General features: G+C 40.3%; 41 protein-coding genes, 3 long non-coding RNA genes and 1 pseudogene across 102 annotated transcripts in view; 22 read left to right on the forward strand and 23 right to left on the reverse strand.

The window, feature by feature from the left end:
* Window positions 1-406: 406 nt before the first annotated feature.
* On the reverse strand, window positions 407-8,617 carry LOC135488417 (CAAX prenyl protease 1 homolog). The gene is made up of 10 exons (XM_064773021.1): window positions 8,456-8,617; window positions 7,924-8,070; window positions 7,499-7,585; window positions 7,092-7,208; window positions 6,687-6,839; window positions 5,310-5,451; window positions 4,257-4,417; window positions 3,498-3,665; window positions 3,149-3,289; window positions 407-2,842 (listed from the first exon to the last, which is right to left on the reverse strand). Exons 1-10 carry the CDS (start codon window positions 8,543-8,545, stop codon window positions 2,624-2,626), a joined length of 1,425 nt encoding a protein of 474 aa, XP_064629091.1. The 5' UTR covers window positions 8,546-8,617; the 3' UTR covers window positions 407-2,623.
* A 198-nt stretch (window positions 8,618-8,815) lies between these two features.
* Window positions 8,816-11,342, forward strand: LOC135488262 (uncharacterized). Of its 2 annotated transcripts, none has more exons than XM_064772798.1 (6): window positions 8,816-8,846; window positions 9,226-9,395; window positions 9,585-9,855; window positions 10,085-10,267; window positions 10,517-10,763; window positions 10,951-11,342. In XM_064772798.1, exons 1-6 carry the CDS (start codon window positions 8,831-8,833, stop codon window positions 11,030-11,032), a joined length of 969 nt encoding a protein of 322 aa, XP_064628868.1. In that variant the 5' UTR covers window positions 8,816-8,830; the 3' UTR covers window positions 11,033-11,342. The 2 variants fall into 2 exon arrangements, with proteins under 2 accessions (XP_064628868.1, XP_064628867.1); XM_064772797.1 differs by having other exon boundaries at window positions 8,834-8,891.
* Window positions 11,343-16,643: 5,301 nt separating this feature from the next.
* On the reverse strand, window positions 16,644-33,379 carry LOC135487529 (sperm-associated antigen 17-like). Of its 3 annotated transcripts, none has more exons than XM_064771287.1 (31): window positions 33,194-33,379; window positions 32,429-32,569; window positions 32,086-32,277; window positions 31,570-31,741; window positions 30,935-31,123; window positions 30,441-30,625; window positions 29,951-30,262; window positions 29,327-29,741; window positions 28,288-28,512; window positions 27,891-28,055; window positions 27,619-27,660; window positions 25,870-26,045; window positions 25,456-25,610; window positions 24,930-25,114; window positions 24,477-24,649; window positions 23,962-24,132; window positions 23,528-23,846; window positions 22,967-23,407; window positions 22,660-22,841; window positions 22,043-22,511; window positions 20,901-21,792; window positions 20,554-20,711; window positions 20,096-20,410; window positions 19,704-19,742; window positions 18,897-19,043; window positions 18,608-18,706; window positions 18,356-18,501; window positions 17,974-18,234; window positions 17,562-17,706; window positions 17,193-17,323; window positions 16,644-17,026 (listed from the first exon to the last, which is right to left on the reverse strand). In XM_064771287.1, the coding sequence occupies exons 1-31, from the start codon at window positions 33,272-33,274 to the stop codon at window positions 17,012-17,014; spliced, it is 6,738 nt and encodes a 2,245-aa protein (XP_064627357.1). In that variant the 5' UTR covers window positions 33,275-33,379; the 3' UTR covers window positions 16,644-17,011. The 3 variants fall into 3 exon arrangements, with proteins under 3 accessions (XP_064627357.1, XP_064627356.1, XP_064627358.1); XM_064771286.1 differs by having other exon boundaries at window positions 22,967-23,410; XM_064771288.1 differs by lacking the exon at window positions 27,619-27,660 and having other exon boundaries at window positions 22,967-23,410.
* A 53-nt stretch (window positions 33,380-33,432) lies between these two features.
* LOC135487859 (enoyl-[acyl-carrier-protein] reductase, mitochondrial-like) lies at window positions 33,433-35,338 on the forward strand. Its single transcript, XM_064771981.1, has one exon. The coding sequence runs from the start codon at window positions 33,486-33,488 to the stop codon at window positions 34,620-34,622; it is 1,137 nt and encodes a 378-aa protein (XP_064628051.1). The 5' UTR covers window positions 33,433-33,485; the 3' UTR covers window positions 34,623-35,338.
* A 1,103-nt stretch (window positions 35,339-36,441) lies between these two features.
* LOC135488481 (uncharacterized) lies at window positions 36,442-52,492 on the reverse strand. Its single transcript, XM_064773107.1, has 11 exons — window positions 52,404-52,492; window positions 51,112-51,592; window positions 50,698-50,797; window positions 50,019-50,143; window positions 49,492-49,598; window positions 49,080-49,250; window positions 41,734-41,928; window positions 39,997-41,440; window positions 39,511-39,695; window positions 38,834-39,266; window positions 36,442-38,245 (listed from the first exon to the last, which is right to left on the reverse strand). The coding sequence occupies exons 2-11, from the start codon at window positions 51,560-51,562 to the stop codon at window positions 37,782-37,784; spliced, it is 3,675 nt and encodes a 1,224-aa protein (XP_064629177.1). The 5' UTR covers window positions 51,563-51,592; window positions 52,404-52,492; the 3' UTR covers window positions 36,442-37,781.
* LOC135488863 (U1 spliceosomal RNA) lies at window positions 36,865-36,995 on the reverse strand (annotated as a pseudogene).
* Window positions 52,493-53,518: 1,026 nt separating the features above from the next.
* On the reverse strand, window positions 53,519-63,556 carry LOC135488482 (translocation protein SEC63 homolog). Its single transcript, XM_064773108.1, has 15 exons — window positions 63,370-63,556; window positions 62,286-62,503; window positions 61,800-61,977; window positions 61,323-61,432; window positions 60,102-60,210; window positions 59,891-59,985; window positions 59,427-59,562; window positions 59,188-59,280; window positions 58,579-58,724; window positions 58,188-58,335; window positions 57,626-57,858; window positions 57,235-57,405; window positions 56,757-56,990; window positions 55,996-56,199; window positions 53,519-55,734 (listed from the first exon to the last, which is right to left on the reverse strand). The coding sequence occupies exons 1-15, from the start codon at window positions 63,491-63,493 to the stop codon at window positions 55,606-55,608; spliced, it is 2,328 nt and encodes a 775-aa protein (XP_064629178.1). The 5' UTR covers window positions 63,494-63,556; the 3' UTR covers window positions 53,519-55,605.
* Window positions 63,557-63,838: 282 nt separating this feature from the next.
* Window positions 63,839-69,810, forward strand: LOC135488469 (zinc finger protein 497-like). Of its 3 annotated transcripts, none has more exons than XM_064773092.1 (6): window positions 63,839-64,259; window positions 64,802-65,450; window positions 65,954-66,502; window positions 66,730-67,037; window positions 67,838-68,215; window positions 68,500-68,868. In XM_064773092.1, exons 2-6 carry the CDS (start codon window positions 64,827-64,829, stop codon window positions 68,696-68,698), a joined length of 2,058 nt encoding a protein of 685 aa, XP_064629162.1. In that variant the 5' UTR covers window positions 63,839-64,259; window positions 64,802-64,826; the 3' UTR covers window positions 68,699-68,868. The 3 variants fall into 3 exon arrangements, with proteins under 3 accessions (XP_064629162.1, XP_064629163.1, XP_064629164.1); XM_064773093.1 differs by having other exon boundaries at window positions 63,839-63,941; XM_064773094.1 differs by lacking the exon at window positions 67,838-68,215 and having other exon boundaries at window positions 68,763-69,810.
* A 2,302-nt stretch (window positions 69,811-72,112) lies between these two features.
* Window positions 72,113-75,883, forward strand: LOC135487995 (3-oxoacyl-[acyl-carrier-protein] reductase FabG-like). Its single transcript, XM_064772328.1, has 9 exons — window positions 72,113-72,188; window positions 72,613-72,749; window positions 72,890-72,982; window positions 73,192-73,277; window positions 73,546-73,639; window positions 73,989-74,058; window positions 74,351-74,387; window positions 74,666-74,732; window positions 75,072-75,883. Exons 1-9 carry the CDS (start codon window positions 72,128-72,130, stop codon window positions 75,228-75,230), a joined length of 804 nt encoding a protein of 267 aa, XP_064628398.1. The 5' UTR covers window positions 72,113-72,127; the 3' UTR covers window positions 75,231-75,883.
* A 9,074-nt stretch (window positions 75,884-84,957) lies between these two features.
* On the forward strand, window positions 84,958-86,109 carry LOC135488423 (uncharacterized). 2 transcript variants are annotated; one of them, XR_010446970.1, is made up of 3 exons: window positions 84,958-85,101; window positions 85,413-85,575; window positions 86,022-86,109. It is a non-coding gene; the product is annotated as an uncharacterized LOC135488423 (long non-coding RNA). The 2 variants fall into 2 exon arrangements; XR_010446971.1 differs by having other exon boundaries at window positions 85,413-85,529; window positions 86,022-86,108.
* A 5,505-nt stretch (window positions 86,110-91,614) lies between these two features.
* On the reverse strand, window positions 91,615-101,785 carry LOC135487653 (coatomer subunit beta-like). The gene is made up of 21 exons (XM_064771682.1): window positions 101,706-101,785; window positions 100,968-101,071; window positions 100,421-100,650; window positions 99,900-100,069; window positions 99,443-99,650; window positions 99,108-99,245; window positions 98,583-98,702; window positions 98,215-98,322; window positions 97,848-97,994; window positions 97,289-97,434; window positions 96,903-96,999; window positions 96,670-96,724; window positions 96,263-96,377; window positions 95,840-95,960; window positions 95,305-95,532; window positions 95,024-95,197; window positions 94,658-94,802; window positions 94,352-94,471; window positions 93,744-93,979; window positions 93,188-93,343; window positions 91,615-92,980 (listed from the first exon to the last, which is right to left on the reverse strand). The coding sequence occupies exons 2-21, from the start codon at window positions 101,056-101,058 to the stop codon at window positions 92,909-92,911; spliced, it is 2,877 nt and encodes a 958-aa protein (XP_064627752.1). The 5' UTR covers window positions 101,059-101,071; window positions 101,706-101,785; the 3' UTR covers window positions 91,615-92,908.
* A 230-nt stretch (window positions 101,786-102,015) lies between these two features.
* On the forward strand, window positions 102,016-104,127 carry LOC135488333 (protein CMSS1-like). Its single transcript, XM_064772906.1, has 6 exons — window positions 102,016-102,083; window positions 102,403-102,542; window positions 102,676-102,802; window positions 103,029-103,261; window positions 103,526-103,613; window positions 103,803-104,127. Exons 1-6 carry the CDS (start codon window positions 102,023-102,025, stop codon window positions 103,973-103,975), a joined length of 822 nt encoding a protein of 273 aa, XP_064628976.1. The 5' UTR covers window positions 102,016-102,022; the 3' UTR covers window positions 103,976-104,127.
* Window positions 104,128-104,436: 309 nt separating this feature from the next.
* On the reverse strand, window positions 104,437-108,820 carry LOC135488383 (serine/threonine-protein kinase 40-like). Of its 2 annotated transcripts, none has more exons than XM_064772976.1 (8): window positions 108,788-108,820; window positions 108,107-108,279; window positions 107,651-107,871; window positions 107,215-107,445; window positions 106,799-106,967; window positions 106,457-106,601; window positions 106,017-106,136; window positions 104,437-105,747 (listed from the first exon to the last, which is right to left on the reverse strand). In XM_064772976.1, exons 2-8 carry the CDS (start codon window positions 108,219-108,221, stop codon window positions 105,459-105,461), a joined length of 1,290 nt encoding a protein of 429 aa, XP_064629046.1. In that variant the 5' UTR covers window positions 108,222-108,279; window positions 108,788-108,820; the 3' UTR covers window positions 104,437-105,458. The 2 variants fall into 2 exon arrangements, with proteins under 2 accessions (XP_064629046.1, XP_064629047.1); XM_064772977.1 differs by lacking the exon at window positions 108,788-108,820 and adding an exon at window positions 108,505-108,592.
* Window positions 108,794-111,446, forward strand: LOC135488384 (large ribosomal subunit protein bL19m-like). The gene is made up of 6 exons (XM_064772978.1): window positions 108,794-108,893; window positions 109,428-109,590; window positions 109,763-109,887; window positions 110,061-110,195; window positions 110,377-110,564; window positions 110,778-111,446. The coding sequence occupies exons 1-6, from the start codon at window positions 108,833-108,835 to the stop codon at window positions 111,129-111,131; spliced, it is 1,026 nt and encodes a 341-aa protein (XP_064629048.1). The 5' UTR covers window positions 108,794-108,832; the 3' UTR covers window positions 111,132-111,446.
* A 374-nt stretch (window positions 111,447-111,820) lies between these two features.
* On the reverse strand, window positions 111,821-132,039 carry LOC135488731 (palmitoyltransferase ZDHHC14-like). Of its 7 annotated transcripts, none has more exons than XM_064773494.1 (12): window positions 131,026-132,039; window positions 130,079-130,239; window positions 129,059-129,217; window positions 128,711-128,848; window positions 128,369-128,417; window positions 126,248-126,350; window positions 119,938-120,047; window positions 119,385-119,532; window positions 118,997-119,096; window positions 117,663-117,707; window positions 116,137-116,209; window positions 115,149-115,286 (listed from the first exon to the last, which is right to left on the reverse strand). In XM_064773494.1, exons 1-11 carry the CDS (start codon window positions 131,271-131,273, stop codon window positions 116,166-116,168), a joined length of 1,305 nt encoding a protein of 434 aa, XP_064629564.1. In that variant the 5' UTR covers window positions 131,274-132,039; the 3' UTR covers window positions 115,149-115,286; window positions 116,137-116,165. The 7 variants fall into 7 exon arrangements, with proteins under 7 accessions (XP_064629562.1, XP_064629561.1, XP_064629563.1 ...); XM_064773495.1 differs by lacking the exon at window positions 117,663-117,707 and adding an exon at window positions 118,043-118,084; XM_064773496.1 differs by lacking the exon at window positions 117,663-117,707 and adding an exon at window positions 118,669-118,707.
* Window positions 132,040-132,218: 179 nt separating this feature from the next.
* On the forward strand, window positions 132,219-134,175 carry LOC135488733 (transmembrane protein 242-like). The gene is made up of 4 exons (XM_064773498.1): window positions 132,219-132,346; window positions 132,827-132,927; window positions 133,086-133,223; window positions 133,495-134,175. Exons 1-4 carry the CDS (start codon window positions 132,238-132,240, stop codon window positions 133,651-133,653), a joined length of 507 nt encoding a protein of 168 aa, XP_064629568.1. The 5' UTR covers window positions 132,219-132,237; the 3' UTR covers window positions 133,654-134,175.
* Window positions 134,176-134,967: 792 nt separating this feature from the next.
* Window positions 134,968-139,890, reverse strand: LOC135487540 (T-complex protein 1 subunit beta-like). The gene is made up of 13 exons (XM_064771320.1): window positions 139,823-139,890; window positions 139,386-139,454; window positions 139,229-139,294; window positions 138,904-139,015; window positions 138,641-138,717; window positions 138,363-138,475; window positions 138,036-138,238; window positions 137,611-137,839; window positions 137,093-137,304; window positions 136,714-136,854; window positions 136,335-136,438; window positions 136,071-136,170; window positions 134,968-135,769 (listed from the first exon to the last, which is right to left on the reverse strand). The coding sequence occupies exons 1-13, from the start codon at window positions 139,823-139,825 to the stop codon at window positions 135,600-135,602; spliced, it is 1,599 nt and encodes a 532-aa protein (XP_064627390.1). The 5' UTR covers window positions 139,826-139,890; the 3' UTR covers window positions 134,968-135,599.
* A 239-nt stretch (window positions 139,891-140,129) lies between these two features.
* LOC135488004 (26S proteasome non-ATPase regulatory subunit 13-like) lies at window positions 140,130-144,379 on the forward strand. Its single transcript, XM_064772358.1, has 10 exons — window positions 140,130-140,236; window positions 140,804-140,882; window positions 141,152-141,242; window positions 141,467-141,597; window positions 141,864-142,035; window positions 142,244-142,323; window positions 142,562-142,687; window positions 142,907-143,050; window positions 143,299-143,415; window positions 143,752-144,379. The coding sequence occupies exons 1-10, from the start codon at window positions 140,130-140,132 to the stop codon at window positions 143,848-143,850; spliced, it is 1,146 nt and encodes a 381-aa protein (XP_064628428.1). The 3' UTR covers window positions 143,851-144,379.
* Window positions 144,380-148,346: 3,967 nt separating this feature from the next.
* On the reverse strand, window positions 148,347-181,215 carry LOC135488775 (SIN3-HDAC complex-associated factor-like). 4 transcript variants are annotated; one of them, XM_064773579.1, is made up of 5 exons: window positions 181,185-181,215; window positions 168,346-168,618; window positions 164,517-164,688; window positions 160,581-160,734; window positions 148,347-159,255 (listed from the first exon to the last, which is right to left on the reverse strand). In XM_064773579.1, exons 2-5 carry the CDS (start codon window positions 168,571-168,573, stop codon window positions 158,907-158,909), a joined length of 903 nt encoding a protein of 300 aa, XP_064629649.1. In that variant the 5' UTR covers window positions 168,574-168,618; window positions 181,185-181,215; the 3' UTR covers window positions 148,347-158,906. The 4 variants fall into 4 exon arrangements, with proteins under 4 accessions (XP_064629649.1, XP_064629647.1, XP_064629648.1 ...); XM_064773577.1 differs by having other exon boundaries at window positions 181,088-181,208; XM_064773578.1 differs by lacking the exon at window positions 181,185-181,215 and adding an exon at window positions 176,731-177,090.
* A 265-nt stretch (window positions 181,216-181,480) lies between these two features.
* On the forward strand, window positions 181,481-201,004 carry LOC135488747 (serine/threonine-protein phosphatase 6 regulatory subunit 3-like). Of its 7 annotated transcripts, none has more exons than XM_064773512.1 (27): window positions 181,481-181,564; window positions 182,906-182,973; window positions 183,743-183,822; window positions 183,961-184,047; window positions 184,715-184,901; window positions 185,380-185,517; window positions 185,728-185,793; window positions 186,026-186,138; window positions 186,277-186,393; window positions 186,639-186,780; window positions 187,046-187,204; window positions 187,542-187,667; window positions 187,976-188,040; window positions 188,279-188,397; window positions 188,657-188,742; window positions 189,208-189,240; window positions 191,011-191,100; window positions 192,402-192,499; window positions 192,871-192,931; window positions 193,324-193,460; window positions 193,787-193,929; window positions 194,169-194,382; window positions 194,532-194,605; window positions 194,839-195,070; window positions 195,716-195,796; window positions 196,659-196,772; window positions 196,996-201,004. In XM_064773512.1, exons 2-27 carry the CDS (start codon window positions 182,917-182,919, stop codon window positions 197,072-197,074), a joined length of 2,898 nt encoding a protein of 965 aa, XP_064629582.1. In that variant the 5' UTR covers window positions 181,481-181,564; window positions 182,906-182,916; the 3' UTR covers window positions 197,075-201,004. The 7 variants fall into 7 exon arrangements, with proteins under 7 accessions (XP_064629582.1, XP_064629581.1, XP_064629583.1 ...); XM_064773511.1 differs by having other exon boundaries at window positions 181,483-181,621; XM_064773513.1 differs by having other exon boundaries at window positions 181,483-181,621; window positions 192,420-192,499.
* Window positions 201,005-202,354: 1,350 nt separating this feature from the next.
* Window positions 202,355-205,913, reverse strand: LOC135488240 (putative ankyrin repeat protein RF_0381). Of its 4 annotated transcripts, none has more exons than XM_064772761.1 (2): window positions 205,852-205,913; window positions 202,355-204,265 (listed from the first exon to the last, which is right to left on the reverse strand). In XM_064772761.1, exons 1-2 carry the CDS (start codon window positions 205,905-205,907, stop codon window positions 203,125-203,127), a joined length of 1,197 nt encoding a protein of 398 aa, XP_064628831.1. In that variant the 5' UTR covers window positions 205,908-205,913; the 3' UTR covers window positions 202,355-203,124. The 4 variants fall into 4 exon arrangements, with proteins under 4 accessions (XP_064628831.1, XP_064628834.1, XP_064628833.1 ...); XM_064772764.1 differs by lacking the exon at window positions 205,852-205,913 and adding an exon at window positions 205,416-205,828; XM_064772763.1 differs by lacking the exon at window positions 205,852-205,913 and adding an exon at window positions 205,165-205,828.
* A 657-nt stretch (window positions 205,914-206,570) lies between these two features.
* On the forward strand, window positions 206,571-209,701 carry LOC135487674 (c-Myc-binding protein-like). Its single transcript, XM_064771711.1, has 5 exons — window positions 206,571-206,705; window positions 207,168-207,240; window positions 207,477-207,525; window positions 207,815-207,944; window positions 208,165-209,701. The coding sequence occupies exons 1-5, from the start codon at window positions 206,691-206,693 to the stop codon at window positions 208,210-208,212; spliced, it is 315 nt and encodes a 104-aa protein (XP_064627781.1). The 5' UTR covers window positions 206,571-206,690; the 3' UTR covers window positions 208,213-209,701.
* Window positions 209,702-210,318: 617 nt separating this feature from the next.
* On the forward strand, window positions 210,319-213,552 carry LOC135488157 (tryptophan--tRNA ligase, mitochondrial-like). Its single transcript, XM_064772630.1, has 7 exons — window positions 210,319-210,443; window positions 210,817-211,007; window positions 211,344-211,425; window positions 211,596-211,676; window positions 212,090-212,172; window positions 212,375-212,493; window positions 212,866-213,552. Exons 3-7 carry the CDS (start codon window positions 211,360-211,362, stop codon window positions 213,312-213,314), a joined length of 798 nt encoding a protein of 265 aa, XP_064628700.1. The 5' UTR covers window positions 210,319-210,443; window positions 210,817-211,007; window positions 211,344-211,359; the 3' UTR covers window positions 213,315-213,552.
* Window positions 213,553-226,480: 12,928 nt separating this feature from the next.
* On the reverse strand, window positions 226,481-228,973 carry LOC135487464 (uncharacterized). The gene is made up of 3 exons (XR_010446858.1): window positions 228,905-228,973; window positions 226,991-227,084; window positions 226,481-226,618 (listed from the first exon to the last, which is right to left on the reverse strand). It is a non-coding gene; the product is annotated as an uncharacterized LOC135487464 (long non-coding RNA).
* Window positions 228,974-231,517: 2,544 nt separating this feature from the next.
* Window positions 231,518-254,270, reverse strand: LOC135487894 (uncharacterized). 3 transcript variants are annotated; one of them, XM_064772085.1, is made up of 16 exons: window positions 254,133-254,270; window positions 252,811-253,054; window positions 252,169-252,330; window positions 251,684-251,771; window positions 248,798-248,915; window positions 246,182-246,305; window positions 242,634-242,780; window positions 241,283-241,480; window positions 240,800-240,925; window positions 240,255-240,422; window positions 239,754-239,915; window positions 239,216-239,427; window positions 238,659-238,782; window positions 237,022-237,171; window positions 236,510-236,695; window positions 231,518-236,101 (listed from the first exon to the last, which is right to left on the reverse strand). In XM_064772085.1, exons 2-16 carry the CDS (start codon window positions 252,983-252,985, stop codon window positions 235,683-235,685), a joined length of 2,559 nt encoding a protein of 852 aa, XP_064628155.1. In that variant the 5' UTR covers window positions 252,986-253,054; window positions 254,133-254,270; the 3' UTR covers window positions 231,518-235,682. The 3 variants fall into 3 exon arrangements, with proteins under 3 accessions (XP_064628155.1, XP_064628153.1, XP_064628154.1); XM_064772083.1 differs by having other exon boundaries at window positions 238,644-238,782; XM_064772084.1 differs by having other exon boundaries at window positions 238,644-238,782; window positions 254,129-254,270.
* Window positions 254,271-258,040: 3,770 nt separating this feature from the next.
* LOC135488368 (beta-1,3-galactosyltransferase 1-like) lies at window positions 258,041-269,384 on the reverse strand. Its single transcript, XM_064772957.1, has 2 exons — window positions 268,597-269,384; window positions 258,041-264,434 (listed from the first exon to the last, which is right to left on the reverse strand). The coding sequence occupies exon 2, from the start codon at window positions 264,374-264,376 to the stop codon at window positions 263,240-263,242; it is 1,137 nt and encodes a 378-aa protein (XP_064629027.1). The 5' UTR covers window positions 264,377-264,434; window positions 268,597-269,384; the 3' UTR covers window positions 258,041-263,239.
* Window positions 269,385-270,880: 1,496 nt separating this feature from the next.
* On the forward strand, window positions 270,881-276,563 carry LOC135487553 (L-lactate dehydrogenase-like). Of its 2 annotated transcripts, none has more exons than XM_064771338.1 (8): window positions 270,881-270,980; window positions 271,453-271,596; window positions 271,907-272,024; window positions 272,447-272,620; window positions 272,921-273,094; window positions 273,218-273,335; window positions 273,639-273,762; window positions 274,865-276,563. In XM_064771338.1, the coding sequence occupies exons 2-8, from the start codon at window positions 271,453-271,455 to the stop codon at window positions 275,027-275,029; spliced, it is 1,017 nt and encodes a 338-aa protein (XP_064627408.1). In that variant the 5' UTR covers window positions 270,881-270,980; the 3' UTR covers window positions 275,030-276,563. The 2 variants fall into 2 exon arrangements, with proteins under 2 accessions (XP_064627408.1, XP_064627410.1); XM_064771340.1 differs by having other exon boundaries at window positions 270,889-270,976.
* Window positions 276,564-276,838: 275 nt separating this feature from the next.
* On the reverse strand, window positions 276,839-314,394 carry LOC135488017 (protein O-mannosyl-transferase TMTC3-like). The gene is made up of 19 exons (XM_064772378.1): window positions 314,280-314,394; window positions 307,233-307,420; window positions 306,045-306,181; window positions 286,718-286,799; window positions 285,568-285,667; window positions 285,194-285,309; window positions 284,651-284,823; window positions 284,026-284,278; window positions 283,451-283,605; window positions 283,168-283,254; window positions 282,939-283,076; window positions 282,393-282,621; window positions 282,183-282,265; window positions 281,798-281,870; window positions 281,419-281,579; window positions 281,146-281,266; window positions 280,738-280,842; window positions 280,342-280,425; window positions 276,839-280,116 (listed from the first exon to the last, which is right to left on the reverse strand). Exons 2-19 carry the CDS (start codon window positions 307,416-307,418, stop codon window positions 279,805-279,807), a joined length of 2,595 nt encoding a protein of 864 aa, XP_064628448.1. The 5' UTR covers window positions 307,419-307,420; window positions 314,280-314,394; the 3' UTR covers window positions 276,839-279,804.
* A 1,016-nt stretch (window positions 314,395-315,410) lies between these two features.
* LOC135487481 (AT-rich interactive domain-containing protein 2-like) lies at window positions 315,411-340,069 on the reverse strand. 2 transcript variants are annotated; one of them, XM_064771177.1, is made up of 18 exons: window positions 339,596-340,069; window positions 339,380-339,473; window positions 338,258-338,355; window positions 331,928-332,085; window positions 330,005-330,223; window positions 328,064-328,128; window positions 327,741-327,813; window positions 327,333-327,540; window positions 326,821-326,999; window positions 326,247-326,456; window positions 325,672-326,002; window positions 325,157-325,404; window positions 324,067-324,981; window positions 321,798-323,508; window positions 321,498-321,633; window positions 321,065-321,244; window positions 320,771-320,862; window positions 315,411-320,436 (listed from the first exon to the last, which is right to left on the reverse strand). In XM_064771177.1, the coding sequence occupies exons 1-18, from the start codon at window positions 339,685-339,687 to the stop codon at window positions 320,331-320,333; spliced, it is 5,115 nt and encodes a 1,704-aa protein (XP_064627247.1). In that variant the 5' UTR covers window positions 339,688-340,069; the 3' UTR covers window positions 315,411-320,330. The 2 variants fall into 2 exon arrangements, with proteins under 2 accessions (XP_064627247.1, XP_064627245.1); XM_064771175.1 differs by having other exon boundaries at window positions 327,333-327,546.
* A 5,170-nt stretch (window positions 340,070-345,239) lies between these two features.
* Window positions 345,240-368,194, forward strand: LOC135488848 (rho GTPase-activating protein 8-like). Of its 17 annotated transcripts, none has more exons than XM_064773776.1 (19): window positions 345,240-345,446; window positions 346,465-346,488; window positions 348,895-348,999; window positions 350,219-350,236; window positions 350,915-350,935; window positions 352,787-352,837; window positions 354,026-354,073; window positions 356,690-356,796; window positions 357,456-357,522; window positions 357,732-357,957; window positions 358,271-358,357; window positions 358,726-358,824; window positions 359,352-359,405; window positions 361,209-361,310; window positions 362,075-362,148; window positions 362,439-362,516; window positions 362,810-362,938; window positions 363,237-363,346; window positions 363,602-368,194. In XM_064773776.1, exons 1-19 carry the CDS (start codon window positions 345,392-345,394, stop codon window positions 363,767-363,769), a joined length of 1,623 nt encoding a protein of 540 aa, XP_064629846.1. In that variant the 5' UTR covers window positions 345,240-345,391; the 3' UTR covers window positions 363,770-368,194. The 17 variants fall into 17 exon arrangements, with proteins under 17 accessions (XP_064629846.1, XP_064629847.1, XP_064629855.1 ...); XM_064773777.1 differs by having other exon boundaries at window positions 346,468-346,488; XM_064773785.1 differs by lacking the exon at window positions 359,352-359,405.
* Window positions 368,195-375,013: 6,819 nt separating this feature from the next.
* LOC135487771 (uncharacterized) lies at window positions 375,014-376,144 on the reverse strand. Its single transcript, XM_064771846.1, has one exon. The coding sequence runs from the start codon at window positions 376,142-376,144 to the stop codon at window positions 375,014-375,016; it is 1,131 nt and encodes a 376-aa protein (XP_064627916.1).
* A 1,434-nt stretch (window positions 376,145-377,578) lies between these two features.
* Window positions 377,579-386,950, reverse strand: LOC135487842 (uncharacterized). 2 transcript variants are annotated; one of them, XM_064771945.1, is made up of 3 exons: window positions 386,803-386,950; window positions 386,130-386,217; window positions 377,579-383,461 (listed from the first exon to the last, which is right to left on the reverse strand). In XM_064771945.1, exon 3 carries the CDS (start codon window positions 383,453-383,455, stop codon window positions 382,169-382,171), a length of 1,287 nt encoding a protein of 428 aa, XP_064628015.1. In that variant the 5' UTR covers window positions 383,456-383,461; window positions 386,130-386,217; window positions 386,803-386,950; the 3' UTR covers window positions 377,579-382,168. The 2 variants fall into 2 exon arrangements, with proteins under 2 accessions (XP_064628015.1, XP_064628014.1); XM_064771944.1 differs by lacking the exons at window positions 386,130-386,217; window positions 386,803-386,950 and adding an exon at window positions 383,760-383,973.
* A 368-nt stretch (window positions 386,951-387,318) lies between these two features.
* Window positions 387,319-396,493, reverse strand: LOC135487607 (WD and tetratricopeptide repeats protein 1-like). The gene is made up of 14 exons (XM_064771556.1): window positions 396,164-396,493; window positions 395,315-395,505; window positions 394,800-394,883; window positions 394,478-394,524; window positions 394,108-394,219; window positions 393,642-393,829; window positions 393,148-393,372; window positions 392,715-392,803; window positions 391,828-392,028; window positions 391,203-391,521; window positions 390,737-390,972; window positions 390,406-390,577; window positions 389,950-390,142; window positions 387,319-389,656 (listed from the first exon to the last, which is right to left on the reverse strand). Exons 2-14 carry the CDS (start codon window positions 395,363-395,365, stop codon window positions 389,471-389,473), a joined length of 2,103 nt encoding a protein of 700 aa, XP_064627626.1. The 5' UTR covers window positions 395,366-395,505; window positions 396,164-396,493; the 3' UTR covers window positions 387,319-389,470.
* Window positions 396,494-396,513: 20 nt separating this feature from the next.
* LOC135487608 (rab-like protein 3) lies at window positions 396,514-400,292 on the forward strand. Its single transcript, XM_064771557.1, has 8 exons — window positions 396,514-396,597; window positions 397,039-397,130; window positions 397,337-397,454; window positions 397,795-397,897; window positions 398,140-398,290; window positions 398,544-398,615; window positions 399,026-399,064; window positions 399,260-400,292. The coding sequence occupies exons 1-8, from the start codon at window positions 396,552-396,554 to the stop codon at window positions 399,332-399,334; spliced, it is 696 nt and encodes a 231-aa protein (XP_064627627.1). The 5' UTR covers window positions 396,514-396,551; the 3' UTR covers window positions 399,335-400,292.
* Window positions 400,293-401,416: 1,124 nt separating this feature from the next.
* Window positions 401,417-402,675, forward strand: LOC135488760 (uncharacterized). Its single transcript, XR_010447046.1, has 3 exons — window positions 401,417-401,504; window positions 402,111-402,180; window positions 402,495-402,675. It is a non-coding gene; the product is annotated as an uncharacterized LOC135488760 (long non-coding RNA).
* A 563-nt stretch (window positions 402,676-403,238) lies between these two features.
* Window positions 403,239-411,649, forward strand: LOC135488432 (metal regulatory transcription factor 1-like). Its single transcript, XM_064773040.1, has 9 exons — window positions 403,239-403,617; window positions 404,320-404,460; window positions 404,708-404,787; window positions 405,147-405,297; window positions 405,845-405,976; window positions 406,665-406,845; window positions 407,244-407,351; window positions 407,631-407,727; window positions 408,196-411,649. Exons 1-9 carry the CDS (start codon window positions 403,319-403,321, stop codon window positions 408,843-408,845), a joined length of 1,839 nt encoding a protein of 612 aa, XP_064629110.1. The 5' UTR covers window positions 403,239-403,318; the 3' UTR covers window positions 408,846-411,649.
* Window positions 411,650-426,851: 15,202 nt separating this feature from the next.
* LOC135488043 (zinc finger protein 408-like) lies at window positions 426,852-431,933 on the forward strand. 2 transcript variants are annotated; one of them, XM_064772421.1, is made up of 4 exons: window positions 426,852-426,975; window positions 427,542-428,016; window positions 428,207-429,271; window positions 430,167-431,933. In XM_064772421.1, the coding sequence occupies exons 2-4, from the start codon at window positions 427,561-427,563 to the stop codon at window positions 430,884-430,886; spliced, it is 2,241 nt and encodes a 746-aa protein (XP_064628491.1). In that variant the 5' UTR covers window positions 426,852-426,975; window positions 427,542-427,560; the 3' UTR covers window positions 430,887-431,933. The 2 variants fall into 2 exon arrangements, with proteins under 2 accessions (XP_064628491.1, XP_064628492.1); XM_064772422.1 differs by lacking the exon at window positions 430,167-431,933 and having other exon boundaries at window positions 428,207-429,599.
* A 136-nt stretch (window positions 431,934-432,069) lies between these two features.
* LOC135488646 (xaa-Pro aminopeptidase 1-like) lies at window positions 432,070-447,262 on the reverse strand. Of its 4 annotated transcripts, XM_064773291.1 has the most exons (20): window positions 447,170-447,262; window positions 445,500-445,648; window positions 444,403-444,519; window positions 443,944-444,004; window positions 443,541-443,645; window positions 443,035-443,259; window positions 442,502-442,600; window positions 441,848-441,929; window positions 441,649-441,757; window positions 437,689-437,805; window positions 437,093-437,179; window positions 436,699-436,811; window positions 436,095-436,244; window positions 435,750-435,810; window positions 435,273-435,342; window positions 434,647-434,751; window positions 434,327-434,404; window positions 433,995-434,071; window positions 433,478-433,594; window positions 432,070-433,346 (listed from the first exon to the last, which is right to left on the reverse strand). In XM_064773291.1, exons 1-20 carry the CDS (start codon window positions 447,219-447,221, stop codon window positions 433,134-433,136), a joined length of 2,187 nt encoding a protein of 728 aa, XP_064629361.1. In that variant the 5' UTR covers window positions 447,222-447,262; the 3' UTR covers window positions 432,070-433,133. The 4 variants fall into 4 exon arrangements, with proteins under 4 accessions (XP_064629361.1, XP_064629364.1, XP_064629363.1 ...); XM_064773294.1 differs by lacking the exons at window positions 441,649-441,757; window positions 441,848-441,929; window positions 442,502-442,600; ... (4 more) ...; window positions 445,500-445,648; window positions 447,170-447,262 and adding exons at window positions 438,799-439,272; window positions 440,000-440,250; window positions 440,898-440,929; XM_064773293.1 differs by lacking the exons at window positions 441,649-441,757; window positions 441,848-441,929; window positions 442,502-442,600; ... (4 more) ...; window positions 445,500-445,648; window positions 447,170-447,262 and adding exons at window positions 438,799-439,272; window positions 440,000-440,385; window positions 440,790-440,838.
* A 626-nt stretch (window positions 447,263-447,888) lies between these two features.
* On the reverse strand, window positions 447,889-455,211 carry LOC135488670 (synaptotagmin-6-like). Its single transcript, XM_064773332.1, has 7 exons — window positions 455,029-455,211; window positions 451,755-451,852; window positions 451,353-451,512; window positions 450,884-451,002; window positions 450,046-450,579; window positions 449,706-449,811; window positions 447,889-449,481 (listed from the first exon to the last, which is right to left on the reverse strand). The coding sequence occupies exons 3-7, from the start codon at window positions 451,507-451,509 to the stop codon at window positions 449,159-449,161; spliced, it is 1,239 nt and encodes a 412-aa protein (XP_064629402.1). The 5' UTR covers window positions 451,510-451,512; window positions 451,755-451,852; window positions 455,029-455,211; the 3' UTR covers window positions 447,889-449,158.
* Window positions 455,212-456,445: 1,234 nt separating this feature from the next.
* LOC135488129 (protein DGCR6-like) lies at window positions 456,446-458,441 on the reverse strand. Its single transcript, XM_064772595.1, has 5 exons — window positions 458,316-458,441; window positions 457,922-458,028; window positions 457,552-457,712; window positions 457,123-457,230; window positions 456,446-456,780 (listed from the first exon to the last, which is right to left on the reverse strand). Exons 2-5 carry the CDS (start codon window positions 458,026-458,028, stop codon window positions 456,572-456,574), a joined length of 585 nt encoding a protein of 194 aa, XP_064628665.1. The 5' UTR covers window positions 458,316-458,441; the 3' UTR covers window positions 456,446-456,571.
* A 4,311-nt stretch (window positions 458,442-462,752) lies between these two features.
* LOC135487773 (metabotropic glutamate receptor 3-like) lies at window positions 462,753-466,336 on the forward strand. The gene is made up of 2 exons (XM_064771847.1): window positions 462,753-464,966; window positions 465,766-466,336. Exons 1-2 carry the CDS (start codon window positions 462,861-462,863, stop codon window positions 466,255-466,257), a joined length of 2,598 nt encoding a protein of 865 aa, XP_064627917.1. The 5' UTR covers window positions 462,753-462,860; the 3' UTR covers window positions 466,258-466,336.
* An 893-nt stretch (window positions 466,337-467,229) lies between these two features.
* LOC135488641 (tubulin alpha chain-like) lies at window positions 467,230-469,765 on the forward strand. Its single transcript, XM_064773286.1, has 3 exons — window positions 467,230-467,358; window positions 467,810-468,032; window positions 468,293-469,765. Exons 1-3 carry the CDS (start codon window positions 467,356-467,358, stop codon window positions 469,423-469,425), a joined length of 1,359 nt encoding a protein of 452 aa, XP_064629356.1. The 5' UTR covers window positions 467,230-467,355; the 3' UTR covers window positions 469,426-469,765.
* Window positions 469,766-470,303: 538 nt separating this feature from the next.
* On the forward strand, window positions 470,304-478,648 carry LOC135488421 (uncharacterized). Of its 4 annotated transcripts, none has more exons than XM_064773028.1 (14): window positions 470,304-470,462; window positions 470,907-471,128; window positions 471,402-471,555; window positions 471,878-472,019; window positions 472,297-472,491; window positions 472,794-472,981; window positions 473,291-473,464; window positions 473,814-473,837; window positions 474,343-474,596; window positions 474,872-475,008; window positions 475,472-475,648; window positions 475,828-476,567; window positions 476,879-476,969; window positions 477,396-478,648. In XM_064773028.1, the coding sequence occupies exons 2-14, from the start codon at window positions 470,981-470,983 to the stop codon at window positions 478,005-478,007; spliced, it is 3,036 nt and encodes a 1,011-aa protein (XP_064629098.1). In that variant the 5' UTR covers window positions 470,304-470,462; window positions 470,907-470,980; the 3' UTR covers window positions 478,008-478,648. The 4 variants fall into 4 exon arrangements, with proteins under 4 accessions (XP_064629098.1, XP_064629100.1, XP_064629099.1 ...); XM_064773030.1 differs by having other exon boundaries at window positions 474,361-474,596; XM_064773029.1 differs by having other exon boundaries at window positions 470,913-471,128.
* A 511-nt stretch (window positions 478,649-479,159) lies between these two features.
* LOC135488133 (haloacid dehalogenase-like hydrolase domain-containing protein 2) lies at window positions 479,160-482,264 on the reverse strand. Of its 2 annotated transcripts, none has more exons than XM_064772601.1 (7): window positions 482,046-482,264; window positions 481,592-481,703; window positions 481,117-481,325; window positions 480,836-480,920; window positions 480,387-480,469; window positions 480,036-480,169; window positions 479,160-479,795 (listed from the first exon to the last, which is right to left on the reverse strand). In XM_064772601.1, the coding sequence occupies exons 2-7, from the start codon at window positions 481,699-481,701 to the stop codon at window positions 479,625-479,627; spliced, it is 792 nt and encodes a 263-aa protein (XP_064628671.1). In that variant the 5' UTR covers window positions 481,702-481,703; window positions 482,046-482,264; the 3' UTR covers window positions 479,160-479,624. The 2 variants fall into 2 exon arrangements, with proteins under 2 accessions (XP_064628671.1, XP_064628670.1); XM_064772600.1 differs by having other exon boundaries at window positions 482,032-482,264.
* A 4,797-nt stretch (window positions 482,265-487,061) lies between these two features.
* LOC135487452 (SH3 domain-containing kinase-binding protein 1-like) overlaps window positions 487,062-493,846 on the forward strand; it is a 23,655-nt gene continuing 16,870 nt past the window's right edge. For 4 of the 5 annotated variants that reach the window (XM_064771105.1, XM_064771107.1, XM_064771106.1 and 1 more), the window contains exons 1-4: window positions 487,062-487,185; window positions 488,158-488,336; window positions 489,339-489,561; window positions 493,752-493,846. The exon at window positions 493,752-493,846 is cut by the window's right edge and continues 15 nt beyond it. In XM_064771105.1, coding sequence (XP_064627175.1) covers window positions 487,182-487,185; window positions 488,158-488,336; window positions 489,339-489,561; window positions 493,752-493,846 — 501 coding nt within the window. In that variant the 5' untranslated portion in view covers window positions 487,062-487,181. Of the gene's footprint in view, window positions 487,186-488,157; window positions 488,337-489,338; window positions 489,562-490,023; window positions 490,255-493,751 lie in introns of those variants that run through there. The other variant, XM_064771109.1, reaches the window with a different exon arrangement.

Raw genomic sequence — 493,846 nt, forward strand, 5'->3', positions numbered from 1 at the left:
CATGCCAATTCTTCCTCAGAAGCAAAGAAAGGCACTCGCTTCTTCCCGTGAATGAAAGAAATCATGCCAATTCTTCCTCAGAAGCAAAGAAAGGCACTCGCTTCTTCCCGTGAATGAAAGAAATCATGCCAATTCTTCCTCAGAAGCAAAGAAAGGCACTCGCTTCTTCCCGTGAATGAAAGAAATCATGCGAATTCTTCCTCAGAAGCAAAGAAAGGCACTCGCTTCTTCCTATGAATGAGAGAAATCATGCCAATTCTTCCTCAATGTTGATTTTACAGTGTGACATTGACAGCATCTCTGCCCATGATCAACACATCATCTGTCGACATTTCTTCATGAACTTGGCTGATATTTTTTACCCAATATCAACCTGCAAGTGAAGACATTTAAGAGAACAATAGTATCATTTTCACAAACAAATTTATTGTGAATAAAAAGATAAATGTTTGGCATATGAATATATTTTATGCCTTTAATGGCTTTAAAGGGTTAACACTGAAGTGCAACATCTTTTTTTACATGCAATGTTTGGCTTCTAGCATTTTGCAGTCTTCTCACAATTGAAGTGAAAAATTCTAAAACATGAACAATTTATTACTCCACAATAAATGTCTGGTACCAATATATAGATGATTCCCAGGATAAAATGGTGGAATGATGATAGGAACAATGTTGCGTCAAACACACAGGTGGATTGCAGGTGGGGGGCTTATTCCGATGAGAAATCCCATCAAAATTTGTCACCCAGGTCAAATCGCCTTGATGAAACATGGGGTAGGCCTGTGAATCACCTACATGTATATAGCATGCTTGGTCCCAAAAGAAAGCAATAACTCTAAACTAAAGTGGATGAAGCCATCATCAGCATCATCTAAGGGCAACACTGAAATAGTTCCTTTGATATTTCATTTCTATCTATAATAAATGAAGAAGTAGTTCCAGTCCATCTCAAATGGACAAAGATCGTATCATTTCTCAAAGAGTAACTATTGATGTGAGCTTACTTTAACATCAATTCATTTCTCAGTAACACTATCCAGATCAGCAACAAATGAAAACAAAACATAATCGATGAGAAAGCACATTTCATAGGAAGGAGTCAACAAAACATGGGCCTTGAATCTGTCACATCTAAATTAGTTTATTTTATCCAAGTTGAGAAATTTCACAAAATCTGTAGCATATACAATAATGATAAGAGCATTTATGACAACACTGGTATCTTCATGAAGCATTCATTGAGTGATTCAATGAATAGTTAAGGCAATACTCTCTGACATAATATCCATCTCTTGCGGCAACTGGCCAACCAATATTGCCAGAACATTCAAGAACACTATCTATCTTGGTACTGGATTGAACGACAATATTGATTTTAACATGACCGTGAGATCATCAGTTATAGCAGATGCAATAAAATCAACAGTGTATTTAGAACCGATGTTTGCATTTTATCTTCATGTAAAAAGACACACAATCGTTTGATTCACCTACAGACTTCAATCATTTCAGCAGTCCCTAAGAAACAGAGATAATACTCTGAATACAACAACTACATAATTGCTAACAGTAGCTCAACAAAACTGAAATTCAACGTTTTAATATGCATATTAAAGAGTAAGTAGATTGCATTTAACATTGTACAGTTGTATATTTTACCTGTAAGACACCAGCATCACAACTGACCAAATTTCTATGCCAAAATATTGCCACATGAAATACATTGGTCATTTAAGCGGCAGTTCAAGGGGAAAACATCTAGACACCAAAAATCAGAACATAGAATGACATAATTGAGTTGCAGACAGTCAGGCACTTGCAAAAACGACATAACCTGCCCATCAGAGGTTAGTATGACGGCCTCCGTGGACCAGAGCAGGTTTTTTTTAGGGTGGGAGTGGCCAACAAGACAAATATATCCACAGTAGTAATATGAGACCTGAAATTCGCTTAGAAGTTGCAGGATCGTTTTAAATACTAACTCTGACTGCCATAATGAAAAGCAGTGCAATTCTAATCTACTTACTCTTTAACAAAAGGGTTATACCCACAGTACACCGAGAGTCATACTACAGTCACAGCAAAGTTGTTTACATCTCCAGAAAATCTCAAATGACCATTGCTCATTAACAAACACTTAAGTTTTCTTACTTACCTCAAATTGGGCAGTTTTAAAGACTACACATGTAGTTTAGGTGTTGCCCTACATATCTGTGCATATCCTACGACAAATGCATAACATTACACCGCAGAAAATGGTCATGTTATATGTGGCACAGAACCTCACAACACGTATAAACATAGCTTTAGCTAAATTTTCAAAAATAACCTTGATGCAAAGGAGAAGTTTTCGAAGGGAGTGGGTACAGTCGGTACTGACCATCTAATAAAACATTTCAAGCAACTGGAACTAAGAACATTCTGTTCTATTTAAAAGTACATATGTCACCTTTTACTAATAAATTGACAAAGGCACCTGTACCTTGTCAAGTATAGATCACAACTTTTACTGCAATGCATAGATGTTCTCAGTTCTATGACATCAGAATGGATTAGAGAGCCCAATTTTTCACACAGCACATCAGTCAATTTTTTGACTTGTTTGTTTTCCATGCTGCAGTCATTCAGTTTTGCTGAGAGCTTTGAGACGTTCCAACAACGGAGGATGAGAGTACGTCCACATTGAGTAGAGGGAGTCGGAAACGGGGAAGCCAAGGTTGTCCTTGTTCAGTTTGATGAGAGCAGACTGGAGGGACTCTGCACGGTGCAGAGATTTGGCAAATGCATCAGCTTGAAATTCGTATCGGCGGCTCAGTAGAGTCATGCAAAATGACAGGAGCTGAAAAAGAGGAAAATGTTGTGAACTATGAGTGAAACTTAAAGTTGGGGTTTATAGTCAGATATCAACGATGGTAGAGGTTAATATCACCCGACTTCTCACTTAAACTTTCCTGATACCTTTTAAAGTAGAACTCAGATGAGCTGCTCGATCAGTGCTACAATCCGGGAACTTTTTGATTGGTACCACTTTATAAACTTGGCTGGAATAAGGCAAGTTAGACAAAGAGATCTGAGGTGGGGGTGGAGTAGTTTGGGACATGGAGCTGGGCAGTGGACCATAGGGTGTGGGCCTAGATTTACTTACTTCATTATATGGTGAGAATATGAACTGGAATATGATGAGGAGTCCTATGAGTGTTGGCATAACGTTGAATCCAAACGCTGTGTAGAGGACTTGTCGGTGCATCAAGAAGCCAAACACCATGAAGCTAAGGAATGTGTTCACCTGAGGTGGAAAGAATTAGAGAAACAAACTCAGTATTTTGATTAGATACAGGCCGTCACATCCAGGATCTTGAGAAAGGGGTGTGCTTTTCACTGAATAACTACAGGTAAAAGCTTCTGTGCAGTAAGGGTAACCTGACTGTTGTGTCACTAAATTTTGTCCTCGATCAATTCAATTCAGTGACACTCAATTACATGTACATACATACCTGTCCGATGCAGAGGTTCTTGAGGTTATGGCTAAGTTTCCAGTGTCCAAGTTCATGACCTAGGATAGCTAAGATCTCCTCATTGTTGCATCCTAACTTCTTCCTTGCTGGCTTCACGCTGTCAGATTTCTCCTCAGTCTTCTCTGGCTCTTCCTGAGCAGTCTCCTCCTGCATGAAAAGAAAAACATCAGAAAGTGTAATGTTGGCAAGTATTTTTACTTCGAACTGGATATACACAGCCCGATTCAGCTTCATGCGTTAACATCTGCCTATAGTGAGGAACAATTGGTGCAACAATTTTCTCCATACCATAACCATTCCTCTGCAACCTCAGACTCCATGCACCTATAAACTACACCAGCACACTGAGTCAAGATCAAGAAGCAGTATCACCATGCGAAACAAGTACTAATCCTACAAATGCTATTCAATGCTTAACCGTTCGAGATTGTCAAGTTACGGCAGCTTTCTGGCACTTGGTCTTGGTGGCAAACTAACTGCACATTGACTGAATGTCAAGAGAGGTTTCAGCGGAGAACAAAACAGTGAGCAGACTACAAAGCTAGACAGAGGTCATAGACATAGGATTCCACAGTATCATCTTTGCATTATATTTCTATGGAATTTTGTCGCAATTTCAACTCACAGGTGCAAAACAGTGAGCAGACTACAAAGCTAGACAGAGGTCATAGACATAGGATTCCACAGTATCATCTTTGCATTATATTTCTGTGGAATTTTGTCGCAATTTCAACTCACAGGTGCATCTTCATCACCAGCACCATCTTCTTTCTTGGCCTCAGCCTCTTTCCTTTCATCGGTGGGAACATAATCCTCAAGCAACGTGTCAAACAGAACTATCCTCTTGTTCTTATGGAAACCATAGAAATACGCATTACTATGGGTCGACCTTTTGGAACCTGAAGAGGAATATGACTGGGGGGTTGAAATAAGGGTATCATACTGGTTCCACATCACAGACTAAGGACTTGATCCAACTCTTATTTTCTAACTAATCTGCATGAGGGCCAAGGTGCTTTTCTCTTCTGTTTAGGGCAGTTGGAGCAAGGAGTTGGCAGAGTCCAATGTACCAGTGTAGGTATGGTCAAGACCAGTGAGGTAGTATTTCCTCAATGAAGGTAGAAAACTTTTCTTCTTCAGTTGAATTTTTCATATGCTATATAAATAAGTCACCAACCAATGATGAATATTAGAATCCCTTTAAAAAGTACAAGCAATGCACATAGCATGCTGATATGTGCATATAAAAGCATTAGAGAAGGATATCGTCACTGACTTACGATGAAACGCTTGATCAATACATTCTCTCCAATAGAACAATAAGTTTTGTGGTTAATCATTTTTATGAATTTAACTTTTCTATTTTTTTTTTTACGAATACTCTCAATTTCATTTCATGATAGCCTTTCAATAGGAACAGCAATCACAATTGATGTCAATCAGAAAAGTACAATAAACAAACTGCTATCAGGCCAAGACAAAAAATAATTGATTCTTGTCAAAAAGTGAATTTCAAACTGAAAACTGAATGTTCATGACCCAAACTGTTGAAAGAGAAGAAGTGTAAGTTGATCTATGGTAGCCAAGGCAGAGATTTCCTGTTTGAAAGGCAGGCCTTTCTGGATTGGTGGAACCCATGAAAAAAGATCACAAGCTTTCTGTGTATGCTTGCGGGCTATCTGAACCGCCCTCTGCACGGGCTGGCAGTACAGAGTTAACTGTGCTCCTCATGTCACTGTCAGCTCATATCATGAACTTGTTAACCAGACAACACAATTGTTATGGCCTCACCTTCAACAACAAAGAGTTTTTTCAATGGGAATTCGATACTGTCAGCCAATTGTTCAATCTTTGTTCTCAACTCGCCCTCAGGCAGCGGAGTGAACCGATCAAACAGGGGCGCGATGTAATCAGCGTAGATAAAGATCAGGAACTGCAATGAGAACGATAATTATCATTGGAAATATTGCAATGGTTCTGGAAGTTTCCCGAAAATCAATTATTAAACTTTCTATTAATGGCAAGACTGTTCTTGAAGCTTTCAATCTATACTTTGGCTGTTTATTGTGCAAGGCGTTTGTGATGTAAACATGTTAACTCCGAAACCTCTGGCAGAATATAAAGCTCCATATAGACACTGCAATGTTTGACAACTGTTTGTAACATGCACTACCGCCTGAAAGTGTCAGGAGATCACATCTAAAATTGTTCGAAAGACAATTGTGACTGTGCATGTTGATTGTAGAAAAAAAAGTTTCGGCATTTTCGGTTATTATCATTTTAGGCTTCATGGCCCAGGAATATTAGATGAATCTTCCTTCATCCAGTGATACATACAAATCTGGTTTCTCCACGGAATTGCCCAGACAGTACTGTATGGTAGCTAGCAGTGTTAACCACAAGGCTATGAGACTCCAATGAGTATTGATTTAACATCAAATGAAACGTCTCAAACCTGACCCCTGACCTACATTTATTTGGTCTGTTCAAAAAAAGTCAGTACAATGATGAAATATCTTCAGACATCCTCAAAATAATTTTCAAAGTAACGTAAAGTAAAAATTTTGTGCAAACTGATGACAAAATGAGCACTTGTCCAGGCAACATAAACGAGTTGGCTGATGCAACATTGAACATGGGACTGGGAGTCGACCAAGCCAACAGTTATGCTTGGGCCTGGTGATCTAATGCACATCTTTAGCACTGGTACTGGCATTACGGAGGTTGGGCAATCAGATTTTAAAAAATACTAACATCAACTTTACCAGTACATCAACTTTACATGTACGAAAGTAAAAGTGTTCTTCCACCTTTTTAAAATAAGATAAAGCCAAATAAGAAATGATTACCGGAACACAAAATATATTAGTAGGCTTCCCGAAAGGTTACGGCTGATGCAATATGACTGTCTGCTAAATGCCAATTAGGTCATTACTGAGTGTCTTCTCGCTAATCATAGTGATTTTAACGGAAAAAACACAGACATTGGTGGGTAGAATAAACATGAAATGAACGAAGATAGGCATGAAAACAATGACGAGACTAATTGTACCCCCATCAACCAGATCAAGCACGACATAAAAGTCCAACAGTTATTGCATCAGCTTGAACGCCCACTACGTTTATGTGCGCTCCAGCTTGAAAGAAATTGACAGCTGAGTTACTTACCAAAGATATGAAACACGTGAAGAGTGAGGCATAGATGAAGAAATATTCTCCTCCAGCCTTGATGATAAAGATAATTCCAGTCACGATTGGTAGGGATATCGCTACGGTTACGAGCAACTTCTTGATTGTGTCTTTGAAGAAAAAACCAAGGGTCTGAAAGTAACAAGCAATTTGAAGTAAGAATTGATGCTGTCAACAAATTAGAACACTTGACTATTCAAATTTGATGAAATGCAGCTGGACACAGTATAGCAACCCAGAAAAAGGGCTTGTGATAATTTACAATTTGATATCCTATTATGACTGTTCTTTTGATGTACACAATTTGCAATGTACTAAAACATATTGGGAAACGTTTCCATGGGAAAATAGTTTTGAAACAGATGAATATTCTTTGTGTTATACCTGTTGGTTGAATCCATGCCTCTCTTCAATAACAAATGTCCCATATAATGACCATGGAAGTCCAGTGATCGTGCTGTAGACCAGCGCCAGCATCAAAAACACCAATGACTGAGTGATCTGAAATCGAAGATTGTTTTAATTGGGCAGTGTCAACTAAAGTAGAACCTCTAGCAATTAAAGAGACACTCTGGACTGACCAATGCTGCCCTTTAATAATAGAGAGGTGTCCTGATTACAGAGGTCATTCTGAATGGAAATGACTGCTATGAGAGATTCTACTGTGTAACTGAACTAAAATGTTAACTTTATGCTGGTATGATCAAATAATAATACAGTACTGTCAAATTACACAAAACAAAGTTTTTTTTCTCAACTATGTATTTCAGTTTATTTTCAATAATACTTGCCTCATGCTCAGCTCCAAGGCCAAAGTAATTCAAGATATGTTCACTTTTTTGCCAAACAAATGGTAGACCGCCATACCACAAGATCAACTGAAAAAAAAAGAAATGTCAACTCCATTTTGCATAAACTGTGAATAAAGTCATTGTGAATAAGAAAACATTTAAACTTTGAACAGTAGAACTTAGGCTGTAATAAAATTTCTTATCAGGAATTTGTTTCCTTCTCATTTTTTTATTTTTAGGCTTTAAAAAATACAATCATAGGAGGACTCCCATGGAATTACTGGTGGTTACAATGTGGAGAAAAGAAAGAGTTACTGTTACGATAGAGAACAGTGCTTGGATGCATCAGAAGTTCAAACAGTGACTTCTGTCAATCCCTTTACTCTCCCTTGGCCTTACTGAATTGCAATATCTCTCCAACTTACTGTGGTCTCCAGTTGTGAATAGAGTCCACTCCAAAACCCAAATAGACTCTTATCTACTTGGTAAAGCCTTGCCTTCTCAAATGTCTCCTTGTCAAGAACATGTTCTATTTCTTTCGGAACTGTGGTAGTGGTACGGTATAGACTTCGCTGGAATAACACATATAATTTATAAATTTTAACATGTGTACAGGTATGATATGATAAAATACTTAATAAAATCCATGTATTGTAGGCCTAGAATATCATAATTCATATACTGGTAAAATGAACGCAGGATTGAGGATAAAAAGACACTTCCAATTCAATGCCGGCATTGTCAATGGCTTCTAGGCCTATGCATGACTACAACCTAAGAAGCATCCATTCATTGAGATTCATGAAGTGATTCAGTGAATCGAATCAACATGCAATAGCCTAGGCCCTACATGATATGATTGAATGATGCCACTGAATTGTTGATAGGCCTACTCCTAAGCCTATAGCCTAAATGATGAACTTTCGGCTTTGCCACTTTTTTGTATAATTTCTTCACCTGTCTGTACGAAAGATACGATTCCCATACGAACACAATCCAGAGGAATGCAAAGACCGTGTTGAATACGTGCTCCGGATCGAGTTCCATAACGGAAAAGATGATTTTGTAAGAGAAAGAACTGGGAAAAATTCTAAAATTTCTGGTCGATAGTGCTGCCACCTATGCCGGGGTGCCGGTATAATTATAACTCCACCCGATTGAAGAGTTCGTCAACAGCCAATCTCCCGGTCGCCGGGCCAAATGTCCAATTTACATGCACCCGCTGAAATTGTCACAAGTCACTGCGGCAGAGACAGTAGGTCGAGTGAGGCTTGACAACAATGAACACCATTGACGACGCTTGGAGAATGGTCAACAACCAAAAGCGTCAAAATGGCGGATAATGAAGGTAGATTTTTGTATTTTCTTCGGAAAATGTGCCATAATTACGGAAGTATTGCTTCATTGGCGTTGAAATTTTTACAGTGCATAGATAGCAACAGGTTTTAACTTATAGCCAAATTTCATGTAATTTGATCCGTAAATATTAAGTAGGCTGAGACAAAGCTGTTCATAAAAAAGCCAGAACTGCCATCAGCCATGCCCATACTAGGCCTAGGCCTGAGCAGTGCATGATGGGTGATGGTCTACAACTTGCTTTCATTTCATTGTAAAAAATTTAACCGAGACCATATTGAACCAAGAGAGAATACCAGACAGACCATGTTGAAAAATTGCCATTGGGCGCAGCAAGATTACTTTTAAAATTGTCAATTTTGTTTCCACAGATGTTCCTCCACTCGAAGACATGTCAGAACTCCTCCAGCAGGTGGAGGCCCTGAGGGAGCACAAACCATCCAGTGTATCTAAAACAACCATTCCAGAGAAAAAGATTCCTCAATCCGTTAGTGAAAATGGTGATACAAATATTACAAGCACTCCTCCAGGTGTTGGCAAGGTTGGTTGTGCAGTTGATTTAAACTTCTAGAATAGAACACTGGCTCAGTGGCTGGTTATTCAAATTTGACATCACAAAGAGAAATCTATCATATCTCATTTTCTTTTTCTATCTAATAGTATTACCATCTTCTGACACATATTCTTTGCAGTCCCTTGTGTTCAAGCTTTTCACTTTTTTGCTTTTAAGGAAAGCAAAGAACCTGTAAAAAAAGCTACAGGAGTTTCTCAGCCATCAACCTTTGGTGGATTCAAGAAGGGTTTTCTCTTTGGTTCCTCAAATTCAAAACCAAGTTCACAAACATCTGCTGCCGCCAGGACAACTTCAAAGGAGCCTTCAAAGAAAGTTGAGGAAATACCATACATAAAACCGAAAGATTCACAGGCAAAGGAAAAGCAAAATCAGATGCCTGAAGTACAAGAGGCTATGAAAGCTAGTCAATCTCTTCTTGATAACAAAGGTGATTATTCTGTTGTACAAATCAGTAATCACCATATGACTGCTGCATTGAAGAATAGTGCCTTTGGAATTTATAATTGTTTTGCCATCAATAAAATGAGAGAGGAAATGATGCATTTTATTCTCAGATTTCTGAAGTCATTTGCAAATCTAAACAGTTCCATCTTCTTAGAACTTCCAATATATTCGTTGCTCTTCCATCTCAGGTAAAATCTTTTCTCTTTTTCCAGATTGGGTAACCGATGATTTGCTTGAAAGGGTGGAGAAAAGTCCAAACCTAATGAAATACTTGGCAGACCCAAGATTTTCCCAAGCTCTGGCTGAGTTTCAGACAAACCCACAAGGTGCTCAATTGAAGTATGCTGATAATCCAGAGGTGCAGTTATTTTTTAAAGATTTTTGTGGTCTTCTAGGTAAGTATTCTGATTGAGAGGTTGTATATATAAACTAATAAGTAATGATAATGGTCATTTGTCTTACATTGTTAAACATTAAAAGAGGAGAAACAACTTCTGCATATCCAGTGCAGTTATCTATTTATCATGTATATTAGTTAGGGAATTGCTTGTCTTCATCTTTGGATGTCAAAATTATTTTCTTGTTGTCTTTTTCTGATTTTCTTGGTGATTTGATATAATTGTGTCTACTCTTATCCTTTCAAGGAGACCATTTTTCCAAAATTGGAACTACCCGGCCCAATGCTACATCTACCAATAATCAAGGAGATATCAAGTTTACACAAAGACCCCGAGCAGATATCCAAGAACACAATCCGAATGCTCCAACACCCATTGAAGAAAAGAGGATGCAGGAGATACTAAGTAGGCCAGATGTAAGAGAGGTACTAATGGATCCACAGGTTCAGAGCCTATTTGAGCAGCTGAAAACAAACCCTTCTGATGCACAAAAGTGAGTGAAATCTTCTTGGTAGTTGTCAAAATGATCAGACTGGTGATTTGGTATTATGTTTAAAGAAGGCATCTGCAGCCAAATCCTCTTTAGGTTGTTTCCATTGCCACATAGCATAATTTTCTTGGTGCGCCAATCAAGGCACTACCACAGTGTTTTCTCATACAAAAGTTCTCTTTCTTTGCAGGCTATTACAGACAAAAGATCCAGCACTTCATCGGAAGATTTCAAAACTCGTTGATGCAGGACTATTGACATTCCAAATGTGATAGACAATGTAATGTTAGTGTCTTTAGCAGAGACTTATTTTCCTAAATGTGGTTTCACTCTCATCCTTGTACAATCGATTTGTGTAGTTTGGAAGCTTGTATGGTTAAAGTAAGTTGACCCTGTTTTGAACATCTTGAGCGCAAGTTCCTGACATTATCTGACTTTATGGTGCTGAAGCCCTTTCCAATGAACACATAGCACATGTAACTAATCCGTCCTTGATGTGGTACCTTAGTATTGTGTTGGGCACCATGAAATAGGATACTTATTTGTACTTATATTATTTCAGAGCTGTGTTATAAAAAGAATCCAAATAAATATATTTTTAGAAAAATAATGAAAAAAAGATTGATTGATTGATTGATCTTGTTTTTCACACTTCAAACTCTTGGTAAAGTGGAGTCAGTTTGGCTGCAACAATGTCTTTGATATGACAAAACAAACTTCTGCTCACGTTTGGCCAATGTGGATGAGACAATGTCTTTAAGACAAGGCAAACTATTGCACAGTCCTTTGTAAGTTAGTTAGGATGAGACAATGTCTTTGGCAAGAAAGTCGAGCTTTTGCACAGTCCTTTCTTTGGATGTGACAATATCTTGGGGATACTGGGCAAGCTATTGCACAACCCTCTATCAGTTGGGATGTGACAATATCTTTGCTATGAACAAGCAAACTGTGATGGAGCTGTTTGGGAAGTTAAGATGTGACAACAACGAGTTTTCTGTGGCCAATTGGACTAGGGAAGTGGCATCGAAATGATAACAAATTATGATGTGAAAATGTCTTTGTTGACAAAGCAAACTATGACAGGGTGCTATGTACGGCCAGTGCGGTATGGAGTGACATGTCTTTGGTATAACAAGACTATGGCAGAGTCTTTACAGAATGTGCTAATGGGTTGTGACAATCCGTTTTGTACGAGGTGCGGACATGGGATACAATATCTTTGCTGTGAACAATTAGCAAACTGTGCTGGAGTACTCTAAAGCTCTTTGGTCAGTCAAGATAATACGACAATGTCGCTGGCATTATAAAGTGAACTATGAGATTTCCCTGTGGCCAGTTGGACTAAGAGACAAGAAGTTATGATGTGGCAATATCGATCTTTGATGAGAAGGCAAACTATGACAGGGTCCTCCGTATAACCAGCTTGGTAGTGGCAATGTCTTTGGAACAGAGTCTCTACAGAATCATCAAATTGGTCGTTGCATTATCTTTGGTATGAGGTACGTCCTTTGTGTTGGCTTCAAAGACGCAATCTTTCATGCATTCCACAGTCGATACGTGTGGGTAGAAAATGTCCTTGTACCAATTGAATTAAAGGCGAGCATTAATATTTCCGATAATAGCTATCTCTTCTATTGTGTGTCTTCAATAATTCATAATGCGCGGCCAAGTCGACGGATTGCCAAAGAATTGCTCATTAATCAAGCATGAAATACGCCAGGATATAATGAGGATGTACATTTATGAAAGTTAGATAGAGCAGATGATATTATAAAAACGCACACACAAGAGAGGCTTCGTCAGACCACACGAAACAAGGATTATCGTTACATGAATTATCTTCTCGACGAAGATATACATGTAGCGTACAATGAGGATTGACGTTATATGTCAAATTGTTAGTCTCCAAGCCTGAGACGAATTCGGGATGAGTTTATCAACATGAACATCTTACAGTGACGAAAATGTCTTCAACGCTGGTGACCTCGGGGACTGATTTTACCACCAACTTTACATATGGGAATCGGATGTAAAACATTCTGACGGAAGTCATTGGACTGATGGTATATGCTGATGATACGGAAGGGATGACACGCCCCGGCAGTATCGGAATCACTGAAGTTAAGAGCTGATTTGAAATTCGGAAGAATAACACCCTTTAATCATATCAGACGCGAAGAGAGACAGTTAGAACGCCGTCAGTTCATCCAGCGCGCGTTTAAACATGGTGAAGGCAGCGCGAAACCGACTGTCCGTTGGACGCCCAAACTTCATCACTAAATCCAAGAAACTGATGTTCCTTGTCGATTTCACTTCTAACAGCATTTTTATTGATACAAGTAGGTAGCTACTGATATTTTGCAAAGCCTTACTCTACATGCGAATTATCACAACCTACATAACGCTTCATATGCGGATGGACCAATTATAAAATATTGAACTATTAGCTGAATTAGTAATATTTGGTCATGGTAGCCCGTAATTTGCCGGCTTTAGGCAATGGTCGTACCTTCCGGAGCTAATGTACAGTATGGACAATATCAATCACATAAAATATTGATAGCCAGGTGGCTATTTCTCAATATTTACTATAGATTAAAGGGTGGGATCGATGAGCTTTTAAGGAAACGCTTGGTAACTAAGTGCAGAGTCGTTCATTTGAAAAATTGCTCCCCGTGTGGATGGATTGAATGGGAATGGCCCCACAAAAGGTGTTTGGAGTCCATTCGATATATTAGAAAACACTTGTCGACAACTAAATGATGAGATGGGTGAATTGAGCGTTATTGCTGAGAAAAAGGACGTCTTTCAAGCAAGGAACATCGTCAAGTCGTCTACGACGAAAACACGTTTGGCCGGAAGACTTAAACTGGCAGCCGACAATCCGCGACGGAGTTCGGGACAAACGCAATTGAAGAAAATACCAGATATAGGATGTACTCCGACACCTCAGGCGTCTTTGCCTGCAACAAGAGCTCAGACTCCGCCAACTCAAATGACCGTTGATGGTAATGATGTTTCTTTAGATTCAGACAAGAAACAAAACGACCTTGAGGTTCAACATAAAGATGTCCCACCAAAAGTTGTGAGTACATACGACATTCGGACAAGTACGAGATCGTTTGGTTCCAGTGACATTGATTGGACGCTGATGAACGAATTCGATTTGCACCAACAGAAGTCGTACAGTAATCTCAGTGAGTATTCTTTAAACCATTCCCTGCGCAAGGAACCGTGGTTCAGGAAGTATAACATGGACAATCTTCGGAGGGAGTATATTTGGCTGAAGAATTTGTGTTCAAGACCAGTAAAGGAAATCTGTTATCATCCGGCATGTGATCCACAATTTCCTCTTGTCAGTCCCAGATGTAACTCAACCATGCTACCGTCTGCTGGTGAAGTTGCGTTGCGACGCGCTCGACATGAAAACGGCATCAACATGGTCCCATTAGCATCATGGTCCGCAACCATTAAACGTTCAATTGCCAATCATGACGGATCGATTGTCGCCGAGGAGAAACCTGGTAGTTATCGCAATTCGTTTCTTTCTATTTCTGGCTATGGCCATGATCCACGACAAGATGGTGCTTTCGGTCAAGGTAGGGACATGGAGCGGGAGAGATTTCGACTGCCGCGACTGACAAAAAGCAAGACAAACTTGGTCTCTTCAAATTCATTGAGAGCAGAAAATGAAAGGAAGGCAAGATGCCGGCGTCTGTCTCAGGATAGCGAGAGGCCCAGCATCCCAATGCTTTACCCAAAGGCACTGTCGTATACAACACTTCCTCGGACTCCTCCGAGTTCGCCAGTCGGGTGTGACTTGCGCCGGACGTATCCAAAAGGAGAGGGCCCGTGGGGCAACCAAAGAGAGCAAACGTTCTTGCAACCAATTCGCGAAGTCAATCGCGGTACCGACTACAATACTAGGCCGCGGTTGCAGAAACTCCCTCGGATTTCTAGTCGAAAACGCGCGGAAAGGATTACTGTCCATTTACCAGTGTGTGACGAGGACAAAAAAGACAACTTTAGCAAACGACCATCAAGGGAAGAGGACAACCACTACGGTGCGGAAACGGGAGGCAGACAACCCAAGGACACTGATGGTGTTATTAACAGTGAAGAACGCAGCATCCAGAGAACATTTTCAGATGAACTGTTACGTTACAATGTGTATAATCCGTCCAAAGAGGATTTAGGAGACGATTCGTCGGATGCGTCGTCCTCGCAGGGGGACAGGCAAATGGCCAATGGCAGTCAGAAAAGTTAGCGACTGTTATTTTGTGCAAGCATATTCGAGATCAGGCTCAGTCTTGGCCTCTCAGTTTGTATAGTACATGTACGTCGATTGCTGGCATTAAAAATATTGGACGAAGGGTCGCATCAAATATAGTCCATTTACCTTCCCGGGCTCCTTAGAGAGATATAGACAGTAATAGGACAACACAACCTAAACTGAGAGTCCCATGCAGGTTCAGCAGATAGACAATTATAAGCTGATGAGCAAGAACTACCTTCATGCCACGCGATTCGTTTACTGTAAACTCGGATGAGTTCCGTTTCCATCCGTCGCGCTCTATCATTTCCCCTCACTGTCTTATTATGTGGTGTCCCAATGTATGAAGTCACTGGACGCTTATGACCAGATAGAACGTGATTGATTTTTCAAAGAAATGTTTCTTACGAAAATAAATGTATGTTGCATGTCGAAATCATAGATATATTAAAAATTGACTGTCTTCCTTGTTAAATTATTTACTCACGATGTTGTACAGGTTGGCTCAATAAAATGTTCTCATCTCTTCTTCATTTCATCATTCTATTCATACATACAATCTGACCATCTGTCTAGCTGTGGCAGCGGTGTGAGCAAGCTGGATGTATTGTTATGAAGGCCAGGGTTTTAATCTATCATCTAGTTGCACTATCGGTTCAGCATTCCAATATCACAACCTGGTTGTCCCCCAGTCCCAATCGGAGTGTAACGATTACATTATCAAAGTCTGGGTGTGTTAAGGACATCATCCCAATTAGACCATATTGATAGTCTCAATCTGTCTGCAATGACAATATTCCAATCTTGGCTGTACTGATGACATTTTTCTAATCAGGTGGTACTGAAGAAATCATCACAATCTGGCAGTATTGAGGACATCATCACAACCTGCTGGCTGCATTGGCGACATCATTGCAATCTGTATTAGTGCCGTTATCACAACCAGGCAAACTTCTAGATGAGTATGCATTCCAGTCTGGTTTAAGGACCTTTTTAAAATTTGGCTGGATTCTAGAACAGTGTAACTATATTGAAAACGTGATCACAATCTGGTTGTACTGGATGATAGCCTCATCGCCCCTTTTCAAGCTTTCTGGAGGTTGTCCCGAGAGGTGTATGGGGGAAAGTTAACCGATCATTTCAACATTATGACACAAATCTTGGTACTGGCCAGATCAGACGTGAAGTATAGTCAAAAGCCTGGGACTTGACAGATTTGCTTTATGCCTAAATCAAACAAATGTGACTTAGGCAGTTTTAACTGGAGCAACATTGGACTCTTTGATGAATGGACACTGTTTTTGTTCTATCAAATAGCACCTTCACATTTTCACAAATGTTCACACTGCACCGATATGGACTGTTGGGCCACCTACTTACCTACACCTACTTACCTACACCTACTAACAGACACCTACTTGCCAACACCTACTAACTGACACCTACTAACCGACACCTACTTTCCGACACCTACTTTCCGACACCTACTTTCCGACACCTACTTTCCGACACCTACTTTCCGACACCTACTTTCCGACACCTACTTTCCGACACCTACTTTCCGACACCTACTAACCGACACCTACTGGACCAAGAAGACAACTCGAAAATTGACCTTCATACATAAGTCTGTTTATTATCTAACAAACAAAACCTCAATATATCATACGTACACAATTTACATTGATATCACAGTTTATACAAAATATGGAGGGATTCGGAGGTGCAGCAGTGCACTTTTTACAATAAATGTGCATTGAATAAACAGTTCTGTACTTAGGACGGTATACAAATTTCAGACTTTCATGGTAAAATGGACGGCGTTTTAGCAATAGATATTGGTATAACAATGGAAAGGAGGAAGTCAACTCCAAATATAAGAATCACAATTGTCTCCAATTACCAGTACAATGCAGACTACATACAGTATATTCCTCTCAGCTTAGTCTCTGATAATGAAGGTGAGATATCCAGAAGTTCAGACACATATCATCTGAAAAGAAAAAAAAGAGTTTAGGTGAGAATATAATATCAAGTGTCGCAAAAGGACAATTCAGGGTTGACTAATAAACAAATCGAGTGTCTTATAGGAAGACTCTATTCCTATAAAATGCCCATTAAAGCTAAAGGAATAATCTTGTCTCAGGACAGCATCATACCTCATCCTTTCTTGGTCTGATTACTCCCTGCCCTCCGGGTGGCTTGGTTGAAATGAGTTGTACACCAGCCTTCTTGCCTCGTTGCAAATTTTTAGGATCTCTGTTGTCATACTCTGCTGCTGTCAGGATAGGTGAACAAAGTTAAGGAAATTAATCAAAATCGCTGATGACGAGGGTAAGACAGGAGGTAGACAACTACATGTAGTTCCTGTTTGACTTGTATCACATCAAATCTGTGGCTTTAGTGGCTGCTGTGGCTTAAGCATTACTACCACTGAAGTAAAAGAAATAGCAAAAGCTGTATATCCACTACTTAGGAATGCTCAAACCAAATCTGAGGACGAAGGCATTTCTTGAAAAAAAGGATATTTGCAGCAATTGGAAGAATCAGGCTGTCTGTCTCGGTGATGATTTCCAGATCATGACCAACACCGCCCACTCCACTGTTTCCTTCCACACCGACAGCAATGGCGTAAATCTCAATGGCTAATGTGGTCTTCATGCCTGCAGCAACCTGAAAGTGAATAACAAAGTGGAATAATCACTTCTTAAGATGTAAAAACCTTTTTCTGCATAATATCACTGTGTTTTCAAGCAAAGCCGCCCAGACAATCAAAACTTTCTCAAAATTTGTTGAGGAATCGATTTTGCTTGCCCTGGCATGGACAGTATGCCAGTCTGCTTTAGCCTGCCCTGGTGTAGACACTCGGAGATGTTTGACAATCTTATTGTGAGTAGACGGCATACTCCTTTGGTTTCGATGAAGCTCAGGCATACTTACTGCACCAGGTTTGTAGAGGACCTTCAGACCAGTTGATGGTGGTGGCTGCTTAAGCTTGAATCGACACGAGTCCACGCCAGTGTTTTTCAGATGAACAGGGAATTGATAGGTGTATCCCTCTCTAAGGATTCCAAAGTCGACCCTTTCTGGGAGCAGTTCAAATCCTCGAAGATCCTTCAGGAGGACGTGGCCCTTCTCTGTTGCCCCAGCTACAGAGGAGGTGAACACCTGTCGACGGACAGGATCTTCAACCTGAGCAAACTGAAATATCAATAATTTACTAGATAACATATCAATATCATCTGTCAGACTGCAAGTTAGAGAATGATTTTGCTACAGAACGAGGTTCTATTTCTGTTGCAACAATAAGTGAGATACGCACCTTGCCATTGGGTTGTGCCCCGGGCCTACCAGCCTTGATGTAGGCAGGCACCTTCACAACATACTGTCGTGGCTGGCCGATCACATTCTTTTCCAAGCTGGTGACTCGTGGTGATGTCTTATCTGGGTCACAAACATCATCAGGGCCTGAAAGAAATATATCGTGTTTGTAAGAGAGAAATTAACTAAATGTCAAAAGACTGTTATTATAACCCTTACAAATTTCAAGGCAGAAGGTTTTAATGAAACTTACTCTCTTCCTCTGCAGGCCTCTCAGGAATACTAGGATAATGACTCGATGGTGTCTCCGAAGCTTGGTTATTGTCTCCAGCATGTTTTGGCGTAGGGTTACCTGAATAATGAATATAAATATATAAAATTCTATCAAATACAAAAACTTTTTGATCCCGGCATTAAAATCTCCACATCATGATCAGGCACTCACAGCTCAATAACCAACATCACAATAAAATACAATCATCTGCATCATTGCAAATTCCGTAAAAGACAAATAAGTCTGACCACATAAACTGGTTACCTACCTGGTCTGTCTTGGACTGTTTTCTTGGCATCAGCATGAGCAGGGGTAGGGGCGTTCGGCCTGATTGGTGACGGGGAGCCCTTGCCCTCTGCATGTCCTGGGGTAGGGTTGCCTGGTCGAAGCTTGGATGGAGTGTTGCCAGTCACAGCTAAAAATGAGAGAAATAGTTGATCGATCACCAGGGTCTTGCAGAGACTTCTAATTCTGTCACACCTTTTAATAACTTTGTAACACGTATCTTGAAATCTCCACGGAATCAACAAGAGACAGCTACAGTTCTATATGCTCACTTGATAATGATATCAACCTGATGTAACAAAATACATGTACATGTAATAACAAAATAGCTGCAATGACTTGTAAGAAACCGCAGCAACAGACCAATGACGAAGTAAAGCAAGCAAAAGATTCAACATAGGCTGAGAGAAATTAGATTGTGAATGCACATGGCAATATTAATTCTGCACCTCGCCATATCCCTGCACCGACAGGAATCTAATCACAAACATGCAAGAGATCCATATATGCAATCCCGTTGAAGAGTTAGCAGCAGGACTAGTATTGCCCAGTTAGTTAGGGACTGTCTAGGACTAGCCTGGCATTCACTTTACCGAATTTAACTAATGAGATTATGCTAAGTTTAAAGTGACATGGACAGAGTTAAAACCCTCCCACTAGCTGAAGCAGTTCTAAAATATTTCTTGGCAATACTGGCAACGCATTGTGATTGTTGTTAGTAACCTGAAAGCTAATAGCTGACTGAATAGAAGCATTAAAACTACAGCCTAGGCAGGGTGGGGTGACCAACCTGTGTCTGAGGGTGATGGTCCAGTGGAAGTGGTGTTTTCTGGAATGTGAGAACATCATAAGAGAAAGCACAGTAGTGAAAGGCCTTATGATCAAAGTGGGATTTGCTTTGATCACTGGCTGCACAATAGACCTATGGAGTTGGCTTCATTGTATGGACAGCAAAGTGTTCATTACACTGACGTCACTGTACCTACATGGGTACAAAGTTGTTCAATGCTCCTCAAGCAAAGATTCAGATTTGTATGTAAGGTTGCAGTACATCACCTCCTGAACCGAATTATGAAGACATTCATGAAAGTCAACCATGAAGTGTACTCTCCAACCGAGACTTGAAATCACCCTGCATCTTTAACTGATGGATAAAACTATCCAGCCGATGTAAATACATACCAGGTTGAGGTGAAGCTGGGGTAGAGTGGTCACTGCGAGTGGCAGCTTCCTCTTCAATCCTAGGATCATCTGTTAACTCCTTCATCAAAGCCTCCATATCAGGGGCACGTGTCAAGAGAAACGCCTTGCCGAGCTCACTGTGGAAGTACGATGGTACGGCGTGGTGTCTGAGAGCGTTTCTATTCTCAGATTCCTCAGCGAGTTCTCTGGCATCGCGTTCCCAGTCAGCTTGAGTTCTTTTCGGTAAAGGAGTTGGTGGTGGGGTAGGAAGTGGAGGGGCAGTTGCCTTTTCATAGGCATCACTGATGTCTGACGCTGCAGCAGAAAACAAAATCATTGAAAACATAAGGATTTATTCAAATCTTCACTTCTGATTCAAAGACTTATCAAAAGAAAGGGTCAACTGATCATTCAGCAGACGTAAAACCAAGGACTCAAGAAGCACACATTCTACTCACCCAGTGCATCTGCCTTGGCTTCAGGCAATGCCTCAGAGATGAGATCAGATGCCATCATCCTCTCCTCCTCATTCCTTGGGTCCTTCACCTGGAGCTCCTCTGATGTCTGGTACCTCTGCTTCACAAACTCAGCATACTCCTTCAGACCGTCCTGAAGACTGCAACAATTCATTAACATTAGACTCAACATCAAGAAAGAATCCTGCTAAAAGTTTTTTAATAGGTTTTTCAGGGGACACACTAAAGTGAATTTCACAATGATTATCACTACATTTGAACGATAAACTATTGTCATTATTTATTAAAAGTAAACCTCATGCATATTTGACAAGAAAGTGACTACTCACATGCATCTTAGTTCTTCAGTGACTGGTTTGAACTGTACGAGTTGCCTCAACTCTAGCACTTGAGGACATTTGGGTGGAACTGGGAGTGGTGGAGGCTTGACTGCAGACCCCACTGCAAGACCTTGTCCAAGTGTGGTGCCAAATTCTGGGCCCTCCTTCTTAGCCTCCTTAGAAGGCAATGATTTCAAATCCCTAGAACGCAATCCATTTGGTACTATGGTAGGTTCATCATACTGTTTAAGCCACTGTTCGGAAATTCCTTTAGCTGCTGGTTTTAGGATGGTGATTCCCATGACTCCTGGATAATCAGCCAATGGATCTTTGAGAACAGCCACATTCGGATCAGCTTCTGCCAAGGAGAGATACTCAGAGATATCCTGGTATCGCAGCATTTCAGTACCGCTACCATCAGCATGCATTATAAAGAATCTCGGCGCATGTTGTCTGTATGTCACCATCCTCTTGGGCGGCGTTTTAATGTCAAGTATGTCATCCGATGAAGAGGAAAGTATGTCGTTATCATTCGCCAATGTTACGGATGTCTCCCCGTTAAATTTCACACCGAATACATTCTTCTCATTGTCTATGGTTTCGCAAATCATTTCAGAATGGTGACGCATGGTGTACACGAGTTCCTGGGTTACGTCAGTACAGACAAGGTCATTGTTTGGTTTAGGAATGTATGTTGACGTTCCCTCGGCGCTGATCTCCAGCTTGCCGCCATCATGGTAGTCCATGAAGTAGGATCCGTCTGGTAGAGTTTGGATGAAACTGCCAGAACCAAAGAGTGTGAAGCACTCCCCAGTATCTTGATTGAATTCAATAGTTGCATATCCTGGACATTCGACTTTGATGAACTTTTCAACAATAGTTTGAATTTCAGGCTCCTCACCTGAAAATGGAATAAAGAAGGGTTATCTTTCATGAATAGTGTCTTATGGTTATGATTGTCAGTTCAGCTCAGAGGCATCAGCCTGTGCATGTAGAAGTGCGAGTCCACTATGGTCCACTGTCCACCCATGTGGGGTCTTTTAGTTGTCCTGACATAACATTTACACTGGACCACTACTTATTACTGTCCCATCTGACAGATGCCAATTAAAGAGTTTAGGTTTTAAGCTCGAACTTGGTCCTCAACTTACCAGTCTCATCTGCATCTTCTGCTGTGATGGTGACCTCTGTATTCCTGTAGTACCGGGTGATACGGGTGCCTTCACTGTGCTCAACGATCATTGTACCATCTGGATGCTCCACTATGATAACTCGGTCATCGCGAGTAATCATACGCTGCCTTGTCTCAGGATCGGTAGCCACACAAAGTGGAACATCTTGAGCAGGTAACTTGGTCAACCCATCAGCCTTGGTTGAAATTCTCTCCCCGCTTGCCAGGGTTGTCATCCAGAATCCTGGCTTTTCCTCCTCCTTTTCTTCCTTCTCCTGTTTCCCACTAGGTTTCCGCCCTTTGCTTGCCTTCTTTGTAGGGGTTTCACGGTCTTCTGCACGTGGACTACGAGAGGCACTACCGGCACGTTGAGGAGAGCTGTTGCGACTGACAGGTTTAGGCAAGCTAAAACCACTCAGGCTGCTGACTTTGCCATCTGGGAACAACACCTGGAGAAAGGGAATGAAATTGTAAAACAAATAGCCTATTCCAACAATTAGATTCATGATCTAAGTCTCTGGGCCAAAAGTTCCAATCAGGTAGGCCAAAAAAGACATGATAAGCTCTATACATCATCGCCCCATTTTTCCAACTGACCTGTGCAGTGCCATCAACCATGGTCTTGATAATTGTTCCCTCCTTAGTGATGATCCTGCTACCTTCCTGCATGGCAGGCACTCGTCTCGTCTTCTCACAATCATTGATGCCACGTGATTTCAATGGGTAACTCTGTCTCACAACAATGCTGGATAGGCCATCTTCACACTCAGATTTTATCCCTGAATAAAACAATCAGACATTGATATAATGTAAAGCGCTTTGAGCGATGAAACAATATTGGATAAAGCGATATAGAAGTATTTATCATCATCATCAGGGTAGGGAAATTGCAAATCGTCCTTACCATAGCTAGCTTCAAGACCGTACTGCACGTGGAGGCCATCTGGACAAGTGATGAACAGTTGTTGGAATCCCTGCGGTGGAGGGGCAGCAGGTTCCTCAGGAGCATCCCCTTTGACCTCCTCATCCTGCAACGATGGCTCGGGTGTTGAAGCCTTCTCCCTTGATTTGTCACGCTTGCCCTTTGTGGGGGACTGATCCTTATTTGGTCCAGGACTCGGGCTCCTAGGCACGTTTGGAGGAACGTATGGTTCTGGCTCAGGCTTCTTGATATCTGGTGCTCCATTTTCTCCAAAGGTGCTCAGCGCAAGAACCATGCCATCCTCAAACTTTGCACTGAAGGAACCGAAGTAGCTGACACATGGTTTGGAAGGCTGCTCTTGGGGCACCATCTCAATAATTTCTTCAGCTTCTTCAGAAACTTCTTCTACCGGGTCTCCTGTTTCTGCTGGAAGGAAAGGATTTAAATTTAAAAGAAAAAAAGTTTGTTGACAGTGCTTTGTTCTTTTTCAAGTAGGAGAAAAAACAATACACTTTAGATAATAAACAATGATAAGACACAAACCTTCTTCTTCCTTCTCTGGTTTCTCTAGTTCAGACTTTTCCACCTCATCCGCAGGTTCTCCCTGTGGTGTTGGATCCCTCGGCGTGGCTATTCTGATCATCTCGTCCTCATTGGCTTCAGCATCCTCATCAGGCTCAATCGGGTCAACAACATGGATACAGAACATGTGGCCATCCTTCTGGACAGTTGTCTTGACGACGGAGGAACCTTGGACGAAGTCTGTCCTTTCCGTCCTGATCTGGCCTCCATCAGCTGGGAACAGTGTCGAGATAGAACCTGACGCATGGATGAGATCATTGCCAACATCATAGCCATGGAACTGGAATTAGATAAAGCGAAATGTCATGAAAAACATTGACTATCAACTATAGGTTAGCCAGAAACTATTTTGTTTTCTTACAGCCTTGTTGATTATACACAGGCTAATTACTTACTGGCCAGTATGGTTCCTCTTCCTGTGGTTCTTCTGGTTGTTTGTCCAGATCATCTTTATTTTCATTGCGGCTGGACTTCCTCGACTTGGCACTTCCACGAGAACCCGGTCGCTTCTCTTTGTCTTTCTTTTCTTTTTCAGCTTTCTCCTTCTCCAAAGCTTCCTTGTTTGCCTAGAGGGAGGGAAATATATAATTAGGTCTGAGAGAAATGCCCTACTAACCGAACTCTTATGAGCACTGTGAACATCCATTCCATTCCATTCTCAATAGTTAGCTCAAAATGACAAACAAGTTTGCCTCTCAAGACAATCATCAACAGAATCCAAAGCTTTAAAAAACGCTAAAGGTAGTACTTGGCAACTTGATCCATGTCAATTTCTGCTTGTCTAGAATTTTGAACATAAATGTCGAAGGAGGGAATGATCACTTTCAGAGAGAATCATCTCTGGACAAAGGTATGGAGATGAACAGGACATACTGGAGAAGGGCAGTGATCAACTGTTTCGACATCTCACCTTTTTCTGTGCAGACTTAGCCCTCTTGTCTTCTTTCTCTCTTTCTTTGGCCTCTTCTTCTGCTCTGATCCTATCTTGTTCCACCTTCAGAGCCTTCAGACTGTTGGCCCGAACAAACGGATCAGACGGCGTCTCGGCTCTCTCTTGACTGGACGAACGTGAGCCCTTCTTTGCTGTTAAAGGTGACCGTTCAATTAATCAAGACACCCTTCACAGAGATTAATATGATTTTAATATCAATATTACAAAATAAGGAAAGGTTCAAAATGCTTGGAATGGTGATCATACTACTGTTTCTCTACACTGAATCAAAAGTGATCAGATGCAAACTTGGCCAGAGGATACTTTCCCGCTGTATTGAGAACAGTTGCCCCAAACTACAGCAAATTTCATCATCAAAGCGGGAGGGACTCTCGAGTGAAAGCAGAGAAAAAGAAGAGAGTATTTACTCACAGGATGACTTCTTAGGAGATTTAGATCTCTGACGACTTTTCTTGCCAGAATTCGGACGTGATGACGCTGCTTCTTCCTCCTTCTGTAGTTTCTCCAGCTCACGACGTAACAATTCCGCCTGGAATTTAGCTTCCTCTGCAGTTGTCCATTCAGATATTGACTCGGACACATGCTCAAGGTAATTCCTGAAAAGGGAGTAAAATGGAATTTCAGACAGATTCTTCTCTGATGAGACACACTGACTTGAGCCCTTTTCTTAGACTGTTGTGTTTGCAACTCAATTGCATTTGAGCAACTCAATTGCATTTGAAAGTAGATGAGAAAAGAAGGAGGACAAGTCAAGTTGTCACATATAAACTATAGTCTAGACTTTCTTCAAAGAGGTGACACAGATCATGTCTCATAGCAATTTGTACTGAACACAAGGCTGCGAGTGCTGGTAACTCATTATGTACTTGAACCACTAATTTGGCATTCATCAATAGGCCTATAGTTGCAGTGGCACTGCCCATTCCATGCAAATTACCTGAATCCAACATTAGAATGGAGGTTACTCTCCCAATCCACATAACTCTGTAGTTCAGCACTGTGGGGATTGTGTAGGCAGATCATGAGGGTATGATCACGCTTATGATAGTATGTGTCGACGTATGGGAGACGCTCTGAGGCCTTCCTCAACACCTGCAAGAACAATCGAAGCTTGGTATTAAGGAACTTTCTTTTATGATAACTAAGGTCCGGTGACATTTGATGAAATGTGCAGGACACAGAAATTAACCAAAAAGTTAGAAAAGTGTCAAAACATATCAACAAGCCAAGCCCTTCACTGGAAAGCTCTTATTTGCACTTTCTATTGTTACCATGTGTGTTATACCTGATTTCATTTTGGCAAAACTGATAAGTTTTGTGTTGAAAAACTCAAAAAGTCTGTCTGACTCACCTGGAGAAGAAGTTCTGGTTCATAGTGTTCAGCAAAGCACCACTGGTCTAGATTCCTCTTCTCAGCATTAACAACCTCGTTCATAGACTCCTCAAGTGTTTTGTCAGGCTCAGGGCTGTCAGCTAATGGCTCAAGTGGTGCACCCTCATGATCGTTACCAAATCTCACAGAATGCACTTGAAAGTAGAATAGTTTACAGTCAGATCATTTTTATTATATCTAGATGTATGTTGCACTATCGCCGCGAGGAACCTACCAAACTCAACACCACAAACTCAATGCAACTGTAGAAGAAGATAGAAAATATTTGAAGACAATCAGCTCACATAACTCCTACCCATGGTCAATTGAAATTGCTGTGAGTGACTGGTAACCTTTGGGTACACATCGCCAAAAGCCATGACTGGTATCGAGTTTTTGATTTGTGGCGACAAGTCTAGGCAAAGAAATTAAACCTGGACACATTATACAAACACTTCTCACCAAGACAAATCTTATAACTGTCTCTGTGGCTAAGAACAGCCAGTACCAACGCTCTTAGCTCTAAGCTCTACACATATCTTCATTTTATCCTGTAATTGCTACTAATGTGAAAGTTACAGGTAAGTATCTTGTTGACAAACAATTAGGTTAAATGTAGCTATAGACGTTATTGTTACATGTACCTATACAACAAATGATTTACTCTAGTACAGAAGTCACCTGAGGCTACATCAAGGACACCATCACCAAGGCTAAGACAATGAAGATAAAAAACAGGAGCGTTTTTCATGACTGTGATATCTTGGTGTGTAAACCTCTACCCCAATCACCAATGAGCCCATATCTAATAATTGTGAAAGACTAGCTTGGTGAGTTTAGCACAAGTCATTGTCCATTCCATTTGACCAGGGTAGTCTTTACAAGTACAGTGATGTTGATACTCTTTATGTTATTTGGGTTAGGTTTTGTTGTAATGGACTACATGTAGGATGAGGGTCATGAAAATACATGTATATAAGGTTTCATTGTGGAACTTCAGGGCAATGCAGGGCTTGCTGGGGAAACATTTTGACAGAATGGAGGGTAAAAATTGCAGGCAAAGAACACACAAATCATGCTATTGTTTCAGAGCACATGATAGTGTAATTCATTCAAATTCTCCAACAGGTACCTTTTGGTAGAATGAACCTTCAGGGTAAATTATTATGTGGTGCGATGGTAAAGATAATTGCACACACCAAATATACCAAATAGTGCCACAACATTTCCCTGAAATTCCACAGCAAACTAAAGGGCAATCCATTGAGCAAATACAGTGTGGGATTTTGTTACCATTGCTATCAAAAGAAAATCTGTGCAGAAACAAGAGGGACAGCATTTTTTCTTAGCCAGCCCTCATTCACCCTGGTATGTACTCAATGATTACCCAACTGAAACAGTTGAAGCGTGTGCTACGTTGCAATGTGATTTGTCAGGCCCATCACCGTAGCATAGCCAACTGTAAATCAAAGACACCTCAGATATCAGTATCAAATTGCTTAAAACAGTCAAATCTACCATCACATATTTACAGATATCACAAGGGACATATGTATGGTACCATTATAATCCCTTCACTTCCCTTTAGATTGGCTTGTAACAATGAACTATCTCAACTCAAACAGAGATATTCTCCTGATGAGATCAAATCTATTTTGACAAATATCTGAAGGCCCTTTAAGTATGAAGATGGCTACCGGTAAATACACTATGGGTTATAATACTGACTTGTTCCACCAAGGGAAATTTTCCTGTCTGATATATTATCATCTGTGGAACAAAAAGTAATCAAACAGTGGTTAATTAATCAAAACAGAATAGAATTCTTTACACAACATACATGCATAATGCATCATAACAATCATTTTAGATCAAGCACTGCACACTTCATGAAAATCAGAACAGAGCATTCCCATTCCAGGAATATGACACTCCCCTTACTCATTAATTGGAAGTGTCTCAAAATCACAGAAATCGCATTGTTTAACTTTGATACACACCTGACGCCTGACTTCCTCTAGACTTTGGTCTGTTTGGAGAGCATGACCTTGACCTAAGAATGCCAGGGGTGGATGGCCTTGACCCTTCAGCGGAATGTGACCTTGAACCTGCCGTACTTCCATAGTTGCTATTGGACTTAAGATCACCAGTAGGAGACTTGGCACCTGTAAAATGTTTTAGTTTAGATAGAAAAAACAGACATTGCAACTATTTTTTTCATTAAGCCAAACTTTTACCTGATAGAAAGTGACCAAATTGATAAACAAACATTGGTTATACGGTCAACATCTTATCTTTTTAGAATTCCCAGCAGACAAACAGCTTTAATTCATCATACCAATGGTTTATTTACAACTAACTCAGTGGAAATAATATGGGAACCCTCAAAACAATTACCTGATCTTTCCCCAGAGGACATGGTCGAGACGCTTTCCATTGCTATGATTGACTTCCTCTTCTCTGAGACTGGTATCATCCCTTTGAAGAATGGGTAAGGGTCGTCCCATGGTATCACTGAGTGGTGCGCGCCTTCTCCCTCCTTTGTGATGATGAAACCATTGATGTCTGTGCTCGTCAGGTCCATGCACTCAAAGACAAACTGCTTGAATGCTCGGTCAATTTCTAAAGATAAGGAAAAAGCATGGGTTGTGCATCAATCATTTAACAATATCCACAACTGCTCAATGGAATCATGGTGTGTTGTTGAGACACGAAAGCAATAAATTGACAGTTTTAAGTTAAATCAGAAGTTACAGTATTTTATCTTCCATTTGAATTAAGAAAATTTACCAGGTACAATAATGAGGAAGTCAATTTGTGATAGCTTCATTTGTTGCACAAGTATGACAGTGTGCATCAAATCAAGGTTCAATTTCACCCAATTCACACCACAAACCCGAATGAAAGCACTTTTGAAAATGTCATTTAAAATCACGCTACTAACTTAACCTTAATGGCGTTATCAATGCAAGGAAATAAAGTTTTAAAATAAATGTAAGAAGCACATTTGTAACAAAATGTACCACACTAAAGAGATAATCTCACACCACAGCAATTTCAAACTCTTTTACCGAGATGAATTTTGGGAAAAGATGGCATCACCACTCTTAACAAAACTGGACGAGAAAAGGGATAAATGAAGTTAACACTGTATCTCCAAGGCCGATGTCAAGTTAAGTTGGATACCTGCGCCAACACTGTAGTCAAACATACCGGGACATACAAATTGATTTCACTCTTTTTTGTAGGACTGAATTGAATTGAATAGCTTTGTCAAATTTGACTTAATAGGTCATCTGTAAAATAAGTAATCTACAGATGTTAAAGCAGGTTGCAGTATAACCAATGAGGCCATGCCTGATCCGGCTAGCCCTGAAATCAACTGAAACATTTGGGATGTTAAAGAAATTTCTAAGAATGTGAAATGAACACCTACCTGATTGCGATAGACCACCTGTAGCACAGAAATGAATGAGTTCCTGTAGGCGTGCAGCCCTCTCTTTAGCTGTCCTGGATGAAGGCGCAGGCAGGTGAGACATACCAGCAAATGGCAAATACTTCAACATGGTAATCTCAGCCGTTTTAGGATTGAAACCATCAACTGTTTTCAAGTGATCTGTCCGGATGGAAATATCATCATTGGCGCTCACAAGCTTGGGTTGATTTAGTTTCTCCTGCGTACGTGTTGGGACAGCTATTTCAGGTTCTAGAGACTGTTGTTCTTCACTTGAGAGGGCAAGTTTGAAAGCTATCTGGTTGAGATGGCTGGAAAGTTGAGAGTCCAGGCCATCGGAATGGATAGGTGCAGGGGTTTCACTGGGAGGCTGGCGGTCTTCTTCAGTGGCTTGCAGCTAAAGAGAGTAAAATATCATCAATATCATGCTTTTGTCTTAAGGACAGCAGTACTTCAGACTGAAGTAAATGCCAGTCACTTCTGACAACCACTGGCTGAAACTGCCACAGTACAGTTGCACATTATGCCAAACAGAGGACTGAGATAATCTACACTGCATTCAGCCCACATCTTCCCCGTTCTTGTAGTAGTATCAACTATACTCACCTGCTCTAACATGCAATGCATCACCAGTTCCACACTGATGCTCTCCTGGGGTAGAGTGTTCATCAAGTCATTGTAGTATCTCATGTCTGCCTCGGGGGTCGTTGCCGCAGTTGCTACCTCTTGACTTCCAGACTTATCCAGGCCTGATCCAACTGATACAGCCTCTGCCATGGCTGCTCCTCCTTGAGGGACAGCAATAGGAACTTGAAGCAGTTTCATATTCTCCAGGTAGTTATGGTACTGTCTTTTATAGTCAATCAAGTCATAGCACATACAGGCGATGTCTTCATACAGGGTGGCAGCAAACTCGGTCTGTAAAACAGGAACAGAAAGGTCATAAACAAACTTCCAGCTAAGATGTGCAGACAAACTATTTAAAGTACCATCTCTCACCGAAATAGAGAATGATATATTGGAAGATACATTATGTACATTAATGAGTATCTAATTCTTCCCATGTCATAAGTTTTACATGATCCAAGACACCCACCTTTTTCTCATTGTCCTCCATGTTTTCTGGTATGATGAGGTTCTTTACCACATATTCCAACCTGGCAAGATCATGAAGCTTTGACTGAGGAGCACACTTTTGCAGAATTGGTAAGATGTCTCTCCAGAATGTCTGCACTTTTTCTTTTTCCGCATTTAACTTTTGAAGCTTTTCTTCCTCTGCGGCTTAAATATAAAAGTTATGAGGAATGATAATAAACGAAGAGCTAATAACTTGGTGACATTCTTCTATAAGATACACTCAAGCCTGATGAAAGTCAACTGCATTGATATGAAAAATGTGATGTTATTCCACAAACGAAAATTCCATTCATTCAAACTATTCAGATTCTTCTTCTAAGAATTCAATTTCGAATAGTTGCAACATACAGTCGTTACACTTTTATCATGCAAGATTCTATCAATGGGAATAGGAGTCAGTAGCTAGTTCTACCAAGGTGACTTGGTTATATAGAATTTAAACATGTCGCATACCCTCATCCGCTACTGGTGGTGGCACTTGTTGGTCATCTGTAGGCTTCTCAAATTGGGAGTAATCTTGAGACTTCACTTTGATGATGGCTTCTACAGTGATGCCCAGCTCGTCCAAGAGGGTGATCAAGTACGGCTCAGTGAATCCATGCACCAGCACATAGTGGTTTGGACCATCATCAGGCTCATCATCTGAAGAGATACACTATTTAATCCTTGGAAGGAAAACAGCATTCTCAAGACACAAGCTAGTCAAAATGATACTGGGCGACTTTATCACATTTTGATTCAATTACAGAATTTTTCTTTAAAACAACCATTATCAAAGTCATGGCTGGTAACTAGTTGCAATTGGGACATGTCATGCGCTTCAATTCAAGATCATCTGATTGTGCTTAGCATGCATTGCCTATGTTTGTTGATGTTACCACTGCTCACAAGTCATCTCTCAGAGATGGAAAGTAGCCAGGCTATATTTTCGACTAGGAAAAACTGAACCCTCTCACCTCAATTTTAGGCACCTCGTAACGCAGGTTTTAAACAGCGTCAAATCAAGCCATTGACGTTGAATTTTTCTTCAGAAATAAGAACATCTGCAGTAATGACAAATAAGTAAAATCCATTATGAAATTGCTCACCAATATATTTGCTGTCTAAGTCCTCATCTCCGCGCTTTCTCAATTTGCTCTCTTTCTTGGCAGATGGAGGATCTGGTGTTTTCTTGCCGCCCTTCTTCCCTGGAGACTTGGCCCGGTCCTTCTTGTCTCCCTTCCCTCCCTTACCACCAGGTTTGTCTTTTTCCGCAGCAGCCTGAAGAGGTGAAGACAGACATATTCAATCATCATTTATCTTTTCAGTTGATAATGCAATTGCACTACATCATAAATTAGATCATAGAGAGCTATGAAAAGGTAGGTTCCACTGTAACTCTGATTGTAGTCTACTCAGATGAAATGGGTGGCATTACTAACTTGAACCCACAGTAACTGCATCTTTTCTACTATGAATGATAAAGAAACACAATCTTGACTCTTGAGAGTCTGATCAGAAACTCACTCACACATTTTTTCTTCTGGTTCTGCACATATATGTATGTACGCAGAATTTTGGATACGGTATTACCGGTACATTGAAATTTTCTGGATAGTGTTTACCTTTTTCTCAGCATCCCTCCTTCTCTTGTCATTGTCCTTGCATGCCAGCAACTTGAATTTGACAAGTTTCGCCAGCAAGGGCAATGGGATATCTTCACCGGCATCAAGGTGCTGTTTGCAAGGTTCACACACTTCATAATTTGCTGGTGTTTCTTTGGATTTCTTGGATTTGGGATTGCCAAGATCGCGAACCTGAAAAGAATGTTTGATATCTAAGAATTAAGGCACATTTACATATGATTAATTAGATGACATTCCCAAATATTCTTTTATACCATCCTGAAGACAATAGTCAAACATTTCTTTTTAAAAGGCTAATCCACCTAATCAACCAATCATTTACCTGATTATAAAGTTCATCTTTGGAAAAAAAGCTGAACAATCTCCTTGTTCCTGCATTCACTCCAGTCCCTAATACATCAATATGACTGTTGTCCTCTAGTTTATTTCCAGCAAGAAAATAGATGTTTGCTTTCCAGTTATCCTGAAAATAGACATAAAGATTCCAATAGTACAATTAATGCAACATACAATATAAAAATGTTGCAATAGATAAGCATAGCTCGGCATATCTTCTGATAGATAAGCATATCTTGCCCCCACCCCAAGCAATTTTTTGTCTTTGATGTCATTTACCGGTACCTGGCCAGCGCCCAAAGAATTTTTTAAAAAGCACTCAGCAGTCACAGGGCTATTGCCACCTGGTTTTTCGGGGTTGCCAGTTGAGTTATTTAAACTCAAGTTCTGCCCCTGGTCAGCATGGTAAGGTACTGGTGTGGTAGGCCTACAGGTGATATCATGGTTGGTCACGCACACAAGTCAAAGGACAGGTAGAGTGACAGAGTCTCCAGAGACAGATTCAGAGACAGAGACAGAGACTGAGAGAGAGAGAGAGCGAGACCCGGTCTAGCTCTCTCTAGCGGAGGAGTCAATCACAATGAAAAGCTTTATAAGTTGAAGACCCAAAAGCGTAAAAGGGTTATAACATAACAACTTCCACAATGAATGAATCAATGACGATGAGTCTGAGTGATGACGTCACGGGCACCTGTTCACGTATACATACATGTATGTACAGCAATGCATGCAACCAGCACACGAAACTTACGTCGCAAAAAGGAGTTGATGCTAGCCCACTTTCCCATCTTGCTACACCAGCAGATCCACTCTTTGCACGTTTCTTGGACATTATTCTACCAGCCGATGTTGAAAACCCAACGATTAATCATCAACTTAGTCAAAAATGACGGAAAATTTGGGCCAAAAGAAAAAGTTCAAACGCTGGTGGCCGCCATGTTTGTTATTTTGTTGCTAAGTTCTCTGCGCAGGCGCTGAGCCAGATGAACTTCCTGCAAAAAGAAGGTCACTGTCAAAAGGTAAACAAGGAAAAGGGCTAAAAAATGTTCCACAAATTCACTGCAGTCGCCCGTGTCAGCCGTTGTTTGGTTCAGTTGAACCAGGTGAGGTGTACATCAACCTTCAAAGACACCTTTTCAATAGTTTACAAGAATTATGGTGATCCAGTTGTTGTGTTACAGAAGGAGAAACTAGAGCTCCCAAAAGTTCTGCAACCAGAGCAAGTGCTGGTGAGGTTCTTGGCTGCTCCTATCAACCCTGCTGACCTCACCATGATTGAAGGCAAATATCCGATCAAGCCAGCTTTGCCAGCAGTTGGGGGAAATGAGGGTGTGGCTACGGTGGTGGCGACGGGAGGTTCTGTCAAAGGAATCATCCCAGGTGACTGGGTTATTCCAGCAGGCTCAGGCTTCGGAACGTGGAGGACACATGCAGTTTGCAAACCTCATGAACTTCGTAAAATCGACAATGACATTCCTGTCGTTCGAGCTGCAACGATGGCTTGTAATCCATGCACGGCATACAGGATGCTCCATGACTTTGTAATGTTAAAGCCGGGAGATACCGTGATTCAGAATGCAGCTAACAGCGCTGTTGGTCAGGCTGTCATTCAGATTGCTGCTAAGCTCGGGCTGAAAACTGTGAACATTATTCGTGATCGAGAGAATAGGAAGCTACTGATTGAACTGCTGAAAGACCTTGGTGCTACAATGGTGTTCACTGAAGAAGAACTCCGCAAACCTGAGGCTAAAGAAGCTTGGAAGATTTTACCAAAACCTAGGTTGGCACTGAATGGTGTTGGAGGAAAAAGTGCAACAGAAATTGCTCGCCATATTGAGAAGGGAGGAATAATGGTAACCTATGGTGGAATGTCACGTGAACCTGTAACTATGCCAACTGGTTCATTTATCTTTAATGACCTACAGCTGCGTGGTTTTTGGATGACAGAGTGGAATCGCAAGAATCTTCAAACAAAGGAGTCTTCAGATATGTTGAGCTATATCTGTAATATGATTCGCCACGGTGAACTTCAACAACCTCTATGTGAAGTGACCCATATGCACAATTTCAAAGATGCCATAGACAATTCAGTTCGGCCATTCAAGCCCAAGAAAGTCATTATGTTGATGCAGGAGGAGGTTGACCTTCCGTCTGATAGATTTGAGGGAAGGAAAGTGTGAAGACGATTGAAGACTAGATTTGTAGCCAAGCATTTCTGTTACTAACTGCAAATTAAGTTGTGCTGCTGTCAAGAAGCTTTTATGTATATTGATACTCAGTGCTATAGCCATGACAGTGCCTTATTAAAATCTGATTAGGATACATGTATCAGATATAAACTGATGTTAAGACTGCTCTTGAAGTAGGAGATTAAATTACTACATATGTGCAATATCATTTCAAGCTTTTTTTCTTATGTTGCATATAAACTAGACATGGACTGGAGTGAGCTATTTTTAGTACAACAAATTAGATGGCCCAATTACCATCAACCATTAAATGTGTTTTGCGTTGATAGTTAAAAATCATAAGAGACATGATGTTATAGCCTTTGATGATGATTAATTGGCCCAGCAAATCATTGTAATAATTGCTTCCGTTGTCATAAGCATTATGGAGTGTGATGTTAATGTCTTGTATAGTTAACTTGGGATAGAACTGGGTTTGATTGAGAGAAAGTTAAGAGTTTAAAAAAGTTTATTTACTGAAGGTCACAACATAATTCAGTCTTTTGAGGGTTGTGAATGATGGCGTGGGAAACTTCTGAAGTCAATTGAGGCTCTTTGTGTGGACCCCTGGGTCTGCAAGAACTTCAGGACCTTGAATATTGTCTGGTTGAATTCTCTGTGCTAATTTGCTTTTATAGGAATAAACTTTATATCAAATCAAGCTTCAATCATCAGTATTTGTTCACATTCTTTCTCTACTAAAGAAGATCATGCAATTCAAGCCAACATAACAGTGGCACTAGGTCACTATTCTGGATACTTATCTTCACTGGTTTTGGAGAGGAACCTGCGATAGGACGGAGGAAAAAGAGCACTGTCACAAAGTCGCCGATTATATTTCAAATGGATGTACATTAGTTCGAACAAAGCATCTTGCGGTTGCTATAATAAGAAGACACCACTGTACCAATACGTTTGGAGACACACACTTGTTGTCACAAGTCATATTTATTGAAAGATCATGGTTAATCTGAACTTGATAAGACTGCCATTCCCAGAGTGGATGAAAGACATTGTTAAGACCAGCTTATATTTAAGAATGCGACCACCCCAAATTCTTTCAATGCCACAAGTCCGTCTCAACAAGCCCTTCTTGAAGAAAATGGTTACAATATGCCAAAATCAACAGAGGACACAACCTTCAATTTTTGGACACTGTCACAACATATTAAACAAAAAGAGGGGATGTTCTTAAGACAGAAAGGATGCTTGCCACAGAGCTTTCCAGGATCTGTCTTCCTAATCTTTACTGCAGGAAAGTTGCAACACAGCTTGTTGACCATTGTGCGACTTTCGACACATTTATCCTCTTAGATTTCACTAGGCATAAATTGTCACAATGAGCCTGCATCAATAAAGACGGTCACAACATGACATTTTTGGATACGGTCACAACTTATCATTAAACAAAGGGGGGGGGGTGTATAGACAGAGGGAAAGGACACTCGCCATAGAGCTCTTCGGGATCTGTCTTCCTAATCTTCACTGTGGGAGTCGTAACATTACTTGTTGACCAAAGGTGTGACTGTCACACATGCATCCTCATTAAGTCTCACCAGGCATTAGGTGATACTACTTCTGTGTGGGGAGGTAAAATTGCTTTCCTTGGTCCCATACTTTAGTTGATTTGTTGGTTGGGTGATTGCCAGAGGACAAATGGCACTGACTGATGCATGGACCCTCCTCCAAGCTGTGAGTCGCTCTTGCATTTTGAAGTATACTGTTCTGATTTCAACAGAGTGGAATCCACACTGACAGAAAACTACTAATGAGACAACAAAAAATTTTATCAACAACAATGCTGCCTTTAATATCAAAACCAATTCATTATTACAATACCGGTATGTTTGTCATATGTAAATAGCACATGCTATTTCTGGAATAAAAGATAAGACATTTGAACATGTATACCAGCAGTTTCCCAAAGGGGAAAATTGTCCAATATTCTGGAGTATATATACTGTACACATTACCCAATGGTACATGTACATTGGTACATGTAAACAGGTTGTACTGTCAATAATATGTTAAGATAATTGAAAAACATGATATCAATTTGCAAGGTTTAAGAAATTCTCTGATTGGGAATGTATTAACTTTTTTAAAAATTGGAACAGACAATATTTACAACTTGCTTTGCAACACATGTTAATTTTCACATGATATTGATACATGTGGAATGGTGGCCTGAGCTGTAATGCTGCACCTGAGTCACCCACATTTGGGGTGATCGCAAGGGTCAGCCCAACTGAAGTGCAATGGAAAGGCCTCGCCCTGGGAGAACGTCCTTATTGATCAACGTTAACTCCTGAGCCAGGTAAGTATATACTGTCTGAAAATATAATTATGAGACAATAGTCTTTCTATATCAATTTTGTCACACTTAATGGGACGTTCTATGAAATTACTGAATATAAGAGATTATGATTTTATCCTAGGGAATTTGATTTTGAATGAATAACATAGTTATATTGCCAGGTAGAGAGTGGTGACAGCATCTGAGCGATATGATATCTTTTGATTAGGGAACATGCTGTGATTATTTTTCATCTAATCAGTAAAACGTTTAGCAACATGATGTTTATATTCTCCTACACAAAGACAAGACAAGCTAAGCTTTGAACTTGGATAATATCACACAACAGTGCTCAAACAGTATGTAGTAACATTAAAACAACAAAGTTCCTATGCTGTGACAAAAACTGACAAATATGATATCTTAGGGGACACACTGTTATCACTAAAACTTTCTATCACTTAACTTTTTACAATCTCATGTTTATATTCTTCTTCACAATACAAGGCAAAGCTTTGTACTCGGATATTGATATGACGTACACCTTAGTACGAACAGGCACACACTACATGTATGGTAGTAACATTATAACAAGTAAATCCCTCTTCTTGAAATATCTTTTTAGTAAATCTTGACAGATAACAACATTCACTAAAACTTGAATCAACAGTACATGTCTCACAATCTTATGAAATTTTTACATTTTGCTGCTGCAACACATCATTACCAAAATTTTACAAACATGACACAAATAGATGATTGTCAGCTTGTCAAGACACAAACTTGGCATACTAAGTGTCCCACACTCTTATGGCTCAAAACTGCTTGAATTTTGATGAATTTGGCATACCCTCTTCTTGTACATCCATGTATGTGGAATGGAAAGAATCATCACTTGATCCACCTGGCGAGGAAGGTCGTTTCTGTTTCTCAATGTTGAGCCACTGTTTTACCTTAGAACAAGGAGAGTCAGTGCTGGCATAGTAATGAAATGGAAGTCTTCCGTCTTTATCAAGTGAATCTTCCTCTGCCTCTCCCACACCTGTGACCTCGATTTCTGGCATACCGGATGGCATCATTACATGGGATACAGAAGCTTGTGGGTATGTGTAATTCCGAGCAGCAGATTGCAATGGTGACTGCCGTACCAAAGTGTCATGTTGATCCATGTCAGTACTTGACCCCGACTTGGAGATGACTGAAGGGGCTTTGGAATATCCTGTGAGCGCACTGTCTTTGTCAGAGAGGCCACTAATGTTGCTGTTGCTTTCAGAAAGTTCTGAAATCAAAGATAAAAGTAAACAACAACACCTATAAGACCAATGAGGTACTTTACTGCCACTGGTTGCAGGACTGCGCTAGAAATCCAAAATAACACTGGTCTTTACAGTATGAAATTGATATGAGACAGGAAGCTAAACATTATTCAGTGAACTTACACAGGGGCAACACCTAATCTATAGATGTCAAAAATCTCCGATTTAAGGGATTCGTGTTTACTTTGTTGAGCAAGTCCAGCAAAAAGCTTTGGTCTCGATTTTTCCAAGCAAAGAACTGAACCACTTCAAAAGGGAAGAGTTGGAGCAACAAGTTTGTTCAGCTTTTGGAAATATAACAACGTTTCGAAACTAGACATCCTCTGCCAGACTCCTGCATATTTTCACATCCATTTTGTTCCTTCATTATGAAGTAAAAAAAGAACACCTTAAGACAGGGTTTGTCACTTGATATCTGGTCTAAAGTACTGAACACATGAGCCACTAAATGGATAGTGGCCAAATTTCCCTGTCAGTTACTCTTTTGACCAAACATTCATAACGTTTTTCTGTCACTCTCAATTTAGTTTTGTGTGAACACTATACTGTACCTTCGGGATCTTTTTCAACCTGCCTGACATCTGTTTTCAGAGAAAAGATATCACCCGCTATCTTTTTCCAATTTATCAAATTATCTTTTATCCTATTAGCTAAACCTGTCGGTTTCTTCTCTGGACATGTCTCCATCAGTTCTGCATTCAAATTGAGCCCGTCCATTGGAATATCATCACTAACTGAATGTTCCTTTTTAAAATTGGACCGTCTAGTTTTAGCAAGAGCGAGAGAGCTTTTCTTGTTTCCAGTACTGGTATCATCCATGACGACGCTGCCTCGACGTTTGGATGGCTTCACATCCTCCTGCGATTGATCTATTGAACGTCTCTTCATTCCTTGGAGACTTTCCTTTCGTGTCCTCATGTCAGGCAATGCAGATTGCAGTTGGGCACTCGATTTCCTCTTGCGTATGTTGTTTTTGATGTACCACTGATAAAGATAAACTATATGATAAATTACTGTATAAAGTGATGACAGTAATAAAGAAGGACATCACTAAGGCAAGTCACCTTGCATGTACAATGATCACCATTCCTTTGTATGACATGTAACAAAGACATTACGGGCAGGCAAAGGCCATTCCAAATGATAAGATGAGTTAGCTAATTGTCGGACTCCTCCCCAATTGGAGATGGTGCTGTTTCGTCAATAATACCCGACTCAAACAGTTTACCTCAATTTCTTGGTCTAGCTTGTTCTTTTCCTCCTCGCTTAAACCTAGCCACCGCATCGTCTCTTGGAGACTACTCCGCCACCCATAGTAGTCTTGCATATCGGCAAATATGTTCCCTTTCTTCATGTATTCAAAGCCTCTCTTGAACTTGTGATAGGTCTCCCACAAGGGTGCATAACGTTGTTCTGAGAAAGAGAAAAGAATATTCCAACTTTTTAAAGGAAAGCAAACATAAGGCAATTGTCATGCCATAAAGCATAAAAAATGATTGGTCAATGGGCATCTTATGTAAATCAAACTTGATTCTGAATTGTGTCACACTCACTAAGAAGTCTTCAACAACCTGGTGATCTGTGTTCCGTTCCACAGACAGCAGCAGAAGAGGCTTTCCGTCAGTGGACTTCACGTTCTTGAAACCATTTTCATCTGCTCTTGGGTTGGCTTATAAAGCATACAAACACAAAATCAAAAATATTCAAAGCCTACCCTCTGTGTAATCCTCCTTTGCTTGTCGAATGGCTTCAAATATCTTGACACCAAGCCTTTTGTGCACGTGTGCAATGGCAAAGCAACACTTTGCCATGTGCATCATGTCCTCTTTGTCATATTCTTGTAACAACAGATAGGATTCCTCTGCCATCTTCACAGCCTTTTCGATCTTTTTGATGTCATCATATTCTGCCAGCAAAAGTGCATTTTGTCGCAACAGCTTTATGTACTCCAAGCTCCGTTTCATTTTGAGTTTCTCACACAAACCAATACTCATCTCGTAGCTTGAGGAGGCCTCATCAAACCTCTTTTTTATGTCCTTATTATATTCATCAACTTCTTTCTGAGATAGTTCTTTCTTCCGTTTCTTTGCATTTTCAAAACTTTCTTGCTTAAGTCCACCAAGGACATGAGCTTTGATACCAATGTCCATGGTGTAGACAATCTGATCAAAATGAACCGTAGATGCACCAAGTTTATCAAAGGCTCTTTTATTGTATTTCATACTTTCAGATGCTGTGTAGGGGTCTAACGGCTTCATGTCAAGAATTGATGCAATGGCATGCAAGGCTCGTGCAGCCTGCGTGCTACAGGCCTCCACTTCATTATAAACTTTTAAAGCTTCTTGAATCAAGTCGATACCCTCTTGAAATTTCCGACACAAACCAAGATACTTGCCATGAACAAGGTTGAAATGGGCCCAGCTCAGCTTTAAAGCCTGAGGAGGAGGGTCAATTGTGAACGATCTCAACTCCTCTTCGACTTCATACAACTTCACTTCAGCACTCTCTAATGAAGACCCATTTTTCAACAGAACATCAATCTGCGACAGCTTCAGATATACTCTTTTCAATATTTGTTGAGGTCCAGAAGCTAACTCCAGCTGTTCAGCATAGAACTGCTCCAAATTCTTTCGATTCAGAAAATGTTGTAGTGAAGCTTGAAAGAGGAAAGCTTTGTGGTAGCTTTCATAATGCTCAATATTAATGGAAGGCATGGAACTGTACTTCAAAACCAATGGCTGCAATTCTGACCCTATGACACCTGCTTTACCCTTAGGGTCATAGGTTTCCATTTTTCCGAGTTCAAGTAACCTATTCATGATATATGCTCGTATATTTGACTTTGCAGCTTCCACATCTTTTTCGAAATCTCCTGCTGCACGTTTCCTCTCCAGAAGATTCTGTAGCAATGAATGCAAAAAGAAGCGTGTATCTTCATCTCCAATCTTCGATCCTGCCGTGCTGGTTTTGTCCTTGACCTCCATTTGAAGTAGGCGCGCCTTCACCAAGGAGTAAAGAGTAGTTGTTCTGTTTTCGCCCAGAAGGCACTGTGCCAGGGTAAAATCAAACTGCACACCATTACAGAGGGACAACTTGATCAGTGCTGCTCGAGTGGCCTGATTCAAACCATCAAAAACTCTTCCCAAGGTAGTGATAACCTGTAATTGAATGAGTGATATCAGTAACTACCGTTATCTGGCTTCAATAGGAGTATCTTCTGAATACAAAATGAAATGAACTGAATGCGTCACCCTGGGTTAACGATTTTCCACCATGTTCATACTATAGACATAATACAAACAATGCCACAAGCTGACAAGCTCACACGGCCTCTGAAACAGAAACAGAAAACAAGTGCATTTGATGTATTCATCCTATTTGTCATTAAGGTGAACCATATGGAGCTACTGAGAAAGAAAAGCAGTATGATTTTCAAACTGATTATGGTTACCTGAGACGTCTGTTGATCATTATTTTCAGCTGACTCAAGTTGTTGCTTGTGGTCTGCGAGGAACTTTTTCAGTGTGATGCAATTGGAATATTTCTTGAGGTAGCTGAACACCGCCTGCACTGCCAAAGTATTGAAGGCACACAACTTCGAGACAACTGTTTCGATGTTGCTCTTTTGCTTTGGATCACGCATGATCTAAGAGGAGAAATGAGATAAGGTATTAGCTCATCGTCATAGAGGACAAGTACTTGAACAAATAGTTTGTATACTGACCCAGAGGTAATTACAATGTAAATGTTCACATGCCAACTATGCTGTCATGACATCCCAAGGGATGCTTGCCAAGAAACTCAATTTTTATCACTGTCATCACAGAAGTGACAATACAAATGAAACGGCCAGGGGCCATTGTGCTCACCGTATACATCTTTTAGTAGGCAGGATCATGCTTAGTTTAGAGGTGAATATGGTGAACACAATCAGGCATGAAGACTTTTTTTAGATGTGTATTGATGTTAAGTAATAAGACAGGGCAGTATATATAAGTTTATGATCCAACCAATAATTGTCTGTGACATCAACAAGATCAATATCGTGTGATTGCTAAGAGTCCCTGCAATAAAAAATTCATCGAAAAAAAGTCATTAATAAGTGAGATATTGCACGTCCTACTTTTTCAGTTTTGACCCCCTGGTGGCCAAATCAAGAATCAGATCAGGCCAAAATTCGGTGTCAGAGATTATCTGATGTAGGGGGTTACATGTACCAACTTTCAAGTTCATAGCTTCAGCAGTTAAGAAACGTGCCATAGTTACACTTTAATGGCCAATTTACGCCATTTGACCTCTGTGACCTAGAAAAGGAGGTCAAATCCAAAAATCGTAGGACATGTGGTGTATCCTTGCTAGAAGTCCCTGCCATAAAAATTTTATCGAAAACAATTCACTCAAATAAGCAAGATATTGCACTTCTTCCTTTTTCCATTATGGCCCCCTGGTGGCCGAATAAAGAATCAGATCAGGCCAAAATTCAGCATCAAAGGTTATCTGATGTAGGGGGTTATATGCACCAAGTTTCAAGTTCATAGCTTTACTGGTTAAGAAACGTGCCATAGTTTACACTCTTACGGCCAATTTACGCCATATGACCTCTGTGAACTTGAAAAGTAGGTCAAATTGAAAACCCGTAAGACATGTGATGTATTCTTCCTAAGAGTACCTACCATAAAAATTTTATCGAAAACAAGTCACTTATAAGCGAGATATCACACTTTTTAGATATCCACTTTTGGCCCCCTGGTGGCAAAGTTGAGAATCAGATCAAACTGAAATTCAGCACCAGAGGCTATTTGATATAGGGGGTTATATGTACCAAGTTTCAAGTTCATAGCTTTAGTGGTTAAGAAACGTGCCATAGTTTACACTCTAACGGCCAATTTACGCCATATGACCTCTGTGACCTTGAAAAGTAGGTCAAATTGAAAACCCATACGATATGTGATGTATTCTTCCTAAGAGTACCTACCATAAAAATTTTATCGAAAACAAGTCACTTATAAGCGAGATATAACACTTTTTAGATTTCCACTTTTGGCCCCCTGGTGGCAAAGTTGAGGATCAGATCAAACTGAAATTCAGCACCAAAGGCTATGTGATATAGGGGGTTATATGTACTAAGTTTCAAGTTCATAGCTTTAGTGGTTAAGAAACGTGCCATAGTTTACACTCTAACGGCCAATTTACGCCATATGACCTCTGTGAACTTGAAGAGTAGGTCAAATTAAAAACCTGTATGATATAAGATGTAGATTTGCTATGAGTTCCAACAACATCAGTTTCATCGAAAACAAGTCACTAATAAGCGAGATATCACACTTTTTAGATATCGACATTTGGCCGCCTGGTGGCCAAGTTGAGAATCAGATCGGACCGAAATTCAGTGTCAGAGGTCACCTGACCTAGGGGGTGCTGTGTACAAAGTTTCAAGTTCATAGCCCTAGCGGTTAAGAAACGTGCCACTGTTTTTGAAATAGGATACGACGACGGACGACGGACGACGACGACGGACGACGACGACGGACGACGGACACTGCGGTATTACATAGACTCCCCTACGGTGAGCCAAAAACGAGAAATTAAAACATGCAGAAATTTCCACTCTTAATCATTAACCAACCATTGACAGCAGATGTGGAATTTGTTGACCGCCAATTTAAAATGAGCAAATTCGCTCACTTTTCGCAACAAGAGGCCCAAGGGCCTGGCGCTCAGCTGAGTTGTTGCTGCGTTGTTCGTATATATTACATTACTCGTCAAACTCTACTAAACTAAGGACTCAAAGCCTAAGGATAATAGCTTCTGGATGTGTAACAGTGAATTGCGGTAGACTGGCGCAATCTACTTCAAGCAAGCTCCACCCTTGCAATGTGTGCGCAAACAGATAACCTAACCTATATTGGACCATCAATTCTACACACAGCAACATGATTCATCCTCAGCTGTTACCATGATGATGATGATGATGATCCTTTTCGCAAATTGGTCGTCTTCTGTCTTTCTTCCATACTTCAGTGCCACCGGATGTAGTCTGCCCTTGTGGAGGGATCCTTTCAGCACCGGGACACAAGAATCCATGCGAATTGAATCACATGGAGAGACTAGCCCAATCACCCGCTTTTGGCTGGGTAGAAATGGGTAAATCTCGCAGACTGGACCTTAAACTCTACTGCCGACGTGTGAGGCCGGTCTGACAGATGAGTAAGTGGGGTCCACCTAATGCAGAAGGCACCAGTTTCCCTAACTAAAAGGGTAACATTATTGCCTAAAGGCCTGTGTACACTAGTAAAATATTAGCAACATTTTTACATTTCCAGTTGCAACAAATGTTGCAAAAATGTTGCGTAGTGTGTACAGAGCAAAACGCGTCTTACAACATGTTGTAAAATTGTTGCAAATTAAATGCAATGCAATTCTTTGTTGCATGTTGTAAAAATGTTGCAAACTCTTCAGCCAATCAGAAATAGGATTTGCGTCATGTGATCTACCGGAGTTCATGTGACTTGAACAAGAAGCAGGTATAGCAACTCTCAAGTGAGTGTCTTGCTTCGTAGGGTGATGAAACCTTTTCTAGAAGTTTTTGTATGACGGCTTGTCAGTCAGCCGCAACTCCTTTAGGCTGCGTATCCATAGGCTGTTCCGTGCCCTGCACAACATTCCCTTTTTACCGCCTGGCGCGCCACACGGACAATGAACCTTCGTTGGTGTTATTGATCGTTCCCATAGGTTATGCCGTGTCACATTGCGGGCATATATGCACTGTGGATTGGGAATATAGGCCCATATTGGGATTGAACATGTCCATTCTTTTGCGAGGGAACAACACGGAAGCAATGTCTGAGGCGAAATTAATTCAAGAGGTTCATCAACGGGAACTACTCTGGGACCCCGAAACTGATGATTATCATAACAAGCACGAACCTGTAATTTGTTGCTTAAAAGTCAGGTTTTATATACATGTACATGTCAATTTGATGTTGCAAGTGAAAATACAAGTTACTTGTATTTTCATTTTCAATATTCATAAGAAATTGTCTTCTGAAATAATGACAGCGTGCGGATAAACGCGATTGACTGCTGCGAAATGAGGACTACAAAGGCCTACATGACCAAAAAGGAATATCCAATGGAGACGCAGGGCATAAGCCGCACTTACACCACCTGAAAATGGACCACCAATCTTGGTTCGGGAACCAATGCCGCACCATCGAAAATCCACCAAGCGCTTACACCAGCGCTGCAGCTAGTTATAAAATCCGGCTACAGATGGCGCGCAAACAATAAGCAGAACGCAGAAAGCCTTGGCAGAAAGCGCCATTTTGAAAGCGCCGCCTGGAGCCGAACCATCTAACTAGCTAATTGCCGATCCATTTGCGCGTACACCACGACAAAGCCGAGCTTTTAACAAGCCGGGCGATTTGGACCATCAAGCTTGGTGGGACAAATTAGCTCGGCAATTTGTATCGGCAATGGATTGCCGAACCAATTTGTCGCGGCAATGTGGTGGTGTAAGTGCAATTGGTCCACCAATATATCGTGGTGTAAGCGCAGCTATAGTGCCAGGTCACAAGGCTGTTACGCCATAACGCCACACTACACAAGGGCATACCCTATGGATACGCGGCCTTAACAGGCAGTGGTATGCCCCATCATCCACCCTCATTTTGATCCAGGGCCTGGTCCATATTCTCTTTGGTTATTTCGCCGCCTCTTCCGTCTCTCAACAATGACAGCTAAAATTGCTGCAGAAGCACTCAAAACACATCTTCTCTCCTTGGAATCATCCATTTTCCCTCCAAAATACCTATTTCCCTTTGTTCCCACTAAAAAGTTTGCAACAATTTACCAACATGTTGTAAAAATGTTGCTAATTTGTTGCTAGTGAACACAGGGCCTTGAAGGGCTTGTTGCAAAATTGTTGTAAAAATGTTGGTAAAATGTTGGTAAAATGTTGGTAAAATGTTGCTAATATTTTACTAGTGTACACCCTGCTTAAGTCAAGTGAAACTCTTAACAAACCTTAGCAGAATGCCACCATTGAAATGTTGATAATAATGATAGCAAGTAAAAACTTTAAACAGATAGACTTGATTTTTTTAACCAACTGCCACATGTGGTTTTCTTTATTTAGTAAATTTTGAGGTAAGTATTACAGAATGAAATACTTGAATACTAGAATTGCCTGGCTCTTCTGATGATTGCACTGGTGAACACCGAAGTCGATGGGATGTGCAAAGTCATAGCTCGATCCTCTCTCTTGGTCATCTTTGAGATGTGGTCACCAAATATGTTCAAATGCAGCTGCAGATCATTCCTGTCCTGCAAAACATGATGAGGAGATAACATTTTAATTTTGATAGAATAGGTAAGCTAGCCAAGTTTTATATCAAAATACAAGGCCAACAACAACTGATAAGGCGCTAGGGCCGAATGATCAAGGAAGTTCATTGATGATATGATTGGGAATACATTGTGATAAGAGTGATGAATCGGCCCCGTTTGAAGCATTGTGCTATGTACAGTGTGCAAGTGTCAGTGTGTATCAGCTATCGGTCTACCTAATGCGCGTCCGGAACAATTTGTGCGTCCGGAGCGCGTCCGGAAGAGAAAGTGCGCGTCCGGAACAATTTCCTATGTAAATATGAACTTAATGTTGCATTAGATGGCTTAAATAGCATTTTAATTCCATGTAGAGAAAATAAAATTGGAAAAAATCTCCTTGGTGACTTTGTGTTTTACAATTTTCAGCGGGGTGATTTGGGTGTTGCACAGCCATCAAATCCCAGTTTACTGACGTTTCTCCTCAACCAATTGTTGTTGCAGTTGCAGAATTTCGATAGTAGCCGTGTTGTAATGGATTAGACTGGTATCTGGTGTCTCAGCACATGGAATGCCGTCAGAGTGTCTTATCATTGTTAATTTCACAAAAAATCAGAATCAAATATGTTATTGAAAATCACTATACAGTCAAAGTGTCAATTAGTGAGATGTGTTCACATTAATATGTAAAGAGCAATCTCTAGTGAACTCACACAACTGTTTGACATGGGGGAGCCCCCCAAACCCCCGTCCTTCTGACATATTTAGCCAGTACATTGGGGGATGAGTCCCCCAAACCCCCCAAAATATATTTTGTGAGAAAAATAAGTGAAAATTGTACTACTTCTTTGATGTGAGTGTATCCTTAAATCCACTGTCATCACTAGATCCTTTGATAATAAGCCATAGCTAAATTTAAGTGTAGCCAATTAGAAATTAATCTAAAAAATAAGTCCCCCCCCCCCTCCCGGGCCCACTCTGTCGAATGGTAGAAAAACTGGCATTTTTATTTTTATGAATAAGATATATACCCAGGAAAATAATCATTAAGCTCATCTATAGTTGAAGCTCTTAAAACCGCACTGAATTTTGTTGACCCCCTTCCCCCTTCCCCTCGATCCCCTCCCCTCCCCCCTAAAAGCGCAAATTGGCTTCACAATAATTGCTATTGCCCCTTATCCCACGGCACGCAAAGACAAACTCATACCGACTTAGACGACCACAACAGGAGAAGGCGCGTAAGGAAGTTGGGATATGATTATGGCATAGTAATTAACCACCTCGCTGAAAATTGTAAAATACAAAGTCACCAAAAAGATTTTTTTCAATTTTATTTTCTCTACATGGAATTAAAATGCTATTTAAGCCATCTAATGCAACAATAGGTTCATATTTACATAGGAAATTGTTCCGGACGCGCACTTTCTCTTCCGGACGCGCTCCGGACGCGCAAACAGAGTTCCGGACGCACATTAGGTGGACCCTCAGCTATCGCATTTATTGTTTGTTGACATTTCAAATCGCTGGAGTCGATCCTCAATTACACTGTTTATGTACATTGGCAACCTTACCCGATGATATCAGAACGATGTTTATTATTGTCTTGTTTATTCACATTAGTTCTGCTATGTGACAAGAGTTATTTGTTGAGAAATCCATGATTTAAAGCCGGACTTTGACATCGTTTCTCAGACCAACCAAGCTGCATTTCGCAGATCGTTTTTCAACGATCGTCGACGAACTATTTCAAATTAATCACATCCAATTAAACAATCCAAGCCTTCCCTAATGTCATCAACATGCAATAACACAAGCAGCCAAATATTATCGCCTATGAAATTGTGAATTTAATGAGAACTTACCTCTGAATTGACAGAACGCGATCTATTCCATAGCATGGTCTCCTTACGTCTGAACTGCGCAGACTCGAGACGTGACGTTCGCTGCACGTGTGATTGGACGTGGGATAACTCGCGCGAAATTTAAAATGCTCTTCTTGGAGGGTGCTCACTAAATTGCGCCAGTAACACCACCTGGTGAGAAATTCATGAACTACGCCTATTGATAATGAAAGAGAAAGCTTTGCTCTATAAAATTAGATTTGATTCATGATCCCCAACTGAGAAATCAGCTGCTGGAAAAGTTTTTGGAAAATTTCGCTCGGTGCCACCTAGTGGCCAAACCGCTCATCCTGCCGGACCCACATTTGGTCTATTCAGGAGTCCTGAAGGGTCTCAACGCCTCAGAGGGAAAATCTATCGCCTATCCGCCATAGTTTTGAAACGTGCCTGTTTAACGGACAGACAGACAGACAGACAGACAGACAGACAGACAGACAGACAGACAGACAGACAGACAGACAGACGGACACTCATTCTACCATTTACTCATATGAATAGCTCAGCTTTTCAGCTGAGCTAACAAAAACATTTCCCGATTTACAGTGTTTCATCCTTCTCATAGTCCACTTACTTTGGGTGCCACTCTTCTTATCAACTGATGACACTCCTCTAGAGTGAACAACTGCAATGGGAGGTGCTTCATGTTCTCAAGGGGGTCTGGTCCAGGCATACTGTCATCTGGGCTATGTTGTCCAGGGATACAGTCATCTGGCCTATGAACAGATGTTATCAGTAACTTGACCTGGATAACAGAATAGAAATCTTATGATGACTTCCTGTTTAATTCAAGTTTTATATCTGCAGACGATAGCTTTGTTCCGAGCCTAAGCTTTACATTAAATGGGAACAGTTCCGTCTGCTCATATCTATGTGGTATAAATGTACACTGACACTCAAATGCTTTCGCTTTCATTGTCACCTGAAATAAAAAATTATAAAACACACAAAGAGGAATCAGACATTACAAGCATTGAACTGCTCACCTTGCTATTTTGTATGGACAATATCTGTCTAAGAATCTCCCATACCCTCTTATCAGGGTTGTTTGGAGACAGCAACGTTTCAAAACTGTCCAAGTATAGGACCACAGCTGCAAATTGATGAGGAGAAGAACTTAGAAATGTGTCAAAGTTTTTTTGAAAAAGGTCACAGAAGACTATACTATAGACTCACTGACCAGCAAGTCAAAAATAGTAAATGTATAAAACACAACTTCGAGGGTTTCATATTTTACACTCAACGTACATTGATTGTTTTAATTTATAAAAATCCAAAGATCTATTTTCAATGAATTAATCTCAAATAAAGAGCCAAGGAGTAAAAACATCCCAGCTGAGGCCAGGAGGCAATCACACTGAGAACACTTTCTTCATGCAAAAATAAAGGTTAAGCTGTTTATAGAGACCACTCATGTTAATGACCCAAAAGCATTTTTCACAAGGTGCAGGGTTCTTGATATAGGCCCTTGGTCACTTCTGATTTAAAAATATCAAGCAGCCAGTTAGCTCACCTGATTTTTTCGTTCGTAGCTCTTCGTAGATAGTTTCCCAGCATATTTTCTGGTCTTGTTGTAGGGGAGGTATATCTAGCGGCCCTGTCAGTCGGTTGTAGAAGTCCTCAATGTTGCTTGTGGTTCTGAAAGAGACGACCATCAACGGGACTTAACGCCCAATGCATAAATGAAAGCAATAGCTACTCAACGTATCCATACAAATAACCTAGTCCTAAAGCTTCTTGTCGTCAGTGAGATGAAATTTCTCATTGATCGCTTTATACTGTACAACTGCATGTACCTCCTCAAAGCGCTTTAGATTTATTCCCCAGAAACATTTCTATAGAAACCAAGACGTGCACATACACTACACAACATTTGGCCATTTCAGGCCAGTTGAAAGTACACAGTGACACCGACCATGCCTCAAACCCTAGCTGGACCATTCAAACACAATTTCGATGCCATTCCACTTTGCAACCACACTTTTAATAATTCTCACAATTTTTTCAAATACAGAACACAAAAACTAAGGGCCCTTTTCCAGAAATAATTTTTTTTGACATATTCGTGAACTCCTCTGTTTCAGCTTCAAAAACTCTGGGTCCAGATATAATCTATATATAGGCATATAAAAATCTATTGCCAGCAAAATTAATTATTTCCAAAGTTGGCCCTGATAGGAAGGGCAACTTACTTCAAGTCGACATAGAGCTTTCGATATTGGTTTTGCTTTCCGCACACTTGGTTGGCTAGGGTTGTCTTCCCTGTGCCACCCATGCCAGATATCCAGATACCTAAAATAAAGGTGCTAATTAGATGTCGCAACCATTGGATAACCAGGAGAGATGACACAAAACCTAAAAAATAGGAGTTTCTTTGGATTGATTAGTTGTTTCATCAACGAAGATCGATCATGGAGTGTGTTTAATTGCCGTCCGGAATACTATAAATGCACATCAGGCAAGTGAACATCTACGCTGTAAAAGTGATTGGGTCACTTTGTGAACAATACATATATGACCTATAATTATTCTGCAATGCAATAATAAAGAAGCCTACCACAAAGTTAATAAGTTTTGCTTTTTTCTTGCCATTGTGAACAACTTACCAGCTTTTTGATCATTTGCCTCGTCCAAGAGCAGCCGTGTCACAGTCTCCATTTCCTCCTTCCTCCCGACAAAATCACAGTTTTTGAGTATCCCCATTTCACGGCAGTGTTTCTTATACATTTTACGCTTTTTCTCGCATTGCTTCAGATAATCATGCAAAAGGATATCATTCCCATCGCCTGTCCGAAATCTTAATTTCTTTGTCTTGGTCACGTCAATCATCAATTTCATGAACCCGCTCTCTCCATAGTCTTCTGAGAGAGTGTCAATGAAATGTCTAATGACGTCCATTTTTGGCAATTTTTTATGGTGCTTGTTCTTTCCCCATCCAGCAGGTAATTTATTCTTCAAGGAATCCGCAAATGTATCTAACTCCTCGCGGGTCAGATTCCGGATAAGCTTGTCGGTGAGCCCAGGCCATGGGTCCTCCATTTCTTCGTCGTAATTCATATTTTACTCAGCACTCAGTAGGATAACCCTCTAGGAAAAATAGGGAAATATTTTACCATCATCATTGATTGTTATAGCGCCTCCAGGGATGAGGGGGACGGTTGACATAGAAATGTCAAGTTGCAGGGGTGAGTGAGTGAGAGATTGCATCAGTGCTGACATGACCAAACAGTCATTCTCATGCAATCCAGGGCATCAAAATATCGAATCTATAAATAGATGTCGTATTTACGCCATATAATTTCTATTCCAATTGAACTTGCCCTTGACAAGCCAGCTAGATGTCAGAACAATACCAGTCTAATTCGCATTGCCCATTACCTTGTCAATAATGCAAATATCATTCAGTTTTTATCTTATCAAAAACTATTGAATTTGAAACAGTATGTCAAAGAATTGACAATTCTGTCACAGAAACTGAGCACAATTGAAAAGTAAACACATGGACAGCAAGATACTCTGTCCATGCTGCACTTGCTACACATTGTACTATTACAGTAGAACCTCCCTTAGTCGACAACCTCTCTATTAAGGACACTAGTTTCGGACCCAAATAGGTTGTTTCCATTCAACTTGATGTTTCTAACCAGGACACCTCTCTATTAAGGACAGCACTTGTCAGTCCTGAGGGTGTCCTTAATAAAGAGGTTCTACTGTACATGCAAAATTGGTCTTGTATAGGCACTCCCAACCTGCTAAATGCCTCAACACAGAATAGATTTGATACATCTCTCCTTTTGCTCTTTTTTCAAGCTTAAAAGCTTTTGTCAATACCATTTTAAATCATCAAGAGCCAACCAAATCTGCAAATAAATCTTACCACACTCGACAGACAACTTACCAGGTACCAGTGTACACTCGAGGCAGGAGCTCTTCTATTGACATCATTCTACTTCCAGCACCAACAGTGACGTTGTGCCAAATGACATCAACTTAATTCATAGTTATTGAATTTCCTTTGGCTTTTGTCCAAGGCAAAACAGTTTTAGGTCACCTTGGCCACAGCTGTTTACTATTCTTTACAATTGAATTTCCTATTCGAACATTTTCCTTGAAATCATTTCCCAGTATTGCGTGATTTGTGATACTAACATACCTTTTATCTATACATGTGCTGCCATCATTCAATTATATGAACTACGCCATCAATCAATACTAACAAGGACACTGGCACTAGTAGGTCAGGTATTTGTGATAAAAACCATGACATTTTTACGAGCATTTTTTGGCCGCAAATATCATGAATGCAAATTGTGACAATTTGAACTCAAATGCAGTAGCTCTTCACTTTCAATTCTGTAGAAAACATTGGGAACTGAGTCTATTGCCAATTGAAAATGAGCAAATTAACCAACTTTTAGCATAGCAAACATTTCAAGGTCAACTACACCAAAGCTTGACCGAGGTCCTACTCCTGTTCATACACATTCCGTGTGAAGTAAGCTCATAGTAAAGTCACTTCCACCAGTCCAGAATACACAGCATTTTTTGAGTTATTGATAGGACACTGACCAACTTGAATCGTTGCTCTACAAAAAATGGTGACTTCTCATCAGACAGGACCTGAACAAACTAAAACTATAATTATTCACCACCACAGACTATAAACAAACTTTTCCAGTTAATCAGCTACTCGGCTAAAACCTTGCAAGTTTCCATTTTGATATTAATTCTCCTAAGTAAGGAGCATACATTATTATCATGAACCAGCTACCAGTAAGTAGAAAAGAAACAAATGATAAAGATAATATAAGTGCATACATATTTTATTGACTTATATCCCTGGTATGCTTTTCCGCAACCAAATTACTGCTTGATTTGAATGCATTCTACAGGGTGGCCCAGAATTATCTTCCCTCACACAATGGATACCCAATAGAATCCTATTGTGTGAGGGAAGCTAATTCTGGGCCACCCTGTAGACTATTAGGGAGAATAAATCGCCAAAACAGCAATAAACTTCAAATTTATTTCAGACCCTACGCTTTGAATACATAGATGTCTGCCTGGTGGCCCAGATGCAGCCTATTTATTGATATTGTCAGCCACATCTTCCTTTTTGACTTTGGCCTTACTGTTGCCCAGTACACCAGTATGATGAGAGGGGTATGCATTTATTACTAGTGTACATGAACAATAGGCTGGTTTAGATCCTTCTACAGGTATTCATAAAAAGAAACAATTTTAGCAAGAATTCATAAAGACTTTGGGAATTCTTGATTTACCATATGATCATACATCTACAAATAACTTGGTACAGGTGCTTCTTATCAGATGGTAAGATGTCTGTCAATGTTCAATAAATGAAGTGCAAACTAATGACTGACAGGTTTTAATGTACCAAATATATGCTGCCAGCCTTATGCATTGTACCCAATGCTTGCTCTCCCAAACTGATTACTCGCATTATTCATTGCGCCTCCTCCTCCAAACTGGCATTTAAACAGGCTAGATCAACAAAAATCTCTAGCAAAACATACAATAATACAATATCGTAGCGTGATTGGCTCAACCCCAAAAATGAACTTTATCAAATGAATTTCATTAAAAATGTTTCTACAAAGACCTACAAATAATACCCGCACAAGCCCAAACCTGTCTTTGCACATTAATTCTTGTCTATTATAAGCCCAAATCCTTATACAACATAAGACAGCACAGCGTAGTCAAGCAGAAAAAACAGGCACCAACAAACAAATACACTTAAAATATTGAGGACATCATCACCAAATGCAACGTTTTCTAACAAACCTAAAGTTAATTGTCTTGATTTATAAAAATGTTCATTTCTCAATCTTGCTGTTTTGAATAGAAATAGGCCATAGCCTGTCCTAGCATGGACTGAAAAAGAACTTTCTTTATCCTAAAGAAGTAAAGCATAGAAAATGCTTAGCTCTATGACCAACACAATGTACCCTAAATATTCGCAATTGGCAAAATGCCTGCAGTGGAACCTTGTAATCTGACCAATCATGCGACAGAATAAAAGTGGGCGCGTTGCCGGGGTTGTCGTGTTGATGAATTTGATGATTAGGACTGGTAAAACGAGTGGCTGAGGTCTAGGTACCAAGTTGGGCGTGTTGGCAAGGGTCTGTCAATAGAAATTAAAGAGGAAAGCAATCCTAACCCGAGAATTCTGGATGTCATGGTCACATTACTGGCGTGTTCCCCTCGGTTCTACTGTGTCCCAACTTGTCAGGTTGGAGAAGGTTCTTTATAGCATTGAAGAAGTGGACGAGCAGCTTCTGTTGCAGAAGGGATATGAATAAATACTGCAGACATAAGCCAAGAGTCAACCCCAAAGAGTAATAAATGATTATCAAGTATCGACTCATCTGTAGTGTTAATTCCAAAAAGACGGAATGATTCCCATTCTGAAACTTCGAACAATGATTTAACATAAACCCTCAGTGGCCAAGATGATTTATTTTGATTGTTTTTAAACAGAAAATCTTCATCAGATCAAGAAAATGTGACCTGTACCCGATGAATAAAGCTTATCTTATTCAGAAAGGTTTTATGATGTTGATAGTATTTTTCCTTCCCAAAACAGATATGCTGACCTCAATTTTTTTCAACATTTAGATTTTATCTTCTCAGCCCTTGAATGATTAAGGAATCTACCAAGTTAAATGATCTTGTTCGATACTATTCAATTATTTTTGTTGGACAAGGCTGGTACAATATAATAAGATAGAATCTCTATACAGAGAACACTTCAATAAAGAGGTGTATACTGATTACAGAGGCTAAGATGTTCAGAAATAATCATATTTGGGAAAAAAGTTGATAAATAGTTTATCAACTTTGTTTAAAACTAACCAGTACAAACAAAGAGGGTGTTGATAAAGGAAGAGGGATGTGCCACTGTCTTTCCAGATAGAAATATCCAGGTAGGACAATAAGATATGCATCTTTCTCAGCAGAATTTTCCTATCAAAACCATCTAAATGATTGAATAGCCCACAGTCAAGATTATACTCAGGAGATTTAGGAAATCTTAATCTACTCAATCAGTATAATCCAAATAATTGGCAATGTTCTTAATCTGAATCTTCATAATCAGTTGTTCCCTCCGAGTCTGATACATCCTCCTCATCATGATCCTCATCCTCATCCGAGATGTCCCATTGTGGATGGTTCTCAACCTTGCGCGCTTCTTTCACATCGAGCTGAAACGTGACAGCAACATCTGAGGTAAATACGCAATACAACACTGTAAATAATCAATTCTTAGACAAAGGACAAAGGACTGGATATTACTTCCTAAGAGATACAAATCATGGTTTTTCTCTTGATTTGAACCTTGGTCTTACTGCATGGCTGCATAGCAGTTTTACTCACTGGGCTATGACGCTTCTCTGGTCACTGTTCAATATCACAATCAAAATTTTTCTAAAACCATGGACAGATCACAGCATTAAGAAACTCACCTTAACAGTGTGTGAACGATCAAAGTCCAGATAGGAATCTGATTTTAGGCAGACTTGGTAGTGGTACAAGCCAGGCTTGGGAGGAGCAGAGAACTTAAGCTGGACTTCTTCTCTTTCCTTGAGGCCACATATCTGCACAGGGGCCGTGATTAAGCTGTGGTTCTTCCTGTCAGTAACATACACCCACCACCACTCGTGTTTTTCCTGCAATGAAAGATTGTATCAATGGTTACTTGGCAATAAACAATTTTTTCCTATCTATATTTCAACTATTAAAACACTTCCTGCATGTGCAAAACTATGGCTAGGTGAGCACCCGCAACTGCTTCCTACAAATCAAGTGAAACCACCACTTTTGCTATCCAAATATGATATCATGACCTTTGACCTACTTGAACCTGAAAGGTCATAATATTTGCCAGGAACCTGCCTCTGAATCTCTGAGAGAATACACCCCGATGTACCAAATGTGCATATCGTCGGTGTACAATGAAAACCTTGTAACTGCAATTTCGGCCATGTCGAGGTTTTTGTTCGAGGAGGGACAGAATTTCATTCGCAAGCTAACTGGCAAGTACATCAGAGGTTTCCGACCAATCAAAGCCTAATTGAAACATAAGTACGTTACTTGAAAACCTCGTACATGTAACTGCATCAGTGTTGCATTACAGTTCAAATTTATTTTGTTCTCCGATCTGTAGAATTGGAAAAAAATCAGTTCCGAGGTTTTCATAGTCAACCAACGATATACATGTACTTACGATAGGAAAGTAAGGACAATGCACCACGTGGGATTCTTTCGACTTTGTCTCCAAAGCATTCTCCTTCTTCGCCTCTTCTTGAAACTTCATCCAATCCTCCTCATCATCCTCGGGTTTCCGATTCTTTCGACGAGTCGTTGGTGTTGACTCTTCGCCGCCCTCACTCTCGCTCATGTTGGAACCACTCTCTTCATCATTGTCTTCTACTCTTTCGCGTTTCGCATCTTTCTTTTCCTGCCAGGGTAAAGAAACTTTCAAGCATGGTAGGATTTACTGGCAACTAGTCACAACGACACTCTTCGGCTAAATTACAACGATTGAAAAATGATGTACCACTAAATGCCGTTTATGTGTATAGTGGCAATGAATTGTTGCTAGGTGGGCAAGTCTTTTGGCAACTCTACATCACTTCACTGCAAGACCAGGTCTATTTCAACAACGATAAGAGTAACTGATTAAACCAAAAGATTTTGTGTACCTTGTTAGCTAGAGCAACAGCATTCTCCTTATTTTCCTCTTCCTTCTTAACGGCATTCCTAACGTATGGCTGCTTGACTGGTTTCTTTTTCTTTTTACTGGCACCACCTTTTTTCTTTTTCTGTTGCTTCTCCCACACCTTGGGCTTTGGAGCTGTAGAATCAGTGGCAGCCTGAAAAAAAAAATAACCATAGTTACAGTTTTATCATAAACTTGCAGAAAAGGAACGTATGTAAACGGGTAATAATTGTTCAAACCTATCATCAGGACTACTAGCTCTACTAGCTTAGAATCCCCCCTTGGGGCTGCTAAGTATGGGTATCCTGTAAAGAGATCGTTGACAATCATGGACTGTGATCTCGCTCTCAAGAATCAAACTCAAATGGTCTTACCTTATTTTTGTTTTCTTTTTCATTCTCATTGTCATCATCCTCTTCATCTTCATCCATCCCGTCTCCCTTCTCCTCCAAAGCACCCTCATCTTCGTTCTCCTCAAGAGAGATTTCCTCCAGCTCGTTCAAGTTAAGATCCTTGTCAAATAGCACTTCCATATTCTGACGCACCAACTCAACTGTGACGGTGACTATCGACCCAGCAGTAACTGTACTATCGTCATCATCAAGGACTGAAAACAATGCGAGAAGATTAGGATAGATATCGCTTGTCATGTCATGAACAGAACTGCTGATGATGCCAACATAAGGACTAAGGTTCAAATGAAACGGCATAATGTTTTTGTTCCCCATACCATACTAAGCTGCTTCTAGGCCATCCTCTTGCAAACAGGGCCAACAACATGACTCCTCCTTACACCAGCCAATAACCAACATTCCTCGCTCATCACACGGTGCTTTGAACGTCTTTCTGAACCAAGGTGGCTTTAGTACGACTCAGTTGGAATTACGGTGACAGGGAATACAACTCTAGACTGAAAGCAAACAGAACACTACTCACCCCCCGAGGTCACATTCATTTGTATATATGGCATTGATGCACAGACAATCATCACGTCTCTGTAATCATCATCAGACATACTACGTAACATGATACGTCGATCTTCTTCTGTCATTTTCACAAACTCTTCTATACTTCTTATGTGTCTCTGAAAGGTAAGGAAAGTGAGATCAGGAAGACGCTCCACTTCAAAACAGCAATGAAATACAAACACAAATCTGTAAACGGGAGGTCATCAAAAATATCATCAGATCGATCATCAAAATTATTAATAGGGCACAGACCTAGCTCCTACCAATACATTTGATGAGATGAGATAACTAAAACATACAGTCCCTCAAAGCATGTAGATATTTAAAGTTTTCATTTGACCTACAGGTTTATTACTTACTCTTTTATTTTGAAAATGTCTCAGCATATCCTCCCTAATATGGGGCAACTGCAGCAGCGCACTCTTTTTGTCCCAGAGAGCCTGTATTATCATCTGACTCAACTTCATCGTATTTTCTATCGTCTCGATGCGAGGGACATGGGAAGCTGCAAGATCAAAGCACCATAATTATTGTCATCATTTAGATTATGAACAAATTTTCTTATTACAGTAACACTCAAATCTATTGAAGGCACCCCTGGGTTTGAAATCTTCTGTAATATCAAAAGACACCCAGACAAATGAGACTGAACTTTGAAGTGCATATGTGGGAAGTATCTTCATGGTAAACCTGTTGATCGACATTGGGTGATATGAATTAAGACTAGCAAATGCTTTTATCTAAAACTCCGAGTACAATTACACTAGGCCTTTCTGTACAAAATTGAAGTAAAAGCATTTACTAGACTTTATTCATATCAGCCATTGTCACAAACAATTGAGATATCTTTCCTTGGTAAGCTCTCATTCTGCACCTAATGATGGTTTTTCTTTTGTTTGGCTTGATTTTCTGCAACTTTCGCATAATAGCTTCATTCCTTAAAACTTAAGAAGATGCATTTATCTCACCTCTTCCAGCATGTGCCAATGCTACTAGTTGGGCTACAATAGTAACCATCTCATTTATCAGATAAGGACATTTTTTCAATATCAACTGCTTATCTGAAAGGGAGAATATCACAATATTAGAAAAAAAAGCAGGGGGTAAGGAATGTCATCATCACTAATTCCTATTGAGGCCCTCTGAACTTATAGGCCTACAGCCACTGTTGTGACAGCAATGATTTATGACTGGTTCCTGATCTTACCTAATTCTAAAGATTTTGGAGGCAACTCCAAGCGGGATAGATGAGAGTGAATCAATGCTCTGGCTTTGATACTGTAAGGATAGAAAAGGGGCCTCTCTCGCTTTTTCTCTTCAAGATTCTGGAGTTCACGCATCACCTGAAAGACAGCAAAAAGGATTTCAATCAGTCGTAGTCTCTTAATATTTCAGGGTATTCACCAGATGATTAGGTTGGTACACAACAGAACAGTTTTAGCAAGCACAAAATAGAAGTGCGTGGCATTGAATATCGGACGATACATTAAACTCTACCTTAGTGCGATCTAATCAAGGCAAGTATTTGGGCACATTATTTAGTAAGTGACCCTAAATTATAGGATACACATACATGTATTTAAAAGATCTTTAGAGTACCAACAATATCAGCAACCGACACAGTCTACCAGGTCAAATATCAATTCCACGTTATTGTCACTCAGTACTTACGGCTGGTATCTCTTCATTATCAGATGGTCTCTCACATATTTCTGGATTGTGCCCTTTCTCAAACTCCATGGAGCCAGCGAGAATCATAATCACTCCTGAGAACAAGAAGAAGACAATGTTAACAACAATCGAGACATTGACAAATATGATAATTCAAATATCAAAATCGCTCTCATGCTTTACGCATAAAAACTTAATTGATAATGCTTACTTTTCATGATCATGTTTGGTGTCTTGTGGAAAAAATAATAGTAGAGCTGTGTTGTGTCCAAAAGCACTTGATCCCCACTGAACTTGATAGACCGGTACCACCATGTGCCCTGCAAGTGCAAGAAAAACAATAATTAAGCAATAATTATATATTAAGTGAATAGCAAAGAAAATGTGGCTACCCAGCACAAACATTTACTGCCAACTGGTGAAGGAGTAGGTGCCAACTTGATTCATAAGGCCTGTCAGACTCTGACTCAAAGTCCATCAGTCACCATGTGCAGGTCATCCTGAAATGCTGAAATCCCATGAGCAGACATTGAAATCAGAAAGAGTGGAATATCAATAAAGTAGGCTTCATTATTCTTTTTACACATGACACCTCATGGCACAGAATATTTTCAAGTTGAAGTATTGCCATTGGACAAATGACTTTCCAAAGCGTAAACTGTGATATACCCCAAATCGGTGCAGGCACCAAAATCTGTGGAAAGCTTACTGCAACAACATGATGGTGCTTAGCCCTAAAGCCAACAAAATCTTGCTTGATGATGGCAGCTCCTTGCATTCCCAGTGTAATATGAACTAACGACCAAAGCATGAGGAGATAAAAATTACATTCCAGAAAAACAATTCCCCAAAAAAGGCCCTTTGGAACCACGAATCTGCCATAATGACGAAGAGGATGTACATGCTGTGAGTACCACAAAATCCATTTGACAAACCTAGCAAGCTTCCATAATCACAGACTTGAAATCAACCACCAAGCTGACGCAATTAATCAATGTTTCATTTTCACCAAAAAGAAGTGCCAGGTATACGAACCTCCTCTTCAATGAACACCTTACAAACAAACAAACCCTAGGCAAAATATGACATAAATATTTAAATGGTTTCTGGCACTTTCTAATGTGTGGTTGAGGATGCAATCTGTTCCGTCATTTTACACCAGAAAAACCCGCAGGACACCAGGAGGAACAGGCTAGTGGGTTGAAACTTAGAAGAACAGATCTGCCACAACTACATGAACAACAAATTTGAACAATACCAAGGTTTTTTCATTTCTTTTGGAACAAAATAGAAACCTACCCACGTATGCCAAAACAACTCAACCAGCTCTTGATCAAAAGGATTACGATTTGCCCTGGGTGGGTAGGTTGCTAGGTATTGTTGTCAGGAGGAATAGAGGAAGCTCTAAAGCATGAACACCATTTCTACTCACCACAGCGACAGGTAGAACCACCATGAAAACAAGACCATACATGGCCAAGACCCATATAGAATTCTGCTTCTCTACTATCCATTTCGGTAGAGCAATTCCAAAGTGTGTAGCTAAAAGAGAAGAAGAAGAACGATTCTGACCACTAGACAGATGTGTAATTTTCTATATGTATATTCTTTCTATTTCATGTCTAGTTGGCGGAGTTGTCCAAATAATGATGATCGGATATCAGATGCAGATATCAAGCCATGGGAAATGGCAACAAACAGCCACATGGTCCGAGATACTGGCAGCTGTTTTGGTGAATTTGATTCATGGCATATAGGCCTATTGCTTATTCAAATTGCCACAAAACTCCCAGAAATGGATTGACATCAAAAATTGGCTTGCAATTCCTTCTGTGTAGGAGTCTCTTATTGAATAGTAATTTTGAAATAATCTTATTGGCAAAATTCTCAACACAATACAAGTACCTACCCCCAGGCCCATCTGGGCTGCCATATTCTTGCCAATTTTTCCGTGATTCCTCATTGGTTAGTGCTTCATGGGCTTTGGCTATTCTCATGAACTTTTTAGAATCTCCTGTCTTTCCATCGGGATGGTACTTCAAACTCAGCTTTCTATATGCTTTCTTGATTTCTATTGTTGATGCATCCTGTTAAGTAAATGACATTGATTATAATAACAATACCACAAAACACAGAAGGATAGCGGATATGACTGACAACTGTTAAACCTTTCAGATGACACTTTTGGCTGGTTTAGTCCAATCTGTTAAGTCTGAGGTGCATTCCATGTTCGAAGGAATCAACATTTAGATGGATTAGAATATTCTAGTATGAAAACTGTTTAACAGAGGCCTTCCACTTATTTGAACAGAAAAATTCTGGTGACTAGCATAAAATTAAAATACCAATTTTTTCACTAAAGAGTATAATGTGACAGACATTCTAACTCACTTACCCGATCAATTCCAAGTTCAATAAAGGGATCATACTCTACATGATCTAGCTCCAACTGTGAGACTTTGTAAATCAAAATCATAAATATGACCCAGGCTATCCCGAGGCCAATCGTTACACCTTTTCTTTTGAATGTTGTCCAAGGTCTTTTTGAATGTAACCTCTGCCTCTTTGCCTGACATGCTTCACAGTGGCACAGACGCCGTAACTTCCCTGAATCTGAAATGTATATATGCCTGTACCACCTAGGGTAGGGAAACAAACCAACTTTACAAGAGATCTTCATGGTCAAAGATCCCAGACAATGGCTCAAGAGGCAAACCTTTTGTGAAAATGGTTTGTTTACCCGACCCTAAATCATAGGTGGTACAGGCTGTGACCAGCCGTGGAGTCTAAAATGGCACAAAATAGGCCCTTTAAATTCCTAGCCTGGGGGTGAGGAAAAAAATTAGAAGTCACACGATAGCAGCAACCTTTGCGAAGAGGTTTGTTTGGGCGCCGACTGGTCCAGCATTTTACCTGGCACAAAGGGTCACAGTGGCTTACGGCATAGAACTTTTTACACCAGGCAGAGGAAGCCACTGCTGGCCCAAACAAACCTACATATAGGCACAACGAACATGTGGTGTGCGACCATGTGGTCTTTTGTTTGCCGCTTGTTTGTTGGGGCCAGCAGTGGCTTCCTCCACCGGGTGCAAATGCCTCTATTGTCCGAAGTTGGCTTAGGCCTTCTGACGTGTTCTGGGTGTGGGTATTTGATTTGTTATGGCTCGGTTTCGTCTTGCTGAAGGTGTAGGAGGGCTATAGGCCTACTTCATTCAGCCAATCATGGCAGGCAATTACAATGGTCCTCCTGGAATCTATACTATGGACACTCCACACGGTGGTTCTAGCTCTGCTGGAGGCAAGGGCAACAACACCAGACAATTCGATAAAACAAAGTTTCAGATTGTGTAATATAGCCCTACTAGCCCCTAAGCAACGACTGATGATGATGATGATGATGAATGCATGCATGACATGCATGCATTATTCAGCATGTACATTCTTTTCAAAACGTGAAGTTTTCTGAACCAGATTGTTACCTTTTGATTCCCAGCTTGGCCAAAGATAGTAAGTGACTGGTATCAAAACAAGGGCATAGAAAGATAATACAAAATAGTAAAAGGTTCCACCCTTTTCATCGTATTCAAACTGCATTCCAGGCATTATAAAGTGTAAAATAAAATCTTTTTTTGATCACAAAATCACAGTGTGTCGTGGCCTTCCGGCGCGATTTGGACCATCCTGGATCGATACAACGAGAGAAGGGAGATTTGCTCATTATCATAAAATATGCGAACGTCAAATGACGTTACTTGATATATGTTGCAGAGGAATAAAGATAAATAGAAAGAAAGTATCTTTTATCATATGTTCATTATTTTACATTCATCATTTTATCTATTTTTTATATAAGTAAAAGTGGCTGTTTTGTAGCATTTTATGGCTGTATTTGTATTCTATACATTTTTATATTTATGGGTGCAAGTACTTTTGTGCACCATTCTCAATTTCGATTTTCCGGATTGTTAAAAAAATATCTCAAACAAAGCATTGCATTTCCTGCATATTTTCATGATTGCATCAACTCATAAACCTTGAAACTTAACAAAGTGTGAGTTCAATCGACTTTTTTGGAAGTCACTTCAAAGTTTTCGTGCCACAAACGACAAAGTCGGTCGAGCTGTACTGTCCGAAATTAGATTCGAAATCAAACAACTAGGCCCTATTCAACTAGGTAACCGGAAAAACGCCGACCGACCGACCGACCGACTGACCTGCCAACCTACCGTCATATGCAGTATCCCTTTCGCTTCTCTATAGCACATGTGTCTGTGTAGTGCCCAGCGCAATGGACGTGATGGAGTCCGACGTGTCTGACAGCAGCATCTCCAGTCAATTGACAATTATACTGGGAAAACGAGCCCACGCGGTAAGGAACTGATAACGATACTCTAAAGATATGCTTTGTCTACATGGTCAGTGGATATAAAAACATGATTTGGGCCTAATCTATGCACTGTAGTTTTTCTACTCGAGTGTCTCGACCGATGCAATGCATGAACTGCAACGCGCAACATGCATTTGTTGTCATTTGACCAGCGCACGTGCGCTTGTTTACAATTTCATTTCACATGACCTGCTATCGTGGATTGGATATATCACATTGATTTATGAGACCTGTGACTCAACTACGAAACTCCTTGGGTTGGTAGGTCGGAAGGTCGGTCGGTCAGCATTTTTTGGCAGGTCAGTCGGTCGGTCGGTTGGTCAGCGTTTTTCCGGTTACCTTAACTATATACAAAAAAAAAATATATATATATAAATGAGAAAAGGGAACGATACAAAACTTGGATTTGACCATAACATTCCATAATTACCCCCATGCCCAACAGTGAATATGAATACAGACTATCTAATCACCTCGCCTATGTATCGTGACAAATAATAAACAATTATTTTTCTTTTCTTCAGAATACAATGTCAATGTCACTTATAAATGATGAAGGATTATAGCACCATGTCCTTGGCAGAAACTCAAGAAGAAAAGGGCCAACCTCTCCACGATATGAAGATGGAACTGCATAGCAAAGGGGCTGTGCTTACAAATGCCTGGTCGGACTTGTCCTCTTTTCTGACAAAGTATCAGGCAGAGCTGACAAGGAAGGAGTTCGCTGTAGAAATTGCGGGAAAGGAAGTGGATATCCGTAAAAAGCAGCTGGAAGAAATGAAACTTGTGCTTGAATTTGGCAACGACGAAGTGTCAAATTTACAAAATGAGGTACAAACAAAGGAATCACAGATAAATCATTTGCAGTCTGAACTTTTGATTAAAGAACAGCTGGTACAAAAGATGCAATTAGATCTCGACTGTAACCAGGACCTCGTCGCTCAATCCAGGAATGATTTTCATGCAGAGTATTCTGAACTTGTGCAGTGTCGGGGCAATTTAGAGAAATTACAATCTGAACTGTCTGTAAAACAGGAACAAATAGAAATCAAGGACATTTTGTTGAAGAAGATGCAAGGTCAGTTAATGAGTGAGAATGCTGACCTGAAAGAACAATTGGAGAAGGAACGCAGTGCACATGAACTGACTAAGAAAAGACTGGAAGAGAAATCAGTAAGTTGGAGATGTTCTTTGTTGATTTTATTTATAACACAGATAGTAGAACGGGCCACATCAATTGTAAATACTCTGACAGTTGTTGGTTGTTTCAAAACATGACTGGTTTATTTTCAAAAATATCTTCAGTGACCAACACTCAGTGAAAACATGACTGGTTTATTTTCAAAAATATCTTCAGTGACCAACACTCAGTGAAAACATGACTGGTTTATTTTCAAAAATAACTTCAGTGACCAACACTCAGTGAAAACATGACTGGTTTATTTTCAAAAATATCTTCAGTGACCAACACTCTTGGTCGAACATGTACATTTATATAATAATCAAGAATAGATATTTATTCATGATGAAAACAATGCATTTCTGAATCAACAGTTTGTCATCTTTTACCATTGCAATAGAAAAAATGTAAGTCATCAGAAAAAGAAAATAGTCTTCTGAAGCACCATTTACCTAACATTGAACAATTTTTAAACCATAATAAAATCTCATTTCAGAAATCCACTGCACCGTTGTTAAAACAGTTCGACTTAAGCATCTCAAATATCAGAACTGAGCCACAGCAAAGGGACCATGAAAATAATTCTAGTGCAAAATCGTGCAAATTAAAGTCCTTGTTGACTGGAAAAACAGCTTTCACTGTGACCGCTTTAGGAACTGCCCCTGGTACCTCTGTTATCTGTACAACTGATGTGCCTCAAAAGAAGACAAGATATTCAACGCGATCAACTTCCTCAGGATTAAATCAAGAAAGTGATAGCGTCAACATTCCCACTCAGGCTACCTCAGGTAGTGAAGTTTATTTTCCGTTAAGTGTTTCAGGGGAGGCGGGACAGGAGTCTGTGATTGACACTGTCTCTGAAATGTTTACAAACCACCGAGATCTAAAAAATGAGCATTTTGATAAGCAGCCTGGTAAATCAAGTTCGGGAAGTGATACTGACATTATGGATGCACTAGAATATCCAGTCCCTGTATCTGGTCCGATTCCCCATTACATGGGATATGCTGCGAATTCCGAAAAAGCTGGGGAAAAAGAGAAAACGGTAGGTATGGCCTGTAAATTTTATTCTTGATGTGCAGCGAAAGTCTCTTTTCAAATTATTTTCAACTACCCCAGTAAATGTAATATCATGATTCAAACTGGGAGATGGCATGAAAGAGAAGATTCAACACTAAAGTGATTATAGTCCATTCAAAAAAAAAAAATTCTGCATTTAATACCATTTTTCAAATCAATGCTATTTTTATTTTTTGCTCTCTTTTTATTTAGATTTTCCCGGGCAATAGGAAAAAACTCTCAAAATCTAAAAATAAAGCGGATAACGATGTGATGTGTGATTTGTGTGGCAAGATAGTGAGTAACCATCGTTACTTGATTGACCACAAAGCCCAAGTGCATGGTATTGGAAAATGCCTGATTTGTGAGGTGTGTGGAAAATCACTCTGCAAACCATCTCAATACAGGGACCACGTCAACGCACACAAAGGGATCAAGGAACACCAGTGCCCGGACTGCAAAAAGTCATTCTGTTTCCAAACAAGTTTAAATCGACACATTCAGGACAAAATCTGTAAAAGGTAAGGATGGTTTATGTGTTATCGGAGGTGTTTTAGAAGAGGCCAGCACTGATGTACTGAGAATTCCTGCAAAGGGGCCAGTTCTTGGATAAATTTGACCATGTACACACTTATTTACGGACTGTTTGCATTGAGCCTGTACTTTTGGTTTTATATCTGTAGCAACTAGTACCACTAGTCGCCATCTGTACACTTCAGCAAATGTCCATCCCGACGCGACCTGGAAGATGGGGCAGAAAAGGTGCAACATAGTCACGCTAGATGATATGGAAATGAATGGTGCGCTTCAATAGTAAACATAATTTACATTTCCACTGTAGCTGTCGTAGTTGTGACAAACTTGCTGTACATTCTGTATACATGTATATTCTTCTGGTCACAAGCAGATTGTCAGCTCTACCATTGATTAGATGTTATCACATGGTGTTATGAGAGTTTTCAAGTTATTTTGTCCTTAATTCTTGAACAATTTTTTGTTAAAATCATGCAGATTTTCCCTCGGATTTCAGCCATTTTATAGAGCTCTCAATCACTCTCAAACTAAGGTACCAAATAAATACATTTTCCAAAATCTTCTTGTGTTCACAAGTGAAGAGTCTTGTAGTCTCACTTCCTGCCTTTGAACTGCTGCTCTTGAATACAGTTTTCAAATGGCAAGGATGACGCTACATTTACGAGTCTTGTCAGTAAGTGGTCAGCAGTGCATGGCAGAGCTGTTGTCAAAATGGACCAGGGGGTTTCAGATCAATACATATTCACTTCAACCTTTAAAATCTTAAAAATATGTCATCGTTTTTCAGCACGATGTTTATTCAAAAGGAGTTGAATGTAAAAATTGAAGTAGAGGATGTAGAGGAGGAAGAATCAGATGGAGAGGAGGACACCTGGTGCTTAAACAGCTTGAGGAATGATGAAAAAAACGACCCCCACATGTGTGATAGATGTGGCAAGAAATTAGGATCAAAATCTAGTCTTGCATCTCACAAGGCATCAACACATGGTGAAGGCAGGACCATTACATGCGATATCTGCAATCAGCACTTCTTCAGGAGGGGTACTTACAACGATCATCGAGACAAACATGCTGGTATCAAACGTCATCCGTGCCATGGATGTAATGCAAAATTCACCTACAAGACAGCGTTAACACGTCACATTCAAACATGTCGATCACTGTGGTAAGAACATCTACTGATTATTTACATAGAGTGCACAGCTCTAAACCTGTTCAACCTACTTTTCCAAGACTGGTATTGCAAAACAGGATAAACTGATGATGCTGACATTCTATAATTGATTTGAAACTGATCTGATCTGACACTCCGATTTCCATTCAATGTATGAGAATAATCTCCATTATCATTTATGTCACAAGGAACTTTCAAAATAAAATTATTTGTACTCTTACTGAATTGTTCTAGTTCATTTAATTCACTGAAAATATTTTTCCTTTGTTTCTTAGGCCACAAAGAGAACAAGATCCTGGCGGACCCCCAAAGGACGTTGCCTGTACGCTGTGCAGTCGGAAATTCACAAGCAAGAAAAACCTGCAGGAACACTTTGTTGGCATGCATGAGAAGAGAAGCTACCCTTGCCAAATCTGTGGGAAAGTATTCAGGTGGAGGGCGAGTATAAAGAAACATAAACTAAAATGCAACTGAAGATAGAACAGATGTAAATGAACTACTCTGCAACTGATACTTTTTCTTGCCTTTCTCTCCTTAGGCCTCTACGAAATGGAAAAAAATCAAATGCCCCCAAGATCTTTGCTTGTGAGCAGTGTCACCAGGCCTACTCTACCAAGACTAGTCTTTCACAGCACATCAATGGAATGCACGGCAGGAGGATGTATCATTGTCTTGTGTGTCGTAAAGATTTCCGATGGAGGTCAGGTTTTAACAAGCATAAAAAGAAACACTTGACTTCATCTACATAGGATATCACCTTGGATGGTGTAACTGCAGTTAGGTGAAGTAATTATGAGCCCAACCAGCTTGGCAATAATGAAGTTTACCTCATCAATTTATAAAGGGTGGTTCTGGGATATACTATTATTAGAAAAGGAAGACAAATGTTCTACTGTCTGTGCACACTTTCAGATGCATATCTGCCTTACTACCTTCATAGGAACTCATCATAAGTCCTGGCCCTTCATTTTCTCGGACACTTCTCCTTAAACATCCAAATGTTTTTGTTTGCAAGTATAAACTGTAATGATTTGGCAAGAAGAGTTTGTTTGTTTGCATATCATCCCTTGAGTTACCAATTCTATGAGAGTTGTAGTACAATGTACAACAAATATTAATCATTGGTAGAAGTAGGAAATTCATACATTCATTTCATACATAAAATTATATTTGTGTTGTATATCAGGGGGCAACGTTGATGCGTCTCCATCCAATGAGGAGCCGCATCAATGCTGACGTAATTGATCACGTAATTGATCACGCTGGGGAGAATGGAGGATTAAAAGTAGACCGTGGGAATTTTCCACGATTATCCACAGGTATCTTATCTGAACCCAATTCCAATAATCCCGCACACTTAATTCCAAGAATTACACATTACAGTGCTACTCATAAGAAAGGTTTTACAATTACTATACAACATTTGCTACAGGTAGAATTTCCTTTTCTGTTGTAAATGTAAATAGATTAATTACCGTCTTGTAAAACCATCATACATGTACTACATAGTTTAAATCACTTTACAACATGGGCTTGGATATCCCATCTTATTTACTTTGTAGATGAATAAAGGTTTATTTTGACTACATCTTTTCATTGTTTTATTTCTGAAGAACTGCTGGCTCTTGAACTGACTAAACACAAGATGTACTGTCTCAAAGTATAACAAAGTCGGGGACACCATAACTATTGGGATAAAACCATGACAGAATTGTCATTAGACCTGATTGTCTCTTAGGTTCTCTCAAGCATGACCAGAAGTTATGGCAGACTTCTAGTCTGAAGCACTACCCTCTTATCTTCGAAGACCAAGCCTGAGGTTGACTGCCATTCTTAAGACTGAGCCAGAGATGTATGAAGACAAAGTCCGTCTGGCTTTGTGAACATCGGCTAAGAAAAGGAAAGACCAAACCAGAGACACTGTATGATGACAACCCGCATCCTAAAAGACCAAGCAAGAGGGAGATAGTGATGTCGACTGGGAGGGAGGGATTTTGTAATTTTTGTGAAGATTGAACCAAAGACAACATCCCTTCAGTACCCAAACATTGAAAAATATACAGTTTTCTTGCCCTTATCGAAGACCAAGATAATGATGTGCAACCCGGCTGCCTTGTCAACTTTGCGAGATGCACATTGTCCTCTTATCTTTGAAGCCTTTGCGAGGACGACTAGCTCCCTAGTCTTCGAAGGCAAACTATGGACAGATTGCCCAAATATTGTCTTTCAAAACTGAACTAGGTCAGATTGTACCTTCTCTCAAGACCAAGTTAGGGACAGACTACCAGCTTGTCTTTCAACTGCAAGTCACGGTATATTCTTTCCTGGTCTCACAAGACCAGGCCAAAGATAAATGGCTGTCTTCGAAGAGACATACGAGAGAACCTACATACAGTAGAAAGTTCTTTTCAGACCATTCCATAACAAATTGCTACCTAGCTTAGCTTTCATAACAAACAAGGCCAGAGAGACGGTGCCCTTTGTCTTCCAGACCAAACCAGAGACAAGTCGGTCACTTTGTTTTTCACCACCAAGCAAGGACTGATTGGCGCAAATGTCTTTCACAACCTTGATAATACTCGTTGTCCCCTCGTCTTTGAAGCCATCACAATATGCTTGCGCATCTGTCACTACCAGATACCTCTCAAGTCTGTTCCTATCAAATAAAGGGACGCATAAGAAACCCTCATTTTCAGTGAATAAGCTTGAAAGAGTATAGCTATCATAGAATCATATAAAAACAGAATACAAAACATTTCATTTCTGAACAACATAACAAAACATTTATTTCAAGTAGGAGTACAGTTTTCAACACCATGGGCCACACTGCAGACATCCATGAATCTATTGTCCAATGTAATAACCGCGGCCTCCATTGACACAAAAGGACAAACAGTACTGGTATGATCAATGTTTAAATCAGTTCTGACATTATATCACTCAAGAGGCAAACAACATTTTACTCATACTGCAGATGAACTGTCCACTTGATAGTTTTACATCTGCATCTTTTTATCATTTTAAAAGTCAAGCACTATTGCCTTATTGGTGTCCCAATAAATGCAAGCCTAAGCAATCCTTCGTATCATGCTCCTTCAAACATTATGTTCCAAACCTGTCAATTAACTTATGTTTTTACTTAGTCACTGTCAATCAAGTTTTCCTGTCAGTGCCATCATCTGGTTTGGGTTTCACATTCTTAGAGATGTCCGACTGCTTTTTGGAGAAACCCCTCCCAGCCATGTATGCTTCAAATCGTTCCTTCCCTTTGCTTTTATCCTTCTGCATTAGGTTAAGACCAGGACTGACAATCCGTCCTGAAATGTCATCCATTTTCATTTGTGCTTTATCTCGAGCATTACCACTGTCACGACCACGGCCACGCCCCCGACCTTTTGTCTCCATTGCTGGAGGAGCCCGATTCCCTTCATTTCGCAGTGATTTTAACCGCTTCTGCATCGTTGACACAATATCTACATCATCGGGAACTATCACAAATCGTATGTGGCCACCTTTTACATAGAATTTTTCCATTTTTGTCTTCACATCAAACATGTCCTTGAAAACGACATCCTTCATGAAAGTGTCCATGTGCCCATTTACATGTTCAATGAAGCCAGTTACACTGCATTCATTTCTAAGTTCAACTGTTGTTATTTTGCCCTGCAAACCTTGTAAGAGGCATATCAAGGATGTATGAGACCTTGCCCTCTCCCAGGGAGTCAATCTGCCGCCATCCATTGCGAGGAAAAGGATGAAATTGAAGATAAAAGTCAATGTTTTCTTTGAGACAAAATGTAAACATTGCCATGTGCTTGGATGTTGTTGCAGTCATTTGAACAATTCCACGCGAGCCTGGTACTCCTGCAAGTAGGAAAGTAGCTGATCACGAATAAAGTCAGGATGAGTTCTCAAGTTCCTCGATTTGCAGCTAGTTTAGTCGATAAAGTTGCCCTTATAACTGGTAAATATTTGTGACAACTTGTTCATTTTTATCTGAAGAATCTTTTGATCACTCCATCACTTATTCTTTGATTGCAGTTTGTGAGAAACTGTATTTTACAGCACTGATAAATGTCCTTCAAAAATCAGCTGGAACTTGGAACATGTACAGGGTGGCTCAAAAATGTTCACGCCTCGCTTTCCTAAAATCGGTAAAGCTAGTTAATGTAGACAAAGGAGGTGCAGAATGGACCAGGCCGGTGAGCTGCAAGCAGGCACACCATTTCAGGACCTGATATATGCTCGCACATCAGCTTGAACCGTTAAGTGCAGCATCAAGACTCGTCGCGAGTGTTGCACTCATAGTCTTACATAAAACACACAGCCGGAGGGGAATACCACTATCAGCCATTGGCATTTGTACTCTCACTCTTATCTCACTACAGGGGCCAGTTCAGGGATAGGTGCAGCAACAGCTATCTTGTTTTCACAGATAGGTGCCAAGTTGTGTCTAACTGGAAGAAATGAAGCAAATCTAATGAAGACGGCTAAGGCATGTGAGGAAATAAACCCAAAAAACAAGGTGAGATTTCAACTCTGAGAGATCTGTTCAAGGCATAGCATGCAGACAGACATGCAGTCCAAGCTTCCATATATAGCTCAGAAATTTCTTCTTTGTACCAGGGGTTATAATTGTGTCAGTCCTTTCTATTCGCCTTGTAGCCAGTGGTATGCCTTGGAGACTTGACAAAGGAAGTGGACACACAGAGGATCTTTGAAAAAGCTATAGATTCTTATGGGAAAATGGATGTACTGGTAAGTTTGTATTTCATAGCCGTCATCAGGTTTTGTACCCAATCTTGGGTGGCACTGAGGAAATAACATGTATATCACAATGATTTGTCCACATATTGGTGTTTTATCAGTCATAGATTTGTTTTGGAAGGGTCGTGCCTATGGGGTTGAAGTGACTAATATACTTTGAGAATGGCACTATGTAAGGATTTAAATTTTTCAAAATTTAGGTCAATAATGCTGGCATTCTTGAGATGGGGTCAATTGAGAATACTAGTCTTGAGCAGTATGATAGGATCATGAATACAAACATACGGTGAGTAGCTTTGATGTCCATAATAGAAAATTATGAATCAGAATCTCTCAATGTTCTTACTCAGTTATGTTGTTAAAATTCAGGAACTTTAGTATAGTTCCTAGAATCCCTGTCAGAACATCTGAAGAAACAAATTCCCGGTTTTCACCCAAGACTCCAACTCAGGCCCATTGGAATGGTAGCCAGTAGTGTTTACAACTTGGTTGTGTGGTTCCTCACGATAACGAAGGATCTGTTATATTGAGCCTCTCAAATTTCTCTCTTTTAGGTGTGTGTATCAATTGACAATGCTAGCTGTGCCATACCTTATCAAGACAAAGGGATCCATTGTTAATGTGTCGAGCGTAAATGGAATACGGGTGGTAAGGATTACTACAATTTATGATGTGACTTCAAAGATGTCTTTGTGCTCCGTGAGAAAGAGCTTTTCCAGATTGAGATTATGACGTTAACTGTTTTCTAGTACCCTGCCACATGGGCAGCTTCACTCCGACTCCGCGGGTGCATGTGATTCCCCAAAGATACCATAACTAAATACTGGCTCCAGAGCTACATAACAAAACAAGGGTCAACAAACAGTTAATCTTGCCTATTAGCTGTTGCTAATTGTGATAACACAGCCATACATAACGAGGCCTACAAATGTAGTATACCCTCTAATGATAATCATATTTTCTATGACATTTTTCATTAAGTTTTTCTTGTCGTCAGTTTCCAGGCCTGGTAGCTTACAATGTTTCAAAGGCAGCACTTGACCAATTCACCCGGGCTGTGGCATTAGGTAAGCACAGGTTTTAGTTGAGATAAAGAAATTTGGTCCAGGCTAACTTGGTGGTTCTATCATTTCCTTCTACAAATTTCAGTGTTAGAAAAGCTTGTTTGTCAAGCTTTATGCTTCTATCGGTCTCATACAAGTGGATACAGAACGAGTGCAATGTTTTCAATAAGACATTGGTGACATCACATTATGTATCAGTAATTTACATATCACTCTTGCCACTTGGGCAGGGTACTCCCACTTTGACACAGTAAAATAGTTATTGTAAGATATCAACACATATTTTTTTCTTCAGATCTTGCTGCATCACAGGTCAGAGTGAACAGTGTTAAGTAAGTACATGTATGGGGTTTTTTTTCTATGCATAATGATAAACAGTGAAAACTGAAGCTCTATTTCGCTTACAGCCCTTTTATTGGGTGCTATGTTTGTCTAAGGCTATCAGTGCTGTGTATGTAAGATCAAAGATCAAAGCTAGCTTTTCCGAACCGGGGGGCTCGAAATCAAAACTACATGTGAACCCTGCAAATGTATTGTTTTCTTTTTGATTTTAAACATTACCCTGCTTTGTCCTCGATATGGTTTGATAGTTTTGCCACCCTCTTTGCAGTCCTGGGGTGACAGTGACAGAACTTCAGAAAAGAGGAACAGGAATGGATGAAGAGGCTTACTCTAAGGTAATGTCAAATATTTGTGCTTCCTTATTTTGGCCCTGCAAATTTGCAATTTTTGTGACTGTGACGAATATTTCTCAATTGCGGGTGCCTTCGGAATCCGTCTTTGCAGTTTGAGACACATTCACAATCAAAATGTCATCAAGTGCCAATAATGTGATATCATTGGTTTAAATTCCATTATTTGATGAAGCCAAAGAGCAGCATCTTGAAATAAGAAATGATAATCATAGGACGGGGTTCTTTCTACTCTGTCACACAGACATAAAATTATCATCAATATCAATATTCATGCTATATATTTCTTATTATAAATCCATTTCTTTCTGTTCATATCTCCAGTTCTTGATGAGAACCAAAGAGACACATGCCCTGGGACGTCCTGGACAGCCAGAAGAAGCAGCCCGTGCCATCGCCTTCCTTGCCTCAAGTGATTCATCCTTCATCACAGGCGCATCTCTACCTGTGGATGGTGGACGCCACGCCATGTGTCCTCGCTGAGTGAACAATGAATCTGAGAGATTAGACTATTCTGTATTTAGATGACAATAGGTTGAGGAATTGATATTTAGTAGATTAACTGTTAAAACAGAGAGTGAGCAGTTTAGGAGGACTTTTAAGCCTGTCACTTGCCATATTAGGACACGGGCTTGTTGCCTGAGAATTAAAAATTCAACTCCAAATGTACAACCAGCTCTTCTTTCACCAACTTGATGCTTTGGAGTATTTTAATACTCCAAAACATCAAGCTTGAAACTCACTGGTAAGAAATATTCAGTACAAGACACTTTTTCTCCCAATAGATGGTGTAAGGTGATGAGTTGTCACAAGAAGAAGGTCCCTGTCAAAAATCAGCTTTGCCTCATTTCTGGTATGGCTACCAGGTGGCCATCTTGGATTTTGGTTGTGTACATTGATATGAATAGTCTAGCAAATTCATTTTCTTAAATTTTGTACAGAAAGTCCTAGTGTAAATTTACATGGAGTTTTAGATAAAAGCATTTGCTAGACTTTATTCATATCGGCCAATAACTTGAGAGTGCCTTGCCTCGTTGACACCAATGCTTGTATATTTTTCCATGACGTATGAACATTTTGAAAAGGTTTTTATATCAACTAGCAATCTACTTTGAGAAATAAATCTATACATGTATTATCACAATTGGCGTTTCTTTGCTAGTTTGTTTCATAATCATATCCATTAGCAATTTGCGTTGAATAGACTTTTCCCCCACTGATAGCTACTTTTTGAAACAATTCTTATGTAGCACAATCTAGTTATAGCCCGACCTGACCATTGTTCTTGGGCCTGTAACTGAAAAGACATTTACCAACCTGAGGGTTTGCGTCTTTCAACGAATATTCAACCAGATACATTGGCACAACCTAACCTTGTATCTCTATTATGTTGAGTGCAGATGATCACAATCCAAGACATATTTTTTTAAACAAGGATAAACTGGATGAAGTGGCAGCTATTGAGGATGTGCAAAAGAATTGTCATTGATAATGAGCTCCCTAGTTGCTGTGTCTCAAATAAAGGTAGGTTGTTCTCCAACAAGGACAATACGAACTTGATGAAGAGCAACCTATTCAGGGTGTCCCAAAAGAATGTCGGTTGTTTTCTATAAAAGGACATGTACTTAATAAAGAGCTCCCTGGTCAGGGTGTCTCAAATGATAGTAGGTTGTTATCCTACAAGGACATGATGTACGTGATGAAGAGCAACCTACAAGTTGTACTTTCAGGGTACCTCATGAGATAGTAGAATTTACTCTGACAAGGATGAATGACTGGTTATTCAGAGTGTCCCAAAACAGAACATTGTTTTTAAACAAGGCTGAGATTTAATGGATGAAGATTTAGGCACCTCCAAGAAGATGAATCTAACAAGCAGGACAGGACCATACTCGCAAATCAACTTGAAGTTGGGAAACAAGAGGCCCAAGGACCTGGCGCTCAGCTGAAACACTTAATGCAAACCCGTTTATCCGGTTTGCTAGACGATGATTTAGAAGCAGTGGGGATGATCATAGGGTTTGGTAATCAAATAAAATCGTACATGGCACTCAAATTTTAAAACAAACATACTATCCTTGTCAATGTTGACGTCATAAATATCGTATTAACGCATAAATCGCAAGATGATAATTCAACTATTCCCTTGTGATTCAAATTTTAGGACATGTCCTTCAATTGTATGGTCAGGCTTTATCAAATTAAACTTACATTCTGAAATTACGAAGTCCATTGTTAAATAAGTGATCAACTGGACAGTGTCGACAGAATTAACACCCTGGTTGGTCAACCAGTCTCTCAGCCGAAAGATCTCAAGCTGCGGTCTCACGCTTTCTGAGGGGGGAGAAAAGCAGCCGCAGTGCGATCTAGGGACCAGATGACACTCGGACAGACCCTTGATTTGGACATCATGAAACTGATTCAGACTATTCACCACTATTACTGTACTGACCAAAAGTAACCGATGTTGTCAAGCAAAATACAACTCAGTAAAATAAAGCTTGACTGTTCATTACTAAGCCACTTCACCTCTGTCCTTTTATTTTTGACCATCGCTTTTTCTAAATGCTGCAATATTTTTATTATTAGATTAGATTAGATCTTGCACTGATACTGCACTCCTGTTTCATCACAATCAGTTGCCGAGTTGGACATCACAGGAGATGCAGTGAACCGGCTTCGCGCTGTCGCCCGGAGGACCATTGTACCAGGATGACGAAATGGAGAGAATGGGAGTCTAGGCCGGAGATGTCTAGTTTCCTCAGGACTGCGTCTCTATTCTTGACTTATGGAGAAGAACTGGGCGGGCTCGGAGAGAATTAATCAAAAACAAGCGCCTTTCGTAGCAAACACAGTCAAATTTTTGAATGGACAAGGCTTAGGCCTGTCATGAAAGACAGTGTCACAACCAACTATTCGTCCCGCTATTCATTGATGAATGACGGTGAAAGACGCTCTTAAAATTTTTTCGGAATATCCTGAATTCGGAAATGTTACAGAGAAAAATTACCAGGGAAAGAAATTTGATTTAGGGTCCAAGTTATACAAAGGATTTTTTTTAATTGCCGCCGAAAAATTGCTCCATCTGTTTGCCCCAGCCGCCTGTTTGCCCCAGCCGCCTGATGATAATGACGTAATCACCAGATCGTCTGACCCACGTGCGGAATTTTCCACCCCGGCGGCATTTATGTTTCGAAACTTCTCCGTTTAATTCTCTGATTTCACCTCTATTTCATGCATGAAGACAACTTTGGGATGGTAAGTTCATAGATTAGGTATCTTAGCTCATCCATATTCCGATGTTTTGGCGTTTCTTGCGTTATCGGGGTAATGATAAAGGACCTTTGTGCGGTTGGTAAAAATTTTCATGGCGGCGTTACGGCCTTACCCACGTGGCGATATTTTGATAAAAAAACATACGATTCTGTGTTCTATGATACTCACCAAAGTGCCGGAGCCATGTATTCTTGTTCTGTGTGTAATTTTGCATCTGGTAAACTGAATAACGTGGAGATTTTTACCATATTTGATGGTGTAAATCATGTTGAACCGATAACTCAATACAATGTTTCGGCATCATTTTGCGTGCACTGCAAATCACGTGTTTGCTGTGTGCATGAACAACATGCATTGACTGTGTTGATGTGTCACATTTGATTTTCGCGGGAACAGGGTCTAGCAGGGGAAAGTGGGGAAAAAGCACAGATTCTAGTGGGTGGGGGACTGCGGACGCTACAGAAAGTTTTTTCTCTTCAGGTTTGAGATAAAAAGCTGTGTTCTTACCCCGAGTTTCCGGCATGTCTCTAGGGTATAGGTAGGCCTAGGAAATCGACAACCTGCAAAAATAAATTGCGACCATTTTGAAAAGACCCTGTTCACAGGATAGGTATGTTTACCTTGGCATAAAAGTAAAAGATATACAAGCTTATTTAAGCAATTTACTTTAAGTGGTCCATGTCTTCCAATTTTCATGATATTTTGAAAGCTTTTGGTGATGATTTGATTTAAAACATTACTTTTATGTCATGGTAAACTTACACTGCCTGTGAAAAGGATCCTTTGGACCACAAATTTCTCAAAAAACTTTCCCACAATGGGGAGATTTTCCAAAGATTTGCATACAATTTTTCTATGTCAGAGGGAAAGTCTCCTTGACATCTTCACTAGAACTCTGTGGCGTGCATACAAGTGTTGAGGGGCTCAAGGTTGGTTGTGATTTTGTGACATTCACCATTTTTGCCTGCATAACAGGGATATTAGTCTAAAAGTGGGCTGTCCAAAGGGGGGGGGGTACCTGTCAATTTGGCAACCACAAGGAGGTGTTCTGGTTAGCTCACCTCTTAGCAGAGGTGAGCTTATCCCATACCGTGGCGTCCGTCGTCCGTCGTCGTCGTCGTCGTCGTCGTCGTCGTCGTCGTCGTCGTCGTCGTCGTCCGTCGTCCGTTAGCAGGGCACGTTTCGTAACTGTTAGAGCTATTGAGTTGAAACTTGGTACACATGTACCCTTATGTAATGACACCTTGGAGACCAAGTTTCGGTCCGATTCGTTTCATGGTTTGGCCACCAGGGGGCCAAACGTTAAAAGTGAAAATATGCAATATCTCCCTTAATAGTAGTGGGGAAATTTTGAAAAAAATATGGTAGGTACTTCTAGCAAAGGTGCATCATATATCCTCCGGGTTTTTGATTTGACCTCATTTTCAAGGTCACAGAGGTCAAATGGTGTAAATTGGCCGTTAGGATGTAACGATGGCACGTTTCTAAACTGCAATGACTATTGATACCAAATTTGGTACACATTTACCCCTTAGTCAGGTGATCTCAGGGACCGAAGTTTGGTCCAATATGATTCACCACTTGACCACCAGGGGGCAAAATCCAAAAACCTTAAAAATGTGATTATTCCTTAACTTCTTGCCCGATTGCCACCAATTTGATATCATGGGTACATCTAACCACCATACAGTATATGTCACACAGGTTTTTAATTTGACCTTCTTGTCAAGGTCACAGAGGTCAAATGGCGTAAATTCGCCGTCAGGCCGTAACTATGGCACGTTTCTTAACTGCAATGACTATTGATCACAAATTAAGTACACATGTACCCCTTGGTCAGGTGATCTCAGGTACCGAAGTTTGGTGCGATCTGATTTGCCGTTTGGCCTCCAGGGAGGGGGCCAAATCCTAAATTCTTCAAAATGCCATTATTCCTAGTAATGACTTGCCCGATTGGCACCAATTTTATATCATAGGTACATCTAATTCTAACAACCATTCAATGTGTCACTCGGGTCTTCTTTGATTTGACCTACTTTTCAAGGTCACAGAGGTCGAATGTACTGTAAATTGGCCATTTTGGGGAAACTGTAATTGCTTGGACCTACATCAAACCTAACACTACATGACACAATACCATGCTCTTTATCCATCTTTCCTCCACATGAGGTGAGCACAATGGCCCTGGCCATTTCATTTCTGATACCCACTGTGGACAGGTCAATGTCAAGACCACAAAGATACCACAGTGTTCAAGATATGTCCCTTGAAGACAGGCGAATTTCACCACCACAAATATATCTCGGTGTTCAAATGAGTCCCTTAAAGATAATTGATGCAATTATTTAGCTCCTAAATTGTTTTTGGCTAAGGAAGTAGTACCTGTGACGTCTTCATTTAATCAACCAATCATGGTAGACTTAAGTCTCGTGGACACGCCCCACCTCTTTTTCTAAAGGTTGTTTTTCTTCACTTGAGAATAGCCTGTTAGTGTTAGGCCGTAAGGCGGCAGGAGTTTCCTCTTGTCATTGTAAATACTTTTATTTGTTTGTATGCGATGTTTGTATGTGCATGGAACTAGTGTAGGAAGAAAGGACGTTCCAACCAGCATCATTTCAACCTTTTCAAATATAACATTACAACCACCAAAAGATCTGGGTGTTCAGATTTCAGATGCCCTGAGGCTGAGGACAGGTTGCACAACCACATTAACGTGTTCAGATTTCAGATGTCCCTTGAAGACGGGTCAATGTCGCAACCAGATAGAGATATTGGTGTTTAGGTTTCAGAGATCACTTAAAGTTGGGTCTATCTCACAACCACCAATATATCTCCACAAATAGGTGTTCAGATTTCAGATGTCCTTTGAAAACAGGTCAATGTCACAACCAGAAACAGATCCCGGCGTTCAGATTTTTTATGTCTCTTGGGGGCAGGTCAATGTCACAACTACTAATCAGTGTTCAGATTTCCTTTTAGGACAGGTCAATGACACAACCACAAATCGACATCTGAAGAGGGCATCGATAGGAAGAGAGGAGTCAGCAAATTCTTAACCAAAAATTATTGCATGCTTCTCATATAGATGAGCTTTTTCCGTGCGCTACTTTGACGACTTATTCACCACTCTGCAACTGGTGTCCCATACATGTTTGCGAAACTTCAAATGCAGATAATTAGATTCCTTCAGCTATTGCATACTGCAGAAATTTCTGAATGTTACCACTGCTTTGTGTGATTAACACTTCGATATTCATCCTAAAGAAACTAGAATTTATTGTTTTATTTTTAGTCCAGCCAGAGATGTTTTTCACAAAAGTATAATGACAAGTACCGAGCTATGGATTCAATACATCTCAACACCATCCCCATTTCCAAGCAAGAACCAGCAAGATCTAGAGAATATCAAGGTAAGAATTTAATTGATTCAAAATTGGATCCTTGCCTCCTTCCCACGGGTCTGCAAAGACAGACTTTGTACAGGGTAATGAAACATTTCCAAGTGGTACCTTGAGGACATCTACAGTTTTGTCCAAAGACGACACTAGTTACATAACATGAAGACGTGTACCCATAGAGTTGAGGGATAGATATGGAGAAGCTTCTGGATGTTGTACTTTGAATTCAGCATTCGCTCTGGATGAGGTTTTATTCTCCTGAATATTCGTTCAAGGGAGATGCTGAATTTTTTAGTGGCCCACCAGTTGGGTTTATTGTCCTAGTGACTCCATCTTTGGCAATCTGGCTTCTGGATGTGATTGGTCATATACATTTTAATATTCACCTTATAACTTTTAATTGTTTTATTGCAGACCGTGGAACATAAGGTCACACAATGCATCTTCATTTCTTTTGGTCGTTTATCGACTGCAAAAACTACTAAATTTTCTCCTTTCCCATGTGGTTCTTGGGACCCCCGTAGTAGCTGCTTCAGGAGCAGTCCTGGGATGCTGCTCCCTTGATTCAAAAGACTTTCTTCATTCCAGGTTCTCTAAGCATAACCATGTACCAGTAAGATGTTTCGGGAGTCACAACCTTGAGGGAATTTAGGTCTTTACCTGTCCCAATCCTGGTAGGTAAGGTTCTAGTTGACCATAAACAATGCAAACGCAACGCACAAACTAGAGGGAATTCATGTCGTCACAGTCTGGGTCTGTTTGCTGTCGAAAATGACAAAAAATAGTTTCTGAAGAAAAAAACAATAGCTGACACTTAATCTCATTGTGTTCTCATAATATCACGAAATTCAGCCAAGTTTTATATAATGAGAACTGTACTCCTTTTCCAGGCCATGCTGTAGATCATGATCCGGTCCATGTATAGTTGACCAGAGGGATGCGTAATGACGTTACGGAGTGGGAGCCGCAAGATTGGGGCAAGAGATGGCGTGGTAACCAAGGACAGCGCCAAAGGGAGACGTAAAAATGACCGAGTGAGGACAGTTGATACATCAACCACCATTCTGACAGCAGACTTATGCAAGGGTACGACTGTTGGGAGCATCGTTTGCATACTTGATGCAAATGACCGGAGCAGAAGAACGAAGCTGGCAATGCTGGCTTGAGAGGTGTGCCAAAGAATCTCCCTGGGGTCAAGCCTGGGCATTATTGCGTGGTAGCCAGCAGTGTTAATCAGATGATGACAATGTTACAATGTGTTCACAATTGGTCAACTTCCACATCAGTATCTTAATACTCCAATGAATGACAAGGACAAAGAGGAAGAAACCAGAGACTGAAGTTTTTATAAAATGCCTAGGTAGCTGGGCGTCTATCAACTATGCTACCTTGATTAGATATTGAGAAGATGTACGCTTCAGCATGATATCAAAGAATCTTGCCTTCAGTAATGGCCAACAAATTACTTGCATGACAATTCTACAAGGCTTCAAGATCTTTTTCAGCCTGTTTCAAGATCAGGGGCGTGGCTGTCACACAGGGTGGCCACGAGACATCCGATGCTATATTACTGTTGAAAAAGGCAAAGCGGTTTGGTTTGGCATGGCTAAGTATTGTCTGACAAGCTGTCAAAAAGGTGTCTTATTTCTTGCCTGTTGTCTGAGAAACAGTAATGCCAGTCATTGGACATGGGACAGTGACAGCTTAATTGCCAACACAGGAACAAAAATTTGATGTCGGGCCAAGGACAACGCAAAATTGGCACCATATTGGATTTACAGACAGACTGTACAAACTGGGCAACAGCAAAATAAGCCAGTGACAGTGAGGACGAGTCTGTGACAGGATGCCTAGCCACATATCTTCAAGATAGCTACCTCTGCTATAATGATAATGAAAGGATGAATGCCAGCAGGATGACTAGTGACAGAAACTTTTATGTGTAGTGAGCCTTAAAAATCTATGATCGTCCTAATGGTTTTCGCCTTCTGTTTCAGCATGGTTTTAAGATTGGAGGACAGGGATATCACAGAGGTCTGAAATAACTATTGCCTACTAGGATGCACTCGCATATGAAACACCTGCTGTGAAGGAGGGCTGGGGACGCACCAAGAAAGATATTTTTTCTTTCCGGCCATGTTGCCAGTGCCACAAAGGACAGAATTGAAGTTGGTTCTAGCTTAAATATGAACTTGAATTATCAGAGGCTGTCCAAGAGAGCCTCTGCACCCTACAGTAAAAGGATGAAGCAGCTTGGTTTGACCTGGAAAAAATTTCCACTGACCAGGTGCCAACATAAACATGATAGAGGGCACTGATAATTAGATGCCCAATTTGCCTCCTTGGCAAGTCCTAGCATGTTTGTTGTTTCGTGAGAAATACACTGTGCTGTAAAGCATGCATTTTGAAATGATTCTTTTTGGCTGTGATCTGCGCCTGTGCAAGACAATGATGCAGATCATAGAACTCTGTGAGACGGTGACTGCTGGTTAGGAAGAAGACTCGTCCATGCATGTTTAAAAAAATTCAGAAGAAATATGGCTGCAGTCGAGACGTCCTTGGAGTGAAAAGCTTGAGGTGTTACAAATTCAGGCATTCTAATAGTTTGAGTTATTTATCAGCCTGCAATGTTTTAAGGAAGATGAGATGGGGAGATACAACATACATGGAGAAACACATTTCCGTTACATAAAGGTCTGTGTGTGTATCCTGAAGAGGGATTCAGTTGACTTTGGAAGGAGCAAATTTTTCGGGTAAGAAAATTGTTCTTCATATTCCGTCAATTAGACGAAAAGCTGTCAGCATTGAGATTTCTTGCCCTTCATGCAGGCAAGAGAAGTATGCAGTCCCATACAGCTTGAAGAAAATTCATGTCTATGAACCTGGCTGACATAGATTAAATCTTGATTCCTGCCCAAATAATGAACAAAATCTGCTGAACATCAAATCACCTCGGACAGCGGATCCTGCTGATTATCTGGAGATAGTGTTTAGTTTTCATCACATTGATACACCATCCAAAGCATTTGTGATGAAAAACAGCAGGAGTTCCCTGTGTGGACTGAAGGAAGGTTGGCCTAAACAAGGCATGAGAAACTGGACAACAACGCAATTCTCAAGATTTTATCTTGCTGAATGTACATGTAACAAGTTGCTGACAACTATTCACAGAGTCTGAGCAAACGTGATGGTTGTCTGTATTGCACTTCAGACCAGTGATCTGCTTATGGCAGGTAATGGCACTTGTTTCTTAAACAGCTTTGTATTTGCCTAGTGTCTTCATATTTGGCAGATGATTATCTAGGTGTGGAAAAGCCAGGGGACCGTTCCGCGTCATTGTTTATTTTGTTAAGAAAATTTTAGTAATGAAAACTGTGGTCCTTTCTAGCTCCTCCATCTGATGGCACAGACTTGAAAAGAGAAAAGCTACTGCACCATTGTCCTCCTGGTAACCAAGCCAAGATCCGTTAACATGCTGAGGGTTGCAACTCCAACACTACTAACAAGATTTCACTGTGATCAGCTGACTGCTGCAAAATCTGACTGGAGAAAATGGTGAAGAAATATACAATGTCGTTGCAAGGTCAAGCAATCTTAGAATACAAGTTTGGTGTGCAATGTGAATCTGTGCAGGATAGATGTACAGTAGCCTGCCTGCCGGATAACTTATCAGAAAGCAGGTATGTCCACAATGACGAGAATAACAAGTCAAAAAGTTTTATAACAGATTTAAGTCATAACACTGGTCAAGTGCTGTCCTGTTGTGTTCCTTTAATAGAAATTTTTACATTCTAAATAGTTGTTAGTCTGTTGTGCTGGCAAGTTCCTGGCGGATAAGGTCCTAGAGTGAACTGCAATTACCGTACGATGTCCTTGTGCATTTGACAACCCCCTCTTAATAAGCCAGAGGTCTTTCATGGAGCTGTTTCTAAAAAGTTTGTCTTTGTAGAAGCAGTCATTAAAATCAAAAGAACTATTGTCTTATTTTCAGCACCTCAATGGGAAAACCACTGGTAATTGAAGCTGGTTGAGCGCCATGACATCTCTCGTAAACAAGCAACGTTATGGACAAGGATCACGTTGACCAAGTTCAAATGTCTTGAACACGGTAGGCCCCCTTCCATTCTGACTGGAAAAGACATCTATCATCTATGGTTTGTGCATGATTTAAGGGTATCCACAGTTTCTTTGCTGGAATAATTCGAAAGCAGTGGAATTCAACGATAGTGCGACAGCATTTCCTGTCCTTGCCAAGGACCTAAATATTTGATGACATCATTCCGTCATATATTGCACTGTTCACAATCATTTTATTTTCATCTTTAAGTGGCTGTCGTTAATTGAAAGTTTAAGAATGAATAGTAGAGCATATTTGATAAGACCGGCTATATCGGATCAAATTCCCTGTCCCTGATCGAGAGAGGCTCAATCATCTATCGAGTGTAGACCATTTGGCTTTACAGCCTGCCTGGGTTAAACGTGGTCATGGGAAACACCACAGTTAAATGAGTGCAAGAGGAGATCGTTGAAATCACTGGACAGAAAACTGTGCTGAACATCTTTTTCCTTTACTCACATTCAGTCCTTATCATTATTACAGCTTTGGTTCACCAGTTACATCCTCAGATGATTCAGTACATGCAGGACATTGTAAACATGGAGAATATCAAGAAGAACTGAGTGGTGCCGAAAATACCTGAAGATTTACTTTTTCAGCCAAGAATGACATTGTCGGCCTAAAGGTTTAGAAATTATACCTAAATTCCTCAGGACTATGGCGTACTCCTATTAGATAGCCTGGAAACCATTTCATCCTGGGTGCAGAGAAAGACAGTGGTTTAGATTACTTGTTAGTTAGATTTGTAATTCATTACATCCGCAATTTCGGAAAAAGTTCGGATATATTGTTTTTATCAGGCTTGTCCGTCCGTCTGACTTGGCTCTCTCTTTGGAGCAGTATAGTTGTAAGATAAATCCTGTTTATAATTTTATAAATTAGTTGCTCATCAAGGGCTTAAGAAGGTTTTGATGCCTTGCTGACATATCTGCATACCAGTAAATATGTGCAGATTCATTTCTTGCTTTGAAGCAATATTGTTGCTACACTCCTAAAGCGGTGGCAATGTTTAGGTCTTTTCTGCCTCGCGGGCAAATCTGCATACCAGTAATTATGTGCAGACTTGGCTCTTCCTGAGATTGTAGGACGGGGTCCATTGAATGTAACAAAAATAATCGATGCCTATTTACAAATGAAATAAAGAGTCTGCATTTTGGTGCAACTCCATATAACTGTCAGGTGATTTCGCTCTGAACTTGTGACAATCTGATCGGTCTGAAATAATCATTATCCCGCCCCTCTGGGAAAATTTTGCAGCCAGATTGCACCATCGCCTGTTACCGTCTGAGAGATGGCGATGTCAGGGGTGCATGACGGTGGTTAAACCTATTGCGAATGGGCAGCACAGTTGGGTGTAGGATATTCGGAAACCATTGCACACTCCTGAATCTGCGGTGGGTTGGTACCCCACGCTACGTAAGGAGTAGGTTGACGGGTAAAACTTGGTCCACGTGAATGGGTCGTGCCTTAAAAATGATGAGAAGTTGCGAATTGACGCCCTTCGAAGTGTCCCTCGACCAGCTAGTGCTAATCCAGTCACTGTCTCCAGGTCACCATGCCTCGGTCAATGAGCGGGCGAAGCACCCAATGGCTCCGTTAGGAGTACATCGTCAACTTCAGCCCGTAGTCAAACCGGTACACGTACAAATATCTTAGTTGAGAGTGGGGGACATCAGTAAAGTGCTTCTCATCGGGGTAATACAGTACCACTGTATACAATGACCCCATTTTTTGTTGGATTCATTTCCACTGAGGAGTGGTCGATAATGAGAATTTCAGACCAGTCTGATTGTCACTAGTCCAGAGGGCAATTATCTAATAGTTATGTGGCTTTCCCTCAAACTGTATACTCTTTCATGTCAATTGTAAATTAGTGTTGCTTGGTAGTGTTCAGGGGACTTTTTGTCGAACAGGCACATCTGCATACCAGTAATTATGTGCAAACATCATTTTTGCTTTGAAGCAATATCGTTGCTACACTCCTAAAGCAGTGGCTGTCTTCAGGTCTTTTCTGCCTCGCGGGCAAATCTGCATACCAGTGATTATATGTATACTTAAGTTTTGACTTGTGAAGCAGTGGCAGTGTTCAGGTCTTGTCTGCCTCGCTGACATATCTGCATACCAGTAGTTATGTGCAGACTTGGCTCTTTCTTTGGAGCAGTACAGTTGTAAGATAAATCCTGTTTGTAATTTTATAAATTAGTTGCTCATCAAGGGCTTACGAAGGTTTTGATGCCTTGCTGGCATATCTGCATACCAGTAAATATGTGCAGATTCATTTCTTGCTTTAAGCAATATTGTTGCTACACTCCTAAAGCGGTGGCAATGTTTAGGTCTTTTCTGCCTCGCGGGCAAATCTGCATACCAGTAATTATGTGCAGACTTGGCTCTTCCTGAGATTGTAGGACTGGGTCCATTGAATGTAACAAAAATAATCGATGCCTATTTACAAATGAAATGAAGAGTCTGCATTTTGGTGCAATTCCATATAACTGTCAGGTGATTTCGCTCTGAACTTGTGACACTCTGATCGGTCTGAAATAATCATTATCCCGCCCCTCTGGGAACATTTTGCAGCCAGATTGCACCATTTCCTGTTACCGTCTGAGAGATGGCGATGTCAGGGGTGCATGACGGTGGTTAAACCTATTGCGAATGGGCAGCACAATTGAGTGTAGGATATTCGGAAACCATTGCACACTCCTGAATCTGCGGTGGGTTGGTACCCCACGCTACGTAAGGAGTAAGTTGACAGGTAAAACTTGGTCCACGTGAATGGGTCGTGCCTTAAAAATGATGAGAAGTTGCGAATTGACGCCCTGTGAAGTGTCCCTCGACCAGCTAGTGCTAATCCGGTCACTGTCTCCAGGTCACCATGCCTCGGTCAATGAGCGGGCGAAGCACCCAATGGCTCCGTCAGGAGTACATCGTCAACTTCAGCCCGTAGTCAAACCGGTACACGCACAAATATCTTAGTTGAGAGTGGGGGACATCAGTAAAGTGCTTCTCATCGGGGTAATACAGTACCACTGTATACAATGACCCCATTTTTTGTTGGATTCATTTTCACTGAGGAGTGGTCGATAATGAGAATTTCAGGCCAGTCTGATTATCACCAGTACAGAGGGCAATTATCTAATAGTTATGTGGCTTTCCCTCAAACTGTATACTCTTTCATGTCAATTGTAAATTAGTGTTGCTTGGTAGTGTTCAGGGTCTTTTTGTTGAACAGACACATCTGTATACCAGTAATTATGTGCAAACATCATTTTTGCTTTGAAGCAATAGTCGTACTTCCACCTATCAAATCCCTGTGTCTTTTGCGCTTACACCTATGAATTGCCGTGTCTAAATAGACCCGTGTGTCAAATCCCCGTGTCTATTAGCCCCATCGAGCTCGATGGGGCTAATCGGGGGCTATGATTTAGACCCGTGTTCAACACGGGTTTTTTGATAGGTGGAATCTGAATAGCCCCGGCAATGCAAGTTCTAAGACCCGGCGACAGATGGCGCGGTGTAGTTGCCTCGGTATTGCGCACGCGAAATTCCCCTCCAACGGGAAAGAAAAACAGGAGAGCTCCCTACCAACAGCGCACCTGTCGCCGGGGCTATTAACCATTATCTAACACCACTGATAGGTGTAAATGCGCCCCAGGTTTTTTGACACACGACGAAGACACGGGTCTTGAAAAAACACGGGGTTTTATGATGGGTGGAACTACGACTATTATCGTTGCTACACTCCTAAAGCAGTGGCTGTCTTCAGGTCTTTTCTGCCTTGCGGGGAAATCTGCATACCAGTAATTATATGCAGCCTTAAGTTTTGTTTTGAAGCAATATCAGTGCTACACTTGTGAAGCAGTGGCGGTGTTCAGGTCTTGTCTGCCTCGCTAACATATCTGCATACCAGTAGTTATGTGCAGACTTTGTAGTAGCTATGTGCAGACTTTTATGAATTAGTTGCTTATTAAGGGCTTACGAAGGTTTTGATGCCTTGCTGGCATATCTGCATACCAGTAAATATGTGCAGATTCATTTCTTGCTTTGAAGCAATATTGTTGCTACTTTCCTAAAGCAGTGGCAATGTTCAGGTCTTTTCTGCGTCTCGGGCAAATCTGCATACCAGTAATTATGTGCAGACTTGGCTCTTCAAGAAATTGTAGGACTGGGTCCATTGATAAATATAAAATGAAGAGTCTGCATTTTGGTGCAACTCCATATAACTGTCAGGTGATTTGGCTCTGAAATGTCCTTGTATACCTGTAAATTATGTGTAGGTGTCTTAATTTGACCTAGGGTGGCATGATGGAGACAATGTCACAACCTATAATTGACACTAATGAATCTGATTCAGATTTGTCTTGGGGCGTGACGTGAAGATTTGCACGTGAAGATTTGCACAGAGTGTAAAATAATGTGGTATATGCCACTGTCATTGTTGTAAATTTCAATTAAGAATAAAATTGTAAACTATGCACGTGTCATTTTGTTTGCTTTAGTGTTTATGGAGTTGTATTGTTAGATTAGAGCTGCAGAAGAAACTAAGTAAATAAGCAGAAGAAACGTTTTGTAGGGACTGGTCTCCGCATCTGTGTCTGGTGAACTAGTAGTGCTCTAAAAAAACTGCAGTTTTCAGAATGAGATGTCCTTGTATACCTGAAAATTATGCGTAGGTATCTTTCGATTTCACCTAGGGTGGCGTGATGGGGACAATGTCACAACCTATAATGGACACTAAAGAATCTGATTCAGACTTGACTTGGGGTGTGACCTGAAGATTTGCACAGAGTGTAAAATAGTGTGGTATATGCCACGGGGACAATATCCAAGAATGAAATTTAATCTTGACCCCCCGTATTGCACATACTAAATAAGTAGCCCTCTCTGTTCACCATGCTGTAAACAGGTTGATAGGGACAATGTCACAACCTGTGGGGGAGGGAAGTGAAGCCCTCAGTCCCCTCATATATAGTAGAAGAGCTAGTAAATCCATTTGCTTGGAGTGCTTAATTCTGATTATTAGCTTCTGATGCCCCATTTACATTCCAGATGCAATGGACAGGCCTTTTCTTATCGCCTGGTACATAGAGGAAGGACAATCAGGATGACGAAAGGGACTGTATTGGAGTCCCTAGACTTGTTTGGCTCCGGAGTGGCAAGTACAGCAATGGATTGGGGAACAAAAAAAAGGAGTACAGTAGAACCGCTCTATCAAGGACACTCTTGGGACTGACAAGTGCTGTCCTGATTAGAGAGGTCAAATTTAATGGAAACTACAACTTTGGGACAAAACTAGTGTCCTTAACAGAGAGGTGTTTGCTGAGGTGCGCTCCACTGTCAAAAAGTCCTACTGCAATTGCTTGGAGGTAGGCCTAGGTTCCAGTCCATCATTACAAGTCACCAAAAATTTTAAAATCTTTGTTCAAGACATGAATTAAAAAATGGTAGATCTGTCGAGTACATTTGCAAGACTAGTAAATGCAAATACAGCTAAAAAGCCCCACCCTGTGTCTCATGTCATTGGCAATGCCAAAAATCTAGTCACAAAAAGGCCTAAAAACATGCTCAAAGTGGCTTAGGCGACAGTGATGCTATCTAGCGGTAAAAAGTGGAACTGAGTTTTTGGACCGAGATTTCAGTTCTATTATCTGCCACGAGACAGCACCACTATCGCCTAAAGCCTGAAAACATGCGCAAAGTGGCTTAGGCGACAGTGGTGCTATCTAGCGGTAAAAAGTGGAACTGAGAGTTTTTGGACCGAGATTTCAGTTCCATTATCTGCCACGAGACAGCGCCACTATCGCCTAAGCCAATTTCATACTGTAGGTCCTGTAACCGATTGGTTTTCATGGTTTTGGAAGGTAATCAGTATCAAACTAAGGGAATTTGATAGAGATAATGACTTGCTTTAGTTGTCAAAACAGGTTCAGCACAGTCACAAGGCCAATTCTAGCAGGGATGCAAATGTATTCCCAAACAGTCCTATTTCAGGATCAAGCCTATTTTGAGAGCATAGCCTTTTCCAAAATCTGCATTTGGCATAGATACATGTAGATATGAATGAAATAACTTTGGGTTCTGTACATAGATTTATATTATCATGGCAACATTATACATTAATTATATTATCTGCATCCCACATTCGAATAGTCAATATTTTATAGGTATTTTGAAAGTCTATCAATGGAATGGAACGAGGCTAAGGATAATCTCAACCTGCTGCGACTGGTTTGGCTGTATGAATGACAAAGAGTCAAAATTTGGTTGTCTTCCGAAAATATTGTTTGAGTGCATCATGTCATGTGACGGCAGGAGTCTTGTATGTACTGTGACGTCATTGATGATTAGATGACATCATCAGTGGGTTGGTCCCGCCAAAATATGGTCGGGTGAGGAAAAACTATCAATGGTCATCTGAGATCAGGTTTTTGCTATACTCCTACCTCGTAAACAAAATATCGAGAGGGGGAGTATATTGAAAATCACTGGTTACGTCAGGATGATCAATGGTATTCACCTGCTGAAGGAGACCACCGGTATCGCAAGTGGTACACAGAACCTGATGAAAACAGTGTTATCTATGTGGAATTCTCCATTGTGTAGTCTTTAATTTATACAAGATCTCAAACCAATTTCCAAAATGCTAGTAACCACACAATTTGGATTGCTTTAATAAATATCTTAATTGGGCACATACAGGAAATTATGATAAAAAGAAACTGCTGAAAAGACGTCAGAGATCTTTTCTCAAAATGATTCTTATATCCAAAGTCTGAAAGGTGAAACCTAATTGAACTGTACACCAGATAGTCCAAAACATGAGGGCATTCAAATCATGTGAGGGCTATCATTTATATTCTAACCATAATTACACAAGTAAACAAACCAACTGAATTGCAACTTTGTACAAAAGGGTAGTTCTATAACTGTCGCTTCATTTCCCCAAAGATAGCCTCATCCCTTATGATAGCACAGCAAATAAATTGAAGCTATTTGTTCTTGAAAAAGAAATAGGCACATGGAGGAATCTTCTAACATCAATCTTGGGAGACAAGAGCTGAATTCTTGTATATCATTTTACATTAGCAGAACAAAACGTACCCTCCCTCAACTTGATGCATACATATTGAAAGAACATCCCCACTTCACCAACAGCAAAGAAACGCAAGACAAGTTTGACAGCAGGTACAGAATATTCAGTCTGAAATGTGTTATCAAGGACTCTGCATTAGCAAATTAGCAACAAAGTGAAAGATTACAGGACATGACCAATTTTATTCCAAACATATTCCGCCAATGTCCTGAATAAGAAGTGAAGTCGGTAGAAAGTTCACTGGAATGCTGACTAGTCAAGTACCGCACCATCCAAGTCAAGCTCCTGGAGATTTGACAGCTTTCTTCTGTGATAAGTTGATCTTGTCTCCTAAACTTAAAGCCATGCCCTGTGGGAGAGAAAATAAGGCACACAAATGAGATATGGTGCTTGCTGAGGATGCAAAAAGGCATCTCGACTCATCAAGGCTTACCTTCACGGAGTCATTCAGATCCAGTCCTTACTTCTAAGAGGGAGTGAAGCCAAGGTGGTGAAGTTACCAATGAATTTGAAAATATAAGATACCAAGAGGATGACAAAGAATAATGCAATATACCTGGCTCTTTGCTCTGATTCTGATATGTCCTGTGACCGGTGCATCAGGCCCCAAGTGGAGTGGTTTCTCTATGCTAACATTTGCCAGCGCGTCTTCCCCAAATATTGACTTTGCGTACATGTTAGCTGCCATGAATCCACAATCACCAAGTAAAGCCTGCAACGAAAAACATTACATTTCAAGAAAGAAAACTTATTTTTGAGGTTAATCGAGCAGCATGAGAAAAAGATTTTTAAACACGGTGTGCAGTAAAATCTTGTTGTGTAGAGTACAATCCCCCCCCCCCCCCAACAATATTAAACAAGCAATGTGCCAATGCATAGCCAATGTGCGACCATTGGCTATGCCCAAGAAATGTTCCATGTAATCATATCTCTGTGTGACCCAAAAACCTATCGGTGAATGATATTAGAAGCACCAGATGACAAGGGTCCCAAAGTGTGAGGCAGAGTTTGACTAAGAAAACGGAAGTAAACATCTTGTGATGGACTGTAGTTCCTGCCTGCAGAACAAAAAAGCCTACTTTACAAACAAAAAGTCATTGTTATCAACTTACCTTTTCAGGAGTAAGACATTTCATATTTGTAGATTTGATAAGATGCTGGATGTAATCATGAAGATCTGTCACGTTTGTATTAACAGACACCTTATTCTCCCACTCAAACTCGGCCCACATCTGCCGGAACTCCGTATCGGTACACGTGGCAGGGACGATGTAGTCCATGATGTCAATGTGAATATCATTCAGTACTACACAGTTGCGGTCGTTACTCTTATTGCTGACATCATACACTTGAAAATTGAATGGGAATTTGTTAGTTTTGAAATCGTTTTAAGAAATTTCTTGAGTTTTAGAATGGCGTAAAACATCTTTTACATCTTATGAAATGGGTCTGGCTTAGAGTAATTTTACAGCAACTTCCACTAGGTCTCCACACTGGTACTTAAGGAGCTACCACTAGTGCAGGACTCACTTGAACTGGGGGGGAGGGGGGGCAGTTTATGACAACACAGCACTGTCTTTCAGTCGCTGTGGCCATACAGGTTTGCTTCAGGTTGCTGCGAGTTACTTGAGTCTCGGACAACAGAGCCAGACCCTCTTTCTAACTGATCTACATGTAAAATAACCTTTTTCGAAGATTCTGGACTTAAAACATTACTTACCAATATTGCCAAAGATGATGCCATTTTCTGTTGATGCGACCTTCACACTGGCCTTGATGTTGCAGAAATCATGACCAGCCAATGTAACTGGAGAAGGCTTCTCAACTAATTTAAGGTCTCCTACAAGAGAAAGGCGATGCCTGTCAGTTTTGACAAAACTGGAACACATCTCACCCGTATATTTAAGTTTCCATCATGTACATGAATTTGTGAATGAATATTTGGCTATGGATGTCGATTTTCAAACCATGAATTGCAGAAAGTTAGGGGGCTTTATTTCAGGTAACCGTACAAGGAATGACTTACCAAGCGTGGCCAACTCCAGGGTGAGGCTTGTCAGGGTATCTGAAGTCTGGTTGACAATCAACACATCTAGCACAATATCATACTGATTTACATGGACGTATGCCTCAGCATAGACAGGGTCTGAGAAACCAGTTAACTGAGTCACCTAAAGAAAAAAAAGAGTCCTCATTACTTCAGTTTCTATGTACATGTATCATTACGAAAATCATCTTCAAGGTAGTTTTCACCTAGATAAAAATTCACTACTTTAAGATACCGTTAAGTGGATAGGACAAGTGACCAAAGATTGACAACAGGCAATATTGTTTAAAAACATGAAACAACTGGAGTCACATGTCGATATAAGGGAACAACATGTTACTCTACCTTGTTCAGTTTAGAAGCACTGGTCAAGTCAGCCTCTTTCTTCCCAGTTGTTCCCAAAGCCTGTGACAGCGTCAGCTCAAACATGTTCTCAACTTGACCAATATCTCCCTTGGAAACCAGCTGCAGGAAGTTGATGGGATCGTCTGCCTGGGCACGTATGGTTTTCTTCTCAGCCTGTTTAATGTAGAAGAAAATGATAACAATGAAAACGACAGCAATGAGGTAAATAAATGAAACCGAGAAACTTTTGCACACCAAAAAATCAATAATTAATAACTCACCTTCTGAGAATCTTTCTCCTCTTCTGATTTCGAGAGGAGCATGTTGTTGAGTGACTGGCGGCAGTACTCATTGAAGATCTCAAACATCAGCGTGTTCCTTTCAGACAGCACGCGCAGGCAGAGGGCAATACGGTCGACATCGTCATCAGTGATCGGCTTAGATGGCATACCTGATTTACCCAGATGGATTATCGTCGCCATGATTAGCATGGATTCCGCAACAAACGACTGGAAAAAATATGATCAGGAACATGATGAATAATGATCGCCACCGCATAAAACCTTTAAGAACGAGGATGCAGACTGCAAGACCAATGCCATCTAGACTTAGAACAACACTTTGGTTTGATTGAGTGATGGTGAATTTCGAAAATCGACTTCCATACATGTACGTTACATTGTTCATCATCCTCTCTTTAACTAGCTTAATCGACAATCATAATTTAATGTGGCTCAGTCAAGTGTTAACAAGAAAACTTGGAACTGAATTGCGTTGTTCTCATGAGAGTAATGAAAACAAACGTTTTCAACTTACATTTTGTCTTTTCTTGTCATCTGTTATTGTGAGGTAACGGAGTGCGAGCTTGGTTAGATTTGTAGCCAAGGAGGCACCGATGAAGAAGTCGCCATCCATGAGATACTGGCGCAGTGGTGGTCTGAAGAATAGAAAGCAGCGTGAGTAGTCTGATGAAATGTCCTACCATTTTTCAATACCCCCCCAAAGAACCGGAAACAAGCTTCCATCACCATGTGGCAGCGTGTGGTATGGTGCCATAACGGTCAGTAACGCAACACATTGGCAGAACGTCAATCATTCAAAACCCAGCCAACTCAAAATTTCTTCCGACATCATTTCAGCTTCAGTCATTCAGTCTTACGGCAAAAGCTCAAAACTGGGCCCCGGAGCTGAAGATGATGATGTCAGATGATAATGACAGACAACATTGTTCAAGCATACCTCTCCTGAGCCTTCTTTGATGTAGATGCAGTACTGAACACACTCTGAGTCGCATATGTTCCATCTGCTGTGACCAATGTTTGGACACCACCGGAGGCAGACATCAGTTGGTCATCTGAAACAGGGAAGGGCATGAATGAGATGACGTCCATCTCGACTATCGTTAACACAGGTTTGTTCAAAAAGATAGCAGGAAGAAAGATTAATATCAGGGTGTGATCAACAGAATAACAGAACCTAAAAGCTCAGGTAATAACAAACCTTGATCTGCTACCAACATTGGGTTGTTGCAGCTAGCGATAAAACCTGGCATCAAATATTTCAGAGACATATTAATCACGGCATGGCCAGCAACAAGAACAAGAGCTGAATTCAAGTGTCAGAACAATAACTTATGTTAGACATACCATCATCCTTGGTGTCCCCAGCTGCTTTTCTGATTTCATCTTCAACAATGGGAATCTGTAACGAGAAGGGCAAAAACCAGGATCACAAAGAAGTCATTTACAATGATCATCAACATACTACGATTCATCATCAGACCCCTCTATTCAGATTTCCTACTTCTAAATTCCCGTTCTACAAAGGTGTAGAACTCCTAGTTATTTCAAAGTAAAACGGACTCCCAGTGAATACTTACATCCCCCAGAGATTGCCTGATGATGGTCATCACACTTTGGATGTCTTCCTTGGTTGTACAATATTCTCCCAAGATCCATAATGCCGCTCGGAATATTCTATAAACAAAAGAAGAAAAATATCAGTAAATTCAATGATGATGATATGCATTCAGGATACAACCAGAATACCAGAAAATTGCCGGGCTTTGACTACACAGCTAAAAATCAGAGGATCTTGAACTGGATTGATATCAAAATCTTTAAATCAAATAATGAAATGAATCATGTTCATCTTTGATGGACAAAAGAAGCAGTTCAATAGCAGCAATTTGCTGACATTGGTTCATTATTTAAGTAAGCAAATAGAATTAATATCTGGTCTTGGAGAGAGAGAAATGAGACTTACTTTGTGGATTTGATGCTAGGGAAAACATCAAGTAGTCTGCTGATGATGAGAGAACGCATATCTTCGAATCTGTGGATTGCCTCACGGATGAATACCAGCACATCCACCGCAGCCATTTCATTCTGGTCGCTTAAGAACTCGATCAACTTGAAAGGAAGAAGGATGTATCATTAAATGTTTGCAGCAAGTTCTTTACATTTGGAATTAGAAGAAGTGCGCATGTCCAAGTCACCTCTTCCAGATCAAGAGGCGGTTGGGTCAATTCATAGGGACAGTATTGAACACGACATCACATCGGCAATTGAAGCAGCATTGAGATTTAAAACATAATATAATATTGCAGTTCAAATGGCACAAGTCTGCCAAACAGTGACAACATACCTTCAACAGCAGGTAATATGCTATCGATGCAGCCAAACAAGCATCCCGCCTACATTCTTTAAGAGATGTTGACAAGCATCATTAATGAATTCCAATGTAAGGTAGTTTCAGAGTTGTCAAGGTTATCTGCAATATAGTCTAGGTCTAGTGGCCACCCCCGTAAAAATGTCGTACTCACCACGGGTATGATATTACAGGCTACATCAGGGAACTTGACAGTACATTGATGCAGCGTCCGCACCAACAGCTGTCTGTATTTCCCGATGTCCTCGTGTTCAACAGAATCATTTGTTTTGACGACTTCTTTACGGAGAACGAGCACCATCTGAAAATCATGAGTAAAGATAGTTTCAATGTTAGTCAGAATTCCCCTTGTTAATCCTGATTTCTACCTCATTACTGCAACTAGGTCTCAGAATATCAATGGTGGTTGATAAGTTTGTCAACAGTTGATCTCAGCGTGGTGCATGTGTTTTCATCACAGACCTAAAGAGGAAAACTGTGCCATACATGCATAGTTATAATCAAGAAAAGGTCGATCTTACCTCTTCTATATTTCTTGATGAAACAAGATCCAGAGCAAGATTCAGTGTCTTCTTCCTGACCTCCAAATCAGGGGCAGCAAGCACACGTAGAATGTCCATCACTAGCTCCTGAAAATGAAATATTCGAAGGATTAATACTAACTCTTGCTGGATATCTCTCCTTTCAATGAACTGCCAGCCAGTCACTCATTTAAAATATCCAAAGTCTTAAAAGGCCATCAGGATTAAATAACATTGCAAAAGAATGACAGACACCTGACAGGCATGGATGTTTTCAAAACACTTCCCTGACAACCCCCCCCCCCCCCCCATTTCATCAGTCACAAATCAATGAGCAAATACACTTCCTGGCTCAGTGCAATACTTACATGTAGCACTTTCTCATGACTGGGATTCTCTCGGAGGCCGATTAAACGATCCAAGACGATCAGTTTGACATTGTTATCACTCTCCTTCACAATCAGCTCAATGTAGCAACTTGCAGCAGCCTGAAACAGTAGTATAAAGTGTCAAATCAAGGAAGCGATCTTTGCAATTGGTAACCACACACTCAATTCAAACAAAGGAAGACACTGATTATGATGGGTGAGTACGAAAAGATCTACAACGGTCTACAGTTCACCTTGATCTGTTCCTCCAATAAAACAGTTTCACTAAAAAGCATGCACTGTTAATTTTGTGAACAATATGCCTTTTCTGGCCTATAAAAAGGTCACCGCTATTATCGAAGGTCTTGGAAACATTAATGGTGGTTGATAGATTTCTCAATATGTGGACTCTGCGTGGTGCAGGAGTCTTCACCACAGACTATTTGTCCAACTTTATATAAAGCCTAATGTGTCACCTCATCTTTGTCCTACAAATCAGTCCAGACAATTGCAACTGTTTCTTACCCTGACTGCCGTGGGAGCACTGGATAATGTGACCAATGTTCCTGCTGCTTCATAACGGACAGCAGGGCTGGATGAATTCAACAAGTTGTAGATGCATCGGATGAACCGAGCACGTTCTGATGGGTTAGCATGGCAGACCTAGAAAAGAGGGGAGAGAAAATGTCATTCAATTATCTTTGACACTTTTTATCAGGTGTTTTGGGATGACTAAATGGACACAGGATAACGCAAGGATTTCAAAATGCAACACAAAAAGCAGGCATCGTTACAAAACGATTGGAGGTTATCTCAAACATTCACCGAAACACTGTTACCAGGCTGGCGCTCTGGCTCACCTTGTAAATCAGCTCAACGATGACCAGCTGAAGGATGTCGTTAAACGAGTGAACCTGATCAATACAACTGCTGAGATAGCTGAGGGCACGGTCTTGATCGGCATGGATCAACATCATGAATGCATTCCTCTTGCATGACGCGTCTTGTTCTCCTTCCAAGAAGTTTGCAATTAGTTCTGGCGCGTCTGGGATCAGTGTGTCTGAATTCCTGCAGGAGAATAGCGTTACATTTTTACATCACACACAAGGAATTGTAGAAAATTAGCAGATCATGACAGATCTCATGAACTTTTTTAAAGCTCTATACTGCCATGGCAAAAATAGATACACAATACCTAAAAACAACAATGGCGGTTGATATGTTTGTCAACATTTAACTCTGTGTGGTGCACTAGTTTTCACCACAGACCTTAACACAATTGGGATCAATCTAAATGTCTGTTTTTTAAAAACTTACTTGTAAATGGTGAAGATGGCGAGTACGGCATTCCTCCTGACATAGGAGTGCCTATGCTCGAGACAAGCTCTGATTGCAGGCATCAGAGGTTCAACAAGTTCTGGTTCTTTCAGTTTGCAGAGAAACCTCAACGTGGAGCCACGAATGAACTCATTTGGATGTTGAAGATCCTAAAATAGATATGTGAAAAGTACAAATCACAGCAACAAGATATGTGAAAAGTACAAATCACAGCAACAAGATATGTGAAAAGTACAAATCACAACAACAAGATATGTGAAAAGTACAAATTACAGCAAAAGAAACATGATTAAGAAAACAGTGGCAATGTTAGGATAAAGCTTTTGGCTCTTGTTTTTTGGGAATTTTGTGGACACCATGATTACTTTCTGTGCTGTTAGTGTTAGTGTCACATAAGGTCCACAAAGATTTTAAGACATTTGAATTGCAGTAATGAATGTGGTGGTATGGAAAGGCAACCCAAAAAGACTTTTGGCCACATGTTGTCCCCTGACTCTTACCTTTCTGTAAGCATCACACACAAGAATCATCTCATGGAGAAGTTTGCCATCACCAGAATATTTGGGTACAACTTCCCAGAAGACCAACAAGAGCTTCTTGATGGTGTGGTCCTGCATTGGCATAACAAAGCGGATGATTGTCATGAGGATCCCAGGAAGTTTCTCTCCATTCAGGATCATCTGGATGACTTTCTTTAGTGCATCAATCTTTGTCTTGACGTCACCCTTTTCTGTAAAATCAAATTTATGAAATTATGACACAATGACCATCAACTGAATTTGAAGCAATGAAGGAAGCCACAATCATAGGCATGAATGAATGTAAAAGAAACATTTACTACTGTTTCTCCAGACAATTTCATTGTGAAATTCATTCTCTACCTAGTCGTGGTCATGGTAGTGGCATCAGTTGTTGTTAATCTTATATCCATATGGACAAGAATTCGTACGCTCATATTTAACACTAGGTCTCCAATCACCTTTTTTACATTGTCATTGTAGTCTTATTTCAGTTTGTCTTTAAAGGGGGCTAAATCTTTCAACTTACCAAGGTCTTGTTTGAGAGTCATCTCATTGGGTGGTTCACTGTCCGAATGGACATTGATCAAGGTATAGCACGAGTTATCTGAAGACGCCATGGCTGATTTGGCACTAAAAAAACAATCAATATATGAAATGAGAGATATTTTTGCAAGCTGTCTATGGCCATAGACGAATTCGAAGAAGTTTGTTTTGGCGCTAACCAGTCATGCATTTCACCTTGAACAAAGGATCGCCTTGTCTCTAGGCATTGTCCGAAGTTGGCTTAGGCCTACTGACGTGTTCTGAGTGTGCGCGTTTATTTGTTTTTGCATCGTTTCGTCTTCTTATAGGCCTAAAAGGTCTAGGCCTATTGCCATCGGCTGATCTGTCAAGTGTAGTGTCATCTGACGATCGTTTCAACTGGCATGACGGTCCGGACTGATGAACTGTATCATCATGTACACCTTTCAACTTCTCTTGTTACTGACTTATATACACCACAGCCTAGTTTCTTTGAGCACTCACTCTATACGCATTTCAGGGCAGGGCCTGCCTGCATGCTGTGTACATACTACATAGGCCTAGTGTACTCAATGCTAATGCATGGTGTAAAACACTGTATTTTTTTGACACACAAAAACGACAACTCTTTCTCAATCATAATTTTCTAATTGACCTGACAGGGATTTGACAACGAATTTATATAGAATAGATAGATAAGAAACCGAAGTATTGAAATACGGTGTTGGTACGAAGATATTACCTGATAATGGGGTGAAAAACGGCAAGTTTAAAGACCAGAAATATCGCCGGTATGTGCAAATGGCACCTACGTGGCGAAGTCACGTCAGCACACGCGAGAGTAGTAAACTAGCCCACGATTAACAAAGCGCGATCCCTTTTGTACAAAAATATAATTTTCAAGGTATCTATGACAATTTGATTAATATCATAGCAACACAGCCAGTTTTATTCACATAAATTGCTTTTAGTTGTAAATATATTACATCAATTTATATAAATTGAATTTTGATTTAGTCCTCATCGAGTGCTAAATATCATTTCAGGGAAAATTTAAGCATGGCGGACGATTTGGATGATGAGTGGTGGTTGCAAGAAAATAATGGCACAGATAAAGAGGGTGCGAAGAATAAATAAAGTCTAAGTTCACTCAAATAATGATTCATGTATAAACTATATTCTGTGAAAATTTCGGTTGAATTGGTTAAGAAATAAATTCCCCACATTACATTTTCTTCTAAAAAAATATTTTCTTCATACAAAAAACAGGCTACTCTCACTGTCTCAGTTAATAGTTATTCTCTACATACAGGGTGACCCCCTAAACCTTAAAGAATACGTATAAGCTTGTTTATCAATTTTCTAAAACAGGGGCTACTCATACATCGTGACCATGGGCATGGCAGTAATGCCTTCTTCTATCCTTAATCTTAATGCAGCATCCAAAGATGTAGCCTCTGAGTCTGAGGTAGAATCTGCTGATGAAGCAATCCCAAATAAACGGAAAGCAGAATCAGATAATGACACAAGCCTTACAGATGAGCCGCCAAAGAAGAAGAAGAAGAAGAAAAAGAAATTGGTATGAAGTTTAACCCCTTAGATTGAAATCTTGCAATCAAGCTCAAATCCTTTGTAGAGATCGCACAATGCCAATGGTGTTTATAAAACTCGTGATAAATTATTTTTCTGCATCTTTCTTGATTAAATTTCAGAATATTACTGAAGTACTGAAGAAGAATGCACCCCAGGCAGGCTGTCCAGGTGATGTTGTGACAGAAATAACCAAACATTTTAAGGACAAACTGTCCCCTATTGAAGAGGATGAGATTCAGCTATCAGGTAAGGTATCTTTGAGTGGTCTTAATTGTTTCAAAAAAAGTTTTTAAAATTCTTTAAGTAAAAAAGTCACTCTTAATTTGTCAGCTCACATCTCCAGTCTCCCAATGGAGCATTCATTTTGAAGCTATTGCAGTCGAGTTGTTCTTGATTTTCTGAAATTTTATTGTCCTTTAATTAAATATTGAAAATTTCTTTTAATTATTCTGTCTTTTTTTCTCTCATCCAGATCCAGATGAACATTTCCTTGAGAGCAATACACTGGACCAGTTACCAACAAGTTATTTCAATGCCATCATGCCAAAATGGAAGAAGCAGATCCAAAAGTTAGATGTCCCTGGTGCTCCAATACTCCTGGTTATATCCTCGGCAGCAATAAGGGCTCTAGAAGTAAAGAGGCAGATGAAGACATTTCTTGGTGAGAAGAGTAAAACTGCCAAACTCTTTGCTAAACACATGAAGGTATACCTTTTTTTATAACACAAGCCTATAATTCCTTTCATTCATATCAGAAACCTTTGACTAACTTCAAATAACTTCAAAGTAACTAACTTTGAATTACCAGTAAGAGGTTTTAGTTTGAATGTTTTTCACCACAACAAGAGGGCAACTGAAGAACCAAAACAGCCAATCATTGGACAAATTTGAACCCAGGACCTCACAAATGATTCCATCACACCTAAACCTGTAGTTATATTTCAGTATTAGCCTGACTTGTAATTGCAGATCAAAGAACAAGAAAAACATCTGGGAAAGAATGTGATTCATTGTGGAATAGGAACTCCGAATAGAATCAGGAGCTTATTAGATTCAGGTAAGGTGGAAATAAAGATAGGGTTTGGGGCTACTGAATTCTGTTAATTCTAATGAACGGAGGCCAGCTGACAACCTTTCAAGTTGTGGATGGGACCCTTGTCTCTCGACTGAAAAGTTACCACTGATGTAGACCTCAAATTGAAATATTTTGCAGTTAAGTTTGTTTATTTCTTTCCTTGCATTTCAGGTGCTTTAAAAACAAACCGTCTTCATTACATTGTGTTTGATTGGAACTGGAGAGACCAGAAACAGAAGCGATTAATTGATGGACAAGATGTGAAAACAGATTTAATGCAACTGCTTCAGAAACATTTGATACCACTTGTGAAAGCTGGAAATGCAAAGTTTGGACTATTGTGATGATTGAAAGAGACATTTCATATGGACTACACTGTTTGATTTACTGTCTGGGTAAATTGTATACCAAGCGCATACAAATTCTGTGAAGTAGAGCTGTTGTGTTCGTTTGAATCAATTGATATTTTACAATAAATCGTGCCTGCTTTGGTAGTCATGGGATCAGTTTAAGTTATTCTCCGATCTTTTATGTTCTGTCTAGAAAAACCTGGACGTCCTAAAGTCAGGCGAGGTGTCTCCTTGATAGAAAGTCGAGATCCCTCTGGAATAAGAATTTGGTGGCTACAAGGAATGAATAGACATGAGGATGCACAAGTGATTGTGATGGGTGAGATGCTGGATTGGAGAGCAAGACGAGCCAAAAAACAGGTGTGTCAAGCTGTCGGTACAACCTCGCTCACCTCAATGGAAAATAACAGCTCAAAGTCTAATTTATTACAAAAATATTTACAGTTTTATTCACCATTCTGATAAAATGTGAGATAAAATTTGTTGACTCAAACAATAAATGCAACAAGCATGATAAAACACATACATCAAGACAAAATTTTGAATCTTATCAACAGTAATACTCTCTAACAACTTCCAGTATAACATAGTTATAGATAACATAGTTATAGACAACACCTTTCATTCTATCTTATCTTCATGATGAAATACTGGCACAGTACTATCCACGTTTCATGCAGTTCTGACATATTAGTGATAATTGCAAACCTGGAAATATTTGCATGCCCTTTTTAGCATTTACAGGAATCACGAAAATATACAATGGCAAAATTGAAATAACTATTTCAGTGGTGTCAGAACATTGAATTAAAAGTACACAAATGTTGCAATTTCACAAAACAGCAAAAAAAATGGCCACGGATATTTCCAGGTTTTACAGTGAACTCATGAACAGAACAACTTATAGTGGGGAAAAGAGCTGGATTGACATAAGTCCTTGAACTCCATGCAGTACAACAAAACGAGTTTGAATTTAAGGCATGATCACACATTTTATATCATGTTCCATATTGGTCATGATGGGAGTCTTGAACCAGTCCACAATTTTTTTAACAAGCACTGGAAATTATATATCTTGAAGAACAAGTTACCCTCCCTTCCCCCTTATAATTTTACAATGTTTTTTTTTACATAATCCATTCGAGCCTGGTATGAAACAAAAACAACATCACAGTAGGACCACACAAACAACAAACATGAACATACAGATAAAATTTGATAAAACTATCTCAAACACTTTCCTAGTCACATTACTCACAGTACATATGTCTATGTAGGCTATTGTATACATGTACCTGTCAGCTTGTCAGCATACACATATTATCAGCTAATTGTTACAAATGAGTTAAACTACTTTAAGAAATGCGATATGTATAGGGAAATTCATTACATTGGAATACACCAATGCACTGAATTACGGTTTTTAGCCATCAAAGTTTCATCACAATTTCATAACACTAAGTCTATTCCGTGAACTCTATAACGGCAGTAAATGTATCTTTGATAAAACCTCATCAGCAGACAATGGCCTTGCATCTTGACTCACTCTTCTGATTGGAGGATGACTATGCTGTCGCCGTGGTAACATGTATCGTTTCTCTTTCTCCCCGTCAGTCGGTCCATTGTGCGCTTTGACGAGTTTCGCCTCAAAATTAACGCTGGGACTCGCTACTGTGGATGTAGAAGGTTTTGATTCTGTTGTGTCTTCAACAAAGTCTACGTCAGGAACAACTTGAAAAGGCCCAGATTTGATTGATAGCGATTTCCTGAAAATAATCAGGCAAATAACAATGATATAAAAAATGTAAGTTGTGAGATTTAATTACAATATGCTGGCTTCGTCATGAACCTGTTCTCAGATTATCATGAGAAGGTTGATTTGTTTAAACTGAACCCAAATTTGTCCAATGGGTGGTATGAGTAATGACTCATATTGAAAACAGCTGTCTTAAGTATATGCTACTTCCAAGCAAACAAACAATGGATGAAGACTGATATGGTTGGGACACTTGATCACTTCATATCTTGTACTTGCCATGTAGCAATGATCACTTCCAAATGTTCAAGGACTTGCGTTGCTGTTAGACGAGTCCTTGGGTCTAGGACGAGAAGCTTCTTGATCAAGTCTGTGGTACTTTCCAACACACGCCCGTCACTGAAAAAGTTTCACAAGAACGATGCAGTGTTTTCCTATAAGGAGTGGCAGAAAGACAAGTATCGTTTTGGAACAAGCCATTCGTAGGATATAGGGGAAAATGGCCACACATGAGATAAAGCAAAAGAGAAGGCTCCTCCTACAGGGCCGATAATGGAGTTAAGGTCCTTATATGTAGAGGTTCAAAGAAGACATAACTGATAAGGGAAGTTCTAATGATTCCTTCTAAACTCAACATCAAAAGAATATTTCAATGCACAAATCAAAAAGTTTCAAGCCTTCTTCTTGGTTGCTCTAGACATACCAGTACGAGAACTTACTTTGGTATTGTATATTCAGCAGCTTTGATTTTCCTGAAGAGTTCTTGGGGGACACTGTCATAGAATGGAAACTGCCCATACAGCATTGTGAACAGAACCACGCCAAGAGCCCACATATCACTAGGTTTTCCTAAATATGCTTTACCTGAAAGTAGAATGTGCATCAAATTTACACAATCATCATGGTCATCCTGTCCCTAATCCTAATAGTTTAGGGTGTGTCAATTTGGAGCAGTCACAGGTCAAATCACCAATTATCTTGCAAGCACCAGTCAATTGGAAGCAATCACAACGACAGATATTTCCCACTCGGAGAACAAAATCATCATTGAGTCAACTTACCACTTAGAACATCTGGGCTGATGTATGCAGGACTTCCTCTCTGATCTTTTAACAAGTCGTCTTCACAAACCAGATGTTTCCCCAGGCAGAAATTTGTGATGATCACCTTCCTTGACCGCTTGTTCAGCACCATGTTACCAAGCTTTAGATCTCGGTGAACTATATTTTTCTATGAAGAAAACAAGATTTAATATGTGATCGGATTATAAATTGAGGTGTTATGGCCCTGTGACTTCAACATGTACCCAACTGAACCAAGAGTCTCCTGCTTGCCTTGGCATAGTGAAAACAGATCTAAATCTTGAGTCTCACCTTAAGGATATAACAATCAAAGTGAAGTTATTTGACCAAGGTCAGTCTCAAAGGTTGATTTTACTAAGATTTGAAAAAAACTTTGAAAACAATAAAGGTTGTACCTTATGGAGGGCTTCAACTGTCTTAACTATCTCATTAAAGATCACAATAGCTTCTTTCTCAGCAAGTTTCTTCTCTTTGATAACATGATGCTGCAGATTGATGAGGTCCGAGTTTTTGTTGCTGAACTCATGCGGGATGAGACAGTCAAGGACGAGACAGAGACGCTTCTTTTTCCTGCCAGTGAGGTGTTCAACTCCATCAGGGCCACCAACATCCTCCCATACTTCATCCTGGAAGAGTAACATACATCTCAGATTAACCCTTTCAGTACCAAGGACAGCTTGTGCAAACAATGCTTATATTACTTAGGCAGTAATAAATGCAGTCTTTATGGCTGCATAGTAAGAGAATTGAAGAACTCAACAGGCAGTGAGCTTCCTTCATGTAATCAATTCATTGAACCAAAAGGGTCTCAGTTTGGCTCCTAAAACTTACCTTGAACAGACCATGATGATGTACAACACCACGCTGATCATGCAGTAAAGACAGCAAAGAATATTCAGTGTGCATCAACATCTTCCCCTGTCTGTGGTCCTGGCTCTCACGACTGGGGTCCTCCATACTCAGGATCTTCAGAGTATAGAAATCATCTGTCCCATCCTTCCTTGCAAGACACTGCACAATACTTCGTACTGGTGAAGAACCAAGCCTCGGACCTGATAAAAATAAGAAGTGGCATTGATATTTCAACTCCATCAGATAATGCTTTATTGTTTTTATCAGAACAATCGCTCCATGATCAGTGCCAATGATCTTTCCAGAGATTACTACTGACGATATGCAGTAACCAGACGTCCTCTGTTGTCAATGATATGTTATTATGCTCACAAAGTAGCCAGGGTAGAGAATCAGTCAAATTTAGAGAACAGTCCACTTTCTCATGAGACTCACCAAGAAAGTACGGTCCAGCTTTTTTGAGGGGCGGGACCACTTTCTCCGTCTTCTGGTGCTTCTTTGGTCGCTCACCACCAGCAGCAGGGGAAGATGCATCTAGATTTCTCTTCATCGCTCTTTCCAAAGTGTCACATCTTAAGTCATTTTGGCTTTGTTGGTTGTACTGCACTCTGCAAAAGAACGGACATGTCTTTCTTATTCATTATCTGTAGTAATCTATCCTTTTCAACAAAGACAAATAAAGCCCAATCAAACTAATGACTAATGTGCATACTCAGAAGATGTCAGAACGCCCAAGCCGACTTCGCTTGCTTAAGCATCATGACTGATCAGCGGTTAAACTAACTTCTACGAAAAGTCGTACACAACAGAAAATTGAACGGTTCACGGAGTACCCAATTCCTGACAGTTTCTTCCTGATCACTGCTTTGCAATCATGTGGTTGTGTTATTAGAACCCATTGTCCGACAACACAACGGAATTCTTCACAGTGCATGCAACAGGTGAAACATGTCTTATCTCGGACACTTAATAACTAATAGTTAGAGCAATGGTTCGGATCCTATTCGAGCAGTAGCAAAAGTAAAGGCATTTTACTAATGGATGTGCAGATAAATTTTCGAGAAAAGCGGCAGAAAATTGGAAAAAACTCAAAAAAGAGAAGCAACAAGTATTTACATTTACTTCCTGTTTACTTGCGCCTGCGTAGTCAATGGAGCCAAAATGGCAGCCTCCATGATCCGACGTGTGGCTTCACAATTTTTCAGAATTTCGCAGAATTCTTGTACGTGGTGATATTTTGAGATTCGAAAATATATCTGTGTAGTGTCCACAATCACCAGGCCTGTAAAGATAGTCCTTTTTTCCGAAGATGATTGTGGAAATCGGCGTTTTCAGTGCCGGGAGTTAGAGGTCAATCACTGTAGTGTAAAATGTACACGAAATGTACTGTGGGACTAGGCCTACAGGGCGTCCCAAAAAAAACACCGCCCACCTTTTTGCCGACGACAACAAAGAGAGCGTCTCGTCAAGAATCAAGTGTTTTTCTTCTTGTTTGTCAATTTGCGCAAATCTAGAGAAAAACTTTCCTCTGTAATTCTGACTTTTGCTTGTTAAGTGGAGACTGAGTCCGAGGGGGCCAGACAGCTCCGGCAGCTCAGCCTGGCACAAACAGGTACAGCTCATGAGCTTGCTCAAATCATCTATGCCACAGGACGTTCTCATTGGGTATCGGAACGAAAGAACACACTACATTCAAACATTGCCAGCAATATTTCACAATTTTGACGGGACGATTTGTTATTTTTCATTCATACAGATACCCCAGCTAGAAGTGTAAGAAAATGGTCGAAAGCTGACAAGAAGGAGTATGTGCTTGATAAAGAGCTGGTGGACAAGTATAGAAAGACGCCACTCTCATCAACACAAGAACAAAGTGAACCAGAGGAATCTGTGAAGATATCGGTCCCAAACGATTACAGGTAGCTAAAACTTTGACTTTCATCACATGAGCTTTTAGGTCATCAATGTATGTAGAAGTTTGAAATGATAGATTGTCCGAAGTTGTTCTTCAAATCATTTCCCTGACAGAGATGACAACATCGATGTGGGAGCCTCTTCTTAATATATTATACCCATTTCCTTTCATTTTAGATATGTCTATCCAGAATTCCTCCCTAATCCAGACTATAAAATACGAGACCGCTTATGTGAGAAATTAGAGAGAAGAGATATGATGCGGAGGAGAGGAGTTATAGATATCCCAGAATTTTATGTTGGTAAGATATTTTTAGTCTTCTTTTAGACAATTGTTTATGCCATTCAAACAATAAAGTTGGACTTTATCTCAAGAATGGAGACTTAATATGACGTTGTTCATCTTCTGTTCCGTTCATATTGATTCTGTACATCATATCATATTGTTGTTTAAATTTAAACTCCTGTGTTACAGGTAGTATTTTGGCAGTAACTGTGTCTGATCCCTATGCACCTGGCCAGACTAATCGGTTTGTTGGACTCTGTATTCAGCGGAATGGATATGGACTACGGGCAAGCTTTATACTCAGGAATGTTGTTGATGGAGAAGGTAAGGAGATAACCCTTTGTCAGCAGTGCGAGTCTGTCATGGCTCAGTGTCACACGACCTTCCACCCAATCGTTAGACTTGCTCAGTTCATCCCAAATCTAACTGGAATGATGGAAGTTGAACACATAGAACATGTAGCAAGGCAAAGAGTGCTACTAATTTTGACAAATTTTTTCTCCAGGTGTTGAGATTCTGTATGAATTGTACAATCCAACAATCCAGAAGGTTGACGTGCTGAAACTTGAGAAGCATGTGGATGATGAGCTGTTTTACCTGCGCGATGCCCCACAGGAGCATAGCTATATGCCCTTTGATATGGACCCAGTGCCTTTTCAGAAAGGAGCACCAGTTCCTGTCAGCACAAAAAAGGTTAGTGTGGTCCTATTGTAATGTTGAGTTGTCTGACTGGAGATTCATCTGGTGAAAATTGATTAAAATGTTATGTGTGACAGTTATAATGCCCTTGAGATAGTGACCCTCCACTCATTTCTTTCCTGTTCCGGATGATTTTAAAATAATATGATAAAAATGAGTGAAATTTCCCGACTTTCTCATTAATTGTTGTTTGCTAATCAATTTCAGGTTTTACTGAATCCAAGACCCTGGCTAGAACGTTGGGAACGGGCATTTCATCTAAAGGGAATTGAACTTCCTGAAATCAAAGACACTCTTTTAAAACGAGCAGAGAACTTCCGAAAACCAAACGAGCGTTATGATCTTATGAAACAATACAGGGAAGGTGTCAATGAGACAGAACAAGAAATGATTTACAAGGAGGTGCACCTTGAACAGTTAGCTATTGACAATAAGAAGAAAGAGGCACAGAAAGCTGCTTTACAAAAAGCAAAGGCGCAGTCGAAAGTGCGACGAAAAAAGCGAGCTCCAGCATCAGGAATGCCGTATGGTTTAGAAAACACTTCAACAAAACGAAAGTGATATCATTTTGTGTGTGATGAGGACATTGAGGAAAAATAGGCGTAGATTGTGGCAGCGGAACAGTAGATTTAGCTGCCTCCTTTAGGGCTGAAAGACTGCAGGTGTTGCAGTTCTTAACGGACTTTCTTGAGAGATCTTTGCTTATGCTGCCACAGAGGTTAAGTAAAGTTGAGAAGGGGCTAAATGAGATTTAACATGTTTGCAATGTTATATAGTGTAAAGGAGGATTGTCCAAATATGAACATTTAATGCTTTCCATATCATGTTTATATGAAAACAAGCTCCCATCTGCACAACATTTCAGTGGATATAGGAAATAAAGTCATCTTGTTTAGAAAAATCTTGTTCTTTTCATATTGATACTGCCAGGTCACATACATTTTTTATGGTGCTTATGTCTTTCATGATATGTTTCCAAACAATTGGTTATTTTTGTTCTGGATGCAAATGACTGGACACAAACAGATGAATAATTTGATATAAGTGAAGCTATATCTTCCACATTCTTAGTCTTATGAGGGAGGGGGCTTCAAAGAGAAACCCAAAAAGGTCCTCTTGAGTATCCAACCTAAGATGGAGTGGAATTATGCCTCGGCATTTCCATTTGCTGATGACTTTCTGAGTCACAATCAAGTCTGGAGTCCCTGACAACACCAATATCATATTCACAAAATGACAAAAGTTGAGTATAATATCCATCATGTTTATTAATAATGATACCAATATGTACATCTGCATTTAAGAATGATAAAGCGCTTTACATTAAGACTACACATTGTTGTACAATCTTACACTAGGGTGCACTTGACCTTTTCTGTAACAGCGTTCTCAGTACAACAAGGTTATTCCCACATAACAGGGCAGGACACACTTGCTGCTCCTGACAATAGAGCATGCTGGTTAAAACAACACGCCAGCTGTCTGTCACCTTTCAAATTACGATGCTCAAATACTCGCCATGAAAACGTGAACCACGCGCGTCATATTATGTGAAAGATAACCTTTTTGCTTGGATTCAGCCAAACTCATAAACAATCAAACATGAAAGCATTCAACATATCTGATTGAACACCTCCTCCCCCTCCCCTCTCTTCTCCTTAGAATGTATTGGCACTTAACCGAAATCATTCAGAAAACCATCATTGATAGGTCCTTTTGTGACTAGTCATTCTGTACACAGCACAGCATGATTTTGACTACATAGACAATCTTTGTGGTGATACAGCACATGTACAATAGAAAGACTATGAGAGAGCTCGGAAAAATAAGCTCACACCAACCTCCAGATGTGCTCTGAAAGGCAGTGTATACATATTCAACTGACTGACCCCCTAAAATAGGCTTCGTTTGTTAAAAATAACACAATCAGGGTGACCATAGAAAAAACTGATTTGCCTGGATAGAACAAGGGTAATTTCATTCCCAAAAGATAAATTCTTCCTTCTCCAGCTATTTAAAGTTCCAACTGATATAACAAAAATATACCAAAAAATATAGATTAACATCCAATCTTCATGATGTTTTCAAGATATACACATACAAGTATACTTTCTTGAAGGTGACAATTTCTTCGCATATCATCTTGCAATAAAAAATCTGATATCTGGCACCAAAGACTCTTCAAAATCACTTCTAACATCGTGAAATATTTGCACTGCTAAATATTGACAAATTCTTTCATTTTCGATTGGCAGTAAATTCTGCGTTTGCTGCCAAAATTGAATAGTTGTGCATAAAACCTGATAAAACTTTAATTTTTGTCCGTTTCAAGTTTGCAATTTACAGCACATTTGCAAAAATAAATAAACTACTTGCAAAAAATTCATGGCTTACAAGTAACGACCATCACTGCACATTGGTGTCAAAGGTATCTCTTCCCTTATTTAATGGCTCATGCAAGTCAATCAATTCTAATAAATATTTCTACCCTCATGAGAGAAAAAAATGTTCATCTGAATAAGCACTTTGTCGAGTCAGAAGGATATATCGATCGGTGTCCATATACAAAAGATAAACGTCAATCATTGCAGATACTGAGCTCTGACGACTTTGGTGCTTTTCTCTACAAACCAACTACCTGGCAAATCAAAATCCTCCCTAAAATTGCCAAATGAACAACTCTAACGGTCGGACAATCTACAAAGTATCCATACAAAAATAATGCCAATTGAAAAAGCCTATTTCATCACGCAAAATACTATTGATAAAGAAGCCTGTCCAAGCTAATAAGGACTCACTGAACCCCTTGCCTTCCACGTATCTGCTTCATGCATGACCCTTAGAATGTATGCATTCACAGGTATGTGGTGACGTATTACATACAACCTATCAACATTTCTCATATATCTCCAATTCCAACTGAGGTACTCTAAAATTGTATCTACAATGGATATGTACACGATAATCATCAATCGATTATTTCACAATTGCTTATAGTACTATTTACAATCAAATGTGTTGGATATCATGAAATACAACAATGTTTATTATGATAATGAAATCACTCAAACCTACTGCATCAAAGAACACTCAAGAATTGAAATCATCCATTCCTTATACCCGAAGACCGACAAATATGCGCAGAATGATGTTTCAACTGATTCTGTGCAAATGTCGATAACACATGATTAGTTTTTTTGCTCACTTCATTCACCATATAATAATTAAACCAGCAAAACTCCACTGCCAAGGAAAAAACAAAAGTTTTCTCATTACTAAGTAAACTCAAAAGCACGAACTGATGCAATAGATTTAGCAATTGTGTTTTTCCCCAAAAAATATTATCTGCGTAAATTAGAGAATATTTTCAAAATACTCTGTGAAAACACAAACACACTAGATACCTAAATATTGACCTCAGAGTACAAAATCAACAGAACACATAAATCAATATAAATTAACTCAAAATCAATTTGTAATATTATGAATGAAAAGATAGAAGATTATCAGAATACATAAGATCGAAGCACTTGAATTCCATGATTTCAGAAGAGTGCAGAAATGAAAATGCTCGCAATGCCAAGATTATTTTAACATAACTCAATACTCCAAAAGCTTATGGAACTCTGGTCGGAAGCAATGATTTCCTGATCATGAAAGCAGAAAATAACCCATGACATCTTTGACAACATAATTTAGAAATACAATTTGAACTTTTCAATGTGTCTTCAGATCTACAAAAAAAACATCACTTTGAAGTAATGTTTTATTGGATATATCTGATACAATACAAGGTCATAACCCTTGGTCATAACTTTAACAAACGTGAATACAGTTTTCTACACGTGAATTGATGATTTAGTACCGGGGATACACATAGGTGAAACAGTATAGTTCTTGTTTCCTGAAACATTACATAGGTACCATTTATGATGCTACAACATCAACAGCTTCAACTGACAGTTTTAACTTCAACAGTTAACCTATAATGATCGAACGACCAGCCTGAATTTAGTCAGTTACAAATATATAACAGTCGGTTATCTACTCCAAGATCATTTTCAGCCCAGCACAAAGTGTCGATACTAACAGTAACATGTACAGTTGTCTTATGCTTTAGAATACACCTGAACCTACACAGGTACGACTGGCAAGATGAAAATCTCAAGAGAACATTACAACAGCGGTAAAGAGGTGATCCTTAATATTCTCAACAGCCATCATGCCATGGGAGGATGAAAGCAATCAACCCAAAGCTGTCAGTATTCAAGCACATTTAGAAAGTAACTGTCCATCCTCTTTCTTCTGTCAAATATCGCGATAGAGCGCATCTCCTCCATTTGTCTCTGAAGCGATTCACAAAACTGTGTAGTAAACAAGGACAGGACCGTAGTGGGATAGCCACACTCAGTAAAGCCTAACAACACACAGCACATAAAGTTCTGACATCTGTGCTGTTTGACATAACCAGCAGATATAATGTGATTATCATAACCACAGCGGACAACCATTTCCCTTCAAGATCTGCTCTAGATTAAGCTACGTGGGAAGGTACCTATCACACTGAACTCTGCTTATGGAACTTGACCGCACCACTTGGAGAAAGGCCACCTTCACTTTGGCTCGTTGTGACAGTATTCTGAAATGTCTTGACCACATTGGGCTCAGGCAGGGGTGGCAACTTAACTTGATGGTTTGGAACACTGGGAGGTTTACCTGCAAGAAGGGAATAAGCTTCTATATGAAAACAGGGTCAAAGGTCCTGAATGGAGGTAACCTTGAGTGTTACTCTGAATCACTCGGTCTCAGAACTGCATGGCCAGCTGGCTTTGTCTCCCAATATTAATCTGAAACTGATGTTATTAGTTATCTCAGCATTAATATAAAACTTAAAAGGAGGGATAAAATCTCAAATGATGAAAAATAACTATTACTTCACATGAAATCAAGACGATTTACAAACTTAAAACTAAACATTCAAATTATATAATATCAGCAAGACATAAGCATGATTCAAAAGCAACTTTAAAGAGGAAAACTCTGAATTCCAAGTGAAATTTGGTGGGGTTTTAATTGAATAACCTGGTATTTGAAATAGCATGAGCCAGCCAAGCCAGGCCAAGTGGCGACCAGCAGTGAGATCCACTTGCTGAACAGAACTGAGATGGAGGTGCACTACTTGGGGTATAAACTTGGGGTGAAATTCGTTTTAGCACTGCTTTGTCTAAGGGTATGGGTGTGGGTTTTATTTTCGGCTGCCAGACACACGAGTGGGAAGGGTATGGGTGTGGGTTTTATTTTCGGCTGCCAGACACACGAGTGGGAAGGAGTCTTATGGAGGCATTAGTTTTGTACAGGAAGAAAATGCATCAAACTATGAAGAGTAGAATGAGGCATAAGGCAACTACATTGCCAAGAATGGCTAATGGTTATGGAAAGTGTCAACCAATCCCTGGCTAGTGGAATGAAGTTATAAACACCAAGCGGTTGAGTTAGGGGAGATGGAGGTATTAGCAGAGAGAGCAGTCCAAGGATTGGACCTGGAACACCCAGCACTGCTACTCACCCGACAAAGAGAAGTCGCCCATGTTACCATTATGGATAGATAGGCTGTGTAGACTGGGCAGAAGCAGACTCCCCTGGAAACAAAGGTCAGAAGTCAGAGGTCAAGGTCAGAGTGTTTCAAGGTCATGATACTTATCTATACTTTGATTGTTTAGAGAAATAGGCAGGTTACGCAGTAGATCTTGATATGTCAATGATACACATTGGAGAGAGAATGAATGAATGACTTAGAAAGAATGGCATCAAAGAATGCTTGGTTATTTTGCATTTTTATAACAAAATGTCAGTAAAACCGTTAGATTCATATAAAATCTATCGTCATCAAGAACACGCTAACACATGTTGATCATCAGGAACTGATATCGTCAATCACAGTAATTGTTGGAATTAGATATGGTGATTCGGAAACATGCATACTTGCAAATGCTCCTAGACAATATTGATTGAACATTTAGCTTCACATCAAACACCAAGGTACATGGTACAAACCAACTGATTTGAAATGTGTATGTCTATTGCTGTTTGAAACACTCTGACAAACACCAAAAGCTATGAAAACTGACAAATTAGCCCCAAAGCAGACAGATCAAGAAATCTCTTGAACCTGTAGTTACAAAATGCTTGATCATTCTCAAAATAAAAAATATGTCTACCAAGACACCCATGGCATGATGAAACAAAATATCCTAAGCTAATAATTATCAACAGCAAAGCAACCAAAAGTTAAACAAAGCAAGGGCATGACATATGCACAGTGCAATGTGTGCATATGCACAGTGCAATATGTGTGCTTAGTGTAATACATTAAATGAATGGCTTGGGACTTGCAAGGGGGAGAGATACTAATACTATACAACAGAATGAGGCAAAGCTTTGGTTCTTGTTGAAGGTTCCTCTTCTGTATGACTTGAGTGAAAGATGTACAACAACAACTACAACTTTTACATTACAATGGCCCTCGGTGAAAAACATCGCACAATATCATTATTGTTATTGCTTGCCATCACTATTTCTCTGAAGAAAGTTAGCCTATTGAGAAGTATTTGTGTCCCTTTTGAAGGAAAAGAGCAGAGAAAGGTTTAGCATAGATTCACTGTTTATAAAATACAGGCTGTATGTACAGCACCAACATGTCATACAGTAGAAATTACAATAAGTGGCCGCCGCACAAAATCAGAAAGGACCAAGATTTTTATTGATGCATGGTCACAGCCAATACAAGTCGCACTTCATCTTTGAAAGGGCCTTTTGTGTTCAATTTCTGGTAACTGTCGCAGAGGGTCGGTCAAGCCATTCAGGAAACACCATCAACCCAGCCTCTAATGAAATTGAGGACTGTACCTACTCATTCAGTGGTTTGAATGGATTTCTGCTTCATCATCATGTATGAATAAAAATCTAGCCCTTTTCTGATTTAGCAGTGGCACTCATTGTAATTTCTACAGTACAAGCACAGGTTTGTCTTAAGGGTCATGCAATGTTTTCAAGGACAGTTTCATACAGGATTGAGTTGCATTTATAGGCTACCTGATGCTAATGATTCGTTACTTGCAGCGTTGTCTAATTGTTGATCTAGATGAGGAAAGAACACAAATTGAAAGATGAAAAAAATGTTAGATCGGTGTCAGGTGAGAGGTGAGGTTCACTTTAGTAGCCACTCTTGGAGTAGAAGAGAAGACAACACATCTCTTATGAAGGTGCTGTCCGCATAAATGACGATTACAAGCGTGCACAGCCGCCATGGCTGCCACAGAATGTAACGCTCATTTAAACAACGGTGTCATCAACATTGGAAACGGTGCAATCATTAAATGACAGTAATATTTTCAACTACTATGGTTATGAGGAACACTACAAAAAACATTAGTTGTGTCGCATTGCATGTTATGACTACTTTCCTCACTTACTCAAAACTGTCATTTCAATTTCAGGAGAGTCATGTCGAGGACCTTTTGAGAAAGTAAATGGATATTCAAGTCACAATAAGAAATTCATGAGTCCTGCACCCAGCCTGTTTTCGTCCCTTGATTCAAATGAGTAGAATTTGTAATGGCTGCTTGTAAAGAACCTTGGCGGCGTCCCCTAATCCACGATACATAATTATCAAATCTACCGAGTTTGACTTGTGACGAAAATAATTTGAAATGCAGCAAGTATTCCTCATCCAAGAGATGTCCAATTCCAGTCACCAGCAACAGGCCAATGCAATTCACCCCAAACATTCCGCAGCCATACCAAGCACCCGTAATCCTCACACCACACATGACTTACATAAAGAGTCACAAAACAATCTTCCCTACAAATTTGAAAATGATACTGAACATGTGGCCATGGCCATATCTTTCACTTGCCCTAATGGCTGTGTGAACAGGCAAAAGTTGGGTGATATCGACCACATAGTAATCTATGACTAACTTCAGCCAAAAGCATACAGAACCACTCCTCTATCAAAAGTGCTGTTTTGGGGAAAAACGGATGACCTGGGGAAACGGATTAAACCTCAACCCATGCAAGCAGTCAAGCTTTCACTTACAATGATAAACATAACTCTTTGTCTCAGGGTCATATGTCACTTTTGGGAGAGTTAGAACATTTGGAGTATACAGCATGCATCGGAGAATTCGATGGCTCAGTTGACTATCCAATGACTGTGCGAGTGGTGCACTTAATGATGTGAAATGACATTCGAGGCAGGATTTAAAGTGGTTTGTTTTGACTAAGTTGATTTTCAAGGACACTGTCACAAGAAGTATAATCTTAGTCCCCCCTACATTGATATTGGTGAAGAACACTCCAATTACGGTAAGTGATGGTCAGTAAATTCTGCCAGTGCTACTGACTATGTGATGGTGAAAACTTACCATTAATTGGTGGTAATCGATTATTTGAGTGCGTCTGATAGCCATGGGGATCTACACTGCCGTGTGGTGTGGCAGAACCATTCCGATCTGAAGAATTGGACTGAAACAATAAGAGAATTTCAAATCAATATCACTGAATTATGAATGAGAAAGAAGGAGCTTCCTTAAAATGAGCATTGAAAACACTGCTCAAATGGTAAGTGAGGAAAGACAGAGAATTCAAAGCCTGGATTTCAATCCAGGAAGCACTTAGATTCAATTCTATTGTGTATATGGATCAGTGATTGACACCTCATCATCTTTATACCACCAAGGTTTTTGCATCTTATCAAGACCCCAGCTACACTACAAGGGGGTACAAAGTATGAGGTTCAAGATGACACCTCACCTGTGAGTGTGTAACCGTCGTCGACCCATAGTTCTCATGCCGCACATTCACAGCATTACTCTCCTTGATACCATCAGTCGTCACATTTTCGGGTAGGCTGAGTACAGTCTGCGGCTCTGGAACCACAAATCCTCTTCTATCTAACAAACTGAAGAAAAAAGATAACAAAGTTAATTATATTAAAAGCATTTTTTGGATTGTAATTATCCTGTTTACCTATCCAAGTTGACTGGGTGATTTTTGTCTTACAGAAATCGATGAGAGTCATGTGATTCTGGCTGCCTGCATAGTGTCTTCTGTTCCAGATTTGCTCATGTCACGAACAAGTCTGTCGATTCCCTTAGTCAGTATGCATGAAAAAGACTTCTTGTTGACAGAGAAATAAGCTATTCCTTTGAGTTACAGTTGATCACAGTATTGTAAGTCTTCTTCAAAGCTTCTTTACAGGAGCTCCTTGGCAAATAAAACAAGTGAGAACATGTTCCACTCAAAGACGCAACCTCTGACAAAATTATTATTGAACCGAATTGTTTCATATCTTATGTGTACTTACCTAGGGGGTGTAGGCCCGCATAACACATTACAACAATTCAACATCACTGTTCCCTTCGTATAAGGATTAGCATTATCTTGACCACGTTTAGCAGAAAATGTGCCTTTGATCTGCAAATAGAGGAAGAACATGTACTGGTACTGGTATTGAGATGTGAAAAGAGTGGCAAGTTAATACTATATTACTACAGTATAACATAGGACAGAAGATAGGACATTTCTAACGGCAACAGTTTTGCAAAAGTGAGTTTACAAAATCAAATAGGTTGGGGACGGTCAACCAATAAGTGCATGATACAAAACAAGATGAACTGAAAATGATCTTTGTTCAATCTTTTCTCTTGATGACAGTGACATGGGAAAAGGTACTGCATGCTCAAACATTGAAGGATCTAAACTTTTTCATTCTTTTGGAGTTGCATGAGTTCTGAATATTTTGGGTAGCAATCCTGTAGTGTACCAGGGGTCAGCAGTAACCATACGTCACATACCAGACACCATAGTGGGATGCTACAATATGGATACCATCTACCAAGTTTCATACAACTATCATAACTACTATTACCACATCGAAAAATTACATGTTGACACCTACAATTATTTTTATCCAAGTACCGATCTATAAACTAGTTAGCCAGCCATCACTTCATCAGTCTACCCAAAAAAGAAACATTGCTAAGTGTAACAGAAAACAGCTTGGCTGGAAGCTTTTGTGCAGTGCTGTGTGTTGTCAGCAGAGCCAGGTCATGTGTGCACACTCACTGTTCAAAGTTAGCACATGGCGATCGCTCTGGATGTGATTCTTATTTCAATATTCAAAGGGTTAAAACTGGACTGGAGGTAGATTTTAGTAGAAGTAGATATAAAATTGATAACAGGCATCAGTTAGAGCAAAGACGGAATTGCGCTCAAGAAAGGGGGGAAGTTATTCTGTGCTGACCACACAGTTGAGTGGCCTGAACAAAAATTGCATGTTTTTGTAATCATTCTACTTCTAGCCGCCTTGAGAATTGTGTCACTCCTTTGCCTTTTTCTCAGGCATGTATCTTTTTCCACCACAAGAGCATTTCTTTGAAAACTTTGTTAGAAGTAACTTGAAACAATTAAAATGCAAACACTGAAGAAGCTCATTTACATAACTGCGTAAAACACCAAAGCAAGCAGTTAAAGCGAACATTGCAATTTTTAAACATGCACTTAGATAATTTGAAAAACCTGCATTCCGCTGTTTTTAGGAAATGAATTTTCTAACCATCTCGGGGGAAAAAGCTATAAAATTAACATTCGGAACAAGAAAAATTAGGGATTATTATATCAAAAGCATGCATTGGCATGAAAATATTGTTGAGATGTGATTACAAGGGGTTTTATCTTTTTTACCACCAATTCAAAGCCTTCCGTGACCAACCATTTTACAGCAGTAGCAAGTTTTTGCAATCAACCATCCACACACCCCACTCCAGACAATAAAGGCAAGGTCTTCAGATGGCAGTTAACATACTGTAAACCTCACGTTTGCTCCTGTATTTTAAAGATAGCTTTGCCCCGCAAAGATGTTCATCTATCAAGAATGGCCATATTGAACCAGGTAAGAAATTTCCATGAAAATGTAAAATTTTCGGCATTTCCATTTTCTTCATCAATGACTGCAAGGATAGTCACAGCCATGTGAATTGCACTCATTAAATCTCCATAATGTTCCCCGAGAAAAGTTTAATTTTGGACATTTGAAGCAAAGGCAGTGAGGTTCACAGTACCGGCATTTTATAACTTACGTCCTCATTGGTCGAATGGGCTTGACATATCAAGTTTGTGTGATAGATCATGAGACCAATCACAGTCCATGATGACACAAACGACACCAGGCCGACTAGGATGGTGAGCAGGTTAAGGTCATACTCAAAAGAACAATTTGTCAAACTTAGAGTACACAACACAAGACAACACAAGTAGATGATCCATTATAAAGTAAGAATTGATGGATAGTAAGCTTAACCCATGGAACCTTGCACATTTGAATACACGTAGGCCTAATATTTTTTAAATATAGAAAGGCTGTTTCTTGATATGAATGAAATCAGTTGGGAGTACCCGGTAAAGAATATTTCACACTTTCCACAGCCCACTGCTCTTAAGAGGGGATGTTCAAGGTGAGGGATAGTGCAAGCAAACAGGCTCAAGCTCTGATCCAGCGCAAGTATGGACACTCAGGATGGGAATATTTACAATGAAGGATGGTTAAATACTGTACAAAGAAGTTTTTAAATCATTGTCACTGAGAATCGTTGTATTCAGGGGCAAGATAGAAGTTGTAATCAAATCAAATGAATGATACCGGTACTCAAATGCCAATAAATCAGAACTGCACCAGATTTTGGAATCATATTTGATATCATCATATTTTTTCAGTAGGGTAATCAGGATGATTTGTTTTTTATGCTGGAAGTTAGTATTAACTAATAGGCAGGTAAGTTTGTCATAAGGGTTTGATGCATAGGATTTGCTACTTATATCATGAGTCTGTTGAACTTCAGTTTATAACTGAAGACCAACCGGTAGCTTTTATCTACAGGCGCAAGCGAGATTGATGCAGACTAGATGAGAGACCTCTACATGTATAAGTTGAGTTCACTAACTTACACTCTCATTTGTGGATTTTTCTGAGCACAATAACATGGTGTGGTAGACCATCATACCAATAGGACTCCACAGGGAGATAAATACTATGAGAATAGTTATAACACTGCACTTGGTTAAGGAATATGATCAACAAACGCCTTGACAAATAGCTAGTCTGTATGTCGCATGAAATAGGAGTTAGAGCTGTGCTTACACAAAGCAACTCTGGCGGTCATTCAAAGGAAGCAGGCAAAAAACAAGAACATTTTCAGTGACATTCAGCAGCCTTCTAAAGAAGGTAAAGAGTAAGACTTCAAAGGCAGCCTAAACCACAACTGACAGTTTACAGAGGATTTGAAGCAATTCAAGACATCTTGTGTTAGATACATGCACACACTTACACTACAGAAAGTCAAACAAAACAAAAGGAGCGGGTGCAAAAAGGTTAATAATAGTTCTGATATCTGGACATCTGTCAGTTTCCACTACAAGGTCAAAACATGAAGGCTTTAGTATCCTTATGTTTTCTATGATTGAAAACAAAGATCCTTTGAGAGTTACAAGATTCAAACAGAGTCAGGAGTAGAACACAGATAGAATATTCACACATCTTGGTTAATTTTCACACTACGGTAATTCTAATCTATGAGTCCTGGGTACTAATAGCAAAAGAAATCGCCATCCTTCTCTCTGATAAACATGAGAGGCTGATTGCTGTTTTTTTGTTTTTTGAGTACCCAGACCATGACAGGACCTGTCGATCAGACTTACATCTTCATTTGTTGAGATATCTTGGCAAATGAGGGAGGTGTGAAATCCGGCCATACCGACTGGGGTCCAGAATGATATAAATGTAATGAGAGCTACTACCACAGTGCAATATGTTAAGGAATGAACTAAAATATAACAAAGCAAGCAGCAGGCATTAAAGCAAGGAGAAATAAAAATCGACTTGAAACAAAATTATAAACGGAACAGTTTAAAATGTAAATTCAGAATAATTCTATTTAATTTCTCTCATATTCTATAACAATGACCTGATTCTTTTCACTTTTAATTGGGTATGAGGACTACAGGAGACAGCATCACCATTGTATTCGAGCGAATGGTTGGTATAGTTTTTACACTGAATACCACCAAGTAGCATTTCAACTTCACAAGGAAAATGGAGACGAAATCAAGGAAACGATGAGCAGAAAAGATTAGCAGGCAAGACAACGTCATAAAACAAACTTTCTTCTCCGATATCCATAACAAATCAAATGTTTTCTAGTGGCCAAGTTTGGGGTCTATCAGGAACAGAGGTTGGTACACAAAATTCACAAGAGAGGGCAATTCTTTTGAAACGGGTTAAGGACACTGAACGTTTTAGAAGCAAATAAAGTGTTGAAGTCAGAGCAGAACATGGAGATGCAAATGCAGAATGTCAGAAAAACAAGTATCAAAAGCAGAAAATGAAGAGGACGCTGGAAGCGGGAAAAGAGAATTTCAAAGGTGAAATTTCATCAAAATACAGTCAGCAAGGAAACTCGAGCAAAACTATGAAGAAAGAAAATGAAAATAAACATTCTCTGGACTAACTGAATACAAATCAGTCTACTTTTTGTATAGGCTGTTTCATCTAAAAAATTTCTTGTAAAAACAATTTTCTTTTGTAAACCTCCAAGGACTATAAGTGTGAAGCATTCTCCCTCTATGTGAATAGAAATAGGTAGGTCGCAATAAAGTTTCTCGCTGACACCATTATTGATAATATTGGTCAGTCCATGGAAATTTCCATTCTTAAACTTGATCAAATACTGTTTCTTTTGTTATGCTCATCCAGAGAATATGAAAATTGAGCTTGATGCGCAAGGACTTAAACTTACATCCTCATTTGTTGATATACCAGTAGCGACCAGGAAGGTATGGAAACCCGCCATGCCAACCATCTGCAGTATGACGCAGATGTCTATGATACCAACAATACAAGTGCGACGCAAGTTAAGGAGGTTTAAGATGTTATTTTTATAAGTGGAACTCGGATGGCTAAACTTGCAAACAATACGAGAAATGAGAACATCTTATTGAAGAGGCTGGACAAAGTCTACGCTTGAAGAAACAGTCAACTTTCTTGAGCAGGACTGTCCATGTCACCAGAGCAAACCCCTAACCAACAAATCAAAACGAGCAAATTATGAAATCAAGCCCCTGGGAATTTGTCAAGAATGACTCCATAGCCAAAAGTTGCTGATCACCCTAGGCTAAGTCAAAGCCAGAACCAGGAGGTTGTACAAATTAAGTTACTCGTCTGATCTTCTTGCCTGGAATCCTCAACAACCAAACACAGAATTCTAAATTCATTCAAGATTACAATAGCCAGGAGACTAGCACTGGGTACATGCAAGACAGTTCAATACATATACCCGCTTTCAAAATGTAGCAAGTTGTACTCTAAGTCCTCTTAAAGATATTTATTACATCTGATACAGAAAGAGAGATGAGACCAGGAGAATTATGACATCAGGCAAATCAATTCTTCAGGATATCACGTCTTCATTATGATAGGGGCAGCTTTTTTCCAAATCACACTGTATCTCCATCATTAAACATTCGGTCTCCTCACTTTCATCACAGACTCCCACATGTACCAGATATAACAAAACCTTTACGAAACAAAAGTTAACCTAAATATATCCAGTCAAACAATAAAAAACGTTATCTTATTCTCAAGATCAAGATGACACACACATGCTTTGCACAACAATCATACATGCATTCAGAAATATCAGGCAAGTGGGGATGAGTTATTCAAGTCCAGGATACCAAGATCGTCACTCACAGGGCCACTGTGTTACATTCATATTGTGCAAATGCATTAAAGGAGACAACTACTCTACTTTCTAAACCGAAACAGCTCCAGACAACCTTGATTAAATTTGTTTCTGGTACCTCTGGGACATATAGTATATTATCCTCTGTTCACCATCTCTTAATCCATTATTGATACAAGATATAATCATCCCAAGAGTAAGAGGTGTTCAAATCAAGAGAAATCTGCCCAGGAGCAGAATGCCTGCTGAGGGTACTAATCAGATTCATTTGAAAGTCAATATTTTAATTGATATTCCTTCCACCACATACCGTATTTTATGGCATTGCATACCAGTAGATTTGTTAGCACCAATCGAGCTGAAGCAGCAGCGAGTGTGTATCACTTCAGCTTCAAGTACCAATGATGATTGCCTCGGAATTGCACATGAGCCTTTACAGCATTCTTTTTATTCTCCACTACACGCTTTTTCTTCAAATTAAGATCAACCCTCAGTTAAATGACTTTTGGACTCCATTTCCAAACCAAATATTTCTCAACTGATAGAAAACAGTTTGGGACAATATTTTCGTTAAGTTGGATGTTGGATTTAGAAAAGAAAACGAAACTCGAAATTTACACTGGAATAATTTGAATAATGGAAAAGACAATGAATTGGGATTGTTGAACGGACAAAGTATCGGATGACATGGTGGATGCAGACTTACGATTACAGGCTTCAGATGGAATGGGTACAACAATGAACAACTAGGCACAAACAACAAGGCTAGTACATGATGCAAATACACACAAATAGTGCAGGAGTCAGACAACAATGACTAAAACAATGACTAGACATGTTCAAATGCAAGGCAAGAAGGTCAAAGGTCATGATACTCACATCTTCATTGGTTGTTTGGTTAGATGTTGTCAAATACGTGTGAAATCCCGCCAAACCGATAATGGACCAAATGGAAAAGAAACAGACTATCGCTTCTAATATAGTGGCAAGGGATTAAGGATAAATGACAGCACAATCACTGAAGAGAGGCTAAACTTTGACAGGGACCATAAACCTAAACATACCCTGACTTTTAACATCTAAAGAGGGGAAGAACTAATATGAAACAGCACCAAACGTAAGGTTGAAATTAAAGATTCTGAAAGTGAAGTGCTTGCTATGACCAAGCAGTGAAACATGATGTATATCATCAGCCACATAGCACTTTGTAAAACTCTGATTAGGTCCTCAGGGAGTCGCATTGCAGAGTATCTGAAATATGGTATCTAAATGGACAGATACCAACTTGAAATGGACAATACAGGTCTCTGTCAGTGTCAAACCATGTGTTGAAGTGGCCATTTTTTGTTCAAAATAGTAAGCCATCTGAAGTTATCACCATTTGCATGTCGGCCAGTATGTTGATACTATACATGAAGAAACTACTGGAGTTGACCAATTATCACAATGGTACAGCACCAACTCTATTCTAAGACTCAAACAAACCATGCAATGATTTCTGACGATTACAGACACACCAAACCAAAGAAAGAAAGCAGGAATCATGAAATCTACAACTTGAGGAATATGTCTAGTCTAAAGTGCCCCACAACTGAGCCATTAAATCACTGTGATTATGATTGTATGTGACAAAAATCACCGGTTTGCAGATGTCATTGCAAGTGCCCACAACAAGAATCGAATCGCCACTACTAACGATCAATATATAATTCAGCAATGACCTGTTTTATTCATAGACGAGAGATCTTTCATAACAGATATCAGCGATTATAATTGCAGGTCACGGTGACTTTAATCACTGTTTGCGTGGTGTTTAACTGATAGAGGAAACAAGACCAAAAGCAAGGAAAATATCCAGGAAAATAGCCAGTGACAAATTAATGTACCCATCTGGGACTCCACTAGTCTCCATTACCATGATAAATGGGACTAAAACATCCAGCGACTTGTTGTCTCTACTTTGCCTTAGTAAAAATTCCCTCATTTATAGTTTAGTATAAATAAAGGACCATGCACTGTTAGTATAGGTAATTCCCATGCACCCCCTCCCACATGGCAACTGTCATTAGGTACATGTAGCACATGTAGCACTTGCAGGCAAAATTTACAGTCACGCTGCCTTCCGACGACTAAATATTTAGTAGATTCACACACAAACACACAGTACACGATTATTACTATGCTAATGTGAGAATTGTGTTAAGACAGGCAACAGGTGCTCCAGCTTGATTAGATGATTTACAATAATGCAGACAGGCACAAAGGCTTATAACATACATGTACACAGAGATAGAGTAGATCATAGAACTCGAGACAACACTCGTCTATCGCCAGGATTTAATCACAAATACTTTTTTATCACAATCAGAATTTGCACGAGCCGGGAAAAGATAATGCAAAAGAACACTCAGGCTAGAACAGAACTAGAATAGAATCTTGAACAAGGACTGCAGACTCAGATCAACTAGCTGGTACAGACAGTGGCTCCTTTAAATGATGCTAAGTAACAGTAGTTCATGGTGACTGACAGAAGATACAGAGACAACCTGAGGTCATTTACTAGAGGACTAGTCTCCATACATGTAGCAATCATCAAACCTTTTAGATCAGATACAACCACATCTATCTTAACCATGTATCTATACTGCTCCAAATGTAAACCTATTTGGATTTCAATCACCAGTTTTCATCATACAGCCCCAAGAGGATATATAGTAGATTCCACAATAAACACACTAAACCATTGAATAGAAACCAGAACAACACTTGAGTATCACTGAACACTCACGGCAAGATAGCTCCTATTTCAGTGTCAACCTCATTACAACATTCACCAACATTCTTCTACATCATTTTTTAATGGAATTTATCATATATCGTACAGTGCAGGTAGTCATATTCACAATTGCTATCAGGGGATAATTTTCAAAGCAGTCTATGAAAACTCTAATTCTAAAGCCTAACTATGTGTAATAATCATATATTATTTGTAAAGGATATCTAGCAGGTGAGTCTCGCATCGCATGGAGAAAATTCTTTTCCTGTGCACCTGAAATTATATGGAAAAAACTTCAAACAATGAAATTACAGTGGAAACCTTACAAAACATTGCTTTAAGTACACTCTGGGATTGCCAGGTCAATCCAACAAGAAGATGATGTTTTCAAATCTCTTTTTATCAAACCTACATGTATTAAGACAGAGACATTTGGAGCCAGTTCACCTGAACAACTTCTACTTGACTACTGCTTAGAGCATACAGAACTGACTCACTCAGTTGCCCATCAACTTGGAAGGCAATTTTCCTCGTGAAAAAAATATAACACAAGGAATTATACTTACTGAGTATAAGATGTGTGATGACGCATGCAAATATGTATATACACAACACGGAGAGTGATAGGATGAACATGTAAAAATAACGATAATTCCTCTTGCCGACACAGTTGCCAACCCATGGACAGTGGTGATCGAATCTCTCTGAAAGAAAAGAATGAAGATGAGCATATAAACATACACATGAATAACAGCTTACATGAAAAGCAGAAATGCGAAAGAAGACGCTCTGTCCTCATAAATTATTTGATGAGACTTGCTGACACTTGTTAAGAGTAATTACTGCCTAAGTTCACCAGTCGTGTTGAAAATAACATCTCTCAGGGGTGTTTGTTAGAAGTGATTTATACTTACCAACACAGTTATCACAGATGCTGCAATGCGAGGCCCTAGGAGGGCGGAATATTTTACAAGTGAAACAGTATTTCAATTTAACAACTTGACCACGGATGACGACTTCTTTCGTGCGAGGTGGTGGCCGATACGTCCCGGGAGACCCAGCAGCAGGGATTTCTAGAATCAATACAAACAAATGTTTCAGGAGAAAAAAGATAATATGTGACGCAAATTGGCAAGAACTTTGCAACTCTATCCATCTGAACCAAAAAGTCACGACTGTTCCACCATGTCCTTGCCTCAAGAAAAGTTAATGTTGGCCAATATTCTGTATTCATACATGCATCCAGTTTGTCACAATTACTTTTCTGGCATAACAACATATTATAAAACTAAAAGAACAAAATTTCTATTCCCAGCAGCAACAGTCTATTGTCGGCTGCTTCCATAAGTTGATACATTATGTAGACTTTTTCAGTTTATGTATGACAGTGGGAAAAAATCTGTGCAGTTAAATAGATTAGAAGCACAGTTAGTCAATCACATCTTGCGGATGATGAGTCACTTCTTCAAGGCATGCGCTGGATTTTAAAGGTTATCCGCCATTTTAATCAAAAACCAAATTGTTATTATTGCAAACAGGGCATTATTGATAAGACTAGAATACAACTTCTTTAAAAATTATATGAACAGAGTAAAGGAATCCATTTGTTTATAATTCAAGCAGAGTTAGAAAATAATTGTAGGACAAACTATTAAACAGTGATAACCCATGTTGGTGAAAGTATTCAGTTAGATGACAACAAAATTGAGCACCTATTTCCGCTCATAAAACATAGGATGATGATACATAATGCGCGCATAAGAGTGCCACAGCCATGTCAGGTTTTTTAAAAGTTAGCCCATAATACAGTTATTGTCAATAGTCATGACAGTGGGATGGAACATTACAACTGCACACATTACATGAGAAATAGATCCAAAAACTAGACCCTTTGGAAAACCTTGCCCCAGGCCTAAAGTGTAAAACAAGCTTACCTATTTGTCTTTCTAAGTCAGCTGCTTCATCAGGGGTGGCCCTGGGTATCACCCCTGGATCACTGAAGCTTGTGCGAAACAATGTAGACATGACGAATATGAAGATTAGACAAGCTATCACTGGTATGACTGGTGATAATTCCGTTGCTAGATATGGACAGCTGTAACAGAATTGAAAATGAGATTAAGATTTCTCCCTGTATTTTATCATTTGACATTTGAAAGGAAACTGAGCGAAGCTTCTGTTCAGAATAGTAAAACCACTGATAATAAGTAATTGATAAGCTGCTTCCTGATCATCCTGGCCTCCCAACTCCTACTAGCCTACATACGTACTGTCAAGTGTATTGCAGATCTGAGGACCCTAAGATGTGCAACAGACAACTTTAATATTTACTCTGAATCAAAATGGTTATTGTTTGCCGTTAGGCGTTGGTTATGTTGGTGATAGGCGTGTTCTAACAGGTATTTGTCTAGATATTTTAAACATTTCCCTCTCCACCAATTGCACACTAGGGATAGGCCTAGCCCTACCAGTGCCAGTACTAAACAAGAAATGCATTGGCTTACAATTACATATCTCTAGGATCTGGTCGTAAACAAGCATAGTGAGACGTGAAAAAAGTTGAGTAGGATGACAAGTAAGACGCTTGAGTCAAAATGTAACGTTGATGCTGTCAACCTTACTTAATTCTACCATAGCTTGAAGAAGTTACGGACAACGCCATATAATATGGTGGTCATCATCATATGATTTAGGTGGCACTTCATTAACATTACAGGATGGCGAGTTACAAAGGAAAGCAATGACAACACCAATACAAAGACGAGAACCGTCAGTGACAGGGTCGTCCACACATAAGGGATGATAAGCATGGTAAGTGACCTGCGTTGACAACGACAACGTCAATGTGAATGAGTGTCAATCAACTTTTAATTTTACTTACTCGAAGGCAAAGAACAGGCCCGATGTTACAATGATCAACACACATGTCAGATAGAATATTCCAGTCTGCCGGGCCATCATCACTCTGCCATTGCAGCAGAACTTGTTCCGGCCTGGGAATACCTGCCATTTTCGTACAGATTTTGGCATCTTTGTGAGATCTTCCTCGGAAAGTTTGGTAGGCGATTCAGTCAAAACAGGAGTGTAAGACGAATCTTTCATGGACACTGGAAGACTTAAACTAGACATAGATCTCCCAAATATGAATCAATATGGTTCCTTTAATAACTAATTTATGTTTTGAACCCACTAACGGCGTTCCATGACGAGTATTTCGGGCAATTTCTGCCATAAATTGAAAGGTTTTCGTTGCAAAATTCGAGAAATTCGTGAATTTCTTCGCAATTTCCCTGAAGTTCCGATGTCCACCAATTTTGTGGGGGAAATCAAACATGGCCGTTCGTAGGTGCAAATGACGTCACAGCGTGGAATTCCGTCAATCATCGTTCAGTATCTATTTTAAGATCATACTCACGTGTCTTTGAACAGTTCATCTACATGTACTACAGGGTGGCCCAGAATTATTTTCCCTCACATAATGGATACACAATAGAATTCTATTATGTAAGGTAAAACCTTTCTTGGGCACCCTGTAGAGTTTCGTGAGTTTCAGTCCTCATCAGCCTCAGGTAGGCCAATGATTTTGACAGGACCCCAGCTGGCACTATCTGAGCTGTAAAAATGTGGAACTACCCAACATGAGTGATCAAACGATCTCAAAACATTGCGGGTATGACCACATCTTGCGTAGTACAAGTTATTCCCGCCAAAAAACTTACCGACAGCACCGATAGTGGCGCTCAGGTCACATTATCCCGACTTGGATATAAAAATAGATTTTATGAGAAAATACTTTCCCCACAAAATTGGTGGACAGAGGAACTTCAGGGAAATTGCTATTTCTTCCGAATGAACCAATACACGCATGCGCGATTGGCCCCTTATGGTCCTGACAATATTTCACAATCCCCTAAAATGTTTAATAATCCCTTATCAACAAGTATGAATCACTTAGAGCAACCATAGGAGACTAGAACATGGTATCTGCGATGTAATTCCCCAGACAGGATAGCTCTTATGCAGCAATAGTTAGATTTGTGATTCATCCCAAAGGTCAGTAGGTCAAAAGGTCAGGGCCGATTAAAAAGGCAACATGGCCAGAAAAGAAAATTTTGATTTCCAAATTTCTGATCCCTCAAAGGCATTACAAACCGAAATAAATATCGAAGCACAACGACAGGAACGCTTGTCTAAACTGAAAAGTATGTTTTGATCATTTTACATACGTTGACAACTAAATCTAGCACACTTTATTTGACATTGAGTGCGGTATGTTCATCTCTGGTATACTTGTACTGTGCAGTGTACTGATTACAGTGTCCTGTCATTGGAAAGCATTGCACTGTTGCAGCTCCAGTACATTACACCGTAGATACGTCTTACATGTATAAGGGTGTGTTCAATAAAGCATGATTGATTGGCAGATCTTGCAGATATTGTCTTTAGTCTCCGCATAATTTTGGCATGCCTATGAGTAGGCCTAATCATGTATCACTGACATCACTCGTCAGTTATACAGTGCAGAGGTCAGACACAAGTTTACTGGTACTTCAGTGCGACAGTTGTTTCCGCCAACTTCACATTTCCAGGAAAAAGCCTAAATTAAAGAATTGCTTTAGATTTCTATTTCTCTCATATATTATAACCCTTGATTGACTGTAAAGACAATATTTTGTTTTCAGGGGCAATGTTCCTGGCAAGCATTACTGGCATGTCTGCACTGGTGGGATTTGGCTTCACAGTTGCCTTGGCAAAAAGGAAGGATCCAACCACATTTACCAAGGTGAGGACTTTTGAATATACTTAAATTTCTATTGATGGTGTGATACAACAGATTTTGCAAGTTTTTCCCAAGTCACCAATAAGGTCAGTGACTTTGAGTTCACTGGAATTGCATTATAGTTGTTGGCCTTTTCTCATCTTTGCCTCTTTGTGTTACAGAGTTTGATTGGAAGTCGTGATTTGCCAGAAAGTGGGACTTCATTGGCTCTGCGAGCTCTTGCCTGGGGGACATTCTATTCGGTTTCCGGTGTCTCCTTGCTCTGTTTTGGTGTATACAAGTTGTCAGGAGCTGAAAGTGTAAGTGTTTACTACTGGATAAAGTCGAGGCAATGAATAACAGTACCTTTATTGGGCCATCAAGCTTTCATGTCTATTTTGAGGACAATCAAGTTATTTACTTCCCTTTGAAATGGTTATTTTTGCTAGGTGGAAGGGCAATCTTGAAGCTAACCAGAGGAAGTATTGGTAGGTTGTGGACATCAGCTGTCAGAAGAGCAATACATTACAAATGAAATCTCTGTACAACACATTGTAATTTGACGGTGAATTTTTCTTGGTGTTTTTCCAGATGAAAGATTTTACTCGCAAGATTCAGTCAATTATGCCAAAAGTTCCCAAAAAACCTCAAGAGCAGCAGGGAAAGAGTGATTTCAAGACTGTACGTGAACTGGTCAATTATCTCATCGATGAAGATGAGAAGAACAAGAAGGAGGGAAAGAAAACTTGAAGTTGGTCGTTATTGCATGGGAGGAGGATCAGTGGGGTCATGTCATGGCGGGCCTTCACAGGACTGACTTTACTTGCGCCAGCTGTGTGTGACTGGTCATACACTGCTGCTTGTGCTGAGATGACTTTAGTTCAGCCAGATTGTCATGACTGCGCTTGACAGGATTGCAGCAAGTCTCAAGATGACTTTGACTCAATCTGATGTTGTGGTAGGCCTTGACAGGAAATCACCTTGTCTAAGATGGAATTTCTAGCAATTGTCAATAAAAATGGTAATGTCCATCAGATTTGGGAGAGTGAAAGAAGATTGGCTGCTTTTGGTCCAAATCTGAAAAAATGATGAATGGAAAGTCTTGATGTTTGTGATATCAAAGGCATAAAAGCCGAATCAATATTTTCTCCTCATCATTAAGGGTTTACAATGCAAAGACATTTGGGAAAATTATGTTGGAAGAGCAAAATGAAGACCTTTTTGAATTATTGTTTAAGAAACCTTTTAATGATGAATAAAAGTGTTAAGTTTTTGAAATCAAGTGTTTGTTCTGTAGTACTACTTTGCTTTATGGGAGAAAAGACCTGATGGCGAGACCAGAAACAAGATATTGAGTTGTTTCTCTGGAAACGCTCATCACAATGGATATTTGTCCATCTACATGTAATCTTGGTCAGGACATACACATCCATGTATCGCTAATCGTCCTCAAATGGGTATCCAGCTTCTTAAGGGCATTCCTGTGATGGTGATTATCCTCATGATGAATCTTCAGGCCTTCAGGAGGGGCACAACCATGTATGACTATTCATCCTCATAATCTGAGCGTACACTGGGGATCAAAATGAATATGCTGGGTACCAGCTGCTGGAAATTGATAATAGTGTAGTAATAGATAAGTATAGAAAGACAACATGTATATGGTCCAATATCGTGTGACTGACCTGCATATACATGTATATAGGCACAATTAGCACACGTGGAAGCAAGTTTCTCTGAACACGCACACACTATGATATCTGTCCGTCGGATGTTCCTGCAGCATTTGGACCCCCCCCCCCCAACAGGACTACTCTTCTTGACCTGGAGACCCTTAGAACAGTCATCCTGACATGAGGCTTCGGTTCAGAGATTATATTCAGTCATCTGTGTCTAATCAAGACCCATCTACCAACATCATTTGTGCATCATTACATTGCATTGTAGCTCGTTTCTCTTTTGAGTGGACAAGTCCACACACAACTTGGGACATTCCTGGGACGCATTGCTGCTACTTATAAACCCAAGTCAAAGTGGACAAGGAAATAAAAAGAACGCTTTTTTTCTTAACTTATCACACTAATTTTAATAATAAACTTCTCATACATCGTAAAAAAATCGCGTCAAAAAAGGTTCCTGGCACATTTCATAGTCCATGCTGTCAGACACAGAATAATTGACTTTAAAGCACATTGAATTCTGGTTTGAATCTTATACCCAAAATATGACAATATTCTCTCAAAACTATCACCAGATACAGCAAATAGCTGCGGACAAGGTTACAATGATTCACTAGAGATTCGATTTTTCGTTTATATACTGGACACAAAGATATTTTTCGTTCCTTATACAATTGTTTTGTAGAGTTATCTGAATACTCAAGACCCATTAACCTGCACAATGTTTTAGATTATTTGCAGTGAATGATGTGTGGACACACTCAATGATGAGACGCAGGGAGAGACATCTTTCATCAACTGATTGAAAGAACATTTCACAACCGTATCAATCAACATTGGTTTATTCAGCAGATTATTACGATTTCTTCTTTAATTTTTTCACAATGCCGGCAATAGCGAACCATACAAGACGTACAAACTGAAAGTTTTCACAATTTTTCGTGAAGGACTGAGTGGTTTCGATATGACTGTCCATCACGTTATAAATACATATGATGAGAACAATGAAGACACCAGTTACATGCAACGGTCTGGTGCGCGTTGTCGCGGTGCAGCCTTGATGATGTCATCAACGCGAAGGATCATTTCAGCTGCTTCGGCGGCACTAAGTAGGACTTGGCGCTTGACTTGGAACGATTCACGAATTCCCATCTTCTCCATGTCATCAACTGTCCCATCATTCATGTCTGAAACAAGACAGGGAACGCTATTTCAACAAACAGTACATTCACCAGCATCTGAGTTTTATTTTGGCCAACAAGAGAAATGCATACAGTCAAAGCTTTTTTCAACAGGAACCAGACTTTCTCACGGAAAAGTCCCTGAATACTTTGAATCACTCCACCGAATGTGAGAGCCCAAGTGAAATGTAAAAGGGCAATTGTAAGGACCAGCCCACTCCCTAACACTGACATAATCACTGCTGCATGTACATACATAAAACAATCAAACAAGTTGTTATTAGATGAAGCAGAAGCCTTTACTTACTAAGTCCCATTGTCTTTTCTCCAGCAGTGTGAACAGCTCGGAGTTGAGCCACCAAGTCGGCACTGTCATATCCAGCATTATCCGCAATTATCGTAGGCAACTGGAAATACAATGTGGCATATGAAGCTATCAGGGTAACCCATCTCAAAGAGCATATGAAGAATCGGGGTAACCCATCCAAAAAAGAACTATATAAAGTTTTAAAAAGTCTACAGATGGCATGTCTCCCACTAGAGCTGAAAGCTAAGTATCATCGAAACTTACCGTTCTTAGTGCCCTGGCGAATGCCTCCATTGCAACAGCTTCTTTCCCAGCAGTCTTGGCAGCAAGGGCACTGACAGCATTGGCCATCAACATCTCAGAGCATCCTGAGGGAAGAAAGAAAAACGTTCACCCTGAGTGAGAATAACATCAGAGAGACTAATCTTTCCTTTGTAAATGGTACCCAGGGTTGTTAAACAGTATAAATTGCAATGTTCCAAGCATCTTCCCGATTATTTCTATGAGCTTTTATTCAATCTTATGATAAGTGCTGTCATGTTATCTCAATAGCCTGCGCCAAGGTGTGATAGAGTTGTTAGTATTGTAGCTTGTCTCCACACTGTTTTAAGCCATGTTATACATTCAATCAATTCTTGCTCACCTCCACCGAAAACCGTCCTCGTTTCTTTCACGGTCTGCTGGAGCACACAGAGGGCATCATGCAGAGATCTCTCAGCCTCATCCAGAATCTGTTTGGTTGCTCCACGAAGGATAATGGTACAGGCTTCTCCTAGTGCCACACCTGAAGTGGTAAGAAATACATGTTGATTTCCAGAACGTGGTCAATGTCGCATTGTGATAAGAGTAAACCATATCATTGAGTTCAAAGAAAATGGTTTGGGGGCCATAAATACTACAGGCAACCAAAGAAAGAAGGAATGCCAAGAATACAAAGAAATACAAACATTTCCTTCATATTAAAAACATAAGGAGGATGATTGATAACTATAATTACTGATTCAACCAGGTGTCCTACTTACCAGAAAATCTGAGAAGTTTATCCTCTCCAATCATGACCTCTTCAATCGCGTCACACGTGCCAAGCTTGACTGTTTCAGGACTGTCGAATGTTGATGTGATTTCACCACCAGTGACAAGGGCTAAGCGTTCCACACCTTCAAAGTCTGCATGTTCTATGGCCATCACACCGTTATCGGCAAATAATTGTTCAGGGTAGTTATAGATCAGTTGTCTGGAAACAAAAGAATTATATACAATACATTTAAGGAACAAAATGAAATCTGGGTAACTAAGCCAAGGCAATGGGTCCTGCTCTCAATCATGCTGACACCCAAGGCTGGAGGTTCATGAGTCATCAAGTGCCTAACTCGACGACCAGTAATGAACTATCCTATTTGGTCTCATTCTCTACTGTCAATCATTTGCACATAGTTTCCAGTAACTGAGGGGTCAGCCAAAATGAGCAGTCAGTGAGAACGCTTTAACTCGAACCTTTGGTACCGGCAGCTTTGAAAGCACATATAGGACCTATACTGACCTGTTGATGAAGACATTGCATCCATGTTTACAAATCTTTTGCACCTTTTCCTTCATTTTTTCCTTCTCTGCCAATTCCAATTCTGCTACCTTGGAAACTGCATCTACTCGGACTCGGGACCCGAACACCTTTATCTTATCCGTGTCCATTGGAGTATTGGCAATAAGAATCTTGCAGTTTTCAACTTTTCGGGGTTGGTTAACACCTATCTTTTTATCTAAAAGGAAACCTGTAAGATAGGAAATAACAATTAATAAAAGCTTCCCATATATTAGGCAGAACTGAAATGTAACTCAACAGTCAGCTTGTCACGTCTGTGCTTCTTTCTAGTTGTAGATGCCAGGTGGATGTGTATGTCAACATACGCATGTATCAGCATTACAAAAGGAAGGAATCGCATCCAGCATGTGTTTCAAACATCTTACCTTCATCCAAGTACGAGTCAAGAAGAGATGACCCTAGTTTCTTGATAACTTGAATGGCATCTAAATTTCCGCTACTCTTGAGCCTGAGAATGGCATCAACAGCCAATTTAGCAAAATGGTCTTTGTGGTTGGTCAGGATTTTAGAACTTAATGTGGTTCTGGCGATGTTCATGAGATCTTCACGGAACTGAACTGGGTCAGTGCTGAAAGAGAATCGCGTTTGTTGTAAAATGAAATACGGAGAAAATTTCTGCTGATAAATACTGTTGAAGCCAGAAATCTGAAAAGGCAGGGTAAACCTGCTTACACAGGAGATGAGACACTCACCCATGATCCTGCGCAGCTTCAGCGAGAGCTCTTCTGGCTTCATCCGTAGCCTTCCTCCAGCCAGATATGACAGTCTGTGGATGCATCTTCTGCGAGACCAACTGTTCGGCTTCCTGCAAGACAAATTATTTATTATGTAGGGGAACCTCCCTTAGCAGACACATTTCTATTAAGGACACCCTCTCCAGTAAGGACACTTAACAGTCCTGAGGTTGTCAAAGATTAAGCCAAAGATTGTATTCTCAAAGAAGCCAAATAACACAGCTGGCCCGACTTACCCTAAGTAGTTCACAAGCTAAGACTGTCACAGATGTAGTTCCGTCGCCTACTTCATCATCCTGGACTTTAGAAATGTCTGGAAATAAACATATATAAATATGAGTAGATGACGAAAAGGCCTCAGTTTCTGTTTGGAAGTTTTAGTTTGGTGTATTTTCATCAATGTTAGTGGAATACCACAAATCCCTCCGCATGACAGTAGTTAAACAATACCTTATCAGTGCTGCACCACACATTTACACATCTATTTGTTGGAGCTTACCACATAATACTTTAGCAGCTGGATTATCCACTCCAATGGCTTTCAAGATAGTTGCTCCGTCATTGGTCACATGGACTGGATCTTTTGGATCACCAGACTGCAGCACTTTGTCCTGGGGGATAAAGATATTGTAACTTAGTCATGGTAGTCAGTCGATCCTTCACTTTTTGAGGGAGTGGGACATGTTCCCCTCCCCCCTTCACACACATAGAAAACAATGACTTGGCAACCAAAGGCAAAGGAATTTCATGATTAGCAAGAATCTCAACAACTAATTTCTTAAAATCAATTTTTCAGCCCACTAGTTCGAAATGACAACACTTACCATTCCCTTGGGTCCCAAAGTACTTTTGATCAAATCACCAATAGCAATAGCTCCTACAAAGGATGACTGAAAGAGAATATAGAAGATATATAGAAGAATATAGAGAATATGAAAGAAATACGATTCGTTCTGGAAACAAAAAGTACTGAAGACTTACCAAACGCGCAATCTCTGACCTCTCCTCCTCAGCGCCTGCATTGAGGACTTGAATGGGTTGTAGGGAATACTGCAAAAGAATCAACGTCCTTAGTTACACATTATTTTAAACATGTCTGCAGTCTCATTAACAGTCCTAGACCTTGATCACTATATGAAACTGGACTAACATGATCAACAATTTACTCATCCCGCTGCCTCTGGGACTCCTGCATGCCTGTGTATACAATGTACATGTTGATAATGTACCGCACAATCATACAATGCATTGCACGAATCATTGAATGACTCCGAAATGAGACCCAATATCTTTGCTCTTTATGGACAGTTTCCGAGCCCTTTAAAGCATTGTTTCGGGAACAAGTATAGTTTAGGCGATTGCATATCACTATATATTAAATGTGTATTACAAAAATATATTCTGAAGGCAATCATTACCATTATTAAGAAAGATAATTCAGCCTGCAAAGTGAGAAGATCTTTCCAGAAGCACGTTTGAGAAATGTCGTTGTGATCGTCGTTGCAAAAATTCCAGGATGGCCGCATGAGCAAAAACATTAAATCAGACCATTTCAATGGTTTAAAGTTTTAAAATAACAGGGCGATTTCTTGAACGATTGGTTTGCAATAAAATAAAAAAGGTGTAAGATGATAAAGCTGGTAAAGATACAATCAGATTGCGGTGTCGCTTGTGTAATTTTCGGCTGATGTGGAAGTAGGATGCCGTTGTTTGAGAAGAAAAATCATGGCGACCCAAAGAGACGTAAGCGGCTTTTTGGCCGAACAACAAACCAAAAATACCGGTGAAATAGCTGCAGAATGGAGTACTATGGAGCAGTTATACAACAAGAAGTAATATATCTATCGGCCTTCAAATTTTCAGTGTTATCTGAGTGTTACTTTCTGTGCTAGAGCATGTTTTTGGTGCCAGAAATTTTGCTTTGTACATGCTGAATCATTTCTTGTGTGTAACGTTGAAAATGCACTACAGATGTACAGTGTCAGTATCATATGTACGAGTAACTTCTCACTAGTTTTTTCAAGTTTCTTTTAGAATTGAATGATGCGAATGATATGACCTTACGATTTATTGAACATTTGTCCTTCGAAATTCCTATCGGATGTGTTGCCTTTTCTTTTGCCCTCGTCCGTCCATGCAACATGCAATAGTTGACACTGTGACAGCGTGCTGTGTCTTGTCTCAGTGATTAAGAACAAACAGTTTCTTGTCTCCCTATTCCGAAAGACAGAATGCCGGGCTTGGTTTAGAACTCTCGATCAGACTCTGCTTGCAGTTGAAATTGGATACTGGTCAAATCAATATGGCAGTCCGCATGCAGTGCCTATATACTCATTCAATGAAATCTGACAATCAGAATGATTGGTATGACTTTTCAGTTTTCTGTCTTCTATTTTCAGATTATGGCATCAGCTGACTCTCAAGTTGGGGGAGTTTGTCAAGAGGCCATGCTTTCAAAAAGGCGAAGAACTTATTGAGGTGTGTCTTGTCAGAAAGGTCAAACAAAACAGTAGAGATATCTCTTGGAAATTTTCTTTTAATCTCGTGTTCAGTTTACTAGTTCCTACCTTGGGTCCAACCTCAATTTCAAAGTTGAAAATCATTGATACATTCTTTGAGTAATTATGAAATCATCAGTTGTCACTTCGATAGCACAGATGGCATTTAGGTTGGAGGGAATCTCCTTCTGATTGACCTCTTTAACTTTGTTGAAACTAAGAATGTAATTTTAAAATGTCCTTTTTCAGCTATACAACAACTTCTTGTCAGACTTTGAACACAGGATCAACCCATTGGCCTTGTTGGAAATCCTCATTTATGTGGTCAAACAGATGAAAGGTAAGGAAGAGAATTTTAAGTTATTGTGGACATGGGGAAGTTCGAGACAATTTCAGAAATATGTGATTTGTTCGCAGTGGGCAACATATTTCATCTTTGGGTCTTATCACAAAAGTAGCTAATGAGTGCAATATAAGTGTGAGCTGGTCGCAATCAAAGCAAGTGTATCTTTTCACCCTTAGAAGTAGATAATAAACTCATCAACTTATACCTTATCATTTCAGACCCTCAAACTGCCCTTGAGTTCATGGAAAAGGCCAAGGAAAGGGTCAAGTCCAGTGAAGAAGCCACAATATTATGTATGACTGTCATAGCTAATGTGAAACTTCTTCAAAATGATCTCCCTGGCACAAAGGTAAATTTCATGGTTTTTTTTTAAAGAGTGCACTCTGCCTATGAAAGTATTTATCTGAATTAAAATCAAATTTTGAATTACCTTTATATTCAATCATCTCTCTTGATGTAAACAAAAATTGTCTCTGAGGGTGGGTGACCTTCAGAAGAATTTGTGTTATTCAGTTTAAAAAAATGTCCTTGGGGGTACATTACTATGGGGTGGCATTGTCTAGATAGCAACTTTTCATTGAATAGACATTCATAGAGATTCATGATATTTTTCAGAAACTTGTTGAGGAAGCTCAGGCGGTGTTAGATAATATCGATGGAGTGGGACCAGTCCATGGACGATTTTATGAATTATCGAGTAACTACTACAAAACCATTGGCAACCATGCTGCTTACTACAGAGATGCTCTCCGCTATCTAGGATGTACAGACCTTGAAGATATTCCAGGTAAGATGGAATACAGTTTGTTTATCCTAGTCATGTGCCTGGAAAGTATTTTTTGCTTCTGATGCGGTCCTTACCAATACTCCACCAATGCTCCTCTCATTTCCCCCGAAGTTGGAGTTTGGCTGCCCGAGTGGCAGTGGACTAGAATACAGTCACACATACAATACGATATTAGTTCGTTGTACTAAATGATCTTCATATCTTCCAGAATCTGAACAAGTGGAGCGAGCCTTCAACCTCTCATTAGCTGCTTTATTAGGAAAGGGTGTTTATAACTTTGGAGAGTTGGTAAGTCTTACAATCGTCATTTCCATGTGAATGAAGGTTGATTATAGATAGTGGGTGTAGTAGTGTTTCTGCTAGTGTTGAAATAAAAGGGGTACAAACTTATTTTTCACCAAAAGAGGCTCTGCTTTTACACCCTCTAAATCATTAAGACCTATATACAGTACTCTATAGTAAGACAGTATAACAAACTTGTTGAAGTTGTGGCATCTATTTTAACTTGATATCAATTTCTTTACAGCTTGCTCACAAGGTCCTTGAATCACTGAAGAGCACAGACAGGCAGTGGTTGGTGGATCTTTTGTATGCATTTAACAGTGGCAACTTGGAGAAGTTTGAAAGTCTTCGTAAAAGTTGGCAGGGACAGGTACAGGTCTTATCTAGATTTCTTTGTTTATGGTTCATCTTTCAAAAACGACTACCGTTACAACTTTCTAGAAGTCTTTGCTTCCAAGAATTGCTCTGCTGATAGCATGAGATTGGACAAAAGTGCATGCATCATGACCACTGCACAGAATTTTCAGCTTGGTGTCCATTTACATTTGGGGTTCTACCCTTCTTTACCAATCATACTTACGTATTTCAGGCCGATTTGGTTGCCTCAGAAAAGTTCCTTCGTCAGAAGATCTGCCTTCTCTGTTTAATGGAAATGACCTTCAAACGACCAGCTAACAACAGACAACTGTCATTTGAAGCCATTGCTAAAGAAGCAAAAGTTCCTAATGATGAGGTATGTACAATACATATTATAAGTCATGTCTTTGTTTATCATATCAGTCCAACCTTGCAAAAGTATTCTGACTCATTGGTATCAGAATTGACTGTTCCATCAAATGTTATACTCTTAGTTTAAAGTCTGATTTTATTGGGAACATTGCTACATTTTAGACTCAGCTCTTCTGTAATAGAAGACTCTAAAAAGTAGCTTTGAATACACAAAAATGATGACTGACATCTGTCATCTTTCAATTGTTTCAGGTTGAATTACTGGTAATGCGAGCACTCTCACTTGGCCTTGTAAAGGGACACATTGACCAGGTTGACAAGAAAGTCCACATGACTTGGGTACAGCCAAGAGTACTTGATCTAACACAGGTAAATAAACAAATTAAACGCACAATAATCACCAATACACTTGTCAGTCCATTCAGTAATGGCCATAGTACACAGCACAAGTTGCTCTGAAATCCACCCGTAATCTAGCAGCTACGCTTGATATTGAACACCAATTTTAAGAGCAACTATTTGTGGGCACTTCAGCCTTGACAGACAGTAGATCTCCTCAAGTAAACATTGTGAGTTTGAATCCTTGTTTGCTTTGGACTTATCATGCCCCTTGACATCATTGAAAACTCTGTATAAAACAAGCTTCCTTCGTTTGCCGTTAGGTTCTTATGTAGTTTTAAACTCATGTACTTTTATTGTTTTCAGATCGGTACTATGCAGCAACAGTTGAAACACTGGTGTGTAGATGTGAACTCAATGGGCTTGCTGGTCGAGGATAATGCACATGATATCCTCTACACTTAGAGACTGGAAACAATATCATTAACATTAGAATATGATGTGCTGAATGGTTGCCATTGCAGGATTTTGACTACTTGTGATCAAGGGGAACTAAAAGCTTGATCAAGGGGAACTAAAAGCTGAAAAGGGGAACTATAAGCTTGAACCTTTTCGGTGATGTGAATTTCACTTTCTCATATGGAAATTTCAAGAACACCAGGACAGTGCTCGACTACATTATGTGTTGCCCATAAATGGTTTTGTCCAAAAGCTAGACTCCTATCTTTCAGTTGTTAAATATCTGTTGATAGAAGAGTCTGCCAATAAAGTTAAACTGGACCTTAGACAAAACTTGTTAGCTTAAAAATCAAAGTGTTTGTATGTCGGACTGAAGTTTTTCTCTGTCGAGTTTGGTAAAGATTACCAGCAGTGCACGATGAAGGATCTCTATGATATTGTACTGCCTTGAAATATCTTGGTGAGAGCTCTGTGTGTTCTGACCAACTTTGATATTCAAGAAATATGTTAAAGATTGTACAGTAAATAAATTTAATGGTGCAGTGATTTGTACTTGTCATATATGGAACAACCACAGTTTACAAACTTTCACATCAAGAGGCGTAGATTTCAGCCATTGCCCACCAATTCACAGAGCGTAAAGCTGTGATGATGTCTTCATCGAGACTTTACATATATTTTTTCCTGAGGCATCCTGTATAGCAATGGATATCGCAACAGTCTGTCCAACTGATGAGCAGCATGTTATGACGATGACTCCATGTCGGGCCTTCGGTTAAGAAGCCCTTGAATTCCTTTCCTTAGACATCCGATTTAGATTGCAAGATCAAGTTCAACCGGTCAGACCAGAGGCATGCAGTTCTATATCTTCATGTCAGGTTCTTGGTATCAAGGCCTCATCATCTTCTTGGAGATTCCGTGCAGAACAGGACAGATTTGAACAGAAATGCCCAGCAAATGGGAAATAGCCTGGGTGTGAAAATGTCTTCATCAGGCCCTTGACGCTCTCCATATCCTTCTCGATACATCCTGAATATAGCATATGCAACCATTCCCAACAATTCAGAGAGAGCTTGGCTGCGACAGTGTCTCCACGTCAGGCCCGTTCGAAGATTTTTTGCAGATCGTCCTTTTCAGAGACATCCTGTATATCAACGCAGATTGCACAAGTCTGTCCAACTGACGGCAGAGATACAGGTTGTGACGATGTCTCCACATCGGGTCTCCGAGGTTTTACATAAATTTTCTGTGACATTCTTTATAAAGCATGGCAGTTATGTCCAACTGGTGACACTGTGGTAGGTTGTGACAACGTGTCCATGCCTGACTCTTATAACCAAGACAATTGAAGTTACACTGTTTTCATGCTTAGAGTACTCTAAGTTTCCTGAGAGGCTGTATAATTTGGTCCGAGGACTCGATACCAGCTTTCGGCACGTACTGTGGTGCCTTTCTCAAGTATGCCTGGCTCTTGTCGCTCTCTAGATCCCTTTTGAGACATCCTGAATTCTGCCACAGAGACAAATGAGACAGAGCCAGCAGGTTGTGACGATGTCTCCATGGTATCCCTTGCTCAACGAGCCTTTATAAATTCATTTCCAAGACGCCCGCCGTACAGGTGGATTGCAAGAGTATGTGACACTGGTTAGACCAGGGAGACTTTCAGTGCTAGGTTGTACCTGAGTCTTCATGTCTTCCCCCCTTGGTTACAAGCCTTACAAATCCTTTTTTGAGACATCTGGTATTATTGCAATGAAGATTGCAACATTACATGTATGTCCAACTGAAGTGACAAAGATACATCCTGAATTTGGCAAAAAAGGAATTATAGCCAACTATACGGATGCGACAGAGATATGTTGTGACAGTGTATATAAGTCGAACCCCAAGCCCTTGTGTATCCTCTTCTGAGACTTCTGCACAGGGCATGGCAGATTTCAATGCCCAACAAATCAGACAGAGCTAAGTTGTGACAATGTCTTCATATCAGGCCCTTGACGCTCTCCATATCATTTTCTAAGCCATTCTGTCTCTGTCTATTGCAACAGTCAGTTCAATGATGAGACAGAGCCAGCAGGTTGTGACGATGTCTCAATGTCAGACCATTGGTCAATAAGCCCGTATAGATCCTTTTCTAACAAGTCCGGTACATATATTACAAGAGTATGACACCGCTCAGACCAGGGAGGCTTTCGGTACTAGGCTGTGACGATGACTTCATGTCAGGCCCACGAGTCTTTACAGTTATATTCCTCAGAAATCCTTACAAAGCAAGGCAATTTGCAACAGTATTGTCCAACTGGTGAAACAGTGCTTTGTCGGAACCATGTGGCCATGTCGGGCCCTTGGTTTGAAGGCCTCATCATCTTCTTGGAGATTCCGTGCAGAGCAGGACAGATAACAGAAATGCCCAGCAAATGAGAAATAGCATGGGTGTGAAAATGTCTTCATCAGGCCCTTGACGCTCTCCATATCCTTACCGATACATCCTGAATGCAGCATACGTAACCATTCCCAACAATTCAGACAGCTTGGCTGCGACAATGTCTCCACGTCAGGCCCGTTCGAAGATTTTTGCCAACTGACAGCAGAGATACAGGTTGTGACGATGTCTCCACATCGGGTCTCCGAGGTTTTATAGAAATTTTCTGTGACATTCTTCATATAGCATAGCAGTTATGACCAACTGGTGCCACTGTAGTAGGTTGTGACAACGCGCGTGTCCATGCCTGACTCTTATAACCAAGACAATTGAAGTTTCACTGTTTTCATGCTTAGAGTACTCTAAGTTTCCCGAGAGGCTGCGTAATTTGGTCCGAGGACTCGATACTAGCTTTCGGCACGTACTGTGGTGTCTTTCTCAAGTATGCCTGGCTCTTACCGCTGGCCAGATCCTTTTTTGAGACATCCTGAATTCTGCCAGGTGATGATATACCCCACAATTCAGAGAGAGCTAGTGAAGGCTTTACCGTATAGCAACAGTCTGTCCGACCATGGAGGTATACCTCCATGGTCCGACTGAGACAGAGCCCAGCAGCATGTTATGACGATGACTCCATGTCAGGCCATTGGTTAAGAAGCCCTTATGAATTCCTTTCCTGGCGGGACGTCTGATTTAGATTGCAAGATCAAGTTCAACCGGTCAGACCAGAGAGGGATGTAGTTCTATATCTTCATGTCAGGTTCTTGGTATCAAGGCCTCATCATCTTCTTGGAGATTCCGTGCAGAGCAGGACAGATTTGAACAGAAATGCCCAACAAATGGGAAATAGCAAGGGTGTGAAAATGTCTTCATCAGGCCCTTGACGCTCTTATATCCTTCCCGATACATCCTGAGTATAGCATATGCAACCATTCCCAACAATTCAGAGAGAGCTTGGCTGCGACAATGTCTCCACGTCAGGCCCGTTCGAAGATTTTTACAGATCGTCCTTTTCAGATACATCCTGTATATCAACGCAAATTGCAAAATTCTGTCCAACTGACGGCAGGAGCTACAGGTTGTGACGATGTCTCCACATTGGGTCTCCGAGGTTTTACTGTGCAGAAATGTCCAGCCAAGAGTATGACACCACTCAGACCAGGGAGGTTTTTAGTGCTGGGTTGTGATGATGACTTGTCAGACCCACGAGTCTTTATAGATGTATTCCTCAGAAATCCTGTACGAAGCAAGGCAATTTGCAACATTATTGTCCAACTGGTGAGACAGTGCTTTGTCGGTACCATGTGGCCATGTCGGGCCCTTGGTTGCAAGGCTGTAAATTAACATTTTCTGATACACAAGATGTGTTATGCAGATTTGAGTTGATTGTCTCACCAAATCATGTAGCACATCCGGGACAGAATGTGTTATGACTTGAATGTGACACCATAGCTTGGGCACATCTAGGACCGGATGGGGGTTACTGATCTGACTTGATGGAGACACCACAACGTCATCAAGGACAGGATGTGTCAGGCTAATCTGACTTGATTGTGACACCATATCTTGTAGCACATCGAGGACAGCATGCGTTTTGCAGATATGACAAGGTTGGACACCACAATGTCATCAAGGACAGGATGTGCTGTGCAGATCCGACTTGATTATGAAGCCATATTTTGAAGCACATCCAGGACAGGATCTGTCAGGCAGAATGAATTGATTGTGACACTATTATCTTGTAGGACATCGAAGACAGGATGCATTTTTCAGATCAAACTTAATTGTGACACCATTACGTTATAAAAGAAAGGATGCGTCATGTATGTCAGACTTGATTGTGACATAGCTTAGGGCACTATTTTTTTAAAATACGAATTGGTCAGGTGGAGTGCCCTTTTGGCTTGTCTTGGAAGTTTCAAGGGTTCGAATGCACACAACTCTGACCGGTCAATTCTGTGAATGTTGAAGAATTATTTTCTGACAAGGAACCAGTGGTAGACTGCTGGTTCGGGTCAGTGGTCCTGGATAACTGTACCCTCTTTGGGGGGGGGGGGGGGGGGCAAAGAGAAGAAGAAGGTTTCCTTCAGTAATAATTTATTTGGCAACACAAAATCTGGAACTTAAATATTTGATGAAGTAACACTATGCTAAACACAAATCCACCAAGAATATTCCCAGGATGGAGTGACATGAAATCACAGCTTTACATTATTGACAATACAGACAACATATTGTTCTCATAGACATGAAATATCGACTCTTAAATGAGGGAGGCTCGGAATGCAAGAGATACCAAACACACTCGAAATAGGCTTAGACATGAAGAATTCATTCAATTTCAGGTGAGATGATCGCAAATCAATGAGATCTGAAAACTTGGATTGAGGCAGAATTTGTCAAACTCTTTCCTCTTGTCTGAATTTGAGATAGTTGACAGAATAATCCATTGCATTATTTTGAAGTCTGATATATTGATGAGTAATGCGTTGAAAAATGTTTGAACTCCACACCTGGCCAATTAGGTAAATGCTTTTTATGGCAAAGTTTCAGAGACCTTACTTAGGCGACTAAAGACCCCCACCCCCACCCTTGCCCCCAAATTCCTTTTAATAATTCAATGAATAAATTTGGAGACAGATTATCATTGAATCCATCTCTGCCAATGCCAACATCATTTTGGTCGGCACAGACAAGAAGCACCGTCCTCCCTCCTTTTTGAACATTACAATCCAGTGAAACCTACAATATTCAATGTGTCACTTAGTGTTACTAATACAGAATACTAGAACAGTCACTCTTGAATACAATGAAACAGCTAAGTCTTTAAGTAATCCTTACTACATTCTATCCTCTTTAGAAATCATACACATTCATATAAAATTATTGCGCTCATCTGCAGAAGATGCAGCGACATCAAAACCTGTAGAAACTTCCATGAATGTAAAAAAGTACAAAAATGCCAGTACAAAAATCTTCGGCAGCATTTTAATGGTAGGTAGATGCAGTCAGTTTGTTAAAATGTGTGTGCTTTGCAAAAGTGAAGAGCCTGAATGTTGAATAGCTTATCATTGATATTTGACCACTGAAATATTTCAAGATTGCACTCTGTCATTTATGTACCTGGCAGCAATAATATACAATCTCGACAACTGATAATATCTTTTTATCATGTCATTCTTGATGCTTCCAGATATCAAGCAATACTCCATTTCACAAATAATTGTCTGAGCCTTTTTCAGAACAAATTGGACCCCTTCTCAACCATGTAGCAATACTGGAGCATACATGTACATCATAGTCTGTTATAGACAAAGTAAGAGAGCAGCTTCACTGTCAAAAACACACACATTTGATAGGATTCCAAGTGGTTATATCATATAGGAGAAAAGCATTAACCCAAATAACACCCTCAACAGTTCTTTTGTTTTTGCCATAAAACATGGTCTCGTATTTAACCCTGTCAGTTCATTGATAAAAGGATTACCGTAGTAATTAGAATGTTTAAAATAAACCACGCCACATGAACGACTGTTGAGACGAAGCAGTCTGAAGAAGCAATATGCCCCTCTTGTTCCGAGGGTGTTGATTTAGGATGAAAGTATATTAAATCATGGTTGGACCATTACAAATGTAACTGAAATAGATAATGTCATAATTATACAGACAGGTTCTAGGACGCTGAAAGTCACCTTTGCCCAATCCGCACATGTGGAATCCACTTAATGTTAACACTGAGAGGTTGGTCTGCACCAAGTTTCAAGGTTTTATTTTGATGAAAACCGTCAACTGCTTGAAACTTATCCATTGAACATTGTTTCAAGGGGGACAGACAGATCTTTTGTCATTTCAGTTATGATGGATGTTGGGCAAATGTAATTCCAGATCACCTGTACCATGTAGTATGGGGACAAACAGTTTGTGATTGTACAAATAAGTGTTGTTTAGCGAAGGTTAAGAAATACATACAGAAAATAGAACATTACATACCAGTACAAAATATCTACTGAAATAATGTACAAAACCTTACACCAAAGCTTTCATATCAATGACGAAGGGAAGCAAATCTTTATAAGACCAGGCCAATATAAACACGCACAAAATGGATTGAAAAATACGAAAGAGTTAAGACTTACTACACTCATGTACGTACACAATGATGATATATGATTGAGAAAAAATGCACAAAACCATCTGATGATAAAGATGCAGTCAGCAAAGGAAATATTTCTGTCAAAACAGAGGTGGTGTCACATGGCAAATTCAGTTGCCTTCATGTATACTGATATCCTGATATCAATCGATAGAAAATAATTCCAAAAGTCATGTTTCATTTTCTGGTTTCATCTGCTACCAAAAATATATAACCGCGCCTTATATATTTTTGCTGCTACTCACAAATGGTTTTGAAAAGATTCCCTGACATGTTTTTTTGTCTGTTTCAGGTCATTATTTTCTACAAAAACAAATAACCCTCTGAGGGTTTTGGACATGCCACGGTCAAAACACAAGATATGTTCAAAAGATATTGGTGAATGACAATGTTTTCAGCTTTAGGATAACTTCACTGAGATGATGCACATGATGATGAACACTGCATCTACATGTAGTACACAAGATTATTATGATCATGCGAAAATGCCTCAGTTGATCAGTCATGAAGAACAGAATTTATAATTCCAATTCCTTGCTGAACTCACTTTGGTGAATTGGGTACACCACATCAGGTAAGCAAAATGCACCGAGTGAAAGCGCAGCGGCAATTCAAATTAATAATATGCCAGTTCTGGACCACAATGGACTCCCCGAAATCCCTCTTTGCAGATGGTGAAGTTAAGGGGGTGGTTCTGGCAAGTCTATTGTGTGGGCCGTATAAACCGATATATCAATTTTATTCACCACCATAGAAAGTGGAGATTTGCTCAAACTATTCAATTTGTAGTAGTTTATCCACTCTGCAGCATATCAACCATTATTCTTCTTCTTTTGTCAGCACCATGCATGTCAATTTTTCTTTTTCCGCAGTTACATCTTGGAGCCAAGACACTCGATCAAGCCACTGAACATTAGGTTCACCACAAATGGTAAATAACGACAGCACTTCAGGTTTTCTTTACAAAAGATACAGTTGGTCACACCAAAGTCATAAGTCAATGACATATAGGAAATATACCAAAATACATTATTTATCAAATACATTTATTTCTCTTTGCAAAGTGGAGACATGAAGTGTCCTTGTTTCAGCCAGTATTTAGGAAATGCATTCACACCATGGATTACAAAATTCATTAAGATGAAGCCACGTTACTATTCTCTTGGATGTCTTGGGCGAGATATCTGAACACCTTTAAGACTGATCAAGAGACACAGGGAAGATTACCAATCACAGAAAAGTGCCAGAACTCGGAGCAATTTTTCAAATTTAACTCCTTGTATGTCATATTGATAAACTGAGTCTAAGCTGTCTTTTAGCTCACCCCTCTTACACATTATCAGCACTCAACAGTTTCAGCTGCTTGAATGGTCTTCCCTGAATTTCATTAAACAGTCCTTAAACCGAAATTTCAGACCTTAACCCCTTGCCTGAGGAAAGAAATGATTCAGTGATGAAAAGATGCGTCTAGTAATTGATAATCTTGTTTTAACTTTTATTACAACGTTTATACGTACAATGAATATCTTCAGAGTCATTCATGAGATTTGATGAAGATTTAAAAAGAGTCATACTGTGTACTGCATACCTGGGACATTTTTGAGCAGTGGTTTACTAAAACATGGAATAAAACGCATAAAATGGCAGACCTGAAAATGCACTTGACTCCAGATACAAATTAACATCACAAGTTACATTCGAACGTATAATTAATTGGTGGTTTGTAAAATGACAGAATTTCTTTGCAACTGAACTCATCGATAGACTGTCTGCCTACACTTTAAGCAATTTAAATGACTGCTACCTGCGATCACCATTTCATGCGACATAAATCGCTCATTACGGCTGGCTATAGCAGGTGGCTGCGACATGAATCGCTGATGGCAGTGACATGTGATAACATCAAACCCATCAATTATTGGTCTTACCCGCAGGTGAGAGATCAGTATGTCGGACAGAGCAGTGATTATGATCGTACAAAAAAAAATTGCTCATTCGCAGGGCCCGTAAGCCATGAAAACCCCCATCAACATTCACTTTACAACAAAATTTACTGAATTCAAACACACTGAAGAGAACAGATCATCCAACCAAGGTGTGATCATATTCACGGCCCAAAAATGAATTTCAACCTCACCATCAGAAAGAATGTACCTTGTCAGTCGCATCATTCTAGTCAATAGCCAATCATGTAAAATTGGACTCCATGAGAAAGTTCAATGGTTTTGATTTCTTTGGTTATCCTAGCTGAACATTTATACACAACAATCAAGTTACAGCTTTACATCATTCAAAGGGAAGGAACCATAAAAAGCGTTGGCAGAAAATATTTTTTGCCAAGTTCCTTGAAAGTCTGAAGGTGTTTGTAAGTGTGAAAGCTGACAATCTCAGAAAAAGTTGCAGATCATATTTGCCAACAACTTCTTTCAAAGACTCAAGATAACCAGCCACTGGAGGCCAGTAGGAGTCAAGTACAGCTAATCATAAAATTGGAGAGGAATAAGAATATTTCTTACAGACTTTTTAGGTTCCTTTCCTTAACCCTTTCTCCTAGAATGCCATATCAGGCAGACACCCATCCACAATGTACATCAATAGTCCATCAAGGCATTTCAGGCAGAAAAGGACAACATCTTCTTATTCACAGTTCAAACGTTTACCTGAAGTTTCTAAATTAAAATTCTGATTTTTGATAAAATCAACTGATATCTGCCAAAAATAATATATATCCAGTGCGTAAACAATTTCATCAAATTTAAATAGAATGTTCTGGAGGTGGTCATTTTCAGATAAAACAATTTGTCAGAATTTGATCAAAATTATGACAACAGAATAAAAATAATGTCAGCTTCTTCAAAACATTTCAATTTCATTTACACATAAATTACTTATTTCACAAATCTTTTCAATTTTATACATAATATTTACAGCCAACCTCGCCTCACTCGACGGTGCTTAACTAGAAAACCCGTAGTCGAATTTTTCTAACTTGAGATGTGGTTTTCACAGTATATTTTTCAAAATCTAATGTAATTTCTGTTCCCCAAGATCAAGCCCTGTGATTTGCACACGCCATTTCGCGCAAGTCTAACACAACAGAGTCTACCCTATGGGTGGCCTGTGCATATTTGAAACATTATGTTCAGTGAAACCTTGAGGCATCAATTGACTACACACTCATACTTCGAAGAACTTTGACTTGGTGTATGGCAGAATTTGGCTAAGTGAAGTCTAACAGGTGGTCCCAACAGATTCACGGCAGGCGAGGTTGACTGTCCTTTGAATTCCATCGATTAATTACAAATAATTTCATTTCTAACTGAAATATTCACACATATGGATTGGATACAACTCATGTCCTTACATTAGAAAATAAAAACTGCAATTCTGCATTCTTATCTCCTCACTCCACCCAGAGTATGCAGCGGAGTGAACACACCATTCAAAACTAATTCTTTGATTTATTTTTTCAAGCTAACATCAGAGATCAAGAACAGCTTTCCTACATTCCAATGCATTTGATGTAAGGTTTGAATAATATGACCCAGAAATGCACTGATAGGATATTTTCACCGATCATGGACTACAAACCAATAATCATTTTTAGATTGCCATGGTTTTCAAGTATCTGAAGGAAAAAATGGCATTGTGTTTCCATACAAGACTTTGATTCAAATGGGTAGATAAAATGAAATATGACAAATGAAATGAATTTATGTGTACATTTATGATGTAATGCAATCCTTCACATACAATTCTCACACTTCAAACTCACAGACTCCAACACAGACAAAACTAATATATTAATACATCAGATATGCTGCTATACAGGGTGTCACAAAAATATGTCCCAGCCAAAACTGTAAATGGGTTTAATCTGCAATATAGCCTGCCAAAGACATTGGTTGGTCGACTTTTAACTTTTGGCCCAAGTTGGCTGTAACATTATTTTTGTAACACACTGTATGAATCTATTCACAACAAACTTGGAGTGATCTTGCCACGACAAGATCAATTTATTACAACTACAATTAGAACTACAAGATTTCATAATATTTACAAGATTCCACTGAAAAGCTTTTGTTCATAATAAATAGGTCAATTAAGTTTTGATAAATTATTTAAAGATTAAATAAGAATAAATACATTTGTGTTTCTACATTTTCATTATATGCTACATCAGATCTGAACAATATACAAGTCTCAAGAACTACACAACGAATACAGGGCGTCCCAGCAAAATCTATGTTCTTCTCAATTTTTTTCTGGAGCACCATGTACATTGTGAACTATTTCATCCAAAGACCAGTTTAAGTCCAAGGGAAGAATTCTTTCATTGTACTTTAGACTGAACAAGGTTGTGCTGACGATGATGCTATGAAACGCTCAGAGTTGCAAGAAATGGCCATGCATTTAACCCAAGAAGACACCTCACAATTACTTTCTGGGATCAGTTGAATTATCATACACAAAAATAAGGAGGATTCATTACAAATATAAGGGAAATTCCATTCTATTTCCTGCCCAAATATGAAGATTTTGTATCTGTCTGCCCTGCCTCCTGAATTTTTTTATTTATATGTTTTCCCTTTAAAATTCAACTGAAATCTCGGCCGTGTTTCATAGCATTAAGCCCAGCCACCAACCAGTGAGTTTTAGTCTAATTCTGTGCCTGAGGTATAAGGAAAAGCTCCATAAGTAAATATACTTTATAGATATCACAATGAATTCAGTTATTTGTGTGAAACAAAAGGTATTTACAGAAATGGTTAAGAAAACCCGATAGCATTTGTATAAGCAATTACTAATGAAAGCAAAACCGTAAGTACAAATGGTCTGTATTGCTATCAATATCCTCCATCAATTTTTCATCATCAAGTATTAAAACTGTTATGGTATGCAAAATGGTCCCAAAGAACTCTTAACTTTTCCAGTCAAATTATCCCAAGCTAAACCAATCCTTTTAAAACTAAAGTCAGAATGGAGGAAATGAGGAGTGACTTCAGCACCATCCGAGGTAATGTAATACCTTGGTCAAAATTCACCAAAATATTGAATGTATGAAAAGGTTTTTCCACTTAATTTAGTGAAGATCAGGGTTTTCGAAACCATTTTACTTGGACAAGTCATACTGGACTAGAGATTTTAATAGTACAACTAGAGGACAGACCTACCCTGATATCATGAGTACACCGTCCAGGGACTATTCCAGTTAGAACTCAGTTTCAAATTCAAGGGGTACAGGTTACAATCTATCTAGATCAGGTTTCTTATTCAAAGAAAGGATAGAACCACATAGGAAACAAGAAGGCTACAGACTAGAAAAGAACTGCCACATTTTGTTTAGACAGAGTAGGGTCTAAGACAGCACAAGTCGATTGGCCACATTTTGCACTCAGCTCATAATGTATGCCTTGGTAGCCAAGATCCTGTCAAATTTACACTGTACTGCAAGACCTTAGATTTGTCAAATGCTAAACCTCTTATCACTGAAACAACAGCACAGGGGAGCTATCAACGATAGAGAGACATAACCAACTGAGTGACCTAATCAGCTGAATCTCAGATGCTTCAATCCAAACTTGATGGCAACATAAAAGGGCCTACAGAAGACGCTCGCCTTGCTGTCAATATTACACTGATATCAGCAAAAAAACAAAAAGCTAAACTTCATTCCGAGCTAATGTTTCACCACATTTCAAGTTGATGTTAAACCACTTTTCAAGTTATGTATAACGGAACCAATAACCGATTGATGGAGCTGTAGTTGGTTATGGTGCTGTAGAGACTTTTCTCAAGAGCACCTGTGGAGGAGCGACTCAGACTATCGGCCAGCAGCCAACATGAACTTGAAATGAGGTATCAACTTCATGTCACTTTTCTACCACTGGTGCAAGCATTAACGGCTACTGACATCAATTCCTACAAATTCTAGATCATGGCACACATGAATTCACTTAGCCCTGAGAGATTAACATTATGCACAGATCGAAGCAACCGTATTCACAGACCACCATGGAAAGAAAGGTTCGGTTTAGATTTATTGAAGCAGTTTTTATTCCTGGTGTTCAGGTTGGCAAGAAGTTCTAATGACCTAGAGTAGGAGAAAAGCTGCTGATATAATGGACCTCCACTTCTATTCCAAGAATTAGCTGTATTCAGACTTGCAAATATTGTCCCAATAGAAAATATCTTAAATTGTGAGTGATATATTGCATTCATTTTGGCCATGGCCCCTGGTAGAGCAGCGATAAAATATTCAAAGCAGGAAAGCTGGAAAAACAGCAACAATAACCTTGGCTTTTAAAGCAACTATAGAGAAGACTGCTGCCCTTCTTTGCTAACATATGAGCTACCTTCTACTTGAAACAATGTAACTATGTGTCAGAAGACTGATGCCTCCCAAAGTAGGGAGCGTGGACCTAACAAACCAATACCACATTTGAGATTTCAACGGACAATTTTCAGTGAAAAATGCAAAATACAGCTGTGAATTTAAAAACAGAATTTGTGAACACCAAAGGATGGTTATGACCATCAGGTCTTTAGCTGTGGATTTCAGGAAAGATTACTACAAATATCAGTACTTCCTTCTGACCGCCTGATCAATGTTTCAGGGGAAAAAACAACACCTTCACTACTGGTAGTCGTAGAGATGAAGGAAGGACTAGAATTGAATATTATCAACTTCGAATCAACTTCACTGATGTGTATAATAATTTAACAAGCGTAAGGAAGAATCAGGCACCAATGAAGTTTGATTTATCTTTTTGCTATCTGGTTTGCTGGGCCCAGTTAGCTCATATCAGTGCTGGCAAATAGATGATCGTATATGGGTAGACCGGACGTGGTAAACAAGAGCTTCATTTATTAACCTGAGATACGTGGAATACTATGAAGTATGACATAGACAGTGGCAGCTGTACCAAGTCAGTTAAAACTGGGGCCTCCAGACTCGACCACTAACACTATCCCATCATAAACCAACAAGGAATTTATCAGATGAACTATTGGACCTATCTGCAAAAACGCAAAACAACATCGACGGTGTTCATATTATTATGGTCAATCACCGGAGTTGAGTGAGCATAACTCAATACCTGATTAAGAGGAAAGTTACAAATGCTGCTGTTATCACACAGTGCTTCAAGGTTTTTACAAAATGTAACAGACATTTTGCATCAAATTTGTAAGTGCACATGATTTTCGGACTATGATGGGATAGTATAATCAAAACAAAGAGTCCTTCTTGTCATAAGATATTCAACTCTTCGCTGCATCGAGGTCTGGAGGTACAGGAGGAATATCTATATCGTCAATGTTGCAATGCCGCGGAGAGTATTGCCCTTCAACTGACCACAAGGGACCAACAAGAACATACACTATACAACGCCTCAAGACAAGGCCAGAGAAGACCAGGGTACATCAGTTCCTCAATGTATAGAAAGCAGACGCCTTCTCCAACCTAGTCTGGAGTTGAAGTTTAACAATAAATACTTCGACTGTAACAACAGCAAAAATTTCTCACACAGACGCTATCTTCACTCTTTAGCCATTTGAAATGACTACAATATCGAAACCAGTGTTTTACAACACTGTTTAAGTAACCTGGTTTCCTGTAAGCCTCAAAAACGTCGGGACTAGGATTTTCACTCAGCACAAGCATACACTCAGTGATCATTGAACTCAGATGCCTGAATCATTGAGAATTTCCACTCCACGGCATGAGCTGTGTGACTTTTTATCTGAAGCCTGAATCATAAGACTCTGCTTCCAAGCTTGATTTCAATTCCTTGATACCTTTTGGAAAATGTTTGTATCATTAGACTTGGCATCTCACTTAAGAGTCAGAAGTTTATGACTTGGCACAACTTTATGGCCTCTAGCGATGAACACATATTTGGACTGGTTTCTACAGATGATGAGCTGCACACAGGCACAAATTAAAGAATCATTGACACCGGCCAATTTGTTAGAAGGACACGTGAAGTCTACTTCACTTAAAAAGGTTGTGGAGATACCAGAAATGATATGTTTAGAAAGAAAACTGGCACATTTACACTTCATAATTCATAAAGTGTCACATTGTTGCAATTTAAAAGAAACTTAACAAGATTACACAACCAACAACTTCATGCAATGGCTAATCACGTATTTATAATGTTGCTAGGATAGTCCAAGTGTCTGTTTACACCTGCAGACGATGAAATCATATATAGCTGCCTTGGGAGGACTGTCACAAGCAACAAATTTACAAATACAGGCTGACATCTCATTGTTATATATAGAGAACCAATAAAACAAAGTTCATTTGTTTAATAGGCACTGGAAGGGGTTGGTGTGAATACCATCCAGCAAATTGCATTTGATCAAGGTCAAGTATGCAGCTCATCATCAGTACAGCACCACAGGTGACCCAAGTGACAAAAAGAACATTTTGAAACTTGGCCACCTCGAGTCTAAATCATCCTAAGGTAGTTTAATCTCTCAAGTGTCCATCATTTCTCGACACCGTAAATCCACGCCCTCGTCGACAACATCGTCCTCTTCTTCCTCGTCGTCATCAATGATGTCATCGTCATCAATGGCGTCATCGTCAAACAAATGTTCATCAACGTCTTGATCATCCAACTTTTCGCTGTCATATTTGAGGGTGGAATTGTACATTTCGTGTTTTTCTGACTCGTTACTCGCGTTACTCTCACCGTCACTGTTTCGGTCAGGTGACGACTTTCCTGAGGGTTTCTTACAGGCATTGCACGGCTTGAAGAGGCTTGGGTCGACTACGACTTCACCATTTGGACCCTTGAAGATTATTCCACAGCAGATCTGTGTCCTGAAAATGGAAAAGAAAATGTTTGTCAAGATTATATTTCAAAGCAATCTGTTTTCAGTTTTCGAAGACACTCAGGTTCACCTCTATTGTACTTCAGCCAATAAAAGATACTATCATCTATCACCAGCTTCAATCAAACCTAATTATCTCCACATTAGTTGTCACTTCCACATTGACCATGGTGACAACTGACTACTCCAAGTTGTAACAAGTCTAATAAAGCAAATGAAAATGACGTAATGTCCAGCTTTCAGGATATGAAATGGACAATGATATCATTGAACCCGCATCCCTTCAACTTTATCAAAGCTTCCATTTTGTCCATTAACACGGGATTGACAACAGCTCACGTTACAACATAATGAAAATCAACTCAGATTGCTAGGACCAGTGTAAGATCAATGACAACCCTAGGGTATCGTGATACATGAATAGCCCGAGATGACCAAGAGGTCAGAAGGGCACAAAATGAGTTCAGGTCACAAACTGGTTGATAGGTGGTAGCACATGGAATGATATCGAGGTCAAATCTATTGATCTGAACTCGAGGGGAAAATCTATAATCTAGGTGTATATGCATTGTGAAAGTAGGCTCATGCGTGATCATTCTGATACTTTAAGTGGCAATACAAAGGGCCAAGTAAAAAACCTTGTGATCCGTGACAACCATTAATGTACAAAATATGATCTGGTACTTCACATTCATATCTTTTCCTACAATCCAACATTTCAATCAAATTAACAACCGCCCACAAGCTGGTGTTGATCTATTGATGACTAATATTTTTCTTGGAATTTTTCTAATGAGGACAGTCAGAGAGTTGGCTGGTTGTCAGGTATTCAGTATTTGGATTTCCTGGCACGCAAGGCATACTGACCATTCATTGATTTCGTTCAGAGTACATTGCAGATGGTATACATGGAAATGATTATGAAAGGTATACCAGGTGAGGATTTCCCAGATAAAGCTTTTGAAGCATCTCAAAGTAGTTTCAAGTTTTACAACAGCTGATTGATACATGTAGTAGTGGCAATACATGAACTATGGAGAATCATCCATTATTTCCATTATGAGGATAGTCATTTGACAGTTGGTCGTCAAAACCACTAATCAGTATGGGGAATCTTTCTAACACAATGCAGATTTGACAATCAGCTCCGATAAACCATAGTCCTGTCTATTATTTCTGTATTTAACTGTCATAGCTGGTGTCACTGTTTCTCAAGTCAACAGGCAGAACAGACACCTTTGTTTCATATGTGGGGGCAACCAACAAACTAGATGTCGGGGATTGAAACCTCGTCCAGCTGCTGCAACAACTTACTTTTTCCAATATGATAAGTCAAGGAATGAACTGAACTTGTGCGCTGACCGCCTCCCGGCTGGAAGCTCATTGGAATCGTCTGATAGGTCACTGAATGTAGGACTGGGGGGTTGGTAAGCTGAGGATCTTGTCCGTCGTATATGGAGTTCAGGATCTGAAAAGAGATACGGGATGAAGGTCTTATGATCAGGACTAATACTGTGCATACTGCTTCGACATGTTTCAGCAGGTCTAGAGGAGCCCTTTTTTCCTGCAATGGACCTCAAGCTTAAAATGTTGACATAGTATTTGGTTGTTAAAGTATTTGAGTATCACATAGACGACCAATCATACTTTGTCTGCATGTTCCAACCCATTTTTCTATTCACCAGGTAGCTATCACAAATAATGCGATCTTGACAGAGAGAAGAAGCTGGCCAAAATGTTTTTCCCCAACATGATTTCCAAGTACATGTACTGGATATATATTGTATCAATATCATAATGGATGATGATGTACTTGGCGAAGTACTGTACATCATGAATTCTGTATTGCTGCTGGCTCAATACTAATGTGCTAATATTGGTGGTAATTTAACCATGTTACCATGTTAAGTCCATTACAAAGGATTGCGGCAGGTGTACGATTCTAGACAGCAGCTTGAGCATTTGCCACTTTCAATTTATGTTGCAAAAACATTATATTTAGTTGGCTACGCATAGAGGAAGTGTGTGGGAATCAAAAATTTGTGGTTGCGACATAAATGTCAACATAGATTCAATTTTTGACCTACAATCTTTAATATTTAGATGGGCAATGTCCACAACAAATTCAAGTCAAGTTTGACAGACAAGTACTAGTACACAAGTGGGTTTGAATTGCAAATGTTTTGATCTGATTATAATCTGGCTATGACAACACCGAACAGTCGGAATAGGCCAACCTGTCAACAACGCATATTTGGCTGTGACAGACAAGTACACAAATACATGTACACAGGAATTGGGACATCTTTTGTTCTGGTTTACATTCATGGGGAGGGAAGTGTGTTGGCTGCCGCAAATTAATGCATGATCAAACACTGAGTATTTGAATTCATATTCATAATGGGACCAATCACCATGATAGAGTGGACATCGATGTAGGAGATGTGCACACATCAACATGCAGGTGCATGCTTGAGAATATTCACACATCACGATTTTTTTTAATTTGAGTATCCAAGATAACAAAGGTGCATTCATTGAGGGTCAAACAGACACCTCCATACTTCAGGTCATTCACACAAGCTATGTGGGGGAAGAATGTTGAAAATCATTGTTTGTTCCAACACAAAACGACAAAAAATCATGCAGGTCAAGCGTTTTCAAAGTTACAATTTGGCGACCTAGAAAATTGCTTCGATGTTACGCTGTTGAGGAAAACTTCACAAGAACAATGGCTAATATTTATAAAGACTAGTAAATGCTTTTACTACAGTTTTCTACTGAGATGGCTAGTGTAAATGTACATGAAGTTTAAAGTAAAAGCATTTACTAGTCTTTTATAAATATCAGCCATTGACTTTGAACAAAAGATGTTAACAGCATTGTTTTGTGTTCATGCACCCAAAGGCTTGCATGCACCCAGTGCATGCTAAATACAAAACTTGCACATGTCAAATGTTTGGGTTCTACATGGATCATTGCCAACTGTGATAAGTTTGACACTATAGTTCTGATTGAACTGGAATTTCAGGCATTTTTATGCCAGGAAATAGGCCAACTGGTTGAACAAACCAAATTCCTACTTCAGCAGGGCCAGTGGGTCAGTAAAGTTGACAAATTTACTGATTGGCCTAATTAATGAGAATCAAAGCTCCTGGAATCATATCAGCTAGGCAGAAGCAGACACCACTGAATGCCTTTTCCTCCTAACATATCAAAGAAAAGTAAATATAGTTTGTATCAAGTATAGATTGTTTGCTTGTCTACCTGCAGGCAAAATGCGCAAGTTCAGGGTCAGGTTAAAATTTCATCCCACGGAACAAAGTGAACGTGGCAAAATATTGGACAGGTCTCCTCTTTTTTACCAGCTCTTTGACTGATTACATCATATATTGGACAGGTCTCCTCCTTTTTACTTTTTTTTGCTGAATCTAATATGATTGTGAATGCCGCGCCTAGGCTCTGTCATCAATCATTCAGTGGAAACTATCATGTTTACTCGATGCACTCAAAAGGATTCTGCCTTGGGTGATATTTTTTTCTGGTAGCTTCCGATTGTAATATTTTGTGCGAGTAATGCAAAGTATCGATGTAACACAAACAGAATGACAACTGAGGAAGTGGAAAACTTGCCATCTACAAGTTTAGAAATGATTTGAATGCAGGCAAAACGATTTCTGTTTCAACACTGATTCAATTGACTTGCCATTCACTGACAACTACACCATACTGTAAATGTTTGCTTCAAGGTCAAGTGGATGTGGGAACTGTGTCAGAATTTTACTCAGAAGAAGAAACAACTAATAAGAGGGCCAACACTTGTATGCAATGCAATAGAACTGAGACAAATGAGATGGAGTAACTTCCTTCGATCAAACGCACTCAGCCACAAGCAATTTAAAGGGATCTCTTACACAGCAATCAATTACTTGGGTGGCAATTTATTACGAAATTCGAGATCCCAGTTTCTGATGCTGACCCGGTAAATAATCAATTAAGTCAATAATAAAGCCTATGGGAATTAAGAATGGAACTGACTTATAAGACTATGCCAGAACTACCTCCAATCAAGTTGAAGGTAAGATGGAGAGGTGTCAATGTCATGTGTGTTGGCTGCGCAATAAGTTACAAGCTAGACTTTGCTGACCTTTACTTTCTTAATCTTAGGCTGCTACTGAAATCCTAAACAAATTTATCATTCAAGAATGCTCCTACTTTACTATGCTTGTTTGCATCTAACCTTCAAAAGGTTTGTAGCACACTTGCATGCCACTAAGCTACTGGCAACTGGCAACCTGTCACTCGTCACTCATACAATAAGCCATCAGTCATTGTCCTCACTGTCATGGCCAGCCAATAAAACCAGAGTTGAATTCAGGCTAATCCTTTATCTCCCTATTGTCTGCAGCCATGTGATTCCGGTATTCACCAACAGCCTCATGACTATCATCATCCTATGAATATGTAGTGCGTGTGAGTAGAGATGAACTGCACATGACCCTAGCTTTCACATGGTTTCCTTACAGTGTTCAGGTCATGTTTGACGCCTGCTCTGACCTGGATTGTTCCCTGACCTGGATTGTTCGGGTCAGATTGTTGGCTCTGACCAAGTAAATCTTGGGGTAAGAGTGGGGTCAGCCAGACACAGGGTCAGCTGTGAGTTACCTTTCTCTGCCAGAGTTCAGAGACAAGAGTATTACATTCTGGGCATAGGTTCATCACCTGGATGGCCAGCAACCTGGTTAATGTAATGCATTGGTTATGACCACGTATAACGATCTTCATAATTTACCTGCTACAACGGTAGTTGTTATGACGGTAGGCCTACCTGCATATCAATCAAACTTATTCCATCTGATTTATTTATCAAAACACAGAATGATTTCCGGAATCTATTCAATTATGAAACAATATGGGCTGGTGCTCATGTTTCATTTACGTAGACCAGAGTATTGATATGGACTTGTTATGAATATGGTGGTGATTTCATAAATGACCAACTCGGAGATTTGGAGCATACAAATTTTGATGAGGGTGAAAGATATCTGAAATCATTTTTCGCCATGACTGTCGCGTATGGGTTTGGTCCAAGCTGTCCTCAGCAGGTCAGTGAACCAGCCACTTAACCAGATTCTCTGTCATAATGTCACAGCTTTGCTCTCTTGACATTTGAAATACCCTCACAGCCAACTTGGCATAGAATGAGTGTAAACACTTTGCAGACCCAGACAGCCTTTCAGCTCTACCTACCATAGACAATCTCCTCTGAGCATCTTCTTGAGAAACCATTTAAGCCTGTGCCCTGTGAGTGTTTCCTCCGATGCTTATGCTTATGTTTCTTGATCTTCTTCTGCATACTGTCAGCTTTGCTCTTGATTTTGATGATGGACTTGGTCCCTGGGCCTGCCCTGGCGTCCACAACCTAGACAATGGGAGAGAAGATTTAGACTTTGATTGAGAACAAGAATTGGAAGAGTTGCAGTTATCCCGATTTAACCTTTAGGGGATTCCAATATTCCCAGCAGGGAGAAATCCTTTGGAGTGTTGATATCATGTTCAGACCATACCTCAAGTTTTGTTATGGATGAAGAAGCTTGAGAAGGGAAGGACTGATTCATTTTCATTCCAATCCTTATCATTTGCATCTCAAAAGTTGTGTTTTTTGAGTAAATTATCTAATGAATAAAATTGCTGAATCTTAAACAATGTGATGATTCATAACCATGGCAATCTCTTCATTCCCTGTTTACGATTAGAGAATGCAACAACAGATTCTATTCATTAATACAATTATGCAAATATGACATCCTTGAACGGAAGCATTCGGTGACATTGCTTTCTACACAATGCCCAACATACGTGCGCATGCAACTCTACAGTATACATGCGCACACTGAGTGAGCGGCTGCATAATGTAAACTCCTTGGCAGTGACAGCTGATCGATACTTGGCTCAATGCCCATCATTATGCTGCAGTCAGCGAATGCATGCACTTAGCATGCACTAGGAGCATGTGAAGCATGCATCAAGTGTGTACAAAGCTGCTTCTGCGCTGATAGCTTTCCGTTAGATCTGCTGGGCTAGGCTATGAGATTGTTTGCGGATTTTTTTCATCAGCAAGATTTACATATTGAACGGTATACAGGCTGATGAAGTGGTCGATGAAGTACATTTCGCAGAAAGCAAGCTTTTTACTTGGATCTGTGTTATTACTGTTGCTCATGCGAGTTGGATCCATGCAGTCAAGTAGGCTGCTGGGATGGGGCTGTGCAGCTATGGCCTCGGTGAACAGCTGGGCTGCCATTAACATAATTAATATGTTCCACATTCGCCAACCTGCTTATGAGTGTCTGTTTACATCATTGTGACATCAAAGCTTTGAAATACAGCCATATTGTCAAGAAAATAACAATATTTTGAAGCGAGTGGTGAGCTGTCATCCTGACTCCCATGGTTTCATACCACATTTTGCTTTAACCAGTGTGAAGAAAGCAATGAAGTCTTGAGAGGTCACAGTCTTGAGAGATGGAGAGCTTAAGTCTCTCCCATCCACTATCCAAAATTAGAATAAAGATAAACTTGGGGGTTTTTTTTACGTTTCTCCATCCAATTATCAGTGGATGATTGAGGACATGAAAGTGATAAGCTCCTAAATCAGGGGACACTCATTGATAGATCTTTTCATGAATCACCTCAATTTCGGGTATGAGTAACCAAAATCAGGGTCAAGGATAAACTGGCAACATGTCAACCTGATGAGTTGTCTTGGAGTATAAACTGCTGCTGCTGGAACATCTCCAAGACATGGTGATGACGATGATGGCACATTCAATGGTCATGACTGATGTCAAACGACACTGCTTGCATCAAGGAGATCAAAAGACAAAATATCAGTTTCCATGGTTATATAAAAACCAATTAAGAATGCGGTCTGACGTAACCAAAAAATGACCACCCATCAGTGATTCAGCCAGTATCCCTGATTACAAATACCCCCTTGTTCCGGCACAACTCACTTGACTTGTAGATCTTTGAATTAGAAATTAGAGTAGACCTCCTCATTAGGCTGCGAAAGAGGTTCCAAAAGTTACGAATTCTACGCATTCCATTTGCATCCAAGGGAAGATGTGGCATTAGCCATTATCACTCTTGTCTACCATGTACAATGCACGGATATTATTTCTACCTCACTGCCGCTTTCAACTCAAGATGACCCCTGGTAATTTCAGGAATGACACACAGGACATCAGGCAGAAGGTCCTTTCATCCCCTTCCCACTTATCAGGATAACCAGGTTCAGTCAAGACTGATTGCATTAGGGAGGCAGGGAATTTAGCCCCTACAGGAAGCCATTTTGCGGTAACCCCTACACGAACCCTTGTCAGGTCACAAAGGTCACGAACAAGGGGGTTCATGTAAGGGTAGATGTCATCTGAGGTGTGCTAGTTTGTATAAAAACACCAATAACGCAACTATAGAAATCAGACTCTAGATGTTTAAAATCCGTAATTCATACAGGATTTCCTATTCAATTGTGTGGCTTGCCAACATGCGATCATAAACATGACCATGTAATGAAAATTTTGTGAATAGATTACGCATGGATTGAAAGCTATGTCGGATGCATGCGTATTGCACATTATGGGGACCAATCAAATTTGTTTTCAGCGTTGTCATGGCGATATGAGTCAGGCTGAAACTCTTGGAGAGTATGAAGAATGGCCTGCCAGTTCACCTCGATAGAGAAGTCAATATATTCCCAAGGATAAAATGGGTCACTGAGCTAGGTATACATACTCACATACTGCAAGTTGAGTGCTCAACATCTAATGTAAATAACGGCCATGTTTATCATGATGGCAGCATGCCAACATTATTAACATGCCATACATGTACCCAATCATGTTTTCACACAAGCTGCGCCCAGCTTCTGTATACAGCTGAGGAGATTAAGATCTTCAAGTAGAAGCTGAAGTTTCTGCATCTGATATGCATCCAACCAACCAAGCAGAAAAACGAATGCCTCATACATCTGCAGGGGTTCAAAGTAAAGAAATTCCATTGAGGTGGGGCGTATGTCATCCTTGAATGAGTGGAGCTCTCATTTCCACGCTGCAGTGAAGGATACTGATTTAAATGAAGAGAATAGCTAGCTTTTTCTTCATCACTACTGGCTGATATTTCATATGCATTTGCAATATACGCAACAGTTTGGATCCTGATCACATTTGTTCATGATTCCTAACCGGCTCCATTGGCTTGTATTTGAGTTTTTCCTGAACAACATCCTCGCAGGCCAGGCATGCCAGGGTCATCCAGATATGACACTCGAGATGTCCCACAGCTTGCATAGCTTGACAAAGACTAGGCTTAGTGATTCGGTCCATCAGTTTCATATCATCAAAACACAAATATTTTCCTGACCTGTACTGCAGCTTTGTCTAACTGCACAACAGCCATAATCAAATTTGATGTAATTATGCAGCCACCATATCAATAAAATCGGCCGTGCTTTGAGTACAATCAAGTATTAGTATTAGCTCATGAATGCCATGATAGTTTTCATGCACACAACAAAAATAATGAAACAATGCCAAAAAACTGACATCTATTCTGATTTCAGTGTGAATGATTCCATGAATCTACGTTAACATAATAATGAATCTCCCATTGAAATTTTATCTCTAATGATACCACACAGGAATATGCTTTTGTTCGACCTGATCATCCTTTTGACAGGAGAGCTTGCTCATGTAGTCGTTGGATCGTTTAATACCACTATGGCCAAGGGTCTTTGTCCTCATGGGGCGTCAAGGATGTGAGGGTAACCTGGGAATCAGGTCATCATGGCATGTTGCAGCTTGGTAGGGAATATTTTTAACCAAATAGCGGTCTTAATGGAATGATGTATAAAAATTCAAATTATACATTGGGAAACAGCATCTGCTTGTCATTCACCCGGCACTCGAAACTGCCATCAGAATTGTCCTCCACTGCTTGGCCGCGAGGTCAGGAGCACTGCATGCCTTGACTTTTTGAAAGGATGCTGATCTATTTTGTACATTTCGTTCATACTCACATGATGCCAATTCCTATTGGAGCCCACCGGCAGCTTCTTCCACCTTTTCACTAATAGTACACAAGCATTGCAAATTTCCCCTGAGCGTCCTTCTGTGATTTTGAAGCACTGAAAAAAGTCTGTCTCATACTTTCGGCTGTCCGTGAATCTTGAGCTTGATGACTTAGCACGGCATATACAACAGCCGTGTATACTCCGATAGATCTTCGGTTTGTGAAAACTGAACATGATTTCGTCACTTTTGTCGCTTTCACTGGCACATTATTCTGTTACCTGCAAATACACAGAAGGAGAGAATGGTCAGACAGAAGCCAGCTGTTATTTTATCCTGCAACTCATGGTACCTTCCCTGAAGTTGTCATCGAAATCTAACAACAATCGTTAATGTAAAATGACCTGAAGCACAAAAATGTCATGGTTAGTAATTGGAGGAATAGTGAAAATATGCCCAGGTCAGATGATGGATTCTAATACAGATAATGTGTGGATACACATTTGTCAGCTGGGTGCTAATCCTTTGCCTCACAACCTACAGAAGTTCAGAACCATCTGTTACAATTTTACACGCCTGCCTACAGGCCTAGCTAAAAGGAAGGTTGCAAAACTATCTAGGGCTTTCTACCTTTCTACATATCTACCAGTACCTTTATAAACCAAAACAAAACCAAGGGAATCAGGCCAACTCCCACAGTCCTTCCAATTAGCACCATCTGCCTATTATGTTTAAATTATAAGTATCCTGCCATCAGCTCATACAGAATTGTGAAACAGTGACCAGGATGCTAATTTATACTGCAATTCATGTTTTATATCCTGAGGTACATGTGTGTTTGTCAGCTGGGTCATTGTCACAATTCCAGTGTCTCTGTGCATCAGACCAGTTCATGGCGATGAATATATTATACCATAGGTGTCATCATCGGGCAGCAGAATAATAGACCTCCCCCCCTCCCTGTGACAGGACAGCTTTAACTTTGTGCACCTTATATTCCAACTCTATTGATATGTTCACCTAAATGAATCTGAAAGGATGCATGATGGGGACACTACTTTATTGATCATTTATTTTTTCCAAAATCACAGGTCCAATCAAAAGGAAGGGGTGGGGCAAGCTCTGCAATTCCAGACCACATCTAGTGCCTTTTATAATCAGTGTTGGGAATGTTGACGGCTATGTAGTAAGTTCTACTACATTCTGTATGTCAGTGTGGAGGAAATTTAATACTCAGGCTTGCAGATGCTATCTCCTTCGCCTACAGCATCTCAGGTCTTGTTGTATCTCATCGCCAGGCCTCATGGTTCCATCTGAACAAACTGATAGACCATCTGAAACATACCCTCTTGAGAAATACAACCACATATTCCACTTCCTCAAGCATAATCTGCGAATGCACAAGCACTGAATGTCTGTTTCCTATAACACTTTTTTCACAACAGAAAGGTTACCGGTAGCTTTATCTCACAAATCCATATATCCAAGAAGCAAACGGGTTAGTGAGGAACGCCTACCATATCAATATAGGCCTCCTGTCTAGTCTGGCCTGCTGGGAAACACAGACACTCAACTTGCCCTAATATTGGGTTTTCCAGGTAAGCAAAATGTGAAGAAAGTAGGGCATGACAATATTTTTCCGGGTATGGAATACAGTACAGGTTATGAGTGCACAAGAACTGCGCACAAAACAAACAGCTGAAATGAAGGTCAAACTGGGCCAAATCACCAATTTTGCTTTCGAACCTGCCACTGTCAAGTGGTTAACAATGGCCACAGCCATATTCATATCCTTCAGTGATGGCAGGGAAGCCAAATAACTCACTTTATATTTATTCGAAAGATTTTCAATCTTGGGTATAGATCTCAAAATGAGCAACTGCGACACAACCTGCATCCAGACAAAGTGATCAATTAAGAAATCCATCTCCTTAATCAGGCATTGGGTGATTCCAACAAAATGTCTGCAAATCATGTCGGACTGCTCTATGTACCAAAGAATAATACCAGAAGAGATTTCGTAATGGCAGATATTTGCAAATTAAACCAAGAATGATAAATCTGCATTGGATTGGAATAAAAGAATAATACATTACACGAGCACAAAGAACAACTCTGCTAACTTGAGGCAGTCAGGTCCATTTGATAATTAGAAAGTACCACCGATTACGAAATCACACCAGTAAAGTATTGCATCATTTGAGTATTGTACCAGTGTCAGTGAGTATTGCACCAAATGGGTATTGTACCAGTTCGGTATTGTACCAATTGGGTACTGCACTAATTGGAGTTTGAATCAATACATTGTTGTCCTACAAATCTCTGAGATGTCCCAATGATGCTTGCATATCAAATTCAGACTCTGGTCTAGCCAAGCAGTATGACGTCACAACAACGTCAAAATAAGAGGGAGACTAGACAGAAGTGTTCATCATAATATCAGACATTTTTATGTTTCTCCATGATGTATTCACATACAGTTTCACTATATCTGTAACAACTGTATCTTTGAAATTGAATTACCTCTTCAATCAACTATTATGACCATAAAGCTACCCAGGAGACATAGTTGCATGTAATTCAAAGGAGGAGGTAATCAGATTACATATTAAGTTATCTTTTTTTTGGCTTTTGCAAGCATTTGTACGGGCTGACTCTCACTCTTGCGCTTCAATGGGAATGTGAAAAAAATCTTTATGTTCAAACCTGGCAGCATCCTGCAAAGAAGTCATCTCTCTGATGTTTTAATGGTTGATGGGATAGGACAGATACTATGTTGCGTCTATCTCACTTGCGTTAATATTTGTTTTACATGGTTCGATCAAAACATGTAAAAACTTTGAATGCCTGCTTTCAGTTGCAGGGTGCGTATTTTTAAGATAAAGAAGTTACAGAGCGTAATTCCACATCACATCAGCACACAGACAAATCACCAATAGGACATTTGTTTCATTGGCAAAGACAGAGCATAAATCAGGGCAGCCGACTGCCCTTGTCAGTTCATGTCTCATTCTCAGGACACCAATCCACTTCGCTGAGAAGATAAAGAGATTATCATCTACATTGCTCCAACAAGGAAAAAGTCGTCAAAAAAACCTTTCTGAAAATCTGATATAGGGTGGTACGAACACCCTGTGTACAGCCTTATTCACCCAAGGACGTGAGACAGGTGGAAGATAGGTTCCAATTTCTGATGCCTTTAATTAATTTTAAACGTCAGTCAAGTAAAATAATTTTGTGTAAATGCATAATGACAATGACGACAGAATTAGACATTTCTTTTGCTGTGAAGATAACTAAACTTGGAAGGGCCATATCAAATTTTACTGCCAACGATCCAGGCCCCACTGCACTATGGCATTATACCATTTCCAGCAGCAAAATGAGCACTAAGTGTTATTTTGTAGTAGCTGGTGTGCTAAACAAAGACAAACGACATGATAGCAGCCAAGATCGAGACAAAAAAGATAGGTGCAACAATGGCATTTATGGGGCACACTAACAGCTTTCGATCCTACTTGATAATTAGGGATATTCAAAGCCATTATGAACAGCATCAAGCTGGTCCAATCTGATACTGCCTTTCATATCTATCTTTTGAAATCAAAATTTGGTTGAAATTTACCATATGTGACAAAAATATTGGCCAACTGCTATAGATTTGACACAATTATAACACTAGTATGGGTACATGGACTTCATTATCAAACAACTCAGGCATATGGCATAGCATCTGGTTAGGTAGTCACCAACACTAGCCATTAACCAGATTAACAGACTGGATATTACTTTTCATCAATAATGAATAGCTAAAGCATCCATGAACACATAAGTGTGCAAGCGAGTGTACTGCATTTAAGTGTAACAGTAACAGGCACTTAAACACCAATGGCAGCTTGAACTGAAATCAGCCCACGCAACCATCCCGAAAAGAGCACAGTTTATCTGCAAGGGGATACGCTTCACAGACACCGACAACGTCCAATTGAGAAACACCGCAGCACACAGATTGTCCTCAACTTCAATCAGACACCTCTGCTTCCACCCATGACCCCCCCCCCCCCAGTGCATGTGTCTCCGTGCACTGCTAGTGCTGTGTTTCTCTCACGAAATATGAGCACTAAATTAAAATAGGAGTACCTACATGATGAAAACCCAAGGCCTACCTGTATACTCTATGCACATGAGCCAACCCTTGTCTTGTCCAGAAAAAAGATGATCTGATGCTGGGGGGTGTATCATTTTATAAATCACTCAGCTGAAAGTGTCAATTACTGGCAGGCTAACAAAAATCGGGACAAAAACAAACCGACAAAAAGAAGACCAACAATTGTCACAAGCAGTACCAAGCTGACCACACCTCAGGCAGACAGCAGGGACACACGACAGCTTGGTGTGAAAAATAATCGTTCTGTGTTAGGAGGAGTGAGGGGCAAAATCAAAATTTATTTCTCATTTTTAATCCTCTTGTCAGGTAACATGCACAGACACGCCAAGTCTGGGAAATTAGCTGAAGAATATAAATGTGAGCGACACAACAGAAGAATTTCTGAAGAATTTAAAGACTTTCTCAAGATTTCTACTCCTACTGATAATGTGGCAAATATCAACAACAGATGTATGTACTATAGAAAGGTTAATTTTAATGTTGCAAAAACTTCCATCTTTCTGGCCTAAATACCTAGAACTTACGCCTCAGACTTGCCAGACTTGGTTCCTAGACTTGCGTCTAGACGTCTCTGTCAACCAGACCAATCCAACATATATACACAAATTCTTGAAGATGATCCCTAGCAACATGCCAAAACATGAAACATGCCCAAAACCTTGGTTTCCCATAGAGGACAGTATTACCTCAGATGACCTATATATCCCAGAAAAATCTGATATTGGTTCTGCAACTCAATGGTTTTTTCAAAGTCTCAAAGTCAGGCCCAGACGAAAATACATATTCTCATCAGTACCGACATTGGCGTCTAGACGTCTCTGCTAACTTCGGTAGAAACCACGTTTTGGAGAAAGCCATGTGCAGCACCAGTAATGAAATGAATAAGCTGTTTGCGAAGCCTCACTGGACCCACACAACTTATGGCATCAATGTTCGACTTTTATAAAAAAAACATCATATTCAAGTACTTTTAAACTTACATTTAACAGGAACATTAGACAACAAAAAAACATTGCGACTATCAGACTATCATTACGTGGAGGCGTACGGCAAGGACAAGGTAGAATTTCCAATACATTGAGTTGCCCTATCTGTGATCCAGGCCAGCATGAAAATCAATGCAAAACCAACTCCAGAATCTGCAACTGATAACAGAGAATTGGTTCTATTCTATCTTGCGCTGCTTACACGCGCTGTGATGCGCAAATACCTCCACGTTTTACGCTAATAGAATGCAAAATGATAATTGCAAAACTGCATTGAAAATTTGCAATGCAGAAGAAAGGGCTACCTCTTTTCAACCGAGCAGGACCATCATCCACCTTTGCGAGAATGAAAATGCAACAAAATAGCACACCACAAAATGTCAGCAACAGCACTAGCAGCCGTGGCTGATGCAGGAACCCCAAACGAAGAAAGTGGTGGTACAATGTTTGTGTCAACCCTTGATATATAAATAGTGCGATCAATACTGGAGTCTCGAGTCTCGTCGGCTGCTTCCCCGACTACATTAACTCGGCGAATATGATAATTCGGAAGCACATATTTTTTGACGGTGGGACAAAAGAAGGAGGAGTATCAGTTCTAGACGTGGCATTGAGCACTTTTCATCTTATTCTTAGACAACTTTCAGAAGTTCAGAGGAGCACAACATAGCACATCCTGACAATATCAGACCACTTCACTCGATACCTACATGTACTCATCCCTCAATCGAAAACATGCGTGAGAAGAAGTCATGTTGTAGGCCCTGTTTGCAAGAGGATGAACATAGCACTGTCTGTTGCTGAAGCCAAGGAGGGTCCCCAGGATGTCTGTCATGATAGCTGGTTCAATACCAGCTGAATTGTTACACGCATTTGCTGCCAAGACAGACAAATCTACTACCTGAGGGAAATTGGCAGTTAGGATTGATTGAGTGTCATACTGACAGCAATTATAAGTAACTGAAGACAGGAATTGAGAGGATGCACGACACAGTTCTACCACGCCCGATGACCTGAAAACCTATTTTCCCCTACTTTTGTGCCAATCAAATACTTCCTACTTTATGGTAAATGTACAGCAAATGAAGACAAACGGTACCATGAGCATCTGACAACATTGGTACTTTCATCTTACTCTGATGAAGAACACGCTAAACAAAGACTTGTTTGGATCTGTACAGACTACAGTTATCTCATTTGTTGAAGGACCAGGTCATAACTGATCATCAAGTGCAAGTTATGCTAGACAAAATGGCCGTCTTTACTGGTGTTTTATGGTGACATAAAACCAATCAGCCAACTGAATGGAGGGAAAGACTCGGGTCAATCAGTACCAAATGATTTTCCATGACTGTTTATAGCCAGGGGGAGGCTGCATGCTAAATCAAGGCTAGTGTGAGCTGCATCGCACCCTGTGTCTTCTCAGAGCACCGTGCCTCACAATGACCGCCAATTTAAGAGGCAGATTGTACGAAAAAGACAATACATGAATAGGGATGACAAAACTGAAATGTTTCCTATGAAATACCACAACAGATTTTTGTTTGGAGTAATTTGATTCTGTGAAGGACTCATTGATCTAGCTGTCAAGCTTTTGTGCAAGTGGATGAGTCACTACCAAGCTTCCAAGGGACACCTCTTGATCTGTATTGCTGCATCTGATATCAATATATGCTACTAATTCAAAAGATGATGATGCCAGGCAATTGAAAACTGATGTTGGGGAGTTTTGACAGCAGCATCATATTTCTGTTAATCAGGCTACCAGATAATCGAGTTCATTTCGCTCCAACTCAAAGTAGGTTGCACTTTTACGCTGTGTTTGATTTCCAGATGAAATGTACGCAAGGAGCCAGCAAGCATGTGAAACATACTTTTGCTACATGCTACATGGCCTGGTATTCATTTTCACCTGGCTAGATTTAAATGCAGGTGTTGTGATAGATTTTACTGAGCTATATACTACTAAGAGAAATTGAGACCATTATCTACCTTGAGGATTGAGTGATGTTCAGAACACTTAAAAGATGGGATTGGATGACCTCTAAGGACAATTTTGTCTTCATTGCACTTGCAGTATAATAGCATCATGCCGCCTGCTTAGCCTAAATTAAATTTAATCTCTCATATATCGGACAAGAAGCTATTGAGCTCTAACTAAGTTCGTTTTTTTGTTGTATCTGTGACCTTACAAGAACACGACCTTGGTCAAATGACAAGTGCATTCGCATGAATCACCCCAAATAAATAATTCTGAATTGGGCAAATAATGAGGCTGGAATCTGCCTTGGTAACCAAGGCTACATCATCTGGATGCTTCACATCTTGTGGCAATCCTCGCAATCCTGGCTATATATTGATTCAAGGTCACAGAAGATGGATGATGGATCAGGGTTGTACTCTAGACCTCTTCTCTATCTCTGGCCTCGTAAGTCTCTCACCTCTTTGTCATTTGACAAGTTGCCTGTAAACCAAGGGGACCAAAGGCTGGACAACCACTATCAGGACAAAGAATAACAAAGGCATTCCTTCTTCAAATGATTACATAATTCACCATAAGGTGAGGTAAGATAACACAATGGGCAACTGATTGCTATCACAACTCACAGTAACCCTTGGTGCCTTCCATATTGTTCAGAATACAGAAGAATCTCTGACTCAATGACAATGAAGAGAAGTGCCTTCATCACCCATAAACTAGGGATGATGGCCGTGTACAGCCAACATCATACAGCAGGGATTCTTGTCATTCTCAACGCGATCAATGAATTCAATACTACTAGCTACAAGTTACTGCTAAAGGTTAAACGATGGGAGTCAGAGACAAACTTCGCCTCTTCAAATCTAAGACTCATTCAGATGATCATCTTTCTAAAAGCCAGGATTCCACCAGATCAGACACCCCCATCCACCTACGCAGTACAAGTATGATCATTACCAGCAGTGTATGACACTGCTGTCATTTAACGAATAATTTCACTATTGACGAACACAGAGACACCAACTTGCTGGTAAACAGCATATAACCAGCCATCGACATCATTTGCCACAAACAGCCAACACATAGTATATATGTATGATATAAATGACCTATTTTATAGTACTAATTACTAAAAAAACACAGAATGTTTGTATTCTGCAGTCAGACAAGACCGAACAGCACTTTTTAAAAAGAAATCTTTGATAATTTCAACAACCAGAGTCAGAGCAATCAAAACTATGGCGTAAAACTAGCTTACCTAGAGAATTGCGCAGCTCAGAACTCCATGTATCTCACAAAGAATGCAACCCCGAACTTAACAAAAGATCAGACCTGACGAGAAATCCCTTTATCACGTATTACGCAATTTGTTTCCTTGAAGTCGGCATGGCACAGTGTTCACTTTGTTTACTAGTACTAGTAGACTGACCTCACAACAATGTAAGTACTCGGTGACATTATAGATTATACATGATTGATACTACGCATACAGCTAAACACTTAAGTGGCACACTGCCAATACTGTCCTCATGCAGGACACCGACCGTAGTTTATACCTTACACTTGCAGAACCCGGACGCAAGTTCTTTAGGTTCAATCAACACATCAAACTCATATTTTTCACTTAATCAATCCGAAAGTTTGGTACAACGCAATAACCAAGATGCTGGACCGCAAATAAATTTTCACATTTCCAAGAATCTAGGATAACAATAAATGGGCCCAATGAATAGGTTGATTGAGGACATCACAGCCGAATGAGCAGGACTAAACACGCAAAGCTGGATTTGAGTAGGAGTGCAGCAAGTACAATGAAGCCAGTGTTGGGACAGCTATCCTCCCATGATGTGACGAAACTTCACACTAGAATCACATGCAGAGAAGCAACTTCATGCCCTTTGACGTTAAAAACATGTTAAAGGTTAAGGGTACGTCACAATCTCAATGTCACAACAACTGAAAGGACGATGTTGAGAAGTGGTGTAGTAAACATGTTTATCGACATCACAAGTAGGGGAGCAGCAATGACCCTCAAGGAGGACAACATGTAGCCGCTTACTTCGATCCGACCATTTTGGCTAAAATGATGATTACACTCAATCACCCAGGGAAGTTTCAGACACACCGACATTTTTTTAATGTCATCTCCTACCCACTCGAGATTGATATGCAGAATAAATTATGCACCCATTCGCTGTAAAGAAGAGGCTGTGGTTGGACCTATTTTATTGATTTTGCATTTTTCACCTTAGGTACATCAATCACCTCACCCTTTCATCCTCATCCTTGGTGAGTCATGGCAACAGGGGTTCCACATTTTCTGAAACCTTCAATTAACTCTCCAGAAATACAATTAGACTGAGCCACTCAAGAAAGCAGCACACCTTTTCCGGAATCATTCGGCTTAGCTGAAATTATTTTTTAACCCAATGCAACAGCAGCAGCCACAAACCCACAATCACAGACAGCATCAATTTACACAAGTTCAATCATCAAGACATACAAGTAACATTGTGAATTAAAGTAAATGTTTCCATAGCAACAACAGTTTTTTTTTCTTGATTATTCACAACTTTTGCATGCCGAAGATTTAAATGATGAAAATTGAGAAATCAATTACTTTTCTTAAGTTCATGTAGAGGATAATTCAAGGGAATATCATCTGAATTCTCCGAAATTACCAAGAGCACCTGATCAACTGAAAGCTAGATTCAAAGGGATGTCATATGATGACGAGAATTATACATCACCATTCAATTGCACAGACAAAAGACTTTGAAAAACTACTGAACTGGGCTTACGCAGAGACAACAAGCCAGCTTCCGAACAACCAATCCGTAGCGTAATGAAATGACGTTCATCTCATCTTCATCTCCATGAAAACAGCGTCATTTGCCAATAGTGACGTCTCCAGAGCGACATTCCCTGTGTCTAAAAATAGCTTAATACTAGACACATTTTATTGGACGAGATGTTGTCATTGAATACAAATCCACTGCAAGTTTTCTGCACAGTTTCATACAAATGGTACCCAGTCAGAATTGAACTGGGCATTGGGTTCTTCAAACCTATTGATCAATGGAAGTGGAAATCTTTCATGAAAATGAGCATGATTCAGATTTTGGAACAAAAAGAACTCAGCATGTTAGCAATGATGGTCCAATTCTATGAATGAAGCCAGGTTCCCTTTTATTTTTATCAGCAAAAAGATGTCACTGCTTCTTCAAGTAGAAATCATCCTGACAATATCAGTCCATTCCACTCGATACATACTTACTCATGCGTAAGGGGAAGTCGAGTTGTAGGCCCTGTTTGCAAGAGGATGGGTAGAAATACAACTGAACTGCAATTGAAAACAGATTGTTGACACTGCTTGTCAAGACTGTTAGTGTTACGGTTTCAATAGCGAATTTTGGGGGACAGTTTTCCTGCATTGACCCAGTTGTTCCTATGTGACCTGAAGTGCCATTCTGTACAACTGTAAATTCTTATGTTCTCCTTTGTTCATGGCCCATTTGGCTGAATGTTAGGAAAAATTTACTGTGCACACAATACAACATGCATGTTTTACCTGCACCAACTTGCAAAGTACACAAAGAGGTATGGTCAATGACCCACATCTGGTAACCAAAACAAACTCCTTCCACAAGAGTAACCATGGATATAAATAGGATGCAAAAAACCTTGAAGTGAGGAATTTAATACCAGTGCCCAGGTATATGCATGTTAAAAACCATGCTACCAACCAACCTGTGCCTATTTATAACACCACTGATCTAAAACATGCAGCAGTTGAGCCATAAAAGGAACTAGCTATGCAGTATTCTCATAATACTGATGCTGATCAAGCTCCAGCCTGGTCATCATATATGATGAAGGTTAACTCACAATATCCCTCTTTGTTTTGGTATCAGTCAAATAATTTTTTACAGACAAAGGCTGGCCGAGGTCAACAAACCAATAACTTGAACAGAATGCTTGCCCTGAGGGTCTCCAGAACAATACAGAGGACACAATAGAACGGAAATTGCAAATGAAAACAATGATACATTTGTATGAATATTTTAGTTGGGAAGACTCCAGATGGGGATTGACTAGTCAACAGTACTGGCATATAGGACATAACATGTGTAGACTCACCACTCTTTGCCTCAGCCATAATACAATACATAAAACGACAGCCATGGACCAATGCTACAGATGGAAGTTACTAGGCCAATTACAAAATTTCTGGACTAGTTATGATATTTATCATGGTAGAGACTTACCTTGATGCTTTCAAAACAAGCAAAATCACATCATGAACAGCAGCTAGATATCAAAACACCTCAACTTGATTCTAAATCCTCAACCTGTGAAGATAATTTCAGAGATAGACCCACAATCTTAACAATTATCCTGGTGATATTGAATAATGAATATGAACTGGACAGTGACAAGATTGACTGGTCTTCATCCACACAAAATGAACACAATTCTTGTTATATTTGGAATCTCTGATGTAGACTCTTTTGTCTAATAGAGACAGAAACCCACTCGGTTCCTTTTCGTCAGCATGACTTTCAAGAGAATTAGTTCATAATTAAACACCACCCACAACAGGAACTACGATAAGTATTACTCACAACCTGGCATAGATTCAATGGCCGGCGTGTGTCACAATACCAGTATTGAACTACTTTCCTTCTGATGTCAGCTCCAACTTAAAGAAGATTTGTCAAAAATCAATTACACAGACTTATCTGATATGGCCAAGAGTTTGTGACGTTTCTTCTTTCTCTTACAAAATCACCATTCAGCTGCAATGTTTCCAGTGTTTTCCAAGTCAATATGACCTGAGGTTAAGAGTTGAAATCTATAGTGGAATGGAATAATGCCAGTGGTAGGTAATGGCTGCAAATACTGGTATGATTAATAGGGCACCAATCTCTTCGAGACAATTTAATAGCCGAGCAGACTTTTGGCCTAAAAATGAATTCTCCTTCTGACCAGTTCTGGAAACTAAAAATAAGAGAATCTTTTCAATTACACCACGACCAATAATCAACATAATTTATCACATTCAATTCCAATAATGAGTCATAATTTCTGAGCACAACGTCAATCTACGATTTTGATGATGGTATAATGTGTGACTACACAATGTTTATCGCTATGATATTGATATGTAAATGTCATGTAAATGAAACATAAAGAAAAACAGCATCAACCAAGATAAAGTTCTTGGACAAGCCCAACTTTGTGTTAGAAGTAGGCCTAGGCCCTATGTCATGCATTAGGGTGTAGCTTGTAGATGGATTGGATGGCTGGGTGAGGTCGAGGACAATCACATTCAAAAGTTAATAGTTCAAAATTGAACCACAATCTTTCCATGACAACTATTTCAAAATGTACCACGGGAAGGAAAGTACCCACTAAACACAATAACTGGACAAGATATTCAAGAAAAACAGTTTATTTCTCCTGGAAAGCAGTGGGAGGAAAAGGCTCTGTTGAACATGTAGATGTAGTATGCTAATGAGCAGATTACTGTGCTGGCAACAAAGAAGAGAGAAAAGAGTCCACTTCGTTGGCAAAATAAACAGTGAAATCGACAAAAATTCGAGATAACTTACAATTGTTACGATAGAAGTGATTGTTATAAATGACACAAGTGAGATGTTACTCATCAAAAACACGTGAAAATCGATGAAACTTAGAAGTTACCCTGACCGAGATTTCTTGGAAATGAACACGATGTCAGTTTATTGACATTTAAATGCCCAGTGTCGTAAAAAGAAACATTTCGTTGCAATCTCTTCTAGAACAAAACAAATAATTATAATGAATCATGCATGAACCAATAATTATCACGCCCAATCTGTTCATATACAAATAAAGTTTTTTGATTATCGTTCTTTTACACCCCTTTTCCGTTTTGCAGCATTCAGATTTTCCCGAGATTTCCCGGGATTTCACGAGAGTTCACGGGATTTTCTAGAATTATGGGATGGATAGAGAAGACGTTCGCCATTTTGAGAAGAATCGGAGATTCTTTCGCGCCTGAAACATTGTCATAATTTGCCACAAATTGAGACATAAATTCATATCGAGTACGGTCATTGTGATGATCATATATTAAAGAAAGAATAAGTTGCATTTATATACCAGTACGTGCCCAGTTTCAAGCGTGAGAAGCCATTTATTCCGACCCCCGTCCCCCTTTCACGATCCAGTTTTCATGATTTTCGGTAACGTTCTTAATCCAGGGGGCGGCCGTCGTCTTCCTTCATTTTTCATGAGAAGTTTATGATATTGTATGTAAGGTAGCTTTCGATAGCACTAACCATGGTCATGTTGGTGTTGCATAATGATAATGACGGAACATATTTCATGTAAAAATGTTTATTGGATCATGTATAGTATAGGCCTAGCAATGTATGTCATCAAATTCAAATCAATGACATCATGTAGTCACCAGTCTGACACCCTAAAAAAACATGAAAAAAGAAACCACCAACACTGACGTTACGCGATTTTGCCACTTTCTGTCCTATTGCCATTCAATGCTTTAACGTTGTGACGTTTATTCCCATGAAAAGTGGCTGGCGATATTATGCATGATGATGTTGTCTATTGTTGTGGTGGTGATAATACATATGTAATATAGCCACCGGTAGCCCTCGGCCCTATATCATATAGCCTATAGGCCTAGAGCAGGCATATACACAATCGGGCGTATCTCGTAATGTTGTACAACTATAGAATAATTATCATACAAGTGACAGTATGTACAAAGACATCATCAAAACGTGAGACAGTGCCTAACTTGCAGTACATGAGTAGGCCTAAAGCAGACCTGACCACTGTCAAGTCTCGTTATGTCCCACCTTTGCGTGGGCGCCTGTGCTCTTGGCGGATACGCTTATACTACCACCTTGTCTGGCCATTTTAGGCCTAGGGTCTGGGAAACATTGACTACTGTCACTCATTGAGTAATAAATTGAATAGATTTAGAATTGTCTTTAGGTATGCTAGGCTTACCATAGGTTTCAACGGTCAAATATTTCACATTGAGAGACAATCACTGTAGAGGCATTGTCTGTCTTGTGTGTGTCTTTGACCATCATTGAGCGATGAACATAATGAAGACTGTAACATTGTAGTAAAGATGTTATGTTTTCCCGACCACCAGTGGTGTGTGGACTGGGTGCATGTGGAAAAGGGCTTATTCCCCACAGGTTTAAAACTGCAGGCTGCGCTGTCGGTTCAGTAAAGGGATTCATGATTAACATGTAATAAAGGTATTAATACTTAACAACAAAAACAAAAAAATCATGGGAATGTGCAATCCTAAAAATAAATCTTATCATAATCTGCCTTTTATGATGATTGGTGGAGTCAAGAACAAATGTATCATTTAATAATGACAGTTGTTTTTTTTTGTATTGCAGATTTTCCAGTCATGTTCTGGAAGTTTACGTTGCTGACGTCGCACATAGAGACGCTCCTTGAAAAAGAGGTAAGTTTATTCCTGCTGCATAATTCATGTTTGAAAATTGGGCAAGATTTATTTTTACCAACTAGGTTGCGTTGGTGAAGTGTTGCTAATTGACAGTTTCTCGCATTTAATGACGGCCCTTTCATTTTGTGATGGCAGGAAATGGTTTCTTGTTTCTGATGGCCTACAAATAGAGATTAATAGGGGATAGGTTTTTCTGCAGCTTAGAATACATGTATCCAATTTGTATTCCACAGCCAATCAATTAATTTTTCTCTTGGCAAAAGTCCAACTTGGCATTAAGTGTTGGCACACCTTGGTAATTATCCTAGTTTATGAACTGTATGGTATGGTTATGAAATGAAGTAATACATTCCAGCTCACCACATTGTACAGTCCATTTCATTCTGCTCATTTGCTTGACAGTCACCAACACAAATCCACCATATGCCCTTTAAGTCCTCCACATGCCCTTAAATTTTGCGATATGAGTAATGAGAGTGTGAATAGCTGCCCTAATGGCTTTATTATTAAATGTTTAGTAATGGCAATCCACCAGTAAAACTTTAAAACTATTGAGTAGGCACATATAGGGTTGCTATGATAGTGACTTTTAAACCTCATCTTCAGTCTACAAGCACAAAAACTAATGGTGCTAGTGTAAGAGTGAGGCTATGAATTGACAGGTTATGAATGATGCCACATGTAGTCACAACCTATTTGGCGCAATATACATGTTTGTAGTCTGTTTTAAACTGTGCTGAATCTGTGATAATATTTGTGTTTGCAGGATGTCACCCTACAGGAGCTTATGGACGAAGACGATGTTCTTCAAGAATGTAAAGCTCAAAACAGGAAGCTCCTAGATATGTAAGTTTTACTTTCTCTTTGTTTACATGTAGATGACAGTCACATCTGTAATCACAACATCTGGAATGGGTACCAGGATGTAAATCTGGCCTTGCAAAATTGGTCGGATGATGGTTTGATTTTTGCTCTTTTTTTTAGGCTAGTCCGTCCTGATATCATGGAAGAACTGGTGAACTTTATAACGCAGGAGCCTGTTGAAGACACTGATGAAAAAGTTAGATACAAGTAAGTTTTCAGTTTGAATATGTTTGACTTATGTCCTTATTGTACACTCGGCTAAATCTTTACAGTGGAGATTTTTATTTGAGCTGATGGATCTCGTTAATCAATTCAAATGGAGCTGGTAATGGGGTTAAATATGCTGTATTGTACTTGGCTTTTAAAAGTTCTTGCAGTTGCACATGAATGCCAACATAAATTTAAAAATCTAGTTTAAAAATTGATGAAAACTGTTGTAGTGCTCAGCAGACTATTCCATCAGCCTCAGGTATGTTTTTTTTACTCGAGGTTAACCAGGTTGGCCAGGTGAAGTTGGGTTCTAAATTTCTTCTTGGGGTGATAATGATGATGGCTCTCTAGTACATGTAGTGTAAAGGAGTTATTGTTTTTATGCCATGGATACCAACCAATTAGAGCAGACAATGGAGTGCAAGGTCTTATTCAAGAGTTGGGGGTAGATATCCTCTCCATCGGCCAAACTATTGATGTAGACTTCTGGCCCAGTTTTAAAAATGTCACAAATCTCAGTTGGACAGTCTTCTGTTCTTAACATTTTGGCAGCATGTTCACTAAGACAGCATTGTCAATTGACTCACATCAAAATGTTTATAACTTGTGTCTTGCATTTGTTTTCTTTCAAATAAAAAATAAGTTTGTTAATGATATCTTACAGATATCCTAACACTGCTTGTGAGTTACTCACATCTGATGTATCTGTCATCAATGACAAATTGGCTGGGGAAGAAGCCTTGCTGAACAAAATCTACAGTTTCCTTGAAAGTGAAGGACCTCTTAACCCACTTTTGGCAAGCTTCTTTAGCAAAGTTATGGGGCTGCTCATTGCAAGGAAAAGTGAAAGTGTAAGTATAATGTTGGGCTGTCCAGAAGTGATAGCGGTTTATTGCCAGCCAGTACAATCAGCTGCACAATGTACGTTTTTTCAGTGCTTTATGTATTAAGAGTCCCATCATTTACACTCGTGCTGAACATTCAAATAGGTGGTATTATCACATCAACACAGGTGATAATTGTTGGTATTTGTAAAAAACAAGCACTTACTTTCTGGCTTGGTGTGTTGATCAGTCAGGCTATGCAGAAAACATCGTTCTCTGTAACACATATTAAAAAGATTTCACTGGATATGTTAAGATTTTAATTTCCATGATAAGACTGTTTTTAATCCTATACTTGATCATGTGTTGTAAAATTTCTGGCTGATGTGAAAATGGTATTTGTGCCAAAAGCATGTCTTTAACAAAAGTCTGTTGATTGCCACAAAATGGTGTCACTTTTCACTATGATAATCATAACTTACAAATAGGTCCCTCGCTCTTTCAGATGGTAGAATTTCTCCAAGGCAAGGACGACTTTGTTGGGGCTCTGCTGAGTCATCTCGGGACATCTGCCATAATGGATCTGCTTCTACGTCTCATAACATGTATAGAGTGTCCAGAAGTTAGACTTAATGTGATAACAGTAAGTGAATGAAAAAAGTGACAAATTTGAAATCGCCAACTGTCCATTTGAAGAAACAGTGTGAATGTGATGATACTGGCAGACTTCAGATTGTGATGAAATTTGCCTAAGTAGCTATAGCAGAGACATTGTGAAGTAGCTTGGTAAACAGAACCATGGCTGGATCTGATTTTTAAAAAGGAACTAACCTTATACTCCTCTTTCTTTCAGTGGTTAAATGAGCAAAAGTTGGTGCAGAGACTGATTGGCCTCTTGGATAGTACTGTTCAAGAAGAGGTGAGTGGAATGAGAATCTTGCTGCTGATAGTTGTCAACCTGGTCTGCGTTTATATTCTGATGGGTTCCAGTGATCCATCCACGCTGGTCGGAACGGACCAACACATGACTTATGGCCAAAAAGTGAACCACTCTGGCTAAGTGTGCTGCTTGCTTAAAACCTTCTAAAAATATTGGACAGCTTCATACAATGGTGTATTGTGGAAATAACTATTGTTTAATTTTCTTTCAGAAACATTGTAATGCATCTCAGGCAATCTGTGACATGATCAAACTTAGTCGTGAAAGAAATGTTCAGATGCAAGATGAGGCTGAGCCAGACCCACTTCTGGAAACGTTGGAATCGTAAGTATTTCGTAACTTTGTAGCTAAATTGGCCACCCTACAAAATTGGAGAATTGCCTTTTGATACAGTTTAGTAATAATGTCTTCTTTATGTTTGCTCGTTCACCTGTCAAATTACTATGAAAATCCTTTTTCCAGACCGGACACGATATCCGACATGCTTACGCACATGTTTGACCACAAGATGAATGAGTCTGTACTAGTCAATGGTCTCGCAATCTTACAGACTCTGTTGGAGTTCAAGAGACCCGTTGCGTAAGTGTCAGTCTGTGATATGCTCCAGGATGACAATTTTTTTGTTTCTATCACATGATGTTTGAAAAGTGGTCGAGTGTTGTCTTAAGTTTGTCAATGTTCATGATATCTTATTGCATGACTACTCGAAGGAGTAAGCTTTTATGATGAAGATGTTCACTGGTGATACAAAACATAGCTACTGAGCTATCTTGCTTTCAACATGAGTTCTCAAGGCATTTAACTGAAACTGTTTTCCATTACAGATTGTTTGCAAGTTTTGAAGGAAATCAAGAGACAATGACACAACTTGATGAAGAGAGACTACAGCAGGGTATACACAATACGCTGCAAGCTCTGATCCCTAGGTTAAAAGACATTCACAATTTGCTGGTAGAACCACCTAAGGTGAGCTTCCAGATTAATTCTTGGGGAGACTGAATAATCAACATAAGAAGATGCAGTTTGTAAATCTCTCTCATTCTCAATACTGTTATACTAATATTCAGTCATGTGAACGAGTGTGTTTGATGTTTTCGGGATGGCATATTGTGCAGTGCTCAAACTTCCTTGATGTTACAGGTAATAACCTGCCATGATACAGATAATCATCTTGTCCAACCTTTTTGCTGGGCTTTGATTCTGTTCATTCAGTTACCTATTTCTTTTACAGCAATATTACAACACAATGCCTACAACACTTGGATCGTTAGACCCACCACTGGGAAACACTCGGTTACAAGTGTCTCGTCTAATAGCCACAGTAGTAGCAACAAATACATCTAGTGTTGATCTAGAATTAGTCAACTTGGGGACCATTAAGGTTTTATTAGTAAGTATTGTATTCATTTTGAGTGTGCAACTAAGTTATAGATTTTGACAACAGTATTCTTTTGGCTGGGAAGATCACTGGCATTCACAGATTTCATGTAGCACAACTAAACTTTTCATCCAAGTTCACAGGTGATATCTGGCCAGGATGTTGAAATGATATTGAGCATTGGAATTAATAGCAAGTTGATAATCCACGTGGGACTAGATTGAACAGAATGTGCAATTACATGTACTGGTTTGTGGCATATCTGCAGTTCATATTCGCCCGTTATCTGCTCATGTTACTAAATATCTTGTTATTTTTTTTACTTACGCTTCTTTCCGTTACCTTTCAGAATTTATTTTATGACTATAGCTGGAATAATTTTTTACATACACAAGTGGTGCACTTAATAACGTCTATATTAAACAATGCGGCGGTTACAATTGATGGTGAAGAGAAGCATCCTCTTTTGCAAGAGGTAAGTACTGGTTATCAGTAAGATGTGGTTAGTTTTCAACGTAGGATATCGTTGAGCCAGGGAATGATGTTACTTTTGGAGATGAAACATGATGATATTTCTATTCGCTAGTATAGTATCTGACCCTGGTTCTTCAAGAAGATAATCTTGAGTTCATTTATGAAATTGTCAGGAGGCTGATATAATAGCCTAATGGCAGCAAGTGCAGTGCTTGCTTGGTGTTTTTAAACGAGACTGAGATTATGACGACATTGCTCAAACTTCTTGTCTTGTCTTATCCTTTAAACGTTGCCTTGCTTTCTTTCCAGGTTGTCTGTGAATGCCGATTATTAGAGAAGCTTTTAGATAGCTGGGAGGACAATGAACAAATTCAGTAAGTTGGAAGATTACTATAAATAGGCATTCTTCTTATGAAGTGCATGGACTTGGTTTTGGGATCAGAATTTTGTTGTATTCCGGTCCTGTGGAAATATAAAGATGATTCTTTGAATTGGTAGTAGCATCTGTCCTCGGTTTATCCTGTGTTAGGATTTTCAGTTTGCGATCTTCAAGACCAATTCTTATTGAGAAAATATCGTTCTGATGATGATATTCATGAATGTTATTTCCAGGGCAAGACCTGGTGGGCATCGAAGAGGATTCATGGGGCATCTAACAAAAATGGCCAATGAATTTGTGCAGGTCACAGAACGGGGGAATAATGTGGAACGAATTAAGGAATTGTTAAAAGGTTAGTGGTTTTTTTTGTTACTAGAGTTCAGATTGTATGTTCATGTTTTTGAGATTTTTCTTGTCATGATCAGAAGGTTTTGGAAACTTTAAGATTTTCAAAACAAAACCGCTTATGAACTTTGTTCAGCCAGAGCAGTATTGGTTGCAAGGACCAGTCGTCCATTATTTAAACTTTATTTTGTGAATGACTGCAGTCTACTTTGACCCTGTCAGATTCTGATCCCCGCTTCACCTGCACATTTCTTCTTATTTTCTAGAAGTTCCAGATGATGTTCAAGAAAAGTGGGATTCTTTTGTCTCAGGAACACTAGCAGACTGCAACAAGAAAAACACTGTTGATCTAGTAAGTAAACCTTCGAAATTGTTTTCACAATCACCAAGATTGCGTTTAACAACATTTAGGAACCAAGGAGTGATGTTACATTTCGAAATGATTATGAATGATTCTTCTAATCGCTAGTATAGTATCTGACCTTGGCTTTCATTTGTTCAGTGATTTCAAAAATTAATCATGCTCATCGAAACTGAGGTTAGTCTGACACAATTTCTGTAGTGGTATTCGCATGATGCATTATGAATGGTGTTAGTCATTTGTAGTTACAAATTCTGTTATTGTCCGCTATAAAGGACTGGATCAATTGTGACCCCTGTCACCCTGAAGCTGGTTGAAATTGTATATGAGCTCATTAAAAACATAATGTTGAGCGTATCTCTAAAAAAGTATTTTGCAAATATGACGCCAAGCTCAAGTTGTGAATGAAATAAAACTGATGGTGTCTTCTATGCTAATCATTTTACCGACCCTCAGGAGCTCCCATGTGGACCTGACCTTCTGGCCAGAGTAAGTAGCCATTTAACATGGACGCACCTGACTCCTTATGTTGCTGTTCAATTATTGGTTCTTGCGGGGCTATCAATCACAACAATTTTGTAAAGCACACCTATTGGTCTTAATTTTGATGAAGTCGCCATTAATGCCTTCTCGATTAGTCGTGGAGTTGAGATGTTTAGTGCCAACACACCTTGGCTGAAATTTCCAAACGGCCATCCTTCATGACAGTTGCAGGAGATGGAACAGATTATTTGACTTCAAAATTATTGTCAGCAGTCGCTTCAACATCCATCTGTTGGCAGCCATCGTACAGAAAATGCTGCAGCGAATTTCAGCTCCAACATGTTGTCTTATTGTTGGACATATTTTACAAAATTGTTGATGTATGGCTTCAAACATAAAGTGATACAATGAATCCCTTAGTTACAGGTTTAAATTTTGGTTTCTTTTAATGATGGAAACCTTTGGGCATGGTTCATTCTTGCTGTGTAAGACACTTGCCCTTGAGTTGCATGCGGCCCTCTTGCATTGATCATTTGGAAGAAGCCACCTTTTTAGCATTTGATTTGGATTAGTCTAAACACAGCTTGCATTTGGGATAGATATTCTGTAGCCACGCACAGGAGGGCGTGTAGTGCTTTAGAATGAGAGGTTGCAATGTAACAACTGTATCTGGTTCTGAGGGTGGCCCATTGCTGCATAGTTGAACCCTACAATGTCTTTTGGTGAAAGCTTGTTGATTGAAATTGGTCGGCAGGATGTCTTGGTTTTACAAAACAACTTTTCAGTTTGACATGTGCTACCAAGGGGCGAGGGCTACTGAAACGAATAGATGGCTCACTCAAAACAAAAAGTGTTGGTCATTTATTTGCACTACATGAAAAACTTTCTAAAACACTGTTCATCTGCAAGTTCCTCACCATTGATTTATTTGAGACTTCTTATAATCTTCTTATACAGTCTTGGTCAAAAGACTTGCTAAGTTGCTTCTGTTTTTTGGTGCACCCATCAGTAGAGCGTTCATGTCTTATGTGCTTGATAGAATCCTTGTTTGCTGTAAGCAGCATTGAAGTTTGCTGCATATCATTCTAACACGCTTGTTTGACTGAAACCTTATCATCATGTTGATACTGTTTCTGGCTGTAGAATACATACCTCACTGCTTCAGAGTTCCATCCTTCCTTTGGAAATGGAATTGAAAAGACTGTTGTTGGTTATTCGATAACTTTTAATGTTCCAATTTAATAGGTTAATTGCATGCAAATAATCTTCACTGTTTCTCATCATTTTTCTCTGTATTTGATTTGTCAGTTTTTTCTCGGTCAGTCCTTCGGTCCCTTACAAAACATACATGTCTGAATCCATCATTAAATTCCGCATCTTGAAAATGTACTCACGAAGTTTACCTATAGGTTGTGTGTTGGAGTGGTCGATCTTTCCCATCCGGCGCAGAGTTGGCATTGTTTCCTGTCAGTTACTGCACATTCTTTGTTCAGATTTTGGTTCATTGATATGAACAAAAAGAAAGCGTGGATATTTGCTATTACGTTGAGGTCAGGCCCTCAGTCACTTTATAATGACCATTGAGGCTCCTCGGCATTCATTATAAATGACATTTCTGGCATTGGTAATGATTTTCTTGAACTAAAGTCGGTAAGAAAATAGGATAATCCTTCTTTCTCATACCTCCTAAGGCTTAGCAAGGTTATTCCGCCGCAAACCCTTTATAAAATGATATCACTTTACTTACCATCGTATTACTATTGTGTATCTTTCTAGGTGGGTGCTCATCCGTTGCCCTCGAGTAGCGAGGATGATGATGCTGATTTTAGTAACATTCCATTTCCCCAGGATACAGCCATGCAACAGGTGAGTGGCGAAGATTTATACTTGGACAAGAAAGACCTTTGTTGTAAAAATTATCAGCCTCCTTATGCATGGTTGATAAGTACTGGTCCTGTTTCATTCGCATAACTCAATAATACTCGTGAGACAAAGGAAAAACTTGCAATCAACATCTAGTATAATGTTCTGTTGATCTAGTCATAGCAGACAAGTTCACTAGATTTCTTAACTTTGAAATCCAGACAGCTAAGGTTTCTTGTTTTGTAAAGTCTCTTTCAAAAATAATGTCACAGAAAAGGCTGAATGTGACATTTTCCTGTTAGGGCAGTTAAAAGCATGGAGCGTGTTCCTCTTTAACAATTCAAATATTAACAAAATTAAGTGGTGGTTGAACTGGACTTGCTAGTATGATAGTACGGTGCCCAATCGAATGAATATACCGGTTGATAGTACATGAAGAAAAAAGCCCCTTCATGTTGTGTTTGGAAGTTTACTTGACGCAAAATTGACTGCTTTTTGTCTGATTTAGATAGTGGGAGGGAAGACCTAACATTTTACTTCCAATACCATATCATTCTGCTCCTAAAACCTCCCCGACACCGATTCAGATCTTGCTTCTACCTCTAACCTTCATTTTACAACCAAACCAAAACCAACCATGATATTGTAGCAAAATTGCTCTTATCTAATTTCAATTGAATGCAGAATGCATGTTGTACTAATAAATAACCAAGTGTTCCAATTCTGCGTAGAAATTCCATCTATTTGCAAAGATTTCGTTAGTTCTAAAGATTTCTAATCAAATGATAAATAGGATTTCCTGACCAAAACTAAATAGGTTTCACTACATGGATGCTTTGCTCCATCAGATTGCTTTGCCTACCTGCCTCTAGTCATATTCAGGGTTTCTGCCAGGACGAAACACAGCAGTAAAACATGTTAAAATTGTCTTTCTTATTACTTACTTACTTTCCGCAACGTTGTGACCTAGGTCGTCATCAGAGCAATCTCTTTGTTTGAAGACAAGGCCATGGAGTGGTCTATTTTGCTGTCTTCTTGTCTTTTTGCTGGCTTTATTGTCTGCCCAGTTGAACCTCATAAAGAAATGTGGCAGCACTCATAATCAATTTGTCGTGAAAATGAACACAATGAACTTGACAAAAATGAAATTCTGCAGCCTGCTTGATAAAATGTTCGGTATCAAAACTGCTGCTGCAGATGTGTTTTACTCCCTGGCAGAAACACTACCATTACCAATTTGAATTACCATTGCATGTGTGAGTGCATCCTGCTTACTTGTTCTGTGCCTGGTTCTTATTCACCAGGCCTTCTCTGATTACCAGCTCCAACAAATGACCAGCAATTTCATTGACCAGTTCGGATTCAACGAAGAAGAATTCGCTGAGCAGAATGAGCATGTGGAGTGAGTATAACTTAATCGTTTGTTCGTGGGGCAGATCATGCCTTTGAAATCAACTTTTGCAGAGATAGCTATCAGTCAAGAGTCTGAGAGTCCTTAGAAAGTGAAAACTGAGAGTAGGAATTTGTGGTTCAGGCCAGATGCATTGGCCACTTTTGAAAAAATGCAGGACAACAAGAAAAAGTTGAGATAAGGCGGGGTGCCGAAGAAAGCTTGAGTGGTCTTTTGTTAATTCATCTTAAAAATGTCAAAATGTCCAGGAAGAAGACAATTCGGTGAGTTGCTTTTCAACTTGCAGCTTGCCACCTTCATAGTTAGGACGGAAACTGTTGCCATGATATACAAACTTACTTTGAAAATGTATTTCGTTTCAGTTCCCAATTCAATGATAAGATCTCCAGTATTGACTTCAGTATTAGTACCAACGAGGAGCCTGTAAGTACTTGTAAAGATTCCGACCAATGGAATGCTTAGTTTGAAATAGCCCAGTTTGCTTGTTCCTGAGAGGTCTCCGAGTGGTTGCTGGTATCCTAGTCGATGCAGGCTGCACTCCCTGAAACCTTTCCCCCGCTACCTTTCCTGTCAATGCGATTGACCCAATCCACCTGTTATTCCATCTCTTCATGCCCCAAGGATGATATGGTATGTCGTGTTGGGTGTGGTGCAATTAGAATCCATTGAAAATGCTCCTACAGCTTTAACAGCACTAAACAATCCGGTCTGGTATTCATTCTGTTGAGGCTTGTGGAAATGTTAGCCTGCCTGCACTTGTATTGTTTATTTGATCATCGTGTTCTGCCTCTAACTGGTCATTTTCCGTTCAACAGCCAAATGCTGCCATGTTTGAACAAGTGTGTAATCAAAGGATACAGCGCTTCGATGATGCTGAGCGAGACAGTGACGAGGATGTCTGGGAAGAAAAAGAAATCACTTATTCTCCAGGGATGGATTCGGAAAAACAGAGGTAGGTCAATTTGATAAAAAGATAGCGTTGTTGTGGAATTATGTCTGAAAGATCTGGTTGAATTATGTGAGTTTGTTATTGTTTTGAGTGAATAATTCTGGTGAATTGATTTGTAATGTTGATTGAGAGAGAGATGTACATCCAAGCTTCATAATGCATTGGCGTTGTCCAGTTTCAAGTATGCCATCTGGGTGAAATGGAATGTTATGTTCTCAACATCGCTGCAAACAAAATGAACTTATCTTTCTTGACTCTAGGAATAATGCTGTAGCAGGGCATTCCTAAAGTCAACATACATCCATAAAATAGTTGAATCCTTGTTTCAGTGTGCCTCAGCGGAGAGCTCGGGCCGGTGCAAGTAGCGATGAGGACAGCTCGGACGAAGAAGATTTAGATTCACCAGCCGTTATACGAAGTCAACCTCCTAGTGCTAGTTCAACGGAAAAAATGGATGTTGATTCAACTCAAGGTATGTGTTCGAAGAAGAACAGTCAGAATAAATATTTTAGCAATAACATGAATTACTGCAACAGCCACCAGAGAAAAAGGCTGTGTGTCTTCCCGAAGAGCGAGACTTAAATTAGTGCCCCAGTTAAAAGGTTGAGACCACAGTCTCCTGTTACTGGTTTCAATAGTTGTCTTAACCATTGCAAAATGCAATTCTTTTTAGAACTGAGGCTAATTGTACATTTGTCTCTTCCCTTTCAGACTGGCCAGCCAATTTCCATGATGAACCGATGGAGCCAGCACCAGTTGCCATGGATACAGTCCCCTCTGCCTGGGAGAATCCAGCACCTTCAATACCTCAAGAAACAGGCTGGGCCAGTTTTGGTGATGCAAAGTCCGAGGGAGCTGCTGGAAAAGATGAAGAATGGGCCGATTTTACTAGTTTCTCTTCGATGGAAGCCACAACATCAAACAGGTGAGGAAGTGTGCTCTAAATACGAGTTAGATGGCAAACGAAAATCAAAATGGTTGAACTTTTGGCGACATTGAAATGAGATCCTTTCTCAAATATTCTAAGCAGTTAAGCTTATAGGGAATCATTAAACGTTTTCATGTTTCTTCTAGTGATCAACCAAGAAGTAGTTCCCCTGATAGGATGGACATAGCTGAAAGTACATCAAGTCGAACAGCAGCCTATGGTAAGTGCTATGTGAGGTATCATCATTTGACCACATTTGCTGTTGAAGTAGGTCATGACATGGGTGACTACCAACTGTTAAACAAGCAAGTTAGAAATAGAATACTAAGTATTTATGTGAATTCTCCCTAAATACTGCAGCAATCAACAGGCTATTCAGCTGAAAACCATTTCTATGAGTGGGGATAATGTTGAGTCCTTTAAATGAACATGTTGCCCATTATTGTATTTTAGTGGTGCCAAATGATGCTGAAAGTAAAGAAGTTGCCAGCAGTTCGGATTCAACCTCCAGCAATCCATCCTCCTCATCAGATGCCAAAGAAGCTGTGGCGCCTAAGTCTCCGGCCACAACGGATGTGATGGCAGTTGAACCAGATTCAACATCATCGGATCCTCTACCTGACAATGGCACGGCTCAATCTTGTGATAATCATTCTTCATCACAAGACAATACTAATTCAGATGAGTAAGTTCTGTTTAGATGCATTTGAATGCCTTTTGTTTGGACATTGATTGATAGGGGCAAGATGATACGTGATGCATTGTGATTGCTACAATCCAGTGAGGTGAATGTGTTTTCGGTTCCCGAATAGGATTGCTGTTGACAGGCAAGAATGTGTGTGTCCTATTACTTGATAACTACATGTATTACCTTGGCAAGCCTGTTTTTGCATGACATGTGTTGAAAAAGAAGCTCTGGTACTTCTGCTGACCAAAACCAGATGTCATTTCTTAAGCTACTGCAAAAATGCTTGGTTAGCAAAATTTCTTCTCCTGGCTTTTTGTTTTAGCATGCAACTGTCTACATTTTAGGATGATTTGATTGATTTATTCTTTATGTCTATCCTTTCTGCCTGCAAGAAAAATTCAAATAACACATTTCAATGGGATGAGTATACATGGGGATAAATTTGGTATCATGGCACATATGAGGATCAGTCTGCATTGCAAATTTAACTCTGAAGATGATGTATTGGTATCAGAAATTCTACATGATTTATGTGCCATGTTTTGTTTGAAATAGAAACAAGAAGTTTTTTATGGTCTGGTCGAACTTGACTTTACTTAGTAGACAATTTTTTCATAGTTGTGTGTTGATGTTTTGTTTTAGTGTGACTAACCTGACAGAGTTTAACGCTGAACTGCCTCCAGACCATGATGAGGAAGATGACGATCTCAGTGATAATTTTAAGTGAGTTTGATGGTGTTGTTCGCTATCTCTTAGCAGTATTCTAAAGAATAATATCAAAGCGCTCAACTTTAGATAATGTTAATGTGATTGGAATATAGTGCTAGTCATAGTAAACATGTAAATGAGAAGTTCCTTGTGTGATGATTCTCTTGTTAGCATTGTTTCACCACAAAAAATGGAAATCAATATGAATGAACTAAGAGTAGACTGGGTTGTCTGTCAACAAGGGCCATCAGGTCCTGTTGTAGAAAAATACCTGAAGTTCTGAGCAGATGGTTTGTTATTATTCTTAAAGAGATTGCTGAGAACTCATTTGGGTTAGTAACTTCCTGGTGGGAAGGCGTATGTTCGAATTAGTTTAGAGGTTCAGATTTGGTATGTGTAGCAGATGGTGTTGCAATAAATTTGACAACGGTTGGTCTTGGGTGTTGGGTTTACTGTAAACATCCTCCAGAAATCTTTAAATAAGCTGTTCCCATTCATTGAATACATTTAGTACAAAAAACTGCATGGATTGCATGCCGTTTTGTGCCTAACTGTCTCTCTAGTTTTAACAAGCTCTTGACAATATAATGCTTCCACTGATTTGGTTATTTGCATGTTGTAAAAAATATATTGTATTTCAGAGTCACTATAGTTGAGGCGTACCTAATTTTGGGGAACAAATTTGGAGTACAACACTTTATTGGATCAACAGATTAATGATGATTCTGGTGACTTTGTATATCTTGTCCAATTCATTTGTAGACTGGAGATTTCAGTGTTGTGATGTTCGCCGATGGGGGCAATTGACTTGTTGTATTTGGTTGTGATGTTAATGTTGTCAGAACGAAATCCTCAATCATCGTTTTCGTCATTTCAGTTTTCTCGCTGCCAGGGGTCTTATGAAAACAGTAAAGCCAAACAAAGTAGAGACAGAAGTCCATGGGAATGGACCAACTGAGCCTGATTCTTCCATAGATACTTCACCTAAAAAGTGAGTATATATATAGTTAATAATATTGGGCGAGATTATTTTTAAAAATTGGTCCAATTTCTTTGAACAAGCATTGTTTTTTAAGGATTCTCTCAAAATAAACTAAAGCTGAAAAAGATGAACTAATGTGAGAGGCATGTCTTCATTCAAAGGCCAAGGTGAAGCTTTAATGTATGGAGACATTTTGCATGCAAGTGTTAGCATTTCTCTTCTTCTCTTACAGGTTAGAAACAAAGGAGTCGTGTAGTAGTCCTGCAGACAGTGCAACGAGTCCGCCTGTAACACTCAACGGACCTGTTTGATGATAACCATAGTCGTTAGTGTATATGATGAGAAACAGTTTTGACACATATACACATGGCATGGGTTGACCTGAGACCAGGCAAATGTGTCTTTGGTGATTTTGGACAATGTGATAATGGCCAGGGTTGTCCATGGACGATGCAACTTTGTCGTCGGGCAATGCTGCCAATGATGGGTCACCACCTTCGACAATTTTGGATTACAGTTATATCTCAGTGTGTTGCATTGCCACTGTAATTATACAGACTCTCATTGATCCACTCTCTATTTGAATATCCTTGTCAATTCTGCAGGTGTTTGGTTGATATCAATTAGGCATTGAGAACTATCCTCAAAATTCTAGTCCTCGGTGTTTGGGCTAGAAGTGGGTGTTTTTTTTAAATGACGACTGCTCAAATTTTGGAGATAGTTCTATAGATCCTGTAAACCCATTCATTTTATGAGCCACTCCTTTTTGCAACTATAGGAATGTGAAGTACAACATTTGAAGATTGTTAGTGATCTTCTGTCCGACTCGAATTGTGTAGTAAAATGGAAATACAGTGTACACTTTTTGCTCTCAGATGAATGGGTTTCACGGTCACTGTGACATTGTGAGTTGAGGTATTATATACTCCGAGCCATTTTAAGACCCTGCTGAAACCATGTTTCATAACATTGTGCATTTAATGACATCAGAGGCCTTCATTGAAAGTGTACTGTACCGTTGATTTGCGCCAATTTGTTTGGAATACACTAAGATAAGATCCACGAGTCCTTTTACACTGGGGTTAAATCCAGCTGTATTTGTGTGCTCCAAAGAGAATGCTCCAATTTAAAAGTTCACCTTCTTGTACAACCTGGTGCTCAAGCTATCCAAACAGAACTTTTGATTTGAGTAAAGCAAAATAAGTTATGAAAAAAACACAAAAAGCTCACCTCAAGTCAAATATTTAATGTTGTTGTCCACCTTCAGATATGTGAAATTTTATTGGTTGCCATCTGATCCTCATTCCTGGAATGTGTAAAAGGTGTGTGCATTAAAAACCAAAATGTTGGCAGCCAAAATATAGTAAGATAGCTGGTGTTCACTCATATCCTTAAGATTATAATAACTGTCTCTCCAAATAACATTTTAACTGGATGGGGCATGAGGTTCGTGCATGCATTGTTATGTGATGATACATTTTGTGCAAACTGAGTGCAATGTCTTAGTATAGTGTGTCTATGTAATACTATATGCAAGATTCTTCATAACATTTCTCCTCCCAAGCTTGTCGTAAACATTGCTCTGTGTGTTCTGTTGCGGGCCAAAACATTTCCTCTAGGTTTTTACCATAATGGTCACAATGAAATATCTGGCCTGATAGTATGTAGAAATACTAGAAAAGTTGAAATTTTCTAAAAGGTGTTTATCACAATGATCTCTACTCTGTTATGCTTGAAATCTTCTGGGGCCTCTATATTCGTCGTTTGGAAATATATTTTCCTGGGCAACATCGCATTGCTGTTTGAAATCAGGGCAGTGATAGACTTATGATTGTTATCAGCATTGTCAAGGGTAGAAAGAGATCCCCCTCGGCCATGCCCAGTGTCTTTTCAAGCTAAAATGTGTCTGTAGTCTTTGTACTGTGTAAATATCCTGTATATTAAAGTATTTTTATATCGTACGAGATGTGAAGGCACTGAACAATCATAAAATCACTAAGGCTTTTAAAATTGTTTGCTTTGTAAAACAGAGGATGTGTTGTATTTTTCTGTCAATGGATTCATCATGTCATGTGAGTGTGCTTCTCTTGAATACTCTAAAGGTTGGTCAAGTAATGTTCGGGGTGCCAAGGTATGATTTTCCCTGGGATTCGAGTGACTGCTTTTGTAGAAAATTGTAATATAAATTGACAGAAGCCTTCAGTTGATTTTGGAACTATTAGAATCGATTTTGGTTATATCAGCATTGATTACTGGACGAATCATTCTGAAACGTCATTGTAAAATAGCCTAAGATGCCATTGTATGGTTTAAACTTGGTATTGACAAGGTGTGTATTATCATGACTGCATTTTTACTTTTGGCCGGTAATGTTTGGCTCAGTTACTTTCATTTTCCCTTTTCCTTTTGGCTTTTATGTCTCTTTTAAGGTCATAGAAAACCTCTGCTGTACATGTATCTTTCTAGAAATGTACAGATGGTCTCAATGAACTTGAGAAGGGGTGTAGTTCATAAGCCCCATTTGTCTTTTGGTAGCATTTCATTATGGAGCATTATATTGTGTAATAATTCTGCCACTCACTTAACTTATAACTTAAGCCTGTTCATTCAAGAGATGTCATGAAATTGTGTACAATGTTGCTAATCACCCCTTAAAAAGGAAATGGAAATGTCTAACCCTTGTTTCTTGCATTCCAATTTTCCTTTTAGAGGGGTCTATTTGTGATGTAGATAATAAATTAGAAGCACGCCTTCTAAATTGTATATATTTGTATGTAGAAGACCCACCTCTGTAATTTTGACATGTGTAATTATAGTGGTGCTTAAGATGGACTTCCTTCTAGCAAATGTTACTTAACGTCCCCAGTACCTGGCCTGTTGAAGCCGGTACTGATAACTGTGAGTGTTTTTTCAGAGGTTTGCCAGACTTTCTTCATATCACTTGAATGTGAGCTGTTTAAGCGCAGCTGATAAAAAACCTAGTTCTTCTAAATTATTTCAAACCGGGTAATATTTGCGACCATTTTATTTTCGTGATTTTCGCAATTTGAGAGGCAGATGCAAACTTTTAACTCACTAAAGTGTCAACTCTGAGGCATTAACTATTAAAGTTTGGCACCAAGCATGGAAGTTAGTCTACGCGAAATAAAAAATGAGGGACTTTGTGAACTTTTCACTTTGCAAACATTGTCCGGTTTACAGAACATTACTATTTAGGTAACTTAGGGTTGCCTGTAATCATCTGCATTCTCATGAGAGCTTTAACCATGGGGGGGATTAGCTTAGAGTATGGGCCACTCTGAACGTTTTATGGGTGATGTTGAGGTGTGCATGGCTCAGGGGGCAGTTTTACTCCTCAGAATTTGTTGATGACTTTTGGTGACCCATTGTTTATCAGCTTTGGTTTAACGCATGTGTATTTATTTTGGCATGCATAATAATGCTGTGTGAGATTTTTATCAATGTCAAACTGGCATGGAGCTCTTTTGGTCTGGCACACATTTCGTACTATGGTTACATATCGACTACTGAACCCTGAGCAGCCTGTATTTATTTGACAGTTTGATGTGGGCTTCTCATGTCAACGGAGCCGTAGGCAGAATAGCAGTAAATGGTTCTGAACTTCATTCTGAGCTGGTATAAAGTGTTCTAGAACAATGGTCTCCGAAGAAAAGTTGTGTTAGGGTTATTGGGACATTTGAACTGGCTTGGGGAAATCTTTTCAAACTGTTGGCAATGGTCAGTTTGGGTAAAATCAAGAATAAATAAAGTATTTATTTACTCTTGGTGATATTTACTGTAATTCTATTACTTAATTTCATGTTGCTTGTAAGAAGCATGATTCATTGCTGGTCAGGATTTTACTAACCGAACATACTTATATTCCCTGATAAACAATAGATAGGGTGGCAGTTTCTTCAGTAAAGGCGTGCTGTGTTTGGAATATATCATATGTATCATGTTCTATAATCCTCACGATTGCTCAATAACAACGGGAGTAGAATTTAAGACTGAAAGTTTGTGCTTTTATATACTGTGTGATTGTTTCCATTTTGAAAAGCCTTTTGTCAAATCTGAAAACAAGTCCAGAGTTATACGCTATGTTGGTCTTGGTGCACTTTCCCCTTACATGTGGACATGCCATTCGGGGACAGGGTTTTAAATTCATCATCTTGTTGCTAAGGTTTCTCCCAGTGATCCCTGTAGTTACTATTTTGCAATAAATTGAAATCAATGAAAAACGGGGAAGTTGTTAAGTTTTCATTGTTCATAATCAATTTTTAACTTGTTTATCAAAACTTTGGTAGTAAAGTGCACTAAAACCTGTCAGCAGAAGAACCTTGAAGTGGTATGTAATGTGCTATGCATTGCGGGAAATCATGTCTCAAAGGTCTTCAAACTAACGGTGTTTACTCTAAAGGTTTGAATCTAATTAAAACTACTTGTTTGGAAGTTTTGGCATTCTAGAGTCAAAAGACTTTCAGTCCTTGACATCATTGTTTAGTTTCTGTTTTTGGATGCCGTTTGACCAGTGTATTCAATTTAGCTGAATCCACATAGTCGCACTCCTAGTCCGGGTTGGGAACAGCTCCTTCAAATTTGATAAAGGACTTGCTAAGTATTATCGTAGGTTCGAAGTATTGAGCCTCGAGATTATAGTCTGAGCATGAGTCTGGTTGTTGGGGGATGTCCGCTAGTTGGGTTTGAATGGATTTTCATCAGTTTCTTAACTGTCGCGGTGCTGGGCCTACGGTAAGATGTAGGAGTAATGTACTCTATCACCTGAAGCTGGGAGTTATACTTAATTGGTACCAGATACTGACTCCGTGTTGCCACAGAATAGAAGGGTCAAGGTTTCGGAAACTGGTTTAAATCTGACATTATTCAAGCTCAAACTACAGCATTTGCTAGCTTGGTATTAAAAGAACCTCGTGTAGTACTCTCCTGTGGAGTGTGGTGATGGTCCTATCTAATGCTAGTGATGTTGGGGATGCCTAGTGTACACGGCCCTAGTCTTCTGTCTGGACTGCATAGACCGTGGGTATCATGTCACTCCACTATGGTGTGTACAGTCTGGGACACTGAAGTGAGATAAAATCAATACAAGTCCATGTGCATGAGTCGTGTACATGAATGAATTGATGTAAATGTACCATTGTGCTCCATGTCAAGTTGTGAAAGTTCTTTAAAAAACAGGGTTAACGTCAAAACGCTTATCATTTTTGACTGGGAGTTTTAGAAAGTATGTAGCCTGTTCATGTGAATCCAATAGATTCTTTCCCGTTACACGTGTTGTTTTGTTGCACTTCCTATTTCTAGGACATAATTTAATAATGGAAGAACTATGCTATAGGTGATATGTGAGGGTGAGTGGACACTTGGCCCAAAGAGGGTACCACTTGCCAATTTTTTATGAATTGCATTACTGTCATTTGTATCTTGATTATCCCCACATGTAAGATAATATTATGCATCTTGAAATGTAGATCTACACAAATTTCAGGATTAAATTTGTATTTTAAAGTCATTAAAGTGTTTTGGTTTGTTTTCCTTGCTGTGTCTAGCAATGTGCCAAATGGAACAGTATTTTTTACTCTGGATTAGAATGAAAAAGCCAGTCTGATAATTCAAATAGAACATGCCAACTTTAATAATACATTGTAACATTCTTAAAAGAACTTGCATTCTTTCGGAAACTAAGCCATTCAATAATCACATGACAATTGGAATAATTTCAACATTGCAGTAAATAAAAATGGTTAAAAACTTGAAAATACAAGTTTTGTAAGCTTATAAAAAGAGCATAAAATTAGAATACTGTTGGTTAATATAATTATATTAACAGTTTTACCACTTTTATGACCTATTTTACAAGACTTTTGTACAGAATACATTTGGCTGTTACATCGATTCATCAGTATTTTCATTTTATTTGGTACCCTAGGCTGTTAATTGGTAGAAATAGTGTCCCAATAGCAGACATTGAGGGTTAAACCCACTGCCAATAATAGTATTCAAATTGCAAAACCTTGACCATAAACCCACCACCAAACCTATTTGGACATTTCTCTATATTCACCATTGCTTGCATAGTATTTCATTTGGTGACGTCTGTTTATATTTTCCATTTACCTAAACTCTGGTGTTTGATATAAAACACTACAAGAGATGACTTTTTGTCCCACTTATTGTCGATATGGAATTCTACTAGCACATGAAGTCCAAGTAGAATTGTCAGGAGAAATTACCCTGAGTACCTTACTAACCTGGTCCTCCAGGAAAATTTATTCTTGAAGACTTTAAGAGTTGTTATGTTTTATTTGACTTAGAGTTAAAATGACCAATTAACCTGAGACATTGATCAAAATTGTGTTCTAATGTCAGTCATGTTTGGGAGATACAGGTAGTCTCGCAAAAATTTTGGTAGTGGCAGGTTTGAATATTGAACACACTTTTGACCCCTGATACTCTTTCTTATTGCTAAACGACTGTACCACTTCAGGGACATTGGCGTTCTTGCATGTTCGGTCATCCATTGAATGATTGAAATGTTGCGGAGTAAATCCTCTGGCAATTTATCATATATCCAGACTTCCCCATGCAGGTTTGTTCCTGCATTGACCAGAAGTTTGGCAATATCGGACAAACCTCTTTCGACTGCCATATGTAGCAGGGACTTGGTTCCATTGGTATGATAGTCCATGTTGGCCCCCCAATCTAGAAGCGCTCTCACTTTGTCAAAGTTACCATTCATGATACACCTGCCTAAAGCAGTTTCACCGCTACTATTCTGCTTATTCACATCCGCACCACCTCGCATCAATAGATGTATGGAAGCAGCACTTGCTCCGAAATCAGAGCACCGAAATAGAGGAGTTTCTCCCCACATGTTTTCAATGTTCACATCACCACCTAACTTTATTATGGTGTCGAGCATTTCCAATTGATTGAACTGAATCAAGCGAAATATTCCTGGTTCATTTTGCTCTGTATGTATCGTCTCGAAATTTAATCCATATGCTCTGAAGCGCACAACCATATCGGTACATCCAGACATCATTGCAGTGTACATAAGTCCAGTGGTCTTGTCAGGGCAGTTCTCGTGGCGTATATCGGCACCCATCTGAACCAGACGCCTGACCACCTCTAAATGCTTGCCATGTACAGCAAAATCTAAAAGAGTGCGGCCATCCGAATCCTTTATATTGACAGCAGCTCCCATCTCTAGAAGTTTATCTAAGATTTTTAAATTTCCATTTTTTGCTGCGTAGGTCAAAGGTTGCCAATTTTTTGTTTCTTCGGGCTGGTTGACATCTGCTCCAGCTTTGATTAAGCTGTTGAATGCCTCCATGTTGTCTTTCATGATTGCCATTTGCAGAGGGGTCATGTAGAACTCCCCAACATTGACATCTACCCCAGCCTGTATGAGGCGGCGCACCCAGGCATTGTCACCAGCACAAATGGCATCCAGAAGTTCAGGCATTTTAATTGCTCCTGGAAATCTGAAAAAGGGAATAAATAATGTTACTATAAAGAGAAGAATTCGAAAGATCACTGCAACATATTTGTTCATCAATCTAGTTAGTATGTATCTTGAGAACCTGCAAAAAAGGCATTTTATATTTACCACAATCATGTATTTAGAAAGTTTTAATACTGCTGCGTTTGGGACCTCAGTCGTCACTGTTATCTCATCACAGTGTGTTCATGTTAAAAGTTTAATACTACTGTCCATGGGGCTTCTGTCGTTAAACAAATAACTCGTCACAGAGTGGAAATGTGTGTTCATGTGATAATCTCACATGTCTAAATGCAGAAAAGTTACATAATGATGGTCGTGATCATTATACAAGATTATAGTGCATGTGCATGTATATACTATGAGGTAAGTCAGCTGTTTGATGGGCACCTGTCTGAAGGGCGATACTGTGTGTTGGGATAACGTGTAATAGGCCAATTTAAAACGGACGCACCAAAACCTACAAAACTGGCTAAATAGGGTCTACACAACTTGTGAAAATAACAGGTTTTGTATTAATAGACAGTAGACCTACATTGCATTAGGACCAAGGCAAATTTGCCAACTATCTGATATGATAGGCCATGGACTTATGCAATATTATGTTGACATAACGATTGGTTTGATGACCACCACTTATCTTTTCAAACTACCAAGTTATTACAGCTTATTCACAAATTTAGATTAAAAACCGAACATTTGTGAAAAAGTGATGCTTTGGGTGCCGTTTTTGGAAATATAGCCCTACCTGTATTCATCCTGGTATTAACAGTGAAGGAGTAAAGAAAACCTGAATCTCAGGATGACCTGCATTTAGCATCAACCCTGGTCAATCAAATACAACTCAGCTTCTTATACTGTGCATAGTGGCCACCTACATACCACCAATTCTACTCCCTAGCTCCTGCCTCCTTAAATTCTTTTTTTGCGTTTTCACCCCTCTACAAAGAGTAATTGTCCAATCATCCATTAAGACTGTTCCCAGTCCCAGTGTGGATGACCTCTTGACCCAAAAGCTATTAAAAGAAGTAGTCCATTGCCTCCTAAATAATAGGGCCATTATTCTCCTGTTGCTTATATCCGTCTTGGAGGTGTTGGATAGGGTATTATACCCAGCAGTCCTTGGTGCTCACCAATAGGATGCTTAGCCAGGGGCTGTCCTGGCAATGACAATCCATGTTAAATTCTGATTCCTCAGATGTTAACAAACACTTTCTCTATTGGAAAAAGTGAAGTGAACTCTGATGAAAGATGACGTTAACAGTAGATTGAGGAGGAGGACGCGAGTATTGTACTCCCCTTGTCTGCTTCTATTTTACATTATCCATCGGGATTCTATCTGATGTACACTTTGTTGAAAGGGAAATGGATGAAATGTTGGACTGGTTAGAATATAATACATATCCGTGTTTCATTCACTTCGGCTGTTGTTATGAACTGGATTTTTTTACTCCACAATAAAACGGCGCTCCCTCCTATGTAGATATCAACTGGACACTGCTGTTTAAAATAACCTGTGATTATTAAAACGGGTGGCTCTGGGAGTTTATTCTGGTATATACTGTTTACCTGGCTGAATGCAAAACATCTGTAGGCTGTGTGCCTGAACTACATAACATGAGCATCTGTTGCAGAATATCTCATTTGAATATTCGCACATACATTTATACATGAGTAGTCATCCCGAGTGATTGAGGGTTTCGTCAAATATTGAGAGTATTGCAGGAGACTAGAGTGCAGTTTAATGACAAAATTGCCATATGGCATAACCTGCATTATATATTTATCATGAGGCCTATGAAATTGAAAGAGTGCCTGCCTACCAGTATATATAGGCTATACATGTACATCATTTGAAAAATTCTCTTCTCACAAAGTTTAGGTAAGTTCTTGGAGCAGACACCAACTACAGTGGAGTCTGTTATTTCTTTTTCAACAGCAAGGTTTCATGCTATAAGAGTTGAAAAGTTACAACAACTCGCAACTACACAAGATGATGATGATGATGATGATGATGATGGTGGTGGTGGTGACTGCTGGTGATGATGATATATAAATGAAGATGATGATGATGAATAGAAGGAGGCACTTTTCCTAATCATCTAGAAGAGTCAGCTGATTTCAATCCCTCTTCGCTCAAAAGTAGGGCATATGCGCAACAGACACGTGCCCATCGTCGCCACGTGGCGCAGACACGCCCAACTGCCAAAATTTGAATTACCCGCCAAAAAATTTAGTTTAATTTTCGCTTCATAGAGGGAAGTAGCGCATTGACAGTAGTGTGCGCACAAGGTTACTGCGCATCTAGCAACCTGCACGTTTGAAATCCGACAAAACATCTCGTTTCTCTCCGAAAAAGCAGACGATTTTTAGTATTTTAGAGTATTCAGTTGAATTTAACCAAGACAATGACTTCATACAGGGTAAGGTCCATCTAAAAATACTAAGGTGAAGCTTCAAAGTACTGTATAATGCTGTAGAAAAGCGCAAGCGAGTTGGCAAGATCATGTTTTCCCCGAACTTCAGCTCTTGTGGCACACTGTATAGTCATAATAGTGTAGTGATGTGGTTGTTGGGGCTAATCTCAATGCAATCTCAGTCGAGCTTTCCATTCAGCTGGCCAGGCCTCTTGCCAAGTGCTGGTTGTCACGCCCGCTTGCACATATATTCATGACAGTCTGGAGAAGATCAAAGACAAGTGCTTGCTTGTCGCTTGTGCCCACCATAACCGGAACGGAGCGGGTATTCCTTGAAACTCAGAAATTGAATATTTTGGCCATTTGAGGTGTATAATAACCCCCAGTTCTTGGTGTGAAAGTCTAAACTATGTTATTCAATATGATATCTTTGAATTCACGTCGTTATTGTTACTTTCGATTGCACAGCCTGCCGATTCCAAGAGGGAAGAGTTCCGAAAATATCTTGAGAAAGTAGGAGTTTTGGATGCTCTGACAAAAGGTTAGTTAAACCATATCTATCTACCAGGGCTAGTCTAATCTACCTGTTTCATGTCAAAGCCTTCAAGACAATCTGGAAAGATATAATGTAAAATGCTAGAAAAGTAGCGTTATGTGAAATGTGCCTTTCTGCTTGGGATCTTCATCAAGACATGTAGAATTTAAAACAAGTTCCTAGATTAGAGTTTTTCGCCCCTTACAATAAAGTTAACTGACACCTTCCTTTGTATCTTTCAGTGCTGGTTGGTCTATACGAGGAACCAGAAAAACCAAACAATGCCTTGGAGTATCCTTTGAAAAATTGAAAGAATAAATACGTTGCTCATCGCGAGGTGATAAAATAGGTAACAGTGAATTCTGGGGGAAGAGGGGAGCTCAATACTTCATAAAAAATGAGGGGGGGAAGTGGCTGGTCAAAATTGTCGTTCACCATTTTCAGGCATGCCCTGCTCACCTTAAATTCTTATTTTGTTAATGATTAGTCTCAGTAAAAACAAAATGGAGTAGCCTATGATCAGTGGAGGGCAGATCCATCCGCTATGGCCAATTCTTCAGTTTCCTTAACCATGTGTCAGCTTCTTACGACAACATCTGGGTGCTAGTGGTCCAGAAACAGCTGATGTAGAAGCCCTCCGCCTTGAAGTCTCTGAACTCAAACAAAAACTAGAACAGTTGACAGAAGAGAACACAGAACTCAAGGGAAAGGTGAGTCGTGTGATCCATAAAATCAGGGACGAGACATTCTTGATTTTTCCCCTCTTAAAAGGTGCTTGAATTGAAATGGAAAGATCTTTGCCTCAGCTCTCGTTAGGACTTTGAATTTTCGAAATATCTGATTTTAAAGGCATATTTCAATAATTAATAATCGGTGGTTGTTCTGGTATTGCGTGCGCCGTACATCAACAACTTCTTTTCCTTCTTTCAGCTTCAACAGTACGAGCCACAGGCAGATGAACAAGCTGCGGCAGAATAGAGCAATGGATCATATAAGTTTTTCCTGTGACCATGACGAGACTGTATGTGGTTAACATTGACATCGCCCAGGAATTCTCTCCATCGATTTTCATCCTCTTTCACCTCTGGGCGGTGGCAAGATTACCTTTGGGTGTACTAAGTATGGAAAGTGAAGTCATGTTTAGTTTCAAGGATGTAACAGCCTTCACAGGATAATATTGGAGTATAAAACCAAGACCAAATTACACTCTATCAGGACTGACTGATCGGTTGTCGGTTGTCCTTGCTAATGCATTGAAGCGCTGTTGTGACTGTCGGGCACTTTCATTCATTAATCTAAATTTAATTCTCTGTATTGTCCGAGCTATTCCATGTTCAATTTATGTTGTATTATTTTGTATGATATGTTTATAGTTCCCTATAATTTATTCATCTGTAAATTTTTAGTTACAATCTGGTTTACCTTTAGAAAGGGTAATGTTTTAACTTTGGTCTTATTGCTTGGCAAGTTATTTCTTAAAATCCACTTCGAACTTGGGAACATGTTTTCAAACACTGGTACGAGAACAGTATTTTTGCTCAGATACTGAACTAGTCATTCAAACATCATACAGTGCACAAACCTAAAAACAACACCTAAAACAGTAAGTTCTTACTGTAATAGCGCCTTTTATTTCATTTCGATTTGGTTGAGTTTATAAACTTTGGTTTCATTTCATTTTGTTCACTCATGAAGTGCCAGTCTATGTCCGGCTTTAATAAATCTGCATTGTACTCTGAGATTAGGTAGCATTTAGTGTTGCTAAGTTTGTTAACTTGGCTTCCTGAATGTTGAACTCAACAACTTTTAACACACCTGCCACTGTGCATCTGCTGAATTGTAAATGATCATACTGTTGAACAAATGGTTGGTAGCAGTTTTCAGACAAAAACCTTGTTGTCATAACTTTGTTTCCTGGGCTCTAAGTAGAACGCACTCAAAGAGGCAAGTGTTCATTCGTTCTTCTGGTCACCGAGAATTTACTAGGCATTTGTATATGGCAGTTGCTTGAAATGTAATCCAGTTTGTAAGAATTGTATTATAAGCAGGAGAATAAAGGTTACATCAGACACCAGTAGTCATAGAGAAAGTTAACTATTTAAGTGGCAAAATGTACAGAAAAATGTCAGGAAATATTCATATACATAATGTCAGAGTTGAAACATTTAAAACAAAGTATTTTTAGGATGATTTATAGGATCAATGATTGGTGGTCTTCATTCAAAGTCCATGCTACGTCCACTGCATAGCTACCTCACCAGTTAGAGGATACCTGCAAATGACACAATTAAATTTGCTCTGGTAGTTCTACATGGAGGATGCTGAAACTAATGAGTGGACAACATTTTCATATGTACATGTAAGAAGAATAAGTCACGTTACTTTTTAAAAGCCCGTGTTGATGTTCCCAGAATTTTCATTAATGATGAAGAGAATTCAATAAAACCTTCATATCACATTTGTTAAATTTTGTTGGTTGTTGCTTAATTTAGATGTCATTTTTAGCTCACATGAGTGAGCTTATGTCGTCACGTCTTGTCCATCCGTCGTCTGTTAACAATAGGGGGACGTTTGCTCACTATTGAGTCTAGAAAGTTGAAACTTGGTGTGAGGATGTCGACAACATGCATCTTGATGAGTTGTTTTCATTCCATTGAAGATTAACTGTCCAGTTGAAATTGGTACCCATTTCTTGGTGAAAAGATGCAATGTAGGTTTAGGGGATGGAAATAAAAGTGGTGATCCTTTTAGAAGAGTTGAAACTAAGACTTGATAACAAGCCTGACACTCGCTCTGACCACTATGCCTTTCCGATCTCCCATCATTAGTTCACTTTTTTCACCTTCGTCTTCGTCATAACAAAATATCAACCACAGGTCATACCAGGATGCTGATCTCCTTGTTCTTCTGGAAGATGGGGTAAGGATTTTGGGACACCCATTTTTGCGGTCACGGTGTGGGTTGGCAAGTTTGCACTAAGTGTGGTACTTCGGAGCCAATGATTGTCTTCACGGGGGTGTGTCACGGCTGGTCTGGAATGGTTGTTTAGTTTTCTACCAGGCTTCAATTACAACGACAAGATGGCGCTGACCGGAATCTTCTCGAAAACAATTTTTTCCTTGAAAAAATGTCAAAATAACATTTATTCTGTGGCTGACAGAGTCGGATCTGTTAAGAATGCAAAACGTCTTTGTACACAATCTAAAGGGGTTAGACAATTGGCGCAGTTAACATTGTTGATGCATCTGAAACGGCACAAAACTTCCTAGTTTGTGAGGCAGTGTGCTCTCTTCGACGACTTCGCCACCTGTCGCTAAAACGTAGAACTGAAACAAACTGCTGGTCTGGCTTTGGCTGGCATGTCTGAAAACCTGTTTGATTGAAAGGAGACTTTTTGTCAACATCCACACCTGAGCTGAGTGTCCTGGTTTTGATATTCCCGGGACCAAACGAACCCTATCATGGCCTATGCCTTGCCAACTTATTCTTAATCAGTGTCTACACCTGATAAAGAATTTAGCCTTGGGGAGGGACAGGAATGAGTAAGACGATTTCATTTCTGATCTTCTTTCATTGTAACAGGTGAAGGGAAATTATGCTGAGTGTCCACGCCAGGTCTTCTCAGGCATTCAGCCCACTGGTGTTCCCCACATAGGCAACTATCTTGGTGCCATTCAACATTGGGTCAATCTCCAGAAGACAGAGAGCAATGTCATCTACAGCATTGTTGATCTTCATTCCATCACTGTCCGTCAGGATCCAAGTCTTCTCAGGTATATATCCTTGTTGCATCCTGGTTCTGAAAATAAAGTCATGATTAGAATAGAACATTGGGAATGGTTAAAATAATTTGGGTTGGCACTTGTGGAGGTAAATTGTTCCTTCAGTGCTATCTGATAACACTCGTCACTGTTTCAATACGGTACATTAATTCCGAGTTTGTCCAGACCTTGGGCTGCTGTTTTCTTTAGTAGAGTTAATTTTCAAAGAAAAGAGAGTGTTGATGTGAGGACATTCTAAGGACAGTGGAATATTGGCCTTGGATTGGTGTGTGTGTTGGGTGTGATATGGACATAAAGTCCAATGCTTTTGTTTTTTATTCTTTGCAGGGAAAACATCCTAGATATGGCAGCATGTTTGATGGCATGTGGAATCGACCATAAAAAGTGTATATTCTTTCAACAATCTGATGTGAGTAAGAGGGGTAAGCCAGTTAGGTACAGACCCGTTAAAATCAATGATGAATCCAAAGTACAGTTATAGCACTATCATTGTTGAAAACACCTTATGTTCACATCAGTGCATGCAGATGAAGTAACTGTATCACCTTACCTTAAAGTTATCAAACTCCTTGTTTCTAGGTTCAAGAGCATACAGAGCTCTCATGGATTTTGGGTACTTTTTGTTCCCTCGGCAAACTGCACCTACTGCCTCAGTGGAAGGTAAGAAACTGAAGTATGTCGCCTAAAGATATTGGTTTATCTGTATTCCTATTGAGTGTTATATAGTTATTCAGTTGAGAGCTGAGGGTCAAGAAATACTTTTATAAATGTGATGTACATGGAAGGTAACCAAAGAAAACCCCTGTCAGAGTCATCCTCTTTATCACATGACAATGTCCCCTGGCATCACATGACAATATCCCCTGGCACTAATGTCAATGCTGTTGATGCTCTAGTTGCCACCATAAACCTAAATGTGTTACATATAGGCCTAGGTTTGATCCCTGATTAAATGACCTCTCTGCTGAATTACTAAGGAATAAAAACACTTACAGAAGAAAATGGTTTCAAGAAATCACCAGATAGATTCTCAGTTCTCTTTAATGTTCTACTCGACATTTTCTCCTTTTCAGGAAAAATCAAAAGAGTTAACTGATGTTGGCAGTGGTTTGCTGACCTACCCAATTTTACAAAGTGCTGACATTCTTTTATACAAGTAAGTAACACTGTTTGAATGGTTTGAGTAACCTTTATATTCAGGTTTCGTTTGCTGCAAGCTTCCTCATTTCAAGTAACAATAAAGTCCTTTCGGCATCGCGAATTATGAAGTCATATGCTGCATCCCTGTGGCAGAGCATGCTTCCTTTGAACAAACCTGATGTCATTTTCTTGGAATATAAAATTTCCTATCTCTTCAGAGGGACACATGTTCCAGTTGGCGATGACCAAGTCAAACACGTGGAACTGACAGGATACCTCGGCCGGATCTTCAACAACAGATATGGCACTTACTTTCCGAAACCTATGTGCTTAGTCAGTGGGTATACATGTACCACCATCACTAGCTACGAAAAGGAACATGTCTTATTAAGAGAGAGTGTTCCCTTGTTGACCTCATGGAGTCAAAAGACATGATGTCCCATACTGGCACACTTTAGGCCAATTGAGAGTTACAAAGGTGTCACTGGCTGAGCCTTGAATCCATTACATTCTCATGCCACTGCACTCCCTTAAATATACCTTCCACTTTCCATTCTTCAGGATAAGTTCACTTTAAAGTACCGTAGACCTTTCCAGTTTTGTTTTTATCATCAAAAGATAATTTAACTGAATGGAAATGACATTATCAAAATATTTGCATGTTGGGACACAATTCAGATTTTGTAATTTGACTTTATTTTTTTTTCAGCTGAGGCCAAGAGGATTAAAAGTTTACGGGACCCGAAGGTGAAAATGAGCAAATCGGACAGAAACAAGAAAAGTTGTATTAAACTTACTGATAGTCCTGATGAAATTTTTGAAAAAATAAAGAAGGCTCAAACGGATTTTATATCTACTGTCACATATGATCCAGAGACACGTCCTGGAGTCAGTAATCTACTTGACATTCATAGTGCTTTCACTGGAAAAACGCCTGAGGAGATTTGTGAGGAGAATTGTCTTGTGGACACTGGGGCTTATAAAAAGATTTTAGCAGACGTTGTGATTGCAAAGCTTAGACCAATACGAGAACAATACTTGCGGTTAAAAAGTGACTGTCGATATGTTGAGGATGTTTTAAAGACTGGTGCTGACAAAGCACGCAGCATTGCTGAAAAGACTTCTAAAGAGGTGAAAGAATTGATAGGTTTGAAATAGAACTGGTGCTTTAAGATCAATATGTTTGAAATGATTTAATATTTATTTGACCGATTTTAAGGAAGCATTCTATGAAAGTCATTGATTAATGTATGATTTCAAGTAAAATGCTGGACTAAAACCTACTGTCGTGCAGTCTACTGGTGCCTTCTTCACATTCTGTGGCTGGCAAAGATATTTTGTTACACTGTTTCTTCAAATACTTCTGTTTATGCTGCCAGTAATGTTTACTGGGAAAGTGCACATATGAGTAAAATAAAGACTTTATAAAATAACAACTTGTTGGTTGTTCTATCGTCTGTCCTGTTGTCTCCAATGCATAATGGTAACTGAACATGCACGAATAGAACCTTGGTATTTGTTAGCAGGCAGAGGTTGGTTGATCAATCTTCTCACCATCCTGCGCGGACCGATCCCCAAGACAACACGTCTTTGTGAGTGTTCGGTTTCGCCCATTATGACCTGAATGAGACAAATACACCTTGCCCTTTGAAGAAAACAACCTACTGTCTATGAGACATCTTGAATAGAGAGCATCTCAATGTTTGGAGAACGCCCCCTCCAGCTGGTTGACAAATCCAGGCCGATTGCCTCTCCCTGCTGGTTGACTCCTCAAGGCTGGTTTGACTCGCCCTTTGAAGAGAACAGTCTAGACTGTCTTTGAGACAGCCTGAATAGGGAGCTCCTCGTCCAGTACATCTCACCCTTTGAAGAGAACAACCTACTGTCTTTGAGACAACCTGAATATGGAGCTCCTTGTCCAGTACATCTCACCCTTTGAAGAGAACAACCTACTGTCTTTGAGACAACCTGAATACGGAGCTCCTCGTCCAGTCCATCTCAGCCTTTGAAGAGAACAACCTACTGTCTTTGAGACAACCTGAATACGGAGCTCCTCGTCCAGGACATCTCAGCCTTTGAAGAGAACAACCTACTGTCTTTGAGAGGCCCTGAATACGGAGCTCCACATCCAGGACATCTCAGCCTTTGAAGAGAACAACCTACTGTCTTTGAGACAACCTGAATACGGAGCTCCTCGTCCAGTCCATCTCAGCCTTTGAAGAGAACAACCTACTGTCTTTGAGACAACCTGAATACGGAGCTCCTCGTCCAGTCCATCTCAGCCTTTGAAGAGAACAACCTACTGTCTTTGAGAGGCCCTGAATACGGAGCTCCACATCCAGGACATCTCAGCCTTTGAAGAGAACAACCTACTGTCTTTCAGACAACCTGAATACGGAGCTCCTCGTCTAGTCCATCTCAGCCTTTGAAGAGAAGAACCTACTGTCTTTGAGACAACCTGAATACGGAGCTCCTCGTCCAGTCCATCTCAGCCTTTGAAGAGAAGAACCTACTGTCTTTGAGACAACCTGAATACGGAGCTCCTCGTCCAGTCCATCTCAGCCTTTGAAGAGAAGAACCTACTGTCTTTGAGACAACCTGAATACGGAGCTCCTAGGCCTCGTCCAGTCCATCTCAGCCTTTCAAGAGAACAACCTACTGTATTTGAGACAACCTGAATATGGAGCTCCTCGTCCAGTACATCTCACCCTTTGAAGAGAACAACCTACTGTCTTTGAGAGGCCCTGAATACGGAGCTCCACATCCAGGACATCTCAGCCTTTCAAGAGAACAACCTAATCTATTCGAGACAGCCTGAACAAAGAACGCCTCACCCATTACATCTCACCCTTTGAAGAGTGTGTGGCGTATATCGCTTGGCCAAATAAGTAGATACTGGGTTTAGTTAAGGAAAACCCAAGGAAACACTGGCGTCACAGAACAAGAAAATCTTGTCCCAGGTGTGCGAGGTCGCCGCGTTTGTAACGTGCCTAGGTGGCTACCTGTCCCGCTTGTCTAATACCGGACATTGGCAAGGCAACGTCATTTCAGCAATAACGTTCGCAATGTTTACGCCATGAGTACTTGACGACAATGTCACAATCTGCATGACCGCATTAAGGATATGGAGTGATATCTGTATAGTCTTCATACAGTACACTTTCACATACCGTAGCAAGCAACATTGGTAGTTCCAGGCACCCCCATCATAATGACACCCTGTAAACTCAGTCCTATGAGACAGACGATCGCGAGGTTGTGACTTTACTACAGTGACGGATCTTCAGACAAATTCTCTATAATATCTCTGTTGCACTGTCGGTGATCTTATTTTTTCATACGTGGTAGTCTAGTGGTTGTGGCGTCTCCATGCATGGCTCTTGAACGGTCTGTTTTTGTATTGTCTGGCGGTGACATTGTCTTCGTGCGTGGTTGTGATAGACAGAATCTCCAAATCAGTCTCAAACGGGAGGGCCACTGCATATATTCTCTCACATACAATTACTCTAACAGCAGTGGCCTCGGTCAAACCTTAAATAGATTGCTGTTTATATAGGTCTGTGTTTCGTCAAATGCATATATCAAAGAGTTCGCTGCTTTACCATACGGCCGGGCTGGTTTGGTGCGGGAGACGAAAGGACTCTGAGAATTTGCAATTGAATTATCCCGCCCTTTCATTAAGGCCTACATTTCAAATGGCCTTGTGGGATTGTCACATGTCCCACACGTCACATCCCAGGCCCTCTCTGGCGGCCCGACGCAGGTCAAACTCGCAAAATGATTTCTGGTGCCCGATTTAATCTGTTTTAATCTCAGTAATCCTTTGCCAAAATCATCTCAATCTCGACGAATGGTAACTGTAGGAGTCGGCAAACGTGTAGAGAGGAACAGTTTCCTGTAAGTAGCATTTTTTGGTGTGATTTAGAACTTGTTGTTGTGTTCAGATTTGTATGTGGTGCTGAGTGAGGCGGGGAAAGAGCAATGCATTGCCGAAAACGCCAACTTCCCTCCCCACATATTTCAAATACTTCAGATTTTCAAAATTGGCATATATTGTCAGTGGGCAGTTCCCTAATCCCATCCCCGCTCCAAGTCTAACAAAGATAATACATGTAGTATATTCGCAGAACTGCAAATTCGTGGTATCAAGTCATTTGCTAATTGAATTACTCGTAAATCATTTTTGTAATCAAATCATCACCAAAAGCATTATCATGAAGATTGGAAGACATGGACAGTTTCGAGTAAATTGCTTGGATAAGCATGTCGTAAACAAACGTTGCCTGTGAAAAGGTATTTTTTTAAATAAAATGGGCGAAATTAATTTTCGCAAACCATCTATTATCAGCACTCTGTGTAAATTATACAGCGAGGTGTATTGGTATATGTTCGCTAACCTCGCTACTGTTGAGGACCCGCCTCTCGGTTGGCGAATGTCAGTCAGTGCCGGTGGTCAATTTCTGTCTAGACATTGAATATTGATTTCATAAGAATTACACCAGAATTACATAATCATAAATAATCCTTACTCACTGTGAACTCGGCTAGGAACTGTTGTAGGTTTCAGGTTGACGAATGTCAATCAGTGCAGGTGATCAATTTCTGTCTAGACATTGCATATTGATTTCATAAGAATGACACCAGAATTACATAATCATAAATAATCTTGACTATAAACTCGGCTAGGAACTGTTGTAGGTTTCAGGCGGCCTGACATGTCTTATATTTTTTTTGATTTGCCTGCCACACCCACACATGCCGCACCGTGCGGGCGGTTCCTGGTCAGTTTCATTGCAATGCTGAGTTGCTGCTTGCTGATTAGTTTCGAGTTGTTTTGAAGATACCATAACTTGCTAATTAGTATTGTGTAGTGCGCCTGCCTCTATTTTTGAACATTTTTACGCTGCGTGAAATACCTAACAACAACACTGTCTACATGCATCCCCCATTGTAGCAGTGTCCTCTTGCTAGTTATGGCACATGTCTGGTCTTTACAGCTTCACCATGAGTATTTGTCACACTGTTTCCATGTCTGGTTGTTGTCTGGCAGTGTCCTCATGATTCGTATTGGCAGTGTCTTCAAGACTGATTGTGACTTGTTTCAGTTTATCCATGATGGAAATGTATGACCAACTCGATTGATGGGCAATCGTGAACAGCAAATGAATGAATAACTTGCTATTAGGTAAACTCATTATCTTATGTCCTTTTCTGTTTCTTTCGTTTTAGATGTCCGTATTGTGTGTCGACAGAACAATCACGATTGCTCTTGGCCGAGGTCTCAGTAATACCAAAGGTATTCGTTCATCGCAAGAGTACGCCGCCAACATGATGATATGACGTCATCGCCACTGTAGTGTCCAAAATAAACTCCCGAGGTATCGGAGTGTTACGCCATGCAGAGAATCCGGGAGCGACGATGTCGATTGGCTGTGCGAAGACGATCAAAAACGGTCCAAGATGGATTCAATGGGTTGTACATGGTGAGTAAATTTTTGTGCCGACTTGATTAAGCGTAGAGCCATCCCTTTTTCCATCTCAAATATTTTGGTACTTATTACTGCAAAATCAATATCCAATGATATAAGATTAGACCAATTTATATAGACAGGCCAGGCCCTTCCAACTACAAGTGTGTGATTTCTTCAACCTCCTCGTGCAACTTTTATGGTATACATCATTCACGTCATTAATAAATTAAGGAAAGAAAGATAGACACTTGTCCGCGCTCTCTAAAAAAGCGTCCCATACTTTTCATTGGTCCTCCCGAGAAGCCGTTTTCATGGCATGCCGCGGACGACGTCATAATTTTGGCGAGTGACGCAATGGTGCTCGATTCAGTAGTGCCACCTATTATCAATTTAATGAACTAAAATTTTGAAATAACCCAGCTGACATGATATCAGAATAGGGGGAAGAAACTTTACCTTACACCCCCCTCTCCCCCTTTCAAGTTGTTAAGTAATATGGTTTACCGGAAAATGCATGTACTATTAAGTACTGCATCAAACTTCTGTATGAAATCATTAAAATATTTCTTCTTGATATTTTCTTTTTGTTTTGAACGTTTTTTTTTCGAATAATAATTTTATGTTAACACACATACTTTAAGGGTCGCCCGCTGTTGCCACTCAAATCAATAAAACAATATCGGATTGTATTTAATTTTTAAATTTTTTGGTGATCAAAATGTGGCAGTTGACTATAGGTACCACCGACTGTAACCTGAAAATTTAAAGCAATTAGTTACTTTTTTACTAATTGTTTTAGAATTTCAAGTTACAGCCAGTGGTGCCCATGGTCAACGGCCACATTTTGATCACCAAAAAAATGAAAAAATAAAATGCACTCTGGTTTTGTTTTATTGATTTGAGAGGAATATGCTAGAAACCGCGTACGGGGTTCGAACTCGCGACTTATGGAGAAAAAAACCTCCAAAGTCGTCCGCCCTTACCACCAGGCCACTACGCGCTCTAGAAAAAGCAGGCGTGCGTTTGCGACTGACTCTTGGACAATAGTATACGCCATCACCCCGAGCAGACTTGCACAGGCCTATTGAAATAAATGATCACGTGGCCGGAGACACAATAGTTCTCATTGTATATGAAAAGCCATTGAACTGCTTATTCCTTTGTCGAAAATAAAACTGAATCTCATAATATAATGTGGTCTGACAACAAAACGACAGGAAAATGTACCATGCCACGCCCTTAATATAGCTGCCGTTTTGGTCATGAACATGGAGGGGTTTATCCCTGTCAGTGTGAAAATCTGCCCGAAGGACACGTTTTGTTGTCTCCCCCCCCCCCCCCCCCTCCGCTCCCACACACTTGAAGATTAGGCCTTAGTATTTAGTTTTGGAACTCATGATCTTAAAATAATTTGAAATGAAAATAATATGAAATGAAATAGCCTCCAAATTTTAACGCTTTAGGCTATGCCCTTTAGATTGGGAACTAATCAATGTCTTTAATCCTCACGTTGCGGGGTGCATGCCGTTTCTAAAGTCTTAAAGCACTTGAAGACAAGCAAGGTCTGGTTTATTCCTGTCTTTAGATGTCATTAATCGACACAGTAATCATTGTTTGCAGTTGCGACCGTGATCAGTTCCCGGTGTAATATATGTGAGTGTTTCCCCTCATTGTTTGGGAACGCTCAAAAATAGATTGACAAGTTTTTCTGTGTACCCCCCCTATTGAAAAGTCGTGGTCTCTCTAGCTGCCTATTGTTTGGAAACACCGACACATGGGGAACAACCACAGATGTTACACCGGTTCATTTTAGGGGGGGGGGTCTATTTATTCGCCACATTTTGCTTAATGCGGCTGTGACAGTCACATCTAATAGAAAATGTACGGCGGCAACCATTTTAGGGGGGGTCTTTTCATTCGCCATATTGGTAACAGGCTCTGCCCAACGAAAACAAATGCAACTTTTATGGTACACTTGTCCGCGCTCTCTAAAAAAGCGTCCCATACTTTCACGGGACCTCCCGAGAAGCCATTTTCATGGTATGCCGCGGAGGACGTCATAATTTTGGCGAGTGGCTCAATGGCGTCATAATTTTGGCGAGTGACGCAATGGTGCTCGAACTAGTGGTGCCACCTATTATCGATTTAATCAACTAAAATTTGCGAGTGACGCAATGGTGCTCGAACTAGTGGTGCCACCTATTATCGATTTAATCAACTAAAATTTTGAAATTACCCAGCTGACATGATATCAGAATAGGGGGAAGAAACTTTACCTTACACCCCCCTCTCCCCCTTTCAAGTTGTTAAGTAATATGGTTTACCGGAAAATGCATGTACTATTAAGTAATGCACCAAGATTCTGTATGAAATCTTTAAGATATTTCTTTTTGATATTTTCTTTTTGTTTTGAACGTTTTTTTTTCGAATAATAATTTTATATAAATCCTTTAATTGCCGCCCGCTATTTCCACTCAAATCAATAAAACAAAACTGGAGTGCATTTTATTTTTTCATTTTTTGGTGATCAAAATGTGGCAGTTGACCATAGGCACCACTGGCTGTAACTTGAAATTCTAAAACAATTAGTGAAGAACTAACAATTAGTGAAGAACTAACTAATTGCTTTAGAATTTGGCTGTAACTTGAAATTCTAAAACAATTAGTGAAGAACTAACTAATTGCTTTAGAATTTCAAGTTACAGTCGGTGGTACCTATAGTCAACTGCCACATTTTGATCACCAAAAAATGAAAAAATAAAATGCACTCTGGTTTTGTTTTATTGATTTGAGTGGAATATGCTAGAAACCGCGTACGGGGTTCGAACTCGCGACTTATGGAGAAAAAAACCTCCAAAGTCGTCCGCCCTTACCACCAGGCCACTACGCGCTCTAGAAAAAGCAGGCGTGCGTTTGCGACTGACTCTTGGACAATAGTATACGTCATCACCCCGAGCAGACTTGCGTAGGCCTATTGAAATAAATGATCACGTGCGCTATTCATGTTGGCTGGGAGACACAATAGTTCTCATTGTATATGAAAAGCTATTGAACTTGCTTGTTCCTTTGTCGAAAATAAAACTAAATCTCATACTATAACTAAGTCCAAAACGACCGCAAAATGTACCATAGCAGCCGTTTTGGTCATGGAAGGGGTTTATCCCTGTCAATGTGGGGAACTAATTCAGCTTTGTTCTGAAAATACTTTTAAATGAAATACAAATTCTAACGGTTTTGGCTTTACCCTTTTGATTGGGAACTAATTAATGTCTTTAATGCTCATGTTGAGGGGTGCATGCCTATTCTAAAGTCTTAAAGCACTTGAAGATAGACAATGTCTGGTTGGTTCCTATCTTTAAACTGGGGCTAATGATGTCATTAATCAACATGTTCAATGGGTGCATACCTATTCTATATCGTACGTATTGCATGCACCGGAAGCTGAGCAATGTCATTAAAATGAGGGTGAAGATGATTTGATATAAAGTCTTAAGCACTTGATGACAAGCAAGGTCAGAGCGGGCTTTGTCTTTAGATTAGGACCTCATCCTACGGTGGCCCATTAGGGACATCATGTTTTTTTTTAGATTCAAATACGATTTTTTTTTCTCGAATTTTCTCCACGGAATTAAGTATTTTCTCCACGGAATTAAGTATTTTCTCCACGGAAATAAATACTTTTCTCCACGGAAATAACATTTATCTCCACGGAAATAACATTTATCTCCACGGAAATAAATACTTTTCTCCACGGAAATAAATACTTTTCTCCACGGAAATAACATTTATCTCCACGGAAATAAATACTTTTCTCCACGGAAATAAATACTTTTCTCCACGGAAATAACATTTATCTCCACGGAAATAACATTTATCTCCACGGAAATAAATACTTTTCTCCACGGAAATAAATACTTTTCTCCACGGAATTAAGTATTTTCTCCGCGGAAATAACATTTATCTCCACGGAAATAAATACTTTTCTCCACGGAAATAAATACTTTTCTCCACGGAATTAAGTATTTTCTCCGCGGAAATAACATTTATCTCCACGGAAATAAATACTTTTCTCCACGGAAATAAATACTTTTCTCCACGGAATTAAGTATTTTCTCCGCGGAAATAAATAATTGATTCCGCTGATATGATTGGTCCTGCATTTTAGAGGACGAGGTCAAGGTGAAACTATTAACCCTTAAACCCCAACCTTGCGGTAGGCTCGGGAACCAAGCTGTACAGGCGCTGCCCGCTGGAACACGAGGCCGCTTGTCAATCCCGTTTGACATTGTCAGATCTGACTATACGTGTATAGTGTTGGCATGAAGACTGTGGAAGATGTAAGTAACACGATGATTGTCAGATTTGATACGTTTTGAATCATAAAAATGCAGTTGGTAGCATCTTTGTAGAGTGGCCTAGTATCAGTGAAGAAAACGGTACGTGGAGACCCACTGCCGATGTTATGTATAGCTAGCTATCGCGCGCAGTAGCTAGCTATACATAACATCGGCAGTGGGTCTCCACGTACCGTTTTCTTCACTGATACTAGGCCACTCTACAAAGATGCTACCAACTGCATTTTTATGATTCAAAACGTATCAAATCTGACAATCATCGTGTTACTTACATCTTCCACAGTCTTCATGCCAACACTATACACGTATAGTCAGATCTGACAATGTCAAACGGGATTGACAAGCGGCCTCGTGTTCCAGCGGGCAGCGCCTGTACAGCTTGGTTCCCGAGCCTACCGCAAGGTTGGGGTTTAAGGGTTAATAGTTTCACCTTGACCTCGTCCTCTAAAATGCAGGACCAATCATATCAGCGGAATCAATTATTTATTTCCGCGGAGAAAATACTTAATTCCGTGGAGAAAAGTATTTATTTCCGTGGAGAAAAGTATTTATTTCCGTGGAGATAAATGTTATTTCCGCGGAGAAAATACTTAATTCCGTGGAGAAAAGTATTTATTTCCGTGGAGAAAAGTATTTATTTCCGTGGAGATAAATGTTATTTCCGCGGAGAAAATACTTAATTCCGTGGAGAAAAGTATTTATTTCCGTGGAGAAAAGTATTTATTTCCGTGGAGATAAATGTTATTTCCGTGGAGAAAAATATTTATTTCCGTGGAGAAAAGTATTTATTTCCGTGGAGATAAATGTTATTTCCGTGGAGATAAATGTTATTTCCGTGGAGAAAAGTATTTATTTCCGTGGAGAAAAGTATTTATTTCCGTGGAGATAAATGTTATTTCCGTGGAGAAAAATATTTATTTCCGTGGAGAAAAGTATTTATTTCCGTGGAGATAAATGTTATTTCCGTGGAGATAAATGTTATTTCCGTGGAGAAAAGTATTTATTTCCGTGGAGAAAAGTATTTATTTCCGTGGAGATAAATGTTATTTCCGTGGAGATAAATGTTATTTCCGTGGAGAAAAGTATTTATTTCCGTGGAGAAAATACTTAATTCCGTGGAGAAAATACTTAATTCCGTGGAGAAAATTCGAGAAAAAAAAATCGTATTTGAATCTAAAAAAAAACATGATGTCCCTAATGGGCCACCGTATCATCCTGCATTCCTCCAATAAATAAACTCATCAACAAGTCCCACTCTAAATAATTGGTATTGAACCACAACTGATATGCTACGTCACGTTTTTCATTCATGCGTAACAATAGAGAGGCCCTTGTCCTTTTCATCCACTACGCCCAATGATATTGTGCCATTTTCATTGCATTGTTGTGGTGTTTATTTTCAGTTCTCAGGCTATCATAACATGCCTATTCTATTACTTCTTACACGTGAAATAAGCAAGGCCGTCAGTTTTGCTATAGCTTGGGAATTTCAACATGTTCAGGGGTTTGATGTGACCTAAAGATTCTGTTGTACAGTCGAGACCATGTTGTTTTATGAACCACGGTCCTTTTTCTCTCTAGCACGTCAATATACTCGCGAATATTTCTCTCTCCGATGGACTAACGATATTTCCCTCTTATTTCAGCGAGATGATTGATGAGTATTGGAAGACTGTGATTGACTTCCGTTCGGAGATGTGAGATGGCAGAGACAAGGTTCCTCATGCACCAGTTGTTTTCAATAAACGATGTACAGGAGTATAAGGATGCGCCACGTTATAGACAAGGAACTGTTGGATTATGAACGCTGGTGTATTTGATTAGAAATGAACAATACCATGTAATCGTCGCTGATGTAAAGGATGCGCCTCGTTAGACAAAGAACTGTTGGATTATGAACGCTGGTGTATCGGATTAGAAATGAACACTACCACGTAATCGTCGCTGGTGTTAATGATAAAGTACATTATTCTTATCGAATCTGGTGTATATTTGATGAAAAATGCACAGACTGTACCTTCATTGCTGCTGATGTTAATGATAATGATAAATAGGCTAGTCCCTTGTTTAGTTTCGTATGCAATCAGGCCGATTTTTGCTGATGATGAATAGGCTAATAAATAAAGACATTGTTAGATGAAAGTCCATTGTTTGATTTGTTTCGTATGCAATCAGGTTGATCATTGCCTCCAAGTCCACTGTTTGATTTGTAATCAGGTCGTTGCTTGGTCTGGTATTGCCTCGCATGTAATGAGGTTGATCATGACTTAGAGTAACGAGACTCAGTGTGGTTACTGTAAGGTCATTGTTTCGAATGCTAATTGTGAGGAGTACAAGGAAATCATTTTATCAATACTTAGAATCACCAGTGTGGTTACTTTCTGATCATTGTCTCGAATGTTAATTGGTTTCATCATTTTATATTCAGTTGTAATTTGTTTTCTCAATTGTTCTGGAATGTAATGAAGGTCGATCAATGGATCTTTTATATCCAGTTGTGATGTTAATGATAATTAAACACATGACTTCATCAAAGTCAATTGTGCTTTTCATATGCAATCATTGGATCTTTTATATCCAGTTGTGATGTTCATGATAATTAAACACATGACTTCATCAAATCAAATTGTGCTTTTCATATGCAATCATTGGATCTTTTATATCCAGTTGTGATGTTCATGATAATTAAACACATGACGTCATCGAAGTCAATTATTCATTTCATATGCAATCATTGTCTCGAATTCTTTTCAGATGCAATCATTGGATCTTTTATATCAAGTTGTGATGTTCATGATAATTAAACAGATGACTTCATCAAATCAAATTGTTCTTTTCATATTCAATCATTGTCTCGAATTCTTTTCATATGCAATCATTGGATCTTTTATATCCAGTTGTGATGTTAATGATAATTAAACACATGACTTCATCAAAGTCAGTTGTTCTCTTCATATGCAGTCATTGTCTCGAATCCTTATTGTTCTGGAATGCAATGCAGGTCGATCATTGGATCATTTATATCCAGTTGTGAGGTTAATGATGATTAAACACATGACTTCATCAAAGTCAATTGTTCTTTTCATATGCAATCAATGGATCTTTTATATCTAGTTGTGATGTTAATGATAAGTAAACACATGACTTCATCAAAGTCAATTGTGCTTTGCATATGCAGTCATTGGGTGATATGAATAAAGAGTAGTGAATGCTTTTATCTAAAACTCCATGTACATTTACACTTGGCCTTTCTGTACAAAATTGAAGTAAAAGCATTTGCTAGCCTTTATTCATATCACCCATTGTCTCGAATCCTAATTGTTCTGGAATGCAATGAAGGTCGATCAATCTAGTTGTGATGTTAATGATAAATAAACACATGACTTCATCAAATCAAATTGCTCTTTTCATATGCAATCATTGGATCTTTTATATCCAGTTGTGATGTTAATGATAATTAAACACATGACTTCATCAAAGTCAATTGCTCTTTTCATATGCAATCATTGGATCTTTTATATCCAGTTGTGATGTTCATGATAATTAAACACATGACTTCATCAAAGTCAATTGCTCTTTTCATATGCAATCATTGGATCTTTTATATCCAGTTGTGATGTTCATGATAATTAAACACATGACTTCATCAAAGTCAATTGCTCTTTTCATATGCAATCATTGGATCTTTTTTATCCAGTTGTGATGTTCATGATAATTAAACACATGACTTCATCAAAGTCAGTTGTTCTTTTCATATGCAATCAATGGTTTTTTTATATCCAGTTGTGATGTTCATGATAATTAAACACATGACTTCATCAAATCAAATTGTTCTTTTCAAATGCAATCATTGGATCTTTTATGTCCAGTTGTGATGTTCATGATAGTTAAACACATGACTTCATCAAAGTCAATTGTGCTTTGCATATGCAGTCATTGTCTCGAATCCTAATTGTTCTGGAATGCAATGAAGGTCATATGCAATCATTGGATCTGTTATATCCAGTTGTCTATTGTCTCGAATCCTATTATTGAGTGCATAAGTCAATTAGGTTGTCTATTGTATCGAATTTTATTATTGAGTGTATGCAATCATTGTATTGTTTTGAAGGTCGATCTAATAAACTAATTCATCAAAATACGTTGTTGGCTTGTATGACAAATCGAAATTTTTTTGCGTGGGTTCCGACAATTGAGGCAGTGTATAATATAGTGGCAAAGCGAATAATTTTTTTTGTCGTGGGATTCGAAATTTTTTTGCGTGGGTTCCGACAATTGAGGCAGTGTATAATATAGTGGCAAAGCGAATAATTTTTTTTGTCGTGGGATTCGTATAATATAAGTGTTTGGGATGTGCAAAAAAAATTTTTGCGTGGATTCGCTCCGTAACTTTTTGATGATAAAGAGAGTGTTAGGGGGGTAGTCATGCAATTTGTTTGATGGCATGACTTTAACCCCCCCCCCCCCCAAGAGGGGTCAATGAAGACACAAAAGTGATCAGTAATTAGTTTATTCATGTTGATCATTCAAATATATACAGAGGGAATAAGGTTTGTAAGAAAGCGGAGATGAAGAGTGAGAGACTTCAAGGCTGTGGTATCGAATGGATGGAGTGACTGGACGATTTCGTGAGATGCTGAAAAGAAAGAAAATGTTTTTAAGTGTTGACATGGAAGTTGAAATCCCAAGCAATTAGAATTTCTTCAAAATGAGGTGAATACTTGGATTTTAAGTTGCAATTAGAGACCATATTGACAAATCAGATGTATGGTTATAGAAAACAAGAACCTTTTCGACAGATCTTTTTTTATTTTCGTCAAAGGGGTGATTTATTCAGTTAATAAACCACTACAGATCAAGGTGTATGGTTGTAGAAACCAATATCACATTGAGACAGACCAAGGCCCATTGATAGAAACCAAGAACCATTGAAATATCAAGTGGAATGTCTTTCAAATAAATGAAAAAATTGCAGATCAATATCGAAACCAATAACACGTTCACATACCGGCATAATGATTCCTATTTGGTCGTGGCGGCACAGACTTCAGTCACAGCTGTGCTAGTTCACTCCATGTTTTCAACTGCTCCAACGATTTCATCTGGAAAATGAAGTTAGAAATCTAAAACTCATTGGAAAGGCGCAACTCATTTCATCCGTGCCGTGAATAATATGTATACTTCCATGCACACCGGAATGGGCTTCTCAGAAAAATTTCTAAAGTTCCCGACGTCAACTCGAGCAGTACTGAAATTTATCCATAAATGTCACCAATAGTGGTCAAAAGGTTTATTACAAGAAGCCAGATTGAGCCCACGTGTACTTTTACTTCTCACTCTATCGAAAAAGGGAATTTCATGTATTATCCTTCCAGAATAAAGTCATGTTATCAACATTTCGGGAGAGAAGTCCACGTTTTCCAGCAAGGTATCCGACATTTTCTTTTCTGACAATTCAAACCGAGGCTAAGAACATAAGGGCCTCCATATTCAGCAAGCAAGGGCCTAGAAAAGTTGGAAGGAGGGAGATTCAAGTCTGTTAGGCCCTTTGACAAGTCTCAGAAGCGCGATCCCCGCGGAAAAACTAACGACCTTGCAAGTGTACATTTGATAACATTGACATATGCGGGCAACAATGGATTAATTCTCTTAATCCATTGTTTATAATCGTCATAGGCCTAGAATGGGCGTTAATACCGACAGTAGAGAGTTCTAAAGCGGCAGTGAACCACGTGTTATAAGGCATAGTCAATTTCCTGTATGAATACAATACCCACAATAATATTATCTTTTTTTATGATTTGAGGACACAAAAAGAGGGTAGTCTATAAAACTGCAGTTTTTTCTCCCGTAGGAATACAGTGCACCATTCGTTTCGACGTATATCAATTAGCAGATCAATGTGCATGGCTATAGAAAAAAATGAACCATTAACATGATTAAGGCACATGGCTATAGTAACCATGAACCCACTGACAGTTCAAGGATATATGACTATCAAAACCACAAACACTTTGACATTCTATACATAAAAACATAAAAATCCTTTTATAGTCGTGGTGGCACAAACTTCAGTCAGCTGGGCTGGTTCACTACATGTTTTCAATTGCTCCAACGATTTCACCTTTGGAAAATGAAGTTATAAATTTATATAACAGTGGATAGGGGCAACTCATTCCATCCGTGCGGGTTAATAGACATAAGGCAGGTTTCGAAAACATAGGAAACACGAAGTACGAAAGACTGTGGTGCCACCAAGTCCTGTGCTAATTCATTTATGGGGTAATGGCCACAGCCGTAAATCGTTGTTTAGTCTTATGGAAGATATCGGGGAAATTAATATATATATATATACACAAGTACGTCGATAAATTACATTTACATTTACATACTTCGTACTTCGTCGTCTCGTAAGTCTTGCGAAACCTGCCTATTGTCCCCCCGAAAAAAGGTCGACACATCTTTTGGATGTGTAACCTTACAATGTCTACTTTTGCTATCTTGAACTTCACAGAACAAAACCCAATTACAGGAAAACCATTCGTAAATAACATGTTTATATATATATATATATATATATATATATACAGCAGAACCTCTCTATTAAGGACACCCTCGGGACTGACTGTCCTTAATTTTTTTTTAAATGCTGTCCTTGATAAGGAGGTGTCTGATTAGAGAGGTCAAATTGAATGAAAACAACCAATTTGGGACCAAACCTAGTGTCCTTAATAGAGAGGTTGTCCTTAATAGAGAGGTGTCCGGTAAGGGAGGTTCTACTGTACTTCCACATCGCCCTAAAAATACATACATATATGCCACAAAGAGTCGTCTAAAGGCCTATTACAAGCAGCCAGATTGAGCCCGCGTGTACTTTTACTTCACACTATATCGAATAAGTGAATTTCATGAATTATCTTACCAGAATAAAGGCATGTTATCAAAAATTCGGGAGAGAAGTTCACTTTTTCCAATGGTATCCGACATTTTCTTTTTAGCTGACAACTCAAACTGAGGCTAAGAAATAAGGCCTCCATATTCAACAAGCAAGGGCCTAGAAAAGTTGGAAGGAGGGAGATTCAAATATATTCATCTTGACCCTAACTGTATTGACATTGCTAAGATTTACAGACAACGCGCGTCTAATATGGGCGGAGATGTCCCTCATCCAGGACATCTCGCCGGACCCCCTCCCCTAAAGAGAACAACCTACTGTCTGTGAGACAGCCTGGATAGTGAGCTCCTCGTCCAGTACACCTCACCCTTTGAAGAGAACAACCAACTGTTTTTGAGACACCCTGAAAAGGGAGCTCCTCGTCCGGTACATCTCACCCTTTGAAGAGAAAAACCAACTGTCTTTGAGACAGCCTGAATAGAGAGCTCCTCATCCAGAACATTTCAGCATTTAGAGAAAACCTTCTGTCTTTGAGACAACCTGGATAATGAGCTTCTTGTCCAGTACATCTCATCCTTTGAAGAGAACAACCTACTGTCTTTCAGACAACATGAATAGGTAGCTCCTCATCCAAAACATCTCACCCTTTGAAGAGAACAACCTACTGTCTTTGAGACAACCTGAATAGGGAGTTCTTCAGCCAGGACATCTTAGCCTTTGAAAAGAACAACCTACTGTCTTTAAGACAACCTGAATAGGGAGCTCCTCATCCAGTACACTTCACCCTTTGAAGAGAACAACCTACCGTCTTTAAGACAACCTGGTTAGGGAGCTCCTCATCCAGGACATCTCACCCTTTGAAGGGAACAACCTACTATCTTTGAGACAACCTGAATAGGGAAGTCCTCATCCAGTACATCTCACCCTTTGAAGAGAACAACCTACTGTCTTTGAGACAACCTGAATAGGGAGCTCCTCATCCAGGACATCTCACCCTTTGAAGAGAACAACCAATTATCTTTGAGACAACCTGAATAGGGAGCTCCTCATCCAGGACATCTCAACCTTTGAAGAGAACAACCTACTGTCTTTGAGACAACCTGAATAGGGAGCTCCTCATCCAGGACATCTCACCCTTTGAAGAGAACAACCAATTATCTTTGAGACAACCTGAATAGGGAGCTCCTCATCCAGTACGTCTCACCCTTTGAAGAGAAGAACCTACTGTCTTTAAGACAACCTGAATAGGGAGCTCCTCATCCAGTACGGCTCACCCTTTGAAGAGAAGAGCCTACTGTCTTTAAGACAACCTGAATAGGGTGCTCCTCATCCAGAACATCTCACCCTTTGAAGAGGACAACCTACTGTCTTTGAGACAATCCGAATAGGGAGCACATCACCCAGTACGTCTCACCCTTTGAAGAGAAGAACCTACTGTCTTTAAGACAACCTGAATAGGGAGCTCCTCATCCAGTACGTCTCACCCTTTGAAGAGAAGAACCTACTGTCTTTAAGACAACCTGAATAGGGAGCTCCTCATCCAGTACGTCTCACCTTTTGAAGAGAACAACCTACTGTCTTTGAGACAACCTGAATAGGGAGCTCCTCATCCAGTACTTCTCACCCTTTGAAGAGAAGAACTTACTGTCTTTAAGACAACCTGACTAGGGAGCTCCTCATCCAATACATCTCACCCTTTGAAGAGAACAACCTACTGTCTTTGAGACAACCTGAATAGGGAGCTCCTCATCCAGTACTTCTCACCCTTTGAAGAGAAGAACTTACTGTCTTTAAGAAAACCTGAATAGGGAGCTCCAAGTCCAGTACATCTCAACCTTTGAAGAGAACAACCTACTGTCTTTAAGATAACCTGAATAGGGAGCTCCTCATCCAGTACGGCTCACCCTTTGAAGAGAAGAGCCTACTGTCTTTAAGACAACCTGAATAGGGTGCTCCTCATCTAGAACATCTCACCCTTTGAAGAGAACAACCTACTGTCTTTGAGACAACCTGAATAGGGAGCTCCTCATCCAGTACATCTCATTCTTTGAAGAGAACAACCTACTGTCTTTGAGACAGCCTGAATAGGGAGCTCCTCAACCAGTACGTCTCACCCTTTGAAGAGAACAACCTACTGTCTTTGAGACAATCCGAATAGGGAGATCTTTACCCAGCTCCTTTCGAATTCACTGCTGAGGAGAACAGCATTTTGAGCAGGGCAACTCGGAGAGGCTATTTGTGTATTGTGTAGCAAGTACATTGTGTTCTTGTTAGAGAACAACCCACATTCTCTTGGGACGACAGCGTGAAATAAAAGCTACCATTTCAGTCAGAGCATCTTGCCCTGGTTGGAGAACAACCTGAAGTCTCATAGTGCGACTTTGAACACAACTATTCTAAGTCACCCTATGTGGCGGTACAGTCTATTGAGACACCTTGAATAGCTAGCTCTTCATCCGTTACATCTCAAAATTGTTGAAAAACACCTCTTCCAGCTGGTTAAGAATTCCAGGCTGTTTCGCTCCTCCTGGTGGTTATTGACTCCTCAAGGCTGGTTTGGCTCGTTCAGCTGGTTATAACCACCAGACAAAAGGTGCAGGTCAACATCTTTAAGTAAAAACATAACTAGAAATCAAAATATAGAATAAAACCCTGTTTTTTTGGTAAATTATTCAACAAATACAAGTTTTCCTTTGTGACATATAGAAATGTATCACAGTTAAAATTCTGCATACAATGAAGTGCCGATGCTAGTGATATCGCCTTTTAATCATGGAAAGATTTCATTGTCACAGTTTTTACAATCAGTCACTCTCTCTATTCAGGCTCCAATATTTGTTTTGTATGATCTTGAAGGAAAAAACATCTTACCAATTAAATTACTGTCATGGAAGGTGAACACTTTGCATTTTGAAAGTCTGTCAGATGTCTGCACAGTCTTCGTTCCAAACCTTTATTAATCTAACTCAAGGGTCAGCCTTTAGCATACAGTAGTTTTAGAGGCTCTTCTTCATAGCTTTAGAATGAGCAGTCAGAAAATTGAACTTCAGCATCATTAAAGGTCTATTTATAAGGAGAATATTACCACACTTACTCCCAACAGTAACTTCAATTCTAATATGACATGTGCCTTCCGTAGTTCAGTAAGTCCTCATAGACTGCCATTCCTGACTACTGAGGTTTTGACAGTCTTAAGTTTGACTGCTGAGAAAATCTCAGTTTTTACATTACTTTGAACTCATGTGTTTTTGCCACAAATCAAATATGTTGCTGGCTTCCAATCTTGGATAATAGCCCCTCCAAATGCCTTAGCCCCATAAACCAGAGCAAAAGTTGATGCTCAAATCAGATAATATCAGGATCACACTTGGTGATTCCAAAGTTGGTGTCTTCTGTGTCCAGTGCACCTATTGTTTACCTTTGCACTAATCCCATGTCTGAAATCACCAAGTAAGATCACACAATTAAAGATCATTTCACAAAACAGTTTGACAGACATTGTACAGTACATCAACTACAATGGAAATACTGAACTTATTTGAGCACTGCCACTGAAATTTGGCAGAAGATTTAAAATAAAAAATTTGCACCTCGTAGTATAAACTAGCATTATTCAGGAACCCGTACACTAATTGCATGTACCAGGTCACCTAGTACTTTCATTATAAAATTTAAAACACTATCCTAATAGACTCCTTCATTATTTATATTTTGAGCTATTTACAATAGAGACCACAAGGTCTGGTTTTGAAATATGCACATGCTGCAATGTATGATTCACGTAATTTTCTATGGTTTCAAGTTTTTAGTTTTGAAACCTAATCCTGTGCCTTTGCAAGCCCGTTTACACCAAGACCTTCTTACAAAACTGCATGTACCAGTGAAGAAGTAGATGATGTCCCCTTGAAAACGTGTCAAGCCCTATACTGTTGTGACGGATTATGACATGGTTCCATAGAGACCATGATCGTTAAAATAGCTTAGTAATAACATCATGTAATAGAATACTTTATTCCTCGGACAATTTATCCTTGGACATTTCAAATTCTACAATGTAACTTTTTTACCATATATTTGGCCAACCTCAATGGGGTGATCTGAATAGTCTAGCAAATGCTTTTACTTCAATTTTGTACAGAAAGGCCCAGTGTAAATGTACATGGAGTTTTAGATAAAAGCATTTGCTGGTCTTAATTCATCCGTGATATAAGTCAAAACCGCTGCTGTACAACCTCTTTTGATTGCAACAATTTAAAGCTTAAACAACCTAACTCAGGTGTAGAATAGGCTGTTGGGGGATGCCAGAGACAGGGGCAAAAGACACAACCAAAATGTTCTATTTTCCCTAAATTAACAACCCTGAAAAGTTGGAGCAACCACGAATAGATAATTACAATGGACAATAATTGGAACCAAACCATCTGCTGTCGGGAACTCTCCACCCAGGTGAAGTTAAAGGCATTGATAGCAAATTGAGGTATAAGGTTGTCTCACCACAGAAAAACAAGGGTGGAGCTAAAATATATGTATTGTCATGGTTTTAGGCAAAATGACAGCTCAACCTGAGCGGTGCTTGGTTGGACAACCAATACCAATAGTGAAGTATCGATTTCTTTTCTAAAATAACCCTCAAACTAAACAATGAAATGTGATTTTGACTGCTTTTCGACTGCCTCCATATTTCATGTCATGGTTACCCAACTATAACCGCTGCCACCAAAATGAGGCATAGTGTGCACATTATACATGTACATTAGTAGTGTATTATACACTGTAGAGAGTGGTTCATTGCAATCAAGGTGTTTTAGAATATACCACAATAAGTCTTTGCCTAACTGCTTCAACACAGAAACCTTATAAAACTATTTACAGATGCTTTGTACAATTTACAAACTACCAGTACATGATGTGTCAAAATACAGACCACTCTCATTTCTATTATGCACATACTTGATGGAAGAGCCCATTGCATTGTTGAAGGGAGCTGTTCCACTGCATATATTTCCTACAACTAAGGTCACAAAAAATCTAGAATAACTTATTTGTTTTACGGAGGCTAAAAATGCAATTCTATATAGTGCACACACAGTGCCCAAGCAAATGAATTTCACCAATCATAGACTACGATAGACTAGCCTGAATTTTTTCTTAGAGGGGTGATGTGCACTCCTTACTCCCCCCAATTTCACAGATCATAAAAGATCGGGCTGGTCTAATGTTTCCCCAAGCAATATAGTCGTATCAATTGGGCACTGTGGTGTACGTAAATGATAAATTTGGGACCAGCATTGGTGTGTTTAACATAGTATGCGTTCAACTGGAGGACATCTCCACTAAGAAAGGTTCTGCAGTGTTTAAAAATACCGAGTAACATTTCTTCTATTTTAAAACGTATCGACCGGTTGAATGTTTATTTCTATTTGCTAAACTATGATATAATCAGCACAAACATTACGAAAAGAGCTCCAGATATGTGAAGTAATCTCATTCATGTTTGTTTATCAGCAATTTGATACACTAAACTAACTGGAATTTGGCAAGTGGTCCAAAAACATAAAATCACAGTTAAATTTTGGTTAATATGTATAACTACACAAACAAATTGAAATAAACCAAAGTCACGTCAAAGAGAAACGAAATAACAATTTGAAAATAACAACTTGACAGTTGACTTGATCTGACCGAATCAAAACTCGTTACAGTTGCGAAAGAGTGCAGCAGTGTTTAAAGTTACCCTTTGCTTTTACAAGTCAATCCTGCCCAACCTGCAAGTATTTTGGATCACAAACAATGAGCACAGAAATTTTAACTGAAAGAAATTTGGTGACTGTGACATTGAATAAAGAAACTACATGTGTGCTATTGGTTTACTTCGAAATATGATTGCAAAGAACATGATGAAGAACAGGAAAAAAAACACACAGAGACAATAGCATAATGTAAACAATAAAATTATCGAAAACGATATGAAATTTTCACATACATGTAGGCTGATAAGTATTTTGATTCATACTGCAACTCGAACAGTAAAACAAATTAGCATTTCTTTCAAATATTTACAACAGCCGCAAAATACACCTGCATTAGGCAAACAAGAGAAAGACTGTACTGTACAAACAATGTAATCAACTCCAATTGTAGTAAAAATAACATGGATTCATACACTGAATCATATATGCACCCTTCAGATGGGCTATGCAACGACCACCTTGACTCACAAGAGTGTAATACAATACGCATGATGGTGGTATTCTCTTTATGACATGGCCACTGCAAATAGGGTCCAAGGGTGTTCAACGACTGAAAAAAGGCCACATAATTCTAATTGAATCACCTCATACATGTATTTGGTGGGTCGGCCTATATATAAACATCAAAATTTCAAAATGAGTGTGAACTATCAAGTACAATGGGGACAGCTTACATACCCAAACGCATCTTCAAGGACAATGAAATTACAGTATACTGTGACAATTTTTGGAATCAAAATTACCAAAATCAACAAGAATCCAGTAAGGAATAAATGACATCAGGGATTACATCCTGATCCTAACTACCATAAATGTATATGAAATGATCGGATACAAAAACCACTAAATCCACTTCGCCTCCGGGTCTTTTCGAGCAAATGAACTTTTCTGCTCTGCCTCCAATTGTTTTGGCATTTCAGGTTTGGTCTTCACATCCGGGGTACTTAGTCAGCTTTAGTTTACCATAATTCTCTCCCTTTTTTCTGGCTTTTGCATCTTAACTCTTCGTAACTAATCTCAGAAATAGAAAGTAAACTTCACGGTATAACCAACTGCTATAAAACAGTACAACTTTTAGAGTTCTTCTGATTACCGAAATTCGTTGACTCTTCAGACCGTGACTTATTTCGCCGATGTGACTTCCCCGACCCTGGCATCTTTACTTCAGTATGCCTACTGTTCCTAGTTGCCTCTTTAACAAGATTTTCCTCGACTGGAAATCTACGTATTAGGTCCTCCTGTTGTGTAACTTCAATGTCCGAGGCACTTTCGATCACAGGGTCAGGAACAGGACGGAGATATTTCCCCTTGTTTTCCTTCTTCGTCCATTCCTCCAAGTCTTTACCTTCAGCAACACGCTTTTTCTCATCTTTGAGCATCGTGAGAGCCTCCCCTATCAACGACTCAACTGCTTGTTTGGTGAATGGATGTTCACTGATAACGGTGGCACCAAATTCGAGCTGTACTCGGTCAACTGGAACAGGATTAAACGCATGTTTAGCATAACTGATGGTGAATTTAGCGCAATGAAAGAATTTACCGACTTTTATAGCATAAATTCCAACATACTACACCATGATTTCATGAATAAGAAGAAGTTCTCAACTCGGTAAGAGTATGAGGAATGAAGATCAGAAGGACCAATCGCCAAAACAAACTGCAGACGTCAATCATCATTTGGTTGTGGCGTCTGCCGAACATGACAAAGTAGCTGAGAACAACTGAAGGAACACTGTCAGCATTGTTATAAATGTGATAAAGTCTTCTCCAATATATTCCCACCTCTCTCCTGCCAGGTACAGGAGATCAATGCAGGTGGTGGTAGTAGCTGTGCGAGGCTGGGCTTGGGGGAGTCATTCAATCAAATCAAATTTTTATTTACCTCCATAAGGTAAGACCACCAATGGGTAGAATCCTCCGGGTGGATTGAACAAGACTCTTGTCAGCGCCACATCGCGGTTGATCGTCAGATAACATATCACAAGGTGACTACTCTCCTCATACATGTCATCATCAGGATACAGGATACCCCAGCCAACAAGATCACCCTTCTTGATTGCTGACATTGCTGAAATGGGATTCTAAATGTTGATTTGTGATGAGTGGACAAAATATTTTGACGAACCACAATATCTTCCTACTTTATCAAAAGGTCGAAGCACAGTGGTGTACCAAGTGAAAAGTGCTTAATAAACACGACACTAAGCTGCCACTATTATCTATTCTTAAATCCCTTGGTTGTATTATGTAGTATAATTTTTAAAGGATGTTTCTAAGTACACCTTGTTTTCAATGCAGCAGTTTTAGTATCCAGCCATAACTACGTGTGTTGGTGCAAAATATGAAACAGATTCAGTCAAGTCAATATCAAAATCGATGATTTCATCAACTCACCGTCGTCAATGGCCCAGAACCTGATAAAATCTTGTCTAAAGTTGGACATCCCATCCTTGTAGATCGGACTGGCAGTACCAAGAGCGATGGCAGGTGGTGGAATATTCTCATCAAAATCATCGATGATCCGGATCTCAAAATGGTTATATGCTGTGGAGTGTAAAGACCAGAATAGTCAACAGATGGAGAACCTGGCACATTTCATCAATCGCCATGGTATATTGAAACTAATCATGCTCAGAACAATATCATCAGCCATACTTTTTCCTTCAAAAAGTACCATTAAAAGAAAAGGACTATAATTGACTCAATTTGCATTGCTAATAGGGTAGCCCGCCAGAACAAGGCAAAGAGCTTCATACACTGTTAACAGTGCTAAATTGTATCCCCAGTGTTCTAAAATTAAGCACAAAAGCGTTCGATATGTGAAGTATTAAATGAAGCTAAGTTTAGAGAGAAGGAGGTTGGTGAAGGTTAACTTTGTGACTGCTGAATATGAGCTTTTTAAGAAAAGCAATTATGCTAATTCTAATTCTACATTCATCTATGATCTTCCACCACTACAGATGCCCAATTCCTAATATGAGGGATGTCAAATTCCACACCAGGATAGTGTAGTCGTGGCATCATTCCAACAAGCCTGGGCTATAGGAATGATGCCACCGTTACAATAGTCTAACCTCCACAACTAACGCCAGCCGCACCGCTGAGCATGGTATTAGAAGGTTGGGAAATGTTTCAAACCCTATTGTGTAGAAGAAGCCGATGTCTACGCTGTGTTTGTTTTATCCTTTAATCTTACCGTAGGTGGCATTCAATTCCCATATGAGACTCCATAAATCTTACCAACAACAGATATTTGAAATGCAGAAACTGTCAAGATTAACCTTCAAATTTTTAACAGAGTCTTCTATATTAGGACTACAAAGGTAGCTGTGATATTGCTATTCAATTCAGACGAAAACGACAAGATGGCCTTTTTGAGTAGCACTATAGGAAATTGCTCAAAACTGATCTCAAGCTGTTATAAACTCATTCCACCAAATCATATAAGGTCTACCTTATCTGTACACTGTATGTTTTTATCAACTTGTATGAGAACACCCATCCACACTGTATCATAACCATAACCAGATAAATTTCGCAAATATGAGACAAATTTACAATCAAGAAGAATCTTTTTGCTTTCAGTTGATACAATGTAGTGACAATTTCATTAAGGGAGCATCTCCAAGTAGCCTGAAGCTTGTGTGGGGAGGGGGTCATCAAGCATTGTCAAACTCTATTTTCTCAGGGTTGACAGCTGTTTTTTATGGATGTGACAAGAGTAAGACCCTGACACAGTGATTCTGTTTGTCTGCACTCTAGCGATGGTTTTCAAACTGTCTGCAAAGCCTGTGTCAACAGATAATGAAATCTGGTTTAAGAAGTGAAGCAACTGCTTTCTTCATTTTAATAGTTTTTGAGAGGTGGAGGGAGTTCAAGGAGAGATAGATAAGTTCCGTCTCTTTAAACTTCACCTATTCTTTAGAGATGCTCCCTGAATGACTGCACAGTGGTCAACTTTTCCCCCGTGTTCAAATGGAGTTAAGGAGGAAAGCGGTGCAATGCTGACTACTTACAATGACACGACTTACACCTGTGTAAACTATACGGTGCTTGTATTACTTCAGCAGATGTATGACCACTTTCGACTGTCACCATGTTCGTCTCGGCATCAACTCTGGCCCCTTCTGGGACACACCAGTGTTCAACATTAGTCTGAAAGAAGGACTGGAATTAGAATGCAGGTAACTCAAAGGATCAGAAGCATAACAAGGAAAGTGTCTGTCTGTCTGCTCAAAGAATCAGGCATCTACTGCAGAGAGTCTACATGCTTGCAACTCGTGTCTTGGTCATGACATGGTGAAGACATTGGAAAGGATGTAACTGATCATAGGGAGGAGGCTTGATTTGAGTAGAACATGGGGCACTCCTATTTGAAACAGTGTGTTTCTCACAAGTTTTTATAAAGCATGGAGGGGGCCTGCTCTGGCAAAGGTAAGTAGCTACATTTCAGAATGGGTCAACAGAAGGGCACCAAAAGCAGATGGAGTAACTGGCGATTGCACTTGCTGCTAACTTTGATCTCACTCTTTTCAAGTTATTGCCCTGCTTCCATTTCACTAAGGTGCTTATCATTTCTCACACTCACCACTTGGAATGTAGGAGGAGCGGAAATCCTCGACTGCCACACCACGTTGAGCTCCACGTCGTTGTTATCACCGAATATCGATATCGTTGGCAGGAATAAACTGTGATCTTTCTGATTGACGTAGCGTGTTCCAACTGGAACAAAGTTCTTACTAAACAATGCTATTGACCTTGGGTGGTCGAAAACTTCTAATTCTAACCCAACACAATCACCTGAAATGCAAAATATCATAGTATTATATCATGAATAATATATCATGAATGAGAAGAACATCAGAAGAGATGTGTTTGCCATGAGGACAAATTCCAGTTCACTGACTAAAGTGCCTATGCTAGACACTATGAACAAGATGTAAAAGAAGATTTCATGGGCCAAAGCAAGTACAAGCAAAGACCCCATTCTAGTTAGAAACAGGGGTAACTTTTGATTGGGCCCAAAGAAAGGGTCAGGCCAATGACTGTAACTCATATTGGCACCAATCATTGTCACAGGCATGAAGTGCAGGGGGAGTCGACAGCAGGGAGATTGGATTCCTTACCTTGACCGAACCTATGACCGACAGTATTGGCTTCACACCGATCACTATAGAACATCTTGCCATCGCGTGACTGGTAGCCGACGGTGCCCTTTGATCTTCCCGGGTACTTGTTGAGTGGGAAATCAAGTGGTGCTATCCCCACGACTATCACAGAGCCTTCACCTGCAAAGCAAGTCACACAACATCAGGGATCGCGTAACCCATGGCATGACGGTCAGTTGCCTAAGTGGCTTCAAAAAGTGCCAATGGAACATCATAGTTTTTCCCAGTCCTATATTACAGAAAGTTAAGTTTAACTCAAGAATGTTGAAAAATATGTAGCCTATTACCGATAATCTAGTATACCAAGCTCCAATATGAGCCTAATATAGGGACATGTCTGGTGCAAGGGATGGAGTTGGACCAATTTCAAAATGTATGAGAGGGAGATTTGATGAGAGCAGCAGCTTTGATGTATTTCTTTTGATTATACCCAGCTTTATAAGAGTTAGCCACACTCACTTGCTTTTTTGACCTCCACGTAAAAATAACTCGTCTCTGGTGTGAGAGGTTCTAGGAACTGAATCGTATGTATCCCGACGTTATCTCCCGAAAGCTTGATATTGCAAAATATCTTGTCAACATTGACTTGGAGGGCATCGGATTTCCGCAGCATTGACAGCTTAATTTCTGAAACGAAAAGTTTGAAAATGTACATTTTATAGAGTAAAACCACCCTAGTAATAAGTGGACAACTCTGTTAGCAGGCCATCCATCCTCTCTACTAGTGACACTGTTTCTGGTTCCAGATTGAGAAAATTGTAACAAAAACTTTCTAATTTTATTCTATACAATCAATCATGAAGTGAATGGCGGCATTAAGAGTGCTGGTGAAGATCTATACAAAGAATGATCCGGAGGAGCTTAACCTGATTTTTGGCGTATCCTTCCTCTAAAGAATGGTCATAACACTGTGAATAGGTTTTGACATTCCTTAGCTTTCTTCAGCAAGTTCTGCACATCACACTTGGCAGAAGAGGTTGCCATGTGGGTTAAATCAGACTTACGCGTAGCAAGTGTGTCTTCTTGTATTTGCTGCATTGATTCATGGACAGATTGTCTGTAGAGATCATCTAATTTATCAAACACCTTTGGCCGAGTGTTACGCACCATGTCAATTTGAACCTTGGAAGCTGGAAAACAAGTAAGTAGTTACCAGGTATAGTTCACAATTTCATTTGACTGGCTCTAAATGGTCACAAAAACTTCTATAGTTTGGCACCGATAATAACATTTGACCCAATGACTTATTTTTCAGCCATCAAGACCATCTATAATCTTGTTTTTCACTTTTACTTCTCATTAAAATGCAGTGGCTATTGAAATAAATGACTTGTCATAAACCTCACAAAAACGTTCAAACAACATCTTCAGGGAAAAGTATCAACTGAAAGTATTAAATGAATCCGCATATTCCTGACCAACAATCAGTTTCGTCACCAGGGGCAACCTCTGGAAGTATAAGATCGTTTACTTTGAGTTTTACTCACCATATGGATGTAGCAGGACAAGAGGATACCAGCCCCCAGGAGGCTGCAGCATCATCTTATGGAATACTATCACAGAATCAATGGAAACATAACACAGAACAAGCTGGGAGTCTTTGTCGCTGAAGTCAGGTTCGTCTCTCCGGTCAGGGTCATAGAGTATGCCCCAACCCATTCTTTGGCCGATTTTCATCTTCAGAGCTGAAAATAGACAGGAAATATCTTTTTAATCTGAAGGGAAATGATTGATGAGCCATTTAGGAACTGAATAATTACCGATCTGTGGCATATTTTCTTTGTATAATATCCCTTACACCAACAGTAGCGTCTTAAAAGCACAAATACACAAAGGGACCTCCATCATTTACTGAAGAAAGTGAATGAAAGAATCAGTCAGACGATAATTTAAAGATTTTAAAATGACATTGTCTTGGCAACAATGTGATGAATGGAATAGAAAAGCACCCAACTACCTCTGCCCTGAATTGACATTACATGGATGAAAATGTGAATTACTCCCAGAGGTCTAAAGGCAAGGTACAAAATGCAATTGCTGTAACAGCTATGAATATCCACCAGGCTGAAAAACTTTAATATCTCCCTTTAATTTCCCAGGACACACTCTATAAGTGGATTACTACACCTGGTCAAAACGTCTATCAAGGAAAAACACCTTCACCACTAATGGGATTTCCAGGCAGATATTAACTTTTTATACATCCTCCCTATTACCTTGTCGTAATGGCCGCACTGAAAGATCAATCCTTCTTAGTGTCTCATTATGTCAACAAGGTACCCCGTAGGATATAAGGTGGACTGAATATTCCATTATGGAGATAACGTCATGAGTATTCTGACAAATAGCACAGACGGCTTATAGCCTCAATTCCGGTGTGGACACAAGATGACTATTACTATTCATGGTTGAGCCAGGATGAGGCAGCGCCCAGACAACCAGATGGGTTCAGAGCTTGCTGTCAATGTGAACAGAAATTTGCATGGCAGAGCTTATGAGCTACAGCAATATCAAGAAAATCACTGTGGTCGATGGGGGACTTTTGTATTATTATAGGGAAGAAATCTTTCTTCCTGTGATACAAACTGTACCATTTGCAACAATGAAAATAGCCCTTCCTTTGAGAACATCGTTAATAAGTGTAGCGCACACACCACACCAATAATCATCTTGGTTTTTTGTCCTCTCAGTGGGAGTGCATCCGGCTGTGCCTTTTCCCCTGAGGGAAGAAAACTTGTGATTGGTCCGGGGCAGATCAGCCAATTCTTCAGCCAGACAAGATGGGGAAAGTCTTAGCCCAATACCATGATCCCCACAGGGTCTCAAAAATATTCTTACCCTGTCCATCCGGGTGCCACCTGAAATAATCCCTGAGTAGTTCGCATGTTGGGGTGGGTTTGATAGGACTGCACGTAGCTATGGCAATACAATTCGTGGCACCGTCATCACTAACTTCTTTGATGATTACCTCAAAATGCTGGATGTCTGGAAAATAATGAATAGAAGAGGTACAGGGAAACAGCATAGGATTCTTATCGAAATCATCATGGGGAGAAGTCTAGGACAGTGTAGCATCTGAAACAAAAGCCTACATCAAGCTTTGAGAATTATACAGATTTCTGGCTATTTTCAGACCTGAAACTAAATGTCTTCCTCCCAAGCTCTGTCAACGTCATAGTCACCTAAACACCCTTATCACCGCAGTAGTAGAAACTCAACATCGATGGCTTGCGTTGCCCTCGACTAGATTTTTTTCCCACTATACATTGCCCCCAAATATTGGAAATCCATCTCCTCTCCTGTGACTGTGTTGAGTTTTTGTCTCATCAATATTTCTCTGGAATGGATGTGCGCACTGGACCACCTAATAAACCATATATTGTCAAATAGGTTGAGATAAGATAATTGCCAGACATTTCTTTGACACATCCATTGAATCGATTCACCTTTACACAATTTAAGAGTCGGCAGCTGCTTTGATCTTTGTTCGGCTATGAAACGGATGGAAACTCATTACCAACCCGATGGAGGCAATTAAATTGAGCAAATACAATGGGTTCTCATCATTTAACCCGTCCGCAAAGCCATTTGCAGACAGTCTGCTGTGTGGCAAGGGATGGGTAACTGACTGATATCACAAAAGACTAGTAATTGCAACCTGTACTTTGTAGAGGAAGACGAAAGAAAAGAAATCAATGTACTACAGCAGAAGATAATCTCAATTCATATAAGGTAAATGTAGGTATCAGTCAGCTACCGTTTTCAGACGAGGATTACGGAGTGGCAGTTCCTCTGACACAAATTTCAGAAAGTTATTCAGAGTTTATCAGATATGCCAGCCATTTTTATAGTCACAAAGTTAACGGCTGGAGCAACAGCATTTTCTTGCGGATGTTGTTGTAGGAAAACTCTGATCGTTATAAACAAGCAAGGAGTCTGGTAGGTCTGGTTCTGTTTACCTATGATATCTGAGTTTGATCAGATGCCAGCAGGGGCTCCTACACCAAAATAGCTCTATTTCCGATGAGCGTGAATCAATAACGGGGTGCCAGTCAGCAATTAAGAATACCACTGGAGGTCCCAACATTACTCTTATTGTCATAAACAGATGACTGTCCACAAATTACAGATCAATAAGGTGGTCCGGATGAAGTCTAGTACCCAGTATAGTACCAATCAGATCTGTAATAATCACAGGGCTCGAAATTCAGGGAGCCAAAGGAGGCAAATGCTTGTGCCCAGTCTCCTTGCCTTTCCGTGGTGAATCTGTTTTGAAACTTCTGCCTTCAAGGAGGCAACTTTTTCTACATCAATTTCCATTTGAAGTGTGCCCTTCATCTCAAAACTGGCAAAAGTGGTAACACTACTAAACAAATAGATGGATTTCTGATTTTCTTTAAGAAATGAAATGAAACTGATTAGCTGCACAGGGTACTGGTAATTGACTAAATTGAAAAGAGACTCCCCAAGACACGCAAGTCCCAATAGGATTTCTTATCGGAGGACCATGTTGCAGTATTATAGAAGGTAGTGTGGTCTGAAAATGATCAGCCGGAATTTTATATCAATATTGAACCCAAATGTCAATCAAATGAAACAAAACACAGCCATCTTTGTGCGAGAATCCATATTACCTAATTAGTCAGACTAAAGGTATGGTAACAAATCTGATCCGGTAGCATTAATGATGAAATCAATCCGATCTGATTAACTAATAAGAGGGTGAACGATACCCATGGCCTGATACCTGTAGCCTGTTCGCCTGTTTATTGCAATATTCCAATAATTACTCGACGGATCAGTGCTCCGACAGGATGGCAACACAATGGTTGAGCAAACGATATCACTTACGCACGACTGAGGCTCACAAAGGGCTGTATATCAGGATATCATCCTCAATACGGTCAGACGTTCAGCAGAATTCGTCACGTTTATCGTTTCTGTTCCAAAGTCTCATTAGGGGTTCAATGGCGATTCGGTACAGCAACCATGAGTAGAAGGTTGAGACTCTTGTGAAGACATTTCCTTTCGCTAGGCAACCAACTCCATGTTTCCAATAGGACATTACACTCGTAGAGTCATAGCATGGAAAATGTCTTCCCACTTTGCATGTGCGGGATCTACTTCTCACTTCCTTGACCAAGCCACCAAGTCCCACTTTGCATGTGCGGGATCTACTTCTTATTTCCTTGACCAAGCCACCAAGATGACCAAATCCACCTAATTTTTTTCAATGTTCTACTCTCTGGTCCCTAGTGATAGCTGCATCAGCAAACTCGGCCAGATCTCCACAAAATCAATAAAAGCTCATTTCTTGATGGACTTTTCATGGCAGTATGGAAGCCAGTAAACAATCAGGAATGGATCGCAATACATCTACTGTTGGACCAATTGAATTAGTGGCCAGGCATGATCGACAGAAAACACTTAAATAAGTCTGATGTCAAGATAATAAAGCAAAAACCACAATTAGAATCGAGCGATGTATCTTTGAGGGAATCATGGCGTGTCCTTTATACATGTAGTAGTATTTTTCGCTTTGCTGGCTCGGATTTCCACCAGTAGCGCACAGAAAACTAAACAGTGCAGTACTGCCTACTTCTCCGACATAACGAAAACACCTTTAATGTTCATTGTCATTACTTTTCAAAGTCTATCCTGAGGCTATGTATTTGCTCACATAAAAATAATGGAGATCAAAGATGATTACATCGATCTAATGAAATATTCAAACGAATTTGCCAAATCATTTCGATTTGTCTTGAAATTCAAAGAATTAATGTATAAGGCTTCTCATCAAAATCAAAGGTATGTCAGAACAAGATCATTTTTTATGGAAATAATGGAGTCATTATTGTGAAGAATTCATAAGGACTCTTCCAGTTCCTACCTTACACTGAAGGTGGTGTTCTAGTCGATTTAAAGGGTAACTCGTGTCAAATTTCACCATATAATGTTTTAGCTGTTTTTGACAAATTACTACGTCACTTTCTCATAAATCGGTAAGGTTTTCGAATCGAAATGCACATTTTATAGAAATTGATGGTTTAATCCCGCCCGGACGGCTCGCTTCGATGCCGTTTTCATTGATGACGTCACAATATGAGCATTTTGGCGGTCGCAGTGGTTTACATTCAGCGATTTTATGATAAATCTAATCAAAAATGGAAAATTTGAGCTTTACATTTGTGATCAACAATTAAAACAGACGTATTTCCGCAAAGTTGTAAATCACATCATAGTATCACTTTAATATTGAAGCCTTCAGAGTAGGGATAACCTGTTGGAAGGGGAGGAGTTGGTCCAAGTAGATGGTTCGGCCCACTGTGGAAATTGGGGAATTATACGCTGGTAGTGGAAGTTCTTCAAGTGTTGCTGTCACTTACCCTTTGAGAGTGGGAATGGACTCTGTACTGGCAGCTCATCACGTAACAGGTCATTGTAATAGAACACATTCTCAGTTCTATCGTACTGCACCAACGGCGAACGGATCCAGTGTAACATATTTTTCTGCAAAGAGAAAATCATGACATTGTTTATTTCTAACAAGACTGAGGTCCTAGTAATCGCTGAAACTTGGACACATAAACTAATGGCTATACTGCAAAATAGCTGTCAAAAAGGATATTTCTAACAGTAAAGAAGAGGACTGAGGTCCTAGTATTCGCTGAAACTAGGACACACAAACTAATGGCTATACTGCAAAATAGCTGTCAAAAAGGATATTTCTAACAGTAAAGAAGAGGACGGCGGTCCTAGTAATCGCTGAAACTAGGACACACAAACTAATGGCTATACTGCAAAATAGCTGTCAAAAAGGATATCAAAAACTTTCCCATTTCAGAGCCAAATCGAATGGAATGAAACCAAAGTGAATGATAAATGGCTTGCCGTGCAAAACACCAGTCGATCTGGAACTCTTTAATTTGAAAGGAATAAGATAAAAGAATTTGAACTCAATCAGACTCTGATCCATTCATATCTAATTGAAGATCACACAAGAACTCCTTGACATTCAGCAAATGTTCCCGATCTTTTCCCATTAAAGTCAGATGTCTGACTGGCAATGGTGAGTTGTTTATTCTCGATGAAAGGTATGCGAACGATTTCAAAAAAGATACGTCTAAGTCCATAAAATAAAAAAGTTTCCAGAAAAAGTATGTTAAAATGTTGGATTCTCAAAGATAATTCCTGGATTCTTGATATCATTACAGACAAAGAGAGAGCCAGTTGCCGCCAGAAATGGCTCTGCTAACCAGATTTTTCTATCTATATGCAACTTCTGAAATGGATCATCAACCTGCCAAGGGCAGGCCAATTATCATAATTATAGAGAGTGAGCTGGATGGAGCTGCTTTTGTTTGCAACCAAACCATTGGGATTGCTAATCCAGCCAAGTGCATGATAAGATCGAGCACATGGTGAAGATCAATCATTCTAAAATTCTCGAAGGAGAATGCTGGAATTATTTTGACCTGAACCGGCTGCAATTATAATTGAGTCCCCCGAGTATTCCTTTGCATAGAGAGAGATCCACTGTTGATATTTTAATCAATCTGGCCAACACACATCATTGGGTGATATGAATAAAGACTAGCAAATGCTTTTATCTAAAACTCCATGTACATTTACACTAGGCCTTTCTGTACAAAATTGAAGTAAAAGCATTTGCTAGTCTTTATTCATATCACCCATTGGCTCGTTTGGAAGAAGTTCTGTAAGAACAACTAGGACAGCTTAAAGTTTCTATCATGCCGCGTGGGTGAAGACAACACATTGACCTTGCTTTTCTCCCATCAATTGCAGCCAGATTGTTACATTTTATCGCCTGATAAGGTACTTATGTTCGACAAACTGAATCACGCTCAGGTTCCAAGCTTTCCATTATCAAGACCACACAAGACATGGGCAGACACTAGCCAAATTGAATGAGGGCAACACCCTGGAAACTAACTTCGTAAAAACCTAATCAAATCACTGCATCAGCTTGGACTGCAAATACATATCTACTCAAGGAGAGGATCCAATTACTGATTTGATTGTTTATACATATGTAGCAATGATTTGACGCTTACACCATTGGTGCGATTTCCAGTTGAATATTCCTAGACTCATATCAGCCAATGATACTTGGTTGTGCATTTCTATTTATATACCAAGAATTCAGCGATCGGTTATTTTTCTTCTTTCTACTGTGCAGTCCTTATGAGGCCAGAATACAAATGAGATGGTAGCTGGTTCCAGCAGTTGATGGCAATTATAAAGTCAATTATCAAATTGCTCCATGGAGAATCATTACCACAAACTAACAAAACATAATTCATTCTTCGTCTTGTTTTGAGAATATCAACCATCTCGATTCCCCTCAATCATTGGCTAAAAACATTCTCAAAGCATCTCGACATGATTGAGTGCCACAAGTTTGACAATACAGAGTGAATTTGTTTTGTTAATGTACTGATATTTGTTCCACTTAAAGCAAGCAAACATTTTGATTGAAAAGACCACTTCCTAAACAAACATGTTCTTATATATATATTTAAGGATGTAACTACAACCTGTATGAAAATGAATATGGCAGCTTTCATTATTAGCAAAATCTTCCCTACATAGTTAGTCCAAAAAATAAATAGTTAGGAGAGTCCCAAATGGTTTAAAACGTGAAAGTATATAAAATATGTGAAACACTTAGAAAGTACAAATTACTGGTGCATGCAGGATATCAGAGTAGAGGATGTTTTCTCACGGCTGACTCTGACAGGCTGATGGAGCCTACCAAACTCTGCAGAAAGTATAGATTACTGTCGAGAACAGGGGTTATCAGGGAACATCATCAACTATCTTCTCAACTCTGCCACAGCCCATGACATCTCTCAGTCTCTGCAGAATGCCAAGAACACACTGCAGAGGCAGGGTTAACGGCCATCGCTAAATATCTCCTCAAGATCCATACCATCTCTGAGGAAACACCAATAATTCACGCCACGAGAGTGGTCACTTACTTCAGAGTAATTGGGAATGCCGATAGCCGCCTCTGGCCACATGAGACCCAAGTCTATTGGTCCATTCTCCAGAGCAATTGTAGGCAGGAATTCATCATGTTCTCGCTCGAAGTGGTACCTAAAATGACAGCAATTAAATGGAATGAATGGCATGTATTTCAGAAGATTTATCAATTTAGCTTGAATAGCGTAATACAATTGATGTGGACGTCTTTGTGATCATTTTTTCTTTCATGTGACATGGAGGGGGATTAAATCCTTCAGTCTTCGTCTGTTGAGAAGAAAAACAAGTTTATCAAATCATACACAAATTTCATGGCTGATAGTTCCAAGCACAACGTTCTGTTTCCCTATCATGTACCGCACAGTATTATCTTAATTGTTTAAAGTGACTAATTAGCCCAAGAGGGCTGGGTGTTCTATTTATTTGTATTTGTTTAATTAATTGTATATATAATTTGTGTACACTAGTCACTATATTAAATGAATAATAAATAAATAATAAATAAATAAAATGAAAGTTGAAATAACATGAAAGTCAATATCACCGAGGAAACAAGAGAATACAGCATGACAAAGCGTAGCAAATTGCGCAGAACGAAACTGCACTATGTTGTGCTGTACTCATCCACACCAGACAGCAAGGAAATCCAAAAGGGAATATCGACATGATTATTGGACACTCGGGATTCTATCATAGTAGCACGAAGAGTATGACAACCGTCAGTAATTTCCCTTACAAATTGTCGAGAGGACACTCAATGGTAATAAGTCATCCACCAGACCATTCATTTGGAATGCAATCGAGACTCATTCATGGTGATGACTGCACTGCATACCAAGTATATCGGAGGACTGCATCAGACAAAACTCAGCAAGGCTTATCTTGCATTGCAATGCGAGAAACAAGAATTCATTTCAGAGCCACCTCCGCCCAAGATGTATTTTGAGATGATCCTATTTAAAGTCATTGGTGAGAGTAGCAACAGTGTCATCATTACCTTCCTCTCGTCACACACACTGTGCCATATATGGCAGTCATCATGTCACAGGGGATCAAATGACATGGCATCGCTTAATCTGACAGCGTCATTCAATCGTGCCCTAAGAGGAACATCATGACATTTAACTCCAAAGTGCCAATAGAACACCAGTACAGCATCAGTCAGAGTCAACACACCATTAGCTGATACCTGTCATAGGAGAGCATCTTGCGATTGCTGATTCTAAGTCTCATCAGTCACGATGCCATAGATAATAGCTGCACTCAGCTACCAAGCTAAAATCGTTACTCCAATACGCATGATGTGATGTTTGCTTCTTACGTTTTCTTAGCCGGAGGCTATTCAGGAAGATCAAAGTCGACGTATCCGGAGATATCTATAAAACTGTAATTTCACCACAATCACACCCAATTTATTTTTAAAATATTTCCAACATAATTTGACCAAGTAGTTAATTCAGACTATACATGTAGCACTTAGCAGTCTCCACCAAGGCAATCTGGGAATTTATGATCTGCAATTCAGATCAGTGCAACTTTAATTTTTCTGACAATAATCACATTTTATAAAACAGGATTTAAAAGTGCAGGGGAAACTCTGCAGGCTTTACTTGCACAGTGCACAGCCACTCGCATGCCACTCAAGTCTATAGCAAGTATATCATCACGGCAGCAAGTTAACGTAGAAAGCCAAAGGGGATTTTTGCTGGTCTGGCACTTCAACACCCACGCTTCCAAGTTATGGATTCCGGAAAGATAAGCGTAAAAAACTCCGCTCGTCTAAATATCACCTGCAGACATGTATGAAAGAACTATATTGATTTGATATAGAAGCGTACTTTCTATACAACTGGATCATGTACTATTTACTGTAAGTGTAAGCAAGAATGAATCAAGTCTTTATGAATTCTTGCTGTAAGGTATTCCATTGTCTAACAAAAGCAACACATGCAATTACGCTATGCCAATCTTCCCATCTTAGTTTTACTGTTTAGGTTGATACAATAAATGCCATACAAGTATTTCTGGTCATGAAGAACTCTGTATTTTTATAAGAGTTTTCAACCACGACACCAATTCATAAATAACTTACAGATCAACAAAAACCATTTGGTTAAAAAAGATAATAAATAATCGAATCGCTTAAGCCTACATACTTTCTTTGAGGAAAAAAAACAAAACCTGTTCGGAAACATGATGTATACCACTACCTAGATAAAAAAAACAACTCACTATATTAGCACTCACTGATAATCAGCCACTTGCATTGAAACATTGGCGCCTCTATTTTTCATTTGCTATGGCAAAATGATATATTGCTAAAAAAATGGAACCCACTGAACATTACCCATCTAAATAGTGAAAGCAGATAATGGAGAAATTCCCCTACATGTGGAACAACACAATAGGAGTAATTTATTCATTAGGATTTGCAAACACAAATATCACCCAGAATACATTGACTAAATTTGTTGCATTTGAGATTAGTCTTTGCGTCAATCTCACACTTGCTATATGATATTATCATTTACATACATGTGAAGCTATTTAGACCTTGGCAACAAACACTTTTAGCAAGTATAATATACACCTCTGCGTCTGGCCCAAGGCAATCAACACATTGGAAGATTCATAAAAAATACAATCCATAATACTTGTATCGCACACGACGAAAGGTTAGGCAAATACTCCGTGATACACTGGTTTTTCCGATTACTTAATTACATTATACTTTGTGGCTAGTTAGCAAGGTTTATTTGAGCCCTCAGCTTTTCAGGTATTGTCAGAGTCAGTTGAAATAAACGCATTGCAAAAAAAATCTCTGTCGTTAAGTTTTTTTAAAGAGTAAGTTGATAAAATCACAAGAATCGAAATTTACCCACCTTGTGGCGACTGGCTGTCCGTTTTTCAGAAACATAACGGTTGACATATCAGTCCCGAAATACGTCACCAGGACACCGAATAGATCCCCTGAAATTAGAAGGAGAAATGCAATTTTGGTTTTATATTCTAGTCCAATCGAATGATTCTTGTCATATTTTCACTCGAGTTCTGAACAAGTGATGTATTACTACGACTAATAAAGCCGGGGGAAATTTCATTATATCACCAAGAATGGATTCTAAAATATTAGTTATCCTATCTCTGTTTCAGAAAAATTCTGTTCTGATGCCTTGAAAGTAAGCAAGAAGATTCGATCTAGCAAGCTTCATCCATAGACAGTTGACATCGTCTTCACCTATTCATTGGATCACTGTAGGAGATACACTTATCTATACTATTAACCAGAAAATACTTAAGAGGCAACTAACAAATATTGATAAAATTGTAAGCAAATTGTATGCTAGAATTGGCAAGTTTGACATACCAACACTGAATCTTTGTCCATCTGTATTCGCTCCAAGTTTATGTGATGTGTAGCACCTCCCAGTGTTGCTCTGATAGCCAACAGTGTTGATCCATTTTCCTGGGTGTACCTCATCTGCTATGTCGGGGCCTGCTATGCCAATGGTAATCACGCTGTTTGGAGCTGAATTTGAGACATTTAGATAAAAGTTACTTTTTGGCGTAAAATACTCGGCCATCAGTATAACAGAGGATGATTTGGGTACAGTAACAGTTAAGTGGAATGTAACTTTCTTCGTCAATTCAAGAGTACATGCAAAAAGCTGCAACTTTTAAGAACGTGTACACTTTCCAGAAAAATCGAGATGAAATAACTGTCCCGTTTGATTAATTGAGCAAGATCTCTCCAACTTTTGACGGAGCAGTGAGTTAATCTCAAAGCTTTTCAGGATGTGGACAACAGGATCACCAAGCCATCCATAATCTCAAAATGTCATCTGCCAGAGCTAGCTGTCTTGGCAGTGTGCATGGTTGGTGGCATGATTGTTTATCAATAAGTTGAGCAAAATGCATCACTCTTTTGATATGGACAGCTCAAAGAAAGGCTCACACAGTCAGATACTTTTTTAGCTTGACACTTAGATGAGTCGTGTTCCAAACTTACCCAATGATTTGATTTGAGCAAAGAAGTATGGATGTTCCCTAGAAAGTGGTCGCTGATACTGGAGAAAGTTACAAGTCTCAGAATATTGCTTGAGGCGCACTGCCGATATCTGACCCGGGGCAGGAGTATCCTCACTGAATTCGATATCACCGGCAAAACGAAACAGGTCCGACATTTTGACAAAGTTTTGCACAAATTCCCTTTACAGCTACATCAGGCAAAATTTCCAGCGTAGAATCTGATTCTGAAGAGATAAGAGTAAAACAAAGACTTAGCAAGAAAGTTTTCACTTGGGGGAGGGGAGATACATGTAAGAGTCCTTGACTTCAAGGTGTATAAAACAGTCTTCGAGACTCAGAGCTAATGTACTGTTAAGTGTTCCCATCTTTTTTTTTATTAATCGAAATGTACAAAATGTATGACATGTGTACAAGAAGTCATATATGTAAGTGGGCCATTTACATGCAGTAAGTTCAACATGATATTCACTGTCATGTATTCCTCACATTCTTAAAACTTTGTGTAAAGAATGTAATATATCAGGTCAGGTGTAATGGGGACATTCGGCCTCAAATCAAAACCAGAAATGGCCAGTCTTGTGCCTCGGGTCTTGAGTTACTAGTCATGGAGACCCTTTGGTGACCCTAATTTTAAATTTAACCAGATGAGCTGTTACTGATTGCTAAACTATAAAAGTAAATAGGCCCAGACAAGACCTGGTGACATAGAAAGCCGAAACAAACTTGGTGCATAGGGATCTTTGGGGATGGTGACAGATGTGACATAGAGGCTCAGTGATGCCTCCAACAACCTAGTAAAAGTGGTACTTGCGTACCCCTGGTCCTACAGGCTACATCGTACATGGACGTCAACATGGCAATTTCATCGCAAAAGTCAATACGTTATCTGCAGATGAGGGTTATTGTCAAGGCTGGTTGGATCAAAGGCGATATGATCACCAAACAACAGACTTTAGCCCAATATTAAATGAAAATGACAGGACCGTCATTAATGCCATAACGGCGCCCCCTACATTTGCACTGTACTGGTGACAGTACTTTTGACATGTTTGAACCACTAACAAGACTAAAACAATACAAGCTCACTTCCAAAACCGAACGCTTACGGGACTCCATTCGTGACCATAAAGATGCTATCTGAAATAAACGTCAAACGTTTCGATCTTCGATTTTTTACGTGATGAAAATGTACACACCCATCCTGTGCATTTTGTACACAACACGAACCAGACAACAGGAAACAAATCCAACGTCAACTACAACTCAATATTAAAGTGTGAAAAGAGCCCAAAAATTACTTACTGGTCCCGTGACCGAGTTAATACAAGCCTTCTGATATATGTCACTTTTAATTTCCTAAGATCCACCACAGTGACGTTCAACAAACAAAGTTATAAAAAGAGAGACGAAGAGCTACTTCTGCCCCGTCTGACATGTTGCTAAACACAACATTCTATGGGGCGCCAGCAACGTCAAAGTCAGTTGTGTATATTTGTCTTCAATCAGATTGTCTCAAAGACAGTATGTTGTTCTCTTCAAAGGCTGAGATGCACTGGATAAGGAGCACCCTACTCAGGTTGTCTTACGTACTGGACGAGAACTAACTATTCAAGTTGTCTCAAAGACATTAGAAGGTTGTTCTCTTCAAAGTGCGAGATGTACTAGACGAGGGGATCCGTCTTCAGCTTGTCTAAAAGACAGGTTGTTCTCAGAAGGTGAGATGTCAAGGATGAGGAATTCCGTGTTCAGGTTGTCTCAAAGACAGTAGGTCGCGCTCCTCAATAGTAGACTTATCCTGGATGAGAAGCTCCGTATTAAGGGTGTCTCGAAGGCAGTAGGCTGATCTCTTCAAAGGGCGAGATGTCCTGGATGAGGAGTTCCGTATTCAGGGTGTCTCAAAGATAGTAGACTGTTCTCTTCAAATGCTGAGATGTGCAGGATGTGGAGCTCCGTATTAAGGGTGTCCCAAAGGCAGTAGGTTGTTCTCTTCAAAGGGCGAGATGTCTTCGAAAAAGAGCTCCGTATTCAGGGTGTCTCAAAGACAGTAGGTTGTTCTCTTCAAAGGGCGAGATGTCCTCGACAAGGCGCTCCGTATTCAGGGTGTCTCAAAGACAATAAGTTGTTCTCTTCAAATGGTGAGATGTTCTGGATGTGGAGCTCCTTATTCAAGTTATTTCAAAGACAGTAGATTGTTCTCTTCAAAGGCTGAGATGTACTGGACGAGGAGCTCCCAATTCAGGTTGTCTCAAAGACAGTAGGCTGTTCTCTTCAAAGGGCGAGATGTCCTGGCTGAGGGGCTCCGTATTCACGGTGTCTGAAAAACTGTAGGTTGTTCTCTTCAAAGGGCGAGATGTTCTCGATAAGGAGCTCCGTATTCAGGGTGTCTCAAAGCCAGTAGGTTGTTCTCTTCAATGGCTGAGATGTCCTGGATGAGGAGCTCCGTATTCAGGGTGTCTCGAAGACAGTAGGCTGTTCTCTTCAAAGGGCGGGATGTCCTCAATAAGGAGCTCCGTATCCAGGGAGTCTTAAAAACAATAGGTTGTTCTCTTCAAAGGGCGAGATGTCCTGGATGAGGAGCTAGCTATTCTGGTTGTCTCAAAGACAGTAGGTTATCCTCTTCAAAGGGTGAGATGTCCTGGATGAGGAGCTCCGTATTCAGGGTGTCTCGAAGACAGTAGGCTGTTCTCTTCAAAGGGCGAGATGTCCTCGATAAGGAGCTCCGTATCCAGGGTGTCTCAAAGACAGTAGGCTCTTCTCTTCGAAGGGCAAGATTTCCTCAATAAGGAGCTCCGTATTCAGGGTGTCTCAAAGACAGAAGGCTGTTCTCATCAAAGGGCGAGATGTCCTCGATAATGAGCTCCGTATTCAGGGTGTCTCAAAGACAGTAGGCTGTTCTCTTCAATAGGTGAGTTGTCCAGGATGAGGAGCTCCCTATTCAAGGCGTTACAAAGACAGTAGGTTGTTCTCTTCAAAGGGCGAGATGTCCTGGCTGAGGAGCTCCGTATTCAGTGTGTCTGAAAGACATTAGGCTGTTCTCTTCAAAGGGCGAGATGTCCTCGATAAGGAGCTCCGTATTCAGGGTGTCTCGAAGACAGTAGGCTGTTCTCTTCAAAGGCTGAGATGACCTGGATGAGGAGCTCCGTATTCAGGGTGTCTCAAAGACAGTAGGTTGTTCTCTTGAAAGGGCGAGATGTCCTGGATGAGGAGCTCTGTATTCAGGGTGTCTCAAAGACAGTAGGCTGTTCTCTTGAAAGGGTGAGATGTCCTGGATGAGGAGTTACCTAGTCTGGTTGTCTCAAAGACAGTAGGTTGTTCTCTTCAAAGGGGGAGATTTCCTCGATAAGGAGCTCCCCTATCAGGATTTCTCAAAGACAGTAGGTTATTCTGTTCAAAGGGTGAGATGTCCTGGATGAGGAGCTACGTATTCAGGTTGTCTCAAAGATAGTAGGTTGTTCTCTTCAAAGGGCGAGATGTCCTCGATAAGGAGCCCCGTATTCAGGGTGTCTCAAAGATAGTAGGTTGTTCTCTTCAAAGGGCGAGATGTCCCGGATGAGGAGCTCCATATTCAGTTTGACTCAAAGACAGAAGGTTGTTCTCTTCTATAGGTGAGTTGTCCAGGATAAGGAGGTCCCTATTCAAGGCGTCTCAAAAACAATAGGTTGTTCTCTTCAAAGGGCGAGATGTCCTCGATAAGGAGCTCCGTATTCAGGGCCTCTCAAAGACAGTAGGTTGTTCTCTTCAAAGGGTGAGATGTACTGGACGAGGAGCTCCATATTCAGTTTGACTCAAAGACAGAAGGTTGTTCTCTTCTATAGGTGAGTTGTCCAGGATAAGGAGGTCCCTATTCAAGGCGTGTCAAAAAAATAGGTTGTTCTCTTCAAAGGGCGAGATGTCCTGGATGCGGAGCTCCGTATTCAGGGCCTCTCAAAGACAGTAGGTTGTTCTCTTCAAAGGGTGAGATGTACTGGACGAGGAGCTCCCTATTCAGGTTGTGTCAAAGACAGTAGGTTGTTCTCTTCAAAAGGGGAGATGTCCTCGACAAGGAGCTCCGTATTCAGGATTTCTCAAAGACAGTAGGTTGTTCTCTTCAAAGGCTGAGATGTTCTGTAATTGTCATATTATGACCTTTCTCGGGTATGAATACACTCATCATACGAGTGTGGACCAATCAGTCGTCACTTAGTTTTAAAAATTTCATGTTAGAACTTATGCCACGAACTACAACGCGAATCCGTCCCAGATTAATCTGAGCCAAGAGTTTATTTTCCATCCTCATCGATATTTTCGAATCGTGTTAAAGTCCGCTGTTTTTTAATGCGGCGAAAGGCGCATTTCACAATGAACAAAAGACAACTGAATGGATACTCCAATAGGCAACCTCAGCTGTAAGAAGATCGGCGGTTTTTTTCAAGAGTCAATATGACACATTTCATGGATATGCAACCCGATACACAATGAACGGTGGGCTATAGATATTTTTTAATACTGAAAGCAGGGTTTCTTATGACACAGCTTCACCAGAGAACATTTCCGTAACACCTTATCAGGTTAGTAAAGCCTAGCTGCATCATGGCATGGTTGCCGCATCTCAGCCACTGCGCGAAGGACATATAGCAACTTCGCTCATTTCATCCCATCCAAAGACTGATGAAGTACTATTATAGTACAATTGTACACGAATTGGAGACATAGGAAGTTGAATAAGAGGCCGGCGATGATATCACTGGTTTTGTTTAATTGCCAAAGATGCTACCCTACCAGCGCCAGCAGACACGTGAAACGAGGAGACATTGCCTATTCCGACATCATTGTGCTATTGCCTAAAGTTCTGACTCTCCGCCCTCTATCAAGACGCGAGCAAGATATGCTAGTGAGTATTATCTTATGACCGCGATGGAGCCACGTTTTGACAGCAAAACCATCAATGGGACTGGTTTTTAGTCTGTTTCAAGACTGGTTTTAGGACGGACTGTGCCAATTGAGATATATTTTGTTCTCCTGTCTCATTGGACGAATCTCTCAGGGTAACGTGTACCAGTCTATGCACCATAGGCAATACCACACAAGAACTATTCCGAAGCGAACAACGGATTGAGTGTAACAGAAACCATTGGCTCGGGAGTGGAGAGAGGGAGATTTCGGAAATGCCCGTCAACGCACTTGAGGAACATTTTGCAGCGTGTAAAAGACGCTGATGGGGAGTTGCGAATTAAAGGCTTCTTTGACGCCCACGCCACGGTAACAAAATCAAGAAGTACCGCACGAGCACTTTCCGCGATGACACCAATGACATTTATTGTTTGGGTTCATTGAGAGAGAGTGCAAATGCGCGCTTCATCCGTATCCTCTGGTGGGTGTCCATGGTGCCTAAAGTCCACTTCACCTAACTTGGCCGGCGATACGTCACCGTTTAAAGCCAACACAGTCTCAGGGTATCTTATCTTTCGGAATCGCCAGGCAAGGAATGTTAATTCGCCATCACTTTTATTGTGCAGATCCGAAGTAACATCTCTTGTCGCAACAATCGTTTTTCTAAATCGCATCCGAAGCGCTTCTCTGCGCACTTCGCTTCGCCAGATCCATGCACCAGGTATATGCTAAAGTTGCGACAAGTCAGTGTTATTTCTGACCAATGGAAACGGAAATGGAATTTTCTACATGTTCTAAGTGTTAATTCGGGGGACGTTAGCAACGAATCGGCCCGCATCTGCAATCCCGCCTTCAGGTTCTACTAATGAAAATAGCAGACCCTGCGATCGAGATTGCAAGGTGACCCCAAAATACGTCAAAAGGCGGGTCCCTGGCAGTTTTCTCGATGATTTGATTGTGACATCTGTGCTTTTGGCCAGTGTTCTTAGCGCCGTCTCCTACAGTAGAATGCTCAATTGGTTTGTCTTCAAAACGTCTAAGAGAACGGAACAATTCATTTACGCGGAATTTCGCTAAACATGTTGCATAGGCCGTCAATAAGGATGTGAGATTGTCCGTTAAAATCACTCGAATCATCCATAAGCGCAGTCTGGGGTGTCATTTGTCGTCACTTAGTCCGACCTTTTAGGTAGCGGTATCAGGGTACAGGACTCAAGTCAGTGAAATGGCGACTGGACGAATATTTGGCGGAAATTTGACCAAATGCGTTGTCTCTGGTGACACGTGTCCTGGTGATCTTATGACCACACAGGGTCGTGCCATCACCGAGTACACAGAATTGCTTGGGTACCTGCAATCCATCTACAATGCCTATAACTTGTACTTTCCACCCATTTTGATCCTCTTCGGCATCTTTGGTAACATTCTGTCTCTCTGTGTCCTCAATCAGCCGAGCTACCGGAAGACATCCACTGGTTTCTACATGATAGCGTTAGCCATAAGCGATCTAAACTTGGTCTCAAATTGCCTTATACATCACTACCTACGAAGGAACTTCGGTCCTGTCGTCGTGAACGGGCCATTTTGTCGTTCATTACTCTTCTTCTTGTTCGGCGGAGACAAGTTTTCGGCATGGCTCATCCTCTTTATGTCAATAGATCGAATGATTGCTGTAGTTTTCCCCTTGAAAGCACCAGTACTCTGTGCAAAGTTTCGAGCGAAAGTTTTAGTCGCCACTTTTACCGTGGTCAACTTAATTCGGTGTACCCCTGGCGTCATTTGGGGGGAACCGCAATACCGTAGAGCATACGACTACTGGAGTTGTGACATTGTCCTTGAAGAGCGACAGTACGAGAAAATATATTATCTCCACTCTCTAATAATTGACCAGTGGCTGTTATTTCTGCTTGTTTTAGCCGCAAATTTACAAATATCATTCACTTTGGCTCGCAGTAGTAGACGCCGAAAGAAGATGCTCAGTGATCACAGGGAGAGAATGACGAAAAAGGAAGGGTCTTTAACCGCCATGTTATTGGCGAACTCATTCGCTTTCGTTTTCTTTTGGATTCCATATCAGATAGATTACTTCTTTTGGAGATATTTTTTTAATCGAAGACTCAGTTATTTCGAATTTCATTTGCGGTTAATGAGCTGGAACACAGCCTATGTTATAAGTTACATCAACCCAACTATTAATTTCTACATCTATTGCCTTAGTTCAAGCAAATTCCGCAAGGAGGCAACAGAATTACTTTCATGGAGAAAATTAAAGAAATTCTAACTCAGCTGAGCTGTTCTGAAGGGTTGTGATAGAGTGGTGCAAAGATACTGCTGTGAACGACTGTATTGTTCATAGCCCAGCTTCAATCACTCATGTGATTACCGTAATATTCAGAAAATATTGTACCTGCTCCACCGACCTAATTTGCCTAGATATTGACTCATGATTGTATGTAGCTGAAGTAAATAGCACGGTGCTGCACAAGTCAAGTCCTTTAAAGTGGATCTTTTTGCAGTGCTTTTGACAACTTTTCAGAACCGTCTGCAGCAGATATGCAGTCAAATCACTATAATAAATGATTTGTGATCCAAGGTGAATATAACTACAGAGGAACATTTCACCTGGGAGTCAAGAGTGTGTGGCTTATTGTATCCAGATTTGCTGGTTGAACCACATCGACCAGACATAAGAGATTTCAACAAGTGGTTCAAACATTTGGACTGTTGACGAATGTTCCGTCTTAAGACAGTTTCAGTCTCAACCTTATTTCGTTTAGTTGTATTTTATATCGCCAGGTGACTCCCCTTACGTTCTGCTTTTTGGTTTAGTGTAAACGAGATGTATATCGAACAGTGAGACGAAAATAAAGGCCAAAAGCCACGAGAACCAATCGGAAGCAATTTAGTTCATCGGAACAACGAAGTCATTACAACGAACGAATGAATCTCTTTGAAAATAACTAAGAAATTCTCATGCTATTGTCGTCGACCGCTTCTGAAATCGCCTAGATATGAAAGAACATACAGCCTTTTAAAATGTTTGGTCGTCCCCGCTATATCATTCCTCATGAGGACTCTCGATCACATCCAAAGAACCATCCTGTCCGTGACACAAGAACAGACTCGGGTATTTCCCGCGGAAATCTCCCACGTAAATCGTTGAATTCGGATCAGCGCACCAAGTGAAGTTGCCCTCCCACTTCTTTGCATCACTGAAAAAAACGTTGTCATTCTGGCCGAAGAAAATGCGCATCTTTCTCTCGGAGCCAGCGCCAGTGATACACACCAAATCTGGGCGTCCATCGCCATCAAAGTGCCCTGAGTCGAGAAATGAACCAAAGGGGCAATCGGTTTCTTTCAGAATCTGTCTCTTCTGTGTTAGCGGGAACTTTCTATTGGAATTACCAAACATTGCATCTGTTGATGACTTCCCATGACAAATCAGGTCGTCGTAGCTATCTCTACCCAAGCTCCGGACGAGTAGACGACCCTCAGTGTTATTTTCTGGTTGACAAAACTCGCGATTGTAACTGCCCTGCTCAGTACTTCCTACCTTGATGCCAAACAAGAACAGAGTCCCATTCTGATTGTTGCACACTAATTGCATGAACCCGTCGTTTGTAAATCTTCCCAAGTGAGTCGGGCTATCGGTCGAAGCCGAACAAAATCCGCTGACTTCGAAAGTGTTTTCGACAAACAGTGTCCAATTCGACATGTGCAAAATGCTCAATGTTTTGTTCTTCAACGTACGATCATCACAAAAGATATCGGAAAGTTTATCTCCGTTGACATCGCCGATTCTCATGACAGTGTCATGTTCCGAGGGACAGTGTGGGTAATCTAGAACTTGCTTTAGCGGTTTAAAGTGTAAGGAAATCTTACCCAATGTCAGGGCGAAGCTCAGTGTTCTTTTGACACCATTGTGGCAGATTAGGTCTGGCTGGTTATCATCGTTAACCAACCCGAGATAAACTGTTCCGCCTTCTGAAGGACTACACCAGGGGACAGTGCGTCTTCTTCCTGACAACGCCCACGGTGAAGGTTGCGAAATGTCACTTTCCTGGCTCAGCATACAACTGTCATTCGCCAGTAGGCTAAAAGCAGCACATTTTACGTCCGCGATACACGCCTGTGCACAAGCCACCTCTCCCCTGCCAGGGAGAGCCTTAAAATCATGTCCAGAGATTGTAACACCAGTTATTATTTCGTGGTAATCCGCGGCAGAAAGTTCGCTGGCAGCTGCTTTGCAACTCGTCATGAAAAGAATCGAGAAGGCCGATATCGTAATACCGCATGAACTAAACATTTTTGCTTTTCACTAATATTCAACACATCACATCAAAGTATATCCGAGGTCCGTTGAATGATTTAGAACTGTGACATCAGCTAGAAACCACATAAAATGTGTCAGAATTTCAGCTTATCGAAATTCCACCTTTTCGGCAGAACGTTTCAGAGAACATAAACCATCACCAGACGATATCCAGAGTCCTCTCGTGAGGCTTCGAATTCGACCAAAAGGACGTTACGCCATTTCACCAGTGCGCCTGGAAACGTGTGCATTCAACTGCCTCGCACAAGTTACTGACATTGTCATGCCACAAGACTATGATAAGGTGAAGTTCGGATGTGCGAAATCATGAGTTCAGAATCACGGTGTCCAATCGAAAATATACCGGGTTTTTTTATACCGCGATACCGGAAATCTATTGTCCATACGATACGGTCGGCGGTGTCGATTGGGCGACGTGAGAATGGGGCAAATACATACACCTCTGCATTGTCTACTTGTCTGCCAGAGGGCTTTTGTATACTTCTGCGTTGCTGATACCGCGATTTTATGGAGCTATCTGCGTCAACTTCAGGAAGTTTACGAGAGAAAACTGATTATATTTTCACATGTTGATTTTTCAACTGACATGAAGACACTCGATCGCTGGGTAGATTTTCACCGAGCACTTTCGCCGTATTGCGCGATTTTGGTGAGAACCAAATCTGCCATGGAATATCCAGTTATGATGTTTTGTCACAATGACGTAACGGTGCTCATTTAAATGCAATTTGTCGATGTAAACAAATTGCTTAATAACCAGACTCTAATGAAGGATGAGCTCGTATCCTGGGTAGTTGATTGAACAACCTTCTCCATATACGTTCCCTTCCTGTTGCTCGATTGACATGTGAATTATATGCTTGTACCCTGGGTGGCTGAACAACATTCTCCATACATGCGCCCGTCTTTTTACTTATACGCATTAATAAAATGAATGGGAGACTAATCGATCAAACAAACTTCACCGTCTCCTTACAGGTGCCCGTCCTTTTATCAATCAGTTTATTGAAAGACATGTAGATACATGTATAACAGGGTAAGTTTGAAGTGTATGCTTACACCCGTTTCGTGAACAAAATAATATCTTCGGCGCACCAGCTGTAGCTCATTTCATTAATGAAGTCCAATGCAAACTGAACACTGTACTATTACGATGCAAGCGCTTCAGCGCAAAAGTCGCCACGACGTTTTTCGTATGAAATTCATGTTAGCAAATGGCTTTGGATGCGTTGGTCATATCTGCCCACATTTGTTTCAGCTGGTCCTGTGTCATCCTTGTCCCTGTGAGTGCTTCCCCTCTGATGACGTCACACAGTTTTGGCGCCTTACGCATGGCGTCTGTAAAGCCATCATTGCCGAAATGTTCCACAGTACCCAATATTTTTGGTAAAATCCCCGTAATGTACACATCCTCCAACCAAATAGGTTTCACATATTGTGACGTGTTGTAAAAATCTTTTGCAACTGGTACAGACATTAGATACCCTGCTCCTGGGGTGTAAGGTGGAAAATGATCAAAGGGAAACTCTTCAACAGTCGTCAGCCATTTTCCCTTGCGCCGGACCCGAGATTTTGGACTGATCAAACCGATCACATGGCGAGATGGATTCTTGGCTATCAACAAGTCTAAAATGTAGGGTGTGTTTACAAAAACGTCGTCATCCACCTTCATTAGATATGATGCACCGTGGCAGAATGTTGACGTCCATTTGAGCGCCATGATGGATTTCAAGGTCAGATTTCTATATGATTCCCTGAAGTCTTCCTGGATAATATCGCCATATTTTGCACTCTCATCTTTCAACTGATTCTCCCAATATCTATTGTCAGTTTTCGCGTGGAGGAAATAGACATTCACTTTCCTTGAAATATTCCGTAAAGGCCAGTTGTTGGTCACTGAAGCACCGCCCCAAGTTTTGCGGATAGTCATACGCTTTTCAGCATCCGGGGCGTTTGCCAGCACCATGATCACAAGAAAGGGACTGTCAATAGTACCAAGTGTCCTACACTTGCCGGGATTGATTAAATAAGTAAAATTGTGTGGATTAATGACACGATCACTGTGCCGGTAAAACAACCTTTCTTTCTCATCGACATTACGCACTTTCGTTGGGGACGGCTTCTTGACGCTAAATTTTGATTGGCCTTGACCTCCAGATGGTTCGTAAATTCCGGAAGATGCAGAGTATTCTTTGGTAACAGTCGTCTGCTTGAGATTTCTGCGGAAGTTTTCGCCGTCATTCGGGGAATGCGCCGACAAGGTCATGGCGAGGATCCAAATTAAGGGCACGAAGAGGAGATATCTCAGGAGCCGCCTCCATTTCTTGGGGAACAAGACAAGCATGAGATTCCCGAGTCTGCCGGCGCTTGCGTCATGTAGCCGGTGTTCAACCTTGTGTTTACTGCAACGATAAAGAATGAACAGTTACGAACAAAAAGTTCTTTCTTCAACCAGAAACCGACTGAGCGAGCTATCTTTTCTGTTTTTTTCCCCCGCCCTACACTATAAAAGTCACCGATCGCATAGCAAGATATACCCCCAATGCATAAAACCATAAGGTTCAGGATGGGCTATGGCGGACGAGTCAGGATGAACTGTTACATCTATTGAATTGATATTTAAAACATACACATTTTAATTGGTTTACAGCAATAGATGTCTCTTCAGACCACGACCAAGCGGGGATTGAAGTTCCCACCGCTGTATATGGGTATAGTCCTCATTATTATACCAAAGTCAACAAGTCACATTTCCGTTTAATCCAAACAGTTTTGTCAATTGCATCCTGTACCTGCAGCTCACTGTAAAGGACACTTTGTTATCACGAAAGGATAAAACTGAATAAACAGACCTGTTTTAGTATTATGAACATATACATGTGCATATATGTAATTATTGAACTTTTTAAAGTGCTAGTTAACTCTTTTAAAGGCGTACACCGTTCGTATTTACCAGTGGAATGCAGTTAATATTCACAATGCCGTATAGTGCATATATCATGCATGCAAATTCGCTGAAACTTGGTATTTATAGTATCTGTATATCTGGCTCACTCACAGTGGCAATGTTTAATATATATATTCAGTGCGTGTTTACGCCATTGGAAATTTTCAAATTCAACTACAATTTTCAAATCTTAAACGAACGACGTTGCATTTGCAGTTGTTATATTGGTTTACGATGAAACTATAGATTTTTCGAGGTTTCGCCGAGAAGAGGTAATATCATATACATGTACATTTTTAAACTCATTTAGTGATTCTAAAATGAAATAGGAAGCGAAAGTTGGCCTACCTCATAATATCATGCTATTGATATCCCTCCATATAAAAATTGGTCAACAATATGTGTGAAAGTTAATATTATATTGATAACTTTAGATAGAGGATTATAGTGAATGATCCACAACTACAGGTATGAACGGCGAAAAAGGACCAACTATAAGCATTGGTCCAAACATCTGCCTCTCAAGTCGTCGTATTCCTGAGGCATATGGCATCAATCATTGTTCAATTAGGCCAGGCCCTGTCGTATCAAGTGCCTACAGTTGCCAAAGTATCAATTCAAAATATTATTTAATGATTAATTCTGGTCTAATGTATAAGCCATATCTTGCACAGTAAAACATTTAAAAATTATATACTGTTCCATGTGCTGCTGCCACGCGGGAAGTGTCACTTCATATTTAATCAATGTTGTTTGGGCCAGTTTAAATATACATTTTTCATTGAATGAATCATGAGTATCTCGCTATAACCCGCTTATACATGTTTAGTCTGGGATCCTGATCGCGCTCTCTACAACTCGCCACCCGCCTATAGTCTGGGATCCTGATCGCCCTCTCGCTGCAACTCGCCACCCGCCTAAAGTCTGGGATCCTGATCGCCCTCTCGCTACAACTCGCCACCCGCCTATAGTCTGGGATCCTGATCGCCCTCTCGCTACAACTCGCCACCCGCCTATAGTCTGGGATCCTGATCGCCCTCTCGCTACAACTCGCCACCCGCCTATAGTCTGGGATCCTGATCGCTTTTTAGGTCACTTCAACTCCCTTTTTTTTTATCCACCCACTTTAGTACGTTGCTTTAAAATCTTTTCTAGTTTTTGAAATATTGAATATTTTCTAACTTAAAATCAATTTACGTGCTTTCAGTTTACAGCAAATCAATTGAGGTGTCAAAGCCTGGGCCGATTTGATGTTTTGAAAATAATGTTTGTTAAAAAATTTGCTATCAGCTGAGATTGTTTTCCAATCTTTCTGACATAATAATCCATTTTCGCTTTAAGAAAACCCACTAAAAGCACTTCGTTCGCCTGATTTGATATAATGAGTGGCACACAGAATATTAGGATAACTGTCTTTTTAATTTCACTCCAGTGGAATCGGGCACAATCAGCCCTTTCATCAAAATCATTACAAGATTGCTTGCAACAGCAGAACCATCCTGAACTTCAGTGCAACACTAACGTGTGCGAGGGGAGGAGCATATTCGACTGACTCGGGTGGTAATCGAGGATGCAGCAAAACGTGCCCGGCCAAGTCTGCCCAATCTGCCTTTTCCCAAATGTTCCTCCGTCTCTCCTATCACGAAAAGACCATGAATGAAAAAAATTGCATTCGAAACTTAACGAAGTCACCGTTCGCGATAAAAATCTGATCAGTTGGTAAAATTAATATGAATATGACATAATTGGCAATAACAGTGATATTCATCTATCACTATGAATTAACTTCACTTCATGAACGATATTTTTTATTCAAAATTGGGTCATAAATAGTTTGTATAGAGACGGCCAACTTACATACAGCATTGCATGGTTGTAAATGTACGTTACATTCTTTCTCTTATAAAACAATACAAACTGGATGATTAAATTTAGTGTTTTTGCTCGTAATATACAAACGGGAGGGAAACATGATGCACGCAATACAAAGCTACATAAATTCAATAGATCGGATTTTTTTTTGCAAAAGCCACATTCGCTTGTGCAGGTTCCGGGTGTCATTTGATTACGCTGAAGGCAGTATTATACTAACAAAAACAAGATACCTGAAGTTACATGTTTTAGCTAACACCCGATGTTCCACAAAAAAACAGGCAGCCAAAAAGCCTGGCATTTCCATCACAACCGTTGTTTGGGGCCTGCTACCCTGGGTAGGTTGGTAGATATTTCATAGGTGTAGTTCGAGGGCAAAACATGCAGATCATTTGTTTGTATCCATTATCAAATTTGCAAGTTAATTGTAAAAAAGTCAATATGAATTTCTTTTTGAAACGGAGGCAATGAAATATAAGTATTATCATTACTATCATGTCCCGGGGGTTGCTCATCGTCAGCAAGATAAATGTTTGTTTCTGAGCCTTTGTCAGACTGTGAACTCTTGCGTGTGCATGCCCTCAGCATCGAACGACCATGTGCATGACATCAATCTCCATGATATCTAGCTTGAATTGAATGTTCAGAACCGCTCTAAGGATAGGTCGGCGAATCTATAGAGTATCTCAGTTAAAAACAAGGCTGATTTGCGTTATATTATTAGCTCTAAATCATCTTTTTCAGTTCGTTCAGTCAAAAGCAGGTGGCGCGACGACTTTAAAAAAAATTCCCCGATGCCCTCTTCGTTGAGTGTGATGACACGACAGACCTTCGTAGTTCGTCGTTCGTTTTCAATGTATAGGTCAGGAAACCTGCCTTATGAACATTGGCTAAATTTCCCATGGCTGGTCAGTGGAGATGATTGATTTTATATGTTTTTTGCAGTTTCAACCTGGAGTAACCAGCTGGTTACTCAAAGGTTTCAAGAAATAGGCCTACAACTGGCATTAAATTGTCGATCAAGTCTTTTGTTTCGTATCTTTTCCTGTTATAAATGATACATATGTTTACATTTTGCAGTTTTTTTATACTGGCAATGTTTACATTGGTGTGCTTTTTCGCTGTGATGTTATAGATTTTTGTTTAAATTTTCATGAATTTAACGGAAACCGATGCACCGCCTTTGTCAAATTATCTCAGAACGTTTCGAGGAATGGAAAAGCTCTCCACGTCGTTTCCAATGAATATTTATCAAAATGAATAAGCGAAATGGTATCATTTGGACATCAAGCGTTAAACGCCCTCACGAAAAATGTGTCTCAATTTCACCATGGTAAATCAACAATTCACCGTGGTAAGCTGACAGAACTTCACCATGTTGAATTGGGACGGTGAGAAATATTTACCACCGATGCTGAATTCACCATGGTGAGCATGGTAAATCTGAGATCGTTTTCGTAAGGGACAACACATCAGGGTTTTCGATTCGTGATATCACTGGAGGGAGGTTCCGCTTTTGCTAACTTCCAAATACGAATTATTTATTAAAGCATCAAATCTTGTAACTTCGGAAATGGTAATAGAGACCCAACCTTTGCAACTTAGGAAATAGTGACAGACACTCAAACCTTTTTGAAAAACCAAAAAGTCTCTCTCCGCCGAGTGACCTTCTGATCTGACGAGGTATCTTGGTACCTTCGATTTGAGCAGTTTGAGCAATGGATTGAAGCAGTGATCATACTTACAAAGTTGGAATCTGTTGATCCGGGCTGTTCACCGAGTGTCGCCTTTTTTCACGGAGGTATCCTGGCTATCTTATAATTGGTCAATGCGATGGTCAGTACATGTATATCTTCGACGTCAATTATACGCTTCTGATGGTTCCATTCGTTCAGTCATGCCATCACAGAAGCATGGAAGGTCCATCCTGCGGTCATGACTTGGCGTTTTGTTGTGCAAACCCTTACCAACACTTTTTTACTTATCCAAGACGTATGTCAGTTTACAACAGCTCGATTTAGTTAACCACTGCAACAAGCGTCCGTCGTTAGGGATGGTCCTTGGATGTTTTTATCTCGCTTTACTTCTTCATTGATAACTAAGATTCCGACCGCTTGTTGCTGATTGTTGCCTCAGACAGTAAGACTCATCCACATGACGTTCCCGTCTCCTTTTCTGGTCTTATGCCGTATATACTGCAGCAGCGACGATCCCGAACTTGCGCATTTTACTCCGAGAGCTTGAAGAATTCTCCACCTGAGTTCAAAGCCAAGTCATCGGTATAATATTACACTTGAATTTCTCCCCAAACAAAATAAGTTCCATGTGACATGTCGTTCACTAATCCAAGAGAATGATTTGAAATAAGGTCCGCATGGATATCAATGGTTGTTTAACCAACACACAACCAGGTTAAAGATACATGGATACAGGAACACATCCGTCTCTGCGAAGGCGGAGTGCTTATTGACCGGAAAGTCCACAAGGCTCATACCTCAAACACTCATTACACATAACTTTTTCACATCCATAGCTCCATACCGACACCACCGTGTATAATATTAAAAGCAAAATAATAATGCTAATTTACCCAAATTCCGTCTGTGAGGTTGACACACTTTTGATATACGGTCGAAACAAGCAAGCAATTAATCAACGTTCAATACAAAAACTCGTGCTTGGTGTGTTAATCAGAATCACAAAAACCTGTTCGGATGCTAACGACTGGGTCGAGTGTCTGAAATTGAACTCGTTATGATGAATTTATCCAATTATGACCTGGTACGATCGATTCACAGCTATGTGAACTGAAAGTTACGCCATGCAGAGCGAAAAACTATATCCAATACGACACTAAAAGACCAACAGAAGAGGAAACTTTGGACCGGCAGTGGACCGGCCTCGTCTTCTCTCCCGGTATAGAGGAAGAAGAAGATCAGGATGACGAAATGGACTGCATATGTGTCTTATATACAGAAGTGCTTTTGACTTCAGCTTATTCCTAGGAGAGTCAAAACCGAATAAAGTGGTTCCGAGGAAAGTTTTGCCCCTCTAAAGTTGATTAACTGCTGCCGCAGACATATTCCACCATGTACTAGACCAGGTTGCTAGATAATACAAGAATTCCAATGCCTATCACTTTCTTTCATCCTAAACTCCGATTGTGATTTATACCACAATTCAGCGCGCCGATGACAACTCATCAACTGCATCACCAGCGACAGGAAACTATGGCTAATTGCCATCTGTGAACGATGCACATCCAGTATCATCGTTGCCACGACATTACTACAAGCATTCTATAAAAACAATTGTTATGCATACCGGCTTCGGAAAGAATTAAAGTGCACTTATTTCTTGTGTTCTATAGCATAACATCAACATGGTATTTTATACCTGGATATCCTCTTTCACATTGATTCTTTCATAGCTTTCACCGAGAGCATATTTTGATTTGATGCTAGGCGACATATTGACTGACAAGCAAGCCTTATAAATTCATGTGCTTTTTTTCCAGTGTTGCTTTCAGCGAGCTTTGTCTCCTGCAGTTGCCAGAAGGGCCCTGGATGGTTGTCGTTCATGGTCGTATGTTGGATAAAAAGACTTCAGAAAATGGATCGTTGTGCAGTTATGCTACTGAGATTGGATGTTGGATGGTAATAGAATTGTCCCGTATGAGTGGCACAACACGACACCAATTAGTTTGTCCCCGCTTGCCGAGCGCACCCGGCCGACCAAGATGGGGCAGCTGGCCCGGCAGCGGGACAACACTCAAACAACTAAGTGTCCATACAGGAGAAAAACCATCGGCACCCACGTGTTGGCATCCCGATCAGCCTACCTCAAAACCCGGTGTAACTACATCAAACGTTTGATACATAGCAGCAAGAATTACAGAGACTAGTCTTTATATACCCTCGATATCTTTATAAACCCTTATTTGATAGCAGCACGAGATGCAATATCGAATTACCCGCCGCTGGATGAAACTCTCATCATTATAGTTCTAGCTATCAAATCTAGGTGGCCACTTCATGACTTGACCTCTAGTTTGGCACGAAAGTCAAAACATTGATATATTTCGTTTTTCCAACGTTTTTATTCCATTTTGGCAATCGGTATCTTGTAGGTATGAATCATATATCATTTCGGCCCAGTTATTGCTGGGACTTGCATGTATTGTCAATCGGTTTGAAAATGATATCCTATCTTGTGTTGATAATGATAGGCTACATCACGACGATGGTTATGACACTGTTGAAGCATGCAGCAGTGTAGTGTATAGACTAAATGCCCTGATGCTGGGTGATGTGACTTAACTGATGTCAGCGATGCTGCATTCCCTTGGTTTGTCCCTGGGATGTTCCTGTCCTGGCTACAAATCTTTAAGGGGGACTACAGGGGGGGGGGCAGGGAGTCGGGTTTTAAAGGCACTGCATGGTCAAGAGACTTCTGTGGCCAGGGGAAGTGACAAGACATTCAATGGAAATGGGGACAATAGATGTCTATCATTTTTACTCTTTAGAAGACCATCATGAAGTTTGAAGGAAAGGCACTTTTGAACCAACTGTTTTCAAGTTATTTACATCTTTTAATTATAGATGATGGAGCCGCCTTGCAAGTTTGAGACCAGGGATAAGTTGATGACGGAGATCGGGCCATGTATGCAGGCACCTCATAATAAGATTTCAGTGGTTGGAGTAGGACAGGTTGGGATGGCGTGTGCATATACTGTCATGTTACAGGTATGACCAATGAGCTCAAGATGAGAAAAGCCAAGTTCAAAATCTCATAGTTATCAATAGTCATTATCAAAGACAGATTCAAATGTTCTTAAATAAACCTAAAAAACAAGATCACCCAGGTAACTTGCCCAATGTCACATGATGTTTCAGTGGAAAAATTAAATGAATTTGGATCCTGATTTGGACCTAGGCCTACTCCCCTCCCCTACCCCCTAGTGTTTCCCCAAAAAATAGATTTCACGGGAACACCAGCTATGAAATTGGTAATTATATTTGTAAATAGTCTCTTCAAAATAAAATGTAATTTCAGGGTGTTGCAAGTGAAATCTGCCTTGTAGATGTGATCAAGGACAAGTTACACGGAGAGATGATGGATCTCCAGCATGGTCAAGCATTCCTCAAAAATGTCACAGTTAAAGCTAGCACAGGTAAATGTTACTCTGAGCCTTCTTCTAACCCTGTATTTCTATGAGTGTACACGGTTGCTTTTCGAATAAAGTGTGATCTAATTACTATGGTTACCTTATGAGGTACTAAAGAGTACACTGTACCAAACGACTTCAATTGATACCATGTTTTGAGATTTTGAAATCGTCCTTCCTTTCTGATGGTGTTGCATACTGTATATATTTGGTCTTTTTATTTTGAGATTGTGACATTTGTCCTTTCTTGGAGAAGACACCTAAAAATATTGTTCCACTTTGTCTTTACTCTATTTTTGGGTTGTGACATTATCCTTCCCTGGAGAAGATGAGCCAGAAAATGCAGTAACACGGTTTGTATAGGACTAGGAGTTGTGAGAAACTTGTTGAAATCTTATGGGTTCTTTTTCTGATTGTGATTATTTCAGATTACTGTGTAACAGCTGGTTCAGCCATCTGCATTGTCACAGCTGGTGCAAGGCAGAGGGATGGAGAAAGCCGTCTAGACTTGGTGCAGAAGAATGTAGAAATATTCAAACATATTATTCCAAACCTAGTCAAATACAGCCCAGATTGTATTCTATTGATTATATCAAATCCAGGTGAGTTAAATAGCTGTTGGTAACTTGTATTAAATTTTTTTAAAGCAACATTTGTTATCACATCTCTGCTTCGATGTCTTGGTATAGTAGAAGTAAAACTGGATACCGTCACTGTAGTTTACAACAATGTCCATCGGTCCCTATTGTTGGGCTGTTGTGTTGCTCCACCGACGCACGTTTCTGCCCCTCTAGGCTTCATCAGGGTGGCTGGGGTTGACTTGCATCTGTCTTGTTCGAAGTTCACTGTTCGATGTCTGGGTATACACAGCTTTGCTATATCATAAATTCTTCTCATTTCAGTTGACATCCTCACATATGTTGCATGGAAACTGAGTGGTCTTCCTCATCATCGAGTAATGGGGAGTGGGACGATGCTTGACTCGTCCAGGTTCCGTTTTCTCATGAGCCAGAAGCTTGGTATCGCTGCCCAAAGTTGTCATGGATGGATTATTGGGGAACACGGTGATTCAAGTGGTAGGTAGGAACCACCAGTGATCTGACACTGTCTCTTGGAGAAAAATATTCTAATCCAGATTCATTTTGGCAATTAATAAAGTATCACCTCGCCTTATTTCAAGTGGTGTTTTTGCATTTCAGTTCCAGTTTGGAGTGGTGTAAATATTGCTGGCGTTCACCTGAGGTCGCTGAATCCTAGTCTCGGAAAGGATGACGATCCCGAAAATTGGAAGCAGGTTCACCAGGAAGTTGTACAAAGGTAACATGTTGCATGGTCCCAAAAATGTGTGATCCACTACACAACAAAGCAATATTCAATTGATGACAGGGTCTTGGGGTCTTCCTGTTGCTAGCTTGTTTGTGCTGTGTATGGTGCGGGGAGCAAGAGAATTCTTGTGGCTTCATTAAGCACATCGGTGATCTTTTAGAGGGGTCTTTTACCTATACACCCCTCTTCCTCTATCCTTAACACTGATACATGTACATGTATACATTCATTGTTGATGGTAACCCCAGTTTCTTGTTTCAGGGGGGCTAATGTTTGATTCTTTTCCGTTTGCAGCGCGTATCAAATCATCAAGCTGAAAGGTTACACAAGCTGGGCTATCGGCCTCATGGTCTCCACAATCTGTCAGGCGATTCTCAAGAATACTCGCAATGTCTATGCTCTTTCTACATTAGTTCAGGTGAGTTGGAAACGACTGTCGCCACACGGTCTTATAATTTCTCAGGAGAAACTTTCAACGATTTCTTGAAATAAAACTTGTCCTCAGGCGTAATGAGTAAAATGTGATAGCCTCCTACAGGGTGTGCCAATGACTCAGAAAGGTTTCCCAGGTAATCTGTCCCCATATTTTTAGTTTTTGATGGTTGATTATGTTGTGGTTACTCACCGTTTCTTTTCTCTCATGTCATTTCACTGCAAAACAAGGCTGTCCGTCACAATTCTCTCACTATATTATTTACAGAAGGTAAGGGCAGCTCATTTTGAATTGTCATACAGAAACTGCTTGAGTTACATTGTTTCCCATGTGCCGTCAGTGTCAGTTGTTCAGTCAATCCTAATTTCCTCCCGTCCAAAAATTTCTTTCACAGAAGTCGACAATTGGGTTGCAAATGAAGAGTATTGGCAATGTTCGGAAAAAGACATTTTGACTTTTTATGTAGCGTTGATGTGCCCCGTCTTGTTATTGTTTTGAATTCATGTCTCCGGAACATTTTGGTTTTGTCTATCAGTACATTATGTATGCATCTGTTTGCATTGCTTAAGTTTGTAAAGGATGTGTACTGATTGACTGCATGTTGAATGCATGGGTTTCCTAGTCGTCCCAAGTTTGAAGGGTGAATTGCACCTGCTGAGACTGTGATTGGTCACAATATCCTATAAGGCTTTAGAGAATTGGTTGATCGTAATGGAACGTTTTAGAGTGACTTTCAGTCGTATTCCTGAGAATGTAAAGCTTTGAAGAATGGTAAGTGTAATAGGTTGAAAGCTGTCTAAACCCAAGGTCACAGAAGTATGCATGACTGCATCAAGACAGATAAAATGGCATTCAGGTCAACAGTCAATCATTATCGTCATCATTAGAGTATCTTCTTGATCCCATCAGGAGGCTCAGTTGATTGATCATCTAGATACGACTGTCGAAATGACAATGAGAGGGTTGCCGATTTTGTTTGATATGTTCAATACCGCTACTCAACTCTTCTGATGATACAAAACATATTGTTGTCACGTTTTCTGTCCTGCTACTTATACCAATATCTTCGCACGATTTGATTTTGCAGGGTTACCATGGCGTTGATAGAGAGATCTACCTGAGCCTGCCGGTAGTAATTGGTGAGGGCGGCATCACACACGTCATGTGCCAGACACTCTCCAAGGAAGAGGAAAAGCAGCTCCAGGAGAGTGGCAGGATGCTGTCTAGCGTCATCGAGACAATCAAGTGGTAGAAGATGCTGGGGACGGTAACAACCCTTGGTGGATTCAGAGGAAGGCACAGAGAGGTGGGCCTCTAGTCCCACAGCACCAGGGCATCCTCCTTTTCTCAGAACCCTGCATCTTCCCCCGACTTTTAGATGTGTTTTAAACTGCCGGAACGATCAAAAATACACAAGACGTTTCTTTTTGGAAACGACATATCAAACCCGATAGTCAGAGATGGCATTGTCTAGCCAACTGTGGTGCTTGAAATAAACTAGTCTACACAGGATATCCACACTTCATTGACACATGTTTTTAGAGTCGGCTCTTCAGATCAAAAGTTGCATGTACATGTATCTTAATGAAGATACAGATATGATTAGATGTAGTATTGAATGATCTCGTGCAATGAGCTACTGGTTTAACTGCGGTTGTGGCTATGTGGCAGGGTATGCATGGTTATGAGTAGATTTATAGACAAATTGTATCAATGATAGGATAGTATTTAATGTTTATACTAACCAAGAGTGTTTGAATTGTGACCCAATTCTAAAGAAGGGTGGATAATTCTATTGCTGTGTGCTTAAAAAACAAAGTATAGTGCCATAATGCGTGTGTTTGTTGTCCTTGAAAGATTGGGCTTAATAAGCTTTATAACTTCCCACATGTGACCTTCATCAAAATGTGGAGTGATAACTTAGAATTGTTAACTACATTTACGAATCCCACCGTAGTCCTTTCATTTCAAATAATCTTCCTTTGTTGTTCATTCTTATTGTTGACAATGTCATTGCAGATAGCTATTTTCATTTCATTGATGTTTTGTACTCCCTATGTCTTCTTCCACTCCCACAGGGATACTCAGGTTCTGTTATGGGTTGTAAGACCCATGAAATCATTTATTAAAGATTTGCGGGACGTAATGGCAGACGAATCGGTGTACAAAAATGTAACCGGGCTACGTCGCAGATTAAGACTGTTGGGTGTCTTTGACAAATGATGCTGATATATTGTGATCTCATGTTGTTGTATGTAGATATGATGTACTGTATTTTTAGAATAAGAAATACTCCTAAATTCACCACACGGTAGAAGCTAGTAGCTTCTTTTGCTAACTCAGAACAAACTATTTCACTGCCGAAATTCAAGTGCATTTAGATGACCTGTTTAGCTAGAAACCTGTATTGTTCATTGTATATGTTGGAGCATATCTCTATTGCTGGAGTATGTATGTCGACAAATGTCACTATTTTCTCAATCTGGGCAATCATGGTCAAAATTGTGATATAGTGATATACCCCTTTGAGTGTTCTTACTTGCGTTGTGCCAATCAGCCATGTGCCGTATGACTGAACCACATTGTCATGTATCGTGTATTTGTTATTCATGGGCCCATCGTCAAATTATGGTTTTGGAGAGTAGTGAAAAGTTGTCACAACTGTGAGATTCAGTGGGTTTACTGTCACAAGTTATGTTTAAAAGTGGTAAAGGTACGCGTAGATTTGGGCCACAGATGATGATGTTGTTAATATGTAGAGTTGAAATAAATACTTATTACTGTTACATTATGTCTTTGTCTTTGTCATATTGAAAACATGTGCCTTTTGCACAACTATTGGTCTTAATTGGCGACATGATCAGAGTAGCTGGCGGTGAGAACAGGTATAACAGTATAAATTGCAGTGAAAGTTGACTTTTTATATCCTCCTTTCCTCCAGACAAAGTGGTCTCAAGGAAACAATCTGCTACATCTAACGGATTTGAAAATTAAGATCACAAGTATCGGCATATAGTCTAGATTTCAAATAGTGGAAGACAATAAATCACAAACAAAAGTGTACTTTGGTATAAAAATACTTCAATTTAATTTTAATGTTTTCTTCGTCTCCAATACCCATAATAAATATAAATCATCTTCTATTTGAGAATACTCTCACAAATACATCAAATACAGGGTGTCTCAAAGAGATAGCGAATCATGACATCAAGTATATTTGACAGGCTTGTCATATCTAGGATGTTAGATCGAGACCAAGTCATCTGATATCTAAAATAAATCGAGCTTCAAATAACAGTTCTAGTCAAAAGTAACACACCTTCTGTGCAACACAGTGATGTCTAATGTGTATTTCTGATGACGCAATGCCACGAGATTTACCAGGATTTTTGAACTCGAATCTACAATGCCTGAAAATACACAGGATGGAATGGAATAACATATGTCTGATAACGAACAGGAATCTGTTGCACGCGCCAAGGCATGTTACTGCTGACCAGTAAAAATTGTGACAGCATTAGAGAAGCCAAGGAAAGGGGTATAATTGCAGGAGTTTTCTGAGGACATTTCACGTCTAATATTAGTGTCCTCAAATGTTCAATGTTCTCAAAGAAATCCGCTCGTCACTGTATATCGTTTGCTTTCTCATCAAAAATCACAGTTCATTACAATGAAATCATATCTAAATACTGAAAACGTGGAAGAACACACAGTTGATCAAGAATCAACCGATGCATACATCACTACACATGGCACAATCATCTGTCGGCAAGAATTTACGCTCAGTTACAATTAATCACTAGAACCGCCTAAAGCCAAGGGTAGTCCAGAGGAAGTAAAACATATGGCAGAGGGACCCGTCTTACAGGTGTATGTAGGAAGAGAGTGGCGATGGCTTGGTTCAGGGACCCAATGCCTCCAACAGGCCTATGTCTCAACTGGGCAAATACAAACACTTTTTGCCCGAAGTCGAATTTACAAATCTGGGGGGTACCATTGGCTTTAGACATTCATTATTATTATTATGCTTATGATTGGTAAACGTGAATGGCAGACACATCATCACATCTATCTTAATTCCTAGCATGACTAACATCTATAAATCTACATCAGCACTTGATACCTGTCCTCTCCGAGGACCAAACTGAACACATCCCAACTCTATGCATTCTCTATTGATTGGAAAAGTTCATTCTTGGTCCATAGGGATGTATAACACCAAGTATGTATACATACTTGATAACACTTAGAACTATTGCACCACTTAATTACAAAGCAAAAGAAAGAATTACACAAGTTTATTTTAAATCTGAAAGGTTCTCAAAAATTAACCATTTTCGCCTATGATTACAATGTACGAGTAGTGGAGTTGCGGCAAGAATCAATTCCCCAAATTTTAACTACTGACTACAGAAAATGACAACTCTTAACATCACCACAAGAGAGGAAAATAATCGAGTCAAACAGAATTGACTTCAAGTTGAGCACATTATATCATGAGCTTAAGCATAAGATTTACAATTCCCTTTCCCAAGCAAGTGAAATCAGGAAGACAGGCACTTTTGACCAACTTTGTCTGTTTCACGTGCTTGCATTTTATTGATATGCCATACTGCTTGAAGATATTTTAAAACTGGAAGCAGGATTTGGAAGAAAATCGAACACTGGAAACAGATAGAGCAACCATCAGGACAGAAACGCCTGCTAAGCTGTATCAATCCCTTTGAATAAGTGTCACACTAGTTTGTTGGCTTGATAAGAAACAAATCTGATACATCTTACATGTACTTTCATAGGATGCGAGATATAAACTTTTCATTACCAAAAGTTACCACTCTGCTACGACTACGAAGGCTAACATCACTGACAAGACAACAGCAGTAGCACAAAACATACAATAACCTTTAACCTGAGCGCTAACATATCTGTATCCATAGCAATACAAATGAGATTCGTGAAATTCTATTTACAATCTTAATAATTCCAGAGTAATTTACTCCATCAATATATTTCTATTTACAAACTTTGGTCTTATTAGCATAACAGGCAACACTTACTACAACTGTTCTCAAGGTCATCCTTCCCTTGTGTGTTTTTTCTCATATATATTATTGATAATGCCCAATTTCATGAACTTGGCTTCCAGTAGTGAGGATATATTAAATGTTTCAGCGATGTAGAGCATTCCCTTATCGTGTGGCGCCAAATACATAATATTTCTAATTTGAACAAAAAGATGCAACACAACACACACTTCACACAAACTCACTTCACACCATGGAAAGTCCCAATACGAACTCACTCCGTTGAATTACGTTTTATATATAAATACAGAATACAAGCTATTTTCTACAAATCTGTATTCTGATTCTGCCGTCATCACCTAAAGTCCATCTAAATCTCCCCAAAAGCTAAGTTTCACCACACAGAGAAAGGGGTTAATGCAGAGATTGGAATGAGGTGCCTAAGAAACGAAATTATAACCCAAACTTGACTGACACACTTGTTCAGTACCTTTTAAAAAGAATTCAACCTCTCAGACTTCGAAGTTCCTAGTCTTTTTAACTAAATTTGCAAACCTAATCCCCAAAGCTACAGGCTTCTAAACAACAAAACAACCGCACTTAGTGCACAACAATAATCACTACCACATATAATGACAAAGACACATGATCACATTTTAAAAACATGGCTCAGTATTATGCTTTACAAGAATTGAAATGAAATTATATGGCCCCTTCTTGGCAAACCTTGGCCCCCATGTCTTGGAATAGATTCATCCTTTTCACAGTATTCACACAGCAGAAGACCAATCCACTCCAGGACAAAGGTACCTCAGGTATAAAATGCACATTTTTTCTTGTTGCAAGTTTTTAACATCCCGATGACAGAGTGTACAAAGTTGGAAACATATGTGAAATCCAAAATCAATCAAAACCTACATACATAGATTACATTGTCTTTTCTTTAGAATAAACTTGTCCCAAAGATGTTAAAAACTTGCAATTCCCTACAGCAGAAGTTGGATCATGTTTCTCCTTGCCCTACTTTTGCACCATTCGTCCTTCCATTTCCATTTTGATCAGCGCTCTGTTGCTGTTGAGCATCTTCTTGTGCCTTCATCCTCTGCTGCTCTTGGTGGGCTTTTTGAGCATGATATATTCGATTCCGCACAGTATTTAAGTGATTTTTAATGTAGTCTTCGTGAGGTGCCAATGAGAGTGCATAAACAAGGCATTTCTCGGCTCGCATGAGATCCCCACGCTCGACGAAAACGACACATAAGTTATGATTCGCCTGGACATCGTACGGATCATATTCTAATATTTTTCTAAAATTCTGAAATTAGAAGGATTAATAATTAAGGTTTTAGTCCAAAGTACACAAATTTAGTCACTGAATTCTTAAAAAGGAAATTTATAGCCACAACAGTTTCCCCATTCATATCCACTTGTTTGATATCCTCTATCATAATCTTTATAAACTGGGCATTATAGTGTCATCTGTGATAACATGAAAGCCATTTTTGAAATGAACATAATTGAGACTCTACAGCAGACATACCGTTTCAGCTGCATCTATATCTTTGAGGTGGTTCACGTTGATATCACCCATCAGGATCAAACCCTTCGTATGATTAGGGTAGAACTGAAAATGATAACAGATAATCAAGACATTAATCATCTTTCTCTCAACATTAGCTCCATTTGGGTACCAAGCGCATTCAACTGCAGCTTCTAACATGGCATCATCATTATCATATAGGCCTAGGCCAAGTAACTCAGACTTTGGCAAATTTTCTTGTCATGGTTTGAGGCTAAAGCAACTGACATAGGAAATGCCCCCTCTTAATATGGGATCTTAAGCTTACCTTGCGACGGGTACTCAGTCAAACTGAATCCAATGCACTCCCATGCACATACATATCAGAGCTGCATATAAGTTTTTCAGATTCCTTACCTTTAATAACTGTTGAAGGAATGGTACAGCATCTAGTGGTTTTGACAAGTCGTTGCTCAGCAACAAGGCAAGATTGAACAAAGCACCACGGAAGTCTTCTTGAAGCTGCAAGAGTGAGGATGAGTTACGATTAGCCACTCATAGCAGGCCTGAGAAACATGACTATATCTATTAAACCAAAGCCCCAATGCAGCCCCTGCCCCATCCTGACTCCGAGTGGTTTGCACGTCCTCATACTTCATCTCGGGGACTGTTCTGGAGGTGTAGCGATGTCAAAATATTTGTGTTCTTTAAATGCCCCTGCCCTACTGGGAAAAGATACACGTATAGGTCACGATTTCAAGTGGTATTAAGATCGTGTTGACCACATAACGAGTCTTGAAGTTCTGCACACTATTATATCTTTACCTCAATAGCTTTTTTGAAGTATGTCACAGCTTCTTCAAACCTCTTGTCATCTGTATACAACATACCAAGATTGAAGTAGATCTTGGCATCATCGGGATCCAACTTCAGAAGTTGTTTTAACCTGAAAATTAGAACCAATTGAGTTGATACTGGATCGCATAATCAATAGGTTTCCTGGTAAGTGAATTATTCAATTCAATTCAGTATGACAACATTTGATTTGACCATGATAACAGTAAACTAGCAATTAAACAACTCATGAACTTTCTTCACCTTTTATAAGCCTGTGGCCTGAGCTTTGGCTCGCCTGCCTCTTGTATCAGCACTGCCGAGTTGAATAATGTTTGTTTGTGATCCGGGTCGTGTTTGAGAGCCAGCTCAAACTGTTGGTATGCTGCCATGCGGTCGCCCCTTTCTAAGAGGACCACACCAAGCTGGAAACAAGAGCAAAAACAGTTCCATTATTTTCCCTTCTTAGATGGAGATATTGATTCAAACAGCAGCTTCATTTCATTAACGCAAACTCTGGGAACTGACTTGGAAAGAATTAGTACGCAAGTCATGAAGTGTTGATAAATCGGGAGACATGGCTTACAATATCTGCAGCAGTACAAGTTTGCGCTACAATCAGATATCATAAATTTGAACTTACATTATAATAGAGATCAGCATTATCTGCCTGATATTTCAAAGCTGTCTCATATGTTTGTTGTGCTTCTTTGGTTCTGCAAATGGGAAGAGAGTTACAGGTTTAGCTTCCAATGATATAAATATCATGCAACTTTTTTCGGAACCTACAAGCATACTTGTCCTTTAATCACAAAGCTTTGAAGATTATCCCGTGATGTTCTCCCCACATATTCTAGATTTAGACTAGACCATACGACCAAAGGTCACTGCAGATATCCTACAACATGTAGACTTCCATAGCAAGATCATGCTCTGAAAGACTCGATGATATCATCTCTGCCAAGTATTGCTACACGCATGTTTACCGCTCGTTTTCAATATGACGTCAGATGATTTATTTTTCTTACCTATTCAGCTTCATAAGCACATCTCCTCTGTTGATATAAGCTTCTATATAATCAGCCCTCATGCTGATTGCTCTTTTGTATAACTGAAAGCAAGCAAAAGATATGTTATTAGAATCCACATGCAACAACAACAACCTTTTTCAGCAAAATACAGTATGCCAACATAATCTCTTGAGTTAAATTTCAATAGGACTTTACAATGAAACTTACAGTATCTGCTTCTTCTAGCCTTGACACATTCTTGGCAAGCATATTACCCATGTTGAGGTAGACATTCAGATAGTTTGGGTTGATTCGGGTGGTATAGGTTTCACCCTTCTTAGGAGCTGGCATGAGCGCCAGGGCCTTCCTGTATGCCTTCTCAGCATCCGAGTCCATATTGAGATTCATGTAGGTCCTTCCTACGTTGATATGAGCACCAACATCATCTGGCTGAACCCTGAGGAATGATACAGAGAGAATCTATAAACATTGCTTCACAAGAAGAGATCCAATAGGATTGAGAGAGAAAATACTTCAAAAGGACATTTCATGTTACCATTAGCTGTCAATGGTTATGCTCAGGTTTCCCTGTGTACTATAATGGTTGGAAACTGGTGAGTGTCAGAAGGTCTTAACCCTGGGTTGATGCAGATGTTCCAATTCGACTTCCAAGGCTTAATATCCGGCATAGTGCAGTGCCAGAAACAGCACTGATACACACCTTCATTTTAGAGTGATCGCGTAAGGAGGAGATATGATTCTGGTGAAACTTACTCTGCAGCTTTTGTGAAATAAGCAAGAGCCTCATCCCACTTTTTGTCACCCTCTAGCGCATGGCCAACATTGTTGAATAACTTTGCATTGTGACGATTCACTTTTAATCCCGACTTAAAGAGTAATAGTTCTGACTGCCTGGAAAAAGTAGAAGAAATATTTCAATATCAATGGAATGGAAATAGAACAACCAATAAATTGATAAGACGGAGAAATGATAAGTACTCACCAGTCAAAATTTCTGACATGTGTTTTTAATCCATGCATAAATACCAGCAAGGCCAATACGCCCCATAAAAATTTCTTCAATGTCTCACTGAAAAGAAGAAAGAACATTGATTGAAATACTTAATGACTGAGCAAGGGAAAAGCCACATTAGAGACTAGAATAGATCACAGACCAATACTCAAAGTGTAAATATCATTTGGAGGGATTTTTGGGGAGCACTGTAGCAGATCAGTGTAGGCCACCAGAGAGCCAAAAGGATTAGGACAAGTCCCTTGATACTTACCTATCTCGAGCTCGAGTTAATAATTGAAAGCCTAGCGCCACCAACATGCAGAATCCCATACTAGGCGTGTAGAGGACCCTCTCGGCCACCACAAAGCCAACGGCAAAGAACAGATTGGCAGCCGGGATAAATGGAAGCACCATGAATGCAAGAGACTGAAAGAGATTTGGGAGAAGTTGAGATTGCATGTGTATTGTATCAGTCCATTTTACATGAAATCGAAAATTTAGGGACTGACCTTTACCAGTGAATTTCCATACACATTTATAGTGTCTTCTGATGCAATAATTTGATGCCCAGGACACTGACACGAGATGGCGGTCACTGGTGAAACCCTATGAATGTAACTTCTGCTATGTGTCTGTCTCGTTGGGCAAGGCACTTTACTCTACTTCATACTCACCTGGAGAACTGTACTGGCACTCCTGATGGTGCTGGCCTAAAGTGACAGTCAGTCATGGAAGCATGACTCTGATATTGGTCAGAGAGTCGACCTCAGGTTCATAGGTTCAAGGACACTGGGGAGTATTTTCAGTGATAAAGAATTGTCATATTCAGATAAGATATTTCCTTACCATAACTAATGCACGAGCTCTTTTTCCACGATAGAAAGCTGCATACAGGGCAAACTTTCCCAAAACCATGTAAAACACTAAGGTGGCAAGATTTCGGACATCAAGGAGTGACATCACAAGTGGAATGGTTCCCATCGACCAGTCGGCACACAGGGCAGAGGGGCATAAAAGCAACCAAGCATTCACAGGAATCAAGTAGTTCAATGTGAGCTGCCGGGCTGGACTCGCAGCCACTGCGGCTGGATTGTCAAAACTGAAATCAAAGAACATTGTATAAATTTAATCGTTTATTTCTCCAAAGAAACGTTTTATATACAAGATGACTTGAACATGAGTCAATGATTATGGAGGAATCTGCCTCCGGCAAATCACATAACCAACAAGGAAAATATTTGTAGTGTTTGTTATGATAGTAGCCCAATGTTACTATTTGTGTAAACAAATTTGGAAAAAGATTATCAATCTCATGAAAACATACCCGATATTTCAATTTCCATACAAATAGGAAAACTATCTTTATCTGAGAGTATACAGTAAAAGTTCTTGTGTAATCATAATGTAGACGATGGCTGGCAGACAAGTTTCTCGTTGACGGAGATGAACTGATACTGAATCTGAAACTTACTTGGTAAACTGAGGAAGCTGTACCCCCTGGACTCTGAGACGTATTATCAATAGACCCATGGTACTGAACACCAGGAAGCTGCCACGTATTATCGCTTCTCGTAACCATGGTGGAACAAACGGTTTCCCTCGTATAAAATTCATTAGTATATCCAAAACATCCTGCGCATTTTTCTGAAAATGAACAAATCAAGACGTCATAGAATGTCTTCAAGTCATTCGAATCTCTTCATTTTACTTTGATGATAAAATGAGGTTCTGATTACAATTGTGATGGGCTTCTAGATGAAGTGAATTTCAATATGCAATATGAAAGACTCTATTTTTCAGAATATTAAAAAATTAAATGGCAAAATCTTAAATTCAAAGTCAGGCAACAGAGCTTTCCTGCCCAAATGTCAACAGACTTACTACAGTAGCTTTATATTGCCTTAGAATGACTGATAGCTTCCCTGGACGTCAAATCAAAATCTAATAAGAAAACTCCGCATGAAATTTCATCCTTTGAGAGTTCAAGTCAGAAATTAATGAAGTGACGAGTTACCTTTTGAGCGACGAAGATTTCATAAACACAGCACACGCCAACGATCGTGATGCCGGTCTCTTTACAAAGCGTTGCCATAGTTACCAAGATAAACGCGATCAGTAACTTCTTCAAATCTGAAATGAAGAAAGGAAAATGAGATAAAAACACTCTCAGGCATATAGCTCGGAGGATAATCTGTCGTTTGATTACAGACGAGGCTGTCGACGGACCACGTATCATTTTGATCATAAAACGACTATTGTGATCGATTGATGATAAGCTAGCAGAAGACAGAGGTAGCTGATGAAAGACTATTGTTAGATATGAAGATCTCGCCCTTGAAATAGCACAGGGACGAGGATGATCAGTTGCTTGATTTTCCCAAAGCTTACCTAGGCCAGCTCCTGCCTTACTGCACTGTGCGTAACATAGGAACGCGCCAAGCCCAAAGATAGAGGACAACAGTTCGGCTCGGCCAACCACACCAGTTACCTAAAAGAGGAAGAAAATGATGATAAGTCTAAACTGCATCAGGAGGAAAAACAGGAAGCATGATATCATCTTTAAATTTCCTTAAAAACATCCAATCCAACAAGGTGTTAAGATCAGTACCAACTGAACCCCATAAATTCCTCCTGATCATAAGCAGCGCTCTGATCCCCAAACCGCCCGATGGTACACTTATTTATTGAAAGATGAACGCTTGACTCATTTCAATGAATAAACCATGTTTGCATTAGCCTTATTGATTGTGTCCTCGGACTAACCGCTCAGCTCTTCTGATCACACCCTCAGGCTGCATATGACATATAAATATCAAAGCTTATCATGTTTTTTTTCCTGCAAATCCCACAAGAAATCATAGACGTTTTTATTTGCCGCGGTTTGAGTGTGTGTATGAACTTAAAATAGTCATAAACTCCCATTGCTAAACCACTCCTGTACAGGTTTTTTTTATAAGACTTGCAACATGTTGCAAATATACCTCGGCAAGTACAGTTTAATCAATACTTGACAACGGAAAAACCATCCGTATTTTATGACTTCTGATAATCTTTTGAAGGTCAACAGATGTTGTGGAACTCTCTTAGCAGACACCTCTCTAATAAGGAAAACCTCTCTCTTGAGGACACCAGTTTAGGTCCCAAACTGGTTACTTCCATTCAATTTGACCTCTATAATCAGGATACCTCTCTATCAAGGACAGCACTTGTCAGTCCCGAAGGTGTCCTTAATAGAGAGGTTCTACTGTACTCAGAAGATTCTGCCTCCATCAGTCAAAAACCTTAGCTCTGACCATGACTTGTATATCTTGTATGTTTCCCTTACCCCATGGGTTTGATATCCGATCAGGATAGATGGAGTCCTGTCAGTTACCTTCGGTTTGTTGATACACTGGAACCATGGTAACATGATAAATATCCAAGGGGGATAAAGGTAAAGGCAAATATTGATTTGTTATAAGAAGCTGGGTATTTTTATTGGAAGTTGAACTGGTACGACCAGTGTTCATATGCCTATGAAGAGTTTAGATGTACTTACTGCCTCTACATGAACTGGGTGAACAGCAAAGAGTAAACTAGCAACGAAACTAGGCACTTCCTCCAGGAACAGCATGCTCACTCTGAAAGTAGACAGATATACGGAACATTAGTTCATTATGTCAATAATTTTGAGACTTTGGTTGAATTTGAAGTCAGAAGTTAAGATGATAAAAGACCATGATGCCATTAACTCAGAAAATTATCATATTAACATGTGAAAAACACTGTCTTGCGTGACTTTGACATATTTTTACTCTTGGAAGTCATTTGCCAAAGCTACTGTAAGAGTAAAAGGGACAGCAGTGTATACGTGTGGTTGCAGATGAAATCGTAACTGTGAGGTGCTGCCACCTAGAGTTTGCCCAGACCAACAAACATTAACCAAACAGCTGTGATGAGAAAAAGACAATTAATTGACTATCAATATTGCTCTTCACACACTAAAACGTGGAGAATTTTATTGCTACACAATTATCGTAAAGGACAGCTGGGATGTTTCATGATCAAACCGATTAGGTCAGGATGTTGAACAAACTCGCAGTTTGCACACGAATGGGGCTTCAAACCTATTCTGATAACATGTGCATTGTACGATAACATGTATTGGACATGAGAAATGCACAACTGGCCTCGTCACTTAACAATGCAAATATGATAGGCAATTCAATACCAATTGTACCTAAGATGTGGCATCTCGCAAAGAGTCATATTCTAATTCAGAAATCTGTAGAAGTGGTCCGACCAAGAACTAATTCACCTCTGTACATCATGGTGATCATGTGAGAGATTTGAGTTCAAGGCATGGTGCAACAGAGCCAGGACACTATAGCCTCCGACATAACTCCCCGATAGCCATCAAATGGAAAAGGAAGGATAATGTTACCACTCGACTTGGACATACGTCTCCATATGTCTTGGCTCGAATATAAGGTCATGGAGTTTATCACCAATTGATACCACAAATATCATTTTGATAAGAATGGAGATTATGATAGCAACATGATAATAGTATTATCAATGCAATTTTCTTGTTTACAAGCCGAACTAACCTGATTTTAATTACGCAAAATTGATTTGACAAAAGTGTATACCGTATTTTGCTGCGTATAAAACGCACCGGGGTATAAAGCGCACCCATTGAGTCCGTAGACAAAATCCAGACATAAGGCGCACCTACGTATAACACGCAGTACATTTTACACTTCTGAGATGCCCCCTGCCTATCTTTCCTTCGTAAAAGCCTCGCTTTGATGTTAAATCATGGCGGCACACGATCAGCTGATTTATCCATTTGGATTTATCTCGTATCTATGCTCTGAATATTGCCGCTAAGGACCCTCAAAAACATTTATAGAAGTAACTGAAATGATAATGAGGATACTAATATGTATTGCGTACAGAACAGGCGAGTTAGCATCGGTGAACTATGCAAAGTGCATCGATATTCCCGATTTTTCTTTCGTGCAAAAATATAAAATGCGCCGACTTGGTTGCGAGCCAAAAAAGCCGTCAAAAGAAATGAGTTGATGGAAAAAATCTTGTGATCATTCGGTGGCTTCCTAGGGCTAGGCCATAGATAACACGCACCTTCGTATAAAGCGCACCCCCCGATTTTAGGGCTTTCTTGGGTCAAAAAGCTGCGCCTTATACGCAGCAAAATACGGTACTGACAAACTTTTCACAATGTGGGAAGACCAAAAAACTCTATTTGTTGCCATATAAGCCAGGATATGAATGAAATCCAAAATGTCAAATCTCCACAGGCATATTCCCACCCTACAACAGTACATTTACTATCTCAGAGCGTTATTGACAATGTCACAATGAGATCTAGCCATTAATTGTTCATAGGAAAAATGTACCATTTAGTTATAGTAATGGTTACCCCGGGGCAAAAGAGCAAACTATGAATGCATGGTGATTGCCGATTAATGATACAATTCCGTGGGTAAATCTGAAGTATCATTCATGGCCTGATATTGAGGTTGGCCATTTGAAGGCGGACACTTGGCCTCACTTTTTTAATGGGAAATGCCACAAAAAAGTGAATGTGGTACGATACACAATAAACCACTCAAAGTTTTGATGAAACTACTACTGTAGTTCAATTCTTGTGTAAAATAAGGTCAGACAGTGATGGCAGGAATGTGTATCTACCCACAGAATCAGAAATAGAATAGCTACATTTTGTGTATGATATGATTCACCCCATGATTCAGGTCATATTTCCCGAGTCCCCAACCGCGACCGACCGTGATGACATGTGATGACACAGCATTGGTATCAAAAAGATGAAGTTGAACCGTATCTGAAATGGCACATCCAGCTCCCCAAAAGAAAATCCACAGGTAAATGATTTCATCCAATTAAATTGACCTGATATCTTTATCAGGCAGTAAAAGACAACTGCTGTGACTGTCCAATTTTGTCCCTCTTTCATGATTCTGCTGAAATATACAACGTAACCTTGGGAGTATTTTTGAGCCTGACATCTCAAACAACTAATCCCATCAAAAGCAGATGAATGATAACAGTCAGACACATTGACAATATTGAAATGATCACTGTTTATGCAACAAACATGTTTATGGCATAATAACATGGATATGGCAAAAAGACGATTGCTTGGTACATATCATTTATTATGGCAATAAATTTCCCTATCACAAAACAATAGTGATAATCAGACCGCAATCAACAAGCAAATTTGAACAAGCCTTTATTGAACCACAGAAAAATCTTTCGAAATCAGAACGCAATCACCTACTCTCACCGTAGTTTCATTGGACATTGGAAGCCCAAGACTTGAGTCAAAGATGGCTATCATTTTGAAAGAGGCTGAACAAAGTTGCACAAATTCCCCATTGCCATGTCTTGCCAGTGACTATCACAGACAGCTTATCAATCCAAAGGTTTATGGCAACCTGCATGTACAGAGCTAGGACATTCTCTTCCTAATCCTCGTAAAAAAGCAAATCCTTGTCAAAAACACAATGCAAGGAGACCAGACACTCCTATTGGCAAGGAATTCCGAGGGAGATTTGTTGAAATTCTTCACTTAGTTCAAAAATATTGATAAGATTATTTAGGGGACATTGTCGTGGAAAGCTCTCCAAGTGTACAACCATATCAAATTGTCAACACAAGCCGACAGCTACCAATACATATTGAAGAACTTTAAATCCTGTTTTCATTACATATTTACGGGACAACAGGTGCACGGAACTTTCACCGATTCGTTGTGAAGTTCATAATCACTTTTCTTGTGAAACTTCCAATACTTCCAATACTACTACAGGCTATATAGCTGAAGGCACAACAGTTACGATATTTCAACGAACATACTCTACCAGTTTATTACCACAAGGTTTGGTGCAAATATCACTCAAAATAGTTCAAAACACTTAAGCATAACCAAGGAGGACCCCAAGCAAATGCCTGTTCACCTCGAACAAGGGAAATGTCCTCCAGCTAAAAAAGGCGATGGTCGACTCAGTTTTGATTTAGCAGTGTGCCACTTAGATTGGCCACAACACTTCTGACGAACATACGGCAAAACTTAAAAGTGTTGTGATCTACATGCGATTTACACTGTTCAATATCTTCTCATGCCCATTACTATGTATAAGGATAAAGAAACCAGCAAACATCAAATCATGTGTCTGATCCAAATCCCTCCTCCGCTGACTATAATTCCTCGCCAAACATCGCTGAGCCCGACAGACTTCCATACTGATCCATCAGAGCACTGAGGGGCAAACTTGATTGGGGCCATCTCATCATCAACAAGACTTGCTGTCTCTTGAGGCTTGATGCAATACAGAGACCAGGCACACAATAATTGAATTATTCTAACCACATTTTCCTTGATTAGAAACCTATTGATTTTGGCAGCAGGGGATTTGAAATTTATCTCAAAGATCAGGACGTTCCTTCCAGCGATTCTTGACCGAAGTTATAGCATGATCGCCATGAATCGAGACATCGCGGGGAATCTTTTGTCAGGTATAAGGCATAGTCACTGGCTCTGTATTAAAGGTAAAGGGCGTATTGAAAAAATATCATATATTGATATCACAAACCACCAATCAATATAATCAGCCAATCACTTTGTATCGACATATTGAACAACATCAAAGAATGACATGATACTGATTTTTTCGCCTCATAATCTATCCGCGTCATCCAGCTCATCTTGCAAAACTAATCGCCAGCCCACTTCCAATTATCCCTTCACCTATGAAATATACACATTCCCATGTCTGTTGACAAGATCTCGATTTTCATACATCATTTTGACGCTCAGTCTGTGGGAAAAATTGTGTGAGTCACAGATTATTAGTGACTAGCTAATACATCAAGATAACATCATGATTCTGGAAATACTGACCTTCCATTTGCGACTGGAACATGGCCATTTTGACAAGGATAATTCTTTTGTGGCAAATATCGTCTGATATACAACAAGCAAGAATGATACTATTTGCCTCATATCATTCTTGATATGAGTTTTGAGGAGTGCAGAATGCATCCCACAAGCTCTAGGCATTCCAAACAACCCAGTTTGCAGACATAAACAGAGGTGAGACTTTTTCAACCAGCACCTGCTCAACTCATTTAGGAATAGGTTTTTCTTGTCCATGACAGCACAATAAACCATTCAGTCATCATGATATTAGGGCTGTTTATAGGACTAGAAAAGACCCGCCTGTGAAAACGTCCCTTCCAAGATGCCAAATGGACCCTGTTGGTCTGAAAATTTGCACCATTTGATTTAATGTCCTGTGAAAGAATTCCTCCTTTCACAGTTCCTTGCAATACTGTTCAGCAGAAACAGATCTCAGTCTTTGCAAATGTTTTTTTGATCAGCCACAGCTCAACTGGCTGCATTAAAAGCATCACTCTCAATAAGGTTATCAAAGATCCATCTTTCCATACAACCTCGCCAGTCCAATCATGTTTTACACAGTTGTTTGTATGAGGAATATGCCGTTCTTTTGACATGATTACACCTGAGGGTACAGGCCTGTTCATCTTGTTTGTGAACAAACTATTTCATGTTCGCCGATACTAGATCTCGTACCGTCCTATAAAGTTCTTTTGTGGCGGTCATGTCCGAGTGCACCTGAGAAGAAAATCTCGTCTTTCTTCTCCAAGAATACAAATCTCAAATCAATGGAGAAAAATTGAAAAACATCTCTCACAATGAGCGATCGGGACAATGTATGAATACATGATATACTATAGCGGTGTGTACATAGTTAGAAGTGGTCTACAAGTACTCTCAACTTTTGCACATTTTAGGCGAGTGGCGTGAATTTGCGGAGCACACATGGTGCATTGGTGCGATTCGATTGAATATGTGCCACCATTTGACACAATTCCCGATCACTCAAAGCGCCGCCATCAAAAGAGGAATATTTGAGCAATGAAAACAGGTGTCAACCAATTCAAGTCATTTTTTAAGAATTTTTTAATGAAAGCATTTACTGTAAACCATGAACTGTTTGTGAAGATAAAATTTGACAAATTTGCTACACTCACAAAATGTCCCAGTTTACATTCCGCTGAGAATTTAATAGGCCATTAAATCATAAGGTTAATTGGACTACACGATACTCTCAACACCTGAAGGCAAGTGTCTTTCGTTAACAATGTCAATCTCACAATTTCATAGTACAAGGTAATGCTGAATGCAAATCGTGTTCTGTTGCAACTGGCAGAGACTGTCTGAGATTCAAACAAGCTATCCTGCTTTAATTGCCAATTAACTCAGGTACAAGGCTAGAATTCTTTTGCACAATTAGTTAAATACAGGTTTTAACCCTTCACCTACAACACTTGAAGATGTCATCTTTCTAATTAATTTCCTTTTGCTAGCAAGGGGTCCACTCATTTTTCGAAAATTTCAAATGCGTGAACGGCTCAAAGGCATGAACTATAGGTCACCAAAACTTGCAATGTTGCCAAAGATTCAGACCTAAAAGGTAACTGAATTATTACCAGTAAACATTTGGCTCCTACTTGACCTACACATGACTCTGGTACAAATTAATCCACAAGAAATACAGTACTTCCATGTCAACCAACACCATTCAGATAGAGTTACTGTCATCATCCATCAAACATTCTCATAGATATGCTAACTGATGTGGTTAGTGGGCCATAGATACATGTACATGCAATTGCCACAACATCACGATTTATTGATCAGCACACTTGACTGGCCAGGCAATCCCCATCATGGGTAATCAAGGAACATGAAACCCTGTGTGACGCCAGGTAACTTTGATCATCAGTTGTCAGCTGCTGATGGTGATAGATCACCAGGACCAAGGCTGCAATTTCTATTGAGATTTGGTCCTTCCAACCGGATAGAAACAATATTTGGAAGGTTTACACGTCTCTGGAGGAAACATAATCAGAAGGTTTGTCAGTCCTATCAATCAGATGGAAGTTACATTGCTTTTGATCATCCCTGCCTACAATGAGAGACTGCAAGTGAAACAAAAGGCCATACCTCATTAAAAGTGTAAGCAAATACTACAATTGGGTTATGGTCTTGTGTTCCACAGACATAGCCGGCAGCAGTTTCTTTCAAAGAAGTTCCTCTTTAGCAATTACAGCAAATGTTGTTGTGTCCAGGAAGAGACAGATCACTGGACACCTATGGGCTGCACATACTGTAGCTCATCTAGTCCTTCCAACTGGATGGTAGACAGAAGGATAGGAGCTTCTCAGCTGCTTCATCTGCTTGACATCTCACGTGGACGACAACACAAAGAGTGTCAAAACCCAAGTGCTGCGTCACCAGGAAGCCATTTCAGTCACAAGGAGGGTTTCAGATACCGAAGTGGTCTGACCTGGTAACGCAGATAATGAATTGGTAGAGCTTCACGCCAACTGTGAAAATGGGATGGGAGGGGTTGACCTGGAATTGGATGGGTTCCTGGAGTTTGTGTTTAACCCCCAAAGCAGACTGCATGAAGAGAATTGACCAATACATCCATCATGTCCATGCATGGAACCCAAGACAAGCACAAAGAACCTGTTTCTTGACCAGTACTGTTTGAAAGTTGGAAAACTGGTCAGCTGATTCTGATTTTGTCACCCATGGGAGTATCAAATCTGATACGAATTCACAATCTTGGTCATATATGACTTGTGCATCGAACAATTATTATGCTCTACTCCAAAATTCTTTCGGAGAAATCAATTTCACATGAGAAATGTTTCATGAGCCATTCACGGCATTTCAATACAAAGAATGAAAATGGATTTTTAAAATTTGATGGTCGGGTGACATTTTACACTGTTTTACTGACGCTTTATTTGTGAAAATTGTTCTCCAAGACATCAAAGGGCACACAAACCACTTATGGTTGGATTGAAAACAGCCACCGGCAACAAGTTTCATTTTACTTAAGATTATTTGTGTGTTGGGTGTCTCTGTTTGTCTCTGAATACAAAACAACAGAAAGTTTTAGTAACTTGAAAGTGACATCTGGTCGAAGGACATTTCAGAACCCACAGATGCAAAGGTGCTGTGCATCAAAGATATAGCGGGGTCGTGGACTGGACGGAAGTTTTGGCTCGCTCTTTGAAAACATCCGTCGATTACTGGTATTAATACTGATTGTGCCTTAAGGTTCAGATGTTGGCAGACCATCACATGTGAATCACACGGTAAAGTCTAGTTTTAATGCTAATAACAAACAGCTAAGTGATAATCTGAAGAGTTTCATAGTTGCACTCAAGTTTGTTGGAGAACATTTCAACTAGTGGATACTTAATGTGGTCATACTGATCAAATCGCGCACAAATCGATAATTATTTCTTGCCACCAATAACAACACAATATAAATGTGTCAAATAAGTGCGGATTTTTTTGTTGGTTTGCTGCCGTTATCCATTAATTTTGTGTACAGTCAATGCAATCAGTTTAGCCATTGGTAATAAGAGCAAACAGTCAAGCGTTTGGCAATCAAATATCAAATATTCACATAACACGCTTGTTTTGACTGCTGCCTGCATACTTGTATAATGTGCCTATGTAAGTTTGCGTATGTACTTGGTGCAGGCAGTTGCGGTCAGGGCAGACAGCTGATGCCCCTATTACCCAGTGTTAGGCCTTGATCTATAATAAATCATGAAGGCCAACTGTTGCGGCGATCACCACCATGAAACCTGGATGTATCATTACTCTATAATTGATCTAACCTTCTGTTGAGGGTTAGATGAGTATAGCTAGGGAAAGGTCTTGCAACACATGACCCCTTCCAACATGATAAGGGTTATCTCAAAAGCAATACCAAATCAATAACATATCAGCTGTACTCTTGATGACGCCCTCTCCGAGACAACTCTCCATTCTGCCAGGTGTTGCATAAAGTCTCTCTTCGCTATATCATAATTTCCAACCTCACGTGCAAGATATCAAAACCATCTATTTTCATGCATTGCTTCATTTATCATTGGTCATAAATGCAATAACTCTAAGATGTATTAACGATTGGTATTGGGAATGAACCTGCACGACATATGAATGGATCACTAGGGAATACACTGCGAAACCTCCTTACATATTTATTAGCAGAACTAATGAAATTCATGCTCTGATACATTAACATGCATGATATTGTGCACAAGGTGTCACTAATGAATAGGGTGCTATAGCCTGCAATATCTTGTTCGCCTCGCCATGCACCGGAGAAGAACAAATACTGCACCGACATCCAGTGGAGTTTCACACTCTCAGTTCACCTCCCCTTTCAACCAACAAAATGTCTTTTAAATCAGGCTCCCACTTTTCATGTCAATTAGCCAGTGGAATATCCACGTGGATGTCAAAGAGCACTTTTTTAAAACTGAATGCTCTAGTTAGCAAGAAATTCTTACTGGCAAACTCGAAAACACACTGGGTGAAACGTCAGAAGTTGGCTGCAACAAAAGGGAGCAAATTCGTGATAAAGTAACAGACTTTCAACAGAATCACAAAAATATTTCACCAGACGTTTCTAAGACAAACATACAGGATTCTGATTATGAAGAAACCACAGGATATGTCTCCCAAATAAGAAGGGAAAACTTTGACAGACTCATACTCAACAGACCAAAGTTCATCTTGCTATCACCGGATCTGCGAGAAGGATATCAAAAGCATGTTCAGATGCACATACAAAGTGTTCAGTACTTGTGATATCTAAACAGACAACAAGAAATCTTTCATATCAAGGAAATTAACAAGGAAAACACTTCGACCGCAACTTGCAAATATTATAATGAACAGACCCTGTTGTAATTAACAAAGATGCAGGTCCTAGGTAAACAGATGAAAGCAAGCACTGTATGATGAAGGAGAAAGTGTGAAGACTGCTTCCATGCCGGTGAGGAATGAGAGGCCACACTGCGATCTTGCTCGCAAGTACAGAAACGCTTTGCTGCGATCTGCCAGAGTCAAAAGAAATGCACACCACTCAACACAACGTGATCTGCCGAGAGGATTCTGAGGATTACAGACACTGAGACAGGTGACCTGTGAGAGTTTGGAAAAGCTTTTTGCGATCCGCCAACAAATTACAATGAAATGTCACCTACTGGGATGGTACCTTGCTTCGGACTGCCATAGTATGAATAAGAATTACACTCAACATTTCGTTTAAGACCAGCAAGCTGTACAGAGATCCAGCAACAAGAAAGTCCAAGTGATGCGGAGTAAATTGTTTACGATTTGCCAACATTCATTAACATGCCATTTTGCGCCAGAAGGAAATTACTCTAAGTACCTGCTGTTATGGGAGCACAGGTGCTGAAAACCTAAAATATCGTGTTGGAAACTGTTGCACACCATCTGTTTTTATCGTTGCAGCCAAGGTACAGAGAAAATATGGACCACTGGAATCAAAGTACAGAGAAGATAGACGACATCAGCAGTAATGACACTGTAATAATTGAAATAAATTCTTCAATCACCACATGACATAATGATGATGAGCAACAACTGACACCATTTTATCTCAATAGACAGACATCATTTCAGCCAATATCTGACACGAAACTTTTTCTAAATTTCAGAACAAATTTCCACGTTTCACAGATGCTACAGAGAGTGTCAGACAGAGAAAAGTTAGGACGTATTTACGGCGTGAAAGCGAAGTATGCTCATTTTTTAAAACTTCGACCGTGGGAATATTGAGTCGACTGTGATAAGATGCTTGAAAAATCTTCAAAAACATGTACTGTCTAGACAATGTCATGTCTCGCGAAAGACTGATTAAAGTCTTAAGACTTTTGAACACGTTCCGATAACGTTCCGATAACATAGCCGAAGGCATAACAAGGCAACTTGTTTTTGATGTCTCCACAACTCTTGTCTTTTCTCACTGACATTTATGGCGGATTATAAAATTGGCGCCCACGCTGAGACTGTGTGTCATTTTAAAATCAACATGTCATACCTTCTATGAAAGTAGGTTTAGCCAGGAAGTTTATCAGACAACAGGCCAGAAATAGAAACTACTCTTCTTGTCATCGAGGTTCACCAGTCCCCTGATTTTGACAACCATCTTTTCCTCAAGAAAGTGAATGTAAAAGAGACAGGAATTCACCGTTCATAGTCACAGTAAGCTTTTTATGTAATGGGTGATCCAGAACATAATCTAAACCAAGACCAGCATCACCTGCTCCTCCCCTGACACAAACATGCCGAGAAGGAAAACTACCAGTAAAGTTTCAGGAAGCATTGCCCACACATGTGGCACCGCATAGAAGCAAGCCACAGGTTTGCTAAGAAGCATGGCAAGACAGATAATACTGCTATAAGCTTTATGACAAATACCACCATCTCTGATCTCCGTTTTCACCCTGGAGATGTCTGATGCCAAACAAATGCAACAAAGGTAATCAAATAGACACCAAAAGCATATATCCCCCTGAATCTGATGACAAGTGTGACTCATCCTGAGATGCATCTTCATCAATCCCAGAGCAGACGACAATGTTTACTCAGGGTTACAATACCACGATGCACTGACTGCTTCTATTGACATAGGATGAGTAAATGTTGACAGTTCTATTGGCAAGGCAACTTCACTCTGACAAGCAGAGCATCACAGAATGTAGAGTCTCGCTGGTCAGATGTCAACCGGTCACTAAGCACCAAGCTCCAGAGTGCAGGGACAGTCTGTCACCAATGCTGAATTCCTTCGGATATAAAAGCAAATAACCAGAATAAAAGCAGGCGATGGTACATGTAGGCATCAGTGGCTTACACTCTGAGTGTATGCATCCCCACTTCAAGCAGTCCCATGCAGGCCCAAGCCTCGTGAGTGAATGACAAAGGAAACCTAAATGCCAAGCGTCCATATGATACTTCTCAATCATTGAAGAGAGGAGCAAACAGCAACCATGCATTGACAGCCACTGACCATCTTCTTGTCTAATCACTACAGCCTCTTAATTGACAGGATTCACATCACCATCAACCAAAACCAACAAAATCTCGCCCCGATGAACTACAACAACCAAGGCAAACAGTCAATATGATTTCGTATCTTTCTGCAACAAAGAGACTGGAGGTCCCTGAATTCCTCAGATAATCCAACAACACAAGAAAGCACTCGTGGACAATAGATCACCAGCCCGTGACTCCCAAGAGGCAAAATGGCAGTGAATAGCCGCAGGTTATGCAGGAAATTTCCATTTGAGTGCATCCCTTAGGGGAGTCACAACCGATGATATGTGTTTGAGGGGCTGAATGATGCAGCAGAGTAGCATCATTAACAATCTGTAGAGGAAGTATCCCAGTATTTCAGGAAAGTCAGCTTCCGATATAATACTCCCATTGGGCCAAATGGCATGCTATGGTATAGATAGTTCATCACTCCCTTTTGTCGAGTGCATTACATCTTTCACAAAGGGTCCATTAGCTAATAGCCTCACTCCAAAGAAATACCATCACATTACCAACGCTATATGTATAGACTGGAACGCCCATAAGAATCCAAAGAAGAAAAGTATCTGAGATTCAGGAAAAACAATTCTGTATTCTATCCCCGGTACCCAGTAAATCCATCAATACTTTTTCACCAATCGTGTATTGTGTCATTTTTTTTTGCTTTTCTGTGCGAACTCTGTTTTACTCCATCTAAACCCTGCATTACCTGATGTTTTAAAAACTGACGGATGTTTCTCAATCGACAAATCAAAGTAAGAGCTAACAACACACCCAAAGCTTTTTCAGTGCAATTCCATCATGTCAGAAAAAAACCCCGGCAAGATGGTTACATTCTGACAAGTGCCGATTCAGCCTGACTTGAATTGCGTGACAGTGGGTGGGAGTTTAGTGTTTCTTATGCTAGAGAAACAGTTCCAGTACTTTAGGCTTCTTGAGCTGACTCATGAAATCCATTGATCGACTCAAATCTGACAGTCTCCATATGTGAACTTGGACTGAACCACATGAAGTCCATTTGTCCCTTTCACACCATGCTTTCATAGACGAATAATCTTATACACGTAAGCTCCTGGTACCAGTGTCTTGCATCTGGCAGCCTTCGATGTCAACAGACTGATGATTTTCTCACCAATATGACAGAAAGTACTTGTTAGCAAGCCACAACTCACTAAAAAGGGATGTCCAGGTGAAAAGACTTTTGCATCTAATCTGCTTGCTTTCGCTTTTTCATCAAATTGATGTTTTTCTTGCAAATAAATCACTTTCACTTAATCATGTTTGCCTACACACAAGGACAGCAGATGGTTCTCTGGTGACTAGTGGTCTGAGTAGTGGCTCATCACTAAACTGACGACTTCAATCTCGGTACAGTGGGTGTATTTCATACTTAGGATGATTTGCTTGAAACTGCATATCAAAGATGAATTTTAGTCAGTGCGGCGTGGTGAATAGCAGACTGATGAATAATGATTGTACTCTGGTGAACAATAAGGATATTCAATACTTCAGCCATAACAATAGTTTACCCTTTAATTTGATAGTATTTAGTCTCGAAGACCATAATGTTACCAACAACACCAAAATAGATCAAGGTGTCCTTTGATTCAAACAGACATCAATTGATCGACCACGCATCACTGGCATCACTGTTACATACATATGCCAGCAGCCAACGATTATCAGCAGCCACCTCCGTTTGTATCAAAACGTTTGCATGACAATCATCACTCCTCACTTTCTTAATTTTGCAACTTCATTACTGACAACTTCCGGCGCCATATTCTCTCATCTGCGCTATCCAGCGTACATGTAATCTCCTGTCGGGCTTTCACTAATTACATGATGGAGACATAGCACTCAACGATGGTTTATGAGACAGTGCTAATACAACGAGGTATAATCATGAGTTTGCCTGTAGCAGTCTCTCGTGACAATTTAGCATCAATGTTGGAAATTACCAGTACTTTTCCTTATTTATGTGAGTTTACTTTGCTGTAATTAAGATTGATGTGCTGCTAAGGTTTTTGTGTAATTCACTCTATTAAGATGAAGAGCGTGTTTTTTCAAAACAGTATCAAATTTGCAACGTTCTACCAATATCAATACTGAATCAGACTCACGTTTAGCGAGACTAGCGACTTGGCTTCTGCGGTGAAAAGACTTGTGACATCTGATTCAGCCATCAGACCAAATCGAACAGACCAGATTTCAATATATACTCAAACCCCAAAGGGTTAGGGCTGTTTCTCTATATTCAGCTCTTCTTTGCTGAGCCTATTAGACAATAACCACGCTTATTTGGGCTCCACTCAATGCAAATGCACCCATGGAGAAGCTGTGCTCGCCTCGCAGCCATAATGAGTATTGAACAATTGTCAAGGGAGTAATTAAAGGCCACAATGGCTGAATAAAGCTAGCCAGGCAGAATGGTACACACATAGAGTAAAAACAATCAATTATGTACACTGTAATTTCATGTATAACATCACAACTTCAGCTTTTGCCACGTAGCTTAATGAACACATTTTTCAGTATCAAAGTTAATTTCTTCGTCACAATAAATACTTCCTGCAGTATTTTTCTGGGGGTTTTTTTCAATTTTTTTTCAGGAAGATTGACATTTCCACATAATTGAGCTGAAGAATGTTAATTAGCCATTTAATTGTCATATGTCACATTATATAGCCATGACACAATTGCCACCTCCATGTAATTCATCTATTATGGAGAGGCAGTACAGGCAGAGTGCACCAAATTCAGACAAAGGTACATTGCTGCAACTGTGGTTGAACTTCTTCATTCAAACAATGAAATATGCGAATTAGAAAGTAGCAAAGTCCTCAGTCATTGCACCTGATCTGAATTGGCCTTCACAAATAATATATGCAGCCATCATGAATATCTTGCTACCATATACGTCCAATAAAACTAGAGCACTCCTTGTAAATAAAATGTACAAAAAGAGATCACAGTGATATTCTATAATTCATGGCCAGCTATTCCTGATTGCACCACTTCTTTCAACCGCCCCTGCACAGTTGAGATTGGCTGAAATTTGGAGGCAGTCTTGGACATACCGGGCGAGGCTGGCAGTCGATTGTATTTCAGAACTGCAAGTGTCATATACGTATAAGGCCCATGAGGCTGATAACTTCCAACATCACTTGAAAAACTTCTGCATAAAATTCATTGTTCACTTGACAGGTACGTCTGTAATACTATATCCAATCAATAGGTACTTTCAAATGGAAAATGTGGGAGAAATAAAGCAAGTACATATAAATAAATGATGGAAATATACTCTTTGTTGCCAGCGAGGCATTGATTTGTTTTTAGCTGTTTAACAATGGATCACCTGCGTGCACATGACTAAATACCACCTCTACCAGGTAATGTTTCAGAACTGTTCATTTTGCTGATGTGCCTTTATCGATATGATGTCACTTTCATTGCAAGTAATCAAGTTGTCCTGTAACTGGGTTCCTTCATCACAACAGTATGACTTGACCTAACTTGACAAGAATGACTACACACCAAACATGCCATAACTGTACATGTACAGTATCAATTTTAGGATGGCATCATTTTCACGAATAATGTTTTCATGTAATACCGTAAATAGATAATGGCATAAAATACACAATGAATGGCAGAAGGTTTCAATGATTTCATATTGTATCAATGAATTTGCAGAAATTGGCAATCTCACAATAATTAACTGCCATCATTTTGTTTGTAACTGCCAGATGAGATATGTGAAGTTCGGGACAACAACTTGTTATAATGGTGGATGCCCTATAAAGTTTGGTATAATCTTTATTTGAGATCCTATAATATGGCATATCGACCTCATAAAGGTTGCACAAGGTCGCACAAGGTTGCACATGTAATATGACAGAAACTCCTTATGAACATTATCATGGCTTACAATCCTCATCACCACAGCTGGCCACGAAATTTGTTTCGAAAATTTCCTTCTGGAAAGACACCATCCTATTTCTAATCCATCTCAGATACATTGGTATAGTCACTGCTGCATTATACAAGTTTTTTACTCGAAATATTTCCCTAAGGATATGGAATTGATATGAATCAGTAGTGTAAGAAAGACTGATCACTGAGCAATCGGGCCAGGATTGATGGATGCATGGCTCATCTGATTGATGGGCCAGCACACCCATCAATTAACCAGTTCCATAGTGTACACACTGCATTAGTCATTAATTAGGGAGTTACAGAGAGGCTAATGTTTAGGATCGAAGATTTGATAGATGATGGCAAAGAACATAGCAAAGTCTGCGATGTCCCCATACAAAACACTTGCAACCTGGAACCAATCCGACAGGGTATTGGGGACTTTCAATAGTTCCTGGTACATGGCAGCAGAAAAGAATAAACGAGTAACCCTTTTCAATGTTAAAAGAAGGATATCTACTCAAATCCTCCCCAACCAACAAGGCAATTTTACAAGTTTGCATTGACACTCGATCCTGTCTTTGAAATGTCATCGCAGTGCTCACCAAAAAAGACAAGTAGTTTTCCTGTTTATTTCTAGACACCAGGAGAAGAAATTCAACAATAAATGCCATGATAAAAGAATCCTAATCCCCCAGGAAAAGTTGCCGCCACTTCTGGCTGAAGGAGGCTGGGGTTGCCATGGTTATAAGAAGTTGATACTTACAGTACCTTGAGCCTTTGATAGTTGTTAAAAAAAGAGACAAGTGGGAGGCAGACAAACAGTAGGATAAGAACAAAGCCTTGAGGCAGAGAAGGCAGAGTTGCAACAAAGAGATGTCTGACAGCAAGTTTTCAAATGGTTTTTGTGTCAAAGCAATTATACTTTATACATCAGCCTAACAATTCCCAAAGGGTGCGGTTGGTGGTTTCTGGAGGCCTGGAGAGAAAGTGTGGAAGAAGTTATGCGTGGGTCGGACAAGCTGGAGCAAAGAAAAACAAATGCAAACAAGGTTTTATTTTCCCCAATGAAGAAGATTTTTGCCCACACAGCTTCTCTATGATGATCAACATAGGTTGCAGCAATGAAGAGATATCCTGGCCACACCCTGACACTCCACACATGACTCAGAAAGAGACGCACTCACACGATGATTCCTCGTGAACGCGACAAACCATCAAGGACATTGTCAGCTTCCGTGCAAGACATCAACTACTGCAGGGTAAATTGGCTAGTTCTTGATGAACATCTCTCGCTCCACGGGCGATCGTGAAATAATTGGCTCCATCGGGAGAAGCATTTAGTTCACGTCTGATGGGTGGGAATTGGTGAGCAACCATACGACATTTAGGAACAGGACATCACACCTAACTCACATAGTATGGTCAATTATCAATGTCTCAATATCTGATTTATGACAAGAATATCATTTTTTCAATAATAAAACACTTGTACAGTAATACGATAGCAATTAGTACTATCGATAACCTTATACACTACGACACTAAATCACAAGAGACCGTTGTGTTGGATCTCATTTCTAATAAAACACCTTCAAGTGGAAAGTTAACATGATTCTTAGAGTCAAGTAGGTGACTTTTTACCTGTTTATTGAATCATTGAGATGCGCAAAGCAAAACAGATTACAATTCACAGCAATAACGTAGGACAAATCACACACCCGAGACCCGAGATTTCGATACGATTTCGGAAACGCCAGCAGTGTATGACACTGCTGGTTACACCAATAGCATGTCATTCACTCGGAGCAGTTGGCTGTTTGTCAGACATCAGTTCAAACACTGGCTGAGGGAACGTACTAAAAGCAGCTATCAATTTCTAGCCGTGTCTGGACTGGGAGACCAGTATATCAGTGAATGGTACCAAAGTACATTTGGATCACATTCAATGAGGCTTTCACACTCCTATCAATGCAAAATATATGTTTTTGAGTGTTATACACATCGATGAAAGCATGAATCCACGATCTGTTGCTTTGTAAAAGGTTCATTTTTTTGTGCGTGGCTCATAATATTAGCCAATTCCTAACAATTCTATTCATGACACATGATGACAAGATTTTTAATAATTCTCGATGATGTGTACTTTATTGAAAATATCACACCTGTGCTGACATGATATATGGCTATGTGTACAATGCATACATACTTTTCAAGATGTCAAACCAATTGACGTCTCGGTTTTGTGTCAATCATTTATTTCGAGGCCCATCAGCTAGCTCCGTACATTGATTCTGGCAGATAATTTACAACCAGAAAATCGTCATATTAGATCCCTCCTACCCCTAATGACTAAAGCAAGAAGGCAACAGAACCATGCACCATGCATCAATCCTTGGATTTTTTTGGGACAGTCTGTAGGAAGTTATTGTGTCAAACACAAGTTCACCCTCGCATGCAAAACAGAGAGTCCGACAGATCATATCGTTTGAACACAAATCTTGCCACATCGCCAATGCCGGCACTGTCCAGGAATCTGTACCGATTGACCCAATGTTGATATTGTTCATAGCAGATAACTGCGGTGCCTAATTCAATAACCGGAGTAATTTCTCGATCAATTTGTAATATTGGTAGCCCGATATATAGGACTGTTCCTAGCCGTCGGTGACCTCAAGTCCATGTAGTCTACACAAATATCTTCTAGACAGGAAATTGCATTGGCACGAGTGTGTTTGCTCATTGGCGGGAATGGATGGAATGTAAAAAGGAAAGATATTACAGTAATTGGGCATAAAGTGAAAGGCAAAGAATTGCTCGCAAAAACTGGTCAAACGTAAATATTTCTAAATCTAGAACATTGACAACACCTAAAAATGCCTGTGATAAAAAGTCATTTCTATGCAGTAGTGAAAGTTTCCATTATCAATTGAACAAGTTCACCTGTCTCAAGAGTAACCGAATTCCATGACAAGTAGAAAGTACATATGTAATATCCTGTAGCCAGTTGTTTCCTTTTCTTTTCTGAAAGCAACAAGGCAGAACATGTAATCTATCAACAAGGTTTTTCCCTTAACATCAACGCAACACCAGGATGCCTATTTTTCAAAACTGTTCAAGTCACAAACAAGGCTTCAGATTTCTGCCTCTAATTCGCAGTTACTGATTAGTTAGGTATAAGGTTAGTCTGTTTTAAAAAGAGGTGTACTGGTTAACACCGTCAGTGCCAGACTTCTACCAGACAAGACATGGGTTCAAACCCATACTAATCAACCGAATTCTTTCCTGTTTTTTTAGCATGCAAAAGTTTACAAGTGAAGCACTGTTCGCTCAACTAAAAAGGTCTTCTTTCTTTCAGAATGCACCCCGGCATTTGGTCACCGAGACCACATTCCCAGAAGTCAGAGCTGCAGTCAATGAGATTGAAATCAATGGATTCTGAGTTCACTCTGCCAACTGAAACCAAATCCCTCCCATATCACTTACAGTTAAACATCTAAATCAAATCGCAAACCCAATCGAATCAAATAACACTTCATTAATGGCGGAAGCATTTGAACTAATGGCCTCTGCATTACAAATGTTAGCAGACACATTTGATGTCTCGCGTGGAACCATTTAGAGCGGCTGCATTGCTAGGAAGTGATTATACGGCAAATTAGAGGTCGTGGAATGACCCTTTGTCGCAATAATACACGGCAATTTCATTTTATGTACAGATACAGCTAACCGGTCACACACAGCAACATAATACTTGGACATTTTGTTGCATTTCAGTTGCTATGAAACTGCTAAATGTTTGTTTTGCAACTGAATGCATAAATCCCTAGTCATCCTGGCATGAATAAATGCTTCTGTAAATATATTGCGGATATCATTTCAAATGCCAGTATATCTAAATTGCTCATGAAGTCTAAAGTTAGATGTGAACCAGCTATTTTTCAACAAAACTAACCTGAGATACATGATGCTGACTATTCCGTGGAGAATCATGTTGACGAGATGGTATGACATGGGTTCAAGCTCTGAGAAAGCATAGTTGAGGCGGAATGTCAGCACGCACAGGGGCCGATATGACTTGTGGCTTTGCTCCTGGAAAAACAATGGTCAAAATTATAAATCAGTTGTGCATTTTGTGGTCTAGTTTGCTTTTATCATTTGGACTATTAGTGTTCTCATACCTAATATTTGGACTATGTTTGAAGGATGGGAATGTTAACAACCACTGACTGATGGATCAGGATGGCAGTTTGGCAACATCTTTTTGATTGATGACTGGCCACCCACAGTTGTTACCAGGCAAATGCATATTGTTAAACACTTCAAATTTCATAAGCAAACTTTGACATGAATCGTTCCTGTTTCTTATAGATTCTTCATATCATAGTCCAGGATTTGTTGTAATTACTTCTAGTATTTCAAACAAATACTCCAAGCATATAAGGTAATCAGTAGCATTTACCAGGCAAACAAAGCCCTGGGGCATTTAGTGCAAATCCTACTAAAAGGTATACAACTACTGGATTTTACAATAAACAAACCAGGTTTTGTTCTAAAGCATTCATTAGGAATGGACAAGCAATTCCAATAAGACACATTAAACTACAATATTTGGCAAAGTTGTTTGAGAAAATATTGTTAAAGGGACTGAGCCACTATGTCAACATCATCAACCTGGGGTATGTAAATGGAAAATGTAATAAGCTTCAGTAAAGGGGCTACCCCTTTTACTAATCCTCGAGTGTGCAAACAGTGGCCAGGGGACTGTTGGACATAATTGCCTTGATAACCCTTGTGGGTCGAATGCAAATGTACACTGGACAAGTGTATGTATCTGTTAGCTTGGCAAACTTCGCGGGAATGACATTGTTGGTTATTGAAAGTATTTGAAGTATTCAAATTACAGAATTTGATTTTGGTTGTAATATTCCGCATGAATGAAATAGAATTTTCACACTCCCAGGTGTGACCACCATATCAACACGTACATACAACACAGTAGACTTTCCACATTTACCACGAATGCTATTGCTAGCCTTTAAATTGAGAGGCAATTAGCGAAATCTGTCTTGATCTAAATTCAACCCAGATTGGTCCAGTCCTTCTTCAAGAGAGATACAGAATAGATACCACCCTCACTCACCTTCATCATGGGTGTTCCCCAGAAGTCATTGAAGAACAGATTCTGTAGCGGTGTATGCGGCCGCAAGTCCTTATTCGTCTTGACGGCCGATGCGTCATCAAACACGAACCCACAATGCAGCGAGTTGTAGTAACAGACGACCACCACCGCGAAGACAATGCAGGAATACTTCGTTAGGTTGTCCATTGCTGAAAATACAGAAGAGAGAAGAGATGTTACATCGATGATTTGGCAGGCAATCCTGAACTTCCCAAATCTAAATGCTGTAACAGCAGGCAATCCTGCACTTCCTGAGTCTAAACACTGTAACAGCAGGCAATCTTGTTCTTCCAGAGTCGAAACGCTGTAACAGCAGGCAATCTTGTTCTTCCAGAGTCTAATGCTGTAACAGCAGGCAATCTTGTTCTTCCAGAGTCTAAACGCTGTAACAGCAGGCAATCTTGTTCTTCCAGAGTCTAATGCTGTAACAGCAGGCAATCTTGTTCTTCCAGAGTCTAAACCCTGTAACAGCAGGCAATCTTGTTCTTCCAGAGTCTAAACACTATAACAGGCAATGTTGCTTTCCGAGTAGCAGGCAATCTTGCCCTTCCAGACACTACAACAGCCAATCTGGTTGTTCCATCTATACTCTTAAACATCACAAAAGGCAATCGTCTTGCTCTTCCAGAATCTACAGCTCCATTGTGACATCAATTGTTTCAAATAGGATCACTAGATAATGTAATCAGGACAATTCTCAGCAGTAGTTTATTTTCTTCAACTATGGTTGTGAGCAGTAAAAGAATCTGACTTATATTTTTGGTAAGCCAGTACCATGGACTAGATGTTGGATACAATCTGGCTTCAGTGAATGACGTGCCCCAACTTAATCTTTAACGGAAGGATTCATCTCTAATGAAAGGATAGGAAGTCCAATGATGGCATAAGAAAGTCACCCTGCTATTTTATCTTAGAGTAACCAGACAAAAGTCTGGTTCCTCTAACATTTTATTGAGAAGTTAGAAGGTCACATACACCACTTTAAAAAGTCAATATCAGTTATCATTTTGTCACCTTTTCAACATGTGATAGCACAGTTCTCAAGGACCACTCAACTGATGCGCTATCAAAAGTAGACAAAATCCAAACTGAGGTCAACAATGACCAAAGTTTGTAAGACCAACAGCTATCTTTATGGGCATTCTACCAGTAAGCAGTACCCCCTTGTCTGGCCTCAATTGTGTGTGATGCCTCAGTGTCCGAAATCAGACTTCGTACCCATGTACTAGAATGTTGGTGAAAGATGACGGGTAACGTTGCAGAAAGTTGGCAAGTTTCAATCTGATCACAAGATAAAGGGTTAAGGCTAATGCTCCCTCGAATATACAGTGGTCAGGGCAGGTAGAGTTCAGTGGTGAACATATTGCCCTCGCCATGAATGGAATGACTGGACCAATATTGTCAATAGAATATCGAATGGTATTGAACAACAACATTGAAAAGGTGTTTCTTCAATTCTTGCGCAAGGCATAGTAAAGTGCGATATGTGGGCATGAATGAGCACACTGATTCCATTTAAAAAACACTTTCAAAATCTGATTAGAAAGTGCACATTTCGGACTACATCGCGTTCGATAAAATAGCATAGCAACATTCTAAAGGGAAAATGGTTGGAGGATCTGTGGGTTGTTCCGTCAATGTCAACAACATAGAAACAACTCAGAAAGAAAGGTCTGCTTATTGCTGAGACCTGCAATATAATCGCTGCTACATGTATGTGCGACGAAAATATCTCTCATCTGCCGGTAAAACCGGTAAGCGCTGGGTTTGACATCAGTCTCTGCAATCACCGATTCTTCTCACCTGTGACTACCATGTATCGCAAAGGAGTATATGTGATAATGATTGCAGGCTGTTTGTGGGACACTTTTGCAGAAAACTTCCCTGAGGCTAAATCAATAGATCATGCTATTGCTAGTGCCTGAGGGTACCATTCCATGATTCATTTATCCCGATACTAGGCAACAAGAAATCCCAGGGTCTTGCTTTTTGACAATGCAACAGAATCTTAAAACAGCAATATGACACAGATTGAGACCAGTCAATAAACACTGCACAAAGCTTCAGGCAATTTCAGATTAAATGGTAAAGAAAATTATCAATTTCATAGCACCATCCACTAGAATAGATTTGATTCACATTTTTGTTTCAGCGAAAAGAAAAAAAAATAGTTCTGATGAAGCAAAATAACACAAGTTCAGCATGTTGGAGTTTTATATTCAGAGATGGTGGATATATGCTTACGTCTATCCGGAATGTCCTAGCTGCCTGAAAACTCGAGAGATCTCCGCAATCACGATCACAATATCCTATCTTAAAATCATTCAAGGTACTGTTACGGGGTCATCCCAATTTGTAAAACAATCCCATCCTCTATGCTATGACTCAACTTATGTAATATAATTCCTTTGTATAAGTAACAAATTAAACTGTTATCTACTACATCAGCCTCAGGTACTTCATGTACACAATCAAATTACCCTTTAAGAAACCACTATCGGACAAGCTTGTAAAACCTGTAAGCGTTATGGCCAAACAACTCCTATCTCCAAACCATTCCTAATTTTTGCCAAAAAGCCAATGTCAAAACCTGGTCATCTTGCCATAGTCAGATTGGTAGTGTAATTGTTCGAGCTAACATAGCCCATGCTCTCTCTAAAACATCGTAAACACCTGTAAGTTGATGGTATAAGGTAGATAACATCTCGAGCTTGAACTTCCAGACCAAGATAACCTTGGGAAACCCTAACTATTTAGAATTACAGAAAAGTGCAATGACGCACACTCTACGGGTTTGAAGATCCGTTCGTTCGGTATTTATTGATTTTGATACCTAAAAAGATACGTTTTTAGAACGAACAGCTCTCAACGAAGTAGTAGCAACAGTCTTAACTCTGCTCCCGAGCGTAACAGTCAGCGTCCGAGCAGAGCTCATCATCTAGCCGCAGGGCAATAGTCTCAACTCTGCTCCCGAGCGTAACAGTCAGCTTCTGAGCAGAGCTTATCATCTAGCCTCAGGGCAATAGTTTCAACTCCGCTTCTGAGCGTAACGATCAGTTAGCTTCAGAGCAGTGACTATATTCTAGCTTCAGGGCTAAACAATTGACCAATTCGTCGTGGAAGTAAGCTCTCACCAGTATTGTGATATCATCTACTATAAAATCTGCGAAACTGAACATTCTTGTGTGGACATCAGTGACTAGCATGATCTAACAATTTGTTTCTTGTTTGTGGTGTTATTAACTTGCATTCAACGACTTCCTCTCATCTCGGCGTATCTGATTCCCGACCTCTTGATTAGCCATTCGAGTGTCCCTATCATTTGCTGCAGTCCCGGACAATATCTTATGGAGGACAGGAGGACACGCCCCGGTCCACAACAACATTTGCGACCCGTGACAGTACAAACCAAAATATGTCCCAATGAGAATCCAAAAGAGACAGGAACTAAAAGTCCTTCAAGTTTGTACTCAACGAAATGTTTCTTGTGTATTATCAAGCCAGCGCACTGACGTATCATTCACAGGGGGCACTGATGTCATAAATGAGGCTTCCTTCCCCTCCTGGACACGCCTGGTCGAATGATCCAACAAAAAAACATAGCCAAAGTGTCCTTCCCTAAACACACTCATTATTGATTTAGGCAAAATCTAGGGGGTAATTTTGTCATTACTGTCTCCACATAATGAGGATCAAGAACATTGCTGATTAAACAACAAGGGACAAAATTATTTAAAAGGTTCAGATTTATTCCACAGGGTCCCATTATCAATGCTTGGATAAGCACGATGTGAGTAGCAGTGGTGGCACTGAGCGCCAACCATCCCTAAAAATCAACTGATTTTGTGACGGAGGGTAGTACCAGTGAGCAATCACCTATGGGTTTGCTGGATAAGGCGTTTGGCTAACTTTTTATGCCATGCTGATAATGTTTCAAATTAAAAGAAAATACCCCAAAAACAAATCCATTCAAGCTAACATTGTAAGCTCATTGGAAACTTCCCTAGTTTTCAGTTTGCTTGTCAGTTGGTTGTGCACTCGGTCAACAAGGGTCACAACTTCACTCAATATCAGGGGTTCCCCCCTATTATAATAGGATCCAGTAGATGACAGAGCTGCCAACCCCTAAATACCCCTTTCAGTATTTTCCCCCTTAATTTGTCACTTTTTCAGAATTTTGGGGGGGTCTTTCAGTAACACATAAATGACTCATTATCACAAACTTTCAGTAGGTTTTTTGTTCCTTGAGAAGCACTAATAAAGTCCAATCTCCGTGCGAACATCAAATTCAAGCCGTCAAAATCGAAATCCGCCATATCTGAGAGTGAGTCGTGCGCAACGCAGGAGAAACGCTGGCAGTATCATAATGCCAATGTATTTGAAAAAGTTAATGTGATTTGCGCGAGACTTGGCGGTGCACAGAAATCAACAAAACGAAATCGACGAAACGAAAAAAATTCGAACTTTTTTTTGAAAATCGTATTTTTGATAGCAATTCCGTAACGCCGTACTAATGCGTTTATCGGCCAAAATCCGTACTAAATACGGAAAATCGTAACAGGTTGGCAGGTCTGAGATGATACCATACAATAATCCTGAATACATTGAAGGACAACCATCTGAACAATTGAAGACCGCAAAGCACAACAGAAAATTTTCTTACTCGATAAAAATAACTTGCGGGGGTATTGTTGTTTATTTCGAAACATCCTGGAGGAGGGCGACTTGATTGTGTGATAATCGGATAGCTGGAAGCGGCAGACCAAAAGTGGATCGCGCTGTGGTGAGGTGTCACAAAATTGGATGCGATTGTGGTTTCGGAGGAGGATGTCACAGGTTGAAGAGCCAAGGACAAGACGAGATATAATGAACATGAAATTCTCCAAGCTGTCTTCCTTATTTAAACAAAAGTGCATGCATGCTATGTTGATTAAGTGACTATTTCCATTTGCCAATTTTATCTAGGCTATAATTAGATGTACCAGCATTTTAGTTGGTTGTGTTTAAAAGACACTGAAGAAAGCCGTGGGGTTGAGTGTTTTGCCTTAAACCATTTCGAACCATACACCTCAGCCCCACAGAGTTTCCGATCCCAGCTATTGATACCTGGTGACAAGTTCAGATTGTCAGGATGACCAATATTTATCACACACCTCACGATAAAACCGATTATAACCACCAAGGCCCCCAGGGCACCATAACACTTAAACCATCATGTGGAAATTACACAAAAGAGTTATGGCACACTGAAAACTTTGTATTTCCTGTCTAATGTGTATGCATGTCGTAGCTAGGGTCCACAGTTTTAGCTATTTAGCAATTTCATGTCATATACATGTAGTAGGTATGATAAACCTGTCATTAGCTGGGTTGCCACGCCATGTGATGTTGAATGTGACATCATAATGCATCATTGTGTCTGCTAGATGGACAAAACCTACCTTCAACATATACAGTCTATGCAAATCTAATGAAGTATATATATTTTCTGCAAAGCTTAAAACAAGGACAATTTATCTAGCCAAAACATGAAGTAAATATTTGATATGGTAATATAGCATCATGCAAGTCATTATAATTATCATGAAACCATTTTTATCAACTGTCCCAATTGGAACTGGACAGTTTCAAGGCCTTGGTATGAAGAGGACACATTTCACTCCAAGGCATCTTATGTTAGGTCCTTTAACAGAATCGAGCAAATCCAGAGTGAGGAAATTCGACATACCTACCACACCTATGAGGACTGCCAGTGAGAAGTCCGCCAGGTACCAGTCATTCCTGTGTGTGCGTCTTTCAGCAAGGTGACACAACCTCTTATATCTGATTGAGCACTTTTGCGAATTTGACAGAAAAAAACCTGCATGACAGATCGTGTCAAGTCTTTTCAATAATATCATCATGAACTTTGGGTACTATCAAAATCAAATATGTGTATTTCATGATTTCATCCACTTTCTGAGCTGGTGTAAGTAAACATACATTCATCAAGAGGAACATCCAAGTCACATAATTTTGTTGACTATTTTTCCGAGACGACAGCTTTGAAAATTTTCCCAACTGAGGTAAATAATGATTTTGATTATTAGTCATGAAAATTATCAAAAGCACGTTTCATCTGTTTTCAAAGTAAATTTCACATTTTTCATGATTTTATTATAAACTCAGACAAATATTTTTAAGGGATTCCTATGTTTCAGTTGATCCATTTCCACACCACTCAATGACTCATTACATGTATCTGAGTTCTGACCGCTTTTGGCGTAACTCACTGATCATCTAGACAGTATTTGTTTTCAGGCCTTGGGCAAGGAACTATACTCACCAGTTCGACTATACGCTGTTAATGAGGAAAGCACTCAATTGGAAGGAGAAGAACTTTCAAACCTTTTTTGTTTCTAACTCTTGAGTTTCTAGCAGTCATTACTATGCTATGGACAGAGAATGTATTTAAGACTAGTATTAATACTAATATAGAACAAAATTAGAAAAAAATCTGGCATTTGTAAAAAAATTCAAATTTATAATGGTGCCATCGTATGATCATCCGAGACTTTAGTACAAAAAAAAGTATGCAATTCTATGAAGAACACAAAACAACCTACTTGTCCTCAAGAAAGCATCTAACCTTGCACTACCAGATCACTGACAACACAGTCACAGAAAGGCATTCAGAAGGTGCTAGAAAATAGGCCTACCTGGGGCCTAGAGTAGACCTGACACTTAAAGTGACAGTGACACTGTACCGGTATAAATAAAAAGATATATAGCCTAACTACTGGGCTACTGGACTGCCCAGAATGTTTATTAGCAATTAGCACACCGTTTATGTACTACACATGCTGTGCAGTGTGACCATTTACCCAACTATGCTACACATGTGGAACTGGAATGTCATGTATGCCACTACATTGATTGTACACTCGTCACTAAAGCTGGGCCATCAGAAATACCTCCCTGCTGGTCAAGTACTATAGCTCGTCTGAATAAATTCGAAACTATACTTACCGGTTAAATTATATCTATAAGATTATACTGACACAATTTCAAACAAATCCAGCTTAGGTTCCGTTAGAATCAGCTGATCTTAGCAGGACGATAAACTGCACGACGACTAACGTGTTCGACGCCATTGCTATAGACGCTCCATGAGGGTGACACCTAGCGGATGGTAGACATACTAGGTGTAGGTGTGGGTGACACCTTGCGGATGGTAGACATACTAAACGAATCTCTGTCTTCAGTATTGAAATCACAACCATGTTTAACCGCATGTTGATAGCATTTAATAGCAAATATACTTCATTCCTGTCTCATTTGATAACCATAGATACCTCGTGCATCATCTATAATGTAGTCAGAGCTTCATGCCTGGCCCTACTACTGACTGGTTGTCCTATATCTCATCAAATCCACCAGAAGGATTGTCTCATCTGTCCACTGTCCTTACTCTAGACAGTGTGTGCTTGTCGCATAGGAGGCTGTCACAACCAGTGCCATGGCATGAATGAATTAATCAAACATGACAAAATGAACTTTGACAAAACCAGGCCAATGTCCTTCTCAAGAGCGTCATCTTTAAGGAAGCATCTTTCAGCAGAACGTCCATCTCTCCATTTCCAATAGAAACAGTGGACAACAAATAAGTCTGTCCCTCATTTTACTGCTAACTAGAGATTAAGTTCAACCTGAAGATGGCACAAACATCAATGCAGCCTTTCAAATGATTATCGAGACCAAATAATAGTACTGTAGTGAAGGAGAATACAGAGACAGACCTGGTCAGGCCAGGTGGATGTGCGAAATAAAACAATAGGTGGGATTTGATTTAGATCTAGACTTCCCTTCAGCTTTCACAAGATACAGACCTACAGTAAATGTCCTCCGCAGTCTTTATCCTGCCATAGCAGGAGGCCGGACCAATAGTTACTTCATCATAAGGAGTTCTTATGTAGAGGGCTTTCAACAGGCTTCCCTGCTCAAAGGCATTTTTTGGATACCATATCATTCATTATCCTGGTCTTCACAGCAATCAATCTGGGGTGCTGCAAAGCACTCATAAGGGGAACCAAGCTGCAACTCCAACTTCCAATATTATTGGACATCTCATTGAGCACAAAACAAGTGGTAACAAAGCAATTATTTTGCATACTTCTCTTTATTTTTAAATATAACTCTAAATTTCACAAGGTTTCATTGTAATTGAAGAAAACAAGGTGTCTTCCACATAGAAAACTATAAATGCGTCAGCTAAAATCCCACCAACTATTATAACCTGTGACAATTTCATTTTGCATTTGAAAAGATAAACATTACATAGTGGAACTGCCTTCGCAAATACATCTATTCTGATTTTCTTATAAAAGATTTCTTGTTGTGTGTAGAAACGTCCATTGGTGATGCGCATGGAATGACTGATCGTGAGTGGATAGCTTGGAGAAGTTTTGATGACTCATGAATGGTGAATGATTATAGTGAAAAATATTTACAGAGAAAAACGAATCGTCCCTGACCGCCAAAATCAATGCCAGAGACTCTTGGTTTATACATGTACATGAAGAATATGACTTTCACTACATACAATATGAGAATGTATAATTTGTTTAATGTGACCCCTTCATCCCCTTACTGGACTTCAGATGCATTGCCTATAAAGCCTTGCTAGGCCCTACCACCACAAGTATGGAAGTAGGAGCCAAAGGACACAGACTATTCTAATGCCTTGGCTAAGCAACATGTACGACCATTTGAACATGAATCCTCAGCAAAAAATCAAAAAAATAAATCAATCAGCACATTTGATTGATCTTAGTACATCTCTGTAAAGCAGGACAATCTCTCTGTTACCGACACTGATTTTGGTCCATAAGTGGCCATTTCTATTCAATTTGAACTCTGTAATCAAGACACCTCATTATTAAGAACAGCATTTGTAAGTCCAAGTGTGTTCTTAATAGAGAGGTTCTACTATACGTTAAGTTCAAGCTCAGACAGTCTGTATCACTGTCATCATGTTTAAGCAATAAATATTGAAGCTAGATACAATTCCGATGCACAGCAAACATCAGTTTATAATTTACTCCAATATCTGCCAATAGGGTGAAATGTCCTGGCCGTGGAGAACTTTTTACAGTGCATACAGGGTAGTTTAATGTTCGAAGGTATCCATCAACTCCCTTACCCATAACACAGCCAACAAGCTAAACCATGTGAATTCTAGAAATTTACAAAGTTATCTTACATTCAACATCAATATCTTATCTTTGTATAGAAATAGAATATTTACAATAATATATTCTCTGTCTCCTGCTACTCTGACCCTATCCGAATTAATGATTTATTTAGATTGAAGACACATACAAGTATGGCAAATGTTCATTTATATTTTGGACAAAACACACAAGAAATGGTGCATCAGTTGACTATGTATCGGAAAACAGTCCCACTTACACACCCCTAAATACATTTCTCGTTTCACAACTTGAATCAATAATTTCACTTGATACTATTTAATGCACTGATACTAATAGTTTTCAAATTCTTTACTTTACTGTAGTTTGGTGTCTCAAAAGGTGGAATAAACTTAGCAATGGTAAGAAATCATTATTCTTCAAGGGTCATGCAAATCATTTGGCGACTCCCACACTTGTGAACAAACATGAAAATCCCCAAAATCCTATAAAGCTTTCTTCATATTCAACAACATGACATTATGTTTACAACTCAGCCTTCATCAAGCAACTGGATACTTCATTTTCAGAGTACAGATGGTGTGCTATGACGACAGGATTATATCAAATTCTTGTACAGTGTAAGAGGTTGTGCGAAAAAGAATAGATTTGCACTACAATGTATTATTGTGCAGCATATCAAAAGTGCAGAAACTTCGAAATCATATAAAATAATTAAAATATTTGGTGAAATGTTTTAAACTGTCCATAGCAAACCATCAGTACAGATGTGGAAAGCTGAACTATCCACAAGAGAATAGTCTTTAGATACCCCAGAGGCATCAAGGAAAATGGGAATGAGATGGGGGAAAATGCTTCGACCAAGGGACGTGGGGTTCTAGACGATGAACGAGATAAATAGGTTTTGCTGACACAAGTCTTCACAGGACATGGTTTCATCATGCTAGACAATCTGTCAAGTCATACTGTGATCTTCCTATCAGATTTGCGGCATGATAACTTTTCTAAATCTTTCCTTTCCAAGTTGCATGCTCTCAACAGTTGCTTGACCCATGCTTTCTGTAGGCCTTGTGACTAGAGATGTCAAAATACCTTTGGTGTCAGAGATGCTAAGACCTAGGAGTCAAAAAACGTTTAATTTCCTTTACTGAATGAGACAATTTTTATCTGACATGTACTTTTAAATAAGTATCCAGAAGGGGTTTTCTCTCTCCAAATGTTGTTATGCAAAGAAGATATCAATGATGGTTGTACTTGACAACCTTACTAACAATCTCCAAACGAAAATTATGAAAAAATTGATGCAAAAAACATGCGTTTATTTCAATGGAGCTAACATCTCTGAACTACCAAGGCAGAAATTTACACAAGAAAATAGGTAAGTGCCCTAGCCCGATATACTTTCTAACCTACTCACTACAAAAAAAATACAACAATCATTCACCAGATTAAGGCCAAGTCCTCAACTAAAGTAAGGCCATGTCTTAAGTCGATTGGACTGAAGTTAGCAAACATTTTCAACCAGGTGAAAGCTTGTGGCCTGTTCACAAAACAGGGGGAAAATACGAAGTGATTGAGCTTTTCACTTGGTCGAAAATACCTTGGAAAAAACTTGATGTTGATACATGTACAAGGGAATCTGGTTGTGCAATCTCAACCAAAATTGCTGATAAACAACAGATATACTAGGTCAATCCAGGGACAGTTAAAAAATTTCTGGTCAGAATCTTGATGAACTGAATAAACCTGAGCCTGTCCTGCATTCACTTTCTGTCAAGTGAAATAGTGAAATGTATGAAATATGATGAACAATGATATGAAAACAATGAAATGCACATACCCCAAACAATCAATGGCAACCATACAGTCGCTTCTTGATAAACTACAAAACACCCATTCTGGAAGAAGCCCGTCGAGTCAGAATGGACAGAAGTTCATTGTAATGTTAACGACAGATAAAAAGAAAGAGCATGATAAATGTGGACCAGCACCTTGTGTGTTGTAATAACAAACAATGAATAAAAGTAGAAGACATGTCACGCCACAACAAAAACATTGAATCACGTCGGTACGTTAAAACAGCATTTGGTTTTGACATGCTTTTACCAATTCGGTTTCATTCAAGTGAAAATAGACGCCGAATGTGTTTGTGACACCTTGTTCGTCGAGTGCAACTTGTAAAATGTGTCTTCAGCTGGTAATATTTTTACTACAATACTGGTGGCAGAGAACAGAAACAATTTTTACAAACAAAAATAGTTTCTCCATCATCGAAGAAGAAGGAAACGCAGAGAGAATGAACAAGGCCAACAACCCCGTCACTCAGACAAGTTAGAACCTGTTCTTTGGCTTATAATCAAGAAACAAAGTTTGAAAATTACTGTGAACACAACAACATTAGCACAATAATGGACAACACATTCACAACTGCATTCTAAAGATACCCTTTTCAAGTCAATTACTTTACTTATAAAATGACAAAAAATCAATTGATTCCAATTACATTATTCTTTCATCAAACTTTTTAACCTTTTTGAATGTGTCCAGGAGTAAAAAAAGTAAATTAATACAACATCAGTAATGAATCTGATTATTGTTGTAAGGTAGAGAAAACTGCTAAATCACAACAAACCTGACCAAGACAGGGTATACCAATGTCACATCTTACAAGAATTTGTGTGAACAACTGAACTACTGGTTTTCCTCAATGAACTGACTATATGAGTTATTAAAATGCCAAATTAAAGATGCTTATGAATTCCTCGACTGTACTGGCACAACTGCATTTATGATATCTCGCATCTAGATTCATTTTGAAATGATTGTCACATATTACGAGGTCGACTGGTTAGGACAATCTAATTCTGTTCTTCCCAGCCAGATTTTACTTCCAAAAATTGACAATGCATATCTGGCTCCTACAAAACTAATGCAATGCTACTAAAAATGTATCTTGGTTTCTTCCAAACACATGACCACACTTGAAAATGGAATTTTGAAACTACATGTAAATCTACTATAAAAATCTCAAAAATAAATAAAAGTTTAATAATAATACATATATTCACAACTTATCTTTACAATAAACTTCTGAATGGGTATGGTGTTGTTCTATAAATACAAAAGTGACTCAAAGGCCAGGTTGATGCAAATATCAGGACAATTAGACTCACTTACTATTCAATAGTTAAACTTATCAGGTGTGAGATTGGAACGATCATTATTGGCATCAGAACAGCAGTTAAAAACTTTCAACTGGTAAGTTTCATTGAGTCAGGGTGATGGTGATTTCATAGACCCACGAAACTTGACTCAGATGACTAACAAAAGTATCAGCATCGGAAGAGATGTGGGCTACTTATTACTTTTCAGAACAAAAGTGCCCTCTACTAAAGTTCATTAAATTATGGCAATTTCCCAAAAGCATTTACCCGGTAAGTTCTAATTTTAACTTTTTGAACAGTATAGCTACTGGTTTTCACAAGTACGAATGGTTACCTCCGTTTCCACCGCAAAGCTAGGTTAAGACTATCAAAAATTTCTTTTTTCTGATTGTCCTGTTATTATACTTGAGGAACATTCATGAACGTGAAAAAATAAAGATGACAGCAAGAATAAGAGCAGTGTGATCAGGCTTACTCTTTTCAAACACCAAGTCCTGAGCACAAGTCTTCCAACACAACAAGACAGGCGAGCATATATATATTACTATCGGGCCAACTATTGGCAGAAGTCATTGACAATCTTCGAACCAGGCAGCACTCTACAAAGGCAGTACAAGACTCAACATGGCAGTCATACGATGATTGCGTGGCACCAGGGAGATGGAGAGGTCCGTGGAATGGTGTACGGACCCATGGTCCCTGGGTTAATGATGTTGATGAAGTTCCCACAGGCAGTTGGCGATGGCAGTCGATGATTCTACACAACTAAGTGACACGTATGCAAGCTGATTCTCATGTCGTTTGATCAAACTGAAAGAAGAGAAGACAATAAGGGAATATATCTAATTGTTTTCATATCTAGAATCATCTGACCTTACTACCCATATTCCCCATCAGAAGAATATCTTTCCAGTTTACTCAGGTGAACAAAACAAATGCTAAGACCAAGGTCTGTCTGAAAGTACTCTGTAACTGGTACCCACGTCTCCAGAGAGGCAATATGGGGTATCAACGAGCTGCACCTATTGCAGCACTCACTTGAGCACGACTTTGGGGAACAAAGCAGTGGTGAATAGGACATTGGGAACACTCTTTCAATCCACATCATCGCCATCACACAAGACTTTGCACTTTGAAAGCTTACCTTCTTCCAGCAGCAGAATACCTCGCTAAATTCCTTAATATTAAAGCAGATGTGAGACGTATATGTTTTGTGACTGGTCCTTCCTTTGGTTCCTGAAATCACAGAGTATAACCGATTAAAACCAGAGTCGCAGTCAGCAACTGGCCAGATGCAGCCATGGTCAGTGACTGTAAGCAGTTGAGGAAAATAGCGGATGATCCATAACTTTAGGTGAGACGTAAGTGTAGAAGCAAGTCGTCAACTGCATTGAATCGACATCCAATGAAGAGAAAGCATAAAATGAACATTCCTTACCATTAATTCCTGATATGGCGGCCTTGCAGAGAATCTCCTGATAGCCTGTATCGCTGCGTCATTAGGATAGATGGGAGGGGGAGGTGGCGTTGGACACATCTGTGGCTGACCTCCCGTCTGTGCCGCTTGCTGTCTTTTTGCTAATGATGCCTTCAAGGCTGCTTCCGTGCAATGGCGATCCTAGAAGAAATAATGGATTAGAGTGAATTCTCAAAGCAACCGAGTATACATTCTTCCACACAAGTGTAGCATGTGACAGGGTACAACAACTTGAGCCGCATTCAAAAGATTGCTGGATAAGTCACAAAGTTAAGGGAGAGTGTCATTCACATGTTTTTCACAATGCATTTTCCATCTACACAGCACAGCAGCCGACCTCTTTGGGTTTGAGAATACCTTTTTTCCATGTCATTTTCAATGTATCGTTACTTACCTGTACATGGGTACATAAAGAAAACTTCTGTCTGACTAATCTATCACACACGTCCCACTGACAGACTCCAGCACCATTTGGGTTCAAGTGGACTTTGTATACATGAGGGAACACATCTTTGGCATTTTCAAAGCACCTGGAGAACAAAAATATCATTAGCAAAAGGTTTTGAAATGTTTTGACAATCACACCATAATGACACTGATAGTTGTATTTGAATGGTTATCCACAGTGGATAACCATTCAGTTCTGCAAGTTAACAAAGATTAGAAATGAAAAAAAAGCTTGTCGTGCACTTACTTCCGGCAGTTGGCCCATTCACACATGAAGTCTGTTCCCACGCTACTGATGACACTCTGGGTTGACGAACGACGAGACTCTGTACTGCTCGCTCGACTTCTTGTCTTCTTACGACTTTTGGCGATTTTCTCGTCATCTTTTCGCTTGACACCAGACGATTGTGACTTCGGCGTTGGAATGTTCTGCGGATGTGGATTGCCTACAGGTGGCCCTTGTTGATACTGACCTTGGAACTGTACGCTTGGATACGGCACACTTGTAATGTCCATTTTTACTTGGGGCTGCCCAATGATGGGCAGAACCTGAGTTCTAATATTAGAGGCCAGCTCTCCTATTTTAATCTCATTGTAATAAAGAGGGCCAGCAGATTTCGACTCAACACCAAGCATCTCCTCTACAGATTTATCCTCAATAATGTCATGAATGTCCTTCAACACCATGTCTAGAGAACTAGGTTTGCTGGCCACTGACGAATTGCTTGGAGGATTCGCATCAATATCCATAACCTCCTCCTCCTTCACTTTGACAGAGTCTAATTCATTTTGTGTCTCGTCACCACACTGTTCGAGTTTCAAACTAGATTCAACAGGTTTAGAGTCAGTTGTTCCTATCGATGAATTTGTTGTTTCTATAGAGGAGTTTGATGCCTCTGAGTACACATTTGTCACTTTAAAATGCGGATTTGATGAATGTGGATTCGAGGTTTCTAAATGCGGATTTGATGATTGTGATTGCTGATTAGTCCTTTGTGTTTGTGCGTTAGTTTCCTGCGCGCATGGAATAGTTTGGGGATTTTTAATCTCGTTTGTCTCCTCTACAGAGGTAGAGTTCAAAGCAGCATCAACTGTGTCAGAACCTTCTAACCCAATGTTCCCATTCCCATTTGTTTTTGCAACGCAGATGCCACTATCCCCTACTTTCTCCTGCTCGGCAGGCCTTGGACTGGCTATATCACTGAGGTATCCATTCTGCAAACTTACATCATTCGAAACACTTTTCGATTTGCAATTACTCTCAATCATCAAGCTCAAGTCCTTACTGCCTTCCTTAAGAATTGGTTTGAGAACATCCTCGGCTAAAATAGTTGCAACTACTGCTGGTTTCTGTTTTTCAACTTCCAAGAGAATATCACCATTTCCTAAATGATTTACAAGACCATTGACCAGTTTATCTGGTTTCTGACCAAGCGTGTCTTTTGTTTCTTCTGATTTTTTAAGACCCTGTGTTGACTGGACTGATATGTCAGACTGAGGAGGTAATTTGCGGTATTCGTTCTGCGACACAGACCCATTAACTAACTTTGGAGGATTACCAGAACTATTTACTGGATGCGGAGATTCATTCGTGTCTTTGGCAGGATTTTTCTTCTTGTCACCATCCTTATTTTTCTTATCCTTATCCTTGTCATTGAGATCATTGCCTGTAAACTGTGTATCCGTTGCACAGTTGAGTTTAACATCTGATTCTGATAACGTTCTCTCATGTTCCGCTAAACCGTTATCCAGCAGAACAGTTGTTGGAATATGATCCACATTATTTTGCACTGAATCATTAGAACTAATCCGTACATCGTCCACATCCATTTTATCCACTTTCCTATCCTCAGATTTCACTGGGCCATTTTCGACACCAGACTGAGATTTTGGATCCTCGTTTTCATTTGTTGTGCATGTCTGGTCCTCGTTAGATGCTGGAGCTTGTGTCGGAGTTTCTGCAAATACAGATTGAGATCCTTGAGTAGGTAAATTTTGATGGGGTGTCTGCTCTACTGGACTGCTCTGTGATGCTGGGACTGGGGCAGGAACAGCCACAGGTACCTGGTTTGGTGCCATTGGCATCACACCAGGTAATCCTAATGGTAGTTGGGTTGGGTTGCCTAATCCTAGAACGTCTTGGCTACAACCTGCAAGCATCTCTTCATTTCTATTTGCCTGTGTAGTGCTATTGTTATTTTCAACAATGTCCAATCTTGCACAGTGGTTTTCTATTCGTTCAATCTTTGCCTCGTGACGGAGTTCATCCTCACGAACTACATCCTGGGCACGCTCGACATCACCACATACTTCAAGCTGACAGCCCTTAGGGGACCTATTACTCAGAGTATAAGGAGAATTAGGTCGTGGCGAGACAGTTCTGGGAGACTTGACTTTTGGACTACCCTTGGGTGTTCTATTACGTGTTCCCTTAGGAGACAACCTGCCAGGTGAATGTCCTGGAGAACTGTTCCGCCGTTTGCGACTAGACTGATTTTGATTAAGCTGCACATTACCTAAGTGCTGTGGTTTATTCCGTTGAAACACTCCGAATTGCACTTGTGGCAGGCCATACATCCCTGGAGCTTGCCCTTGTATCGTTTGTGTCATCATACCAGGTCGTGGTGGGTATGCTTGACCCTGAGGAAGATTTGCTTGCGGAGGTTTTGATACTGGTCCTTGATTTGGGTGTTCCGATGGAGCTCGGTTGACATTAGATTGTCCCTGGGTTAAATGTGGTTGCCCTTGGTTTATAGGCTGGCCTTGAAGAGGACGAGGTAGTATCTGCCGAGGATGAGGCTGAATCTGATGTGCGAAGCTGACTGGAGGTTGGCCGACAGGCACCAATGCAGGCTGCGGTTGGATTGCAGGGAGAATGTTTCGACTGACAGGGTTACTCTGTGCTGCCTGGGCTATGCGCTGCATCTGCATGTTGTGCACCTTAGTTGCTAGAAGACTTTTGATCATATTGGTATCAGTCGGTTTTGCATTTGGAGCAGTTGGACTGGGAGCTGAGGAGGGGTAGCTAGAGACAGATGACGGACTCTGCGGCGTCATAGGTCGTTGAAGCCCATTCAGTGCTAGATGTATTGACGCAAAGTTCCCTTGTGGTGGTTGCTGACGTTGGTTTATAGAGGCTGCTTGTGGTGGCGTGTTCAGCTGCTGCTGTAAGACTGATGTCGGTCGGCTCTGGCTGTCACAGCTTGAAGTGCTTGGCGGCCGATGAGGTGATGGTGACTGAGGAGGCATCGTCGACGAGTATCTCTGTGCCGGTGACATTGGAGGCGTCATGTGACTGTGTGGGGAGGGACTAAGAGGGGGCATGATCGGCCCCTGTGGAGGTGCTATTGGACGGGGTGAGCATGACGTCTGTGGTGATGGTGCCAGGTGTGGTTGATTGACGATGGGTCCTCTCTGGTTCATCATTTCACCTGCAAGCACAAATAGAGAGGAAGTGTCAGTGGAGGTAACAAATGGTTTTAGCCGTTATTTCAGATATGACTTTTAGCTGCATTTAAGGGTACAGAGGCCTGGTTGGCAAAGCTTTAGTAGGACAATTAACTACCTAAGCCCACGGCGTTGACTATCACAACTAACACAACTTACCTGGTAATGGGAATGGTCTCGGTACTGGTCGCCTCCTGATCCCAAGGAACTGAATGTCCGATGTTCCATTAGGTTTATCAATCTTGACGCACTCGACATCAGGGAATACCATTTTCAAACATCTTGTGAAGTCCATGGTTGAGATGACTCTGGTGATTTGGTTCTTGCTACAGCTGGAGAGGTAGGCGGCATACAGCTCGACTCTCTGGATACGGAATCCAGCCTTACTCTCAAAGTGGGCATTCAGCCTGAAGACAAGACAAAGCCAATGTAGAGAACTGTGGTATAACTAACAAAACCATCAGAAAACAGAGTACATAAATTTCAAAAGGGCAGGTACATTATCTTAAAAGGGAACATGATTCATTAACTTCACATTTCATAGCTTGTCGAAGTGCTGTCTAAATCACTGGTGAAATCAGACAGGATATTCTCTTGACAGTTCCAAGGGTGACCTAAGATAGAGTTGGTCTGCTGTATTGTATAAACAATGGGAGTCACGACTGTTCACTTACCAGTTACAGGCAAACTGCTCACTCTCAGCATCTTGGTTCTGTTGCAGATTTGGCTGTGTCTGTGGTTGTGGCTGCTGCTGTTGCTGCTGAGGTGGACCTGGTTGAGGAGGATGCTGAGACACATGTCTCTGCATTGTGAACTGCGGCTGTGGTGGAGGATGATGGAGTTGTTGTGGAGGTTGCTGGTGGCTGATCGGCCGGTGACTTGGCACCATCTGTTGATGTTGTTGGACTTGCATAGGTGGCGGGGCATGTTCAACCACCTTCACTCCGAAGAGAGCATTCTGGCCGTACGACTGGGCTTCAATGGTCACCAGTTGCACTAGCATGTCTGGAAGAGAGTTCAACATTAGGGTTTGGAGATTTATATCAGTGAAGAGGTACAATCATACCTGGCAAAGACATAAGTAAACAGAAATGGGTGTGGAGACCACTGAACCAACTGCAATCATGTATATGGGAAACAATTGACGCGACTGCAGGAGTTTTCTTTTAGTCCAAAACAGGCTACACAGCAGTGTGGGATTCCAAGCCGGTCTGGTCTAGTCTTTCAGGAACAGAGAAATGAAACTTACCAACACTTGATCTAACCATAGCAATGTGCGTCGTGGTAATCTCTCCCAGTTCTGATAGTTGATAGAGGACCTCAAGAGCATGAACGATGAGCTGGATATCGAGGACTGACAACGTGTTGATGATATCTTCGTATGCCTTCTCCTCAAGATGGTCAGCAATCACATCTTCATTCTCGTCCACTTGGCTCAGCTTGGAAAGAATCTCCATGCCTGAAATCATTATAGATTCAACAGGTAAGATACAGATGGAACTTATCAGCACCTCTACACAAAGGAGAGATGCCATTCAGGTTGATATTCCATGTTATAAAGATCTCCCCAAAATAATCTCGATTCACTTCAAACTATTTAAAGTTTTCCTTTTGAACAAGTAGATTCTGACGCAGAAGACAGGCCTTCTCCTGTAGTATCAGATGTACTTCCAAGAGATGATAATCATAAAAGCCTTCACATTTAAGGCAAACACTTTCTCGAATTAGGCCAAATACTTCCTTTGCAACAACACTGTTGAAACTATTCCCGCGTTTACTCCATGCCTCAGAGCCTGAGTGACAAGCAAAATGCTGGTACATACCTCTTACGATGTCAAATTTGTCCTGCGATGCTAGACACCGGCATATCGTCTTCATGATGAGCTGCGTCGTCCAGCAATCGATTGGTTCAAGCACCATCTGGATGGCTACGTTGCCTAGTGTATCCAGGCCGATTTGTTTCAGACATGAATATTTACTGTAGGTGCACAGCAGTAGGAACCTGCAACAATAGAATAGCAGAAATGGTCATATCATTTATCATCAAGTCAACATAGAAATATTCCGTTTTACAATCAAGATCTGACCAGGAAGTCAAATCAAATCACTTCAGAGCAGGCACAGAAAAAACCTTACAAGCATTAAACAATACAAGTTTAAGCATCACTTGCCAACTTCTTGATAGCATCTTCTCATCAAACAGGCAAACATTTCAGGCCACATACACTGCTTTGGGAGCAGAAAGTTGGCCACCTCATAACTAATAGAAAGAACATCGTTTGAATGTAGTGATGTGATGACCTCCACCTCTTTTATCAACGATTAGTTCACTCACCTAAATATTAATAAATTTGATGCCAACGGCATAAGGTTTTCTTCCTCAAATGATAAATTCCTTATAATAGACGCTAACTGCATGATACGTTGTCCTTCAACATCTGCAATGCCAAGTTCTCGGCCAAAGTTAAATATATGTTCGTTGACTTCAGCATCAAGTTCGTAGGTGGTCTCTAAATCATCTCCAGGTATTTTACTCGAAGCAACTGCATCTGGAGACAAAGAACATAATTTTGTTAAAACATTTTCTGTTTAATGGTGTATCCCCATTTCGCCTATTCCCCATGTCCTGTCGACACCCCCCCCCCCAAAAAGATTTGGGGAATATAAAATGAGAGAGCACAAGGGAAGACAGACTTCAGTTTCATATGAAACCAGACGAGCATGGGCCTGAATTCAAACTTACCTTGTAAATGGACAGCAGCAGAAGGTGACACTAAATCCTGGGCTTGTTTATCTCTTACACTATCACACCAGAACTGAAACAGAATAAGACAAATTTCAAAATCCCGCTCTGTCCTGTAAAGTGAAGTCTGAGTAAAAGTCCACATCCTTAAGATTATTACTCCCAATGCAGAAATAGCACACTATTGAGCTGATTTCAGATATAAATTTTAGTTCACTTCTGCCGTACATTTTGGAATAACTTCACCGGCCATAGTGCCGGAGGGCCATTAGAATTCAGACAGCAACACACTCCTATTATCCTATTATGACCAAAATACACACCCTCACAAAGTTTCTTCCGGTTAATTTTCTCCATTCTTCATGGAATTTGATATATGACCCTGGTCCTGCAAAGATAAAAGGTTTACACGTAATTAGACAACTGCATGTAGAAACAGAAAACATCATCATTGCTCTCTAACATGACGACCATTGTAGAGAGATTTGGGAAATCCCCCCCCCCCCCCCCATACACATTGGTTGTGCCATAGATAGTTATTTGTAAGGACTATTTGGTGGGCCACAATAAGATAGCTTATTTCACATCTCACAACCAACTCGCATTTCAAAGAATAAGATTAGTTCTTCGCTCTAACACCAGACGGCTCTGACAGAAAATCGAGAACAAAGGACGGAATATGTTAATGTGGCTGTGTAATGCTTTTCCATACAGACTGCGTGTATAACACTGTGTATAGTGTACAATATACACATTCAGCACATGCATGCTTTATGAGCAAACATTCAGCCATATAAATGCAAATTATTAGTGCGTTGGAGTCTCGCAAAGAATCTATGATTTTTATGGCATGATTGGGGCACGGAATTTTTCTTAGAATTCTGCAATGAAAATGTATTTCCTACACATATCTAAATGGCTATTAGACAACATAATTTATTGAAAATTACTAGCATTTCATGACGAAGAGTTTATGATAATAAACTTTACTCTCATCTTCCAATCAAATATATAACAGTGGACGAAGCTTTGTATAGATGATGCCAGGGGATATTTGATGAGTAAGATGAGGTTTTTAATTCCAGATTAAAAATATGAATTAATATCTTTTGGGCGCTCAATGTTCAGAATCAGATAGAGAAGGCCATATTGTGTTTAGATATGGTTTTATCTCGACCAGAATTTGGTTCGGCTGGCAAAATGTTGACTTTTTAACGACAACCCATGGGAGAGATGACAGGCAAATTGTTATGTAGTAGCTATTGGTATTGCTAGTTTTTCTGAAGCAATGTTGAATTCACTAAAATTGGGATTGTTCTAGGCATAAAGACATCTTGAATTCCCTTTATTGTCAGGAATAAATCACTCGAGGGACCGCCAATCAGTTCTGTATTAAGTTGGCAGAATTTTTCATTATGTCGAAAGTGGATGTAATATAAAAGCATACGAATAAAATGAGGGTAATTGAAACCTTTCATATCAAATTTAGGAACGTTCTTATTAGAAATTGTGCGAGCCACTTCGAAATATTTGCTGTATTTGAGGGAATATCATGGGAACTGTAGAGGAAAGCAGCAGGCAATCATCTCCAAAAATAAATTGCATGACTGCTGTAAATTGGATTCTGAACATTTGAAAATAATACCCAGTACATAGGGACAACTTTCACAACATGAGGGCCGGTCTTTGAAAGTTAATTCTAACCTGTGTCTGGCATACGAGGAATCAGACAAGCTAGTCATACGCTTGTGTTGCAAATGCAAAACACAGCCCCATTCCCCCTACGAAAGAAACACACCAAAGACCAAACAACCACTGCTCGTACCAACAGCTGATCTATCGAGGATCCCTTTCCAATAAGTAGAGGTGCATTCACGCATACACTGGGGAATCCCCAATCCAACACAATCAGCAGATGCATGTGTTTACAAATAGTGCTATGCTGCTGTACTATGGCTCGAGCTCCTTGTGTATATTGGTCTTGTGTACAGGCTGATCGAGCGCAACGGTACTCTTATCTGTTTTGCTGTCACACGGTTTGCAGAGCTCGGAATTATCAACAATGTATTAAAACAGGTTAAGTTATAGCGCGCGGTTTCTTTGAATACCCTTCGTACAGATACATGCACACCACCACCTTCCTTTCATGCTCCAGTGTAATGTACCAAATGCATCTCATCACTCTGTATCCCAATCCCATGGAAGGACTCTTTTTAGTTAGATTTTCTTTACCCTTGATTAGCGAGAACAACAATGAATCTTACCATCCGTATATATTCCAACTTGCGCCATCAACAGCTCTATCAGGCGATGTGACTGGTCCAACTTCAGAACGTGACGTCCTTCATTAGAGAGCAGCGTACACACATTTATTGCAAAGTCCACCTCATTGGGCAAACCTGACAGAAGAGACTTTTCTAGTTTTTCATATTCGCTGCGTGGGGCAAAATCCATGGACAACCCAGTGCTGGCTCGGACTTGGTCTGGAAAACAGGAGATTAGAAGGAATGCATGATTACAAGTTATGACATGACATATGAGGGGCCTCATCGTACAATTTTTATAATCTCTTCAACTTATCAGGTGTCCTCAAAACGGGACATGAACTCATTGAAGGAATGCCAAGTACATTTTCAACAGGAACTACCTGAATTTTTCTCCATCTCTCCAACAGATGCAACAATATTAGAATAAGATCGGCACAGTTGTTGGTCTCAGTTCTCACGATTTCCTTAAAGATGTAAGATTGTATGAAACATGAGAAACAGTTGTGGTTATGAGACACATCATCCATTCACTCCCGCCATCACTTGAGAACTTTTGAAACATTTTCGCATGAAAACTCTCTGGGGACAGTCAAGGAAGAAAATGCTCATAAGACCGTGTTGTTGCAGCAATACATCACATGAGGAGGAGGATGGAAATGCCAATACCAGGCTGCACAATACATAATAATAAAGTCAACATGCCAAAAGCCATTTCTTGTTTCTAAGATAACAGGAAATCAATGGAAAAACAAGTGCACATTCTGAATGCACTACAATGAGAGACATAGATCATGCTAACCAATGCTACAAACAAGCTATAGCTGCCAGGCTTAGCCTAGGTAATGGAATTAGCAGTTTTTCATCAGGAACACGACATGAGTTATACATCTTAGTTCATGTGGGTTGGGATGAAAGATGCACTGTTATTGAACTTTAGAATTAACAATTTGCGCTACTCTTTTATTTGAAAATGTAATTTTAAACGTAAAATCGGGAGGCATGAATCGAGGAAAGGACTTCTGCTAACCCTGTGAAATTTCTCATTTTTAAACACAAATTTAACAATATAGAGAGTAAAAAATCTTCATTGTTTTCACTCACTCAAATCATTTCTTAGTTGAACAAACCTGCCCTGCCGAGCGGAAATAATCTTTATCATTGTCGTTTCAGACACGAGACAAATGCATTACCACCACACCCAGGAAAAATCACCTTTTGAATTTTTCATGAGCCATGCAACAGAAAAATTCACCAGTGCTATCGTAGATTGTACTCGGGTCAAGACTTTTACAAATGCCTGGAGCACTTCACTCGAGGGTGATTTGATGTAGTTAACAACTTGATTCATGCAATTATAATGCTGAATACTGCTGACACACGACCATCTATAGCAGTTTTTGGTGTGCAGTTTTAAAGGTTTTCAGTCAGGTTGATTGATGAACTGATGTAAAATGGCTAAAGTTTTCCAATAAAACTGCTTTAAAATCAGTCCACATGTCGCTTGCAATGAACAACTCTGCATGCAATACAGTACCACAGTTACTGTGATCATACTTCACGTACTACAACTAGGTTGTATTGATTCCTCCACATAGATCTACACGTACCACATAGCACAACAGAGACCAAATGGTTTGTTTTGCCTAATTTGAATTTGAATGTGGGGAATCCCCAACACATTTGCCTTATTGCACGCACGGAGCATTCCGGTCATATTGATCGACAAAATACAAGATCGAACTGCTGCTCAAGTGAAGCAACATTGAGATGGCAATTTCACATCAACATGCAGACCAAAGAATGCCCTGAATTTGCGAATGATTCAGATTTTGGAATAGAAGATCGCCCTCCACCCCCAACGCAGTTTCTATCCAATCATTCTGAGCATCATTTAAAGCTCAAATTAATTTCCAAACTCACCTGGTACATTGTGTTGCCTGTAATTATATGACATGGGGACTTTATTCATGAAGGCCCTGACCGCCTTCTTTCGGGCAGCATGCCCCTCATCTTCGTCATCATCACGCCGGTTCGTATCCTCGCCAAAGTGGTTTACCTTCTCATACAAGTCCAGGTGTCTGCAAAGAGACAAATACATTTTTTAAAGGATTTTAAAAACATTGTATCCATAAGGTTCAGACAAATCTGTGTTATAATTGGCTCTTCAAATGATCAAACACAAGATTTCAGACAGGGTATTATGTCAAAGACAAATCGACAACTTCTTCACTAGAAACTTAAGAACGAAAAGAAAATGTCAGTTTATTGTCAGTCAGTGCACTTGATGATATTAATAACATAAATTCCTTTCTGTCTTTTTTTACACTTCTCTGAATTCGTCTCTGTGGCGGGTACATGAAAAATTCAAAATAGTTCTTCTACTCTTTAGCTGCCATGGCAATTGCCCTGTGATGTGACTGTCACAGCCGCCTCTATTACATGACAGATGGCTTGGAATCAGCCGGCAATGGCAACATGAATGCAATGGCAATTACAACCAGCAATAAAAAAATCTTCAGAGATGTTGGAAATTGCTGCACAGAAAAAAGTGTTGTGAAAGGGACTTGCAGATGAAATTTTTTTCCTCAAATGATGGATGTAATCCATTGTTGTTATACTGCAAAATATTGTTATGGTTATATTTTAAAATATTTGCGGTGTGAATGAGGCTCATATGTATAAATGTCAGAATGGATAATAGTAACATGCAAATCGCAATATGAGAAGGGTTTGAGATTTACACAGTTGTCAGGTCACCTGGAACCATTTGATTAAAACAAATTGTATCCAGAAAACAAACTACTTCCTGGCACTTTCAATTTTCATCAATTCGAAATTGAATCCTAACATTTCTCAGCAAGACAATTATTTTTCTGTAAAATCATCAATAATTTGTAACCTTATCGGTTGTGCTTGACACTGCAAACAACACTGCCACACAGAGTGTGATATTCACGGGATTATTGATTTCTATATGAAATACTGTCACTCTGGCATTTAGTATTTAAATAGTCATCCAATAAAGACTTTCTTGGCAGCTCCTTGGGACGACTTGAGTCAACAGGATGAGGATTGGCCTCCGACGCTGCTCCCAGAAATCCGAGGATGGCCATGCAAAGCAGGTTCTATTAGTTCAACAATGTATGAACCCCATTGCAACTCCTCTCGGATAAAGAGTAAGACAGGTTGAGCTCTTGTCAGAATTTTATGGGAGCAAAAGCTTGCCCTTTGAGCCTGACCACATTTGAATTCATGGCACCAGGATGACACGGCCGGCTGGACACTACATCTTGCATACTCCAGGAAGAACTGAGAACTGCAGCGCGAAAAGTGGCTATAGTTTGAGGATGATGCCACAATACAGACTGAAGGAAAATGTCAACAATGATGGATTGGTGAAATGTTGTTGCTGTGTATTCACACCCTGTATTCATTGACGGTAAAACGGGGCTGTCGATATTGATATTACTATGCCCTCCAAAATCAAAAACTACATCTTGCATACTCCAGGAAGAACTGAGAACTGCAGCGCGAAAAGTGGCTATAGTTTGAGGATGATGCCACAATACAGACTGAAGGAAAATGTCAACAATGATGGATTGGTGAAATGTTGTTGCTGTGTATTCACACCCTGTATTCATTGACGGTAAAACGGGGCTGTCGATATTGATATTACTATGCCCTCCAAAATCAAAATTTAGAGGTCTAAGATGTGCCAGCATAGAAGAAGTGGCACGGCTGAGCAGATTTTCAAATCAAGAATGAGAACCCACAAGCTAATCGCAAACATTTACAACAGGTAGACATCATGGCCAACACTAATGTGTGCAAACGCATCTTTAGTATGAAAAAACCGGCAGAATTCCACTTCAGAACCCGCCAATCAGAAATTCACTGAGATAGCGAACATGCTGGAGCGGGTATGCATATTTCCCAGTAGTTATTGTATAGGGGCAGCCTATTTTAACTGTTAAATCAAGAGCGTAATATTTCCACTATTCACAATGAGATGATGTCTCCGGGCATACAACACAATACAGAAAAGAATCTCGTTTGAATATTAATACCTCGCTTCGAATCGATATCTTTTAGAGTAGACTAATAGCATTTGTGGTCAGGTTGAGAAATTTAAGTCTCAGGCACTCGACTCCACTGTGTGTTCAGCATAATGTGCGAGAGATACAGATAAGCAGAACAAACACAGTTTCACTGGAATATCACACTACACAGGATGTTCTAGCTGCATACACTGCACGATAACACAACTCTTTGTAGTACAAATGTAGTAGAATGATACATCATGGATTGGTGATGAGTATATCATGTTAGGAAATGCACACCAAACGGTTTCATAGCATTATCATGATTATGTTGATAGTGTGCATGCGAGTGTACACCAGGGACACTCACTTGTGAGGTTGCAGTACTTGAACCATATTTCAAGAGTACCAGCTTGGCTCAGCAGGTGAAAATATATTTTTTCCAGGGATGTGTAAAACACAGCCACACGAATGACATGCTTGGAACAAAGAGAGAACCATGCATCCCCCTCAAGCCATCCCACTTGTCTAAATCAGGACAGAGGTTGCAAATTGAATTCACAAAGGGCCTGCGGCTGATTGAAACAGGTCCAGAGGATGACACACTTCATCACATGAGTCTGAGAACAAACCATTTCAGACATTGGCTAGTTTGCACTCAGATTGAAGAACTCTAGTCTAATCCAAATGGAAAGCTATTCATCATATACATGAGAAAGCAAAATGTAACGTATGCCAGTGTCCCACTCAGCCAGTGATTTCCCTGGCTTCGGATTTGAACAGGCTGTCAAACCAACCAGCGATTTATCAACTTTTTCTGAAGAAAAAAAGGAATGTGGCAGACCCCAGGTGGTGCGTGTTGGCCAGACATGTTCAAAAGAGTCGGGGAAGATACTCACAGCTAGAATCTGAATGCCATTGAGTCCTCTTTATTAGATACTTTTACTAACTAATGCAGACACAAAGTCCTTTTTTCACAACATTTCGTATGTCATCAGTTCGGCCCATGACGAATAAAATACGCCCCTCTAATTTCTTACCAGTTTCTCCACATTGTATTGATTCTATCCAGCTGCATCTGCTGTGGATGTTGCTGCCAGAATTTTTTAGCTACAAAACATGTTCACTCAATTCTCCCCTTGATTAATTTTAAAACACATCCCATTATAGTGCAGCAGCGGCCGCCATGAGAGACAAGGGATGCGAATGATGCAGCTTCATTTGTTCGAATTAGTCGACAAACTCATCACCTTTTTAAAGGCTGAAACTGTTGACAGATTAGAGGAAACAATTTAATTTGTTACAGTTCCTCAGGCGGGGGTTGTTTTTCAAAGGAACTTAGCATCATTATCAGAACAAAGTGAAAGATTTTGATGATTAAAAAAAAATCAGAGATTTCAGAATTAGAGTAGACACTGACTCAGAAAGGTCCAAATGCAAGTCAAACATGTCCAAAATGAAACAGATCAGATATTTGATCCAAACATTCATTTAAATTGGATGGAATGGAATCTTCTGAATCTCATCTATTCTAATACTTTGATACCACTTGTAAAATTTGATTTTATACGTCAAAACTGTCACACTGCCAACCTGAGAATTGATTTATTAGGAGATGTAAGAAAAATCTGCACAGTCTAACACGGACGGACGTGGATAGAGACTAAACTGATGTATAAAAACTCCCAAATTCATCACTTTCATGTTGTCTGGATGACTTTCATGTGAAAGTGATCATCCACAAGTGCACAAAGCATGGCAGGGTGATGTAATTTCCAGTTATCACCACTAATCACAATCAATATTGGTGGCAAGGAGCAGCAACACTGGCCTTAGTCTGCCGATTAGACACTCAGAATGATTGAAAGCTTAGCGTGCCTGTGTCTCTACCGTAAGTTGCCATGGATTCAATGACTCGATCCCGAGGGAGGCGTGGCAGAGAAGGTGACTTGGCAAATAGATATATTACATGTACAGTAGCCGATAAATGTGTTTACACACACAAGTCAAAGAAGTAGCTTTTTTGCAAAAATATGTGCCTGCTTTGACCAACAATACAGACAAGAGGTAAGTACCTCTCCAATAAAAAATCAATGTCTTGCTGATATCATACTGTAGGTCGCACATGCTGATACTGAAAGGTGCGGTGCTATGGATCAGATGAGCTGGCTGTATGGTCATAAGCTACAACACATCATAATGCTGACTGGAGTTTTTTCTCTCCTATAAAATAGTCATCACTGCGCTTCAGTGAAATACCTGAAGATATCATGCATATGAAACTGATCCTGAACTATTCAGTCTGTTTGTTACGATCAAGATAACTGAGTGGCAGTAACAAGTACATACTATATGTAGTATACCCAACTGAATTAACCACTAGATACTTTTTTAAATAATTTTTTTCTAAAGCTGAATAATTGTGGATTTATCGAATACTCTTGTATACATGTATGCATGGTTCTTGTTCTTTGTAATGTGGTCCCCGACTGACTAGACCCAATCCCTCACACTTTTGGGAACCAGCATTGTGTCCCACATGTTGGCTGTAACACCTGGGGTCACACATGTCGAAGCACTTAGCTTCTTTATTCCTGAGTGGTGTGAATAAGCCAGGTGACACTGGCTTTCTAACCCCCTCCATCCCGTCCTGATAAAACTCAAGAGCAAGATGAACACTTACAACATTTGAAGCCAAGGGATTGCTGTGTTATCATTGCTTCCAGTCCCGAGTCCCCCAATCGTCAACTTTTCCTTTCCACTTCCAGTTTTTATCAAATCTCAATCTTCAACAGAACACCATTGAATAATCAATCAAATGATGACTATAATGACTGCTGTTTGGAACAATACAGTAAAGGTGTGCATTTGACAGGCTATCCAAGAATGGTTGCACGAATTGATTTTAACCATTTGAATATCTAAGTATCTACTAGTACTTGTCAATGGCAGTCAGAGGAACAGATTACAGGAGAAAGGTTAGCACATACCCATGAATGGACAGATTGCAGGAGAAGGCACTTCACTCCAGAGCTATTATCTGTGTCTGGACACCTACTGTTGTGCCGATTGTTTAGATCAGATGGTGAAGATGCACCTTAAGCTATGATCAGACTGAGAAAATGACTGTTTATATGACACCGTAATCAAATAAATCTAATACATTATGACTTATAACTTCGTCACAAACAGTTCATCCCATTTACCAATAGCTCACCATGTAGGCCATTTCACAGAACCACACACATTCACAACACATAAAATATTAATGATCAAATTGTTAGTTGACGAGATCTAGTTTCAAATTTTAATGAATGCTGCTGAATACACAACAGTCAGAAGCTGTCCCAATCATACCCATCGGTATAAATTGGATGCAAACTGCAATTACTTGTATCAGGGAAATATTCACATGGATTGCAAAACATGTCATGAAATATAAAGGACATCTTCTGGTTGGATGCTGGGTCTCACCATATGCTCAAAATGCAACTCAAATATCCATTCAGATGTGATGGGTCACATAATATGGAACTACATTGTATATATAATAAATAAGGAAGTTAAAACACTGGAAACATTTTAAAATTGCTCAGGTCCACAGCAAATAGCATGAGACTAGATTGTTCATCAATCTGCCAAATCTATCAGCCGCCTAGTCCCCGACTGTGAATTGCCTGACATTTACTGAAATAGTGAAAATAATAAACTCAATACACTGATACAATGATACAATAGATAATTGAAGCTGACATGTTATGATATAATAGATAATTGAATCTGGCATGTTATAGTATTATGTAATATGGTAACAAAGGTAAATAACAGACAATCACAGGTAACAAAGGATACCTCACTGACCAAAAGTAACAATGATAAACAAAGCTATCCCTGACAGAATGGGGATGCAACATCCAATTGTCCCAGGACACATCGTCTGACTACACATATCTCCAGTGAGTGAAGAAAACATGTGGACAAACCAGCACTGGCGCTGCAGCTTTAACCGCCTTCGCCCTGGTTCCCATCACCATGACAACATGATGCGAAGTTGGCCTGCTGATACTATATTCCCCAGTCATTCATTGAGCCATCCAGTGACAATGTGTAAATGGTCTGGAACCACGTGGAGTGAGTGGGAGAGGTAAACATTGATATTGACAGGAGAAACCCCCAGATACATGGAGGAATCTTGAGCAATCTTTCTTACCTCATGTAAATCTGTTTCAGGGCCTGAGCACCATTTGTCGTCCCTGTGGGAATATGGAAATGTTCCACAATTTCCTCCCATTTTAGTGAATCATTCACCTGCAGAGGAAACAAAAATCATGTTATTGATAAAACTACTAGATAACCTCGCAAACAAATGCTGAACCTTCAAAATGAAAGGCCTTGTAGTTTTCTGTGAATAAATTAACATTCTAATCTAAATGCAATATTTCACAAAATTCACATTCCTTTTTTCCACCCGAGAGAAAATAACAGCGTCATATAGCTATTTATGTAAATACTAGTATTTGCATATATGGTTTTTGATGATCAACAACACTGATTGAGAAAGTGATAGACTGCAGAATCTTAGCTACATCTATTAGCATTTGCATATTTGGTTCTTAATGATCAACAACACAGATTGATAAAGTGAGACAAAGTCGTAGAAGTAGATGGTGCCAAATGGATCACAATTCTGGATGACTTCAATTTACATGCATGACACCCGACAGGCGGTTGTGGTTGAAGAACTCAGTGTTTCATGAGATTTCTTGACTAGCACTGATCAATCTTAAAAAATGTAAACAATCCCTTTACAATTTTCAAGTTCAAACCTGTGTTATTGTTTACATTCATACCAAACTTTGATAAAAAAAGGCATGGCCTATTTCCAACTATGACCGAGTTCACACATTTGTGTACATTTTACACATTCGAATCATTCAGGCCATACAACAAAGGGGCTTTTCCCATTCCAAATTTCTACACAATATACTGACCATCAGATGATAGACTATAAGGGGTTGACCTCATAATGACCCAAACAACAGCTACAAAAAAACTGGAGCGGTTAAAGTGAAAGGATTTGGGTGAAAACCTGAGACATTTGGAGCAAATTATCTCAATGAAAATAGACAGAAAAGCCTGGAAATATGGCTGCCATTTTGAGTGAAGACACATAACATATCCGAATAAACTGAAGCCCAACCACTTAGTATCAAGCCTAGATGTAACCAACTGTCAATTATTGGGATACAAAATTTATCAATACCTTCGCCAGCACGCTTACACACTGAATGAAAGACAATAATTGGAGGCAAATTCAAAAGCCCCAACCTACCTTTTCCCAGCCGCCCAACGCAGTGACTTTCGTGTACAACAAATACAGGTCCACTTCTTTACCACAAAGCCGTGGAATTTGCTTAAATAAAGTCCTGAAATGAACAAATTGAATGTCACATATGATAACAGGGCTAACAGAGGTCAAAACGGTGCAATTTTAAAGTTTGCAGATGAAATATTTGGGCCGTGATTGAGTTGCGAAAAGGGCACTTACCCGCGACTCTGGTGGAACCGCTTCAAGTCCTGCAGGAAACTGTTGTATTCCTTCTGATAACTGAACGGATCTTTGCCTAATATTTTCGCCATTTCAACGAATTCTAATCAATCCAAATGTTACTTCACACACTAGTTTGTGATCTGACGCTCACACTGAGGTGTGCGGGAGCCGCACACGATCATTTACTGATCTAAATAGGGCATACAAAATGATTGGAAATCCACAACTCGACACAATATGGGGATCCAAGCGCTATGCACAGATAACGATTTCCCGGCTTGTTTACAATGAACTCCACGGCTTTTTCCCTCCGCGATCGGCTTGGTTCTAATCCTGTGTCTCAGATAACATCTTTAAAGGGACGCATCCCACGTCTTCTGAGCTAACGCTACTGCAACGGCTGCATAATGGATCATAGACCCGAAACTGGACAAAAAATCGTAACAAAAAGCATAATGAGCATGCCGAAACGAGATTGCTTGTAGAGGGGGTAGCGCGTATTGATATCTCGGATTGAATGGCCCGGCGAAATGGCGTCCTTCTGCGGGGAAATCCGCCAGGTGCGCCCTAGTACGGTCAGAGGTTTTGTTTGTGATTTTCGGCGATTGGAAGAAGTTGACGCTGCCCGGAGTATGGAGTTTCTATTCCTTCCACGACCACGTGGCTGACCCCGCCCTGCCGAACCCGTCAAATGACTCTGTCGCCTCCGAAACACAAGGATAGCGGTACAGCACAAAGTTCAGTCCAGTGTGCTTTACCATTTCCATAGTTCCTTCTTGGCAGGGCCATATATTCATTTAACCTGGTAGGGGGAGGGGGCAGTAGGCTCGGAGGGGGGTCAGAACGACACGTTTACCCCCCTGCCCCACCCGCTTACTACACCCGCTCCGCTGAATACCGCCGCCGATTGACAACTTGGAGCTTTGAAAATTATTTTACTTGAATATGAATTGTCCGGGGCCCATGGCAAGGGTCCGCAGATTGGGCAGGAGCCAGGCCCGGGGAGCCAGCCTATAGGCCAGATTAAGTTACATGATATTGTCGATAGGGGCTATCCTATGTCACAGTAGCCTAGGCCCTACATCGAACTATTCTCGCTAAATAACAACCAATGCACTTATCTGTGCACTCTGTTTCAGCCTGAATATCACTCGGGGACAATATTTGCATCTTTGATTGTTGCTTTAGCTTTCACTGAGACAACGTTAATCAATTTGTTACTCATGTTCGGCGGAGAAAGCGGTTGGTAAACATGCAGGATGAGGCGGCGTCACTGCCTCCTGCTCAGAGTCTTTTCTAGGAGAAATTAAGTCCGCGATGTGTAGACATCTTGGCAAACAAGGTTTTAACATCTCATCACCAATGAGAGTCGGCAGGTGGACCTGAAGATGGGTCCATAAGCATGAGAAGATGGAAAAAATATGCGACGTCAAATCCCAGTTAGTACACGTATGTCAAAATTTAAGGGTTCGCAAATGAAATGATGCTACTGTCAGTCTATTGATATGGAACGTAGAACGCTCTTGAATGAATGACTTTGCGCAAAAATATCGCAGTGTGGCTCGGGCTAAGAGCAATGATAGGGTGGAAAAAGAGACTGAGGTTGCCCCGGCATATGCGCAGGCACTGGTACTAATGAGAGATGACGACCACCCGAAATTACGAACACATCGTCACGAGAACTTTGTGGCGGAGATGCGGTGGGCCACAGGTTTTCGCGGCATGACGTCATATTGTGCGCTGGCCATCCGGACGCAGTCCTCTACCTCACCATGGGCATGGAGGAAGGATGATCAGGATGATAGACTGCATATAGGTCACCAGATTGACGCTGAACTTTCGGAGAGTAATAATTCCCATTTTCCCGATGAAAATACGATGGAACAGCTAGGAGGAAATAATATTGTTCATGGCCCACGTTGTTAGTACGTGGTTCGAGGCCTACAATCATGACGCCAATGGCACGGTTAAGGTCGAACACGCCTTCGCTAAGGTGCTCGCTCCGGCGCTCACTAACGTACTGCCTCAGTCTATGCTGATATCGCGATTCCATTCATATCAGGTTGTGCCTTCCTGAATCGAAATGAGCGTGTTGTGACTGTTAGACCTTTGTTCCAGGAACCATCGAGTTTGTGGCAAGATCCTAGAAGTCGATCATTTCAGCTGGTGTAGTTCAATGACCGAACAGCGATATCAGTGTAGCTAGCGCGATGCGAAGACCTGTGCTTCATTCCCGGGATTAGCGTCGCCTGCACCGCCTGTGGTCGTCGGGTCCGTCCTTTGCCATGTTATCGATTGAGACACGTTTCGGCTCAGGCTGATCGGCAGTTTTTCCCGCTGATCGGGGTTTTCCCCGAGACTCGTCTGCCATTCTATTGTTTTGCTCGCTAGTATGACATAGGAAGACGAAAGCATGGGACGTCGTGGAACTTGGTAGACTCCCTAGGCAGTCAATTGCGTCATCCTTATTGGGTGAGGGACGAGACCGGTGAACTGCGTCCGGAGTGTACCTTGGAGGAGGGATACTCCCTGGAGAAAATCACCTCCAAGTGTAGAGCGAACACAAACGCTGAAGAAGAAGAAGAAGAACACCGAAGATATAATGGATATATACATGCGTGCAAACCGCACTGCTGCTTGGGTGAAGTAGCCCGTAGGGTCCGAGTCGGACTCCCTATCTGTTGCTGATCCATGGCTCGCACAGCTGACGCACATAATTATAGACATAAAATTATGCGCGAATTCACTACACTACGGACGCAGTGGACCGGCCTCGTTTCTTCCTGTGCTCCCAGTCTTTCTTTGGTTTAGAGGAAGAAGAGGCAGTCTTTATTTGGTTTAGAGGAAGCAGGGACAGTCTTTCTTTTGTTTAGAGGAAGAAGGAGCAGTCATTCTTTGGCTTTGAGACAGAAGGGGCAGTCTTTCTTTGGTTAAGAAGAAGGGACCGCTTTATTTGGTTGACTAGAGGAAGAAAGGGCAGTTTTTCTTCGGCTTTGGAAGAAGGGCCAGTCTTTCTATGGTGGGGGGGGGGGGTCCACAAAAATAATTATCCGCAGAACAATAGAAATCATCAAGACAGTTCAAGTTGTCCCTAACCTGCCCTGTCAAGATTTAGGGGAACACCAATAAATGGGTATTGTCTGAGAGGTAGGCCTAGCTTCCAGTTTGTCATCAACACCGCCTAGCCTCCCTTCAAAGTATACCATCGGGAATTTTTGCCCCAAACGAGTAGGAACTAATAAAAATGGAACATTTACAAGTCTAGGAAGTATAGCTACAGGGTCCATTAACACCCTATTTCAATTTGGCGACACTAGTGCTGTCTAGCGGCAAAAGATGGAACTGAGAGTTTCGGTCGAGGATTTCAGTTCCACTTTTTGCCACAAGACAGCGCCACCATCAGCTTAAGCTAATTTGACACGGTGGGACTGGAATTGTTAGATTTTTCATGCCTTTTCAAGGGAATATGTGTCCAACAAGGGATTCAGGTTTTTGATACTCCTGCCTCACATACAAAAAAATCGAGAGGCGGAGTATCGAAAACCACTGGTGCCAGGATGAGGATAGTTGATGCGAATAATAGGGACATGAGTCGTCATCTTCCCACACAAGGATGGAAAAATAAACCATGGTTGGTTGGTAACATAACCAGCATAAGATCCATCATAGATTGCACCTGTCAAAAATAATCAGGCTTACTGGGCAGTAGTTAGGCGAATATGGCTGAGACAGTCACATGTTGCAATGCTACACGGCTGGAACAGTTCGAAAAAAAAGGAGCCGGGTGGGTTGCGACTTGCTGGGCATATTTATGGGAGAGAAGTAGTGTTCAGGAGTCTATACCCAGAGGGTCATAAATTTCTTTAGGCAAGTGTAACGTATTCTGAACCATCAGAGTTTATCGGTCCGTGACCCCCCTCATACACACATTGGTGTAACGGAGTCCGGGTCGACTGAGTGGAACCAAGGCTTGAGGGTCAAGATGGGTGCAACGGGAAGGTCTTGAAAACAGACCACAAAGCATCATTTATAAATAAAGAGGGGACCGTGTTCGGTGGACAGTTGTCTCCTGGTGGCGGCCAGTCCTTTGCACGTTGTGACAGAGACATGCAGCATGGCTGGGACAGTTTTGGGACTTGATTAAGGCGGCAGACAGGTTGTGACATACATGGCAGTAGCAGTCATTAACACGTCTTTGCCCTCAGTGCTCTTTACGAATCTCAGATCAATGCAATGAAGTTATTCAGCATTCATTTTTCAGATTGAAATTAGATGGGACACAGGTGAGGTGGTGGTTTACGGATCTGATGTGACCGCCTGGTTGCAACTTAATAGGGTAGGTTGGAGGTGCTGGTATTAAAAATTGTATCTGGTTGTGTCATCTTAATATATTCAAAGTCCTTCACAGATAATGTAAGATACCAAATATGGATTAAATCTATACGTAGATACCAACACGATTTAGTTTGTGGTAAGGCTCCTCATATGGTTCCCTCAAACATTGTAAAGGCCATGCGCCAGAAGCGACGTTGGATTGGTTGTGACATTGTCGTTTCAAAAGTCACTACAACGTGTACAAAATGTGCGAAGAAGTAACAGCGTCAATATTTTCCACATTTGCCGGGACTACTAGTTATTGTCCTCACTAATAGGTGGCATCATAGACAATATACCTGAAACATACCTGATACGTAAGTGGAGTCAACACCATGGTAGTAATGCCGAGAGAATTTGCACAACATAAAGGTCGTGGTATGTGGGTAAGTTCGGATAAAGATAAGCTGTGATCTAACGGTCATCAGAACCATGTTTGTGGTTCATGGAATAATTCGTCCCCCATTTCCCCCGTGGTAATTTTTAATTTCAAGAAGTTGCGAAGTTCCACTCTTTTAGCTTAGACGGCAGCATGCACCTGCCAGCTGGGTCCTGTTAAAATCATTTGCCGACCTTAGGCTGATGAAGAAACTCACGAAACTCTACAGGGTGGCCCAAAAAGGTTTTCCCTTGCCAAATAGAATTCTATTGTGTATCCATTGTGTGAGGGAAAATAATTCTGGGCCACCCTGTAGTACATGAACGTCACCCTGTTCAAAGACATCATTACCTGCAGAAATGACTTTCGGCCAATGAGACAGTAGTGCACCATGTCTCTTCTGGATGTGCCCTCCCCTTCATAACTGGCCATGTTGCCAGAGAGTGTACCAAGTCTTTGCTGGATGTGCCATGCCCCTTCACTATGCGTACTCAGTCTGATCTGGATGTGTACTCTCCCAACGTAGTGCACCATGTTTCTACAGGGTGGACCTTGTCTCCACCCTTCGGAAAAATGTGTCTCATTTTCACATGGTGAATACCTGATCATTTTCATAAAGGGATTGCATGAAATCAGAACACCAGACCTGGAGAGACAGCAGATACTGAAACAACCATACCATAACATGCTGCCACAACTAGACACAGTGATAATACAGCATATGCTGTCACAACCAGACTTGAAAGACCAAAACGTGACCAAAACGTAAACAACAACACGTGAGTATGATCTTAAAATAGAAACTTATGAACGGAATTCCACGCCGTGACGTCATTTGCACCGACGAACGGCCATGTTTGATTTCCCCCACTAAATTGGTGGAAATCGGAACTTCAGGGAAATTGCTTTCGTTATGATCATCTGAAATAACCACGGATTTTGGCTGATCGGATCATCTATTTCTCTCAAATTGGTGCTAGAACGTTGGAACAGTAATCCAGCTAATGTAATATGTCCATGGTTGAACATCTATTGTAATAATGGCACATCAATCGGGGTCCGAATCTCTCAGCAAATTTCATGTTGACAAGCCAGGTGGGTGGACATACTTTGCATGTACTGCGTTGTTACGTAGGCTATACACATACAGGACTGAGGTACTCGGGTAGGCCTAGTAGTAGTAGGCTTAGGCCTATTTGTACAATGAATGTGATAATGCATCTGGCCGTTTGGATGTATCATAACAAATGCTTGAGGTCATGTCAGGGAGTTATAACATACTATTTCAATTATTTGACACTTGGGAACTTCGGTCTCGAATATGACAATATGCCGATGCATTGGCCATTGCTGTTGATTGCATGGTTGGTTGGTACGGTTGCGCATAACTGACGTGATCTCTATTATTATTAAGGCCTATCTCCGTCGAAGAAAACACAACGTTGTGCTCAACTACAAATGGTGGATAATCGGGTGCGCAACACAGTGTTTTCTTTGAAGATATACGTTGGCACTAGCACTAGCAGTCATCTCAGTTACTTTCAAACCGTACCATTTTTTATCTGGGACCATAGTTCCGATGTGTCATATCCTAACTATATAGGCCTAATTATGCTATAGATACTGCTCTGGCTATGCTCATCGTGGGGTGATGTGACTGATCCCCTAAATCAATTGCAGAATCCCTGACAAGTGCCAAGGAACAGGTCATCACTGCCAAAACTAGTTTGATGGCTTACCCCTCCTTGAAGCATTTTGAAGCACTTATCAATGTCAGGGATTCTGCAATGAAGCCAACAATGAATAATTGACAATTTCGCACATGCCCAAGTGAAATTAGGCTAATTGACAGCCTTTCCCCTTTGCTTGTTGCTGACTCCCGTGTAGCATAAGCAGTATTCCGCCTTTGATTTTTTACAAGAAATGCAATCCCATGATTCAAGCAACGCATACAATGTCAGTGGTCAGCAAACATATGGATCGAGCAGAATAAATTTGTCCATTCCCTACTGTTGGCGGATTCATTTTCAATTTTGAGTTGAGTTGCCAATTCATGAATTGCAGCATGTTTTAATGTTTGTTCACGAGTGCAATTTCTCTTGCATGCTTGCAGCAGATGTCCGGGAGGATGACGCAGGTAAAGTGGCCATTGCACAATTTCTTTGTGGTGGAAACCTTTTAGGCGTTAGTGATTTATCTATCTCTCTTCTTCTCCATCATTATTTTCAGTTTGTGTTACACTGCTTGGGTGGTTTCCTGTTTGAAAGAACATAGACAATCAAGTTTTTGGCAATTTGGATTCTGTAGATTGTCCAGTCAATTAGTCACCCTTAAATCAAAGAATCAATTCCCCAGCTTGCCAAGAATCACGCATAGAGATGAGAACCAGATCCTGCAAAAAAACAACTGACAGTGACACCTAGACCTAGGTATGGTCAGTGGGGAGGGTGGACGTCGCTCGGCTGTCCATTATGATTACCCACTTTGGCTCAACTGGTCGATCGTCGATAGAAAACATATTTGTTCAGCAGACCCGACTTCGATTACCGATTCACACTTTGTGATCTACATTTATACACGCATTCGTAGCCACAAGGCCTGTGGATGCGATGTACATAATGTATCCTATGCATTGGTTTTATTTCCGAACATTTTATCACAACAGCTGTTGCTCAGCGAGAGCGCAACTATTGTGTCCTATGCCTGATGTGTAACATGGTCGTGAAATCCTCTCATTCATCACCATTCCATAACACATACTCAAGACAATTGTTGATATAAAAATAATCATCCAGGGCTCATTAACCCTTTTGAGTAGGTCTTCAGCAGCAAACAATGTTTGCATTTTTTAGAAGTGAAAATTGAAATCTGGAGAGAACTACCTTTCCAACTTCACTTGAAGGGTCATTACCAATGTTCACAACATTTTGAGATTTTGTTGAATATTGTATAAACTGTCGTACCACGTTGAAGTGCATGGTGATTTGTACCACTTTAGTCAGAATATATCAAGAAAAGAGGCTACTTGGTTTATGTTTTAAAATGAGGGAGGCCTTTACTCGACGAGTCCACATCTATCATAGCTGTTAAAAAAGCTTCAGCGGGGTAAATGAACTCATCTGCATGTGTGGCTGTTGGCTGAGGACAAATCACCAACCTACATGTAATCTAGGGAAATACACACTCGTTCCAGTAGCATCTATTCATAATTTACATATCAATGATTTCATGATGATAATAATATTCTAATTCTATCATGTGTTCAAGCAATCATTTCACCATTCTGATCAGATGTTTTTTTCATCGCTTGGAGATGAGACAACTAAAAAAAATATCCTGCCATGTGGCGGTTCAGGAACAGAACAGATGGATGGATCAGTAATAATAGATTTGCCCTGGCATAAATAAATCATCATCTTGCCTTTGTAGTAAATCAGATCGGATGTACTTGCTCCAATTTGAGTCACAATTTAAAGGCAGAGTCATGCGTCAAGACAGGCTACGCCCTTCCTCCCCTCATTGATCATTTTGGCCCTTTGTGGTGAAAATGTTCAATATGTCCCTTGGACAGTTGTAAAGTATGCCCTCTGGGTCTGAATGAAGGGCCGCAGCTATACAAATGTAGCTGAAGTATTACCCTGGCCTTAGATTGGGCACAAAATACCCAAACGTGTAGTATTATAAGGATTGCCGTCATATTCATCATGGTCACCCTCTCAGAGGAATTCATGATTGATATTTTGTTACTGCTGCCATCACAATGGTCATCCGAAGTCAGGTGGTTGATCAATATTTTGTTCCCATTCGACCAACGTGTTTCATGGTATAGTGTGCTTCTGTCATTTCCCTCATTTTCCCAATGGGCACCGGCAATGTGGCCGGTATTGTTGTGCTTATCGATCTGTGCATATTTGTTTACAATACAATCTTTGAGGTTGATACTGAATGATATGTAGTAGAAATTTCCATTTTTTTCATCTGAATATTTAAAAATTTACATGTAAATCTGTTTGGAAAGAAGTATCAGATTCAGAAGTAGTAAATGACATCCCCTTCCTGCCATTGGAATTTGCATTGCCCACTTGTTGTAGTAATCTGCAGTCATTGACCCAAATCAATGTTGCATTTGACATTTTTAAAACCATATCTATTGCTGCCCATTTGCCATTGTTACAATGGTTGCATACTGGGCGGTACTGGTGACTGGATTTTTTACCATCTGCATCAACTGTCTCAAGCACTCATATTTGCGTGATACGTGAAATCTATCTGGTTGACAAGAGGTTAATAGTTGGAAAATCTTGGAGCGCCCTTTAGTATGTCCTTTAGTCTCATCCTCTTTGTGCTAGATAGTAGCTTTATCATGAATGAAGGAATTGTTGATTTCAGTCTCTAGTTCAAACTAGTTATGAAATTATGCCATGAGGTGTCGTGTCAAGTCCATTGCTAGCAGTCAGAAGAGAATTAAGAGGGGCAACAAGGAGCCAATATTTCCTTCTTCCCTATCTTACCAATAGTTGACACGTGTGTTTGTTGATTTCAGAATCCTCGGAGGGGAGCATAGAGCGAGAGCTGGAATGGACACGTGATCTTGATGAACCACAGCTTGAATTTGATGAAACAGGACTAGAATTAGCAGCAGAAAGAGGTGAGGTATTGACAAATAAAAAAAAACGACATGTGATAGATAATCATTCCAAATGCATCTGTCCGATGGTTGAGTCTGTGATTTGATGGACTCTTGTTTCCTTTAATATACAACCCACCACATACAGTCGATCAACCACCTTCTCAACCTGTTACTGACACTGACACGTCCCTGTCAAAATCTCCAACATGTTTTTCCTTACTCTGGCGTCAGGTCATGTTCAGTGGATCAAAAGGACTGTCAGTTTACTTTTTTTCGTTCAGCAAACATTTTAAAGTCACGAAAAGATGGCTTGATCTTTTTACAGAAATGACAGGGAAATGTTTTGTTTGTTCAAGACTTGAAAGTAGAAGGGTCATGAGAGGACGTTGGAATAGAATTCAATCATTGCTGTATGCTCTGAATAGAGAAAGAGACATTTGATATACATGGCTTTTCAACAAGTGGAAAAAGTAGAACATTGGCGCTTGATTTAAGTCCATTACGACTTCCTGGCTAGTGTATCGGGCAAGAACAACTCATGTGATGCAGATTCTGAGGGCATCGAGGACTGACTGTTCGATCGCTGTCTTGTATTAGATGAATGAATACGCGACTTAATCCACATCTGGTAGTTATAGAAAGAATAATCTGTAGTGTATGGCCGGTATGATTCTGACTGTTCTAGAACTGAGTATTGTTTTTTGTGCTGATCTTAAATCTTATTTAGAACAATTGATACACATTCGATGTGTTGGTAGACCAATTTGTCAATGGCAATGATTTTCTTTCATGGAGAACAACTCTGAACGTTTATCACAAATAATTGCACTTATTGCCTGTGAACTTCATGTACATTTGATTTGTTTCATTGCTGGGAAAGAGCGGATTCTGGTGATTGTGTTTCACTGGATATTCTGCCACGGGTAATTTGCTTGGGACTTTTATGATAACCAAACGACACAATGCAGTGGAAAAATTGGAAGCATCTAATCCCAACAAATCCCAGAGATTACTATTTAGATTACTATTTTGTTACTATAAATAATTATATTGGCAAATACTGACCAATTTTCCTCATTATTATACCGTTGTAAGAGGAGTCCACTGTGAATCATCCATCAGTTACTTGTAAATAAGCAAAGTAAGCCTCCTACCTTCATCCTGTAGTGTCATACTGTATAAAAGATCAAAAAAATTGAAAATTTCTCCTGTTTTCATCTGCGTTCTCCTCTTACAGAAATGAGCAAGGAACAAGGTTAGAATGCATGAAATTTGAATGACATTTTAGTGTTGTTTGTTAGACTTTTTCAGGGCCAACCTGTTTCTCAAACTCAGAAGTTCCTGTTTTATTTTGTTGTTACCTCATATGTATATATAAACTCTTGATCAAGTAATCCTGATTTTCATATTTTCATTTTGGCTGTTTTTCATGTCGATTGCTTTACATTTACATTTGAATTTGAATATGTTGACTTTTGTACAGTAGCGCTCCATCTTGAGCAGGTCCACTACTCAGCCTCTACCAATACCATTGAGCTGATGAGGTTGGGAACATCATCAGCTCAATGGCAGAGCAGTTGACCCGCAATCCAAAGATCTTTGATTCGAAGTGATTACTGAAGAACAAATCTTTGGATTGCTGCATGGTTCCACTGCTCTACCAATGAACGATTGGCGCTGGGAACCTGGCTAGCTCAATGGTAGAGCAGTGGACCGGCAGTCCAAAGATCTGTGGTTCACATCCCAGTCAATCAAGGCAACTTGATTTTCTGTATTTCTTTCATTCTTTCTAAAATGAGCCAGCATTTTCAAAGAAATTTGCTTCGTTGTTCGTATAAAAAAAAAATGTAATGGCATTCACCTTCATCTGTCATGAGTGTTGATTTTGTTTGACTAATTTCATGTTATTCTTGTTGTTACCCGTTGCTTGCAGAGCTGGAACAAGATGAAGAAGGTACTTTGTCCCCTCATTCAACTCATTCACCTCTGTAGTGGTTTCAATAGCATGTCGTGTCAACATTTCATGTTTTGATTTTTATGAACCAAGCTCATGTTTAGCTGCCTGTCCAGCTCCAGGTCCCACCTCACAGGCCTAATACATTTTGAAGAAAGTCTCAGTGAGTCATAGTTTCGACAGATTCAGGCATCTGGCAAAGGCATCAAAGGGGGCGTTGATCTTGGAAACAACTACAAGAGAGATCGAACTCAAGTGCCAAATGTGCATTTAGTGGGCATCTGAGGGCTATGGGAGTATATTTGCTTCTTGTGGAGAGGTGCCCTACAAAATTGTTACTTTCTCAGTCTGACGAAAAGTGGGTGGGCTGTACCCCTAAAATTCATCCCCCCTGAGATTTGTCCAACTAAGCAAAGCAAATTGAATAAGGAAGAGTGCCTAACTAAACTAGTCCGTATTGAATGAAAACTAGCCTCTCAAATCTAAGGTAATTTGTTAAAAATTGCATGATTGTATCAGAAAATATGAGCTTGGTTTTTGGTGTGCTTTGATTATTTCTTACTTCTCATTTAGTGCATGTTCTCCTGGCATTGGATGTTTCACCTCAGTTCATCTTTGCACATTGTACTTGTCTATTCTAGTAGTAAAACTTACTATTATAATTCTGTTATTGTTTTGAGTTTGACTATGTAGTAAGTTATCTGAATATATAGTGCTTTCAGTGATTTTAGTGTGATGAGGAATTCTCATCCTTATCATTTCTTCATGATGTTACCCAGAACTCGAGTTCACATGACTATGAGCCACATGATGTTACTGGATGGTCAAGCTCAGCACTTTCACTCTTGGACCAACACCCGCTTATCAGACTCTCAGAGAAAAAATGCTGGTGTCGTTCTAAATGTTGAAGCATTCAGAGAAGTGATTAGCCTGCTAGAACAGGTTTTTCATCCTCATAGATCTCTTTGTACATGGTTTGGCCGTGAAAGTTAGGCTTGACAGCTCTACCAAGGTACATGACAGAATAGTTCTGCTGATAGATAGAAAGAGTGAATTATAACTATACACCAGATTTTGAAATTTATTTTTTAGTGTTATTTCCACGTACACGTACAATTACGATAGTGAACAAATCTTTTGATATGAGAGGTACACTGACTACTATCTAGCTCTTAGGTGCAGTGCATACTTCACTTCAAGCTGCTTTTGAGGCATACTGAACTTCTAGCGGTATTGCCTCCATAGCCTCTGTTCTTGACGCGTGCTGTTTGGAAGCACATTTAGGGTCGAGATGCTTTTGGGGTTGCATGGTGGCTCTCTCCATGCCATTTTCAGCTGGAATATTGGTTGACCTGATCAGTTTTAAACTACTTTCAAAGCTCCAAGTATAAGTTTCTCCTGTGTTTGCTTTAACATTTTCACTTCTGTGAGATAGGATTGTCAAGGTGGAGGATTGGGATGCTCTTATCTGTCTCGGTAGTGGTATGCATGGTTTTCAACTAATGGGTTGAGTTGTGATAATGTGAAGTACATGTACTATGTTATGAGTTTACTACAATGTATGGCAGTTGCAGGATCTAAAAGGTCATAATATGGGGGGATTCATGCAGAGGGGGAGATCATGAGAGACTAGCCAAAATGTTTTGGGGACAGTGGTAGTACTGGCAAAATCTGGCAGTTGCTGGAATAATAATGGGTGGCCGGTTTCTGGTATTTTTTCGGGATAAGTGAGTTAGACATGTTAGAAAGTTTGTCCTTACCTCAAATTTCATCCTGTATGGATGACTATTGATATTTCGTGAGATTATGTTGCTGCCATCTTTTAAGATTAATGTTTTGTGTTATTTTAAGGCAATGAAAGTCATCACTATCAATCATTTCGATTTCGCAACGGCAACATCGGTAAATTTGCTTCGAATTGTTGAGTATGTGCATGAAATTGAGTGGACCTTCATCATGTGGGATTTGGATTCACAAAATTGAGGATGCTTTGTTCTACAAACTAAATTGACTGAACCAAAGTTGACTCTTTACCATCAACACAAGGAGTGTCGCTGCAATTTCCCTCTTTCCTGCTGAGCACCTCATATAGTGGACTGGTAGAACTTTGCTGAGTTATGAGGTTAACCACTGTTGATTAAAATAGTGGCTGAACTGATGTCGGAGAGATCAAAGTCGGCCATTTTCCCACCACAAGAGGGCTCCACCAGTAGGAGTGCGCGTCTGGAAAAGGGCAAATTGGACGAGACTTTGAAAATGATGGTAATGGGGATTGGGGAGAGAGTTGCCATCTGACATAACTAAAAATTTCGCATGTTATATTCTTGTTTAATTTCTGCATGTCATTCTCTTCACGTTTCAGTTGTTCGCCGTGGTAGTTATGCTTATGATAAACACCGTTCAAGTTTTTGTTACGAAGGTGATCAATGTTTGGTTTGTAGATGACAAACTCACAACTATAGAATACGCTTTCCACTCATGCCACAATCTGCTAGTAATCCTATGAAACACACTCCCTTTGATATCGGCTTGGAAGTATCACTTTCTTTGAAATATCTCACGTCCATATATAAGTTCTGTGAATAAACATGACTTCCTTGATATCAAAATCACTTGATTTTCTTACTCACTGTTGTGATAAATGAAAATTGCAGCACAACTGGGGTCAAAAAGGGGATTTTCAGCATCAGTTTTATTATGAATTGACTGCACGCACAAATGGTAAAAAAACACTGAACTGGGGTTGTTTTCAATTTATCTATTTACATATCATCTTGCACTTTCATATCTAGAGAATGGCTTGATATAGTTGCACTTTAGCAATTAGTCGGATTTGAGAGAAAACATTTTCATTCCACTGTGATTTCGATGAGTTATGCCTGGATGATACAATGGGCTGAAGCATTGATTGTGGCTTTGAGTGGATTTCTTGTGTCAACTAATTATCTCCACACAACCATACATACCTCTGCCTAAATAAAAAAATCTCTAAGTGATAGATTTCTATTACGCATAATCTACATTGTCTTCTAAAGTAACCCTGCTGATAAAATCTTTATTTTGTTAAATTCACTCTTCCTGGGCTTCCAGAGTGGACTGTCCTCGATCTTGATTCACAGAATCGCATTGGAGTGTCAGGTGATAAAATATGCAGAAGATTGGGCTCAGGTCATGAAGTGGACACAACTCGAACAAAACAAAGGGCAAATTTTATAAAAGTTTCAAACAAAAACCTACACAAATGGTGCAAGGCAACAGCCTTGGCCTCCTCAAATTCCCCCCCTAAGGGAATGAGTGGCAAAATTAAGTCAAATTTGAAAAACCTGGCCCAAATGTTCCAAATCTCTGCTCTTTCTAAAAAAACGTTTAGTCCCTTCATCATCTGTGCCCTTAGGTTCGGCCATTCTTTTTCAATTCTTGTTTACCGGATCTGCTAACCCTTATTTTGGTACAATCACTTTCTCAAAATATTATCTTAAATTGGGTCTGAGTTTCATGATATTACCGGTGAACTTTTATAGCTAGATGACTGCGGGTATTGCTTTCTTGTGTTTACTTCAAAAGATCCGTTGAACAGGAAAAAAACGTCTGGTCGAAATCTGAAGGAAAGGGGAATATCACTACAGAAAATGCACAGTCTGTCACAACACTTATACCTCGCATGCTGATTGAGCATGAATAATCAAGATTGATGACTATAAACCGATACTGTTTTCTCTTGCCTACTTGCGCATGTTCTTCCTGAATGAAGTCAGTTGAACCTCTCTAATTATCATAATGAGAATCTCTCTAATTGTGAGCGGTGTTGTCTTTAGAGAACTAGTGGCAGCCACTCATGTATACATGTGGACCGCAGCTTCATGTTCATGAATTTGGTCACTCTTGGGTCGGAAGTCCTCTTTTCCCTTTGATGATTCATGTCACTTCAAATATTCTCATCGACTAGACTACTATTCACAGCTAAATCATGAAACGTGACGTATGAAAAGTGAAGTTATATCAAGAGGCAACCTAAATGTACCAAGTTAATGACTGGCAAGTCTCATGTTCATTGTGAACCTTGCATGATTATATGACAAGTCACACTGATAAACTGGGTTGGCCGTGCAATGGGAATCAGATGCGAGGAAGAAGTCGCATCTATTGAAGTGCAAAGTGGTAGTGGCAATTCTTTTGCAATATTGTCTAAGTCTGGCTGCAACATTTTAATACACCTCAGGCTCAATTGCAATTTGCATGTATCATACACAGTGCCTTGTTTTCGCGGCAGCGGTCTTGAGTTTTCAATTTGGAAATGGACGCTTCGATTCTGTTGCACATGCTGTGTTGGATTTGACCGAACGAAGTCTCGGCAGAAGAGAGTTTTCAGTATATTCTATGCAGACAACTCGTTACGTTTTTAAAGGGGTGATAAGATTTGAAGTTAACAAGTAACAGCACACTGTTCGGTCTCTGTACTAAAGAGACCATAAGGTGAAACTCTGATACCACCCAAAATCTTTGGCCCAAGCCTGCTGGACTTTGAGTTCCGTCTTATGGTCTCGACTTTAGTGCAGAGACCCTCCACTCGAGTGCGGTGTTAATTCCTTAATTCACAATCAGCTTGGACTGAGTATGCTTTTTGCAAGGATCGGGAACTTTTACATTTTGGCACGTACTGTATGTTTGGTCTCATCTTCTTTCCTAACGATTCTTGTTTCTCTTATCAAGAAGGGTTTGATGATATATTTCTCAATTCCTGTGTTCAAATACTAATGGTTTGTTCTCACAATACTAAGAACTAACACGAAATAATAACAGGCCAGAGGTGTGTGGTGCAATGAGAATCGATCTTGAACTAAATATCATAGGAGTTCATACGAGTTCATCCAAAAGTATGTTTCTTAATAAAAGACCAACAATTTCTACTTACCGGTAATGTGAATACTTTTTTCAGACTTTGAAGATGTGTGCCTAGGTATGAACATGTTATGCTGATGGCCTGAAGATATTTTTTTGCAGCTGTATTTTGCATCAAATTCTAATTTACAAATTGGTTCACTTTTGGTAGTAACTTCTAAAGTATTTTATACTGTTCAGTTCTCTGCTTGTTGCAAGGTTGACTCTGCGAACGAGGTTTTAGGTGAAGTTTTTTGTGTCAGCATCCATGAATCGAGTTTCGAGTTGCCTGAACTTTTTTTATGGCAATGCATTACCATGCCAGCTTCATAATGCCATTGCATGATTTATATGGAAATGATATTTCCGGTTAGAGATTGCATGCCTCATTCGCTCATATTGATGCAACTATTGCCATGAATTTCAATTAGACCCCAAGTATAAGAGAAAACCTCATGTTTGGGACCTGTCTGCTTTAAGAGATGCTGCTGACGAAGACTCCCATTATGAGTCTTTGAGCCTGTGTATTATGATAACCTTATGGACAGCTTGAAAAAGAGAACATCAGATGTCAGTCACAAGTACTTGATAAGGTGGATGTTTTTAAATAAAGGCTTGTCTTTATAAATACACTGAAATGATCTGCCTGATGTGATCAGTTCTGTATGTTGAGAGTAGGACGAGTTACCAATTCAAGTATACGTACAAGTATTTGTAGTTATGTTTCAAAAACTAATGATAATGCTGCACTCGCTATTTGATGGCATTGGGAAGAGTCATTCAGCCAAATCCATCAAGATTAAAGAGGATCTTGCCGTAAATTTGAGTTTGAGTTGCTCTAATTGGTTTGTAACTGTGCGATATCTGTCATTGCAGAACTCCAGAATGAGTTGGGAGGTCAGGGTGCATTCAGGAGTGGCGCCATCACGCCAGATGGCTTGATCGATGAAGATTTCGAGGAGGAGTTAGGATCTCCCGCACAGGTGCGTAATTTCTCTCTTAAAGTCTTTCAAGAAATTCTTCCCACTTTGTACCAAGTGAACCAGTGCATTGCAGTTTAACTAGCTGTGCATTGTAAACCGGAAATGTCTTCGTTTCCCCACAGACCTTGCAAAAGAAAATCTAATCAAAATCACTGTTACAACGCTAAATTAAAGATACGCAGATGCAGTTTCACGTTACTGCGAAATTAAATGGCTGCAGATATTCCCGGGTTTATGCAGATATACTCTGTGCATCCTCAGTTTGCTCTCACTTGTGCATCAGTTTTAATATCAGTCTTTATTGATTTATAATCATCCGGTGATTGCAACAGATAATGTCTATAAATTCTGATTCAATCTCCTGCAGATTAGAGTAAATTGATTGAAATAGGCTGAGAATAAATCTTCGCTCTTGGATCAGTTTAAGAGAAGTACAGTCACCTCTCTATTAAGGACACCCCTGGGACTGATAAGTGATGTCCTTGATAGAGAGGTGTCCTGATTATACGGGTCAAATTGTAAAGAAACTACCCATTTGGGACTGAGAGAGTGTCCAGCTGATAGAGGTATCTGATAAAGGAGGTTCCTCGGTATATGAAATGGGCCAGACTCTGGCAAACTTCTTATTAATTTGCTCCGTTTCTCTGTGTGTTTTCTAGGAAGTGGCCACTGACATCGATGCCGACTTCCAGGACATAGCACGCCTCGGCATTGTGCAGGTAGCAGGTGGGTTGATTTACCACAGATTATTTTGTCATCGAGACATGTTGTATGGAATGAAACATCGTCCAACAGATGTATTGTGAATGCGCAGGACTCGTGTGTCAGAGTTTGTGATCTTAGGCAATGCACTTTAGAGATCAAATTAAAATTTTGATAACTTGCATTGGATATCTCTATCAGTGAAAAAATGCATTTGATTTCAACTTTTCTAGGTGATGACAACTACGGGCGGAAAGTCATTGTGTTTGCGGCGTGCCGGATGCCCCAGGCAGCCGACCTTGACCATCAACATCAACGGCTGTTAAAATACATGAAGTACACCCTTGATCAGTATGTGGAGAATGACTACACCCTTGTCTATTTCCATTACGGCTTGAATAGCAAAAACAAGCCATCATTCTCATGGCTGAGGGAGGCATACAGGGAGTTTGATCGAAAGTGAGTATCACTTTTTCACGAGATTCTGACGTTTTGAACAATATTTTACACTTTTAATAGCTAAGATGGGTCGTTTTAAGAATGTGTTCATGCTACACACTGATCACTGATTGTTGCCTCAAGAGCAGGGCATCATTCATCATGTTCATTCAGTCTGACGCTGAGATTATGGTTGTCTTGCCAAAAAACCTCTGCAGTCAAAACAAGGCTAATACCTAATCCATTATAAAGATGAAACATCATAACCAAGGTATTTTAGAATTGTCAACGTTGCCAATTTAAAAACCAATCTGTGTCTACGTCTTATTTTCAGGTATAAAAAGAATCTGAAGGCTTTGTATCTAGTCCATCCAACCAATTTTATCAAGTTCTTGTGGGGCTTGTTCAGGCCAATTATAAGGTAAGGTATTTTTTGAAATTGTGAGTCTAATTAGATGATTGCGTTTAAAAGGGTTGTTGAGTGTCATTCAGAGACAACTTGACCCAAGTGAAAATATGGGAGTTTGATCGTTTGTAAACTTTGTACACTGGAGATAAGTTGTGAGCAGTGGATATCTCTGTAGGGTGGTTTTAAATGCACGTCCATCTGGGCCTGGAGTTGCATTCAGTATGATGGGAGTCTGCCTATACGTGTATTTGTGAGTTGTCTGTGGTAATGTAATGGGAGGGTGGGGGGGATATTTTAGAATGTCTGAATAAATTTGGTCGTAAATTGGCACAAAAGTTGCTTCCATGGGGAAACTAAATTTCAATGCATTCTGCTTCCAGCGCCAAGTTCGGCCGTAAGGTGCAATACGTGAACTATCTGTATGAGCTGCAAGAGTACCTCCATTTCGATCAACTGCCAATACCACAGAGAGTTCGAGAGTGAGTATGCTTGTTTTCATTCCAGCGGCCCTTGGTTTGGGACCTGTCTGCTTCTCCCTGGGGTAGCTGTGCTTTTCAGGGTCTGTAGGTTTTATTTTGGGATTGTCCTGTTCAGGAGTGCTGATGGGGAAACCTCCCCCTATGTCCTACTTTTTGGGTTGAGGCAGTGCTGTCTGTTTTTAACAGCATATCACTGATAGCATGCGGAAGATTAGATAGTCAATTTGATTTCAACACCAGATGCCGACACCAACTTCTTTTTGACACTGTTCATTTCTTTTTTGGTCACGTATGCAACATATTTGCATGGTGAGCTTTGGATTATTTTTTGCTATCACTCGTAAAATGTGCTTAGCTTTGCTGCACATGGGGCACTGCTGGTCTGTAATGTTTTGCTACCAGGATATTTGAACAGTGCTGGAAGTGGAATTGTTTGTAGAATCGTTCGGGAGTTAAAACTAATCCAAGGTCAGGTCATACCTTCAGGTACCTCATATTTCAAAATGCCTGCATGAACTTTTTTACAGATTCGATGCAAAACGGATTGCAAAATATAAACCGAAGGAGTATGCTTCTATCAAGTAAATATACTTGTAGCTATACTAATAAGTGTAACCTTCGTAGTATTGTTATAGTGCATGTTTATACCCACATTAATAGCTTATTCATAGCGGGGGTTGGCATATGCATCACACTTTAGTACTCTGCCTTACAGAGGTATATTTGGTGGGTGATACCTAAGTTTTGGCAAGTTATCTTCACTAAAAGGTAACTTTTTTCACCAGTACAGATGCTGATAAGGTGTCCTATTTCGAATACCTAACCACACTTTAAGGCAAGATATGCCAGATTAGCTGATGTTGGTGTTGCCCATCAACCCAACCCCTGCAGAATTGTATATTTCTCATTGTAGTTTTATGATTATAACTTTGATCAGTCTTTTTTTAAAATTTGTTGTTTTACTGTGCAAACCTCATACCTATAGAGAGGACATATTAACTTGGAACTGTCACCAATGAGCTGGTGGGCCTTATCACGATTGCTGAGATTGATAATGGACGTAACCTGAGGTCTACCATATGACAGTAACAGACCTACAACAAATAGTAGTTGCTATTCTTAAAGGGCTCAAAGGAAAACATTTGCCATCAAATGAAACCTTGTGGTTCTTCGCTGTGACACCAAGGACCACTGCAATCAAAACAAGGCTTAGCGTATTTTCAATTACAATCATTTATATCCTGTGACCCAAGGCCTTTCAGAATACTAAACAATTCAGTTCTGATGTTCCCATCCTGATGACTCTAGCTCTGATAACTTCCCCAGATATCCCTGGATCTGTCTTCTGTAGTTCCAACTTTGGCACAGATAGTTCCTCTCATAAAATTTAGATGACAGCACTTATTATTTGTGACATGTCGCGACCTGTGTGTATATTATTACCACACTGACAGGTCTGAGTGAGCTATGGGCCTAGCGCTAACAACATTAGGTACGCTAATACAATAATATGACCATGCATATCTTTTGTTGTGACAAAGTCCATGAACCACGTAGCCTAAAATTGAGACCGTGCTTGGCCTATGCATGTACTATGATATGTATTGTATGCATCTGAATTCTCAATATTCTGAACTGAAATCTCTGTGTCATTCTACGTTATTCTACGGTCAAACCTAGTCGCAGCAAGTCAATTTCAGTCCTTTGCCTCGTTCAAATTCCATGAAATCTCTGTATATGTATGTCATTATAAAGTCACAGTTACTCCTGGCTTGTCGATTGTTTTAATTTCATGATATGCAGAAAAATGGGACAGATTTTGTCAGTGACGCATATAGACTTTGGTGACTAAATATAGCAGTTTGTGACTGGATTTTCTCTGTGATATATGTGAACATTTGTGATTTTCACATTTCACTTTTCACATTTCATGTGATTGTGAAAGGGCATGCATTTCTGACTGGCTTTAAATTTATGCACAGTGACTGATCTTCGATGTGTACCCCTTTGGAATTTTTGGATGATATTCTGTGTTTTATCAAGTTATGTGTTAATATACCATGTTGCGTGGATGTTGCTGTTGTTGGTGAGTTACCATGTTGATGGGACCTTTTCTTGTAAAGAGTATTATTGATTTTGCACAGGGACCAGGGGTTCGATACACCTTAAGCGATTCCTTATTGCATGTTCTAAGACTAATGTATCCCGGTCCAAGAAAATAGATTTTCTGGAGTTTGTCGAGTTTTTCGTCTACTGTAGTACAACTGCTGTGAGGAGTTGAAGATGAATGTCAAGGGATGCCTCCCTGACATGGGAATCAGCTTTAAGCTGAGCTGTATATGAAAATGACTAAAAGGTTTCAATAGTAATCTCTCTCTGTTTAGCCATGATGATCTAGTGCTGAAGAAAAACAAAGTCCATCCCCGGTCGCAGGCCCAGGTCCATGCGAGTCTACCAGCTCAACAGTTTGGGGTGACTTTACAAATGTAAGTAATTACTTCATTTTAACATCAAAAGTTAATGAATGAGAGGAAAGTTCTCCTGCTAATACAAATGATACTCCAAGCAATGCTAAACAAAAGGTGCAGCCCATACTCCTGGTTAGGTTGATAGGAGGCCAAATGATACAGTTGAACCTCCCTTAGCGGACACCTCTCTATAAGGGACATCCCCTATTAAGGACACTAGTTTTGGTCCCAAATTGGTGGTTTCCATTCAATTTGACCTCTCTAATCAGGACACCTCTCTATTAAGGACAGCACTTGTCAGTCCTGAGGGTGTCCTTAATAGAGAGGTTCTACTGTATTTGGAATGATCGGGTCAGCCCAGTGTGGTTGCAGTCATGTTCAAAGGCGATGAGTCACCTGGAGGACATGTTGACAAATCTAAAGGACACATTTTTATTTGGTGACACTTGACCTTGAAGTCCACATAATTATCGTTTGACCAACAATTGGGGTCATCCTTATAAGGACAGACAGTGCTCGTCATCATATGATGGCAAATATAGGCTTAACTACTCACTGAAACTCGTAGTTTGTGTATTGAAAAAACATGTTTGAGCGGATAAATTCCTGGCGGAAATCGTTTGTGTTTTTCCAGGATCCAGTGGAATACTACGAGCACCCAATCACTAAGTTACTACTGATGCGCTTAACCAGCAATTGTGATTCTTTTACCAAGTTCTTCAGTCTAGTTAGACTCTATGTTATTCATAATGTTATCTTACCTGTCATATTGTTGATTTCAGATTGAAAAATGCAAACCAGGGTGACTGTATACCCCCAGTGGTGCAGCAGACGATAAAATATCTGAAGGAAAAAGGTAGGGTGAATTTCATCAAATATACAAATGTGAGACAAGGATGTTTGATAGTCCAGTAAATATGATTTCCAGGTATTCTGGAGTCCACCTGCGACATAGTTGATTGAATAGAAGTTCAAGAAAGATGTGCAAGGGTCCGAGAATGGAGCTTGATCAATTAATATGTCATTGGGCACTGGACAGAAAGATTTTGGCATTATTTTTGGTAGTGGCCGGTTAAGAACCTCTGTAGATGTAGCCTTTGTCAAAATAGATCCGAAAGATTTACGCGATCTTTCTCTCATATTCAGGCTTGGAGACTGAGGGCATATTTCGGAGATGTGCAAATGCCAACACGGTGCGAACTGTGCAGAGACAATTCAATGAAGGTAAGGACTAGTTTCATATTTAAACAGCTACGAATATGTGTGTGGAAAGATTTTCAATCGGGTATTGATAGAACGGGTGATACCGAACTGAATTATATGACCACTCGGGTAGACCAAAAGTGCAGACTGAGACCCGAGGGTTTTGGACATAAGTTGAGGTCCCCAAACGACGTCGATTTGACAATCAAGGCCCTGCCGCAGTTATTAAATTTCTATTCTGAACAGACTCAGTCAGAGTGAACATCAACCATTTAAAACCTTCCTTGTTAGTCATTACTTTGCTCTCTTTTCAGGGGATATGGTCGACTTCCATGGTCTCGTGGATGTGCACATTCCTGCTGTCATTTTAAAGACATTCCTCCGCGAGTTGCCCGAACCTCTGTTGACCTTTGACCTTTATGACGCTATACTTAGGATACCTTGTAAGTACCAAAGCAACAAAATTGGTGGCCTGTTTGGAATTGTGATAACTCTGACAAAATTGACGTCAGGTATCTGTCAACAGTGCTATACTCTTATGACAGTCAGCCCAGCAAGCCGTTATCCTCACTCGGGCACTGACCAAGCAGTATCAAATACGGCCAAAGCTTTGGTAAGCTGTCAATCTTTTATGCCATGAATGCTTTTTAGCTCCTCTTGAAATCATAGCTTTTGGTATTGATGAGTTTTCATGAGAATTTCTTTTGGTTGTTGTCATTAGAATCATTTGTTCTCTTGCAGCTTATCCGGACCAGGACAAACGCGTCATGGAGACGAGACGACTAATCATTGATGAGCTGCCAGATGACAATTATGACGTACTGAAATATGTCATTTCTTTCTTGACGTTGGTAAGTGTTGTTTTGGGGGGGCAGGGGACATCTACCGAGACAAAAAGTGGCCAGTGGACCAAGTTAGTTATAGCAAGGCGCAAATTTGTTTCTGTCAAGGCTGGACCACCATTAGTTTACATTCTGTGCAGTGATCAAGTTGATGCCGGCATGTCCTAACCATAGAATGGAAAAAACAGTAATAATTGAGAACGGGTCTTGAGTGTATTGAATAGTTTCCTCACTGTGTTTCAAGATATCTTTCCTTCTTTTTAGGTGAAAGACCATGCGGACATGAATAAAATGTCAAGTCAGAATCTAGCAATCGTGTTCGGACCGAATCTAATTTGGCCAAGAAGTCAAGTCTCGCTTACGACAATGACACATATTAATGCATTCACAGAACTCTTAATCTCAAACTATGAGGATATATTCGTAAAGTGACAGTAGCTCCACCTACTGGGTAGGAGGGGGGAGATATGTTACACTAGAACGCAGCTGAACGTCTATTTCGGATAGGTCAGCTTCAGTCAAGCTGTGACATTGGTGAGAAATCCCCATTGGGTGATGTTTTGCCTTTGTCACTTGACTGGAAAAGAGCTACCAGCCTACTAGTCTTAGGAGAATGTGCATCCTTTGCTGTTATGTGCACTGGTTCATCTTGGAGAGGTACCTATTATCTTATTTCTCTCCAGAATGACATTCGGCAAGGCATGCACGAGGAAAATAGGATGTTTTTTTTATGAAGATGTACAAACGACGCTATTTTTTAAGGCAATTTTATGACTATTCATGAAGCCTTCCTACTTGTTGTTACCACAAGCAATAGGGTATTCGTACCAAATATCATGGTTTTGTGTTAAGGTTTTTTAAATCAATAGGCTCATGTTTGAAAGTTTTTTTTAAATGAAAAAAAAACACAAGAAAATCCAATTTTTCAGGCTGCGGTTTTATCGACTGTAAATAGTGTACAGAACTGCTAATTGGGGCTCCCTCATTGAACCCAGTTATCGGCAATATTTTTAGTTGATGTGATGAGAACCTTTCCTTTGCTGACATGCTCGACATTGCAGGTCAATCCGTGTTGTATAGGGCTGTTTAAAATGTTGATTCCTTGGTCACATTTTCATTGGAACTAATATTCTCAAAGGTGGGTCGTGCAAAGCAGACTTCAATGGTTTCAGTATTTTTCTGCGATAAGAATGATTTGCATTCAGAAGTGAGAGCAGCACTTCTTGGAAACGCTGAGAGTCTCCACGGATGTATGCAGAGTAAAAAATCAACTGCCAGTGTTTTTTGAGTGGAAAGGTTTGTATTTACCTTACTTCACAATAGATGTCAATACATTTCTGGTTCTGTTTCCCGCCCCATGGTGGCAGCAGTGTTGAAGAGTCCCTCCCTGAGAGTTTTCTGTTGTCTGCTTATGCACACGGCTCTTGGCTGCTTTTTACAAAGATATCTGCTCACTTCTGTGTTTAACTTTAGAAGTTTACCAACAAGAAGAGATTGTGTTGGCAGTAATTTCATTGTTTGTAATAGAAAACATCACACACGACGTGAAAATTATTCTTACGGGAAAAACAGATCTTCCCTTTGGCACAGCTTTTATCTTTTGTTATACCTCAGTCTTGAGCATGCCCACTCTCAGGTTAGATTATCCATGACGATATCTTCTTATAATCTTGTGGAGTCAAGTTTGGTTCTGAAATGTTTTAGGTTGGTCTATCGTATCAAGCAATGGAGTAAAGACTGGCAGACTTGCCCAGATTCGAATTCTGTCGTTGGTTGTCTGTTTATTATTAGGGCATTAAAGTGTGTAGCTTCTGAAATGGTGACCAAAAAACCTAACAGATTAAAAAGATGTTGCTTAATTGTTGCTCCGAAACTAATGAATAGTATGAGCATTGGTTAGTTTAGTTGGGTTAATTGGAAAAGTTGTACATTCAAAACATTTACTGCCAAAACTTAATTTATTTACTGTACTGGTAGTTTATTAGATGGAGCTTTCAATATGATTTTATCAAAAATGCTTCAGTATTAAGATCACAACATTAAAGTAGTTTGATATTTTGGAAAATCGTTCCTTGGTCAAATTTGTCCACTTGTTAGACAAAATCTGGCTTGAATTTGGAATGTAAAGTGAAATAATACCTGAAGCAGTGTTGCTTTTGTGTTTGCTATATGCCTGATAATGTAGGCAGAGAGTTGGTCTGGCTTTTCATTCGAAGCGTTATTGTATTTTTGTCTGCAGATGATTTGAATTTTTTGTTTTTGCACAATGTTGTGTGTTCTATTGGCTGAGTAATATGTTGTCATTTTGGAGTTCATCACATTGTTGGTATGAATTCGAAAGGAAATACAAATTTTGAGTTGCATTCTGTTAATGATCAGTCAGTTGATGATAAATTGGTGTCTATCGCTGGACCTTTGATGATAGATGGTGACCTTATAGTACCATGTATCAAAAAAAGACTAAAATAATGTAAAACTATGGGGCTGTTGCAATAAGATTTGGGGAAAGGAAAACTAATCAGTCATCAAATACCTGTTGCTTTGTTTGGAGTCATTATAATTACTTGTATATGTAATCTATTTTGCCTTAATGGGCCCCTGTGAAATGGGGTTTATTTTGTGTTTGTTCAAGAATCTCACCTTCAGTTTTGTCTCAATTCTTCTGCTGAGTTATATGTGATTTATAGAGTTTTTACCCAAGTCACAGAGCCGTGGGTAATTACAGTTTTTGTCAAGAAAATGAGGATTCTGTAGTCTTACTAAAGAACTGTTGAGGTCTGCATGATAAGATCACTTGATTTAGCATGCGACACTTTAGAAATAACATAATATGCTATACTGTCACGCAGTATCATAGACTAGAGAACACTTTTTGGCATATTTATGCGTGTTTGTTTTGAGTTGAGATGTCCAGTTTACTAATATGAGTTAGACTGCTAGATTGTGCCATCGCTTGAACTGTTAGTATTTGCATGTTTTATCAATGGAGGAGTAATTGAAGCACTGAGACACAAAATGCCATTTGTCCAGAACTGTATACTTATGCTGAACTGGTTGATCACGTCAGTAGGACAATGGGTGATATGAATAAAGACTAGCAAATGCTTTTACTCTGGTTTTGTACAGGAAGGCCTAGTGTAAATGTACATGGAGATTTAGATAAAAGCATTTGCTAGTCTTTATTCATATCACCCAATGGTGCCCTGTTCGATAAAAGAGCATGGCGCGAGTATTAACATCATTTTAGTGCTTGACTGGGGAGGCTCCAGGGTATCTCAGATCCATGATTCAGTTGGACGGATCGATCGCCAAAGCCTTAGATCAGGATCTGCGATGTTCCTTGAGGTTCCTCGGTTCAAGTGCCAGACCCTTGGTGGTCTTTCCTTTGCAGTAGCTGCTCCAAAACTGTGGAACCAGCTGCCGCAAAATCTCCGTAACATTGATTCCCTCCAGACGTTGAAGTCCCTCCTAAAGGCCCACCTTTTTGCAGTTGCCTTTGGGGAAAAAAGAATACCCACTCGCTGAGTAAATTGGAGCGCTCTACAAATGCCAACATTGATTGATTTTGAAATCTCGGGTCCAAATGCTTCAATTTGTGCGAGCGATACATGTAAATGAATATGCAATCTTATGGTAGCCGTCCACGTCCCTTGACAACTTCGGTTGAATCTTTCAGGCTGGAACATATTCTTGGATCACAAGTTGAGGTTACTCTATATATTCAGGATAATTTCACCGTGTCGGAATAATACTGGTGAGACTCGACACAGGTGTGTATCCACTTTAGAAACCCATCCAGATGTTGTGTCTGTTGACATTGATGTTGTATTAACAGCCCATTTTAGCCCATGTACAGATGAAGATGTCCCTTGATCAAATTTGTTTTCAATGGAGGTATAATCTCATGTTTTAATTCACTGAATTTTAGTTCCTATATTTGAGAAATTGTTGAAATCTTGATTTGCTGACAAGGGATTTCAATGACAGAGAGTAGGGACGAAGGATTTTCACTTTGCCAAATAAAATTTGTTCTTACTGTAGTTCAGTATCTAAAATGGGGCACTGATAGTATGTAGTTGGCTGCTACATGAATGGTTTCCTTCAATCTAGTCATGCGGTCCATGTAAGGGCTGTATCTTGGGTGCAGAGTTATGTTGTACGTTTTTCCATGTAAAAGATTTGTAGATACGCATACGCACTTTCACTGTTTTCTTTGCACTGTACATTGAAATCTCTACGATAAGGAACAATCATTTTATTTCTGCATTGGTGTGGAACATAACGGTGACACAAGCGCAGTGGTAATTCACATTTTAAAATATACCAGCTTCATGCCACAACAGACTTGCCTGAGTCCTTTGGTCTGGTGAAGTTTCGAAGGGAGCTGAAAAGAGTGCCTTTGATCCCTTTAAAAGTATTTCGTCAAACAGCAAATCTATCTATTGCGACCCATATTAAAGCGGTATATTAATTTGAAATACCACTGTGATACATATAGCAAGGAAATGCCTGGGTACTCAGGATGGTTGTGGAATAGTACTTAAAGAGTTTTCAATTGTGTTTGAAAATGGATGACCTCTGTTTCGAGTATGCATTTCGTCATGTTCATGAAGGACAACTAACCCAGGGACAGTTCAAAATCATAAATCTCATGAAAATGGGTATTGGACTTCCCCGCTGTGCCCTTCATGAACTGGTTTGTCTCGGTACCGTCTTGGTCCATGAATGATGCCGAGTAGGGACTTACACTGATATCACAAAAGAGTTGATGTGATTCAAGTCGGACTAAAATGTCTGCTTAAAAGTGTAAGATACCCAGTATTTATTCAAAATATCAATAAACAGCAATTGTCGAAACACCTGAATTTCTTTATCACTTCTTTAAGTTACTCATAGAGAATTGGATAGATAGATATTTGAGCAGTTTTGGGCTGAAATACCCTCAGTGGAGAAGATACCTTCATTAAAACCCTTGAGAAATTTCTATACCGTGACCAGACAAATTTCATGACTGGCTTGTTATTAGCTCAATTCTCCATGGTCGGTGACATTATAAAATGGTTTGACCACAGGAATCCAATGGGAGTGCATTGGTTTAGGTTCGGAGTGTTTGGGATCATGATTATGGCTTACCTGTAACATTTCTTTGAGGAATCATGCTGTGATAAGAGCCAGCTTATACTGACTTCATGCAGGCTTTGACACTTTGGATGGGTGTTTAAACAATTTGGCAGACCAACATCTTCCCATATTATATACCTAGTGTTTGTTTTGATGGTTTAAAGGCCTGTGCTTATATTTGCCTTTCACTTGAGGTAAATTGACCCGTGTCCTTTAAGGGCTTCAAATTCTTATGTAGAGCTCATAAAATACATGTACATGTATGCAGTTAGTCGAGAGAAAACCTATTGGTAATTATCTCAGCGAACGAGTTCGGTAGTTAGTGGGAGGTTGGTAAGTCCAAAGTCAAGAAAGCGTGCTAACAACTTTTTACAAAACAAGATTTACTAGTCTAATTGGAGTTTACTTGGCTTATGAAAATAATAAACCCAAGAGTGATTCATGCGTTAATATGGTAGATTATTGTCCCAGATTAGTGATTGAATTTCTGTAAAATAAACTATGTACTTGGCCTTTGGGGCATAATATAGTTTCTACATGTACGGGAGGCTCGAAGTCTTCTTGTCTGTCATAAGCCATGGATTAACTATGTTAAAGTATATGTGTCTCATTGGTCTTCAGTATAGGTTGTGACTATCTATCCTGTCCTCGGGGGTGATTGTCACGTATTAGGTGAACTATGCTTACAGTTGACATCTATTTGATTCAGCCAATGGATTGAAGGATACAAACAGAGTAATCCTGTCAAAGTCAGAAAGCCCTGCTGAGGAGTTGAAAAAAATAACAATTACCTCGGATGAGTTCCGATTCCAGTGGGGGAAAGTGCAATAGAATTATTTCTTGGGATATAAAGCCGAATATTTGTGGTCTGTTAGGCTGTAAGATGTGAATCACTGTGTGATATAGCTACATATAATTGCCTCCCAGGATTCTAAATGTTTGCGTGATATGACCATGTTCTGTGGGACGTTTTGCCAAAGTGTTTACTTTATCAGCGGAAGAGGAAAATCCATGCATGGTTGAAGGTTTGAATTAAGAACAGTGTCTGAGTAGATACCTCTTATATTAGAAGTGACCACTGACACCACTGCTTTCACCATGAATGATGCCCAATCAGTTGCTACGTCGGATGTTGGTTCAGAGATCAGTTCTTTCAGCAGGTTAGTTGATAAGCCCTTCAGCCACCATTTACCACATGAATGCCCTGCTACCCTTGTCATTGTTCAATCGTCCCCATCAAATTTCACACTCCATATAATTTTGAAAGTGACATCTTCCCAAGATGTGCACCCCTTCAGGCTTGGAACAATGGTTCTGAACTTGCATACTCGAGTTGATACATAGTGTACATGAATGTCATTTCAAGGCCTTTGATTACCTCTGTCTCGGCACTGTACCAATAGACAGAACTGTACCTTTAGATCTACAACTCAGGCTCCCTGTTTCCAATAGGTTTCCAAAAATCCATCTGGCAAAGCCGAAGACTCCCAACATTTACTACCCTCCAGACTTCCCAGTGCAAATGAGGAAGGTTGTAATGACCCAGAGGGAATCAGGAAGCAAGGCACCTAAAGTCTCCAAGCCTCAAACGATGTGGACAGTAGATGGGAATAAGAGTTTCAAGCTGCATGCTCAGGTCAATCGCCTGGATAGGAGGTCAGTACACTTACCTTCGTTACTGGCATGGAGAGACATTGTCACAACTCTACGACCTCTATGAGAACCATTTTCACAACCAGAGTCCTCAAAAACGTTTATTTCTGAAGACAATAAAACAAATCAGAATTGGTCTTGAGACAGTGCAAGCAGGCAAGAGACATTGTCACAACCAGACGATTTCTCATCTTTATACAGGGTGTTAAAAGCCTTTACTATTCGTTTTAACATTTCTCCCATTTTTCAGATCTCTCTACAACAATGACCCTAAGAAGCATGAGATCCCACCAGAGTACCTAAACCCAAGAAGGCGGAGATCAACCGTACCGTCTCTCCCGAAGATCCAACTTAACCCACACCAGCCGCACAATGAAGACACACCATCTCCAGGGCCCTTCAACAACCAGATTTTCATCCAGACAATGAACAAGCCAACCAAACTTGCGAAGGCTTTGAAACGAAAGGAAGATAAACGGGAAGTCTTTAATCAGACCCCGATCAGCGCAAGTATTGCAAACATCAGGGACAGGCGTGTTTCCGTCTTCGATATTCCTGCCCCATTCCAAGCCAAGAGGTGTAAGAAGGCAACAATGTTAGGGGATCATTATTGTGAGATCCTCGGACCGACCTCGTGTTCTTGTTGCATCGAGAAGACGAATAAGGACACAGCGGAGAAGATCCAGCGTGCGAATCTTGTCAAACCTCCACAAGTCACATCCAAGAGTCTTGTCGCTCCGTTTCTGTCTTTTGCGCTCACTAAGAACATGTTTGCTGAACGCCTGAGAACTGCAGAACAGGTGAAGTACGTTGAACAGTTACTAACGAAACGGTACAACACGCCTAAATTCACACGACTGCAGAAACTGCGGCCAATTGTTAATGTTATGTCGCCAGAGGTGAGGTTTAATTACCTGAAGGACAACACAGACTCATTTTCCTACGACAGTGTTGACGAATCTGTATTGGGTATGACTCCTCCGTTTCAAAGAAAAGGACAACACCGTAGGGACAGTCGGGTGTCTTTTGACTTCCATCCTCCAACAGAGTATGTCTACGTACCATGGGATTAACCTTTTTTCTAGAACGGATTACTGTGGCGACATCATCATATTGTCCACAGTGCTTTCATATGTGCCAATGTATAAATGTATATTATCATTCATTCAAAGTGAATTTGATATTCGTAACATAAGAGTGCGAAACAGGAGGACCAGTCCCGAGTCATCACAACCGCGGCGGGCAGAAAATGCATGCTGCATACCGTCTGCAGACTGGGGTTTTTCTCATGAGTCAATAGAATCTAAGGTCTGGAATTAGGGGACCATATCAGCAGTTGCTTTCAGCCAACTTCTGTATTAAAATTAAGATCTGGAATTAGGGGACCATCTCAACAGTTGCCATGTGATTTTCACACTAAAAAATAAGAGGCCATTTCAGGTATATGCCAAACGGTAGAACAAAGATTATCTAGGCCGTTGTGCAAACAGGCTTTGCGATACACCACGAGTTGGGGTGTAGGCCTAAATTCCTTTAACTGTGAACCAAGTGCATCCACTGGCACGCTACATGTATGTGTGACTCGCACGGATTTAGCACGTAGGGCCTACATGATGCTAATCAGCTAGGATGTATCTTGTGACCAGGACTGTAGTAATAAACATTTGCCTGAAAACATTTTTTATTTGGCCCAACAACACCTGTTTAGAATGTCAAAGAGGCCGGTATTTTCACTTAACATCAAGAGACAGAGGAGAACTGTCAAGGTGGGTGTTTGATATACAGTGGTTTTCTGTTCCCTGGGTTTCTTCATTCTGTTATCTTTAATTATATTTACCCATGTCATTCAGCACTTTTTATCATGAAATGCTGCCTTTGAAACAAACCCAACCTTGCCGGCCAATCAACCAGGCGCACGAGGCACAACAGGCCGATACAATATACATGTTCTGTATTAAGTACGTCATCTGTCATGCACACCCAAAAAAATCTTCCTGCAAGATGATTCACAGGTAATTCAAATCTAAGAAAACAAACTTTGAAAAAAAGTTGGCGCAAAGCAACTACTGATATGGTCCCCTAATTCCAAACCTTAGATTCTATTGACTCATGAGAAAACCCCCAGTCTGCAGACGGTATGCAGCATGCATTTTCTGCCCGCCGATCACAACCGATTGCGTGTAACAGGAGGTGTATCCCCAATCTCCTATACAACCGATGAATGGTGTAACATGTTCCCTGTCACAACTTGTTACCAGACAGCAGGAGGAATAATCCCAATTCTTTCCCCAAATGTGGTCTGCGTTGCAGGAGAAATAGTCCCACCCTTTTCACAACCTACGGCTGGCTGTTGCAGGAGGATTGTTAATTCTGTCTTTTATAAGGTGTAGCTAGGACAGCTTGAGGAAGAGTCCCTCTGTCTTTCCCAATCTGTGACATGAGTATCAGGAGTCCCCAGTCTTTCAGAATCGGTGACGTCTTTTCCGACAAGTCCCCCGTCATTCAAAACATGTGGTTCGTGTAGCGGTGAAACAAGAAGTATAGTCTCCGGTCTTTCGCAACCGATGGCTGGTGTAACAGGAGGAATAATCCCCTGTCTTTCCCAACGTGTGGTCTGTGTAGCAGGAGTAATCGTCTCCAGTCTCTCACAACCGATGTTTGGCGTAACAGGAGGAATAATTCCCTGTCTTTCCCATCGTGTGGTCTGTGTAGCAGGAGTAATCGTCTCCAGTCTTTCACAACCGATGGTTGGTGTAACAGGAGGAATAATCCCCTGTCTTTCCCAACGTGTGGTATGTGTAGCAGGAGTAATCGTCTCCACTCTCTCACAACCGATGTTTGGTGTAACAGGAGGAATAATCCCCTGTCTTTCCCAACGTGTGGTCTGTGTAGAAGGAATGATCGTCTCGAGCCTTTCACAAGCGATGGCTGGTGTAGACGGAGGAATCATCCCCTGTCTTTCCCAACGTGTGGTCTGTGTAACAGGAGTAATCGTCCCCAGTCTTTCACAACCGATGGCTTGTGTAACAGGAGGAATGATCCCTTGTCTTTCCCAACGCATGGTCTGTGTAGCAGGAGTAATCGTCCCCAGTCTTTCACAACCGATGGCTGGTGCAACAGGAGGAATAATCCCCTGTCTTTCCCAACGTGTGGTCTGTGTAGCAGGAGTAATCGTCTCCAGTCTTTCAAGACGGATGGCTGGTGTAACAGGAGCAATAATCCCCTGTCTTTCCCAACGTGTGGTCTGTGTAGCAGGAGTAATCGTCTTCAGTCTTTCACAACTGATGGCTGGTGTAACAGGAGGCATAGTCCCCTTTCTTTTCCAAGTGAAGGTTTGTGTAGCAGGAGTAATCGTCCCCGTCTTTCACAAAGGATGGCTGGTGTTACAGGAGGAATAATCCCCTGTCTTTCCCAACGTGTGGCCTGTGTAGCAGTAGTAATCGTCTCCAGTTTTTCACAAAGGATGGCTGGTGTAACAGGAGGCATAGTACCCTGTCTTTTCCAACTGAAGGTCTGTGTAGCAGGAGTAATCGTCCCCAGTCTTTCACAACCGATGGCTGGTGTAACAGGAGGCATAGTCCCCTGTCTTTTCCAACTTAAGGTCTGTGTCACCAGCCATCGGTTGTGAAAGACTGGAGACGATTACTCCGGCTACACAGACCACACGTTGGGAAAGACAGGGGATTATTCCTAATATTACACCAGCCATCGGTTGTGAAAGACTAGAGACGACTACTCCTACTACATAGACCTTAAGTTGGAAAAGACAGGGGACTATGCCTCCTGTTACCCCAGCCATCGGTTGTGAAAGACTGGAGACGCTTGCTCCTGCTACACAGACCACACGTTGGGAAAGACAGGGAATTATTCCTCCTGTTACACCAGCCATCGGTTGTAAAAGACTGGTGACGATTACTCCTGCTAAACAGACCACACGTTGGGAAAGACAGGGGATTATTCCTCCTGTTACACCAGCCATCGCTTGTGAAAGACTGGAGACGATTACTCCTGCTACACAGACCTTAAGTTGGAAAAGACAGGGGATTTTTCCTCCTGTTACACCAGCTGTTGGTTGTGAGAGACGGGACAATTCTACTTACTACACAGACCACATGTTTTGAATGTCAGAGGACTTTTTCTCCTGGTAAACAGACCGTAAGTCTACCTCCTGTTACACCAGCCATCGGTTGTGAAAGACTTGGGACTGTTGGTCCTGCTACACAGACCACACGTTGGGAAAGACAGGGTATCATTCCTCCTTCTACCCGAGCCACAAGTTGTGAAAGACAGAGGACTTATTCAGCCATCGGTTGTGAAAGACTGGAGACGATTACTCCTGCTACACAGACCACACGTTGGGAAAGACAGGGGATTATTCCTAATATTACACCAGCCATCGGTTGTGAAAGACTAGAGACGACTACTCCTACTACATAGACCTTAAGTTGGAAAAGACAGGGGACTATGCCTCCTGTTACCCCAGCCATCGGTTGTGAAAGACTTGAGACGCTTGCTCCTGCTACACAGACCACACGTTGGGAAAGACAGGGAATTATTCCTCCTGTTACACCAGCCATCGGTTGTAAAAGACTGGTGACGATTACTCCTGCTAAACAGACCACACGTTGGGAAAGACAGGGGATTATTCCTCCTGTTACACCAGCCATCGCTTGTGAAAGACTGGAGACGATTACTCCTGCTACACAGACCACATTTTGGGAAAGACAGGGGATTATTCCTCCTGTTACACCAGCCATCGCTTGTGAAAGACTGGAGACGATTACTCCTGCTACACAGACCTTAAGTTGGAAAAGACAGGGGATTTTTCCTCCTGTTACACCAGCTGTTGGTTGTGAGAGACGGGACAATTTTACTTACTACACAGACCACATGTTTTGAATGTCAGAGGACTTTTTCTCCTGGTAAACAGACCGCAAGTCTACCTCCTGTTACACCAGCCATCGGTTGTGAAAGACTTGGGACTGTTGGTCCTGCTACACAGACCACACGTTGGGAAAGACAGGGTATCATTCCTCCTTCTGCCCGAGCCACAAGTTGTGAGAGACAGAGGACTAATTCAGCCATCGGTTGTGAAAGACTGGTGACATTAAATTCTGCTACACGAGGAATAATCCCCTGTCTTTCCCATCGTGTGGTCTGTGTAGCAGGAGTAATCGTCCCCAGTCTTTCATTACCGATGGCTGGTGTAACAGTAGGCAAAGTCCTCTGTCTTTTCCAACTTAAGGTCTGTGAGGCAGGAGTAATCGTCCCCAGTCTTTCACAAGCGATGGCTGGTGTAACAGGAGGAATAATCCCCTGTCTTTCCCAACGTGTTGTCTGTGTAGCAGGAGTAATCGTCTCCAGTCTTTCCCAGCCGATGACTGGTGTAACAGGAGGAATAATCCCATGTCTTTCCCAACGTGTGGTCTGTGTAGCAGGAGTAATCGTCTCCAGTCTTTCAAGACGGATGGCTGGTGTAACAGGAGGAATAATCCCCTGTCTTTCCCAACGTGTGGTCTGTGTAGCAGGAGTAATCGTCTCCAGTCTTTCACATCCGATGGCTGGTGTATCAGGAGGAATAATCCCCTGTCTTTCCCAACGTGTGGTCTGTGTAGCAGGAGTAATCGTCTCCAGTCTTTCACAACCGATGGCTGGTGTAACAGGAGGAAGCATCCCCTGTCTTTCCCAACGTGTGGTCTGTGGAGCAGGAGTAATCGTCTCCAGTCTTTCACATCCGATGGCTGGTGTAACAGGAGGAAGCATCCCCTGTCTTTCCCAACGTGTGGTCTGTGTAGCAGGATTAATCGTCTCCAGGGCTTCACATCCGATGGCTGGTGTAACAGGAGGAATCATCTCCTGTCTTTCCCAACGTGTGGTCTGTGTAGCAGGAGTAATCGTCTCCAGTCTTTCACATCCGATGGCTGGTGTAACAGGAGGAAGCATCCCCTGTCTTTCCCAACGTGTAGTCTGTGTAGCAGGAGCAATCGTCTCCAGTCTTTCACATCCGATGGCTGGTGTAACTGGAGGAATCATCCCCTGTCTTTCCCAACGTGTGGTCTGTGTAGCAGGAGTAATCGTCCCCAGTCTTTCACAACCGATGACTGGTGTAACAGGAGGAATAACCCCCTGTCTTTCCCAACGTGTTGCCTGTGTAGCAGGAGTAATCGTCTCCGGTGGTTGGTGTAACAGGAGGCATAGTCATCTGTCTTTTCCAACTTAAGGTCTGTGTAGCAGGAGTAATCGTCTTCAGTCTTTCACAAAGGATGGCTGGTGTAACAGGAGGCATAGTCCCCTTTCTTTTCCAAGTGAAGGTTTGTGTAGCAGGAGTAATCGTCCCCAGTCTTTCACAAAGGATGGCTGGTGTAACAGGAGGAATAATCTCCTGACTTTCCCATCGTGTGGCCTGTGTAGCAGGAGTAATCGTCTCCAGTCTTTCACAAAGGATGGCTGGTGTAACAGGAGGAATAATCCCCTGACTTTCCCATTGTGTGGTATGTGTAGCAGGAGTAATCGCCTCCAGTCTTTCACATCCGATGGCTGGTGTAACAGGAGGCATAGTCCCCTGTCTTTTCCAACTTAAGGTCTGTGTAGCAGGAGTGATCATCTCCAGTCTTTCACAACGGATGGCTGGTGTAACAGGAGGCATAGTCCCCTGTCTTTTCAAACCGAAGGTCTGTGTAGCAGGAGTAATCGTCTCCAGTTTTTCACAACCGATGACTGGTGTAAGAGGAGGAATAATCCCCTGTCTTTCCCAACGTGTGGTATGTGTAGCAGGAGTAATCGTCTCCAGTCTTTCACAACCGATGGCTGGTGTAACAGGAGGAATAATCCCGTCATTCCCAACGTGTGGTATGTGTAGCAGGAATAATCGCCTCCAGTCTTTCACAACCGATGGCTGGTGTAACAGGAGGCATAGTCCCCTGTCTTTTCCAATTTAAGGTCTGTGTAGCAGGAGTAATCGTCCCCAGTCTTTCACAACCACTGGCTGGTGCAACAGGAGGAATAATTCCCTGTCTTTTCAAACCTAAGGTCTGTGTAGCAGGAGAAATCGTCTCCAGTTTTTCACAACCGATGGCTGGTGTAACAGGAGGTATAGTCCCCTGTCTTTTCCAACGTGTGGTCTGTGTAGCAGGAGTAATCGTCCCCAGTCTTTCACAACGGATGGCTGGTGTAACAGGAAACAGCTTCCCCTGCCCTTCACAACCTGTGGCTGATGTATCAGACAAAATGGCCCCCAAATGTTCACAACTTGTGGTTTGGCTAGCAGAAGGACTCATCACCTTTCATTCACAAAATGATAACTGCCCACCCAAGGCGCATTTCATACAGCTGTGTCCACACGACCCCTGACAACCAACAGGTTAGAAACCTGGCAACACCAGATATTGATCGGATCAGGGTAGGAAAATCATGCCACAGGAATCAGGCCAGGTGCGCTATATCATTGGCAAATAATCAACACTCCAGTTATACAGTAGCTAAATTTAGTGTGTCACTTTCATACAAAGAACGCCAGAGTATGGTCCATCCTGAGATTCAGGGTTTTGATACTCCTACCTCGTGGGAGGGGGGAGTATATTGAAACCACTGTGCCAGGATGGAGCATGGTGAGGCCTCTCAATTACCATCTTGACCACCAAGATATTTGCATCTATTGCCTAGAAACGAGACCATGAGGTTCAGGATGCTCAATTACATCACATGGGACACACCCTGCTTTCCACAATTTGAACTTATTTTCCCGTGATTTCATTGTGTTTGCGCAGGACATTAGTCTTCTGCGCCAAAATCAGTCTTCCTCAGGCATAATCTGATCATGAGACTAGCTTGATGTCTGATGATATTCAAAAGAGCATATTTAACCATTTTAAAACCCAGAAAACACATTAGGAGGGACAAATAAATGTCACATCGCAATTTTTCAGACCCTCTTTGTATGGGGACGGTGTGTATTTAGTGTAAAGAGAGCCTTTATGGTTTAACATGGCAGTAAATTTTAAGAACCCTACAAAAGATTTTAAAGATAAAAAGTTGTGGCCACTACAATCATAGAAAGTTCTTGATTTATTATTTAGCGCCACAAGCATTTATTACTAGAGCATGGTTATTTAGATAGAATGGCTCTTAGAACACTATATATTGTACTGTATAATAGGTAAACAGGTAAATATTTTCCCTGTCGGCAAGTAACCTACCCGGGCTCGTTTATTGAACCACAACAAAAGTAAGACATGCATACATTAGTCCCAGTGTTTTTCTCGTTCACTAGAGATTTGGCAACGCTTAAACTCTGTACTCGTCCGAGGACCGAGGTAGTCTGCCCGCCAATGTTTTGTTAGACATAATGTCACTATCTCCCTGTGATAGCACAACATCCTTCTGCTGATCAATGAGTTCAGAATGCATAACACATTGTATGTGTCGAGGGTAATATATCACTGGCCATGGGTTGAATTCATGTCTCGTGCTTTCTCTTTGTGTGTTCACTCATTGATGGTCAGCCTGGTGAATAGTGAGAATGGTAAATGACACATGTAGGTCATAGTCACGGTTCTCATGCCTTTACTTGTAAGTAAACATCACAATGGTGACTATGGTCACAAGTACATAAGAACAAACAACTGTGGCAGGGCCTCTTCTACAATAAATATCACATTCAAGTTATAAAGCTAAGCCGAGGAGAAAATGTCAGCCTGGATAAGACCTTTGGTAGCAATGGCAGAGAATGATTCCTAATCAGCTTTGAGCATTGCTAAGGTTGTATTTTCACTTTCGCCACAGCAGCCACAATATGTTAACGGCTGACTGAATCTGTTAACGGCTGACTGAATCAGTCCAGATAAATTTGCAGTGTCTGTTATGAGGCCTGTGCAACCCTCAATAGCTCAATTGATTTTGTGCACCTATGTCAGTACAATAGTAATGTTTTGTTTATTTTAGGCATCAGCAATGACAAATGACCTGCCTGATCAAGCAAAGATTGGCTAAGCACTGGACGTAGGACCTACATGTACTGCCGGGTTCATTTTGCTTATTCCTGAAAAACACAATGAAAGGACAACTGGTTTTTGAAGGACGCCCAGTTTGCCCGATTGGCAACTTGACCTGAAGCATCAAAATCGACCACTGTACTGGACAAGTCATTGTCGTTATTAACTTCAGGTTTAAGGTCCCCGTCATCCTCGAATTCATTTTCAGGACTCAGTGGACTCAGGTCAAGTACTTATGCCATTGTGAACATCCTGTCCAAGATAACACACACTTGGACGCCTTCTCAAGTCCAAGTGAGGACAAGGGGACCTACATGTATGACATACCTGGCAAGATACTGAAAACCCCTTTATATTTGTGAGCCTAATATTTTAGTGACACTGAGAGGGGGCACAAGCGCAAACTTTGGGGCACGAAAAGGCATCCCAGAGTCACTGATCAGTAAAGAGGCAAAATGAGTCCAGATGTCCTCTTTTGATGGAAGGGGAGTCTACCAAAGATTTCAGTGAGAAAGATGAGATGGACATTGTGCTTGATAGATAATTTTTTAAAACAAAAGTTGATACACTCATCCAGATTTTCAACATGTGTCCTAACTCGCTAAGGAAATGCTGCAATATCCAAATTAAAGCGTGAAGGCCTGACAGGCTGATGACGTGCGTTAAGAGAGATAATACACAGTGGATTAATACGCAAGCATCTCTACTCACTACAAACATACATCAAAATGGATGAATCACATCAAATATAAGTACATCTTTGTTAACATATCAGTGATGGAAATATAAGTATCTTTGTTAACATATCAGTACACAAGTTACCGTCGAAAAATACACCATGCATTTGTTATGATTTCGTGACGAGACAGAAAAAAATGTGATGCTTTTGCTGCGAACGACTTCCAGTTACATGTTGTGTGTCACATGTTCTTTTATCACGGGCATTTTCAATGTCCCCCATCGTTTATCACTTGATGGCAACACACTGCTTTCACTAGCACACTGGACGGAGGAAGTCTGGACGCAACAAAATGGTCTAGATTCAGAGTTGATGATGGCCAGAAACGTCTGGCAGTTGCGAGAATGCTACATGAAGGAGATACGTACATGTACAGTAGATCCTCTCTATTAAGGAAACCCTCGGGACTTACAAGTGCTGTCCATAATAGAGAGGTGTCCAGATTGGAGAGGTGAACTCGAATGGGAACAACTAATTTGGGACCAAAACTAGTGTCCTTAATAGAAAGGTGTCCGCTAAGGGGGGTTCCACTGTACATTAAATTCAATGAATATGAAGTCCTACTTATAAGTTAAACTCAGAATGCCAGTGTATTATGCTGATACATACAACTATAATAATATTTTAACTTAAACAAGATAAACTTTATATACATTTGTAAAGTTATCAGGAACAAAAAAGGTTAAAAAATTAAAATACGACTCAAGAGCTTATGTAAATACCAGTACTGGCCCAATTTGCGACACCAAATAAATATGTCTGTACATTTCCATACACAGGCATACTTGATTGTTTAGGCGCATTTATACATGACTGCAGCAGTGTTTAATCAATGATGTTGATGATTACTTCACCGGAGGAGATCACTTTTAAACTTTTGAATAATCAATGTATTCATCATATCATGTAGAAGTACATGTATGAAAGATGCAAATTGTTCAAATGCTACCGACGGTGTACTTCAAAACTTATCAGATTTATACATTTAAACTATGTGTAAGAGAACCCCCTTGATTCCTTTAAGTACCTAAAACTATTTACAAGGGAGATCAGTGGCCTAGTGCTTAGAGCGACGGGCTCATAACCAGTTGAGGTGGCAGGTTTGACTCCAGAAAGGATTACTGCTGTTTCATCTTTGTGTGCTTGAGCAAGGCACTTTCATGGTCACCAACTTCCTGCTCTCTAACCAAGAGATGCTAGTCCGGAGTGCTGCAGTTGGATCTGTACTAATGCTCCCAGAGATCAAGAGTGGAGACTGGGTGAATGATGAATGTCCAGGCTAATAGCAAGGGGAAATATGAGACTCTCTGAGCGTCTGAAACCAGTTTGATTAGCGCGATGTAAGTCTCATACATCATTATAACTCAAGCATGGAGCTATTTTCAAAACAACACTTGCCCAGCAAGAAAAACCACCAGTTTATGTCAATTATCATAATGATTGAATGGATGAATCCATTTAACTTCGTTTGATGAAATAAATCACAAAAAAAACCAAACATCAATTCTATTGCCTCCAAGGGAGCTTATGATTGTAAAGGACTTTAGTATACGTAAAACAACAGAATGCCATCATTACGTCTTCATGTCATTAGCATTCTTAACTCGTTTAATGGTCAGAAAACTGACGAGCAATCTAGATTAAAAGCTGCCTAAGTTGCTTTTGTGACAGTATCTTTTTTTGATTATTCCTATAATTTTTGATTTCTCCTATCTAGTGAGACTAGTGAGAGATCACTTCTTACAAAATGACAAAATAAAAGATCTAGTGAGTAACACAATTCTGAACCAAATTGTTTCCAATATCATAAAATAATCATACCAATAAGTATACCAGCTTCATGATGACACCAATTGCCCAATGATGAGGATAATGAGGATTGCCCAATGATGAGGACTTTCAAGTCCCTCCTAAAGGCCCACCTTTTTGCAGGTGTCTTTGGGGAAAAAAGCGCTCTAGAATACCCTCACGCTGAGTAATTGGAGCGCTATACAAATGCCAACATTGATTGATTGATTGATGATTATGATGGTGATATGCCCCAAAAGTAGGAGCTTTCTTATCCTTAGTTTTCTGCTTCAGCTGAAGCCCAGAATCAAATCATTAACTACACTATGGGTACTACAATAATTAGCAAATATACACATTTTACATGACAACAAGTTTAAGTACAGGACGTACCAAAAACAACGATCTCATGATGCCATCCACTGTCATAGCAAGCCCAGACAATTAATATAAGTTTAAATCATCACTAGCAAATCAGCTTACCCGCAGGCAAAATTTGATCATTGCTTTTTTTACACTCTGTAAAGTTCAGATCAACAATTATCTTGCAAAGTTGAGGTCATAATGAGAGCCGGCCACCTTGAGGTGTTTAAGAGTTTTAACCAAGGCATCCTGGAAATAACACATATCATAATCTATATCATGTTTCTTGCAAATGCGCATAACATCCTCACTGGCCGTGCGCAAGAACTTTCTGCACATGGTCGGGAACAGATGATGTTCAATATGATAGTTGAGTCCACCATAGTACCAATCTTGCCACCAGGGGGACTTGATGTTCAAGTTGGTCAGGATCTGCACAACATACCAGCTGGATGAGTGGAACTCGTCGATCGTTGCGAACATTTTACAGTAGTGGCTGAGGATCAACTGGAAGTGAAGCCAGCCTTCGAACGTCGCCGCGATGAAGTAGAACGTGGCAACCTCACCCCAGGTTGGGAGGTGCGAGAGCAGGGTGATCATCCAGGTCCAGTGGATCGCCCAGCCCACCCACTCGTACCAGCGGCGCTCAAGACGGAAACTATCCAGCATGATTTCATAGCGTCCGATCAAGACAACAGCTGGGATGAAGGTGATGTGTTGAATCTTGATCATATAGTAAGCCAGTTTACCCTTGAAGAGTGGGAAAAGTTTGGTGTTCTGTGCCCAGGACAACTCCCACATTTGCGGGTCGGCCCACTGTTTGACTGCATCGACGGTGTTGGTCAGCCCATGATGTAGGATATGTTCATCTCTCCACCAGTGGGCGCTGATCCCAAAGCAGGAGGTCCCAAACATAACGCCGAAGAAACGATCCTTCAAGCGATTACGGAATACTTGACTGTGCATGAAGTCATGCATAATGAGGGCGCTTTGTTGCCAAAAAAATGTCAACAGAACTGCACCGAGCATGTGCATTAGCCACGAATCAAAGCAACACACGCAGGTGAAGAACGACGCCATTAACGTAAATGTGAAAATAGCCTTCTTGACGTAGTAGGAAAATTCTGTTGTATAGTAGCCCTTCTTTTTGTGTTCTTCGATCAGTTGAACGATTTCTGCATCAGCTGGGTGCCGGACAGGAACTTGATACGTTCCGACAGGCTTACGGTGTTTCAAGACGACGTCCTTGTGACCGTAAGCATGGAATATGGACGTGGCATCCTGACCAATGAAATGTTCAAGAATTGGACCGCCAGGATGATGAGGAATGAAGTTGGTGACGTCATACCATTTGCCGTCAATGCCGACTAGTTTTCGATCTTCACGTTCATGATGGTCAATATCGGAGATGAGATTGTCATGTTGTGTTGTCCGATGACGGACTTCGGTCGGCGTTGGAGTCATTATGTTCTGCAAAGAGAGAAACAAGGGACATTTTTAAAACAGGCCACAACAAAACAAGCAAAGGGTAGGAAATACATTGATTATTTCCTCGAATTTTGAGCCTGAGGTCTGAAAAAGAGCAATTTATCAATGAACTTAATCATTCAAAGAAGATATCACAAAATCGGACTCAACACTAAAATCAAAACTGACCAAGAACAGCGAAATCCTGCACCTATATCACACATGACACATGTATTTCTTGCCAAAAAGGCTGAAAATTTACACATGACATCACTCACTCCTTGATCAGTACCAGCCTTACCTCAGCGTGACACTCCGAGTCTGATCCTACAGATGATGTATCGTCTTCCCCCATTTAGTTCCCAAATTATCACGATCTTGTCTCTCAATAACGATTGTAACTGAAGTGAAATCTCCTGTTAAAAGATTCCCTTATCAATCAAAATCTTGATTCAAAGTTGACCAAAGGTATGTCTGGTGACCGTAGGTGACCCATTTCTTGGTTACATTACGGTGAAGCATGACGCACTGCTTATTTTTAAATGCGTAGGGTAACTTTGAAGAATCAATAATTAATGAACTACTTCAGTTTACTTAGCCCAGAATGATGTTGAATGTATGTGCAATCTATCAGTCATGTAACTGTCAGTAACCTAGATGAGAGAATTCCTTTGATCATTTGGTTGCTTACAATTGTTCAACTCCTAGTCCTAGCTCTCATGAGGCACCACACATGCTAGAGTGGAATTTTTGGCCATGATCTGGGATTGTGCTTGATGATTTAAGTATCAGGGCACCGGCCAGCAATTTAATGTAGGGTGGTCCAATTGAAACTCCTTTACAATTTCTAGAGCAAGCTAGGATGGCTGCCTCTATGGTACGGTGGTAGGCTGCCGATGTAGGGTGGGCCACCCTGGCAAATGACCTTGTGGACAACCTCAAATTTTTTTGAACCCCACTTGACCCACTTTACGGCCAGTGGCATGACCAAGATAAAGCCAGTCTGTCTGGTGTGATAGATAGATAGAGTGGACTTCGGATGCATTCATCCGCCAGATTTATATCTCAAATCCACGTATCTCCTGTTGACTCGAGCTTGCTATGTTGAATAATCACCACACAAAGTTCACTACTGATCATCGCCAAACGAAAGCAAAACCGAGGAATCAAAGTCCATGCTTTATCACAGTGTCATCAAGGCCAAGCAGTTGATTATCCAATGGCAATAAATGAAAACCTACATGTACTAAACAGGAAGTTAAATTTGAATGACATATCATCCCCAATAATTTCCTGGTAAAAGAGTCCAAACACTTCAGGAGATTCTTTATGTCAATCAATCTGACAGTAAAAATGCCTTCTTTTGACCTATTCACAGTAAGACAGAAGACAGGGTCAACAATCCATTACGGAAACAAAATATTGTCCTTGAAATGAAATCGAAATCAGAAGATGGTCAAGTCGGCTGGAATTTGACAATTTTTGACATCAACAACTGCCGAGTGCGGACTGAACTATGACAAATATGGGAAGTCAGTTAAGACAGTTTAATTATGGAACGTGTTTACTTGAAGTTACTACATACCTTGGATTGGACCTGCGAGTGACCTGACTAAGATGGGGAAAAAGACTAGAGTTCATCATGGATGCAGCAATTACATCTACCCAACTATAACCTCATGTCCATGAGTGGAATGATCAATTCTCTATACACAGATCATGTAGGCCTTTATACACCAAATCATGCCATGCCTTATGCCGATGGGAGTGCTTGACAATTTTAAGAATAGTACATAGGCCTTGTCATACGTGTACACAACAAAGTTTTGCAAATCTGTATGTGTTGTACAACGTAGGTCTGTGATGTTCATGGCGACTTATCAACGGTAAATATCCGTCCTAAAGTCTCCTCCTTTCACAAAAACATAAACTCTGTTGCAGCATATCACCAGTTCACATGACTAATTGATTTTAAATAGAGGACATGCAAAAAACAATTAGGATTACTCAGTCAGCATTCCATCACAAGCTTGTTGTACACAGCAAACCACCAACAAACAGCCAATAATTATTGCTGTAGTTGATCCCAGCCATAATTTATTATTGCAGAGTGAGTCCACTGTAAACAATGCTGTATCTTTTCATCTGTGGTGGGTGAACATGACAATGCGTGCAGGGCATGCATGGGGAACCCGACTGTGCAGGGGACCACGCCAATCTTGGGTAATGCATAGAGTTACGGAAGAACATAGTCATGTGGTGGATACTGAACAGATAGTCTGATTACTGATAAGCTATGACAGACCAGACAATAATGGAAGTTTGATAATCATGACACAATCATTGGCATTATTATAGCAAGGATACATTTAAATTACTTATCTAAATCTATAAACAAGTTATAATTCTATTTCACATTGATTAATAGAACTGGAATTACTGGTTTGCTTTTTTCTTATCACTTTCAAACTAATTCCAGTATAAACCACTTATAATTAATTTTAAAAATTTGTGTAACTAGGGAGGGGAGTCAGAAAACTGAGAACAGTACATATTAACTGTGATTTTAATTTTAGACAGAAGTTGAGAAGGGGATTCGGCCAGAACTGATGCAAAGTCACTGACAAAATCAGAAACAACAAAATACATTACTGACTACTGTCATACTTACATGATCAGCTGATCAATTAAGTACAGCTAACTTAGTCTTAAAAGTATCCACAATTGAACGATGAATCCTGAGATCAAAGGCAGTGAATCTGCAATGAAATATTAAAGTTTTGTGTCACTGTAGTGTTCAACAATCTTTTCCTTGATGATTTGGAAATTGGAAGTAAAACTTCCTGGTAAATTGGGCCATGCATCGATACCATGAGAGGCATGCGTGTCTGGCATCTTTTCCCAAACCTGGTCCGAGGTGGTACAGGCATATCTCTTCTCTATCTAGTACCTGGTAAAGAGTCTACATACACGCCGGACGGCTGGGAGTGTATCAATCATGATAACAATCTCACAATGTAGGCATAGCATTAAAATTGATATGATAGGCCTTCCATGGTCTGGCATGGAGGTCTCCTAATATTAAAAGCCTACGGTACATGCATGCATCCATCCAATAGTGATACCAGACAGAAACTAAATTACTGAGTGCCATACCCACCCGCCCATCAGCACCAAATTCAGACATGTCTGGAATTTTATTGCCATTCTATAACAAATCATGTAACACCATGCAATGCATGCACAGTACATGCACACACTACAGTGACAATACATAACATGTACATGGCAGAAAATGCGCCTTCTTTCTACTAAGTTTATGAAGAACAAGAACCTTGAATTACCTGTAAAAGTACTCAGATAGATTCCCTGAACTTAGTCGTTTCAGCAGATATATTCTCAATTATGATTCAATGGCTTATTCTAGCACAAAAATTGAAAAATTAGTCGGCAAAAATTGGAAGACCGAGCCTTGTCAAAATAAAGCCGGTGATCGAGACTCTACCCGGCTGCGATAGACGGCGCTGTTGAAGGTTGGGCGTGGTCCAGTCCACTATTGGGTGGGTGGAAGGCTACCTTCCACAGCAGAGCATCACCCATTGCACTATCTGACCTGCTCAACTTAAAGATTCTTTCATATACAAAATCAATTGATTTAGCCCATGTTCTGGCTCTGCTCAGGTCCCTGCATATCTTTCCTTATCTAATGCATTTCTCCCCTTTAGCCTCTGGGGTGGCCTGTATCTTGCAAGAAATTTGGAGAAGACCATCTTGATTGTCCACCAAGATTTTCTCTTTGAGATCAAGTTAGCAACGGACAGAGCAAATAAAAAGCCAACCATCATATAAACATCATCAGCATTTTATTCCAAATGACACTCAACTGTTACAGTAATCTATAAATGATACAAATGTAACGAGAGCAGGCAGGTAGAAACTTGATAACTTTCCAAAGCTTCAAAAAGACTTGTAGCTTGATATTGATATTAACAAATATGGATTAGAGAATCTAATCTAATCTAATCTGTACTTGTTAATTCGAGCCAGCAGGCTTTCTTCAGGCAAAATTGGTACCATGACACCAGAAGCTAACTGTAAGTGGTACCATGACAAGAACACCAACAAGCTTACAGTAAGCAAAGAATGCCGCCAAGAATGTAAAACAGATGAGGTGGTGCCATGACACCATCAGCAGGTTTACTACAGTACAGCTGAACGGTAAAATGACACCAGTAGGCTTATTGTTGGTGAAGTGGTTCAACAAAGAACTCAAGTAGGCCTACTGCCGTTAAATCGATCACTACAACGACAACGTATCGCCCTGCATTTGGGTCTTTGCAGTCTAGAAGGGTACAAATTTATCAAATTCATGTATGGAATGAAGGCCTACTAAGCAGGTTTATATAGTTAATTTCATACAATTATTATATCATTACTGATAAAAAGTGTGATGGGAAAACAACTCTAACAATCTTTGTCATGTGTCGACATCTATATACACACTGAAGTCAACAATTTACAGTAAATACAAGAAATCTATGTACAAGGACACTCAGCGCAAGTGGTAGGAAACTGACAACCATCATTATAAACTGATAGCCGATGGTAATCCACAGTATTATTTTCCACAATGCATACAAATAACACTATGTAGAAAACAATATTAAAATCCTTATCATTTTACAACCAAAAGCACTCGCAAATTATCTGAATAGTTATTTACATTCATCAGAAAACAAATTCAGCTTGAAGCTAGCACATAAAACAAATATATACCAATAGAACTAAAAGTTTTCAATCATATTTACAAACATTCACTCTGACCAAAACTACATAACTCTGATTGGTGTTGTTGTGGGGGCAATCCGTCTGGATAACATCGCTCCTTCGTGAAGTCTGAAGTGAAGAAGTTGTAATCTATCTTCAAAATTACGTGACCATTTCTAACTAGAACATTTCCATCATTCACTCATTTCCAAAAGCAAATTCACCCCATTCTTCTTCTTCTTCAGCGTTCGCTCTGCACTTGGAGGGGTCATTCTCCTAGGAGTAATCCTCCTCCAAGGCGGGATGAGCGTATCCTGCGTGCCACTACGGTTAGGCGCCAATTGGGTTTATAGAGAGATAGAGTCCACGCAAGCTATTCATTTTTCTCACTTGGTGGGGTCTTAGCTTGCCCTGGCATAGACACCAAGTACAAGGAACCTCGGTTTTGAGTCTCATTCGAAGGACTGTGAAGAGCCAGGAATTTCAGTTCCTTGAAAGCCACGCCGGTTCATCCAGACATATGATCCTGGGTTCTCCCCGGGATCGAACCCGGGCCCTATTGCGTGGTGGCCAGCAGTGTAAACCACTAAGCCATGAGGCTCCTTTAACCCCATTATAAAACGCTCGCTTTCAGCTACCCCAAAACAAGCTTTTAAAATCATTTTTTTGGTGAGAACTAGTTAAGAGAAAGGACTTGAGTACCGCAGTACTTTATGAGTTGCTTGCATGCATTACATGCTGAAGATGAATTGGGACAATTTTATCATCATGATTTAAAAACATTATCAATAATTATAACATTATATGAAGGTAATGCTAATATGCACAAGTCAAAAGGATTCTTTAATAATTTACCAATATCATTCGCTTCAGAGGTTTTTAATCGACAAATTGGATAAGATATTTTGGCACAAATTTCATATCCAAATACAATGACAACCAAAATGTCATTGAAACATTGAAAAATATCAGAAAACTATATTGTGATTGCAAGTACAACTGATCTAACAGCTCAAGGTGACTGCTCTGCTGCTGAACACAAAAAATATAACTTGTTCTTCCTAATGGTTCAAATCACATCAATGGGCCACGAAGAATAAGTCATAAAAAAATTGCTCTATTTACGCATTCAATGTGGAAACCAGAGCAGCTCTTACTAAAAAATCTTCATCTCAGCCTAGACAAAGTCATCACAAAAGCTATGCCCTAAAACCCTCTACCCTAGAGTCCAGCAAATAATTCTTATTAACTAGGACGACACTGGGGCGTCTCTCCTCGATCATCCCCGTTGTCATCTCCATCAAACACCCCTGATATTCTGTATCCCATATTCATCAGCATCACCTCCAGTGGGTCGGCGTTCATCCTCTTTTGATTGGCAGATGCAGCGTCATCCGAGTTGTCAACTTCTCGTTCATTTTTGCTGCCATCCTAGAAATTCAGAAAAGACCATTATTACCATGAGAAAGAACCTGAGTAGTCTGAAGACACTACGCCTACCTTATCTTATGGTCGAAACATGAAATTTAATCAAGAAACTTTACACAACAAACTTAACCAATGGAATCAAGTTTATTTGCACAACTCACATCAAACCAAACATAACCTTGGTATATGATACACAAATCCCATCAATCAATCGTAATCAAAGCCTGAATAGAAATCTTCACTCGTTCATGATACACAGCAATTAAGAGATGAATATTCCACAAAAAACACCCTACCTCAGCTCTTGGACTCCATAGTCTGACTACAGGATCTATACCACTAGTTGCTAAGAGACACTGTGTAGGATGAGGCTGTAGGCAGTTGACTATGGAATCATCACCCCGCAGTACTCGCACAATGTTTCCCGTATTCTTCTCCCATATAAAGAATGATCCGTCGTCCGAACCAGCGACAATATATTGGCCTTTGCTGAAAGAGACGGAAACAATTCAAAATACATGAATAAAATGGCGTTTGCCATTAAATTTTGGCAGCAAATGGAATATCTAAAATTGAAAATGAGCAAATTTGCAAACTTCTAGCTTTGCAAACATTTTACGGTCGACACCACTTTGTCAACTAAGGGTATGGGTCATGCCTGGCGCACTATATCCTCGATCAAACCACTTAATGCAATGATTGGGTTTACCATGTGTGCAGACAACATCAAACAAAGCCAGGAAGAAACTTGCCTTCCAAAGAAATTTGCCTCCTTGATGTCTGTCGTCGTATTACAGTGTCCACAGAATCGCATTTCATAGTCCATAGCATTAGCTCGCCATGTCTTCTCCTGCTCAGATACATTGTGTCGCCAGTTGTTTTTCCAGCCAGATCTTTCCTCTTCGATCTTCTTATCTTTCTCGTCTGAAACGAAAAGTCGATTTTTGGTTAAATCTTCAGGGATTTCAACTTTCTTTCAACGTTTGTCTCAAAGCCTACAGATCTATTGCTCTGCCTATGAACGACAAATTTCTGGCCTTTAACAATCCCCATCAAATGCCCACCAACATCTTGAATACAAACCTTGCTCCGTTCTACAATGTATGGCCGCACTGATATCACGATCCAATGCCTCACATGCAGGATTCTTCGCATAATCCGGGAATTTATTTTTGAAATACAACAAACAATCAGCTGCCTCTTTGGTCCAAGAAAGTTCATATAAACATCGGGCGAGTCGGAAATGGGCTTTGAGATGGTTTTGGTCCGCATGGATGGCGGCATGGCAGTCACGTAATGCTGCATACAAATCCCCGTCCCTGCAATGATATATTCAGTTCCTAGGTTAAAACAGGATTTACCTGCTATTCTGAGAAAGATGTTGGGAGATGACTGCAACTGACATATCAATGACAGCCTAAGATCATGATGCTGTTCCATTTGGAATTTTTTTACTTGTCAAATAATAAAGAAATTCTACCCTTGCATATGCCTTTCTCAAGCCAGAAATCCCGGCCCTGAAGAAGTTCAATCGTACAGTCCTACATACCAGCCCCTCTTCATAAATGCTGCTGCTCGATTTCCATAGAGTACAGCCGCATCTGGAGCCAATGCGACTGCTTGGTTATATAAGATTATTGCCTGGGCATACTGTTGCTTCTCGAAGACACTGTTTGCTTTCTGTTTGATGGCATCGACGGTCGGATGTAATGGTTTGGATTCATATTTCACTCTCTTTTTCTTTCTTCCTCCATCATCCATATGATCAGTGGATGACGACTGACCGTGGTGTTTTGATAATCCAAGCGTACAACCGTTTGTCGTGCCAGGGTGGTGAATACTATACCCATTACTGGGACATGATGTTTCTGAAAATATACCAACAGCTTTGAGAGCCATTTACTGGCCAAGTTCATACTTAAGTGCTTAGTCTTGTTGGCCAGCTTATACTGGTAGCAGACGTCGAAGCGGTTCAGAATGTGTTTAGAACTGATAAAGAGTCTAGCAGAACTGTCTATGTGTTCACCCAATTAACTTCCATAACAAGAAAAAAGAGATTTCATCCAAGATTCAAATGAACTGAGATTTCCTCATGGGACTTTTCAAAGGGTTTGCTCTCCACCACTGCAAGGCAAGTTAACGAATACAGTATTTATGACACTGACAATACAAACCTTTGACGACACCATTACTGGAAAGTGACAGTGGCAGATTCAACTTGATTGCTTTCCTACTCTTGTTGACATCAAATAGATATATTTGCTCTCCTCCTAGATTGACCAGTAACTCGTTGCCTTCGGGACTGAACGTCAAGTACGTTGACGCTAATGTTCTATAACGCTTCTTATAGTCCTGTTGCTTGTGTGGCAAATGACCTGCAAACAAATCAGTCAACGTTATAAGTATGTGAAGTGTGAATCTGGATGGATATGGTCAGGCAGGTCATATGAACTTCAGTTGAAACTGCTCCTCAAGCATTTTCTCTCAACTGTTCGTTCCAATGAAGGAAGCTGCTTTGTTACTCAACTAGTGACTCAAGTGCAATATATGTCATAATGGTATAGCTGTGAGGACTGAAAATTGCTGCAGATTGTCCTGGAATGGCCCGAGGGAGCTGTGCAGGGGAGAGGCCGGTCAGGGGCCAGACGCACACTGTCAAGTTTGTCTCTGCCACCAGACATCAAGAGGCACAAGAAGAAGAGTCTCTACCTTCAGAAAGCTACACCTTCACCGAGAGACCATTGGCCATGATCTAACATTGAGATGAACAACATTCATTACTTTTATGATATGGACAGCACCTTATCAGTGATGAGTGTGCAATTCTTCCTCCACTATCTTGAGATGCCATGTTCCCTTCTGACATGAAAACAACAACAATTGCAGTACAACATTGGTAAAGGGCAAAGTTTTACCTGCTACATAATACTGGACAGCATCAGCAGGCAATTTAAATTCCTCCTCATCAGAGAACATTTCTATAATATTTTGCCTCTCCCAGACCGACCTGGAGGGGAAATAATAGGTCCAGAGGGTTAGCATAGGTAAAACTTGTATCTACCTGCAACATAATACTGGACCGATTTCTCAGGGAGAGAAAAGTCATCACTTTCGGTCATATCACAGTGAGATGCTTCATCCCATGGGAACCTTCAAAAACAAATGAGCAAGAACAAAATTCATTGAGATGCATCAAGGGGAGGATCAATACGTTTTCAAACAAACTTTACTCCTCATTGTGAGAAAATTATAAACATTTTCTTGAAATGCAAAGATTGGGATATAGCAGTTTGTAGTGTACCCGGACAAAGACTACCACCACTAAAAACCAATTGCAGACAAAAAGCTTTGAATGCGTTGAACAGACGTTAGAACTGGTTTCAGACAGAAACCCAGGGTGAGAATGCATGATTAAGTAAAGTCATGTGATAATTAACACAAGAAAATCAATCCCAGCGATGAAAAAAACGCAGAAAACTCTGACACAAACCCACCTTGATCCACTGTCCGAGGGAAATTTGATGCTTTTACATGTTAGCATCCGTCGGTCATATATTCTAACATAGGGGTCATTAGTTCCTACTGCCATCTGCTCAGGCCGGACAGGGTTAATAGCAAGGCACTTGGCTTCTGCATGGGCACCCATGTGAGCATTTAGATTCACAAGGACATTCTGAGGGTTGGGTCCACATGTTTCGGGAGCACGCAGGTCAAACTGCCTGTAAATGAAATGATATGAAATCATAAGCAGGCTTGTTTAACTTCACCCCATGGAGACTAGCAGATGGAATGTACACGTAATATCTCGCTGACGCTACATTTTAGCAGAAATCAACATAATCAGTAAATCACGGGCCATTCAGAGTTGCCTTGGTGTCCAGCTTTTATTCTACTTTGGTGGTCATTTTCATAAGAAACGACCAACACCACTGAACATAACGGCAACAAAGTAAGCATGTCATTTTTGGGAAGATTGATACGGACTTACATTATTGTGCCATCCTCAGCAGCACTCCAAAACATGAACGGAACATTCGGAGCAATAGCTAGTCGCTTGACACGACCAGCATGACAGCTGAACACATGGCTGGTCTCTTTAGAGTTGAGGTCATGAACACGGATCTTACAGTCTGCAGCACCACTCACTATCACGGAATCATTGGAATTAGGTAGGAACTGAAAGTAAAAGTGCTTGTACCATTAACATGACTTGTACCATTCACACAACACATCAATAAATAGATTTAACTGTAAACAATCCACATTTGTTCATACCGGTTTGCCTTCAGGTGGAGGCTAGAGTATTTTGTCATACTGATGCCTCTGTGCATTTTGTAGTACAATAAGTTTTGAATTTGAATTTGATAAAAAGTACAGTGCTTCGAATGGACTCACTGCAGTGGATATCCTGGGCACATCAACCATGGCACTTGTGAGGGGATTGACATCCTTACCTTTATTGAGAATATATTGCCATGATGTCCAGTCCTTACAGTTGTTAACTTCTTGTGAAGAAAAGGCTCCCATACAACAATCTGCACATCATCAGAACCACTTGCTAAGAGGCTGAAAGCAAAGAGTTTTGCTTTGACAAATTGAGTTATTTTGAATACCCACGGCAGTGTTCAAGGGCTTTTGGTTTCTTTGTTCAGGGCCATTTGCTGGGTTGGACGGGAGTGACAACTATTCATTTATATGGCCTTCTTGTTACATGAAACATAGGACTTTGGCTCCATATACAGGCAAGGCAGTCTATGCTTCTTCAGGCCAAGAAACATGGATTTTAAGAAACTGAATGCACAGTCACTCTGCAATGATACTTACGTTCCTTTTTCATTCCACTCCAAGCAATTGACACATCCATTGTGGCCCTAAATCAGAAGTTAAAATATGTTTTCAATCATAAATGTTACAGAACAAAAATATTGGCTACTGAATGTCAAGGGCGGAATGGTCTAGCCACATACTGCAGTTAGTACAGATCACATGATGGGATTCTTTCACAAGCATTTGGGCACCTACACCTTGGGAATAATGTGGATACATGGCAAGACCCATAGTGCTGAGTTCATGATGTTAAAAGACGAATGCTCAGATCCCAAATTTTAACCTTGAGTAAAAACCGATGCATGAATTAAAACAGTACCTCCAATTCGGCTTCCAGTCCTATTCTTCTCACAAGGTCAGGTGTAACTTGCATACACCTCTGGAAAGACATAGTAGACAGCTCCTGGAAATAGAATTCAGAAAGAAGTTTAAAATTTGCCTATTTAGGAAAAAACTGAATAATATCATATCAGCTATTTCACAGCAAATGTTGTGTGTATTTGGGACAGCTGCATCCATGTCAAGCAGATGTGGAGGTGATTAAAGGACTCATTCAGTTTAAACTCCTCCCGGATACTAAGAGTGCTGATTTGTCAGTATTTTGCTTGAGAGTTTAAGATGAAACAAAACATTTTGTTCAACTGCTGCTTTTTCTGTATGAAATCTCCAATCAGATCGGAGTGCCATGTTTTTGTGACATGGACTATCTGTATTTTTGTTTTGTTGATCAATATGAATAAAAGTATGTATACCTTGTGTCAAAAACAAAGGCTTTGTTAGTTCTTGCTGGTATAAATAGGTAAACAATCAATCCTGATCATACTCCAGGCCTACCTTGACCTCCCTTTGGAGGTATCTACTGGTGAGGTTCCCAAGAAACGCCATGGTTATCAGATGGCAGTCCGACACTCAAGTCTCAAGTCAACCAATGTCCCCCATGTCAAACTCTGCAGGTGTGCTTGAACTGTTGTCTTGGACAATCGGAGTGGTTCATCAAGTTAAATCAAGTAAGACGACCTTTCATCCTGGAAAAAGATATTTTAAAAATATTGCCGGTGTGCGAGTGAAATAATTCTATACTGGAGCATAACACGCGTATTAAATGAGTGAACATGTTTGCCTACTTATAATATAACCATAGGGACTGGAGGCAAATACTGCCGATTACTATTCGATTGCATTAATGGTTTGAAAACTTTGATAATGATGTCTAGTAAAACAGTTGATGATAGTCTGGGAAGGTCAGCTTTGGTTGTTAATTAGATATAGAAAGACCCCTACTCTAATAATAATTAGGACTCAAATCCCTCTCGTCAAGACCTCAACTGTGGGGAACAGAGGATGCTGAAGGCAACAGCTAGATTCCTGACATTCATCGACCTATGACGTCTGAATTTGACGCCGTCATCGAGCGCCGAGAGGCGAGATGTTCAGCTTGCTTGCACATTTTGAGAGGTTTAAGTAACTTCATGGGACGGTTGAGAACGACTACGCCAGGTCATTTGATTTTCTTCAAGCCAAATGAGCTGTCCACAGCTAATAAATTACACTGTGGCATGCATATGGAGTTACTTGGCGGCGGTGACGTCATCACAGTAGGCCTACACCACCTCCTCCTCCTGGTTTTGTGGTTACTTTCATTTCTCTTTTTTTTTCATTTTTAGGCCTATATTTCTCACGTACACTTGTTGCCCAATCCACACAGCAGCTACCAAAAGAACCAACAGGTTCTCTACAGCGCCCACAACAAAGATTGAAAAACAATATGCAAGGGTTTTGGAGAGAGGACTATATTTTTGTAGTACGTATTTCTGAAAATGTCAACAACTCCGGAAATAGGTGAGTTTAAAGGGACACTCGACTGAATTTCGGTTTGTTATAAAATTAGAACTTTCCACGTTGATTTCCCAGTGGACCCTTTTTCTGTTATGTATTTAGACAGATACGTTTCTTCTCAATATATCAAAACAATAAACAGGAGATTCTTCAAGAAACAGCCCAAAACAGCTGCTTTTGATGTTTGTCCGGATGTAAGGGCCGTTCCACTTTTTCGAAAAACCAGCTTGCGAAGATGGCAGCAATTGACAAAGTTCGGATCATTGTCGCTGGCGATTCAGGTTTGAAATGGCATAACACCATAACTGATGACAAAATAAATTCATTAGAAATGTAGCCCGTAAAATTCTGAATCAAACAATATCAATAGTTGTCTGATAGCTTTCATGGCTGTGCTGTACAAGAGGATTTTAGTGGAAATTTATGTCAGTTTTCTGATGACGGTGGCGCCCGTAGTTGATGGTGTGGTGAAAATTGACACCACAGAAAGTGTCAAATCCCTTGTCAACTGAACTTTTTGCATCATAGCTGTTGCAGGTTATACTATGAGAATGCAGCAAGAGCTTAATCCTTGACAGTGGTTGCACGGTCCTCTGTCAACCCAAACCTCCCCACAATTTTTGACGAGAGTATGGGAAAATACTACAAAAAGATTACCTGCTGTAAACTGTAAAGACTAAAGGTTGCAGGACACAACATACACGTTGCCCATTCTGTTTCAGGTGTTGGGAAGTCTTCCGTTGTTCATCTAATTTGCCACAAAAAGCCGATTGCCAATCCGGCATGGACGATTGGATGTTCTGTGGAAGTCCAGGTAATTGTGGTGTGGGTGAACTCTGCTTTTATTAGTACATGTAGTTGCTGCAAGACTAAAGAAAACAATCCACCAAAACGGGATAAGAGGGCCACTTTGAAGAGGGTTTATACATTTCAGGTCTTCCATGTAAAAACCCCACTGAAATGAATGTCTTAGATTTATGGTTGTGATAACGACAATAATTACTGTATTTTTGTTTCCAGCTCCATGAATATAAAGCTGGAACACCAGATGAAAAGACTTTCTTTATAGAGCTTTGGGATGTGGGAGGATCCAGCAGCCATAAGAACAGCAGGGCAATATTCTATACCCCTGTACATGGTAAGCTGGATTTTAGTGCAAATGTAGTGTGTATTATCATTAATGAATAGAATCATTTGGTTCTTCCAGAGAGCCAGATACTGTTAATGCCTTAATTGACACAGCCTTTCATGTTGGAGCCAACATACAATTCAGATTTTGCTTTCATTTATTTCTGTGATGGGTGCATTTTCCAAAGGTGAAACCAGTAGGTTAAAACTTTGCAATTGTATCCCCTCTCACAAAGTATTAGGCTTGCCAAAACAAAAGGGTTTTACAGTAATTCATTGGCCTTGAAATTTGACGAATTGATTGAGATCTTCCATTATGATTAAAAAAAAAGCATTTCTTTTCATTTCAGGAATAGTTCTGGTCCATGATTTATCAAACAGAAAATCTCAAGGAAATTTGAGAAAGTGGTTGGCAGAGATATTAAATAAGGACCACTCACCTAGTAATAATGGGTAGGTTTGACTTGGAGCACTGATATTCCTTCTGGGTTCAAAGTTTTCCTATCTGGCAATGGTGCATGGTGAAAACCTGCTGCTGCAGAAATAAGTAGAAGGAAATATTGTAAGCCTGATATCAGGTGGTGGTGACCATCGGTTACATAACAAAATTCAGCTTTTTTCCATTCCCAGGTATGCTAGCCTACCATTACTCGAATGCATGCAATGGGTAAATTTCGTTTCATCATATCTTTCAGTTATGAATTTGATCCGGAGCAATTTGTTGGCAATCAGATCCCAATCCTGGTGATCGGGACAAAAAATGACCTTGCCGAAAAGGTGCGGATCCAAGGTCGTCATCGGGCCTCTTCAATAGCTGAGGAATGTGGTGCTGATGAAGTCAGTGTGGTACGATTATAAGTTTTACTGTTATCATCCAAAAGATTTATAAGCCCAGTGCCAAGATTATTAGTCAAGGCAATCTCTGTTTTAAAGTTTGAATTTGATATGATTCAAGTTCAACTATGGTCTCATCAACATTGTGATTTGATTTCATGTAACAGTTTATTGTCGCCCTAGGAAGAACCCAGTTGGGTTGGAAATATCAGCAAATAATGTATTTGTTATTTTCTCAATTTTTTTTTCTAACTTCCAATTTTAGGATACTAGCCAAGTCAAATCATTTGCTCCTGGAACCAGTAATGCAGTTAAATTGTCAAGATTTTTCGATAAGGTAAGCTCAGTTGCTCATGAAGTGAACATGAAATGAAGTGGACATCCACTTCTTTAGCATTTGTGCTTCCTACACCAACTCTTCTGACTGATGCGATGAAATACTGGGCCACTATTGTGAATTAAATTTACTGAAGGAAATAATTCTTAGTTGAGCTAATGCTGGTGTTTGTCTCAAAGGCCAATGAAGCAACTGGGCCATGCAAATTACAGTTGAGGTCTTATGCCAGAGCGCCATCCATTTGCATTGGATTTGCCGGTTGATTTGGCAGGTGAGTTGTGGCATAGCAGAATCTGACTTTGATGGAAAGCCCTGGAAGTAGGCTTCAATAAGTTCACTGTTGCCATGACAAAATTTCTGGCAAGAGGTTGACCAATACATTTAATCATTCAACAACTTATTGTTTGCAGGTGATAGAAAGAAAGTTTTTCTCAAGGGAAAGTAGTCTGGTGAGTCGCATTAGAAAAACTTAGTGCCAGTTCTATTTTCCTGATAAGTATTGTAAACAATGGCTTGCTCAGGTCCCTTTCCCTCTTTTACTGCCAGGTCTTGAAACACCTTTAAAAAAAAGATTAATCAAGCTGTCAGAGTTGTGACTCTTTCGTTATTCCCTCTCATATATTTGCTGTCTGTTTATTTCGCAGGGACCACCATCAACACATCTTGAACGGCGACGACCTCTTTCAACATATTCCAATAAGACTTCACATATCGATTGACTGGCTGTGTCTATAGATGATAATTGATGTTACCATTGCAGTCCATTTGGACGTTAGGCAAAGCAATTGGCCTCTGCAACAGGTTTCGTCTAGGGGAAGGCAATAGGTTTTTGTTTGGGTTCTGGCAACAGTCTTTGCAATTGGCTTTGGGCAATATTAGTCAAGTGCAACCTTAAATGTTCACACCGCTTGGCCCAGGGTAAGCCCTCAACCAAAGACACCAGTTTTCAGATAATGTAATCCACTTTTGTGTTGATGACTCCCCCCGCACTGCTGTCACAGATGCACTGACCTCAACAGTTGTCTACTGTAGTAAAGTGGTTGAGCCTCTTCTTGATAACTAACTACAGTAATTCTCTGGATGTCTGAAGGAGAAAGTGTTCTTGTATGTGATAGAAGAGTAACCCTTGATGAGGATCGTCCATGAATATCTTTGTATCTCACAATCTGAACAGTGTTAGAATTGGGTTTGATCCCCACCCTCCTTCTAATACCTATCTTATGGGTTCTACATACATGTTGTCTGATATGAAACTTTGAAAAAAACAACAAAACTTTTGGCCCCAGACGATTGGAAATAACCATAAATTAACCATAACGGCCCCAGAGTGTCAATGTTTTTACCTCAAAAGTATTCGGAACATGGCATTTACCCTCTTTCCTTTGTTAGTATTGTTGAAAACATTGATATTTGAAAGATCAATGTTTTACCTAAAAAGTCATCTGGTTGATCCTTTCACTCCCTCCACCTTCTGGAAGTAGTTCAGCTTGTGAAGCACATTGATACTTATTGACGATCACTTTCTGATTTACTGAGACATGGCAGTCGGGTGAGCCATCATTTAAATGTGCTCAGTACTTTGTGTATAAAATGTGGTATTATTTTGATATGTAAATACGAAATGTAAATACACCAGATCTTCTATCTAAATTTGGTGCTCAAACACAACTAAAAAGTCAACCATTAAATTTGTAATAAAATGTTACGATTAAGAAATAATGTCTTATTGACTTGTGTTTGCTGATGAGTTAACAAGAATTTCATGGAAGTTTGAAAAATACTCGAGTATAGGAAGTCATTCTTAGAGTGGCCGAGCCGTGATGTTTCTGTTACCTGTTCATTTAAGGAGTTGGCTCAGTGGTGTTGTGTCTTGGGTCTCAGACCAGCGGTCATGAGGTCTCAGGTTCAATCCCCACTGTTGACACATACTTTAGGCAGGTCTCTTGACAAAAACTGTTGGGACCTTTCATGAAGGAATTTCAGTTCATTTGATACCAAACATATGTAGTAAAGTGAAGTCATTAGAGTGGACCACCAAGGCAAATGGATTCAGGATGCTGAGTGATGACGGATAAAAATGTTGATCGTGTCTCAAAACACCTGCTGCCTTCTGCACAGAGGATCAATTAAAAATCAAATTATTTTGGACAACAACACAAAAGACATTTTAATGGTAAGATATAGATATTGATTTTTATGGCATTTGCAAGCATACTTGCACTTTTATCCAAATTAGCATCTTGACCCCGAAGGCAAATGGATTCAGGATGCTGAGTGATGACAGATAAAACGTTGATGGTATCTCAAAACACCTGCTGCGTTCTGCACAGAGGATCAATTAAAAATCAAATAATTTTGGACAACACAAAAGACATTTAGTGGTAAGTTATGGATATTGATTTTGATGGGATTTGCAAGCATACTTGCACTTTTATCCAAATCAGCATCTTGACCACCAAGGCCAATTATGGATTCAGGACGCTGAATTAGTTGACCAGTGTAAAGTGCTATTTCTTACTACGAGTCTGTCTTGTGTTGTCCCCTTGGTTGGAGCTGCTGGCGATATGAATAAAGACTAGCAAATGCTTTTACTCCGGTTTTGTACAGGAAGGCCTGTGTAAATGTACATGGAGATTTAGATAAAAGCATTAGATAGAAGCAAAAGTACATGGAAGACAATTATAAGCCTTTTTATCAGATTTATTGAATTGTTCATCCGGAGTTCATCCTGGACAGGTAATTGAAGAGTTAAATGCTGCAATGACACCTGTGGTCATCGATTGATGTCAGCAGCTTTGATTATTGATGTCATGATGTTCTTTAAACGTGCTGCTTTGACTATCGGGTGACATATCCCGCGGTAATGCCACTGCAGCACTATAGAACCTGGTGAGTAAATATCAATCAATTTATCCTGATTTTATATTTCTGTAGACAATAGCTCTAACAACATAGCTTGGCCACTATACTGACATCTTGTCTATCTATTTGCTCCTTTACCCATGGATTTTAAGTTCAGGTAGGCCTAGCTAGCTGTCCTAGTTCCATTAGTATAACGTTATCTTGGACTCAACGACGCCGACCCTTCGTTATGTGTGCACCAGCAGGGGAGCTTCGGAAGAAACCTCCGATCTTCAGATTGGCCAGTCGTAGGTATGGTCGGAGTAGTAATCTTTGGGGAAAACTGGTACTATGGCCTTTAGAACCACACCGAAAATTCATAAGAACGGATCATAATAAATCTTTGATTGAGCCATGGTCACCTGGGGTATGGTGACGCGAATGGACCCGCTTGGGACTGATTGACGACCGACTTCACGTATTGCGCCCGTAGCTGGGGTCCGCCCTGGTCAGGTTCGACCAGGTTGTGACAATAGAGAGGTTGTGCACCCTTCCGACATCATCTGCCACGTTGAATTACACGCCACGGGGAATTATATATTCAATTCAATTAAACAACACACACTTCTCATAATTTCTTGGGCTTTTTTGCAGACCAACCCATTCGTGTGATCCCGGTGAACCACTGATAAAAATCGCAGCTATGAATGCCTCACAGAAAATTGTAAGTATATATCCTTTCAATATCGTTGAGCGTCCTAAGACAATCACCATCGAAAACAATTAATTTCGTTCAAGAAAAGGCCAGCGACGGTGAACCGTCCGCACTTTAGAAGCGTCCTTCCATATGATATGTAGTGACGGATGAAGGTATGGTCCTGTAGAGACCCATTACCTTCAATGCCAGAGATTAAAAGCGAACGATAAGAATGCTTTGTCGCCAGGACACTACAGCTCAATTGTTTGGTCAGTCTGTCTTTTTTCCACTGACAGTGTTTTTTTAGCGTGTTGCCCTACATCGAAATATTCCCGTTTCAGGTTGTTTTTGTTGTAGCCGTTGCCATGGCAATGATGCAAGTAGTGGTTGTGGCCGCTGAGGAGTGCCCAGACGGCATAGTGAGGCTGGAGAACGGCATGTGCGGTAATGGGGGAAAGTAAATCGGCCAGGAAAAAGCCAATTCAGTGTATGGCAAGTTGAAATAAAGGCTGTATAAAAATATTTTGATTGCGTTGTGTTGTTCATGTCTGTTGGAGAATTAGTTCTATCACATTGTTCAACGGAGATTTATCGCCGGGAAAGAGACTTATGACCTTAGACGATGACCGTTTGCTGCCACCAGTCATCATGAATGAGTCGACCAGTTTCACTCCGACCAGAAGACATCCTGGTTTATCTGATGAAAAGTTAGTTGATCCATTGAGCAGTCCCATAACTTCACACCAGTCTTTTCAAGCTTTTTAATAAGCAGAGCCAAGACGGTTCCTAAATGGTTTTACAGCATATCCAACGGTATGTGCGGTAGCGCCGTCTGTCTGAAGGTGAAGAAACCAGCAGGCACGAAGTTAAAATTAGTAACTTATTCCCAGCTAATTGACGAATAATACGAAAAGAAGTAATACATTTAGAAGAGCTTAGTGGATTCGTCAGTTTCGATTACTAATTGGAGAACTCCTTTTATTTCATTACTTTAGTATATTCATGGGGTTGATGATTTAATCAATTGAGAATCGAGAACTGTAAAATAAGTAGCCAACTTCTCCCTGGCACACGAAAATGAAAAATGGCCGACAAAATTGACGAGTCGAATTCGGTCGGAGAAACCGAAGAAAATGAGACAGTTCTCTCCTTCGAGGACTTTAATATGCCAGATGAGGAGGAAGAGGATGAATTTTACCACGATACGAGTTATACCACATCCGTATTTATTGAATCGGATGACAACGGCAAGGTCGAAATCCTCAGCCCGTCATCTTCTGGTCCTTGCACTGTCACTGGCCCTGTCCCGATTTCGAGGGCTTCGGGTTCTGGGAGTTCTGCAGGTCACTGCGGTGATCACGGTGATGTGACGACTGATTCAGAGATATGTGAGATCGCTGGCTGTGATGATCACGAACACTGTGATGTGAAGTTTAAGCTAGATCCAGCCGGAAATATTGAAGGGTAAGACTTCGTAAGACAGAATATCAGTCTTTCTTCCAGTTGAAACATAACGAGTCACAAACGTGTAACATGAGTACATCGTCTGATGTTGTACTATACCGCTGGGCGGAGCTGTATGTTATTGTCGTAGCCGATAAAAGAAAGGACTGATCCAAACCAACCATGTCAGAAGGCATTGCAACACTGTCGGAAGTGCTGCTTGACAGTACACAACCAAAAAAGTGACATCATCAAGACACATCGCATCCATATCATACCGTAGATGATTTCGACAAAGACAAATGTGTCCCTCGTGGTATTTCAGAAGGCCTAAGGCCGAAGTTACATAAACCTCATTCGTTCATTTACCACGAGTCACTTTCCGGGTTTTTCTTTCATTCCTCGGTGAATGCACGCCACAAGGCCGTGCATTCACAGGGGAAAGAAAGCAAAAGGGGAAAATGAGTCCTGGGAAATGAACGAATGAGGTCTATGTAACTTCGGCCTAAGCCAACTTAGGACATTCATTTAGTCAATTCATTTCATATCATGGTATGTAATCACATGTTGAATCAGACAAAGAAATGTTCTTGTCCTGTTCCTGGATTCAATCATGTACAGGGATCCACCCTTGCTGATTGGCACTGGTTGGGACTGACCACCACTTGGCAAAAAAAAATCATTTTCTGATTTATTTTGAACAGCACTTGTGTTCAATTTCAGGTACATCCAGCACACAATATCAGAAGACCAGATTGTGATGCAGTTCAACCCTGGGAGCAACGTGATGCCCCAGCACCCAACACATGCTACACTCACTGTGGAAAGTTGCAACCCTCGGACAAAAGCTAAGGAAGTGAAGAGGTGTGTGATTTGGTCAGTTTGAGGGTCTTCTTTTATCCTAGAGGAAAATAAAGAAGAGGGTCAATGTTATTGTTAATCTTTGCCACTGTTTTGTTCCTTGTTGTACTTAAAGCCAATGCAAGGATAAAGGCAATGGAAAGGAACTTATTACAAGAAGTTGCCTGCAAGTGTGAACATGTTGCAGGTTTTCATTCCCTCCACATTGGATAATTTCCTCAGCACTTTCCTTTTCTGTTTTTCATTACAGGTACATCTGTAATTATGATGGTTGTCCTCGTACATACAGCACAGCTGGTAACTTGAAGACACATCTGAAGACACATAAAGGTAAGGTTATGCCTGGGGATTGTTTGGATTTCCTGTGATTGATTTCCGACTTAGAATTTGTGCATGATGATTATGGTGTATAGGGTTCTTGCATTTCAACAAAGGACTTGGAAGAGATGATTCTCGGGACGTAATCCCAAATGGTGGAACGACGTAGCATCTAACACAGCCGTCGTTGCCAGGTGATGGGTTAGTTTCATGCCATTAAACAGGAGAACTCCGGGCAGATTAGCCTCCAAGGTCAAATCACTGTGGCAATAAAGCAGGGCCGTCTGCCATTTTTTGTGAAGTGAACAGTAGTTGTATTTGTGGACAATTGATCACATCACTTTTGATATAAATTTTTTCCTTTTTTTTAGGAGAGTACACGTTTGTTTGTAACCAGGAGGGCTGTGGGAAATCTTTCCTGACGTCGTACAGTTTGAAGATTCACATCCGTGTTCATACGAAGGAGAAGCCATTTGTATGTGACCGTAAAGACTGCGAGAAAGCTTTTAATACATTATACAGGTGAGGACAAGCTGGTAGTAAAGTAGAACCTTTCTGTTAAGGACACCCTTGGGACTGACAAATGCTTCCTAAATAGTGAGGTGTCCTGACCACTAGTTTCAAGTTGTATAGAAGTGACCTATTTGGGACCAAAGTCACTGTCCTCAATAAGAGGGGGTGTCCTGCTAGGTGTTCGTTCACTAAGGGTGGTTTCACTGTCTTCAAAAATCTGTTTTCTTTCTGTGGTGGTTTTATCCATGGCTTTCTAAGCTTCTGTCCTAACTGAAGTTGCTGATGTTGCCATTAGGTCAGGTGGATGAACTGCCGTACCGTTGTCCTTGTTAAACCTTGTTGAAGAATACAACATACTGCTGGGTTGTCTAGGATTGTTTTAAAGTTTGAGAGTTTGAGCTGTAGATGTGCGTAGATGTGATTGACACAACTTCTAATCTCAACCATTGTTGGGAATATGTGGGGTTATACAGAAGACATCCTTGAAAAAGTTAGTAGTTGGTAGTTTAGTGTTGGTAGAGATAGAAATTGGCTGAGTTTAATAGTTTTCTTTCAGATTGAAGTCACATAAGCGGCTCCATACGGGCGACACATTTAACTGTGAGGAAGATGGCTGTACAAAGGGCTTCACCACACTAAGTGACTTACGCAAACATCTCAGGATCCATAAAGGATTAAAGCCATACAAGTAAGTTAAAAGATGTTGTACATGTTTTTCCCCTCTTTCATTGCATTCCTCTGAAATTTCTTAGTAGGCCACCATTCTGACCCTGCCAGAAAATGGGTAAAAAGTCCAAACGAATGCATTAAAACCACTGCGTATTACATGTGGTTATTACAGGCCCTTAATACAGTATGTGATGCCACATACCTTTCTGATGAAGAAATTTAACAGGCGTTGTCATTATGAGTGCAATACTTCGAAAACAGGTGTCAAACCACATCCAAATTAACATCTGTTAATCCTTGTCTATTTATTGATTTTGTGATGTGAAGTAGAAATTTATCTTTGAACGATTTACTAGCATGGCGTCATCTGCTTGCCAGTGAAGCATTACCAATCTAAGATACTGCAGGCTGTTTGTGTTATTTTATGTATTCATTCAAGTTAACCCTTTGAAAACCGGCAAAAAATCTAAAAAATTTACAATACAATTGAACAGTACCGTTACTTTTTATTGGCCAGAGAGCGTCAAAAGAAGTTCTTCACTTTGTCCTCATTGCTTATTCTGATAAAACGAGTAATAGTCGAGACACGTTGTATAAAAGAGGTGATGCTATCGTAGCTCGCCATGCCTGTCCTTGCCTTGGTCTTTTCATATTACAATAGAAGTTATCATTACGAACAAACTTGCTATTTTCTGTTTGTTTTTCAGATGTGAAGAACCAGAATGTGGCAAGTCATTTTCCGCCAGTCATCATCTCAAAACGCACAGACGTACTCATACTGGAGAGAAACCATATGCCTGCTTAGAAGATGGTTGTAAGCGGGCATTTGCAACACAGTATAGTCTCAGAACACATAAGAATAGACACGAGAAGCCAGAGTCTGCTGATGTGAGTGATTCTCTCCTTAGTGAAGATCAGAACGGTCCATGTATGCCCAATACTGGGTACCATGTAATTTGTACTTGGGCTTTTGCTTGCATTTTAGTCTCAATTCAAATTGAAAATAGAGTCAAAACTAAAAGTCGCAGGAAGGAATACATTGTGTACTGAATCAGATTGCCAGAAAGAGAGCATATAGATCTAGAGTTGTCTCGATTTGACTCTGTGATCTCTCCTTACAAGAACGTCAAGGGTGTAATATTCTTCAATCAGACAAAAGCATGAAGGCTTTAACTCAGTTTACACACCAGACAAAGGTAGAAACCTGAGGGTAGGAAAGCTAAGGTGTCGGACGTAAATTTGAAGCGTCACTTAAAAAATCTTACCACTTGGTGTCTTTTTTTTAGGGTGGGTCAAGTCAGCCAGAGGAGACAAAGTCAGATCAATCAGAGCCCGTTGCTTCGTCGTCTAGCACATGTACTTGCACCTGTGTTAACCATGCTCAAGAAACTGCCGTGAGTATCTTAAGGGATTGATTTTGACTCATAGTGGAATACCACTAGTACTAGGTTCATTCAAATCAATATATACTGTAGTGTAAATTTTGGTCCAGTGGGTCACTATATTCGAACTGTACACTCTGTCTTTGTTTTGGGTCCAACCTGTTGCTGGTCTACTGCTTCTCTGTTAAGTTTGTGTGCTTTTCAGATCCCATGATACTGTGGGCTTATTCTCAGAACTGTTTTCTTTATTACTCATGTCTGTTGTTGAGCCTTCCTCGTATTCAATTGCAGGCTAATGTGACAGCGGAACAGATTCTAAATGCCTTGTTCATGGAGTCATCACAAACCATACCAGTCACTGTGCCTGTGATCTCACCGAACCAGTCAGGTAAGTTCAATCAAAATGCACCGTTTTGGGTTATTACTCATAGTTTTATGTCAGCAAAAGATGTTGTAAAATTTGTTACTTGTGTAAACGAAAGTGGTGTTGGGTTGACTCTTTATCTTTAGATCAGTTGTTGCTGTACCTAATTGCCCATGCTTTGTGAATGTGAGAATAATTATTTCAAGATTATTAGGTGATGTCTTGATCTACCTGGAAATGGAGTTATGCTTTTGATTTAACACAGTTCAGAAAGAGATTTTCACCTGTTTTGGTTCTCAAATGTCGATTCACTTTTCTCTGCGTCCAAGTTAACAGGTCCTGCCAACATTGATAACTAGGTGTTGATTGTCATTCAAATTAGATAAGCATTATTCACCGAATGTGACTCGAATGTTGCTCAAATAAATAGGTTTTAGGTGATGTATAAGACTTTTTTCATAAATTCACGGTTTCATCTATATCTATTTGCAGGTATGACTGAAGAAGTTCATAGTGTGATACAACTGCCTCAGGTCGCTGAGACCACTGGCATTGGGGATCCAACTCAACCAATGACGTATATTATAAACACCCAAGACCTCGGCACAATTTCTCAGACCGATGTACCACAAATGTTCACCTATGATGAGAGTGGAAAAATTCATGTCACATGTGCAAACCCAAGTGGAAACAATACGATAGCAGAAGCGATCTTGGAGCAGATGAGTGCTGGGGGTGTTGCAAATGAGGCCCAGAACCTTTCCATTCATGAGCTGGACTTGGTCGACCAGGCACCGTCTGAGTCCTGTCAAGTCATGGACATTGTGAATCAAGCAGAACAATTAGCTGAGGCCCAGGTTATCAGTCCGATAGATAAGCCAACCGACTTGATTGTTAAACAGGAGGTGGCTTGTACTGACTGTGAGGCCTGTCGTGACTGTCAAATTGCTCAAGAGACTTCTGTGCTTATGAATGGTCAGCCACTGGTGCAGAATTTGTTACTTGGCGAGCAACACCAGAATGATCAGAGTTATAATTGCAATCCTGCTGTGTCATTGAAAACCACTGGAGGGGAAACTGCATTAGATATGAGGGCCCTGTTAGGTCTTGTTCCTGCAACCATTGCTACCTCTGCCAACTAAAGGATTTTTCTCTGCAGACAAAACGATTTTTGGAACCAGCATACCTCAACCCTAAAACCGCAACAAATGTTCTCACAGTAGACATCCAGAAGTGTGCTAATTCAAAATTTAGCATGCCATGCACCATCCTCTGTACTAAATTGATCTTTCTGCATTTGAATCCAAAGATCAACTCTGATCTGGTGCCTATACATGATAAACCTAAAACATGTGAAGCTGTTGAACCCTTACCATATACAAGCTCTCCTGGGAAACCTTGCACCTAACTTGCTTCACATGACTAAGCAGGTGTTTTCGATGAGTGCCAGGTGATATGTAACGATCAATAGAGGCAAGAACAAAATAAGACTTCATGAATTCTTGATAGAAGGCATACCATATTCGAGAGTGAGAACTCTCTGTATTGTGTCTTGTCTTCCTGCCGAGACCAGTTTATTTTTTGGTTTGCAATTCTTGCTGAGTGTTTCTTGAATCAGAACACTGTGCCAAGCCGCGCAGTGTTGACGATTTAAGTCACTGAATTGCGATTATAATCGCTGCAATGTGGGACAAAGATCTCTTGTCTGCAGGTAAAACTAGTTATTGCTGGGTTTGTTCTTGATTGCAGGTTGCTGCAATCACCGATTGCCTGCAACGACCACTACAAAGAAGCAGTTTTTTGCGATGTGACCATGATCACTGATCAACTAGTCGTGAACACTGTCATACTGGGTTTATGGGCAATATTTGTCTTCAATCTGGACAGCCAATTTCCAGTATTACGTTCGCTTGGAAGTTTTGTATGATGTAATTTGGGGCTTTTTGGTCCTCAAGCATGTATGTTATGCACATATACTAGATGTCTTCAATTTTTCGTCAACTTTGGTACATGTACATTATTTAATGTGTTGAAAACCAAGTTTTCTTCCGTCATTGATGCTTTTTAGCTGTGTGACTTGATAACATATGTAGAACAGTATTTTTAGGTAAAGAAGAAGCTTAGTTGGTGCAGTACTATTGAAATATTTTTGGCCATTTCTTGTCCAAGACCATTTTCAAATTTGTCCCTCACAGATGACTAAGTGATGATTTTTTCAATGTTGAGAAATATCCTTGCAGTGTTTAAAGTCCGCATGGACATACGGTACATGTATTAGGAAAAAGACAGCATAATTTATTTACACTTTTAATGTAGTTGGATAACGTGATTTATTTGTTGTCTGTTGATGAAGTACGGTTTTACAAAGTAGAGAGAGGGGAAAGATTCTGAGAAAAGGTAACCACTGCTTGTACTATTTGTTGTTGTATCTTCTCACAGAAGGATTGGCAGGGGTTTCTTTGTTCCGTGTCTTCGGGAGCCTTTGAAACAATTCTTATTTACTTGAACATGTAATACAAAGGTGAACAAATAAGGTCCCAGGTGATATTTGTGAAAGTTTAGGTTGTATTTATTTTCAGTGGTTTAAAGTGTCTTATAAGTGGCACCTCCTGTGTTATGTTACATTCTCAATTTTGTGATTTGCACCAATCTCCTCTCAATCAGTGTAGTCTCCATTGACAACTGAAGGCGCATGCAGTTCATTCATTGTATTTTCTTGTGGGTCAGGTTTATAGAAACGAACAGTGCCATAGTGCAGTAATTATGCATGCAAAATTAGCTGAAACTTGGCATTTACTGGTATTTGTGTATCAGTCTACTCAGTCACATAGGTGAAATAATTCGGTACTTATTTACGCCATTGGAAATTTTCAAATTTAGTACAAACTGAGTCGTCCTTTGAGGCTGACTTTATCTAGTCTAATATATCAGAATATTCTGACAATCACTGTGCCAATAAGATTTTCTTGTTTTTCTTTCTTATTTTCTCAATCAGAGCTGTGGTGAATATGGAGAGATGAGCGCAAATTGGGACATTGTAGCTCTATATACAATATTGGGCAATTGTAATGTAAGTAGGCGGAAACCGGAGACCCTGGAGAAAAATCTGTGCTGTCAAAGAGAGTTGCCCTCTCTATCATACGAGTGTACAATGGCATATAGCACTTAATAAAAGGTGGTCAAAACCTTTGTGACTGGTCATTTATCATTCATGTGATACAGTGCAATCGCCTTAAAAAATATTTAAATTAATAAAAATGTAAACATTCCTTTACCTTCGTTTCTTATGGGTAAAGGTGTCGGTGCCATACCAGATTACTAAAACTGGTGAAATTTTCCTTTTAGTCGAGGGTAACTTGTCTCAAGTTTTTAGGCTGTGATTGTCTTTTTTGCAGTATTGTTGTATAAAAACTGATCATTGCAAATGATGTGAAAAGTTGACAAATGTATTCTAAGCCAATAAATATGGTGTACAAACAATGTACAGTGTACAGGCTATTGGTTATTGCCTCTCTTTCTTATAACTTCCAACAGCTATTCTTAAATTCTAGTGCTAAATATTTTTTGAACTTTTCTTGCTCTCAATCTCATCCCTCCCAAATGACAAAGGATTCCTTTTCAAAATGCTTTGATACATTTTTTTTCCAAAACTATTCAGATATTTCACTGTCATTCCTTATTCCTGGCTAAGACATGTTTTAATAGCTTGCTGATTAAAATTCACCAATCTTTGTGCATGATTTTGTAGCATTTTCGAAATCAACGCTTTTAAATTGACCAATCAATGGTCAACATCTATTTGTACTACTTTTACCTGCTAATGTTAAGCCGTGGGCTAATGAGCAATCTATCAGAATTATTTTGTGAAAATCATATTCTAGGACAAAAGAGGCATTAAAATGTCATAGAATGAAACAGACTGAATATAATTACTTGATTAAAACTGAAGTGCTAATATTCATTGGAGTTGTTTGTGTCTTCATTCTTTCTTTCACGTCCTAATGTACTTTTTTTCAGAAAACCACCGAGTCAGATGCAAGATGTACTCAGTACAATTAATGGGTTGAATTACATAAATTTGATATTTTTGATACCCTTGATAAATCGCCCTAGCAGCTGCCCTTGGGCTTCTATTGGCCAGATGCCATTTTTACTCAGTGATAAACCTTTGAACTCAAGTGAGTGATATGGATTCATACAGGTGATAAACCATCCAATAGGAACTCAAGTTAATGTCACCGATCATCTGAGGGATGAGGATTCATACTGGTGATAAACCATTCAATGCTAACTCGAGTGAATGCGGTCATCAGAGAGAGAGATATGGATTCATACTGGTGATAAACCATCCAATGGGAACTCGAATTAATGTGGTCATCTGAGGGATGTGGATTCATACTGGTAATAACCCATTCAATGCTAACTCTAGTGAGTGCGGTCATCTGAGAGATATAGATTCATACTGGTGATAAACTCAAGTTAATGTGGTCATCTGAGGGATGTGGATTCATACTGGTGATGAACCATTCAATGGGAACTCAAGTTAATGTGGTCATCTGAGGGATGGATTCATACTGGTGATGAACCATTCAATGGGAACTCAAGTTAATGTGGTCATCTGAGGGATGGATTCATGCTAGAGTTAAACTATTCAATGTGAACTCTGGTTTATCTCCAATATTAATTCATCCCCGAGATGACCACATTAACTTGAGATTTGACTGAAATAAATCACATAGTGTAACACATTTCTGTTTCCTTTTTAAGAGACTATTGATTTTATCCCTGACCAGATATCATTTTGCACTGCCCCCCCCCAAATGTTCATAAATTTCTCAGTCATAATTTTACCCCCAATCAAGAAAATCAAGTGAAAAGTCTGCAAACATGTATTCTATTTTTGCTTGGATTTGCTATTCTAAATTGTTCATGAAATTTTTTAATCCAAGATATTAATCCCCAAAAGAATCTTTAATGGAATAAAAGCTGTATCATACTGAAAACAAACAAATCAAACCAACCACATCATGACTTACAACAGGGTGTTAATCGAGTAGTACTGCTAGTTTTTGACTCAATTCTTTCAAAAAGAAGTTTGGCAATGAAAAGTGTGAATGAATTGCTAGTATCATTCAGGCTTGCACCATATTTTCCTTTTGTTTTTTATTTCAAGAAACTGTTTTAGGAAAAAGAATATAGATAACAAGATATTCAACATTACAACTAGCACACTTTCGATTAACACCCTATACTATTTCCAAATCAGTCAAACCCAAATCAAACTGGTCACTTATCTATTCCTTATGGCCAATCACATTACCAACTTGGATTAAGCCTCCTTTGTTGGATCTCAGGTTTGATTGTTTGGAGCAACAAAAGACTATGCCAACCTTGAAAGAATGTGTGGGAGTGTTACATAAAACCACTACCTTTCACATTTTATGCCTTCCAATACTTGCTTTGCCTTCAACTATGTAGTGCAGGCTGAACATTCATTGCAGCAAGGTGCACATGGTTTTGCTCGAATTTTGACTTATTTCAACATCTGAAATAGCAAAATTACTTGTGTTTAGCACAAATCTTCTACAAGGTGGGTATCACCTTCTGTCTAACGTATCTTGACGTTATTCATGATTTATTTTTGTAGGCCTAGAGGATTTTTGAAGAGGACAACTTGACTCTGTATTTTCCCTTGTATTTTTGGAACGAGTTTACAATCACTGTTCAGGGCCCAAAAAAAGGTCATCGGTTGACTATAGACGCGCCACTCTTCATTCTTTCTTTCACGTCCTAATGTACTTTTTTTCAGAAAACCACCGAGTCAGATGCAAGATGTACTCAGTACAATTAATGGGTTGAATTACATAAATTTGATATTTTTGATACCCTTGAAAAATCGCCCTAGCAGCTGCCCTTGGGCTTCTATTGGCCAGATGCCATTTTTACTCAGTGATAAACCTTTGAACTCAAGTGAGTGATATGGATTCATACAGGTGATAAACCATCCAATAGGAACTGTTTTAGGAAAAAGAATATAGATAAAAAGATATTCAACATTACAACTAGCACACTTTTGATTAACACCAAATAAGAAAATGCTCTCAACTTAAGGAATTTGGAACTATGCATTTGTGCCAATTTATCATTACAGATGAGCATTCCTTGTCCGCAATTGCAACGAAAGATTCTCGCTGGTATGGTTTGCAAGGTCAAGGGTTACATGTAGGTATGTTTGATATAGAATTACATTCCAACTTTCCGATTGGTTGAGAGGTGCCACTGGCAAATGACAAAAGATATGAGAATTGCGAGAGTACAATCTGGTCACTAAATCGGGAGGCCATATTTGAAGCGGTGATGCCAGTCTTATTGGTTGCTAGTTTTGGATTGATTATGAGTTTTGAGAAATGAACTAGAGCTCGCATTGTTTACATAAGTACAAGGCCGAAGCTGTTGTTCTGATGGTCCCATTGGATTTTACATACAAACTACTGGCTATTCTTACGACAGTCATATTCACTTTTCTGTCTTAATCCTAAACCTAACCCAGACCCTAACCCTTCCTCCCAGCACTAACCCAAACCCTAACTCTTCCCCAACACCAATCTCAACTCCCTAATTCCCAAAATTGCATAAATCCTTGTTATAACATAAGTCGTAAGAATGGCAACTTTGTGTAAAAAAAGGGTAAAGTCCATCAATTCCATGAAGGAAACGTAATGACTAAAGATGATGTATTTCAACATCATATTTAGGCAGTAATTTCATGACTAAAAACACTAGAATTGCTGTAATAATGCATTCCAATTTATCATTACAGATACCACAAACCTTGTCCGCAATTGCAATCGAAGATTTTTGGATGAACCGCAAGATGATCGGATGAAGGGTATGCATCAAGCAACAACCTGCCAAAATTGTTGATTGAGTTGCCACTGTCAATTTTTTTTTACCGTTATTAGAATAAAATATTCAAACAGTGAAATAGTAAAACAAAGCTATTGAAGGCCACAAGTGAAAAGTCAGTCCCCAAATGTGTCACTCGTAGTTACAGCAATCTGGTAGCAAGCTAAAGAATTAACTGACAATGCTAATGGCAGATTTGCCTGCATTCAGTGCTTCAGTTTCAAAGCAATATTATGTGGTGAAAACTGAAAGAAGCCATACACTGAGAGTTGAATATTGTAAGTATGACTAGCAAAAGATATAACAAACTAATAAGCAAGTCAAACACTTGTCATAGACCAAGCCTTATCAATGAGGTATATGAACTAATATTGAAATTTTAAAAATATCACAAATCACATACAACTTTTATCCCAAGGCCCTTTTCATATGCCACTTTCCTGAGAGAACAAGGATTCAAAACTATCTTGTCTATACTTTGCCATTTTTTATCCCAAGAATATTTTTTTATAAAATGCAAAAACCACGTACTGCTACAATGAACACCAAGTTTTGAACATGTTATATAGATTGACAGTGACACCTCCATCAGCAATTCATGCGAGTCGATGTTCAAAATTCGTAACCACGGTATATGATGTGTGTGCGTGTGTGAGCGTTTGAGACCAGATAGGGAAAGTGTGCGGGAGGTCATGGGGGGGGGGAATATGGAGTATGGTGACCGTTGTGAGTGTTGGAAGTGTGTCTGATCACTGTCTTGCTCATTTTGTAGCTATTGTTGTTATTCTAGTCGTTAGAGTAGTTATTGTAGATCTAGCTATCGTAGTTATCTAGCTATAATAGTTGTAATTCTTTTGGTTCCTGCTTATCATCTATTTTAACCTATTCAGCTTTCAGTTGTCCAGGCCAGGCCAGGTGACCAATGACGATGATAGATCGGGTTCGATTCAAGCTATACGCTTGGTGTATTTGGTTATCGTGACTGGCGACTTGAGTCTAACTCATCTCATTTCCAAAGCACGGTGGCTGGGTCCCAGGCATGCTTGCCACTTTGTTCTGCGGTCCTCATCTAAGTTTCGACGGTGATGACATGGACTTAGGTTCAAAGTACGTGTTCCCCTTGAGTCATTGTGGTTGATTTATGGGGGCAATTAACGGTTGCGTGTCGCTAGTCATTCAATTGGTCCCCTTGTTTTAGAGTGTTGGCGGGATAAGTCTTACGACTGTTAACAATAGTAAGCAATAGCTGGCCAGCGATCCCCTACCTGATCTCGAGGGGGATGGAATGACTGGGGAATAGGCCTGTTGTTAACCTGCGGAATTTCGTCGGACGAAATGTCAGGCGTGTCCGTGTGGGACTTGTGCTAAACCAGTTTAGTACATATGACGAAGACATTGGGCTCTTTGAATAACAACAGTGTCCTTGACCTCCTTGTGCCTCACAAAGCTAATAATATACACCCCCTGAAACCGACAAGACGGCGATGAAGAAGGAGAGCCGGCCTCCAACTCGTCAGCCGAGAAGACACTGGATGGACCCCAAGAAGATGTTGCTGCCAATGTTGGAGCCATACAGGGTAAGCATCACTTAGTTCTCAGTTACGTTTAGAATAAAAGAAACATTACAAAGATGTTACAATAACTTCGAAAGAAGTATAAATCTGACATACAATTTTAACTTTTATACGTATTGGGGTGCCACACTCAATTCTGTTCATACAGTTTTGAAACCGCTTCAACCAATTTGGTTCCAGATTATCAATTGAATGTGCTTTATTGAATTCGCAGTAACTATTGGCAGAGGGCATGCACACTAGCTTGTTCCTGTCTTGATTATCTTCTGATTACAACAAAGGGCAGGGACATTCAACCGCGAAAGGCACGTTACTACAATACGCGGCAAGAGTTGCACTTTTCAAATCCAATTGCATGCGCATTAGGCCAAGTGTGGTGCAGCTGTTTCGAAACTGGTGTCGCCAATTCGTATTCCGGAGAGTGCTCTCTGGAAAACAGTTTTAAATTGGATTCAGTGTGAACGCAGCATGCAGTAGAAACACTCGGAACTTAGATAAACCCCTCAACAAAAAATATGATTCCTTTTTAGGCAGCCCGAGCCAACATTGTACAAGGGCCACAAGGACGAGGGACACAAGGAATAGGGACACAAGGACAACGGACACAAAAGACGATGCTACTGTCTGCAGGGTGAGCATCACTTAGTCCTGGTCGATATTATATCTACTCATGAAACAAACTTCATAACTGTCCAACCATGCAGCAGCTAAGGAGCGAAAAAAAAAAAAAAAATTTCATGTCTCCGAACCCGCACCCTGGTTGCCAAGTCATGAACTTTTATCCCTGAGTGAGACCACCTGACCGAGAGTGTTCAAGTAACAGCCAAATGGACAACATCGTGGCCAATCCATGAATCAAATCACGTCGAAATTTAGTCTGAGGTCATATGACCTAGGGGTACATATGTACAAAATTTCAAGTCAGTAACACCAGCGGTTATGAAATGTGCCGCTATTGCCTAACGGCGATGCCAATAGCGAACTTTGACCTCTGTGACCTTAAAAGTAGGTCAAATCAAAAACCCGGGTTATATTTCAAGTACCCTTATAAGATGCATCTACGGTAAACATTTCATGATTCTAGCTAGCAGCATTCATAAGATATAGCCAAAAATAGCTTTTCAAAGAGCGCCACCTATATGGCAGACAAGCAGTCAAATTGCGCTTATTTTCATGCTGAAAGAAGGTCTTGCCTAGGGGTACCCACACACCAAGTATGAACTTTCTAGGTCAAGTGGTTAAGAAACGTGCCACTCTTTTGTCAAAAGTTAACGACGGATGAAGGCGGACGCCACACTATCGTATAAGCTCCCCTGAAAGATGAGCTAAAAGTGAAGCCAGAAAGTTTATGAAAACGAAACCTGACACTTGTAGTGACAACCATCTCACCCAAATGAAAAGAAGAACATCTTTTGGTTTCATCTATTCATTTTGAGAATACAATGTAGGTCCTTGAATGTATTTTTCCTGTTATCTTATAGCCCTCTGCAGACTGAGATGATGGCTGTCAAGAAGACCCAACCGCTCAACCAAGATCTACAATTCGTGCTATAGTGGATGTGACTCTCAAAGATTTTGGATGACGAAGGAATCCAACGTATACATGGTAAATATAAACATATGACAAGATAGTAACGGGTGAACGCGCCAAGGGCTGAGTTCGTTTCATTTAAAGTCGCAAAATGGTGCATTTATCTTCAAACTGCACAAGCAACCTCAGTTTGGAATTGAATTGCAAATCAAGTGTCAAGTAGTATAGCGTTGTGGTCGTCGGTATTAAAGGGTTTTAGAAAATCAAGACAAGAATACATTTCTTAAATACCATCCAACCCCTTCCAGAAACATTGGCGATGATTTTTGAAAACCCCACTTCAGCCGCCTTGTTTTGATCAACTCGACTATTCGGGCAGAGATGCGCTATAACAATACCCCCATATTGCTTGAAGAGTTCAGCAACTTCAGGGAGATTTCGCACGTCGATTGGGAAACCTTGGAGCTGCATATACTGTACTTGTGAGGCTTACTGGACTTTGCGCAATATTTCGCCAAAAAAGTATTCTACGCAACGGTCCCTAGGTGACTTTTCCTATTCATAATACACAGCCTGTCCATCCCAGATCGTGGTTACGTGGGGAGTAATCGTTGTAAAATTAGGCCAAAAGCAGAGACAGTTAAACCGTGTACCACTATGTTTACGATGCGAACAAGCCGTGTAAGTCATTATCAGCATTTTTTGCATTGAACATTTGCGGGTACAGCGTCACAGGGAGCAGCATTGAACGGTAAACAGGTTCACACCATATTCAGACAACAGCTTGTAACGGCCATACAGGAAACGATTCGTATCAACAAAACTACGGGCCGTATCGTCTGTTTCATGTTTTTTTTGCATTACGCCCCCTGGTGCCAAACAAAGAATAATTTTGAAACGAAATTTGGTGTGAATTTGTAAACAAAGTTTTAAGTCCAGACCTCAAGCGGTTACGGGTACACACTACATTTATTATCAAATTACTAATGCATTAAAAAGTTGAATTGGTCAAGTTTAGCGCCCCATAGATTTTTCCCAGATGAAAATCAATTTCCGGCAGATAATACAGCCCGGGGTTAGATCTTTAAACCATAGAAATTTTGTTGTGGGCTGACCGTGATAATTACCAGGTTGGGGGTCTGAAGTTTTGGGGGTCATTTTCGACCATTTGTGACCGGTAAATCGACTTTTCAGCCATTGGCCATTGGCCATTGGGACCACAAAACTTAGGCTCCTAAACTGAAACGTCGTCATTGTTTTCTTCTAATGGAAAGGAAATTCATGATTTTGATTTTTAAAAACACGTATTCATAATGGAAAACACATCCATACTGGTGACTGACACGTATCGAACTTGACGTACCGGGGTAAAACATAATGGTCGCTCCCCCATTTCGCTCATTTCGTTTCGTTGCGCAAAGTCCAGTAAGCCTACTTGTAAAACCGAACAAACTCAGCCCTAAAGCGTATTTAAAGGGTGTGCCAATAAATATGCCATATGTTCTGTGGCTGCACTGAAAATAGACAGACTATTAGATTTTCCATCCATGGTTTTGTCACTGCGTTGCTCCTCACCCCAATACTTAACACAAACTGTGTCAAAAATAAAAGGAAAAGAGCCGCAGTTGTGCAGTGGTTTGGGTCTCTGACAAGCAGTCATGAGCTCCTGGGCTTACCGGTTGAAAATGCTCAGTTTGTAGTGCTGATTGGGCAGCTAATCTGAGTTCCAGTTCCACTGCAAGAGTAAAACATAGGGTGACAATCTCAACTGTTGTTGATTTTCAAGACTAGAAACCAGAAACTTGCAAATTATACTTTTGGGACAGACAAGATGACAAGACGTGATGAGATAAGGGGCCGAGTGAAGGCTGTAACTTAAGGGGTACACCGTTCATAATTACTGGTGGTCTAGGAAAATAGAATTGCAGTTACACAATGCTGTAGAACAGTTATTAAGCAGAGTTTGCTGAATTGAAACTGGGTACTTCTGGTACAATGTATTTGTATTTTCATACAATAACAGTGCCAGTGCTGAAATCTATATTCAGTACATATTTGTGGAATTGGAAATTTCAAATTCAATTACAAACTTCTCGTTTTTAACGAACGGTGTAGGATTTAAGGGTTGAGATTCTATTATTATCTATTTTGGTGAATTTGATGAAACTGAATGAAAGGCCCAATGGCACAAGTGCATTAATTATAGTAGAACAATGAAGTGACCTTAAATTTTGTTTTCCAGTCGCTCACAGATACGGGCAGACGTCTGAGAGTCGAGGGGATTCAGTGGATCGAATGGTTGCGCTGATGGATATCCATGTGCAGGAGTGACGAACCACAGTTCAGCAAACGATGCCTTGACAGACCAATTCAAGGAGAACCTTCGCTAAGATCAGGAAGGGAACGTGTTTGCTGTGTGGATGGATTGGACACTTAAATGTCCGTCATTCTAATAGACTATAATGACAATCTTCTAATGGACTATAAGAACATTCCTACTCCAAAGGGACTCTCTGGACTTAGGGAAAGCTACGGACATAGAGCCCTGACATGATATCCTGCAGCCACCATGACGACAGCCTATCTCATACCTTCGGAAGGATGCCATCACACGGTAATATAAACAAATCAATTTCAGTTTTTCAAATGTCCTTGATTAGGTGTAGGCATTGGCCTGATTTCGAGATCGTGAGCTCTCTGTTGAGGAACAATTATCCAACGTTGTTTTTGCGACACCAATTACAGTGCGATTTTCATCAAACTCACGTTGATGATAGTTCAGACCAATCTTAAATAGTAAACAATAAAATATTGCAAAGTCAGTTATGAACTTACAAAGTCAAAGGAATGACATCGAGAGCTTGAATCACATTAAAGGGGGACTATAGGCAGGAGGAGGGGGGGTTAAATTGGCCATCTTCAGGTGACTAATATTCAAAGTAAGAGCACTGGGTCAGGTTAGAATCGGCACTAAATATAGGCTATCCCTCATTAACAGCATGAATAGTTTCGACATTCTGTGAGATGTGAGAGACCCCTATTGGTGACTTTGTGTAACTTTACCTTGCCTACCTGGCGGCTGCCTTTTGATTCCCCTTTTTTGCACTAAATATAAAGAATGGTTAAAACTATCATCTATGCAATAATGATGAAAATCGCGTTTTAACTAGTATTCTAAAACACCTGGATTTAGAATGAACCGCACTTTCCAGTGTAAATGCACCATGTGCCAAGAAAGCCTCGTTCTGAGTTCAGCGGTTATGATTAGGCCGCTTGGGTTGGTGCAACGTCGGTATTGATTGACTAACCAAAACCGCAAGGATGGAGCTAAACCTTGGCTCCGCCTTGATTTTGGTCTACATTTTAGCTCCACCCTTGTGGTTTGGGCAAGACAACCTGAAACCTCCAGTTCGGTATCACTTCCGAAAACCCACAAAATGACTTGGAAAATGTTCCTTAACCGATAGTCCTTTTGACAAAACTTCTCAAATTCTACAGTCATTTACCTCCCTCTGCAACTGCTGATTTTCTAACGATAGAATTAGTCATTGTAATGACATCAGGCATGTCAAGGAGGAACAAGTTTGTGTCTCTTGCTAAGCAGCGCTCAGAGTAAGTCCTGAATGAAGGTTTTTAGAGAAGATGTTTTTGAAAAGTTCTTTGTATGAAACCTATAGCACATTATCTTGACCAGCATGAATTTGTCTACTCATACAAGATATCTATACAATTAGCACAATGGCCCCTTGACATTGAATTATCAACTCCATGAACAAACTTAATTTCATGTTGTGTTTTTTTTTCAGCATGATGAGCCGTCCTAAAGGAGGGAGAAGGATGATGTTGACCAAGCACATCCCAACCAAGCTCCCATCGCCGTCAAGTAACAGTACGACGGTTAGATTGTATTTTGTCACCGTAGGCTTTATCGTTTTATCAAAATATCTGATTGAAAGGTGATTTAATGAAAATTCCAATTTTTCTGATGGTGAGAGGGCAAATATTTACCTCGCTTATGACAAGCATAGATTATTTTAATCTATGTTTGGTTATGACCATGACTTGTGCCATGGTTCAAAATCTTACACTTTTCAAAGAAGGCATTGAAGTTATGGGGGGGTTGGGTTGTTTCTGGCTAACGAGGGAGCCAATGATAAGGCACACAAGAACCCAAACAAAATAATTTTCTAGCTAAATTTTGTGCTTAAGATAAGAAGGAATAACAATTTGGGGGGGAAGGGTTGTTTGTAGCTACCACAGCAGCTGCCTTGGGCACTGTGAGGACCCTGAAATACTTTTCAGGCAAAAGTTATTTTTCTGCTTAAAAATCACCGAATTCATCAGATATTTATTTGATTACTGGTAGATCCATCACTTTAGACATGGGGTCCATGTGTTGTTGTTTCGCTGACCCCACGAAACAACCACACATGTGTCTGATGGAACCGTAGGCCTTTCATACTGTTTCTCAATCTCATCAGTACCACAGAATCAACTGACATGGCCTGGGCTCCGATGCCCTGGAGCTTACACCACACTGGCTGGCTCAATTGCTCAATACATGTACCTTCATGCTCGAGACAAATGACCAACAGTGATATACTTTGAATTTCCTCCTCCTTGAAATACCAAAACATCTTTCCAATTGAACTAAAACAGTTAGATAAACTCTCACTGTTTTACTGAAAATTTAAAGAATGATCCTTCCCCAGTGGTCACACAGTGAGCCGGTGTCAAAGCCTGTCATTCGACAATGGTGGCATGCATGCATGTTTTGTTACGGCTTACCAGGGACCCCAAACTGTTGATGATGATGTTGTCCATGGGTACATCTCCTTGGACAATAGGTGAACACATTGTGCCTATGCCATCACGACAATTATTTAAAAGATTATAAGTTGGCTTGATTGAGAAAAGTGTAATTTAAAAACGTCAACTTTTAGACGTTTTGAAATTTTTGGATTTGATACTGAATTGATTGAGAAAAGTGCTATTTAAAAACGTCAACTTTTAGACGTTTTAAAATGTTTGTCCCCTATGAATGTATTTGTAAATCCCGTATGTAAATAGTTTGTAAAATGCCTAAATGAGATCTAGACTCCATGACTTGGCAAAAACTATGGCAAAGCCAACTTTTAATCTTTGCCCTGTCAAGGTCACCTCTTTTGTCATGCAAATGACATATCAGAACTGCTCCTTTTGTCATGCTAAGTGGCAGCCAGCTCTGTCCAGTGGCCATGACAAATGTGGTCCCTTTGTTATTCAAATTGGGTCCTGCAAATCAACAGCAGTGACCAAAACCTATTGTAAGCTCACATGGCTCAGCTGAAGGCATGAACAATAGGTTTGAATACAATAGCTATTTGTGTATTATAAACAAGATGACTGCAAGAGGTTTGGTGCCAACTCAAACCATTGTGGTGGAGTAGTTGAGTCTATTGTGTTTGATCTCAATTTAGCATTGTGTTGCAAGGACACTTACCAGTATTTCTTTGTGACATCTTGTAAAGAAGTTGACCACGTCTTAAAGCGATAGTGCTACTGTCCTATCTCCTGGTCCTCTTCTTGTATTGGGCTTTCGGAGTGGTGCAGTGAAAAATAAAATAATGGACTATGATCATTGTGTAAACTATAATGTACAATGTATTAAGTCATTTCAAATATAAGCACCTGTCACCTGTGTGATGGAGATGGCGACTCCCTCCGATTGCGTAGGTTTTCTCCCGGTATGCGGGTTTCCTCCTACACTACATTTCAAATCGTCATGCGTTTTCTTTGTAATGTACAACAATAAAGTTTTTTTGAAAGAGAAACAATTTTTTTCTTATTGACTTGCCTGTTGGGACACTATCACTAATCGAAAGTTTTCACCGGAGCCACTGTTGTGCTTACCAGATTTTGACCATTAAAATAGGTCAAATAAAAATCCTGCTTGTTCCTATGTCTTGCATCCCAATGGAAGTTGGAAATGACACACTTTTTAGTGTCATCTTACCTAGCGGATTGAGCATAAAGTTGCTACGACCATCACCACTGTGTTGGACAACAAGCATACTGACCTTTGCACCCCAAGGAGAAGAGTCCATTGATCATAATATTTGTTAGCAGGGTGGGTCACTACCACTCGACACTCTAGCTGTTTTCATGCTGAGTAAAACCAGTGGCATCAAAATGTGCCCTTGTGCACCCTAAATAACAAACGATGTTATCATTTGATCGTTCTTGCTGTGTGTAAAGCAGGGTATGCTTGTGATGCGCTTGTCCGCTGAAATAACCAAAAACAAACGTCAGACAATGGGTGATATGAATAAAGACGAGCAAATGCTTTTACTACAATTTTGTACAGAAAGGCATAGTGTAAATGTACATGGAGTTTTAGATAAAAGCATTTGCTAGTCTTTATTCATATCACCCATTGTGTCGACAGGCTCAAGCCAGTTGAGAGTTGTACTTTAAACTAGGCACTACCACAGAAAGCCCAGCTGACCAGATGGAGAAGACACAAAAGTAGCTCTCTCATCATTGGACCATTGCCACAGTCACAGCCTCCCTCTACCTCCACCATAGACACCAGTTTCCCTGCATTTATTTGGTGCAACAGTGATAGCCCAGATAGGAAGACAAACAGGATGACAAAATCGGGCTGCTGGGAGAGTCTACTCTATGGTACTCTGCTATCTGACCAAGGTGCTCAATCCATGACCATGCCAAAGTGGGAATAGATTTCCAGTAACAACAGGTCCCCCGCCCGGATCATTTCTCAAACTAAAAGAATCTAAAAGCTGAACATGCTGAATCAACAACCAATCAGGAGATCAGTGGCACAGTGGTTTAAGTGCTAGGCTCATAGATAGTCATGAATGTGATTCTGTTTCGTTTCATATTATTAAGCAAGACACTCTACCCAAAACTGCCTTTTTCTATCTCTTTTGAGCAAAATGTAAAATTGTGGTCCCTTGTTGGCCTTCCTGGTGTCTTGGCCCCAAGGCAAGGGCTGGCAAAGTACGCAACCAAGTGATGGTACTCTGACTGGCCGAAAAGAGGGTATCTGGGCCTAACAACCTGCAAAAACAATAAGGCTGACCAAAAATGACTGTCTCGGATATTTCTTTAAATCTTCCTAATTACCATCATTACTAACAACATGAATAACTGGCAATAATCTCCTACATTCCTTTCTTACTATCATTCACCCAAACAGGGCCGTATTTAACTTTTTTGTCCAGGGGGGGCAGTGGGATAGATCGCCGAAAGGCGATCTGCATGCGCCGCAGGCGCATCCCCCGGAAAAATTTGAAAATAAAAGGTCTGAAATGGCATTTTCCTGGCATTTGGAAGTGTGAATCAATAGTATTTTTACTCTAAAAAAGGACCACTTTTATGAGAAAGAAGACTAGGGATTTTACTATATGACTTGTATGAAACTCCTCTGTCAGAATAGAAGACTAGGGTCAGGGCACTGGACTGGTCAGATTATAAGGGTTGCACCCGAGTTGATAACATCTGCTATCCATATGCTGCTATCATGCTGGTAAAGCTATGGCTAAGATTAGTTTGTCTTTTTATTACTGTCTGAAATTTTTTTTTTCAACATTTATTGCACAGGTGGGGCAGCTGCCCCCCCTGCCCCCCCTCTAAATACGGCCCTGCCAAAGGCAAAGCCCAGGCCAAAGACATGGAATGTTCATGGGATGATGTCATGTAATACGCCACAACCACATGGCAGCCCCCAGAACTGTTCAGGTTCTGTATGTATCCTAAATACGAACTGATTACCAGCCGAGGTGATCTTGTAATAAAAATCATATTCAATTCGGAAAAAATTTGTTCACATCTGAGGTTAAAGCAAAATGAACAGCACCTGGCTGGCTTCACAGTGGGTAGAAACCATGGTTTCAAAATGCACGAGGTGATACTTTGATCCATGCTTCACATGCTTCCAAGATACCAAAGGGTCTAAAAGAGTAAGAATACTAACTTCCACAGGCCCTACAATACACAATGCAGTAGGTAATAGAAACGCTGAGGGAGTATGACGGTGATTACCAGGACTTCAGAGTCTGGTGGCTTTTGCTTGTGCGCCATCTGGGGGGGATGTGCATGAACTGTGATGTCCTGTAGGGAGTGTGATGCCGTTTATAGACATCATAAGGGGTTAATATATGACCTTGAGCCCCGTTTGGTCATGTGGAAGCTTAGATTGAGAACAGCGCCTTCTGTTCTGTCACCAACCCGGTGCAACATAGACTATACATCCCACACCACCAACATCCAAGTAAGAGATCGGTTCAACCAGTACATCGGGCATCACGACAGCCTCCTAACCGTTGCCAAGAAGAATAAGCTGGGGGTGGTTCGGGGTGTCACGAGAGCCAAGGGAACACTAGCAAATACCACCTTGTAGGGCACAGTGGAGGGGAGCTACCGACATAGCCGTCCAAAGAGAATTTGGATTGATGACGCACGTGACGCACTGGACTGGAAGAAAGACCAGGGACCTGATCCATCTCGCCGAGGACAGAACCGTGTGGTGTCGCATCGTTAACAGCTTAGGGTCGCCCCAATGACCGCATGACTGCGGGACATGATGATGTCATTGATGATGATGAATCCACATCTCTCGGATGACCACAGTCACTTGAGTTTACATCGTTTATCACCAGTATGAATCCATATTCGATTCCTCAGATGATCACATTAACCTGAGTTCCCATTGAATGGTTTATCACCAGTATGAATCCTGGCTAACAGAAGCCCAAGGCAGGGACCCCCCCCCCCCCCCCCAGACCCCCTTCACAAATCCTACAGGGGGTCGTCCCTTTTTAAAAAATCTAAAACTGTTAACTACTATAGGGTGGCCCAGAATTATTTTCCCTTACACAATGGATACGCAATAGAATTCTACAAACTCGCCCCAGTGCCAAAATTTAAGGAACGAAATCAGCGCCTCAGTGTCAAGATTGTAGAATTCTATTGTGCAAGAGAAAATAATTCTGGGGCACCCTGTAGTAACCAAATCCACGCGCGCATTTAGGAACTCTTGAACGGTGGCGTCACCTGTTATTACTAGAAGAACTCCGACATCCCTCAATGTGTGTATCGAGGATGTGACAAATCGCGACGTGGCGCGTGTTATGTTTTTGAATGCGCCTAACGTTAATTGTCCAATTTTGTCTCCCCGGCCCTGTTGGAATGATACTGATAGATGCTCAGTCGTTGGTAAATCGATAAAACCAAGATTTTAAGAGCTATCATACTAAGGTGAGTAAAATGAGATGATAAATGAAGAAAATACTACTTTTCATGTCATTACAATACATAGGGGCCTACATGTATACTACATACATAGGCCTAGTGCATGGGTGGTGGTGAAAACGGAAATATAGTCTCTCGCATCAAATTCCATTACAAATACAAATGCCTGCGGGTGAAATAGGCCTATACTTCCTGTGAACAGGCCACTTATCCAGACCCGCAAACTCTTTAAGCCAATAATTCCCCCCGAAACCTAGGGGCAAAGCCTAGGCCGGCTATGGATGGATGCTGATTAACCAGCAGAGGATGAGGGGGAGAGCCAAAGCCCCCATGGCCACATTTATTGACCTTAAGTTGCGCCGAATAATGTTGTTTTGCCCCCCCCAAGCCAAGACAAAAAAGCGAGCTACCTGATAGCCCCCTGGCCCTGCATGTGGTCTCCTGACAGATAACGATTAAGTGATACAGCCAAAGCAAAATATTGGCCACACTAAAAACTGTTTGTTTTCCTGTCTTCTCTATCATCACATCCACACTTACAGTTCCATTTACCACTAATGATCCTTTTTCAGTTGGTTTAATGCATACAACATGGCCACCACTGGGCGTCTGCGGTCCATGGTAGAAGACGTCAAAGTCAAAGGGGAGCATTTCCAGTCAATCCTTCAGCACTACTCGGCTGAACTCATTGCCATATCTATTGCGACAGAGTCAATAGAAAATGTTTTGGAGGCTAAGAACTCGGAAATATGTCACCTCCAGGACACCCTGCGTGGAAAAAACAAGGCTTTGGCAGCATTGAAGCAACAGCAGAAAATGACAGAACTTATGTTCATCGACGAAAAAATTGATTTGAGAGCAAAGTTTGTTGAAGAGCAAAGGGGTTTACAGGCACAATTGTCTGCTGCACAGATGGAGAATCAGAACCTTAAGAGTGAATTGTCTGCTGCACTCGCGGTCGTAAATGCCCAGGACAGAACCCTTGGGACAGTCTTGCACGTTGTGAAAAGGGAAGATGTGCCGGAGGATGGTAAGCAAATTTCGCAGGTGAGTGTGTCAGTCATGTGTTTCGAAGTGCATATTTATAGGGAGACTGGAGGCAGCCATATGACTGTCTCCGAGTACATGTAGGTCAGTACTTATCTCACTTGTATGATGGCAGTTTTTTATCACTGAGACCATATTTCTTTCACACTCACAGTCAAGAAAGTACATGTTTTTCCTCTTTTTATTACAGTGTTCCATTGTCCAATCATCACCACCTCCAGCCACCCAAAGCTGTAACACTTTGCCTGAATTCGTTGTGTTGAATGAAGAAGCCGGACAGAGACTTTCGGCCATGAAAAAAGAGCTGGGAAGTTCTGTTAGTCATCTGCAGATGACATCTGAAGATCTAAGTTCAGACCATCCTGGATGTAGCTCTGCTGCATTGACATCTGAGGAGAAAGTTGTCCTTACTGACCCAAGCAATAACATCTCGCGTAATGATGTTACCAACACCTCAGCTGTTGCACTGCCAAATACAATGACTGGCTCTTCTGATGCAAGTGACCCAGCCCTTCGAAACCAGCCTGTGATGAAAACTGTGCCTGGCATGCCTGTTGTGATCCTACCTGTACCCTTACCAGTAAATGATGAGACAACCCAGCCACCTACTCAGTCACATGCGATATCGAACATGTCCGAAATGGCCGTGCCTCATAAAAGTAATCTCAGAAATGTTTTCAGAACTCTGATTTCGGAATTAAATTCTTCAACCTCGGAAGATTTTGGCTTTGACCCTGAATCCAGTACTGATGGAGGCAGTGAAATCTCGAGCACACAACCTCAGACAAACAAATCAACGACAAGGCTGAGTTATGATCTAAAGACTTGTTCAGTTGTCCTGGAACGATGTGAAATCGATCCCTCTTGCGATGTGCAATCATTGAACGCCGACAGTCATTCCAATCAACCAGTTCCAGTTGTGTCAAGTGAAGAACAAGTTGGTTCGCATGATGAGGTCATTGATCCTAGTGAGTTTTCGAGTAGTGATCATCGTGAGGGAGGGACAGAGGATTTGGTAAATTCGGACACGGCTTACGGACCAGAATTTGATGATTCAGATCAATCTGACCCTTCTTGGCTGTCCCCTCCAACTCGCAACCCTGTACTATCGCATGGATGTGAACCTGCTAGAAAGACACAGCGACAAGGCCTATCAAAGCGAGCTCTTTCTGAGAGTCCATCGAAGAGACCATCAGTGAGCAAGAGAGCTCCCTCTGCTGCAGCTGGCTCGGCCGCCCAAGCCGAGAGGCAAAAGGTAAACCTGCGATAGGTAGCTTCAAAACTATCCAAATTATTCCAATCATTTTGAATTTCCTGGTGATATTTGATAATGATTGAACATGGTATAAACTGTGCAGACAGTCGCAACACAGCTCTTGGTGAGTCTTGCATGGCTATTTGTATAGGAGCCAAGCAGCTGAATATCATGTATTGTTAGAAGCAGCACTTTAAATTGCTATCGGTAGTTCACAAGCTTATCAATCAAGATCATATGTATTGTTAGTCGTCGGGCAGGAAGACTAGTATAGGACTTGTGTTTGATTGATTAGCCCAAGTTGTAAATTAGCCTAAATTCATTATGATGACACCTCGTGATGTTAGTGCAGGTTGGGTTAGAAAACTATTGCACATGAATAAATCATTCATTCATTCATTCTGGTCTCATTTTGTTGGTAATATATATGTGATTGAGCCAAAAACTTCAGCCAAACACTTGATGTTGTACACAGTACAAAATGAGGTCCTGGATGTGTTTTAAGTATTTAACAGGATAGTTGTAGGATCAAAAAGTGATGCCTGCCTGCTGTTTGTTTATAGAAGGGATATGGATCAAATGTAGAGGAAACTGCATTATTATGATAGCATCCTGCAACACCCAGAATGCGAAATATTGAATGATGTGTCTTTCTGGAGACTCGATGAATTAGCCAATAATCGAATTCAACTGAAAGATCGTCCCACTGAGGTAATGGATGATGATGGTCCCATGACATCCCTGTCTGCAGAAATAGAATCCAATCTCAGGTCCTATGGTTGTCGGGTGAGGGGCCCATTGCACCAATGAACATTGCAAATGGAAACGTACGTGAGTGATCCTGAAGCTAACTACTTTCTTGATTTCACAAGTTATCTGTGTTGTGTCTTTCCAGGAACTTGATGGATCTTTCAGTTATCAAATTGAGCAGGAAGATCGTCCCAGTGGGGTAATAAGAGATGATGGTACCATAAACTTAGGAAGAGAGTCCAATCGCAGCACCTATGATTGTCAAAGATGTGGAAAGAACTTTTTACGGAGAGATCATTTCACTGTACACATGTTAACCCGCTGTGGCTGGTTTGAGAAAAAATTTGCAGGACAGAATGTCAAAACCAATACGTGTGAAAAACCTTTCGAATGTACAGTCTGTATGAAGCCTTTCCCATGCATGTTGAAGTTAATTGAACACATTAAAATTCACACTGATGAAGCTTTCAGATGTCAACACTGTAACAAGGCTTTTCCGCGCAAGTACCAATTGATAAATCATGTTAAAACTCATATGCCTACCAGGGAAAAACAACATACATGCCAAAGGTGTGTGAAGTCTTTCTGTACAAAGGCCAGCTTGATGGCGCATCTTCGAATCCACACTGGTGAAAAACCTCATCAATGTCCACACTGTGAGAAGGCCTTCTTTCAGGTAGGTAACTTGAGAGGGCATGTTAGAAGAATTCACACAGGTATAAAGTCTTTCACGTGTACTTTGTGCAAGAAGGGATTTTCCCATGAGCGTGATCTGAAGAGACATGTATTTGGAGTACACCGGGTGGAAAACCTTATAAATGTTCACACTGTAAGAGAGAATTATCTGACAAAGGCAGCGTATTGAAACATATCAAAGACCACACTCTTAAAATATATTACGCATGTCAACACTGTAAGATGGTTATCTCCGACAAAAGGAGTGTTGTTAAACATGGAAGAATCCACTCTTGTGAAAACCTTATTAATGTTGACACTGTATGAAGGCTTTCTCACAGTGATGTAACCTGTTAGGACTCCATCAGCAGAGAGAAATCAAATTCAAGTAATATTGGTGCGAGAGAGCATTTACAAACGAGGGAGAGTTGATAAGGGGTGTTCCAATCCACATTGTTATAGATCCTTACAATAGGCCGCATTGTAGGAAAGCCTTCTTTTTCAAAGGCCACGGGACAGATGGTGAGATCTATCCAGGTAGTTTAATCCCATAGGAATGTCCTCCCAGCTGGCCAGTGGCTAATCTGTTAATTATCTGATGAGCAAGCTATTGATGGTTTGTCTTTATATGTTCAACTGACTTTTATTTCAGGACATACATTCCCCCAGGTAGAGAAAGGGTGGGGAATTTGCTTGACTCTGTATGAATTTACGCTTTTGTTGCTGAATTAGGTATAATATTCTTTTTAATATTATTAGTATATTAATATTATTTCAATCTAGATTTTTTTAAACTTGTAGATGTCAAGATTGAATTTTGGTCAATGATGCCTATGGGCTTTAAAAAAACCCTTTCACGATTGTATTAACTGAGACACTGAGAAGGATCTTTGACGAGCACGGCTCGACCAATTTGTCAGTTGCCCAATATCTTAATCAAATAACATTAATGTCCTGGACCAAATTAACTGTGTTTTTATGACAAAGTTCGACTCAAACATGTCAAAGCGACAATAAATGTAGTTGGCTCTATTTTAGCAAGTTTTCGTTGGTGTTATTGAATCAAGTCCATAGTCTTGGAGTGTGTCTGCCTGGGTTGGAAAGAATGCCTTTTTTTCGACAATTTATGCCAGACTGGGCATTATCATCGAATATGGAGTACAGTGCATCATTATCAGAAGTGACAATACTGGGCGTGGGTCTACTAGTCTTTGATGTATGCACTGATAAGAATTAAGAAAAGAACGCAATCGATTCTTCAAATGTCAATATATTTTCTTAAAAATATATAATATATATTATGCTTGATTGCTTTATTGATTGATCATACAAATATCAAAACAAAGTCTTACATTACAAATTTGTCAGCATATTCGAACAGAGGGGATAAAACCCTGCAAACAGCTCGTGAAACCAATTGCCCCTCATCACAATCTGAAACGAATGAGGACAAGTCGGAGATGCCACACCCAATGCAATTGTCGGATTTCTCAAAATGACTTAAAACGAAAGTAGGCCTCCCCTATTCTCGGACAGGAGGCCGGGCATGAGCTGTGGCCTAATAAAAGTAATATACACCACAAAAACACCAAAATAAGTAGGAATTATTGACTTAAATCTGTCAATATTTATCTATAGCATCACTAGGAAACCATTTTAACTCGGGTTTCGAAGGAATTATAACAGTAGAGGTCTTTAAGTTGAACGACGGGTGAGACAGTGGACGACAGGGGTGCACCCTTCATCACTGCTTCAGATTTAGTCGACTGCTTCAAACACATATTTCTCCGACAATGGACAGAACCTCTAGGCTTATGATACATAATTTTGATCCTGACATCTTGTGCTTCCTCTTATACCCGCTTGTCAATTCACAAGCACATTAAATCCGCCCTATACGGATAAAAGGTATCATCGAAATTGGAGGTGCCCTTCCTCGGGTAGCAGACGATGGCTTGCGCCTCTGACGTTGTGGTCGTCGTTGAGACATTCTGTCTTTTATTGCGTTCACTCAATTTCATTGAACTTTCTTGATTTAATTACCTTCCTATGTCTCAATTTCTTATTTTTGAAGAGAAGATATAGAACGAAAAACTGTAGTTAGTTTAATCTGTCTTTTATTGCACTAACGTAAATGTATGTTCACTTATATTTCATTTCACATTTGCATGTACAGTAGTAGGCCTACACTACAGTACTATCTGAACGTCAAAGGGAGAGATGTTTACATCTAATTTTTCTATTGCCGGTGAAAGTGGAGATGATATTATAGTAGGCCCATATGTACATGTTTATGCAGGTCTGCTAGCTCTAATCTCGGATCAGTGTTAGATTCGTTCATCCTGAAAGCACCTATGATTCGGGCAGCAATCCTATGTGTGTAAGGACAATGACATGATACACCATATATAAAACGCCTTTATTTAAAATATGTGTACTACAAGACAGCTAATAAACTCCAGGTTAATATGAAACACAATTCAAATATTCTTGTGAAGACACTTGCAGCCGACGATTGACAGTTCCGTTCCTCTAGTATTGGTTCCGTCTTCGTCATTAACCAATCATATGCCAGTTTTTTCCCCTGGTTCCAGAGCACTGTGCCAATTCTAAACCTACACTGGCGGTTGTACTCATTTAGCCATGTGATCTGAAGAAGAAAGGAAAGAAGTCCAAACAAACTGCAACGGGTTAAAAAAATTGACAAAAATCATGAAGCAGTTTCATACAGATTTAACGAGGCAACAGTAAACCATCCCTTCTATACTATTAATACCTCACCTGTTGTGGACTTAACATTTTAAAGTTGATCATTTTTGGCTCAAAAGGAATGAATGATATTGTCTCGAATCTGTAGAACTGTTGGGTGTGGGTGGTGTAGTCGCGATCTGCAAGCGTCTGAAATAAGGCAGAGCAGTGATCGTAGAACAAAGGTTAAACAGTATAATAAAATCCTCCAATCTACCACCCACTATGTCAGCATGCACTAAGATCTGAGCTATTGGGTGGATTCCACAATGATGGTAATAACCTGTCCTCAAACACTATTTTGCAACTGGCAACAAAAATCTTAGTTGTCTAATGAGCAATTAGAAGGGGACGTGTATGGACAAAGAGGGACTTCAAGGAAAAGTTCGGTTGGGAAAATGAGTCACATCACAATCACATTAGCAACAAAAGGGAACGTATAGAAGTAAACGGAGTTTTTTTTAATCACCACCACTTTGATCCCTTACGATTTGATTTTTCTCTCCCATCCACGACTGGCTTTAGTGTATACTAATCCTCAGGCACTCACCTGATTGACTGCTTGAGTGACCATAACCACTGACTCAAGTCGGATACCAAACTTCCCCAGCCTGTAGTATCCCGGTTCTGTAAGGATGAGCGACACCAAGATATCAACATTAGTGAGTTACTTCTCCCCTTGGAGTAACCAGCCTAAAAAGTTATCTGAATGCAAAATGATATTTTTGATGACAATTTAGATATACATGTACATGTAATAGCATTGGAAATACCTGTAATAAACATGTTGGTTTAGGCTCTTTTATAGAATAAACGGTCGTTCCTGCCTCCAGCACAGCATATATCATGATATAAGGAAAACATACACATTCATGCACTTACCGATAGTTTGGAAAATTCCTTCTTCAAAAAATCTTGTGTTGATAAAATCAGTTAGGCTTATATCTAAATTGACCGGCCCTGCAAGAGGAAAAGCGCATTATAACGGCACCTTCCTTCGGCAGGGATGGAATTTCATTCAACAACCAGGACAGAAGAGGGACAGAAAGTGCTAAATGTATTTTGAGGTTTTTCGACGTCTTAGAGATTTAGAGTTGTAAGTTAAAACAGTAACAATAATCGTGAAGGTATACACGTACATGTCTGTAGATGGATTTAGGGGGAATGCCCCCCAAGCGTATTCGAGTAAAAGGAATTCTAACCTTCGTGAATATGGAGAAAGTGACCTATACCGTGACCAACCCCGTGCCAGAAATCATAACCTCCCTCCCACAGGTATCGTCGAGCAACGAAAGCGAGTTCTCGTCCTGAAAGGTGACCATATATATTATTGTAATTTTTTCTGATTACGTGGTCGGTAATTGTAGGAAGGGTATCTCTGGATATTCTGCAGCATCTTTTTGCCAGCGATCTACGGGGCATTGAATTAGTAAATTAAAAGGACTTCAAACTAATGTACCGGTTGCGGGTCAGAATAGACTTGCCAGAATTGTGCCTTCTCCCCCTTTAGACATGCCGGTCTACCGTCGTTGTGCGTACAGCCTTGACTATAGTATTGACATTCACTGCCGGAAGTCGGCATGCCTTTAAAAGTACTTTTGGTCAAAAGTTTCCGCCGAATCCATTGCGGCCTGTAATCGGCATATTGATCTGACTCCACTACATGTCCAAAAACTTACGAATGAGTTCAAGTTTAAAAACATTACAGGAAACAGAGTGTAATACTTCATTTCATACATAAAAACAATATATACAGGAAGCACAGTTTTTAATATTCAGTTGGTCCTTCTCAGACGGAATTTGTCATTTTTGTTTAAAGTCGTCTTACCGTAGGTCCCTGGAATGAATATCGTTGATGCTACGTCAATGGAACCCATGAGAATCCTTGTATATGTGTCCTGAAGTATGGAGACGATGGTACATGTATCTGTACATGTACTATGATCATCGATAGGATAGTGCAATGTACATGTACTCGATACTTAAAAGAGCCTGGGTCCAAATGTTACTTTCCAATCAGCAGCATCATCTTGTCTTAGTTTAAAGTAGATGACACTGAGCACTGGAAATGGATTTCAGTTCGATTCTTAATCAATTATGTATGAAGCGAAAGAGGAGAATGTAAACCCTTCTCCGGCGAAAGGTATGGAATCTATATGAGCAACAAGAAAGTAACGTGTATGGAAAAATACGAGTCGACGCATTTGATAACAGCCAAGTACGCTTTGTGTCGGCTATCATTGATGCCCTTTCTAAATAAAACATCTGTGCTATGTTTCTTGTTCGTTGCTTGCTAAATGCTTACAATCTCAATATCGCTTGGTGTCCCGAAGTGGAGGGTCCGAGTGACATCAATAGTGCCATCCCTGAAATATTAAAAAAAACCTGTAGGAGGGTTTTGAAAAGTACTAGTATTCTAAAACGCACTAGTTACACTGTATGTTTGACGTTTGAAGTTTGAAGTTTGAAGTGATTTAGAATTGAAATTGATATAATATATCGCTGTCCGCGCGTAATAGTTGTCTGACCAAACGCCGCTCGGGCGGGGCTGTTATTTCATTTTAGCTCCCCTCTCGTCGTTTGGTGAGACAACCAATACCTACAGTTTGGTGTCAATTTCTTAAACCAAATACAGAGAATGGAGACTTACAGATACTGGCCGCCCGAGTCCACCAAGTACACTTCTTCAGTGGTGATAGGTTTGTCAGAGTCATTATTAACCTGGTAATGAATGATGGCTGCATGCTCTCCCACGGCCGACACTGTCTCGAAGGACGCACCCATATTCAGTGGAAGACGTCTGGAAAAAGTAGCTGACAAAATAGAAGGATTTTAAATGGGAACGATGAGACTACTTCTCATCATGAACTCTTGATCAGAAGGTGTGTAATGCAAAAATGCATAACAACCGCCAAGCATTTTCCTAATGCTCTTTCATATCGGAGTACATCTTCATTTTACAGTATATAATCTATTGGCTCCAAGTAGATTGTGACTAACTTGTAACATGCTATTATCACAATTACCGCCAGCGGAAGCGGAACCATTATAGTGTCTGTGAGTGTTTATGTGTGCCAGTGTTCTCTCCAAAAGAGCAGGCCCCAACTGGTTTTCGTTTGGTTAGTCGTCACGTTATTGGTGAAAAGGAATACCATAATGAAAACACTGAAATAGATTAAGTCTGAAGCTGTCATTTTGCTGGGATTTCGACAATACATGGTTTCGGAAAGTTGTTTCCACAAACAGGGTCTAACCTTCTGTATTTCAGTAATTCTTTGGCTGCCGTCATCTCCGTCCACGTAATGCCAGATTTGACTTCCCTCTCCAACCGAGACATGAAGTCAACGAACGCCACTGCGTCCCTCAACTGCAACGCAAGGAGCGCGCTGTCAGTTGCGATGCACAGGTGCAAGATTAATAGGGAATCGACGCCCGCAGGCCAGGCGGTGAAGCTGAACATGGCCCATGTAGTACATAAATACCGTATCGTGGTTGCTTGCGGAGGAAAACAATTCTTTCCAATGACTTACTTTTAAATGTAATGTCGTTACACGTATCTGTAATCACGACTTCTCTTAGAAGTGTCGTACATATATCTCACTCTCGAAGAGCAGGAGGGGTGATACTTTTGGCGAGAACGGTACTCACGTAGGCTTTTTTCATACCGGCCTGCTCCACTTCGTTCTTCACACATTTCATAAATGACACAGGATTCAACTCCTCATGGACCTTTTGCTGTAATGTATAGCACCTTATGTATACATCTAATCACTGCTAAGTCATTCGTATTTGTCTTTTGTTTTGAAGAATCTAAAGGCTGCGTAGGCTATACATTCCGTAGTTGGATATTGAATTTCACCGAATGGATCACCAGTAATGACCACAGGTAATTACGAACGGCGTACTGGTGGTCCAGAAAAAGTAGTAATGCTGTTTCTTTTGTTTTGACGAATCTGTAGGCTTTTGTAGGCTACCTTCCGAAGTTGGATATTGAATTTCACCAAATGAATCTTCCGGTATATATACGCTGTTCGTAATTACAGATGGTCCAGAAAAATAGAAATTCAGTTGTACACAATGCCGTTATAAAGTGCCGTTATAATGTATATGAACCTGCTGCAGAAACGATTTCAATTTTTTGACGAACGGATGTACTCATTATTGGACAGAGAGAGTTTTGCTATTAGTGTTGAAGCGGTTTCTAGTATCCGTTGTATTGGTAAGTGGAACAGTCTTGCTCTCACCTCGCCAATGGCCAGCATGATGCCCGCATTATTGACGGCGTCTATCCACACGAACTGCACCTCGGGGTCAGTGGAGAGCCTCTTGACATCTTCCAGGAATGTTCCGTACTCCTCAACCTTAAAGGGAAAAGCATGGCGTGAGGTATATGTGGGTTTAAATTCCAATAAATCAATGTCTTTGAGTCTTCAGAAAAGCGGCACAAGAGCGGGTTGAATTAGACCGGGTCTGACCGCTTACACTGATCTCGGTGAACCCCTTTTATCGCGAGCCCTAAGTTCCATGTTGTAGGGCGTATATCATAAGTGGACTTCTTCAGTGGCAGTTGCATACTTTAGATATATAGCACGTTGCACGAAACTTAATGTAAAAATGACGCCATTTTCTCCAAAGATGAGGTAACACTGAATGCTGTGTTTCTAAACCTCGTTTTGCGCCATTTAATTATTCTGACTCCGCCGTAACGCACTTACGACATCCTCTTCGAGATTGCTCTGTGAGTGTGAATGATTGCGTTTACTAATTTGAACATTTTCAACTACCAGAATATAAACAATAGCTCTCCTAAAAGTCCTCTTTTTTGTCGCGGCCGACTCAAACCTGCCATCAGTGTGAAACACTTGGCCAATGGAATTAAATGTAAAATCCCTCAGATCGAAATTTGACCTCTTACCAAGTAGCTTGATCACGAAATGAAAACACTCAATACCAACAAATTTACTCTGCAATTCAAACGCAAGCGAAAATGAAAGTGGTCGAAAAGCTGCAATGAACATCATTCCGTTGTGACTTAGCCTGCATATCCCAAGAAATCGCTTTTTTGGGGAAGGACACGCTAACTTTATTCGAGATTTTTCTCCCTCCGCTACGCTGAAACGGTAAACCAGTAGATTCATCTGCCTGGGTCTGCGCATTTGTTTAACCATTGCAAAGAAATTCTGCGACAGTAATACAAAAGCATTTTTCGTCTGTGGCGTATGAGATACAAAATACACAGAACCATTAGTCAAATAAAAACAACGTTTCGTCTTATTTTTCAAGTCTACATGTAAATGTACATCATATATGATCAGATTTAGACCAATTCCGGGCGTAGAACACGTAAAATATACCTTCATCTGTTTTTTAAAGACTTGTGCCATAACGCTTCGGGCTTTCTTCCGCCTATCTGAAGACCTACATATTCGCCATTGAGATTTTCCATTACCTTCCAACCTCCAATTGATGATGCGACCCGTTTTCGTATTAAAAGCGACTAACTTGCTAAATTTGCCTATTATCGCTAAAATAAAAGGCGACGCTAAGGCCTGAATTGTGTAAATGTTTCGCAATGGAACGGTCGAGTTGTGGGACAATTTAAATGAGCTCGTGAATTTGTCATAAGTATGTACTACTACTATAGCAACTGGACCATGATGACGAGTGTCTGATTCAGCAGCAGAAAGTGGACTAGTTTTTATAGTTCTTTCTGAAGATACAATATGAGGCGGGCAATTATCATCGTAGAACACTAGACTCGGCCATTTCAATCGTATGGGAGGTACTATCTTCACTACACCCCCCACCCTGTATCGCAGGAATCTACTCTTCAAGAAGAAAAGGTAATTTATTATGGTTGCATAAATGATAAACTATTGAATAAGTTCCGTTTCAATTTTCTTGACGTCTCTACGATCTCCTTATGTGGAAGCCGGGGAAGAATGAAATGATCGATCAGGGCCGTAGCTAGCTTTTTGGTCGGGGGGGGGGGGGGGCGCACTGACACTTTTTGAAACTTTTCGGCCCAAATCACTTTTTCACATTTTTTATGTTCTTTAGGGGTACATTTGGCCCCTGTACCCCAGCTAGCTACACTCATGATTTGGGAGTCAGGACGTTATAGTGCGAATTTAAGTGTTTCTGGGAAGTACAAACCTAAAACCTCTCGAACTACGATACATTGACAGTTATGTCACTTTATCAACAGAACTCACATGTAAATTCACTGGTTGTTAAAGCTTATTTGTTGATGAATAATCAAAAAAAGCACCCCCCCCCGAACGTCAGAAGAATATTTGCATTAATATCAAGGCTGATGTCGTCGGATAGTTATTAATTTGGACTAACTCTGGTTGCACCGACTTGGTTTCACTTTAAATGGTAATGCTGAATTCCTAGTTGGTGACCAGGGCCATGTGAATTCTCAAGGCTTGTGGTCGCATTCACAACTTGGTCTCACTCCACCATAACGAAAGAACGGACTCAAACGGTGTTGTGACTGCGATCGCCCTTGATTCGTCAAGACCACCAATTAACATGATATACATTACATACCTTTTTAATAAATTTTCGACATTTTCTGCTATATTTCATATGCAAAATTCCTACACTGCTTGCCAATTCCCAGCTCAGTTCGCAATTTAAATTGGTATCTGAACTGCCCACAACAAACATTGTACACGAATTGTCCAAGACGCAGAACAGAGCGCATTTTAAATCTGAAACCGCGAACAATGCCGTGTTTGCGTACAGAAAAGCATATCCAGTCATATGCAGTTTAAAGTTTGTGGTGGATCGAGAGTCATCTACATTATTAAGTAAAGTTTTCTGACAAGGCTTCCATTCTCTTCCTTGACCTTGCGTCATGGCGGCGTGAGGGTCAAGGTCAGCTATGAAAGCCGCTTCTTTCAAAGCTTTAGACTCCCGGGGTTGACTCCCAACTTCATGAACAGATATGATACGTTGCAAAGCTTGCCAATTTTCATTAAATTCGGACGACCGCGGCATTTCAATTCTAACTAAAACCAGGGCACATGTACACATTACTGCTTTGGGGTAATGTACAAATGCCCAAAGTTCAGTCGACGTATCAATACTCGCGTGGTCGTGCAATCTGGTCGTCCTGACAAAGGGCTTACTGTATGTAGCGCAATATTACGCTACAATATTCGAATTTCACCCCTTTCCCCCCAAAATGTGGCCTTTCCCGGATATAATGAATATGGCATTGATTGTGACAAACTCAGCTCCTGTCGACACTGAAAGAATGTTCGTGTGGTACTGAACTCCGTTAGTTTCAAAGATAAAAAAAGTGCAAAACATTCTTTTTCTTTTTCGAAATTACATGTATCATGAAATCGACGTCGAAGAGTGCTATTAACGCCACACTCAAGCATTCCCCAACACTCGATGGACTATTTGAAAACGATCACTAAACACAATTATAACAAACCATCCGATTAACGGCGAATGGACGAATTCGATATTGATCTACGTATTAAGGAGCGGGTCACTTGATTTTTCGAATAAATCCTCCCTAAATAAAAACAAATGAATCCTGAATAAAGTGCAGTAGTCAGCAATCGAAACTTGGAGCATTGTGTCAGTGTAGTTCTCAAAATCAGTCATCGAAACTCTATCGTACAGAAAAAATGAGACTGTTTCATAACCCGAGGCGATTTTAACACACGGTGAATTGGCTTTGTCATGTTTGGAAAACTCGCGGACTTCAATACAATTATTCTCACAACATTTAATCGTGTTTTATTTTACTTGCATTGTCTAAAAAGACATCTACGCTATATGTGTATTGGTCGATATTGATAGACTGACTTTGCCATCACAGTCAAATGATGAACCTCTGGGATGAATTTTAACAACCAAGTGCGAGAGAACATCTACTTTGATTTCAAAGTGAAACTTTCGCTCTCTGACACAATTTGAAAACGTCAGTGAAAGAAGGCGGACATGGGCCATTTTTGTGAAAACAATGAATTAACATAGATTAAAACAAAGTTTGTAACATTCTCCTGATATGATGGTAGTACCATAAAGGGTGACATGGCCAATAGGCCAATAAACCAGTGAACTTTGCTGTCCTGACGCATTTTCCTTTAGCCACAGTATGGTTTCTCGCATATTCTCTCGAAATGAAAAAGGCCACTTTTAATGACCACCTTGCACAAGCATACTCTGTTACTCACCGAGACGCAGTATGTTGACTTTGGGTCTTTACATTTTCCGTCATCGCTCAGGTTCAGATGTTTGACAACATCGTCTGTCAGCTTGTATACCCGGTTTTTGATGTAAAGTCTGAAAAAGGATTGGAAACAGAGTGATTTGCGGCGACACATGAAAATGAACTGTAAAAATTGCGGTTGTTGGACGATAAACTTAGCTTACCTTATTCTTTCCAGTTCAATGATGGCAAACGATAGGAATGTTGGGCTGTATTCATAGTCGTAGCCTCGAAGGTTGAACAACCCTTCAAATAAAAAAGGTTGATTGGGGTGGGCTTAATGGTTCCGAATCCTACTCAACCTGCAACTTCAGCCAACTCTTCAATCGCGTACGTACTGACCATGGCGATGTGGTGGGTGTCGTGTCCAAAGACAGTTTTAAACCAAAACGTACGGCGAAGACAGAGTGTGTCAACGACGACCACAACGTCAGAGGCGCAAGCCATCGTCTGCTACCGGAGGAAGAGGTCCTCAAATTTCGATGATACATTTTATCCGTATAGGGCGGATTTAATGTGCTTATGAATTGACAAGCGGGTATAAGAGGAAGTACAAAATTTGTACCAATCAACTATCAGTCATCAATCAAGCAATAAAGTATAACTGATGGAAATATAAAGACATTAGAGAGAATAAGATTGCGTTATTATCAGTGCAAGACCAGTAGACCCGCGCCCGGTATCGCCATTGGGGCGATAACAGTGGGGGCAGTGCACATCCACGGACGAACATGTATACAACTTATGATTAGTAAATAGGCAACATGCTGCTCTACACTTCAGCTTCCCGAGTCGACTGATAGAATGAATTTACTTACATGCAATATCATCAAGTGTGTTCAGAACAACTGCACTCACATCACTTCTTAACTTCATCTCCTTTCGCACTTGCTTTACCTTTGACTGCCAAGTCCGACCTGAAACAAAGAACGTTCAGATCTGACCAATATTATCAAATGATAACATCAAACTTTGGTGGTCTATCCAAAGCATTATTACATGTACATGTACACTTTACCTTTACTAGCACAGTATCTTCCTCATTCCCTACCACTCAATAATATTTCATCATCACACATACATTCATCTCTACCTCATCTCCGTTCACTTGTTGACACGAGGTTGTCATCCATTTTTGCTGACATGTTATGAGATTAAAAAAAGGTTTAATGGCTTTGTTGCTTCTTAAACAAAAAGGGAAAAGAAACCTGCTTAGCCTGCGTCAGGCACTGGTAACCGTAGTTATGATTCCAGATGTAGATCAAACCTGGTGCAAGAATGGATCCTTGAGGGACGCGAATACTCAGTTCACCTTATATTAACGCACGACGGTACATGTGTGTATATATACCTGCATACTTAATGTCATGAACCAACAGTGGTGTCCTTGGTTCGGGGTCTGTTTCATTCCTGATAACATCCACCAGGTTCTCATGCACTGGGACGGGAATGAGTCCCCCATCCAGTAGCACGCTGCTGTATTCCTGAATATCGTTATAACTGAGGGCCAGAGGGTCGAACCCAACCTTGCCACCTTCCCCAATGCGACTCAAGAAACTTCCAACACTCAGCGACCCTACATCAGAAACAGAATGTTAATCAAATTGAAATTGCGAAAACGTTAAAGAACATGTACATGGTCCCAAAAAGGTGATAGGTTGACATAAGTGCGCGACACGTTATATAGAGAGACAGTGACCCAGTTTCTCGACACTATACCTCTAACAGTTATATGCGGGGGCGTTTGCGACGTGTAAATGTACATAAGTACTTTTTTAAACGATGATAAAGAACATAAAATTGAAAATTAATATAAAATTCCATTTTCCAAGATGGCGAAATTTTTCCTCAACTTACCGGGTCGCCTGATCTGCCAGTTACATGGAATCTGTTGGTCAGCATTCGGGATTCCGTATGCAAAGAAGACGCTGTACATTTTAGTCACAATAACAAGGACACTTTCTGAAAAGACAAAGCAACCATTGATGTAGAAGTCACCAGTTTATTCCTGTCTGAGGATCGATCGGGCAGATTCCCAAGGGGAACAACACAGATTCCTAAAATCGACTACGATCGACAATAGGATAGCACTACCCCAACGTCTTATTTAGTAGGCCTAAGGTTAGGTATGTTGAGCGTTGCATGGTCAACAAATCCCAATGATATTGGATTCAGTCTGCCAAAAAGCACTTTCTGACAGAAAAATGAATGTATAATCTTGTTTTGCACTAACAGTGCAGGGGAATAATGTTTTCGTTACCCTCACTACTGTAACCAGAGAGATAGTTGGCTCGTCTGTCGTATGGTCGTAGTTGTTCGTCCTGGAGTTAGAGAGGTAATCACAAATGAGGTATGGAACACAGAGTAGTCGGACAAAATATCAGCTCAAGATTTCTGAAACGGTAATATTGGGTCTGACCATAGTGGTGACGAGTCGGTACTAGTAGAATGTGTTTAGATGTGGGTATCAGCATTACGGCTAATTTCACCATACAATGTAATATCTTCAGGATGACTAGACATGATCTTGTAGATCTTTCCGGCATTTTCAAGACTGTGCTGAAAACCTTTCCTGAGGTGCCGGCTCCCGATGTGAGTGTCATCTTGTTTTTTGAAAGCGAACATACATGCATGCCCGAAAGCTGATACATGTATGTTATCGTACACGAAATGCTCTGTCAGCAATTGAAATCAAGTGATGGCAAATCTCAGTACTTACGCTGTGTGCGTCCTTGTTGGTGACCATGTAAGCCCCCAGGCCCTGTAACTCCATCTGTTCACGGAGCATGTCCACCCGCGCCATTGAGATGTTCTGGGCCTTGGTGATCTGTACATTCTAAAAGAAGAGTAGGGCATTCTTTCTGGCCGTTTACTCCCAATACTTCTTTAAAAAAAACTGTATCAGAAAAGGAAATGGTAGACTACTATGCTGTCCATCTCGTCATCCTGATCGTCCTTCCTCTACACGACGAGGCCGGTCCACTCTGCATTCGGAGTGTATGGTAAATGCTGGCCAACTCCAATCTTGTCATATTTAAGTAGGGCTCAGTATCCTCGGTATTGCATCCTGAGAAATCCTGCCAGAAGGACTCATCCACAGCAGACACTGGATTGTTTCTAAAATGGCCGGGTCTATTTGGCAAGCCGCTCGCCAAACAGGCATCTTTTTTTGTTCTGTTTGGAGAGCCGCTTGCCAAACAGCACTAAAAAGCCACCCTGTTCGGCAAGCCGGGCTTGCCAAACAGGGCAAAAATACTACCCTCTTTGGCGAGCCGGAGAGGTTACAACATGTTGGCCAATCAGAGAGCAGTGACGTCATATTCGAATTTATATGCGCATATTTAACAATGGCCGACTTCCCGCTCTCGATTCAATTTCTGTTACCAAACTCGGGTTTTGGTCAATAATCCATGAAGAAGCATGTACATGTACATGACTGTATGGATTTACAAAAAAGTCATAAACGTGATTTAACTGATAAACATGTTAAATGCATTAGTGTGCATTTCTAAAGGCGTTTCACTGTAACTCCGGTGTTGCTGACCGTGTTGCCACAAATGATAATAAGCTCCTGGATGGTTGAATATGCATGAGTTCGGCTCTCCATCTTGGGCAGAAAAAGGCGCTGTTTGGTGAGCCGGGCTTGCCAAATAGTCACTTCCTTCTAAAAATACACTTACTTTGTGCGAGTATACATGTATTTCAAAACGATCCAACGGCCTAAGTGGAAGGACTAGGATTTGATGAGCCAGGACATAAGACCCAACAGGTGGTCCAGGGTCAATCTGTGGCATTAAAATCCTTTATTCAACCTACCTTGCCTTCACACTGTGGCCTTGGGATGGGCAGGAAGCGCTTCTGCCGTCCATTCTCGGTCGGGTCGTCTGCTCTTTCATCACGGGATCTTTGTCTCTTGCCGAATTCTACGGGTCGTCTCAAGACAGGCGGAGAAGCTTTGCACAAACCTGGTGTGGAGTGTGGATTCATAAAAAAAACTTTGATAACATACTCTGAACTTAAATAAGTACCCGTGTTGGTTTATTGTTACATGGATCTCACAAATATATTGAGGTAACAATTGGATGAAGAAACAAACAGTCGGTAGATGCTCTCATCAAAACATCGCACCTGAGTCTGAACCAGAAATGGGAGAGAACGGGAAGCTATCACATGCAGAAATTAACCAATTCATGCTTAACTTCATTATTACGACAAGTTTCATCGACTTGGCAGCACCGTTGGTACATATGATTGCGTATCATTGTACGTTAGAAGCAGGCAAAGTTTGGCTGCACCAGACTCTAGAACTGTGAAAACCATTATACCCGAATGTGGTTTAGAGTTGCCGATCTGTCAAGGTGCCTGGAAAAAGTTTTTAAACTCGCGGTTTTGTGAAGTTTTTACAATTTCAACAAGTCATTAACCTTCTGGGATTCTTTTGCTTCTCTCTCAATGCTGAAACAGGTAGCCTATAGAACAGGAACAGGTTCGCGTGTGATCAGGTAGTTTAATCAGAATTTCACGCCAAATATCGCTCGACGAACTGATATTTATCTGTGGTTTCCAATGTAAACGGCCTGGATTGAGCACTTTGCAAACGCATAGGCACATGAAGAAAGGGTTTATTTACAATATGGCAGTCGTGATGCTTTTCTTAGGCTCTACTGTGATTCGACGATATGGCGATATTTACCATGATCACAGAATCAGGGCTATGAAATAAGCCGATTTCTGCACCGGAAGTGATGGTACGGCACAATTTAGTTTTCTCCATTGCTCCACGAGGGTGAAGTTTCCACATATTCGTTGCCTTAACAAACCTTCTACAGAAACATCTGTTGGCTATATTATCTGTAGTCGTCTCCATTACAAGTCATAGAGACATGTCTTATCTTGGTTCATCCCGAAATTTAGAACGGAATGTTGAAACTTTTCAAAGACATTGTGGGAAAATACACCTGCCAGTCACTCTTGGTATGTACAGCAGTCTGCGCCAAAGATACCATTGCAATCGATGCAGTACTATCAAGGCAAAGCAAACTTCATGAGGCGCCAATCCATGATATTTTATCAAGACGTTATATGGAGGAGCCCAGTTTCAAGTCTTCGGGTGTGAGCCCAATATAAATGTGATTCTGGTATTGAATTTCAAAAATCAGTCGCCTACGTCCGCACATGCAGTTACCCCGGGCTACAATCACATCCGCACAGATTCCAGAATCAACATGAGAAAAGGCTTGCGTTTCTACGCCGCCACTGCTTTAAGAGTGCACCCTGGAACATTCAAGGCGTGATCTTGACTGCAATACTCAAGGAATCAAGGAAATGTCTAAGAGGAGAAACCGGGTTGCGCGAAGACATCATTTCGGCGTCCAGTCTCTAATTTGACATGATAACCTTTACAATTAGGCCCGCAGCCAGTTTCATTAGCAATAAATCACATTAATTGAGCAAGTTAGCATGCCAATTGTCCTCAAAATACTCACATGTTATGAAGATGGCACAGTGCAGTAATCCCACTGCAGTGAAATCAACCATGTTTGCGGTTCGGAAGTAACAATCGGAGGCAAAGATGTGACCACGAGGTCTACGCCAGAAGATAATGATGCTACAGTAGGCTTCCTTTATAGGTGATGGCGATAGGTGCTTAACAGGGCTGATAACGCATAGCGCACCTTAGCTCATCGCCATCTTCTTTTAATTTCACCTGACTTTGATTCGAAGCACCTGCTCTGTTGCTCCATACATTTACATCAAAACACTGATAGACAGAGTAAAGATGAGTTGAAATTAACTTCAAATGTACATTTCACCTGTACCTGAGAAGATTTACCTAGGGATCCGATCTTAATATATTGCTTCTTGGTACTGATGTGTCTTGCAATCTCAAGGTGGAATTGGCATCACCTTCAGCAGCAGGAACAAGCTTGACACGTGGTTCTGATGAATGAGGATTGTGTCGGGTTGGAGATTGAGTAGAGATGCTGCGCGAAGATCCAGGTGAACGTCGAAACTGATCCGCATTCGTCTATTTGGTTTGCAATTGTCAGCATCCTAACGTCGTTTTTCCAAAATACAGAGACCATTATAGACCACCAAATTTTGACATCCTAAAAATGCAGAATCGCGATTTCTCCTACACGAGGATTACCACATCCTGTTGCTATACAAAAATCATGAAACAAAGTAAAACGAAATTTGTCCACGGTTTTTATTTGCCAGTTACCATTTAGAATCTGTACATTTCTTATAATTTGAAACCTCGTAGGAAATTCACTTGATGTTGGCTTTCATGATGGTAGAACCACCTGTGGTAAGCCAGCATCCCGCACGAAATTGAGCCCTGTCACCACAGCCAGTACTCTACTGCAGTGATCATTTCGCGTTATGCAAATCAATACAATTTGAAGAACTACTAGTGACTTGAACCAAAAGGTTTTTGACTCTATAATCTGATTACAAAAAATTACCAAATATAACCATAGAAAGGAATACATTTTTATTAATGTATTTTTTTGTGATATACATCAATGCCAGATTCCTAAAATGCCACCATTATACAGGAACAAACATAATACAATGTATAACCATGCTGGGAGAGCTAGATGCTATGACTTCCGTAACTTACAGAAATTACATGATTGTATACATCACTACACATATCAAACAATATAGATATCTTTTTATCAATTGCTTCTTACGATTTAACAAGAAAGAGTGAACTTAACAGAAATTTAAGTCAACTTGAAATGCAACCACTTATATTGAACAGGATTGAAAACCAACGAAAGAAATCTTACCCAAGGCGTAATATGCAATATATATGAATTGAATTTACATTTTTTTTTACATCAAAATACCTATTTACAATGAGAGGTTTAGTATTATCACAGATAGTGTCCCAACTGATATATACTGTATATAAAGGTTGTCGAATACCGAATGATGGCTCAAGCCTCAACAGCTAAGGCCAAGGTCAATGTCATAACGAGAACATGCCATCGCTCGCCATTGGGAGCTTTTTTCATTTCGGACTCGCATATTATATCATGACACTGTTGGCGTAGTCCGGTCATATAAAGGAACATTGTCTCTAAGCTGTAAAACTAATTTCACTATCATTTCCAAAATGAACATCACTTCGAACCTGAGTTTGTGCATTAGTAAACGATGGACTGAATGCACCAGAATATTGTTTCGCTATCTAATGTTCGCACACTCTTATCTATCCGATAAGTATCTCGGGATGTTTTTGTTAACGAAAGGAGTGAAAGGAAGATCAGAGAATAGATATTTTTTCGTCTGCTTGATTTGTCAAATCCATCGTGCAAACTCGATTACCCTCACCACTCGGCTGCAGAAGAGACGATGCTTTCCACAAACCTTTAGTATTTGGAATGTTCCTTAGAATACCTTAAGCACAGAATATTCAGTAGAATATTTTGTGTCACATAATCATAGACAGAACATCCGCATCATCTCAGTTCATGCCATTGCGCGATGGCTTTCCTTGGTGAGTGTAACATTTCGATCCAGTGATTATAGCCCGATCCTTGAGCAACCTGCCCCAGACAACACGTCCCCACAACCTTCTCCCCGATCTCCTTAAACTGTCCCTGCGTGGATTTGTGCAGCACACTCACAATGAAACCAACTTTGTCAAGATATTCCAAGGGTACGTCGAATATTACAGTCTCGTTAAATGACGGATCTCGCGTGGTTTCCTTTGATTTGGTTCTCTTCTTCATTAGTGTGTCTTTACCTTGCAGCATTACTGCCTTTACGAATACTAAAGCGTCTGGAATGGAATAAAAGATGATGCCGTCAACAAAGGTATGAAAGGTACATCATCTACAATGAGCACTGGGGTTGGTGCAATGGACGCGTGGGTACTTCGAAAACCATTGTCTTAGCGCATTCCTGCATAAATGGAGAGATAACCTCACGTGAGAAAAGGGTATCAGTCTCAGACTGAATGTCGAATAGCTGATACCACAAGAAGAACAATAACAGATAACTTACCCGGGTCCTCCCTCAGATTCAGGTCTCTACATTTGATTATGCCCATGTGCACCTTGCCTGAGGTTGGCAAATAACTCATTGACAGCATCACTTCCCCGTTTGCTTCCTGGAAAGGAACACAAAGAAAAGGTCAAGGTCGATGGTGAAACGATGAGAAAGAGAAGTCTTCCGTTTGTTTCATATTGATTGGGGTGATTTTAAACATATACCGATAATGCAAAATAACCAATTCCCACCACATCTAGGATGGTCTATTGCACTTTGGATTAGACAGGCGCCAAAATTACTCCTGCTTCAGACCTGTTTCTGTCTCCATTGAATTGTTAATGGTGATTCTTACCTGTTTAGGTTGTTTCATCGCCTCCTCAAATGCCATCACTTCCGCCAAATGATGCTCCTGAAGCAAGACCTGCAACTCCCCCTTCCATTCATGCCGTGAGTATTTATCAAATTCAAAAGACATTAATTTCACAATAACATCGTTCGATTTCTCACTCGGGAAATGAAACACGAAGTCCTCATCGAACAGCGTGTCTATTTGTCGCTGATGTACGTTTGACTGCTGTACATCCAAAACATCCCCTGGCAGCTTTGGCTTCCGTGTATTTCGGGCGAGAATTTGCACCTTGGCGTAAATATAGGAAACGCCCCCGTATAACCTGGGTTGTAAGTCCCGTATAGACTTTAAAGATACGAATAATACATTTTCTTTCGCCTGTTTGTCCTCTGCGAGGTTCAAAGTGAAAAGGGCGGTGCCGCAGGTCCGTGGTGTTTGGCTGTCGTTGTCGGCCGATTCATTCTGTTCCATTCGAAGCATGCTGTCGTATGCTCGGTACAGCGAGGGGTTCAGCGCTTCTTGTTCCGAGTAGACGTCCTGAAAGGAAATAAAAGGGAATTGTTACAAAGTGTTACTATGTATGTAAACTGTACCCGCGTATCCCTGTATTGCGATATCAGTGAATCAGCGCCGACCTGCGTTTTCTGGCCTGTTTCATACTCCTAGGGGTCTCTCTTAGCTTATACATATATCGCTGAATCAAATAAGTCACCTGCGAAGACCAGCAATTCGATCTCCTTGTTCCTGCCTAGTCATAAACTTCTAAACATCATCTTACCCCGCTACGGTTTATTCTTCTTCAGTTACGACAGCATTAAAAAAAAGAATGTACGGAACTCACCAACTGATCCTGAAGTGTGGGCACCTTTTCACCCCCATGCTGTACATGTTTGAGTTGTGATGTCCAGAAGAAACTCGGGGTGATGTGGGACAGGCTCATCTTGGGCTGTTTTGATTTGACTGTGGCAATAAAGCATACAGTCATGTTGTGTACGATTTTAAACCGGCAAAGCAATTATTTAAAGGCTAAAGGTAGATGGAAATTTGATGTATAGGTTACGGATGATGGAACTGTAGAGCAAACGCTTCTTCATCTGTGTTCAAAAGTGATACATCTTAAAAAAATTCTCGCACCATGCACCTACATAGTCCCATCGCATCAGTCTGTAACTGGAAGCCAAAATCACGGAAACGAAATTCAAGATGGCTGCCGTAGTGGCCATTACTGGAAATTTCCATAATCGTACTAGACGTGCTACAACGCATACAGTGGAAAAGCACTCGTTCACAGAATATGTATGTTCACTTACGCCTTTTCTCTTCACTCTTTCCACATGGGCACCACGGGTAGCAGAGGCAATGGCGGCTGAGGGTGCACACCATGATCAAGATGACCAAGGCGAAAAACAGCATCAGCACGAAGCCCCCCAGCAGGATGTCTGCTTTCGTTACTATGGTATCAAGCATGGTCTGGAAGAGAAAGAGGAAACTATTGAAGCAAGCATAACGACGGCATGTCCATATCCATCTTTCTATCAATCTGTCTATCTGGGTGCTCATCAACTTGCTTGTTTCAGTGGCAGCCGTGCAGTGAAAATGACCCAATAACCGGATATGGAGCAACCATGGCCGCAAATTAAGGCAGTGATGGTCATTCCGCAGGGTCAAAACATCCATGAAATATATTTTATTTGTTTGCAAATTGTTCTTACCACATATGGTCCATCCAATGTTCTTTATCAAGTACGTTCATGTTGCTGCCCTTGACGGTGGATCTATGGTCGGATGCCATCTTTGGCCATCACCACACCTGAAAAATATATCATTACTTTGAGTGGTTATGTTGACTGTGTATAATGCAACCCGAAAACTATAGCCATTCTATTTTTCATTGGGTGGTTATGGTGAAGCTGTTGACCAACATTTGATAACAAAGTCTCGCCTGAATTACTGGTATCGGAGTGGTGATTTATCCATGACGTCTCGTCTTTACACCAATTGCACCAAGTTGCTCAACAGTCAATTTGCCAATATTGTGCAGGCTACTGTGATGGGTCCCGATAGGCATGTAATGTTCTTCCGTCACTGGCAAACTGATTTTCGACATACGAGTAACTTTAGTGGCCGCCGCAAACTACAGAAGATACTGTTTAAAATACTGACATTGTAATATTGAAAACTGATTTTCGGCATACCTGTAAGCTTATTGGAAAATACTTTTACGGCTCTCCAATGTTAAGGACAGAGTGTGGTCGTGGTTTTTTACTTGTCATTAATAGTGAAGTTACTGTTCATAACAACATACATAACGTCAAGCGGTCAACCGGGTTCAACACTTAACTGCTGATAATTATGCTTGGTGTAAAATATTGGTAGTTTAACCCAAGGTATAGGTCTACTTGATAGATAACCTAGCACGAGTGTCTCATTGATGTCACTTATTATCTAGGCCGAATTCATGGATCATTAAAGTAGAATCCCTATGTCATCCTAGGCTTCCGATTGAATTTGCTGATGATAAATGTGTGTGAGTGTGTGCATTTTGTATACATGAACTACATGGAGTTCTAAAGTGTAACCAACAGCTGTAGAAATTCCATATCAAGTGAAATAATTATCGATCCAGGCCTACAATACTTGTGCCTAACGTGTAATCACATATACATGGACGCATGTGAAACATCGGCCTTAACTCAGGCGACAGGTGCATCTGAGAATTGACAGTTCAAGTAGGAGTGACTATCAACCATGCAATCATGCAGGTTCACCAAATCAACAACACCATTATTGCAGCTATATTTAATTGCAGTCTTCGGAAGTAGAGGAGCCATGCCTTCCCTGACACTTAAACCGTCCAATCCATTGCACCATTACTAATGCTAAATCATAAAATATCGGCAGAAATACCATGAAGTTTCTGGCACCATCAAGAAAAGAGGAGCACATTGCTATCTCAAACATGTCAAAATACTTGACACAGGTACCATCCAAATCCATGGCTCCATCACTGATGGCAAGACTATTGGAGCCAATTGCCTTCTCTGACACCGATACCTTCCAATCGATGGCTCCATCACTGATGGCAAGACTATTGGAGCAAATCGCCTTCTCTGACACATGTACACCATCCAATGCATGGCTCCATCGCTAGTGGCGAGAATATTAGAGCCCATTGCCTTCTCTGACTCAAAATACCCGACCCAGATACCGTCCAATCCATGGAGTCATTACTGATGGTAAGAATAGAGGTGCCAGTTGCCTTTTCTTACACCATCCATGGCTCCATCACAAGTGACGCTAATTGCTCTTCCTGACAAAAAATACCAAGTGCTTTCTTTGACAAAAAATCCAAGTTTTACCATCCCAGTCGCTGCATTTTTCCAGTGATGTCCACCTTTGTACACCAGTCTGATGGAGTAAATAACGGTTTTAGTACAATTGATTGATTCCTGTCTGCAAGTCACTCGACGATGCTTTGAGTTTGACAAGAAAAGGAAATTAGTTTGAGAGTACGCACACAGAAAGAAGAATAAGAGGACCTCTTCTAACTTTCGAGGAGGTACGCTTGGCATACACACGTTTGGCATGGATTTTTTGTCGAAAGGAAACACGGTCCTACCTTTCGTTTGAGTACAGTATTGTATAAGCTATATAGTAAAAATTACATAGTCCCTTTGCTGAATGAGCTCATACACATCATGTATACTTCGAGAAGTATGGCACAGAAACGATTCCCTTAAATTGGCATATTACAAACGAAAATTGCTCAGGGATGGATGCCGACGATTACAGAATATTAATGGTCATAGGTCATACATGCATAGGGATGAATGTTCTGGCAGAGACAATTAAAGAGGATGGGGCATTTTTTGTGCCCGCATCTGGTAACTGATATTCTCGTCAATAGGCTGGGTCAGTTTGGGAAAGACGCTTAAGACGCATTCATGGGACGACGAATCGGCGTTTGACCTTTAGGTGACCATCATGCACGGGCAATCTCGGGCCGGGCCCTGACGTTGGGATAGTTAATGCAACATGTGGGGACTTGCACCTCTAGCTCAGTCCCGCCACTGACCGTTTGCGCGAGCCATGCAGCCTAAGATGAACGGCTGTCAACAATACCTCTTTGTTACGGAGCTGATGAAGACCATCCTCATTATATCGACCTCATGAATTAACACATACACGTATTGCCTGGATATTAATGTCACCAATCATCCGACAACTGGCTGTTGCATTACAAAATAAAAACAAGCCATTGCTGAGAAATGTATCTATTGCTACATGTGCCAGTGAAAAACCAGAGTCAGTCGTATCCTCCTCCCGTCGCCCACGTTACTCATACTGCCATTAATGCCGAGAGTTGGCCTGAAGTTCAGGATGGTCACAGTGAGGACTGGGTAGAGATGTTTCAATTTTGGCCAAAAGAAAGCGTAATTGAGAGAAAAAATAGTTTAGTAAAATCAAGTATACTTGGTAAAATATAGGCTTAGGTGGTACTGGACACATTTATGTGAAATAATGATGAATACTCACCATGTCACCTTTAAATGCTACCCAAACTTAAATAAATCCAAATGATATGTTGTACTAGAATGATATCCTGCGAATTTTGGCAAAGGGACCAATAATGCAATCGGGCATTGGCCCCTATATAGTACAGAATGTATAGGCCCTCTCAAAAATACTAGTATATAAGCTCGCTTAATATATTTTGGCTCAATATCAAACCCTTAAAGTAATGGTGCCCGTATTTGTGTTCGATCATGTAATATATATATACATGTATAAGCTTATTCCCCTCACTGAAAACGACCTGATCAGGTTGTGTGGACTAGGCTTTTTACAGAGTGTCTTCCATGCAATGTAACATCACATGATCCATGAACCAGAGCTGATGAATTCATCCTGGATGCCCCATATTTCTATCTTCCAGATGGTACAAACTATCACCAATTCCAAAGCAAGGCAAAGAAAAGAACTTACCATTGATGGCTATATTATCCAGGTATACTTATAGGACGAACAGAGGAATTTCTTAAGGCTTTTGGGTCATAGTTTATTCCATCGCCCTAAATTGTACGAGGACCAAGCCTATGGATCAATAAACATTATTGATTTTTCCAGAGAGGTGGACTATTTAAATAATGTTTTATCAACAACCATGGTGCAGATGGTATCTGAATGAATGTGACAGCAGGCGGAGGTGGTGATGACGTGTTGTCGGTGTGCAACTGGCAACTGGGGTCCGCCAAAGAAGGAAATCAAAATCAAACTAGCCAAAGCATTGGAATTCCGCCATGCCCATCGCACATACCAGCCCTGGAGACAGGCCTACCTCGTGCTATCCAGGAAATACCAAAGTTTATTTCCCAATGGGAGCCTGTCAATCAAAATGCAATGGACCGACGGAGAAAAAAGCATGGGGACAGGTGTAGTTTCCATAGCCATACCTCTAAATCCGTCAGCGAACTATAACGTAAGGCAAAAAGTCCAGGGGACACTAAATCATGTTACACCTGCTGCGGGAGCGATGGCTTCTTTATCATGATATTCATCCCTTGTGCCTCTAACATCGATTTTAGAGAACTAAACAAGTTTCCCGAGGTGATAACGTCACAACCTCATTCAAGTCAACAACCCATGCTCCGTTGTGGACGAATAGGATGGGCCCAGCAGATAGAGGAGCATGACAACCAAATGTCAGATCCACACTCACTGAAGGGTAGCACAACGCTTAATACAAGACATACACTTACATGTTCAAAACCAAGAACTTGGTGACATAAGCGGAAAATATCATCAGCATGATAATTTGATGCAAAGGAGGAGGAGGTCAACATCACAACACAGATGAGGACACTTACTTTGCACAAGTAATAATCGCTATCATACTGGCGAGGTCAATGTCACAGCCTGCAAATTATAGACCAATGTCACCATCAATGCAACGAATCCAATGTCGGATGACTCCTATGTCAGTCCAGTTCCACAAACACAGCATTCCAATATGAAGAGGAGAACTCGACAACCAAGTGAGTGAGGACAAAGTTACAACCATCTCATGATCACTTACATCAGCTTTACTTTAAGTTTATTAGCCAGGATTTATTTTACCAATAAATACATTCCAGGCACGGCTGGTCTTGTACAATGTGAAAATAAACATTTCTATAGCCTTCTTACATTAACACAATTTAATGTAATCCTTAATTTGGCAGTACTCGATATATCATGTAAACAACAAATATAAAATAAAAATCCACCCAAGAGATATTTTTTTGACCACAACAGTATTTTCTACTGTGTGTAGTCATTGATAAATCAGGACTAGGGGTTGGATACTCTACAACATAGCACAATCATACATATATCCGCACAGAGTGGATACTCTTCAGATTCATTTTCCTAAGAGAGTTCAGTGACTGAAAGTCCTGTCATTTAGGGGCAGGCTGTAACACGGCTGATGTCACGTGCTCCTCTTGCCATTTTGACAGCTAGACATGTACTATCACCAAATACACTACTGTCAAGAAGGTAGGTCCATATGACTCAGCCTTGTGATGAAGTCCAAAAGGTACATTTGGAGTCTGACCTCCTTTGGGTCATTGGTTACGAAGAACCCCAGTACTCCAGCCTTCTCCAGCATAACTTGTTGGTCCATCGTCTTCTGATCCAACTCCATGATGATCTTCATATCTTTTCGCTTCAGGTCGTCCTCTTGTTTCTTTATGAGAGCCTGCAAAGAAAACATCTGAGGTTTGTCACAATTATTGCATGTCTTTGGTTGCGACTTTGTGCATCCGAGAACAGTCTTAATCTGAATTCAAGCTCAATTATCAGGTGAGAATGGAATATAATTCTGGTACTGTCTTCTTCCACGTGCATAAACAAACAATAGTTTACATGCTTCCCTGTGGGGAGACAGTTGGGGAGTAAGTCAACCCAACGCCAGTAAAAATAAAATAATTTGTCACCCTTTGATCCTATCATGTAGACCTTCAATGTCAGATTAGCATGTGTTTTGTCTGACACGTTCTCCTTAGATATGCTATATACATGTAAATAAAAAGATACATTCCTCCAACTCCTTCTGCTGTTGAATCTCTATTGAGGCTATCAAATGTGGTTTGCTCATATTTGTCTGTAGCTTCTCCTTGTGCTTCACTTTCATTTCTTGTTTAGCGGCTGTAAAAATAGACAATGAGAGTTGGTGAGAAGTATTCTCGGGAAGATTTTTTTTGGGGGGGGGATGTTGCATGTGTCGCATTACTGTCTATGGTGAAATTATGGATGTTGGATTATGTCGAAGTGATGTCGGCTCTCAGTCTCAACATGAAGGACAACGAATATACTGGATCATCCAGGTCTTGCGATTTTTATCACAACACGCATGTATGCATGAATGGATATACAGTCAGCAGTAGTTCACACACACACAGATGAGAGAACTTCGGAATGATTCTGTGACCGGCTGCATTGAACATGCAGGATTGTATTTCAGTTCACCTTTGGCTTCATTGACACTCCTGACTCGCTGATTGAAGAGACACCTTTCTTCCATTTCCTGAACCTCACGAAGCCCTGTTACTATCTCAAACACTGTGTTGTCCAGAAGAGAACTGGCCAGGCTTGAGAGCAGATCGTAAGACAAGCGTTGCTGATAGTTTCTGAAGATAAGCATTATTAATTAAAGATATTTCAGCATAATTTATTTGGCAATTTTTTTCAGATACCATATCGTGTAGCATTAGGCCTACATCTTATCATCAGTATCTCATTTTTCGAAGAGGCAAAATATGCCCATGAACCAAATTACACGAACTAATAATCGTCTTACAAAGCTTGCAGTGGGACTTGGTAGATTTTTCAGTCTTACCCAGGTAACTCTTTGGCCATGTTTTGTAGCTCATGCAACAGAAAGTAATGCCTCTTCTGAATCAGTTCCCTTCTTGTCTTCTCGTCGCTATCACTTGATGCAGCCATCTGAAATAAGAACGTCGACATATACAAAAATCACAACAACTCATGCTGGGTATGTTCAACCAGACACCCTACTAACAGCGTCACCAGTACCCTACTACGCTACAAGTACCCTGGCCACACCCAATCTGTCCTAAAAAGAGCAGATTCTAAACTGAGCAGGGCACCATCTGACTTTGTCGTTCAACTGTTCTGCGACAGATGGCGCTTTTTATATAAGTTGAGATTTTTGCGATGATCAAACCCAAATATTTTAAAATCAACAATCAATAAAGCGACTCGTAACCCACCACTATAATTTACAAACATTTATCGATAATTTGAAGCCAAAAACTTAGGCTAAAATTGATCAGTTTTGGTAGAAATGTAAGATAACCGTGCGGAAAAGATCACTTATTTATCGTGGCACTTGTCAATATCAGATATTGCGCTGCACGAAATTTCAGTACCAATCAATGAGACTGGAGCGGCACCAACATATTCTAGTAATACCAATCTTCTGGTATTTACTTTCTGATCTCGTTTTAGACGCTGCAAACAAGAGATGTTTAAACAGAATTTGTTTTTCAAACATTTCTCCACGTTTGATATGTGACATCAAGCTCTGGTCTATACATGTCATAGTCTTATCAGGGATTTGTATGAATAGCTGCATAAACACTCCGGATATGCACCTGGCCTCCCTGGCCTTCACGACCGCGCGCTTCGTTTAGTAACAGTTGAGAAAAGGTTATCTTTTATCTATTGTATGCTGTTACTTATCGGGAATATGGTTTTATTGTGCCTCGGAGCTTCATCAGTCACTCCAATATTATATAATTGCGGTTTGTACGGGCATTATCCCTCCATCCGTTTGAGCCTCGACGCAAATTAATGAGCCAAAGAGAGATATCCACAACATAAATTTATTTGTCGATACCACATGTAATACGATAAACATCGGTTATGATATGCTAATAGGCCTGTGGTATTATCATCGATTGATAATAGCAAAGACAAATTGCTCTATGACGCTTGGACACAAACTCACAAATTAAAGCCGTGAAGGTCGTCTGCGAAAGACTCCTCCAGCAGGGCAGACACCGAAGAGGAATTACGACTCACTCTAGCATTTTTCTGGGACAACGGTGCTGGAAGTGCTGCAGCAAAAGAAGTTGTGCATTCAACGGGTAAGGCATTGTTTGATTATTTTCGTTACCAACCCGATAGAACTATGGACAATACGATGGAGCTAAAAGACACCCCGCAGAATACCCTGTCAATATCTTGTGCGCATTATGGTATTTTAGTACCAGTTTCTTTGGCTGATCAAAGGTTGCTTTTAACAGATGGTTTGAATCCCAAAGTAATCGCCCCACAACTCTTTCGTAAACTGATAGTTCGTTAGCTTTACCAGTTCAATGAGTATATAACAGTCAAATTCAAATTCAACACAAATTCAGAGCAAACAGTGTAAATTTATTTGCTGAAAATATTTGATCGACCATTTTCTGTCGTAATTACTGCTTTCCTCTGCTCAACGTCTCTCATGAACTGCTCTTCGATGCTGCGAGCCTACAATAAAGTTTAGGTGGTGGATTGAAGGCAAAGTTTGATTATTTTTGTGGTTTATGGTTATAACAATACCATATTGGGCCATACTAATCAATTACAGTGTTTTGATTTTCCCCTTGATATCGCGATTGCGATTGTGCGCATTTATCTTTTAAAGAACGATATTGTTGATAACGTTTTTAATTCCAATCTGTATTAAATGTCAAATCTTAATCTTTAAAGGTCACATTATTACCCTGAAAGAAAACATTTTGAAATGGTTCGTGAAAGGTCGCATATACATATCCATATCCGTATGCGTATAATTCATGAAGTGGCCTCGGACTGTCATGACTGATGGTCTGCCGTCGTCTTTCTATAATAGGCTATATATCAGGCTCGCTTATATACTTTTTATTAATATATATTATGAAGCAACATTATTGCCCAGTATTACACCATGCTACTACCAGAATTCATGAAGCGCGTTCCCTGGCAACTTCGTTCGCTTAGGAAGAATCTCACCTATTGTTTTTGATGCAAAGTAACTGTATTACGATATGTGCTAAATGCAATATACGGTACCCTCGAGGTTCTTTTCCATACCTGTTAAAAACGTTGGAGACTATTCCTTCCTGGTACAGGCCGATCCTATTCCTATTCCTTGTCAATGGAGAGAAAGGACGATCATGGTTGGCGAGCACACAAATACAAGGCGATGAGAGCATTTCATCCCCTTGGTCCCTTGGGTTCGAGGCCAAATAACAATTTGGTTCGGTACTTGTGTGGTCGATATTCGTGCCACATAACATGCACATGGTCCGAAGTTTGATCGGTTATCGAGATTACTCAAGGGATATTTCGTACAATCTGTTCAATTGTAAAATATTTTGAACAGCTGTGCACGGTGACGATTGCAGTCATAGAATCGCCCTTTCCCCAGAGATGTTAGAATCAATGAAATACAAACAAAGAGCCCGGGTGATATTATATGAAGTGTAAACCTAAGAGTTGTGAAATTTGAAATTCGGGTTCCAGTCATATTTCAAAATTGTGTTATCACTCACTGCTGTGTAATTGGCCAAAGTTAGTTAACGCCGGAAATGACAAATAACCGATGATAAATTGATGATACTTTAGAAGAGAAAAACTACACTTTGACTTCTGCAACCTGATGGACATCAATAGAATTATCCCGAATATTTCGTCATTCCTATAAGATATAGGTTTTTAACAATATTGATCAATATTTGATCAATTTCACGCTCCCCGGCATCAACTCATTCTTAGCTGGAATATACCGATTCATGTTGTCAATTTTACATTTGTGAGAAATTGCCTGTAATCATCGGCTGATATTACAACAGGATAGATAGCTGGTGTAGTCATGACTTGTGTTATCATGTTTGTTCAGGTCAATAAAAATGCGAAGGTAAACAGTTATTTGATATCAAAAACGTTTACAATTTATCGTCTGAATCATTAGTTTATGTTACCTAATGCAAAGCGTATTAAAAGTCTCGTGCAACGCGCAGTTCAATGTTTCATTTATTTCAAACGTTTGACAGATTTTTATAAAAGACGCAGTGGGAGGAAGATCAAACGTAAGTTGCGAATTGAAATGTGACATGCAATAGCTGGTAGTAACGATGAATCGTTAGGCTATACTTCTGATCGATTTTAAGATTTTAACGAGTATAAACCGCCATTCGTTTGGAGATTTCCATTGCGGTTCTGCTTTACCAAATTCCCCATATTCAATATTTCGCTGATCTCTACAGACCATCTGCATGTTTCGCATACAGTGGAAATAGAGCTACTGGAGAATCAACGCGTTCTGATGTTAAAGTCAAATCATGCGTTGGCTACATTTGACATGGGTGCCCTTGGCTATTTGGCGTTGATCTGTATTTTTAACACCTAAGTGCATTTAAGTTTTGTTTGGTTTGTTAGATCACCGACTACACTTAAAATGTTAACTCCGGTGGGCGATATGGGCGAAATAAAATATTGATTAAGTTGATAGTCAATCGGCCAATGGACCCGTCCATCGATGATGCTTGCCCGGACTGCATTCTCCAAAGCAGACATAATAAGTATTCAGAGCAGCACGCGCCTCATGAACACATTGCGTCGGAGTATGACAAGAATTGCCCGGACCGGCGAGTGCCTTCCGCGAATAAAAAGGCAGCGACTTGGCGACATGTCTAACTGGTCCTGGTTACTCTAAGATAAAACATTTTATGTTTTCCCCCATCAACGCAAATTATTGGTTTCCAGTTAGAGAAGGGACGCCCTTATCGGCTGTCAATATTAGACTGAGAATTCCGTGATGGGCATCTTATCACGCACCCAACACATTATGAGATGTTATGATATTGATTCAGGTAGCATGATTCTTAACGGAATAAGCTGTTGGTATCGTCATACTTAATAGTCACGTCCATGGTAAAGGCCTCTAGTAGTCAGTGAAAATCAGTTTATGACCCCGATCACCATAATGGAATAACGTTCATTGAACGCTATCAAGACGCTTGACGATGGACGTGAGATCATACAGCAGCTGAAACACCAAAAATTGGTCATAACAAGATTCAAGAGCGAACGATAATTCGTGACAGATGCATGATGAATGGCAAAATGATCGCATGACGCCAGAATGATGTTGATGATGATGATGATAATGATAATGCTAACGGCGGTACTTTCTATTTTCCAGGTATTTGTGATTGGTGAAGATACACGACCAACAGCGCTGAAAAAATTGGCCCGGGGCGGAGAAAAGTTAAAGCTAACGCGCAGAATGTAGGCCACCATAGAAAATTTGATTGACGACCAAGCCGCAAGCTTGACAGGAATCGAATGATGCCGTGACCAATGAGCGAACGACAGGAACAGCAAAGATCAATCGGCGAGAAAAAGCACGGACCGATCAGCGGACGACAGAAACAGCATTGAGCACAGATCATTTAGCGAACGACCGCACAGACAAGCGGCGAACGACCCGAGATTAGTCACTGTAGAAGTGAAAAAGTCCCGAAAAAACTCTGCTTCTGCAAATGTTCTGTCACTTGGAATTTGATCAGAATAATAGTTGGCGAATTCGAGGAAATGAGTCTCATGATCATTTCCGAAGATTTGGTCTTCTGTAAAAGTACATGATTTGCAAAAATCTTCTTTTGGATTTACGAGAATGAAGAATTCTGGTTCCTCTACTGCTCTAAGAAACGCGGAGATGACGTCCAAATGAACGTTTCTCATCAGGAATTATCGTCTGTTCTACACTTGAATTCGAACTCGAAATGGATGTCGTTCAGCGCGTTATAGTAATCATTGCAGCTTTGACGTTTCCTAGTGTCACGCCGTATCTTTTGGATCCACAGATGCTCGATTATATAAAGGATTTCCCCAATAGGTTCACATTCAAAGATGGCGACCTTCTTATTGCTGGATTGTTTTCCGTTCATACATACAGCGGAACGGAAATGTGTGGGGCAGATGTGTTCGAACCTGCGGTCTACCATGCTGCGAGCATGATGTACGCCATCGACGCTATAAACACTGATCCAACAATATTACCCAATATTACACTCGGGTATGTTATCTTTGACGAATGCAGACAAGACACCAACGCCATGCTACGCATGCTCCATATATTCCCGGACAAACCACCCTCATACCAATACACGGGCGTAGCAGCAAATGTCTCCTTTCCAACCTTTGATGTTGTTGGTGTCGTCGGTCCGGCGACCAGCTCTTCCGCTTATCTCGTGAACCGTTTGTTGGGAGCCATTCGGATGCCCGTCATCAGCTACTACGCGACCGCAGACAGCCTGAGCGACAAGTCCGTCTACCCGTATTTCTTGCGGACCATTCCGCCCGATGTCCAGCAGGTCCAAACAATGGTGGAGCTACTTAGATACTTTAGCTGGACGTACGTCTCCGCCATCTACCAAGGAACATTCGGGAAAGAAACGGTCCAGCATGTTGAAACTCGTGCCAGTATGTTTGGCATTTGTCTTGCTATTAAGGAAGAAATTTCGAAGACAACGACATCCTCAGAATATGACGCATTAATCACAAAATTACGCCAAAGTCGTGCGCGTGTTGTTTTAATGTACGCCAGTGTTGTTGAGAGCAGGAAATTCCTTCATTCGTTCATGCGTTTGAAGGCGTATAAGGACCTGATAGTGATTGCTTCCGATGGTATGGGAGGCCCAACTATCAGGACTCGGGAGGTTGTGGACGACCTACCCGTGGGGCTGATGGTGACAGACCCGTTCATGCATGGCATCGAAGACTTTGACAACTATTTTAGTAATATAACGATGACTGAAGCAGAAGACAATGTCATATTTCGCGACTTCTGGGAGTTGAAATTTGGGTGTTCGTTTGCCAACGGCACGTGTTCGTCCAAGTACCCGAGTAGTCAGACTTTCACGCCAGCGTATGGCTTCCGCTCTGATGTGTCTGTTTCTTTGGTAACGGACGCCGTTTATGCTTATGCGCATGCAATAGCAAACGTGACTTCAACGAAATGCCCTGCTACAACAGGGAAGGCTCTTCGAACGTGCTTCTTTGGTAGCGACCTGTTAGAGCACTTGAAAAACTTGCGTTTTGTTACTGCGAACCACACAGTAGGTTTTGATGAAAACGGCGACATAATGGGGAAATACCAAGTTATGGTTTTGAGGAACGATTCTGGAATAAACATGGCGGTACCAATGGCAATGTTGAATATATCAAATGAAACTTTCGAAGTGATCACTAAATTCATCCAGTGGCACCCGGAATTTAGTCACTTCGACAACGAAACCGGCGTTCCTAAGTCGGTTTGCTCTGATCCATGCGATCCGGGACATTACCGCTACTTCACTGATGACGCATGTTGTTGGGAGTGTCACAGGTGCCGCACCAATGAGATAACCGCACCAGACTTATCCCGTTGTGTTGAGTGCCCAGACCAACAGTGGCCAAACGATACGTTTTCTAACTGTCGCCCCATCCCCCATACGTTCGTTGAATGGCAGAGTGCATCCAGCATAGCATTCGCCATCCTTGCCGGCATAGGTTTTCTCCTATGCATTTTCTCAACTGTAGTCTTTGTCAAATGTAGTGACAACAGACTTATCAAAGCGTCAAGCGTGGAGCTCATGTATGTGATTATCTCCGGAATGTGTCTGAGCCTTGTGACGGTCTTTTTCTGCCTTGCCATTCCAACATACGAAACGTGTTTGATAAGTTACTTCGGGTTCATTCACTCATTCACATTAACATTTGCGCCATTGCTGACGAAAACGAGGCGGATCTACGTCATCTTTGATGCGGGAACCAAGACAACCAAAGAACCTCCTTTCATTAGTAAGATCTCTCAACTTGTGATCAGCTTTTGTATAGTGTTTGTTCAGGTAAGTGAATTTGATTGCTCATTTTTATATTTAAGTACCCGATAGCAACTTGTCATTATCATACATCTTGTATTGGTGGAAGCTACTTTCCAAACTGTAAACGATACTTCGTCTGGGGGAGGCCTCATTTATTCTGTTGGTATGGCTCGATGGAAATGACATACTGAGAAATTAGCTTCTCTGGTCCTGCACGTATCATAAGGGAAATTCATTATTTGCATGTTTGCAAGTCATAGGAGATTACCGTCATTCGACTTTCCACACTATAATGTTTTATTACAAGTATTAGTTGATCAAAGTGGTAAATGTCACTGAAAAAGGGATCTGCAACCACACAAAATAAGATGGGAATTAGGTATTGCCGTGCTATCAACTAAGAAGTCAGACGTTTGCTGTACAGTTAGCTTAATGTGGACATCTTAGTGATGACAAATGGTCCTGTCGGGACAGATGATCTAATAAGATGGGAATTAGGTATTGCCGTGCTATCAACTAAGAAGTCAGACGTTTTCTGTACAATTAGGTTAATGTGGACATCTTGGTGATGACAAATGGTCCTGTCGGGACAGATGATCTATTTTTCGCCTAATTGAAAAGACGATATTTGTGAAGGACAAACATCGGTTCACTTGTCCAGTATTTCACTCTCGGTGACTACACACCCGAAGCATTTTCTTGAAAGCATTTCCTTGTCGATGGTGGCTCTGGCTTCCAATGATGAATATTGACCCAAGTCTCTGGTACCGGACCGGGTAAAGCTTTTTAGCCTCATTCGTAACAGCAAACATCTTTCTTTCAGGTGGTCATTGGTGTCGTGACGTCATTCGTCTTTCCCATCGGCCCTGTATCCGAGATGCCTGACAAAATGGAGATGTACGTAGAACTAGGTTGCCAGCTTCCAACCACAGGACTTCTGATTGCGCTTGCCTACAACGTCCTACTGGTACTGGTGTGTACATACTTTGCCTTCAAAGTGAGGAAGGTCCCGGACAATTTCAATGAAAGCAAATTCATCGGTTTCAATGTTTACACAACTCTCATACTCTTCATGGCATTTATCCCAACCTATTTGACCTCAGCGAGTTTGATTCAGAAATCACTTTTTCTCATCTTGTGCCTCTTGGTGAATACTTATGTCATGTTAACGTGTTTGTTTTTGCCGAAATTGTATGCAGTCGGATTCATTGATGTCAAGAATTTGAAACTCTCCAATCAGATCAAAGATACTTTGGACCGTAAGAAGAAGGTAGACATCAGCGGATTGGCTGGCGTCAGTGGGACCAAAGCTTGACATGGCGAGAGAAAAAAGACCTGCCCAACAAAACATCATAGCTGACATGACGACTCAGTCAATTTGAATAAAGTGAATGTGTTACAGACTGAAATTAAAAAGCCTATAGCTGCTGCTGATATGTTTACTTCAGTTCTTGATTTTAGAATCCGATTTCTACAGTGTTGATTACATCATTGCCAATTTCGTGCGTTATCGCGCAACCACGTGAGCCAATAGAAAGTACCTGCAATTCCCCCTCACCCTGCAGGCACGTGACGATTACTGACAGGTGGTGACTCCATGTGATAGCATTGCGAAACTATTTCCGGACGTAAGCGTGACTTACCCTGTTTGATCCTTTAAAAGTCATAATGTTGAACATTTTGGAACAGCTGCCTGACTATAAATAATATGAGTTGTATTGTATCTAGAGTTTTTAACAGAGTGAATAATTCGGTCCAACATTAGTCATTCAAACTTTGCAATAATGGCATGGGTGTGCGTGAAGCAATCATTGATTTTACAACCCACATCGTAGCTAGATACACCAGATGTAAGTGAAGCCCATGAATATCTGGTGAAAAGAATAGACCTTATAATGGCAGGCACTAGAACGGGCACTAGAATAAAAACCGATGCTGAAGTTATATTTCAGTTAATTAATGGTCATACAATTCAGTTTACCGTTATCATCGCCGTGCGGCGATCAGTGGAAACGCCCGAGGACAAATTGCTTTTTTACTAATCCCGTTACAACTATTATCATGAATGATTTGTTGAACATAAACCATGCTACGGTCATGTGTTTCACCTGTCGTCACGAGAGTAATAATAAAACAAGCGTCTTCAGATGTTACAATGCAACATGTGTGCAATGCCGTACAAGACCTAACAAGTGCATTTTGAAAGCAGACTACAGCTGCACTGAAGTGGAATTCGATCAGATTATCATTGACTAGTTGTACCTGATCGATGAAGCCTGTTCAGCATAATTGGCCAGCCCGGTGTGAAGTCATTTCTCACAGGACTCATCAGCGTATAACAGTGAGATCAAAAACTCTCGCCGAAAATATCTTTTCGAGTGTCTTAGAAGTTTTCAAGTAATCCATAATTAAAATGGTAAGTTTGATATCATAACAATGTCATTCTGATCTGTGTCTTCCAATAGGATAATCTGTAATTGTTATTGAAGTTTGGCGATATCTTCTGCTAAGATTCGGCTTTTGTTCTGAGACTTGTGGAGCTCGATAGCGGTGACGCAAACGCATGAGAATCAGGATGCTTGGTCAAACGTATTTCCATACGCGAAGGATGTGGACAAAACTGGAGAGCTTTGTTGACTACACTGGCCTCCATCGGAAGCCGCTACGATTTTGGCAACATCTCGGGATCATGGGTGATCAGCAATAGAACACTGGAGTTCCAAAGCTTTAAAGAACCTAGTCCTTACATTGCAATTGCGTTCTATTGAACTTGCATGGGTATTACGCTATCTGAGTGGTCGACTAGCAGTCGGGGAGAGTGGTCACTACGAAGTGACTGGTTCATTAAAACTTTCCTTTTTTTCCAGCGTGAATGTATCTCCATCCATGTTGGACAGGCTGGTGTCCAGATTGGCAACGCCTGCTGGGAATTGTACTGTTTGGAGCACGGTATCCAGCCAGATGGCCAGATGCCCAGTGACAAGACCATCGGAGGTGGTGACGACTCTTTCAACACCTTCTTCAGCGAGACTGGTTCAGGGAAACACGTCCCAAGAGCGGTCTTCATTGACCTGGAGCCAACAGTAGTCGGTAAGAGAGCAGATCAGTAAGCAGCAGTGACTGGTTTCCTACGTCGACCCTCATGGTCATCCACAATCTATTTGTACTAAGAATTCGTTCCGTCTCTACCCAGGGGCTCATCATTTGGTTACCGATATTCCAGGCCAGCGTTTATGAAAAGCAAGGGCAACAAATCAAAGAGAAAGGCAAAGCTATTCATTCTTATACCGACATTATTTCTCTGGCTTCATGGCAAAATTTTCCCCTTTAGTTCATCCTTTGTCTTGCAGATGAGGTCCGTACTGGTATGTACCGCCGGCTCTTCCACCCGGAGCAGCTCATCTCCGGGAAGGAAGACGCCGCCAACAACTACGCCCGTGGTCACTATACCGTTGGGAAAGAAATGATTGACCTAGTCCTGGACAAGCTCAGAAAGTTATCCGACCAGTGCACCGGTCTCCAGGGCTTTCTGCTCTTCCATTCGTTCGGAGGCGGCACCGGATCTGGCTTCTCGTCTCTCCTAATGGAGCGTCTCTCCGTCGACTATGGCAAGAAATCAAAGTTAGAGTTCGCCATCTATCCCGCACCGCAGATCTCCACCGCTGTCGTTGAGCCGTACAATTCGATTTTGACGACCCACACCACCCTGGAGCACTCGGACTGTGCCTTCATGGTCGACAACGAAGCCATCTACGATATCTGTCGCCGGAACCTCGACATCGACAGGCCAACCTACACCAACTTGAACCGGCTGATGGGACAGATCGTCAGCTCCATCACCGCTTCCCTCCGTTTCGATGGCGCTCTCAATGTCGACCTGACTGAGTTTCAGACCAACTTAGTGCCCTACCCACGAATCCACTTTCCCCTGGCAACATACGCACCAGTCATCTCGGCGGAGAAGGCTTACCACGAGCAAATGACGGTTTCGGAGATCACTAACACTTGCTTCGAGCCAGCCAACCAGATGGTGAAGTGTGACCCGCGACACGGAAAGTATATGGCATGCTGCTTGCTGTTTCGTGGTGATGTCGTCCCGAAAGACGTCAATCAAGCCATCGCTACCATCAAGACCAAACGGTCTATCCAGTTCGTAGATTGGTGTCCAACAGGTTTCAAGGTCGGCATCAACTACCAGCCACCAACCGTCGTCCCTGGTGGTGACTTGGCCAAGGTCCAGCGTGCCGTCTGCATGTTGAGCAACACCACTGCCATCTCTGAAGCCTGGGCCCGCCTCGACCACAAGTTTGACTTGATGTACGCCAAGCGCGCTTTTGTCCATTGGTATGTCGGTGAGGGTATGGAAGAGGGAGAGTTCTCTGAGGCCCGTGAGGACTTGGCTGCCCTTGAGAAGGATTATGAAGAGGTCGGTGTAGATTCGATCGAACCAGGAGATGGCCCAGTGGAAGGAGAGGAGTATTGAGAACTCTTCGTTAAGTTTGTCACTTTTTCCACAATGTGCTATTATGAACATTCTAATGACCACGGATGTGTAGAGCACTACATCTGTGTAATGACTAATGGGATTCTGTCGTTGCTGCGCTGACCTTTTCATGGGAAGCGCTACATTATTTTTTCTTTTAGAGCATGTGTTAATACGTTTCCTTTTATTGAAATAAACTTAAGTACAACAAAATCCGCGAGAATAATTTGGCTGTACAGGAATGGGATTCTACATGTATTGTTGATGCGGTGACCTTTTTTACTGGAAGCCCACATTATGTTTTCTTCTTTTAGTTAAATATTTCTTTTTATTTGAATAAACAAAGGTACACCATAATACCAGTAACCGTCTCATTGCTTTTGTTAACATACTGTAAACTCGGTCGTAGGCGTTCTTTGACTGTCAGAAGTGGTTGTCCTCAACATTTGAACCTGACACGTCGTGGAACGGGTTGGGGAGGAGATGTCCCTTCATTGTGATGGCTATCATCTACTGACTACTCCTACTGTGAAATTGTGTACAGAAAGTCTGAAGAATGAGTTAAACCTGTCCTCTCAACCTCCAAAGAGGGAGATTCCCGACGGCCGGCCGGCCACCCGAGCCCGACTGGGATCGTGTCACAGCATGGGGGGATGATCGAACTATAGACTCCAGAGGCAGCTCATAGTGATCTTAAACATAGCCGCTTTCCGACGTGGAAAGCTTCCTTGATCAGTCCAACCAGCTCAAGAGCCGGCGTCGCAGCGTTTCTGCCGCCCGGTGGTAGTCGTAACAGCTCCTGCTCGAGTGTACAGTAATTCTCAATGCATAGTGGCGACACCTTCGGTTAGATTTTATAACTGAGAGAAAATGGCCGGCCCGCTTGGCGATATGACGCTTTCCTGCATTTTCTATGAATTTTTTGTGAATTCCCAGTAAAAAGCTAGCGATTTATATAGTGACGAATGAATGATTTATTGATTCGAAACTAAATTGTTCACCTAGATGCTTGATCCTCGTTGTCATGGACTGACAGTGTAAGTTAAAGCGATTACTGTGTTGTGTCAACTCAAGTCTACGTCACTCTAAGTGTGTGTGCTGTACATGTGTACACAAGTGTAATAGTGTGTGCGTGTCTGTGTAAAATATATGGGTATACATTGTTGCAATTTGGGTCATCAGCTCGATTAGTTCATGGGGCAATTAGGAGTCTAAGGCTAAAATGATGAGTAATCTAAGGTTTTGGTGAATTTCCTCTTTTTATCATATTCCTCTCACTTGACTCCAGGTTCCCCAAAAAAACTTTTTGAGTACCATTCGATCCACTTTCCAGATTGTTTGTCCCCTATATCAAAGACCAGAAACTGCCTACACCATTGACCAATAATGAGTAACAACTTACCTGGTATTCCAAGATAATACTCCCGTGCTAGTATCATTGGTTGCACACTTCAAAATCAGACATGTTTCTCTTAATACAGGGTCAGGGAAGAATTGAAGAGCTGCTGACAAACACTTGTGAGTTTTCCTGGAATTGCATACCAGCCAGCCCAAGATGTCGCCTGGTCCTGGACTTCTAGTCAAGTCCACCATTGAGGTCCCTACACCAAATGGGCACTACAAGATTCAGCTCCTTGTTGGAGATATCACAGCTTTACCACTTCAAGACAAAGTGGACATTATCATGGTGTCTGCTTTCCCAGGTAGATTGTCTTGTGTTTTAGATTTGATGAAAATGATGACAGCAAAGAATCACAACATGGCCGAACACATCAAGTACATGTACTACTGGTATGTCCCAAATTCTGAATGTAACATAGGCAGTCAGAGAATGTCCGAATTAAAGACATTTTGAAAACAAGGGAGAATGTATAGACTAATTAGAGCTTTTTTAGGCTATTTTGCCTCGTATTTCTATGCACATTGTCTTCTCCAGGTGACAATCAAGCACTGTAATTTTCTTTCTGTATTTTAAGGTGACTATTCCCCAACACCAACCTCGCTGATTGGAGCACTTATGAGGAACCTGAACATTAGGGTTCGTGACCTTGCTAAGAACAAGATGGAGGATTTGAGACGCAACTTCCATTGCTGGTTGTCCCACGACCTCCCTCCGTCACTACCCTACAGGTAATATTTTCCTCCAAATTTGGTATCTGTGAACAACAGAAGGGAGTTACGTTTTCATGGTGAGGTGAAAGATCTGGCAGAGAAGCTTAAATGCAGTCTGTCCTCCCATAAATGGAATTCCGTTTCGCAGCACCTCCCACTCAAAAGTTTGATTGACATAAACCAGAGCAAGCTAGCCAAACACAATTTCAGATTTTACCATCTCTTGAAAAGATAGGAAGCCTTGAAATCTTATCATTGGAACTGAAACTAAGTTGGCAGTGGCCCTGAATGGGATTGAATGGAATTCAAGTAATAATGTTCTCTCTTTTTCAAATTGCAGAAGATTGCTGTGTTTCGAGAAGGCATTCACAGAGATTTCTCATCCAGCGGCACTTGTTGGCGATGTGTTCAGGGCGTTAGTGCCCACCTTTAAGAATGACGAGAGTACTGTCATCACCCCAATCTTAGCCTCTGGAGATCAGGTGAGAATTCTAACACACCTCGATTGAAGCATATCATTGATTTGTATGTATTTTAGTACACAGTGCCTCGTTTTTTGGCAGCAGTCAGATTTTTTCTAAGCTATATATCAACAATGTGATCGAATTGCACTTTCTATGTTTGATTCGATGCATTAAAGCCATGGTCATAGACAGTTTTCAGTATGTTTGAGCCATTTGTTAAATTCATTAAATTTACGGTGTGATAGAACCAAAATTAACACCGCACTATTTGGTCTCTTAATGTGTTCTATTACAGAATTTTGACATGAAGACCATGTTGAAAGCCATGGTGAATGCTGCAGGCCACTGGATGCAGGCTGGTCTCCCTCTCGAATGCCTCAAAATAGTCATCTACTCTCCCAACCCTCAGAATGCTAAAACCGATCCAACTCTGCTGCAGCAGTTTGAGAAACTCAAGAAAAAATGGGAAGCAAGCAAGTCGGCTTTGAAAGTGAGTAAAAATGTAGACCTTGGCCGAAGAGGGATCATTGGACCCTGACTAGGATCAGCAGTGTGACACACAAGTGTCACCAGTGATATATGGCTGGGATTGAGAAGAAGGAAAGGATTTTTCATGTTGTTTCAATTGTTTAATTACATTGTTGTTAATGCCTGTAGTTGGCGATGAAATCCTGGCAGTGAAACTTAGTTTTTTCTCAAGGTTTGCTTCTCACCAGATCGTTTTACGTGTCATTTGGAAAACGTATAACTGATAGGTGGTTTGCTCAGTTTCAATCATTCTTCGTAATGCAGGACATCTCAGAGATCAAGTACGACGTCTACCTGTCGTACAGCATCCAAGATATGGGCTATGTCAAGAAGATTGAGGAGCAACTGAAGAAACAGAAGGATGATATTCGTATCTTCTCTGAGAAACAGCAGTTGAACTTGGAGTCTGCCTGGCAGGAAAACATTTACCAGGTCATGGTCACTTGTGTTAGGTGAGTGTTGAGGCAATGGGTGATATGAATAAAGTCTAGTAAATGCTTTTACTTCAATTTTGTACAGAAAGGCTATAGTGTAATTGGACATGGAGTTTTAGATAAAAGCATTTGCTAGTCTTTATTCATATCACCCAATGATATTTCATATAAAGACATTAAACTAAACCTCAGTTGATGCCCAACCATGGTGGCACATGACAAAAATCCATAAGGACTAAAGAAGAAGTGTATTTTTGAGACACTACAGTTTTTTAAGGTAATGTGCTGTCAAAGTACATGTACTTGCATTTCATGTTTCCTTTTCAGAGTCGTGACGATCCTGAGTCCTCATTATCTTGAGTCCAGTGAATGTTTAGAGCAGTACAATATTGCCCTGTGCTGTAATAGACTGACAAAACGGGATATCCTAGCACCTTTCTATGTGGTACAAGTCCCTCAGCTTCCCACCTACATGCAGCTCATGCAGTACATTTGCTTCAGGTAGGTCCAATAATCGAGTTTTTGGGGTCCGAAAGGTGTCTTTGACCAAGTGTTATTTTTATTCTTATTCCTTCCACCTACACTTGATTTTTGGCACATCTGCCAACGGCTTCAATGTAATAACTGGTGTAGCATAAAGAATTTTAAAACTATTGACATTTTTATCATCACAGATGGTGTGTGTCTTGGTAGCCCTTTGGAGTGAAATGATCCTACCAACATTTTTAGATTAGTAGAAGCCTTTTGAATTACTTGTCTGTATTCAGATAAAAGTCAACTATAGGCCTTTGTTTTTTACAACCATCAAACACTGTCATTTCAATAAATGATTCTATTTTGATTTTTCCAGAACAAGGACAATTGTCGTTGACGGGTAAGTAAATAATAATTTACTATTTTTCCAAAGTATTTCCAGCCGCAATCTTGTGCAAGACAAAAAAAACTTGGCCTACATCTTTCTGCCTCAAGTTGCAAAACCTCATGTCATTTACTAAACCATCTGGCAGACAAAATACCAGTAGTTTGGAAAGTTGGAACAATGTTGTTGTTGTTGTTGTTGTTGCAATTTCCTCTTTTCTGTCAGTCCCCTTACCTGGTTGTGACTTTGTCTTATGCTTCACAGAAGGACCCCTATTGATTGTGTCAACCTTTTGGGAGTGACTTGACAATTCACTGCCATTTCCCATTAAGTGCCCTCAGCTTCGTTTGGATGGACGAAAAAGAGGATGGACGAAAAAGAGGTGTGGATTCTACAGCCTGAGGCCATTTTTTGTCTTTCAGACATGACAGTAAGAACACGAAGATTGTGCTTTATAACATGATCAAACTCTGTCTCCACTGACTGCAGTGGTATAGCAACATAACTTCTTAAATTCCAGTGACTCTTCTATCCTCAGTGTGACCAGAGAAGAGAAATTTGAAGAAAAGCTAAAAGGATCATGCAAGAAGTTCATCAAGCTTCTCACTCACGACCAGGCCCTCGAACATCGTGTATCAGACACTTTCGTAGCATATGACGTGTTCATATCTTATGCTCACAAGAATGTCAAGAAGGCAGAGAACTTCCTTAATTTGCTGACTCGACTCAATCCACATTTAAAGATTTTCTTTGACACGAAGGAGCTCCGAACAGGTAAGGTTCCTTGAAATTCTCATACCCAGCGGAGAACAAGTTTGTCCTGATCTCATCTGTTAAGTAAAAACTATAGGGCCTTAATCTCAGTTACGTCTGTAAATAGTCAATGTTTGAGTTACTGACAGATGTGGTCAGATTTTGACACTTGAAGTAGAGCTACTAGAGGGTGCTATAAAGTTATAAAGTTAGAGGAAAAGAATAGACAGAAAATGAATATCGTTCTCTATGCTGAATTGAGATTGTACTATTAACTTGGATTGCCGCTCTTCCAGGCAGCTCTTGGCAGCAGTCTTTGTACTCGGCAATGGATGGCAGCAAAGTAGTGATAGCACTCCTCTCGTCTCACTACCTCTCATCACAAGTCTGTGGCGAGGAATACAACCTGGCACTAATTCAGCACATGACACAGGTAAGGTTTTCAGTTTTGAGAAAGCCGTTTTACCTGAACCTTTTTGCTTGCAATCGTCACTGTATCAACGATCGATATCCAACATCAATTTCCAGTAGTCGTGTTGCCGTGAGAAAATCCTCATGTCTCCCTACATTTACTTAGAAAGGATGATTCCCCATGTTATATCCTTGAATAAATAGAGATCAATGAATTAGGATATGTTTTCAATGTTAGGGGTGAAAATGACTCCGCAAATCCCAGATTTACCATTGGGGCAAACGTATGGATAACGGATGCCCCCAGAATTCTACTCAGGATGAACTTGCAGCAGATAACTGATGGCAATCACTTGAGTTTACTTACAGAGCTACGTGGAGTGGTTTTCCTTTGTTTGGCAATCTGTGAAAATTTGTAATTTGTCTTAGCTTTTTCACCATTGCCCAATGGACGAGATGCATCAATTTTCCCTTTCTTGCTTCAGAGAACTGAAATCATACCAGTGTTGATTGAAGAAGTTGACAAGATGCCACGATCGTTTACATTTGTTCCTATCATCAGTGGCGTGGAGAAGTTTGACAACGTGGCTAATAAAGTCTGCCAATCCATTGATGCGTACTTCCAGTTCAAGAAGAAACTAGAGGTGTTCTCACCTGCAGAGGTAGGGTATCCTTTTTCTTTGTTTCATGTTGTGTCTGTGACACAGTCATATGAATCCCCTGATGTTCCGATTATGATTCCAAGGTAAGACTCTTTGGAGGTAGGTTAAAAATGGCTTAGAAAAGATTCTCAAAACGTTACCCTGTTTTCGCGACTCAATTAAGCTTTTCGATTTTCCAGGAAATAGTCGACGTTGATGAAATCTTGGAGCAGCACCGACAGGAGTTTTTTGGGAAGCATTTTAAGATAACCCACAACAAAATCGAGAAAACCAAACCGACTTGTCCACAACGCATAAAACTGCCAAGTAAAAGTATGGAGGAGTGTATCAACGACCCATTGGACTTAAATGTTGGACATGATGTTGTATTCTCATTTGTGCAAAGTGACAAAAAATTTGCACAGTTCATGAGCCGATATCTGCTTAGGAGGAACCCGGATTTGAACATTAGCATTGAATCAGAATCTGAACAGAAAAAAATGATAGAGCTTGATGCCGCTCGTCTTGTTGTTGCATTGATATCGCCGCAATATCTCCGCAGTCCTCAAGGTCGTGACGAGTTTCATGTGTCGTTGTGCAAACACCGCGTAACCAAAGGCAAGTCAGTGTTGTATTCAGTGCAGGTGTCGGGACTTTTACCCAAACCATCATTCCCGCTCCTGATTCCATGCAATGTCTCCTGTAATGATTACTTTTGGAAGACGATTCAGTTCTGTGGTGAAATGGGCACGAACAGTCATCCATCGTTACCGAAGAGTCAAGCACTATGGGAAGTCATCAAAGATTCCACGTTCAGCGGGGCAACGATGTGGACGCAGGACATGATGGCAGCGGGTGACGAGATCAACCTTCAGCTGAAGCATGCACTGGCACTGACGGTCGCCTGTGAAGACATTTTGGATGTGCTCAATGCTGAGAGGTAAGCCGACATCTTCCCCCTCTGTAAAGGAGGTTGTGTCTCACTGGATACTAATGTGTCCCTCTTATCAAGTATTTCTGAGGAATTTTAGAAGAATCGGTGATCACCGCGACATGCAATCAATATCAAATCCGGTGATTACCGCATTTACGGACGACGAGAGATCTTTCTGCTGCCCATAGCAGCGATTTAAGTTGCAGCGCTTTTGAATCACTCATTTGTGTGGCGCTTTAGCAGAGCCTAAGGCATCTTTAAATATAACACAATATACAGCTTCACAAATCAAAGTCTGTCCTCTTGGCGTCCTTCAGCACGGGTTACTCACGAAATGAAATCATCACCAACATCATGAATCTGAAGAACGGATACCTGACCGATGATGTTGTTCCATTTGAACCATCAGTAAGTACTCAATGGATATTCAGAGAATATGTCCGTGTCTTTTCATGATGTGTCTGAAACTTACAAAGCTTCTCGTATCTCATCGGGTTATAACGACACTACCTTGGCAGTTGTTGCCTGAGTCAGAATAAAGGGTTGGGCAGACGACTTTTGTCGGATATGAAATTCTAGGAAGTGTTATTCCAGAAGGCTCTTCACATTGTTTGGTTGACGTGAAAAACTGCAATATCGTGTGTTCGAGTGTCTAAGTTTATGTTTCCTGCAGGGGTTGAGGCTGGTATAAACCCCAAACTTTGAAATTTTGGCTATATATGGAAGGTGTGTTTTGTTATTGGGGCTAACTGGAAATTTTTGAAAAGACCACACTGTTGGCGTCAAAGTGTGTATTGTTTGAGCATGAGACTAATCATTCCTCTTTTCTTGCAGTTTTTGAAGGAGATCACTGTGCCAGATCTTCTACCACCAGAGGAGGAAGAGGATAATGCAGAACCATTAATTGAGACTTTAGACACCCCACCGGAACACACACCACATCAGGAGCAGCCTATGATCAAAACTCGCGTTGGCTCTTCCATTCCAGATCTAAAGGAGTCCCTTGTTGAGCCAAGGAATGAGAGTGAAAGAATGTCCAAGGCTGGTGATTTAATGAGCGAAGCATCGACACTAACGACAGAGAAACCATCCGAGACGTCAGTGTTGAGTTCCACAGACAGTGATGAGGTCTCCTTTGCAACGAGCAATACTCAAGGCAGCTCCAAGTTTAAAATTGAGGGAGATTTGATAACAGTCACTCATTTGCATTATGAGCCGTCAGGAAAAACTGAGGAGGCACCTAAGGAGACCCTGAAGACGGATGCCGAGGACAGAAAAAACTATGTTGAGTCCCCGAAATTGGATGCAAGGAGCTCAGGGAAGGTAACAGATGGAAGGGAGTTTCCTACGGGAAGTAGGGCGTCAACTGCAACTTCAAGAAACAGTGCAATGTCAAGAGAAACTGTCAGCTCCCATGGACGTTCTCAGTCCTGTAGTGTTCTTTAATTTGATGATTTACGATGTGTTCGGCATTGCAAAATTACTTGTATGCAGCTGCATGTATCTCTGAGCGAGCAAGGTGTTCGCCTTTGGTGTGTAAGGTTTATAGACTGTGAAGGAGTTTACCATAGATGTATATAGAAGGTTATAGTATAGTATATTATCCGAGACAGTATAACCATGACAAGTGTTTTTATTCAGAAAGTACAAAATACGTTGAGATTCCATCCAAGATTGATTCATGTAGAACAACTGCTGTATTATTGCTTTACACTGACTTACCACCAGCCATCATAGCCTTTTTATGTTGGAAATATATTTTTGTTAAACTTCGTATTGGGATAATGTTCCTATGTGCATTCCTGTGCAATCATAAGTATTATATTATTATTAGTAATTGAATTATACAGGCCTATTATGACAGAGGTGGAGTGCAGCACCTTGCTTGTATTCAAGCAGATAAAAAAAACCCCAGAGCTGCTGTTGAGAAAGTCTCAATCGCTCCCGACATATTTTACACTTATACAGTTTTAAAAAGGTGTTATTTCTATTTTAGTTTCTTATCAATGCGTCATACCCCAGGTGATATGTACGGTCAAACATATTGTGTGCCATGAAACAAAATACATTTTGTCTTTAAAAATTTATCTTGCTGTTTTGTCAATATTGGTCAGCATGTTTTCATCCTGACCTTGCTGAGTTTAAGGTCGCTGCACACTTACAAACTACTTAAAAATTGGGCTTTTAAGTTGTTGGTACATGTATCCAGAGTAGTTGTGAGCACACCTTGTGTGGCTGTTTCCTACTTTTGGCCCCATAATACAGTACAATTGGGATTTCCAGGTACACATCAGTGGGACACGATCTTGGACTTGTCCATTCTGAGCCGTCGCAACCAGGCACTAAATATACTTGTCCGTCTTTTCATGGTAACAAAAAGGACAGTGGAAAGGAACAACCTGAGACCACAAGGACTGAGAATCCCTGGATCTACGCTTCCTAGATCTACGCCTCTTAGATGTACGATTCTCCGTCCTACCATGATACCACTGCACTTTGATATAGATAAACAAAAATGGTAGCCCCACAGAAACAACACAGTGTGAAAATGTAACATTCTCATCAGATTTATTCAAAACAAATCAAATAATCTATTGCATTATAAGATCTGGCCATTCACCTCTATAGAATAGAGGCCATGTAGATAGTAACTTTTAGAAAAGCCATTTTAGACGCAAATTTATGTTTTTGACCCACGTGCCACAGTTGTTGTCGGTATGACAAAGGCACTTGTGTAATGGGCAATGTCACCTACGACACTATCTACACGATGTGCATTACTTGGGCTTTGTCTGGCGGGATCGAGTGTTAATTGCTTGGCTTGCACTACTGATGTTTACAGAGATTCTGTCCTTGATTGCATCAGAACAGACACTGCTACAGGAGTCCAAGGTACATGATTCATTAATGTCTGTCCTCCTTGGTTCAAATAGTGCTTGACTTCTAAAAGTCCAGTAACGGATCTTCCCCTGAGGTCAAGTCGATGCACACAGTACAATGATCCATAACTCTGTCCACTTCTGATTTCCTATCAATTCTTTTGAATTTGTATTTTCTTATTCATCATCGTGTCCCCAACTTTAGAATAAAGTCCACAGCGGTGGGGAAGTCTTTACAGGTCGTAACAGGTGGTACCGCAAACCTGCATTCATCGCCTTCCCTGTATTTGCCTGTCTTTACAAGTATGCCTTTCATTCCTGCTTCCATAGCACCAACAACATCATCACGTGCATCCTGAAATTTTACAAACGATTGAAAGTAAGAATGAGGTAAAAAGACCTGAAATCCTGGCCTTTTGTATTCCGAGGTGATTTGTCCAAAACAACAGCTAATAAAATTACATGTACATGATTTATCTGATCCATTTCAAATGAACAGCTACAACAACAATTTTCTATTTTAGACCCCCTTTTCCCAAAAAATTGGAAAACCTGTGTAGAATCCACAGTTGAATTGGTCACTAAAAGAACTTACATCGCCAATCATGATCGTGTTCTCTGGTTTACAATCCAGGTCCCTCAATGCCTCCAGGAAGAAAGTCTTCTCTGGCTTACCCACTACCTCTGCTCTCTTGTCAGTCACAGATTCTAGGCCCGTCACAAACAAACCTGGAAAAAAGCATAATTTTGCGAGGAAGGTACTGGTGTAACTGCTGGAAATGGAAGTCTGAACTGAGGAGGATCAAGTTTCTCTCATGTCTAACCATACACCAGTCTGTTCTGAGATATTGTTCATCCATCAAGTTAAAGATTTGTTAATGTTATTTATCTACCCTCTAACATCTCACCAACAATTGAACTGAATTCGAGACAGTCTGTGCCTTACCTGGCCCCAAGTTTAATCCAGTCTTCGTTTTATAATACCTGGCTTTATGAATAGCTATAAAACCTGCACCATTCATGAGCAGCCTGAAGAAAAGTGAATTATTTTGTTAGTAAGGTTCCCATCCCTTCTAAAATAACACAAAGTCATAGTTAATTTTGATGATCTTATGATCTGCTCGTCAGTACAAAATCTGTAAAATCAGAGGCCACATTTTTGTTTTGGGGCATTCCAGAGACAAAGTCACAATCAATCTCTATGTTACAGAGGGAGCAGAACTGAATGCCGAGCTGTGGGGATTACTGGATAATCTTGCATGTCCTGCCACTTTTGTGCATGCTACAGAATTGATGGCCAATACCGAATGCTGAAGATGAAAATATGTTCCAATCAGATACAGTGTCTGCCGCTGAGACTAAACCCCATTCCAATCCTTAGACTAGACTACAAACCTAAAGGCCTCATTCAGATGCTCATAATTGAAGGATGATGGTGCCAAGCCAATAACAACAGCATTGGGGTTCTGTGTGTTTATGCCTGAAAGATTTAAAACAAGGTTGCATCTATATCTTCCTGAATCACAGGAGTTCGATAAAGTAATGATTTCCCTACCAAGTCAAGAGTGTTCCATTCTTAAGGCATTCTGAACTTTCAGAGGTATTCCTTTCAAAGCTCTATACCATGCAAGTTGTTTTTTGATACCAATCAGCAAATATCTTCACAATGAACCTACCCTCAAAATCCTCTTTAGCGCCATCTTCTAGGAACAGCAAAGGCCTGACTTGTTTTTGTTCCACAAGCTGCCTAGCTGCAGTCAGTGAGGTGAATATTTCCTCCTCCTTTATCCCAAATCCTAATTTATCAAGTCTCTCACACAGCAACCTCTTTGATTCTTTTGTGGTGTTAGTTACAAATTTCAACCTGATATCAGAATTTCTTAGCCTGAAATCAAAGAGTTGAGAGTATAATCTCTCGCTCAAGTACCCTTGCAATTGCTGCCCCAAGCTTTGGTGATACTCATACTGTCCTGAAGTAATGATAAAGGCCGCACTGAATATAATTAACCCACTCTAGATCAAAACCAGTGTCCTGCTAATACTTTTTCTAACACGTGGTGTTCACAAAGTTATTCCTCTTGGTTTGACTGCAACCAAGTCTGACAAACATACATGCACAACATGATGCTGAAAAGCTAAGGATTCATTTACCTTTGCAGAGCTTCAACAGAACCTGGGATAGCAGTATCCTCAATGTGGATAGTACCACTTAGGTCAATTAGTAATGCGTCCACCTTCATCTTTTTGGACCAATTACACATACCTTTAATTGAATTAATTAATTTTTAAAACATTCACTGATTCACTAGCAGCTTATTCATATTGGTATTCATCACTTTTGTACTGTGGATTTTGGAAAAGGCTTATCAACCAAATGGTGAGCCACCCTGGGGGCATGGAAGCTTTTAAAAAGTTGACAATTATGGTTTATGACAGGTACGCCTACAGCAGTATAGTCAATATAGGGCCCAGTTAATGAGTTAACTTAATTATAATAGCAGACGAAATATCTGAACATCAAAATCTTATACATTTCTCTAAAAAGACAACAATTGATTAGTCTGTTTTCTAATAATTTAAGAATAACATACATCTGTACACCTGCCTGAATAACATTCACGTTTATCAGAGTTTTACAAATTACTGAAACAGGTTTTTTGATTGAAATATCACAAAAAATTCTACTTGGTTGCCAGCGCCATTTTTAGATCACATGACAAATTATGGTTGAGGTAATCGATTCCCTGCCAGCCGTGATAATGCACCGAAAATGTCTTCAGTTGAATATGAGATGTCACTTCATTTACTCTGCCGTTATCAAATGGCACAAAAATCATAAACAAGTTTGGGGGAGAGAGGGATGTTCGAGATTTCAATTTGGTTGTTTTCTCTCTTCACTAACGTTAGTTGCTTGTTTTCGCATCAGTGGATTCATCATGCACCGTGAAGTCTCGTGTCTCCTGTCTGTCCTTCTGAAGAATGAGACTAAACTACTCTTAATGAAGATGACGCGTAACAATAATTCCAGATCGAGACTCTTGATAGGGTGTGGTATATTTTACACGCGGGATGGTAGGGTGTATGTCTTTAATTAACAAATGACGGTTGTGAATTAAATTGGAACAATATAAGAGGAGAGTGTGCAGCTGCTGTGGCGTTGTCGCTCTAATCGTTATCCTCTGAACCCAGTGGAGTGGTAGCCATAGAAGAAATAGCGCTTTCTTTCGTTGTGAGAACGTCTGAGATCGGGAACAGGGTCAGGGTGCATGGCGTGAAATCTGAAGAGTAAAAAGAGTTAGTTAAGTACTTGAGACGTCACTGACCTCGTACATCCAGATCAAGTCAGCAGCAGATACGTACTCTCCAATGTCTCTCAGTCGGACGCATTTCGTCGCATGTTTGAATTTAGTTTGTGGCCGGCTCATAGCTAGCTCCACACTCTGCTCGCAGTGGATCGGCCTCATCTTTCCCATGTTTGGATGACAGTTTGGACTCATCTGAGGCTGGCAGTGACAAAATTGCATGTTAATATTGAGTGAGTACCTACCGTTTATAAGCCTCCGTTTTAAACCTCAGGCCCAGTCTACAGGGTATGCGATCACCGGACCGGAGGAGACACTGTGACAAGTGTATCGGTGGAAGAGGAATCTTGCGGATTTCAGGTTTTTGAAACAATGGATTGTTAGGAAAGGGTTGTCTCGGTAACCTTAGATGTGCGGTGCACATTGACGCCAATGATTGGTCGTTTGTGTCTTCAGCAGTATCGTCTGCTATTTCGGGTTTGTCGTCTGCGTCGTCTTCGTTTTCAAGTTCATGAAATCCATCTTCTTCTTTGATCTCAAGGTCGTCTTGTTGGTTCAAACCTTCGTTTCCGTAGTCAGCGCTTCGTTGAAAGAGCGGTGGCAACGCGTTATTTGTAATGCGGTCCAGTCTGATCCTCCAGTTCTCAAAAGCTGCCCATCGCTCACAAAGCGTTGTTGTGTGGGCGTTACTATAGATATTATCGTCGATGGTACAGTCGGGTTCGACAACCTTGTCGCAGAATGTATTCTTGCACATCTCAGCAGGACAGTTCCCTCCGTAACCAAAATACACATCACTTTGGTCACTATTTCCGGTAAGCTTGGCGTCTTCAATTAGCTTGGGGATTGGAGGGGTATTCACTTGGTCCGAAGAGTTGGACATCTTGATCGGGAATCTCTCCATGTCTTCCTTTATCTGAAACGTCTTCTCCAACTTATATACACTGGGAGGCCAACACGGCGCAATACCGCCCAACTGTCTCTGCTTGTCTTTTTTGTCCGAACGACAGGCATTGTCCACACAAGAACAATCTTGGTCAGCAAAACGAACCCGCTTCGTCAGTCTACAACTGTCTTTTGATGTGGATAAAATAGAAGTAGGGGATGAACTGTTTTCATTGATGTCTGGGAATCCCTTGGGTTGCGTTGGCGAATAGCAGAAGGAAGTGCAAGGTGTATGAAATTTCCCCACACGTGAGATACACGGGTCCTTTCCCCATGTCATGTCGTATGTCGAGGTATTATATGTCTTCTTGCGGTAGTCAGCGAGAGCGTCGTGCGTGGCCGGGCACACCGGCTTCAGGTGTCGACCTGAAAATATTTACTGTATAGGGTGCCGCAAAAGTCTTATATACAGAAGAAAGGAAGATTGTGAACCAACTAGAACCTTTAAAGAAAGTTTTTTAGACGTGCAGAGAATCACTGTTCTACGACACATTTACTTTTCATGTTTGATTTCTTTGAAAGTCCACGGATGCAATCTGAATAGGTGCATCGGCGCCGCGTCCAGGTGGCGGGGAAAAGGACAACAATGATACCACGTTTTTTTGCCCAGTGTTATGGCAGAGTCAGAGCTAATTCGAATAGCAAAAACATCAGATACCATGACACCAACATGCCTTTCATTTATACCTCCTGTTTTGTTGTCCTCATCCGGACCGCGAGGGAACATTTCCGACTTCTCTATGTGGGTCGAGTACGGCACGTCTTCTAATATTGGTCCAACATGGCACTTGCGAGAGCTGCAAGGGATACGCTTGAGGTTTTTTTTAACTGAGCACATACCTGAAGATTCTGAAAAATGATGGAGGACATTACCTCCGCCGCAACTGACGTGCTAAACAGACATCGTTGTGACTTATTCGTCTGCTGTACTCTTGCGAGGCACACGGGCAGTAATTTTTGTTGCAAGGTCTGTGCTCTGCTTTGCTAGTTCCCGTTTGAAATAAAAACCTGGCGAGGACATTGCAGTAGGCACAAGTGAATACTAATGAGGTGTGTCCCTATTTGTTCTGAAATACATTTTCTCACAATCTCTTGCGTTTTCCCGTTATTGTTACGTCAGGTCCCTACGCGACTACGTTTTTCTGTACTTACTCTATATTTACTGTGCCTACTGGCGGTAACCTGAAAAAGCCATACGGATGGATGACAAACGTTGGGAAATATAATCTTGACAAAAAACTTCATCTATTATTATTTTGCATAACCACAGAGATTGTACAGGACAAAGGTGTGTTGATCTATTAAAACGCTGTGACTGATCCAACGATTGAAAGTGGTTCAAGTTTTGCATCGGAGTCTTTGGAGGATCGGTGTGACAACAATGCAAGTCCGCCAGGAATGCGAGTCACAATACAAATACATGTACATAACATGAACATCCGTCTGTTTTTCAAAGAAATACAGTCGCCGACATTTACTGCTGCTGTAACCAACACCTTTTAATCCTCACAGATATTCATGAAACGACTGCATGTACTTTTACTCCGAGCCGATTTACGATATCGGTGACTTTAAAGTAAAAAGATAAATCAGAATTTTAAAACCTAAGCGTAGGGTATCTAGCTGAGACTCACAGTTGGTCGTTCTGTCGACATGCACTGGGCAGCAGTGATGTCACATCGTGGGGTTGCAGGACAGCTTGACTGTAAACGAGAGGAAAATGGGAAAAATTCTGATTATCCAGTAGCATTACGTCGCCTGATGTTCATTCAGCAGAACAACCTGGGTCCGGTTGTTCAAAACAAGTTTTGTCACAATCTTATTTTGTATGCAGAAATGTCCAAGCATGCCAGTCGACTAGATCGACGAGTAGACGACTTCACGACGGCGCTGGTAAGTGGTAGTTAGTATCAGATACTATAATTTTGTCTTCACCCAATTGTCCGCAATGAATGTACGAAACAAATGACAACGGTACTTACAAGTTGTCCACTCCACTGCTGAAGTGCCGATGGCTCCTTGGTACGGGCAAGTCCTTCACTTTGACCTTTCCAAAGAAGGGAAGAGCACCGATCCCGCCATATCTTGTGATTTCCGTGCCCCATACATTACCTCCAAGGGGAGGGCGTTTCACCGTAGTCACGCTGAAGGAAAATGAATTATTTAGTGGGAGGAGAAGAAGAAGACTTGAGGAGGACTGAGGAGAAGGAGGGGGACTGAGAAGAGAATGATGTGATTGTTTTTTTTATATTATATCTCACCCGAGACTCGGTATGCTTTGGCGGTCAGATTGTCCTGGGGAAAACAGATCACTGGACAGATAGTTGCGAGAAATTGGTATTTGGACGGTGGCTGTCATCTTCCGCTCTTTCGCGGCCCAAGGCACGCTCTGCTAACTCAAACTGATCCTTTCTTTTCCCTTTTTCCTCTTCAAAAAAGCTTTTTACAACTTTCCTGCTGTCAAAAGATGCCGACGAGTTACCATGGCTTGGACAGTTGCGCAGTTGCTAGACGTGGCGTCATAGTACGAAATGACGTCACTGTAGCTGTCTCTACGGTAACGTCACATAGTCGTCACACTTGCTCGCGCCCGGGGGCCCAGTTCATGGCAGTTGCTCAATCGGCGTTATGTGTGTGTGTTTATTCGTCAAGAAAAAGTTCTGACACAGGATCTTCTATGACAGCGTTACTCAACTATATAGCGTTGTCTCCTTCAGTAAATTTTATTTACATTTACAATAACATCGTTATGACAACATTACCGCTAACTGCGCTCTGGGCGTTATCTGTGGACGTCGTTAAAAATTGTTTACTAAGTGTAGAGTTGGATCGTGAACTTTTCTACTGTTATGTTGAAATAGATTTTATCCCTATTTCACATCATCTCTTGCCCGAAGAGGCGTTGTCCAGCTCCAAAGTTAGCTCCCTGATTGTTAATAACAGCCCTGTTTGGAACACCTTCTTGGTATAATAATCCTTGCCGTCACTGGGATGAGGCATTACATCCGAGAAAAGGGGCGCCAGTATCATTTCCAAATTCTCTCGAAGATATGGCGTAACACACATCAGGAAAGATATACCTCGTTCATCAGGGTAGCCCCCCCCCCCCCCCCCCGAAACACTCATGATAAAGCTCTCGCCTTGTCAGCTTTATGTTGTCTTTATTTACGCCTGTCATTAGCCACGGTTTACTGAGCCTTACTGTGCCACCACAAGTTGTCTTTTCTCATTGCAGCCGTATCGAATGTAGACCTTCGCCCCTGGCCTTCCCCCTTGTCATTATTTAGCTCAACGATCCCAACCACACCATTTTTGGCGGGAAAATGAAAATGTTTCACTTGGTAACCGCCAGGCGGCGCTGTGGGAAAGCAACAGGCAGCCATTTTGCCAGTTCGGCTTTTCAAGCGATTAAATGCTTAACGTTTGTCAATAATTTTGCAACATCTTTGTGATTTGTGTGTTCTTAGGGAGCAGGACATCTAGAGCTGAAAATAATGAGTGCGTAATTCCATAAGTTATCTTATGATGAATGTGCAGTTTTAGACAAATTGAAGAAATCGCGGGTCGCCACTGACGCTTTCTGCAGAAATCCTATGCAATGCATTGGATGCACTACGAATACTCTATCGTTACATACATGACATACGTAGGCCTATGCATACGTAAAAAAATATACAAAGACAAACGTGAAATGTCAAAACGACATATTTTGTCAACATTGTTCGATTTCATTCAAAGAATGTCGGTCTGTGTGCTCAGTTCATGGTGTATAGGCCTACCCCGGCCGAGGGCTTTTTTTAGGCTAAGCCTAATGTGCGACGAAAATATTAGTGGAAATTGTGTAGGCCTGAGGCAAGACTGCCGCCGCAAGAGGCCTAGAGGGGCCTTCCTAATTAACGAAAAACCATGATAGGCATATTAAAAGTCAAAAATTTAAGAGGGGGGAAAAAGTCAAAGAAGAAAGGGTAGGCCTAGGACCAGGTATTAAACTGTGAATACTTGACTTGCCAAACTCAGAAATGCAGCGCCACTCGCGGACAAAGATAGAACAACTCGACATTTTTTCCACCGGTTTTCGCTGCGCATGCGTACCAGCCGTCATCTTTCGCGGCGACGGACGAGAAAAACAACTGTTCTTCACGCAGTGAAAGAAAATTCACACAGGTAAACTGGTTATAACTGTGGTACGTCTGTTCATGAGCCTTAAAGAACTTTTTGAACTCTCAAAAACTTACACAAAGCAAGTTCAGATTGCCGCCATTATTAGTTTCCGGATGGCTGGTACGCATGCGCAGCGAAAACCGGTGAAAAAAATGTCGAGTTGTTCTATCTTTGTCCGCGAGTGGCGCTGCATTTCTGAGTTTGGCAAGTCAAGTATTAAATTGTGCGAAGAACACTACATACAGTGCCTGTTCTCAAACTTTCTTAGTAATTTAATTAAAGCATTCATATTTATTTTCTTGCTTGCAGCTGACAAGGAAAGGGTGGATGTCCTGGTCGAGTTTGAATATGATGCCGATGAAAAAGATGAATTGACCCTCCACCCTGGGGATATTATCAGGAACGTGTTGCGGTCTGATGGTGGCTGGTGGGAAGGAGAACTCAATGGCAAGGTTGGAGTTTTCCCAGATAACTTTGTCAAAGTCATCGTAAGTACAGTCAAAGTGTTTTTCCTTCACAATTTTATTTTCATCAGAAGTTTGGTGTCAAGTCAGTCTATTTTAAAATATTCCGGTAGGTAGGTCAAACATAGTCGAACATAGAAACAACAGAACTCTGCAGCTTTGGCCAGACTTAGACGTGTCTTAGAGCTTGAGGTTCCTCCAGTGCTCGTGCTGCACTTGTGAAGTCCTTTCTTGTAGTAAGGGGATCAACCCAGATAAGGCAACGTTGACCTATTTGCTAATGCTATCCCTTTAGTTGGCATTCAATGATTACATTCATATCATATCTGGATAGCTACATACATGCATCCATGCACTTTTTTTGTCAACAATTCAAAAAGTTGTTTAATTTTTGAAAGTCGTTCTTTAATTCAAGTTTCTAATTTTTTACCTTTAACAACTTTTTACCAGAACTCTGCATGTTGATTGCATAATGCATGCATGGTGTACTGTAAACCTGACGTGAAAGTGACATTTTGGATGTAATTGTACAACATTAGTCATTGTATCAATCAGTGTAGACATAATTGCATGATGTTACCTATACTCAACAGATGTCACACATCTGAATAGAAACATGTCCAACTCCAATCCTGTCAAATTTTCCGTATTCGATATCATCCAATCAGGATGTTGCAATGCATTGTACAGGTACAGTGTAGGCCTACCTGTCATTACCAAGTTAAGTAGTACCCCCTTGGCGATACTTGATCTATCAGCAGCTGTGCACCAGTGCGCTATTACATTCCATGCATGAGATCAATTTGTCAAAGCTGGATGAACCTCATATGAAATGTTGATGGTTCGATGTATAAAGGGTGTTCGTCGGAAGAATCATGACTACAATCAAAACCCTGTACGTTTCATTTCTTATCTATTGAAGTGTTTGTTTGAAGCAATATATTTGTTGAAGTCAAAAGTCTACTGTTGTTACTGTACGTATAGCAATGAAGTAAAAAGAATTTGTTCCTGTTTTTGTCTATTTAGGAACCAAAAGAAGAAAATGTTCACAGAAAGGACACACTTCCACACCACAGAAAGGACGAGGCTCACGGGCACAATAAAAAGGAGGAGGGTCACCATAAAAAGGAGGACGCGCACAAGAAAGATGGAATGCATGTGAAGGAGTTGAAAAACGTACTCTCTAAGCAAGTTGGCTCAGTCCATGGACCTGGGCCTGCACAACCTGGTGTGACCAAAAGAAATCGAGGTAGGTTCTTGCAAAAATTACCACTCTGCATAGGCTAAGCCATTACACTATGTTGACGTAGCTTTTGAGAATATTCTGGTAGTACTGTGGCAAATACACATGTAAAAAATCTCTTCACTTCATAATAGGGCCTACATGGCCTTCGACCTTATATATGATGATGATGATGATGATATTATAGGGTTTGTTTCCTGTCCTGTTAGTTAAGTTTTATGTACCGAATCATCATGGCTTGATTGCATGATGTGACGGATTCTTCCAATTAAAAGCGTGGCAAGTAATGGTAAATTTGTTTGCCTTATTTAGTAATAAAAGTGAGATATTGATCCACTGGCATTACTAGATGGCTTTGGTTATGGACAGAGCATGATAACGAAATAAGCTGTGGGCCTAATCATATTCCAATGCTAACTCGGTGTCAATGGTTGAAATTTGTAGGCTGGAATGTTAACTGGATAATAGGTTATTCACTCAACTGGTGCTTTTACTATTGTATGGGAATATCTTATTTTGGAATATTTTATCATATATGAGTTATGACCCATCCGATAGTGAGGAATTGAGACTTGCTGTCATTCATGCAAATAGTGCTTGTACAAGTGGACGGTTGTGCAAAGACAGCTCGGATTGTTGTAGTATTTGTGCCGAATTTGACAATTGGATAAGTCAAGATGACCAGTATTGTTATGAGGGGTAAGTCGGGTGTGTGTCTTTGAACTAGACAAGTGGGTTCGCCGGGTAATAAACTAGGACATGATCAGTCTCGCATCTTCCTCAATCCTGGTTTATCACAAGCATGTATTCAATTCATACTGGTGCGTACTTCTAGCTCTCTGAAATGTTTGCATGACTTTTGAATTATGGATTCAGCCAAATTTTAATGAGATTCCAGGGTGTGCATTGATTTTTAGTGGATGTCTATGCAAGGATGCATGAATGCATTCTGTCAAGTATGTTTATGGTTTTAGACTGATGGTTGCCTCAGTGGTTTCGTGTATCATCACCATGCACCACCAAAAAAATAAAACATGGGTTGTGACTGTGAGATATACACGCACATGTGTAACTGTGAGAAATTTACTTCCATCCAAGTCTACATGGTCAGGGTTCTCCACAGGGTTTTGCTCAAGGCAGGGTGGTACCCTTGTTATTCAACCTTTTAGAATTCTAGAGCAAGGTCGGGTTGCTCTTCCAAGGTAGGATGGTAAGCTGCCCAGGGGTGGGCCCCCTTGATACAAGGCCTTGTGGTGAACACTGATGGTGTGGTTTGACCACACCCCAGGACTTCCTAAGTTTCCATCAGTTTTTGATTAGGGAACTTGGCGTTGACCCAGGTTTTCTCCAATTTGCACTTAATCTGTGTCAGTATATAAATATAAATTGTCTCCAGTGGGGGTGGTGCCCAATTATTGTAATCATGTCTTGTGAGTGTAATCATGATTTGATGTTTCTTTATCAGTCTTCACACAAAATGCTTGACTTGACAATTTTTTTCGAGTGCCAACTACCGTATTTTGCTGCGTATAAAACGCACCGGGGTATAAAGCGCACCCATTGAGTCCGTAGACAAAATCCAGACATAAGGCGCACCTACGTAACTTCTGACAAACTGTGGTGCGGGTTCGGATCGAGAGTTCTTTGCGTCGCATAAACCTGAAGCACCAGGAGGGACCACCTTGGAATTCCTCTATCAGCATGTCGTCTGCGATCGTTCTTGCTTTCAATCGGATGCTAACGGTCGAGACGCCTCTGCCAGCTGCCCTCTGCTCTGTAACCCATGCCATTACTGTATCTTCAAGTGCTGGCCAGCGTGCCTTGTCACCCCGGAACGTCTTCCTTGATTTCTTGGTCTTCTTCAGGGCATCCTTCATCTTTCGCCAACCTCGCACCATAGACTCATTGATACCAAACTCCCGACCGGCGGCTCTGTTCCCGTGCTGTTCTGCATACTCGATAACTTTAAGCTTGAATCTGGCTTCATACGACGTTCTTCTCTTGACTGGAGGCATCTTGACTGTTCGTGGATTCTGGATTATTATGACGTGGCCTGTTCGCTTGTACTTGTGATATGTCTCAACAGTAATTTTGACCCCTATTTATACCCCTTAATTGGCTCCTGATGTAGATTTTTGTGATGCCACAGATTTGCATATGATTAATTAGGGCAATTAACTGACCCTTCAATAAAATGAGTTGTACTAATCAATCTCCCCTAGTTGTGATATGTGTGAATCATTTTGATTGGTTTAATTCATCTGCCAAAATTTACGATTTTCTCACCTTTTTAGTGTGAATTGAACCATCGGTTGGGAAGGATATCGGACCTGCGATACTTACCATTCAAGCCCATGCTCAATGATATCATCGGCTAATCGGGCCCTCTGCCTTGACTATTCCAATACACAGAACAACAAATAACTACGCTTGTAGGCTTATGTTATTTTATATTCAGATGATAATAATTTTATTATAGAAATACGGGTGCCAATTCCTAAAGCAAAACAAATACCGGTACGTATTTGCCGACCTAAAAAATAAAATAAAATGCATCAGATCTTCAGAATGATGATAATAACTTCTGAGATGCCCCCTGCCTATCTTTCCTTCGTAAAAGCCTCGCTTTGATGTTAAATCATGGCGGCACACGATCAGCTGATTTATCGATTTGGATTTATCTCGCATCTACGCTCAGAATATTGCCACTAAGGACCCTCAAAAACATTTATAGAAGTAACTGAAATGATAATGAGGATACTAATATGTATTGCGTACAGAACAGGCGAGTTAGCATCGGTGAACTATGCAAAGTGCATCGATATTCCCGATTTTTCTTTCGTGCAAAAATATAAAATGCGCCGACTTGGTTGCGAGCCAAAAAAGCCGTCAAAAGAAATGAGTTGATGGAAAAAAATCTTGTGATCATTCGGTGGCTTCCTAGGGCTAGGCCATAGATAACACGCACCTTTGTATAACGCGCACCCCCCGATTTTAGGGCTTTCTTGGGTCAAAAAGCTGCGCCTTATACGCAGCAAAATACGGTACTTACATTGGTAAAGAACATCGTGATGATAGTCTTTAAAAAAATCAATTTATTCTTAGAAGTATTGTGTGACACATAATCGTTTTAAATGGGCGTCTTCAAGAAAACTGAACTATATAACAGGAAGTTCAATGAAAGAATGAATGCTCTTCCATTGTTTTGTGTAGAATTGAACTGAAGAGTATACATTTTGTCAAGAGGAAATAATGTAGTATGTACATGTAGGCCAGTGTACATCATTATCATGTGATAAAATTGATAGGCCTAGTTTTAAATTTGATAATGGTAGGCTAATAGTATAACAGGGCCAATCTCACATTCGCACTTGATGTCAGATAGGCCTACCGAGAGTGTTGAATGATAAAATCAATAAATTGAAAAAAGGACAATTGTCTTTTTACAAATAATACAAATGATAAAAAAGTAACGATATGAACTCCCAAATCTGCGAATAGGTAAATTTGTTGTTGTGTATGAAGGGCTGGTCATGTTCATTATGATGCCTACTGCACATATGACTTCAGCAAATGCTACATGTTATTGATTTGCAGATCCATGTTGTCCTTCATGTCACACCAACAGGATATCACTCTGATGTTCGATTCCCGTGGCGCCATGATATATGTTCTGTGTGCAAGCTAATTAGTTATATGTGCTAAAATGCTCTTGTGACTCATCTGGGGCTGTCTCAGAATTCATATCAGATTGCTGAAGCAGGGAAAAGTTCCATGTGCGGAGTTGTTGTAATTTTCATCAATCTTATCACTATCATGCTGCTCCTCAATAGGATAGATTTGACAATAGCCCTTGAAAATAAAAAAAATCAAGGTAGGGTCACTGGGTGGCTGCTTGCAAGGTAGGGTGGTGAGCTGCCAAGGTAGGATGAGCCGCCCTGACAAATGGCCCTGTGGAGGACACTGCTCTTGGAATGGTTGAATCTGCCAGGGGTGATACTCCAGTCAGCATAACCTGTCGGGTCATTTATCATGTTGATGTACTCAAGCTGTTAGTGAAACACCCCTTCAAGATGGTAGACTCACAGATAAGGTAATAATGATGAGGGGATTATTGACAATTGAGTCTGTTCTAGTTCTAGGAGTTTTAAAATGAGTAGTTATTTCTAATCCTGAGACAACTTCTCTACTTGCAGATTCTGTGATGAGGCGCAAGAAGTTTGCCAAGGTTGCATACAGCTACACGCCAGAGAATCAAGATGAGCTACGCTTAGAGGTGGGAGAAGTAGTG

Source organism: Lineus longissimus, chromosome 5 (genome assembly GCF_910592395.1).
Source record: "Lineus longissimus chromosome 5, tnLinLong1.2, whole genome shotgun sequence".
Classification (NCBI taxonomy): Eukaryota; Metazoa; Nemertea; class Pilidiophora; order Heteronemertea; family Lineidae; genus Lineus; species Lineus longissimus.

Bases quoted from the DNA above. Each gene is read 5' to 3' on its own strand.
- LOC135488417 (XM_064773021.1), bottom strand. From the start codon at position 8,545: ATGGAACTCGATCCGGAGCACGTATTCAACACGGTCTTTGCATTCCTC. The intron at 7,209-7,498 runs GCAAGTATTATT...CTTCGATTTCAG, and splicing joins GCCTTGGAGCTGAGCATGAG to ATCACTCAGTCATTGGTGTT. The intron at 3,290-3,497 runs GTATGTATGTAC...TTTCCACCTCAG, and splicing joins AGAACCTCTGCATCGGACAG to GTGAACACATTCCTTAGCTT.
- LOC135488262 (XM_064772797.1), top strand. The intron at 9,396-9,584 runs GTTGGTTGTGCA...TTTGCTTTTAAG, and splicing joins CTCCTCCAGGTGTTGGCAAG to GAAAGCAAAGAACCTGTAAA. The intron at 10,764-10,950 runs GTGAGTGAAATC...CTTTCTTTGCAG, and splicing joins AACCCTTCTGATGCACAAAA to GCTATTACAGACAAAAGATC.
- LOC135487529 (XM_064771286.1), bottom strand. From the start codon at position 33,274: ATGTCCAAGAAACGTGCAAAGAGTGGATCTGCTGGTGTAGCAAGATGG. The intron at 30,626-30,934 runs GTATGCGACATG...TTTATATTTAAG, and splicing joins ACCACCAGTAGCGGATGAGG to CCGCAGAGGAAGAAAAGCTT. The intron at 22,842-22,966 runs GTAAGGACGATT...TGTTTTATTCAG, and splicing joins CGGTCTTGAAGCTAGCTATG to GGATAAAATCTGAGTGTGAA.
- LOC135487859 (XM_064771981.1), top strand. From the start codon at position 33,486: ATGTTCCACAAATTCACTGCAGTCGCCCGTGTCAGCCGTTGTTTGGTT.
- LOC135488481 (XM_064773107.1), bottom strand. From the start codon at position 51,562: ATGAATTACGACGAAGAAATGGAGGACCCATGGCCTGGGCTCACCGAC. The intron at 41,929-49,079 runs GTAAGTGGACTA...TTCTCCTCTTAG, and splicing joins TAAGAAGAGTGGCACCCAAA to ATCATGCGTGATCCAAAGCA. The intron at 39,696-39,996 runs GTAGGCTTTGAA...TCTCTTTCTCAG, and splicing joins AAAGGAGGATTACACAGAGG to AACAACGTTATGCACCCTTG.
- LOC135488482 (XM_064773108.1), bottom strand. From the start codon at position 63,493: ATGCCTGGAATGCAGTTTGAATACGATGAAAAGGGTGGAACCTTTTAC. The intron at 61,978-62,285 runs GTAAGTGAGTTA...TTTACTTAACAG, and splicing joins TTGAACTTGGAATTGATCGG to GATGCATCAACAATAGAAAT. The intron at 58,725-59,187 runs GTGAGATAAATG...TTGATCTTGCAG, and splicing joins ATTGGCACATGCTGGAAGAG to CTTCCCATGTCCCTCGCATC.
- LOC135488469 (XM_064773092.1), top strand. From the start codon at position 64,827: ATGATGAAGGATTATAGCACCATGTCCTTGGCAGAAACTCAAGAAGAA. The intron at 66,503-66,729 runs GTAGGTATGGCC...CTTTTTATTTAG, and splicing joins CTGGGGAAAAAGAGAAAACG to ATTTTCCCGGGCAATAGGAA. The intron at 67,038-67,837 runs GTAAGGATGGTT...ATCGTTTTTCAG, and splicing joins CAGGACAAAATCTGTAAAAG to CACGATGTTTATTCAAAAGG.
- LOC135487995 (XM_064772328.1), top strand. From the start codon at position 72,128: ATGAGTTCTCAAGTTCCTCGATTTGCAGCTAGTTTAGTCGATAAAGTT. The intron at 73,640-73,988 runs GTAAGGATTACT...TCTTGTCGTCAG, and splicing joins GCGTAAATGGAATACGGGTG to TTTCCAGGCCTGGTAGCTTA. The intron at 74,733-75,071 runs GTAATGTCAAAT...TCATATCTCCAG, and splicing joins ATGAAGAGGCTTACTCTAAG to TTCTTGATGAGAACCAAAGA.
- LOC135487653 (XM_064771682.1), bottom strand. From the start codon at position 101,058: ATGGCGTCTTCAGATAACTCGTGCTATACCTTGATCAATGTCCATTCG. The intron at 95,198-95,304 runs GTGAGTTATTAA...TACATTAAACAG, and splicing joins AGGAGAAAGATTCTCAGAAG to GCTGAGAAGAAAACCATACG. The intron at 93,344-93,743 runs GTAAGTTGATAA...TTTTCGTTGCAG, and splicing joins AATGTCTTACTCCTGAAAAG to GCTTTACTTGGTGATTGTGG.
- LOC135488333 (XM_064772906.1), top strand. From the start codon at position 102,023: ATGGCGGACGATTTGGATGATGAGTGGTGGTTGCAAGAAAATAATGGC. The intron at 102,803-103,028 runs GTAAGGTATCTT...TCTCTCATCCAG, and splicing joins GGATGAGATTCAGCTATCAG to ATCCAGATGAACATTTCCTT. The intron at 103,614-103,802 runs GTAAGGTGGAAA...CTTGCATTTCAG, and splicing joins CAGGAGCTTATTAGATTCAG to GTGCTTTAAAAACAAACCGT.
- LOC135488383 (XM_064772976.1), bottom strand. From the start codon at position 108,221: ATGAAGAGAAATCTAGATGCATCTTCCCCTGCTGCTGGTGGTGAGCGA. The intron at 106,137-106,456 runs GTAAGTTCTCGT...AAACTTTTTCAG, and splicing joins GCTGAATATACAATACCAAA to TGACGGGCGTGTGTTGGAAA. The intron at 105,748-106,016 runs GCAAGTACAAGA...GATTATTTTCAG, and splicing joins GAAGTGATCATTGCTACATG to GAAATCGCTATCAATCAAAT.
- LOC135488384 (XM_064772978.1), top strand. From the start codon at position 108,833: ATGGCAGCCTCCATGATCCGACGTGTGGCTTCACAATTTTTCAGAATT. The intron at 108,894-109,427 runs GTACGTGGTGAT...TCATTCATACAG, and splicing joins CAGAATTTCGCAGAATTCTT to ATACCCCAGCTAGAAGTGTA. The intron at 110,196-110,376 runs GTAAGGAGATAA...TTTTTTCTCCAG, and splicing joins GAATGTTGTTGATGGAGAAG to GTGTTGAGATTCTGTATGAA.
- LOC135488731 (XM_064773492.1), bottom strand. From the start codon at position 131,273: ATGTCTAGTTTAAGTCTTCCAGTGTCCATGAAAGATTCGTCTTACACT. The intron at 130,240-131,025 runs GTAAGTAAAATT...ATTCTGTTACAG, and splicing joins GGCCTGTTCTTTGCCTTCGA to CTGTCCATATCTAGCAACGG. The intron at 115,287-117,662 runs GTAGCCTATAAA...CCCTTCTTGCAG, and splicing joins TAACGAATCATTAGCATCAG to GTAAACCTCCCAGTGTTCCA.
- LOC135488733 (XM_064773498.1), top strand. From the start codon at position 132,238: ATGGCCAGAAAAGAAAATTTTGATTTCCAAATTTCTGATCCCTCAAAG. The intron at 132,928-133,085 runs GTGAGGACTTTT...TTTGTGTTACAG, and splicing joins ATCCAACCACATTTACCAAG to AGTTTGATTGGAAGTCGTGA. The intron at 133,224-133,494 runs GTAAGTGTTTAC...GTGTTTTTCCAG, and splicing joins AGTTGTCAGGAGCTGAAAGT to ATGAAAGATTTTACTCGCAA.
- LOC135487540 (XM_064771320.1), bottom strand. The intron at 139,295-139,385 runs GTAAGTCTTCAG...ATTCTCTTTCAG, and splicing joins GGTCAGAGATTGCGCGTTTG to TCATCCTTTGTAGGAGCTAT. The intron at 138,239-138,362 runs GTGAGTGTCTCA...ATTCTCTTTCAG, and splicing joins GAAGCTGCGCAGGATCATGG to CACTGACCCAGTTCAGTTCC.
- LOC135488004 (XM_064772358.1), top strand. From the start codon at position 140,130: ATGGCGACCCAAAGAGACGTAAGCGGCTTTTTGGCCGAACAACAAACC. The intron at 142,324-142,561 runs GTAAGTCTTACA...ATTTCTTTACAG, and splicing joins TTTATAACTTTGGAGAGTTG to CTTGCTCACAAGGTCCTTGA. The intron at 142,688-142,906 runs GTACAGGTCTTA...TACGTATTTCAG, and splicing joins GTAAAAGTTGGCAGGGACAG to GCCGATTTGGTTGCCTCAGA.
- LOC135488775 (XM_064773579.1), bottom strand. From the start codon at position 168,573: ATGTTCAGTTTTCACAAACCGAAGATCTATCGGAGTATACACGGCTGT. The intron at 160,735-164,516 runs GTAGGTAGAGCT...ATCTCTTTTCAG, and splicing joins CTCAGAGGAGATTGTCTATG to ATCCTGAACTCCATATACGA. The intron at 159,256-160,580 runs GTAAGTTGTTGC...TTCCATTTTCAG, and splicing joins GACTTATCATATTGGAAAAA to GACACAGATCTGCTGTGGAA.
- LOC135488747 (XM_064773512.1), top strand. From the start codon at position 182,917: ATGTTCTGGAAGTTTACGTTGCTGACGTCGCACATAGAGACGCTCCTT. The intron at 192,500-192,870 runs GTGAGTATAACT...ATTTCGTTTCAG, and splicing joins GAGCAGAATGAGCATGTGGA to TTCCCAATTCAATGATAAGA. The intron at 195,797-196,658 runs GTGAGTTTGATG...TCGTCATTTCAG, and splicing joins GATCTCAGTGATAATTTTAA to TTTTCTCGCTGCCAGGGGTC.
- LOC135488240 (XM_064772761.1), bottom strand. From the start codon at position 205,907: ATGCTCATGTTATGTAGTTCAGGCACACAGCCTACAGATGTTTTGCAT. The intron at 204,266-205,851 runs GTAAACAGTATA...TCCCTTTTTCAG, and splicing joins GATGTTTTGCATTCAGCCAG to ATTTCCAGGAGCAATTAAAA.
- LOC135487674 (XM_064771711.1), top strand. The intron at 207,241-207,476 runs GTTAGTTAAACC...TGTATCTTTCAG, and splicing joins TTTGGATGCTCTGACAAAAG to TGCTGGTTGGTCTATACGAG. The intron at 207,945-208,164 runs GTGAGTCGTGTG...TCCTTCTTTCAG, and splicing joins ACACAGAACTCAAGGGAAAG to CTTCAACAGTACGAGCCACA.
- LOC135488157 (XM_064772630.1), top strand. From the start codon at position 211,360: ATGGCAGCATGTTTGATGGCATGTGGAATCGACCATAAAAAGTGTATA. The intron at 212,173-212,374 runs GTAAGTAACACT...CTATCTCTTCAG, and splicing joins GCTGACATTCTTTTATACAA to AGGGACACATGTTCCAGTTG. The intron at 212,494-212,865 runs GTGGGTATACAT...TTTTTTTTTCAG, and splicing joins GAAACCTATGTGCTTAGTCA to CTGAGGCCAAGAGGATTAAA.
- LOC135487894 (XM_064772083.1), bottom strand. From the start codon at position 252,985: ATGTCGGACCTGTTTCGTTTTGCCGGTGATATCGAATTCAGTGAGGAT. The intron at 252,331-252,810 runs GTAAGTTTGGAA...TCTCAAATTCAG, and splicing joins TGCTCAAATCAAATCATTGG to CTCCAAACAGCGTGATTACC. The intron at 237,172-238,643 runs GTAAGTAGTCAG...TACACTCCACAG, and splicing joins CAGGTGTAAGTCGTGTCATT to CATATAACCATTTTGAGATC.
- LOC135488368 (XM_064772957.1), bottom strand. From the start codon at position 264,376: ATGCTTGTCTTGTTCCCCAAGAAATGGAGGCGGCTCCTGAGATATCTC.
- LOC135487553 (XM_064771338.1), top strand. From the start codon at position 271,453: ATGATGGAGCCGCCTTGCAAGTTTGAGACCAGGGATAAGTTGATGACG. The intron at 272,025-272,446 runs GTAAATGTTACT...TGATTATTTCAG, and splicing joins CACAGTTAAAGCTAGCACAG to ATTACTGTGTAACAGCTGGT. The intron at 272,621-272,920 runs GTGAGTTAAATA...TTCTCATTTCAG, and splicing joins ATTGATTATATCAAATCCAG to TTGACATCCTCACATATGTT.
- LOC135488017 (XM_064772378.1), bottom strand. From the start codon at position 307,418: ATGGACAACCTAACGAAGTATTCCTGCATTGTCTTCGCGGTGGTGGTC. The intron at 281,871-282,182 runs GTAAGAAAAATA...TCCCATTTGCAG, and splicing joins GTGCTTATGAAGCTGAATAG to AACCAAAGAAGCACAACAAA. The intron at 280,117-280,341 runs GTATGTCTGCTG...TTCTAATTTCAG, and splicing joins ATATAGATGCAGCTGAAACG to AATTTTAGAAAAATATTAGA.
- LOC135487481 (XM_064771175.1), bottom strand. From the start codon at position 339,687: ATGGCGAAAATATTAGGCAAAGATCCGTTCAGTTATCAGAAGGAATAC. The intron at 330,224-331,927 runs GTGAGTTTGGAA...CCTGTTTTCCAG, and splicing joins CAGGCAACACAATGTACCAG to ACCAAGTCCGAGCCAGCACT. The intron at 325,405-325,671 runs GTAAGTGAACAG...TCTTGTCTTCAG, and splicing joins GAGCAGTTTGCCTGTAACTG to GCTGAATGCCCACTTTGAGA.
- LOC135488848 (XM_064773776.1), top strand. From the start codon at position 345,392: ATGGCACATCAATCGGGGTCCGAATCTCTCAGCAAATTTCATGTTGAC. The intron at 358,825-359,351 runs GTGAGTATGCTT...ACTTTTTTACAG, and splicing joins ATACCACAGAGAGTTCGAGA to ATTCGATGCAAAACGGATTG. The intron at 362,149-362,438 runs GTAGGGTGAATT...TCTCATATTCAG, and splicing joins AAAATATCTGAAGGAAAAAG to GCTTGGAGACTGAGGGCATA.
- LOC135487771 (XM_064771846.1), bottom strand. From the start codon at position 376,144: ATGATTCCTCCAGTTACACCAGCCATCGGATGTGAAAGACTGGAGACG.
- LOC135487842 (XM_064771944.1), bottom strand. From the start codon at position 383,813: ATGGGGGAAGACGATACATCATCTGTAGGATCAGACTCGGAGTGTCAC. The intron at 383,462-383,759 runs GTAAGGCTGGTA...CTCTCTTTGCAG, and splicing joins ACTCGGAGTGTCACGCTGAG to AACATAATGACTCCAACGCC.
- LOC135487607 (XM_064771556.1), bottom strand. From the start codon at position 395,365: ATGGCGTTTCTTGGGAACCTCACCAGTAGATACCTCCAAAGGGAGGTC. The intron at 390,143-390,405 runs GCAAGTTTCTTC...CGTCTCTTTCAG, and splicing joins GAGGCAAATTTCTTTGGAAG to CAAAGGCCAATATATTGTCG. The intron at 389,657-389,949 runs GTAGGGTGTTTT...CTGAATTTCTAG, and splicing joins TATGGAGTCCAAGAGCTGAG to GATGGCAGCAAAAATGAACG.
- LOC135487608 (XM_064771557.1), top strand. From the start codon at position 396,552: ATGGCAGCAATTGACAAAGTTCGGATCATTGTCGCTGGCGATTCAG. The intron at 397,455-397,794 runs GTAAGCTGGATT...TTTTCATTTCAG, and splicing joins ATTCTATACCCCTGTACATG to GAATAGTTCTGGTCCATGAT. The intron at 398,616-399,025 runs GTAAGCTCAGTT...TATTGTTTGCAG, and splicing joins TGTCAAGATTTTTCGATAAG to GTGATAGAAAGAAAGTTTTT.
- LOC135488432 (XM_064773040.1), top strand. From the start codon at position 403,319: ATGCCAGATGAGGAGGAAGAGGATGAATTTTACCACGATACGAGTTAT. The intron at 404,788-405,146 runs GTAAGGTTATGC...CCTTTTTTTTAG, and splicing joins ACATCTGAAGACACATAAAG to GAGAGTACACGTTTGTTTGT. The intron at 405,977-406,664 runs GTAAGTTAAAAG...TTTGTTTTTCAG, and splicing joins AAAGGATTAAAGCCATACAA to ATGTGAAGAACCAGAATGTG.
- LOC135488043 (XM_064772421.1), top strand. From the start codon at position 427,561: ATGGCCACCACTGGGCGTCTGCGGTCCATGGTAGAAGACGTCAAAGTC. The intron at 428,017-428,206 runs GTGAGTGTGTCA...TTTTTATTACAG, and splicing joins ATGGTAAGCAAATTTCGCAG to TGTTCCATTGTCCAATCATC. The intron at 429,272-430,166 runs GTAAACCTGCGA...GTGTCTTTCCAG, and splicing joins CCCAAGCCGAGAGGCAAAAG to GAACTTGATGGATCTTTCAG.
- LOC135488646 (XM_064773291.1), bottom strand. From the start codon at position 447,221: ATGGTTGATTTCACTGCAGTGGGATTACTGCACTGTGCCATCTTCATA. The intron at 434,405-434,646 runs GTTAGAATTCCT...TTCCTCTTGCAG, and splicing joins CTTTCTCCATATTCACGAAG to GGCCGGTCAATTTAGATATA. The intron at 433,595-433,994 runs GTGAGTGCCTGA...GCCTTATTTCAG, and splicing joins TCACTCAAGCAGTCAATCAG to ACGCTTGCAGATCGCGACTA.
- LOC135488670 (XM_064773332.1), bottom strand. From the start codon at position 451,509: ATGCTTGATACCATAGTAACGAAAGCAGACATCCTGCTGGGGGGCTTC. The intron at 450,580-450,883 runs GTGAGTTCCGTA...ATTTCCTTTCAG, and splicing joins CCACACTTCAGGATCAGTTG to GACGTCTACTCGGAACAAGA. The intron at 449,482-449,705 runs GTAAGTTATCTG...ATTCCATTCCAG, and splicing joins GAATCTGAGGGAGGACCCGG to ACGCTTTAGTATTCGTAAAG.
- LOC135488129 (XM_064772595.1), bottom strand. From the start codon at position 458,028: ATGGCTGCATCAAGTGATAGCGACGAGAAGACAAGAAGGGAACTGATT. The intron at 457,713-457,921 runs GTAAGACTGAAA...GCTTATCTTCAG, and splicing joins ATGGCCAAAGAGTTACCTGG to AAACTATCAGCAACGCTTGT. The intron at 457,231-457,551 runs GTGAACTGAAAT...CTATTTTTACAG, and splicing joins GAGTGTCAATGAAGCCAAAG to CCGCTAAACAAGAAATGAAA.
- LOC135487773 (XM_064771847.1), top strand. From the start codon at position 462,861: ATGGATGTCGTTCAGCGCGTTATAGTAATCATTGCAGCTTTGACGTTT. The intron at 464,967-465,765 runs GTAAGTGAATTT...TCTTTCTTTCAG, and splicing joins TTTGTATAGTGTTTGTTCAG to GTGGTCATTGGTGTCGTGAC.
- LOC135488641 (XM_064773286.1), top strand. The intron at 468,033-468,292 runs GTAAGAGAGCAG...TTTGTCTTGCAG, and splicing joins CCTGGAGCCAACAGTAGTCG to ATGAGGTCCGTACTGGTATG.
- LOC135488421 (XM_064773028.1), top strand. From the start codon at position 470,981: ATGTCGCCTGGTCCTGGACTTCTAGTCAAGTCCACCATTGAGGTCCCT. The intron at 473,465-473,813 runs GTAGGTCCAATA...TGATTTTTCCAG, and splicing joins ATGCAGTACATTTGCTTCAG to AACAAGGACAATTGTCGTTG. The intron at 476,568-476,878 runs GTAAGCCGACAT...GGCGTCCTTCAG, and splicing joins GATGTGCTCAATGCTGAGAG to CACGGGTTACTCACGAAATG.
- LOC135488133 (XM_064772600.1), bottom strand. From the start codon at position 482,056: ATGTTATTCAGGCAGGTGTACAGAT. The intron at 481,326-481,591 runs GTAAATGAATCC...CTTTGATTTCAG, and splicing joins TCTGTTGAAGCTCTGCAAAG to GCTAAGAAATTCTGATATCA. The intron at 479,796-480,035 runs GTAAGTTCTTTT...GTAAAATTTCAG, and splicing joins ACACGATCATGATTGGCGAT to GATGCACGTGATGATGTTGT.